The 492,161-nt window shown below is 41.9% G+C and overlaps 5 protein-coding genes across 15 annotated transcripts; 3 read left to right on the top strand and 2 right to left on the bottom strand.

Annotated features, from left to right (window-relative positions):
• Positions 1–25,523: 25,523 nt before the first annotated feature.
• COL6A6 (collagen type VI alpha 6 chain) lies at positions 25,524–129,598 on the top strand. Its single transcript, XM_074945576.1, has 38 exons — positions 25,524–25,716; positions 43,579–43,674; positions 45,592–46,176; positions 46,767–47,375; positions 49,453–50,013; positions 51,328–51,885; positions 54,103–54,678; positions 58,012–58,578; positions 61,436–61,785; positions 61,881–61,959; positions 63,009–63,154; positions 63,694–63,786; positions 65,880–65,933; positions 67,973–68,044; positions 68,146–68,172; positions 70,395–70,439; positions 70,523–70,576; positions 71,712–71,774; positions 75,263–75,328; positions 76,805–76,858; positions 78,036–78,071; positions 79,919–79,981; positions 82,583–82,645; positions 84,363–84,425; positions 85,543–85,605; positions 85,807–85,857; positions 87,496–87,531; positions 97,480–97,542; positions 99,987–100,049; positions 101,214–101,249; positions 101,354–101,390; positions 102,403–102,417; positions 108,220–108,713; positions 112,188–112,284; positions 122,258–122,929; positions 124,863–124,959; positions 125,697–125,917; positions 127,585–129,598. Exons 2-37 carry the CDS (start codon positions 43,608–43,610, stop codon positions 125,914–125,916), a joined length of 6,795 nt encoding a protein of 2,264 aa, XP_074801677.1. The 5' UTR covers positions 25,524–25,716; positions 43,579–43,607; the 3' UTR covers position 125,917; positions 127,585–129,598.
• Positions 129,296–168,416, bottom strand: PIK3R4 (phosphoinositide-3-kinase regulatory subunit 4). Of its 2 annotated transcripts, none has more exons than XM_074945577.1 (20): positions 168,264–168,416; positions 166,049–166,821; positions 163,877–164,010; positions 163,158–163,740; positions 159,083–159,217; positions 156,158–156,379; positions 154,922–155,095; positions 153,606–153,751; positions 151,852–152,055; positions 150,688–150,889; positions 148,445–148,638; positions 147,029–147,239; positions 142,061–142,226; positions 141,051–141,215; positions 139,653–139,864; positions 139,224–139,355; positions 135,350–135,450; positions 132,959–133,047; positions 132,192–132,300; positions 129,296–130,644 (listed from the first exon to the last, which is right to left on the bottom strand). In XM_074945577.1, the coding sequence occupies exons 2-20, from the start codon at positions 166,776–166,778 to the stop codon at positions 130,474–130,476; spliced, it is 4,080 nt and encodes a 1,359-aa protein (XP_074801678.1). In that variant the 5' UTR covers positions 166,779–166,821; positions 168,264–168,416; the 3' UTR covers positions 129,296–130,473. The 2 variants fall into 2 exon arrangements, with proteins under 2 accessions (XP_074801678.1, XP_074801679.1); XM_074945578.1 differs by having other exon boundaries at positions 166,049–166,840; positions 168,264–168,406.
• A 62,511-nt stretch (positions 168,417–230,927) lies between these two features.
• Positions 230,928–309,884, top strand: ATP2C1 (ATPase secretory pathway Ca2+ transporting 1). 2 transcript variants are annotated; one of them, XM_074945579.1, is made up of 28 exons: positions 230,928–231,086; positions 231,643–231,789; positions 248,885–248,995; positions 252,583–252,699; positions 255,645–255,734; positions 258,392–258,427; positions 260,512–260,573; positions 261,262–261,370; positions 268,520–268,675; positions 270,793–270,861; positions 273,853–273,928; positions 274,527–274,593; positions 275,721–275,845; positions 277,284–277,381; positions 283,294–283,389; positions 283,481–283,570; positions 285,317–285,421; positions 288,186–288,342; positions 291,792–291,962; positions 293,010–293,107; positions 294,665–294,715; positions 295,569–295,735; positions 297,852–297,920; positions 300,316–300,432; positions 301,845–301,992; positions 306,503–306,598; positions 307,988–308,129; positions 309,108–309,884. In XM_074945579.1, the coding sequence occupies exons 2-28, from the start codon at positions 231,784–231,786 to the stop codon at positions 309,236–309,238; spliced, it is 2,760 nt and encodes a 919-aa protein (XP_074801680.1). In that variant the 5' UTR covers positions 230,928–231,086; positions 231,643–231,783; the 3' UTR covers positions 309,239–309,884. The 2 variants fall into 2 exon arrangements, with proteins under 2 accessions (XP_074801680.1, XP_074801681.1); XM_074945580.1 differs by lacking the exons at positions 230,928–231,086; positions 231,643–231,789 and adding an exon at positions 232,085–232,103.
• A 10,208-nt stretch (positions 309,885–320,092) lies between these two features.
• ASTE1 (asteroid structure-specific endonuclease 1) lies at positions 320,093–329,441 on the bottom strand. Of its 3 annotated transcripts, none has more exons than XM_074945567.1 (5): positions 328,584–329,441; positions 327,163–328,494; positions 324,243–324,453; positions 322,372–322,564; positions 320,093–321,058 (listed from the first exon to the last, which is right to left on the bottom strand). In XM_074945567.1, exons 2-5 carry the CDS (start codon positions 328,474–328,476, stop codon positions 320,758–320,760), a joined length of 2,019 nt encoding a protein of 672 aa, XP_074801668.1. In that variant the 5' UTR covers positions 328,477–328,494; positions 328,584–329,441; the 3' UTR covers positions 320,093–320,757. The 3 variants fall into 3 exon arrangements, with proteins under 3 accessions (XP_074801668.1, XP_074801667.1, XP_074801669.1); XM_074945566.1 differs by having other exon boundaries at positions 328,959–329,441; XM_074945568.1 differs by having other exon boundaries at positions 329,098–329,441.
• A 59-nt stretch (positions 329,442–329,500) lies between these two features.
• On the top strand, positions 329,501–485,290 carry NEK11 (NIMA related kinase 11). Of its 7 annotated transcripts, XM_074945573.1 has the most exons (17): positions 329,740–329,827; positions 340,252–340,527; positions 378,612–378,777; positions 383,657–383,775; positions 389,142–389,206; positions 390,839–390,965; positions 406,203–406,352; positions 406,433–406,511; positions 407,074–407,162; positions 410,966–411,085; positions 413,110–413,203; positions 414,084–414,222; positions 434,345–434,487; positions 441,653–441,713; positions 454,796–454,892; positions 456,014–456,144; positions 484,536–484,633. In XM_074945573.1, the coding sequence occupies exons 2-16, from the start codon at positions 340,358–340,360 to the stop codon at positions 456,105–456,107; spliced, it is 1,713 nt and encodes a 570-aa protein (XP_074801674.1). In that variant the 5' UTR covers positions 329,740–329,827; positions 340,252–340,357; the 3' UTR covers positions 456,108–456,144; positions 484,536–484,633. The 7 variants fall into 7 exon arrangements, 5 of the variants coding, with proteins under 5 accessions (XP_074801672.1, XP_074801674.1, XP_074801673.1 ...); XM_074945571.1 differs by lacking the exons at positions 329,740–329,827; positions 456,014–456,144 and adding an exon at positions 329,501–329,545 and having other exon boundaries at positions 484,536–485,287; XM_074945572.1 differs by lacking the exon at positions 456,014–456,144 and having other exon boundaries at positions 434,408–434,487; positions 484,536–485,290.
• Positions 485,291–492,161: the final 6,871 nt, after the last annotated feature.

The raw sequence follows: 492,161 nt of genomic DNA, 5'->3' as shown, positions 1-492,161 counted from the left end.
CGCGACTTGGTGGGGCCACGGATGGGGAGTGTATAGATAAAGAGGTGAGGGGAAAAATGAAGCCAAAAGCGCAAAAGAATGTTTGTGAGGAGCCGAAAAAGAGGCTGCAATCTGGCACACTCTAAATAGACGTGCGCCAGGGTTTCCCTCACATTACAGAAGGGGCAAGTCTCTGGAACGGAGGTAAAACGTGTCAAAAACACGCCCGTGCTCACGGCCCCGTGAAGGAGCCGCCAACTGATGTCCCCGACGGGCCTCGGGACCAAGGTGGAGTACAGGCTGGCCCACCGAGGTTGCTCCCCCTCCAAGGGTGGTAGGAGGTCTCGCCACTTTGTGTCGGGGCGGGACACCAGGGTGCGGGCGTGAAGGGTATGGAGCGTGAGTGTATATAAATATTGCCGTGATGCAACTTGAAAACCGACCGGTTGCAATTCATGCAGCCGGCTTGCAGTGAAAGGATGAGGGGTGTGTTGGGATCGGCAAGGTAGGGGCCCGATGGAAAGGTCCGGTGGGCCTGGGGTAAAGGATGGGCGGGGTGCGCCCTCGCGCAAGGCTCGGCTGACATAAGCCCGAGCAGCGGGGGTCAAAGCGGCCTCCACCTCCTGAAGCACGCGCCGGGGGGTGTGAAGGCTGGAGAGCCCCATGCGTCGAGCGAGCGTCAGGGGATCCAGCCAGTCCCCCCGGTCGTAGTCCAGGAGGTCCCCGACCCTCGTAACTCCCGCCAGGACCAACCTCTGGCGCACCGTGCGGGACTCCGCCGCCTGCACACGAAGTTGGGGGTTGTGTAGCAGGGGCTCCGTGAGGAGATCTGCCCCCACGATGGCCGCCACAGACCTGGTGGTTGAAAACAGTTTCCAGGTCCGGAGGAGGTCCTGGTAGAAATCCGGCAGCCCGGAGAGGTCTCGCGGAAAACCTCTCGGAGAAAGATAAAAGAGCTGCCGGTCATATCGGAGCCCATGGAAGCGGCGTAGGAAGGCGTGCGCCAATATGCTCCACGTCGAACTACCTGCACCATAAAGGAGCCTCTGCAGGGCCTGAAGGCGGAAAACGCGGACCTGAGTGTACAGACACTTCAGGCCCTGCCCTCCTTCCTTCAGGGGCAAATGAAGAACTCCAACAGGGGCCCAGTGCAATCCTGACCAAAAGAACTCCAGAATCAATCTCCGGAGGTGGGACAGGAAACCCGGGGCCGGGGCTAGGGTGTTGAGCCGGTACCAGAGCGTGGACAGGACTAGTTGGTTAAGCACCAGTGCTCTCCCCCGAAGGGAGAGACATCGGAGTAGCCTCGTCCATTTCCTGATCCGCTCAATCACGCCGCCTTCCAAATTTTGCCAGTTCTCCGGCGGAGAAGGGTGCGTGGCAGAAAGGTAAACGCCGAGATAGAGCAGAGGGCCGGCACTCCACCGGATGGTCTGAAGCGCGGGTGGGAGGGAGCTTACCTGCCGCCAGCCCCCCACCGCCAAGCCAGAGCTCTTGACCCAGTTGACTCGGGCGGAGGAGGCTGCTGAATAAATGGCTTGGCATGCCTCCACTCGCGCCAAGTCGCCCGGGTCCTGGACCACGAGGAGGACGTCATCGGCGTACGCCGACAGGACCAGCCGCAGCTCCGGCTCCCGCAGCACCAACCCCGTCAACCTCCTGCGGAGGAGACAGAGGAAAGGCTCGATCGCCAGAGCGTACAGCTGGCCTGAGAGGGGGCACCCCTGCCGCACCCCTCGCCCGAAGCTGACCGGTTCGGTCAGGGTCCAGTTGAGCCTAACCAAACACTCCGCGGAGGCGTACAGCACCCGGAGAAAACTCACAAACTGAGGTCCGAATCCAAACGCCCGCAGGGTGCTCAGGAGGTACCCATGATCCACTCTATCGAACGCCTTCTCCTGATCGAGAGACAGGAGGGCGAACGACAGACCGTCTCTCCGCCCGAGTTCCAAAAGGTCTCGGACTAGAAAGAGGTTGTCAAAAATGCTGCGACCCGGGACAGTATAGGTCTGGTCTGGGTGGATCACGTCCGCCATCACGGCCCCTAGCCGCAGCGAAATTGCTTTCGCTACGATTTTGTAATCCGTGCTAAGGAGCGAGAGGGGACGCCAATTTCGTAAGTCGCGGAGGTCCCCCTTCTTCGGCAGCAAGGCAAGCACCGCTCGCCTGCACGACAGAGGGAGGACCCCGCCCTGCAAAGACTCAGCCCAGACAGTGACTAGGTCTGGGCCGAGGATGTCCCAGAACGCGCGGTAAAACTCCACGGTCAGCCCGTCCATGCCCGGAGATTTATTGGTGGGCATGCGGCGGAGGGCTTCCGAGAACTCGGCCAGGGTGAGAGGCAGCTCTAGCCGGTCTCGGTCGCCCACGCTGACCGTGGGGAGTTCCTCCCAGAGCACCCCGCGAGCGCCAGGATCGGTCGGATCCGGGGAGAAAAGACTTGCGTAGAAGTCACGGGCCCTCCCACACATCTCCTCCGGATCCGTGAGGGGGGTGCCGTCTTCCGCTAGAAGGCAGGTGACGTGTTTTTTGGCCCCCCTCGTTTTCTCCAAGGCATAGAAGAAGCGGGAGCCGCGATCCATCTCCCGAAGGAGGCGGATGCGGGACCGGACAAAGGCACCTCGGGCCCGGTGGTCCTCGAGGGCTCGAAGTTCCTCCCGCTTCTCCCGGCACGCTCCGCAGAGGGACGGGTCGCCGGGGCTGGCGGCCAGGCGCCTCTCCAGCTCTAAGACCTCCCGTTCCAACTGCTCTATCGCCGCATTTCTCCGTCGGCTGGCGCCCCGAGTGTAGTTGCGGCAGAAGAGCTTGGCGCGCACCTTCCCTAGATCCCACCAGCGCCGCACCGAGGGAAAGGCACGCCACTGCTCCCGCCAGGCCAACCAAAACTCCCGGAAGGACATCACAAAGCTCTCGTCCTCCAGCAGGCTGTTATTAAAGTGCCAGTAGGCCGGCCCCGGTCCCTCCGCACGGAGGGAGACCGTGACGGTAACTAAATGATGGTCGGAAAAAGGGGCCGGCCGCACGGTGGAGGAGTGGGCCTGTGAAAGATGGAAACGGGATAGGTAAATACGGTCTAACCGAGAGCGGTGTGACCGATGGGCCTCCACCCGGACAAAGGTAAACGTGGAAGTGTCATCTGGGTGATGGTCACGCCAGACGTCCACTAGGGAGTGATAATCGACTATGTCTCGGAGAATGGTCGCGGCGGCCGGGCTCGGCTCGGCCCCCGAGCGGTCCCGCTCCTCGAGGGTAGTGTTAAAGTCCCCTCCCAGGATCAGGCACTCGTGCGAGTCTAGGGTGCCGAGAAAATCGGACACCTGCTGGTAGAATTGTGGCCGCTGTGAACTCACTTGCGGGGCATAGATATTAACAAGATTGACCACGAGCCCCTCCAGACGAACTCGGAGGTGCAACAAGTGGCCCGGTACGACCTCAGTGACCCCTAGCACCTCGGGCCGCAGGGCGGGGGAGAACAGGGTCGCCACTCCAGCTTGCCAGGTCGTGCAATGGCTGAAGTACACCCCGTCCCCCCACTCCAGCCGCCACCTATCCTCGGCGGTTGGGTCCGTGTGGGTCTCCTGCAGGAAAACCACAGAGTACCCCCCCTCCCGAAGGTAGGAGAGCACCTGGGACCTGCGGAGAGCCATCCTACAGCCCCTGGTATTCAGGGTTACAATAATGAGAGGTGTCATGCGGAGGGCCGGGGGGGTGGGGAGTTCTCATTGGTGGGGGTGCTCATGGCCCCCGGCGGGTCGCGTAGCAACCCGTGTCCCATCCCATAAGTAAGTAGCTCTTTCCGGAAGCCGCGGGCCCGCTCGTAGGCCGCAGCACCGTGCCTCCCTTGCCCTCTGCCCTCCTTCATAAGGGCCCTTGCGGCCTGAACAAGTTGATCGAAGTCCCCCCATCGCTGGAGAGCCAGCTGTGCCCTATTGCGGGCACCACGGGTGTGCTCTAAGAACTGCCGTAGTGCATGCCGCAACTCATGGGGGGATGGGGCTACGGTTTCCGGGGTACTCCCCGATGGGGTTCTTAATACAGCCTCGAGGTCCGCTAAGGCGGGTAGGCAGGGTGCGGACCGCCGACGGGGCGTCTGACAGGCTGGGGTTAGTAAATCCATCTCGTGCCTTGGAGTGGAAGGGGATGGCAGGGGGAAAAGCGCAACTCCTAATGAGTCGCAACTAGAAAACGTAAAGACTGCTCCCTGGGGGGGGTCTGCAAAAGGCGGAAAAGAAATAACCCCAGGGGCGGCAGTAGCCTTGCAGGAGGAGGGAAATTGAACCGGGACAGGGGTGGGGACAGGGGCAGAGGTAAGGCCCTGGGCTTCAGGAGGCGAGCAGCAAAAAGAAGATGCCTCCTGAGCAGGGTCGGGGGTTAAGGGGCAAGGGAGGGGGCTCCGAGCAATGCTAGATGCTGGCTTCGGGGTGGTCGTGGCAGCCATGGCATCAGGTGGTAAACCACTTTCCGTGGGGTGCTCACCCGGAAAGGCAGTCAGGGGGAGAGAACATGGGGAAAGGGGGCCTGGGGTGAGATTGCCTAAAACGAGGCTGGCCGGCAGTAAATCATCCCCTCCCTGGGTGACCGGGGTCAAATCTAGGGCCTCAATCTCTGCATACACAGAGGAGAGGCCGACTCCTACTACCCTGGGGGCCTCTCCGCTAGGGCCCGCCTCAACGGTCACGTCGGGGTTCGTAGGGAGTTCAGGTGGTATCCGGTTAGAAGGGGCTTCCTCCGGGGCTTCGGAGGGGAGGGTCCCTCGCGGAGGGGGGATTCTTCCCTCCAATGCCAGTCTATCTTCACCTCCCAACACCAGCGAATGGATCTCACTCGTGGCCGAGGCGGGAGGCTCAAGGTCAGTACCTCCCTTCCTGGTCTTCCGGGGGGCTTCCGCGTCAGATGGATGCAGCGGGGCTCGAGCCCTCCGCTTGCCTCGCTTCCCCTGGACTACAGTCCAGCCCTCCATAGCATCATCTGGGGGTTGAGTAGCAGGGGGCGGAGCGGGGCGCGGAGGCAAAGGTTCAGGGGTTCGGGAGGGTAGCGGTGAGGCAGCAGGAGGGGCGGGGGGTTCTCCTTGGGGCGAGCCCTCTCCTGCACCTGGTAATAGCTGTGCCACACTCTCCTCCAGAGGCTCTGCCGAGGTGGTTACAGCAAGAGCGGGACTCCCGTGGTCGCCCGGGCGTTGTTGGAAAGATACCTCTTGGGCCCGGACGGGGGCAGCGTTGGATCGGGTGGGAGGAGGGGTGGTTTCAGGTGCCGGGTGGCCAGGGGTGTCGGCAACGACAGGGCCGATATCCTGCCGGGTCTCGGGGGTCTCAGGTGCCCCTCTCCCCCGGGCCAAAGGGCAGTCCCTACGGACATGCCCCGCCGAGCGGCAGAGGTAGCACCGGGCCTCTCCGGTGGAATAAAAGACCCTATAGCGGGCTCCCTGGTAGGGAACTAGGAAGGACCCCTCAAGCGCCTCTCCGTCACGCACCCCCGCCGGCAGTGAAATCTGCACTTGCCGGCGGAACGAGAGGACGTGACGGAGGGCGGGGTCCTTGCAGCCTAACGGGAGAGGGCTGATAGCAGAAACAAGTTTTCCCAGGGCAGAAAGAGCGGGTAACAGGGCAACATTAGGTAAAAAGGGAGGAACGGAGGTGAGGACGAGGCGAACGCCCAGATCTTCTAGCGGTTCTAGGGGGATAAACACCCCTCCTACCACTAGGCCCTTCTCCACCGCCTCCTGGGCGGCAGTCTCCGAAGCCAGAAAGAAAACGACCTTCCCATACATCTTGGAGGCCGCCACAATGGCCATGGGTCCTACCACCTTCGCCAATGCCTGCACGTATGTCTCCACGTGGGGCGAGGCGGGCACCAGGAGGCAACGGACGCCGTGCTTCCTGGTCATGGTGGGAAAGGGGCCCCGGCCGCTAGTGATGGTAGCGGAGGCGGTGGGTGGGCGAGATGACGAGGTGGCAGGCGTGCGGGGGGCTGCCACCACCCGGGCGTACGTCCTGGGGGCCGGGGGAGGGACGCTCGCAGAGCTGGTGGAGGGAACAGTGGGGAGGGACGCCATGGTCGATGACGAGGCCACAGTGGTGGGGGCAGACCCTGCCATGGAAGGCCCGATGGTTTTAGCGGGGCCCTTTCCTTTCTTCACACCCTGGCCTTTCTGGCCAACTGGGGGGGGGGGTTCCTAGAATCTGGGGGGGCGGTGGGCGTAGCAGCGGCAGTAGTCGCCCCGATGCCTCCTGCTGCTGATGCCCCTGCGGGGGCAGTGGCAGGTGTTTTGGCAGCAGTGGTGGTGGGGGGGGCTTGGGGGTTGGGCAGGGGGGTAGGTGGGGGAGGGGCAACTGAGGTTGTTAGAGGGGCCTCACCCCTCTCATTCCCCACCATTGTGAGCAGGGAGAGACAGGGAGACACCAGAAGGAGGAGGGGGGAGGGGGAAGCAGATTAACCACTCCTCCCTGCTGGGCTGCAGGTGGGGGGGGGGGTGCCAAATGGGTCGGACTGGACAGGGGAGGAAACAGGAGTTGGGGTCCGGTAATAGGGGCAAACTGTGGGGTAAACAGTCCGGGGTGGGTGGGTGGGACGTGGACCCACGCGTGTTTGTCCAAAGAGTCTCGTTTGGTCAGCTGTTGTTTCCGGTCTGGACAGTGGAATTCAGCGAAGCAGCTGAATCCAGAGGTAGATGGCAAGTTGCCAGCAGGGACGGACAGTGGGGGGGCCATGATGGTCGTAATAGTGTTGGGGGGGGGACCGATAGATCGGGGGGCGGCTCCGTGCTACACCCCCTGTGCCCCTACAAACACAGTTAAAACACAGTCAAACTCCCCCCACACGAGAGTACAGTTCAAAAGTTACTCAGTCTTACGGCCCTCTCCACGATATTTCGTAGCTTCCCTGGGTGATTTTTCCTGTCGGCTATCTTCTCTTCCGGCTTTGTAATGAGGCTTTCAGTAGGCCAGGAATGTTGCAAAGATAAGAAAAATCTTCTTAGCTCAGTATGGGTTCAGAAATAACAGCAAAACGGCTGGGTCTGGGGGCTTCCACTCCCCTCCTCTGGGGAGCGGGTCGGCAGTCCTCCCCCGCCCCGCTCCGGGGGTTTCAACTAAAGCAATAGCAGCATCCAAGGGCAGGCGTGGGGGGTGGGGGCTGGCAGCAAGCTGGCAACCGACCAGCACTCGAACGGCAGCAAAAAAACAGCAAAATAAAACAAAACAAAGAAAAAGCATCTGGCCCGGTCGGGGGGGGGGAAGCTGAAATAGGGGCAAAAAGTAAGAAAAACCCAGGCCAGGGGGCTTTAGGAGAGAAATGAAAGCAGATAGATTAGCAACAAGCGAAGGAGGTCCCTTTTCCCTGGGTAAGGGAGCAGGGAAGGTTACAGAACAACCAGGAACCTTCTGGACACAATTAAGACAGGCAGATTAGAACACCTGCAGCCAATCAAGAAGCTGCTAGAATCAATTAAGGCAGGCTAATGAGGGCCCCTGGGTTTCAAAAAGGAGCTCACTTCAGTTTGTGGTGTGTGTGTGAGGAGCTGGGAGCAAGAGGCACTAGGAGCTGAGAATGAGAATGAGAACATGGACTGTTGGAGGACTGAGGTGTACAAGCATTATCAGACACCAGGAGGAAGGTCCTATGGTGAGGATAAAGAAGGTGTTGGGAGGAGGCCATGGGGAAGTAGGCCAGGGAGTTGTAGCTGTTGCACAGCTGTTCCAGGAGGCACTCTAGACAGCTGCATTCCACAGGGCCCTGGGCTGGAACCTGGAGTAGAGGGCGGGCCCGGGTTCCCCCACAAATCCTTCCTACTCCTGGTCAGACACAGGAGGAGTCGACCTGGACTGTGAGTTCAGAAAAACGGCCAAGCTGAGGGTTGCCGTGAAGCTCCAAGGCAAGCAAATCCACCAATAAGTGCAAGACCCACCAAGGTAGAGCAGGAACTTTGTCACATAAGTAAGAAGAAATAAACAACTCTCCATGGTTGTAGCATGAAAAGAGGTCGACAGTTATCCCTATTCTCCTCACTGTTCCATAAAATGATTCATTGCTGGGGATCACCAGATCAAAGTCTGGGTGTTTGCTGTCAAGTATACCTAGTATTGTTCCAATATTTATTTTTAAAGGAACATAAGAATTCCATTGTTTTCAGAAACTTGAAGATGCACTCAAGGTCTGGTTGTGCAAAGTGGTAAGTTCCTTAGGATCAGGCTCTTGAGGAACCATGTCCTGTCTCATTCTTCAATTTAGTTGGGCTTCTTGCTGGTCAGTAAGAAGTGTGACACAAGCTCTTTGTGTAACATTTTTATTTCAATTCCTAAACTGTACTGCAAGAATTGTGTGTGTTTCAATGAAACTTTACTTACCATACTGCTTTTGCAGGTATAAACTATACTGTGTAAAGATAGTAAGAAGGGGTTTTTACTCTCAGTCATGCTTTTCCATGCACACAGAAACCATATAATGCATTTCTAAATGTAGTTTCCCTTAACCTAAAATAATAAGTATAAAACAAACTAATGTCTTTATCAAAGAGCACAGTGTGTGTCTCCTCTTTAACATGCACTGTCAATTCTTAATCACAAAATGGCAGATGTCCTTGCAGACGGGCATACTCCTAAAAATTTAAAGGTACATTACAAAGAAACAAAATCTTAAATTTCATAGCTACATCGATCCCACTAATCCAATAATTGGATTTTAAAGCAACTCTGTTCTGAAAAATAACGTAATGAGATTTTTATATACTATATAAAATTTCTTACTAATGCAATTGCAAATGGTCATGAAAAAGAGAAACTACTACACACATCCAGGTTTATTTTACATTTACAAAGCTTCAGAAGAGGGATGGTGCATACAGGAAAATATGTAACAAGAAGTAGAGATGTACCATTATGTCATTTTAACCACAAAGCTAACCACTTGAAGTGGTGAGCCCATCAAAATACCATTCTACTGTACAGTTGTTAACCTTGCTGAAAATTGCCTGGATTAAACTCTTGAACCTGGAATTATGTTGTTCCCAATATAGCATGGGAAAAAATGCTTTTAAAAATGTTTATTTTTTATCTGTATGTTTGCTCGAAAAGGAAAATTAAATTTTACCAGAAGTACCACTGAAGTTAGCGGGAGTTTAAACCATTGGCTTCAGTGGGATCAGGCTTTGATCTTTAGTACACTTTAAGAATAGGGCGCCATATCACTATAATTCCTGCACATCTTACCCTTGTGAGTAGCCCCTTTGAAGTCAGAGACTTTTTACATGAGTAAGGTAGGTAGGATTTGGGCCCACAGTATGTGTGTGTGTGTGAGAATGTATGTAGGGGCGTGTGCAAAAATTGAAATTTGACTGCTTTTGTAGGGGCATATTCTGTGCCCCTGCCTCAGTGTCGGAGTCATGCCCCTGCTTGCCCCCCTTTTGTGCATGCTCCTGAGTGTGTGTATACTATTTATAACAGAATACCGTGGGAGATGGATAAAGAGGTGCACATACATTACACTGTTATATAATTGATAAATAGTAATAATTAACCTTATATATGGTCAGAGCATACTTCTGATTTTGAAGCAAGAGTAGAATTGGAGCTGTATGCTCATCATGATTGTTAGCAGTAGTCTTGTCCTTTTATCATGCCATGTGCAGGGAAAAGGTGAGTACAGTGGAAAGTGAGAAGTTACATGCAATTCAATCGGTGGCTCAAGAGCTCTTTGCAACCACAGATGAGTAGAGGACCACCAGTGAGGTGCTTAAGGAGTCATTTCTTTTCTGCACAATACCATCTTGCTTTCAGTTCTTCTTTAATACAATATTCAAATAAATAAAGTGACTACTGATCAGATCTGGCCCAGTTGTATATTGAGAGTCAGTCAACTCAAACAAATCACCACAGGACACTGCCAGAATTGACACACAATGTAGAAACTGGGTTGTTGATTAGACCTCCTAAGACAATGATCGAAGTTTCACCTCTTATGTTGTCAAGGTTCCTTCCCCACTCTGAACTCTAGGGTACAGATGTGGGGACCTGCATGAAAGACCCCGTAAGCTTATTCTTACCAGCTTAGGTTAAAAGCTGCCACCACCAAAGTGTCACACAAAGAATAACAGGGGAAGTGCCCACTTGGAAACGTCTCTTCCCTCCCCCCCCCCCCCAAATATCCTCCCCAAGCTCTACACCCCCTTTTCTGGGGAACGCTTGATGAAAATCCTCACCAATTTGCATAGGTGAACACAGATCCAAACCCTTGGATCTTAAGAACAATGAAAAAGCAATCAGGTTCTTAAAAGAAGAATTTTAATAGAAGAAAAAGTAAAAGAATCACCTCTGTAAAATCAGGATGGTAAATACCTTACAGGGTTATCAGATTCAAAACATAGAGAATCCCTCTAGGCAAAACCTTAAGTTACAAAAAGACACAACAACAGGAATATCCATTCCATTCAGCACAACTTTTTTTTATCAGCCATTTAAACAAAACAGAATCTAACGCATATCTAACTAGATTGCTTATTAGTCCTTTACAGGAGTTCTAACCTGTATTCCTGCTCTGGTCCTGGCAAAAGCATCACACAGACAGAGAGAACCTTTGTTTCTCCTTCCCCCCCCAGCTTTGAAAGTATCTTCTCCTCATTGGTCATTTTGGTCAAGTGCCAGCGAGGTTATCTTAGCTTCTTAACCCTTTACAGGTGAAAGGGTTTTTCCTCTGGCCAGGAGGGATTTAAAGGTGTTTACCCTTCCCTTTATATTTATGACATATGTGATAAACATCATCCCTAAAAGTCATATGATTTCAGTTAAGGGTGTGGACTTAATACCTCACATAACCACCCCCCCCCCCAAGATTTTCCTTTAAATTCTTTGCACATCAGTTAGAATTAGGGAAAAACTGGATTTTATCCAAGGCTTGAACACAGGGGTGGGCAAACTTTTTGGCCTGAGAGCCACATTGGGGTTCCAAAACTGTATGGAGGGCCTAGTAGGGAAGGCTGTGCCTCCCCAAACAGTGTGGCCTCTGCCCCCTCCCACTTCCTGCCCCCTGACTGCCCCCCTTAGAGCCCCCGACCCATCCAATGCTCCCCTGCTCCTTGTCCCCTAACCGCCCCTTTCCGGGACTCCCCACCCCTAACCACCCCCTCCGTGACCCCACCCACTATCCAACCCCCCTTCTCTCAGTCTCCTGACTGCCCCCCGGAACCCCCTGCCCTTATCCAACCTTCCCGCTACCCATTCCTTACCATGCCGCTTAGAGCACTGGGACTGGCAACCGCGCCGCCTGGCCAGAGCCAGCCATGCTGCAGCACAGTCTAGAACACTGGGGCAGACTGGCAGCTCTCGCAGCCGCGCTGCCCGGCAAGAGCTTGCAGCCCCGCCACCCAGAATGCTGGCGGCACGGCGAGCTGAGGCTGCACAGAGGGAGGACAGCAGGGGAGGGGCCGGGGGCTAGCCTCCCTGGCTGGGAGCTCAAGGGCTGAGCAAGACGGTCCTGTGGGCCATAGTTTGCCCACCTCTGCTCTAACACATCCAGTCCAGTGGTGGGTGAATCATTTAAACCAGAATTCTCAAGTGTGGACATTAATGATGTGTTCCTTGCTTTCTGGGCACTCAGCTAGAGACACGTAAAGCCTGATTTTTCAGAGGTGCTAAGCATCTGTCCCTCCCATTGTCTTACACTGGAAAGTTTCAGTTTAAGTGACTTGACCCACACCACACAGGAAGTCTGTAGCAGAGCGAGAGGGAGGTTTGCCTGAATCCCAGTTCAGTGCCTTAACGCTACCATTCTTTTTCTTGTAGCCCTCTCATTCACTTGCACACATCTTACAGTTTCTGCACTGAGTGATGCAGGGATTCAACAGCTTATATCAGCTTACAAGGCAGGTGTGTGGTGGGGGAGGGGCAGGACTTGGACCCGTTCTGGGCACCACTAAAAATTATACAAACCTGCCACCCCTGGTCAGAATGACATAAATGGGGCTACTTGCCTGAGTTAAGTAACCAGGCTGTGACGCCTTATATCACTTATATTACATAGTGTTCTAAAAATTAACTTTCATTTTAGTTATTCTGTGGTAGAGTTTCTGAAGAAATAGTTCTTTTTGGCCTCATTTGCTGGAAAGAAGAAATGTCAGTGGGGATTTCATAGCTTTAACATTCTGACTTTTTATATTTCTATAAAAATAGATCTACAATAACATGATTTCTGTATCCAGTTATGAATTTCTTAGGAAATATTGTAAGCATGTGAAGAGAAGGGCTGGAATCCAATTACACAAAGCTAATGAAGAAACTCTTAGGAAACAGTAGTTTTAACAAATGCATTCAGAAAAAAACAAGCAATAACTGCAGCATTTGGTTTTAGAGTAAATCAGGAGATAGGTAGCTGAGTAATACATGGAAGGGTTCTACATTAAACATTCAAATGCAGGTTTCTTCTATATCAGTGTTGGCCTAAAATAAAAATAGACTGTAGGAATAATAATAGTACCGCCAAGTTTTTTTGTAGCATTAAGGAAGTGTGCTTGAAGTATGACCCCTTTTTCCCTTTCCACCCCTATTACAATTAAAAACTAGTTTGTGTTATTCTGAATTTTTGGAAGCAATGTCTCCAGATATTTTGGCCAACAATATTTCTATCCATTACCTTCAGATCTTTATGTGAATATGTACGACCCTCATATACCACCATTCTCTCTCAGCACCAAATTGCTCCTCACCCAACCCTAATTATCCTCTTAAATTGTTACTGACTCTGGTGACGCTCACAGAACAAATTCAGACCTGCTTTACTCTCACTCTGTATCATAGGTCTGTTTTTGCAAAAGAGCAGGAGTACTTGTGGCACCTTAGACTAACAAATTGATTTGAGCATAAGCTTTCGTGAGCTACAGCTCACTTCATCAGATGCATTCAGACTGAATGATGTCCGGATGAATTTGGCCTGCTATATGTTGGTTCTGGCTTGTATTTGTAATACACAGCTTGTAAGACAATTAGATAACAAATGTGTCTGGGACAGAGATTATCAAACCAAATTCAGACTGAGCATGAGACTGTATCAGGTGTAAAGTGTTTTCCTGTGAAAACATTCAAGGGTGTGTTTCCCCACTAGCAATGAATTATTCCATCCTACTCATGCTATCCCCTGCTATGGCCTCTGCTGCAGCTGTTGTAGAAACCTAGTTGCAGTGTAAGCCTCTGTTTTGCTTTGAATATGAGTCCGTGTGGATCCTACTGGAGATGCACATGTGCCACATCTGTGCAAAATCAGTTGTTGGCACAGTCATATCTAATAAGGCCACTCATGTGGCCTGTGCTGCCTCATGTTCCACGGCATAAAGAACGGAGCAGCCATGACCCTCCCTCCGTTCTCTCATACCCCTTGTGGTTGTGAGAGAGAATCCAGCAGTGTCTGACCTGCAGTTTCTTGAAGAATTTATTCTCCTCTAAAAAGATCTTTGATCCAGTTGGGTCTTAATAAAAATACTGACTAATTCAACAAATCCCCTATATAGTTGAGTCTGGTACTTCATGCCAACTGCCATGTCTTATGGCGGACTCTAAACCATCCAGATTTAAACCTTGTCCATCTTGTGACAGACTCATCCCCGGAAAATGGGCACAGCAGGCAGAAGAGACCGCTGAATGAGAGTCACATTCCACATGGATGCTCAGTTTCTTGCTGCTTTTCCTCCAGAGGCTCATCTCAAAATGCATCTATGAGACCAGTTTGTGTGGGTCACCTGAGACCTGGAGGAACTGGCAGCTGCCAAACTGGAGAGACCCCTCAAGCAGGCACCCCACACGTGGGTCCAGCCGCAAGAAGTCAAAAAGGGTACTGAAGACACTGACAGTGGCAGCCCCAGTATCCATAGCCTTGGCACTGGCAACCTCCGCTTTTGACCCCAAGGACGACAGACCTGGTGCTGAAGACAGAGCACAAGGAAAAACTTTGCTCCAGGCACCACTGCAGATCATATGGTAACAAAGGACCTAAGCACCAGTTTTCCAGAGATAAACCCTCCAAACTGTCTGTGTCAACTGCTAGAGATAGAAGTGTAACTGCCAGTGTAGCACAGAGAAAGGGTGGCCAGGTATCAACCTTAACAATAACACTGTCAGCCTTACATGTGCCAATGCAGGCACAGATATTTGAACCCACCATGGTCCCAAGGTATATACTAGCTGAAAAAGTCTGTATCCCCACCAGAGACATTCTCCACACCAAGACCGCAGCTGGCACCAGCTCCCTCAGCACTGAGGTCATGCTACCCTAGAGAATCACCATTTGAAGAAATATACTTTTCATTGCCCTCACCGAGACACTTGTTGTCACCAACATCAAGCCAAGATTCATCCACCTGTGGTCGGGAGGGAACACCACTGGAGGCTTCCTGTTCAGGGTCTCATCACAGGCAAGGCTCAAGTGACAGTGAGCTGGCCAATACCCATACTACATGTCACTGTTGGCCCTCTTGGCCATACTGGGGACCACCATCACACATGCCTCAGTACAAATCCCGCTCCCACTTCTCATGGAAGAGGAAGAAATCTCGCTCCCCTAGCAGCATTGCTAGCCAGGCCTCCCATGCCAGACCCAAGATCAGGTCTCTGCAAATAGATTGAAGCAACACTGGAGGAACCACAGCAACCTCCTCGTCAGCTGACAGTCTTCATCTTCATCAGATGATGCAGTGGCACTGGCACCTGATAACTTAAAAGCATTCCAGGACCTTTTGACCCAGCTCACTGAGACCATGGACACTGGTGAACCAGGAGAAGTCCCATGAGCTCTTCAATATCCTGAGCTCATCAACCCTAGATAGGGCTGCCCAAACAGGCAATCTAGGACTGCATCAAAAAGGGTATACCCAAGCCAGTTAAGGGACTTTGGCAAACCACAGCCACTCTTCCTCATCCTCAGCTCTCATCCAAGAGATTTGGAAAGAGGCCCCGTTTGCAAAAATATAATTTTTTTCATATGGGAGAGAGTGACTGCCTTTCTACCAAAACTCCCACAGGATAGTAGAGAGGAACTGAGAGATGTTATAAAGGTGGGCCAGATGGTCAGAAAAACTCCTTTAAAAAGTGGCCATAGATGCATTCGATGTGGTTGCCATGTGGCTGGCCACAGCCATCATCTTGAGACAGGCCTTCTGGCTTCAAGCGCTGGAATCCCTAGAGCAACACGCTATAGAGGACCTGCCATTGGGAGAGCTGGAGCTCTTCAGCAGCCCAACAGATGAAGCGCTCCTCTCTCAAAGATTCAAAGGGCACACAGCAATCACTGAGGATTTACGCACCATAGCCCTACCCATACAAATACCAGCCCCAACAGAGGAAGAGAACTCCCTTCTAGCACCAGATTCAACAATGGGAGTACTCTCTCAGAAAAAGACCCAGAAAAAGTGACAATCATCCTCCTCTGTTGCAAAAACGGTACCCTCTCAGAGGCAGCAGGTTTGATGGGAACATTGGGAGCCACACCAGAGCAAACCTAGGGCTTCCCAACATCTTTTGGAAGCTTCCTTGCACTCTTTCATTGGGCTTGGTCTTCAATCACAGCCAACAAACGGGCACTGTACAGACCCCAAGGCTACCCATCCATTTCTGCTCCTTTCCCCATATCCAGCTCCCCCCTTTCCCATCCCTCTTCATGGACCATTCTTACAAGAGCTACTGCCAACATAAGTGGCCTCATTGCTTTATCTAGGTGCCATAGAAAATTACTGGAGGAGTACAAGAGAAGAGGCTTCCATTTCCAATATTTCCTTATTCTGAAGAAAAAGGGGGGTCTCTCTTCTACCCTAGACCTGAGGAGAGTGAATTACATAGGCTGCCTTAGAATCAGGATGGTAATGCTTGCTCCATCGTTCAGGTCCATTGACAGCAGTTCCAGACCACAGGGCCAGGGCCGTCCCTATGTGGCTGCGGGGCCTGGGATGGAAATGACAAATTCATCACTTCCAGGACCAACTGCGCTGGCCAATCACGCCTCCCAAAGTGCAGGGCCCAGAGCGGTCATGTGTGCTTAGGAGCCCTGCGGCCTACCCGGGCAATTTAAAAGGGGTCCAACAGCCTCATTTGACACGCAGACTTGCCTTATTCACTGTCCATCCTGTGTAGTGAATGGTTCTGTGGAGAATATAGCATATGCTGCTATAATCAGTAGTTTCACTCAATTCAATAAATTCACTAGAAACAACATATCCAGCATGTACAGAGGCTCACTTTGCAATATAACACCTGTTAAATAGAGTTGATTATATTACAGGGTAAAGTTTCCAAAAGCAAAAACAAAAAAGTTCACTATTGTAATAATTGTTTTATCTCTGATATTTAAATGGTAATGATTTGCAAACTGGTTAAAACTTCCTAAATAAAAAAGAGTGAGTTATTTAAAAAGAATAAAGTAGTACTGGACTGAATCCTGGGTTCATTGAAGTCAACCTTTGAAATCAAGTCTCTCATTGACTGCTTTGGGGCCAGGATGTACTGGAAGGAACAATGCTGCAAGTGACAGGAGGTCAGGCAGCTTCATCCTTGTGTTTTTTCTGGCTATGACTATTGTATTTGGCTCTGTAACCCAAATTTACATAAAATCTCTAAAGGTAAAGGAACTTAATTCTTCAAAATGTTAGACTACTGAGTATCATTTCCTTTCTGCATCTCTTCTGGTTATTCAGTTTGCCAGATATGTTCGCCAGCTTTAATACACACATGTAGATTTCTCTTATAAGAAAAAAAGACAGTTATGCAAGTTAACTTGGCTCTTAGAATCAGCTTCTTAACTCATCCGTCTCCCCACATCACTCCCCACTTCCTTTCTGTTTTACCACATGAAGTTCATGCTTCTTGCCTTCACTCTTAAGGTATCTCACAGCTCTACCTCTCCCTACCTATCCTGCTCTTTTTCTCTCTTATCTTGTTGTCTCCTGCCTCTCCCACTCCGCCAACAATGCAAACCTCATTGTTCTGTTTGTCGGCTTTTCCACAGCCATCCCTGTACCTTCTTCCACGGCACCACTAGCAAAGTGAACCCCTTCCGGAATTAATTCCTACTGCCACTATTCTCCCCTCCTTCAAATTCTTCTCATAACCTATCCCTGCTATGATGCCTACAAAAAAAGTCAGCCAGTGAATGATGGTTTGTGCACCAGTTGGGGATATAGGATTTTATTTAGTTAAAATAAATTAAGAATAAAAAACTAACAAAATACTTGTTATGCAACAGCTCACTTAAATACCTGTGATAGTTACCCTTGTCCTTCCTCTCTTGCTTTTGGTTGTCATACTTGCTGTTACATCTTGTCTCAAACTGTGTGCACTGTGCCTAGTATAATGGGGTTATTTGGGGCCTGGAGAAAATATTTCAATAGAGATAACAACAATTTCACTACTAATATAGAGATTAAATGGTTGCTTCCAGTGCCAATGAACTTTTAGAGGCCTTAATGCTGTTAGCCAAAAGGAGATGTTTTCACAGTCTCAGATAGCCATGTTGTTCACATTTGAACAACAAAGTAGGGAGGGTCTTTCTACAAAATAAACTCACTAGTAAATATTTTGCTGTGGAGATAAAACAGCTGCTGTGGTCAGAAACTTAAAAGCCTGGAAGTGATTGTACTCTAAGCGTTAAATTGAGAACTTCTGCCTGTGCAGGGGAGTCAGGGAACACTGTTTCCTTCAACATCAAAGCTTATGGGAAGCTTATCATCCCCCAGTTCCTATTCCTGAAGTTGATACTTCATTGGCTGCCCTAGCAAAAGCTGCTGCATATAAATGAGAAAAGTGTCGTTTCATATCAGGAAAAGAAAGCTCAGAATCAGGTAACAAAAAGCAGAACTACTGGTGTAATGGGTCACTTGTCACTGTAAGTCCATAGTTCTTGAGGCTTCAAAGGCTATTTTAAATTGGTTCTTCTATTGTGCTCACTGCTATAGTGGCTAAGTGCCTTCCAGTAGTGAATAGCACAACTTGACTAACATCTGTGCCATGTTGTTTGTTTTCTCATTCTCTCCACAGGGGTAGAAGTGTGTGCAGGGAGTGTCTTGTTTTGGTAGGGTTTGGTTTGTTTGTTTGTTTTAACATACATGTTGCTGTGTGTTTGTTAGAGAAGGCAAGGGCAAAGATAAGGGTCTTGTGCTTAGAGCAGAAGTGGTGAGATCTGTGAGGTCCTTAGTCTCTGTGAGAGTTCATTCCACTGTCTCAGCCCAGCAACTGAGAAAGTTCTGTCTCCTACACGGATGAGCTTTACCCACAATCCACTTTAGTTATCTAAAGTGTAAGAGGTAGTTTTTCAGAATGAAAGTTAAATTTTGTCCTGTTTTATCTATGTAGTTCAAATTTGTTTGAAATTTGGTGGTTTAGCTTTATCTGCATAAAAACTAAGAAAACATGGGAAAGTACATACAACATGCACAAACAAGGTAGATGAACAAAATGTCATCCAAAAAACCCTCAAGTCTGTTTAGCCTTATTTATAAAGCAAATTGAGCATTTGTGTTGAGTTGTGCAATTCTTAGCATTAATATAAACATCGAGATATTTTCTTTAGTGCAAGTAATTGTGGGTGGTCTGAGATATTGGACCAATGGTGGTCACCATTAAACTCATGCATTCCCATTCCAATCAGTACAATTGCATGGGTGTAAATGAGGACAGAATTTTAACTGTGTGTGCTGGCTTTCCAATACTGGAACAGTGGGAGTGAACTTTTCTCCACAATCATGAGGGCTAGAAACTCAGCTTTATTTTTTAAAGTGAGATTCTTGTGCAATCATTTGATTACTTGATTAAAGCAGCTGGGACTTTAAGTCAAACAATAAATATTGTGAGACATACATTAATACAGCATTGCCAACTCTTGTGATTTCACCATGAGTAATATGATTTTTGGCTGTCGCTGGAGCCAGTCTCAATATGATAGGAGAAGGAGCAGCTCTCATGGAGTTTCCAGCTGGCTCAGGGGCAAAATCCCCTCTGATTGGCTGCCCTCCCCCAATCAGGGCTAGCACAGGAGTCTGGCAGAGCTGTCTTCCCTGCCCTGGAGCGTAGATAGGAGATTTTGGGGGAGGGAAGCAGAAGAGGGAGCAGCTGATGATATTCTCATTGGGGTGGCCTGGGAGGAGGAGGGAACTGCTGGAGGTGTCCACCCTCCCCCCAGGATTGGGAAGCAGAGAAGGGGACTCTGCAGCAGCTGGGGGGACCCTGCAGCAGCAGCACCCTTCTGCCTTGGAGAGAGACACGATGAACCACCAGAGGTACACTGGGCGGGGCAAGGGGCAGATGTGGAGTTGGGGACCTAAAGTTGATGTAGGGGTTGCGGGGAGTATAATTAGTTGAAGAATGGACAGATGTGGGGCAGGGAACAGAGAAAAAAAAATCAATGAGAACATTGGTTTTGGGGGAAGAAACTAGAATCTCCACACCATCAGGCAGCAGCCAAAGCTTCACATCAGAGGCCAAAATCACCTTATGTGCTACATTTGGGAGAGTTGGGATCACTAACCGTCTCACACAGTGATTCGCAAGTCAAAAGACAGACCAAACAACACAACTTAACCTTTAAAAGAAGTCATGATTTTGGGCCTTGTTTAGAGTTGCCAACCCTCCAAGACTGTCCTGGAGTCTCCCAGAATTAAAGATTAATCATGTGATGAAACCTCCAGGAATACATCCAGCCAAAATTGGCAACCCTAGCCTTGTTGGAAATACTTTTCCTAATAATTTTATTAAGATTTACCATGACGTCAGATTCCACACACACATTCTTTTGTTAGAAAGGCCACATGGTGTTGGTTACATCCAAAATATCAGCTTAAGTATTTACACCCTTATATTCTATATCCATAGCAACAATACAGTTATAAGCACTGGCCAACATACTTACAACAGGATCAGGAGGTACCTTCCCATCATGGCATGACTCTAGAGCAAGTAAGAAAAGGCCTGACAAAGAATGGCTAGGATACCTTCCATTTAACACACTATAACAAACAAGTGATGTCACTGCTGGTTATTGGACCTTATTTAAAGCCAGCTGAATCACTTTAGGGCTGCACTCTGCTCTCTTCAAGGTTTGTTTGTTTTTCTTACCTCACTTTGCCATATTTTCCCCTAACTACTAAGCTAAGCATTTCTCGAAAATAAATTAAACAAACAAACATATAACCACTTATTTACTGCACTTGGTACCCAATTAACCATGTTTTCTTTATTTGTATTACTTCAGCTCAAACCTTAAATAAGCTAATACTGCGTTTCCAAAGAGTCACTATATGTTTAACACAAATAACCCTCCTTTCTCTTGATTTTCTTTTTGCTCACATACTTTGGGCCTATTGCTCATGCTAATATTCAAACTCAATTTTAAAACATCGTTCACTCAGGCCTAACATGGGTCTATATTCCTACAGGCCCAGCTGATGCTATTTTGGAGTCTAATTCCTGACTTTTTGATCTTTTGGGGTTGGCAATACTGATAACATCATTCAAGTTAGCAACAGTGGATTTCCTCCTTCAGACCAGTGACATTTTGTCCTAACTCAAAATGGCCACCAACTCCAATTGCTATCAGTAGGACTGACTGCCCTCAGCATGGTGGCTGCCACTTCCCTACAGCCTTTACACATCAAAGCGACGCTGCCCCCATTAAAGATGGCCACCATCTCTGATTGTTTCCAAGGGGATTGAAGCCAGGTTTCCCTCAGGGAAGTCATGGTGACTCCTTAGTCACCATGTGGGGACCAGGCAGGGGACAAGAGAACATGAAGGATCTGGGTGAGTGGGTGAGTGTTAGGAAACTGAGGATTCTGAGGGAGCAAGAGTAAGGCTAAGGAGATGCAGGAATATGTGGAGACTGAGGGAGTGCAGAGGAGTGTAGAGAGCAGGCAGCAGATTGAAAGTGGGTTCAAGGCAGTGGGGAGGCAGGAGGCAGATTGTGGGGGACCCAGCAGAGGCAGCATGGGGTCAGACTAAGAGGTGCAGAGGTATGTGGGGACAGGAGGAGCCTGAAGTGGGTGCAGGAGAAAGTGGCATGGCGGAGAAGGAGAATATGATGGGTAGGAGACCGAGAGGGGGAAGAGAAGGAATTAGTAGGTGTAGGTGGTGGACAGGAGACTGGGGGATGCATGAAAGGGGTGTGTGAGTGATGTGGTTGGCTATCCTGTCTAGTTAAGGAGCGAGACCGGCCTCTCAGCTGTATCATATTTCATTGTAGTTTTCGCCATGGGGCATTTAAGGCTCATGGTTGTGCTGTTACATGCAGGCTAATGGTGTTCTTCAGTCTGTAGCAGCTGGGGCTGGTACAGCAGTCAGCAGAAGCCAGTGAGAGAACAAGAGGAGACACCACCAAGCAGCACACGTACTTGGATGTGTGTGTGTGTGTGTGGTGAAATCACCACAAAGAGGACACAGGTACGTGCTGGCAGCACCTCTTCTCCTTGGGCGTGTGAGAGGAGCCGCTGCGAGCCATTATCTGCTGCCAACCTGTAGCCGGAGGAACGGCAGAGCTGGGGAGCACTCTGTGGAGGTGCCCTCCATAACCACTGTCACAGCCTGTGGGCTTGCCTCAGGCAGAGAGGAGGAGTGAGGAAGCCTGAAGAGGAACTGAGCTACCACTGCCTTTACTGTTGCTGCTGCTCCCTGAAGAATTTGCAGATAGTTTTCTGGCTCTTTTGGGGTCGGATATGGAGAGCAAAAGTAAGGGAGTGGGGGAGAACAGGAGGCAACAACAGGCAGCAAGGGGAACAAAGGGGAAAATGGGACTGGGGAGAGGAGGTGGGAGGGCAAAGGATACTGTTTGAGAGAAGGACATGGGTAGTGCAAAGGGGCTCTTTGGTTGTGAATTGTGCCGTAACTGATGGATTACAATGGTTCTTAAGTATAAAGCCTGTTTTGGGGGGATGTATTTTCACTGTTTGAGTCCAAATAAGCCAGTTTTGCAATTTAGTTCAGCAATGAGAAAAGATCCCTAAAATCAGGTTTTATGGCTAAAAGCCATTATAATCCATCACTTGCTGCACAGTGGGTAAAAAAGCCCAGGTGTTCCATACGTTGGTCATTTGTCATGTATTTTGATGGCTTGTGCCACATATTGGCGGGTTGAGAGGTTTGTTTGCAGCCCTAGCCCTCGCTTTCTTGCATGATAGGGAAAAGCTCCTCCAGGAGGAGCTCAGAGGTAATAGCAGGGAACAACCTGCGCTCTGAGGCAGCTCCCAAGAGTGGCTGACACAGGGCTGCTTCAGGCTGCACTGCTCCCTGAGGCCTCCAAGCAGCCCTTGAGAGAGATGCACTGGATTTACCTCAGAGCAGCAAACAACACTGTTGGGAGATTAGCAATGAGAACCCTTTCCACACCAACCTCAGTGAACACTGAGAGAGCAGTCGGCTCTGAAGGACCAAAAGAATTTCCTGACCCAAAATAGAGTTTCATCAAAAAACAAAACAAAACATTTTTCGTGGGAAAATGTAATTTAAATGATTGTATGGGAAGTTTCTAAACAAAAGCACACTTTCCATGTAATTTTGAATTGAAATTTTTGTTATATTCAAAGATGTGTTGGTTATTTATTTGTTTTTTCCCCTCTTTGCCCCCTTTACATTTTTGCCACTGAATGCAACAGAATGAATAATTTCCAGCATGTGTATTTCCCAATTTTCCCCCTCCATTCTGTAATTCAGTGATTCTCAAACTTTTTTGTACTGGTGACCCCTTTCACATAGCAAGCCTCTGAGTGCGACCCCCACTTATAAATTAAAAACACTTTTTGATATATTTAACACCATTATAAATGCTGGAGGCAAAGTGGAGCTTGGGATGGAGGCTGACAGCTCACGACCCCCCATATAATAACCTCACAACCCCCAGTTTGAGAACCCCTGCTGTAATTTTTCAAAATTTCTCCTAGCTTCGAAAAAGTTAAGAGTGGCAAAAGGAAAAATAAAACACTATAAATCTGCCCCTCTGCAACATCTCCAAATGTCCTTAAGTTTTAGTGGAAAAAGGAAAGAAAAAAAAAAGAAAGGGAAAAAATTAATAAAGCAAAACAAAGCTGTAGACAACATTCATTCATTTTATTGCATGCAGTGGCAAAAAAGAAGAAGGGCTGGAAAAGTCGGGTGGGGGGAGATAAACATTTAAAATTTCCATATAAAAAAGTAAATCAAAACAAAATTTCTGAAGTGAATCAAAACAAAAAAATTCAATTTGAATCTAAACAAAACAAAAATTTTGATCTGAACCATTTTGAAAATTTCTCACAAAAGGTTTAAAATAATAAGTTTGTGTGAATTTTTTTTTCCACAGGAAGAAAAGGGGTTTCTACCAGTTCTAGCTCAGTCCCCTTCCATCCAAGTCCTGGTTAGCTCTTCACCAGCATCATGCCCCTGCAAAGTGACAATTTCAAGTTATCGCGGCACAATTTGTTATTAACAAATATAAAATAATCAAAAGAAAAATATCCAGAAAGTCCTACAATCCCATGACAGACTGCCTTAGCAGTAGGCTTGGCAGTATTTGATTTTCATTTTTTTTATAATATTGACTTATATCAGTGTTTATTTTTAAGTATTTTTTCTTTATTTATTTAAATGTTCACAGTACTGCACAAATACAGTAAAAGCTTTGTTATCCGGCATGTTGGGGGAATAGGGGGTGCCAGTTAGTCAAAAATTTCAGTTAACTAAGAGTTATACTTACCAATGGAATACCAATTTTCAAAGAATCAGAATAGAATAAAATGAATCAAGTATAAAATAGTATACAGGTACTCGCCAATCCAGTAGTAGTACTGCACTGCAGAGTGGTTGGTTTCTTGAAGCACTTAGGTGTATACAGGTAACCTACTGTATAGAAAACTTTATCTTGTGACACTACATATCACTATGGGCAGCGCATGGCATACATCCAGATCACTAAAAATACACTTAACACTAAAACTATACTGAGCATAATCTAATGTTTCTTTGGTGATTCAGAAGGCACTTCAGGATCTTGCAGTGCCTCAGGATCATCATTATCAACATCAATTTTCATTGTAGATGTAGAAGGTGTAGGAGATTGGGATGAATCTGTAAGGACCCTCTGACACACCCTGGAAACTGCTTTTTTGAATAAATCCCTGATATCAGCTTGCTTACTTGTCTTCTGCCTCTTTTGCATAAAAGTAGAGTGCAGAATGGGCAACTGCATAACCTTTTGGGCAGCATACTAGTCCCAGGTACTAGATTGAAGATTTGTATCAGGCGATATCAGAAATGCCGGTTAATAGAGTTTTCTGGTTGATAAAGTGCCAGTTAACACAGGTTTTACTGTATATGGCTTTTAAGCATTTTTTTTCAATGTGTATTGATTTAAATTTTCACAGTTGCAGAAAATTAGGGGGGAGGGTCAGACAATGCTAGGGGTCAGACAATTATTTAATGACAGTACATGCTGAAAAAATTAAAGCTTTATAATTGTTAAAATGCAATTTTTCAACACCATATGTCAAAATATACAAAGTAAATAACCTTAAATCAAACTCTACGAAGTTCTCAAGCAGCATTTTTCTTATTTTGCCTGTCTGTGCATTTTGATTATCAGTGGAAATATTTTTTGTGGGTTGTGTGTGTGTGTGTGCGCGTGAGAAACTCAATGTTGAACAACAGTTACCGATTAAAAAAATCTCCTCTTTCCAAGCCTACTTATCAGCTTAGGGCACATTCACTTTCAAATAAAAGTTTAGTATTGGTGTTTGTTATCCACTGTTGTCAACTAGTGTGTCATTCTCTTCCTCATAGATCTCCTCCTAAATTCCAGCTTAAGTTTGGGACACCAGAAGTATGTTGTAGCAGGGCAGCGTAGCTTACACTGCTGCTGCCCTTAGTGAACCGGTTTTGTGAATAAATGACTTCAGTCTCCCCGGGCTGCCAATTCCATACCTTTCAATAGCAATCAATTTAAAAATTCCATGTATGGCATGCAACTGTAAAGTATACTGCATTATCTATCTATCTACCCACTTTTTTAAATGATCATTTCCTCACTCTATACGTGGGATACTTTCTCTTTAAAATTATTATTACTAGAATATACAATAGATCATGGCTGTCAGAATTTCTGTGGTCCAGCAGGATGCACTGTTGTTTATATAAGTTACAAATAAAAGTTGGAAGAAAGCAGGAAAGTGCTTTCCAGCTAATTATCCCTTTGTGAGCAGTCCAAAAAAATGAGTGAGTCAGCTGGGGCAGAAAATTCACTTGGTACATCATTAAGCCTGCGTTTCTGCATCTTGGCAGCATTACTCCCTAAAGAGGGATGAGGGTCACCTCATTATCCTGGCAGTAAAGAGAATTTGTGATAAGAAGCATGGGAAGGGATAAATATAGATAAATTAAGAAAACATCAGCACCCTTTCTAAAAGCTGCTGAGAAAAAAAACCCCAAGGCTGCTACCCAGCCCTCAGCTGCAGAATTTACAGGAATAACTGATGCTAAAAGTGAAAATCAGGTTAGTAAGAAACCCAAGAAAGTGATGAAGCCCTGAGCTTCACCCTCACAGCTGCTGCTGCTGTTGGCAGTGAACTCAGCACTGAAGACCAACCTTCTTCACTGTGTGAGGAGAGGGGGAGAGATTATTTCTGGTGGTTTGGAAGCTTTTGAAAGATATATATTTTAATTGTCATCATGTCATCAGTTGCTTTTAAAAGGGATTCAGTCTTTGCTGTGCCACTTTGGAGGGTCTAAAGTTTTGAGCTGATAAACATCTTCCCTTTATGTGGTAAGTATCACAAGCTGTCTTCTGCATTACCAAGGAAAGCTACAAAATTACATTTCACTCTGTGGCAAGTTTTGCATTTAAATATACTGTTAGTCTGAAATTTTCACTCTGAAGTTTTGGTAATATACAGATTTTTCTCTAAAATCTCTTGAACTTTGATTTGTATATAGATCTATCAGTATAATCTTTTTCTCTCTCCCCCCTTATTTATATCATTATATATAGGCAATGTGTGTACACATATTTAAGTTTAACTTTTTAATTCTGAATTTCCTGAGTATGCAATGCTTGTTTTTAAGATAATTACAACATTCTTATAATGTTTTAGACTCTTAAATTACTGATACATTTGCGCAACCCTAATGCCAGATAAACACGGCAATGCCAGATAAAGGTTTTACTTTTTTTTTTTTTGTCCACAACTATAGTAAAGGGGAAGGATGGTCCAGTGGCTAGGGCACCAGCTTAGGATGTAGAAGACCCTGCTTCAATTCCTTTCTATGGCATGGACCTCCTGTGTGACCTTGGGCAAGTCACTTAGCCCCTCTGTGTCTCATATCCCCATCTGTAAAACTGGGATGATAACACTTTCTTACAGGGGTGTCGTGAGGATATATACATTCAAGATTGTAACGTGCTTTGAGCTTCACAGATAAGAAGTGCTATATAAGAAATAGGGATTATTATTAACATTCCATAAGGCATCCACTTCTTTTTCCATCAGATACCTGACAAGCCATATGTACCCTCTTAGTCATACTCGCACTCTTAACACAAAAATCAACCTCTGTGATGGTAAGGTGGAATGATGTTACATGTATATGGACTGTATGAAAGTCAGATGTGCCTATTTCTTGAGTATGTCGTGTCCTGTTGCAATCTTAACTATGACGAAAGTTTCTGCTTGTGTTAATGTATTGTATATAAATCTATACATATACACACTGTACTTTTTGTATATTAAAAGATGCTGGTTTGCAAATGAAGGTGTTCCATCCTTTGAAAATCTAATATCCCCAAGATAATTTCATTCTTATTCTGACCTGGATATTTCACAAAACTCCAGCATTTATTTTTTAATATTTTACTTTTACAAATCAACTTAACATACAGATTACGAAGAATACCCTAGGTTTGTCTTATTTATAATCACTTTTTTTTCTATTTATGCTCTCACTTGAAGATATTGAGGCATGGTAGTAATTTATATTTGAGAAATTATTCCACTAGAACAGTGGTGGGCATCCTGCAGCCCGCATGCAGCCCGTCAGGGTAATCCACTGGCGGGCCACGAGACAGTTTGTTTACATTGACCGTCCGCAGGCACGGCTTCCCACAGCTCCCAGGAGCCACGGTTCGCCATTCCAGGGTAATGGGAACTGCGGGCAGCAGTGCCTGCAGATGGTCGATGTAAATAGATTGTCTCGCAGCCCACCAGTGGATTACCCTGATGGGCCACATGCGGGCTGCAGGATGGCCACCACTGCACTAGAAATATATGCATCTAAAGGAAGGTTTTTTTAACCTCATCTAGTAAATGGATATTTTAGCCTGATGACTTTAAAGGCAGGGATTATTAGGTTCCTCAAAACTGCAATAAGACTTGAGGAGTGACTAAAAAGTGGCAAGTTGTTTCACTTTCCAGACTACCATACCCCTTTCAGGAGTCTGATTTGTTTTGCATACTCCACGTTTCACCTCACTTGAAAACTACTTGCTTACAAAATCAGACATAAAAATACAAAGGTGCCTCAGCACACTATTACTGAAATTTTAGTTTGTATTGACTTTACTAGTGTTTACGTAGCCTGTTGTAAAACTAGGCAAATATCTAGATGAGTTGATGTACCTCCTGGAAGACCTCTGTGTACCCTCAGGGGTTGATAACCACTGTGCTTGGTGATCCCAAAATTGCCATGATTACAAAGAGCTAGACTTTGTCCAGGACTGCATAACCACTCAGGGGAACATGATCTCCTTTATGCCTCTGTCTAGATCTGGGTATGGAAGGGGAAAGTGATAATGTGCCTGGCTTGTTCTGCCAGAGTAAGATGTGTGTAGAGAGCAGAAAGAAAAACAGCCATGTTGGTATGCCAGGCCAGGAGTATAATTTACCAGTGATTGTAGCTGAGTAGTAAAAAGCAGAATCCCCAATAATATTGTTCCAGCGTTTTGAAATAGTATTGAATGTTTGCTATAACATTACATTGCCATCATCATTCAGTATAAAATGTAGTATTAGAAATTAATGATCACTGCATTTCCCCCCCCTTCCCACTATCCGCCAGAAGCTCCTCCTTGGGTGTATTGCAAAGAATAGGCTCTGCAGGGACTCATGGAGAGTGAGGTCCCATTCAAAAGAAGGAGGGGCCCATATTAGTGGAGGCGTTACATACTTTTAAAGATAATGCAAGAGTTTTCCAGAGGGCCAATTTCCTTCCATCACCTTCCTTGTCTCCTCCATCCAGAGGCTTTTACTGCTCCAACTCCCCTTCCTGGAAACTTTTTCTAACCCTGCCCTTCTATTATCTTCCCGTTGAAAAAGCCTGCCATTACATCTGCCCCCAAAACCTAGGTCACCAAAGGCAGGCCCCATGCAAGGTGTACTATGACTGTGACACTGCATTGTTTGCACATTCCTAGGAGGAGCAGTTCTGCTCTCCTCCTGTGCAACTGCCTTCCCAGTGGATATCTATGATTATAGTAACAGTTGCCTGAAACAGCATTTACTTCCACTTCCTGCTTGAACCCCTGTGGTCCTCAAGGGTTTGTTGGTTAGTTGGCACGTTTAGGTTTTGTTTCTTGTAGAGATGGGCATGCCTGGCCAATGGCAGCCTGGTTCCTCAGAAGGAACGTTGCCACGGGGGGTAGAGGGCTGCCAGAGGAGCAGCACCAAGAAGACACCCTTTTGTGGGATGGGAAGCTTACTCTTCCCTGTAGTTCAGCAGACTCTATGGGGCTGAGGGGCAGCACCCTTCCCTTCTTGATGGCTCTACCGATCCCTCCAACTGAGGGGACAATTCAAAGGTAATCCCCTGAGTTGAAATTTATTGGCCCCCTCTCTCCTGTCACATGAGCATTTCTGGGGAGTGTACACTTCGGCTCTTTGAGTGTAGATTTTCTGATGTGACAGATTGTCAAGGTTCCTTCCCCGCTCTGAACTCTAGGGTACAGATGTGGGGACCAGCATGAAAGACCCCCTAAGCTTATTTCTACCAGTTTAGGTTAAAACTTTCCCAAGGCACAAAGTCTTTGCCCTTGGATTAGGAAAATGCTGCCACCACCAAGTGATTTAGACAAAGAACAGGGAAAGGACCACTTGGAGTTCCTATTTCCCCAAAATATCCCCCAAACCATTACACCCCATTTCCTGGGGAGGCTTGAGAATAAACAAGATGAGCACAAACCCCTTGGATTTTTAAGACCCAAAAAACCCAATCAGATTCTTAAAAATCAGAACTTTATTAGAAGAACAAAAAAAAAAAAGGTAAGAGAACAACTCTGTAAGATCAGAATGGAAGATAATCTTACAGGCAGTCATTCAAAACAGAGAATCCCTCTAGGCAAAACCTTAAGTTACAAAAAGACACAAAAACAGGAATACACATTTCCTCCAGCACAGCAAATTTACAAGCCAAAACAAAGAAAACCTAACGCATTTTCTAGCTAGATTACTACTAACTTTACAGGAGTTGAAGGGCTTGCATCCTTGATCTGTTCCCAGCAAAGGTATCACACAGACACAGAAAAACCTTTCCCCCCCCCACTCCATATTTGAAAGTATCTTGTCCCCTCATTGGTCATTTTGGGTCAGGTGCCAGCGAGGTTACCTTAGCTTCTTAACCCTTTACAGGTGAAAGGATTTTGCCTCTGGCCAGGAGGGATTTTATAGCACTATGTACAGAAAGGTGGTTACCCTTCCCCTTATATTTATGACACAGATACAAGTACAGCCCTTGTCCTTATGGCATTATCATTCTGTCGGTTGACTCTCCCTTTTACTTGTGAATTTTGCTTAATTTCTCCTGTTTCTCCTTGTGGAAACCATCAACAACCAGCAGAGTTATGTTGTGGGGAGCGGAGCTTAGCACTTTCTAATTGAGATTGCTACAGCACATTGGCTACTCCCGTTATGGGGTAGAATATCTCTTTTGCCTGATGTGACCTTAAATTAAAATATTTTCAACAGCAGAGTCCATATTTGTGCCATGTGGAATGTGCCCTTCTTAAGCAGTCACACAATCCTCTTTTTTTTTTTTTTTTTTTAGGAGCTCCATTAACTGTTTTATGAAGCCTCTGCAGTACTATTTTTATACTGCAACAATGTTAAATTATAACTGTCCCAGAACCACAAAGCAGAAGTGATGGGAATGTATGCACCAATTATGCTATATTTCTGAATTCGGTACAATAGTTTTTAACAGCACAAGGAGTTGGGGCAAACATTTCATAGATTGTTTTTCTTGGAGTTTTCCTGTAACAAATATGAAACAGGCTTTGGCTAGTCACTTCTATTTTGAAGGAAATCTGAGTAATGTTTGGCAACAAAATTTTAATGAAACAAGCCTTCACATCTGTCCTAGCATCGCACTTTGAAATTCATAATCGGTTTACTCTACAGCAAGGTGTTATGTATAGTTTCAAAATATGGGAAGAATAGGTCCATGATCCAGATTTATATATATAAAATTAAAAAAAAAATATATATATATATATATAAAATAAAAAAACATCTGGATCATGGACCTCTCTTCCCCACATTTTGAAACTATGCATAACATCTTGCTGTAGAGTAAATTGATCAAAAATATTTAAATAAATGGTATTCTATTATTGTTTAACAGTGTGATTAATTGCATGATTAATCATGATTAATTTTTTTAATCATGGTCAGCAGCAAGTTCAGGTAAATAGAATGTAATTAGGGCTGTCAAGCAATTAAAAACATTTATCGTGATTAATCATGCAATTGATCACACTGTTAAACAATAATAGAATACCATTTATTTAAATATTCTTGGATGTTTTCAAATATATTGATTTCAATTACAACACAGAATACAAAGCGTACAGTGCTCATTTTATCTTTATTTTTGATTACAAGTATTTGCACTGTAACCCCTCCCCAAAAAATAGTACTTTTCAATTCACCTAATACAAGTACTGTAGTGCAATCTGTTTATCATGAAAGTTGAACTTGCAAATGTTGAATTATGTAAAAAAAACCTGCATGCAAAAATAAAACAAAGTCTACTCAGTCCTACTTCTTGTTCAGCCAGTCACTCAGACAAACAAGTTTGTTTACACTTGCAGGAGATAATGCTCCCCGATTCTTGTTTACAATGTCACCTGAAATTTCGAACAGGTGTTCTCATGGTATTGTTATAGCCGGCATCGCAAGATATTTATGTGCCAGATGCGCTAAAGATTCATATGTTCCTTCATGTTTCAACCATTAGTCCAGGGGACGTGCATCCATCCTGATGATGGGTTCTGCCCAATAATGATCCAAAGCAGTGTGGGCCGATGCATGTTCATTTTCATTGTCTGAGTCAGATGCCACCAGCAGAAGGTTGATTTTTCTTTTTGCTGGTTTGGGTTCTGTAGTTTCTGCATCGGAGTGTTGCTCTTTTAAGACTTCTGAAAGCATGCACCACACCTCATTGCTCTCAGATTTTGGAAGGTACTTCAGATTCTTAAACCTTGGGTCGAGTGCTATAGCGGTCTTTAGAAATCTCACATTGGTACTTTCTTTGCGTTTTGTCAAATCTGCAACGAAAATGTTCTTAAAATGAATAACATGTGCTGTGTCATCATCCGCGACTGCTATAACATGAAATATATGGCAGAATGGAGGCAAAACAGAGAAGGGGATGTACAATTCTCCCCCAAGGAGTTCAGTCACATTAATTAATGTTAATTAATGCATTTTTTTAAACAAGCGTCATCAGCATGGAAGCATGTCCTGTGGAATGGTGGCGAAAGCATGAAGGAGAATATGAACGTTTGGCCTCTCTGGCACATAAACTCCTTGCAGTGCCGGCTACAAAAGTGCCATGCAAATGCCTGTTCTCACTTTCTGGTGACATTGTAAATAAGAAGAGGGCAGCATTATCTCCTGTAAATGTAAACTACTTGTTTGTCTGAGCAATTGGCTGAACAAGAAGTAGGACTGAGTGAACTTGTAGGCTCTGAAGTTTTACTTTGTTTTGTTTTTCAGTGTAGTTATGTATCAAAAAAAAATCTACAATTGTAAATTGCACTTCCACAACAAAGAGATTGCACTACAGTATTTGTATGAGGTGAATTGAAAAATACTATTTCTTTTATCATTTTTACACTGCAAATATTATAATAAAAAATAATATACACTTTGATTTCAATTACAACACAGAATACAGTATATGAAAATGTAGAAAAACATCCAAAATATTTAACACATTTCAATTGGTATTCTATTGCTTAACAGTGCGATTAAAACTGCGATTAATCTTTTAAATCATTATTAATTTTTTGAGTTAATCACGTGAGTTAACTGCGATTAATCGACAGCCCTACATTTAATAGAATGAAACTGACCCTGAATTTGTAAAATGTCTCACAAATCGCAAGATTGAAAAAAAGTTATGTCGAGCTTGCCTCCTATCCTAAAGCCTTTTCTTCTTATAAATGCAATTGGACAGTATTTGCATGTGCTGTGAAAATTTATATTGTCTGTCAAGCAACAGATTCTGTCTGCTTTCCAAAAGATTAGTATTCCATTCGCTATATTTTCTACAGCCAAACATAGTTTTCAAGCCACTGACAGTGTGTAATTGGAATACATTTTTTTCAGGTGTTACTTGCCACTGTTGTGATTAAAGAAAGATAATAAAGTCAGAAAACAAAGCATGGAATCTAAATTATGCTGGATAGTGTAGTTTTGATTGACCTTCATAGAGATTGGCTTTGTCACACAGATTCCAAGCCTGAATTCATCTCTGCTATATTGATGCAGAGCCCTGCAATGGGACTAAGAAGGGAGGCAATGTGATTCCTCTTCCCTGGGGCTTCAAAGAGCTGGTTAGTCCCCCAATACAGTTTAGGGAAGCCCTTAGCATTGGCTTAACTTGAACCCAGCTGACCATGGTCTGTATGTGTCTTCTGGCAGCTAGGAAATAGCTGTCAATAAGACTGCCTCTGCCACACCGCCACTCACCCCTAAAATGCCCTGGTACACGCCCTGTGCTGGGGACTTACATAACAGAGATGGGGGCATGCAGAGCTTGCTGAACCAACTCTACGACTGTCAGAGAGCTCCTTGAACACAGGATATTCTTTAATGGTCGTTACAGATGTTTTGCTTAGAGGTGTGGCCACAGGAGCAACTGTTCATTCTGTCATTGCCTCAGCCTGTTGGCCATTTGGCAGGGCTCCTTCTGCTTGTACTGCCCTGCTCCTCATCTTGAGGCTGCCTGCTGGGTCCCATTCTCCACTGGGCCGGAAGGACGAGGATTTGTGTTAAGGCTGTTAAGTGTATGGCAGTTGCAGGTATAGATCAGAGTGGAGTTTTTTGAGTGTGCATACACCCATAATGCAATTTCCCTTTACAGATCCGTTTATTTTATGGACTCAGTTCTGATTTTAAAGATGAAAGGTCACACATCACTGACAATAGGATCAGCCTTATGCAGCTTGTCCCGCTCCCTCCACTATCCTCCACCGGAGTGGAGGACCTTGAAGGGTGCAGACTGACGTTAGAATCCAGTGTTTGTGGAAAGGAGGTGGGGGGCTGCAGATCGTCCATGCAAGGAATCTGCACCAACTGCATGCCCCAGCACCCCAGGAGCTCCCTGCATCACAGGGCAGAGAGCGTCTTTGCTAGGGATGGTGGTTCCAAAATAAAGCAGATTCATTGGGTAATATTCCCTGTGAGAGTGGCTGCAACTGGTGTACAGGTGATGTAGCTTTTAGTCTGTGGTTGTTGCTGCAAAGTGGTTCATAACCAATCTCCCATATGCTTCCTCTAGAGGGTAGTCCATTTACTCCCAACTGTGCAGTGGATCCAGGATTTGGAGTTCTGTGCAGATTGTCATAGTAAGTGTAGCCACAGCCCTTACAAAGCAGACATTGATTAATAAAGGAATAAGCTACAACCAAAACAAGTTGGCTTCCATCTGTTGTGGGACCAGAGACTGCACCTTTGCTGGGACTTTCAGTATAACACAGACATCTAGTGGCCAAATAACATAATGAGCTCCAACCTTGTCCCTGTGGGTCCTGCGCTTCCAGGCGGTTTATGCTAGTTTCAGAGACTCACTGCAACCCTCCACATAGCCCTTCTCTCTCTCTAGGGCCAGGGATACAGTTTACTGAGCCCTTTTCATCATAAGCCAGCAAGGAGGTTGGTGAGAGAATTCCCACAGCCTCTTTTGCTCCTACAGCCTTATACCAAAACAGTTTAGCCTCTTGTCCTGATAGGGGCCTGTTTTCCCCTCCCAGGAAATGTTTCTGTAGTGGCAGGTTGTGGGGGGAACCCAGGCCCACCCTCTACTCCGGGTTCCGGCCCAGGGACCCTAATGATAGTAGCTGTTAGCAACCAATCTTTCACTGCCAGAGTTGCTACATTTCCCTGGGCCACTTCCCCACAGCTCTCCTGCTTCTCCCTTATCTTAGGGCTCCCTTACTAATGACTTGAGGGTGTCTTCATTAACCAGCCCTTCAGCCACACTTGCTCTCCTCTGCCTGACTGGAGTGAGCCCTTTTATAGTATCAGAGGGGCCTTAATTAGAGTCAGGTGGTCACATTAGCTTAATGGCCTCACCTGACTCTTTGCAGGTTAATTGGAGTCAGGTGTTTTTATTAGCCTGGAGCAGCCTATGCTCTGGTCAGTCAGGGAACAGAAACATGTTCATCCAGTAGACCCACCTTCTGTTCCTCTGCTGAACCCGACTGGCCTGGAGAGAGGAGGAGACTGCTGCTACCACTGCTCCAGCTACTCCCCAGGCTGAGCTGGACACTGCCCACCCCCCTTCTCTCCTACCTCGTTGCTGGCTAGCTGCTGGACCCCCCCGCCCCACACACACACACACCCACACCTTTAGGAGCTGCTTCTGCTCCAGCTACAGCCCCTTGCAGGGGGATGGCTGCTGGTCCGCTCCCCAGAGTGGGAGAGTGAGTGACCTTTGCCACAGCTGTTGCTACTGCTGTGGACACCACCACCACCACCTGTGAGGAGTCCTTTCTGCCTGCCTGGACCACCACATGGAATTGCTGGAGCTGCGGAGCTTGCTGCTTGGAGCTGCTGGAGCCCCGAGGAGGAGGAGAAGAAGAAGAGGAGGACCACCATCTACCAGTGGGGGAGCACCTAGAGACTTTGCAGACCACTGTGGAGGGGGTCTTTCAGACTGAATAACTTTTGAACTGCACTCTTGTGGTGGGGATTTTGACTGTGTTTGTAGGGACACAAGGGGTGTGGTGTGGAGCCTTTCCCCCGATCCATCTGTGTCTCCCCCCCCAACCCTCCCCACCACCACCACCACCACCGTTACCCCCTCCACCACCCCCACTGGCTGTTTACCATCCGCCTCAGCTCCTACCTCTGGACTCAGCTGCTTGATTGGCTTGCCACGCCCTGCTTCCACCATTTGGGCCTGAAGCAGCAGCCAGCCCACACTGACTCTTTGTGCAAGCGCACATGGGTGCACGTGCCCCCCCTTGGATTGCTCACCCCACAGCTTTGCCCCTTGCTACCTGCCCCATTTGCCCCTTGCAGCCTTTGCCTCTTCCCTTTGCCCCAGCCCTCTTTACTAGCTTCAGGTTGTTTGCCTGCCCCGCCCATTTCCCTCTGCAACCTTTGTTTGTTTGGCCCGCCCCAGCCTCTGAAGCTAGCCCTTTGGTTTCCCTGTCCTACCTCCAGCCTGTTTAGCCCCTCGCTCTGTGTGCCCATGCGCTTGTGCCCCTCCCCATTTTAGTTTGAACCCCCTGCACTACACCTCCCAATGCCGTTGTATTCCCCCCTCCCCTAGTGCAGCTAGAGGAGCCAGAATCCCACCCTGTGTCAGTGATTGACCCCCTAGCCCCTGATTTGCCACCTCGTCCAGCCCACCCCTTTTGACGCCCTCCTCCCTGGCCTGCAGCCTAGCAGGGAGGATTGGCTGACCTGCTTCCCCTTTCCCCTCTTTTTTCTGGTGTCTCCCCTTCCCTCCCTGCTCATGATGGCAGGGGACAAGGCGGGTGGGGCTCCTCCAGAAAACCCCGTTGCCCCCCTGCAACATCAACCTCCAGTGCCGCAGCCGAACCACCTGCTACTGCCCGCACTGGGGCACTGGCAGCAGTGGACACCAGGGTGACCTCCGCTACTGCCACGTCCCTCACCCCTTTTCACTCTGGGGAAGCCCCCCCAGCCGGTGGGAAGGGCCCTGCAAAAAAGGTCAAGCCTGCCCTGGCAGGAGCTGCCCCCACTGCTGCGGCCCCGCCATCGACCACGGCGTCCCTCCCTGCTGTTCCCTCCACCAGCTCTGTGGGTTCCCCTCCCCCGGCCCCCAGGGCGTATGCCCAGGTGGTGGCAGCCCCCCCACCTGCCGCTACGTCATCTCTCCCACCCACCGCCTCTGCTACCATCTATAGCGGCCAGGGCCCATTCCCGACCTTGACCAGGAAGCACGGTGTCCGTTGCCTTCTGGTGCCCGCCTTGCCCCCATGTAAAGACCTATGTGTGGGTGTTGGCGAGGGTGGAGGGGCCCATGGCCATTGTGGCGGCCTCCAAAATGTACAGAAAGGTAGTCTTCTTTTTGGCATCGGAGGCTGCTGCCCAGGAGGCGGTGGAGAAGGGCCTGGTGGTGGCGGGGGGTGTTCGTCCCCCTAGAGCCACTAGAGGACCTGGGTGTCCATCTGGTCCTGACCTCCGTCCCTCCCTTCCTTCCCAATGCCGCCCTATTACCCACCCTCTCTACCCTGGGGAAGCCCATTTCCGTTGTCAGCCCTCTCCCGTTGGGCTGCAAAGACCCCGCCCACTGTCACGTCCTCTTGTTCCGCTGCCAGGTGCAGCTTCAACTGCCACCGGCAGCGCGTGACGGGGAGGCGCTCGAGGGGTCATTCCTGGTCCCCTACCAGGGGGCCCATTACCAGGTGCATTATTCTACGGGGGAGGCCCGGTGCTACCTCTGCTGAGCGATGGGTCACGTCTGGAGGGACTGCCCCTTGGCTCAGCAAGGAGGGGCATCCGGGACCCCTGAGCCCCGGCAGGGCGCCGGCCCCGTCATCGCCGGTGCCCCCGGCTGCCCAGCGCCCGAAGCCAGCCCTCCTCCTTCCCAGTCCACCACTGCTCCCACTTGGGCCCAAGGGGCACCTCCCCCACTATGCCTAGATGAGCAGGAGAGCCCTGCCTCCGCTGCATGCAATCTCGTGGGGCCTGTGGAGGAGGGTGTGGCAGGGTTACCGCTGGGCATGCTCCCTCCCATTAACCATTGCTTCCGCTCCCACCTCCGAGGAGCACCTGGACTCTTCCACCAACCTGGCCGCAGATGGCACCCCACTGACAGCCACCGAGCCTGCTGAGGTGATGGCCAGTGCCACGCGGCCAGGACCCGAGCCACCAGGAGCACCCCTCGATGTGCTCCTCGTGGTCCAGGACCCGGGTGACTTGGCGCGGGGGGAGGCTTGCCAGGCCATCTATTCGGCAGCCTCCTCCGCCCGGGTCAACTGGGTCAAGCGCTCTGGCCTGGTGGTAGGGGACCAGTGGCAGGCGAGCTCCCTCCCACTCGCGCTTCAGGCCATCCGGTGGAGCGTGGGTCCGCTGCTCTATCTCGGCATCTACCTTTCTGCCACGCATTCCTCTCCTCTGGAGAACTGGCATGGTTTAGAGGGCAGGGTGATAGAGCAACTCCGGAAATGGACAGGACTACTCCAGTGCCTCTCCCCTTGAGGGAGAGCACTGGTGCTTAATCAACTAGTCATGTCCATACTTTGGTACCAGCTCAACACCGTGGTCCTGGCCCCAGGTTTCCTGGCCAACCTCTGGATATCGATTCTGGAGTTCTTCTGTCCAGGACTGCACTGGGTCTCTGCAGGGGTTCTCCATCTACCCCTGGAGGAGGGAGGGCAGGGCCTGAAGTGTCTCCACACTCAGGTCCATGTCTTCCGCCTCCAGGCCCTGCAGAGGCTCCTTTATGGTGCAGGTAGTCCGGCGTGGAGCATACTGGTGCACGCCTTCCTGCACTGCTTCCGAGGGCTCCGATATGACTGGCAGCTCCTTTATCTTCATCCGAGAGGTCTTCTGTAAGACACTCCCAGCTGCCGGTCTTCTACCAGGAACTCCTCCGGATAAGAAAACTGTTCTCAGTGACCAGGTCTGTGGTGGCCACCGTGGGGGCAGATCTCCTCGCGGAGCCCCTACTACACAACCCCCAGCTCCGTGTGCAGGTGGCGGATTCCCCCTTGGTGTGCCAGAGGTTGGTCCTGGCAGACGTCACCAGGGTCAGAGACCTCCTGGACTACGACCGGGGAGACTGGCTGGATCCCCTGATGCTCGCTCAGCGCATGGGGCTCTCCAGTCCTTGTACTCCCCGGCACGTACTTCAGGAGGTGAGGGCCGCTTTGCCGCCTGCTACTCGGGTTTACCTCAACTGGGTCCTAGGAGAGGGTGCACCCCGCCCACCCTCCACCCCAGACCCTCCGGAACTTTTCATCAGGCCCCTACCCCATGGAGCCGACCAACTCCCTCCCCACCTCATGTCCCTTCACCGTGAGCCGGCGGCACGATTTGCAGCCGTCCGTTTCCAGACCACGCCAAGGAAACATCTATACACGCTCGTGCTCCACACCCTTCACGTCCTCACCCTTGCGTCCCGCCCTGACACAAAGTGGCGGGACCTCCTGCCACCTCTAGAGGGTGAGGAACCCCGGTGGGCCAGCCTATATTCCATCCTGGTCCCGAGGCCCGCCGGGGATATCAGTTGGCGGCTCCTTCACAGGGCCGTGAGCACGGGCGTTTGCGCGGTTCACCCCTATCCAGACACCTGCCCATTTTGCGGCATGAGGGAAACCCTGGCGCACATATACTTGGAGTGCGCCAGGCTGCAGCCCCTATTCTGGCTCCTGACAAATATTTTGTTAAGATTCTGGTTGCATTTTTCCCCTCACCTCCTTATCTATGCGCTCCCTATCCGTGACCCCTCTAAGTCACGGGACCGCTGGTCAACCTCCTCCTGACCCTGGCTAAAGTGGCCATCTATAAAATCAGGGTGAGAAGGCTGGCCGATGGAGTCTCCCCTGACTGTGGGGCCTATTTCCATCCCTCCGTCCATTCACATATCCGGGCAGAGTTCCTCTGGGCGGCGTCCACTGACTCCCTTGATGCCTTTGAGAAGCAGTGGGCGCTGTCCGGGGTTCTCTGCTCAGTGTCCCATCTGGTTCCCTTTGTTTGACCCTTTAACCACACTCCTGTACCTGCTATTTCATTAGTTGTCCCCCGTAATTATTTGGTTTCCAGATCCTGTGGACCCCCCCTTAGGCTGGGGGGGGATCCTTTAGCAGTGGGCGGGCAAAGCCTGCCCTCTTTCTAGATCCCAATAAGGCTACTCTGCTGTACCGAACTGGCCTGCATCTCTCACATAACCTACAAGTAAATATCATGACACAGAAGTTAGTACTTCCATAGACAAGTAACTTAGCAACAAGTTTTTACAGACTCACAGGACTCATGCTCTCTCTCTGCTCCGAACAGTCCCTGGGAGGAACCCCCTTCAGTGTGACAGTCCTTCTCAGGAGTCCGCTCTCTCGGGGCTTAAGCTGTAGGCTCCACTGCCTCCTGGAACTGCACCTCTCTGAGCGGTCAGCCCGGGGCCTCCACATCCAGAGGGAATAATGGAACCCTGATCTCTAGACTGCAGTGACTCAAACCCTTCTGTTTTACACCGGCTATTGAGCGTCTGTAAAAGGCATAAGAGGCTCTCAGGGCTCTCGGGCCTAACATCCCTCAGCAAAGTACATCTAGGTCTTGTGTCACAATGGAATGCAGAGAGCCATTTCATTGTACAGCTACCACTATAAATCCCTATTCTCGTTTAGCTGTTTTTATTTGTTTAAATATTGTTTTAATAGCTATACAGAAGGGACACATAAAAACACCCGTAAAACATGAACTCTTAGGAGTTTCTTTATGTTAAACCTGAAATGCAGAGACATATGTAGTTGGAAGGGACAGTGCTAGCATTTTAAGCTGCCTTTCATCATTGCAGAGAGCCTCATGTGCAATAATAGTCATTATTATTTGTAGTTATTAGGCAATTATAAGGCAATATCTAAATCTTGGCAGGCCAACAGGTTCTCCAGGGCCAAAGGGCTCTTCAGGGTTTGCTCTCTAGTAAAAGCACAACAATTACTGATTCCGTATGAGGAGAGATTAATAAGACTGGGACTTTTCAGCTTCGAAAGGGGAGATATGACTGAGGTCTATAAAACCATGACTGGTGTAGAGAAAGTAGATAAGGAAGTGTTATTTACTACGTCTCATAACACAAGAACTAGGGGTCATCAAATGAAATTAATAGGCAGCAGATTTAAAATAAATAACAGGAAGTATTTCTTCACACAACGCACAGTCAACCTGTGGAACTCCTTGCCAGAGGATGTTGTGAAGGCCAAGACCATAACAGGGTTCAAAAAAGAACCAGATAAATTCATGGACGATAGGTCCATCAATGGCTATTAGCCAGGATGGGCAGGAATGGTGTCCCTAGCCTTTGTTTGCCAGAAGCTGGGAATGAGAGACAGGGGATGGATCACTTGATGATTACCTGTTCTGTTCATTCCCTCTGGGGCACCTGGCACTGGCCACTGTCAGAAGACAGGATGCTGGGCAAGATGGACCTTTGGTCTGATCCAGTAGGGCCGTTCTTATGCTTTATGTTGCATAGGCACCTGATTAAGCGCCTGATTGAAAGTGTACCCCTTTAAATTGAAATGTATCCACACAGCCTAGCTCCAGTGTGTTTAAATGTAAATGAAAAAGATTTTAAATGAAATACACGTGAAGTCCATTTATCCAAATGACCTGGGGGGATGTCTGATACCTTTGGGCATTGGGATTAAGGGAAATGATATTTTTAGCTGTAGTTTCACAGTGAAATTTCATGCAGTCACTGACCATGATGACAGACTGCATTGGGAGTCAAAGTTCTGTACACAGCTGAACTGGAAATGTTTGTTACTCACCCAAATAACTAAAAATCCTGATGATCTGAATCAGCAGTGTGTTCCCCCATGCTGATAGGGGTAATTAGGATTTTCAGTTTCCGAGGGTGTAGGGGAGAGAGACAGGAAGTAGTTGCAGGAGACAGGAGCCTACTTAGTACTCCTTGAGTGTGGGGAGCTGGGAGGAAGATGGGGGCAGTAGAGGCCCAGGGAAGCTGGATATGATTCGCCCCCCCCCCCCCCCCAGAGCCTGTCTTGTCCCTGCCTCCTCCTGCCTGTGCTCAGCTCCTGCTCCCAGGTGGGCGGCTCTGCTGTAAGGTTGGCCCCGTGACTCATCGCTGACTCTGTCTCTGGGTCTACCCTGTGCTCCTGGGCGCTCCGAATCCCGTGCTTCCCTGCTCAGCCCTGGCTTCAGTGTGCCTGTGCTGAGCCATCTCTGAGTGCCCCCGGTCTCCCCCGCCAGGGCCTGGCACTTGCCGACTCAGAGGATGCTCGGGAGCTGAGGAGAGAAAGGGGCCAGAGCCATGAATGAGGGACTTCTGTTTGGCCCACCAGGCACCAGCTGTTCCTTCCTGCTCCCCACTGGTGGCTCTGTTCTAAGGGCAGCTCCACGACCTGGCTCAAGCGCGCCCCGGGCTTCCAGCAGCTCTGGCCCTTGCATTCCCCTGCCAGGTGGCCCCTTTCCCTCCCAGGCTGCAGAGTGTCCTTCAAACCAGCAGGTGCTGGGCCCGGGCAGGGCACTTGGAGGCAGGTCAGCATGGGGACGCTGCAGCTGGACTGGGCAGTGGCTGGAGCTGCTGGGAGCCTGCTGTCCAGGGCAGAGCTGGAGCCAGGTAGTCGGGGAGTCCTTATAGTAGAGCTCCCAGCAGGGAGCAGGGTGGAACAGCTGATGCCCAGTGGGCCAGACGGAAGGCCCTCATGGGCCAGACCTGGGCCCCAGGCAGGCCACCGATTGAAGAACACTGCAGTATTTCCTAATGACCCTCCTCAAGGGTTAGGGCCCCCCTGTAGTGTGCACTGTCCCTCCCCAAGACAGGTTGCAATCTAGCAGTTAGAAAGTACAGGACAGGAGAATAAACTGACAAATGGGAGGGGCAGTGAGAGAAGGAAAAACTAACAGTAGAGCCGGGGCAACGGGAGCTGCGGAGTTGACGCTCGAGGCAGGGGCAGCGAGTGGAGCTTTCCTGATTGCCCCTGAGCAGAGCGGCCACGGGGACATGCTGGCCGCTTCCAGGAGCTGCATGGAGCAGGGCAGGCAAGGAGCCTGCCTTAGTCCTGCAGCGCCACCGACCAGACTATTACGCCCACCAAAGCTGCCAGGGTCCCCTTTTGATTGGGTGTTCTAGTCGAAAACTAGTTGCCTGGCAACCCTAAGCCAGGCACATTTGCATAACTCAGCATGGTCTCAGTAACAGCTGGCTGCCAGCCTAATCAGTCCCAGGTGGCAACGGTTTGTAGGCTTGTATCTTTTAAAAGTAGGTTTCAAGGAGGAATCTCAGTGAGAAAAAGGTGATGGCTTGTCAATGTTGTCAGAAGGTTCTTCCCCAGCATGTGGGGTGGCATGGGAAAAAGCAGGAAGGTGCTTCTGTGACAAGCAGATAAATGGATGCTCAAGGGTGTCACTGGCAGAGCGAAGGTGAGGGTCAGGGCCATAATAAGAAACTAGATTTGAAAGGTAAGGTGCCGCTGCTTCAGTGGAGAAGGGGAAGCCAGTGGAGAGGTACAAAGGGGAAATAATGTCATTAAAATCACCTTGGAAACATTTTAAATAGCTATGAAGCGGGAAGGTTGGAGGCATCAGTGCCACACAGCTGAGATTACAATAATTAATGTCTGATTTTATGGTGTAGCAGGGCAGTCACCCCGCTCTGGTTCAGAAAGGGTTAAAAGCCAGCCCTTGGAGAGGGCTGGGGCTGGGAGCCAATCAGGAAAAGGCTGGGAGGCAGCCAATCGGGGCCAGCCTGGGCCCTATAAAAGGGCTTCAGCCTTGGAAAGAGATGGACCTGGCAGCCGGATAGAGAAAAAGGTACCTTGGACAGCACAGTGCTGGGGAAGGGCAGGAGGAGGAGCTGGGGGAGCTCCAGCCTGGCAAACCCCCAGGCAGAGGCCTTAATGTCAGGGCCAGAGGAGGTATTAGGGCTGTGGAGAGGCAGCAGGTCCAACCCCCTGGCCGATGATGAGTGGCCAGTTCAGATTGCAGTTTGCCCCTGAGCGAAGGGGCTAGATGAAGACTGGCAGTGGGTCATTGAGGTGAGGTGGGCTTAGGGGATTGGGGTTCCCTGAGGAGGACCCTACGTGTGTGGGCGTTGCTGAGGGAAAGTACCCAGGAGAAGAGGCAGGGAGGGGACACGGTGCCTAAATTACAAAGGTGGAAATTGATAATGATAAGACAAAAAGCAACAGCAGGAGGCGCGCCGACACTGAGATGAGCTAATTCCCGAGGTAACCAGCAGGAGGTGCCATGGTGGTGAGTGCATGCCGTGTTACACATGGATAAAGAAGACAGTGTATCCTTTACCGTTTTCCTGTTTCTTTATCTATATTGCTTTCGGTTCTTATAACAGCATATTGGGATTGGACTACATCTTTCCCAACCCTATAAGTTTCCTTATACTAGTGCATTATGCAGTTATGTTCCAGGGTCCTTGTGGTATTTGATATATGGGATTTTTATTTTATTTTTTCCAGAATGAAAGCTTGGAACGTTCATTCATAATATGAAGATGTTGCTGACTTTGTTCCTCTTCCTTATTGGGAGTCAAACTTCAGTAACTCAGACACCAGGTATTTCAGTATCCTTTGTATTCTGTTGTATTATGTGATTTTTTTAATACAATATTTAGTCCCCAATTTTCCCAATTGTGAAGCCTGAGACTCTTGTGTCAGGATCTCTATACCTTATGAGACTTTGTATAATAGACTGAAACTGTGTTTGGATAGTGGAGATGGACATTAGATTTACATATTAGGTTGATCAGTGCTATCGTAAACCTTGACAGATTTATATAGATTAGGGCCAAATTCAGAGGTGAAAATGCAGATAGTGTATAAATGAAGCCCACACATGTAATTAAGTTATTTTCAAGGGAGTACCTTGGATTTAATAACTCAGCATGTGCAAAAGGAGGATCCATTCCTGCACCCTACTCACATGGATTTCTGTTGGGGTCACTGGGATTCTACATGTAACGTTCTGCAGAACTGGGTACTTAGTATAAATCCCAGGCACAGCGAGACCTAAATTGTGGCATTGCGTGTAGTGTTAAGTTAGGGCTGAATTTGGCCATGGAGGGGGCCAGATCAATGTGATTGATAGGGTAGGCATGTTGCACAATTTAGGAAAGTTGTCAATAGGAAAGTTGCTCAGGAGGAAAGTGAGGCCCAATGCTGCAAGGTGATCTTCTGAGAAAAACTGAGGGCTTTCAACTCCTACTGACTTCAGTGGAGGTTAAGGATGATTAGCAACTTGCTGGAGGCAATCAGCACTTGTGACAGGCATGTAACTAAGCACAGAGGAATCAAGGCAAAAAGAAAAAGCAACTTTTGCCACTTTGTGGCATACAACACAATGAGATTCTGAAGAGGGTTGCACACTTAGTCCACAGTTGCCATAGGATTCCATATGGGAGAGAATATACGTTCTCAGGAATGTGACAGATGTCATCTACTGTGGTGTAAGTTAAAGTAGGAGGAAGGGTGCTTTATTTTAACCCTTCTGTTAGTCACTTAAGGCTGTCTGGATCACTGACATACCCTTGAAATCTACTGTATTAAAGTAAACTATGACCGTGCCAGTGAAGAGTACAGGGATGACAGGAAGAGGTGAAATTTTCCCCATCCAAACTGGTGTGACCATGTAAAACTGCAGCTCCTCTTCTCTCACCCCAATACCTTGACTCCTCCATAAGAGGTGGAGTAGTTGTCTCAGCCCTTCTTAGCTACTAGCACTGGGAATTGGGGCCAAAGGATAAGGTTCTGCCTAAATGTGGATTTTGGGTGCCACCTCCATCCCAGCCCTCTGCAGTAGAGTTAGTATGGAGATTCTTTTTGCAGTGCACAATTCCTTGCAATTCCTGAGCCTAAGTGGTTCAGGGGACTTTTCATGGGTCCTCCACACTAAGGATGAACTACACTGTGCCATGTGCTGAACTGAATGTTAGCAAAAATAAACCAGAGTGCATTGTTTGTGGCTATGGGGTGGTGACTACAGGCAGATGTGAAAGCAGTTAGCGCTTAGAGATTATTTCTCTAACGGGAAACACTAGATAATGTAAAAGCGGCAAAGAGTCCTGTGGCACCTTATAGACTAACAGATGTATTGGAACATAAGCTTTTGTGGGTGAATACCCACTTCGTCAGATCCCATTCAGTAGAAATACCAAAAAAAATTTAAACCTCAAAAAGGAAGCAGAATTGCTGAATAGCTACATCTCCTGGGAAGTCCTAGGTACCAAACAGATGGTAAATTCCTATCTTTGTAATCTTTCATGATATTAAAATAAGCTTAAAATATGAGAGAGAGAGAGAGAGAGAGAGAGAGAATTCTTGGGCTTAGAAGGATATTTTTCAGCTTTTGGACATTGTTTCTGGATATCTCTGTATAAATTCTTCTGTGAAGCATTGTTTTTATCATCTGAGTATTGTAGAGATAAAGGGTAAGAAGTATGTAATAACATTTAATTTTCTGGGGTTTTTTTGCAGCCCCTACATCTGCAGATATTGTCCTTTTGGTTGACAGCTCTAACAGCCTGGGAAAAAAGGCGTTCCCCTCTATGAAGGCTTTTATTAGCAAAATGATCAGTCATCTCACAGTGACTCCTAACCAATACCGTATTGCACTTGCCCAGTACAGTGATGATTTGCACACTGAATTTCTGTTGGACACCTATAAAGCAAAGAACCCAATGCTGAACCATGTCAAAAAGAACGTTGTATTCAAGGGTGGTTCAGTAAAAACTGGCAATGCCCTTCGAAAAGTTCACAGAACCTATTTCAAAGGACCAGCTAGCGGAAGCGACAAAGAACAAATTTTGGTAGTCTTGACTTCAGGGGCATCAGAGGATCCTGTAGTAGAGCCTGCCAAGATCTTGAAAAGCGATGGGGTAAAAATCATAGCCATGGGGATTCAGGATGTTTCTCCTCAAGAACTGCAGTCAATGGCTACACCTCAGTTTTCTTATAAATTTCGCACAGTGAGGGATCTCAGTATGTCTTCTCAAAACATGACCAAGATCATTGAGGATGTTATTCAAACAGATATAACTGAGAGTGTTCCTGAGAAAGAAGGTAAGGAATGCAAGGCTATGAAAAAATTGTGATCATATTGGTTGGAAGAAGTAATTCAGTGTTAGAAAGAAAGACACCTTGAACATTTTGGGCTAAATTTTCAAAATATTAAATAACATGCATATTTTAAAATAAGGAAGAGAACAGACATGTACATGACCAGGTACCTGTGTATACAGAGAGGCATGTAACACTGACATTTTGAAAACCAGTGCCTATCTGTTCATGACTTTTTGCATGACTAACTCCAGACTCCACAAAAGTGAATGGAGAGTGGGTGGAGTGAAGCTGTAACTATTCTTGCAGATTTGGTAATTTTCAAGAGAAAAAACCTCTTGTTGTTGGTTTATGCTCTGAAACAACTAATTAATGGGCATTTTCCTTTGGGCTTCCTCTGACGTGGCTGGTATTGACCACTGCTGGAGACAGGATGCTGGAGTTAGGTAGACTGCTAATTTGATCTGTATGGCAATTCCTGTGTTTCTAGATAAATCTGGATGAGGGAAACTATTTTAGAAGACTGTTCCATGGATTGGCCAAGAAGTAGACAATTAATATTGTGTCATTTTCCCCCTCTCTTCCCACTGCAGTTTGTAATTCTGTTGCTGATGTTGTGTTCATAGTAGATGAGGGTGTTTCAAAACCAAAATCTGAAGATATTAAAAATTTCCTGCAAAATACAGTCTCCATTCTTGATGTGAAGAAGAACTGTACAAAGATTGGCCTAGTGACATATAGCAGTGAGCCACATGTGTTATCTTTATTGAGCAAAGAAACAAACAAAACTGCTATTCTGCAGAAAATAAAGGGCTTTTCTCCGAGGGAAGGAAAGGCCAACACCGGTGCTGCCATTAATGCTACAAGGAAAAATGTCTTCAGTGTAAAATTTGGAAGCAGAAAGGCCCAAGGAGTAGAGCAAATAGCCATTCTGATCACCCACAGACGCTCTGCAGACAACATAAGTGAGGCAGCTCGTGATCTTCGGAGAGCTGGTGTGACTGTATTCACCATAGGCATTGAAAATGCTGACGACACCCAGCTAACCCAGATAGCATCATATCCTCAACAGCAATATGTTACTAAGCTGACGGCATTTTCTGACCTGCCAGAACAAGCCGGAACTTTAAAAAAGAAACTCTTGAATCAAATTCAGGACAAGCTGTATGTCCAGTCTGAAAGAAGAGAACTACTTAAAACAGGTAAACCTTTCCCAGTAATTGTATTTCTATCTTTTCTCTAGGTGGAAGATTTTTAAGTAGAGATGGTCCTGAACCAAAAATTGGATCCAAACCCCCCTGAACTTTTGATCTAGTTTCAAACTTTAGCCTTTGAGGAAGTGCAGTTCTGTAGCTGAAACTGGATCCAAACTGTAGCTCAGACCCATCTTTTTAACATATTGACTGGTTCATGTTTTATTGAATTCATGCAAAGATTCTGCATCACAGTCTCCTAGTGGAGCAATTTATGTCTTGGTGTCAGTGGGACTCTGCATGGGTGTAAAGGAGGGTCCATGCTAACAGAACCCAGTATGGGATTGGTGCCTAAATTTATTTTATTTTCATTAGGTTAGTAAGTGTGGTGTGGGTTTTTTTTTGTTTTTTTTTTAAGGTAAATAGCTTTTTTTTTTTTTTAAACAGCATCATTAATGTGCATAAATGTTTAGGTTGCATTTCTGGTGTCTGCTTGCATGGTTGTGGACAGTTTTTTATAGTCCAAGCAAACACAGCCTGGACAAGCAAGTTTTTGCAGCTCCAACCCCAGAGTTTTGTCATCACACTGGTTGAAAAACAGAGGCTGTGTGCCTGGCGGGGTTCCCTTCATCCCCTCACCACCCAAGAAGATAATTACAGATGCCTCTGAATGGGGTTAGGGAGCTCACTTGGATAAACATGTGGCTCCAGGCTCTTGTACCCAGGAAGAATCCAAGCTAAACATCAACCTCCTGACACTCTGGGCAGTGCATGAAGCCTGCCACTCATCTGTATCCTACATTGTCAAGTCACATCTAACATGACTACAGTACACTATATCAAAAAACAGGAATAGGGAGGTCCACTCTCCTTTGCACAGAAGCAGTCAGTCTCTGCAGTTGTTGGCCAGAAGAGTAGGTGAACTTGGGACCCTTAAGGTGGACCCTCCTACACAGTCTTCCATAAGGATAAGATTTCTTCGAGGTTACACCCTATATTCATTCCAAATGTTCCCTCTAAATACCATTTAAATCAGGTCATATAGCTAGCTATTTTCCGCCCCAAATATTATGCCACCAGAAAAGACAGGGAGCACCATTCTGGATTGTCTGAGCCTGAGCATTCTACCTGCAGACTACAGAACACTTCAGGGAATCTCCTAATCTAGTTGTCTCCTTTGCTTCCCCTTTCATACATTTGAGATTTTCTAAATGGATTTCAAGTTGCATCAAGCTGTGAGTTGATGGTGACCCCTCCCACACAAGGTGTACAGGTTACATCAGTGGCTTTGCTTCATGGAGTTCCCCTTCTGGAGATCTGTAGAGTGGCAACATGGAGCTCTATGCATACTTTTACTAGGCATTATGCCCTAGAATGAGTTTCGTCAGCAGATGTATCCTTTCAGATTGCAGGATCATGCTGCCAAACACATCAGGGTTCCCTGCACCATTGAGTACTGCTTGTGAGCCACCTTGAATGGAATACACATAAGGACTGTCATTTGAAGAAGAAATTCTGGTTACTTACCTTACAGTAACTGGTGTTCTTCAAGATTTGTGGTCCCGATCTGTATTCCACTATCCACCCTCCTTCCACTCTGCTTCTGATTCCTTCCTTGGATTATTCATGGTAGAAAATGAACTGGAGAGGTGATCAGTCCATGTGGTCCCTTATGCCCTCGACTTGGAGCACAAGGAGATGATGGGCACTGATGTGGACCAAGAGACACTGCTGTTGAAAAATCTTCTGGTCTTAGGCACATGGAGTGCGTACACACCTCGAGTGGCGTACAGATAGGGATCACATAACCTGAAGAACTCCAGGTATCATAAGATAAATAACTAGCATTTCTAAGCCATTGTTACTTTACATTGAGGTTGCAGCCACGTTGCGCCATGATCACCTCACTCTCTGGCAGATTTTCTGCCGCTGTGGAACTCCACCTGGGTTTGTGTCATTGTATAAATACTGGTTGACTCTGGGCCCTAATTACATGTCTATCTGCTTTGGTGCTTCTCTCAGTGTTTCTCTCTCTTTAAATTTTGTTCTCGCACTAATGCTGTATACAATTTCTTTTTCCATGTAGGATGTATGGACACAGAGGAAGCTGATATTTATGTGCTCATTGATGGCTCAACAAGTATTCATCCTAATGACTTCGGAGACATCAAAAAATTTTTGAAGGAAGTGGTTAAAATGTTTAACATAGGGCCGAATAAAGTTCGCTTTGGAGCCGTGCAGTACTCACATGTCAAAAGACTGGAGTTTGAACTTCATGAATACAGCAAAACAAACGATTTAGAGACGGCCATTGACAACATTAGGCAAATATATGGGAATACCTATATTGGAGAAGCTTTGACTTTCATGCAGCCACTGTTCAAAAAGGCAAGGGAGCAGAGAGCTGGCAGGGTGCCTTGTCACCTCATTGTCCTAACCGATGGGGAGTCACATGACAGTGTGAAGGAGCCTGCTGAGAGCCTGAGGAATGAGAAGGTTAATATTTATGCCATTGGTGTAAAACATGCAAATGAAGCACAGCTACATGAGATTGCAGGGTCAGAGAGCAGGACTTTCTTTGTGCATGAGTTTGACTCTTTGAAAAACATAAAAAATGAAATTGTTCAAGGGATCTGTTCTGGAGAAGGTAAGGAAAATTTTGATTTTGCCTTTTGAACTCAGAGTGCTAATTGAACACGGTGCCTCCTCTTCTATAACAAGCAATTTCAAGTTCAAAACATAAGCATATTACTCCAGCCTGAATCACTGAAATGTAGAAATATACTTTGGGCACATTTCAAACTGAGATGGCTGTCTGCAAGCCAATTATAAATAATGCAGTTTTCTTTCTTAAATCCATTATGTGTATGTTCATCATATGCTTTAAAAAAGCAAGGGTATTTTTATTTGGTTTCAATCAGAGCATCAAAGCACTCCTTTTCCTTCCTCCTTTTTTCCCTCAGCTTTGTAACAAACAAGATGGCTTTTCAACTGAAGAGGGTAGTCCTACATCAAGTAGTGTGTTTTCCAACTTGTCATGTTGTGTTGCTATTGTCCCAGTGTAAATACCTGTGTCATGAATTGTTCAGGTGCCCACAGAGCACTAACCCTACCATCAGTCTGCAGTCAGGCAAGATGGCATTTAAGATCATTGTCTTTGTAAGACTGTAATGCTCAATAGCCTTCAACCCCACCACCACCCACCATCCACCCACCACACAATCAAAGAGTAAGAGGAACACAAATGCAAGCTAAATTCTCTAGCAGTGAGCTATGTCAAGTTGGTGTTTGTGATTAACAGGTACATTATTAGAATGCTAGTGTCATATGCTTATACACAGCTGTAAACACCTGAATCTTTTGTGCCTCTATTGATTTGTGAACCACAGAATCTTTTTCTGTTTGGAAATGGAAGTGGCTCAGACAACAATATCTCTCCTGTGTGTGTGTAAATGCATGTGCCTAGCAAACCTCTCCTTAGCAACCCTACTAAACTTATAGCAGTGCTGTCCAGTGTCATGCAACTCGAGTGGCACTCACACAAGCAGCAGCCCTGTCACACCTGTGCTCAGCCCATCCGGATCCTCATGCACCCAGTCAGGCTGCAGGGACAGCTCTGCAGTTGATTCTCCTGGAAGCTACTGTGACACTTGGGTGACCTCTCTGCCTCACTTCTAGCTGCTCCCTAGTAGATTCTAATTCATGGCAGCAACCGGAGGAGGGGGCAGTAACAGCATGTGAGAGAGGGCCCAATACTGGCCCTAGGCTCCCTGACCCAGCTATTCTCCAGACAGCACCCACCCATCCATTCACCTACCTCCTTATTCCCCTATTTACCCAGCACAGCCAGAAATCTTAGTACCCACCCATCTATCCCAGACCATCCTGCCCCAGTTAAGCCTATTTACTTATTTTTAAGGTACAGCCTGGGTTATACTAATATAAATGTTTTCTTCTGTAGCCTGCAAAGAAATGACAGCTGACATCATGTTTCTAGTGGACAGTTCTGGAAGCATAGGACCAGAGAACTTTTTGAAAATGAAAAACTTTATGAGAGAACTGGTGAACAAATCTGACATCAGCGCAGACCGAGTGCAGGTTGGGGTTGTCCAGTTCAGTGGCACAAACAAGGAAGAATTCCAGCTTGACCGATATTCTTCAAAAAGTGACATTTTCACTGCTATTGATAGAATGTCTCTTATAGGGGAAAATACACTAATAGGAAGCGCATTGACATTTGTGGCTGATTATTTCAAGCCTCCCAAAGGTGCACGTCCAGCTGTTAAAAAGATTCTTATCCTGATAACAGATGGGGAAGCGCAGGATGAAGTAAAAAGTCCAGCAAGAGACCTACGTGATCAAGGTGTTGTTATCTACTCTATTGGGGTGTTTAATGCAAATAAAAATCAGCTGGAAGAGATTAGCGGGAAGCATGAGCTGGTTTTTTACGTTGAGAAGTTTGATATTCTGAAGCACATAGAAGATGAGATCATCTTTGGAATATGCAGGCCTCATGAGGGTAAGTACTGCCATTTTCAATAATTCATGTCAGTCTGTGTAGGAATTTTGTTCTGTCCAGATAGTTGAGTATTGTAATAAAGTAAATAAACAGGCATGCTTTCTCCTTGCAATGCCATCTTCTCTTGGAGATGCCTACAGGGATGAGAAGCATGCGAGAAAATGAAGGTAGAATTTGGATCACAGTACCAGGAGGTCTGTCCTACTAGCTTTCAAAGATGCTATATTCTCTCAAACAAATAATATAAATTTCATAATATTTTAAAAGTACATGTATGCTAATGTGTGTAAGAAAAGACTAAGAATCTGATTCTCACTTATACTAAGGCTTCTTTGTGGTGTTCTCGCAGTGTAAAACATCCTTGGGGACTGATTCTTGTTTACACTAATGGCCTAGTTCTGCCCTCATTTACAAGGGAACAACTTCTATTGAAGTCACAGAAATTGTACACATGTAAATGAGGGCAGAAATGGGCTCTATAGGTTGTATTTACCTGATAGACACAGACACACACACAGAGTCTGGCCCCTATCCATGTTGCCAGCAATACAGCACCGGAAACTACTTTTGTTGGAACCATATTTACAAGTTTCAGTGTGGGTTCCAGATGCGGTTCAAACCCAATGTAGCCAAGGCTTTTAAGAAAATGTGTTGACAGAAGCATTTAAATAGGTGCAAAAGAGGCATAAAACAGTGTAAAGATAGATGAAAATGGTAGTGAGTACCACATGCTACTAATTTTTGGGGGGCCCAGTCCAGGACTGTGTGAAACGAACTCTCACAGAAACTAAGGACCGTCACAAACCTCTCCACCTTCCACTCCAAGTGCAAGGTGTTTTCCTTTGACCTGGCCTTCTCTAACATAAATATATGGGGAGTGGGGGTGACATTCAAAACAACTCACTAAACACACTTTTGCTCCTGGGGAGAAGATGAGAGGAAAAAACACACACTGCTTAATACATGGCTGGAAGGTACACAGGCATATTAAGGTGATGATTGCAGTATAAGAACCTATATAGACTAAAATAGAATGATAACCATCTGTGCAAACACTTCCCTGCAGAGGCTGCTATCCAAACATTGCACAGCTTGCTGATGTATAAGAACCTGAAAAATGGAATAGCCCAGGGCCAGGTTATGCCTGGCCCCATACATGGTTGTGCAACAGGGCTGGGGAGAGCACAAGGAGTCTCCCTCCTCTTTGCACATTGCATGTTCCATTTCAGGGGCTTACAGGACTGAGATCTGGGTCTTTTTTGCACTCACTTATCCAGTTGCACAAAACACATTTTTGCTGTCACAAAGTGAGAACAGATCAAACCTGCCACTGTGTTATGCCCTGAAAGGTGTATATTTTGTTCCATGTTTATGAGCTACAACGTCCTCCTTATGAAACTGTTAATCAGGTATTGACTTCCCATCTCCTCGTCATAAATGCTGATCTTTAGTTTAGGAGTAGTTTTAATGGGTTTCACAAGAGTCCCATTCAGCCCTTTTTGGTCACTGCAACACAGGGCCTTGGGGGCTGTGCAGGGGTGGCAGGGCTTCAGTCTCCAAATTGAACATCTTTCTTACACACAGAAAAAAAATTGCAATAGATCCAAAGCACAAAATAAATTCTGCTATCATTGATGCCTGGTGGGTCTCCATGCATTTCAGTGTGGTTGCATAGATGCAAATGGCAGCAGAATTTGGCTCACTTCCATTAGTAAACAGTACATAAAACTGTGTGTGTGATGACTCTGTAGAACAAGGGTCACAGAAATTTGACTTAACTTCAACAATGAAAATCTTAAAATATGTTTTGGGGGGGAAAACACAAGCTTTTAGTTGGTGCTTGTATTCTATTAGAATACAGATTCATAGGTTTTTTCTTTTTTTTTTTAAGGCCGGAAGAGGCCATTACGATCATCTAGCCTGATCCCATTCTGTTGTGTTACCATTCATTTCTTCCCCCCCCGTCCCTCTGGATTTTAGATTAAGTTGAAACTATCAGTTATTTTAGGATTAGTGGTTAGGCTCTTCTGTTGTGCACTGATGGATTTTCCCAAAACATGCCTAACATAGGATGTTCAGCTGTGTTACTGCCTCCAAAAAGTGATCCAAATTCACAAGCTTTGCTCGAATACAAAGGGACTAGTAAGAGAGATTCAGTAAGAGTCCGTACGTACTTATCTGTTTGGGTTTTTTGTTTTGTCATTTGTTCTTTTACAGAATGCAAAAGGATAGAAAGATTAGATGTTGTGTTTGTGATAGATGGATCTGGGAGCATAAGTCCCTTACAATACCAAACCATGAAAGACTTCATGATTGCCTTGGTGAAAAAATCTGATGTCGCTCCAGATAGAGTTCAGTTTGGAGCTGTAAAATATTCTGATGAACCGGAAACGTTTTTCTACCTTAATAAGTACACAGCAAAATCCGAGATTGTTGAGGCTATCCAGAATGACGTAACTAAAGGAGGTTCAACGTATACAGCCAAGGCAATTGACTATTCGGAAGCTCTGTTTGCTCAGGAGCATGGCAGTCGCAAAAGCAAGGGAGTTCCACAGATTCTTATAGTGATAACAGACGGTGAGTCGCATGATAAAGCACAGCTTGGTGACACAGCCAAGAGATTAAGAGACAATGGAATTATTATCTATGCTGTTGGGATAGAAGGAGCAAAATCGGATGAGCTTTTGGCCATGGCCGGATCAGAAGACAAATATTACTATGTGGGTACATTTGAAGGACTCAAAAACACATCTGTAGCAATATCAGAAAAAATATGTGGTGATTCAAAACCAGGTAAGTGTTTGTTTTTTACTACTCTATACAGTTTAAACTTTCCTCATCAATTTATTTAAAAATTGGTGAAGATGGGGAGACACATCTCTAAAATTTCAAAGCAATGTGTATGGCTTCATTTGTTTACCTAGCTTCCTTATGGTATTCTTTTCTCTTTAGCAAGCCAAGCTATAGGCAAAAAGGGAAGTTTCTTAAAGTTTATCCTTACTTGATCCTACAACTGAGGATTTTCATTGGTTAAATAGTTGATATTATTGTTAGTCTGTGAAGGTTCACAACTTTCATAAGGGTAAAATTAGGGCACTAACCTTTCACTTCGAAAGGCCTGAGGTCAGGTTTCAGTTTGCCTATCCCCACAACAACTAGTCTAATCAATTACATACATCACAAAAGCACATGATTTGGCCTGGTTGATGAGCTCTGCTGAGGAAATAGGCAAGAACAGGCAGATGGGGACAATTGCAAGTGGCAATCAAAATGCAGTGGCAATTATGAGGAAACTTACACCATGCAAACTGCACAGTGGCATCCTCTTGTCCAGTGGTAGGCAACTTGCAGCCTCTCAGGGTAATCCACTGGCGGGCTGTGAGACAGTTTTACATTGACTGTCCGCAGGATGAACCACACCTGGGTTGAATCAGGAGCTGGCAGAATAAAAAAAACAGGAAGCTTCAGAGGGGTGGGAGAGAAAGTTGTAATTAGGTTTATAGACTGCAGGGAGGGAGCAAGAAGGCTCCTGTAAAGGCACTGGGTCAGTAGGGAAAAAAGCTGAAGTTGGAGGAAGGTCTCTAGGCAGTGAGACCTGGGAGAGACCTTGGACAAGCAGGAGAGAGACTGTAAAGGTCAGCTGGGATGAAGACTGTGTGAGTTTGTGTGTTAATCTGGAGAGGGACCTTGAACTGCCTGGGGCCTACAGGACCAATATGTGTCAGAGGACTCAATAAATGGGATGTCTTTGGGGGGATTCTTGGAACCACTTTTGAACTATGAGATCTAAAGGGCCATGGAAGGTGGATAACAGAGTGAGGGTGCTGCAGAATGATCTCTGGCTGTAAGGGGTTGCCCAGGGGGCAGTGAGCAGGCCCTGTGCTACAGTGACCCTATGGGCTTTTTGCTAATTGTTCACTTATTTTCTCTTCATTATTTGCACTGTTAGTGGGCCAACATACGTCACATGATGTTTCTGCTCCCTGATTGGATGATTGTAACCTTTTTTTACAGGTGAATTAAGAATAACAAGTAACAATGTATTTCTAGTATAGATTTTCAGATGAGCATTCAAATTAAAATTCATGGTACTCCTGTGACTCCCACAGCTTTCTCACTTGTCTGGAAGCTGTTGGAATACTTGCAAACAATGAATAACATGATTCTATGGATACCATCAGTGTGAATGTATTTAGTCACAAGAATATTTACAAATTGCTGTTTGTATTATTTGACCGGTGCCCTGGGTCAGAGTGGACTGTAATCAACCTCCCCTTCTGGGGCTACTGGAGTGCTACTGTCCACCAAACTTCTTTAGATAGTCAGTAGTGTGACAGCTGTACTGCGCCTCAAAGGCAAGCACTATAGGGGCTAGGTCCTGGAGGGCTCCCAGGAAGCACTCGGAGGCATGCCTGTGTGAACGAATAGTTGACTACAGCTGGGAGGAAAGGTCCATGCATACTCTTATTGCAACACCTTAACCTAGATCTACGCTGACAGTGGGGTGCAGCGTACATACGCTGCATGCCTTTCTACCCCAGGTATAAAGAGCACGAGACAGAAAGGAAAATAAAGACATGCCAGAATCTTAGGGCATGTATCCTATACTCTCTATGTGCCCGAGTCGTGCCTCCCCAGTCGACACTATTTTTAGCAGTATAGTGTCCCTCTTGTGAGGAAAGGCTCTAGCAAGCATCAGGCAGTGAGGAAATGCTCTGGCAGCTCCCTGTTGCCTGAGCCTTTCCCCTCTGTGAGAGCCTTTTCCCTGAGGTGTAGTTACCCAGTACAGTGTTGATGCAGCCTGCTTTTCACAGTGATGTGATGTGTAGCTACACATATCCTACACACCGCCACCAGTGTAGACAAGGCTTTGTCAGTTACAACAATGACCATTGTTAACTTGGCCATAAGGGGAAAGTCCAGTAAAGAGTTGGGTCTCCTGAAGCCTAGTAGTTGAGGTTCTTCTAATCCATTCTGTTATCTGAGGACAATAGCAGAACACCTGCTGGAATGTGTAAGGTCTGCAGTTCACTGGCTTATTTGGGGGGGCCCTTCCATGCTAGCATCCAGTTGTTGCACAGACTGCTTTCCCTGTTGTGAGAATTAGGCTGCCCCCTACATGCCCTGTTTTTATGTATGCTTGTACGCCTGTCCCTTTACAAATATTTCGGAGGGTTTCTGCTTCTGGAACCTCCTCCAAGCTCCCCTGTATTCAGCAATGTCCTTCTCCTGAATCTCTGTTCCTCCCCACAAGTTCTGTGTGAGCCTGTAACAGCCCACTGTTGCTCCAGTCTCAAAAACCTCACCCCATGGAGCTCTGCTCCCACCAGTGAGGAACAGAAATCCGCATCCCATGCCGGATCCAAGCAGGAGATGCCTGGGAATATGGGCTCACAGCCACATCTCCCTGACCGCTTAGAAAAACAGCAGGAGGAGCTTTGGAGTGTTCTTAAAGCCCCAGCTCCAGAAACTTTTCTCATTTTGCCAGTAGCAGAGCAGGGAACAGGTGGGAAGTGCCTTCACTCACCCCCAATCCGTGTTCTCATGTTATCAGAATTTTTGTCCTCTAAAATACAAACTCTGATCTGCCTTTACACTTGCTGATTGCCCAACTGATTTGCTGTTTGTCCTTATCTCCTTCCATCTCTCCAACTACCACACTCATTCTGCTGTAGGATGTCAGCCAGCCTCTATCCCTCTTTCCTTCTCTTTTTCCTTTTGAGCTTTCCTCCTCCTCTTCCCCTCAGTCTTCCTCTCCACACTCCCTCATGCTCATTCTCTCCCCAAAGTGATCTTAAAAAAAACCCAAATAGGATTCAGAGTAGGATTGTGATTATTTCCATGTAATAAAAATACACATCAAGTGAATCAACAGGATGTGTGCAGAACCACCAAAGTAATCACACAGTCTTGTACTTGTAAGCCTTGTCCTGCTCTCACCTTCCCCACTTCCTTTGTGTTTGTCTGCACTTTGTTTTGTCTTGTCTCTGTTTAGACTGAAAACTCTCTTTTGAGGGCAGGGATCCTGTCTTTTATTTATCTGTGAAGAGCCCAGCACGTTATGAGCACTATATAAATAATAAGCTAATTTTCCTCTTTTTTTTTTTTTTTTTTTTTCCATTTCAGAGTGTGAAATTCGAGCAGACCTTGTTTTCTTGATTGATGGTTCCAATAGTATACAACCAGATGACTTCATCAGGATGAAGAATTTCTCGGAAGATATAATAGATCAGATTGATTATGAGCACAACGTTGAAATTGGCATTGCCCAGTACAGTGACAGGTATAGAAGAGAATTCAGCCTGGGTGCTTTTCAGAGCAAATCAGAACTGAACAGGCAAATTCAGAACATTAAACAGATGACAGGAACTCGCACTTTAATTGGAGCTGCACTTAGGAAGGTGAAGGAATTCTTTGCACCAGCACGCAGCAGAAGAGTAACAAGAAATGTCCGACCAGTTTTGCTGGTAGTCACTGACGGGAAGTCGTTTGATGATGTTGCTGAACCAGCAGAAGATCTGAGAAGGGAAGGTGTTCATATATATGCTATAGGAGTTGGGGATATTGATCACTCACAGCTCATGCAAATAGCTGGCGTCTCGGAAAGGAAGTACACTGTTCATGATTTCAAAGAGCTGAAGATTATTAAAAAAAGACTAGTTGATGACCTATGTAAACCTGTTGTTCCTACAAGTAAGTATAAATGAATAAGGGGGAAATTCAGATTTCAATCCTGACTTCTTATATCTGTCCCACTTCTAGAGCTATTTTTCTTCAAACTTATATATTTTTTTGACCATCACTGAGGACTAATAAAAGCCAGGTTTGAGTTTTCTAGCTACAGCATTTATAAATTACTCTGGCCCAAAATTACTGGTTGGAACATGCAGGGAAAATGCTTTGTTTACATACTCCTGTAACACACACATGGCTGCACCTGTTTTGCTCCTACTTCCAAAATTAACTAGGGGGTCGCACACTTTATAGCTTCCGTAGGTCAAGCTCCTTGCTTCTCTCCCATCCCCCTTTATTTCAGGGATTCACTGCAACCCAATCCTCCTGGCAGGATCCCGCTCCCCTAGCTTCCTCTTCTCCCCTCACCATTCTTTTTTCTTTGTCTGAGAGATAAGTAATTACAGACTTGGTTGAAGCTGCCTTCTTAGCAGATGCCTCTTCAAAAGTTATTGTATTTCATCCAAACAGACAGAGGAATGACATCAAGTTGACTGCAGGTCCTTGCTATGCCCAGCCAATAGAAATTCACCTTTGGGCCGAGTCAAAGCATGCTGGGACAGAGCCATGCTAATAAGTCGTAACAAGCTCCCTGGTGGCCAGTCCTCCTTTCTTGTACTGAGCAGATCTTGGCAGAAGGCAGAATCTGGCCAACTAACCTCCACTGCCTTGAAAACAGAGCTTCTGATCCTTTACAATCACTTTCCTTCAGCTTATATGCCTTTATGTCAACTCCCCCCCCCCCCCAACCCCTGTGCGTCTTCCCTTTGCTTCTAGGGTATCTGGATCCCCTTGCTACAGCTATTATGATTTTCAGCCTGCAATTCATTGGCTCAGAGGAGCCTCCTTTTTACTTTCCCATTGAAGAAAGGAGTTTATTTTCCTTTTCCTTGCCTGATATTTTACTCTTCGCCTCCTCTTTGGGCTGGCACTTTCTCTGCCCTCACAGCCATTGACCGAGCACTGAGCTGCTCTCTCCTTTTCTTTCACTAGAGCCAGGTCCTAGAGCTTGAGACTAATGAAAACAAATCTCCAGATTGGGGAAGAGTATCACTTGCTTCCTTTTCCCTGTATGCCTTTGCCCTCTTTCTCTGGTGTGGGGGTGCAGCTGCTCTAACCCTGTCATGTAGTAGCATTGGCAGTAGCAAGAACTTAGGAAGACTTAATTGGTGGCAAAAGAAATAAGTGATTTGTTCACAAGGTGCAGGCATACCATATTGTATTTTTTTTCAAGAATCTACATTTGAATATTTGATTTTAACCTTTTAAACTGAATCATATATTTTATTTACACATTGCAAATTCTTTACTTTCTTCCTACTTCATAGCTTTAAATTGCTAAAGTGGATGTTTTATACTTTATTTCTCCAATTAGTTTCCTAACTGTTGGAATTTGAGGTTTTACACAGACTTTTTTTCAATTGAGAGATTTCACTCTTAAAATACTCATTTATGCAGAAAATAATTCCAGTTCTCCATTAACCCTTACTGTGAGAACAACACAAACTCGACACAAAATAGATGAGCTATATTTACAACCAACACAATCTTGGATATACTGAACTTCCATAAGTCAAGAAACTGAAATGCTTTGACCAGGCTGTACTCCTCCATCAGCAGTTGCAGTTGGGAGCCACTAGGACTTGTGGTCTTGAAAATCTCTTTGATCCTTAAGCTCATATTTAGGTAATTAACTTTAAGATTTTTTTTTTTTTTTTAAAAATTGCCCATTTGTATAAATAAAAGTTCATAATAACTGTTAATGTACTGAAAGTCTAAATAACTTCTCAGTGTTAACACAGAAGCTGTTTTGCTCTGAAGTGGTACTGTCACTAAGACGTGTTTCATAAAAATACAAGCGCTCATGCATCTATTTAAATTTAAAAGCGTAGCCTCATTGTCTATTCATATGAGTAAAGTTAGATACCTCTTAGATGCCTGCACAATCAGGGTTTTAATTTTTAGTACTTTTCTTTTGCCTATAGCAGTTTTGTAAAACTCAAATAAGATACCCCACCAGCACTGGCATTTAAAAAAGCAGCACTTACAATCAAGTACATTATAAATTTTATTCTAAAGTTGCAATAGCACAAAATTTCAAATTAATTTTATAAAGGCTTAACCTAACTTAAATCAATATTTTTTAAGTTGTCATTTAAAATCATCTTGATTTAAGGTGTTCCAACCTTTTTGTTAGTATTGACCTACATGTGAGACAGAATTGTCAGTATGACTTCTAGGTGTATTGAACAGATTATTAGTACAGCATCGTTAACTCTTAAACCATCTTCCAACACAGTGCACTATTTAAAAAAAAAAAAAAAATTCAGTCTGTTTAACTATTGTTGGGGATGGGGACTAACATGAAATTGAGACTAGTTCTGCTCCCATTGAAGTAAACAGCAAAATTCACACGGACGTCAATAAGAGTAAAATTTGTTAAATGGTTCAGATGAAAAAATAATTGAACTTAAAAATACTTTTTAAGTTAATTACAATTGCTATGTTTGAAAGTGTCTGCCTTTTCTTTTCAGCAGAAGTACATATATTGAGGCAAGTTCATCCCTGGAATAATCCTGCTGGTGTAAAAGATGAATTCAGGGTGAATTTGGCTCTGATATGGATTAAAGACATTAAGGACCTCTCTATACATATTCTATCCACCAACTGTTGTCTTGTTTTCCTGTCCGTATCTGACTGAATTCTACAATTATCATGATTCTTTAGCTTAAACTCTGTCCCCCTCTTTTTCTCTGTTCCTCCACCTAAATTTGTTTGTGCATTAATTTGTGATATTTTGTTTTCTTCTCCATTATAGCTTGTTTTGTGGATATTGTTATGGGATTTGACATCTCCTCACAAAAGAGAGGTGACCATTTATTCCATGGACAGTACCAGCTGAAAGCATATCTTCCTAACATTCTAAAAGCCCTCACATCCCTAAGCAGTCTGAGTTGCAATGTAGGGACAAAGACACAGAGCAGTGTGGCTGTTTACCTGAACAACACAGTTACACCCGTGTCTTCAAAGTTCCAATTTGACAGTGAGAAAATACTGAACAGCCTGAGAAATATCATGATTGACCAACCATCTCATCTCAATGGCAACTTCCTGGAGTCACTCTGGAAAACATTTCCAAGCAAAGCTGATGATCAAAATAGAAGGAAGGTAACCTAGTCTCTTACACCAAGACTTTGGACCAAAAATAAGTTCTTTTGTTTTAATTCTGCTTTTGACTTCCTGTGATTTCTCTCTCTCTTTAGGTTTTACTTGTGTTTTCAGATGGTTTGGATGAAGATGTAGAAGAACTTGAACAAAAGTCAGAAGAACTCAGAAAAAAAGGTATCTTAAAGCGGACAAATATTTAAATTAAATTACTTTGAGAGGATCTGTAAGAGTGTTACTCAACCCAAAGCTCTTTAGCTGAAGAAAGGCAGGTGAAAAAGGGACAGAAGAAAAAATGCCTTCCCTTTTAGCAGCCAGGATATGGAGATAGGACATAGCACTCTGAATTAGTGGCTCTCTCTAACATTGCTTTTTGTTTGCCTTGTCATGAAGCTTCCATGCATGATGATGTGGTGTGATAACCCACAAGCATCAACAAGTGGTACAAGGTCATGAAATAAATATAGGAAAAGCACCAGATTTGCTCAGCACCTTTCACTGGGAACAGATTTTCAAAAGGGCTGAGCATGTAGTGCCTTGGATTGTGGTGCTGATGGCTTGATTCCCGAAAGTGCTCACATGTACCCAATGTGCTGAGCTTTTGTGAAAATCTGGCCACTTATTTTGGTGTGTATATATGGGAGCTGAGGTGGTGGGGTTTTTTTGTTTTGTTTTTGTTGGTTTTTTAAATCTAGTCCTAAATGTGGGAGCTGAGCTCTTTTGAAAATTCTGGCCATGATACTGGGATATTTTTCAATCTATTTTATTCCATTTTTGGATTTACCTCAGCTGATGATCTAGCCCAGTGTGTGTTTTCTCTTCAGCTTTAAACTCAATTTTAGTACAAGGCAGTATTATTTGAAAATTAAAAACTTGGTTTCAGGTGAAAGGATAAAATATTCTGGAAATAATTGTGCTGACAGCCACAGTGGTCACATGTTCTTTGATGCTCAAGCTTCACACAGAGAATTCATTCCATGGTTGCTAGTGATTCCAGATTGCCACTGGCCCATTTATTTTCTATAAATTAATTATGGACTCTTAAAAATGTGAAGATAAATCATGACTTTCATTCTCTAATCTATAATCTTTATTTTTACCCTTATAATAATAATAATCTGAATTCATACATGCAAGGATCCTATCAACTAAATAATTGTCTACAATATTCATTTGGATAAATGTTTTGTTTGTTTTTGCTCATTTATGGTCAATATTTTAAATAGGATTGGATGCACTGATAACTGTTGTTCTGGAAGGAGCCTCTAAATTTGATGAGCTTCAGTACATTGAGTTTGGAAAAGGATTTGAATACATGACTGAATTAACTATTGGCATGAAAAATATTGCCAAAGCACTGTCCAAGTATGTGGTAAGTCATTCAGAGAAGCTCCAGTGTGTCTAGTTAGAGTTTTGATTAAGGCCCTAGTCATTTTCTTAAAGAACTAAATAAGGCTCACAACTGAATACAATAGTCAGAGGGCAAGATTCTCTGGTATGCTCGGGCTGCTTTGTGCCAACACTGTTGACAGGCCTAGAGTCAACTTGCTCAGCCAGCTGACTTTTCTCACTGTGTAAGAGAATCTTCTCATGGTACTGGAGCAGCCCACTTAGCTTGGCAGCTGTTGGTGCAAGGAGTGTGGCTGGTGTGGGGGGGAGGGAAAGAGAAGAGGCTGCTCTAATTTTAGCCTGGAACCAGCCCTGGTTGCCAGATAGGATCAGGGTGCTGCAAAGGCCTGCTGCACGGAGTGCTGCTTAGCCACAGCTGAGAATCTAGCCTGTAGAATGTAAGGCACAATCATGCTGCTCCTGAATTAAATGCAAAACTCTCAATGTCTTAAATGTGCTCAGGATCAGGGAAGTATGAATGAAAAATGAAGTTTCACATGTAGTTTCTTCCTCTTTTTCGAGACTAACGTTGCTGAAAGGACATGCTGCGCTGTTTTTTGCAAGTGCATTGGGGAGGAAGGTGGAATGGGACTCCGAGGGAAACAAGGAAATAAAGTAAGAATGTTTTTGTGACCTTTCATTTGGATTGTAATTATACGGGGGCCAGCCAAGTCCAGGAAAATTCAAGTGATGAAGCTTTATAGGAAGACTTTTATTGCCTTTGCCTGTATCTATTCTCAGGGCTTGTCTACACTTTAAAATCCTGCAGCTGTGCTGCTGTAGTGCTCCAGTATAGACGCTCCCTACTCTGATGAGGGATTGTCCCGTCGGTGTAGGCAATCCACCTCCCCGAGAGGCAGTAGCTAGGTAGACCAAACAACATGAGATCTTTTTTTAAAAAAATAATTCCAAAGTTGAATTGGCTCCTAAGAGGGGGGTGGAAAAAAAATCTGCAATGAACAAACATAAAATACTCACAGCATAAATAGACTGGGTATACTACTGACTGGCATAACCATGCTGAAAAAATATACTCTAGTACAGGGGTGGGCAAACTACGGCCTGCGGGCTGGATCCAGCCTGCCAGCCATTTTAATCCAGTCTGCGAGCCGCACCATGCGGCTCAGCCCCACTCCAGCCAGGGCGCTGGGGTGGGAGCCACACCATGTGGCTCCCGGAAGCCGCGACATGGCCCCGCTCCGACCCCTACATGCTCCAATGGGAGATGCAGAGGTGGTGCCTGCAGCTAGGGCAGCATGCAGAGCAGCTTGGTCGCACCTCCGCATAGGAGCCGGAGAAGGGACATGCCACTGCTTCTGGGAGTCACTTGAGCCTCTCATCCCACCCCAGCCATGATCACCTTCTCGCTCTCCAAACCCCTCAGTCCCAGCCCGGAGCACCCTCCTACACCCTGAACCTCTCATCCCCAGCCCCACCCCAGAGCCCGCCCCCCAACCCCAATTTTGTGAGCATTTGTGGCCTGCCATACAATTTCTATTCCCCGATGTGGCCCTCGGATCAAGTTTGCCCACCCCTGCTCTGGTAAGTCTAGCTGTATGAAATCAAACCAGTTGTAATGCCTAAAGAAGATAGTGATTTTTCTCCGGTTGCTTTATTTGAATTTTTAAAAATTTGTCATTTTAAAAAAAAAAAGTCCAGTTTCCACACTTTGTTAATGTTTAATACTCTTTTAGGTGACTTAGATGCTGCTTTTATTATTCTAAAAACAGTGGTTCTTAAACTTTTTTTGTGTGGACCACTTGAAAATTGCTGGGGGTCTCAGCAGACCACTTAATGATCTTCCCAAATGTTGTTTATTAGCTAACTATTGTAAAGCACTTTGGATAAAAGCTCTATATTAAAAAAAATCTTAATTATAGTTTTTTGTTCTACAAATGCACACAACTCCTATTTTAATATCAGTAGTCTTACCTTTCTAATGCAATTGATGTGCCCTCTCTCCTTCGCCATGGCAGCCCCCAAGTTGGGGCTGGGAAGTGGGGGGGTCTTCCCTTGCTGCGACAGCCCCCAAGTTGGGACTGGGGGGGGTCTCCCCCCACCGCAGCAGCCCCTGAGTTGGAGAAAGTCGCCTTTCTCTGGCCACCACAGATCTGCACATCCCAAATTCCCCCTACCCCTCTTCTCACCCTACTGCGTCCTCCCACCTACCTGCTATTCCCCCCCCTCCCCCCAGGCTACCACCTCACCTTACATGTGCATCTTCTCCAGGGTCCAGGCACCTAATTAGTGGAGCCATGCCTGCGCAGCACCACTAATTAGGTGGGTGGCCCTTCATTCTCTTGTGTGTGGCTGCCCAGGCGCGCACCTTAGAGGGAACTATCCGCGGATCACCTGAATGGAGCTCGCGGACAACTGGTGGTCTGCAGACCACAGTTTGAGAACCTCTGTCCTAAAAAGCTGATATTAAGAAATTAAAATGATTTCTCCCTGCAGGTTATCCATTTATCCTGCTTTGCTGAACCCATTTCTCCAGTGTTTGTTTTTTTGTTTGTTTTTTTTTTAAAGAGTGCTTTGAAGACACAATCAACAAAGGAATGAAGTTTGCAATGTACAGAATAAAACTGCCTTTTGCAAACTTTTAGCCGTTCCTAAATAAAGTAACCCATCAGGACAATCCTTAATAGTTTCACCTTTTAAAGTAAAGAGAATTTTAGTATTAATCTTCACTTTTACTGTCTGAATTTCAGGGATCTAAAGGTATAGAAGGCAGTCGAGGACACTTAGGAGAAGAGGGAGAGCCGGTAAGTTATAACATTTGACTACATTTTACTAAGAAAAAATACTTCAAAACTAGGTGCCCATAAAGACTTTTTTTGGGGTCCGTATTTTAAAAAAAAATGTAATAACCTGATGGGGAAGGGGGGATTTCCTAATCTTGATACCAAAGAAATCATTCTGATTAAAATAAAATTGTCATATCTTTTTTAAGAAACTGTCAAGATTCAGCACTCTGTCAATATTTAATACTCTAGAATTGTAGGTAATATATAGTTCCTTCTCTTTCCAACTTCTAAAAACTTGGGGATCTCTTGGAGAAACTTTTACATAAATTCTTGATTAAAATCCTGTTGGTCTACATGAGAATTCAAGGCTTATATTTTTTCAGAATATTTAGAAATTAAAATAATTCCTCCCTCCCTTGGTTCCTGCCTCAGTGCAGGGGCTGGACTTCATGACTTCTCAAGGTACCTTCCAGACCTATTTTTCAAAGATTCAATAAGCAAAGGGAAAAGAGAAAAACCTAATTTTCAGCAAGTAAGTAGGCAAGTATTTGCAAGTGAACTAAATACTTACATGCAAAGTATGTGTACAAACTGGTGCACGTGCATTCCTTTATAGGTGCCTATTAAGTTAGGAACTTATCTAGCTGTGTGTGAAAATATCATCCCCAATAGTATGCAAAGTAGGTAAGCATTTGCATGCAAGTGGATGCTGATACATTCACTATTGGACCCATAGTATGCAGTTATGTAATCTTTGATGTCTGCAAGCTACTGAGACAGAGCACATGGCACAAAAAAGACGCTAGGAAACATTTTCTTCTAATGTGCACCACTCCATTTATAAATAATTGGGTTTCATGCCTTCTGTTTTTCCATATACATGGCTTGATTGGTTATTGGATTACTCCAGTGTGTAACCCATGTAGTTACATGGGCATAAAACTGAGTAACGTAGTGGTGATTCAGGCCCAATAAAAAGAAACAGTATTTTCAATTTTAACTATTTGTTTCAGATTAAGAAACACAACAGATAAGCACAAATATAATTCGTCCTATTTTCCACTCCCTTAAACCATATCTGTTAATTGTGTGGCTCCTGGGTTACTGCTTGTAGCCGAAAGTGCATGGGTGCACTAAGATGGAAAATACCAGCACAGTGCATGAATGTGGTCTGACAAGTAGAACTGCATGAGTAGCAACATGAGAAGTACGCCAGAGAAACTATTGTAGCACGTGATAAGAGGCGAGTTAGAATGTATTTAATGTCTAATTTGGGGTCACGATACTATGGAGCAGATTCACAGCCCCACTTGCTTTGCACTGCTCAGGTGGTGCAAAGCGAGTATACTCTGCCCTCGTCTGCCCTTCTGGGGGAGTGTGGGACGGTCCCACGAGGGTGTAGAGCCAGCATGGCTTCTGCACCGCACCATACTTCTGTGTAACTGAGAGCAGAATTTGGCCTTTGGACTGTGCTCACTGAAGAAAAATGATCACTCCATGCTTTTTTGCCCAGTGGGCCTAGGTCTTCATTGCAGCAACACCCTCTTCCTCCTCTGGCCCTCCCCCCCTGCGCCCTGCAAGCAGGAACTCTCTAAGTAGAGTAGTATTAAGAGCAGAATGAAGGAAAGTGCCCCACCGCTATCTATAGTGGAGGTGAGCAACATTAATTGTCAATTTGCTTTTTCAATTCAGTACTTTCTTTTGCATTATGTAAGTGATTATATTACAGTTTCATACCAAGTGTAAATACATGTATATCTATATCAGAAGCTTGTAATGTTTTTTGTAAGCACTCCGGAGAGAAACTACAGCGGTTTTAACTGCACAAGCACTTAGCTCAATCTGAGTCTGCTCAGGCTTCTGAAACATCTAGTTTATGCGGGGCTTTCTCAGAGATTTACCATATTCCTTAACATACATGCTCCCTTTCTAGTATTACATCATATCATGAATATAGTCACCCCCGTTCAAACACATGATCACTCTCCTTACAAACTTCATATTTCATTTTCTAGGCAGGATATACTAAGATGTGTTTTTCATTCTCTCTCTTTCAGGGTTCAAGAGGACTGCCTGGACCAATGGGAGAGCAAGGGAATAAGGGATGTGATGGTAGTAAAGGTCCTAAAGTAAGAATCTACTGATAACATTATTTTAACTCCGCAAAATGTCTTTGCATTTATTTTTTGTTTACCTCATTCAAACAAATATTTGTTGTCATTCTTTTCAGGGATACCAAGGAATACCTGGTAAAAAGGTACAGTACTGATGCACTTATTTTTTGAAAAACTTTGTGTTGATTTGACTACAAATCAGGTGAGATGGGTGAAAGCATAAATAAGAAATAAAAGTGCATTAAAGGAGGAGGGAGAAGAGAAAAGGTACGCCCTGACCTTCATATAGACATGTTGTCTTAATTCATCTTTCAGTGTAAGTATCCTTAAGTTTGAAGATCTTTGGTATGAGTCTGATGCTGTTTAAAGGCTCGATCCTGTGATCTTTACCCAGGAGTAGTTTTGTTGACTCCCAAGAGAATAAAATCCAGTGCTAAGTGATTCTTGGATTCATCACACTGCAAATTATCTTTGTGTTTAATTCAGGGCTTAGGGATTCGCGTTTGCTTTCTGCAGTAAGATTGTAAAAACTTACTGTGACCCATGGTGCCTAAGGCAGCCCTCACTGGAAATGCCACGGTCAGGGCAGGCTGCAAAAAGGAGAGCAGGTTCTCCCAAAGACTAGTGGTTAACACTGAAGTAAACTCACCAACCAGTCACAAACTGTGCTTCTGATCCTTCCCCACTGGTTATCAAGAAGCAAAAAAAAAAAAAAAAAAAAAATCACACAGCCCCCTTTATTGCATTCCAGTTCTCTGGCTCCCAGTCAGCACCTAAGTCCAGTCCAGTGAGTTATTTTAAAACTCTGCTCACCTATACAAAATGTTCCTCTGACCCCAAAGGGCCAGCCACGTTACCAGGTCAGTATAGGTTTGGATCTTACCCAAAATGGCTGGCAGCATGGTAGTCTTTTAGTGTGTCAAACTAAAGGTTTATTCTGAAGAAAGAAGAGAGAACAAGAAGAGTTGTAAAATGGTGAAGCAATCAAATACATACAGAGACTTCAAAGTCCAAATATCAGGTTCTTAGCAGTATTAGTAAGTTTGCTGCCTTGAAATTCCCTCTGGAACATCAACAGCTTGGATGGGTCATTCGGTCCTTTGTTCAGAGCCTCAGTTTTAGAAAAGTTACTGCAGAGGCCAGAAGTAGAATTGAAGACAAAATGGAGGAGAGGATGATGCAGCCAGCTGCCTTTTAAATTTCTTTTGCCATGTGGCTTGTACTAGTTTTGTTTCAAACACAAGCTGTCCAGCACATGGCATGGAAAAACCTTAGAGTTCTGTCCATAGGCATGCCCTTATATGCCTTGCTGAGTCATAAGGTGTCATCCCTGGTTCCTTTCAGTGGGTTCATTGTATAGTCAAACGGCCATCAAACAGGCTAGGCCATGCTGATGCCAATCTGTCTGGAGGTGTCATCCATAAAAACAGCACAAGTTTGGAAATAGAGATATGTCTTCATATCTATAACTCACGATACAAAGGTGATACAAACATATAAATAAGATGATCATACTTGGCAAATTGTAACACATTTGCCAAAACCTCACACGTCATATCTGGTCAGATTCCTTGCAATTTAATAATATTGGTGTCAACAATATCAGTGTCCCACATAATCCATACAGCAGCACGCTTACATTGAATTATAGAAATATTCACGTTACTGAAAATATAATTTGACGTGACCATTGCCACATGGTGCCAGCACCCTGTTAGCAATTATGCAGGGTGACTATGTATTGCGTGTGTTTTTAAGACACCAGTTTTACAGTCAAGAAAACACAAGAGTCGTTAAAAACAAAATACCATGTCCCTGTTAAAGCTTCCACGTGACATAAAGGAAAAAAATGTACTGGAATGACATAAAAGTTGGGTATCATTTTGACTTTCAGCTTACTGGTCTTTTTATTGGCAAATACGCTTAACGTCGGTCTCTTCCCCCCTCAGTCCTTTTAGTGGTCACTTTAGCTCTGGAAGTCTATCTGGACCCTTAAAGTTGACCAATAGCCCAGAGCATCAAAGGAAAATAAATGTGCAGATGAACTATTTTAGGACCTTATTCTGATCCTGTTAAAGTCCATGAGAGCCAGGGACTTCAGTGGGTGTACTATTAGGGTTTTAATCCTTTTTAGCCTGTTTTGAGGGTTGGCCATAGTGTCTATTCTACTGTTGTACTTAGGGCAGATGTAAGAAATGAGAGAGATTAAGCATTAATTTGTATATTTTAAAATCTATCAATGACTTTGGCTTCTATGGTCAGCTACAGGAGTTCACATGGACACCATCTTTGCTGGACTGAGAGCACATACTGGTTATTTAGATCAATAGGTCTTATATAATCCCTATCACTTTTGCTACCTCAGGGAGATGATGGGGACAACGGGATTGATGGAATTACTGGAGAGCAGGTAAATAGTTTTGCTTCTCATTTTCTATTGACATCAACGAATGTTTTTTAAATGAGAAAACATTACTTTTTCTTTTCATTAAGGGATCACTTGGGTATCCAGGAAAGGCAGGAGAAAAGGGAGACCAAGGCTACACGGTAATGATTTTTATTATCTTATTTGGTCAAGGTTTGAATTTGAGAGCAATCAGATAGGTATCTCATGAGGCTGTCCCAGTGGCGAAAAAAAACTTAACTAAATACCTGGAGAGGGGAAATGGTTTGATACCACAAATTTACTGATGTATTTCAACTTATTAGAACTGGCATCAGAACACTGTAGTCATAATTCGTGTTGCATTAGAAATGGGGTGATCCGTCTCTAAATAATCTCTAAGGTATTATTTTTTTTGCTTGAAAATGTCCATTGTAAAGTTGTTCCATACGAAGTGTTTCTACGTCAGCGTTGTTAGAACAAATGTAGAATTTGAAAATATCATTTCTTGACACCAAAAAACTCCCCTTTAGGGTCAGAATTGATCTATATTTAGTGGCAAAAACTACCTTAATGCAGAGTTAAGGTTATTTGGTGGTATGTCGTCCCTTGCAGAGTGCTGTGCTGAGCTGAGCAAAACTCAACTACCTTGTTCTGTACACTCCCCCTGAATCACTGGTCCTAGCCACCGTCAGAGACGGGATACAAGGCTAGATGGACCATTGGTCTGACCATATGGTAGTTCTTGTGTTCTTAAATAAACATTAGCAAGTGGTAACTTTTTTTTTTTTTTTTTTTCATTTTGAATAAGAGTTTCAAGCTCTTGATTGAAAAACAAAACCTACATTTCAATTTTATTTTCTCATGCAAACATTAATGCTGGGGAATCTGGCAGCTGAAGATCATCCTGTTTTAGAATGTATTTACTGAACATGGTTAATTACAATTGTAGTAATTGCTTTAAGTTTAATAAATTGCAGTTAGCTTTTTTCCTTTGTGTCAAAAGAAAATTCAGAGAACTTGTTGCTGTTTTGTTTACATATGAGCGGGAACCAACATTAAGAGCCAAGCTCGTCCAAAATTTGGAGGTGTTCCAAATCAAATCCACCGTCTGGAACTGTATTTTGTGAAGGCCTGTGACTTAATAGATTAAACAAAATCCTGGATGCAAACAGCCCTGAACCTGGGGAGTTTATAATTCTGTATTAAAATGTTGGGACTTGTTCCTGTCTCTTGTTTTGTTAACATCAGCAGGAAAATGATTGTTCAGATTCTCACTCAGCCATTTTATGATTTCAGGGCAGTCCAGGGTCAAGAGGACTCCCTGGTGAGCGTGGTGAGAGGGGCTTACAAGGAGATCCTGTAAGTTTTTTTTCCTAGGTGCAAATCTATTCTATGTTATACATCTATGACTCTATGGGGTTCACCCAGAGCAGTAAGGGAGGGAGGGATTGTGTCACCCTGGGTGCTTCTTTGCTGTGCAGCTTTGGCTCAAAGCCCTGGCACCAGCAGCCTGGTCACAACACAATGGCCTCACCCTGGCTTCCACCAGCCTGGTTGCTCCTTGCAGTGTGACACCAACAGCCCTTCCAGTCCTGCATCTCCCCAAAACCATCTCCCCTGCAGTGTCCAGACCCTCTCACGGGATCCTCACACAAGTGTCACGTTTGCTGCCTCCAAAGAGCAGAACACATACCAGCCTGGTAGTTTGGCTAAGGGATTTTATCCTTCAGTTTAATACAGAGCACTGAGATGGTTTTGTAATAAAACAAGAATAAGTTGATTAACAAAGAACAGAGATTTAAATAAGTAAGACTAGAGGAGACAAGCTTGGTGACAAGTCAAACAAAACCAAACCTGCTTTCTAATGACTACAACTTAATTTCAGAAAGTTGCAATGATTGTCTAAGCACGTTTCTCCCCTGTAGTCCGTTTCCAGCTACTCTTGCCTCCTGGGCCAAGAAGATCCACTTTTCATGAACTCAAAGGGTGCTGCTCCCCTTTTTCCCCTATGTGATGGATACCCCAAAGTCTTTAGTAGTTGCTTATATCCTCAGTTTATCTTTGTTTTCAAAGTCTGGAAGCTCAAATGATCTTCCTGTGATCCTTCATGCAAATAATCAGCCCATTGTTCTTGGCCACACCTGTCTTGATTGCAATTGAGTCCAAGAGGAATTGGCTGTTCTTCTTTGTCTGGAAAACTGTTTTGCCTTGTTGGTCTGTTGACCGATTCTAAAACATAATATCAGAGAGTATCCATAATTTCACATACAGCTTTATTACTTACATTTCACAGTGATATTAATCATCAGAGTGTTGTTTTCAAATGATATGCTCCAAGACACTTTTTAGATAAATATTATGTGTGAGGTGTAGACAGGTGGCCAGGCCAGCTGACTTAGTTCTGTACCACGGGGCCCCTTGGCATTGGGGTGCTCTTAGGATCACAACATTAAGGATGTGAATCTGATCTCAGAACCTCACTTATGGTGCACTAGAAAGTGAATAAACTTGCAGGGAGCATAAGCCTCTGTTCAGATCTGCATGGGGATATGATATTCTTTCAAAGGTACATTAGGACAGACGTGCAATAGTCACGCACTGTAATCCCAACGATGAGGATAATAGATCAGATAAACCTAGCAGATTTTAGCCTTTCATGTCTCAAGATGACAAATTTGTCTACATGTGGCTATGCAGATCTGTCAGTTGCCTCAGAGACCTACAAGAAAAATCCAGTATTATGGGACATCCTGTGGATTTATGACACTCTCTGTGTGGGGACTTTGTATCCATTCACTAGTAAATGAATTATGCTTATTCCTACGCCAGTATGTAATTGTATTGCCCGAGGCAAAGATACCATGATGATAACCACTGTATAAAGGCTGATAGGCTATTAATCTTTGTCAGACATGACATAGGGCTAAATCCTGCAGTCTTTTCCGTTCTTCTTTCAGGGCCCAGTGCTGAAAGGTGCTGAACATCCACTGTGAGATGAAGTGCCATCAATTCCCACTGAAAGTAAATGGGAGTGGGGAGCACTTACCAACACATGGGAGGAATAGTGATATCTTTTTGAATCTGGACCATTGTAGGATTTAGCCTCTGGATGGTGATCTTGTACTGTTGAATGATTACTTATAAAACAGAAGAAAAAAGTACAGCTCAGGATGAGTGTGTGTTTTTGTTTTGTTTTTTTAAATAAAACAAAGAATATTCCTCTGTTTAGAACATAATATTTAGAACATTGATGAATGGAAATTACATAATGTGTGAAAAGGGACTGCAGTGTTTTCTTATGTTTATGGTAGCATGTCTCTCAGGGAATTGAAAGCTCTCACTCTGCTTCTTGAGTGGCATACCGAGGGCGTGGCCTGTCACAGTCAACAGGCCAGCTTGTGAGAGTCTGACTTCACTGAAAGGTGTGTCATATGTCATGAAATGCTGCAGCCCTAGCTGCTAATCCTTGTAGTACTTATTGGTCAGGTGTAGCATTGCTGGGCTAGGTGTAAATTATGAATGCAACCATCACAAATAGAATATGAGAAATGGAGGGAAAATATTACAAATACATTTGCAAAAAGAAAAGGAGTACTTGTGGCACCTTAGAGACTAACAAATGTATTTGAGCATAAGCTTTTGTGAGCTACAGCTCATTCATTCATTCATATCTTGAATTAGCTCCCCGGACTCTGTGGATTCAGCTGAAGATAATGTATTTCTCATATAATTCCAATCAGTTGTTTATCATTGTTATTATTACTTTATAGTAGCACCCACAATTTGCTAACGACTTCTCAGACATTCTGATAGCAGTGGTCCCTGCTCCAAGGAGCTCACAGTCAAAGGATAGAGGCAGACTGGCAGGCAGAAGTTAGGGGAATGGGAAAGGAAACAACGAATAGGGATTTCTTTAAATTCAAGTCAGTTAGATGCACTGTAAACAGCTTGGCAAAAATGGAACTTTAAGGGGGAAAGAGGAACAAGGTAGAAGGCTTGCCAGTGATCTCATGGAGGTTGCATAGGGGCTTCATAGAAAATGGCACTGAGGTGGTTGTGTGAGAAGCTGACAGGTGAGCAAACAAGGTTGAGAACATTAGTGGGATGGGGTGGGGGCAGGACACATTGACAAGCTTGAATAAATAAGGAGGCGCAGAATTCTGTGATGCCAAAGTGGATGGGGAGCCAGTGAGGGGAGTAACATCAAATCAGTAGGGATGAAGATGCATTCTGTCTGGTGTGACAAGGACCTGACCGAGCAACATGGCTGTGGAAATCACTATAAAAGGACAGATGTTGTAGTTGGTGAGGAGGAGAAAACACCAGGAAAAGGAGGCAGGGCTGCACTGTATTTCCAGTGTGTTCAAAGAGTGCAGTATCACCTGCAAAATTGCAAATACTTGGGTTTTTTCATGGTTTTTTAAAGGTGCCCTTGTGGTTAAAGTTTGCTCCGCTGCCAAGACTTAGTGCCATGTACTCCCTTCGAGCTGCAGTGCCCACACAGGACTTCCACTGATTCGAGTGGGAATTCTGTCTAGTACTGAGAATAGAATGACTCTTAATGTCCCTTTTGTCTGCCCACCGTATCATAGATTCTGTGAAGTCTCGCAACACTGTGATTTCATAAAAACAAACTACAAATATTTTATCAATATGGTGTAAAGGCTGATAGGCTATTAATCTTTGTTAGACATAACAAATGGTTAACTCCTGCTGTGTTTTCCCTTTTTTTTTTTTTTTTTTTTTCAGGGCCCCCTGCTGAAAGATGCTGAGCATCTACTGTGAAATATTAAGTGCCATTAGCTCCCATGGGAAATAAATGTACTTAACTTTGTGTCTTTGTTTAGGGTAACCCTGGATTGGACAATGACATAGTAGGGTTCAAAGGTTCAAAAGGAGAACAGGGAAGACAGGTAACTATTTAGAAATATGTGACTTTGTTTACAGTACGTTGTTTCAAATACTAACCTACAATCCTTTAAAATATAGCTATATACAGCAAATTAAAATTAATCCATTGATAACCAAGACTGTTAAAAATAGTATGACAATTCTATCGTTCCTAATTTTATACCACAAAATACATTTGAAATCAACAAGGTGACATTCAATAAAGACAAGTGCAAAGTACCACATTTAGGAAGGAAAAGTCAAATGCACCACTATAAAATAGGAAATAACTGGCTAGGTAGTAGTACCGCTGAAAAGGGTCTGGGGTAATTGTTGATTCATATTCAATTTATGATCCACTATGTGATGCAATTGCAAAAAAGGCTAATATTCTGGAATGCATTTACAGGAGAGTTGTATGTAAGACACCAGATGTAATTGTTCCTTTCTACTCGGTCTTGGTGGGGCCTCAGCTCAAGTACTGTGTCCAGTTCTAGGTACCACAATTTAAGAAAGATGTGAATGAATTGGAGAGAGTCCAGATGAGAGCAACCAAAATGATGAAAGTTTCCGAAAACCTGACCTGCAAGGAAAGGTTAAACAACCTGGGCATGTTTAGTCTTGAGAAAAGAAGAGGGAGGGAGGGACCTGATAACTCTTCAAATAGGTTTACTTGTCCTGCCTCAGCACAGGGGGCTGGATTTGATGATCTCCTGAAGTCCCTTCCAGTCCTACATTCTATGGTTCTCTGATTCTATCCTTATGGGTGATTTTGCACTCAGTGCTCCAGCTTCAGAAGTGGTCTTACATTTTTTAAAGAGATTAAAAATAACTAAGGTGTGGATATATGATGATTAATCATACCTACTGTCATCTGTCACCACTTATTATTATTTTATTATTATTTTATTAAAACATTTATTTTAGTACATTAATGAACTTCCACAGAAAATCTTCCAAAGTGTGTGTGTGGGGGAAAGTACTTAGAGCTATTTATGGGCCCAATACTACACAGTGCCTAGTCCCCCTGAACTTCCATTGATTTCACTGTAGAGCAGTTATGGAGCATCAGTACAAGACTTGGATTATCTGCATAGTATGCATGAGATCAATGTTGATACACAACAGGATGGTAACTGTAATGACAAACATGCAGCACCTTCCAGACAAATATAATTTGAGGGCAACATCCGTGATTATTTTGATGTTACTACTTTATGAAATGTACCGTAACACAATGGCATTTCTTTGACGTTATTTGAAAATGTTGCAAAGATGAAGTCGTGCAATTAAAATACTATGTTTCTGTTCTTAATTCTGACAGATGGGTAAGTGGTTACAGATGTGTTGTGCCCAAGTGTTATGAAAAGAATTTTTTCCCATTGGTTTGCATGTCCACTGTTCATGACTAGATGGCTTAATAATCTGGAAAAATATAAAAAGTTTGGAATTTGAGTGACAATTGAGATATAACATGAAATTAAATTTTTCATTTCCAGGGTGAAAGAGGACCAATGGGCTTACCAGGGTCACCAGGCTCTCGGAGAACCACAGTAAGAACCCATATAGACAGGGAGACTAAATATGCAAAGGAAATACTTGATATTAATCCAAGGTAGAAAGAATGATCTCAGAGTCCATAAATTTAACCTTGATCGATCGCTCCGTCGGCCTCCATTCACTGCAGGAAGATGAGATAGATAAATCTCTGATAGACTGCCCTGAAAAAATTAACACTAGCAATAGCCTCTGATTCCAGGCAAACTCTTTCCTCTTGAATAGGACTACCCAACACAACTGACTGACTATCAGAGACAAAATAACTTCCTCGTTTCTTTCAGATTTGGAACCTACTGCAATACTACCCAGTTTCTGTCCCCCAACTCTTGATGACTTCGCTTCTCTGCTTCTTTTTTCTCCTTCCAAAGAAAGAGAAATTCTGCAAAGATAGAGTATGCAAATCCTTTTCTTCTGGTGTGGCAATATAGCAGGGCGACCAGGCTCCTGCCTCTGTCCCGGTCTACAAACTACTCAGAGATCCTTGTGCTGGTCCAACACCTTGTGCAGTTTATTTACAAATGGATTCATAATACATACAGCTCTTGTAACAAGAAGGGGAGCGCAATCTCTCTCTCTCTGCCTGCTTCCCCCTTTCCACTTCCTTCCTGTGCCTATTTGTGGGCTCTGCCTAAGGGCTTAATTAGCCTTTCTGCCCTTTCCCACCCACAAATTAGGCACAGCTCTGCTTAATCAGCTCCATTCTGCCTTGCTTGATTGGCGCTACTGTGAACAGCGTGCTGACTCAGCCTTTCTTGCCTAGCGCTCTGTCATAGGCAGTTATCAATAAGAACAGACTAATGAGGTGGGAACCTTTCCCACTGCTTGATGGGAAATGTCTTTAAACTCTACCGCCAAAACCAATTTTATAAACACATCTGTTTTGCTAGGGCGGACAGGGCATGAATGTTTTAGTCCTTCTCTTGGTACAGCAGGACTGAAGCTTGTGAGCAAAGTGATAGCAAAGTAATACCCCGACACATCCATAATAACTTTCACTTTGCTCTCAATCACTGTTCTAACACGTACAGTAACTTGAGCATGTAGTAAAGCATTATGTGAATATCAGATTATCTGAAAAAAATTGACCTAGTTGCCACAACTTCTCTACCATTTGTCATTTAATTGAGAGATAGAACTGGGGTCTAACAAACATCTATCTTGTCTTGTCAGGGAGCAAAGGGTCGAAGAGGAACACCAGGTCCACAGGTAGGTTTCATTAATTTCCCATATCTACAGTAGGACTAACATGGGAGCTTTCCTGCCTTCTAAAATATTTGCAGAGTTGAATATTTATTTTAGATTTGTTATAGCATATAGGATAAAGGACAAATCCTGCTTGCCTTACTTATGCAATTAATCTCAGTGACTTCAGTAGTATTACTTGTGGGTCCTAGTTCAGCAATGCATATGCTGCACAAGTCCCATTGAAGAACTAGTCCCATTCATGAGAACTAGTAGCTGAAAGCCCATGCTGTTGCCTCGGTGTAATCCATAAAGTCGTGTTTTTGTGTTTTTTTTTTTTTTTTTTTAAAAAGGCCAAAAATGGCTGAACTTATAAATTGAATGGTTTTAGAGTAGCAGCTGTGTTAGTCTGTATGCATCTGATGAAGTGGGCTGTAGCCCACGAAAGCTTATGCTCAAATAAATTTGTTAGTCTCTAAGGTGCCACAAGTACTCCTGTTCTTTTTTATAAATTGAATGATAGACTGCCAATCCCAGTGATGATTGAACCTGGTGCTAGTATAAACAAAAGGAGCTTTCAGCCATGCCTGTAGTTGTTTTCATCTCTTCACACTGAGTATACAGATGTTCTAGGCTTCAGAGTAACACACGAGTGACAATCGTGGAATGTCATTGTACTGAGTAAGCATGAGCTGAGACTTTGCTGAATAGTCTTGGACTACTGAATCTGGGCTTGAGTGTATGAGATGAGCAGGATCGGGCCCTCATACTATAACCAGCACCATAAAAATCCAAATTGTACAACATATGGCACTGTAGAGCATTAATAGTGAAAGATTATGGATGCATAATAATTTATTTGAAGGACATTATCAAGTCAAACTTGAATCTAAATGAGATCTTGTGACAAGAAGCTTTTACAAAACCTGAGAGCAAAAAAAAAAAAGTTTCTGTAACATTCCATTGCAACAAAAATAATCGTTTCCCTGCAGTGTTTTCAGTTCAAACAGCACTGAGACACTAAAAGTGAAACTGAGATTTTTGTTGTCAAAGGCAGAGAAATGAAAAACTGAAAATAAACCGAAATAAATATTTTCAGTTTTAATCATCTGAGATATTAGAAGTGTGTTTTGTTTCGAGAAGATTTTTAACCTGGTAACCCTCCTTTACAAAATACTTTTTGCTCTTTAAACAAAGATAAAGATACATTATCTTGCACAGTACATAGTACTGGATTGCATTGTACAGGCACTGCCCCATGGTAGGTGTAGTATGGGATAGAATCCAGAAGACATGCACGTTTTGCTTGCCTCTTTGAGGTCTATAGGTGTGCTAGCCTTACAAAGTTCTTGGGCTGAGGTGAGCGCAGAGTTGTAATTGTGATGTGCCCCTAAAGAGGGGTAAAACGTGGGCAGGAGGCTCCTTGCACTCTCCCTCAATTATGCACAATTGTATGGAAAAGTATTGTCCAACTGCTAAACTGAAAAACCATGTCTCAAAAACCACGTTTCAGGCGTTTTGTCTTATAACAGCTGCCTTGGTTATAAGCTCAGCCTGCTTTGTGGCAATAAATAAGCTTCACTTAATTTGTGGATTTTAAAAACAATTTTTTAAATCCATGCGTTGCAATGACCAGCTTTATTAAAAATATGGTAGGATATGCTGATAGTCTGTGAAGCCACTATGCTAAGAAATGTAATTTGATCTAAATGCTGACTCTTTAGAGAAACGTCTCTTAATGAAAAGAAAAGAGGTGTTCAAATGCCAAATAAATGGTATTAGAAATTGAAAATATTATACTGTTCTCCTGGCAGATCTGTTGCTGTTATGATCACTTGAGAAAATTGTTACAATACTGTCTCTTAATACAGGGGGAGGAAGGAGCTCCTGGCCCAGAGGGCTTTCCAGGAGAACCAGGATTTCAAGGATCCCAGGTGAATATTAACATTCATCTAGGTCAGGGGTTCTCAAACTTCATAGCACCGTGACCCCCTTCCGACAACAAAAATTACTACACGACCCTAGGAGTGGGGACTGAAGCCTGAGCCCACACGAGCCCCGCTGCTCAGGGCGTGGGGGCCAATGCCAAAGCCTGGTGGGGCCAAAACTGAAGCCCAAGGGCTTCTGCCCTAGGCAGGAGGCCTCTAACCTGAGCCCCACCACCCAGGGCTGAAGCCCTCAGGCTTTGGCTTTGACCCCGGGTGGTGGGATTTGGGCTTTGGCCCTGGATGATGGGGCTCGAGCTTTGGCCCTGGGTCCCAGCAAGTCTAATTCCAGCCCTGCCGACCCCGTTAAAACAGGGTCACAACCCACTTTGAGGTCCCGACCCACAGTTTGAGAACCGCTAATCTAGGTATTTTCAGGGAGAAGGAGGACTTGAAATACAAAGGAGAAATGAAATAGTCTATGTCCAAAAATCATATGGTCCAGTGTCCATACTCACACAAAGCTTAGCCCTGCCTTGAGTGCAGGGGACTGGACTAGATGACCTCTTAAGGTCCCTTCCAATTCTATGATTCTATAAAGCTAACATGTGAGTGAATATATTGTTGGTGGCTGTGAAGCACCAGCAGCATTGGTTTGAGTCGGGCATAGCATAGTAAGGCAGGCACAGTGCAAACTTCCCCACACAGCTCTGGCTTTCCTGGCTTGCAATATCTCTGATGTTCCAGTCCTGCCCTTCTGTTGAGCAAATAATGCCCAAATATGCCTCCTATCTAGATCTGGACTTCTGACCACAGTTTTCTGTGGCCCGGATTGGAAGCCTCTTCCTCATGTTGATGAGTAATCCAGTGAAATAGCTTGTGTAACCATAGGCACCGACCCCGTGGGTGCTCCGGGGCTGGAGCACCCCAGAGAAAAATTGGTCGGTGCTCTGCACCCACCAGCAGCTCCCCACCCCACCCTCTCGACTCTAGCTCACCTCCCCTTCCGTCTCCTCCGCGAGTGATGCCACGTGCTCACTTTTTCCCCCTAGCTCCCAGCACTTGCGCCGCGAAAGAGCTGTTTCACACAGCAAGCACTGGGGGAGAGGGGAAATGCGGCGTGCTTGGGGAAGAAGCCAGGGCGGGGATTTGGGGAAGGGGTCCAATAGGGGCAAGGAGGGGGCGGAGTTGGGGCGGGGACTTTGGGGAAGGGGTTGGAATGGGGGCGGAGGAAGGGTGGAGTTGGGGCGGGGCCAGGGAGGGGGGGGCGCGAGCACCCACCGGCATCAGGGAAAGTTGGTACCTATGTCTGTAACCAATGTGAGTAAGGGATTCACAATCTGGCCCTGTGTGATTTTAGACGTATGTTAGATCCCTGCATTGTACCTGCAAGAGTGAATCTATATCCATATTTACAAGGGCTGCAAATTGAAGAAACTGTATTGGGGATTTCCTTGAAGCTAACACCTGGGGAGGTGGCTGCACCAGAGTGCCATCCCATGGGTGCATATCCGCATCCTTCTCAGCAAGTCTATCTCATCCCCTCCAAATTGCCCCATCTTCTGACTGCCAGATGCTGGGACTGGACATCAGGGGATGGATCTCTTGATAATTGCCCTGTTCTGTTCATTCCCTTCGGGGCATCTGGTATTGGCCACTGTCGGAAGACAGAATAGTGGGCTGGATAGACCATTGGTCTGACCCAGCATGGCCGTTTTCTTATGTTCTTGCATGCACCTGGACCTCTTCAGCAGAAAGGGACTTAAGGGCAGCTGAACTCCTGTTCTTGGCTGACTGTCTGCTATGGGAACTCAGTGTCTGTAGCTGTGTGCTAGAACTCACTGATTACTTTTTCTTTACATTTTTAATGCATTGTATTTTTCTTTGGCGGGGGGACCCTTGCTGACATTTTAGCGGGGAGCTGTTGGGAGTTGGTGTAATTCTCCTCCCCTCCCCCTGGGAGGATGGAGAATGCTTGTGTTGGTAAGAGCAGAATAATGGACCTTATCAAATGTCAGCTGTGAGTTTAGGAGAAACCCTACTACCGCAGCCCCACAGGCGCAGAGGACCCCTTGGCAGCAGATCCTGGGCAATTCCACTGTGAAGGGTCGCATGATATGGGGGCTGTTCCACAGCTCCAGAAAGACTCCCAGAGCACAGCAGGTCATTGCCATGGCGTAGGAGCTAGCTGGGAGCATGACCAGAGGATCCACAGTAATGCAGGTGATCCCAGGTCCTTCCTCCTCCTCACAGAGGGACGCTTATAAACTATTCCATCTTTAGCAGCCTCCCTTGAGGGTATCTTGCCAGTCTATCTGGACAGGATTCCTCCCAGCTTCCCCCCCCCCCCCCCACACACACACACCTATTCAGCTGGAGAGTAGCTGTGCCCCTGAATCTTTGTTTCCCCATATGTAAAATGGGGAGAATATCTATCACACAGTGATGATATAAGGATGAATCAGGTGTTTTAAGAGCACTTTCAAGACATAAAGCCTATATAACGGGCTAAGTGGTGTTATTTCATAAGACAGGGTATTTAATAGTTCTGTTTGTAATATATGCATTTGTGTGTTAACTGGATTTTCTGTCCTGTAACATACCTTCTAGGGACAAAGAGGAATTGTAGGTGTGAATGGAGAGAAAGGAAGTGAAGGAAGTAAAGGTCTTCAGGTAAAAATACTGTGTGAAGTTCACTCAGTGTTCTACTCACTGTATGTGTAACCAGTGGGAGACTTCCATTTTTACTGCTGTTTTACTGCATTCTTTGTTTCAAAATTCCTATGCAGTGTATCATGATATTCTGTCAGAGAGAAATGTATTCGTAAGGGGCTAAAGGAATTTTAAACATCTCAGAGCAATGATAAACTGTTTTACATTATAAGAAAAAAATCTGCAATAGCTATATAGCAATTCGTTTCTATTCTATCATGACCCACCAGTTTATTTAAGGGTACAGGAGAGTGTGTGTGTGTGCATAAATATTGCAAAACATAGATTTAAAATGTTTTTAAGGTTGTAAAATGAACTACTCAAGAGTTAGAAAATAACAGAACTTTTGTTTTATGATAGTGTTTAATTAAATGACATACAACTATGAGACTTAGGAAGCTGTAACTGGTACCTTGACAGTCACAGAAACTGGACCATTGAGTCTGAACCATGGTACAGCCACTGAATCTGGACCTATCCACTAGATAATTTAACAAGAAAGCTATCCAAATCTTCTTCCTGTTCTCCATTTGGCAGATGGGGCAATTATCAGTTTGATTTTTCTAGGCTGGGTTTTTCAAATGTTGGGGCAGGGGGAAATTCCCATTGAAATCAATGGGATGAGAGGTAGGCCAGTGTGGAGTACTTTTGAAGTCTCACCTAATGTTTATATTTGCTTCATTGCCATACTTTCCTTTCTCTTGGCAGTACTGTCTAAAAGAAATGTCTGATTCTATTGCTGCTTTGCTTTTTTGTATTTGGCAGTTTGCATCTTAACTGAGCAGCTATAATTTACCTCTTTCCAAAGTATTTACCATCAATTTACCACGCAGAGAGGCTAGATTCCTAATTTCTTCCAGGATTTTCTTTATTTCTGACAAGTTGCCACCTTTATTGTGACTGGAGTCTCTGGAAAACCATTGCACTCAAAGAGCTAGACACACCAAGTTTCAGTAATAGAAGAAACTCTATTAGGGAGTTCCCTGAAGCTAACAATGGGTCTTCTCCAGATTCTCTCTTGTAAACTTCCTTAAAGCCATATATGTCGTTTGGGCATATTTGTGTTCAAAAGATGTGGCCACTGTGACAAAATAAAAAATTGTGACAAAATTCTGCTTCTGGAAACTCCCATTGAAATCAATATGATCCATACAAACCTGCTACAAAGCAGTGGAGATTGCATCCACTAAAGGCAGAATTAGGCCGTTCTGGTTTATATATGACTAATATAGAGACTGTGTGGATGAGAAGCCAATAGTAACTTTGTCTGGATTTTTTTTTTAAATGAATGAAGAATAGGTTTTAAGTGGACAGTATAATCCCATTTATAGACATGTCTCTATTTGTCTGGAATTGAGAAAACAATGTTTGATGGAGACTGAAAAAATGTTCTGTACCAGTCAAACTAGTGAATGGCCTTCATCTTATACAATGTTGCTGCCATCCTGGTAGGAAAATAAATGTTTGGTCTAGATTTGAAACAATGAATCTAAGCGTTCTTTGTGTTGACTGCTTTTGCTGCCTGCCAGATGTCTGCAGGAAAAGCACAGGTGGCACAGCTGAGACTAGATTCTTGTCATTCTACATGAAGTGCTAATGAAGCAAAGTGATTTGTTTGGGGTTGTTTTTTTTTCCCCCCCAAATTCTCACTAGGTATCATATGTTCATTTAATTTCAGGGTAAATGGGGAGCTGCGGGTCCAAAAGGGAGTCCTGGCAGTCCTGGAATGAGAGGAAATAAAGTAGGTTTCATTCCTTCAACTACTTTTGTTGTTGTTTTAAAAGTTAATTTGTTTGTTCCCACCTGAAGATCTTGCCTTTGAGCCTGCTCCTGAAACAATCATTCAGGCAAAAGTCAATGGAAGTTGGGTTGTGTTTGTGTTTGAATAAGGACTACAGGTCTTTTGACCTCAGTGGCAGCTCTATGCACAGTTCAAGGGCGGTGCATAATCATAAGTAAGGCTAGATTTCAGTCACGGGTATTTTTAGTAAAAGTCATAGACAGGTCACGGGTCACGAATTTTTGTTTACTGCCCGTGACCTGTCTATGACTTTTACTATATACTCCTAACTAAAACTTGGTCTGGGGGGGCCACAGGTGCTCTGGGGGGTGGGCTCAAGGGGGCACAGATGGTGGGGCGGGGGGTGGCCCAGCTCCCCCACTGGTGCTGAGGGTGACACGGGCCGTGGCGGCGGCACATGGCCCGGGACCTTCACTGGTGTTTTGTGGGAGAGGGTTGGCCAGGCTTCAGGCTCCCTTCCTGACTCTGACCGGCATGTCCCTGCAGCTCCAAGGGGGAGGGGCATCCAGGTGGGCTCCGTGCGCTGCTCCCACCACAAGTGCTGGCTCCACAGCTCCCATTGGCTGGGAACCGCAGCCGCTGGGAACTGCTGGGGAAGTGCCTGTGGGCACGGGCAGTGTGCGGAGCCCCCTGGTCCCTCTGCCTAGAAGCTGCAGGGACATGCCGGTGCGAGCCAGGGAGCCCCCCGCCCCCACACTGAGGTAAGCGCCGCCCCGCACCGCAAACGTCTGCCCCAGCTCTGAGCCCCTTCCCACAAGCCAAGATGCTGCTGCTGGCTCAGGGGCTGCCTGGCTCGGGTAGCCCCTGAGCCAGCCACACAGTCTACTGCAGAAGTCACAGTGGTCACGGAAAGTCGTGGTATCTGTGACTTCCATGACAGACATGCAGCCTTAATCATAAGTAATTTAAGTGAGATTTACTGTTTATATTTATTAAACATTTTGATTGTAGCTTCTCCAGTATTCTTAAAATCAGTTGGCTAGAAAGATTAATCAGGCTCTGTGGGTTTAAAAGATATTACTTACGAGTCTGAGATTACATTAATTGCATTTAACAGGGAGAATATGGTGATCCTGGAGAGAGAGGACAGAGAGGGCCGCCAGGTCAACGGGGAATGCAGGTTTGTGTTTTATTCTCTCCATGTGCTGTGTGTGGCCAAAATCTAGTCCTTAATTTATAAATTGCCAATCCTGTCACTTCTCTCTGTCCTCCTGACATTTGGGTTGCTACACAAACACTTAGAATTAATATAGACATTAATAGCCGGAGTAAAGCACAGACAGGAAAAGCAGATGATTTAATAATAATTGTCTATTAACAGGGAGAAGATGGTGCTCCGGGATATGGTGGACCAGGAAAGAAAGGAGCGAAGGTAAACATGAAAAAGGAAAAATAAATGGAAACTCTTAACTTGGTTTTACATTATTTTAGTGAGAGTGAAAACTGCAGGGGAAAAAAGTCCTTTCATTATCATCTCTGACTGTAAACCCTGCAAGCTGATCGAGACAGGCAGACTCCTGCACCTATTGACTTCGCAGGGGGGCTGCATAAAAATCCATCATACGGATCACATTGCAAGATTAGGGCCATAGGTTGTAAAGTCATTGTGGGGGTGGTGGGGGGATTGTTGTTTTTATTTGTCCATCAATTGCCCTGTGTACCTGTGGCAACATATAAACATTAGAAAATAAGTTTAAGTTATAAACTCTCTTAAAATTAGAGTAAAAGATAAAAATATAACAGTAGTAATAACCCTAATTATTTACTGGAGCATCATTTTAATGTTGTTGTGTTGTTGTAACAATATTTTAATGCTGTCCACACTCAAGAAGATATTGTTCCTGCCCTGAAGGGCTTCCAGTCTAAAAAGACAAGCAACACATGAAGAGTGCAGGAGAAGGATAGAATCAGATTATATACCCTTCCGTAGACACATTTTATATAGTTTAGATGCATTTTACGGTTAAATAAGTTCACATTTACATTTACTATCATTATTTAGAAAACCTCTTTTGAAATGAGAGAGAAAATTCTGCCGCACTAAAACTAATCGGAGAATAGTTCTAATTTATTCCAAAAAATGCTTCCAGTATTGATTCCCCTCTACTTTGAACTGTGAGGTCTAATATTTTGATATATCAAATCTTTCTGTCAGTCACAGGTGCCTGACAGCTTAACCAGTGCCCGTTCACTGTACAGTTCCTGTCTGTGTTTAGGAAAGACTAGTAAAGCTATCCTGGAGTATTTCATCTTTACATAGTCACTTCCTTTTAATTTATCAATGCAATTAGGAGCACGTGAATAGCCCAGTAAAGTACAGTGCTGCTTTATATAAATTTTAAATGATATATGTCTGAGTATAATAAGGGAGAACAGAACGCTTTCCAAAAACTTTTTGTCTTTGTCCTGGGTAACTACTGCCAGACTCCCTGAACTTCTTCATCCATTTCTGTTAACCCTATTAATGCAAACCTCACCTTTTTAAACTCCTTCTGGCAAGCCCATCCCACTTTAGTAACATGCTGTCACACCCCTACTGTACCTCTTGCTTCCCCCCCACCTGCCCCAATACTTCATATGTTCTAAGGACTTAATCCAGAAAGGTGCTTCCACTGGGAATTTAGGGTAACCAGCACATTGCAGGATTGGGCTCTAAACTTCCTGGTCTGCAGATGTATTTTGGATGCAATCCAGCTCCCATTAAAATAAATGGCAGTCTTTTTATTGACTCTAACAGGAGTTGGATCTGGCCCTTTATGCATCAATTGTATCATTCAGCTTAAACTATAAGATTCTTGCATCAGGGGCTGTGCCGTCTTCTGCATTTTGTACAATCCATGTTAGCACCTCAAAAAATAATAGATAGCAATAATAATACTGTTTTCCAGCACATTGCTAGTTTCACTGTTTATTATTGAGTTGTGTCTGATTCTGAAAAGTCAAATATAGAACAAACTGAGTAGAAATATCAATGTGATGATAATTTTACCTTATTTACTGTAAATAACAGGGACAAGAAGGATTCACCGGAGATATTGGACTGAAGGTATTGTACTTCACATTTAAGTTGTAGCTTTCTGATCAGCAGACTTGAGTCTCCGCTCCATTACACCACTTTTGCACCAACAGAACTCTGCTGCAGTTAACAGTTATGTTGGCATAAAATCAAGATAACAGAGTGGAGACTTTAAGGATGGAAATAAGTTTCAGTGGTAGAATAAAAAAAACATTCTTGATGTTTCATGGGAAGAAAGTCCTGATTTATATGTCAACATCTGAAATTCCTTATGATACTAAAGGGCTAAAAAGAAAAATCTTGTCTGATCACCTTATTGCTTGGAAATTTTTAACAGTTTTTTAATTTATCACTTTTTAATTATTGTGTGTCATTTCTGAGGTTGTTGGTGGAGTCAAATCTTACATTTAGAGATGTGCTGAAACAGCCTCTAAATATAGGAATAGCTATGTGTTGTGTCTGCCAGTTTAGGAGTATGTGTCCCACTTCTTCCTGTCAGTAACGTGGAGCAGGTAGCCGATAGTGTCAGCAGTTACAAAGCACAGTTATCCAAACAAAGTGCCAGGAAAAAATCCCCAGATAATATCTTGCACAGCCTTAGATGCACTTTTGCGTTTTGTCTTGTGTTGTATATGAATCTGTGTGTGATATACATAGTCTACTGAAGCCATGTGTATGAAAAATACACTATTAACTAGACTTTTGTGCTGTGCATTACATATGAAGTATGACATCAATGTGTTGCGTAAGTGATGGTGAAAATATGCTGGTGTGTACGTATAGACCAACTAAATTCATTGCCTCATCTCCTGAATTACACACAAATTACAGGTTGAAAAAATAATGTATAGTAGTACACGGCTGATTAAATTATCAAAATTACCCATTTTGGGGAGAAATTACCCATTTTGACACAGTAAAAGGCTCCAGTTTTTTTTAAATGTCAGCCCTAAAAGCAAGTCTGACATGCTCATCCTTAGGGTATGTCTACACTACGGAATAAGGTCGAATTTATAGAAGTCGGTTTTTTAGAAATCGGTTTTATATATTCGAGTGTGTGTGTCCCCACAGAAGTGCATTAAGTGCATTAACTCGGCGGAGTGCTTCCACAGTACGGAGGCTAGAGTCGACTTCCAGAGCGTTGCACTGTGGGTAGCTATCCCACAGTTCCCGCAGTCTCCGCTGCCCATTGGAATTCTGGGTTGAGATCCCAATGCCTGATGGGGCTGAAACATTGTCGCGGGTGGTTCTGGGTACATATCGTCAGTCCCCCCTTCCCTCCCTCCCTCCGTGAAAGCAAGGGCAGACAATCGTTTCGTGCCTTTTTTCCTGAGTTACCTGTGCGGACGCCATACCACCGCAAGCATGGAGCCCGCTCAGGTAACCGTCACCGTATGTCTCCTGGGTGCTGGCAGATGCGGCACGGCATTGCTACACAGCAGCAGCAACCCATTGCCTTGTGGCAGCAGACGGTACAATACGACTGGTAGCCGTCCTCGTCATGTCCGAGGTACTCCTGGTCGCCTGTGTGAGGTCGATCAGGAGCGCCTGGGCAGACATGGGCGCAAGGACTAAATTTTTAGTGACTTGACCAGGTCATTCTCTTAAGTCCGGCAGTCAGTCCTATTGAACCGTCTTATGGTGAGCAGGCAGGCAATATGGATTGCTAGCAGTCCTATTGCACCGTCTTCTGCCGAGCAGCCATGAGATGTGGATGGCATGCAGTCCTTCTGCACCGTCTGCTGCCAGCCAAAGATGTAAAAGATAGATGGAGTGGATCAAAACAAGAAATAGACCAGATTTGTTTTGTACTCATTTGCCTTCTCCCCTGTCTAGGGAACTCATTCCTCTAGGTCACACTGCAGTCACTCACAGAGAAGGTGCAGCGAGGTAGATCTGGTCATGTATCAATCAGAGGCCAGGCTAACCTCCTTGTTCCAATAAGAACAATAACTTAGGTGCACCATTTCTTATTGGAACCCTCCGTGAAGTCAACCCTGTAAGCCGTGTCCTCAGTCGCCCCTCCCTGCGTCAGAGCAACGGCAAACAATCATGCATCTGAGTTGAGAGTGCTGTCCAGAGCAGTCACAATGGAGCACTCTGATTGGGCTAAAACATTGTCGCAGGTGGTTCTGGGTACATATTGTCCGGCCCCTGTTCCCTCCCTCCCTCCGTGAAGGCAAGGGCAGACACTCGTTTCGCGCCTTTTTTCCTGAGTTACCTGTGCGGACGCCATACCACCGCAAGCATGGAGCCCGCTCAGGTAACCGTCACCGTATGTCTCCTGGGTGCTGGCAGACGCGGTACGGCATTGCTACATAGTAGCAGCAACCCATTGCCTTCTGGCAGCAGACGGTGCAGTATGACTGATAGCCGTCCTCGTCATGTCCGAGGTGCTCCTGGCCACGTCGGCTGGGAGCGCCTGGGCAGACATGGGCGCAGGGACTAAATTTTTGGTGACTTGACCAGGTCATTCTCTTTTTAGTCCTGCAGTCAGTCGTATTGAACCGTCTAATGGTGAGCAGGCAGGCAATACGGATTGCTAGCAGTCGTATTGTACCATCTTCTGCCGGGCAGGCAAGAGATGAGGATGGCTAGCAGTCGTATTGTACCATCTTCTGCCGGGCAGGCAAGAGATGAGGATGGCTAGCAGTCGTATTGCACCATCTTCTGCCAGGCAGGCAAGAGATGAGGATGGCTAGCAGTCGTACTGTACCATCTTCTGCCGAGCAGCCATGAGATGTGGATGGCTTGCAGTCCTCCTGCACCGTCTGCTGCCAGCCAAAGATGTAAAAGATAGATGGAGTGGATCAAAACAAGAAATAGACCAGATTTGTTTTGTACTCATTTGCCTCCTCCCCTGTCTAGGGGACTCATTCCTCTAGGTCACACTGCAGTCACTCACAGAGAAGGTGCAGCGAGGTAAATCTAGCCATGTATCAATCAGAGGCCAGGCTAACCTCCTTGTTCCAATAAGAACAGTAACTTAGGTGCACCATTTCTTATTGGAACCCTCCGTGAAGTCCTGCCTGAACTACTCCTTGATGTAAAGCCACCCCCTTTGTGGATTTTAGCCCCCTGAAGCCAACCCTGTAAGCCGTGTCGTCAGTCGCCCCTCCCTCCGTCAGAGCAACGGCAGACAATCATTCCGCGCCTTTTTTTTCTGTGCGGACGCCATACCAAGGCAAGCATGGAGTCCGCTCAGCTCACTTTGGCAATTAGGAGCACATTAAACACCACACGCATTATCCAGCAGTATATGCAGCACCAGAACCTAGCAAAGCGCTACCGGGCGAGGAGGCGACGTCAGCGCGGTCACGTGAGTGATCAGGACATGGACACAGATTTCACTGAAAGCATGGGCCCTGCCAATGCATGCATCATGGTGCTAATGGGGCAGGTTCATGCTGTGGAACGCCGATTCTGGGCTCGGGAAACAAGCACAGACTGGTGGGACCGCATAGTGTTGCAGGTCTGGGATGATTCCCAGTGGCTGCGAAACTTTCGCATGCGTAAGGGCACTTTCATGGAACTTTGTGACTTGCTTTCCCCTGCCCTGAAGCGCATGAATACCAAGATGAGAGCAGCCCTCACAGTTGAGAAGCGAGTGGCGATAGCCCTGTGGAAGCTTGCAATGCCAGACAGCTACCGGTCAGTTGGGAATCAATTTGGAGTGGGCAAATCTACTGTGGGGGCTGCTGTGATGCAAGTAGCCTACGCAATCAAAGATCTGCTGATATCAAGGGTAGTGACCCTGGGAAATGTGCAGGTCATAGTGGATGGCTTTGCTGCAATGGGATTCCCTAACTGTGGTGGGGCCATAGACGGAACTCATATCCCTATCTTGGCACCGGAGCACCAAGCCGGCGAGTACATAAACCGCAAGGGGTACTTTTCAATAGTGCTGCAAGCTCTGGTGGATCACAAGGGACGTTTCACCACCATCAACGTGGGATGGCCGGGAAAGGTACATGACGCTCGCATCTTCAGGAACTCTGGTCTGTTTCAAAAGCTTCAAGAAGGGACTTTATTCCCAGACCAGAAAATAACTGTTGGTGATGTTGAAATGCCTATATGTATCCTTGGGGACCCAGCCTACCCCTTAATGCCATGGCTCATGAAGCCGTACACAGGCAGCCTGGACAGTAGTCAGAAGCTGTTCAACTACAGGCTGAGCAAGTGCAGAATGGTGGTAGAATGTGCATTTGGACGTTTAAAGGCGCGCTGGCGCAGTTTACTGACTCGCTTAGACCTCAGCGAAACCAATATTCCCACTGTTATTACTGCTTGCTGTGTGCTCCACAATATCTGTGAGAGTAAGGGGGAGACGTTTATGGCGGGGTGGGAGGTTGAGGCAAATCGCCTGGCTGCTGGTTACGCGCAGCCAGACACCAGGGCGGTTAGAAGAGCACAGGAGGACGCGGTACGCATCAGAGAGGCTTTGAAAACCAGTTTCATGACTGGCCAGGCTACGGTGTGACAGTTCTGTTTGTTTCTCCTTGATGAAACCCCCTGCCCCTTGGTTCACTCTACTTCCCTGTAAGCTAACCACCCTCCCCTCCTCCCTTTGATCACCACTTGCAGAGGCAATAAAGACACTGTTGCTTCACATTCATGCATTCTTTATTCATTCATCACACAAATAGGGGGATGACTACCAAGGTAGCCCAGGAGGGGTGGTGGAGGAGGGAAGGAAAATGCCACACAGCACTTTAAAAGTTTACAACTTTAAAATTTATTGAATGACAGCCTTCTTTTTTTTGGGCAATCCTCTGTGGTGGAGTGGCTGGTTGGCCGGAGGCCCCTCCACCGCGTTCTTGGGCGTCTGGGTGTGGAGGCTATGGAACTTGGGGAGGAGGGTGGTTGGTTACACAGGGGCTGTAGTGGTAGTCTGTGCTCCAGCTGCCTTTGCTGCAGCTCAACCATACACTGGAGCATACTGGTTTGGTCCTCCAGCAGCCTCAGCTTTGAATCCTGCCTCCTCATCACGCTGCCGCCACATTCGAGCTTCAGCCCTCTCTTCAGCCCGCCACCTCTCCTCCTGGTCATTTTGTGCTTTCCTGCAGTCTGACATTATTTGCCTCCACGCATTCGTCTGTGCTCTGTCAGTGTGGGAGGACAGCATGAGCTCGGAGAACATTTCATCTCGAGTGCGTTTTTTTTTCTTTCTAATCTTCACTAGCCTCTGGGAAGGAGAAGATCCTGTGATCATTGAAACACATGCAGCTGGTGGAGAAAAAAAAAGGGACAGCGGTATTTAAAAAGACACATTTTATAAAACACTGGCTACACTCTTTCAGGGTAAACCTTGCTGTTAACGTTACATACATAGCACATGTGCTTTCGTTACAAGGTCGCATTTTGCCTCCCCCCACCGCGTGGCTACCCCCTCAACCCTCCCCCCTCCCTGTGGCTAACAGCGGGGAACATTTCTGTTCAGCCGCAGGCAAACAGCCCAGCAGGAATGGGCTCCTCTGACTGTCCCCTGAAGAGAAGCACCCTATTTCAACCAGGTGACCATGGATTATATCTCACTCTCCTGAGGATAACATAGAGAGATAAAGAACGGATGTTGCTTGAACGCCAGCAAACATACACTGCAATGCTTTGTTGTACAATGATTCCCGAGTACGTGTTACTGGCCTGGAGTGGTAAAGTGTCCTACCATGAAGGACGCAATAAGTCTGCCCTCCCCAGAAACCTTTTGCAAAGGCTTTGGGAGTATATCCAGGAGAGCCGCGAATGCCAGGGCAAAGTACTCCTTTCACATGCTTGCTTTTAAACCATGTATAGTATTTTAAAAGGTACACTCACCGGAGGTCCCTTCTCCACCTGCTGGGTCCAGGAGGCAGCCTTGGGTGGGTTCAGGGGGTACTGGCTCCAGGTCCAGGGTGAGAAACAGTTCCTGGCTGTCGGGAAAACCGGTTTCTCCGCTTGCTTGCTGTGAGCTATCTACAACCTCGTCGTCGTCATCATCTTCTTCGTCCCCAAAACCTGCTTCCGTATTGCCTCCATCTCCATTGAAGGAGTCAAACAACACGGCTGGGGTAGTGGTGGCTGAACCCCCTAAAATGGCATGCAGCTCATCATAGAAGCGGCTCTGACCCGGAGCGGCCGTTCGCCTCTCTGGTTTTCTGGTAGGCTTGCCTCAGCTCCTTCAGTTTCACGCGGCACTGCTTCGGGTCCCTGTTATGGCCTCTGTCCTTCATGCCCTGGGAGATTTTGACAAAGGTTTTGGCATTTCGAAAACTGGAACGGAGTTCTGATAGCACGGATTCCTCTCCCCATACAGCGATCAGATCCCGTACCTCCCGTTCGGTCCATGCTGGAGCTCTTTTGCAATTCTGAGACTCCATCATGGTCACCTCTGCTGATGAGCTCTGCATGGTCACCTGCAGCTTGCCACGCTGGCCAAACAGGAAATGAGATTCAAAAGTTCGCGGTTCTCTTCCTGTCTACCTGGCCAGTGCATCTGAGTTGAGAGTGCTGTCCAGAGCGGTCAAAATGGAGCACTCTGGGATAGCTCCCGGAGACCAATACCGTCGAATTGTGTCCACAGTACCCCAAATTCGACCCGGCAAGGCTGATATAAGCGCTAATCCACTTGTCAGGGGTGGAGTAAGGAAATCGATTTTAAGAGCCCTTTAAGTCGAAATAAAGGGCTTCATCGTGTGGACGGGTGCAGGTTTACATCGATTTAATGCTGCTAAATTCGACCTAAAGTCCTAGTGTAGACCAGGGCTTAACTATTAGCAATTCTTTACAACTGTAAAACCAAACACCCAAAAGTCATGTACTGCTGACACAGCTTCTTTGAGGGAGAATATATAAAACCAGAAAGAATACATGGGGAAACTGTAGGCCTAACTAGTCACTTTAAGGTAAAAAGACAAGTTGTTTCTTCCATTCTTTTGTTTTCACTGCAGAATGTGTTTCTGTTGATATTTTATTTGCTCTAGAGTTGAATCAGGGTGAGGAAAGACTCTATGCCACCTTCGTATTCTTCTGATCAGTTGTACCTGAAAGTAACTAGGAGCAGGCTAAGAGCTACTCTAAAATCTCAATCCTAGTCCCGTTGACTTCAGTGGTGCCAGGTTGTTTCATCCTCTGCTGCACTTACAGGAATAATCTCCTCAGACAGAGATCACCAGAACATGACCATAATCCACTTTACATCTAGCTCTCCCCTGACAAACACTCTATCCTGAGGGAAGTAGCTGATACATTGCCAGTTACTTCCACTTTATACCACCAGGGGTTTCTCCTGCACTAGGGTTATCGTCCACCAGCCCTATTAGGTTTCAGAGTAGCAGCCATGTTAGTCTGTATCCGCAAAAAGAACAGGAGTACTTGTGGCACCTTAGAGACTAACAAATTTATTTGAGCATAAGCTTTCGTGAGCTACAGCTCACTTCATCGGATGCATGCAGTGGAAAATACAGTAGGAAGATAGATATACACACAGAGAGAACATGAAACAATGGGTGCTATCATACACACTATAACAAGAGTGATCAGGTAAGGTGAGCTATTACCAGCAGGAGAGGGAAAAAAAAAAACCTTTTGTAGATAATCAAGATGGGCCATTTCTGGTTTGGCCAATGTACGTGGCAGAGGGGCATTGCTGGCACATAATGGCATATATCACATTGGTAGATGTGCAGGTGGAAGAGCCTCTGATAGTGTGGCTGATGTGATTAGGTCCTATGATGGTGTCCCCTTAATAGATATGTGGATGCAGTTGGCAACAGGCTTTGTTGCAAGGATAGGTTCCTGGGTTAGTGTTTTTGTTGTGTGCCGTGTGGTTGCTGGTGAGTATTTGCTTCAGGTTGGGGGGCTGTCTGTAAGCAAGGACTGGCCTGTCTCCTAAGATCTGTGAGAGTGATGGGTCGTCTTCAGGATAGGTTGTAGATCCCTGATGATGTGCTGAAGAGGTTTTAGTTGGGGGCTGAAGGTGACTGCTAGTGGCGTTCTACCAATGTGATATATGCCATCATGTGCCAACAGTGCCCCTCTGCCATGTACATTGGCCAAACCAGACAGTCTCTACGTAAAAGAATAAATGGACACAAATCAGACGTCAAGAATTATAACATTCAAAAACCAGTCGGAGAATACTTCAATCTCCCTGGTCACTCGATTTACAGACCTAAAAGTCGCAATATTACAACAACAAAAAATCAAAAAAACACTCCAACGAGAGACTGCTGAATTGGAATTAATTTGCAAACTGGACACCATTAAATTAGGCTTGAATAAAGACTGGGAGTGGATGTGTCATTACACAAAGTAAAACTATTTCCCCATGTTTATTCCCCCCCCCCCCCACTGTTCCTCACACGTTCTTGTCAACTGCTGGAAATGGCCCATCTTGATTATCACTACAAAAGGTTTTTTTTTCCTCTTCCCCCACCCCCTCCTGCTGGTCACCTTACCTGATCACTCTCGTTATAGTGTGTATGATAACACCCATTGTTTCATGTTCTCTGTGTGTGTGTGTGTGTGTGTGTGTGTATGTATATATATATATATATATATATATATCTTCCTACTGTATTTTCCACTGCATGCATCCGATGAAGTGGGTTTTAGCCCACGAAAGCTTATGCTCAAATAAATTTGTTAGTCTCTAAGGTGCCACAAGTACTCCTGTTCTTTTTGCAGCCCTATTAGGATAGCTCTCCAGCTAGTAGGCTCTCTTTTGAGCTGCTCAAAGTAGCCAGGAGAGGGCTGAGTGCCTGGTGCTGGGAGTCTAAATATAGTAAGGAGATATTTGGTCTACACCAATAATCTTGCACAACTGGGAATTAACACAGTAAAATATTCAGCATGGTATGTTGTACTTTATAAACTTTCTCACAGGTAGATGCCAACCTGGCACAAAGAGCATTTTGAGATCTTCTTTTTAATTTTAGCAGTGCAAAACAGAGTTTCAGGGGAAGTACCAATGAAAAATAATGTTAAAAAAGATAAAGTTCTTACATCTCCTCTATGACTCTTTTATACAGTAATAATATGCACTATGGATCAGTTGCTTCATTTAATTAAAACGTAACTAAAATAAAGATGGTATTGGGCCAACATCCAATTAAGTTATAGAAGGGCTTGAGCTGAAAAATTCAAAACAGGATCTCAGGTTTTGGTTCAGCCCATAGTAGAGATACAGACCAGTTGTGAAATTTTGGATCCTTATCTGGGTTTGGATTGTGAACTTGTCTCCTCAAAGTTCAGACATGTTTCAGATTCAGACTTTTAGTTTGGGTCAATCTCTAAAAATCAATATATTTCCAAAGCAATTAGGTTAGGGGCAAATCACCCCTTGCTTTTCTGCAGGCACAGAGGCTTTGACCACAGCCAGACCAATAAGGTTTCACTGCACAGGGGCTATGATAGGATAAGGGGAACGTGTGCAGAGTTCTGCATCCCAATACTGAGAAGTCCCTAATAAGTTCTTAAGCAGCATTTTTCTTTCTTTGCCTATCTTTACATTTCTGTTATTATTGATGGAAATATTTTTTAAATCAGTTTATGTATGTACAGAGAAATTGACATTTACATATAAAAATCTAATCCTTCCAAGTTATGGAGCTGGTATTTGGGATGGAAGGTAGGGCAGGGGTTGGGTTTGGAGGGTCAGTGTTTAGGACCATTATATGTTAACAAAAATAATCAGCAGTAGAGTGTTAGCATACTAAATAGACTAGCACTTCACATGGAAAGAATAAGAACTTAAATATTCCCCACTGACTCAGCAAAATGTGCATTTTCTGAAAGAATCATTTGGGGGGCGGGGGTGAGACACCACACACAATACTACTTATATATATTTTTGTATATACCTATTTCTTATAAGTCTTTGCGCTCTTAAAAGCGAGATGTATGAATGGAAGAATAAACAGCAAGAACCATTTCTTGAGTTATTCACATTTTTGTTTTACTGAATAGCCATTTTCAGTTTTGCTGTATCCAATTAATTAGGGTGAAACTGGAGAAAAGGGAGTTCCAGGAGAACTTGGACCAAAAGGAATCAGAGGAAAAATGGCAAGTACCCTTTTATGAATATTGATTTGTCTTGAGATTGGCTTGTTGTTAATGCAGAAATCACGTCATTTTACCTGCCCAGGTGATAGAAATCTGTTTTAAATGGATATCTTTTAACCTGCTGAATGTATGTGTATCGCATCTATTGTAAGCACAATAGTCCAGATCCCGCACTGTGTTGCAGTTGCTTTGTACACCACTAGCACGTCTAAAACTGGTGTAGCCAGCTATGGAAGATCAACCTAGTGCAAGAGGTGGCCTCCAGTGGCCTATAGCTGGATACCATGTCTGTCTCTTCAGACCAGTGCAATGGGCCACTACCTTGAATGGTCCCTTACAATATGTGCTAACTACTTATGCTGAACAATCTGTTCCACCTTGCCTTTTGCTGTGACACTGGGAGTACCTTTCCCAGACCTGAAGAAGAGCTCTGTGTGGCTTGAAAGCTTGTCTCTCACCAAGAGAAGTTGGTTCAGTAAAAGATATTACCTCGCCCACCTTGTCTGTCTTTGGACCTAGAACTAGATAAGTTCATAGAGGATAGGTCCATCAATGGCTATTAGCGAGGATGGGCAGGAATGGTGTTCCTAGCCTCTATTTGCCAGAAACTGGGAATGGGTGACAGGATGAATCACTTGATGATTACCTGTTCTGTTCATTCCCTCTGGGACACCTGGCATTGGCCACTGCCAGAAGACCCAATACTGGCTAGATGGACCACTGGCCTGACCCAGTGTGGCCATTCTTTTGTTCTTATGACCAATGGCAACCTGAATAATTTACACTGGAAGACTGGTGTAGCACAGAGCAGGCTCCAAATCAGGGAAACACAACGTCTAATTATTTTATAGAAATCCTGTAGAGGGCTGATGTTATGGGGAAGGTGGCGGAGTGGGCTGGGGCATATTTTCTTGCTGTTTTTACTGGATGAGACATTAACATTTCTTATTATATTATGCTCCTTATGAATAGTAAGTTTAATTTTTTCAGGGTTGCTAGAGCTCATATAAGTGATTTTTATATTTTAAATTGTAATTATAAATGAGTTACTTCAGAGTTATTAGTTTGAAAGAGTCTGATAGATGGCCAAGTCTTCTTCATTTAATAGGCCAAGGTAAAAAAACCACTTCTTTTGGGGTAATTGTTTCCTGTTTAACTGTGTTTTTTAGCTCCTCTGACAAAGGAAGGGCAAAGTCATAGTAGTAGTTTGTATTATAAGTTAGCCATGCAAACTACTCACCTTTTTCAACTCTTGTTTTTGTAGTTATCACACTATGACCTGTTCTTCCCCCCCTGCCACTTCAGCCTGATCTTGCTCCCTCTGAAATCGGAGACTTTTGCCTTTAACTTCAATGGGAGCCGAATTTTTTTTTTTTGGTACATGTAAAATGTTATTGATTAGATATTATACGTGGTATGGTGCCCATTATCCATTAATTTCTAACACAGGGTAAAATTTTCAAAAGCATCTGAGTGATTTAGGAACCTCGGTCCCATTGAAAGTCAGTGAAACCTTATACTCCCAAAGAACTTAGAGCCTTATGAAAATTTTTCCAACAGACATTAATAAACCAGGAGAGGCAGCATGCCATTGGGGTTATAAATGTATACATTGTGCTAGGGTAGTTTAATTGGTAGCACCCTCACTTCTGGGCCAGAAGAAGCTTTTCTGAGGTAGTCAGTTCCCTTGCCAAGGGCCAGGTCCTTGGTCATGCTAAGGTCACTGTCCACTGCTGGAGCTGTGCAATATGACCTTAAAATGTTGTTCAAATAGAGTGCCAGCATGGGAGGAGAACCTTGGACCAGCATAGCTGGCTTTACTTCCACTGCACTCGCCCCCCTGGTGCAGAGGTTGTGTCAGGGATGGCTGAAATTGGTTAGGGGTGCATAACTAGGGATCGAGGGAGTGGGACACTTATGTAGAACCTCCTGTCCAAAGATATCAAAGCACTTTACCAATCTGAATGAATTTAGCCTCAGTGTCTTTATGAGGTGTAGGCAGGCAGGCAAGTGGTGTTGTTCCCATTTTACTATGAGGAAACTGAGTCACAGAGAAGTAAAGTGACTTTCCCAAGGTTACACACAGAGTCCGTAGTAGAGGTGGGAGCAGAATCTCCTGAGTCACTGTACAGTAAACGTCGCAAGCATTCAGCTGAACCACCCAAAGAAAAGTAATAGTATGCTGCCATCCTATTTTTCTTCTTTTAAGAATCGTTATATGTGAAAATATACAGGGCCTGATTCTCTTCTCACCAAGCTATAAATCAGGAGTATATCCATGGAATAGAATGGAGTTAAACTGGTGTAAAACTGGCATTAATAAAATGGAGATCTGGGCCCTAGAGTAGAGAAGTAAGCAATATATCGTAACTGCTGTATATACCATTTGTAGATTGTCTGTCTGTCTGTCTGTCTGTCTGTCTAATTTATGCCAATGTTTCCAGGGTGTTGCAGGTTATCCTGGTGAGAAGGGAATTCCAGGAGACAAGGGACCTCTGGGACCCAGGGTATGAATTGACCACATGAAGTGTATGTAATTTTATTTGCATGAAAAGGTACTCCCTTTAAATTTGAAGGTGAGGATAGGTGATTTTTTTCTCCCTGTCTCAGGCTACAGTATGCATTCAATAGTCTAAATCATTAATACGCTCACATTTTGGGGTGCTGGAGGTAGGTCTCTTGTAAGCTGCTTGGTTATGTCACTTTGAAAATGCTAATTCTGTATTTTCGCCAGCAACATGACAATAAGTTTGTGTGTTTGTTTGTGTATCAAATTATGTTACAATACTTTGAACTAAAATTCTAGGGTCAGATTTTCAGAAAAAAGAGACCCAAAGTCTATGCATGTAATTATGTGTTTAAATTTTCACTCTACTGCAACTGAGAGCACAAATCAGGTATTTGCATGTGCAAATGATTATTTAGATGCCCAAATCTAATTTTGCATGCAAATCTAGACAAGTATTTACATGCCTAATTGAACTTAAAATGTAGTTGCAACCTTTTTTTCATTTGGACCTTGGGCCTCTCCTGAAAACTGGCAATTAAAGAACAACACGTGTGTTGCAATATTTTTTTAAAATTAGGAACATATATCTGGTTTTTGGAATCTTTTCTAGCCATGTCTGAAGTTTGCAGCTTATGGCTGTTTTCAGAGAGTTTTTTGTAATCACAGGCTGGAATTAAAAGATCCCAATAAAAGTGAGCTGAGATTTCACTCATCTCAGAAATTGAACCTGGACTCCACTCAAATCTAATTTTTGTTAGTAATCATTACTGCTGCTTATGCCCAAGTAATGTCACACAAAGATATATTGGACTGATGCTTAGGGGCAGCAACATTACACCTGATTTTCAAAGGTGCTGAACACTTGGATTCCCATATATATTAATTATTTATTCATTCTCTCTCTCTCTCTCTCCCCAAACCCAATTAAAATAAAATTAACTCGTTCTGTTTCTGTTTGGGTATCATGATCCCACCATTCTGGAACTTAAATTGCCAGCATACCACAATACATATTAAATGAATAGAGAGAAAATATACAGTACAGTCAAGTTCTGGTATGATTGTCTTGTTGTACAAGACATTCTCGCAGTTGAATTATTTTAATTATCCAGGCAGTTGAAAGCTTTAAATTATCTAGTAATCTACAATCTTGTTCTTATAGGGCGCTAAAGGAACAATGGGACTGCACCCTTTTCCCGTATGTATCTCTGGCATGTTCTACATTCAGTATACATTAAGAAATAAAGCACTTCATCAGCTAAGAATTCCTTTCTTTCTCTTCGTTTTGTTTGTGTTCTGCAGCCATGTGAACTCATTGACTACGTGCGCAGACACAGCCGTAAGTACTGTATCTTGCTTTATAAAATTGCCTCACCCAAAGGGTCAGCACTTGAAGTGATATTTTAGGGAAAGAAAATCAAGTTCTACCGACTACTTATTTTTCAATTTACACACTTAACGGCCATTTACGTGCAAAAGAGAGTAACTGCTTGACAAGTAAACAACCTTCATTTCAGAGAGTATTTTTAGCTCACAGTAGATCCTTTTTATGAGGCTGTTTTAGCTGTGTTTGTACCGTGTACTAAGTGAATTGGAAAACATCTATTGATTCTAGTAATCAGTCGGTAACTCTGCATGAGCATTTCTAACATGCTTCTCTGATTTCCTTTGGAAGTTCAAAAATTACGAAACAAACAAACAAACCCTCTTTTGAAATATAAGACTGTTTTAAATGGCAGTAGCTGTTAGAGGGATCTGTGTTCCCTTTGTTGTGTATAAAATAGCCTTCATGGAAATTAGGTGCTTGGGGCACTTGGAAAGGGCTAGTGTCTGTATGAATAATGAAGGTGCCCCGAGTGCCCTGAAGGGAAGATAAGTAAGTGATTTACATAAAATAATGTAATTTAATCTTAAATACAGATTATGGACCCTTACTCATGTGACTAATCTTGATCTTCAGTAAAAGTTCAGCTGAGCTGAGCTAGGCTAAGCAAAGAGTATTTGGGAAAACGTTAGAATGTTTCAGTCCAGTGTCTCGAACGTGGAATTTGCCGAAACAAAGTCAGGAGTTTGGATCATTTGCCGAGTTACATCTATTTCTCTAAACGCTGTTAGAAACCAGGGACCATAGAAATCTACAATAAGAACATGCAATGCAAATTCAGGGACCGAAGCTGAACTCCCTGTGCACCTAACAACTTCCACTGAAACCAGTGAGTGTTTTGCATGCACAGGGAATGCTGTGAAATTATAGATGTGCAATCCATGACTGTACAAGTTTTCTTTTTTTTAAAGAGATTTTAGGATTGTTTTAAAAACATGCTATATAATTTTTTCCCTTTTTTGTTTAGCTTGTTGGCGGCGGGGTGAGTACTGTTTGTTTATTATTACATTATTTTAACTAAAATCTTAATGTATCAATGTGTCTGGGAAGGTGGTTTAGGTAAAGACCTCACTTTTGATCTGGAGTACCAGTTTTGGTCTGGAGTTTCACTTCTTCTTTAAGCTCCCCACCTGCTGAGAGATCAGCCACTGTTTGTCTCTGGCTAACAAAGGCGAACAACTGTAGTTCTGCAATTCTGTAAAGAGAGCATGCCTCTCCTTCCCTGCCCATCATATCACTACTTCTTAATTTGTCAGACTTTTCTTCCAATAGGCATACCCTTTCTGCTTTATTTCCTCATTGATAGCTTGTCCCTGAGCATGCTGTACTGATGCAGATTTTAAAATAAATATTCACCCTGCTTTACCTCTATTTTTGAGAACTTCACGTCAGCTAGTGCTGGCTATGTGAATCCCCATTACCTAATCTTGTATCAGCAGAGTTCAGTGACTAGATAAGACAACATAAACTAGAGTTCAGTTGATCCCTGTCTATCTTGATATCTTGCTTTCCAGCTACAGCTAGAAAAAACCAAGAAAATAACACTTAGCTCCTGGCCCTGTGTCCTTCTGAGTTATTCTAGTTCCTTTGTTACCTGATTTGAGAGGTTCTGAACATCTGCATTTCCATTCAATGCAGTGGGAGATATGGATGATCTGAAATTTAGGCCATTACTGTAAAGATACTTATGGTGCATCTCTCTGGATTACTTGCCTTTTAACCACTAAAACTGCAAATTATGTCACTTACCTTGCAGCCCTCACATGAGTAACTTTGTAGTCAATTGGATAGCTCACATGACATAAGGTTTTACTTCTATGGCTCTTTGAGGTTTACTCACGTTTGTGGGAATTGCAGGATGATTTTGCCTTAAAACTTCATTCGTCTTCCTCAATATCTGATGAAGTACCTAGCATCTGAGGCAACTTTGCAAATAAATATACTCTTCAGGGGAAATCCCTTGGGAAAACCTACCCCATTGTTTTCTTCTCCTCTCACTCCCAGAACTTCTCATTGGCCTTCTCAGAGTGCTACTTTTATACTCACAATTTTCAAGGCCCTGCATTGAGTCCTCCACTGTGGGATAAAGAGGATTGGACATGTGATCAGAAAGGGGCCATCAGTGCTTCTCTTTAACTGGTCAGAGTGATTGTTGTGTGTTGTGATTGCTGCGTCCACAGCAGGAATGAGAAACCAGTATTCTTCCTTTAATCAAGAATTTCTTCACATTGAGTGTCACCCTTGACAACAATTCACACTTATGAGTTTGCTGTCCTCACAGTCTGCATATAATTGCAGTTTCAGATGTACTGAAGTTGGTAGGATCATGCACTGAACCAAAAAGAAGGATATTTTTAGTTTAATTTCCACAAATCTTTTAAGTTTACGGTCCAGTCCATCACTGATTCCCATTGTATGAATATTTTCAGCTTATAGTCTCGTGGCATTTTCTTGTATGTTTCTGATTTGCTTCTTGGTGTATTAGCATCCTCAATCCTTTGCATCATTTGTCTTCGATAGTGGTAAAGCCCCCATATAGCTAATCTCCTGGAATTTTACTTTTACCAATTCCAAAGCAGTATATAGTCGTCTTTTGTATTTTTTATTTCTCTTATATCTTTGTCTTGTTGCTTTTCCTGTGTTGTTCTCGCTCCTTTTTTTTGTTTTTCTGGTCTCTCTTAAGGACACAGACAGGGTCCACTCCCTACACGTTCCAGTGTTGCCTCACTTCTTCAAACTGATGATGAATTTTGTTCTCTGACTCTGACACATCCAGGGTACAATCCAGACTAACGAATAGCTGTGTCACCAATGCCCTCTAACCTGGGATGCCCTTTACAATGTTTGACTGCTCACAAACAGCCTCCAGCATGGAAGCTTGGGGCATTTGTTCCTCTTTTTTTTATAGTTTTCAGAGTAGCAGCCATGTTAGTCTGTATTCACAAAAAGAAAAGGAGTACTTGTGGCACCTTAGAGACTAACAAATTTATTTGAGCATAAGCTTTCGTGAGCTACAGCTCACTTCATCGGATGTCACAAAAGCTTATGCTCAAATAAATTTGTTAGTCTCTAAGGTGCCACAAGTACTCCTTTTCTTTTTTATAGTGTTAATCTCATTCTTGAAAAACATTTCCAGCTGAGATTCAGGAGACAGGGTCTATGGAGAAGGACGTTCCCTGCTGTGTTTTCCTCACCTTTCTGATCGCTCAATGACTCTGATGAGTGCTTAAACGCAAATGAAGCAGAGCACATATTCCTTTGTTTGAGACAGACCTGTATGCCAACCTCCGTTTGGAACGTGTTAATAATGCCATACAGTGGAATCTTATATCTTCACATACAATGTTGCCACACATATTTTATCAGGATAATAATGACCAGCGAATTGTGAGTTTTCAAATGATACCTCACAAGGCATACTTCATACAAAGATAATTACAATACAGTATAGGGTGTGGACAAAGGGCTATATTCTGTCACATTCCCCTTCTCCAGCCCTCCATATGTGTTCTTATCTTCACCCCGTTCCACTCCTCCTTGCTGCTTTACATCCCACTCCCCCAAAAAATCCCCAACCTTATCAAACCATAGTTTCTCTGTCAGTATTCTGATCTTGATTTGCTTTTCTGCTTTTGCCTTCCCTCAAGATCTTTTTCAGTTCCATGACTTTATGGCCTAACCTCCAAGTCTCTGACACACTCCATTCCTGATCCACACCCCATTAAAAAGCTAGCTTGGTTTCTACAGTTAATTGACTCACCATTCCAGCCAAGTTACCTCATCACTCATTGGTGATAGATTAATCATAGAAATGTAGTGCTGGAAGGGATCTTGAAAGGTCATCTAATCCAGCCTCCTGCACTGAGGCAAGACCATCCCTGACAGGTGTTTGTCTAATCTGTTCTGAAAATCCTTCAATGATGGAGATTCCACAACCTCAACAATGCATCCGATGAAGTGAGCTGTAGCTCACGAAAGCTTATGCTCAAATAAATTGGTTAGCCTCTAAGGTGCCACAAGTACTCCTTTTCTTTTTGCGAATACAGACTAACACGGCTGTTACTCTGAAACCAATCCTTATACTGTAGTTAGAAAGTTTTTTCTAATACCTAACCTAAATCTCCCTTACTGCAGATTAAGCCTATTATTTATTGTCCTACCTTCAGTGGACATGGAGAATAATCGATCACCATCCTCTTTATAACAACCCTTAATATATTTTAAGACTTTTACCAGGTCCCCCATCAGCCTTCTTTTCTCAAGACTAAACCTGTCCAGTTTTTTAACCTTTCCTCATAGGTCAGCTTTTCTAAATCTTTTATCAGTTTTGTTGCTCTTCTCTGGACACACGCTCTAATTTGTCCACATCTTTCTTAAAGCATGGTGCCTAGAACTGGATGCAGTGCTCCTGCTGAGGCTTCACCAGTGTCAAGTAGAGCAGGACAATTACCTTGTGTGCCTTACATATGACACTCCTGTTAATATATCCCAGAATATTAGCCTTTTTTGCAACTGCATCACATTGTTAACTCATTCAATTTGTGATCCAATATCACCCCCATATCCTTTTCAGTAGTACCACGGCCTAGCCAGCTATTTCTCATTTTGTAACTGTGCATTTTATTTATCCTAAGTGTAGTACTTTGCACATGTCTTTATTGTATTTCATCTTGTTGATTTTAGACCAATTCTCCAATTTATCATGGTCATTTTGAATTCTAATCCTGTCCTCCAAAGTGCTTTCAACCCCTCCCAGCTTGGTGTCATCTGCAAATTTTATAAGTATAACCTAAGCTTCACTCCATTGTCCAAGTCATTTAATGAAAACGTTGAATAGTGCTGGATCAATGTCAGACCTCTGCATGACTCCACTAGATAAGTCTCCCCACTTTGACAGTGGACCATAGACTCTATTCAAAGAATAGTTATCAATCAACTAGTTGTGTACCCACCTTTTTAATAATTTATTTAAACCATATTTCCCTAGCTTGCTTATGAGACTGTCATGTGGGACTGTGTCAAAAGCCCTACTAAAATCAAGATATATCTTGTCTACTGCTGTCCACCTATCCACTAGGCCAGTAACCCTGTCAAAGAAGAAAATTATGTTTTTTAGGTATGATTTGTTCTTGACATGTCTACGTTGGCTATGATTTATAATCCTGTTATCCTCTAGGTGCTTACAAATTGATTGTTTAATAATTTGTTCCAGTATCTTTCCTGATATTGAAATTTAGGTCTATAATTCCCTGGATCCTCTTTGTTCCCCTTTTTAAAGATAAGGGCTATGTTTGCCCTTCTCCAGCCCTCTGGGACCTCACCCAACTTCCATGAGTTCTAAAAGATAATCACTAATGGTTCCAAGATTCCTTCAGCCTAGTTCCTTAAGTACAATAGGGTGAATTTCATCAGGCCCTGCTGACTAGAATACATATTCCTTATCTAAATATTCTTTAACTTGTTCTTCCCCTATTTTGGCTTGTGTTCCTTCCCCCTTGTTGTTAATATTAATTGTGTTAAGCACCTGGTCACAGTCTACCTTTTTAGAGAAGACTGAAGCAAAACAGGCATTAAACATCTCAGCCTTCTTGATGCCATCGAGTTATTAGCTCTTTTTCATAGCTAAGTAAAGGACCTATACTTTCCTTCATCTTTCACTTCTCCTAATGTATTGTTAGAACCTCTTGTTGTTGCCTTTTTATGTCCCTTGTACATTTTGTGCCTTAGCCTTTCTGATTTTGTCCCTACTTGCTTGCGCTATTCTTTTGTATTAATCCTTAGTAATTTGTCCATGTGTCCACTCTTTGTAGGATTCCTTTTTGATTGTCAGACTATTAAAGAGCTCCTCATGGAGCCATATTGTCCTCTTATTAGTCTTCCTATCTTTCCTTTGCATGAGGATAGTTTGCTGTTGCTCCTTCAATGCCGTCTCTTTGAGAAACTTCTGTTTCACAGCTCTCCTGTGAACTCCTTTAGCACTTAAATTTTCTTCCCACGGGACCTTACCTAACAGTTCTCTTCATTTGTTAGTCATTTTGGTGTTTCTCTTTTCTCTGAGTTTTCTCTTATGTTATAACAACCTTTTGGGTACCATCATGGTTCTCTTTATGGCCCATACCATGAGCTTAGATTACCATTTCCTTTCCGTTCACTAGCTTTATTTTCAGCTGTCTTTCCGAACATCATGTGCCTCTACTACCATTTGGAGCCACTAAACGCACTGAAATGTATTTAATCATAGACGCACCCCATGCTTTTCCAAGGCTTAGTGTTGCATTTAAGTAAAGTACAATAGACGTGGTAGGATCCATTGTGCCTGATGAGCATGGAGCTGGGGGCAGTACAGAACCACGTTACCACCGGGAGCGCTCCAGGAGTGATTGTGCCTCAGGAAACGCAATCCCTTCTGGACCTTCCAGACAGGAAGGGAAGTGCTCCATAATCCCCCCTCTGCACCCCGCCAGTTCGCTAACCTTTATGTGGCATGGGAGGGAGCAAGACTATGACTTTGGATTCTCCCTGCCCCTCCCTTCTCCCCTGTTCGAAGGAGTACAGGGATTGCAATTGTGTCCAGCACACGCACTCCTCAGTCTCATTGCATTCCTGAACTGTGCCCCAGCATGACCTGCCCTTGTATCATTTTCTGTAGAGTGAGTCCCTAGATGGCATGCAACATATCAGGCTATCTAGGGAAAGTAAAATGAAATAGTTATTAATCACTTTAAAATAGCTTGCATTTTTTTATCTTGTGTGATTTGTATAACAACTGTTTTTTATCTTCTAGAAAAACCAGAATGCCCAGTATATCCAACGGAACTAGTGTTTGCTTTGGAAATATCCCAGGATGTCACATCCCAGTTATTTGAAAGAATGAGAGAGATTGTAATATCAGTAGTGAATGCCACCAAAATTAGAGACAGCAACTGCCCAGTGGGAGCTAGAGTTGCTGTTGTGTCCTACAATTCCAATACTCATTATCTGATCCGCTTCTCTGAGTTCTACAACAAGAATCAGCTCCTCAACAAACTTAATAATGTGGCTTATGAGAGATCCTCAAGTGAACGGGATATTGCCGGAGTGATGAGATTCGTTGCCAAGAATGTTTTCAAACGAACTCGCCAAGGTCCTAATGTGAGAAAAGTAGCAGTGTTTTTCAGCAATGGGCCATCTGCAGATGAATTTTCTATTAACACAGCAGTTCTGGAGTATGTTGCATTTGATATTGTTCCAATAGTTCTCGCTTTTAATGATGTTCCCCTCCTCAGTCGTGCTTTTGCGGTAAGAACGTTTTCTTTTTGATGTTCAGTAACAAGTCTTTGTATTTCACCGCCTTCAAAACATAGTGGGTCGCATTCGTCCTTTGGTGTAACTCCATTAACTTCATTATCTCCATTATCTTACACCAAGGACAGATCTTGCTCATTGTATTGGTTATTTGTGATCATATATTGGGTCAAATCCTGCAGCACTTGCATGAATAGTCCTTATTAATGCTAGTGATCCCATTCAAGTCAGTAGAACTACTTCTATAAGGACTATGCATCTTGTAAAAATTGTAGGACTTGGTGCTTAACCAGAGTATTTAATAAATTCAAGAAAACCCAGCCTGATTCTCCACTGCCTTACACCTTACATTGTTTGTCATTTACCCCTGTGCAAAGTGAGTGCAGAATGGCAGCAAAACGGTACCTAACCAGAATAGTGGTGTGTTCCACTCACTCTGCTTGGGGGGTAAATGACAACTACACAAGGGGCAAGGCAGTGGAGAATCAGACCCAGTGTGCTTGAAAGCTGTAGAGTTCACTACCGAAGCAATGTGTTTGTGGAACTATTAGCATTTGTGACAAGGAAATCTTTCAAATAACAGTGGTAGAGAGAGCAGGGCATCTTATGAAGAAAAACACTTTAATTCTTAATTATGTGGTGGCTTGCAGAGGGTAATCACTGGTTACATAATCTAACGATAACAGGGTTGCATACTTGTAGCTGGGGGAATAATTCAGCCTGCAGAATCCGGATTAGCATTGATGATGTGTGAAATGGAAAGAACCCAAGTTGACTGTCAACAGCTTAGCTGAGTTGGTGGGGGGTCAGACAGAAAAAATATCTTCTTGCAAACTGTGCAGACTTGGTATGGAAATCACTGAGGCACACTGAATATGGAGACCCACACTTCAGTCATTGTTTTAGGGTAGCAGAGCAATTTCAGCTCTGGATTTAGCAACAGCAACAGATCAAAGAGCAGATCTGTGCAATGTGGCTAGGTTTGCATAGCTGTAGGAAATATAAGTTTGGATTTCTATATTTTTTTTTCCTTATTTTAACAGTCAGTATAACTTTTAATGTTTCTCTAACATAGTTTGGGGCATCTAATGTTACATATAGTTCCTGTTCAGCTAACTTGTTCTGTGATGACATTTCCTGTTACCACAGTACCATTATAGGAGAACACTGTCTTGGGCCAAATGCTGATCACATGAGCAAGATGAACAGGACTCGAGCCCTTACAGCACTCATTACTCGGTGTCTAAAAGTGTGTTCAGAGAACGTACTGCAGCACAACTAAGCACAGAAGAGAGAGTTCTTTTTGCAGCATTTTTTGCTGGAAAGGAGAAAAATCAGTTGGAATTTTACAGCTTCAACATTCTGTGCTTTGATGTTGTAAAAATTGCTTTACAATAAAGCATGTATGGATTTCCTTGGAAACCCTGTAATCTCTTTCAAGGAGAAAGACTAGAAGCTAAACAAAGGTATAGTTGAAGACACTATTCAGAGAAATCATTTTAACAAAGGGATGTGGAGTAGGACGGCCCCTACACAAGGAGCCCTTCTGCAGCAGGGTGCTGCATCTACCTCAGTTTCCCCTTGGAATCCACCTGTGGATAGGAACATTGTCTCTCTCAGCAGAAAATTCAAACCCTTTATATTAGTAAAAGGGTCACAGTCCACAGATGACTCGTAGTAAAACAGTTCTTCTCAAACCCCCAAAGTTAAACATGGTTACAACGCAGCAGCTCATCAATCCCGTGCAAAGGTCACCCGAGAGTTACTAACCACTCTGTCCCAGTTGCTTTAGCCCCTGTTCCAGGGCCCCACTCTCCAGGGCATCTACCTGGGTGTTCCAAGACCCACAACTCTTCTCCCATAGCCCCAAGGGAGGTCTCCTGGGACAGAACTCTCCACAGTGGTCCACTGAGCTAGGCTTCCCTCCCTGAGAGTCCCTGCTCAGGGAATATCCCTCCAGAACAACCCCCTTGTTTTGGGCTCTGGTTCCTGCAGCCCTCCACTCAGGCTTGCTGCAAGGGGGCTTCCCCTAGTGTTCTACTCTCACAGGCCTCTCTGCCTGTGACCCCTATCCCGGGTTCCCCCCTCCAGCATCAACCCTTCTTGCTTTGGGCTCAGCTTCTCCCAACCAGCCAGGTTTTTCCCCTTCTTCGTAGGGGCTTCTGCATGAGCTCTCTTTTAGCTCCTCAGGGTTCCCCAGCTCTGGCCAAGCCCCACCACTGACCTCTTGCTCTTTCCAGTGGCTCTCTGTACAGCTCTCCATTGCTACTGTTTCTCCCTGTCTCTCTCCTCTTCTCCTTGGACAGCTCACAGCTGCCCTTCTCTGTTCTTTTCAGTCATTGCTCTTGAGCAGTTCTGACTCACTGGGTCTCTCTCTCCCCTGTAAGGCCAAACTGAGGTGCCCTCTTTTAAGCCTAATTGGGGGTCAACTGACCAGTCATAGGTGCACTGTCCTCTTCTCTCTTAAAGGGCCAGTGTCAACCTGTGACAGTATTTTTTTTTTAAAGTCTACAGGTTTGGGCTTTACAGTAATTTAAAGGCCTGTTTAAAAGGTGAGAGATGGAAGCACGGAGTAAGAAATCTAGAAATAGGTAGTTGAGGAATACATGGCATGTTTCTTAAATATATCAGACCCAATAGTCTGCCAAATCAGTGTTGGCTAAGAATAAAAATTCCTAAGCAAGCCCAGAAAGTGGGCATAGAATTTTTCTGCATCACTCACTTCTGCCCCTTTTCCCCTCTCCCTTTACATAATAACTCATAGCTTGTGTTACATTACATCAGTGGAAAGAGAACCATTTCAGAATAGAATAAGATGCCTGGTGTCACTGATTCCCAGTTTCAGCATACAGTCCTTTTAGCCCCTACATTGAAGTCCATGGGAATTCTGTTCAAGGAGACACTGAAGGGCAGGGGTCATTACTTTCTAAGGAGTAGCTAGTGTTTGGAAACACTCAATGTAGCATTTTTGTTTTGAGAATTATTCTCAATCCATACTTCTGCTCGAAAAACAGTGCCTTATTTTTGGACACTCATCTAAAGTCACACCAGTTTTCTACTGAACTAACTGTGTGTCAGATGAAACACTCCAAATCACACAAGTTGGCTGACTCTGAGATTTGGAACACTCCAGCCCCTATAGAGGGCAAAACTTTAGTGTGGAGGTGCCAAGCTGGAGCCCAGTGCAAAGACAAACGGAACCCAAGTTAATCACTGAAGGGTAGTTGGGAAATTGGAGGTTTCTCTAGAGGTTTTCAGGGTCGCTGAAGTTTGTCATGCTGGAGAATATACAAAATTGCTGTTGGTTATAGGTGGCTTAGGGGTTGAATGCCTGACACTTAGGAATGAATGTAATTCTCTATGAATGCCTGTTGTGAACACAGTTGTACAGCATTCAAAGAAACTGTTTTAAGGTAAAACTCACCACTTGCCTTCTGCACTAAATCCTTTTATTATTGTTCTGTCTAGATGGATGATACTGGATTCTTCCAGGTAATAAATATTAATCAAGAGAACAGCTATGAGCCATTGTTGGAAACATTTCAGCGCTGCACTCTTTGTTATGGTAAGATCCAGGGTGGATAAAAATCAATGTTTTAAAAAAAATAAAATAAAATCTGATTTTTTTTATTTAAATCTGATTTTTTTTTTTTTTTTTATAAAATGCTTAAGGGAAAAAACCATCTAAAGATACCTCCTCATGGAATAGGGATTATAAATTCTAATTCTATAGTATGAGACAATATATTCATGTAAAGTCTAAGGAAAGTTTTTGTAAATGAGTTCCAATAGTTCATGGATTAGGGACCCAATCTTATGGGGTTCCAGGGGCTTCTGTATAGATTATTTAGGTTAATCTTTCTATCTCCCAATGGGACTCAGTGCTCAGTCTAGAAGATACCATCAGAGATGCTTAGTTTTGCAGTTCTCAAACTGTGGCTTTGTGTCTCCAGAGATAACATGCTTGTTAACAGCAAAAGTGTTTTTAAATAAATTATATAGAGAGGTGAGAAATAACAGACCTGAACCCTATTGTCCCTGTGCAAATTTATGTACACAGAGTCAATCCTTTACCTCTCTCTAAAAGTGCAAAGTTTCAAATACTTCAATGAATAGACTGTTGGGGGCGGAATAGATCTGGTCAAGGAGAAGACGTCTGGAGATAAATGTGAGAAGGGAGGGACAGGCAGTAGAAACAAAAGTGAAACTGTTTGAGCAGCATATTCCAGACGTCTTCAGGTCTTTCTGAGTGTAGTCTTCATTGATTTGAGATCTACCATACCATTCTCTCACTAGAAGGGAAAACCTATAATGGCAGCAGGCCATAAGAGACCCAGTTTGGGAATATTTTAAAGAAGCTCCTCTACCTGTGGGTAAGATAGACGTGTGCAAAATGCAAACAGTGCAACAAAGAAATGCAAGGCCTGGTTGCCCGAATGAAACAACATCATGAGAAGTGTTCCTTCTCAGGAGGAAGCAGAGTTGAAGGTGATGAAAGGAACATGTCTGAACATGCAGGATCTTCAGGTTGGTAAACATTTTTTTTTTTAATTTCATACTTCTTTCTTAAGGGCTGCCTGTCTTCCTTCTGGACTATTCTTGAATTCTCATGTTGGAGCAAAAAATATAGTTGTTACTCTGTGGTACTATCATTTTAGATGCAGTTGTGATAAAAAATAAATAGCTGAAATAGGCAGATCTTCCTTTTACAATTTCACCTTTAAAGTAGTACTGAGTGTCAGTGAATGCATTGAGTAATACTAAATGAGCGGTATGGTGGTAATAATTAAATAACTGCATTGACTTATTTTGTTTAGGAGAATCCATCCTCAACGTGCAGGATTCTGAAGACTCTCCACCTTCAAGATCACCATCATTTTCTATAGTTTCAGAGTTATCTGCCAATGACAGTGTTTCAGTCACATCATGTATGTCACATAGCCACAGTAGATCACCTGTAGCAAAAAAGAAGAAAAAATCTCCATCATCCAGAAACAACCATAGATAAGTTTGTGATAAGAACCAGCAGATTACAAAAAGAGGTAATTGATGGAAAAAATTGCCCAGTTTGTTTATGCAACAAACTCTCCGTTCCGTATGATTGAGAACCCACACTTCATTAACATGGTTCAGTCATTAAGACCAGGATACAGTCAACCCAACAGAGCAGATGTCGCAGGCAAATTGCTGGATAAAGTGTATGAAAGAGAAATTGAGCAGTGTGCAAAAGGTCTAGCACAGGGGTCTCAAACTCCCGGCCCATGGGCCATCTGCGGCCCGAGAACCTCCCCAGTGTGGCCTGCAGGGCTCTAGCAATTTTCGGGCCAGGTCTCTCCCTTGGCCCCATTGCCACCCCCCACCCGCGCCTCACCTGAGGCCCTGCCCACCACCGGCAGTGCAGCGGAGCTCAGCGGCTTCCTGCGCGCTCGCTCCAGTGGCTGCGGGTCCCTCCCTGCGGCCCTGGGGCAGGGCTGTGCCTCTGCGCGCTGCCCCTGCAGACAATGGGAAGCTGCGGGGGTGGTGCCTGGGGGAGCCCCAGGTAAGTGCTGCACCTCCCTCCCAGAGCCTGCATCCCCTTCCCACGCACCCCCTCCCGCCCCCAAACTCCCTCCAAGAGCCTGCACCTCTTGCACCAGCACCCAAACTCCATCCCCGAGTCTGCGCCTCAGACCCTCTCCCCTGCCCAAACTCCCTCCCAGAGCTTGCACCCCAATCCCCTACCCCAGACCACCTCCCGCACCCAAACTCCCTCCCAGAGCCTTAGGCAGGTGGGGAGGCGGAGTTTGGGGTGCAGAGTTTGAGAGGCGGGTTCTGGGAGGCATGAGTGACATTATTGGCCCGCTGGGAGAATTGAGGACTGGCACTGGCCCTAAGGTAAATTGGGTTTGAGACCCCTGGTCTAGAGGGTGAAATTGTTAACCTGAGTCTTGATGGGTGGAGCATTGTCCACAATCATCCTGTTGTATGTGCTTGTGTGACAACAGAAGAAGGGAGTGTCTTCCTTACAGAAACAATTGATGCATCAGGAAATGCACACACAGCAGAATGCTTACAAGTAGTAGAAGTAAAAGCTATAACAAACTGTGGGGGGGGGATTCAAATGCCTTGTACGCAGCTTGGTCACAGGCAATGCTGCAAATGTATCCAAGATGAGAAGAAATTTAGAAGACAGAGTGAAGAGAGTCCCAAGCTAATAACATACAGTTGCAGTGCTCATTTTATGGACCTCCTAGCTAAAGACTTCAGTGTTCCAAAAATAAAGGCTAATGTTGAAATTGCAAAATTCTTCCGTAACAACCACTTTGCAGCAGCTGTTCTGAAAAAAAGTGGAAGGAGCCAAGCTAACTCTCCCACAAGACGTGCGATGGAACTCAGTAGTGGACTGTTTTGAGCACTATATCAGGAACTGGCCTAATCTGATGACAGTTTGTGAACAAAATCGTGAAAAAATAGATGGCCCTGTCACAGCCAAAGTTCTCAACATTGGGCTTAAGAGAAATGTTGAACACATGCTGAGTACCCTGAAGCCTATTTCTGGAGCCTTGAACAAAATGCAGGGAAATAGCAGCTTTATTGCTGACACTGTTGTAATTTGGAAGGAACCGAGTGAGATCTTAAAAAGAGAAAAATGCAATGACAGAGTTAAATTACAAGCATTAAAAAAACGAATGGAACAAGCACTATCTCCAGCTCATTTTCTTGCAGATATTCTCAATACTCGGTACCAGGGTCAAACCTTAACTGCTGAAGAAGACGAGTTGGCTCTGACATGGACATCATCATCCCTCCATAATGCCAACTATAATAAACCTCAGAGCTGAGGGTGAACCATTCAAGAAATCTGTTTGCTGCTGATGTTTTAAAGAAAGTCACACCAGTGAACTGGTGGAAGTCATTAAGCACTTGGATACAGAGACTGTTGAAGTGATAATCTCACTTTTAACAGCAGTCACTTCTTCTGCCAGTATAGAAAGAATATTGTCTTCCTCTGGACTAATTCATTCCTAATTGAGAAATTGTTCATAATCTGGAAAAGAAAAACAAGCTTGCCTGCTTTTCCAGGTCCCAAACGAACAGGAGAACGAAGGTGAAGACGACTGAGTTAGCTGCAGAAGCCAACATTTTAAGTTTCTCATGTTGACCTTGCTGACATAGTCTATTTAATTTTTGTTTTTTGTTTTTTAAATATTTCATTTAACTATTTTAGTTAAAAACAATTTTAACAAAAACAAACCTGATGTTTTAAAAACTTGAATGTTTAACTAAATTCAAAAATTCATATGCTTGTTTTGTTAAAATATTGTGTGCTGTTGAAGAAAAAAAATCTAGTTATTTTAGTTAAATAAAACAATTTAAATGTCTGTCTGGTGAGGTTCTCCTCCTAATACAGCATGGCAAGAAAATCCTCCAAATATTAGTGATTAACCTGTTGATTGGAGATAGTTCACCTTCCAATGACTTCATAAATATCTGCTTCAATTAGCTTTGGTAAATGAAATAACCAAACAATCATTCATTTTCTGATACAGCTGTAAAACTAATCTGAAAAGTTTTCAGAATAAATCACTTTAAAAACGTAACGTGTGTACCTTCTAAAAATGAAACCTACATCCATCTCTGAGTTGTGAAGAATATGTATTAAGGTTATAACAACCAACAAGAATGCACTTTTATGTAGAAATCCATAATTAAATCGAGTCTGCCTGACTAGTGATTTAAATCAATTTAATTTAAATCAAATCCACTCTGGTAAGATCCATATGTATTAGAGAACAAACACTATTATTTAGTGCTGCCTGGCAAAAAGCCTGAGAGAGACTGGCAAAAGCATTTAGGCAAAGACATTGGTGTTTCAAATAACCACAGCTGAATTTTCTGGCTCTATTTGTTCTTCACAAGTTAATCCCTAAAAGGAGGGAACTTTTTAAGGAGTAGCATGTTGATCATGATTTACAAGCAACTGCTTACCTCAACTATCTGTGTTGCCAAGTTTTTCTTAGGAGGAAATATACTCGAATACCTAAAAATTAGGGCTGTCGATTAATGGCACTTAACTCACGCAATTAACTCAAAAAATAATTGTGATTTAATCACAGTTTTAATCACACTGTTAAACAATAGAATACCAATCGAAATGTATTAAATATTTTGGATGTTTTTCAACATTTTCAAATATTTTATTTCAGTTTACAACACAGAAGGCAAAGTGTATAGTGTTCACTTTATATTATTATTACAAATATTTGCACTGTAAAAATGATAAAAGAAATAGTAATTTTCAATTAACCTCATACAAGTACTATAGTGCAATCTCTATAGTGAAAGTGCAACTTACAAATGTAGATTTTTTTTGGTTATATAACTGCACTAAAAAACAAAACAATGTAATAAATCTTTAGAGCCTACAAGTCCACTCAGTCCTACTTCTTGTTCAGCCAATCACCAAGACAAACAAATTTGTTTACTTTTACGGGACATAATGCTTCCTGCTTTTTATTTACAATGTCACCTGAAAATGAGAACAGGTGTTCTCATGGCACTGTTCAAGATATTTATGTGCCAGATATGCTAACCATTCATATGCACCTTCATGCTTTCGCCACCATTCCAGAGGACGTGTTTCCATGCCAATGATGCTTGTTAAAAAAATAATGCATTAAATTTGTGACTGAACTCCTTGAGGGAGAATTGTATGTCTCCTGCTCTGTTTTACCTGCATTCTGCCATATATTTCATATTATAGTAGTCTTGGATGATGACCCAGCACACATTCATTTTAAGAACACTTTCACTGCAGATTTCACAAAATGCAAAGAAGGTACCTATGTGAGATTTCTAAAGATAGCTAAAGCACTTGACCCAAGGTTTAAGAATCTGAAGTACCTTCCAAAATCTGAGAGGAACAAGGTATGGAGCATGTTTTCAGAAGTCTTAAAAGAGCAACACTCTGATGCGGAAACTACAGAACCCAAACCACCAAAAAAGAAAATCAACCTTTTGTTGGTGGCATCGGACTCAGATGATGAAAATGAACGTGCATCAGTCCGCACTGCTTTGGATTGTTATTGAGCAGAACTGTTCATTAGCATGGAAGCATGTATTCTGGAATGGTGGGCGAAGTATGAAGGGACATATGAATCTTTACCACCTCTGGCACATAAATACCTTACGACACTGGCTATAACAGTGCCATGAGAACACCTATTCTCACTTTCAGGTGACATTGTAAACAAGAAACAGTTTAGGTTGGACATTAGGAAAAACTTCCTAGCTGTCAGAGTTGTTAAGCACTGGAATAAATTGCCTAGGGAGGTTTGTGGAATCTCCATCATTGGGGATTTTTAAGAGCAGGTTGGACAAACACCTGTCAGGGATGGTCTACTGGTCCTGCCTTGAGTGTAGGGGACTGAACTAGATGACCTCTCGAGGTCCCTTGCAGTTCGATGATTCTATGATTATCTCCTGAAAATGTAAACAGACTTGTTTGTCTGAGCAATTGGCTGAAGAAATAGGACTGAATGGACTTGTAGGCTCTAAAGTTTTACATTGTTTTGTTTTTGAGTGCAGTTATTTTTTTGTACATAATTCTACATTTGTAAGTTTAACTTTCATGATCGAGATTGCACTACAGTACTTGTATTAGATGAATTTAAAAATACTTTTTTTTACAGTGCAAATATTTGTAATAAAAAATAAATATAAAGTGAGCACTGTACACTTTGTAATCTGTGTTGTAATTGAAATCAATATATTTGAAAATGTAGAAAACATCCAAAAATATTTAAATAAATGGTATTCTATTCTTAACAGAGCAATTAATCACATGATTGATTTTTTTAATCGCTTGACAGCCCTAATAAAAATGTTTAAATCCTTCAAATGCTTCATCTGTTGTATTGCTAAACTGCAAAATTACTTTCAGTTTAGTAACCTAGTAAATATTTCTGTCCATGTAAGAAGTTCTTCTGCTATTTGGAATCCAGGGTCAATGTCTAGTTTGGTAAATAAAAATAAAATGTAGTTGATTTAATTTTCCTGTCAACTCGGGTCCGTTAATTTAATTGAAACAAGCAATGTTTCCAGCTTCCAGAGGAAGCATCCAGGCTGGGCAGCTCTTCCAGTGCCCCAGACTGTGTAGTACAACTTCCTCTAGGTCAGAGGTTCCAAAGTAGTGTCCACAGAACTTCAAGGGAAGGGGCCTGCATTGAATTGAAAAACCTGCGAGCTATGCTGAAAGGCTGAGCAGCACTTTTAAAAATTACCCTTAATGAGAGTGCATGAGCAACTAAGGAAGGTTGCAGCATTTGCTAAAATTCTAATAAAGTTGCCATGTGCTTGGATCCTCACAGGGGGCAATGCATATCCTCCCAGAGGAAGCTCAGGGGTGGTTTTGGCCTCAGAAGCTAGAGTACTACATTGCTGGAGGCCACTAGCGCCCTTGATCGACAGAGCTCCCTAGCCAGAAGGGCAAGTGTGCAAATTGTACCATCCCTTGGAATCAGGCAGCCTGTCCAGTCAGGCATGGATAGGAAGTGGGCCCATGGCCCTGATTCCTCCTTACCCCTCTCACCACTTTTGGGCTGATTTGCAACTTTGGGGATGCAGGGAGAGAGCAATCCCTGCATTCCCTGAATGCAGCGATCATGATGGGCCCTGGCCCTTGCATAGGATGTTCCGTGTGCCTTCCACAATCTGTGTATTCACATTAGGGCTAAGGACAATCTGGTCCTAGAATCGTCCTTGGAAAAAGTAAACTGCATGAAATAGCAGAGCATACACACACGACTCAGTGTGACCGAAGCAACACACCTGCCTTCATACATAGTATGGTATTTTATAATGCTTTTCTATAATGAATAAAGACATTGTAGGAGGTGTGTTACAGCAGTTTTCAATGTGCATGTCTTGTCAGTGGAATAACTGACTATTCCATTGGAAAGAAGACAGATTAAGGGGCACTTCAGATTTCTTGGTGGTTTGGAATTTGGTATATAAGCACCTTTAAGCCTTTAGGGGTGGTGTGCAGCATCCAGCATGATCGAAATGTGGAAATCTACATAGAACATTGCACCCAGAGTGCTCATTGGAGCACCCAGAGTGCTCATTGGAACACTCAGGGTATGTCTTCACTACCCGCCCATCCAGCGGGTAGTGATCGATCTATCGGGGATCGATTTATCACGTCTCGTCTAGACGCGATAAATCGATCCCTGAATCGACACCTGTACTCCACCTTGGCAGAAGGAGTAAGCGGAGTCTACAGGGGAGCCACTGCGGTCGACTCACCGCTATGAGGACGGCCAGGTAAGTCGAACTAAGGTACTTCAACTTCAGCTAGGCGAATAATGTAGCTGAAGTTGCGTATCTTAGTTCGAACACCCCCCACCTACTGTAGCCCAGGCCTCAGAGTGGTATTCTTTCAACAAAGAAATTTCTCCTTTTAGTTATTTCTCATTCAATGCCAGTAAATATACATGTTTTCCCAAATAAGAATTCAGTGATAATTGCTAGTAGAATTCCAATGTATATTTGGTCATTGTAACATCTGAACAGTTCCTTACATATTTCTCAGTACTGTGATAAATGTTTTTAGAATATTGTGTTTTAGGGATATTTATATGTAGTACAAAGTTGTTTCTGGCTCTAAATTTGCATCAAAGTAAATAATGCCACAAATGTCACCAGTCTCCTAAAACAAATGAATGGGAGGGATTTTTAATGTAATAAGTAGGGCTGTCAAGCAATTAAAAAAATTATTCACAATTAATTGCACTGTTGAACAATAATAGAATACCATTTAAATATTTTTGGACGTTTTCTACATTTTCAAATATATCGATTTCAATTACAACACAGAATACAAAGCTCACTTTATATTAATTTTTGATTACAAGTATTTGTACTGTAAAAAAGCCCAAAAGAAATAGTATTTTTCAGTTCACAAGTACTGTAGTGCAATCTCTTTATCATGAAAGTTGAACTTACAAATGTAGAATTATGTAAAAAAATAACTGCATTCAAAAATAAAACAATGAAAATTTTAGAACCTGCAAGTCCACTCAGTCCTACTTCTTGTTCAGCCAGTTACTCAGACAAACAAGTTTGTTTACATTTGCAGGAGATAATGCTGCCTGCTTCTTGTTTACAATGTCACCTGAAAATGAGAACACGCGTTATCGTGGCACTGTTGTAGCTGGTGTTGCAAGATATTTACGTGCCAGATGCACTAACGATTCATATGTCCCTTCATTCTTCAAACACCATTCCAGGGGACATGCGTCCATGCTGATGATGGGTTCTGCTCGATAACAATCCAAAGCAGTGCGGACCAACACGTGTTTGTTTTCATTATCTGAGTCAGATGCCACCAGCAGAAGGCTGCTTTTCTTTTTTGATGGTTCAAGTTCTGTAGCTTCCGCATCGGTGTGTTGCTCTTTTAAGACACCTGAAAGCATGCTCCATACCTTGTTCCTCTCAGGTTTTGGAAAGCACTTCAGATTCTTAAACCTTGGGTCGAATGCTGTAGCTATCTTTAGTAATTTCACATGAGTACCTTCTTTGTGTTTTGTGAAATCTGCAGTGAAAGTGTTCTTAAAATGAACAACATGTGCTGGGTCATCATCCGAGACTGCTATAATATGAAATATATGGCAGAATGCAGGTAAAACACAGTAGGAGACATGCAGTTCAGTCACAAATATAATTAATGCATTGTTTTTTTAACGAGCATCATCAGCATGGAAGCATGTCCTCTGGAATGGTGGCCAAAGCATGAAGGGACATACGAATGTTTAGCATATCTGGCAGGTAAATACCTTGCCATGCCAGATACAAACATGCCATGCAAATGCCTGTTCTCACTTTCTGGTGACATTGTAAATAAGAAGAGGGAAGCATTCTCTCATGTAAACAAGCGATTGGCTGAACAAGAAGTAGGACTGAGTGGACTTGTAGGCTCTGAAGTTTTACATTGCTTTTGAGTGCAGTTATGTAACAAAAAAGATCTACATTAACAACAAAGAGATTTTACTACAGTACTTGAATGAGGTAAACTGAAAAATACTATTTCATTTATCATTTTTACAGTGCAAATCTTTGTAATCAAAAATAATATACACTGATTTCAATTATAACACAATACAGTATATATGAAAATGTAGAAAAACATCCAACATATTTAATAAATTTCAATTGATATTCTATTGTTTAACAATGTGATTAAAACTGCGATTAATCCTGATTAATTTCTTTAATCACGATTAATTTTTTTTGTTAATTGCGTGAGTTTACTGTGATTACTTGACAGCCCTAGTAATAAGGCTGAATCTTGTGTGGAGCAGATTATTTCAAAGGATCCATCCCTTAGCTTTCTGATTTTAATTATACATAACTTTCACAGAGGTGGTAGACTGTTGTTAATACTTTAAGCTTAGGCTCTTTAATCCTCTCCAGAACTGAGAGCTCAGACGCCGTTTCTCTTGTCACACTTTCAGTTTCTTAAAAAGAGAAGTACAAACTAATTTTTTGTTTGTTTGCAGACAAATGTAAACCAGATGAGTTTTGTGAACGCAGCAGATACCAATCACCACCAGCATATGTGGATGCTGCTTTCATTTTGGATAGCTCACAGAAAATGAGTGGTGCCGAATTTGAGAACGTGAAAAACTTCTTGAGCAGAGTACTTGATAACTTTAACATTTCCTCTCAGCCAGAGACTTCTTCCACAGGTGATAGGGTGGCTGTGGTGAGCCATGCTCCACCAGGATTCAAACCCCGCCCAGGGAGGAGCCCTGTAAAGAAAGAGTTTGACTTTGTTGCCTACAGCAGTAGACCATTAATGAAAAGACATATCCAACAATCTGTTCAACAGCTGAATGGAGCAGCTGCTCTTGGCCATGCCATACAGTGGACAATTGATAATGTTTTCTTAACTGCACCCCGCGCCAGACAACACAAGGCTATCATTGTTATATCTGCTGGAGAAACAAGTCAGTGGGACAAAGAAATATTAAAGAAGGCATCTCTGAGAGCCAAGTGCCAAGGATATGCTCTGTTTGTAATTTCATTAGGACATGTATATAATGACAAAGAATTGGAAGAGCTGGCTAGTATTCCCCTGGAACATCATTTGGTTCAGCTGGGCAGAGTTCACAAGCCTGAACTTGAATATGTAGTGAGGTTTATGAAACCGTTTGTGCATCTCCTCAGGCGTAAGTTATTATGTTAATGCTGTTTCATTGTTCTTCAGTGAATGTCCAGCAACTCATGAAAGAGGTTAGGTTGATAACCTTGGACATTAGTCTTCCATAGATTTACAAATGTGTTTAGCATGGAGACTTCAATGCAAGTTTCCCATTCCAAAGTCCCTCAGTTCTGTCCTCAGTGGATCAACTTAAATACTTAAGGGGTGAAAGAGTGGTTCAATTCCATGCTTGTTCATTCCTAGGGCTGTCTAATAAGACTATCAACACTGGTGATCTCAATAGGTTTTATGATGGGGAAATCTCTCTACTAGGAATTGAACTAAGGCCACCAACCTTATTTCACATAGACCACCTAATAACTATCAGATGGCAGTGACTTTAGGTCACTTCTAGCTTCTGCCACAGTTTGGACCAGTGACCTAGGCTGAGGGCTTGATATCCTATTATCAGTTCCCTGGGCCTTCCATTTATTCAATAAACAGGAAAAAAACGCTGACCTAGTAGTAGATCAACACAGTGATACGTCAGAAGGGTTGTTGTGTTCTTGGATCACTTGACTAAACATCAGAAGAACCTGCAGATGGGGGATGTATTTAGTACAATCTATGCTGCTTACACATCACAGCAGCCCTTGTAGACTCATTGATGGAATGATACTGGAGGAGACTTCAAAGCATAATTGGACAATCATCCTGAAGTCCTTACCTTAACATAGACAAATTTTGAATTATTTTTAGATCCCTAGGCAAAAGTAAGCCTTTGAGAAGGACTGAATTGCAAGGGTGAGAGAACAAATATACTATAAACTAATCATAGCTTGTAATAGCATTATGGTGTGAATGTGTCTAAACAATGGTGCCTATGCATAAAGAAACAGAAGGTATTTAAACTGAGTTTGCCAATAGGCCTGTTCTCATTCTCTTATTGAACCAGTGAACTATAAGAAATGTGGTAATTAATGTATCAACATTACTTTTAAAGGTTAAGCATACTAGAGAGCTGCCCACTTGTTACTTCTGTAGGCCAAGCACATTACCCACACCAGGAGCTTCTTGCATTCCTCCACCCTTCACACAGGAGCCCTGTGTACCACCATCCTATTTCAGAAACTCCCTGCAATCCCCCTCCTTCATACCAGGAGCTCTCATCTCAGGGGCTGCATGTGCCCCCATGCCACTGTTCTGATTCTCTCTCTCTCTCTCTGTCTCTCTCGTCAGTATTTTAAAACTGAATTGGGAGGATGGGCAGAGCTGAGATGGGGGTGGGTGTTATGATAGAAAGCGTTAATGGCAGCCATCAAGTAGTTCTTTGATTTGTAGACAATTATAGAGGTGCTTGAAGCTTCTAGGTCTACAATCAGATGCCAGGGGCTATGTGTCATTCCCCCCCCTTCCAATTTTCACCAAAATCAATAGAACTCTTCCCACTGATGCCTAGATAAATCCATGGAGGATAGGTCCATCAATGGCTATTAGCCAGGATGGACAGGGATGGTGTCTCTAGGCTCTGCTTGCCAGAGGCTGGGAGTGGGTGGCGGGGAATGGATCACTTGGTGGTTGTCTGCTCTGTTCATTCCCTCTGGGGCACCTGGCATTGGCCTCTGTCAGAAGACAGGATACTGGGCTAGATGGACCTTTTGTCTGACCTGTCATACTGAACAGTATGGCTGTTCTTATGTCTTGACCATTCCCTGAGATTTTGGAATCGCTTGGCTGTGACATCCAAAAGTTATTGTGTTACATCAAACAGAAATACCATCAAGCTGAGAATAAGCCCTTGCAAGCTCTGACAGTAATTTGTCTTACTGCTTTCAGTCTTTAGTACAACCCTGCTGGGTGAATGAAGATACGTGGGGGCAGAAGAGGAAAAATTGAGTGAAAACTCTTTCAAATTGCATTGAGTTGGTACGTTTTGTTACTATGTCTTGTTTTCTTGACAGGTGCAATCAACAAATATCCACCAGTACAGCTCAGGAGAAGTTGTACCAGAGCTGGCTCTCAGAAACCAGAATACGCACGAAGGGGCCAAGAACATGTGTGAGTCCAGACACTTATTTTATGATGACTTGTTATATATGGGCAAATTGATGAGAGCACCTAGTTCTCCTGGGTAGGGATTCCTACCAAAGGCCCTGAACCTGCAAACGCTCACAGATGTGCTTCACTTTATGCATGTGAGTAGTTATGCTGGGCAGTAATTTCATGTTCTGCCATCAAAATTATCAGTCATTTTAAAAAAAAAATTAAAAACTACAGAATTGTAACAAAGATTTTAAAACTTATTAAAATGAGATACAAAATTCTCCTCCTGCCTGATTGCTGTTTGTCCTGCAGAGCTCATTTGTGCAAAGCACCACCTGCCCCAACACCAATGGTTGGTTGATTTGGGGGTACATATGGTTTCAGCTCTTAGGGCTTGTCCACCTGAACATTTAGTTTGCAGCAGGCTGTGGTGTAAATCTGACCTTCACTAGCCTGCTGCGGCACACTAACAGTTCCTTAGGTGCTTTCAGCTACTCTCTAAGTGCACTAGTGCACAGCAGCAGGGTCTACACAGATACCTACTGCAGGGCAGGGTAGATTCATACCCCAGCTTGCTACAAATCGTGAAGACGAGCCCTTATTGAAATCTGAATACCTCTGTTCCTGAGAGGTTGAGTTAAGACTTGAACATAAGGAAAAGGGCAGACATTGAAATAGAGCAAGTTAGCAAATACCAGCTATTTTTGAGTCCTCCTGCCAGGACAAAATGTTTCCTGTTCTTTTATTCCCAGTGCTATCATAGATGACAGTTGGTCGGGAGCTGATGCCATAGCTGATGCTGAATACGCTGTTTCTGGGCATGCAACACTAATGTTCCAGGATGACATAAGTGATGGTTCTCTAAACACCAACGGTTTTGCCAGCACTACACGTCAGTCCATGGTAACTACAGACGTAATGGAGAATGCTGCCAAAACTAACGGAAGGAAAGATAACGTGAGTTATGTCTGAGGTAAGGAAAGGAAGGGGGATGTCTGCATAAACCTCACTGAGCAGGGTGGACATTTTAACCTTTGGAACCCTATGGATGACTTCACACCCTCCTTAGACAATTCAGCTGAGGGAAAGGAGCCAAATATACCAGCTCTTCTCTGTCGCCTCCTCCTCTTCCTGCCATCAAACTAACCTCTTTTCTGCCCTCTGTAGACTCACTGAGTCCGCACCAGCATGACAGGAAGAGGACCCCTACACAAGTCAGAATTTCCTGTTGCCACTCGCTTTCTCCGTCAGGTAGCCTCAAAGCACAGAGCTGTTTCATGGCTTCAGGCCCATTCTAAGCTAACTTCAGCTACACGTGATCCTCTTAGTTGCCCTCCTGTGGCTCTTTCCCAACATGAGCCTCTTATGTGGCTCACCCACGGCCTCCAATTACCCCAAGCCCCAATATTCTCACTGAAACAAGCACCCTCCGTAAAATCTTAAGACCTGGTCCACCTGAACTGTTTTGATTAATATTAATCACGATCGTGTTCAAATAATACAAAGCAAGAATTCCTAGGCTCCTGTATTATAAACCCAACGAGGATTTTGGTTGGATCTGCAGCCACTACAGAGTTTATCGGTCATCAGCACATTCTGTTCTCAGAATGCTGTGAAGAGAGCTGCATATAAAGGCTCATGGATAAATATTATGGCAGTTAGAAGAAGTGGAAATAAAAATATTCTTGTAAAATATCTAGCAAATTGAAAAGCAAATGGCTAGCATTCACTACTGCTTTCAAGCTCCCTTAACTACAGTGCTTAGCACTTACACAGCACATTTCATCTGCGGGTCTAAAATGCTCTACAGGAGCAAAGACTGATCTCCTATTGATGGATGGGGAAACAGAAGCCCACAGAGGTTAAGGCTCACATTTTCTAAGTTGGCTGCCTGAAGTTAAGCACCTAAATAAGTGACCTAATTTTCAGAGGTACTGCACATCCACCGCTCTGAGTGATGTGTTTCTGAAATATTTTTGTTTCCTTTATGGCCCTTGCATATCCTTTGAAAATAGCTGTAGAGATTTCCCTGGAGTGCAGTGTCAGGTACTGTTGTGATGGGGATTGAATGGATGCACACTTGCAACTGCATCTCTACTATGCAGCACACGTGCATCAGCTTTCTCTGATCTTATTAGTTTTAGATGCTCTTTTGCTGTGTAGCGCTTGTTCACATCCTCAGACATCTCCCCTATCCCCATGATGGATCTAGTCCATTGGTTTTGTTCTCAGAGGTGGAAAGCCTACCCATAATTCCACGCTTCTGGCAACTGCAGAAGCAGTATATGTCGTTTGGGGGGGACTGGGCTCAGTCTGAGGGAGAAGTGAGGGCACTAATAGAGCCACTGCATCTGGCCATCTTGCTGCTCCTCCTGGCTGAGGAAAGACTGGCTCCATCAGCTGGCTCGAGATTTGTTCCCATCCTGGCCTTTTGGAGAGGCGCCACAGCACGTGCTCGGGCTGTGGCAAGAGGCCAAGATTTGGCCATCAGTCACTGGTTTGAAAAGATACACTCTACCTTTAATACAAGGCTTGTAGGGGGAAAAGAAAAGCAATGGTATTGAAAACAAGTCTTGTTTCAGTCCTCTGTATGGACAGTCTCATCCTAAAGAAAGGGCACTTTGGGTTTTTGTTTTATAGATGGCTGGAACCAAAGCGTTTTAAACAATGAAATGGTTAAATATGGCACTGGGCTGAAGAAACTAACTGCTGCACGGTTCTGACCTGTAAAAATTCCCATTTCTGCCTCCTACAATGGTTTATTGGTGGAAATCATGGAAGAAATGTGGACATGATCTGTCAGATACAGAATCCATTTATTCCTTGAAAAATGGACAAGAGTATATGTTAAACTTGAATATATCTATCCCTATGCACGTAGGATCTGCTCCAGTATAGTACTGATTGTGCTCAACTCCCCATCACTTGAGTGGAAGGTGAGGGCACTTGGAAATTAACAGGGTCAGGCCCTTGAGGAACTGTCTAGTCTCCAGGTCAGTTGTGCTTTGTTGGAGTTGGCTGGCAAGAATTGAGGCATGAATGTGTGTGACACTCTCCTCTTTCAATGCACTGCAAATTCTTCTCAGTGAAACTTTATTTTCCATACTCCTTTTACAGGTGTAAGTTGCATTTTGTAAAGATAGGAAGAAGGCTTATTAGTCATTGCTGTGCTTTTCCAGGTAGAGTAACTGTGCAATTGGTGACTGAATTACTTCCTTTAGACCAAGGGGCACTCTAAAAGAACAGTGTCTCTTTAACATGGAGCATCTAGTCTGCTTTAAAACAAAAAAAACCAAGGTCATAAGCATAGGGCTTGTAAAAAATACTTCCCCATGTAAGTTTTTTCCATCAGAAAATGTCGATTCCATGGAATGTCTCTATTCCATCATAAGTTTTGATGGAAACCAAGCAGACTGGCTGCTGATGGTCCTTTTACAGGTGTTAAGTTGCTAAATGAAATTTAGTTTCATATGCCACAATATACCAAGTTTCAGACTGATGTGATGTCAAATAGTCACCAAAAACATTGCAACATCCAGGTTTGTTGTACATTTACAAAGCTTCATTTCAGTGTTAGTACACAGACATCTAAAAATAGACAGCATACATATACAGTAGCTCATTGCGTTTTAACTGGGACGTTAAGTACTTTAAGCAGGTAGTGAGCCCATCAAACTATCCTTCCCATATTACTGAAGCGTTGCTAGTTACTCTTGGAGTAAACTCTTGAACCTAGAATTATGTTGTGCCAATTGTGGAAGAGAAGAGATATTGGTTAAATATATTTTTTTCTGTGTATCTTATTCCAAAAAGGAAAATTTTAAAATCTAAACAAAACCACTCAAGTCCCTGGGGATATACACCACTGGCTTTAGTGGGATCAGGCTTTGAATATCTGTGCACTCCAAGGAACAAAAGTCCCATTTCTCAAACTCTTATGACCAGGCATAGGTGACCCTTCACAGTAATAAGCACGCCTGGTAGTCATTGTTCAAAGCTACAGATCCCAAATTCTTTGCAATTTAGACCAGTTTTTGGTCTAGAGATTAGTATAAAAAATATTTTACATTCTTCTGACTTAAGCCTACACCTGAGAATTACCTTTTTTAGGAAAAAGAGGTACTGCTGAGTGAGTGAGTGCGCAAACAACAGTACCTTGACATTAGGAACTGAAAAGAGATTTGCTGAAACTGTCACTGTTGTCTGGCAACACAAAATTCAGATCCTCATGTCCCTCCAACTAGCACTGTTGAAGTCAACAAGACTTCTCTCAAGAGAATGAAACAAATAATTTGGGGTTACAGTACAAAATACTATGCATTATTTCTAAGAGTCACATGCACATATTGCATACGGAGTTCAGATCTGGTTAGTGGTTTCACCCTTCTAGTTTTGAAGTTGCCATGCTTGCCTCGGGTTTTTTTTTTTTCTTTTTCAAAAAATGTATCTGTTACCTCTAATTGGTGAAAGACATTTAAAAACTGTATGGGGACAGTTTGTAAAATGTACCTTCTGTCACTATGGTGGCATTATACTGAGCTTTAATGCATGTTATGCAACATGTCATGGTACCAATTAAACTATCTACCTGAAACTTCAGATGGTGTCTTGTTTCATGTGATCATAATAGCTAAAAATAATACTCAGTGCTATTCCCATCAAGCCTTCCGTGTTAAGAATAAGACACGATGCAGTGATCATGATGGGAGATTCTTGTTCCTTTACAAGGCATTACTTACATACAAGAGACTAAATTGCCTGCTCATGATGTACCTAAAAACTTCCTGCTGCCTGGATATAACAATCGTATCTGTTTTGTGCAAGAAAAAGTGTATAATGGAATAAGAAAACATTATGCATCACTCATTCTGTGGCTTATACGTTCATTTACAGCGGGGGGGGAGAGTAGCAAGAAGTGCTTAAATATTTTTTTCCCTGCACAATACCATTGGGCTTTCAATCCTCTTATGTAACATGCTCAAATAAATGACATTTGCCTGCAAGCAGAAGCCTGGCAGGTTTCAAGGTTCAGCACACCATAGACGTAAAGGGACAATAGATATTGCAGACAAACTACTGTACAAGTAAGCTCAAATGGAGTTTATTCTCTATTAACTGTATATTCATCAGAGTATACATGGACATTAGTGCAACAAATTCTTTCACTCTTCTTCCAGATCCAACGTAAAAAAAGTCAGACTTCATAAATACTGTTTATGTAGGAGTCAGCAGCTTTCATTATGTTTATAATCTGCAACATGAGATTTCATAAGCTATTTTCTCATAGGTTCCTGAAGAATAGTATGGTTACCACAAGGCTAAACATTAATTTCTTCATAAACAGCTTCTGCTTGTTACTTTCAGAAAGTGCTACAGAAACCAAGCAGCTGTAATATGATAACTCCAAGGGCCTTTAAACAAGCTTTAATAACCATAGTGATTGATGTATGGTCACCTTCGTATTCTTCAAAATCAGTATAGTACTATTCTTTGTTACAAATATTTACATACTATATACTAGTGCAACTTTTACTTCCATACTTTAACAATTCCATCTCTTGATGCAGTTACTATAAACCCTTGAGTAGTCTGGAAAGTAGCAATATCTGTGATGATATCATGGTGTCCAACTGGTAGAGACTCTGGTCCGCGACGAGGGGTCTCATCTGTGGGGCCCATCTTCTGCTTGTTTTGAATTTCCTGTTTGAGAGGGGAAGTATTAAAATAAAACAAGTATGCAAAATTACATACATTTAAAAGATGATGTTTCATACTCTGGCAAAGTAGAAAGACCATTAAAAAAAATCAACATAAGTTGTCTTTTGCCAGAAGTTCTCCTCCTATTACTGAAGAGGGTGGGGGTAAGAGCCCTCTTCATTCACCATCTAGCTTCTTGATTCTGCACTGAAGTCATAATTCTGTACTAGTGATTAGGGAAACATTTGGTGTGCCAAACTCATTACAACTTCAGTAAAGGAAAAGCTAAAAAGAGAAAATGTATGCTTAGTTGTCCTCATGGAAAAATCCTAGTTCATCTAGAATGTTTTAACGAACAGTTCTGTAGCAGGGATATCATTTATGTTCAACTTTATAGAAAGGATATATTCAAATTCTACAGATTTTTATAGTAATCTCTAGAGAATTCAACCAGTTTTGTCCTAATTGTATAGGACTTTTCCATAAGGGAAAATTATCTCAAAATTGGCATACAGGGATGAAATTCTATTTTAAAAAAAAAAAAAAAAAAAAAAAAACCCTTGGCAACTGATTTTACATATTAAGGAAATATGTAAAAATGCCTCCTTAGAAGAAGTTTCTAAAATAGCATTTATTCAGTTAAATAATCAGTACAAAACATTACAATGCCATATTTAAATCAGTAAAGCTGCAAGTACCAAAGGTCACTTTGAGGGACACAATCGCAGCAGAATTCTGAAATGAAAACATTCTTTTACTTTTCTGATATGGTTTAAGTTGTGCTCCATTTATTTGTTCCTTATGGCATAATTAAAGTGTACTTACAGCATTGCATAAATAACTAATACAGGACTCAACTTCTAACTGCTGGACAAATTCCGCACTAACTGGGTGACAGTCGGCAGTGGAAATGCCTCAGTGACGGGCAAGCCAAAATATTAAATTGTTAAATCACTGAGTTTCAGGATCACAAAAAGAAAAGGAGTACTTGTGGCACCTCAGAGACTAACCAATTTATTTGAGCATAAGCTTTCGTGAGCTACAGCTCACTTCATCCGATGCATACTGTGGAAACTGCAGAAGACATTATATACACAGAGACCATGAAACAATACCTCCTCCCACCCCACTCTCCTGCTGGTAATAGCCCATCCAAAGTGACCACTCTCTTTACAATGTGTATGATAATCAAGGTGGGCCATTTCCAGCACAAATCCAGGTTCTCTCACCCCCCCCCCCCAAAAAAAAAAACAACACACACACACAAACTCACTCTCCTGCTGGTAATAGCTTATCCAAAGTGACCACTCTCCCTACAATGTGCATGATAATCATCCCAAGGTATCAGGCTTCCCCCACTGAATACTATCTGGTGGTATTGTTTGTCAAAAGCAAGTTCTGCCTCTAAAATGTAACTCACTGACTGAAATCCTCGATCCAGAGAAGAGGGAAGGCACAGGTGCTAGCAATGAGAGCATCCCTACCATCATACTGGTGTAACTTGAACTCTGGCCTGGACAGGCCATAAAAACAAAAACCGAACAGGATACCTGAACCACCTCTGTGCCTTCAATTATCTTCCTGTAGTAGGATACAGATGGGCAAGTAGCACTTCCTGCAACAATGTACGATCTCTCAGGATAAGCCATTTCCCAAAACCTAAGAGAGGAAAAAACAAACAAAACCAAAACACACACAACCCAAAAAACAAACAAACATACATGATAAATGCTTAATGCTGCTTAAACCTCACTACGATTGTGTAAGAGCCTTCTTGCCCTTAAGGTAAAATTCAGTTAGCCCACACTTTACAGAAACATTGAATGGAAGATTTCAGAGTAGCAGCCATGTTAGTCTGTATCCGTAAAAAGAGAAGGAGGACTTGTGGCACCTTTAGTCTCTAAGGTGACACAAGTCCTCCTTTTCTTTTTATTGAGGGGAAGAGTTATAGGTTATAAATATGGAAAATCAAAGCTAATATCACATTTACTCACAAGGCATCACTAACTGCTGCTTCCAGCATAGCATATCAAACACTTTACAAAAGGTGGGTATTATTTCAGTTTTGCAGATGGGAAAAGTGAGATGCGGGAAGTTAAAAACCCTGGCCTGATATAACAGGCAGCAGCAACGAGGAATAGAACAGAGAGCACAGCTCTCTTGACTGTGGAAAAAGCGAACATTCAATTTCACAAACTTCTAAGCTTGCACTGTGAGGGGGTGGGTTAGTAGTAATAGGTTCACTATTTGCAGATGGTTCACTAAAGATGTGATGGGTTTTAAAAAAATCTAAAGAGATTCCTCAGACTATTTTTACCTTATTTTCATGTCTGAACCTGCAGTCAGTAAGATGGGATTTCCATCTGCAGGACTACAGTATATTCCATGAACACTGTGAGGCGAAGGCTAATGGGGGAAAATGCAAACATGTTACTATCTCCAAAAACATTTTTGTACTAAATTACTAATTTATGTTGCCATGCTTCACAAAACAAGACCGGCATCGAATCATAGAATATCAGGGTTGGAAGGGACCTCAGGAGGTCATCTAGTCCAACCCCCTTGCTCAAAGCAGGACCAATCCCCAATTAAATCATCCCAGCCAGGGCTTTGTCAAGCCTGACCTTAAAAACTTGTAAGGAAGTGGATTCCACCACCTCCCTAGGTAATGCATTCCAGTGTTTCACCACCCTCCTAGTGAAAAAGTTTTTCCTAATATCCAACCTAAACTTCCCCCACTGCAACTTGAGACCATTACTCCTTGTTCTGTCATCTGGTACCACTGAGAACAGTCTAGATCCATCCTTTTTGGAACCCCCTTTCAGGTAGCTGAAAGCAGCTATCAAATCCCCCCTCATTCTTCTCTTCTGCAGACTAAACAATCCCAGTTCCCTCAGCCTCTCCTCATAAGTCATGTGTTCCAGCCCCCTAATCATTTTTGTTGCCCTCCGCTGGACGCTTTCCAACTTTTCCACATCCTTCTTGTAGTGTGGGGCCCAAAACTGGACACAGTACTCCAGATGAGACCTCACCAATGTCGAATAGAGGGGAACGATCACGTCCCTCGATCTGCTGGCAGTGCCCCTACTTATACACCCCAAAATGCCGTTAGCCTTCTTGGCAACAAGGGCACACTGCTGACTCATATCCAGCTTCTCATCCACTGTAACCCCTAGGTCCTTTTCTGCAGAACTGCTGCTTAGGCATCCTGTGCAGTAGTGACTCAATTACAGACAGGCAACTTATTTGTAAAAAGTTGGCTTTTGTTTCATGACAAACACGAAGTGTGGTGTTTTGGTGTCTTGGTAAATGGTCAAATCTTAAATATACAGAGGTAAACGTCATTTCTCTTTTTGTTCCTGTTCACAAAGCAACGCAAGAGAAACTAACTTTTCCTACACTTCAGATGAGAGATGACAAAAAATTCTCTGACATTTCCATAGAGATGTTCTCAGCTGAGTAAAATTAGAGTAATTATCTCTTACAGAATTGGGTAAAATGAGTAAGTTGAAAAGCACATTGATACACACAAAGTCTTGATGTCCTGGCAGTTCCAAGGTTATAGGAACCAGCATAACAGGTTGCCAGTTAACTGAATCACAAAAATCTCAGTTATGAAAAGCTATAATTACACAGGAGACACAAGGTGGATGAGGTAATATCTTTTATTGGACCACCTTGTCACTTGAATTATCCTGGGATCAACATGGCTACAACAACCCTGCAAACTATTTAAGATCCCAACAGTGAAGGGAACCTAGGACTTTTATTCAGGAGAGAGAGAGAGAGGTCATTTAACCAAGTACAGCATATACTGCAATCTGAATGTTTAACATTTATTAAAAAGGGGGGTTTAGTGATATTTTTTGCTTGAAGGTTTTTATTTTATTTTATTTGGTTTTGCACTCACTGCTAGATATGGAGGTGCCTCTGACTTATGAGCAACAGTGAAAAAAGCATGTGCGTATTGCTCCGTATGAAGGTATATTTTCTCTATTTAATGCTAACTGCTAAACACAGTGGTGCGTTTACTCTCTAAAGGGAAAGTGCAACAGAACAGAGGTACTGTGATCACAGGAACAACATTTAAAGGTCATTATGTTATGAACAGACCCAAACACGATACTATGAATTTGCCATTTTGGGAAAGATCTTTACAGTTAACATCACAGCACAGATGGTTGCTTAGTTTGTTTTGTGAGAAAAATAGGGTGACCAAACATACCAGTCGGTAAGTTAAATATCATTAACTCCTCTACAGTAGATGAAGCTGCAAGGGAAATAGGCAACATACCCTACCCCAAACTACCTGGTCCAATTCCCTGGTGCCAAGGTCACTTTGCAAACACACTACACAAAGGGGTCCAACCCCAGCTATTGAATCTAAGAAGTTTAATAAGGAAGAAATATCTAAACCCTTAACTAAAAAATCCAGACAATTGACATCAATTAATTCTCTGGAGCCCACAGTTGCCTTATATTGTATCTTTCATTTCTGCAGGATCCTAGACTTTTTTGGAAAGTCTATTTCATTTGGACAGCAAAACATGATTAAGTTGCCCAAGATGAGCACATGCTGAGAAACTACAGAAACAAAAGGCAGGAATCAAACACACAGGCAAAAATACTGAAGTGCTGTTTGGAGGCTGAGGAAATTCTAAAGAAAACTATAAAGCACAGTAATGGGAAAGGAAAAAGGAAGTCGCACCTGTAGTTCTGAAAGAGGAGGTGCACTGCTGGCCCACAAAGTGAAGCGCCTGTCGCCGGTTTCCATATCCCACATGGAGACTTCATTATTGCCTTGAACAGCTACAGGAAAGACATTGCCAGCACAGTTACAACTAAACCAGATGGCTTGGCTTTCTATTGACAGAGGCGAAGTGTACAACACATTTGGCTTGTTCTCCTTGGGGAACATGTCAGCCTCACTCTATTAGTAAGTTCTGAACATATTTTGTTGTTTTCATCTCTACAGTGGCAGCTCCACTACGGTTAAAAAGGACCCTAAACCTCACTTTAAGGTAGTTTTGATAGTTTTGAGTTAAACTCTCTATTACAGGTGAGTCACATCATACGCGCATTTAACTTATGCGAATTCAACTATTCGACAAAAAACCAAACAAAAAACCAACCAACCAACCAAACAAGGTACCTGTAAATAGTGCGGGCGATTCCGCCCACCATCCCACTCAATGAGCATGACTGAGCGTGAGATGGGAGATGTGAATCTGCTGTTCCCTCAGTCGGTCTCAGTTCCTGCGTGCCCCTCATAGTGTGAGCATCTCGCCGTGCTGAGTGTGATTCTAGTGTTTAAAGATACGTATTTTTCGTATAACATGGCCCCAAAACGCAAGCCAACTACTTCATCTGGTGCTCAACTGAAGAAACAGAGATCTGTTCCAACGCTGGAGGAAAAAGTGGCTGTGTTGGACTTATTGAGAGACAGTATGTCGGTCTCCAACGTGGTGCATAAATATGGCTGCAACAAATCTAGCATCTGTGCCATCAAGATTCGAGAGAGAGAAATTCGTCAAGCTGTGGCATCAAGTGCTCCAATAACTGCTAAGGTGATGAGCCAAGTGCGTGATAAAACTTTAGTGAAGACTGAAAAGGCATTAAACTTATGGCTGGAAGACATGAACCATAAATGTGTGCCTATAGATGGCAACACGTTGCAAGAAAAGGCTCTTAGCCTCTACGCGCTGTTCAAACCTCCCGCCGAAGAGGGACAGCCTTCTGATGAGAAGGAATTCAAAGCCAGCCAAGGTTGGCTTAACAGTTTTAGGAACCGCTTCAACCTCAAAAACATGCAGACTACTGGTGAAGCTGCATCTGCCAATGAAGAGGCAGCAAAAGCCTACCCCGAACAATTAAAGAAAATCACAGAAGAAAAGGGCTATCTTCCGGAACAAGTTTTTAATGCTGACAAGACTGGGCTCTTCTGGAAAAAAAAAATGACCAACCGCACTTACAATTCGAAATCAGAAAGACAAGCCCCTGGCTTTAAAGCAGCTAAAGACCATGTGACTGTGTTGTTCTGTGGCAATGCGGCTGAGCATTTAATAAAGCCGGGTTTGCTCTGCAAATCCCCGAGCCCTAAAAGGCAAGAACAAAAATCTCCTGCCTGTGTTCTGGCAATCAAATAAAAAGGCTTCGGTGATGGCAGCATTATTTCTGGATTGGTTCCACAAGTGTTTCATTCCGGAGGTCAAGTGGTACCTCGAAGAGAAAGGACTTGACTTTAAAGTGTTGTTGATTGTAGACAATGCTCCTGGCCACCCTGAGGCACTCCGGTTCGCGCATAGTGACGCTGAAGTCATCTTTCTCTCCGACAATACCACCTCCATCCTCCAACCTCTCGACCAAGGCGTGATTCGCTGTTTCAAGGCCACATACACAAGGCTTACGTTCTCATGGATACGTAGTGCAATGGATGCTGATCCCAATCTTAAGGTGATGGAGTGTTGGAAGTCCTTCAACATTGCTGATTGCATCACTTATATTAAACAGGCAATGGATGCAATCAAGCCTGAAACAGTCAATGCATGTAGGCGAAACCTATGGAAAGAATGTGTGAATGATTTTAAGGGTTTCCTGACCATTGACAAAGAAGCGAAACGCATTGTTCAGGTGGCCAGGCAAGTGGGTGGTGACGGCTTCGTCGACATCCTTGAGGAAGAAATTGAAGAATTAATTGAGAGCCATAGAGAAACATTGACTCACGAAGAGTTAGAGGCACTGATAAAATCGTCTGCAAAAGACGAAGACGACGACGACGAACAGGAAGAGCCAGCAAGTTGGAATCTTCATAAATTTGCTGAAGTGTTCCAAGCAGCGAAACACTTGAATGATTTAATTTCTGAATATGATCCCTCTATGGAACGAAGCTTCAAAAATCACACATAGTATTACGGACGATTTGAGACCGTATCAAGAAATGTTTGAGCAGCTCAAGAGACAACAGTGACAGTTGCCGATCACCATGTTTTACAAGGAAAAACAACCGGCAGCAGATGAGCCTACGCAATCAACTTCTCGAGCTGAACCAGAGCCAACCACTTCGTCTATGACTCGCCTCTATCACCCAAGCTCGCAGTCACCTCCGTCTCCTGGATCAACACCAAGCCCTGACGACCCCCTGTGATTACCCCCGTAATTAAAAATACAGTACTGTAAAATTATATTTTGCATATGTACTCTATTATATACTGTACACATACATATTACTGTACAGGGTTGTACAGTATACTGTACTTTATGGGCAATTTAAGGGATTTTCAAGGGAAATTTTGACTATACACGATTTTCGTTTTACGTGCTGACTTTAGAACCTAACCCCCGCATAAGATGCAACTCCACTGTATTTCCAATATCCTCTTGAAAATATATAATCATATCACTTACTTCCTGGGAACCTCTGCCCCCAGCTTGTGAATGGTAAATGGTGGTTTGCCTGCATAGGTATAAGAGGCAGTTCAGCACTCTGGCTAGGAAACTCAGAGCACATCCTTCCCTTCCACCTGTTAGATGAATTCTAAGTCTATAGAAATTCTTGTAGACTATTATGGTCCTGATCCAGCAAAGCACTCATGATGTACTTTACTATAAGCATGTAAATACTTCTGTTTAAATTCAAGGGATCTACTCCCATACTTAAAGGCAAGCACATAAGTGAATCCTTTGCTGGATCAGAGTCCAACAGGACAAACTTAGCTATTTATGTACCTCACCAGCACGGGAGGACTTGCACTGTTTGTGCAGGTTTCACACAAGTGAAAGGCTTTTCAAAGAGATGTTTAGAATCTGGATGTCATCACCCATTAAAATAAAACAGGTGACATTTAAGGAGTAAGTTTACTTAAACTCTGAACCCCAAATTTAAAAATATTTTAATTTGCACTGGGTGAAAGAAACTTTAAATTTTATTCTTATTATACTGCAACTTTGTATGCTCTGTTACTGCACAATATTTTAAGCATAAGAAAAAATCTCATTACAGGAATGGGCTGCTGCACCATTACTTAATAAAATATTTGCAGTATTATGGCAGAGTACTACAATTCTGTGTATATAAGAAAAAAACAACTGCAAGTGTTTGTGGTAAGAATCTTGGGAGATTTTCAAAGGCACAAATAAGTTGAGTTCAATGGGATTTGGACACTGAACTATCCTTCATATTGCTGAAAATCTTCCCTAATCTGGGAGAACTCCTGACCCCAACGAAGCCAACAACAAAACTCCCACTGGCTTTACTGGGGTCAGGATTTCACCTCCTGTCTTTTAAGCAAATTCCCCCTAAGCAGCAATATGTGGCAAGCAGTGTGCTGGGCTCGTAACCTCTTGAGAGTTGGAATATCCAGGAACACAAACTCTAGAGATTATAGTTTTCATCTGGGGATAACACTGTACCCTTTTTTTTTGTTAAAGTCATTATAAGGCACAGAGGTAGAATCCAAATGTGACCCTCACCCGCTGAGCAGAAGCAAGTCTGCAGAATCAAGCATTCAGTGCACCAGAAAGCGAAGAACAAGCCTTAATCACGATCCTCAACAATAAGGTGGTAAGAAAGATATCTGTTTTACCTGCAATTACCCATGACTGAGACAGTGGATGCATCAGCAGGCGTCTGATACGAGCCCTGGAAGGATGGCAATGGCTGGAGATGGGTAACTGGAACCTCATGTCCCAGCATGCCATGGTACCATTGCTTGTACCTGGTGAGAGATTTATTTGTTGTCAAAGGGACTGTTGCACCAGTTGTTTACCTATATCCTTTCTTTCTGTTCCAAAGGTAAAGGGACTGCACTCTTGATTAGCTATACAATAGAATACCGACTGCAAAAAAATCTGCTCTTTAAAAGTTCTCTTTCCCCTTTTGGAGACAAGAGTATCTGGAGTCATTATAAAACATTCATTCATTCTATAAGGGACAGCTTTAATTACATAGTTATTTTAGAGGAACTTCACTAAGTCTAACCAATAAAATGAGAATGAATAATAATTAAGCTTACCAATACATAGCCAGCACTGGTGTATGTCCACAGCAAATGAGGTTATGAGACCTAGCCTCAAATCATGTTTTAATGTCCATGCATTACTAGTGGATCGCAGGTCCCATCCAACTAGGGAACCATTCACAGTGGCATAAGCCAGCACTGACTGTGCTCCCGAATTGAAGTGATGCATATCTACCACACACCCATCATCCTTCTGGTCTAGCAACCTGGATAAATAAAGCAAATCAGAAACAAGACAGATATTATCCCTCTAAATGTTTCCTTAGCACTCCCCCAGACTGAAGATGCTTTACTGCCATTCTCATCCACACTGCCTCCTGACCTTTCTGCAATGAACATCTTCCCTATTTCTTCAACAAATTCACTTCTCCTGCAAGGCCTACATATCTTAATCAGCCCAGTAAAATGTGGTCAGCTCATCTTTAAAATCCACAACTACAGCACTGACTTCTTGGTCTCCCAGCATGTCTGATATTTGTCCAGATTGTGAGGGCAGGAACTGTACATTTCTTTGTTTCCTGTAGAGTATTATTACAGTGCTGACAGCATAACCGATAGTCATCTAAAGCGTATGCAAATAAGCAACTATTTCATACAGAGATGGAATATACACAAGGATAAAATTAATCTCTAGTTTATAAAAAATGGAACATTGACCACATTTGGGTTATTTATTACATTAATCCCAATTCAGAGGTTGACATTTGAGACACAACCTTGAGTTTACGGATCGGACAAAAAACTACATTCAAACAGTGAATTTTTAACCTGGATTGCTAGAATTTAGGAGACACAACCTAATGTGGAACTTATAGTCATACCTCATCTAAGTATCAGAAGTAACAGAATCATAAATAATACGAAGCAATACTAAATATTTAAGACAATAAAATCTTTCATATGGCAGAGAGGTAGCAAAGACCAAAATCACCTCCCACCCTTCCACAGTTTACACACCCATCTATTCATCCCTTAAAAAAAACCTGGACGAATCACCTGTATGTCTGCAGCAAAATCACATGGCATATATTTGTAAACATGATGTAAAAAACTTTAAAAGCTTTATAAATAGTAATATTTTCCATTTATTTAATGCCTTCCATGAAGACCTCAAACAACTTTATGAGAAAAGTAAATGTCATTCCCATTTTGCACAGAGGAATAGGAAATAGGAATAGAAAGTTTGGTGAATAATTCAAGATCAAAAGCATGTCAGTGACAGTGCTGGGTATATAACCCATATCTCCCAATTTTCTCCTATGCTAGAACCATAGAAGTGTGCAGCCTTTCAAGCGTTCTTTACCCAAGAGGGAGGGGATTACTGTTAAGTGCATGCTAGTACCTTATAGTACATGAATTGTCCAGTATGAAATAGACACTGTTGACATGTACCTGCTTTGTATTGGATGAATTTTAGGAGATTTCGGAAGTTTTGATGCTTCAATCCCAAGAAGCTGGATCCCACCATTATCTGAAGCTACAGCCAGGTAGTGTGAGCCTTGGCAAAAAGTGAGTGTCTTGACACTTCCTCCAATCCGAGAATATGTCAAAATTGATCTAAAAAGGGGGAGGGGAAGAGACAGGAAACAGTTTCAAGTAGTGGCCCAGTGTCTTAGCAGGCTCAAAAAACAATTTAATCTCTCCCACCACCTTAAAACAACAACTCTGCATTAAGACAATATTAAAGTTGCACAGTTAAGTGCTCCAAAAATCACGAAATGTCAAAGTCTAAGTTGCCCGCATAACCTTAATTCTCCCCCTTTGTGATATGTATTATGATACTCTTCAATTTCATGATCATTCTGTGCTACGGATACAGAATAATAAAACCCCTACAATCTTACATACATATATGTAGCTTTTTTACAATATCTTAATCTGTCTATGAACATGCATACTCTAATTTCATCATCATAATGGTCCTGTGCATCTTTACTGACTTCATTTCTTTTTAATGTATTAACAGGACTTCTCTTCTCTGTAAGGTATGCATTTCAATAAATTATGTACCATGCATTTTCTCTTCAACCAACAGTACAAACTTCCTGAAGTGCATTTCAGGGAATGAGGCAGTTAACTATGAAGCTCATTGAGCTGCAAACGTAGGTGATCTTAAGGTATCAGTACCAGTCTATATTTCACCTGTACACCAGAAGGATTTGCAATTACTTTGCCTATGTAATATTCCCCTTGTAGTTTCAATTGGATAGAAGAGAACAAAGATTTCTAGAAAATGAGGCGTAAAATGTTATAGTTGTGCACTCACATGTTCCATTTGAACATTTAAGATCTTCCGTACACTGTAGGAGTGGTTCAAGCTTAACTCTGAGAGTGTATTTAAATATTTTTGGTTTAAAAAACAACAACCACCAACCTACATATTCCAAGAAATTTTAAGTTACCTGGTCGTAGTGGTTTTTCCTTCCATTTTTTGGCTGTTCCAGATTTTCACCGTGCCATCATTAGAGCATGTGGCAAAAATGGAATGTTCATCCGAGACTCGAATACGGTTCACTGCAGACTTGTGTTCATGAAGGTGAGCAACTAACAGCCCTTTAGGACGCCACCCTATGGAAACAGCAATAGGAAATCAACCCCCAAAACTGACCACAAAGGAAATATGAAAACTCCCATCCCCATCCAAGTGATAAATTGTGATAGCTTGCAGGCACATACAACACTAAAAAGATAGTAGGCAGACTGCACATCAACACACCAGATTTAGGCACCGTTTACTGGTGCCAAAGAGAATGTTTTTAGGAGACCCAAAAGCAAGAGCAGTATTATGTTATTTATTTATTTTACACACATTCAAATATATAGTCATTGGGACTGGTCTGTGATGCTGGACCCAAAGGATCCTAGTGTGGGATTCCATACAATAGAAGCACATAGATGGGATTTAAAATATTTTGTGGGTCAACAACCTCTTCTCTCAAACCACTGCCTCCCTCCCCATTTAATTCAGGAGAGCTATGTTTAAAACCGATGAATGATTATGGGCTTTCAGACCTTGGAGATCTAAACTGATGTTACTCCACTGGCATTTAGAACAGCAGCAATGTGGAGTGCTATTCTCACATTGTCATTACTTGGCACAGTAGAATAGAGGAAATGGTAGCAACTTCTGACAACAATGCTCTTAAGCTGTTCTGCTGAGAGCCTGCTCCAATAAAGCAAAGTGAAATTCTCCCAAGCCCGCTGGGCAGGGGATGCTTTGCAAGGAAGCAAAGAGACAAAAGACAGCTGCTTACAGGCAACTCTAAAATTGATAGTGGGGCTGCTGCCAGCAGGAAGCTTGAAGAAGGAATAACTGACTGTTAGCACCAGTAGCTTAAAGCACATTAAAGGGACTTACCCAACCCTGTTTCTATCAGAGGTTAATGCATCCTTCCTGCCTCTGATCTAAGAAACAGCAGGACCCTGCCCTCTTGCTTCCAGTCATGTGTGGGCTGGGTTCCTGCTGCCTGGACTCAGCAGGATGGAGGGTTGATAGAATCACACACACCCCGCCCCTTATCATTGCTAGAACCTAGCAAGAGGGATTTAACTGGAATCCTTATTATCAGCAACAGCATCTCTGTATGAGTAGTTATTGCTATCTCCTCCTGCCTACCTACCATTATTAGCCCCTCCCAAATATGACTGGCAATCAGGAAGCAAGAGCAGGTTCCATAAAACTGAGAAGTACTGTAGATCTAAAAACTAAACTGGGACTTTTTAAAAACAAAACACAGATTCAGAGTTATTACTAAAAGGTTTTAGCAATATGCCAAATTACAGGGGAAGGGTATAATTAAAGTAACCCAGATTCTAAAATAAAGCAAATCTACCAGAGTTTGGAGGACTGGAAGGGGAGTATTTTCTTTCAGAGATGTGACCTATGCATTTAATAACGTTACACAGAGGCAGTCAAAGCTTAGGAATATTGTAAAGTTATTGACCCACAACTGTTACACAAATCCCCTGTTCTCCTGTTGGCAGCGAGGAGTTGATTTGCATAACGATATTATTCCTCAATAACTATAGAGTATGCAAATTACAATACTGCAATTGGCAACTGTCCTCAGAATGCCATAAAAGAGATTGGGCCATGTTGCACATCCTATTAATTTAGCCTGAGCAACCTGAACTTCTGGGACTATCTGACTTAAGAGCGTTTGATCTTGCAGCCTTCATGTTGTGTTAACACTAGGTTTTCTGCACTATTTAGGTATTTGATAAAATGCATGACAACTCTTCTAAAGCCATCTGAAACCCAGTAAAATCCTTCAAAAAACAAGGGGGAGGGGGGCGATATCAGAGCTTCAATTCAAGCGCTCTTTTCCTGAATGAATGCAATTTATCATGTAAATATTAGTTTCTTCTCCAAAACAGCTAACCAAAAGTATCTGGATCAACCTCTTACATACTTTTGTTGTGAATCTTTCCTTGAAACAAACAACATTGTTTGGTGCGCTTGATCACTCTGAGGGTATGTCTACACTACGAAATTAGGTCGAATTTATAGAAGTCAGCTTTTTAGAAATCGGTTTTATATATTCGAGTGTGTGTGTGTCCCCACAGAAAATGCTCTAAGCGCATTAACTCGGCGGAGTGCTTCCACAGTACCGAGGCCAGAGTCGACTTCCGGAGTGTTGCACTGTGGGTAGCTATCCCACAGTTCCCGCAGTCTCCGCTGCCCATTGGAATTCTGGGTTGAGATCCCAATGCCTGATGGGGCTAAAACATTGTCGCGGGTGGTTCTGGGTACATATCGTCAGGCCCCCGTTCCCTCCCTCCCTCCGTGAAAGCAAGGGCAGACAATCGTTTTGCGCCTTTTTTCCTGAGTTACCTGTGCAGATGCCATACCACGGCAAGCATGGAGCCCGCTCAGCTCACTGTCACCGTATGTCTCCTGGGTGCTGGCAGATGCGGTACTGCATTGCTACACAGCAGCAGCAACCCATTGCCTTGTGGCAGCAGACGGTGCAATAGGACTGGTAGCCGTCATCGTCATGTCCGAGGTGCTCCTGGTCACCTGTGTGAGGTCGATCAGGAGCGCCTGGGCAGACATGGGCGCAGGGACTAAATTTGGAGTGACTTGATCAGGTCATTCTCTTTAGTCCTGCAGTCAGTCCTATTGAACCATCCTATGGTGAGCAGGCAGGTGATACGGATTGCTAGCAGTCCTATTGCATCATCTTCTGCCGGGCAGGCAAGAGATGAGGATGGCTAGCAGTCCTATTGTACCATCTTCTGCCAAGCAGCCATGAGATGTGGATGGCATGCAGTCCTTCTGCACCGTTTGCTGCCAGCCAAAGAGGTAAAAGATAGATGGAGTGGATCAAAACAAGAAATAGACCAGATTTGTTTTGTACTCATTTGCAACTCCCTCACCCTCGCCCCCCGTCTAGGGGACTCATTCCTCTAGGTCACACTGCAGTCACTCACAGAGAAGGTGCAACGAGGTAAATCTAGCCATGTATCAATCAGAGGCCAGACTAACCTCCTTGTTCCAATAATAACAATAACTTAGGTGTACCATTTCTTATTGGAACCCTCTGTGAAGTCCTGCCTGAAATACTCCTTGACGTAAAGCCACCCCCTTTGTTGATTTTAACTCCCTGCAAGCCAACCCTGTAAGCCGTGTCGTCAGTCGCCCCTCCCTGCGTCAGAGCAACGGCAAACAATCGTGCATCTGAGTTGAGAGTGCTGTCCAGAGCAGTCACAGTGGAGCACTCTGGGATAGCTCCCGGAGGCCAATACCGTCGAATTGTGTCCACAGTACCCCAAGTTCGACCCGGCAAGGCCGATTTAAGCGCTAATCCACTTGTCAGGGGTGGAGTAAGGAAACTGATTTTAAGAGCCCTTTAAGTCGAAATAAAGGGCTTCATCGTGTGGACGGGTGCAGGTTTACATCGATTTAACGCTGCTAAATTCGACCTAAAGTCCTAGTGTAGACCAGGGCTGAGAGGAACAGCTCAGCTGTGTCCTGCGATGCATTATGCATTTCCCAGGTCGCACAATTCTCTTCAAATGAAAAATGTATGGCTGCGCAGACAATATTTCTCTCAAAGGAGAAATCAATATATATCAGTCAAGATCACCAAGATTTAAATATAATTTGGTGGCTCATATCTTGGTAAAATACCATTGCAGTTTCCATTTTATATAGCAATATAAGAACAGTGGACAGACGTTAAATCTTTTACTTACAAGGCACAAGAGGAAAAAAATCAAAATACCCCTACCCAAACTTGAGTATAATATTTAAATTGTTGTAAAATTTTAGCTCTATTGTTTAGGTTTCTGAAGGTTTAACATATAAAAGCTTTCCAAAAGTAGAGTGAAATTGTTAAAATTACCTAATCAACACCTTGGACAACTGTACCTTTCTATACATTTATATACTGCCTAGAACAATGGAGCCCTGGTCTAGATTGGGGCATTTGGTCACTAACACCACACAAATAAATAAAATGTTATCGCTAATATGGCAATGGAGATATCCAAATGATGCTAAAATAGTAGAGTCATTAGGGAGACTAACAGAGTCAGGAAGGCCACTTATTTTATAAATTCAGTCAATTGGCCACGGTTTCTCCAGCAGAGAGATTACCACTGTAACCATGCTTTGAAAAAAAATCATGTTTTGTCCTGTGAACCTCACCACAGCACAGGGTCTAACCTGAGACAAAACTAAAATTTTAGTAGTTCCAAGACGGTGTTGAACTGTAGATTTAGAAATTAAAATCACTGTTTTATCTGCTGCATCAGTGTCAGCCAGGCAATCTCCTTATGCAATAGGATGTCCTTTAAAAATAAAAATCACATGCCGCAATAAAATTAACTGCGTCCTCAGTACAGATAGCTTAGCATTTTGAGTGGAGGCTAACCCTGTCTCCATGTTAAAGGTGAACTGAAAAGCTTGCTGATCAGAGCTCAATCTCTTTCCCGGCAACAGTTACTGACAAATCAACTACACTTATGGACAACTGCATTCTCTGAACTGCCTGAAGTATTAGCAAGGTCATCTGTGATTACAAGAGAACAACTGAAGACTAAGTCTTGGCAGGCAGATAAAGAAACTAATTTTAAATTACCATTTATAATTTGCATGTCTACAGGTTCAGTGACATGGAATATAAAAATGGTTTCCCTTTTAAAAATTTTTAAAAATAAGGCTTTTTAGGTGACCTTTATGGAAAAGGTTCTGTTTTGACAGTGGAAATATTAAGAAGTCCAGATCAGCTTCTTAAAACTGCAACATTTCCTAACCCGGTAATTTCCTGTGTTCCTAGCATTTCAAAATTTTCCCTTATGATGAATGTAATTTGATCCAAGAGATTTTATCTGTGGTCTAATGACACCTTGGTCCTGATCTTTACCTGTAGGAGGTGGTTTGCTCTCCCATTCAGCATTCTCCATCATCTGTTTGGCCATTCTTTCTGCATTGCACTGTTCTCGCTTCTGTTGGACTAACTGCTGAAGTTCAGTTTTGCAAGTAGTGATGCGTAATTGGTACGTGGAAGGTGAAGCTGTACTGCTTAAAACCTGTATGGTTGGTTTCCTGGTTTGGACAACTGTTCCATCAGTTGCCTGTATGCCATAAACAATTTAAAAAAAATGTTCACAGCTAAATCAGTCATGTGATTAGCATGTCACACTGACGAGAGCATGGAAGAATCATTTAGCCTTTAATTTGTTAGTGATGAGTAAAGAAACACTTTCAAAATTAAGAATTCAATTCTTGTACAAGCGAGCAACCTGAATGCAGACACACAATTCGCCACAAGCCAAACTGCAACCACGTTAAATGAAAGGGTTCCAAAGCCACCATAGAGAGTGGAGTCAATGTCCTGATTGCGTAACAACTTTAAATACAAATTACTATTCAAAACACAGTACACAATTGTCTATTCACTGTACACATTTTCGTGAAGAAAATATTTACTAATATTTCTTCAAGCAACTGTTGTAGGAGCAGTTACTGCAAATATACCTGTAGTTAGTATTGCCAACAAAGTGACAAATTAGCTAACAATTATTTGTTTACATAAAACCAAAAATGTTGACAAACTCCCATCAGAGTTCCAGAATTAATGTCACAGCTAGTTAGTAAGGCCCTAATCCTCCAAGGTGATCCATCCAGGCCGCCCCTAACACCCATACCAATTTTGGAAATTCTACAAACACATGCTCCAGAATACAAATCAATCTAATGAGGGATGGGAAAAATTTTCCCTATGAACAAGTTATTCCAACCATGTTTACAGCAGGATTTCTTGCACCTTCCTCTGCATCTGGTACTGACCACTACTGGGTACAGTATTCTGTACTGTAGACAGACCACTGCTATGATCTGGTATGGTAACTGCTGCGTTCCACTGAAGTCACAGACAAAACGGGTTCACCCAAAGGGAGATTACAGGGCCTAAATTCTTGAATTCTCAAAGAGCTTCCAAAAGCTTTATTGCCAGCATAATTTACTTAATGCATTGGTTAGTCTTCCCCCAGCATATCCGTTAGAGAAAGATATATATTCACTTGTAGGATCATGCTGTTCATAGAACTAACCCTTATTTTTCCCATTTTTTTAAACTTTAAGCCCCAATATTCTGTTGAACAAAAGAGCCAAAAGAACAAAGAAACACTACATAAAATGGCTAAAAAAAAAAAAAAAAATCCCTTTTTACACTGGTCCCAACACTGTGTTCAGTGAGTAAATATTAGTGTTTGCTGCTATTTAAATATTCAGACTAGATAAAAAAAAAAATGCAAAAAAGGGCGGTCTTCAGAAATACCTGTGGAGAGGATGACAAATTGGCACAGATGCCAGCAGTGGACTCGGAACGAAGAGGTTTTCCAGTCTGAGCTGCTTCTTGATCAGTACTTTGCCCTTTAGGTATTGGCTGGGAGATGTTAGAAGGTTCCAAAGACCCAAACATACTTTTCCATTCTTCATTTACATTTGCTTCTTGTTTTACGTTTTTTCTAGCTATAAGGAACAGACCAAAAGAGAAAGGATTAACATAAGATTTAATTCATTACAACAATCATTCAAATTGGTCATGACATTAGCACTAAGTGTAACCCAATAAATGCCATAATAAATCTGCATGTATTACATTTATCAAAGAAAAAATGCATTACCGGGTTATTTAAATCAGCTGGTAGGGATGTTAGAAGAAAGAAACAGTTTTAGACGCCTAATAATTGGACAATGCCAACTTAGCATTAGAACATAATATTCTATTTACATATTCTTAATCCTAAAGCTGCCCCATTCAGATAACTCATACAAATCACAGGGAATTTTTTTTAACGTAGAAGGGATGTAGGATCAAGCCATAAATAATGATGTTCTTCCTATGAAAGTTAATCCAGTATTGGCAGAGGAGAGAGACTAGTTCAGTGATTCTTAACCTGAGATACGTGTACGCCTGGGGGTACACAGAAGTCTTCCAGGGAGTACATCATCTAGTTTTACAAGAAGCTACATAAAAAGCACCAGCGAAGTCAGTACAAACTAAAATTTCATACAGACAATGACTTGTTTATACTGCTCTATATACTCTAAACTGAAATGTAAATACATTATTTATAATTATATGGTAAAAATGAGAAAATAAGCAATTTTTCAATAATAGTGTGCTGTGATACTTTTGTAACCTTATGTCTGATTTTGTAAGCAAGTACTGTAATTTTTAAATGAGGGAGTACGCAAGACAGATCAGACTCCTGAAAGGGGCTCAGTAGTCTGGAAAGGTTGAGAGCTACTGGACTAGTTTATCATATGACACTAGGCAGATTACTGCTGGCATCAAATACTATCACTTTTCCAGCAAGGTAGCAACCACCTTCTGATGGCTCAAGAATGCCTATTGTAATTAAGAAATTTATTTTGAAAATTCCTTTTTGGGTCACTTAAAACTAAAAAAAGTAGAAACATGGGGCAAATTAAACCAATGCATAAAGACTAAAGGCAAGATGCCTAATATTAATCAGTTTAAGGGAGAGAATTTATTAAAAGCATTCACTCCACATATTAACTTGTAAACCTTCTCTACGACTGACTCCACAGTACCCAAAATTTGTGCTTATGCTCCCCCCCACCCAAATTTATGAGTATATTATACATTTTTTATAATATACCATAGGGAGTTGACAGGCATTGTGCTTTTAAATGTGAAAGTCAGAAATCTTGAGATTCCCAAGGTGCAATAAAAATGCAGGCATGTATGAGAAAGAGGGGAGCTGAAGTGTTTGCTGCAGGGCAAGTTGGAGCAGTGAGCTTGGGGGATTTGTAGCAAGCAGAGTTCCAGGTGAAAAACAGACACAAGTAAGAGGAGTGGCGGGAAGCCTGCAGCATCAGGGAGGAGTTGCCCACAGATGGGAGCATGATAGAGTCAGAAGAAGGGAAAGAAATGGAAGCAATAGAAGGCAGCAAGGTATTGGGGTAGATGTTTGGATGGGGGAGATGAACAGTGTTGATGCAGAGAGCAACTGATGAGACATACCAAAAAACACTCCTAGAAACAACTCCTTGCCCCAGAGTTCCACCCTTTAAAATTCCTCAGACAAGTGGCCAAGATATTCAGAGTGAAAAAAACTGGTCATCCCACTAAGGGGGAGCAGGGGGAAGAAAAGTGGTGAAAACAAGGTCATCTGAGACACTGAAAACCTCACCATTTATTTTTAATACAAACACTCCTTATAGTCCATCTCACTTCACACAACCTTTGCTCATTGCTGCCCCAAACAGAGTTCTACAGGGTTAAATCCAGTTCGTTAGAAGTGAAAGACTCCACAGCCTATTACTAATCCAGTGGAGCCTGCCAGTCCCCCAGTTTCTGATATTTCAAGTGACACTCCTGTTTAGTGAAGTTGTGCTGGCTTTATTACTTCTATCACTACGAGTCCAGTGTTATTGCCAACAACTGTTAAAGCTGAAATACTCAGAATGTTTACTGAATATGTTCAAGAGTCAACTGCACGACCCTCCTGAAAATAAAACAAAGAGAGAGAAAACATGAGATATACCAACCACGTTTGTCATCAGGCTCCTGCTTTGTTTTAACAAGATCAACTTGTCTTCCAGTTATTCCCAGAGCTGCCAAGTCAATAACCCCTTTTTGAGTGCTGTCATGCAGGTGGCTCTGGTCCACTATATTGGCCTTGGCTTTATTGGATTTTAACATAAAGTCTTTTAGTGCTAACAGTTTGTCTTCTTCCTCCTCAGTCATACCCTACAACAGAACATATGGAGACGATTTTAAACAGAACTTTCATCAAGATATGTAGATACAGAAGTGGGATACATTATCGGTCCTTAATGAAGGGAGAGAGCTCAAGAACTCAAGACAGACTTCTATCATTTCAAACACATTTTGGGGAAGTTGCTACATTGTAAGGACAGTATTTTGAGCCCCACTACCACCACAAGTTTGGGAGTTAGGGAGAAGGGATAGAAAACTGCTAAAGGACGAAACTACTAACTGATATATCTGGCTTGTTTGCCTAGCACCAGGGATTTGAAGTCAGTGCACACTAGAAAAGAACTGACATAGGCTGAGTCTTCTCTACAGTTTCCATCTCTGCAGATGGGACGTTCTCAAGGCCAGCCATTTCCATAAGGAGGATTACAGTGCTCCATCATTAGCAAGTCTCCCCCCAGTTATCTGCATGGAGACACAAGAAAGGGAATGGGCTCAAGGGCCCGTATCCCACAGCTCAGCTGCTTTAGCGGCTGGGAGGAAAGGGATTTAAAAAGGGACTTTATGCTCCTCCTTCATTCAGTACTGTAGAGCCAGCCTACTTTATCCCATGTCTTCTCTCTGGTCAGTTTGGAGCAGCACACTTCTGGGGCCTTGGAGTGATTATGTCCTCTTTGTAAAGCTCTTTCCCTCCTCCTTTTACACATGCAAGCCTCTAAACACCATAGCTCCCTCTTACTCTAGCCTGGTTGTCTCTCTATGGCAGACCTTTTTTAAAATGCCTCATTACCTTCTCAAGGCCCTCATTCTGCAAACTCAAGCACTGAAATCAATGGGACTGTTTGAGTAGTTTTTTGTATGATCAGAACTTTTGATTGTGAGCTCTTTGGGACAGGGACTGTATCTACCTGTGTGTTTGTACAAAACTTATCACACCAGGGCCTCACGCCTAACTGGCATGTACTACTGCAGTACAAATAAAGAATAATAATTACTTGGGAAAGTAGCTTCTTTAGCAGCTGCGCTATGGCTGGGTCCTCAGGGGGAGGACAATCAGGGAGAGCACCATTCCTTTTCTTCTGACGCATATGAAGATGTCTGAAAAGGCTTGCGATGTCTTTTGATCTTAAAGCATAATCAAATATGGAACGGCTTACTGGCTCTTTAAGGACACTCAACAGGACTATTTCTTTATCTATCTGCAATTCAGAAAAAGGGAACAATCAACAAGGAAGGTATCATATCTGTAGAAATACAAGACTAGTCCAATAGCTTTTGGCTATCAGCTCACCTTTTCAATAGTTCACCCTGTTAAAGGTCCAATAACAGATATTTGGGCCACTTAGAGGAAAGAGAAGCATCATTCCCTGAAAATGCTAACAATCCTTCAGAGGAAGAGATTTGTTTTATTTTTAAGAACATGTTTTCAGTTCTTCCTGATGGGCTTACTTTCAAACTAGTACTGTAAAAATTTTACCCTAGTATTTCCAGGCGATGCACTGGGGGTGGGGGGAATGCGAGGTCACATAAATTGGAATACTTTTTCCTCAAAATCCAGAAAAGAATCTATCACAGGAGGAACAAGATGCGATAATGTCTGTCTGGTTTTAAGAAAAACTACTTTTAAAAAGAAATAAGTGTTTTTATATATTTAAATCTTACTTAATATCATAAATTTTTGTAGTTACCCTTCATGAGTCGTAGATGTCTATTACATTATAATACATAGAAATCATTTTATGCTGTAACAGGAAGTGAAAGATTATAAATCAGAGTACTTCTTATTTGAAGATGTACACAATATAAAACTTCTTTAAAAAGGCAGTGCTTAAAATAATATTTTAGCAATGAGTTTCTTTACAGTGTTAACACCACCATAGTTTATTAAAACAAAGAATGTTAAGAATCAAATGTACTTTCAGAATATATGTTGTGATTACATTTGGATTTCTCTTTGCTCAGACAATTGGGGCACGCATTCAAAAAGAAACCTACAGTATTGTGCAAAAAGGCATGCCACTGCACACCATTTGCGCAGGAAATAATTGCAAACAGGATGATCTGCAATTGCTTCGTCCTGCAAGGTGCTGACTACGCTGGCCCTGATCTAGCACAGCACTTAAGCATGTGAGTAGTCCCACTGAAGTCAGAAGTGCATTGATGACTAGCTAGCTGAAGTCAACAGGACTACTACTGTACTTAAAGTTAAGCATGTACTTTAATGCTTTTCTGGATCAGGGCCAGAATGCTCAGCGTCTTACCGGACTGAGACCCAAGTGCACGTAGCTATATGCACACAACAGACCTTGCTTGCACTTTTGCACATGAATCATTGGTCTCAAAAAAATTACCCATAGCAGTTTTTACGGCCAGTTTATGATCACTTTCAGGTTCCTATGAACTAGCACAATGCTACAGTATCTTGGTTGCAAACACTGCAGGGAAATGCTTTGTTCAAAAATGATTCTATCAATTTTAGCTGCTGTAAAAACTTCTATTATTCAGATGAAATTTGAAGTGGTGTTGCCCTTTAAAAAAAAGAAGTTTCATGTACACTGCATTGCCAGTCTATCAACAGCTGCTACAAGAGGTCAGAAAAGCTGAACTGCTCCTAACTGAGCGTCTGATTAGTTTCCTAATCTGAAAATTGAATTGAAGCTTTTAAAATTTTTAAACCAGACATTATTGCAAAAATGATCTAAATTTATGAAGATACAGTATGTAGTCATGTCAGTATGCGAACGATTACCTGTATTATCGGCTGAGTGATAAAAGGATGGAGATAAGGCATTAGCTTGCAGTAGACATCAGCAATATTTAGGTGTTGTGCTACCACAGTGATAAATCCTACTGCACCGTAACGTATCCAAAGGTTTGGATGACATAGGAAAGGCGCTGGAAAAAAAATTAATGTTAAAACGTATCATTTCAAATCTGTTGTTCCAATTGAGGAGACAGGACTGTCCTGTATTTGCCAGTCAAGGGATCCTCATTTTCCCTCCCCAAGTTCAGTCCCTGCTCCTCCAAAGTACCAGAGATTTCACAGATGGGGCCTGAAGTCAATGAGCTTCAGAACAGGCACTTGGGGCCAAATGCTCAAAGGAATTTAGGCACCTAACACCTAACTGATTTCAACTGGAAGAGCACTGGTGACAGACTCGAGAAGGGAGCCAGCTCCAGAATAATTGAGGGGAAATAAATGAAAAAAATTGGGGGAAATTCTGCATGCACTCTTAAAAATAAGATGGGGGAACATCATCACAATCATTTGGGAAGTATGAGCCTGTGAGTCATGTAACCTAGTCCCCTGAATAATGGCAGGGCAGACAATCATCGCTAAAGTTTCCCCAAATATTTCAGTTACAGCCTTAAACATTTCTAATGATTTTGCAAATCTAACAATTATAAATTTCAAATTATTCTATAACCTTCTTTGGCAGTTTATTCCCTTGTATAATCCAGTTTTTACTAAATATTTCACATAAGTGTTCTTTGCCGTAGCCAGCACGTTATTTCTTATTTAATCATCTCACATTTCTGAAACTGACAGGTAAAGTTTCAGGCTGGTAAATTTATGCAAGCAGAAAGTGAGCCTTGACCTTAATTTTGGCAGCACTTCTACTGGAAGTATTGATTAAAAACAGAAAGTCCAAATCCAAGTGAATCTGAATTTTAATAGAAATTTTATGCCCTAATATCCACTTCAGATTATTTGTTATATCAAAATAGTTATTTTAGAATGCAAAGCAACATGTTATTGCATTAGCAACAGCTTAGTAAAAGTTAGGAAAATAATTCCCACCAGAACCTAAAGAAATTTGAAGTAGGGTCATATAATGGATAACTAAGGTAACAGTTGCATCCGATGAAGTGAGCTGTAGCTCATGAAAGCTTATGCTCAAATAAATTTGTTAGTCTCTAAGGTGCCACAAGTACTCCTTTTCTTTTTGAGAATACAGACTAAGTAACGGCTGCTACTCTGAAACCTAAGATAACAGTGAAACTTTACAGAATAAAGATTTTCCGTAGACAAACCAAGATATTTTCAGCAATTTTTTAACTTACCTATATCACAAGCAAATTCATAGATGTGTGGTTTCTGCAAGAGCCCTAACTGGCACATACAGGTAAGGGCATTGAGAGCCTTAAAAATGACAAATTCTTCAGCATCACTGAGACCTTGCTGGAGTAGAGGTTTTAAAATTGATGAGCTTTGCCAGCCAACGTAAGCAGCAACACCTAAAACCCATAAAGAAAAAAAGTGTTATTGTAATCGGCAAGGTAACACCCCCAAAAAGCTAAGACAGCAGGGTAACAAACACTATATATAAAGGAAGTCCACATCTTCCTGAAAGTGATTAAATCATTTGGAGGAGGGGGAAGAAGGGGTGGGGGAGACCACCACAGATTCAGACACAAAACTGATAAGCCAATAGCCCATGCTATATTTGCAAAAGGCAAAGGCAAAACTCATAATAACTTCAATGAAGAAAGCTGAAATGCTTCATACTTCAGGCTACTCTCCTCCATCAGTGTTTGCAGTTGGAAGCCGAACAGACTTGTGCCCTTAAAATTATTTAGGCTCTTAAACACATACTTAGGCACCTAACTTCAGTTACTATTTTTGAACGTTGGGCCTGTGTGTATAACAAAGTTGGCAATAACTTTGTTAATATATGGAAAGACTAAATAACTTAACTGTTAATAAAGAACCAATTTTGTTTTGAAATGAGAGATTTTATGCCACTCAGAAAAGTTTAATAAAAATATAATTTTAGCCCCCTGGTGCTGCAAACACTTATGCACATGCTTAAATTTAAGCACATGAATAATCCAATTGAAGTGAATGGAATTATTCATGCAAATAAAGTTCTGTATCTGCTTTGGGGGAGGGAGCTAACAGTTTTGTGTAATTCAAATACAATTCTTTTTAAAAAGAAAAAAAACAGCGTTTACAGTTAAATTCATTATAAATTTGAATCTAAAGTTGCAACTGCACAAATTTTCAAATTAGTTTTACAGAGCCTCGACCTCACCTAAATCAATTTTTTTTAATCAAGAGATTTAAAAGGTCTTGATTTAAATCACTCCATCCTGCTACCAAGAAGGGGAGGAGGGGAAAAAAAAAAAAAAAAAAAGACATGCATGAGCATTAAATTGCTTGCCTCTATGTCAGAGTTACTAAACTCTCCACAGGAGAAGCCCTCTTCTATGACTGTAAAAATTTCTAAGAACCTGCAGCAGTGTATTCAATTAATTGATTACATCTAAGCATGTTTCAGCAAGAAACCGAGTACCTACCAACTATGCTGTCAAAGAAAGCTCCCCGAAGATGCCAGTCATTCTTATCATTCAGGAAGGTGATCATATGAGATAGGAGGACATCATTGGCTTTTTGACGTCCAAAGAAGACACAGAGACGTGTTATTCCATTTTCCATTAGTGTCTGTTTCACAATGTTTTCTGGGTCACTCAGCAGAGTAACAACTTTCTGCTGGACCATTTCATGCAAAGCCTGAAGCTCTGCAAGACAGACACAATAGAAAATTGAGTCAACATGAAACAAAACATATGCATTTGTCAGCCACCATTAAATGAATTAAAATAATATGCAATTCTGAAGTACAGCAGACTCAGTAAGCCAGTACTGCAACAGAATGACTAGGATTCTGAAGCCATGCTTACAAATGGATTCATACTCAGGCTCTGAATTGATAGAACTGGAGAAGCCATAGAAGCGTATATCACTGATATGAATAAAAACATACCCCAAACAGTCTAGTCTGTGCTTCCATTGAGGTGACCCACTCATCGCACTTATAGCTGAAGTAAGGATGCAGAGAAGCATTAAAATGAGTCAATTAGAGTATGTCTACACAGTCCAAAAAAAACCCGCAGTTGGCCTGTGCCAGCCGACTCAGGCTCGCGGGACTCGGGTTGTGGGGCTGTTTCATTGCTCTGTGTTTTTCCAGACTCAGGCTGAAGCCCAGGCTCTAGGACTATGACAGGTGGAAGAGTCTCAGAGCTTGGGCTCCAGGCCAAGCCCAGAAGTCTACACAGCAACTGAAACAGCCCGAGTTGGCTGGCATGGGCCAGCCATGGGTTTTTCTTTGCTGTGTGGACATACCCTTAGAGACAATGGTTCAACAGTGAACAAAAAATGCTTTGTGGCAACAGAGTAATTGAAAATTCACTTACTCGTTAGTAGCTTCATTTCCTAAACTGATGGCAGAGTTGAGGTTGTGTATTTTAAAAAAATCTAGACAGATTATCCCTATTAGGAATATAGAGATAAATAAGCAGCATCGAAAAAAATCAGAGATTTCCAGTTTCATTAAATAAGTGAGCAATTATCCCCAAGCTACTAAGTGTGCTCTAAAATGGTAAACCACGATAAACATTCATTGCCAAGTCACGTGCTTGGGTATTTCTAGTCCATGGTTTAAATAAAAGTGTAATTTTACAAAGAATTTCTTAACTATTAGATGGAACTTGATAGTACAGGGCCAAGCCCCAAGAGATAACGAGTAAGGCCTGGTCTACACTGGGGGGGATCGATCTAAGATACGCAACTTCAGCTACGAGAATAGCATAGCTGAAGTTGACGTATCTTAGATCAAATTAGAATCACTCACTTCGCGTCCTCGCGGTGCGGGATCGACGGCCACCGCTCCCCCGTCGACTCCGCTTCCGCCTCTTGCTCTGGTGGAGTTCCGGAGTCGACAGCAGAGCGATTACACTAGACGCGATAAATCGATCCCCGATAGATCGATCACTACCCTCCGGGCCTTAGACTATGATTTGGTTGCAGAAGTCACGGAATCCATTACTTCCAGCGACCTACGTGACTTCAGCCTGCGGTGGTCAGGAGCTGCAGGGTCCCCCACCACCCCGGGTGAACACTGCAGCTCGGGAGGCGGCAGGTTTGTATAATTTTTAGAGGTTCCCAGAACGAGTCCAAGTCCTGCTCCCCCCCACACCTGCCTTGTAAGCCGATATATATTTTTTTAAATAATGTAAAAATGTGAGGGCTCTGGGGTGGGATGAGGGGTTTGGAAGGGGCTCGGGCAGAGGGGTGGGGTGAGGGGTTTGGGCTGCGGGGTGGGGCCAAGGATGAGAGGTTCAGGGTGCAGGAGGGGGCTCAGGGCTGGGGCTGCGTGCTCTGGAGTGGGGTGGGGCCAGGAATGAGAAGTTTGGGGTGCAGGCAGGCTGCCGCTGGCTGGGGCCAGAGAGGAGGACTCTTGCAGCCCTCTCCCCCCGGCAGCACACTCACCTTGCACCACTGTCACTCCACGTGCTCCTAGGGCCCCCTCTCAGGTCCAGGAAGCCTCCTCGCCTCCCCTGTGGTGGGTGCGGCGGCGGGGCTGCCATCACGTGTGCGCATCTTCCTACTGCTGCCCCTCACTGTAGCCTCACTGGGGAATGGGGCTGCCTCTTGCCCAGCGTGGGGCAGGGGCGGCGACTGTGGGCAGGGGGGCCACCTGAGCTGGTGCAGGGTCTCGCCGGAAAAGGGAAGGGTCCGAGGCGGAAGGGCAGGGTCAGGGTCAGCCAGCCCCAGCACTAGTGGTTGGGGGGGCGCTAGGACCCAGCAGCAGCAGTTGATGCCAGGAGCCAGCAGAGCAGAGCGCAGCACAGAGCTGCAGGGGGCACCCGCCTGCTGCCTAGGGACGCTCAGGGGAGCCGTGCGGGGGCGGCACGTGGGGCCAGGGGAGAGAGCCGGCCTCAAAAATTGGTTGAGTGGGCCCCAGTGCCCTGAATATTGCTGGAGCACGGGCCCATACAACTTGCCACCCCTGCCTGCAGCTCCTGGGTGCCGGGGAACCCCCTCAGCTCCTGGCTGACATGGGAGGCAGGGGCACCCCACAGCTCCCGGCCCCACAGGCTGCGGGGGACCCCCAGAGCTGCAGGAGGCAGGGGTATCCTGCAGCCCCCAGCTGCTGCAGGCAGCTCCTAGCCCCTGCACAACTGCCCCGCTTGTGGCGGTGTGGGGACCCCACAGATCTCCATTTTGTCACCGAAATTTTTTTGCTAAAAGTCATGGACAGGTCATGGCTTCCGTGAATTTTTGTTTTTTGCCTGTGACCTGTCTGAGTTTTACTAAAAATATCTGTGACAAAATCTTGGCCTTAATAATGAGCACCAGAATTGAAATCAACAGAAAATGTAAGAACTCAGCACATCAGGCTTTGACCCATAAGTAAGCAACCCATGCATAAGTTACATTACCTGTGTCATAGTTTTCACTGGGATGTGACACTTCATCCATTTCTTCACTGGTCGGCTCATTTTCCATGTTCAGATTTTTCAGCTGTACTAATTCCAGAAATCTCAGAGCCGTTTCTGCTAACAGTGCTATGTTTTCTGTAATGATAAACATTTACCACCATAATTTTTTTTCATTTTAAACTGTGTAAATCTGGTGCTTGCAGATGGAAAGAATTATTACTACTGACAAGAACCAGACTGTGGGCAAATGCAGTCCTACATGCTCTGTCAACACCAGCGCTCTCAAACGTTTTTACCGGTGACCCCTTTCACATAGCAAGCCTCTTGTGTGCGACCCCCCTTTTAAATTAAAAGCTTTTTTACATATTTAACACCATTATAAATGCTGGAGGCAAAGTGGGGTTTGGGGTGGAGGCTGACAGCTCGCAACCCCCCATTTAATAACCTTGTGACCCTCTGAGGGGTCCCGACCCCCAGTTTGAGAACCCTTGGTCAACACAAGGTGATCTGGTACATTCCTGCAATTATAGCTCCAGTAAAACTGCCAGGTGAATCAAACTGTGTGGTACTTTGGTGATCTGAGAAGTTGGAGAAGAAGTAGAGAAGTTAAAATGAAACCAGGTTCATTGATAACATAAGCGGAACTATTTTTACAGAAGCAAGAAGCTAATGGACTAGCCCAACAGGTCACCTAACCTCAGGCTCATGATTTATAACCTGATAGAATTAAACACCATTAAATTCAAATTAACCAACAGGATAGTAAGAGCTTGCATCACAACAAATTTGTTCAGAACATGAATGTTTGTGGTTACCCCAGGGCAAAACACAAACCTTTGTAGAACGTCTAGACTAGCATTTACTATCAGGTTGGTTAACTCAAGTTAATTGACAATCAGTTAACTCACCTTTAAAAACAAGACCAACAAAGCCTGGGTGTAGCAGAAGAATGAAACAGGCCCTGCTCACCCACCCAGATTCAGCCTGACTGAAGGGGTAAGTACTGAGAACTTCCCTTGTTACCATTCCTGCCCCTCTGGGCAAAGAGGGGCTCCCTGTTGCTGCCTCTAGTGCTTCCAAAGGTCGTTGTTGCCACTCTGGGGTTGGGGGGGCCCTTGCCTCTCCTGCCACAGGGAGCCCTGTGCCGTAGTGCTCCTCGGGCCTCAGTCCAGCTCTTTCAAAGGAATACTGACTTTACCTATATGCAACATTCTACAAGCTGCTTTATTAGAAAACATTATATGGTTTTGCATGTACAACTGAAATAAAAGAGTAGTTTCTACCAAAAAGTTACTTCACCTGAAGTAGTGAGCACTGATAGTGCTGCTGACAAACTTTTACACTTAAAAGCATGAAACTCCCACTAAAATCAATAGCAGCTTCATTTATAAACATAAGAATGGCCCTACTGGATCAGACCAAAGATCGATCTTGCCCAGGATCCTGTCTTTTGGCAGTGGCCAATGCCAGGTGCCCCAGAAGGAATTAACAGAATAGGTAATCATCAAGTGATCCATCCCATCACCCATTCCCAGCTTCTGGCAAACAGAAGTTAGGGACACCATCTCTGCCCATCCTAATAGCCATTGATGGACCGATCCTCCATGAATTTATCTAGTTCTTTTTTGAACCCTGTTATAGTCTTGGCCTTCACAACATCCTCTGGCACAGTTCCACAGGTTGACTTTGCATTGTGTGAAGAAATACTTCCTTTTGTTTGTTTTAAACTTGCTGCCTATTAATTTAATTTGGTGACTCCTAGCTCTTGTGTTAAGAGAAGGAGTAAATAACACTTCCTTATTTACTTTCTCCACACCAGTCATTATTTTATAGATTGCTATCATATCCCCCCTTAGTTGTCTCATTTACAAGCTGAAAAGTCCCAATTTTATTAATCTCTCCTCACATGGAAGCTGTTCTATACCCCTAATCATTTTGTTGCCCTTTTCTGAACCTTTTCGAATTCCAACATAATCTTTTTTGAGATGGGGTAACCACATCTGCACGCAGTATTCAAGATGTGGGCGTACCATGGATTTGTATAGATGCAATATGATATTTTCTGTCTTATTGTCTACCCCTTTCTTAATAATTCCCAACATTAGCTTTTTGGACTGTCTCTGCACATTGAGTGGATGCTTTCAGAGAACTATCCACAAATGATGCCAAGATCTCTCTCCTGAGCAGTAACAGCTAATTTAGATCCCATCATTTTATATGTACAGTTGGGATTAGTTTTCAATGTGCATTACTTTGCATTTATCAACACTGAACTGCCATTTTGTTGCCTAGTCACCCAGTTTTCTGAGATCCCTTTGTAGCTCTTCACAGTCTGCTTTGGACTTAACTATCTAGAGTAGTTCTGTATCATCTGCAAATTTTGCCACCTCACTGTTTACCCCTTTTTCCAGATCATTTATGAATATATTGAAAAGTACTGGTCCCATTACAGACCCCTGGGGGACACCACTATTTACCACTCTCCATTCTGAAAACTGACCATTTATTCCTACCCTTTGTTTCCTATCTTTTAACCAGTTATCAATCCATGAGAGGACCTTCCCTTTTATCCCATGACAGCTTATTGCTTAAGAGCCTTTGGTGAAGGACCTTGTCAAAGGCTTTCTGAAAATCTCAGTATACTATATCCACTGGATCCCCCTTGTCCATGTTTGTTGATCCCCCTCAAAGAATTTTAGTAGTTTGGTAAGGCATGATTTCCCTTTACAAAAACCATGGTGACTCTTCCCCAATAATTTATGTTCATCTATGTGTCTGACAATTCTGTTCTTTACTAGAGTTTCAACCAGCTTGCCTGGTACTGAAGTCAGGCTTACTGTCCTGTAATTAGCAGGCTCACCTCTGGAGCCCTTTTTAAAAATTGGCATCACAATAGCTATCCTCCAGTCATTTGATACAGAAGCTGATTTAAATGATAGGTTACAAACCACAGTTAGTAGTTCTGAAGGAACTCAAATGTGAAACTGCAGAACTCTTGGGTGAATACCATCTGGTCCTGGTGACTTATTACTGTTTAATTTATCAATTTGTTCCAAAACCTCCTCTAATGAATGTGGGCCAGTTCCTCAGATTTGTCACCTAAAAAGAACAGCTCAGGTTTGAGAATCTCCCTCACATCAGCCATGAAGACCGAAGCAAAGAATTCATTTAGTTTCTCCACAATGGCCTTCTTGTCCTTGAGTACTCCTTTAGTATCGCCATCATCCAGTGGCCCCACTGGCTGTTTAGCAGGCTTCCTGCTTCTGATACACTTAAAGAATTTTTTGCTATTATTTTTTGACTCTTTGGCTAGTTGTTCTTCAAATTCTTTTTTGGCCTTCCTAATTATATTTTTACACTTCACTTGCCAGAGTTTATACTCCTTTCTATTTTCCTCACTAGGATTTAACTTACTTTTTAAAGGATGCCTTTTTGCCTCTCACTGCTTCTTTTACTTTGTTGGTTAGCCATAGTGGCACTTTTTTGGTTCTCTTACTATGTTTTTTAATTTGAGGGTATACATTTAAAGTTGAGCCTCTATTATGGTATCTTAAAAGTTTCCATGCAGCTTGCAGGGATTTCAATTTTGGCACTGTACTTTTTAATTTTTGTTTAGTTAACTTCCTCATTTTTGTGTAGCCCCCTTTCTGAAATTAAATGCTACCGCGTTAGGCTGCTGTGGTGTTTTCCCCGCCACAGGGATGTTAAATTTAATTATATTATGGTCACTATTACCAAGCAGTTCAGATATAGTCAAGTCTTGGACCAGATCCTGTGCTCCACTTAAGACTAAATCAAGAATTGCCTCTCCTCTTGTGGGTTCCAGGACTAGCTGCTCCACGAAGCAGTCATTTAAGGTGTCAAGAAACTTTATCTCTGCATCCTGTCCTGAGGTGACATGTACCCAGTCAATATGGAGTTAATAATAATGGAGGATTTCAACTGAGTTTTTTACATTTGTAGCCTCTCTAATCTCCCTGAGCATTTCACATGACAGCATGTGGCCTAAAGCTTTCAAGACAATGGAAAATATATGAGTGAGGATCAAGAAAAACTGAAGGTGTTTCCCTCTTACCAGCATATGCCAGTCTGACAATAGTGGCTTCATCTTGTGCTAAATGTGCTATGCCTGGCAAAATGTATTCTGGGTAAATATTGATATCATTGCGTGGCACCTCCTTGACAAGAGCAAGAACTTTAGTCAGTGTCCTCACAGCTTCTGCCCTCACCCTGGGCACAGAGTCATTGCTGAAATGTAATAGATAAGGCATAATACGATCCAGCAGAATCTCCACACTTAATCTTGGTGCTAAATGCAGAATCAGTTCCAAAGCAGCCAGTTTGGAATCACAGTATTTGAGAGTCTGTAAACAGGAAGTTATCACAGACACTAGAACAACTAGCCCATTCTCTTTTGTCTCTCCCTCTGCTTTCTCTGTTCGGTCATGTCCACAGAGATTGTGGATAATGTTGTCCAGATCTTTACGTATGACAAGTATACGCTCATCTGCTGATAGGAATGTTTCCTTGGCAAACTGTGCCATGTAAGGCTGGAGAAAGGTGTAAAATATTTCAGGAAATGCATTGTTACGTTGTTGTTTTAAGTAATCGTCTGCTCCTAAACGTTTATCTGGCTCACAGTGGATCATCTGAGTGACCTGCAGGGAGGCAGGGGTGGAGGGGAGTGGGAGAAAAGATTATAAGGTTTAGAAACGAATGACAAGTTATCCTCAAAGCAGTCAAAACCAAAAGCTGAATAAATAAGATGGCTCTACAGAATGCAGTGTTATTTACCAGTTCTCTGATACTGCGATCTTCAATTTTGTTCAGGACTTGGTCAGGAGAGAAAAGACCATTTCTATAGGCCAAAAGCTGAGATAAGTCAAACAGTGGTACACCTTCTGTGAAGAGCTCTGCTATTACACAGCCTGGAAAATATCAAATATGGTGTCTGAGCATTACAAAATAGGTACTGCTCCTTTGCTGTCAATGCAAAAACAAAAATAAGTTTTACACAATTCAACTGAATACAAAAATCTAAAGGGATAAAAGGTTGTGTCCAAAGAGCTATTTTAAGTTTAATTTCTTGGTATCAAGAAAAACCCCAAAATTGCTTTCAAACTTGATCCCTACATTCTAAGTCTTAGAAGTATATTTCAAGAGTACAAAGCCTTAGAAGTATATTTCAACAGCCACAGGGTGGTAGCATTAGGCAACATAAGGCACTTGCATTTTTCAGCTGGCAGGTGCTTGAAGCAAAACCAGAAAAGGAAACCACATCACTGTCATGTGGCAGAATAACTAACAAACCAACCAAGAAAGCACAGAGTAACCAGCCCTCCTCAGGAAGTGACTGAAGGACCTCTGCTTCTGTGATGATGCTCAGTGATGGTGTTTGTCAACTACGGGTATGTCTACACTGCAATTAGACACCAGTGGCTGGCCTGTGCCAGCAGACTTGGGCTCACCAGACTCGGGCTGTTTAATTGTGGTGTAGACGTCCAGGCTCAGGCTGGGGCCAGGCTCTAAGATCCTCTGAGACAGGTGGATCTCCCAGCTCGAGCTGCAGCCAGAGCTGGAATGCTTACACCAGTGTTAAATAATCCCACAGCCTGAACCCTGCGAGCCCAAATCAGCTGGCACAGGCCAGACACTGGTGTTTAATTGCAAGGTAGACCTACAGCTTTACTTGTTTTAGATATTTTGAGCAGTAACATTAAGATTGGGGCAGAAACCACCCAGAATTGCCAAATAAACACAATTATTAGGTCACGTTGAGTACACAGAACTACAGAAGTATTCTTTTCCAAGACTTGAATACCAATCCTGAAATCTGATCCACTTGGGCAGAATCCCACTAGAGCAGAGGTGGGCAAATTACGGCCCATGGGACCCTCCTACCCGGCCCCTGAGCTCCTGGCCCGGAAGGCTAGCCCCTGGGCCCCTCGCCTGCTGTTCCCTCTCCCCCACTGCACAGCCGGCGCAATGCTCTGGGCAGCGGGGCTGCAAGCTCTTGCTGGGCAGCGCAGCTGCAGAGCCACGGCTTGACCCGGTGCTCTGTGCTGTGCAGTGGTGTGGCTGGCTCCAGCTGGGCGGCACAGCTGCCTGTCCTGGTGCTCTGGGCGGCGCGGGTGTCGCGCCGCCAGCCACCGGTACTCCCGGCAGCGTGGTAAGAGGGCACGGGGGGTTGGATAGAGGACAGGGGAGTTCAGGGTGGTGGTCAGCAGGTGGGGGTATGGATAGGAGTCAGGGCAGTCAGAGGGTGGGGAATGGGGGGGCAGTCAGGAATGTGAGGAGGGTTTGGATGGGGCAGCGGGGGGGCAGTCAGAGGACAGGGAAGGATGGATGGGGCAGGGATCCCAGGGGGGCCATCAGGGGGCAAGAAGCAGGGAGGGAGCAGGGGTTGGATGGGGGGCAGGGGCCGGGCCACACCTGGCTGTTTGGGGAGGCACAGCCTCCCCTAACTGGCCCTCCATACAATTTCAGAAACCCGATGTGGCCCTTAGGCCAAAAAGTTTGCTCACCCCTACACTAGAGTCAATAAGGCTCGGCAGATGTCTGCCCACGTGGATCACACTGCAGGATTAGGGCCATAGATTTTAAATTCAGATCCCTAGTTACGCAAAAAAAGAAAAACGAACAGAGACCAAACCTTTTCAGGCGGCCTCTCTAGACCATAGCTGAAGCACATTAGCATGGCAGTTTGCAGTTCCACTGCTCAGATACATCACCATGGTATCAGAGTGCCTTTGTAAGGTTTTATATCACACAAAAATATATAGATTTTGTACAGTACTTATCCTGTGAATAGAAGGCTCTGGGGTCAACACTAAGAAGTTGGGGGGGGGGGTTGTTTCCCCCCAAATCTCCCTAAGTTCTTTAAGCTTCTTATTATGAAAAAAATCTCTACTGAGTTGATGTAAAACTATAAATCATGTATAGTTCTCGGATAATCACCCCAAATACCTGCAGAAAAGATATCCATTGCACGTTTCAATTCTCCTCTGGTTCGCTGATTGCTGTTTGCCAAGTCTACCAGTGGCATTGAAGGATCTTTCATATTCTCCAACTCTGTAGAAAACATACTGCCATCAACAAAGCGCTCAGGGGCAATATAACAAGTCCTTCTACGCGATGTGTCAAAGAAATAATTGAAGTCAGCAGGATTGTCCTCAGGAAGATAAGTTGGTTTAAAACTGGCAAAGTCAGTTAGAAGCACCCAGTTCCAGCTAGTCACCATAATGTTTTCAGTTTTGATGTCCCCATGACGGACTCCAGACTTGTGTGCTTGGTCCACAGCAGTCAAGATCTGGAAGGCTATCCACCTCTTTTCAATGTTATTTAGGAATGGCCTAGTACTAATTCGATCATAAAGGTTGTCCCGCACATACTGTCGGAAGAGCATTGCTGCTTTTTCAGACAAAGTGGCCTTCTGAAAGGGAAGACAGTTCTGGGCAGAGTGTAGCCTTATCTTTAACTCCTCTAGCTCTTGCTTGTAGCTAGTTAGTGGTAAAGTTGGATCCTGAATTGCAAACACCTTCACAACCACCAGGCCTTCCCTGTGCTTGGCCCGAGCAACTTTAAAAAACCGAGTACTCCCCAGGCTTTTGTCATATTCAAAGTCATGGATGTCTGAGAAATAGCTGTCAACAGACAGGATCTGAGACGGGGCAATGCCAGCCAGCTGATTCCCCATGATGGCACCTCTTGTTGTAGAAGTCAGCACTTCACAACTGCACCTAGAAAACAATTAAAATACTATCTCATATTTTTATAGTGTCTTTCATCTCAAAGTATCCAAATATTATTTACAAAAAGATAGAGACATGCAGAAATCATTTCAAATGACACACAAATGCAGCCATTTCTGCTCTGGAGTGGAATGTGGCAACTACTTAATAGCTCCTAGGATTGAAAGCTGTTCCTTGCTTTTTTATTAATAGTTCATACTCCTGCAGTACTGTACTTGTTTAAAAAAATGTTTTCTTTGCGAGTTTCCCATGATTTCTGAGAAACACTTAATACAACAGCTCCAACCTCATTGCTCCCATCAATGAGCTCAGGATTTGACCTTTCCTTGTGCAATGAAACCACAGTTTGGTTGACAGCTATGCAGGACCAAGTTCTGCCCTGACATAAGCAAGTGTATCTCCCACTGAAGTAAAAAACCACTTATTCCAGGAGCAAATTTGGTCCAGACTCTCCAGGAACAGTGGAGTTTTTAAGGTCAGGCTTGACAAAGCCCTGGCTGGAATGATTTAGTTGGGATTGGTCCTGCTCTGGGCAGGGAGTTGGAGTAGATGGCCTCCAGAGGTCCCTTCCAACTCTGTTATTCTATGATTCTATGACATTTGCAACAAGCCAGGCACAAAGAATGAGAGAACAAAGGGAGCCCACTGAAACATTCATGGCCAATCTGCCATGGGCTGGAATGTGTGGCAGACTAGTCTACACTGGCAATGTTAAAGCACTGCCGCAGCAGCACTTTAAAATGGCTTGTATAGTCGCGGCAGAGCGCTGGGAGAGAGCTCTCCCAGTGCTCTAAAATAAACCCACCTCCACCAGGGGCATGGCTCCCAGTGCCGGTGCACTGTCTACACTGGCACTTTACAGCGCTGCAACTTCCGCGCTCAGGGGTGTGAAAAAACACCCCACTGAGCACAGCAAGTTTCAGCGCTGTAAAGCGCCAGTGTAGACAAGCCCTAAACAAGGTTTAGTGTGTCTATTAGATTTGATTTCCAGAGTCCCTTCCCGCCCCTCACCCTGTGCTCATATCAGGCATGCCCTGCACTCCTCTCCCACGCGACACCCGCCACACACCCCACCCAACTTTCACCTGATCCCCTCCCCAATACTCTCTTCGGGCAGCAACCCCCTCTCCCGCCCCCCATCTCAGCCAGCGCCTACCTGACCCCGCTCTGGCAGCATCCCCACCCAGCTCCCACCTAACCCCCTCCCCAATGCCACCCCCTGTGGCAACATCCCCACAAAGCTCCTCATCACCCTGCTCTCATCTGATCTCCCTGCCCCCCGTGGCAGCATCCCCACCCACACTGTTGCCTTCATTGCTGCTGCTGCTGCTGCTCCCCCTGCCCGACACACAACCCCCCTCTCTCCCTCCCCCGCGGCACCTGGAGCGGAAACCCGCGGAAACACCAAGCGACCCCTCCCCGTCACTCACCCGGGGGCCGCCCCCCGCCGGGTCTGAGGGGACCCGGGAGCCCCCGGCTGCGGGGTAGAAGAGGCCGAGCGCCTCTGGGGAACCGCTCTGCTCCGCGGAACCGGCAACCATGACACGGGGCGGCGCTGTGAGCTCACATCCGGCTGGGCTGGGCCCCGTCACCGCCCCTCGGGCCTGCGGGGGCTCCGGCTACAGGGACCGCGTCAGGCTGCAGCCCCCAGCCAGAGCCCCGCCCCCGGCCAGCCTGTGGCGCGGGGGCGGGCCTGGCGAGCGAGAGCAAACACCGCCCCCCCCCCACGCCAAACTCCCCCTCTGGCTTAGGCGGCGGGATTCGCCCCTTCCCCGACCCCCCTGGGAAAGCCGGGGGCCGTTGGCAGCTCGCCCGCCCTGGCCCCGCTGTGGGGGTGGTTCTGAAAGCCTCTGCTCCAGGAGTCCTGTGATGAGGGGAGGCTCTCCGCTTTCATTGCAAAAAGGGGTCTGGCCCTGGGGCGGCTGAGACAAGCTGGGGCAGGTGACCCTTGAAAGCTCAAAAGGGAGACACCAAGTTACTTGTTTCACTTATAGCTTGTTTCTTGTTTTAAATCTCATTATTTTAGAGCCTAAGGTAAGTGTGAAGAGCGGGGAGATAAGGTCATGCTAAAGTGTATGATACTGTTTGGCCACTAGGTTTCACGTACTGTACCTGATTTCAGCTCACCTCAGCCCATAGCTGCCAGAGCAGTAAAACAGTGAACTCATCTGGTGTCCAGCTCTCTGTGAGAGAAAAGCGCTGTAGGTTTCAGAGTGGCAGCCCTGTTCGTCTGTATCAGCAAAAACAAGGAGGAGTCCTTGTGGTACCTTAGAGACTAACTATAGCTGATACAGGAGCTTGGCTTGCTAGTAGCAACCCCATCACCGACACCTGCCATGTGGAAGTGTATGACCCGGAGCATGACTTGTGATTTTTGAACAGGTGGGGTTGGCAACGTTGCTGTACGCAGTGACTGTAAAGCACCCTTCAAAGTCCTTGTCCCTCTTTCTCCTGGGGGAGAGGCTGGATCAGAGAGATTACAACACACCTAACAACATTCTTCCGCCAGCCTTGGGAGAGACTGTAACACACTAACAATACCTCTCCCTGGTCCCCAGCAAGAGAGGATGAAAAGACTGTAACAGTGAGCAAAATGTCACTTCTCCCTAGGGAGGGGGGATTCTGTAACACTCCTTTGCTCCTTTTTTTTTCCTGTCAGAGTGCCCCTTCTGCTTCTGCCAGTCTTTGCAATGAGGAGCAAAAAGCAGCAGTGACTGGTCTCCACAGCACCATTTATAAGTAAGGGCTGGTCAAAATGTCTTGACTGCAAAGCTTCTTCGGCAAAAAAAAAAAAGGCCTTTTTATTTTCTTTTTCAAAATAGAAATATTTTGGGAAAGCATGTCAATATTTTGAAATGTTTGTTTTATCAAAAATCACTTTTTCAAAACGTTTCCCAGTATTGTTTTCCAGATTAGTTTTGAAATGTCAAAATATTTTTAATTCGCCACACTGTAACTTTTGATTGGAGCGTTTAGTCACATGTGGGTATCTTGTTTTCTTGATTGGATGGTATAGTCATAAATACTTTGACAGCATGTAATTGAGTCATCTGATCTATGCCTTCCAGAAGACAAGCTGATTATTCTGGCTTCTTTGTGTGGGAGTCAACTAGGCCAGGCTATATGATGAGACTGACCTTCTGTTAGTGGTTACAGGGCTGTCGGTCTTGTCCTTCTTCCCCCCCGCCCCTCCAAAAAAAAAATCTTTATAGGAATAGGCAGTGGTGGTACATTTCCTGTAGGAAAATTTCACAATTTTTGTTGGGGTTTTTTTTGTTTGTTTGTTTTAACTCCTCTACTTTCAACTTAAGAGGAAGGGCAGCAGCAATGAGGTGCTATACAGCACGTTCTCCTCTCCTGCAGTTGATGCTGTAGTTACTGGGATCAGGATGAGGTAATAGGCATTAAGGGATGCTGAAAATGCCTGTCATGGGTGCATCTGTGCTCTTCTAGGCCAACCAAATGGGGAATTAGCTAGCCCATTTCCTTCTCTCTGTGCCCAGGTTTAGATGTTAGTGAATAAATGATCTAGCAGAGGCCTGTGCTTTTACTTGAGTCCTGATGGCTTTGCAGTAGGTTTGTCCCACTTACTCCTCTCTGAGGCTTAGAAGGGAATTTGTTTTCATACGTTTGAGTTATAAGGAAGAGTCTTTTCAGGTGGCTTTTGGTTGTTTGGGCGGGATTGTCCTGAGACTTGTTTCTTTTTAAGAATTCTTATGAAGGTAAAAATCTCCATTCTGTATTTTTAAAACTGAGAAATAGGATTAATTCCTTCCTTGATACTTTTCTTCTTTCATGGCATGGCTCTTCTTGATGAATTTTCTCAAACCTAGAATGAAGTAGAAAGGGATCTTGGTTACCATTTTAGTTTGAAAACAAATATGACAGCAAGAAGCAGGGGATAGAATTAGGGAAACTGTTTTCTGTTTTTGTTGGATTCTTCCTTCAGCTGCCTGTTGCTTTCATGGTATAGTGCTCAGTCCTCTGGACTACCATTTATAGTCCAGGTTTTGGTATGATCTAATAGGTAGAGCAGGGAATGTGGAGCCTGGTCTCTTGGGTTCTATTTTCAGCTTTGAGATCAAGTGTGATCCAATAGATCTAAACTTCCTGCTCTGATCTCTCTTGCCTTTAATGCAGAGGTGGGCAAACTAAGGCCTGCAGGCCGGATGTGGCTCACAAGCCGTTTTAATCCAGTCCTCGAGCTCCTACTGGGGAGTGGAGTCTGGGGCTTGCCCCGCTCTAGAGCTCCAGTCGGGGAGCAGGGTCAGGGGCCACTCCACACAGCTCCCATAAGCAGTGGCATGGCCCTGCTCTGGCACTCCAGCCAGGGAGCAGGGTGTGGGCCATTCCTCGTGGCTCCCGGAAGCAGCGGCATGGCCCCCTCCGGCCTGGTGGCTCTGCACGCTGCCCCCGCCTGAAGCGCTGCCCCCACAGCTCCCATTGGGCAGGAACCACAGCCAATGGGACCTGCAGGGGCGGTGCCTGCGGATGGGACACTGTGCAGAGCCACCTGTCTGCACCTCCATATAGGAGCCGGAGAAGGGACATGCTGCCGCTTCTGGGAGCCGCTTGAGGTAAGCGTCGCCCGGAGCCTGCACCCCTGAGCTGCACCCCTGAGCTACGCCCCTTCCCCAGCCCTGATCCCCCTCCCACCTTCCAAACCCCTCGATCCCAGCCCAGAACACACTCCTGCACCCCAAACCCCTCATCCCAGCCCCACCCCAGAGCCTGCACCCCCAGCTGAAAGCTGCACCCTCTTCCCACACCCCAACCCCCTGCCCCAGCACTGATTTCCCCCCCCCCGAACCTCTCGATCCCAGCCCAGAGCACCCTCCTACACCCCAAACTCCTCATCCTCTGCCCCACCCCAGAGCCTGTACCCCTAGCTGGAGCCCACACCCCCTCCCACACCGAACCCCAACTTTGAGCATTCATGGTCCACCATATAATTTCTATTCCCAGATGTGGCCCTTGGGCCAAAAAGTTTGCCCACCCCTGCTCTAATGTCACAAATCTGTTTACTCCTTTAGGTCACTATTCCTACTCATATGGCTTAATGAGTACTCATGTTGTATTTGAAATGGAAACAACTGAATTGGGATAGTACTATGTAAGAAATGATGATGGACATGGGCCTGTCTGGCAAATCTTCAGTTTTTGTTCCTTCCCTGCCCCTTAAAACATTTTAACATAACTGGTAATGATGATGCTTGTGCTTGTTGTGAAGTTAGAGGGTGGCAAATCCAGTGGTTTAATAACCTTTGTTTTAAAACAAAGCAAAGTGTCAAATGGCCTAGAAATAAAATAGATATAGGTAAATAATGTTAAGTGACATGGATATTGTTCGGTAGCCTGAATGACCTTCATGTCTTCATTTTTAATGTTAGTAGCTGAAGAGTAGCTTACAGGATTTTGTTTGTCCCATTGTATTATCTTAAAAAAAGAGAGAGAGCATTTAATGCTTGTTTAGAAAATCTCCATTATCTTGTTTCTATATAACTAATGTATTTAATTGATGCATTAAATTAAATGTCCCATCTACAGAGAAGTTATTGGCATTTGAGAACAAAGATTCTTATCAATTAAGTCAGATGCATGAAGCCTATTTGAAAATGCAAATTTGTAAATGTAGGCTATCAGAAGAAAATAAGGCTGTTTAGAACACTGAAATCACCATGATAACTATTTAATCATCTTTTAGTATTTAATATCCCTAGGTCATTCTTTTCCCAAACCAATTAAATTATGATAGTCTGAAAGAAATATCCTTTTGTAGTTAAAGAACAGAATTAGGATCCTGGATTCCCAAATTCTGTTCCCTGCTCTGATCCTGACTTCTTGTCTGGCCTTGGGCAAGTCATTTCTCCTCTTAACCTCAGTTTCCCCAGCTGTGAAATAGAGTTAATGATACTCACCTACCTGGTGCCTTGGGAGGACTAATTCAGTAAAGTTTGTAGCTTGCTTTTAAGGTCTTTGGATGGAAAGTGCCGGATAAAGGGGTAAAGTATTTAATAAAGAAGCTTGGTAAGCAATTGGGAGCAAAATGTTGGATGCTGGAACCTGCTTTGAAATCACCATCTTTATGCCATTGTTTCAAGTCTGAGCTTTCTATCCCAGAGAGTTCCTGTCTCCTCAGGAGGCCCAGCAGATGCTGCATGACAGGGAATATTGTGAAGCCCAAAACTATAAATGGGTTCAAAAAATTAGATACGTTCATGGAGGATAGGTCCATCAATGGCTATTAGCCAAGATGGTCGGGGATGCAGCCCCATGCTCTGGGTGTCCCTAGCCTCTGTTTGCCAGAAGGTGGGAGTGGATGATGGGATGGATCACTTGATTATTGCCTGTTCTGTTCATTCCCTCTGAAGCACCTGGTATTGGCCACTTTCGGAAGAGAGGATACTGGGCTAGACGGACCATTGGTGTGACTCAGTATAGCCATTCTTATGATTTCTGTCCTTTTTATCCTTGAACAGCTCTTGTACAACCTACATAGTCTGACATCTGAATGAGAATAAGATCTACAGTTTCAGAATGTGGAGAAGGGTGCAGTTTCCCTGGCATGAAATATCTGATAAATTTTCAGAGAGACAAGGTGGGTGAGTTAATGTCATTTATTGGACCAACTTCTAATATTACTTCTTTAGTATCCTGGGACCAATACAGCTCCAGCAAATTTTCATTGGGTCATTTTGCCCCTTTCTCCCTTATTTTAACTGTTTAACATAATAGTGAAAGACGTATTTTTCATCCTAGTTCTCTTTCTGGCTTTATTCGATATTTATTAATCTGTTCTTCCTGCGTGTTGTAGGTGTGAAACATGTTTTCAGCCACAATAGAGATGAGGTAATAGTCATAGTATTATCAATATAACAACTAAAGTCATACAAGGACACTGGACACTACACACTATAGGATATAAATACTGGGGAACCCCAGAGAGTTGCAGCCTTGTCCAGCAAGTAATTCTAGGACTCTCTTTCTTTGGGAAATATTTCTTGGATGCATATCAACGGCACAGTTCTTTCCTCTTTAGAAGTACCATGACAAGGCAGGAAAAGCCCTCTTGAGTCAGGAAGCCTCCTCACTGGGAACTGCTATATCCCCATCTTTCCTTTGCTTCTAATGATGCTTAAGTGTTTAGAAGAAAGACATTCACTGCAGTCTCTCAAGCTTTTCCAGTTTGCTAGAAATTCATTTAGACATATTCCTTTTTCTCATTTAGCTCAAGTGATTGAGATCGTGGATTTCTGAACAGTAGATCTAAGTTCTGTCCTCAATGAACTTTATATTGTCTCATCATTGATCATGATAAACCTCTTTTTCTGTTCCAGCAGAATGGGAGACTCAGACCATGTCTACAGTATACATTTTTGTTAGTATAGCTGTGTTGGTCAGTGTGTGCAGAGGCGTGATTCCTGACCCTCTTAGTTGAAGACTCTCTTTAGCCTCCAAGATTAAGCTGTATTTCATCCCTCCCATCCTATCATCTCTTCATTATGCCGGTGACTGGCTGACAGACTCTAGAGAACTAACTTCAGGCTTGCGTATCATGCAGAATCAGCTGAGTATTTTATGTTTGAATTGTTTTATACAATATTGTTATTTAGACTCCCAGCCTAAACTCTAGGCACAAAAACAAAATAGTTCTCTTCAAGAATGCATCACCTGATCTGCGAGTGAATATCACAGGATAGCACAGAAACATTTTGGCTGTGTTTTTATCTAAAAACAGCACTTCTGTGCTAAATGAACTAGGACTGATAAGCTTCACTTAGGGAGAAGGAGCTAGTGGTGACCTGAAACTTGGCTTAAACAGACTGGCTGTCTTTGTAAGGCCACGCTCTGAAGTAGAGTCACAGTCAATTTACTCCATTCATTACAGGCGAAAATGGTACTTCATAGCCTCTAGGTGGCAGTGATTCTTTACCACTACTAATCTTTACCAGGAACAGCATATCCATATCTCCCTGCCCCCAAGTCACAAGACTGGGAGCCAGGGGAGCAGAGCGGAACTGGCTGAGGTCAGGTCACTCCACTGCCCGCCGCCCCATGAGTGCAGGGTCGGACCCGCCCTGCAATCACTGGGCAGCAGGAAGTGGAGCGACCCGGCCCCAGCCCACTCTACCGGCTCGTTCTGGGGGATCTTGGGGGAGCGGGGGCTGAATAGGGCACCACAATGTCTAGGGACAGCCTAGTGTTACCAGACAGCTATATCTGGAAATAATCCATGCCTCACAGCTCCCCAGAAGGCCAAAATCTGGCTAAAATTTTAAGTTCCATGCTTGTTTAAAGAGATGCAGCAGTAGCATGAAAGGTATTACTATGAACAGAGAGCCAAACAGTCAATTCCTGTATTCCTAATTAGCATTTGAAAAGGATTAATTCAGTTACTGGCATCTCCTCAAAATTTGGTTAGAGAATGCTTTCCACAAGCTCTATAACCTTCCAAAACATGCATAATTCACCAGTTCCTGTGGTTTTGGCTCAGTTTTCATCACTAGGATGGAATGAGTCGCTGCCTCAGTAAGTAATCACTTCTACTGTCAGTACTACTGGCAGGTGGTATAAACTGTTCTGGTGCCTAACTATGAAAGTCGTATTGGAAAAAGGATGAAAAAATACCTTGTAAAATGCATGAGTGCATGCTGATTCAATGAATTACCCAGCATTGAAATTCTATGGGAGAGAAAAAGAGATTAATTAGTTACCAGGTAACCTGAGGTAGCAGGTGTTGCTAAATATGAGTCAATGCTGGTAGATAAGCATTGGGTGGTGGCTGTAAAGCTTGAGCCGAAGTAATGGTAATGCCTTGGACAGAAGATCCGTGTATGAGCTGTTTAGAGATAAGTACAGGTTGGAGAAGGGCTACTGAGATAGCAGCAAGGTAGCCAAGTTTAACTGATTTACTGCCTCAAATCCTATGCATCAAAGCAAACAATATGGCAGACTTAGAACAGCAACATTTGAATACAAACTTCAAACACCATCCTCTTTCTTCCCCCCCCCCCCAAAAAAAAAAAAAAGAGTGTGTATCCCAATCTGGAGTCTTGGTTCAGGCTATCATAGAGGCTAACCACAAAATTTGGCTCCAAACCCAAGTCTGAATTCCAAACCCAACACCACCAAAGTTTATGGATGTTCAGGTTTGGGAGAACGGGCTGGTTCAGGCCCATCTCTAGGATAACTGTTGGTGGTCTGCCTTTGGATCCCTGGGAGACCCAGTGCAAGAGAGAGCTAGTCACCTGGGATGCCTGTTTGCCTTGGGGATGGTGGTTCTTGACTTGTTATATTGAAATAGAAGCCCGTATTTTGATCCTAGTCTCCATAACCTTCTGCCAATAAACAGGGATTTTTTTTAAAGCAGAAATTTACATGCAGTTTCATCTCCCACACAGTCCAGTCACCCAACCTGCTTCATCTTGTGCAGTAACTAATAAAAGAACAGCTTGCATGGCTACTGTAGCTATATAAACTCAGGGAAAAGCTCTTCAGATTTTAAGGAGTGCCTAGAGCAGGTGATTAAACAACATTTTATTTATTACATAAATTAGAGCAGAAACATACCATGCCTCTGTGTGGGTTTTAGGTTTACAAGTATGTACTTTAAAAATAATTGCAATATGGGTAAAACAGCAAAGGAGTGAGAGAATAAGCAGGGTAGAACTCTGGGTAGAACCCTCATTATTAAATCTAGTTATAATTAATCTAGTAACGACAGTGCAAACCAGCATGTAGTTTTATATTTAATAGTACGTTGGTCAGAGATGACATGTTTAGAGAACCTTTTCAACCAATTTCCAGGCCTTTTCATTCACAGTAGTCTCACCAGCGTTCCAAGAAAATATCCTCTAGAAAGGCAGATTTGCAATAGTGGTGATGGTGTTTGCTGTAGCAGCCAAACATCTAGGTCATCTAAAAGATTCTACAGACTTACTAAAGTGTTGACCTTTTGTCTTGAAAACTGTTGACTTTTAGAATTGTTACGGTGTATATCTCTTGCAATTCTTTATGCATCTGAAAAATACATTTTTATTGTTCTGCAGAGCTCCCAGTCACATATGATTTGTTTTTTTAAATGCTGAGTAAATTGCATTCCTTTGCTTTTGCATTATTCTCCTCCTACTGCTTTCTTACCCTCACCACCTTCCATAAAATGCCTGATCCACTGCTCTCTAAATTCAGTGGAAATATGCTGGCTGGCTTTAATGGCAGACAGGCTAGGTCCAAGGTAAGCATTTAGGATTTCACCTCTCACTAATTATTGCTTCTCCAGTCTAGGGAAGTGTCACCAGGATTTCATTCATACCATTTCCACTTGCTAAAAAAGCAATAAAATTCTTGTATAGTCTATTGAGACAGAGCAACATAATAGCTTCCAAGACTTTTAAGGCCAGAATCCCCTGTGATCATGTAGTCTGGCCTCCTGTACAGAACTTCACCTAGTAACTCCTGCAGCAAGCCCATAACTTCTACAGCACGTCTCTTACTGGGATCATGGAAATCTTGGATACTGTCAGTAGGAAAGCTGTTGGCATTGGCTAGCTAGTACAATTACATCTACATCAGGGATGGGCAAACTACGTCTTGAGGGCCGCATCTAGTCCTCCAGATGTTTTAATCTGGGCCTCGCGCTCCCGCCAGGGAGTGGGGTCAGGGGTTTGCGGTTTCAGGCTTCAGGTGACTCTGAAGTTTGAGTTGTTTCTGATTGCTCTGAGAGGCCGATCCTTTCTTTAAGTTGCTATGAAATTAGTCCTGGGACTGCAGCTGCACTTTCCTTGTGCTTGTGCTATTATTCTTATGTTTTAAATTTCTAGGACTTTAGGCTAAGCGTTGCATTAAATCAGAATAAATATCTGGCTGAGTTACTTGGGTTTCTTTCTTTGGCATTCTGTTTCTGAATCCCTGTTTGGCCTTTGTTGAGGATGGGATACCTTTCGTTGTTGGTTTGTTTTTCCTTACCAGGTTTCATAGTGGCTTTTTCTTTCTTGTTATCTTTTTTTGCTTTCATTATAAATAGTGGAAGCCAGAAATGACTTGGTTCCTCTAGTCCAGCCTCTTGCCTTGTATGACTCCTGAATACTTCATTTCCAGGTCTGGTGCCTTAAACCTCCCTTGTTTCTTTGAGTTTTGGTTTGGTTTGGGTTTTTTTGTTCCTGCCTCCCTTAATCCACTTGTTTAAAAACTGTTTTTTTTTCTCCAGCCTACAATTCCCTAGCTTCAGCTATTATTACATGATGATTTTTTTAAACAAATAAAGGGTATGACCCTGCAAACTCTTAGTCACAAGGTTGTCTGTACCCACGTCAGATGTCCTGTTGACTTCAATGGTCCTATTACCATAAAGATTGGTTGTCTGAGAGGGTGTGCAGGATCAGGCCCTAATGCCCTTCCATTAAAGTCTTTACAGGGCATGGTTCGACTCTGTTCTGTTCTCCCATTCCAGCCACCAGACTTAGCCCTGCCCTCCCGCCAGACTACATACATTCTGGGCCTGATCTTAAAATATGCCTAAGCCTTGCTTAGGCCAAAACCCAAGTAGGGGAGATGGTAAAGGTGGCTGATTCCCTCAGTTAGCCAGAAACTGAGGTGGTGCATGTCGTAATTTAGAGCAGGGATCTAACACGTATCGGGTTCTGTCCCATGACATATCCTGTGTGCAAGCTCTGTAAGTGATGGAGACCCTGGTTGCCTGTTTAGGATAGCTTTACAGGGCCTTTGCACCATGGGAGTGGTGCAAAGAGGCCTTGTGGGGCAACATCTGGCCTTCTGCTTCCATCCTCAAATGTATAACCTCCAATTCATGTATCCACTTTAGTGCCATTCTCTGTAGTCCCTTCCATTTATCTCTGCTGAATGCTCGGGGAGGGAAGCCAGAACTTATCCACAATATTTCAGGTGCTCAGATAGCAACGAATGTGAAATAATAATCTTCAGATCTTTAGCAAGTAAAATTATGAAGTTAAACACGTTCCCCACAGTAGTTTAACCAGGCTCTGGGAAGGGTTAGCTAGTATGATGCAGCTCTGTGTTGTGTTAGATGGGTTGCTGTTACAAACACTGGAGGGCAGCAGAACAAATGCAGTAAGGATTTAACCAATGAACAATAGTAATGAGCTGGATTCTGAATTACCGTAGCATCCTCCCATAGTCAAGTCAATACAGTGACTTAGAAAGAGGTACTTTGAAATGTGATATTTGTCTGTAAAAAGCCAGAACTAGAGGTACTGGCTTGAAGTAGCAATAACAACCTAAATACATGGTTTCTGCCTTCAGCACCCCCTCTATGAAAATTGTTCCATCACCATTGGTAAAAAAATTAATTCAGTGAGTAAGAATTGCTTTCCCAACCTGTAGTAAACCTTTAAAAAGAACTGACCACTTCTCTCCTCTTGCAAGAGAGTTCATTCAATTCACAATGTCCTATTGTTTTCTTCCCCCGTTTTTTTTTATATAGGATTGATGGTGAAAATACACCAGAAATAACCACTTTGCGAGTTATCTCAGATTTGAAAAATTAACAAAGGTACCTTTGTAATGAAGAGTTACAGCCCCAGCCAGGTGCAAGGAGGATGAAAGTGAGTCTGTCTCTGGGTTCTTCATGTCTAGCTGTTTGCAAAAGGGGGAAAGATTGCAAAAATCTCTCCTCTGTTGTGCCACAGACACAATCACACATACAGACTCACACAGTCCTCGTGCTCCTAGAGTGCAAGGATAGCTTCTTCCAAGCAGTGCCAAAGTAGGCAGGGAGGAGCAGTTGAGGCAAAGCCATCGCTCCACCAGTTTCCCTCTTTGTCCCAGCTGGGCTCCATGAGGAGAGCACATGCTGCCCCTTGCCAACATATGCCAGAGATTTTGCTCTAGCATCCATTGCACTGGGAGCCCAGGAGGACTTTTTACTGTAAATATACATATATAAACACAATGAGTTCATGGAAGATAGGTCCAGCAATGACTGTTAGCCAGGATGGACAGTGATGGTGTCCCTAACCTCTGTTTGCCAGAAGCTGGGAATGGGCGACAGGGGATGGGTCACTTGATGGTTACCTGTTCTGTTCATTCCCTCTGGGGCACCTGGCATTGGCCACTGTCGGAAGACAGGATACTGGGCTAGATGGACCTTTGGTCTGACCCAGTATGGCTGTTCTTATGTTCAGTATACTTTTAAAGCTGGATTCCTCTTTGCAGGCAGGCAGAGGCACCCAGTGTCCAACTACTGGAAAACATCCTAAGCCAGCATTGCAGTGAACCCATTTATATAAAAATTGCCTCATTACTGAGACTACGACTCATTACTTGAGACTACTAATAGTCTCAAGCATGGAAGGGATGGAGACTAAGTTATCTTTTCAGTCTTAGAGGTGGCCCTTCCAGAACATGATACACACAAATGTGGAGAAACTTGTACTGCTGTTGTCCATGCCGTATGTGTGCTATGAATAAATAAAGACATGCAATTTACTAAGGCTGCTGAGCTAGAACTTTCACAAGAAATGAATTCACTGTAGAAAATATTGGTTATAAATTGTATAACTTCCCAAGAATTGGGAAATTAGCATGTGCAATACAGTATATGTAATCAGATATTGCTACAGAGGACTAAGTGTACATACAGTATCGTTTATAAATCATGCCCAAAAAATGTGGGGAGAGTGGGAGGAACGATGACATAGCTGACCTTTTATCATTTTCAATGGAAAATTGTTTGGCAACTTTCATTGTCCAGGCAAATTCAGACAGATGAAAGGGTCGACTAAGCAATGATTATATATGTACATAAATTAAAATAAATTACTGAAAGCTTTCATGTTTTATCTGTTAAAATGCTTCTGTGACTTCAGCTTAAAAGAAGGAAGAGCTTTAGAAGGATCAGAAGAGAGTGTCCCATGGGAATAAAATTACCCGTGGAAATAACAATTTGTTTTTTGAACTTCACAGAGAAACAAAGGTTTGATACAGATGCAATAACCATATCTCTGCAGCAGGATTTTTTAATAACCAAAGGCAGAGGAGTTGTGACTTTGCATGTAATGGCAACTTTTGGATCATTCATAACTTTTTCCCACAAGCAGCTTATTTCAAACAATAGTAACCTACCAATGCTATTCTAAGCAGAACTAGTTAATAGTTTCCCGTTAGCAAAACACGAGTGGTGGTGTGTGAGGGTTGATTTCTTCATATTCTAGAAAAGAGCTAAACTGTGTTATCTATATTCTGATTTGTGAGGGTCCCTCCTCCCCTAATATCCATTTAAACCAAGCAGTGTTGTTAGGAGTCTCTTTCTTTTTCTAGTGTTTAGCCAAATATCACTTCATTGCCCTCAGGAAGTGTGAAATTAGTCCAGTGCATTTCATCAGGTAGGCCCTGATCAGTAGGGACTCCAGAATGTTGAGGGGCAGTCTGTATACACCCATCTCAAAGATAAAGTAGAAGACTTGCACAGAATTCAGCCACCTCGGGGCATTCCCATCAGATATGAAGGGAAAATGCTGCTGCTGCTTCTACATTCCTTCCGGAAAGCATGTAAATAATCAACAGAATTTTTTTAAGCAAGAGGAAATAATGTATCAGCAGATCATCATGTAGCTGAGTTCCATTACATTAAGTACCTGGACAAAAAGCTCGCCTACACGCTTTTGAAAACTTAACTCACAGGGAGCATGTATGTGTAGTTCTAAAGTACTATTTATACTGTCAGCTCTCTCATCAGAAACACACTTTGAAGTTAGAGGACATCTTTCACAAGCATTAAATTCAGTCCCATGTTTGGGAGCTAGTAAGTGCTGGCTGTGGGCTCTCTCCACACACATTCCCAAATTGTGTTTAAATTGGAATTTCAGTACAAATATAAAATAAACATGTTATTGGCAAATGCAGATGTCAATTAAAATGAGAGCTTATCCATATAAATCTGAGTGGGAGAACGGTCTGGGCATTTGGGAATGCATAAGTGTCCGTGACCTCCAAAAGGAGACACCAAGTACCTGGCCTTGTCAGAGTTAATAGATTATTTTTTCCATTTAGGCTATAAACACCATGTTTCTTGTTCAATCCAATAATTAAGAGTCATCGTATTAACTACCAGCATAACAACTCAGCATATTTATACATTTAGTGTAAGCCAATATTTTAAGGATTTCTTTTAAGGATTCCATAACTGATAAATTGTACTTTTCTCTTATTATTCTACTAATATGTTTCCATATTTTCTGTATTGCAGGTAGTTCTCACATTGCAGGGCAAGCTGATGTTTCTACTGTATAGCATTTGGGACATTTAAACGTAGCTATTCTGGGGTATAATTTAGGACAAATCAATCCTTTGTTTCCACATGCAGTTGTTATGGGGCTTATTTTGTTACAAGTGGCTGCTTTATATATGTTGGATGTGCCCTGGTTCTATTCTTCAGCAGTGATTTCAATTTACTTTTCATTTCGCAGTTTTCCCCATACCACTGAGGCAATATGTTGGATAATCATCTCTTAGTAGTTTATATAACATCTGCTAGTCAATTTAGAAGTGATGGAGCCGCACAGCATCATTTCTTCAAAGAGTGAGAAGTGGTTATTTTTCCTTTTTTGGTAAAGATGCAGTGATGGGAAGGCAATGCAAACTGCCCTGATGGAGAGGCACTGCAATGATTCAATCTCTAGTCCTCCCTTCCAGGAAGATATGTAGAGCAGAGAAGATAAGCTCTGTCTGTCTTGTATCAGTTTAGATGGGATTCGGGCTTGACATGAGGGCCTTGCAGGTGGGGTCTAGGGCATGGTTAAAATGGAGATATTTATGTGCACTATGTACTCTACAGACATAAATAAGATTCAGTCCCTGCCCCCGAAGATCTTACAGTCTAAGGGGTTGATACTTGGGTAATTAAGTTTATGCATGTCAGTAGTCCCACTAAACATGGGGCCTAATGAAGACATGACAGAACACGGAAAGACAATCAAAAAGTAAGGCACAGAGGTTACTCATACAAGCCCACAGACTAGATCCTATGTGTACCCCAGCTGTTTTGGAGCTCTGGAACAAAAGTAACCTCATTCTCTCCCCTGAAAGAAGCATCTCCTTTAGCTGCTTCTAAAAATTCCTGCTGTGATTTAACAGACAATAAAAAGCCATTCTCTGGTTGGATAAGGACTCTGCTAGGAATACTACTAGGTGAGGTGCAGTGGGACTGCAGGCCCCTCCAGGGCACACCAAAGACCTGTACTCCCCATCACAAGGTGGGAAAATAAAGTTGTGTACTCCCATGAGAAGAAAGTGATTGCACATCATCATAAGAATGGCTTAGCCTCCAAGAACTGAAAAATGCAGTCTCTGGTGAGAGAAGAAAGGTCAAAGATCTGTCAACTTAAACAGGCACAAAATGATCTACTGGGTGACATTTCTTTTTCCTTTCCCTCACGGCCATGTGGCTCTTTTCTCATTCTCAATGAGTGTGTCAGCCTGACATCTACCCCCCACAAATCAAAAGCTGCACTAATAAATATCTTTTCAGCTGGCAACTTCGATGGACATAAAAATCATTAATAATGGTAAATGGTTTCCATCTCAGTTACTTTGTCATTACAGGTTCGTTAGATGTATCCAGAATAGAAATGGCAGCACAGTTTCGCTACTTTAAGAGTGAAAAGAACTACAAGAGTAGTGGTTTTTAACCCTTGAGAATCTGAGTTACATTGGGAAATCTGAGTTACAAAGCGGAGGACTTCTGAGGCAGGCAAAATACCTCCACGGGCACCAGCAGGGAGAGCTATGGTCAGGAGCAACTCCTCTGCCTCCTTTTTAGATCTGCAGAATGTACTCCTCCATTCCCAGCCTCAGACTGCCTCAGGGGGCTGGGACTTGGACATACACCCTCCCCTACGCAACCATTTGGGATTGTAATCTTCTGGTCACACAAACAGTCCCTCCTCTCCCCTTACATTCATTGGTGCAAGAGCTAGAATGTTGGCTGTCCTTGCCCAAGTGCCTAAGGGAGGTTAAGCAGCTTCCTGTGCTTTCTCATTCCTTGGAAATTTGCATAGAAGCTGCCAGAATCTGGCCTTATGCACTGATATTTACGCATATGGCAGCTGTTTTCCTACAGTTAATTTATTGCTCTCTTCATTTTTTCCCCATAGACGTCTTTTCCTGTGTTTTTGCAACTTCAAGGTGCCCTGTGTAGGTAAATGGAATTAGGGTTTGTGCCCTATTTATGTTTTGATTTTGAGTGGCACTGTATCAGCAAAAAGAGGATCAGTCCCCGGTTCTAGGCACCTTGCTTCTTTACTGAAAGGTTCTGGGTTTTTTAATTTCTTTTCCTGTATATGTTTGACCTTAGAAAGTGTATTTACCTCCTTCTTGTAAACTTGCTTAATGTAATTATTAAAGAGTTAATGAATTTGGACAAACCACAGAGCGAGAGAGATTTCTTTTTCTGTGATCTTGTAAGTTTGATTGAAATTTGAAAGAAGACAAAGTGTACGATCAACTACAGTAGGGAAGGCATAAAGTCTACAATGTTCTCTAACCTTTTGCTTTAGCTTACGCTCTTCAACACATAAATGTCTCTTTTCTAATGGACAGAACTGCAGAAATGCAACACCAGGGCCATCTAATTAACTAAACCTAGGTAAACTGAATGTTAATTCAGTCGAATCTTCTTAGCAGGTGCACAGCCAATTCACTCAGTTAAACAGCTATTCTGATAGAGAACGACTTATAATGACAGAAAATACTGAACAGAGTAAAAATGCAACAATAAAAATTATATTTGTTGCAGTTCATCTTTATTTGATCTTTATTTCTTATGGTTTTTTATTTGGAAATTTCTTTATGGAAAAAACTGGAGTTTGGCATTTCAGATTTATTTAATCTCTTGTTAAACATCACTTAACTTGTTGTATCTCTGGCTGAATATACCCCTATTAAGCAGTTTCATTATCATTAAGTACAGTTATGCTAAACTAGCACCATGGAAGATGTCCTGCTTAAGAATGTCCTGGTTAAGTGGCGTGTACAGTGCCTGTAATTCTTTGTCTCAGGTCTCACATTTGCACTTGGTTAGCATTTTCCTTCCATATATTTTGAGTTGCTTGCTTGAGTTTTCATCACATATGTTCCTAATTACAAGATGTGAAGGTTAAACAATAAACACACCAGAACGCAGTAATGCTGTGGGATAGTACCACACCCTACTGTGCTAATTATGCAAAAGTCCATTAATATAGGTCTAATACTTGGTGTGGCTATACTATAAAATGACTCATTTGGGTATTAATTATTCATAAATATGGTCTTTAAATAAAAAATGAGTTTTTTGACCCTTTTATATTGTGTATAAAGAAGGCATGTTTTTTAAAGGAGTGGGGATTGTTTCTGCTTGTATTTTACCTTAGAAATTCGGGTCTTACCTATTGAGGTTTTTCATAGAAGATTCTATGGACAACTGGATAACTTTTATGGTTATAATATCAAAAGGGTTAAGGTGAAATTTGAGCAACTGAGAGAGGAAGGATTTTTTAGTCAAACTGCTAAACTATTTTCTATTGTGTTTTTTACTGAACACCTGTTTATTACAAAAGCCTAATAAACAGTTTGCTGAAAAGATGTCTTTATTAAAGATTCACCACCCTGTTCTTTCATTTAAAGGCTGTGGGAACTCTTACTCCTGTTCTCTGGTCCTTCAGAGAGACCTCCAGCAAAATCAGGGAAGACTTGATAATCCCATCTCTGGTTATGGTACAGAACAAAGAATCTTTAAATATTGTATTTCCGAATCTGGAATTGTGCATGGTTTTGTTTAGAAGGGTATTTTAGGTAGCACTGTATCTCTGGAGTTAAAAGCTAATATTCAGGGTGACAGGTTTCAGAGTAACAGCCGTGTTAGTCTGTATTCGCAAAAAGAAAAGGAGTACTTGTGGCACCTTAGAGACTAACCAATTTATTCAGGGTGAAAGATCTATAAGATGTGTCATCATTAACAAGGTACTAATTGGGTAACTGGGTGAGACTGAAAAGTTAGTTGTTCGGAAATATAGCTCTGAACCCTCCAAGACCCAAATGCAATAGCAAATACACAAAGGTGCCAGTCCTGCCAGGTGCTGAGCACTTCCTTCCAGAGCTGAGCACTCCCACTTCCAGTCAAGTGTCTGTCAGTTGTATGCCACTGTAAAGTACCCCTGCACAAGGAGGCTCCTCAGCTGGTTACTTAAGCAGCCATAATGAGGCCACGAATCCAGCCCTATGTCTGTCTGTTCTATTCTTTGCTAAATATTTGTTTGTTCTATGACATTACAAGAGTTTCACTCACTGGTAAAATTTGTGCCTTTTTTCTAATTTGAATTTGTCTGGCTTCAGCTTCCAGTCACTGGTCCTGGTAATACCTTTTCCCAGGAGATTAAAGAGCCCTTTAATAGCTGGTATTTTCTCCCTGGGAAGTTACTTATCCACTATAATCAATTCATGTCTCAGTCTTCTTTCTGATAAACTAAATAGATTGAGTTCTCTAAGTCTCTCATGGTGAGGCAATTTCTCCAGCTCTAGACTAATTTTTGTGTTTCATGTCTGCACCCTCCCCAATTTTTCAACATCTGTTTAAAAATGTGGATACCAGAACTGTGTGCAGTATTCCAGTACTGGTCTCACCAATGCTCTGTACAGAGGTAAAATCATTTCCCTACTCCTGCTTCCCTATGTATATATCCAAGATTGCTTTAGCCCTATTTGTGACAGCATGGCACTGGGCGCTCATGTTGTTGCTATTATTTTATTTATTATATTATTGTAGCAGAGTTGCTTATCCACTTTGACCCCAAGATCATTTACAGAATTGCTCTTTTCCATGATAGAGCCCTTCCCCTCCTGCCCCATTCTGTAGGTATGGCTTGCATTCCTTGTTCCTAGATATGTAACTTTTCATTTGGCTGTATTCAAATGTATTTTGTTTGAATGGGACCAGCATACCAAGCGATCCAGAACACGCTGTATGACTGCCTTGTCATCCTTATTTATCATGCCACCAAGCTTTGTGTCATCCACAAATTTTAGCAGCAGTGATTTTATATTTATTTCCAGACAAGTGAAGAAAATTTTTCCCTGACACCATGTCAATATCCCAAACAGCTATATAATGGTGAAGGGATCACAATATGGAATTAACTTCTCAGGGGGAAGTTTCACATATTAACAGTTCTTGCAAGAGAGAACGTTGTACTGTTGTTTTTTTCTTTCAAGCATTTAAAACTGAGTGAGTAAACCTGTTTAGCTTGCCCCATATTGCTTTGACTACAGCCTTTTGCCTAATATAGATGTGGGTGTCTTAGCCTGTGGCTTGGCAAACATCCTAAGTTTTTGTATGATAGGCCTTCTTCCTGGATGGAAATTGCATGTGATGTGCTTTTTCTCCTGCTTCCCGTGAGCACTGTGCTCAAGAACAATGTTTGCCGTACAAATCCTACCCCAAAGCGCTCTTGTAGGCATTAGTGTTGGACAAGGAGCCTTATGAGTTGTCATACTTAATTTCTAATTAGCCCAAGGCATGAAAGCTGACATCATTGTTTAGCCCACACTGTCTCATGAGGAGAGAGGAATGATTTAAAGCAGGGGTTCTCAAACTTCATTACACCGTGGCCCTCTTCTGACAACAAAAATTACTACACGACCCTAGGAGAGGGGACCGAAGCCTGAGCCCACATGAGCACCCCTGCCCGGGGCGGGGCAATTCCAAAGCCTGGTGGGGCCAAAACTGAAGCCCAAGGGCTTCTGCCCCAGATGGGGGGCCTGTACCCTGAGCCCTGCCACCCAGAGCTGAAGCCCTTGGGCTTTGGCTTCGACCCTGGGTGGTGGAACTTGGGCTTTCGCCCCAGGGCCTAGCAAGTCTGATGCCAGCCCTGGTGACCCCATTAAAACGGGGTCACGACCCACTGTGGGGTCCTGATCCACCGTTTGAGAACCGCTGATTTCAAGTAGTCATTAGGAGCTGCTTGGTCCTGAAAACAGAACTCTCTCTTTCTCTTTATTCATAGCCCAGACAATTGCATTACATTTAGGGCTCGTTCCTGCAGTTATTATACAGACGAAACACAAGTTGATTTAAAAGCTGTGCAATACACACTATCACCTTGATTATCAGAATATAATGCCAGCCAATGAACAATTTCAGGTAACCGATGTTTTGATAATTCAGGGAATTTTAGGTCTAATTAATAGACATTGGGAGACAAGAACCCATTTTGGATAAGAGGAAGTTTTAGTTAATTGAATTTCAGAAAATCATGGTTACACTGTATGCATATCTCTTTAACTCAGTCTTTCACTTTATGGAGGACTTGTGGCACCTTAGAGACTAACAAATGTATTTGAGCATAAGCTTTCGTGAGCTACAGCTCACTTCATCTGTAGCTCATGAAAGCTTATGCTCAAATACATTTGTTAGTTTCTAAGGTGCCGCAAGTCCTCCTGTTCTTTTTGTGGATACAGACTAACAGGGCTGCTACTCTGAAACCTGTCTTTCACTTTATGAAACGTTATTGAAATTCAAAGGATTATTTGAAAATAATTTTTCATTTCTTACAGTATGACTCTTAACTGTCCTTGACTGCTAATCGTTTGATCGTTTCTCATTTCATTTCCAGAAAGTCATGTTGACAGCACATTTTCTTGCTTATGCATGCAAAGGGAAAGAAGAGGGGATAAGAGCTGTGTCTTATCACCTAAAACTACCCAGACACTGGAAACTTCACATGACAAATCATCACTTAGACTGACAGAGAAAATATTTTTAGTTGTATTGTGGGGTGGTGGTGATCGCAGGGTTTGGTTTGGTTTGGTTTTCTTCCCCGACATGATTTTGAAGTGTTTCAATATGGATTATAAAGTATATAAAAAAACCTTTTTGAGACCACTCTGCCATTGTCTGTCTTCAGCATTTCATACTCTTTTTATTTATTCTGTTGCAATGTTTCCTAAAGGCTGATCGACACACAAACTTTCACTAAATATCTAAATTAGTTGTAAGTGAGACCTCTTGTTATTTTGGTGCCATCCTGTGAGTGGACATTCTTATTTTGGTATAAGAGTGCCTATATTGATTTAGCTTATATTGGTGTTTTACTGACTTCAGCTAAATTGAAGTAGGACACCTTAATTCTGAAATACACAGACTTCCACCAAAGCAACAAAATGTGTCAATTACAACTACTTGAGGCTATATCCACGTTACCATTTATGTTGGTATCACTTATATTATGGGGGGGTAGTTAAGCCAACGGGAGAGCTACGCTAGAAAGCTTACAGCGGCATCACTCACTGTACATTCTCCAGTGTAGCCATAGGCCAAGGCCATGTCTACATGTACAGTGCTGCAGCGGCCCAGCTGCACCCATACAGCTGTGCCACTGCAGCACATCTGGTGAAGATGCTCTATGCCGATGAGCGAGAACTCTCCTGTTGGCATAAAAAAAACCACCTCTGTGAGAGGCGGTAACTATGTCAGCAGGAGAAGCTCTCCCACTTACGTAGTGCTGTCCACACTGGCGCTTAGATTGGTGTAACTTATGTCACTCGGGGTGGTTTATTCACACCCTTGAGAGACCTAAATTATGTCAAGATAGGCTGTAGTGTAGACATAGCCTGAGTTATTTTGGTGCAAATTTATATGAGAATGAGGCTTACATTTTCTCTAGCCGTATTAGAATCTTTGGCCTACCTGCACCATAAAATACCTTCTAGATGAATTTTGTTTTCTTTTACTTGTTTTATAGAATGGAATTTTCCTTCCAGGGGCAGACTTTTCATTTTGTTTTTAAATTTGTGAATAAATTGGTGAAACTAATACCAGCAGCGTGAGCCAGGCATGGCCCAGGAATGTGCTATGCAGATTTCTACACAGAGACAATGCAGGATGCATTTCCTTAAGTAGTAAGAAATGTCAGCGACGGCAAAGATTCTCAACAATCTAGCATATAACTATGCTGGAGCAAGTGAACAGCGAGTCATCAGGAAAAAATCTAGTAACCAACAGTGGCCATTAAAGATTGCTAAATACTGGTAGACTTGTTTGGGAATGATGAGGAGCAGTGCGCTGCTGTAAATGGGGCAGCATCTAGAGCAGGAGCTAGTGGTGCCCAGCCCCTGTGCAGCAAGCTTTGCCAAGCCTTTCGCAATCGGAAATGAAGTCATCTATGTCATTATTTTTAGGTAGCCCCTCGGAGCTTAGAAATCCAGAGAAGCGAGACTGCTGGTAGTGAAGTTCCATGGCAAAGCTATTTTGACTGCAGTATCAAGATATTTTTAAGCTCTTAGACCAGAGACATGCAGCAGTCTGCCACCACATCCTCAGAATGTCAGACAGATTATTTTCAGGAGTACAGCTAGGTTAATGAATGTTCACGTATGAAATGTGCTCAGAACATAGTCCTTGGATTAGAAACAACACATCCACCTCCTCACCACAATCACCTGCCTCAGGCCCAACCCAAGAAAAGAAATGGCCATTTCAGTTTTGCCTAAAAGTCAACACATCTGGACTTTGTTAGACCAGAAGGAAAATCAAATTCCAGGATGAGGCCCATCACTGACATCACCCCTTTCCATCCACTTAGACATTCAAATCTAGGGACTGCATCCAAGAGCCCTACAACTGACCTTGACTGTAATGCCAGGAGGAGAGAGAGAGAGAGAGAGTTTCTCAGATACCCAGCAGGCAAGCCACATACCACACAAAGACATGGATTTCTGTTGTTAGCAAATAACTGCTGCCTGGAGAAGCAATCGTTCTTGCTAACTTTTCTGTATTAAGTTGCGTTGTTTTTCCAAACAATCATACCAGTGTGCGGCAAATTTGGGTTTTTCCTGACTCCTCCTATGTTTCCACAGACCATCCCCTCATTTGTGCTTTTTGGAGACACTTGCCTTGGAGCATTTTACGGCTGTAAGTTGGTATGACATCATACCAAGTAGGAGGTTTGGGCTTGTATCAGAGGTCGGAGGCAGGTTTTATAGTATGTTGCTATGTTTTTTAATGTGCCAGTCATGGGAGTATGTGCCCCAAATTCCTGGCCTACAATAGCCATTCTATTCCAATTCTGGGCTTTTTCTGAACAGACACAGCCAGCTGTGCCTAAAACCATGGTCATTTTCTTTGACATGCACAAATGGGAAGTAGGATAAGACCATCAAATATATTTTCAGAGGTGAAAGACCAGTATAATCATACCACATCCCCCTTTTGCATGTATTTGATCTCATTCTGTTTCCTGATACTGCAAAGTTTCCTTGAGTCTTTCTGGTCATTTTGAATAATTTCAATAGAGCAGTTTCAAAAATGCATCAGTGACTTAGGAACCTAAGTTCTATTGACTTTCAGTGCTTTGACCTTTTATAGTTAGTTTTTTCTCATCTGTTCTTGATCATTCTCTCTGTAAACAGATGTTCTTTTTCAAAACGGATTTTTGAAAAATATTTATTACAACTGTACATATTCTGTCGGTTATAGCCTTCCTTTCACTCTCCTAATGAAATTTATTGATGAATAAATCACTATGGGCTGGATTCTGCCTCCTTTTTGTATATTGAGTACCACCTTACTCCATGAGCAGTCTCACTGATTTCAGTGGAGTAAGGTACTATTCAACATGAGTGAGGATGTCAGAATCTGACCCTGAGCCATGGGCGTATTCTGTGAGTTCTCATTTACCTCTTTTGTTTCTGATAAAAGCCTCTGGCTAACAAAATAATATCTAATCTGTTTCAAGACCAGATGATTACTGCATCCTAGTTAATATTTCATTATATTTGTGGCCTTTGAGTTGTTTTTGTCAGCCTCTTTTTCCAGCACTAATAAATAGCTGATAAAGCTCTCGGAGGAACTTTCCATTCATATAGTGAACCCAGTTTGTCCATCTTGTCTATTTTGTACTTCTGTTGTCTAGAAAGAGTTTAATATTTTGCCTTTTAAACTAGAATAGAAAGTTCTGGGTTCAGAAAAATCCAGGTGCTTCTTAGGTGAGGACTGGAGCTCTGACATTATTGCCTCATCTTGCAGTAATTTAAATCAGTGGAGATTTTGCTTCAATGAGAGCAAGATCAGCCTCTTCATGCAGTCATTTTGATACCCAAGCACTAGTCCTTATAAATAGCCTATCTGCTCTCCTGGAGCCAGATCCTCCCCTGATGCCATCCGATGCTGTTGCCATCCCATCAGAAATGGACATCAGAAGTGGTAATCTCTAGAATAATGTTGCAATGTCTGAAATAAAGACGGAGTAGGAAATCCTGACTCCGTGGAAGTTAATGAGAGTCTTTCCCTAGACATCAATAAGGGCAGGATTTCACTCTGTTTATGAAGAAATGTAATTTCAGAATCATAGCTCTGAAAATGACCGTATCTCCTTGTTTTAGCCACTAAAGTCCTGGTATTTTATGGGATTTTCCAGTGTCTTAGGAACGTCTGTTTTTCATTTCATCAATCAAAATTATTTGGCTTATATATATTTGTATTGATATGAGAGAGAGAGAGAATGCATCTCTTTTCCATGCAGAACATGAAGTATTCACCACTGTCTTCCATCTTTGCCAGTCTCCTGCTGCAGTCTTAGCATCTTCCCAGGTCATTTTGATTGCTTTTAATTCTGCTTTTAGTGTGCATTTACACACACACACACACACAATATTTGTTCAGCACCTATTGCTATATAAAGTAGAGTTTGCTCTGTGTTTTCCAGACACAAGCAGACCACTGTAATGAATGTTCAGTTCAATGAATGATGTTTGGAATGTAGAGAAAAGTCAGATGAGCATAAACACGATCAAAGCTGTTCTTTAGCTCAAAGGGAGTGCTAATGATCCTTGTTCCGCGTTTCATGACCGATTTATTCAGAACATTAAGGCACTGAAAGAAATTCTCCACGTTGAGAAGTATGCACATTGTTGTTTGGGTCAGAAGCCGGAAGTAGTGACACTAACATGCATTATTTTAAAGTGCTACTTTGTCTTCTTTATGACTATTTCATGACCTTAATGTTGTCACAAAGTGACCCATTCTTTGATTTTGAATATATAGCTACCCTAGGAAATGGTGTTATGTTATGACTTTTGTGAGAGGGTGTCTTTTTGGTATCCGTGAGTGTAGCGCATCTCTAGACATTGGTTCATTGCTAAAGACATTTACATCCGACTTAATGTGGAATTGTGCCAGAATGTCTTCAGTAGACAAAAAATCTTTTTGGTATAAGAAATCTAAATTACTGATGTAAAAGCATAACATATGGTTCCATTTTTCAACCTCATTAACCCATCAACAACCAGCACAATCCATTCCCAAAGGTTCAGAAGCCTTTTTTCACATTCTTCTTAGTGTTAGTGCTATACTGTATCCATTATATTAATATAGCACACGCAAGTATCTATCTACTCTACCAATCCCAGAACATCCTGCAGGGTTTTTATGTCAGCTGGACTGGTCCGTTCCTGATCTTTGCGGGGAGGTTGCAGGGAAGTGTTCTCACAATGGGGAATTGAGAATCCAAATAGGGATTCTCTGCACTCCATGCCAAGGATGCGTTGCTCAAACTACTCATTGCCCAACATTTTCAGTAGGTAAAAGACCATTTCTCTGCATCACAGATTTGAAACTAGCCTAGGTTTATAGTGGCCAGAAGTTCTCAGTTTCTGATGGCAATACCATGACCTCTATGAAACGAGTTGATAGTGATATAATCCAGTTCCTACTAGTCCAGTGTTCGCATAATTATTAGCATAATCACAAGTGGCATCACCTGACAGCCAAAGACTGAATGGGCCTCAAAACTAAAGAAGCCTCTCACTTTCGAAGCAGGGTTTGGGAACAGTGATGTGGGGACATCTTCACTTGCAGCTGTTCACACTGTATCAGTTTGGTGGAGAAGGGACTTTCACGATTGGGGCTGGGACCCTGGCATGTTCACCATTACAAATTTGTTTTCAAAATACCTACAAGCAACCCACGACCACACAAATGTGTGAAGTGTCACGCTGTCTGGAGTGGCTCATGACTGAAAGTGCCAACCTCAGGGCAGCCTGCCAACAAGCAGGGCAGAGACCCCAAACTGGCTGTGTGTTCTGTAATTAGATTTCACCAACCCAGTAACAATTGTGAACTCCTAATGCACTATACCATGGAGTGCCAGACAGGCCCCTTGGGCATTCCAGTCTAGCTTGCCACCCAGGTAAGCAGGACTTAGTGATAGATGGTTGCTCTACACCAAAGATCAGAATATATTTAGGTTACTCCCAGTCCCAAAGGACCAGTCACTTACCCCAGATCACTTTGTACCTTAGATCTCATGCCAAAGACAACGCTTGCAGATAGTTAATAAATCCTAAGATAGTTTACTAAGAAAAAAAAGTGTTATTAAAAGATTAAAACAGGCAAGCATATCTACACAAATGAGTTACAGTTACGGTGTCAAAAGGTGACAGATTTGTAGAAATCCGTCAGCTCCGAATGCCTTTCAGGGCTCACCCAGGTTGACTGTGGGGATCTCTGCTTCTGTTCCATAGCTCCAGCCCTGTGAGAGTCCAAACAGCAAAAAAGATGAACAATTTTCTTGTCAGCTATTTTTATTTCCTTCTTCCAGAATTCAAGCTAATGGGCTGTGCCCTTTTGCACAAAGCTTGTTTATGAGTGTAAGGGGGCAATTAACAAAGTCTTTGCATTGAGATGTCCCACAATGGCCCATTTAGTTTTGATAGGCCTTCTTGATGGGCAGGAGATGAGCCTTCCTCACTGGATTCAGTTTCAGAGCAAACTTTTTTACAGTTACAAAGGGCTTGTCTACACATACAGCACAGCGCATCTGGTGAAGATGCGCGATGCCGATGGCAGAGAGCTCTCCTGTTGGCATAATAAAACCACCTCTACAAGAGGCAGTGGCTGTGTCGGGGGGGAGAAGCTCTCCCGCCAAAGTAGCACTATTCACACCGCACTTATGTTGGTGTAACTTATGGTGCTCGGGGTGGGGTAGGGGGGTTATTCACACCCTTCAGTGACATAAGTTACACCAACATAAGATGTAATTTAGACATAGCCAAAGCAAAAACTTAAATATTACCTCATAGCATGTGATAAAGGGAGTATCGGTGAGATCAATGCAGGCAGCAATTTACCAGCATTTCATAAAGTCTAAACACTAAACACATTGTTATAAGTCCAATACTCGTCTTAACTAGAGTAACATACAGGTGAAACACACTGGTTTCCAGTGATGAATTTGTCAGCACTCAGCTGAGGCCTAAAGCCTTGGCAAGAACTGGCACCTGGTCTGCCAGCATCACATAAACCATACACAAATATTGTAATGAACACAAAAACAGGGACTTTACAAACAGGATTCCTTGACACTAAAAAGCATTGACATTTATTTTCCCATTAATGTGTTCATATAATTCCAGTTACTGGGAGTTGTGTGTGAACATCAAGAGAAACTATACCTCAGACTTTTCATTCCTGTAATACAGGATATAGAAAAAATAAATATAGATGTTTCAAATCTTCTGACTACCCAGGTAGATAATTCAAAGATTAGGAAAGTGTTATTTTCCTGTATTATTAATAATTCATTAGTAAGATTGTGTAGTACATTTATGTACAAAATCTAACATATCTTGGTAGCAGGGAATACAGTGTGGGGTTTTTAAAAGTCAGCTTGAAGATTATTATTTAAAACAGACTCAAAGGCTTAGGAAGAAGATATGGATTTAGCTCCCTGGAGATGATAAGGAAAAATTGCATTGAGAAAACAGAGCAAGAGGTTAGTTTACTGCACTCTGGAAATGGCTGATATGAAAAGCAAAAGAATAGTAGTAAATCATAAGGTAATGGAAGCGAAAAGTCATTCAGTGAAATGCCCTGGAAAATTAAATGGAAGGAGGAAAGCCATGTTCTATACACAGGCATTGTGAGTGTACCGAGTGATAGACTAGTGTGCTGGCAAAAGGGCTTTAAGCAGAAGCAGAACATACTGGCCCTTCAGATGCCCCACAAACTGCCACCCTGCATCCTGTGCTGTTGGATTCTGGGGAGCTATTACAAGCGGCACACCCTAAATTTTCACATACTAAAATGAGGATAGGCTTAATTCTTCACCCTCCAAAAAAAAAAAAATAAACAGCATTACAGCTGAAGATCATTTAACAAGCCTGCTGTTCTGTGGCACAGAAGTCCTTAAAGTGACTCTTCTAAAAATGAAATGACAGTGTGAGTGTGGAATGAGGTCTTGTTCTCTACCATTACTATAAAGAAAGAGGAATTACTGCGTGCTCCTAGTATCCTTCTCCTGCATCAGAAGGGGGAGTGGGCATCTAGTAAACCTCTGAAGAGGCCCTTTGCAAGAGTAGGGGAGTAGGAACTCTGCCCCTCAAGAAGAAAGCTGTTGTTGGAGGTAAGTGAAATAGGTGGTAGGGGGGAAATTTTTGGTTCTAGGGATCATGCCAGTTCTTACTGTACACAGTCTAGTCTGTCTATCCATCATTTGTAGCTCCCTGAAGAATTAGGTCAAGGGAGAGGGTCTTTGAAAAGCTCCTGTGACAGCATAATCTATGGAAAGTGATGAGAAATATTTAGTTATATGGCAAGTTTCACAAAACATTTGTGACCAGTGCATAACAACAGTACATTTTAATCCACAGTATGTCCATTCCCATTGCAGATATATTGGGAAATCAAAATGCAACAACAAGAAAATCCCTATATTATGGTAAAAAGAAAAGGAGGACTTGTGGCACCTTAGAGACTAACCAATTTATTTGAGCAGAAGCTTTCGTGAGCTACAGCTCACTTGTAGCAGCTAAGACATGCTATTGTTGCCCTTGAAATAATTGGTTTATCTCACCACTACAACATTACTTGTTTTTTTAATTCTCCCTGTGGACTTGGGAGTTACTCAGTTTTTTATGAACTACTACATTTATATCTTGATTAACACAGAAATAGCCAGTTTGTAAACTGATCTTTTCTCAAACATGTCCGTATTAAAATACTTTCTGATTAACATACACCATAATGTATTCTCCCATGCAAACACTATTGTGTATAGAAATGAAAGGTTTCTAACTGAGGCATTTGTGCATGTTTATTGTAACATATTAATCATAAATGGGAGGCAGCCAAGAGAAGGCCTTCTCTAGTGAAACAGGAGGTTACAATGCTGATTATGTTCTCAATGATAAGTAGCACTGATTGTGTTATTAATCTTCTCATTTATTCTCTGAAGATATTTCCTTCCAACATAATTTCTACTGATATTATGCAATTTACTGCCCTTTTTTATGTAATCAAAATTTTGGCTGCCAAGGCTGATGACACCAGGACTGAAAAAAAAGGAAAAAGGAAAAGCAATTTGATTCTCCAACCCATAGAGGACAGCCACTCCATCATACCACTCCTTAAACTTCCTTTACGTTAGAGTCTTCACGCCAGGAGCTTTGTGTTTCCAGGTGAAGACAACCAAGTGAAATCATTCAAAGCATGTGACCGTACTTAGAGATAGTGGATCAAATTCTGCCCTCAGCTACACCTATGGCTCCAATAATAACATAGTTGCACTAAGATAGCATTTTTTTTATTAGAGACTCTCAAAATCTTCACAGAGTGGCTAATAATTATTATCCCCATTTTATAGATGAACAAAATTAGATACAGGAAGATTAAATGACTTGCTTAAGGTGACACAGTAAGTTAGTGAATCAGAGTCAGGAATAGAACTTAAATCTCTTGACTCCCACCCTCTTGCTTTTAAAACTGGACAATGTTACCTCCATTCACTGGGTGTGGATGAGGACAGACTTTGGCCTACTATGCCAATTAGTTGAACTATTAAATGAGAAAGACAATGCTAAAAAACCCATACAAATAATTGTGGATAAAGGAGAACAGTTTCCTATACAGCCCTTTTCTGAAAGCTTGGGACAACACTAATAGAAACATCAACAATTCCATCATACTTGATTACACACTATCAAATATTCCATAGGTCCTGCATGATCCTGTTAAGACTTCACAAAGACACGTTGCTGAGGATTATTGGAGGGGCTGAAAGACTGAAGGTTGTGATTCTAAGTAGACATGATTGGGAAAGTCTGGGAATTTGTACACATGCCTTCTCCATACATTCTGGGAATAACGGTATAATCCAGCCTGTCTTGCTAGTGATCCATTGAAGAATGCACCTTCATTTAGGAATTTTTCTTGACTTCTCTATGGACAAACATGGGCCCCAATCCTACAGTGGGGCATACCTGTGCAAAACTCCTTGCAGGATGGAGGTCAGAATGGAAAAGTCCATACATTCCAGCAATCCCCAGATTTTTGTCAAACTATGGGATGGTTCATAGCTTGAAAAAAGTTAAAGAATATGGAGTACTTTGCCACTGGAATTTGCTCATCCAATATGCCTCATGATTGGCAAAGGAATACCTGCCAAAATCTGTGTTTATTCTTTCTTTTCTTCCTTCCTTCTAAGAGAATTTTAGGCTCAATGAAAGATATCAGACTAACTGCCCTGACCAATGATGCCCTTTGCCCACAGAACAGATAGTTCAAGATCATAGAATCATAGAATATCAGGGTTGGAAGGGACCTCAGGAGGTCATTTAGTCCAACCCCCTGCTCAAAGCAGGACCAATCCCTAATCAAATCATCCCAGCCAGGGCTTTGTCAAGCCTGACCTTAAAAACTTCTAAGGAAGGAGAGTCTACCACCTCCCTAGGTAACGCATTCCAGTGTTTCACCACCCTCCTAGTGAAAAAGTTTTTCCTAATATCCAACCTAAACCTCCCCCACTGCAACTTGAGACCATTACTCCTTGTCCTGTCCTCTTCTACCACTGAGAATAGTCTAGAACCATCCTCTCTGGAACCACCTCTCAGGTAGTTGAAAGCAGCTATCAAATCCCCCCTCATTCTTCTCTTCTGATGTGATGCATCACACTGTTCTATCAATGTGCTTCAATGCTTTGGGGGAAGGACTTCCTCTTAATAAGAAAATAATCCACTGTATGAACATTCAGTCCTTGGCTGTTCTGTGGAGACTGTGAACAAAGGTCCCCAGTTACTGGGAATTGTGCATGATGTGGAGTTATGTGCACTGAAACCACTGGCTTATTTCACCCAGCGCTTCAGATGGTAATGACTTTCAGTTACCACCTGAAGCCGGATTTGAGCAAGTGACCTAAAGTTGTAAGGCTCTGTACTGCATTACTGACCCCTCTGCTGTCATAATTATTCAGCCTATAGTAATAGAATTTTTCACAATTACAGTCTGCTCTCTGATGTGGTACTCCGATTCTTTTTCTTTTAATTTAAAACTCCTTCATTCATTGACTCACAGTCTTCCTACCACAATTAAATTTCCTGTCTTTCTTTCTAACTGTGTTGTCTTCAGTATGCTCAGCTTTTGGGAACTCTGATTCTCTGCCTCTACATTTTATGATTTTCCATCATGTTACATCTCATCTCAAAACCTATCTTTTAATATGTCTAATGAAATGATGTCCCTTTTCTTGCTTTTTTAAAGACCATTATTTTGTTCACTTAAATACCACCAAATGTTGATTCCCCTGTTTCTTTTGTAAATTGGATAGTGTTTTCTTTGATGACTGTATCCTCCTGTTTTCCTTCCCCAGTACTGTGAATTCAAGGCACTGTATGTATGTACATATAAAGAAAGCAAGAAGAAACTCCGGAATGGACAATTGTGAAATAGCTGTCCACAAATGAAGTTTCTTTCTAATCCTCTCAGCTGGCTGTTGGCCTGTGCCCCAAAGCACGAAGATTTCTATCCCCGACATAAAACATGGTGTCCCAGTGAATTTAAAACATGGATGTTATTAGCGGTGTAAATGTCCAGTCCTCTTTTGAAAGCTACTAATTCCTGGCCTCAAGATGACTTGTGTCAGAGTTCCACATGTTAATTATGCAATGTGTAAAAAAGCATCTATTTTATCAGTTTCAAATGTGTTATAATTTATTTCTTTGTTACTGTTTTATGAAAGTGGCTTATTAAGAGCCTACATTTTCCCTTCTCTATTTTGTATGCCTCTTTCCTTTCCCTTATTATTCAGCTCCTCTCTGAACATTCCCAGCCCTTTCATCTCTCTTCATATGGAAGTCTTTCTATGTCTCTGATCATCCATCCCTCAGCTCTTTGTATTTCTGCTATTTGTTTTCTAAGATAGGATGACCAGAACTGAATATGGTACTCCAGATCAGACATACCACTGATTCATAGAATTGAACATAGTGGGGAAAATATTGCGACTTCCCATTCTTTACACATGCTGACATTTTATTTGCTTTTTTTGACCATTGTTGCACATTGAGTTGGAACCCCATTGCTTGCTATATTGGAAAATGATTGGCTAAAGCACCAGAGAATATGCTGTGGGACAGGCGATTGGCCTACGTGACTTAAGCCCTTTTTTATCTTTATGCTCCGTGATGGTACATCCTTCTCAGCACTACAGAGCTATGGCACCAAAACAATTGCCAGTTACATTCCAATCCCAGAGCAACTTTTGCAGGTGCTCTGTAAGGGAAAAAGAACAGCTTGCTATACAGACAGATACTAAACAGTAGGCAACTAGAAAAATCCTTTTTTGATTTATAAGCAGAGCAAGAAACATTTTTCACAATAAGTTTTCTGAGTCGTACTGTACTTTAAAACATCACTCTTCTAGTCAAACTTTCCCCCATTAATATTATGAAATTCAGGGGACTGTTAGCAAAGCCTTTCTTCTGTTTCTCTCTCTGGACTATCATGCTGCTTCCTCTCACTGCTTTATGAAGTTTTCTTACTGATTCTTCCCCTTCTCTGAGCTGAAGGGAAATTCGCTTGAGAGCTAGGTCTGCAAAAGGCTAAGACATACCAAGTAGCACCTGATTTGCAGAGGTGCTGAGCAGCCTCAGGTTCTATTGATTTCATCTGGACTTTTGTGTGTTCGGCCCTTCTGAAAATCAGGCCCTTAATACCTGGCCCTTGGTAGCTGGCTCGTAATGAGATGCCCCCTTTCCAATTACACATTTGCTTCCCATTAGCGCCCATGTATCCCATCATTAATTGAACACACGCTGGCTAACACAGGTTAAAGTCTTTTTGATGGATTTACATTGTTACTTTTCTGGGTTTGTTGATCTCAGGCTGTCTCAAACCTAAAGGTTTCCATAAAGAAAAGGAAAAAATAATGATGTCTAGCAATCTTTTCCCTAATCTACAGGTCCTGCTATGTCCCTTTAAGTGGCAGTCAGACTAGCCCAATCTGACCTTTTATAAAGGCAGCATTGCAAACCTCTTCTGCTGTGTTAGCAGTCTTATCAAAGGCCATGGTTTCAGGGGAAAATCTGAAGGGGCAGCTCCTTCGGAGAAGGAAGAGAGGAAGTAAAGTTGATGAGCAAGAGAAGATGGGAGAAGAGGTTAGTTATTTTTTGTTCTTTGCTTCATTTAATTTGGTAGCCAGTGGCAAAAACTTTCTCATAGTTTCTAGCTTATGAGAAAACTTGCTAGGGACCCTCTTCAAACAAGCGGGGTAGCTTGAGGGCTGCTGGAAGGTCACATTTCTGTTCTTGTGAATTTTAAGGTCTGCCTTTCTGAAGAAAGGGGCGCAAGCAAAGGAAAACAACATAAATCTTTCAGATTACATCTCAGAAACTCCTCTAGGCTTTTCACTTTGTTGAAATAGATCCCTGGGAACGCTGTATTCCTGCTATTGTGGCATGAAGCACATACTCAAGAGCTTGGTAGCCACAGCAGGGGCTAGGTTTGAAAAGGAGCCCAGCTGCTCTTTAGGCCCCAAACAACAAGAGCCAGATTTTCAAAAGTACTCCACGCTTGGTATCTCCCCCTGTAACACTGATGGCTAGATTATCAAATGAGCTTAGGGCCAGATTTTTAAAGGCATTTAGGTGCCTAAAGATGAAGATAAGCATCTAGTGGGATCTTCAGAAGTCCTCTCTAGATGCCTAACTCCCAGTGATTTCAAGGGGAATTAGGTGCCCAGGTGCTTTTGAAAATCCCACTAAGTGCTTATTTGCGTTTTTAGGCACCGAAATACTTCAACAAATCAGTTTCTTTGTGCCCACAATGCAGAGTTCTTTTGACAATCTGGTCCATTATTTTGGTTCCTAAGTGAGAGCTGAATGCCTTGAAAATCTGGCCTTGTGTGTTTCCTATTGTTCCCCCTGTAGTCTGGCTTTCCACAGGTCCCATTCCCTCCTTTGGTAAGTAGAGCCTCTGCTAAAGGCAAACAGTCCAGTTTTTTGGCTACAGTATGCAAATATCTCCCACTGAAGTCAGTATTGCTGTAAAATTGTGGGTAGGGTGACCAGATTCGCACAGTGAAGAACCACACCAGTTTTGGGAGGGTACTGTGCAGGCGGTGGGTGGGAATTTGAAGGGGATTGGTAGCTGGGCAACTGGGCACAAGGGCGATAAGTCTCCACTCTGTTCTCACCCAAATGACGGTCTTCCTTGACATCCTTCCATTGGCTATTTACAGCACTTTGAGTCCGTATGTCTGATTTCATGTGTAGGGGAGGCTGGCTTGAGGACTTGGGTAGAACAATGACTTGCTGAGAAGTTTGTTTGAGTTGGGTAGAAATGGGCATTGTAACAACACAGGACAGAGCTTGGAGGCATGGGGGAAAGGGATTGTCCTAGAGATGCACAAAAGCTAACATGGCTGTCAATTTCACATGTGCACCGTGGGGCGGGGGAACCCAGCTCTGTTAGGGTGTCAAAATAGACACATACCTTGTTCTCAGGGAAATAATTAGATGTTTTGTTTTCTCTTCAGAAAAGGCTAGTAGCCTTTGGCCTATTTTATACGTTTGGTAAACAAAGAAAAGACAGTGGATTTGCTTTATCTAGCTCTAGTGTGGTTTTTCATTCCATTAAAAATGGAAAGCTACAAAAACAAATCTCTGGTTCAGAATACTGTAATGTGAATACAGAAGTGGTCGGATCCTAATCCAGGCATAATTATTAACAGTAAACTATCAAAATGGGGAGAGTAATATCAGCTGAGATCCACAGGGTTTGGTGTGGGTGCTAATTAACAAATATTAATTAGCTTTTCCATTAAACAATCTGGAGGATCAAATAAATTATACCTTGATCGGATTTGTAGAGGCTTGGCTGAAGCGACAGAATAATTGATCTGGAGATCTTAGCATAAGAGGCACATCTAAAAAGAGTGAGATTTTAATTTAGATAAATGTTAAACAATACACTGGGGGGATGACTCTCAATGCAAGTATAAAATGTAGACTGCTGATTATAGAGCAATAATACAGAAATGAACCCGGGATAGTGGATAAAGTCTGGGACACAGAACTCCCAGCTACTATGAAATGGTAAAAAGGCAAATGTATGAGATCAAGACAAGCAGATGACAGCCCTTTACTGTGTACAACAATGGTGGCCATAATACTTCTATGTGCTATAGCAAGGCTGTAGACAGTTTAACACTTTTTTATAGGAAAGGTCTAGAACATAAAGTAGAATCCAAAGATGGGTGACAAATGACTGACTACGGCCGCTGGGGAGAGATTAAAAAGACACATGTACAAGTGAGCAACAAAACAAAAGAAGCTCTGACAACTGTCAAACATTTTTTATTTTTTGGTGACAAAGAAGGGTGAGCAGGGTTTGTTTCTGGTAGTGATATTTCAAATACCCGTGCATAATATAACATAATATAACTTCACCTTCTATCTGGGACTTGCATGCCCCACACCCCATCACCATTCTATTTGACCACCCCCCAAGTATTTTAAAACAGAATAACAATCTCTTCCTTCCCAGCTTGTGGGGGAAGGGGAGAGGGGAAAGTGTGAGGAAAATGAGTCTTGAGTTTAGCTCTGAACACAGTGAGGCCTGTTGGTGGTTATTCTCATCTCTTGTAGGAGTGAGTTCATAGAGGTCCTGGGGAAGTTCAGTCTCCCTTACACTTGAACCACTCCTCTTGGTCAACATGTTCCCCTGGAATAGTGAATCTGATTTTCTTTGGAGGAGAAGTTGGGTAGCTCTTAGCAGCACTGTTTCTATAGCAGTCATGGGGACAGTGGTGCTGCCAAATAGTATCATGCTAGCCATTTGCAATTAGATACATACACTGTGCATGTTATTTCTGGAAGGGCACGGGTGAGTGCCTTGACATACATATGTATGCGCACATAGAGTTTAAGCTTGAAATTAGATGAAGGTTTCTAACCATCAGAGGAGTGAAGTTCTGGAACAGCCTTCCTAGGGGAGCAGTGGTGGCAAAAAGCTAACTGGCTTCAAGATTGAACTTGATAAGCGTATGGAGGGGATGGTATGATGAGACTGCCTACAATGGCATGTAACTGATCTGTGACTGCTAGCAGCAAATATTTCCAATGGCTGGTGATGGGACACTTGATGGGGAGGGCTCTGAGTTACTAGAGAGAATTCTTTCCCAGGTATCTGCCTCTTGGGTCTTGCTCACATGCTCAGGGTCTAACTGATCGCCATATTTGCGGTTGGGAAGGAATTTTCCCCTGGGTCAGATTGACAGAGATCCTGTGGGGGTTTTTTCACCTTCCTCTGCAGCATAGGATACAGGTCACTTGCAGATTTAAATTAGTGTAAATTGTGGATTCTCTGTAGCCAGGAGTCTTTAAACCATGATTTGAGGACTTCAGTAACTCAGCCAGAGGTTAGGGGTCTATTTCAGGAGTGGGTGGGTGAGGTTCTAGAGCCTCCAATGTACAGGAGGTTAGACTAAGGCCAGAAGAGACCATCATGATCATTTAAAGTCTATAAAGAAAACTCAGATGTTGCATTTCAGTGATTGTAATGTCTGTCTTTCAGTAAAAGTAAATTTTAATTTACACTTTTAAGTATATCCACAAGTTTAGGATGAAGTTTTTGCCTTTCAAAAGTAAACAGGAAGTAGACTGTAGTTTAACCAGATTCAAATAAATCATGCTGATAGGAACAGAAAATATGTTAAACCCTACACTAACATTCTGTACTAGAACACAAGCCATTTTAATCAAAGCAATATATGAGAAGGAAATTATCTGCAAACCATACTTCTTGCACTCTGGGTCTGGGGACCGTTGTGTCCCTTACTATTTGTTTGCACTATAGTTGTGCCGAACAGAACCAATCAAAGATCAGGGTCTGTTGCACTAGGCAGTCTACAGACTTTAGTTTAAAAAAGGAGGGGAAAAAAAAAAGTTCCTGACCCAAATTTATGATCTAGGTTGTTACAACATAAATTGTGTGGATGAGACAAATAGGGTAGGCAGGAGAAGAAGATAAAGCAAGGAACAGCCCACTACCATTGGCTAGTATTGTTCTATAGGTACTGTGGCAGAAGTGAATCTTTGTATGTCACTCATTTCCTTACCTCTGTAAGCTCCCTGTGGTAGAGACAGTGTCTCTAGGTTTGTACTTACAATTTATTTTATTTACATTTATAGAAAGGTCCTAAAAAGAAGTGCCTGTTCTTCCACAATGGGGTCCTGATCCTGATTGGGGCCTCTGGCTGCTATTGCAATATAAACATTTTAATGACAATAATAAACTTCAACTTGCAGTTCTCGATAAATGTTGAGACTCTAGTTCCCCAGTCTGGATCTTGACTTATACTGTGCTAGTTGAACAAAATGGAGTAATGTTACTCTTGATAGTGGATGTCAGCCCATTCTGGGGCTGATGGGTTTATTCTGCATTATTTGCTGTTGTCTGAACCAAATAATGGATCAATATTTCAGTATAAATGTACTGATTTCTCCTCCCTCCCCCCCCACTGCCCAGTCACGTTGAAACATAAGTTTATTTCCTTTATATATCTATTGTGGGGCTTGAGACCACTGGATAACAATGAGAAAAGATCGTATTGAGCAGCAACAAGTAACTGGTTTTCAGATGACATAATCTAGTTTGCGGGGAAAAATAATAAAGGAGAAAAGAGAGCCTTTCACCAGAAACTCTTGCATTAACAAATTCTGACAGTGGTATATGTTGAACTTGTCTTTACTTTCCTTAGCTTGTAACACTTTTTGTTAAAGAAAAAAAAAAGTAATAAAATATGCATCACTAGTTTATTCATGTGAATTGTACTTGCCAAGAAAGCTAGTATAACACTGCATAATTTCATCTTTTTATATGTCCCTTAAGTGTCTAAGGGGCTATTAAGAAAAATTGTAGAACTGTGATCCTGGCTATGGTGAAGCTATCCAGCAACAAGATGACACTGCTTCCTACGCTTTCAGAGCTCCAGCCATCTGGATTACTGCTGATGTCTCCCCTTGTGCTCAATAAATACCCATCTGTACCATACACAGAAACTGGCACACGTGGCTTACAAAGGATTAATGTAGGCATGTCCTGAAACAAGTCCACACACAGGAGGCCCATCACCCTTGGAGGAAAGCATATTGACTTGTTAAGGTATTTCAGGGCTGTGAAAACAGGCAGTTGTTGGTTCTGGAACGTGGTATGTTGTTCAATGTATTTCTGTCCTGTCTAGAATACTATTGCTCCTTTGCTCTTACAGGAGCTAGGTCACAGTAAAGAGGTCGTGTGGAACCCTCGTGTGCAAAGTCTATTTTCACCCACTGCGGAAGAGCAGTGTTAAAGCAGTTCTAATTCTTGGAATGAGGGAACCACTTGTGTTGATGCCTTTATTATTCTTACTCTGAGCATGAGCCCTGGGCTTACCATTGCAGAGTACCTACAACAACGATTCTATGCTCTGACATACCAGCATTAATACGTTTCCTCTGGGTTTGCAGCAACACATGTAATTACTTGAGGTTGCCAAATACACTAATCCAGTTTTCCTTTTCTTCACTGTTGAGGTGAGCAGGCTAGTTGCATAAATGACAACATCTTTGATAAAGAGAAGTCGCATTTTTGACTTGGAGGGACTTCAGACCAAAGTGGGGGCATGCGATGTGTTGTCCAGGATGTCCCTCTCCGGCTGGCATCTTTGTGCATGTGAAACTGGAATATCACCTTGAGTGGGCCCATTGCCATCCAAACAGAGGGGCTGAAGCATAAGCAGCCAAGCAGTCATTTAGGAACATAAAATGCATTCACCATGGGCAGGATTCCAAATATGAAATAACAAAATGGCTGTTTGTGCAGCGTTTCCACACCGAGAGCAGAGGGATGCCACAGCTAATCACTTATGTGCTGGATTCATAGGCAATCTTTGAGTTACTGGGCGGTGCTCTGTTCCACCCCATTCCCCCGAGCGTACCCTGCCCTCTCTCCTCCCCCTACCCCACAGGCACAGAGTCCCCCAGACTTGGATTTACAGTGTGCTGTAGACATAGCCATAGAAATAGCAAAATATTTCCATCAAATGGATCAATTTCTACTGAGATTCTCACACTAAAGAAATCAGTTCTTGTGTTCTGTAGACTTCAGTGCGCAGAAGGCCTAAATATTTCTAGTTAATTAGTCCTTGGTTGCTGTATTGCTACTACCCAAATCCTAGTCTTTACTTGAATGCCTAGTGAATTATCAAAGTTTACCCGAATAAGGACTGAAAGTATTTTGCTTGGTAAATTCCTATTGACTATAGAGTGTTCTGAGTAAAGACTGCAGGATTTGTCTGATTAGCTTGAATAAGCACCTAACCCCTCCCTTCAGCATTACAAGAATTTTGTCGCTTCTAACAGTAATTCTAAAAGCAGATAATCCTATTTAAGATATTAAACTGAAAAGTCTTTCACTGTTTTTTGACATAAAAGACAAAAGAATTCTGCTACTCGTTTGATCAAATTTATATATTTGAAGGTTCTGGGGGGAAGGGGAATTCAGTAACTTGAAAGAAAATATGATTGAAGGTATTACTCCAAATGAAGGTGCTAGTTGCAGCCTAAGCTTTATATGAGCTTAAATTGTGATGCACTATAACCAGCATTTGTGACATGCAGCAGGTCCATATTAGAAAATGGAGAATAAAGTAACACATGTGGATTTGAGACTGATAAATAACAAGATTCTCTGTGGAACAAAAGTGAAATCAGACCTTGCAGTTGATGGAATGCAGCTGGGGGCGGGAAGGAGAGAAATACATGCTAGAAACCGTGAACTTCCAAACTATTTACTGGAGCTAAACAAGTTTTAAAAGGAATTAGGATTTAACTTCTGCAGTGAGGGGGATGGGAAAGTCACCAGCTATCTAATAGCTACAGCAGAATAGTTTTACTAGAAATAGGATCATCAGATCGCTGCCGGAGAAGTGACTTTTATTCTGCGTGACTACCCAGCTCATGCTGTCCTTGTGGCATTTTAACACTGGTCATTTGTTGTACATACTGCATTTGATCTTCTGGTTATCACCAATTACACTGCAGAAAAGGGTGTGAGCAAGACTAGCCCCTTGTAAAGAACGGTAGTCCTTAGAAAAGATGCATTCACATTTCAAATTCCAGCCTGGGGAGCTTATTTACCAGTGCCCTAAAGAGAAGAATTGTCTAGCTGACTTTAATTATGGATAATCTACTGCATAAATATCACTTATCCTATTTCCCAGAGCTTCTTCTCAATGCAATTGGGAAACTTATATTAGCACTGAAAGAAAACAGGACTCAAGAAAAGGTAAAAAGAAAAACCTCTTCAGCTGTAACCTCATAGACAGAATAGAATATCAGGGTTGGAAGGGACCTCAACCCCCTGCTCAAAGCAGGACCAATCCCCAGTTTTTGTTGTTTTTTTTTTTTTTTTTGCCCCAGATCCCTAGATAGATCAATTGGCTTGTGGGAATCTGAAGTTTAGGTGTAATGATTTCTAAAGTCATTGTTCCTTTATGGCAGCTGTGTTTTATAGCTTCATAGGAACTATGTAGCTTTTTGTGAGGGGAAAACTGGCCACTTTAGCCAATAATGTGTAGCTTTAAGGTAACTACTGAACACTTACAGCAGTTAGAGCCTGAGTCCATAGAGCTTTTTAACAAGTCCTTGCCCGTTTGGTAAGGATCGCAAAAAAATACCCATGCATCATTGCTGTATTGAACCATATTTATAGCCATTTCAGTTCTTGACTCACTGCCTCTATTCAAGCTAGCTGAATGGTTTGATTCACATTTTTGATAGCTTTGAATCTACTTGCTATGCCAATAGAAGTGTATTTAGACATCTGAAATTATTTGTGTATGAGAGAGAGAGATGAACGTTTGCCATAGCTTTTGCAGCTGGCAACAAGCTTGCTTACTTGCTGTCTTAATGTTGTAAGCAAATCGAGCCACTCAGTAATGCTAATGTGCACATCTGATCAGTTCAGACCAATGTTTAGTCCCCACTTTGAAGCAGACTTCTGCCAAAGAAAAGGTGGGATTCTTACCAGTAGGTTTATAACATAATTTACTAAGCCTTCTGATGTGAGTTTCATGATTTTCTAAAAAAAAATTTTAGAGCAATGCAACTAATTTTAGAAATGTAAAACTGTTAGTCAACTCTGCTGCTAGTTCAAGGATGGGAAGGGAGTTGGGGGAGACATGGGGTGAGTGTGGAGTTGAAGCTACACAGCTGACAGTGTCATTATTCAATATATAATCAATATCAAGGTATGTGGTCAGCATTCACGAGATGCTGGTACAACAAGCTGAAATCATTCCTGTTAAACCTATTCTTTGTAAAACACTGTTAGTCATAGCGCTCTTGACTCAATGAAAGGTCAGCAGACAAAAACGATGCATTCCTTTCAATATAATATTTTGGACAAAAATACCAGTGCTATCATTTTGAAGAGAAGAAACTACTTTTGACAGGTGATGTTTTCCCCTCTCACTAATGTTTTTACAATAGCTAAAAATCCCAACTATGCATAGAAAAAAGAATAGCTTGTGTTTTCTGATTGGTTTAGTTGGCATATTTATGAGGTGATAGTCAGCAAAGGCACATTTCCTTTTATTTACTCTAAAAAACACTAACTCCGTTGAGTGGAATGCCGGTTGTGCTGTATGGATTGCCACACAGTGTTTAGAACAAGCTTTTACTTCTGAAGGCCCCATTCCTTTTTTCTAGCAGTGTAAATACTTAGGATCTGTTTGCTTAGGAGAGCTTTTGGGAACAAGCCCGTTCTTGCATAAATATTGCCAGTGGTTTGCTAATCCCACTTTTTTAAACTTGCAGGCAGTTGTTTCACTTATTCTGATCTCAACTTAATTAAAACTCCAGATCAGAATGGCTGATAAATTCCTGCTACCGGGGCTTTTTCACATCTGGAGATTCCTGCCCTTCTAGTAGGGGATGCTTCATACACGTGTGGAAGTGGAATGGAAGCATGTATGCAGGTTTGTAGACTAGTTAACTATTCACTTTGAATCATTCAGAGAAGGTTTTGCCTGAACACTGAACTTGACTGTAGCTGTTCTCTACCTAATTCTAAAGAGTCTCAAATGACCAGATTGATTGATTGGCATGAAGGCAAACTGCAATGGCTAACTTATAGTTCAATTTCATAATGCAGCTTGTTTGTAGATCTGAAATACTCAAATACAAAAGCCTTTTAGATGCAATATACTTTTGGCACTACAGCTCGAAACAGTGGGGGAAACTATCCATTCCATTGAAAGAAGCATTCATAGTCTTATTCAACTTTTAAAATCCCAATTATGAAACTGTATTTAGGTAAAATTATATACACTGCTGTTCATGGTCTTTTTTAATATTGTCCTGCATTATGTTGTGAATGCAGTATGTTGTATGACTACTGTTCACTGGGATGTCAAGAAAAGATGTGTATTCCAAGATCCTCTTCTATTGATTTAACACTTTAAATGAAATAGAACATTAAAATAGATTTATCAATTTCAGGCTGAACTTAGCTTTACATGATTATGTTACTGAGCTACTCCTCAAAGGTTGCCTGAAAACTTTAGGGAAACTATTTCCCTTTGATAACACTAAAGCTGTTCTAGTACCCGTGATAGAATTAGACCTGAACCACTTCAGTAAAAAAAGCTATAAAATGTATACTCTCTAGAGCAGTGGTTCTCAAACTTTTGTACTGGTGACCCCTTTCACATAGCAAGCCTCTGAGTGCGCTGCGCCCCCTTACCCCAATAAATTAGAAACACTTCTTTTTTTATCTATTTAACACCATTATAAATGCTGGAGGCAAAGTGGGGTCGGGGTGGAGGCTGACAGCTCACGACCTCTCCCCCCATGTAATAACTTCATGACCCCCCTGAGGGGTCCGAAACCCCTGGTCTAGAGAGAGCACGATAGCCTGTGGAACTCATGGCTTCGATTACATTTTGTAGCAAAGAGCTTAACAGGATTATAAAAAAAAAAAAACAAACCACTTATAAGGACAAGAACATGAGGCTGGAAGAGATGGACACTCATGCTTCAAGGTATAGGCTATTCTTCAACCGCGTTAGGAAGAGCTTTTTCCACATGGCAGTTATTTATACCCTGCCCTACTTCAGGATTTCTTGCCTGCTTCTCTGAAGCATCCGGTACTGAACAATGCAAGACACAGGACCGTCAACTACATGAAGTCCTGATCTGATCCAGTATCTCAATTATTCTGTTCATGGTCTGCAATAATCCATCCATTCTCTTACTGCCCAATCACCTAATGTATTTAAATACATCAGGACTGTTTCTCATAATCATAGCTTTGACTAAACAAAATAGCATTAGCATTTTCTAAGTAGGTAACTAAGAAATTCATGAATGAATGAATTTGGTTGCTGCTTTCTTATTTAAACTCTTTGTTAAATGCTGTCATGCATAATAAATCAACCAGGTCTGTTGATAGACTCAGTGGAAAATGCATGAAAACATGCATAATATGGGTACATACCAGAGGTTCTTTGAGAATGAAGTGACCTCTCTTTGCAGTTGTGATTAGGACATAATACTATTTAAATGAGCTTTTTATCCATTCTGATACAAAGCAATTGCTATTTCTCGTACAAATATCTTAAAGAACACTTCTTATTTTATGGCACCTTAGAGACTAACCAATTTATTTGAGCATAAGCTTTCGTGAGCTACAGCTCAAAATAAATTGGTTAGTCTCTAAGGTGCCACAAGTACTCCTTTTCTTTTTGCGAATACAGACTAACACGGTTGTTACCCTGAAACCTTCTTATTTTATGTTACACTCTGAATTCTTAAAGTGTTACTGAGATTCGGTTCCTTGGAAGGTGAGGTTAGTTACTATTGATAGTTGCAATACTGTTAAAACTGATCCTGCACTGGTTCCTGGCATGCCAAACCAGTCTCTGACAGTCCAAGTAATGTATTATAATTCAAGTTAAAAAACACCGAGGAAGAATTATCAGTAAGGAGCGCATATAATCTACTCAGGAAATCTGAAGATACCAGAGAAAAGACTATAAACTTTAGGGGAAACTTATACACCGAAATGTGGGTATGGAGACAGGTTGCTATAAGAAACTGACTTTAGCTTCAGGGATAACTGGTAGTAGTCCCAAAATAGCATCTGAAAACCACCATGAGCCACTTTTCTGCAGTGAATAAGCAGAATCTACAGACATATGGTTTTAATATTGTAGGCTAATCCTGTTCCAACCCAGTTTCTAAGTAGGTAAATTCGAAAAATTCATTTTACTCCCTGCTGATAGTCACAGTATATCTATAAACTATAAAAAATTTTCTTGTCAGGCTTATAAGACCTTAAATTCTAGGTGCTGTTTAAAAACCTCCATACTCTTGAACAAATACAATAGAAATAATTTATGCCACTTTACTTCATGGGGTATTTGCAGGGTTTTTAATGTGCTCTTCTCAAAGAACTAATTTTTCAATTTATCTAGCAAGACAAAATATTACCTCATTGCTGGTTTGATTATATTATCCAGCCCTGTAAATTAGCATTGAAGAACATGACTCTTGAAGAGTATTCCAAGGTTCTCCATTTCCAAAACGTTGCTGTAAATTTAAACTTCCTGTTGCAGAAGCCAGATAAAACACTGTCACAGGAGAAACCAGTCTTTTTTATCCTAGCTAACATCAGCCTGAAAAGAGCATCTGACTTCCATTAAGGAAAATGGGAGAACATTATGTGTTGAAAACTGCCAATGCAGGTAACTAGTAATTACATGTAGAGTAAATGGGATATTTATAAAGCACTGAAGTTATGTGCTCTCAATCATTTAACTGTCCTACTGAGTCCTAACAGTAATTATGACATTCATGAACCTGTCTTTGTCAAAAAAAATTATACGGCAGTTTATTAGAGGGATCACTTAAGTTCCAGATAAGCCACATTCAATGTTTATTTTTGGTAGCTAATGTTATCTTTGTCAAGTGAAACTTAGTGTATACACTTGAACTATGAACTTCTGCATATATGCCTTGATGCTAATAAGGAGCTCTGTGCAGGCATCGGCCTATAAGGAGCAATTTGCAGGACTGGACACAATTTGGTAATCCAAAGGGAAAACTTGAGTTCTCCTTGATTTGACAATAGGCATGTCTTTGACACAGTTGATTGCTAGCTGGTTTGGTGAACTTCCCCCACACTGAGCAACCAGCACCTCTTCATAGGTCATATAGACTCTCGCTCTTCATGTGAGTTACTTCTGAAAGTATTGAATTGGAACCAGGCTTTTATATCTGCACCAATCTATACCTGTGAAGGTACCTGTAACCTTCAAATCCTATGATACTTGCAGGTCACTCTCAGGCCCTGATCAAGACTAGGCACAGCCCACTGCTACCCCATTAGATGTCATTGTTACATCTCATTGTCCTTTATCTTGCATTTTTCTCAAAAGTGCCAGCCAACATCTTCTATAGTATAATGCTGAAAACCAAATCTCTGATCCACAACTACCTACAAGGGAAAGAAATTTCTGATAGCAGATGGCTCTTTAATAAGAAGAAAAAAAGCTTACAGAGAACCAGTATTTGGAAGCTGAAGCTAGACAAACTCAAGCTAGAAATAAGGTACAAACTTTTATCAGTGGGCAATTTAATCATTGGAATAACTTACCTAGGGTCACAATTGATTCCCCCCCCCCCCCCGCCCCAATTTAAATCATGACTGGATAACTTTCTGAGAGAGCTGCTATGGCCCAAGCAGAAGTTATTGACTTGATGCAGAAATTATTGAGTGAGGCTGTTTGGCCTGTTGTACAGGAGATCAGATTAGATTTCAAACTATCCTTTTTGACTTTAAAATCTATTAATCTGATCACATAAAACAGAGGGGCAACAGAGAATGAGACCCTTAATTATTAAATGCAATAGATAAGAATGCTTATTTGTAGGCCAAGCAGAGTCAGAGTTACAGTGGGGTGTGTGTATAAAATATATAACATACTTAAGTCCAACAGCATGCTTATCACCACTTCTTGTACCAAATCCTGGATGTACCTGCATGTGTGATTCACCTGGGCTCTGGACACAGAGGCCTAACAAATGGTAAGCACCACGTCTCCTTAAGGGTGGCAATTTAAGAATTCTGCAGGAGCCCAGCTCTACCTTTTGGGCAGAGGGTGCTGGCCCCATATTGTTGCTTTTAAATTAATAGCTGAGCACTGGAAGGTCGAATCTCTTATCCTCAGCAACATGACAGTAGTGGTAAAAGCATGTAAGACCATCTGAACAACAATCCAAAGTACCACCAATGACAATCAGATAAAATAAGAGAGGTTAAAACCTTGGACTTTCTCAGTCTCTAGTCTGCAGAAGAATAAAGACAAGGCTGTCTGTACTAGAGGTTTTTTCTTTTAGTGCAGTTAAATGCTCTACAAAGCAACAGTTACTACAAGTGACTTATCACTTTATTAGGAATGCATTAAGAAAACTATACAGTTCAATGAAAAGGTCTCAATTATATTTCACAGAAAATTCCAGCATCAAACTAAGTTTATTTTAAAAATGCTGATGCAGTTACCAGTATTTGCTTGTAAACTCTGCAAAAATGACATTAAATAGGGCTGTCAAGCAATAAAATTCATCGCAATTAATCGCACAGTTAAACAATAATAGAATACAATTTATTTAAATATTTTTGGATGTTTTCTACATTTTCAAATAGATTTCAATTAAAACACAAGTGTACAGTGCTCACTTTGTATTTATTTTTGACAAGTATTTGCACTGTTAAAGAGTGTTTTTCAATTCACCTAATATACTGTAGTGCAATCTCTAGATCATGAAAGTTGAACTTACAAATGTAGAATTACATTTAAAAAAAAAATCTAAAATTTTAGAGCCTGGAAGTCCACTCGGTCCTACTTCTTATTCAGCCAATTGCGCAGACAAACCAGTTTGTTTACATTTGCGTGAGATAATGCTGCCCACTTCTTGTTTACAATGTCACCTGAAAGTAAGAACATGTGTTTTCATGGCACTGTTGTAAATATCTTGCAACGCTGGCTATGTACCTGACGTGCTAAAGATTCATATGTCCCTTCATGCTCCAACCACCATTCCAGGGGACATGCGTCCATGCTGATTACTAATTCTGCTCGATAACAATCCAAAGCAGTGTGACCAATGCATTTCATTTTCATTATCTGAGTCCGATACCACCAGCAGAAGGTTGATTTTTTTTTTTCTTTTTTGGTGGTTAAGATTTTGTAGTTTCTGCATAGGATTGTTGCTCTTTGAAGACTTCTGAAAGCATGCTCCACACCTTGTCCCTCTCAGATTTTGGAAGGCACTTCAGATTCTTAAATCTTGGGTCGAGTGCTGTAGCTATCTTTAGAAATCTCACATTGGTACCTTCTTTGCATTTTGCCAAATTGGCAGTGAAAGTGTTCTTAAAATGAACATGCGCTGGGTCATTAACCAAGTCTGCTATAATATGAAATATATGGCAGAATGTGGGTAAAACAAAACAGGAGATGTGCAATTCTCCCTGAAGGAGTTCGGTCACAAATTTAATTTACACATTCTTTTTTAATGAGCGTCATCAGCATGAAAGCATGTCCTCTGGAACAGTGGCTGAAGCATGAAGGGGCATATGAATGTTTAGCATATCTGGCACGTAAATACCTTGCAATGCCAGGTACAAAAGTGCCATGCAAATACCTGTTCTCACTTTCTGATGACATTGTAAATAAGAAGAGGGCAGCATTATCGCCTGTCAATGTAAACAAACTTGTTTGTCTTAGCGACTGGCTGAACAAGTAGAACTGAGTAGACTTGTAGGCTCTGAAGATTTACATTGTTTTGGGTTTTTTGGGTGCAGTTACATAACACACAAATCTACATTTGTAAGTTGCATTTTCACAACAGAGATTGCACTACAGTACTTTTATGCAGTGAATTGGAAAATACTATATTTGTACTGTAAAAATTTGTAAAAAATACTTTGCTTTTAATTACAACACAGAATACAAAATATATGAAAATGTAGAAAAACAAAACATTTAATAAATTTCAATTGGTATTCTCTTGTTTAACAGTGCAATTAAAACTGTGATTAATCATGATTAACGCAAAAAAATTAATCACCTGAGTTAACGGCAATTAATCAACAGCCCTAATTTTAAGTGACCTCTTGAAAGTGCTGCCTGATGTGTATGATAGTTACCAAGACTTTGTTTCAAACAGAAGTTTGCCTCATGTCTCAAGCTAAAACTTTCTCTAGTCCCCTCCCTTTATTTTTGTGAAGCATGATAATGCACTAATTGGTTGCTGTCCTTCATCCAATATGTGGCTCCATTTCCCTGCGGTGGCAAAGTGCTTTGGGACTAAAGGCATATTATATTTTCATTTAGAATCACTGAGGCCTATGGTAATTTTTGCCTTAACTGCGTTGTTTGCTGCTCACTGAATTTCCTTAGAAAATATGTATCTGCCAATAGGGAGTGGTAGTCCAGGTGTTCCATCAGTCATGTTATGCTAATTCCAAATTTATTCAGACAATGTTTGAGTTGTAATCCCTCAGTTACGTGCATTGTAGTGCTTCAGAAGCTAAATTACCTGAAAACTGCAGTAAATATGGAGTTCTATCTACTAAATGCAGTATAAAAATATTATGGTACAACAGAGGCGCCTCAGGATCAGGGCTCCATTGTACCAAGTGCTATATAAAACATATGAAGATACTTATTCTTGCCCCCAAATGATTTCCTTCTGGAATTGTGCTCACTGGTAAAACTTAAATGTTTTCCATCTAAGATAAACTCTTTTGCTGACTCATCTTCCTGTATATTAGGAGTTGAAATTCAAGCCACATCTCAAATGCCTTACAGTAAGCACATGACATGCTAGCCCTTCAGGTAAACATTTTAAGTGTACAAATTAAGGACCGCTTCCAGCATTCCTGTAAAGAAATGGAGAATAAATGACAATCTTGTGGAGAAAGTTGTGAAGCTCAATAGGAGCCTAATAATGAGGTATTTGAGCACCTGCAATCCCCAGTGAAGTAAATGGGAGTTGAGGATGTTCAGCACCTCTAAGAATTAGGCTGCCATCCAAAACTACTGGCAAGTGAAGCTTGTTTAGTATCCTCAACTATTTACAAAGGTTTTTGCTGTTCAAATCCCTGCATTTGTCCAATAAGACAGCAAATGGTTTGTCATAAAACAATGCACTACAGTAAAATGGACAGTGATTCTAGGGGTCCTGCCTTTTCCAGGAGCCTGGGGAATTTGAGACCATGACGAACCAAATCTTATGCTTCAGGGCTTTAGCTAGTCACCTGCAGGGGTCAGGAAGGAATCTCTTTTCCTAGATGCACAATTGGTTAACACACCCAACTTGTGCATGGGGTCTCAGCACCACTCAGGCTGGGAAACCCTCTGAGGCTTCCCCAATGAATTGGCCCTCAGCACATGGCTAGGTTGTCCATGCCTAATCTGGCCCTGCTCTGAAGTGGTACAAAGAATCCTGTTTCTAGAATGTCTGGCTGGGGTTTCTTGCTCGCACGCTCAAGGTCATGCTAATTGCTTGATTTGGGGTTGGGAAGGAATTTTTCCCCAGGTCACATTGCCAGAGACCTTGGGTTTTTTCACCTTCTTCTGTTGCATGGGGCATAGTTTGCCTGCTGGGATTACCTAGACAAATCTCCCCATTGCAGGGACCTCAGACATTGGTGTAGTACCTTGGTCTTTCCTGTTTTCTCCCATGGCACACCAGTTTAGTCTTCTGGGAGTGAAATGTTTTGGTCTAACTGAAGTCTTTGGAGTTCATATCAGATAATCTGGTGCCACTTAGTGGCATTTGATAGACACAAGGTCAGAGTTGATTATCCCTTCTGACCTTTAACTCTATGAAAGAGAAGTACAGAGTTTGTAAGCTGACATGGTGCATGATAGAATTCTTATCAAGTTTACATTGAAAACAGAAAATTGCATATTCCTTGCATAAATTTTTTTTAGGCACTTGACAATACCAATGACAGATGACATCTCACCAATGATGCATTGTCATGTCATTCACTTAAGTCAGTATCACTAAAATCATGGCTGCATGTGACTGTAGCAATGACCGCAAAACTCATTACTGAAGCAATTTTTTAAGTAGTTTTCTTCTTTTGCAAAATTTTAAGAAGTTAAATAGTAGGCAACCGTAACAACAAACTTAATGAAGTCAACTTATCCAAATACTAAAAGTGTACGGAGATGACTGGTATATTAACATAATTATACAAATATTGGGTGTACAAAAAAGACTGCAAAAGAGAAGCTGTTAAGATTTCAAAATACAGAAAAACCCTGTTGCCTTAATCTGTAACAGCACACTTGCTTCTCTACTAGATATCAGTGATGTACAAACTTTGATTTATAGCTAGTTTATCCATCCACATTATAATACATCTTAATCTAAGATCTCCCCCCTCCCAGCCCCCCCCCCACTCAGAATAAAAAGTTGCTAGTTAAAACCAGGTAGGTCTCCACAAAGTGAACCCCATCTCAAGAACTTGTTACAAATATTGTCAATCAAAATGCACTAAAATTAAGCTAAAACCAGGGAGTTTGAGTGAAACTCTGTCCAAGAGCTGTAACCAACTTCAAGTGAGTTTACCCCAGCACTAATCATTAATTTTCAACTGTTACTACCAAGCTATTTTGATCACAAACCTTGGATGCACAACATATTTTCCTTTCACTACTCTTGATTCTACAGAAGAAAATGTTGTCTTCTAGGAATTTGCACAGTGCCTAGCACAATAAGGCCCCAGCTCCAGTTGGGGTCCTGGAATTCTACTGCGATATAAACAAATAACTAGGCAGCAGAAAATGTTCAATTAGACTGAATTTGTCTACCAATCTTAATGATAAATTCCTACCAAACAAGATAGATTCACACTGGAGTTTCGAGAATCGCCAATTCCAAGAACTCAAAAATCATGAGACTTAGAAAAAGAAATGTGGGTTTCTTTTTATTTGCGGCCTGGTTCTTGAGCCTTTACAGTTCACATTTTCAAGCTTTTCTCCCAGTTACAAGGGCTAGAATTCTATAATGAACACTGAGATTCCCATTTCCCCCCCCCCACCCCCAATCACATGAGTCCATGAACTGGCTCTTTAAGAAATATACCAATTATTGCAAGACTTGTGATTAAAATCTCAGGAGTTGCTAATGTTGCTATTAGCACAGCTTTTCCATAACAGGGCTGTCCCACTATCTCCCATGCATATGTTATACCAGATTTCTTCTCCACCTCCTCGTCCCCATGTGGATGCAAAGCAGTGAAACTTCTTACAGATCTACACAGTAAAAGACCCCCTCAGGGGTTGGGGTGAACCTACACAGCCTGGGTAGACTCATGTTAGCAGAGCTTGAGCTATGGCACTAAAAATACCAGTGTGGATGTTGCAGCTCAAGCTCTCAAGCCTAAGGGATCGGGTGGGTTTGAGATCCTGAGCTCCAGCCCAAACTGCAATGGCTATAGTGAGTCAGTGTACTTGGGCTCAGAGGCTCACTCCCAGCTGCAGTGTAGACATACCCTGAGAGGCCAAAGGGAAGTGTGTACATTTTTCAGTAGTACCTGTCCACTGGTAGTGGTAGTCATATGCTATAGCTATATGAGGTCTTCTCCCCCCCACTCCCCCCCCCCCAGGTGTGTGTGGTCACTGCAATTCATTTAAGGGAGTCAGAAGGATAATTACTGATATTTCTGTTGGAAAACTGTAAACTCTTGAACAGCATGTTAATTCAAAGTCAAACTAAATCTGATAAATCACTTGCTTTCCATTGTTCCAGAAACAAACACTGACTCAAAGCACTATTAATCTAAAATACTTGAGGAATTTAAAATGTATCAAGTACAAGATAAATAAGACATTTGATTCCCTTGTCACTGAGTATTTGTGACATTACCCAGTGTACAATCTCGACTGTTGAACAGCTGTGTCCCCTTAATTCTCTAAGCTGGGGTGCCTTTTACACTGCTTTGCTGTCAGAACATCCACTCCTGACCTGCTCACACAGCCTTCAGCAAGGTAAGTACATGAGCACTCTGACCAGTCACTCATGAATTTAGCTGCAGGATGACACCCGCAAATTCTTAATCCCAGCCTTGTCTACCAGAAATGTGCATTTTTGTACTGTCCAGCATGCTACTGAACAATGCAAGCTCACAAGTCCATATATCACTTTCCTTCGATGAAATGATGCACCATCTTTGCTATCCCAAATACTTTTACCATACATCTTAATCCAAACATACTATTAAGCTAAAACAATAAGATAGAATTTAAGTGATTACAAGTATTGGTGCATAAGTCAGGATTGGTTACAAAAGAAAATAAGAGGTATTAGCTTGCGTATTACTAACTTAAACTAAGTGAACTTAAAAGCAAAGGTTTTGTCTCGCCATATGCTGCTGTAAATTTCACAGGCTGCATCTCCTTTCAGCCTGGGACCTCCTCCCCCTTAGTTCACATTTTGAATCGTTGATGTCATGAGCAGACAGATGGGAGGAGGAGAGGTGAAATCAAGTGTTTTTCCTCCCTCTTTATAATTCAATTTCTTGTATTAAAACATCTTTGAGTCATGGTGACATGCAGTCTGTTGTGAACGTGAGGTTTGAATCGTCCTTGTGACGAAATGTAAATTTCTTGTCTATACCTTCCCTTGGCTGGAGGATGGTTGCGTAAGTAGGTGATTGCCCTTTAACACCTGTCTGAAGTGCTAGTGTGCCCTTGTCTTTGAAAAACTGCTTTCTGGGTGTTGTAATTCTGGGTAACACACTTAAGTAACATAGACTTATAGAGCTTAAGGCCAGAAGGGACCATCATGATCATCTAGTCTGACCTCCTGCACACTGCAGGCCACAGAACCTCACCTGCTCCTGAAATAACCTCTGGCTGGGTTACTGAAGTCCTCAAATCGTGATTTAAAGACTTCAAGTTACAGAGAACTAACCATTTACACTATAAACCTGTGAGTGATTCGTGCCCCATGCTGCAGAGGAAGGTGAGAAACCCCAGACTCTCAGCCAATCTAACCTGGGGGAAAATTCTTTCTGGATCCCAAATATGACCATCAGTTAGACCCTGAGCATGTGGGCAAGACCCACTAGACAGATATCTGAGATAGAATTCTATGTAGTAACTCAGAACCCTCCCACATCTAGTGTCCCATCTCCAGCAGCTGGGAATATTTGCTACTGGAAGTCATCGATGGTCCACATGCCATTGTCAGCAATCTAGTCATACCATCCCCTCCATAAATTTATCAAGCTCTGTCTCGAAGCCAGTTATATGTTTTGCCCCCACTGTTTTCCCTTAGCAAGCTGTTCCAGAACTTCAGTCTTCTGATCTGATCTGATCTAATGTTGAGCGTAACTTGTTCATGGCCAGTTTATGGCCACTTGTTCTTGTGTCCACACTGGCACTTAACTTCACTCCTCTCCCTCCCTGGTATTTATCCCCCTGATGTATTTATAAAGAGCAATCATATCGCCCCTCAGCTGCCTTTTGGTTAAGCTAAACAAATCAAGCTCCTTAATTCTCCTTTCATAAAATAGGTTTTACATTTCTTGGATCATCTTAGTAGCTCTTCTCTGCACCTGTTCCAGTTTTCATTCATCTTTCTTAAACGTGGGAGACCAGAATTGCACACAGTATTCTAGATGAGGTCTCACCAGTGCCTTGTATAATGGTAATACTTCCCTGTCTCTATGGGAAATACCTCACCTGATGCATCCTAGGACTGCATTAGCCTTTTTTCATGGCCGCATCAAATTGACAGTTCATAGTCGTCCTGTGATCAACCAACACACCCACGTCTTTCTCCTCCCCTGTTGCTTCCAACTGATATGTCCCTAATTTATAGCAAAAATTGTTGTTGTTGTTGGTCCCTAAATCCATGACTTTACACTATTACGTTTCATCCCCTCTATTCTCCAATTTACAAGGTAATCCAGATCTTCTTGTATGAGATTCCAGTGCTTCTCCATATTGGCTATACTTTCCAACTTTGTCATCTGCAAACTTGATTCACGCTCACTTTTTGTGCTAATGTCCGTAATAAAAATGTTAAATAAGATTGGTCCCAAGACTGATCGCTCAGGAACTCCACTAGTAACCTATCTCCAGCCTGACAGTTCACCTTTCAGTATGACCCGTTGTAGTCACCCCTTTAACCGGGTCCTTATCCACCTTTCAGTTCTCATATTAATCACAATCTTCTCCAATTTAACTAGTAATTTCCCATGTGGAACTGTATCAAATGCCTTAATCTACCTGGATTTCAGTTACTGCACTTCCTTTGTCTAAAAAGTCAGTTATCTCAAAGATCAGGTTGGTCTGGCATGATCTACCTTTTGTAAAATTGTTATTTTATCCCAATTACTGTTCACCTCTGTCCTTGACTACTTTCTCTTTCAAAATTGGTTCCAAGACTTTGCATATAACTGAGGTTAAACTAATAGGTCTGTAGTTTCCTGGATCACTTTTTCCCTCTTACTTAAAAATAGGACCTCTATTAGCAATTCTTCAGTCAGAATGTCTGACCCCTGAGTTTACAGATTTATTAAAAATTCTTGCGATTGGGCTTGTAATTTCATGTGCCAATTCCTTTAATATTCTTGGATAGAGGTTTGCCTCCCTCCCCAATTTAGTCCCATTAAGATGTTTGCATTTGACTTCCACCTCAGATGTAGTAATTTCTACCTCTATTTCCTACAGTAGAATCTTATAACTTCACATATAGTGTGGCTACACGTTTTAACAGGATAATGATATTCAGCAGATTATGAATTTTCAAATGATACCTCACAAGACCTACTTTGTACAAAATTTATCAGTCTTGTGAAAATGGTGACTATAATATAGACTGTTACAGTATTCAATAACTAAATACTTTAATTTTTTCCTCACATCGCGTTTGCCAAAATTTCTTGATCACAGTTCTACGTGCTTTAAGCCCAGAGGTACAGTGACTTGAAAATAGGCTCACTGATGACATCAGAACTTGTCTTGCTACAAAGCCAGCTTTCTCATCAAACTCTAACATGACTCTGGCTTCCAATACAAGCAGTAAAAAGCACTATGGATAGTAGTTTCTTAATCCTCACATCACTTCAATGACCAAGTGAAGAAAAGGCTCAAAGAATTATGTGGGGGAGATGGAAGGACTTGTCACAATGATGGATTTCAACTAATTTAAAGAGCTAAGACAACACAACTGTGAAATTTTAAAAGCCCTGAAACTTTTACAAACTGTTTAAAATATACTGGGCCTACTGGAGGTTTTCTTCAGCATGAAATGGAAGTACCACCCTACAACTATAGGAAACTACATCAGGGATTTTATGACATCTGCATATGCACAGTGTGCATCTTGTAACTAATCCAGGTCACTGCTCAGCGTCGGGGCTCATCAAGATTCTCTGAGAGTTCTGATTCCTCCCTAGATGGCTGACTTTCCATATAGCACAGACAACTACAAAAACTAGAAAAGTTTAACATTCTGCATGTTGGTATTTCTTTCTTCAGCAAATCAAATGAGTGACCATTTTTGTAGGGGTACTACAAAAACACTCCATGCCAGAAATGAGCTTCTGAAATCTGAACATAAACCTGTAAATTGACCAGAACCTAGCAATATTTCAGATTTGGATGACTTTAAAAGTTAACGGCAAACATAAAAAGAAACCATCTTCTCCCAGACTTGTATGTTTATTGCCAATTTTTGAAATCTAGAAACTGAGACACCTTTTAATTCTGACTTAAGGGACGTCACCTAGTCCTGGTTCATAACAGACAATGGCAAATTTATGAGTATTTTACTGAAAAAGAAACTTCTTCCTTCAGAATAGACATTTGAAATTATGAATTTGTATAGAATGTCCCCCACTACCAGATAGTAGGGAGGATTCAAATTCACTTGTAATTAAGCACGAGTTTAACTCTTGAAAATAAATTAAAAATCTGGCCCCCGCCCCCGCACTTTCTGGTTTTCTGAAGATACACAAGAATGTGACGGAGAACACTGGTTGCAGTATGTAACCTTGTATCCGCCACAAATATATGCTAGAATATTTTCAGTAAACCAGGAGAGCTAGCAGACTTCAAAAGAAGGGTGGGTATACACATAGTCTTATTCCTTGCCCTCTCCCTGGTCAAACTCCATAGCTGGACTGGTAGAGAGATTAAGAGTAAAATCTTGCTTTCATCCACTTTCACTTCAGCATTTCATGTTATCTTAAAGCTACTGGTCTTTCTATAGAAATAAAGACAATAGCAACATGCTGCAGAAATCATTTAATCTGACTTTAAATAGATCTCTTCTAAAAGGGGTGGAAGAACCTCTAAGGGAAGGATAGATTTCTATTTCAGTGTAAGTAGTACTTTTTTGTAATAAAGAATGTGAATTGTCCTATAAGACACAAGTTTTTAGAATAAATCTTTTGCCAAGCAAACTAGTATGCTTCCACTAGATTAAAATTCAGACTCGGAGTCTGAATGAATTTATAGAAATAAACCCGTCACCTCTAAGAACTCATCACTGAAATTAGCTTAGTTTTGCCCAGAGCTGAAATCTTACAAGTAGGTAAAGATCTATTCATTAACTTTATTATATAAATCCTCCTCATCCCAATTTTCAAGAACAGGAATCCTGTAAATTGTCTTAAGTGTTGAGACAAGTGGCTTTCTCTTTTAATGTATGCAACATAAGTGAAATTCTTGGCATGTTAGCTTGGAATCGATTGAAACTAAGCTGCTCTACCACCACTAATTATTTTCATCTTGCTTCATAGTCTTATTGCTGGAATGTCTTTATGCTCCGCCACAGACACTTCAATACTGTAACTGAAACCTTTTAATAACACTCTGTGCTGGAGTGCTCTTCTTTATACTTTTTGTTTTAAATTCAAGGAACAATCATAGTTTTCCTCTGAGCCATAAAACATCTTACTCCACTATATGGAACTCGTAGTTATCTTTCATCCCTGCACTAGTACTACATCATGGCTTTAAGCCATGGTTGGTGTTGAAAGGATGTGGTGAGGCAATATTGTAGCAAGAGCCTCCATTGTGGCTGTCTCAGCTAGGTGCCCCGCTTGGCATATGATGCAATTTAAGCTTCTGTTCCAGGATGGTGTATAACATGCACTTTCTTCCTGGCCTGGCTAGCTCTGTTGGCTATTTCTGCGAGAAGGGTCATGGGACTCTGCTAGTGTGTGTGAACGGGTGTTTAGAGCCCTATGTTCAATAGGGAGATTCACCTTCTGTGAAGAGTCTACACTTGAGAACCCAACTTGAACAGGGGCAGTTGAGAACATAACAGCTGAAGATCCTTAGTTGTGTTTAATGTAGGGGAAGAGCAGGCTGTCTGGAAAACCTACACCTGAGTCTTTAACCTAACCCAAAACACAAGCTGCTCAAAGAGAGGATTAGCTGTGGTGTGCTCTGTATGAACTCTAGAGGAGAAACAGAAGATGTTAAGAGGAAAGAATGTGAGAGCGCAAAATATTATGAAAATGGAAGAAGATTAGACCTCTTTCCTGATTACAAAGTTAGAAAATGAATTCATCTTGTCTTGCTGACAGATAATTGAGAGGCTAGAGTCTGAAACCTTTATAATTATGCCACAGGAGGAAAAGAAATTTCAACAGTCTAATGTTTAAAGAAACATTAGGCATTTTAGTGTTGGTGGTCTCATATTACTTGAAATGAATTATAAGTATATGGTTACTGCACTGTCATTAGAGACCTAAGGTTGTTTGGGTATCTCAGTTGTCAATTTCTTACATGTGCTTAAACGTATTTTAAGCGAAACCTTAATTATGATTTTTTTGGGAGATTTTATAACACTTTGTGAAAATCTTCAAACATCCCTGGAACCTTTTTAACTTGCTGGTACATCTACTCAAACTTTACTCCATCTTAGCACAGTTTTCTATTCTGGGAATTCTATACATCAGGGCTTCTCAAACTGGGGGTCATAACCCTTCAGGGGGTTGTGAGGTTTTTGCATGGGGTGGGTCTCGAGCTGTCAACCTCCACCCCTAAACCCCACTTCTCCTTCAGCATTTATAATAGAGTTAAATATAAAAAATGTGTTTTTAATTTATAAGGGGGGGGGGTCGCACTCAGATGTTTGCTGTGTGAAAGGGATCACCAATACAAAAGTTTGAGAACCACTGCTATACATAGAGCTGACGTGCCTGCCCCACTAACTGTCATGGATACTGTGATGGGGGGAAGCTCTAAAAATGATACAAGCCACTTACAAAATGTGCATTGCTATAAATGGAGATCTGCAGTGCCAAACTTTCTCTACCTGACTGTAGTAGCATAAGCACTTTGCTTTAACTCTCCTCCACAATGTAAGAAACTGGATTTACACTTTCTTCAATCCCTTCCACCAGAAAGAGATTCTCTTGTTATGAGGGAACATTTTCCTCCCCCCCAAAAAAAAAGCCAGTTTATGAAGTAGGAGGGAACAGGGTGCTCCAGGAGGCTGAATTCTCATACTTGGAGTAAAGAAGTAAACCTTTTAAAATGCATTTTTTTTAAAAAAAAAGAGGAAGTTCCCAATGAGATTTCCTCCATTTCCCCAAATTGGATATCAGTGTCTCAGAACTTTGCTTCTCTTGGCATCTCTAAAGGTATAGACCATTTAAAAAATCCAGGGGTGTTTTAAAATATAATAATTTAATAGTTTTAAAATTCTGTAAAATATTTCAGGTTATAAAAAAATCTGTACACATTAACGTCTCATGAGTAAAACAAAGTCCTGGGCAAGCTTTATTCTAGAACTTCTCAATGTCAATAATATTTAAACAAATACATCTTTAAAAGGATGCTTCAGTGTTTGGTTTTGTGTGTGTGTGTCTGTGTTGGGTGAGCGTGGGAGAAGTTTGGATTTTTACCTTGAAGAAAAGGCAAAAGTGTTTCAGAATATATTAATCAAAACGCAAGTGAGATGGGAATTTTTTGAAATGCAATTTCAATATAAACTACCCCAGAATTTATTTCAATAAATGTTCTGATTCTACTTTCATATCAAAGATTTTTCAAATACCCATTGGTGTTATGTACTTTTTTGTAAGATCATTTCTCTGAAAAGAGTTTAGTTGTGGAGCTTGAATATCTTTGTGGTTCTGCCTTTCATGTTCCAATTAGCAGTTAATCACCTTCATTCTCCTTTTAATGATTCCGTTGGAATTGAAACAAAATAGAAAATATTACTCCTTTGTTTTGCAGACTAGTATTCTATTACAAATAGTTTGAAAACTGGGACACACTACTCAGGATTCTCAAAATGCATAGGACTGATGACTACAAATGAAACTTCCATTTTTTTTCTGATATTTATCTTCAGGCTTTTAAAAATCTATTCCAACAATGTCCTTTTTTACCAAATCGCTCCTGCTAAAACTAAAGCTTTCCAGTGCAATCTGAAACTAGTAAGGCTGTCTTGACACTTTGGTTTGTGTATCAGGCTCATGTTAGGGTCAGAAAACTTCTAAAAACTGCTGCAGTGGATGGAGTTTTACGCTATTATCATCTAGGATTTTTTTTAATAAGCAAAACCCTGAAGGTAGGAGTAGGGATGTTGGAAACCGAATTAGTCACAATTTTTTTCTTTTAAAGAATGCTTATAATTCAGATATCACCAAATAATAGTTTACATTCAGTCAGAGACTAAAGTTGCTTAGGCCTAAACGCTGAAGTCCTATGGTTTAAAAATGTAAACTCCTTTTTTGTAGTGTCATATTGGAAAGGAAGTGTAAGTGGTATGTGGATCTAAATATTAGCAAGAGCTAAAGGGCTTGCACTGACTTTTTCTTTAATCTTTCGCAAGGAAAATGTTAAGAATTGCTGTAAACTTACATACTTTGCCTTAAAATAGCAGTTGTAGTAGCTTTCACAAATTAAATGACAGGTTGTCCACTAAATGAGTCCTTATGCTCCTGCATTAATTTACTTGGTAAACTGAATTACCCTAGTTAGTTTCCCATTTATGCCAGCTCCATGTTCTTCTTTGGTCTAGCTCATTGTGGCTCCTTGACTACTGCTGATGATAGCAATGAGAAGAGATAAATATGGAGGTGCACACATGCAAAAAGCATAAGAATGGGCAGGATATGTTTAGCTGTGATGCTATTCTTGCACCTTTTCTCACTGGAACTAAGTGGGACACAATTTTACAGATGAATCACTAAAATCTCTATGATGGTGACCCACTGTTACAATGGTAGTCTTTTGGGATACTTTGTAGTGGCATCCCTAAACTCTACAGGCTCACTTTCAGACAGCATGGACCACCATCTGTCATGGCAACTATTTGGGCAGAGCCTGAAATCATACATTATATATTTTTGGAACAACTAACTTACCAGTCCTCCTCCCCTGAAAGCAGATATTTTTCTTATCTCATAGTAGGTTAAATCAGAACTTCTGTACTCCCTCCCCCATTGTAAACAGTCAGATGTAAATATATCTGCATATAAACAAATTTAAGTATTAAAAAGAGACAAGCATTTAAATCTGATCTTGCCTAGCTGAGGCCTTCAGAAAGCCATGCTAATGAGTTATGAGACTTAATTTTAACCTTTGTAATTTTGGTTGCTGTAAACACCACTTATGAACTGACAGATTGATTTTTGGTTCCCTGTTCTCTTGCTGAAGACTGTTTAGCCTATCACTTCAGCTTTGTTTGACAAGCCGTCAATGAGATTCCTTGTATGACCATCCTTTATATTTCTTTAAAAACCAGGTGTCAGGCCTGCATTAGTATGCCTAGATCACACTTTGACCTTGAATGACAAAACACATCATGTACTCAATACATTATCTCCAAAGGAACAATCCTGTTTAAAAGATCTACCCTGGATGCTCAACACTTTCATTGGCATCCCAAAGGATGCCCTCCATGTTGTTGGGGTGTATATAACCTCTTATTAATAGGAAGGGTTGGGAGTTATATTTTCACTCAAAGGAAATAAAGATATCCTGTAGTTAAACTCTCTGGTTTAAAATGTCTAGTTTTTAATGTACTCAAATATTCCTCTTTCTGGTGGCTGGAAGCATATGCTAGCTAGCCATCATAGATTAGTATATGATACTCTAAAGCAGTGGTTCTCAAACTTTTGTACTGGTAACCCCTTTCATATAGCAAGCCTCTGAGCACGACCCTCCCTTATAAATTAAAAGCACTTTTAAAATATATTTAACATCATTATAAATGCTGGAGGCAAAGCAGGTTTGGGGTGGAGGTTGATAGCTTGTGACTCCCATGTAATAACCTTGTGACCCCCCCGGGGGTCCTCACCCCCAGTTTTAGAACCCCTGTTCTAAAGCATCAATTCAGTATGTGTGATATTGGCCTTCATAAAAGGTGTGACTGACAGTCTTAGTGAACATCATAAAAGTAGCAGAGGAGAATTAGTTGGGATTGAGTCACAGGGAGGAATGATGTTGATTTGTGGAGGCCCTGGGCTGGGATTTAAATATTTGGGTTTGTTGATAAATTGCATAGTCAATTGCTTGACTATGCTTTGGATTGTTATGAAATATACTCAAGACCAAATAACCAATGTCAGTCAGGTGTATTAATTAGGGTACAGGAAAAGGGTTTATCTGATGCCAGTCTCTGAGCAGTCCTGTGCAGCATGGTAAATTAACCTTTTGCAGAAGGTATGCTCACCAAATTACACACCTTGCCCAAGGTCACTTAATCTGTGCCTCTGTAAAATGAGGATAATGATGCTTACCTTCTGTGTAAAATGTTATGTAGTACTTTTAATCAACAGGTCTCAAAAGAGCTAGGTATTAATAGATTGTAATATATTTGGGACAGAGACTGTCACACTATGTTTGTACTGTGCCTAATATAAAAGTTTAATCTCAGCTGGAGCCTCTTGATGTGACTGTAATACTAATGAATGAGGTGGGCACCATCCATCTCTCTACTTCCTTATCTATGGTCACATGAATGCGCTAATGCCAGTTTCAAGAACCAGCATCTCGAATATCAAAATACAGTAGCAAAGAGCGCTATGGCTCAATCAGCCCCTTGGAATCAGGCCTGGTCTTAGGGTGCTGTGATGCCCCTGCCTCCAGGGGCAGGCTACTGTGAAAGGCAGGTTTCTTAGGTAAAAGGATTTTAGCAAGAGCACGAAGAACGAAAGGGGAGGTGGGGGAGCATGCGGGGGGGGGGCTTACTCAGGAGTGGGTGTCTACGGGCAGTGTGCGATGTGGCTCATGGTGGGTGGGGATGTGCAATCAGCTGGGGTGGGGACACCGAGGTGTGTAGGGAGAGGGGTGGGCACTAGAGCAAGGAGATGCTCAGTGCCATGGGAGGGGGGGTGAGAGTCTATGGGGTACGATTGACGGGAACGCTCACTCAGTGGGGTGGCGGGGGTACGTAGCCGCTAAGGGGCAGGCGCGCGGGGGGGGTCGGTGATCTGTGAGCGGGCTGGGGGAGTTCAGGGGGGCGGGGCTGGAGCGTGCAGCAGACAGGTTCCCCGGGTCTCGCTGAGGTGCTGGCGGGGCACGCGGGCGCTCCCGAACAGGTGGCTGCGGCGGGGGTCCGTGCGGGGAGGAAGTCGCTGCTCCCGAGACTGGGAGTGGCAGAGGGGCGCGCGCGCTCGCTCGCTCCCGACCTTGGGCCGCGCGTCTGGGGAGGGGAGGGGAGGGGAAAGGAGGAAGCTCTGAGGCGCCTGCGCATCTACAACTCCCTCTTCCCGAGTGGCCCTTCCGTTCCCGGCCCCACGGGTAGCGGAAGTGGATCGCGCGCTCGGGGAGCGGGGATGCGTCCGTGCCGCCGCCGCCGCGCGGAGCCCGAGCAGTGAGACGTGCTGGGGGGCGGAGGAACCGCCGCCGCCTGCGCCACAGGCGTCTCGGGTGAGGCTGGGGACGCCAAGCGTGGGAGAAATCGGTGGGGGGGGGGCACAATGAGGAGCTGCGCGGAGAGACTGGGGGGTGCGGCGGCGGGGGGGGGCGCGGTGTATCGGGGGAGCTGCGGGGGCGGTGGGGACAGAGGCCCTCCCTAGGGGCAGGGAACGAGGGTGGTCACAGAGTCCGAGTCTCTTCAAGCTGCCGCCCGGCGTGGGGAGCGGTTCTCGGCGGCTGGGCACGGGGCGGCAGGGTGAGAGGGTGGCGGGGGTGAGGGATATCGTGTTGACGGGGGGCGGCGGCTATGGGGCTGCCGGGAGCTGGTGTAGGAAACGCGCCCTGCGCTCTTTCCTCGGGCGGCTTCTGTGCTAGCTTCGTTGCTGAGTCTCCCTCTTCGGTGTGGCTGCTGGGTAACTAATCCTCCCGTGGCAGCTGCCAGCCAGCTCGCCCCGTGAGCGTTTGTCTCGGTGCGGGGGGAGGGGGGGTGTAGGTGTATGTGCGTCTAAGAGAGCGAAGGGACCCGGAGATCTGCTTTTACTTTTGCTAGCGCCCGTTTCTCTTGCAGATGTTGCTGCAGGTGGGGGCAATGGGAGCTGTGTAACTACCTGGGATCTGGGGCGGCTCCCCCTTCTCCTCTGTGCCAGCTCCGGTGCTGCTGTTGCTAAAGTCTTTGTAACTAACAACCCAGGTGCAGTTTCGATGGAAAATGAAGGTAAAGCTCTCATCAGAGTCACTGACTTCATTGGAGCCCAGAGGGGAGGGGGGTTGCACGTGATTTGATGGTGGCAGGTCCTACAGCTGTTTGTACACCACTCTAGGTTTACACTGCTGCTTTGGCTTGCTCATCTAGGAGCAGAGGGTTTTATGAGTTGCTGGGTCTTATTCTACAATCATACCTTATGCATTATAAAGCTATTATCTTTGTGGCAACATCTGTTGAACATACTTGTGGTGAAGTTTTTATTTTGTTTTTGTCATCCTCTGCAAAATATAGTGAAATAAATTCTCCTCCAGAATGTCTTAACAGTAAGTAGATCTTTGTGGTCTTATTGACATTGGAAAATGCACCTTAGTTGCTTTGAAAATAATGAATTAAATATGTATCCTAAAACTAGTGAATTCTTTTGTTGCTGGTTATTTGGATTGCCTGCTCCTTAGAAAGAGAATTAATATTGGAAATACTCTTTTATTTTCTTTAAATTGCGTAATTGTAGTTCTGTTTTATGTAGAGGAAACCTGTTTTTAACTTCATACTGTGAATAAGTCATTACGGTAGTCTTTCAGCTCTGTTTTTTCCTAATTGAGTAACAGATGTTATGGTGTTGTGATGGTTATAAAAATACCTCACTGAGGAATCTCATGTTCATAGTATCTCTGGAAACGTCATACATAAAGATATAATGTGTTGATCTAAAAACAGGCTGCTTTGTTGCCATGCCACTTTCTTTTAGGTAGGATATCTAGGTGTTCCAGTAATAAACTACTAATAGTTCACAGATGCCATAGTCCAGTGATGACCCCACCCAAGCCTTTCCTATAGTTTGAACCCCCCCATGCACATAGCAAGCCAATCCTAGAATTCTTAAAGCACTGGTTTTCAAACTTTTTTTCTGGCGACCCAGTTGAAGAAAATTGTGGGTGCCCGTGACCCAACGGAGCTGGGGATGAGTGGTTTGGGTGAGGGGTTCAGGCTGTGGGATTGGACTTGAGTTTGGGGTTCAGGAGCGGGTCAGGGCTCTGGGCTGGAGGTGCGGGCTCTGGGCTGGAGGTGCAGGCTCTGGGGTGGGGATGAGGGGTTTGGGGTGCAAGAGTGGGGCTCTGGGTTTGAAGGGGAGGCTCAGTGGTGCAGCTGGGGTACAGAGGCAGGTTTCCTGCCTGTCCTGGAACCGTGGACCATGCTGTGCCTCAGAAGCATCCAGCAGCAGGTCCAGCTCCTAGGCAGAGGCACGCAAGCAGGCAACAGGACTTTTAACGGCCCGGTCAGCAGTGCTGACCAGAGCTGCTGCGACCCAGTACTGGGTCGTGACCCACAATTTGAAAACCACTGCCCTAGAGCAGCATAGTTGTGATCCCAGAAACACTGATACTTCCCCCCTCACCCTGGGCTGAGAATCCCTGTTATAGTTGATGACAAAGTCAGTCTGTTGAAATTTGTCAGTGACATCTGGATCCTCTGCAGATTTTGGATAGGTATGTTTGTGGCTTTGAAGTTTCCTTCAGCTGAATTTAGATTTTTTCTTTTTCTTCTGACTTCTACAGGTTCTGATTCTAGAGAAAGCACTGTTTGCTTAGCTTTAAATAGAAGTAACTCCAAAATCAAGACTAATTCTACTCACAATGGAATGGGTTCATGAGACTGTTTAAGATAGACTTTTTTTAGTCTCTAAATTGACCTGAGTGCTGTTTTTCTTCCTCATTTTGTGTCTGAAGTATGTGTAGTTAATTTCTCTTGATTGTGTACGTCTTTCAGGCAGCAACGGGAGAAATTATTTTAAAAACAAGATAGTGATTGTAGAACCACAGAAATTTTGCAGTGGTACTGGAGCCACTTGTTGGTTTTTAGCCTGTACAAAGTTTTAAAAACTTTTAGTTCATTACTTTGAAAACTGAGAGTTCTGCTTTGCCACTCTGATATTGTTAATGAGTTTCTTGTATGGAATTTAACATTTTAATTGTGTCTTCTAAGGGAGTACTGTACTCTAATTGAAGAGCATTAATGTGGAACAGCAGGGCGTGTGTACTAGAGAGAACACATCATAGTAGGACATAGGCTACCCATTTGCAACCCTAGTTAGCTTGTTGCATTGATTTTTCTTCAGTAATCTGCATTTCAAACATTTTTATTGTAAAGAAATATGTAATTTGTTTTAAAAATGAGACTATTAGAGACTGAGTGTAAAAGAGATGAAAATAACATGTTATCAGTTGAATGCAGGTAAGTGTTCATCCAGCCTGAATCCTCTATGCTAGAAATAGATAACAAAAATAAGGCTTATAATTTTTATAACTCTATTACACTGTAGAGGACTAATCTAGTTCAACTCTTCTGAATATCAGTTGCACGAGAAGGGGATTTCTTAGTCAATTCACAGTGAGGAAAATATCTATAGGAATAAATTAGTAAAACATGTAAGCTTAATGATACTTCCACTTTTTAAAATGTAGCTTTAACTTCTGGAAAAAAGGACAGGTTTCAGAGTAGCAGCCATGTTAGTCTGTATCCATAAAAAGAAAAGGAGTACTTGTGACACCTTAGAGACTAACAAATTTATTAGAGCATAAGCTTTCGTGAGCTGTAGCTCCTTTTTCTTTTTACAGAAAAAAGGAGACATCTTAAAAGATGAACAGTTTCAACTCTGTTAAATTTAGATAGCGAACACTTGCAGTGTTAATACATGCTTTCTGTCTATCAGCTCTGATTTATTTTCTGAATTAATTTAAGAAATGCCAAATCTGTTTTGTTCTTGCTGCCAAGATATCTCCTAAGCAATTCAGGTACTGAACCTGTGACTAATACAATATAGTCTTACTTTGTGAGGACAGATACATTAAAAGATTGTGTAGTGCTTTGAAATTAGTGTGACCAGATGTCCCAATATTATAGGGACAGTTTTGATATTCAGGGCTTTGTCTTATATAGGTGCCGCCTACCTCCACTCCCTGTCCCGATTTTTCACACTTGCTATCTGGTCACCCTATATGAAATCTCTTAATGGATAAGTGCTATATAAGAAGTAGGTGGTGGTGGTGGTATAGTATGAATGATGCTACACCTATCTCATCTGCCTTAGGGTTAGTGAGAGAAACTGAGGTGCAGGCAAGGGAAAGGAGTGACATACCTGAGATAAAAGGAAGTCTGATCCAGAAATATATGTACAGTTCCTTCTAAGTGATATTTTATAATAGTTTTTTAAATTTAAACCGTAATTCTTTGTAAGTGCAGGTCCCTTCTTAATAGCTATGTTGTGAAATGTGAATGAAGAAGTGTTCAGGGATTGAAGTAATTGAGGAAGCCATGGTATTTATGAAAATGAGACGTACACAAATTTTCAACATTTTATTGTCCTGTTCTTCCTTTCACTTTTCAGTCTTTGAATTAGCTCTTCCAGAGGTTTAAATGGTTCTGTTAATAAGCATATATTCTCTTGTTTGCACATCTGCTGTTCTCTGTCCCTTTCCCTCCCCACTCTATTCCTTTTGCTGTTTTGAGCTCTTGTCTTCCTTCTCCATCCTGGTCAACACTTTTTACAGCTAGATACTAGGAGCTTTCATTTTAGTAGCTCTACTAGTTATCCCATCTGAAGTACCTCTTAATTTTTCAAGGAGAGAAATGTCAGTAAAGATTGCAGTTAGAACTAAAACCTTAGTTTTACATTTTTGAAAAAGGATATTAAATTTGTTTAATAAGATCTTGCTCTGAAACACTACTACTTTTGGGTCTTGAAAGTGGGTTTTATTAGTCAGAGCAATGAGTTTGAATGGTTCACCTTGAAAGCAAAAACATTGTTCTACTAATTGACATTAGCTTCTGAAAACTGAGTTTTGGTAAGCAGTGATGTATTAACATACAAGTATGCTTCCAGGAAGACAACATTAAATACATTTCCCCATTTATAATTCCCTAATGGGGTCAAAGTGAATGAGAAAACCAGTGTTCCCAGAAGCTGGGATTCCCACCAGTGTTGTCCCGGGACCTTGCTTATGCCTCCCTCTCTCCTATTGAGGTTGACAAACTAGGAATGTTTAAGCTGAGGCTTGAGAAGAAGCCCCAGATGTTTCCTGGTTGGTTGGAGGATAAGGGATGCTCATCTCGGACAGTTTTTACCCAGCTCAACCCCCTCCCCCCAGTCAGGGAGATGAGACACTCAAAAATAATAATCATGGAACACAGAACATAATACAAAATTCACTTAATAAGCAAATACTTATTCCTTAGTCATATGCTGTTCAAAATAAAAAGCTTGCAATTCTGTACGTAGGACAACTCAAATTTAGTTCTCTGCCTATGAACTAGTTAAGCTTAACCACTTTCTTGTACCTGCCCTTAGATACAGATGCACTTTTACCAATCTATCTTGTTACAGGATTTTGATCAAACTAATCTGAATGTGTTAACACTCTGTATTTTTGCTAAACTAGAGAGAAAGGAATGCAGGTTTCTGTAAAACTAACCATTCTGATTCATCTCTGTAGTCTTTGACTTTATTCCCACAGTTTTTCACCACTTTGCAAGAAATTGTGACAACTTTTTTTGGCAGACATAGGCCTGGTGTAGAAATCTGGATATACAGCTAAATGCTAGGAAAGCAGAAAGGAACCCAGGGTTATTGTTCAGTTACACCTCGTCATCCTGTTCTGAGCTCAAGCTATAATCTCTGTATTGGGGATCAATCACGTTGACACGTGATATTGTATAAATGCTTTTCACCAGTAGATTTCACTTTACAAAGGAGGTAAGTATAGTTATCCCCATTGTGCAGATGGCAAAACTCAGGTGAAATGATTTGCCCCGGGTCACACGCTAGGCCAGTGGCAGAGCTGGGAATAGAACCCAATTCTCAAGTTCTCGTCACTTTCTGAATTATTTTGTAGCTATTATCTAGTCATGTTTCATATTTGACCAACCACCTTAGAGTAACATCAGTATTGATGCTCTACATTTTTAACATTTCCTTCATTTGCAGCATCTAGTGGTGGACCTGCAAGTTTACATCTTTCTGGAAAAGTATATTCAGGATGAAGTTGCTCATTTTATTTTTGTTGCTCGTCTTGTGCTACATTCAAAGTGACTTTGTCCTTTTGAAAAAAGACTGCACCTTTCCTATCAAGTCTTAGCTTTTCAGTTGTTAATCTTGAACGTGAGATGCAAAAAAAACTCCCGGATTAATGTGATGAAGGGGAGTTGTTGGAATGTCTGGAACAGGGACTTTATCACTACAGCTCCACCCATTTCCCTTTTCCTCTAGGCTTGTAGGCAATTTAATAACTTCAGTGGTGTTATACCCTCTATTAGAAAACTATTCTCATCACTTCCCTTTTAACTTCTAGAATTAAATTAAAACCAGTATTTCTGGTTTCCAAAGCTTTCATATGTTCATACAAATACTTCAGTGGGGTATTTTAAAACAAAAACAAAGCCTCAAGCTGGCTTGGATTTCTTTTGGGGAGTGGGGGAGGGAAAGGGGAATTTCTTTCATCAACCTGCCTCCAAGCAAGCTTCAGTACCCACATCTTTGTTCTAAATACTGTCATTCTCCAAGCTGGCCGTGTTACTAGTTATTGTATTTATCCTAGCACTGCCTTTCTACTGTGCGAATCAGGCAGACTTGTTTCCCAGATCCAGCAACCAGTGTCTCTTGTCTGCCTGTGGTGCTGCTGTAATAGTATAGCTTATACTACACTACTTCAAATACTTTCCCTTTCCCTCCAGTGCCAAAAACCTTCATTTATCTACAGTGGCATGGAACTAGTTTTGAGACTGAATCTGCTTTTGAGTCAGGCTTTCATGAAAGCATGCCAGTGGGATCCTGTTACTAGGTTGTCTATTAAAACCTATTTGAAGGGTCTGTAACTTAAACAATTGTTGATGAGGCAGGAGAAAGTAGTACTCCTGGGGGCATTCTGCACCAAAAAGTTAAATTGTATGCACAATATTTTAAAATTCTGCAAATTTTATTTGTCAAAACACACAATCATGCCATTTTCAATTATTTTGGTAATTTATTTCAAAATGCCTGTCATCAAGTATGTCTAACTATACAGACACACACACAAATTCCCCTGGGAGTAGAGAGTTAAAGGAACCACCTTATGATAACCCAGTTCCTGTTCCTCTGCCCCCTTCCCTCCCTGCCCAGAGCTCAGCTGCGAGCCTCCCCGCCCTCCCCCGAGCCCAGATAGCCATACCCTGTCCCTCCCCAGAGCCCAGCTTTGTGGTGGTCGTGCCCCCCCCCCCCATAACTTTGCAGTAGCTGCTCTGAAAAAAGTGTGAGGAATCAAGCTAACTCTTCCACAAGACATGCAATGGACCTCAATAGTGGACTGTTTTGAGCACTATATCAAGGACTGGCCTAATCTGATGACAGTTTGTGAACAAAATCATGAGAAAATAGATGGCCCTGTCACAGCCAAAGTTCTCAACATTGGGCTTAAGAGAAATGTTGAACACATGCTGAGTACCCTGAAGCCTATTTCTATAGCCTTGAACAAAATGCGGGGAAATAGTTCCTTCCAAATTTCAACAATGTCAGCAGTAAAACAGCTGAGTGAGATCTTAAAGAGAAATATGCATGACAGAGTTAAATTACAAGCATTAAAAAAACAAATGGGAGAAGCACTATCCCCGGCTCATTTTCTTGCAAATATTCTCAATACTCGGTACCAGGATCAAACGTTAACTGCTGAAGAAGAGGAGTTGGCTCTGACATGGACATCCAGCCATCATCTCTCCATAATGCCAACTATAACAATCTTCAGAGCTAAGGGTGAGCCATTCAAGAAATATGTTTGCTGATGATGCTTTAAAGAGAGTCACCCCAGTGAACTGGTGGAAGTCACTTAAGCACTCGGATTCAGAGACTGTTGAAGTGATCATCTCACTTTTAACAGCAGTAGCTGCTTCTGCCGGTGTAGGGAAGAAAATATTCTTTCTTTCGACTAATTCATTCCAAACTGAGAAATCGTTTGGGACCTGAAAAAGCAGGCAAACTTGTTTTTTCTTTTCCAGATTATGGACAAACGGGAAAACGAAGGTGAAGACGACTGAGTTAGCTGCAGAAGCCAATATTTTAAGTTTTTCATGTTGACCTGGCTGACCTAGTCGATTTCATTTTTTTGTTTTAAAAACAAATATTTCATTAACTATTTTAGTTAAAAACAATTTTAACAAAAACAAACCTGATTTTAAAAAAACTTGAATGTTTAACTAAATTCAAAAATTCATATACTTGTTTTGTTAAAATATTGTTTGCTGTTGAAGAAAAAAATCCAGAATACATAACGTTGTTGTTGTTTTTTAGTTAACTAAAACAACAATGTAAATGTCTGTCTGGTGAGGTTCTCCTCCTAATACAGCATGGCAAGAAAATCCTCCAAATATTAATGGTAACCTGTTGATTTGGAGATAGTTCACCTCCCAATGACTTCATAAATATCTGCTTCAATTAGCTTTGGTAAATGAAATAACCAATCATTCATTTTCTGATATAGCTGTAAAACTAATCTGAAAAGTTTTTTCAAAATAAATCACTTAAAAATGTATATTGTCTACCTTCTAAAAATGAAACCTACATCTATTTCTGAGTTGTGAAGAATATGTTTTAAGGTTATAACAACCAACAGGAATGCACTTTTATGTAGAAATCCGTGATTAAATCAAGTCTTCCTGACTAGTGATTTAAATCCAATTGAATCCATCCTGTCACCTCGATTTCAGACTTCTCCAAGAAATGTCTCCACTATATGCAATGCATCTTTGGTATGGTAGACATCCTTTGAACTTTGTAAACTAGACATTCTTGGAAAGTTGAAAGCTAGATGAAAACTTCTTATCTGTTGTTCTTTGAAGTTGTGTGTGGTTATAACAGATTATGCTCTCATCCTTCTCATATTCTGAGTTGGGGAATGGATGGTGGAGAAAAATGTTTTAACGTCTTTATTGATTTACAAATAACGTGAGGGGCTTATGACTGTCAAGACTACTAGTTATGGCTCGCATGCAAATGCCTGCTATTGGTTGGTGTCCAGAGAACTTGGAACAAAGCATGTACCCAAGACTGTGGTTTTAGCATTGCATGCCCTTATAACAAGAAATAAAGAACTATATTTCTTAATTTGTCTTGAAGTAGAGGATTAAATTGCCAATATATCTAGTAATTGTAGATTACTTCGTAGAACGCATGTGAACTGGGTGTATATATATATGCAGTGTAGTTGTAGCTGTCTGTCCCAGGATATCAGAAACAAGGTTTTCTGAGGATACTGCAGGAAACTGCCATATCTGACACCGAAGGTACTTACACTGTAGTGAAGCCATCTCTGTAAGTTGTTTTCTGTAAGGTATTTTCTCTAAAGCTTGAATCATTTTTTACTTTTCTTTACCTTCCAATTTTTCAACATCCTTTTTAAAATGTGGACACCAGAACTATATGCAGTATTTGTCTCACCAATGTCATATGCAGTGGTAAAAATCACCTAAATGTATACCAGTGTCCTACTCACTGCTCCCCTGTTCATACATTCAAGGATCACATTAGCCTTTTTTGCCATAATATTGCACTGGGAGTTCATGTTCACTTGCTTGTCTGCTATGGTCCCTAATTTTAACTTTTAAACCTATGTGGTAATGGAAAACTTGAGGATGTAACTAGAAAAATAACCTTCTTTAGCTTGTGAAATGTTGAATGAAACTAACAGTAAAATAAACCAAGTAGGGAGAAAGCTGGGATCTAACAGATTCTTCCCTGCAATTTAAGTAAAACTATACATGTTGTGTATTGTAAAATACAGGACATCATTGTCTATTGTCCAGTTCTGACTGTCAGAATCCCTTTTGTTCCGGAATAAGTTGTGATAAGCAAACTAACCAAAATTAGTCTGGTTTAATATTATGTATTTTTAAACAGATGTGTAGACTTTACTAGTCAGAGAAAAGAATCAGAAATGTAAGTCAAAGACAAGACTCTTTGTCTGTGATGCTAGTTTGTGAAGTTCTAATTGGTCTGTACAGCTTTATTGTCATTGATCTTACTGAGTTGTTACTCTGAAAATTGCTATACCATTGAATTCCCCTCTCTGTAAATCCACCATGGGCTGCCAGGAGTTACCTTTTCTAGTAGGGAAGTACTGTAACTGTTCTCCTGCCTTCAGACAACCTCTTCAGCATACCCATTATATAGTCAGAATACAGTCATTTAGGGACAATGGAGAACCATTTTTCTCCAACCCCTCAACAGGGATCTGTCATTTTAGAGCAGTGGAAAATTCCCAACAGCATAACAAGGGAATCAGGCGGTGGTGGTAGGGCATATAAATTCTAGGGACTCAGACACAGGAAGTTTTGGGCAGGTAGAGAGGAGCATATGCTTTTGTAGCGTGGGAGTGGTGCTTGGTCCCACAGCCAGATCAAGGTGAGAGAAAGCAAGCCTGTCAATAGCTCAGACATAAGTGAGAGGTTTTTCGCAGGAGTGGGTGGGTGAAATTCTGTGGCCTGCGTTGTGCAGGAGGTCAGACTAGATGATCATAATGGTCCCTTCTGACCTTAATATCTATGAATCTGACAGGCTGAGAGTCAGAAGTCAAGCCATGAGCTGTAGCAGAAGGTTGCTGGACATCCCTCCAGAGAACCCCTGCCAAAATAATGCTCCAGAGTGGTGACAAAACTGAGGCAGGGAGATGCATGTACGATTTATCTTTTTGTACAGATGTCTGCATTTCTTGTGCCATTTGAGGAAAGAGCAGTGGTGTCTTACAAGAAGCCTATGCAAAGTCTATATGTTATGTGCTGCACCTGTCATGTCCCTGAAAAGGTAAACTAAACTGGATGCTCTTGTTTTCAGGTGGAGTGCTGAGAAAGGGTGTCTTAAGAAATGGGGTTGTCTCAGGAAGTCCGTACTAGTTCCAGGGACTGGGCAGTTGAAGCATGAGGTCTCCGCTATCAGAAAAGGGGGCTAGATAGAGGATCTGCACCCTGCGAGTGTGCTTAAGAACCCCAAGGTGGGCAATACCTGCATTCTGTTCAGATTCTGGAGGCTTAAAGCACATGGGATCCAGCAGTTCCCCTCATAGCAGGCTGGTGGGTGCCTGAAAGTGGGTATTTAACTAAATCTGTGACATAATTGGAGTAAATTCTCCAGAGGGGCAAGATCCCTTTGTTCTGAACAGCACATGGACTTCTGATTTGGTGTGAAATTGTCTCTCTTGAAATTATTTTTGCCTTTAACTTCAGTGGACCCGTGGTTTCACACTGGGGTCTACATCTACATGCAACTACATAGCTTAACTTTTAAAATAACAAAGTATTGTTGGGAGAATTTTGCCCTTGCCTCCTGTCATAAATATAAAGGGCAGGGTAACCACCTTTAAATCCCTCCTGGCCAGAGGAAAAAACCCTTTCACCTGTAAAGGGTTAAGAAGCTAAAGATGACCTTGCTGGCACCTGACCAAAATGACCAATGAGGAGACAAGAACTTTCAAAGCTGGAGGGGGGAACAAAGGGTTCTTTGTGTGTTGTTTTTGCCGGGACCAGAGCAGGAGTGCAGGTCAGAACTCCTGTAAATACAATCCTGTAATAAACAATCTAGTTAGATATGGGTTAGATTCTGTTTTGTTTAAATGGCTGATAAAATAAAGTTGTGCTGAATGGAATGTATATTCCTGTTTTTTGTCTTTTTGTAACTTAAGGTTTTGCCTAGAGGGATTCTCTGTTTTGAATCTGATTACCCTGTAAGGTATTTACCATCCTGATCTTAGAGGTGATTCTTTTACTTTTTCTTCTATTAAAATTCTTCTTTTAAGAACCTGATTGCTTTTTCATTGTTCTTAAGATCCAAGGGTTTGGGTCTGTGTTCACCTATGCAAATTGGTGAGGATTTTTATCAAGCCTTCCCCAGGAAAGGGGGTGTAGGGCTTGGGGGGATTTTGGGGGGAAAGATGTTTCCAAGTGGGCTCTTTCCCTGTTATATATTCGTTAGACGCTTGGTGGTGGCAGCAATAAAGTCCAGGGGCAAAAGGTAAAATAGTTTGTACCTTAAGGAAGTTTTAACCTAAGCTGGTAAAAATAAGCGTAGGGGGTTTTTCATGCAGGTCCCCACATCTGTACGCTAGAGTTCAGAGTGGGGAAGGAAGCTTGACACCTCCTCTTAGTTCCCTACTTTTTGCTAAATCCTCTGCTGATTATCGTCCCTGGTAATCAAAAAGACAGGTAGCTTTCAAGCTAATGTTTCTTGTTTGAGAATCTCTTGTGAGATTCATCTGGGAGTTGGGGGGAGAAAACAATAGTGGATAACCCCCCTCAATCAAGTTGACAGCTGCATAGTGTTTTAAATAGTCTGCTTTGTTGTTTTGAATAACACTTTTGGTCTCTCTCTCTTCTCCCCCCCCCCTTGCACCCCCCCTTCTGCTCACCCCATCATTTTTGCTACTTATCACATCTTCAGTGTTCACCTTGGGCAATTGATTAAAGTCTTTTTAATACTGGTTTGATATTTTTAATACTGGTTTGGTACTGTATGTATTTCCCACAATAAATACTAGTAAAAGCTGTTATCTGGCACTTTACCAATCGGAAAGCTCTAGAAACCGGCATTTCTGGTCTCCATTAAAAGTCTGGCTATCTGGATCCGCGTGGTTCCCTGGAAGGGGGAACATGTCCCTGCTGTTCTAAGGCAGAGGAATGGCCAAGGGGCTCCGTGCACTGCCTCTGCCCCGACCTGAGTGCGGGTTCTGCAGTTCCCATTGGCCGGGAACTGCAGCCAAAGGGAGCTGCGGGGGCACACCTGTAGGGCAGAGGCAGTGCGCAGAGTGGCATGACGTGCTTCCGCCTAGGAGCAGCAGCGATATGTCACTGCTTGTGGGGAGCTGCCCAAGGTGAGTGCCCCCTGGATCTGGCACCCTGAAACCTCTCCCATGACTCGGCCCTGAGCCTCCTCCCGCACCCAAACTTCCTCCTTCCATTGGTAAGTATAACTGTTTGTTAGTTAACTGGAAGTTTTGGCTAACTGGCATCCCCTCTTCCCACAACATGCCGGATAACAAAACTTTTACTGTACTTGTCTTCATAAAACAAATTTTTCCTCCCCCTGCCCTGCACAGAATGACTCTCCTTTGGAAATAGGATACATCTGACCTGTGGAATTCAGAGGTGGGCCAGCTTTTCTTGGTGCTCCACGACTAAGCCTTGCACTTCAGGCCACCAGAGTTTCTGCCTCCCGTGGTGGAACAAATTGGCAATTCAGTTTCTCTCAATCACTTTTGTATTATACGTAACTTCAACGTTTTCAACTTCTAGCTGCACTGTCCCTCTCCTCAACTGAGCACTCATTAGAGCATTAAGGCTCTAACCCTCTGGTTCCTCCAGTGTGATAGCACTCTAGCAAACTCCTGCTGTACCTGTCTGCAGCAGCAGAGAAGCTCTGTAAACATCAAGCCAAGTCCAAGAGCAGGTTTTCAAGAACCCGGGGGAAAGCTATGTCCTGCTGTTGCAAGTCAGTGATCCCTCTTGTGCCAAGACATGAGTTTTGAGTTGGGCACTATGCTGGGGCCTTGCCTGAAGCTGACTGTGGGAAGGTTTGACCAAGAGCGCCTCTCAGCCTGCATACTTGAGTAATTCTTGGAAACTGTAGAGGCTCTGGGTTCTCAAAAGACAAAAGCATTCCCTTAAGAAGCTGGCAGAGCTTGTGAATGTCTTACAGCCTGACGCACCTCTGCAATTGTCTATAGATTGAACAACTGGTTGGCATCCGTTAACAGTTTCCAGGATACTGCATTTCATCTAGTTTATCCTTCCAATAGATTTTAACATATCCACACCCTGAATGACGAGTCTCCTGGACAGAAGGAAGAGTGGTGGTGGAGGAAGAGGGAAATCTGAGGAAATGGGGGCATGTGCATGGACTTATCTGTACTTAACATATTTCTGTATAACTTACATTGCTCAGGAGTTTGAATAATCCATATCCCTGAGCAGCTTAAGTTGTACCGATTTTAAGTGCTCATGTAGACAGTGGCTTCTCCCACCAATATAACTGCTGCCTCTGTGAGGCAGAGTTGTTATACTGATGGGAGAGCTCTCTCCATTGGCTTAGAGCATCTTCACCACCACTAGTGTAGACCATCCCTTAGTATGGGGGGAGAAATGAGGCACACAGACCCTTGGTGGGGAAGAGATTGGGCATCCTGGTATAGGTGAAGTGGGCACACAGCTCCATCCATGGGGCAAGAGAAGGGCATCAAGCAGGGGAAGATGTTAGTCTTTGCCCTAGGACTGCGGGCTCTCACAGTTCCCTTGTCATGGGGACCCTATATGGGAAAGGGAGAGGAGAGGTGTACACAGAGCTCCTGACATGGGTCAAGTGGGGTTACGCAGATCCCCTGGCAGTGGGAGTTTGGGGAACCTTGATGGGGGAAGAAGACAATGGAGGACCCACAGCCATGGAGGAAGGAGAGAATGTTGGTGTATGCAGGGCTGCTGGTGTGGGAGAATGGGGGGATTGTCCTATGGGAGGAGGGAAGGAATGGGGGTTGCAGAGAACCCTGGATGGGGGAGATTGGGAGAGTTGCAGGGAGCCCATAAAAAAGAGGGGAATGGATGGGTGTCACACAAGGGGGGCAGGATGTGAAAAGCCCCTGGTGTACGCATTGTGCTGGGCCTACATAAGATACAAAGTGTCAGGACCCTCACCCCCAGCTTATACTGTTAATGAGCAAGTGATATAAAAATCAGGGTTTGAACCCTTTTTCCTTGGCCTTCCACACTGAAAGAGTGTTTACTGGGGCTTCTCTCCTCGCTGAGACTCTCTGTGCGCTATATCGAGCTCATTACTCTTTTCCCTACTCACACAAACATGTTGCCGTTTGGGGGTGTGCAGAGAAGTATTTTACTACTGGGAAGCCTTGTCTCAGGTAGCTGTGGAGTGAGAATTGTGGGTGTCAACCTATGTACCCTGTTAAGGAGCACTTAATGCAGCCTGTGCTCGGAACAGAGGCACATAAGGATGCAGCTATGCCATAATGGGATTTCCTGGGGTGAGTGAGAAATCAGTTCCTTTCCCATGTTAAAATGGCTCTGACTTAGTAAAGCCCTGAGTCTTACTAGGTCTCTCCTAAAATACTCAGTGTTAATGCTTTCAGCTCCCCCTCCCACTCTCCCCAAAAGAGAGAATGCAGTAACTTCAGTAAAGGAAAGGAGCTGTTCAAGCATTTTTAGAATCAGGATTTTTTCCTGCACATACAGGCTTTGAGGACATAAGACCCAAGTGGGTACTTCTGGTTAAAACCAAATGTTAAACTAAAATGTTACATTAAAAATAACTAAGTTGGGAGATTCCTAAATCTGCAGGTGGGTGCAGCTGGTGCTCTACTATTGAGATGCAGCCATATCTTCAGAAGGGGACTTTGTTCCAAAAGATCCCATACAAATGAGGACACTACATAGAAACCTCAAAGCCTTGACTGGAGCCATTCAAGCCAAGTATTTCCTATCCTTACAGGAACGAGCTACTTGATGGAAAGCAAGTGGCTCGTCATCTAGCGGTATGATCCTTGTTTTGAGCATGAAAATGAAGGGAGGCAGCAATCCTCATTATCAAATGTAGCATAGGAATCCTGTACCAACACCAAGATTATTCTAGAAGGGACTGTTCCCTTAGCAAGGGAAAAAATCTGGAACAAACTCCCAAGGAAGGCCTAGATTATATTTTCTTCCCAAATCACAGGAGCCAACAAAATCCTCACATGACAAACAAAAATGAGCATCTATATAAGAGCTTGCTATTCCTCCTGAGACTTTTCCTTTTGACCTACCCTCTGAATGCAGAGTCTGAAACAGTGCTTGGTAGTAGTCCTAGCCAGGCTCACCTTGCACATTATGCAGCTATACCCATAGATGGACAATATGCCAATGTGTAGTGTTCAGAGAAACAGACCCACTCACAATTATCCAGGTGTTGAAAATGATTAACCCATCAGTTGAAAAAAGAACTTTTTGAACCCAAGAGAATGTTCAACTCGCTGTCACAAAAGGCATGGCTGTGGCCATCACTTTACCACCACAGTAAAGATTTAAAATCCACAGCAGCTCCTGGTGATTTTAAAAAAGCCAACAGGAAGGTAAGCCTTGGATTGGGAGTATGACTCAAGGTATGGAACCTTGGGGGAAGCTGGGAAGGCTGGGGGGTAGATGACAAGTGACTTGGGAAGCTGCTTGGGGCAGGGGAAGGTCTGCTGGTACCAACTGGGCCAAGAAAAGCTTGTGCTGCTTTAGAGATCTCTACAGGCACCCTGACTTGGGGTAGTAGAGAAGCCCTAGGAGCAAGGAAAATGCCAATCCAGTTGACAACTTCTTATTGCTTTTGGCAACTGTATCCTTTTAATTAATCACTTGTACACTTGATAGCTCATCATAAATCCAACATCACCCTAATGTTCTTTGCATAAAGTAAAAGTAGCTTTGTAATCCTGCCAGTGAAAGTCATGGATTCCATGAGCATCTAGCTTTTTTTTTTTTTTTTTTTTTTGGTGAAACTTTTTCTGCCTCCATCTTGTTGGTGGAAGACTTGCTCTGCGTTCCTGCAAAGAAGGTGGTGTTAATAAAGGTATTACTGCCATTCCTATGAGGACAACTGCAAATCAAACCTCCCCCTGTAGAGGAGAGAGGTTTTTAAATTAATCCACTAGAGAGGTACAGTGGCCTCTGTAACCTGCTGCCTAGAGGGATCACCATTGAGACAAGGTTGCTGTTAGTAGAAGGATGCCGCTGAACAAGTGTCATCATTTGGTGGGTGGGGAAGAGACGTTAATCCCTTCGTAAATGCTTATTGGGACTTAGAAATGCTTTAAGAGGGATGTCCAAAGGGAGCAGCAGATGCAGAATTGACTTTGCTGCTATGAACGGTGTGTTGAGGATTGCTCCTGGCAACACTGTTGCTGGCACAGAGAACAGGTATGAAGGGAAATGAAGATGTCACTGTGGGATCTCTTCTTTGAGTGGAAGGGAGAGGTGAAGATGTTTCCATAAGTTCAAATATCTGCTGTAGGCAACTGTCAACCATAACTGTATAGAAAAGCTACTTCCTGTACATAAAAGGTTCTAGCTGTTGTGTGCCTTTATAAGTGTACATAACACATACATTTGCAAATACCTAATTTGCGATCTTGGATTTCTTGGTATTTAGAAATGGCTAAGCTGGCATTAGCAATTTTGAGTGGTTGTCCAACTAAGACCTGAATTCTTAATTTGAGAGGAGGAAACTGCTTTTTTGGTGGAGAGAGGATGGAAAGGGGAGGTGGGAGGGTGGCAGGAAATGCACTCAGTCCTTAATAGATCATTTACCTTCTCTGCAATTCCGTTAAATATCTTAGCCAGCAGAAAAGAAGCATCTTCAGTACAGTACAATGCTGTCCCATACTACTGGTATTTCACAATGCTAAACATCTTACTGCTCTCCACAGTTTATGAATTATGATGACATGAGACTCTTATCACACCTGACTGATTATAATACTGGCTCGTGTAAGCTTTTTCCATGTTATAACTTTTCATTTTGGTTTGTTTTACAAAAACTTTTAAAATTTTCTCTGTACCCTGCTTTAAAGAGCAGGCAACTTATTGGTATACTCTTCTTGAATTAGCCAGCAGGGGACATAGAGCATGGAGTGAAATCCATCAGGGAGTTGTCAGCATGACTTCTGTTTTTTGCTCAGCCATTAAGGATAGTGAGCTAGAGGATTATACATACATGTAATCATTAGGATTTACTTGTTGGAACATTTGCTACTTGTAATTTTCATGCCATTAAAAAACATCTCCTGACAGTCACACAAACTTAGTCTTTTATATTGTGCTGTCACTGTATTAAGCTCTGAATTTCTGAATGTGCTTTCTCAAAGTTAATATAAATTTGTTTGAGTTGCATTTTCATAGTACAATATTGTATCATTACTGGATGCCTCATTTAAATAAGTGTAACAAAGTGAGGGTTCCACTGATTGTTGAAATGGACACATTAGTATACCTTGAAGTTAGCCAGATTTGATCACACTGGTGTGTAATTATTGAAACAGTGCTAACAGTGGCAATTTTTGTATCTTAGGTTGCAGGTTTTCAACAAATACCTAATGGTGACAGTGAGACAATGATTCCCGTACTGACTTCAAAAAAAGCAAGTGAATTGCCCGTAAGTGAAGTTGCAACCATTCTTCAAGTAAGTAGCAAGTAAATGGTTAAAACAAGACTGTAGCAGTATTGTAGCAACTATTTAAGAGGCTATTCAAGGACCGATTCTATGTACTCTCTTATGCAAATAGATACAAACATTGGCCTTCAGCTCGATTTCAACTATTAGCTATTTTGAATGCAAGCCTGATTTTTTTTTTTAAATTGGCAGTTGAAACTCTGTTTTGAGAAACCTTTCACTAACATTTCAAGCACCATTTCAAAATAAAGTAGAAATTAAGAGCAAGTGTCTCATCGCTTAAATATTTTTAAAAATTCATAATGAAAGTACTCTGCCGTCTCTAAAAATCAAGTCCCATGAAAGAAAAAGTAGGTACCTTTATCACTGCCTTTGAGAATATTTTAAAAAATAAACAGAATTGCTCTGTTCTTCTTACAGACTTCTTGGACTAGGCTTTCTATCTTAATAAGTAAGATGTTGAAGGCTTTTTAAAAAATATTTTTCCTTGATATGGCTTTTCTTAAATACTTCATTAAAATTATTTCCTAGACATTATTCTTGAAGCAGGTATCTGTCAAGTTTGGAAGTGACTTAAGTCTGCAGTTGTGTGTGAATAAGATTATAAATATTTTTTTAGTTTTAAAAAGGCAAATATTTTGCTTTGGAATTGCCAGTTGCTTGTGAGACATCACTTTTTTTTTTGTTTTCTCCTACCAAGAGATGTCGTCGTCCTCCTCCTTGGAAGCACTGGCAAAATGGCTGTTTGTACACATGCTATAAAATATATTTCAAGAGCAACTTGACTACATTAGACAGTTTTTAGTTTGACATCTAATAGCAGTTGTGTTAACTTAATCAATTTTTTTTAAACAATTTAAAAATCTGGTACGTACTGGGGACCTGTTCAGCTTTAAAGTGTTCTGAGTTGTGCAAGCTCTGTAAGGCCATGAATGTTGGCTCTGTATCAACAGGAAAGGTTGGCTTTTTTGTGAAACACCATATTTTCTGCACCAGTTTCCTGCACCACTTTTTTTCCCTTCACCTATCCCCCATATATCCTTAAAACACTTTAGCAGCCCTCAGGATGGATGGAACACTATCACAGTGTCCTGAATCATCTTCCAGCTGCCACTTGTTCAGAGCTGGATGATCTGGCAGTCACTGCGGTTCTGGATCCAGACATTTGTACCGATGCTTCAACATTGGATGAAGTAAAGTGTGTCATCTCTAAACTGAAAAACGGATGTGCAGCCGGTGCTGATAGCACTTCCTCAGAGCTGCTAAAATGTACTGTTGATCCTGTAGCATAATTACTTCTGGTCATCTTTCATCTAGTGTGGAGAACTGGAACCCTGCCAACTGCCTGGAAGGATGGTATTGTGATCTCACCCTATAAGGGCAGGGGACCATGCAGTGAATGTAAGAACTACAGGCTGATCACCTTGCTCTCCATTCCAGGGAAGGTGTTGGTGCATGTTTTGCTGGCACACCTGGAGCATTTGCTACATCAGCAGCATTGTCCCCAGCAGTCAGGCTTTAGGAGGAATAGTTCCACATTCAATGCCATTTTGGCCCTTTGCTTGTTGTCAGAGATACACCGTGAGTTCAGGAAGCCCGTGCATGTAGCATATGTTGATCTCAAGGCTGCCTTTGATTCAGTAGACAGTGTCGCGTTATGGAAGGCCTTAAAGGCATAGGTGTCCTTACCACTCTGCTGGACTTGATTAGAGAGCTGTATAATGAAATCACTGCCCATACTCATCTGGGGAACCAGATGTCAGCACCTTTTAAATCAGTATCTGGTGTTAGGCAAGGTTGCGTTTTGGCCGCTGCACTCTTTTGTCGGGCAATGGATTTCATAATGCAGTATTCCGTCAGGTCCAGAGGTGTTGAGATTTGGTGATCTCTCGCTCACAGACCTTGACTATGCTGATGACATTCTTATAGTACAGCGTCCCGACAGGTTTTGTGAGGCATATGGAGGAGGAGTCTAAGATTGGTCTCAATGTTTCATGGTCAGAGACAAAGCTACAAAATTTAGGACCAGGTCCACCCATGACTCCAATCTCTTTGAACAACAAAACCATCGAATAGGGTGACCAGATGTCCCGATTTTATGGGGACGTCCTGATTTTTGTGGTGGGTTCCCCTCCTTCTTATATAGGCTCCTATTACCTCCCCCCTCGCCCCCCCAATCCCCTGTTGTGATTTTTCACACTTGCTGTCTGGTTACCCTACCATCGAATCAGTTCTATACTTACCAGCTGCTCTAATTCTCAAACAGCAGTTCTCCATAGGATTGGAATCGTAGCATCTCCCATGAGCCGTTTACAACGGATATGGAATCAGCATCATAGTGTGACAACTAAGTTCAGGATTTATTCGAGCTGTATCCTTCCCATACTGTTGTACAGCTGCGAAACATGGCACTACGCTGCTCAGACTGGTTAAAACTGGAGGCTTTCCATACAATGTCAACATTGTATATTGGGCATAAACTGGAATGACTTCATCTGTAGTGCAGATGTTTATGGTCACTCGGGCCTACAGACTATAGGGGCCATTGTCTGCAGGCAGCGCCTTATGCTTTTTGGACATGTTGCAAGGATGCCATGAGACATTCCAGCAAACGCTGTTCTCTGGGTGGCTTGTAACATCCAGGATAAAATTCCACCAACCAAGGGGTGGAGAGGATACAGAGGCAGACCCCCTATTACATGGGTTCATCAAGTCTGTTCTGATGTTGGATTCTTAGGCCGTCAAGCCTTTGCAGTTGCACAGGAACAGACCGAATGGCGAACGATTGCTACAGCTGACTGTTTGGCTAAGCGTTGAAGAAGAGGATGAGGTGGAGGAAGGAGGACTGGGAAAACAGCATGAGGCTGAAGCAGCCTCATAATTCCTTATTCATGGTGCTAACTCTGACCAGGTTTTTGTGTCCATAAATCTTGGGTCAACTTTCAGGGCACATGGTCTTTTGCTGCTGCTTTGATCCCAAAGGTGCACATGCTCTCTTGGTTAGTATGAAATGGATGGAGTTTTTGGCCAGTAAGGGACCAGTACTTTCAGAATATGATCTCTCTAAAAGTGTTGACAAACTGAGTCACTAAGCCCCTGACCTAATCCTCAAGAGCCTGAATGCTGAATACATTTTGACAATCTGGGTGGGGTGAGTGGGTTCTGCAGAGAATGTGTTATGGATGTGGAGCAGCATCCTGTACTATAGTGTTTATCACTATATATATATCACTACAAAAGTTTTTTTTCCCTCCTGCTGATAATAGCCCTTAATTGATTAGTCTCGTTATAGTAGGTATGGCAACCATTTTTTTCAGTGTGTGTGTATCTTCTACTGTATTTTCCACTGCATGCATCCGATGAAGTGGGTTTTAGCCCACAAAAGCTTATGCCCAAACAAATTTGTTAGTCTCTAAGGTGCCACAAGTACTCCTTGTTCTTTAGTGTTTGTGGGCTCTTTTGTATATACCAGAATGGTATAATCTGAAAAGCGTAACTTTTTGCTGCTGCTTGTAACCCCCCAATTTTTTTATCTCCTTATCAGTATGTGCTATGTGTGGAGTCAGTAATTGCACATTCTCTCCGTGTTCCAATAGGCTGATCTTCAGAATGGCTTAAAAAACTCTGAAGTTTGTCATAGGCGGACGTTCCATGGATGGAATGAGTTTGATATCAGTGAGGATGAGCCCCTATGGAAAAAATACATTTCTCAGGTGAGTATGTGGCATTCTCAAGGCACTCAGGACTGAGTGTCACCTTGTTACCCCTCTGACATCAGCAGGTGGGAGTCTTGCCTGTGCTTGGTGGCACCCAGCCAGCCTTTCAGTCACCTGAAGCACGTGCTTCTGGGCTATGCCAGCCCTGTCTTTGCCTTGCAGGCTAACAGTAGGTACACCCCAATTCCTGAGTCCCTTTGAATTGCTCCCCTGTAATATACAGCCCCTGACACTGGCTGCTTGCAGAAATCCCAGATCCTCTATACCCAAAGGTACAGTTTACCACTTTTGCCTTAAATCATCACTCCTGTAAACTACACAGCACTTGTGAGCACTCATAGTAAAACAAGAACAGGTTTATTTGAGAGAATAAAGATTTGACTAGAAATAAGTGTGTGCTGGAAACAAATAGGTACAATAAAAATCACAAAACGTAAACCTGGTTCTGTGCTTATTTATATAATTACCTTTCCTATCTCAAAGTAGTGCTGCCCCCAATTAAAAAAAATTCAGAGTTGTCTGGTTTCCTAAGAACCAGGATCCAAACATTAATGAAAACACCCCTGCTGTAGAAAGGGTTTCTCAGTGAATGCATTGAGTGTTTCTCCTTCCTTCCTCTGTGCTATACTGAAAACAGTCTTTTGATTCTATTCACAAACAGGGTAACCCTTGTCTTGTTTTATAGTTCCTTTTGTTTATCTTAAAAAATGGTTTTGATTGTTTGCAGTCGTCTCTGATTGAAAGTTTTAGTGTTGTGCAAGTCTAAACAATTGAGTCTTGCATTGCACCACTGGCTAAACAGGGCAGGGTGACACCCCAAGTGAGCTGTAACCAAGACACATTATCCCCAGTGACTAATTTAATTCAAAGTCCACAAAGAATGTTTTCAATATAAATACATTATTCCTTAAAATATCACCCATGTATACATCTCACAATAATTATGAATCCTGACCAGTAATGAGCTTTCTGTAGATACCTTTATGGATGAATATCCTGTATCGTGTATTGAGTTTGTCAGATCTAAATGCAAGTTGTTTGTAAAGAACACCTTTGCTTAGAAGCCCTTGTCAGTTGTTTCCTCCACTTGGTTTTAATTGTTAGTACTTTGTAAAGATTGCTCTCCAGTCTTCAGTTCTCCACTTTCATGGCCTTAGTACAGTGATCAGTTAGGAATCTGTAGTGTAAAACAGGTTTATATATTGTAAGGCCTTTTATTATTTAGCAGTACTCAAAGGTCTTAATTAGACATAATTTGTTTCTGAATCTCACATTCATGAATGAGTAATCTAACCAAACTGGAGCTGGAACAATTAAGAGTTCTCTGGAGGCTAAAATGTGAACATAAATCACCCCCTCTAGGTGATCATATATAATTCCATATGTGTCTTTGACTGTTGGGTCAATGTTCGTGCCCTGTGTAAAGTACAGACCCCATGTAGATAAGACCATTTAAAAAAAAAAAAAAAAGAGCAAGCCTGGGGAATAATGCACTGGTGTGAGGACTTCACCACAGTGTAAAGCAGTGCTGCCAGATGAAGAGCAGCATTTTTCATGTCAGCCTTGGCTTGTAGGTGTGTGAGCCTAAACATTTCGTATGAGTGGTGCAGGAAGGTTACTTCTTTCCTTCCTTTCTTCTCCATAGGTCTACTGCAGCAGAGTTCTCATCCTCTTCTCCCTGGCCCAAATCACACGAATCCCACACTACACACTTTTCTGGAACAGCATAATGTTGTTTACAAGACTGGCCAGTTTGTTTCCTGAAACTTGTCAGAACAGCAGACTGTTATATATTTCACTGAGAAATGAGAGATGGTTTAGGTTAGAGAGAATACTGTGCTTGAAGTTACACTAGAAGCATATTCAATCCTCTGGTTTTGGTGAGAGTGGGAAAGGCTTGACCCACTCTTCTCCCTCACCCCCATTCCCCATGTACAGCTTTGGGGGTTCCAGTAGTGCTTGTAGCTTCCACCGCATGGAAATCTAGTGAGTTTTGAGGATGTTGACCTCCACAATGAAACACCAGATTTTTTTTAACTACTGTCAACGCTTTCCAGAGAAACTTCCCACTACACAATGGGCAAATTCTCTCCTACCCTCATTTTAAGTCTTGACTTCATTGAACTAGAAAAGGGGTTGACCATATCCAATAACTAGTGGCACCACAGTATTATCGAAAAATTAATAGTAGTAGAGTGTCCTAAGCTATCGAAAATAAACTTTAAATTTCAATTAACATATCTATCTGCTATGGACATACTTCTCTAACAAATTGCTGATGGCCACGTGGCCTTTCGTAGTCATGTGCCCTTAATTTAGGTAGTGTAATCTCTGTTTGGACGGGTGGCATTTGAGTCTTGTCTAAAAAGAAGAGTAAAACAAGAAAGGCTCCTATAGATCTGAAGCAAGCATGATGTGTATCTAACAAGAAATCTGTATGTACTATAAAATAAGAAAATGTGAATTGAAAACTAAATGCATATTTCTGCCTTGACACCGCAAAGTATTGGGAACCGAGTTTCTTTCCTAATTGTAAAGCATTTTAATCCAGTTCAAACATTTTTAACAGTCTTTCAATATAAATCAGTCTAGTTTTAAAAGGTAATAAAAACAAATACAAAAAAATTACTCTCATCCTGGGAAGACTGAAATCAAGAGATTTCTATATCCAAATCCACTGTTGTCTGTCTTACTGTTAAGGATTTCTGTATTCCCCCAAGAGAGCCATTCAGGTCCCTTGAGAGAGTAAAATTGTTCACACTTGTTTTAGCAAAATCTGTTACCATTTGAAGACCTGTTTCTAAATCACTCATCTAAACAAACTTGGTTCAGTTAGTTCAACTTGACCCAAAGGCAACATATCAAACTTGCTGTGAGAGGGAGAGTTTTAGTCACTCTTCCAGAGTGTTGCTGAATTACTTTTCCTTTTTTTTTACTTTCAGTTTAAAAACCCCCTTATTATGCTGCTCCTGGCTTCTGCAGTCATCAGTATTGTAATGCATCAGTTTGATGATGCCGTCAGTATCACTGTGGTAAGAAACTGAAATTTGCCTTGTCTTTGGGTTTTACTTTTAAAAAATGGGTATTAGGTTCCAGTAAAACGGCAATTAGCTTGGAAAACACTGGAATATTAAAGTTAATGTGCACTGTATCACTCCTTTCTAACATATAAGACAAGTTACATGCTGCTGTTCAGTAACAGCCTATTTTTAATTGCAAATGGAAAATCTTTTCCACAATGTACAGTTAATAAAACTAGATCTTACATTTGTTAAAATGTTTGACCAATATATTGACTAGCTCTCAAAGTATATGGACAAAACATTTACTAAATTAAAACAAATGCCAGATGAACTAAAATTACTGAAGGTGTCTGTCATGTTTTATTGCTACCTTGGCAGTTGCAAACAATCTGTCCAGTATTTCTCTTTGATAGGGATATATGTTCCAAATCTTACTGACCTTCAGTCCTAAATTGTGGCTGCATTACACAGTTGAACCATACTTCCTATCAATGACCTATTAAGAGACTCCTTGTTTGTATGTTAATTAAGTTCTTTGAAAGATGCAAACTAGAGTCATCAGCATCATAAAAGTACATTTCAATTATCTTCTTCTTTTCATCTAGCCAGAAAGAGCAGAAGATGATGCTACCAGAAAAAAAACTTTATAGAAGTCTGTAGATAAGAGTGAAATAAGCAATACACTAGCAGGTCAATAAAATATTGCTAATTAAATCTGTCTGCAGTAAACAGGAAATTGTCACTTTTAGTGACTTCAAAAAAGTAGTGTCCTAAGTATATTGTAAATTGTGATATGAAGTGGGTGAAGCGGTAAATTTTTTCTTTTCTTGGATCAATGTCTGTTGGTGAGGAGACAAGCTTGAGTTCTCTCAGGGGTCGTCTTCAGGTCAGGGAAAGGAACTGAGTGTTACAGGAAAGATAGTGGCCGATTAACACCTCTGCAGTCAGAAGACAAAAAGAGAGGGTTAGTGGTTACAGATTGGATTTGTGGCTTATTACAATAGTCTGTTTTGTCCATGATTTTTTTTCTAGCAGAATATTAAGCTCCAAGGCCCGTCTTTTGAAAATGTTGTGCAGGTTTCTTTTCAGGATCAGGACTGAAAGGTCAGATATACAGTGTTTGCTTTGTGTAAAGTGTTCACGCTCAGTGTTATCTTTTTTTTCCCTGTGTTGGCTCTTTCAAGAGTATGAGGGTGAAACTAGACAATCACTACAGTTGTTAGGGCATTTAGTGCACTGGATGAGGTGCACCACACGTTGAGAGATGTGTAGGATCCACGGTTCTTTTTGGGGGTGTTGACCATTGTAGTAGTGGAGATATGTCTGCAGGTTTTACATCTGTTCTGGTAAGGTTTGGTGCCACTTTGTGGTGTTGTGTCCTGGTCTGTGGGGAGTTGTTTGAAGGCCAGATGTGGGGGTTCAGGAAAGATTTCTTTCAGGATGGAGTTCCCATTGAACATGGGTTCCAATGTGGGTTGGTAGGTGTGCAGTCAGAGGAGGTTTTGTTTGTTTTGAAGCAGGTTCTCTTGGTGTATTTAGGTGGCTTGTTTCATAATGTGGGCTACTTCTCTGGTGGTATCTGTTTGGCAAAGGTGAGTCAAGGTGTATACGCTGGACTTTCTCCTTGGTGCACATTCTGTGATATTGGAGTGCCTGGCTATAGATAACTGATTTCTTTGAGTTTCAGGTGCCTACTGGAACTACAAAGATAGGTGTGGTGATCTGCGGATTTCTTGTTTGTGGTTGTCTGTAGGGTTCCATTGTTGAAGCAGACTGTGGTGTCCAGGAAGTTGATGCTAGTGTAGGAGTGATCCAGAGAGTTTAATAGAGAGGTAGCGGTGGTTGAAGTTGTGGTGGAAACCTCTTAATCTTGTGGTTGCTAAAATACGCTCTTCTGAAAACTGTTGGAGAGGCTTTGTAATAACTTTTTAGATGAAAGTGCAGAAAATCTATCCAGCCCCTTAACTTTGAGTAACTTGTCTGTAATAGTACACAGAACCTCAGTAAGAAAACTCAGTACTGCTGGAGAGTAACCATGCCATGAAGGGGTGTAAAACATATAAATTTCACACTAAAATATACAATGCTTTGTTTACAAACCAGCATATCCTCGTATATCTCAAAAGTGAGACTTAAATATATTCCTTAGAGTAGTTACATAGCTCTTCTGGTTGCAAAGCTGTAAGTGTCTTTCTTGGTTTTTTTCCCAGTAGTTGTTATAGTACGTAACTCCAGCACTTTTGTAATCCTCTCTTCATTCATATAGATATAAATGAAAAGAACATGACCAGTATACCAGCTGGACTGTGTACCTCTCCGGTATCTTTGTGTACATCTTCCTCTTGCCACCTTTTTAGAAATGTAGCACAAACAGCATTTTTTTCCCCAAACTCTGAATCTCCTTGTTCAAAACATGTATCTGCTTATGTGCTTGAAATTCACATTGAAATTGTTTCTCTGTAACCCAATTTTATGAAGGCTTTAGATGTTCCCCAACATAATGATAAAACTGGTATAAGTTGCCCTGTTTTTAAAATAATCGATCTGTTTCAGGTAGTATGGCTTTACATGTACTGGCAAATATAACTAAGCTAGAGCTAATATGACTGTTTACTCTACCTGATATTTGGAATTTCAAAAACGTAACTGCTTTTATTTCTGTTCAGGCAATACTCATTGTTGTTACAGTTGCCTTTGTTCAGGTAAGAACTCTATTTTGCCAACTTAAATCACATTAGTACTTCATATAAATTCTTCTATGTAAGCAATTGCTGTAGTTTTCCTAGGGATATTGTGCAGTTGTGAATGGCAGAGATGATTTGTCTGTTTCTCAGTTTTTTTTCATAACAATCTTAGATCTTGTCTATAAACAGAACCGCTTTAATCAGTGTAATAGTTAGCGGTACACTTACCCAGGAATAGCTGTGTCCACGCTATGGGGGTTGTACTGCTTTAATTACATTGGCAAAAAAATCACAACACTAATAGTTACAGCAGTACAAAAAACACTCTTGACTACATAGTTTCTTTATTTTTTTGAGCAACCACAATAGGTTTGTCTTAACAGACTGGTTAACTTCTAAGTATGGACTTCCCTGGCTGTTTCAGTGGAAGTTATTTTTTCACTGAGCAGATACCATACTGACTCAAGCACTTATTTTCCAATTTATGTGGACATCAATGTGCAGAGCAGTCTTCATTTTTTATCTTGAAAAAGTTGACTGAAAAAATCATACTTCACAAAGCATATTTTTATTGAAAATTACATACAAAATACAAACTTGAGTTTTTGAAGCATCTGATCTCCAAAAGTGTAAACTATCTATTTTTGTAATCCCAGAAAATGGACTAGTTTTCAACATTGTAGTTCAAACACAAGAGTAGTGCCAAAAATAGCATCTGAGCTGAGAACCATCGTGAGAAATTTCAACTCGGAAAGTTTCAGTTTAAACTACTGAAAACATGAGCTTACAATGAAAGGACTACCTCAGCAGTAACTTAATCTTTGCTGAAAGCATTGCTCTAATAAGAGCAAAGTACTAAAGGATAAAGGAAGGAACCTACAGGATTCTTTCAAAAAAATTGCATATAGGCAAACTAGCAATATATTAAGATTGTGAGCTTGTCAAGGCTCGCAGTATACTTTTGTTTTTTTTACTCCTGAGAAAATTCTGCGCCAAAAAATTCTGCAAAATTCTGCATTATTTTATTTGTCAAAATAATGCAATATAATCACACCAGTTTCAATTATTTTGGTAACTGATGTAAACTAAATACAGAAAAAAGTGACCAGTATTCAGCATTTCCGGAACACATGAAAGTTAAGTTACAAATACTTGGTAACCAATACCCTGCATTCCAGTTGTAAACCTGGTTGGCTACTTTGGAAAGTGCTTGGTTCTGTTTGTCCTGATGTTTTGATTGCTTAATAAACATTTTATTTGCCCTCACTTTTTTTTTTAAATGGGTAAGTAAAACAGATCCTGAGCTGTAATCTAACCCCATTGTGCCACTCAAGCACAGGAAAAAAGCGAGAAGGCACAAAGGGAATCCTCAGCTAGGAAAATCTTACTGTCATTTACAGTAAGGCTCCTTTACACCCCTCTGGCAATGTAAAGGAGCCTTAAAACTTTTACACATGTTTTATGCTCCTAGGGGAATTGATTAAGAATGGAACATTAACAACTATGCAGGCAGGTTGCTACATTTCTGCTCTGCCTCAGGGGACAGAGCCTGCCTCACGCTTACCTCCAAACAGCCCAAAGCCCTACCTCTCCATACCTGGTGAGGCACAATAGCAAGTGAGGGGGCAGTCTCTCTCGCGCCTTCGTGCACACACACCCATTTCGCCGCCGGCCCCCCCTCCCCCCCCCCAATTCCCTACTGTGACTTGCACTCTGCTGGCTGCTCTGGGTTCTTGCACAGATGTCCCCAGGTTGACAGGGAAGGAGCTCATGTTCCCCTCAGATTTCTTTGCTTCCCCATTTTTTCTGCAGGGGGATCAAAGAAATCTGCAGACTATATGAATTCTGTGCCCCTGCAGTGGTGCAGAATCCCCCCAGGAGTAGTCTTTGCAACACCTAGCAGCTTCTGGGCCTGATTTGGGTTCTCTGGGTACCACCTTTAATACGTAAGGCTGGCTTTAAGTAGTAGGTACAAGTTTATAGAAAAAACAAAAAAACCCCACCCCTGTTGATTAGTAACTTTTTCTCTCTCATTTATGTGGTCAGTTTCAAAGGCTTTCTCTCCTCTAATTGCATCTTTTATTTTATTATTGCATCTGCAGGAGTACCGCTCAGAAAAATCTCTCGAAGAGCTTAGTAAACTTGTACCTCCCGAATGCCACTGGTATGGCGCCTTCTACTGTTTCAGACTTAATTTAAGTGACAAAGCTGGTTACGCATTAAACTTAATCTGCTGTGAGTGTAAAGGCACTTCAGGGAAAAGCTTCCTGCCATTTACATAAGCCTTTGATTTCACATTAGCATGTCAAATTGTTACACTATTATAGAGCATGCTAGAGGAAAGGATTTCCAACCATAAGGATAGTTAAGCACTGGAATAGGCTCCCAAGGGACTTGTGGAATCCTCATTATTGGAAGTTTTTAAGAACATGTTGGACAAACACCTGTCAGGAATGGTGTAAGTTGGATGCAGGGGTCTGGACTTGATGGCCTCTCAATGTCCCTTCCGGCCTTACATTTCTATAATTCAATGGATCTGACCTTAGAAATAGTTCATTTTTAAAGCTTTTTAACTTAAGTATAAAATATCACCATGTATCAAGACACTTAGAATGGTGCAAATCAGGTTGTTTCACACCACAGTAATATAAGGACAGTCTTGTTCTCAGTGTCCTTGTTTGAAACTAAGGTCTTTGATTGTAATGCAGTGCTAATCTTCTTAGAATCAGTTTTGTTTTTATCCTGCCTGTAGTAGTATGTAGTAGGGATTTCTGCCCCAAACAAAATACAGGGAAGTAATTCTTAAATTGATGATGCACTTCCACTTTTGATTATATATTTGTTCTCCACAGTGTACGTGAAGGTAGGGTGGAACACACACTTGCCAGAGACTTAGTTCCAGGTGATACAGTCTGCCTGTCAGTGGGAGACAAAGTCCCTGCTGATCTACGCTTGTTTGAGGTATGTGTTTAGAAAATTGTCTATTAAAATTGGTTTGGAGGGGGAAGGAGGCAGGAGGGACAGAAAAGGTAAATGAAAACGTATATACAGGAACAAAGATTATTATTGTCTAGTGGCTAAAATACTTTGTTTATAGAGAATGCTAGTGTTTTATTTCAAAGATTAGATTTTTGGGGAGTGTGTGATACACATACATATAGGTGGTTATTAGTTTTCCTGTAACATTTGGGGAATTGGGAGGACCTGATTCTAAATACCCTTTCAATTTTTACTCCTATTTACTGACTTAATTTATTAGTCAGTTAAGTACTTTCCCTAAATACATAAAATACAGCAAGTTGTGAAATGATCATTTTGTTTTCCAGTCTGAATCATTAACCATCTGGCAGTTGTTTGTAGCTGATTTTGATTTTTGTTGAATCTTTCCTTATTAATCTTATTGGTTATAACTTAAATGTTCCAGTTTGTTCATAATGGAGTATTTAAGACATTATAGATGCTTATGTAGTTGTGCCATTCTATTTTATATCCTTTGCATCAGAAATGTGATCTATAAAATTGCCTAGTTTACTAAATATCTGACTTCTAACACCAATATGAGTAGCTGTGTTTAGGTGGTAGCAATAACACTGATCATATTTATAAATCCTCCAAACACCACAAAAAGTGGGATGTATATTCCTTTTGCTTTCTGTGATCCTTACTTCCCTTGAAGCTGAAAGGTTGGTATGTTCTTAATATTGGTCTCATCTCTGATGTTGTTAAACATATTGAATCTATTTCCCCATGTTAAGTATCCTCACACCTTCTTGTCAACTGTCTAAATGGGCCATCTTGATTATCACTACAAAAGTTTTTTTTCTTCTGCTTATAATAGCTCATCTTAATTAGCCTCTTACAGTTTTGTATGGCAACTTTCTTGTTCTGTGTGTGTCGTCTTACTGTATGTTCCATTCTATGCATCCAATGAAGTGGGCTGTAGCCCATGAAAGCTTATGCTCTAAGAAATTTGTTAGTCTCTAGGGTGCCACAAGTACTCCTGTTCGTTTTTATATCTGATGTTCGGCATTTTGAGGCTGATGATGATGTCAGGGCTCTCACATTAATATTTTCAGGACTCTTGTTGAATTCATTGGAAAAGTCTTAGAAGCACTTGCTGTTTGTTAATGCAGGTTTTTCTATGCAGTGTCCTGTCCAGTTCCCTTTTGAGACTTCTTTTGAAAAGCTAGTATCAAATATAGTTATTAATCTACAGTGCATTTTTTCATTCTCCTGTCTTATATCTGTCATCAGCTCCCTCTGACACACTGTCAAGCCATGGCTTCTTTTGCATTCCATAGTCTCTACCCTAATGCAGCATCTGTTGTGCAGCATCGTATGTTCTACAGAAGTGGCATAAAACATGGTGGTTTTTTTTGTTTTGTTTTTGTTACGCACTTTCCCCGATAACTGTTTTTTTGCTGTTTTTTGTTGTCTCACTCATAAAATTTACAGCATGTTGTGGTAACACTACTTGTCTCAGCACCTTTTCTGTCCTCAGAGTTGCACCTTCAATACAATCAGTCATACGTAGCAATAGGCCAGATCAGTGCTTACCACCTTGAGTTTCATAATTACTGATGCTCTTATTTTCCAACGGTTTTCTAATGATAGCCATTCTCCTCCATCAACCATTATAACACCTCCCTTTCCAACATGGTTGTGGAGTTGTATATGTATGTCCTCTCCTGATTCGTACTTATTGGGTTCTAAATGTCCCTTCTCAGAAACTTGAAGGCCAATTTAGGTTTTTTGTGGGATAGCTGACCAGGTTAGTATATATCCTGATGGTATACTTGACTTGGACTCTTGTTCTGAACTGTGTTTTTTACGTTCCTGATGTGGCAGAGTACAGTAGATACGCTCAGTTTTAGCATAGGTACAAAGGTATGATGGCTGTAAGCTACTATAGGTATTTTCTGTTCCAGCAGTGCTAAGGGGTTGGATGGGAAAGGGGGGCCTTGTAGGACCAAGTCTGCATCTCTCATCTTTTGGTCTTTGTGTATGGAGAACTCAAGGGAGACGTACCAAGAGAAGTTAGAGGAAAACTACTAGATTCAAACTTCTGAATTTCATACAAAATTGAAAATTTTTACTTTAGATTCAGTGTTAGAGTGGCTTTAAGCATTTCCATTTTAAAGTGTCTTTGACAAAGTTAGAAGCATTTGCAAACTTCTAATTTTGGGCTGAGATTTTGTTCTTGATTTTCATTCTGAAAGCAAAATTTTGGCTTTTTCGCACATGAAAAGTTAAGCCCTTTGGTTTTTTGCAAGGTGGTTGGTTCAAAAAAAAAAAAAAACACTCTAGTGCTTATGCAATATGAGGTAGAAAATTGAAATTTGACGACAACCCCTAGGTAAAACCCTTCAGTGGTTTTGTGAAAATTTGTTCTGACTGGGCCACAGTAAAGAATATTAAAACATGAATTTGCCATGTGCACTGGTTTTTATTATGGCTTTACTAGTTTCCCAATGTTCCATTGGCATAGAGCATGTGTGCATAAGAAAACTGTATGGGGGTGAAGGGAGGCAAGGAAATTCCAACAATTTTTCAAAAGAACAGATTTCAAAGTGAAGACTCAAAGCCAGTGAATGTCAAAGATAAGTTTACCCATGTGAACTTAGGTCTGCCCCCTTTTCTGTATCTGTCCCAGTTTGATCTTCAGTTACGTTATCACAGATATTTTTTTTCCTTATGAGACCCCGCCTCATTTGTCAATGCAGGTTGAACAGTGAATGAAACAAGGTTACGTTGTGAATGATGCAAGAGTCCTGCAGAAAATGACTGTGGGCCAGATTCTGTGCTATGCCCAGAAGTGCTGTACCTGGTAGAGGAGAGCAAATGTGATTTTTTGGGTTGTCTGTGCCCTTGGAATTCTGGGTCACTGAAGGGATCAAAATGGAGAATGTAAGCATTCGTATGGGTTGCCCTAAGTAATGGCAGCTTCCCTACTGCTACCTGTGGCCTGCAGCACAAGCTAGAATGGCTGTAGCTGTGTGCAATGTATGTCTGGATCTTTCCACTCTGTGTCCCTACTTTGAGGCTTTTGAGGTGCTTAGAATCTCCTATGGAAACTCAATGCGGTGCCTGTGCCAAAGGTATTGGTCTACAAGGAGCTGTGGGAGACTTTTCAGCTCATTTTCACTGGTGGGGTTGCAAGGTGGAAGCTGCAAGGGGCAGAATCCCTCTGTTTTCTAGATATGCTCTTGTGTGCCAAAGGTCTGTCAGATGTCCTAGGGTCTAAAATTGGGTTGAAATATCCACAGGAACCATGATTAGAGGCAGACCGTCTAGAAAAGATTAGATTTATTGCCCTTTGTACAGATCACCCACCAACTAGGTCCTCCAAAAACACTTAGGTTTATCCTAAGCATTATGAATAGTATACTTACAAAGTGAGAAATGCGCTGTTTTTTTACAAAAGAATATAACCATGTTGGTTTGACTGCTTCCAAAAATAATTAGCAGGTGGGTAAACTACATGGTCTGGGTAGTTGAATCCCAGATAGTGTCTGGCTGGATTTAGGAGATATGCCCTTAATTGGGATCAGCTTTATAACAAGTGTGTAAATCCAAGATATCTGAATTTCTGCTGAATAGGAAGAAACACTTAACTATTCTCTTCAATTTCCTTAAAAATGAAATGGACAACTTTAACAGCCTGCAGACATTGTCAAAGGTGGTTTGTTCTTTGTTGATTTCTTTGCATGCACTCATGTAACAAAATGTTAGGATTTGTGAATATTAGTTTTTCTTCAGAGGGATTGTAGACTGCTTCTGATCAGATATATTCCATTACGTAGAAAACGGAAACATAACTACGGCTGTGTGCACTGTACTGTATTGGTTTTAAGTCATTTGTCTAGCTTCTGTCTGCAACTCAGTGTTAGATTCTTTATTCTCTATCAAGACAGTCACTTTTTTTTTCCAGCTGCCTTGAACCAATGGAAGTAATTTACTGTTAAGCTTCATAGGCGATTTCTGGAGAAACAAAAGACTGCATTTATTTGCATTGCATGACAATTTAAAAAATTAGCTTTGCAAATACTCGGAGTGTAAATAGTTTAAAAGCATATTCTTGAGTTCCAATATTCCTAGCATGACCTTTTTAACAGAGGTTGCAGTTGTACATGAGCATGTTGAGGTAAGGGCTTTTTGGGATAAGATCAAATCTGCTTGACTTTAATGACCTCCCTTACATGTATTTGGATCTCATTGAGAATGAGGCTTATTTTATTAGATGATGCTTAAGACGTCCACTAAAGTCTAAGAGTTTATTCTTAGCCCTTTGTGTCTACAGGATTTGACTTGTTTCATTTATAAAAAGCATTGCATTGTTTGTATCTTAGTAGACCTTTTGCTTGTCTTGTGCTTTTTTTAGATGAAGTTTAGTCCAATTCCAGCTAGTCTCCTAGATCTATATGGGCCTATCCTTTCACTTCTGTTCTTAATCAATGACAGATGTGTGTTTTTTCTTTAAAAAACACAGTAACTGGTTATTTTACAGTTAAAACCCTGGGAAAAATCATTTTGTTGATGACACATTAGTGTTCATCTGCACAGCAAAGTAGGCCAGTCTAAAAATGTGTGGGATTTGAAGATGCAATGTAAACATGTAGTCGACTTCATAATATCTTAGCATTATTAGAGAAACCTCTGTGAAGATGTGACTGCTTAAAGAGGTTTCTTTGATGCCCTGGGATTTAGACCAAATTAAATGAAAAGCCCACAGTGTGGATCTACATTAGATGAATATGTGGCTTAGCAACTTATTTGTAGGGAAGTGACACACACAAATGATCTAATATATTAGAAGGGTCCTAGAACAAAATACCTAGTTTCTTGCTTGATCATGTATGTACATACATGCATATAGATAATTGTTATATTTTCCTTTTTATTTATAGATATTCAACTGAAATTGCATTTGCTCTGACAAAACTCAATAAGTTAAACCTGAATGAGGAATATAGATTTAGTGAACTGCCTGTTTTTTAGGTGATTGGAATTAAGAGTAGGTTTTAGAAAGGTTATATGCCTTAACAGTACTAGTCAGAGGGGGAGGAGGAATAGGACAGTTGAAAAACTAGTTGGTTTCAGAATATTTAAACAGCTTCTAAATCTTCAGTCTAATCTTCCAGCTGATGACTGTTTTAGAAAACTGCAGAAATTAGAGTTAAGCAGTGTTTGTCCTCTAAAGCACTTCAGGTATAAGAAAAAAGGAAAAATCTTTACTGAACTAACTCCCACAGCATTTGCTGAAAATCTCATTTTTCTAAAACGTGAAATTTGAAACTGCCTTCACCCTTTGTAATCTCTATATACTAATGAGCTATCCAAGTATTCTGCTAATCCTCTCCAAAATCAGAATGTAACCCTGACAAATAAAATATTGCATATTACAGTTCAGGCTTCAGACAAAATGTCTCTTGGGAGTGATTATGTAAATGTTTCAAAGTCTCATTTTTAAAGCTGAACAAGGAGACCAATGCAGTTTGTTTTTTAATTCCATAGATAGACTTGAGGTACTGTACTGTTTACATAAAAAAGTAGCACTTTCTGTAGCTGTTCAATTCTACATAGATTTTATTGATTGATTGAAAGATTAGTTGCAGTTTTTGACAAGTGTCCCTTTTCCTTTATTGATACAGCACCAACATTTTAAAAATGGGCACTGCCCTGGTAACTATTTGAGAGAATAGCAGGAAATAGAAGGGATATGGCTGATCACAAAGCGCTTTAGTAAAGGTAGTATCCTTTTTTAATGTTAACTACATTTTTATCTAGTGATCTATATTCATCTTGCTGTCCAGCACTGATAAAGAATACCCAGTACATTAAAAATGGCAACATTTTATTTTTGAACTGGAAATACCTGAAATGCTGTGATCTGCCACAGCATTAGCTGTTTTGAGTGCAATTCAATTGGTCCATGTTTACCTTTGGAAAGACCTCCTTTTGATGAGTTTAGGTGTTTTAGTGAAGGATCTTCCCATCTGTCCTTAAACACTGTTCCTCAGGTAGCTGGCTAAAAGTGTAGACTGATTAGGGAACACCATTTATTTGTAATCTATTTAATCAACATCCCTTTACAGAGTGATTACAATCAGGGGAAGACTAGAGCAGAGTAGTCCTTTGTGATTGACTTCTGGCTCATTCAAGAGGCTAGAATAACTCCCATTAAAGACCATGGGAAAGCCTTTAATGGGAGTTGGATTTGACACCAAGACCCTTCTAGGTGATATATTTTTATATTAAGACTTCTATTTTTTGCTTTGCACTACCTTTATTTCTTTACCCCATGTGTTAACCTGTCTTATTTTTCTTAATACTAATTCTTCCTTTTTCTGCCAGACTCATTCCTGGGCGGTTCTGCTGATTAAGGGAATCTAGACTAAAGAAACATGATTGCATAGATGAAAATGTATCTTCTGAACAACAAGGCTGCCTTGACTATTGACAGGGAATGGTATTTTTTTTCAAGAAATTAAGTGTGAACAAGCACTTTAGGGAACAGGATTCTTGTTAGGAGTTGCCGAAGAATGAAGCTAAGAATCCTCTCATAGGTGAGAGTGAAAGGATGATGCAGCTGTGCGTATGTACTTGCAATCCTAATCCTTTTGGTTGGTGGTTGAATGGATCACAATAGCAGCCCTTCTTTTGGTGGACCAATAGGGATACTAGGGTTTGGGAATCCAGTTGGTAGTGGTTTTAATAAAGACAAGTGAATTGCATCCTCACTTATAGTCAGTACTGTGCCTCTACAGTTTTTTCCAAGCTGTTAGAGTATCTGTTTCTTGTTTTTCTTCAAGTTGTCCTCTGGTTTAATACCTAAGATCCCAAAGACTTTTACATTTTATTGAACTGGAGGATACATTCTGTACAACAGCTTGTTCATTTACTTAGTTTTCAACTCGCTTCATTAATTATAAGAGCATGTTTAGTTAACATGTGTAATTTCCTTACACATATGCAATACATTTTGTTTCTAAGAAGGGAATCTGAGGGAGAATTTTTAACTGTCGCAGCATTCTGAATACTTTGAAAAACTCAGTGCTGTGCAGATGGACATGAAGCTTTTTACTTAATCAGTATGTTTTGTTCCCAAAGGCTGTGGATCTTTCTGTTGATGAATCTAGTCTGACAGGTGAGACTGCTCCTTGCTCTAAATCGACTGCTCCTCAGCCAGCTGCTACCAATGGAGACCTCACCTCCAGAAGCAATATTGCTTTCATGGGAACACTGGTTAGATGTGGAAAAGCAAAGGTAACATCATATTGGTCAAGAAGAATGTACTGCACGTCTTAATTATTTCTAAGCTGTCAGATCTACTTTAAAGTTCATCCATCTATTGACAGTGTAGCTTAATAGCTGTACAATATTTACATTTTTCTTAGACCAATATTTAAAATGCATGACCTTTTGTAATTAATATAGAAATGTTTAACTACCTGATGTACTATAGCAGAACTTTTTTTGTAGCTTACTTCAATTACTTGGTTCCAATGACCCGTAGGGGGCAGAAAGTGCTAAAAGGGGAGTGTGTGTTTTGTGGGGGGAGGGGGTGGAAATTGGCCTGTGAACACCACAAGGTCTCCCACATCGCATGAGCACAAGGCCCATCTGCAAAATTCCTGGTCTTTTACTTCTGGGAACCATTCCATTCAACTGCACTGGAAACCAACCACTGGGGGTGCCAGCGACTAGCTTGGTCATACCCCACCCATATTGCCTGGCATCAAAACTCCTAGTGATCCATTCCCTCACATTCCAGAGCCAGATGTCTCTCCCAGCGTCATCCCTGAAAAACTCAGGCCAATTGTAACAGGTTTCCCTATGCTGAACCACTAGTCTCTATGAATATCCTGGTAACCTCATGGTTCACATTCTTCTGGGCCTTATCCCTAGGAGTCGGTTCATCAGCTCTTTATCAAACCCGCTTTCTGACCAGACCATTCTTATGTCTGGCCACAATTGCTTGATCAACCCAACATCCCTCTGAATTCAACCCCTCCGGTTGACTACAGTGCAGGCCCCAAGATCATTTTTCTCCAAGGTGAATAACCAGGATTTTAGGTGGGTGCTCATTATTCATAATGAATGCAGAAAAGGCATGAGCTGATCCCCGCCCCCTCCCCCCGATGCCTCTCCTGCTGAACCACTGAATGTGTACAGCTTTAGTCTTGAAACTCAGCTGCAAATCACCTGACCACCTTCTTGTGGGTCCGGTGTGCTATAGAGAGCTGGCAAATCCAAACATCAACTGTGTTTTGGATGTCCCCCTCCCCTGGGGTGGATATAAACCTTTAACAATTCAATTTCCAGTGTCCTATAGCCTGAACCTTTTGAGACAAAACTCGCTGCTGCTGCACTCCTGAAAGAATGTGTACCAAAGTTAGCCAGGTGGAGACAAAAATAGGCAAACACTTTTTACATAACTGCAGCAAACCGCTTCCTGACAAGATATCAATCACCCTTGTACAAGTAGCGGGCCTGGCTCCTGATTATATATTGCTAGGAAAGTTTTAACTGCCCTTATGGGACACTGGTATTCATTCACACATTCCCAAAACACCACGAAGACCCCTTTCTTGTTTTGGTCTGTTTTTGAATACCCTAAGTGCAGTGACGCTGCTCTAGGTGACAGCCATATGTCCAGTAATTCCAATGCCTGCTTGGGCCTGTCTGCAGCTGCTTGAGGCAGCTCACTTACCCTGAATGCAGCTGGAATGGAACAAAGACTCCCCATGGCCCAGACTACAGTTTAAATTAATGAAGGGGGAGGGTGAGGGAACAATTGACTTTCTCCTCTACTGGCCAATGAATGGCTAAAGCAGTAGTCCCCAAACTGTGAGGCGCACCCCCCCTTGGGGGGTGCAGAGGAACGTTCAGGGGGGAGGGGCGTTTATGGTGGTGCGCCACCATAGCCTTGCTCTGCCCCGGCCCCCTGCTGCAGCTGATGGGGGAGGAGAGGCACAAACAGGTGTAAGAGGGGGCATGAGGTGTAAAGTTTGGGGACCACTGGGGTAGAGCCTCTAGAGGGGGAGGGGCCACCCCTGCATTCCTAGTGAATGCTATCCTCCTTTCTGCTGGGGCTGTCCCAATCACTGCTGCTCCTATCAACTTTTCTATCCATAGAGGCAGATGGGTGGCATTGTATTCATTGAGAGATTACTTGAGAAGTTACTGAATACTTCAGCAGAGTGTACAAAAGGCTTGCAAAATGCTTATCCGACTTGTCCAGAGCACTGAGAAAGCGTAAAAAAAAAAAAAAATCAGTACAGCCAACTAGTCACTATTTGATCCATAGACTGTAAACAAATTGTCAAGAACCATTAACCGTTGATATAAAGTCTCAAATTGGAATGAATTTTATTTTTTAGGGGATAGTGATTGGAACTGGAGAAAACTCAGAGTTTGGGGAGGTTTTTAAAATGATGCAAGCAGAAGAAGTAAGTATTAATACTTCAAGCACAATACACTTTTTGTAAATGTAAATACTTCTTTCCACCAAAAATTTTGTTAGTGGAGCTTGCATTGGTATTTTAGCACAGAAATTTGGAAACAAACCTTTTTTCTTATTGGTGTCACTGTCTTTTTTAATTTTTCTTCTCTTACCCAAAAACAAGTCTGAACTCAGAGCATGAAAGCAGTAATTGAATTCAGATCAGCAAGCTAATCAAAATTGATGTAAAATGTGCAGATAATTGAAATAAGATTCTGAACTTGTTAAAGATTCATTGCTATGCTAGAACAGTTCTTAGAAAAAGATGTGGAAATGCATTCACTGGGAATTGTTTCTATTTACATTAAATCGTCCTGATGCTCATCATATAGGATGTAATGGTTTCATAACTTGCTGAACAAAGGTTTTCCAGAGAAATGACCAAAAATCATGTCCGATATGGTGGTCAGAATTTCTTTAATCCTTTTTGGCTAAAGGGTCATTGTCAAGACTGACTGCAGCAAAATGTATATATCTTTAAATTCCTTTTTAAAGCACAATTTTCTTCAGAGAAAAATTACTTTCAAAAGTCAGCTTGCCCAAACAAGGGGCTTCAAAAGAGAAGTGTGTGTGTGTGTTTGTTTAAAATCTGGGCAACCGGCCAGAAACACAGCAGTGCTGCAAGGTTTCTCCGGATTAATGGATTATTGTCATTGTGCTCTGCTTGCCACTTGGTGTGGGGTTGAGGGGGAGAAGGAGGAAATGCCTTGTATTGAAACAAACAAAATCCTGAATTCACAAAACTTCAGAAATGAGGATTTCATAAGTGATGTCTTTGCATTTGTGTATCTTCTTTTCTTTTGATTTAGAAAAACAAGCCCCCATACACAGGCTCTGAACACACCCTATCACAAAATTAAATATACATTTCAGTGTAGTGTTACAATTAATTAGTATGTTTCCATATTAATTGGAATGCAAAACAATCAATTACAAATGTTAACCCGATGCCTCCAACCAAAATAAATGTAATAAAGTCTAAGCTCTGTAGGTGGAGGAGGAAAAAGCTTGGCTCAATGCACTTATATAACATTTTAATGAGTAGTTGGTGTGTGCTAGAAAAGTCTTTTGTGAAAGAAGAAATTGATATCAAACAAGTCATAAATCAAAACTGCATCTTTATTTCTCCTTGATATGGAGATAGTTAGTTTGTTAAATTCCATAGTGAATAAATGTTAGATTTTACCTTGGTCACTTTCTGCACTTTGTTTACCTAAAGTCTCTCTGCAGTTTTAATTGGCTATGGTATTCGTCACTTCCTTTCTAAACTGTTGTACAATATTGTTGCTGTCCACTATTTTAAGCAATTTAAAACTATTGGGTTTCACTTATGTAATTGAAGTGACCCTAGTGCTTTTTCATCTCTAGTTTGTATGGAAATTATACAAAGTTCACTTCATAAGGTGTTCCATGCTGTATTGTCCGTGTCCTTTATGATAATTTAGTTAAGGTATCAATTGTAATGGTTCTTAATTAATGAAACTGTGAAGTCTGTTAATAAATTCTCTCAAAATAGTTCATTTTCTATGACTACTGAGTGTAAATGGTACCCAGGAATGAGGTACAAGGGTTCTTAAGTTTGTCTGTAATGCATTTATGGGCCCACTTTTTTTTAATCAGAAGTATTTGTCCATTTTCTCATCCTTCTTGCAGTCTTTTTATTGCTTTATGTTCAGCCAGATGTGGGAGAATAGGGAGGGTCTGCAGTAAGGAGCCTTATTTGGTGCTGCACCAAAATAATGTGATAGTTAAGGCAGTTCCCTCTTTGCTCTCAGCGGAGACCTGAGGTTTCTCTCTTCTCTTCCTGATAACAGAACACTTCCTAGATGTCAGTTGACACTGCAAAGTTCTCAATTATGCCATGGATATTAGGAAGTCAGAACACTTATCCTTCTACTTCCTGGGCACCTAAGCTAGACATGATTGCATCCCTGAGCTCCCAGATCTAATATTCTGTTTTAAGCCTCTTTGGGGAAAATACTTCCCATTGTGTTGGAGTTAGGAATGAGCCAAAGTACTATTCAGTAATCTGAAGTGCCAAGTCAACTTGGCTATCCTCTGTGCAGTTGTATCCATAGGATTCTGACCCTTTGCTTTTACTCTAGTTTTTGGAAAGCTTTTCTTAACTACTTAATAGAGCATTCAGTATCTGCTATATGTATTTTTCATACCATAGTTTAACTTTTGTGTTACTGTGTAGATGACCATTGGAACATCTAATGTAAGTGTCTGCTTTCCTGTCTCTTATTTTATGGTTTCTAACTTGCTTTCTACAGAAGCTGGTTTTGTATGCAGTTGTCTGTTTTTTGGCATTAGGTGTTATGTATCTTTCTATGGAATGACAAGTTCTGAATCTCCTCCAGATGATCGCTCTCGCTCTCGCTCTCGCTCTCGCTCTCGCTCTCGCTCTCGCTCTCGCTCTCGCTCTCGCTCTCGCTCTCGCTCTCGCTCTCGCTCTCGCTCTATATATATAGAGTCTTTCATGACTCTGATACTTGTTTAGACCTTGAAAAAGTCACATTTGTTCCTCTGGTACCTGGAGCCATGGGGTTGTCTGTCTGTCTTTTCAAGAACTACAGGTCTTCAAATCCACTTTGTCAACTTGTAAATACTCAAGATAAATAACTTGGTACATTCAAAGCGCTAGGAAGCTGCTAACAAATTATGTTCTTCACTCTAATGAATTATTATTTGATGCTTGACTTCCACTTCTCGTAAGAGTGGAACAGAGCACTAGATAATGCATAGTGCACAGATATTTCTAAACCTAAATGTGGCTGATAATTGTACATTTTGGTGGTGTCAGCTTTGACAGAGTACCCATTACACTTTTACATTTTAGAAACTTAGTGTCATACTTTGTATTGTAGTGTTGCTTACATTTTTGTTTAAACATTAATGATTCAATTGTCACCCTGAACTCTTACATTTCATCAAGGCTCCAAAGACACCTCTGCAGAAGAGCATGGACCTTTTAGGAAAACAGCTTTCCTTATATTCCTTTGGTATAATAGGTAAGAACATATCTGTATCTGCATTTCAGCTTTTTAGGAGCATTCATAATTAATTCCTGCTAGACACTTATGTAGCTGTAAACGACAAAAATGTTGGTCTTGTAAAATTTTGGGATTTAAAAACACTTTACTTTTCTGCTTGCTTTTTAATTTTATTGGTCTGTGCTTATTGGTATGGAACAGCAATTGATTGAAAACTGCTAAACCAATGTTGCTTTCATTCTTGTAGATCTTTATTTGTTGCATATGTCCTGCTGACTGCTACAGATCTCTTCTCCCACTGTCATATTTTTCTGATACTTTCCTACTCTAAATCATCCTTTCCTTTTAGATGGCCACTTGTGCCTCCTATTTTAGTTCTGAGTCTCAGTGCCAATGCTGCTCAGTGGTTTAGCTGACAGAAATTTTATTTCACTTTTGATGCTGAAGGGTATCGCCATGCTAACAGACCCACATGACACTGGCTAAGGAAACTAAGCTTGGGTTCTAGAGCTGCAATATATAGCACAAATGACAAGTTTACATGTGCTTAATGTTCATCCTGAAGCCCTTACATTGTTTTATATTTAAATACACCCCTGCTTTGTTCTGTTTGTAGGTATTATTATGCTGGTTGGCTGGTTGCAAGGAAAGCATATCCTTGATATGTTTACTATAGGTGTGAGGTGAGAATTTCATATCAAAGTGAAAAATATTCTTCTTTGAACACTAAAGCAAACACTTGAAAATCAGTTGCATATGTACTTTGGTATGTCTGTATAATACATGCTATGCTTTTAAGCCACTTACATTTCAAATAAATGTAACAGATATTCTGCTATGACACGAGAATGGTCAGTCACTTCCATTTTTATGCTAAAATGGTATGTATACTGTGCTTGACTTATTTAAATCCCTAAATCTATGGCCTAATCTCTAGATGTAGTTGCAAATTAAAACACAACTAACATCTGTATACATACTGTAATAACCAGAAGTTTAGATTCTGTTTAATATAACCACTAGAACTCACATTTAAGCCCAAAAGAATAAAATTCACTAATTTGATGGACTCTGGTGAATGCTTGAGTAAATAAATATCTTGCTTCGTGTCCTAAGACTGTCTGTCTCCCTCAGGGTGGTAGAGGGAGTAAGTTCCCCAGAAAGAGTCCTTCTGTGAAGAATGACCCTTATGTTAAGTGTCCCAATGATCTACTCTAGGAAATCTGCCTCACATACTAACTTTGGTAGTGCATAGGAAAAAAGGTGATCCTTTTTGGGAAAAGACCCAGACCATATAGAGTTTTATATGTCAAACCAGCACTTTGAAGTGCATCTGTGAGAAACTAGGAAGTGCTAAGTACTCTCTGCACCAGGTTAATTTTTCAAACATCCATGTAAGATCATCTTAAATATAGTGTATTGTTGTACCCCAAACTGGAGGTGACAGTGATGGATCATTGATGCAGCCTGCATTAGAGAGGAAGTTTGACATTTTCCTAGAGGGATATATATGGAAAACAGACCCACGAAAGCTTATGCTCAAATTTGTTAGTCTCTAAGGTGCCACAAGTACTCCTGTTCCATATATGGAAAAGTTAATGATGTGCTGAATTACCTTTCTTACCTGCTAATTTGATACGATTTATGCACAATTCAGATTTTATTAGTTAGGGTTTGAGGGTCTTAGATGGGGCGGACACTTCAAAATTGATCTTCCATCCTTAAAACATTGTCTCTAACTTGATTGATTATGCTTTAGTTAGTACATTGACTTCTAAGCCAGTGTGTTTTGTTTACATTTTTATTGCAGTTTGGCTGTAGCTGCAATCCCTGAAGGACTGCCTATTGTGGTAACAGTGACATTGGCCCTTGGTGTGATGAGAATGGTCAAGAAAAGGGCTATTGTAAAAAAGCTACCTATTGTTGAAACTTTAGGTATGACTAAACCAAATAATAAAGAATATTGTGATATTAATGTTAGAGTTAACAGAAAAAACAAAGTTTATAAAGTCTGTTCAACTACTGTTAGCAACAATTTTACCAAGACCATGGTAATACTTTAAATACAGTAAATTGAAGCATTTTTTTTTACACAAAAATTATTATACTGTTGAATTTATTGCAGGACCTGTGATGCATTTTCTCCAGGTTCTTGAGCCTAGCATCAGGGCATACAGAATTCATTGGCCTATGTCATTATCAGGCTGTAGTTTCACAGGTGAAACGTATGGAGGAAAACTGTTCACCAATTAAAACACTATTCTCTTTCCTGTGCTTGGTTAAATAAAATACTGATGCTTTTAAAATTGGCAGGTTGCCATATATTTAGGAATAGTACCATTGAAATATTTGTGAACACTTCTAAGTTTATCAGTACTAGAAGATTGCATGTTGCATCATCGGGAAGTCTGTGTATCACTTTTCAAGTATGTATGATCTTAATGTCATACATGAAGCTATATTTTAGTTATTAAACAAGGACTCGCATCTATATCCTATGAGGTGCCTCAGTGCATTGATACTAATGGACATGCAGAGTGCTTCAATGCTGCAAGGTTCTCTTAACCCTTTTAGAGTTCCTGAAATGTCAAAGGCATTGAGAAGCACTATCTCAAGGTGCCGTTATTTTTCTTGCATTGTATGGTTAATAAATCACACATTCCAAAAATCTCTGCCATCCAATTAAACATTCAGATTTAGAATAGTTTAAATAAAAAAGACAAATCAACTTTGACTTGAAATTTTAAATGCTCAACTTAGGAAATTCATGTAGAGGCAATGTCTTTGCTAGAGTAATAATAAATATTTGTTGAATGTAAGGAAGAACTTGTGGTTGCTATGGAAATAAGTGCATTAAACTTTTTACTGTTGACAACGTTTTCTGACACTTCCTTATTATAGTTGTTTGTCTTCCTATTTACTGAACTACAAACATTTTGGAAAATTATAGTTCTTAGCTGCATTCATAACTCTTTGCATAGTTTTGTTGAACTATCTATTGACAATTTTGTGGTGAATCCTTTGAATCAGTTTGCAAGTGACTAGAAATTTTTTGCCTCTGTGCTTAAAAATACAAACAAAACCTGCATTGAATTTTATAAAATCCAAAAAATGGAATTGTAACCAGGTAATTAGTTTTACTTTTTGGCATATGAGAGTTCTGAAGGAGATAGTGAGAAATTAAAGCATAAGTGAAAATTGTAACTGGCTAGATATTTTAACACCTCACTCTAATGAAGTTCTGTAACATGAACATCTTATCTCCAGTTCCAAAGCACTTTGAAATAAATTTGTCTTCAGTGAGGTTTGTTTGCTCATGAACTACCCATGTTTCAAAGAAGACTTCTTGTTTAGTTTAATTTGTTTTTTTCAGGTTGCTGTAATGTGATTTGTTCAGATAAAACTGGAACTTTGACCAAGAATGAAATGACTGTTACTCATATTTTTACTTCAGATGGACTGCATGCTGAGGTATGTGGTAGGAATATATTTTTAAACTTTTTCTCTAGTGACTTTTAGTGCAGATGAAAGGTGCCAGACTGAAATATGTTAATTACAGCAATCAGTCCTGGGGGAGGGGGAAACCCAGACATCAGCCCCTGCCTCTATCCTTGGGCTCACTCTCACTCACACCCTGCTTCTGTGTGCAACAGCACAAGCATTCTACATTAATGGTTTGCTTTGTGTCGCGGAGCAGATCAGCACAGTATGCAAAGGCTGGCAGAAAGGGTGCTTTGAAAGGTCAGGGGCGTGTCTCTCCAGGGCAGCTGGGTTCAAAACAATAAGCAGAGCGGTCATTTGAGGCATTATGGGACAGCGCTGGAGGCCAGTTACAGTGCAGAAAGCAATCAAGTGTCAACTGGCAATAGAGTGCAGGAGCCTCTGCACAAATAGCCTTACGACTCTCGTCGAGGTTTTTTTTTTTTTTAAGCGCTGCAACAGAGGAGTTTCCGCGCACACAGTGGCATGGCAGTGTGTACATGTCTGCAGTTTGAGCACAAAAAGCTGCTTTACTGCACAGAAACTTGCCAGTGTAGACAAGCCCTAAGTGATGCTGTGTGATAAGGCAGTGAACAAATGATAAAGGTGAAATCTTGGACTTACTGAAGGCAATGGAGTTTTTCCATTGACTTCACTGGGGCCAGGATTTTGTCCTGTAAGTTTAGTTACTATCAAAAGGTCATTCTCCAGCTGAACTCTACAAAGTGCCTATTAACAAAGTGGAAATTCCATTTGACTGTGAATCATTGGAGACTAACTTTTCCCTTCAGCCAACTGATTACAATTAAAAATGAAATTCTGCCCTCTCCACTAAAGATATAGGGTATGCTCTAGCCAAGTAATCAGAGTTCTGATTGTTACTAAGCCTGAATACTGGAAGAAGCGTGCTGTGCCAAATACCTACTGAGTCACTTGTGGTGAACTGATAATGAAACATAAGCAAGCTCAGTGGTGTCTCTCTCCTTGCATGTTTCTGAACCATATACCTTTACAAAACATTTCTTAATCACTCACATAATCACTTCTGTGGGTTTTTTGCTGTTGATGTGGATATTTTTGTAAAACGACAGTTTAAACAAAGCTATCATAACATCTGTTAAACTGAAATGGACTTGTTGCATGGAGTCAGGATATAGGAATGACGTTCTGATGCATAACTATAGATCAGAGCAACTCTGAAAATAAAAATATTTGGGAAAATGTAGTTCAAATCAAACTCATTCATAATTTTCCATGGAAAATTTGCCTTTTTAAAATCCACCCCCCCGCCCCCCAGCTGCAAGTCTTAAATATTTCAGGTTTGGGCTTCTTTGAAGAGCCAAAATTTGTCTCCTTTCTATGGTACTTTCCACAGACTTAGTCAAAACCCTGGTTTTCTGTCAAAACAGCTTTGGGAAACATTTTTGACCAGCCCTACCATATAAATTTTCCAGTCCTGCAGTTCTCTGCATGAATAGTTATTTGTCAATAACTGTAGGGTTTTTGCAGTCAGGTACTCGGATCAACTTGCTCCGGTTGGCTCCTGCATTCAGAATTTCCAGCTGTTTACTGTCTGTAACAATGGCTGCCGAAGTGTCACTCCCCTTCAGCTGAAGCAGAAAACTCAGCTGCTCTTTTCTTTTATGCCAGTTGTATTCAGAATAGGAAGAACTGAAAACTTAAACCAGTCTCAATTTCTTTGACTACTTTCAGGTCTGATTTTGCTCCCATTGCCATCAATGGGCATCTTTTCTTTGACTTCAGTAGGAGGAGGATGGTTTATCTGTTACCTACATCCTTTCTTCTCTCCTTCTTTCGACAACCACAGTCTTGTGTTTACATTGGGAGAAACATATAGTGCCTCTTTTCTGATTGAGTTTTGAAACACAGCATAAGCAAAAGTATATTGCTGTTATTCTGGGGAGAAGAACCTTACTGAATTGAAGGGAAAAGAAGAAAACAAAGACAAAGATGAGGGAATGAAAGTGGCAAAAATTAATTTTCAAAACAATGTACTGGTCAGCAGTTTGACAACTTGCTTAGTTTCTTGTCTTTTTAACTTTTTTACTTTTTTTAATTTAAAATATCAGTGTGGAAACTTGGAGGGCTCTATATATCCCTCTAATTACTATACCCAGAGTTACCAAACCAACCTTCCACACAAACTTCCTCGTGGCTGGACTTTACTAAAACTAGACAAGCCATTTACAACACACATTTTGCTTCTCTACAAAAGAAAGGACACTAAACTATCTAAACTACTGCATGCCACAAGAGGCCACAGCAGTGGTTCCCTTAACCCACCCAGCAATATTGTTAATCTATCCAACTATACTCTTAGCCCAGCAGAATCTGTCCTATCTCGGGGCCTCTCCTTCTGCCCCTCCACCCCCACGAACATGATACAATTCTGTGGTGACCTAGAATCCTATTTTCGATGTCTCCGACTCAAGGAATATTTCCAACGCGCCTCTGAACAACATACTAATCCACAGAGACCTTCCTACCAACACTACAAAAAGAAGGATTCTAAGTGGACTCCTCCTGAAGGTCGAAACAACAGACTGGACTTCTACACAGAGTGCTTTCGCTGACGTGCACGGGCTGAAATTGTGGAAAAGCAGCATCACTTGCCCCATAACCTCAGCCGTGCAGAACACAATGCCATCCACAGCCTCAGAAACAACTCTGACATCATAATCAAAAAGGCTGACAAAGGAGGTGCTGTCGTTATCATGAATAGGTCGGAATATGAACAAGAGGCTGCTAGGCAGCTCTCCAACACCACTTTCTACAAGCCATTACCCTCTGATCCCACTGAGGGTTACCAAAAGAAACTACAGCATTTGCTCAAGAAACTCCCTGAAAAAGCACAAGAACAAATCCGCACAGACACACCCCTGGAACCCCGACCTGGGGTATTCTATCTGCTAGCCAAGATCCATAAACCTGGAAATCCTGGATGCCCCATCATCTCAGGCATTGGCACCCTGACAGCAGGATTGTCTGGCTATGTAGACTCCCTCCTGAGGCCCTACGCTACCAGCACTCCCAGCTATCTTCGAGACACCACTGACTTCCTGAGGAAACTACAGTCTATCAGTGATCTTCCTGAAAACCCCATCCTGGCCACTATGGATGTAGAAGCCCTCTGCACCAACATTCCACACAAAGATGGACTACAAGCTGTTAGGAACACCATCCCCAACAATGTCACGGCTAACCTGGTGGCTGAACTTTGACTTTGTCCTCACTCATAACTATTTCACATTTGGGGACAATGTGTACCTTCAAATCAGCGGCACTGCTATGGGTACCCACACGGCCCCACAGTATGCCAACATTTTTATGGCTGACTTGGAACAACGCTTCCTCAGCTCTCGTCCCCTAATGCCCCTACTCTGCTTGCGCTATATTGATGACATCTTTATCTTCTGGACCCATGGAAAAGGAGCCCTTGAGGAATTCCACCATGATTTCAACAATTTCCATCCCACCATCAACCTCAGCCTGGACCAGTCCACACAAGAGATCCACTTCCTGGACACTACGGTGCTAATAAGCTATCACATAAACACCACCCTATACCGGAAACCTACTGACCGCTATTCCTACCTACGTGCCTCCAGCTTTCACCCAGACCACACCACACAATCCATTGTCTACAGCCAAGCTCTATGATACAACTGCATTTGCTCCAACCCCTCAGACAGACAAACGCCTAAAAGATCTCTATCAAGCATTCTTACAACTACAGTACCCACCTGCGGAAGTGAAGAAACAGATTGATAGGCCTGTCCTGTAGTAGGTGACTTCTGGGAACTCTTCTGGCTCTAACAAAGAAAATAACAGAACGCCACTAGCCGTCACCTTCAGCCCCAACTAAAACCTCTCCAATGCATTGTCAAGGATCTACAACCTATCCTGAAGGACGACCCATCGCGCTCTCAAATCTTGGGAGACAGGCCAGTCCTTGCCTACAGACAGCCCCCTAACCTGAAGCAAAAACTCACCAGCAACCACACGCCACACAACAGAACCACTAACCCAGGAACCTATCCTTGCAACAAAGCCCGTTGCCAACTGTGTCCACATATCTATTCAGGGGACACCATCATAGGGCCTAATCACATCAGCCACACTATCAGAGGCTCGTTCACCTGCACGTCTACCAATGTGATATATATCCATCATGTGCCAGCAATGCCCCCTGCCATGTACATTGGTCAAACTGGACAGTCTCTACATAAAAGAATAAGTGGACACAAATCAGACGTCAAGAATTATAACATTCATAAACCAGTCGGAGAACACTTCAGTCTCTCTGGTCACTCTATTTCTGACCTAAAATGTGGCTATTCAACAAAAAACTTCAAAAACAGACTCCAACGAGAGGCTGCTGAATTGGAATTAATTTGCAAATTGGATACAATTAACTTAGGCTTGAATAGAGACTGGGAGTGGTTGAGTCATTACACAAAGTAAAACTATTCCCCCCTACCCCACTGTTCCTCAGATGTTCTTGTTAACTGCTGGAAATGGCCCACGTTGATTATCATTACAAAAGGTCGTGTTCCCCCCCCCTCCCCCTGCACAGTCTCCTCACTCTCCTTACAGTGTGCATAATAAACACCCATTTTTTCATGTTCTGTGTGTATATAAATCTCCTCACTGTATTTTCTACTGAATGCATCCGATGAAGTGAGTTGTAGCTCACGGAAGCTTCTGCTCAAATAAATTGGTTTGTCTCTAAGATGCCACAAGTACTCCTTTTTCTTTATACCCAGAGTTAAGGTTCAGTAACTTCAGTGTGAGCACAGTCATGCCCCAAAGGAGGGAAATGAGTGAAAAGGCTTCTGAATTTTAGTTTTAAATTCTTCCTGTATGTTTCTAAATAGGGTTTAAACTAAAACTGCCACAATCGTTCAGATCAATGGTTCATCTAATTAGATAGCCTGTTTCTGATAGTGACCAGTACCAGATGCTTCCATGGAAGGAACTTTAATCCTAAACCTGGACACATAAACCAAATACCCACACTACTAACCTAAGGGATTATTGTAGGGCCCCTGATTAGGGCCTCTAGGTGCTACTGCAATACAGATACTTAATAAATATAAATTAATAAGTCTTCAGTCTAATCTCTCCCAGGCCTCATCTGCTTTGCTGTTCTTCAGGCAACCCACTTCCTGTAGCTATACTTCTGGCTCTCATTGCTTGACCCCCTGCAGTGGGTATGCACTGTAATCCACTTAACTGCCCTTGGGGGATGGTGAATGAGAGCAAGGCTATCTTTACAATAGAGATCTTACAGTGGCGCAGCTGTATTGCTGTAAGGTCTTCTGTGTAGCCACTCTATTCTGACAGAAGAGAGCTCTCCCATTGGCATAATTTAAAACACCCCAATGAGCAGCGGTAACTATATCTGCAGGAGAGAATCTCCTTCTGACATAGCACTGTCCACACCGGTGCTTCTGTCAGTGTAACTTATGTCACAAAAGTGCTAATGTAGACCTAGTCTGAGACAGTGGCTAGCAGGTCCTGAGGGGCAGGGAAACCAATATCCTAAGCTTTTGCTTACCACTGATAAGCAGTAAGAATACAGCAGTTGAAGAATACTGAATTAATTCTGAATTTGAATTACAGATTTGGAAGTTGTGGTCTGATAGTCTATAGAAATATTAAACTGTTCACAGATTGAGTTAAATACTCTTTTTAACCTAAACCCTCTGCAGTAGAAGCTGATTAGGAAATGTTGTGTGCGTGCACTTTTCACTTGATATAATTGTTCCATTTTTAAATTACTCATATTCCATTATCTGTATGGGGGATTATGGATTTATTAAACAAATTAGTAATCTTGCCTTTCAGGCTTCCATTTTATGCTGTTTTGTGTCTTACAGGTTACTGGAGTAGGCTATAACAGGTTTGGAGAAGTCGTGCTGGATGGTGATGTTATTCATGGGTATAACAACCCCTCTGTTAGCAGAATTGTTGAGGTAAGATCTCAACACAGTAAGCAATCTATTTTCATTGAATTAGTACAGGAACTGTATATTGCCTTGACCTCTGTTTTGTTTGTCTTTTTAGGCAGGTTGTGTGTGCAATGATGCCATAATTAGAAACAGCACTCTAATGGGAAGACCAACAGAAGGGGCCTTAATTGCACTTGCTATGAAGGTGTGCACCGAATTCATGGTGGTTCTTCTCCACATGTCAGAAACATTAAGTTTGTAGGAATGAGTGTTTAACTATAGCACTAATAGTTAGTATGTTTTCACTGAAAAAACCTCATCTCCATATAAAGAATTTTTTATTATGAAAAATTTCTGGGAATCCTAACAATTTAGATAATGAATAGGAGATTAACATGAGTTTACTTCAGTTCCATTTTCATGTTTGGATCTGATTTTTAAGTTTATGGTTCAAAAATGAAATTTAACTTATATCGAGAATAAAGTAATTGATAACTTGTCTATTTTTACTTTGAATTTTTGACCGTTTACAGTTTAAAGTTGTCATTTAGTTTACTTGATAAATGGACTAGCACCAATCAGCATCTGTTTTGAAGCTGGAGTGAATTAGAAAAGATAAAACAGTAACACATAAGCAATTGCTCATTTACTGGCACTTTAATGCTGCAACTCTGAAAGGTGCTATTTAAGTGTTGGATACAGGGAATTTCAGTTGAGTAATTTTTGGTTAAACAAGATTTCCTCTATATGCTGTGCCAATGAAGTACTAAGACTACTTGGGCAGGTGACAGTGAACCCCGGTACCTAATCTTTCTATGACTGTTTGGTCTTGCTTTATAATTTTGGGCAAGTCACTTAATGCAGTGGTTCTCAAACTTATTTGATTGGGCCCCTCTTCTTTGTGTCTGTAGTCATTCATGCCACCCCGGGCCCCAAGTTCATATGCCACCTCCCAGCTCCGAAGGCAGGGTGGAAAGCGCAGCGGCTGTTGGCCGGGTGCCCAGCTCTGAATGCAGTGCTGCAGCAGCACAGAAGTAAGGGTGGGAATGTGAAAAGTGATATTTGTCAATATCACTCTTCACAGCAGATTTAGTGCTACCTTGAAACCTTCTGTACTACTGCTGCCAGCTGGAGCCCCACGGCTCCAGGTGTGGGGGAAGGAAAACCTGAGCCCAGAGCTACCTCCTGTTGAGGCATGTGGGGGGGGAGGAGAGCCCGAGCCTGGGTGGTGGGGCTCCAGCTGTCTCCTTTATTCCCGCTTCCCAGGTGTGCACAGCCCTTCTGCATGAGCCCCAGCCACCTGGAGCTGACAGCCAGAGCTCTTTTTTTTAAAAACACTCCTCACACACACACAGTTCTTGTCTCCCATGACAGTCCCATGCCTCCCTTGGGAGCCCGCCCCATAGTTTGAGAACCGCTGACTTAACATGTCTGCCTCTGTTTCCCAGAAATGCAATAGAGGTAACACATGCCTATCTCAGGGGTATGCAGGCTTGAGTCATTGTAAAGTGCTTTTTAAAACCTGGAGAAGGGGCTATCGAATACTAAAGTATCTGTGCTCTAGAAGTTGGATATGTTTTAAAGAGCAGTGTGCCACAGCAAGATCTGTGTTTGCACCTAGGTATGGCTATGAGACACTGAGGTCTTTGGATGAAAAGCAGAATACTGTATAAGAACAAAGTAGATGTGATTTGAAAATGTAAAAAATATGCTGTTGGTGACTGACATTGAAATATGAAAAGGTGTGGGTTTGCTCATTGGTGTTTATCGAAGCTTATATCTAAGCTGGACTAGTGTGACTTGCTTTTAGTTTTAATAGGGAAATAAAAACTGAATGGGTTTATAAATAACTAAGAATGCAAATGAGCCATTTGAACTTGTGACTTGAAAGGCTAGTAGCCTGGCTAAATGAATAAAAATGGTTTTGATATTACTGTTACATTTTACACAGATGGGTCTAGATGGACTCCAGCAGGACTACATTAGAAAAGCAGAGTATCCCTTCAGCTCAGAGCAAAAATGGATGGCTGTTAAATGTGTGCACAGGACACAACAGGTAGGCTTTTCCGTGGCTATTTCCTCACCCAGTGATGTTAAGTAACTTCCTGAGCACAGGAAATGGTGTACGAGCTATCTCTGTTTAACTTCAGAAGTTGTGTACAGGAAGGGAGTAGCAAGCCAGCAGCACAGCGCTACACCTGTGAGTGTGAAGGAGAAAGTTTGGTAGTGAAACTAGTTTAATTTTCTGTCTCTGAAGTGGTTGTTGAAAACTACAGGGAGTTTGTGCAAGTATACAGTGAAATTAAACATTTAAAATCCTAAATTTGAGCTCCTCCATAGAAATCTCATGAGATTCTGTTTATGTTCTGATGTTTTTCTTGGCAATGTAGTTACATGGCAAGAAGGAATATATCAGTTTAATAGAAAAAGGAATTTTATTACGTGAAATAACCATTTCATTTGGAATAATGGGGAAAAATAGATATGTTATGGAGAAAGTTATCTGTATGTTTACCTCCTCTTCCCCCCCCCCCCCAAAAAAAAAAAAGTGTGTGAGGTAGAATATTTTGGTGTAAGTGAAAGTAAGAATCGCTGTTAAGTCTGACCAGCATGAAGTAGCCATAGGCTCCTAAACAGTATGTGTCATGGAAGGCAATGGATCCTGGATTTATGGAATATCTCCCTAGTGCTTACGGCAAAAAAGTTAGCTTGCTGTTAAAGCTTCAAAATAGCACCAGAAACTCTCTAGTTGTGGAGATGAAAGGTTCTAATTCGTGGCCTGCCCACTTTCCATGCTGCACTGCTTCAAATTTTCAGGGCATTAAGTCATCAGCTTTAGGATAGAGTCTGCAGAAGAACTAAGGAGAGCATAGCAGCCTAGATTTGACTTTTTAAAAATTACCTTGGAAGCCAGGAGGATGACAGGATTCCCTATCGTATACTACAGGTAATCTCTTCCCCTAACCTCAGTGTTTTGGTGTTCTTGTTAAGTTTGAACCTTTTCACTACTCCCCCTGCTGATCTCTGAAACAAAGGTCAACTGGGGAAAATTACAATACAAACAACTTGACTACCAACAATAACTTAATATCCTGGCTTCACCAAGACCTGAAACAATTAAACTCTATTTATTTGTATAATGTATAGAGGATTTTAACATAGATATTTCTTTGACTGGATAGCTGGCCTTCTAATTTAAGGCCTTGGATGTGGGCTCAGGAGATCTGAGGCTACCTCTGCACTGCAAATGGGGTTTGTATAGTTTGCAGTTTGTATGGATATACCTGTGCTAGCTTTAATCTAGGGAAGACACAGTGGCATAAGCTGTATGAGCCTGCCTGACTCCCTGGGTAGGCCATACTGAAGCCCATGCCACCGTGTTCTCCTTGCTATGTTTAGCAAACTAGCTAGATTTAAAGCTAGCACGGGTACATGCACCCCTGCTGCAAATTGCACTCAGTTGCAGTGTAGATAGATTGTATTCCGTTCCAGGTTCTGCCACAGGCTTCTTTCTGTGCTGCAGTTTCCCATCTGTTTGCCATTAGTGCCATTCAAAATGTTTTTATGGAAACCAGATCTCTCACCTGATTTTATTCTTTGAGATTACAAATTTGATAAAAGTAACTGCATAAGTCTAATATATTTAGACTTTGTACTACACAACTTGCTGATGAAAAAATTAGGACTACACAGTATTGAGTACACATTAAATGGATCAAGAACGGACATCTCAAAAAATAGTCCTCGATGGGAATCATTCGTGAATGGGGATGTTTCTGGTTGGAGTTAGAGTTTGGAACTAGGCTTGATGCTATTGAACATTTTAATCAATGATCTGGAAGTAAATATAAAATCACCGCTGATAAAATTTGCAGATGCAAAGTTATAAATCCACGAATGAGGAATGCAGACCATATTTACAGAATAAAGGATTGTATTCTGGAATGCAGTGACTGTGAAAAAGACTTAAGGATCATAGTGGGCATACAACTGAACATGAGATCCCAGTGTGGTACTGTGGCAAAAAGGACTAATGCAATCCTTGGATGTATAAATGGGAGTAGTGAGTAGAAGTAAGGAGATGATTTCATCTGTATGTGTGGCATTGGTGAGACTCATTGTGTATAGTTCTTGTCCACAATTTAAAGAGGATGTTGAAAAATTGGAGAGGGTGCAGAAATGAGCCACAAAACATGATTTGGGAGCTGGAGAAAATACCATTCAGTGAGAGACTCACAGATGCTATGAATCTGTAAACTGAGGTTTCCTTTTCACCCTTTTTCTTGTCTATTTAGGACAGGTCTACTCTACAGACCTATATCAGAATAACTGTTCAGGGGTGTGTGAAATCCATATTCCATAGCAACATAACTATACTGACCTAACCCCCTGTGTAGATAGTGCTATGTCGACAGAGCTTCTCCTACCAACATAGCTCCCATCTCTTGGCAAGGTAGATCAACTACACCGAGGGAGAAACTCTTCATTAAAGTGCTACTGATGCAGCTGCGCTGCTGTCAAGCTGCCCATACAGACAAGCCCTACTGCACTGTACGTGGAGACAAGCCCTACTGCACATTAGACAGTTCATGTCCTGAAAAATTAGTGTGTATCCACAATGCCTAATAAAATGCCCTAATTTCAGGAGGGCTTTCTAAATGCTTTGGTAATACTACTAATTTATATATTATGTATTTAGAATTGCACTGTTCTGAAAATAGATTTTAGCTTTAAATGAATTAGTTAGTTCTTACATTTCAGAATGTATTTTATAGGTTAGAGGAATGTAGTTATTCATGTGTGAATATTTTTTTCCTTAGGACAAACCAGAGATTTGCTTTATGAAGGGTGCTTATGAACAAGTGATTAGATACTGTACAACATATAACAGCAAGGGGCAGACCCTGCCCCTCACCCAACAACAGAGAGAACAGTATCAGCAAGAGAAGATATCTATGGGCTCTGCAGGACTTAGGGGTAAGGCCGCTCTAGCGTACCATCTCTACAGGTTAATAAACCCTTTAAATGTGTTACTTGACTCACTTCTTCGTAGTAAGAAAAAAAACACAATTTGAGACCTTTAAAACTCTGAACTCAACCTTTTCTGGTTTTGTTGTGTTCACCAATTTCTTCAAATTAGGACTAGGTATGAAACTTGCACTTTAGTTTAAGGGTTAAGTAATAACATGGCTGACAGTGGATGTTGACACATTGTACCTCAGGTTTCAGTTTCTTCTCATGTGTCTGACCACCCAAGAGATATGACTCATTACCACTTAACTATCAGTCATCTCTTTCTGCAGGAATTGGTTTATGGGTTTTTTGGATAATCCCAGGTTATCCACTGTTTGTTTTCTTCTGTTTTGTTTCATCTCATTTGAGTTAGAGACCCTTGTTTGAGTCAGAGGTGCATGTACTGTCTGGGTGAGGCACATATCTCTAAGTGCAGTATGTGTAAATCCTTCCTACCCAGAACTAGAGAAGCCTGAGAGCTCTGACTGAAAGTTCCTGATTGAAGAGGCTATAAGGCCCTGCATGGACCTGGGAGACCCTCCCCACCCCCTATACATCAGCCTCAGCTGACCAACAGTGGCCCTCCAAGTACGAACCTCAGAGTGGAGCCCTTAACATTGAAGCCCAAGGAGTTGTTACATAAGGTCCCCCATGAGAGTAAGACACTTACATGAACACAAGGACAGCTCCTGCAAGCAGACTGTCCAAAAGAAATGCGTTTCCTTCCCGAACTGGTCCAGGTTGGGTGAGATGATGTGTACAGAACTGGCTCTGCTGAAGACCCCCAGGCTGAAGGTTAAGACACGGAAGAAAAGGGATGTTAGTTCCGACGGAGACTGCGGGGGAGAATGGGGAGAGACTCTCATCGGTCCGATCCATGAGTGCAGGTCTGGACTCATCATCGGAGCTGCCTCGCTTATCCATTAATCATCCATCTGTGTCATCAGAACTGGTCCATCAGGAGTTTTTACTAGAACTCTCGTACTGTGGGCTGTACAGAGAGACCTTCCTCCCCTACCTGCAGTCTCCACTCTGTTCAGGCCATGCCCTCCTGAAAGACATCCTTACTCCAGAGGAGGAACTGGTACCGTTGTCTCAGAGGCCCATCTCCATCCACTGAGCTGGAGTGCCTCAGTACTGATGGTACCACTGTTACAAATGGAGCCATCCTCTGAATTGGAGGAGTCAGAGGAGATAGCTGCACCAGTATCTCCATGAAGGCAAAGGAGTCCTGGCAGACATGTGAGATCTTACTATTTCTCCAGCTATGACCCAATCAGGGACAACTGGTATTGATTCCTGTGGGGGCCACCGTGACCAATAGATCCTTACTTCTGGTCTTATTGGGATCCTCAGGACCCCAATGGTAGCCACTCAGACCCCTTTCAGGATTTGTACCATTCCTCCCCTTCTTGTCCATTGGTGTATGAGGAGGAAGAACCAGAACCAGTTCTGCTAGTACCCCTGCTTCCAACAGGAGCCTCCCCATCGTCCCTGGATGCTGCCATTACTCCTCCATTGCCTTCTTTGCTACATGACTACAGCAACATCAATAATAGTTGCAGAGGGTCGTTGTTGATCTACAAATCCCAGTACAGGAGGTCCAGGACCCTCACCATCAACTTCTGGGCATTTTGGCTACCCCAATCAATGAGGCCATATCTGAACTGGCCAGAGCAGTTCAGAAAACACCATCTTGAGCCCCTACACCTTGCCTGCGGCAAGAGCTTGGCCACACTACCAGAAATCTACTTCAGCAGATAAAGGGTCAAAGAGACTGGATCTCCTGGGTGGGAAAGTTTTCTCCTTTGCAGACCTCCAGTTTTTGTATTGCTAATCGCCAAGCCTTATTAGCAACATATGCTTTTAACACCAGGCTTGTGGACTTTAAAGACCAGCTACCCATGGAAGACCAAGCCCACTTCCAGTCCTCTCTGGACGAGGGAAGGTTGGTATCAAAGATGGCTCCCCAGGCTGTGGGAGATGCTGCAGATACAGCATCCAGATCTTGAGCCAGAGGACTGGTCACATGAAGGCTTCAATCGTTGGACTTCCCTAGAGAGGTCCAAAATATTATCCAAGACCTCCCCTTTGAGTCCAACCTTCTTAATGAAAAGACAGACTAGCCTCTCTATTCTGTAAAGGATTCAAAGATCCTCCCTGCAGTCGCTGGAGATTTACACCTGTAATTGGCAGCATTGCCTATGGAGCTTTTAAAAAAATTTTGGCATCACATTAGCTATCCTCCAGTCATCTGGTACAGAACCTGATTTAAATGGTAGGTTATATACCACAGTTAGTAGTTCTGAAATTTCACATTTGAGTTCCTTCAGAATTCTTATGTGAATACTGTCTGGTCCTGTTGACTTATTACTATTTAATTTATCAATTTCTTCCAAAACCTCCTCTAATAACACCTCAATCAGACAGTTCCTCAGATTTGTCACCTAAAAAGAATGGCTCAGATTTGAAGGTCTCCCTCATATCCTCAGGCGTGAAGATCAAGACAAAGAATTGTTTCTCTACAATGGCATATCTTCCTTGAGTGCTCCTTTAACATATCCTCGCAGAGGGCTTCTAAATGCAAGACATCTGCATAGCGGTGACTTGGAGTTCCATCCATAGTTTCATGTAACACTACGCTGTAACTCAAGCAGCAGTGGCAAATGCAGTCATAGGAACAACAGTACTACAAACATCTCTGCTGCCAGTTTCCTTGCACCTGCCTCTAGTTTGAATGCTGTTTGGTAGTCACCCACTGAGGAATATACATGGGGACCATCACTTCAGGAAGAAATGGAGGTTACTTACTGTAATTGGAGGCTCCTAGAGGTGTGCGGTCCCTATCTGTATTCCCCTCTGCTTTAGATCCAGTAGGCTTGCAGTAAGAGGAGGAACTGGAGAGGTGTTGACCCGCACTGCCTCTTGTAGCCTCGGTTGGAAGCACAAGGAGAGCTACTGAGTATGTGCTCCAAAACTCCTTGGAGAGGCAAGGCACCAAAAAGCAAACCAGAATATATCTAACAGCTGTTACAGTTCTCTGAATGGGGACCTGAGGGTGCTAGCACTATCTCACTTTCTACTGTAGACTGCTTACTGAATGAGGCCCCTGTCCTGCAAATATGCACATAATAGTTGCATTGATTTCAATGGGTAAAGTTATTCGTGTGAGGTGTGTTTTTTTTTTTTTTTTTTTTTTTTTTGCTGCTTTGGGCCAGCAGTCTGTGTGCACCAATCATCCAGTCTTTTTTCAAATACAAATTTATTTGACTTTTATCCTTTTAGAAAATATATAGGGTGTGTGGTTGAAATCCTTATTTTGGAAGGGGGGCTGCTGTTAAATGTACTATGCTGGTTAGTTATTAAATTGTTTAGTTTTAAAAGATTAACTTATTTTTCTTGTTTTTGTAAAGTTCTCACCCTAGCCTCTGGCCCTGAGCTGGGACAGCTTACCTTTTTGGGGCTGGTGGGAATAATTGATCCTCCAAGGACTGGTGTAAAAGAAGCTGTCACTACACTTATTGCTTCAGGAGTAGCAATAAAAATGGTTACTGGAGATTCACAGGAGACTGCGATTGCTATTGGTATGACTATACCTCTTTCTCTCATTTTGACTTGTTGGAAGCCATTAACTACCTTATTAAATGTTACTCTAAAATGGTTTATGTGGTGCAAATAAAAAAATAGAAGTGTTTTGTGAAATTTACAAATGAATAGACTGTGTACAGTTTGTATTTTAGTAGACCTAAGATTGTCAGATGTGATATAACAGGAAAGCGTGTAGTTTAAACTGAGTATCCCTTTAAAGTATAGTTGTCTGAAAATTGTTTTTATACCGAAGGTTTGCTGTAATTGAGACAATTTTGGTTTAGTTTAGTGTGTTTTTTTTCCCCATCTAGCACTAGTGTATGCTCAGTCAATTTAACAGTTCATTTTTGTACAGTTTTCCCTGTCTGTGGGGGGCCTTTCACATAGCAGCAAGCGCTTTGGGAAACTGGGCCAGGTTACTCAGAGCAGGTATGGTACGAGAACTCTTTTGTATATGTGACTGGATTTCAAGTTGAAAGTTTTTTTAACTTTGAACAAGTTATCTACATGACTTCTGTACTTTATTGGTTTACAGAGGGGGATTCTTTGTGTGGGCTGATCACAAAGCTTTGTAAAAGGAGTTAAATTAGATTGAAATTTCACTTTTGCCTGAGTGATTTTTTTATCTTTTCCACACACACACTTAAAAGTTCCCATTTTATGACCCCATCCTCTCTCTACCTGTTTGCATCCATTTGCTAATTTCCTATTCCTTTTTTTGGATTGTAAGCTCTTTGGGGCAGGGACTGTTTTCGCTATGTTCGTACAGCACCTAACACAATGGGGCACTGACCTGGTTGAAGCCTCTAGATGTTGATGCAAATATGAACATGTAATCAGAATAGACTTCATGACACGTTTTGTTATTTCTCAAGAGTTCAGGTAACTACTCCAGTCTAATGATTCCATAAAAGTTATGAAGCTACTGAAGTAAACATACATGTAGTAAACATGAATAGATGCACAAAATAATCTTGTATACCGTATACTAGAAAAACTGGTAGTCTGTTAAATCACTTTATTTTTATTTCCCCTCTTTCCAGCTAGTCGCCTTGGGTTATATTCCAAAAATTCACAGTCCTTCTCAGGAGAAGAAATAGATACTTTGGATATTCAACAGCTTTCACAAATAGTACCAAAGGTTAGTATAACCCCTTCCCTTCGACTAATTACAGTAATGTAATAAAAGGGTGTAGCCTATGCTGAGAGAAGCATTCTTATTTATAAAAAACTAAACCGCAATATTTCCTAAGAAACTGACAAGATGGTTTTAATAGAAAGATGATGCATTAAATTATGAAAAGCCAAACCCTCTAATTTAGGAACGTGGAAACTGTCATAGCAGACCAGGCCAGCTGTTCACTATGGGGCAAGTCTACACTTCTGCTTCAATTGATCTAACTTGCATTGCACAGGGGTGTGAAAAAGACACACACCCCCTCCACCCCCCCTCAACCCCCGGATTGCCCTGGAGTCTCCAGGAATTAAAGATTAATTTTTAATTAAAGAAATGTCATGTGATGAAACCTCCAGGTATTTGTCCAACCACGGTTTGTAACCCTACCCCCAAGCGACGCAAATTACAGCAACCTAAGCGCTGTCCACACTGGTGCTATATTAGTAGGAGTGTCTCCCACTGACATAGCTTCCCTCTCTTGCGGAGGTGGACGGGAGAGCACTCTCCCGTTGGCATAGAGCATCTTCACCAGACGTGCTACAGTGGCGCAGCTGCATTACTGCAGCTGCACTGATGTAGCGCTTTTAGTGTAGACCTGCCCTTAGTCTGACCATGTCCAGATGCTTCAAAAGATGGTGCAAGAAACCCAGTCATCAGTAGATAGGGAATAGCTTGCCCCAAACTTTTTCTTGATCTGTCTCAATTAGAGGTTGTCATATGATATGAAGTATGAAGCTTTATATCCCTTCCAAACTTTGGGTTTTTTAAACCTTACTAATTTAACTTCAGATGTTTTCATTATGTGTATAATCAGTTTGAGTGCAGCTGATCTTAGCCTCTAATACCTTATGGCAAAGAATTAATTGTGCATTGAGAGGTTTCCTTTAATAGATGTGTTCAATTTCATTGAATGGCCTCCTTCTTGTTTCATGGGAAAGGATGAATAGAAGTTCCCAATCAACCTTGTACATACTCTTCATTATACCTTTTGTCATGTATTCACTACCTCTAGACTATGCCAGTCGTCTTAGTCTCTTCTTATGAAAAAATTTCCATGCCTTTTTTAATTTTTAATCAATCCCTGAGCTCCCTCTAACAAACCAGTTATTTGCAAAGGATAGTTAACTTGCTTGACTGATGAATAACCTCATTCAGTTTGCAGTTTTGGCAGTTGTGAATGTTCAGTTACTAAAATTAAAAAAAACACGAAGTTAGTTTGAGGCTCAAACTTGACTCTTCCACAACTTCTTTTGTTCCAAAATATTTTATTTACAAAAGAATGCCAGTCTGCAAAAATGAGGACTGCAGCATTCTTAATCTGTGACCTTTATTGAAATATGGATAACATCTAATCTGATTAATATAAACCTAACTCCCTGAATGCTCCTACTTGAAAGCTAATTATATGGGGATATAGTTTGGTATTCAAAGTATTTTTGTATCATCTAATTTTACAGTATAAGTTTCAGCCTTAATTTCCCAAGTTTTCAATGCTCATTCTTTATGCTTTTCCTTTGATAGGTTGCAGTGTTTTACAGAGCCAGCCCCAGGCATAAATTGAAAATCGTAAAGGTATGTTTCTCCAGAAGTAGGAAGTGCAGGACAACTGCTATAGACGTTATTTTGTAATGTATTTACTAAAATTGTAACAGGTTAAGATATGTCAGAATGAAATAAATTTGAAATGTATTTGGTTGTGAAACAGAAATTTATTTGAAAAGAAGACAAGTTGGGAAACCTCACAATGCCCAGCGGAGCGACTACATGTATCTGCTGTTGTGCAGCATAACACTTTTTCAGATGCCAGAGGGCCAGCTGAGATTGTCACACTGCAGTTGAATTCACTAGAAACGTATGGGAATCCATGTTTCTGCTGCATCCCAAACAGAATGAAAAGGCATGAATTTCAAGCCACTTCTGTGGTAATGCTTCAGTTCTGAAGCTAAGAAAATGGCTAAAGTGACACAGAAACATTAGAAGAAAAGTGAATAAAGCAGGACTACAAAACAGATTTTCTCAAGATAACAATTAGCACAAGTAAAAGAGCAAAGATAATGAAGAAATCAAACATTAGGAACAGTTGGAATATAATTGAGAGAAGTATAGGAAAACAGTGTTAAATATAAACACATGGTCATCTTCATGGACTTTATTTGCTCTTTTTGATTATTTCTTAAATACAACTTTTGAGCAAGCTCTCACTTCCCTACAAGCATAGGTTTTTAGTTGGGCTTCCTGGGAAGGATTACAATAACTTTAGATTGAGGTGTGGTTTCTTTAGGAGAAATCACAGGTAAGAGCTCACTTAAATGGGAACATAATACCATTTTTATAATTAGATGACATGATCTTAGACTGTCAGGAAAGTGGTGTGGACCAGATTGCTCTGATCATTGCCTTAAACAAATTCTTTCCTTTTTTGTAGTCCTTACAAAACAATGGTGCGGTAGTAGCTATGACGGGAGATGGAGTGAATGATGCTGTAGCTCTGAAGGCTGCAGATATTGGAGTGGCAATGGGGCAGACTGGAACGGATGTTTGTAAGGAAGCAGCTGATATGATCCTAGTGGATGATGATTTTCAGACAATAATGTACGTTTCTAATTTTTGCAAGTATTCAACAAGTCTTAAATAAAATAAGCATTAGGAAATCACTTCCCCCTGCCCCCCAATGAACTATACTTTGCAAAAGGATACTTTCTTCTTCTTTATTTAGCTGCAGTTAACTTACAAATTCCTATGCATATCCTAAGAAAATAGATCTTTAGTGTTGATTAGCTTGTACTGTAGTCTAAAAAACATTAATGCCTTTATTCAAACCATTATTTTCATGGGTTCTAAATAAGCTTTTTATATTATCTGGTTACCTTTCATAAGCACTTGGGCAGCTTGTCAGCAAGAGTATGCAGATTTCTATGGAGGGAGTTGGAGGAGGAGAAGGGAGTCTGTTCTTAAATGCATATTGGTATTAGAACTATTTAAGCCTTTAGGCCTAGTCTACACTGAACTTTTTTTCCCATTAACACTTTCTGCTGGTATGAATGTTGGTAATTGAGAGTGCAGTGCAGAAAGGACATCCATATGTTAACCATTGTAATACGAACTGCTCTGAGCCAGGTTAGACCACACTGGAGTTACGTGCTTTAAAAAACAAAAGTGTCTGGTATGTAGTAGTTGCACTACAACAAGTGGCGCCGCAGTGATGGGAGACTGAAAGAGACGTCTAGCGTAGGCACAGTTAGCTTAAATATAAGAAACGTTTGAACTTTTTTATGTTCAGATAAATCGAAGTGTACCTGCTGATGTTGCAGTTGTTCCTCCAAGAAGGAACTAAAATCTCATAGTAAAAGTAATTGTTTTGAAAGCTGCAGCTGACAATCTTTGATTTGTTACACTTTTCTTTGTTTTGTAGTCATTCCTACAAAACATTGTTAGCTGAGAGAAACCGCGGTGGTATTTTGCTTAAACCAAAATAAATACAAGATAGATGGATGAGTCTCCAGCCCCATGCAAATGGAGCTCGGGGATGTCTGACATCTCCTCTTGAAAGAAATTACTCGAACACATCTATCCTTATAGTATAGCAGGAGTACACTCCGTTGCACTACGCTAGTACTATTTCTCATTCCCTGACAAACTCTACCTTCCTATTCCTAGTCTGTGCTTCTGATTTCTACCTTCTCACCCACCCTTTACCTTTTCTTTAAGATTAAGCTATTTGTAAAACTGAACTTGTTTTTCATTACCTCTGGGGAAAATAGAACAGGAGAATTTCAGAACACTCTTCCTGGGCTTTAGCCAACTTTTGCATGAATAATACACTTCAGCACTTACAAGTGTTTTCCTATTCATAGATTCCAAGGCCAGAAGGAACCATTGTGATCGTCTGGTCTGACCTCCTGTACAACACAGGCCATCAAACTTTGCCAAAATAGTTCCTAGAGCATCTTTTAGAAAAAGTCCAATATTGAGGATTTTAATCTCTATTTTATTTCTGAAAAGAAAAGCAACAAACTATTGAAATGTCTACAGATAAAAATATTTTTCAGGCATTATCAGCTCCTTCTATGTAACTGATTGATTGATTTATCCTTGCTTGTATTCATTAAGACAAGAATAGGGATATTATTGTCTTATTTAGATAGAAGCCCTGGAGTCAAACACTGCCATCTAATCTAGAGTATATATTAACTCCTCAACTAGCCTTATAGATTTCAAATAGGTTAACTTAGTCATTCTCTAACCCTTAAATTCTGAAACTAACCCCTCTGAAACTCTTCAAGCTGATTATTCCCTAAAGGAATATATTGTGATTTAGCCACATAGCATCAGGAAATTCCAGTTTCTTGTGCAAATGGGTTAAAGGTAGCTCTTCAAGATCAGGTATTAAGGTCACCTGTAAGTGATCTCTTTTTTTTTTTTAAATTATATCCTCTTATTTTGAAAGTCAAGTTGTAGCAGAACTGGAATGAGAAAATTAATATAATTTTTAAATTAGTAATAATAGAAAAGCTGAATAAGCATGACTATAATTGCCTGAGTGGAATAGAAGGCTCTTATAACATTTTGTGAAGTTTGAAACAATTTAATTAAAACTGCTGGAATTCACTTTTTTCAGCATAGCTTAATATTATTTTAAGCTTTTTTTACATTACCTTCATTGGTCTAACTGTAAGTATTGTTTTTGTTTTGTTTTTTTTAATTGCAGGTCTGCAATTGAAGAGGGTAAAGGAATTTATAATAACATAAAAAATTTTGTTAGATTTCAACTAAGCACGTAAGTTTGCAACATTATTGCCAATGTCAGAAGCTTCCAATTACACTGTAAATGAGTTAAGTTTCATACTGCACAGAACCGAATGTGATAAATATTAGTGTAGAGTCTACAAGCATTGGTGGTGATACACACTAGGTTAGAAGGCACATTGACCATTATTGTGAAAGTTTCCTAATCGTTCATTTCCCCCTACCCCCATTTTCTATTTTACTATTAGTATTTAGTAAGTATGACTTTGGTCAGTGGTTATTTTGCTGTTTTTGAAAAATCTTGTGACACCTTGACAACCCCCCTCTAAGAGGGAAAGGAACTACTTAGCCATTCTCCTGATCACCCTATAGGGCAGGGGTGGACAAACTTTTTCGGCCGAGGGCCACATCTGGGTGGGGAAATTGTATGCAGGGCAGGGGGTTGGGGTGCAGGAGGAGGTGCGGTGTGCAGGAACGGGCTCAGGGCAAGGGATTGGGACAGAGGAGGGGTGTGGGGTATATAAGGGGGCTCGGAAGGGGATTGGGGTGCGGAAGGGGGCTCGGGGAAGAAGGGTACAGTAGGGGTGTGGACTGCGGGACGGAGCTCAGGGCAGGGGGTTGGGGTGCAGGAAGGGTTTGGGGTGCAGGCTCCGGTCCGGCGCCGGTTTCCTAAAGCGGCTCCGGGGTGGCAGCGGTGCGCACCCGGGCCAGGGCAGGCTCCCTGCATGCCTGCCCTGGCCCCGCACCGCTCTGGGAAGCAGTTGGCACCACATCCCTGCATTGTCTCTGGGTGAGGGGGGGCACAGGGCTCCGCATGCTGCCCTTACTGTGCCTCCAGGTACCTCCCCTGAAGCTCCCATTGGCCGCAGTTCCCCGTTCCTGATCAGTGGGAGCTGCGGGGGGTGGTGCTTGGAGGCAAGGGCAATGCATGGAGCCCTCTTCTGCCCCCTGCCAGGGCCACAGGGACGTGGTGCCGGCCGCTTCTGAAGGTGGTGCTGGGCCTGCGGCACCATGGGGGGCAATCCCACGGGCTGGATCCAAAGCCCTGACGGGCCAGATCCGGCCCACAGGCCGTAGTTTGCCCACTCCTCCTATAGGGTCATGGTTGGAGAGGGGCATTCCCTCTGTCACAATGTCCCTTCCTCTCTCCCTGCCCAGAATACACACATCAATCATGGGGAGGGGGGGCTGATAAGATTGGAAAAGACCTCAACCTCCCCTAGCCACCCACACCCATATCCAAGTTTCTAGGCTTGCTGTGGGCCTAACCTATCATCTTCTGGGTTCAATATTTTTTTTTCCCCTTCTGGGAAAGATTGGCAAGCTACCCAGTGGGTTTTTTACCCACCTCGAGCATGCTGCAGGTATGGTAGGTGAGGATAATAAGGATGAGGTGTTTTTGTTCGTTTTGTTTTTTTGTTATCCCCCCTGCATACCCTGCCTCTTAAAAAAAAAAAAAAAAAAAAACAAATGTCAATAAATATTATTGCAACTTGTGGCTATACCTGGAATATATTTGAGCACAAGACCCAGGAGGGACTGGTGAACTCAGCCTAGGGTGTTCTCAGGTTTGTGCAAACAGAGTGGTGTCTTTTCTGTGATTCATTTCCCCTTTGCAGGAGAAGCGTGGTAGGATTCGGTAGCTAGCAGTGGGCTGAATCAGGAATTCTTTCTTGGTTGTAATGTTAGGCCAAGTAACCTTGCGCTGGACCCAGTTAATTCCTAATAGTTTTTTTGGGGGGGGGGTCAGTCCCCCTTCAGTATTAATAAAATTAGAGCCTGTCTCTTTGATTCCATTCACCTGTCTGTGTTTTCCTGTCTCCTGATCAATCTGTAGAGGGAAGTGTCCCCATCCCTAAGTAAAATTTCTTGTTTTAGGAAGTCTGGGTAGTGTTTCACTTGGTTAATTAAGGTTATTAGTTTCTCAAACTAGCAGTTCTACACAGCGTCTTTATTTTCATTAAAAGAAAATTAATCTAGCAGTTTGCATTCCAAGGAACATAGTTACAAGTTCAGCTTTCTACACACCCTCTTGCTCAAACCAACACAAAAAAATATGCAAATTAATTACCTATTGCAAAATATATTAAGTCGTTGGGTGTTGACCAATGATACTTTTAAAAGATTATCTGGACGTTTGGGAGTCATTTTTAGACTAAAAGACCAACTCTGATTTTTTTTTGTGTTGCATTAATATAAAATACAAAACTTCCATATTTTAAACAAAATCTGTTTTTGACAGATTAATTTAAGTGACCCCAATGCTTTGCCTTGCAAAGTTAAGGTTAGCTTTTAAATCAAGTACTAAGATTATCTAAACAAGTGCTGAAAATTAGGTATGTTGTGAAGTGTTGAGTAGAAAGTATTATCAACTAATCTTCAGGAATGTGCCGTGCTGACAATTATAAAATGGCTTTTCTCAACAGGAGTATAGCTGCATTGACTTTAATCTCACTGGCTACATTAATGAATTTACCTAATCCTCTCAATGCCATGCAGATCTTGTGGATCAATATTATTATGGATGGACCTCCAGCTCAAAGGTAAAACATTATTTTCACCTCTTGATGGAGTCTGATTCCAGCAAAATAAACAAATACCATAATCTTTTCAGGAAAGAGCAACTTCCTATATATGTAACTTGAGCTCGCTCACTCACTCACTCACTCACTCACTCACTCAAACTTCTTTTAAAGTGACTTCTAAAACCTGGGAGAACATCTTTTACTTGTGCAACATTGCTACCTAGTGTGGTGATTGCAGCATAGCTCTGTATTGTTATCCCTTCTGTTCAATGTGTATAAAGAATAAGGAAGACTGACACTTCAAACTGCAGTGTCTCCCGTATGCTGATGACACTTAGCTTCATTTTCTTCCCAGCAAACCCAGATTCTGTTGCTCTACTGCTTTCTGCATATGTGGTTGAGAGAGGGATCAGGATAAAAATGACCTGGCCGTAACTTCTCTTTTTTCCAAAAGAGTCAGGAGCAATATGAATAAGCTCCTTTGTCCCACTAGAGTTTGGTCTCCACCATGTAAACCTCATCCTTTATTTTGGTCTGATTCTTATCTAATGAGTGATCTGTTAAGGTTCTGGTAACAATAGTTCTGTCTATGACTGCCCTAATCGAGAAATAGAATAATGCTTCAGATACCATACAGATAGATGTATCACTTCAGAGAAGAGGGATTTTTGTTGTCAGAAGGACATGAATCCTTCCTACTGAACAAGGGACATAGCCCCTTCCAAGAGTGGGCCTGGACTTCGGCAGGGGGACTGGCTTTCCTAAGCAGTGGCAGTGACCTTTCCATTGTAATTCTCCTAAGGTTGGATGCAGCATTCCATGGGCTAGTAGCCTGACCTAGTTTTTAAGGGAATCTAAGAAGAGTTCTGCATGATGTTCAAAAGGTTTGAGTTTACAGCTTATAGTACTTCTAAAAGTGTGTGCCAGGAAAGAATCAGGTGAAGGGTGACTGCTCTGAGGAGGCACTTTGCAACAAGTTCCTCCTGGATTGAGTAAACAGTCTCCCGATGTGTGGGAGAGAAGAGTACAGTCCATTAGCTCCAGATTAGGGGAGTTTAGACACTGGATACACTGGTTAAGAGCAAACCTTTTTCTGCTACTGCATATGTCACCTATATTTTAGATTTTTTTTGAAAGTACATGGGAGCTATGGTGATGGGACTCTAGAAATCTAAGATGCATGTGATGCAGGAAAATACTACATTAAGTGACAGTGCAACCCTACAGCTCTAATACTGCATAGCACTTAATGTGGAATAATAAGTACTCGTATGCTATAGGGGACTCTTGTTTACAGATTGAATATTCCTTCTATTCAGAAAAGCATATAAGATCATTCTCTTTCTGAATTATTCACTATTGATTTGAAATCTTGTATTTTGGTGATAAATCTAGTATTCTAAAATGTCTTGATTTTATTTTTTTTAAAGCCTGGGAGTGGAACCTGTGGATAAAGATGTTATTCGGAAGCCCCCAAGAAACTTGAAGGACAGCATTTTGACCAAAAGCTTGATTGCTAAAATACTAGTTTCATCAATAATTATTGTGTTTGGAACACTCTTTGTCTTCTGGAGGGAGGTATGAAAAATGGAGAAGTGTTAAAGCAATAAGTGAAACTTCATTTATAGCACAAATCCCATTAATATTGGCAGTTAAATTAAGAATGTCCATAAATTTGAATTTTTAGTTATCGGAAACTTTCATCCCAAATTGTATGCTGGGCAGCCAGATTGTAGGGAAGAATTTCAGAGATTGTTGGAAGGGAGAGCTGTAATAGTAATAGGTGTGGTATTAAAAATAGACTCTCTTCAGGCAGGCACCCTGTGAGTGCTCCACTTCAAGCGCATGTGCGCCTCTCAAGCCTTTAATTGGAGATTTTCCATTAGCTGTGGCTGTCCGGCCTGCACATGCGTCCTATGCCACCTTGTGCTATGCGCCAAGCATAAATAGGGATGTATGGGCAAACCACCCTCGGTTCCTTCTCAACTACCTTGGCCTAAGACCGGGCTTTCACTTGTTACCTTGAGTGTACCTTTGCTATCTTGTGTACCATTTCCTTTGGTGGTTTTTGTGTAGCATTAGCTTAGTGCAGAAGCCGCCTGGCCCCAGCCTCTGCATGGCTCTGCTCCTGGCCCCGCCCTCAGCCGCTGGCCTCGGCTCGGTTCCTGGGCCAAGGCTGGGGACAGGGTTGGGAGCAGAGCTGCACTTAACCACGGGCCTGGCAGTGGTGCCGCTTCTGCTCCCACCCCCAACCACGGCCCCTGGCTGCAGCCCCACTCCCAGCCTTGGCCCCCTTATCCCTGTTCATGCAACCCGGCCCCTGGGTAAGGGGTGGGAGTGCAACCCTCAAAAGTTTGGGACTAAGTGTGCTTAGTTGTTAATGATATAGTCATAAGAGGACTGATGTGACTCCTCCTCTTCCCTTCTGGGAGCCTTATTGTCCTGGCAGGGTATGCATGTCTCACCACATTTTAAACACTGCCTCTCCTGCATATACCAGTTAGCGATGGCCACTCTGTGTGTCCATTGCTTGGGGAGTTGCACATCTCCAAGAAGTGCAATTTCTGCCTGGCCCTCTAATCCAGGGAAAGGAAGGACAGGGAGACTAAACTGAGGTGGCTGATAGTGTTCCCTTGGACTGCCTTCTGAGTCAGGAGCCTTCCCCCACCCTCCCATACATCTGTCACCAAACAGATTTGGCACCCCTTCAACATTAGCACATTTCCCTTAAGAAAAGGAAGGCTATGGAGGCTTCATGGAATGTTTCCAAGGAGAGGAGTGTGGACACTCATCTTAAGGAGCCAGCTCCTAAAAGGCCCCAGTCCTCTGAGATTCATGGTCTTGGAAGCCTTGACCTCTCAGCTTGATACTGTAGAAGTGAAAAACTCATCCTCTGGTACCAACAGAGCTGGAAAGCCCCATAGCTTGAAGAAGAAACACTGCTCCTACCAGGCCACAGTACAGTGTACAAGGAACAAGGAAGCCAAGTATAACCACTTTGGTTGGTACCATCTGGCATAGCCCTGTTGTCAGTGCCTAGCCATTCAGCACCCTCAGTTCTGAGCAAACAGTGGCACCAGAGAAGATCAGTACCTGTATCAGTATGGTCCCAAATGATGTACCGTGTCTTTGGCTGCCAAGTTGTCCCCTACTCTGTACCACATTAATTCAGGTACTCTAAGGACCCGTCTGTGATGGATGAATCAGGGTCCCTACTGCTCATGGATACTGAGCATCTGAGTAGTGAGACTCTGGTCTCCAGGTTACCATGGCCTTTTGGTACTGCAGGACTCTCCACACGTTTCTGTGGGTGCCCCCCCATTGAAGGATATTGAGTAGGATGAAGGAGACGTCAAAGAGACTGACTTGGTTCTCCTATATGGATATGTAGGAACCCAGTCTTTGAGTGTCATAGGAAGATCCTTGTGCTCGATGACAAAAATGGTGGAACCATCCTCACTCCTGTATGGGACCCCCAGTGGCCATGTTGGGATCCCTGAGCTATCAGCAGCAGTTTGCCAAACCACTGACAGTCTTATAAGGATGCTAGATGTGTACAATCCTCTCTCCTCTCTAACCAGTCCCCCTGCAAAAGATGAGATGTTTGAGGAACAGGAGGCTAAGGTGGATAGAGGACACCCCTCAAACACATAATTCATCTTCTGTCTCCAGACGAGGTAGTTATGCCTCTTCTGCTTTCCGTGGCCGACGATTTCCGGCACTTTCAGGATCTTACAAAGAAGGCAGCTGGCACTCTTCTGATACTACTTGAAGAGGTCAAGGACTCGTGGCACAAACTGCTGGACATCCTGCAGTCAGCAGTGCCCTCCAGGGCAATGTTACCCTTTTTGAGGCACTCCTGGACCAGCTAAGACTGTGGCAAACACCTGAAACTTTTCTGCCAATGTGTAAATAGGTAGATAAGAAATATTGTATTATAATATTTTCCTAAGGACTCAGAATTTGTGTGTTCTCACCCCTCCAACTAACTCCCTGGTGGAGGATGCTGTAAATGAGTGGGGTAAGCAGTACTAATCCAAGTCTACAAGGACCTGTATGACTAGCACCAAAAGAAACTAACCTTTTTGGATGGAAGTCCTATTAGTCAGCAGCCAGACAATTTCAGATTGTGAAGTATCAGGTGATCAGACCAATATAATTTTATAAACTATGATAGATTTATGGCCTTTATTGAATATCTGCTGCAGGAACATAAGGAACAAGTGTAGTCCATTATTTCAGAGGGCCATTTATGCTCTCTTCAAGCATCCTTTAACGCTGCTGCCAGGTCCATCTCCATGGTAGTATTATGTGCAAGGCATCTGGGCTCCAACTCTCAGGGTTTCCGAGAGAGGTCCAGAACACTGAAGACCTCCCCTTTGATGGGCTAAAGCTGCTATTGGAGATCAGATGAGTCCGTGCACATGCTAAAGGACTTTGAAGTCCTTTAGCATGTGTACTTTAGGATCCCAACATGTGTATATATGTACACCTATGAATAAGAGAAGATTTAGTAGGTCAGACTGCCCAGAGTGTGTGTTCTGCTCAGTTCTCTGGATTTCATAAATTCTCTGACCCTCCCAGGAAAAGACAGAGGGCTACTCACCCACTCTCCACAAGTACTCAGTAGTCTCCAACAGTTTTGACAGGTTGATGTGAGGGTGCAAATCCTCCCACACCTCTGGTTTTACAGCTGGAAACCATTCATCCACCTCCTCTGCTTTGACTGCCTTTTCCATTTCCAGCTGCTTAGAGATGGGTCACAGACAAGTGGGCCATAAGGGTCATAATGTCAGACTACACCATCCACTTTACCTCTTCCCTTCCATCCTTCTTCCCCATCTTTCTTCAGGAATCCCTCTCACGAGCTTATATTGAGACAAGACATGGACTCTCTCCTTCAGTTAGGAGATCCCACCTCCTCACAAGGATAAAGGGTTTTACTAGAAATATTTTCTTGTGCCAAAGGAGAACGGAGGGTGGAGACTGATCTTGGATCTAAGACTTCTAAGTAAAATCCCAGAAGTTCAGGATTGTGACTCACAGCTATAACTCATTCACTAGAGGAATGGGATTGGTTTTTGGCTCTCGACCTACAAGAAAATGGCTATGATTCGCTATAGGCCAAGATAATTTCCAGTACTGAGTATTTCCCTTTGACCTTTCTTGCACCCTAAGGCTGTCAAAGGTCCTGGTGGCAGTGGCTGTTTACCTCCAACAAGAAGCAATCCTAGTCTTCCCAGACCTCAACTGCTGGCTACTCAAAGGCCATTCCTATGAAACAGTGCCACCTGAAGTGGACCGTCCATAAGTACACTACTCGAAGAGGCTACTCACCTTATGCAGTAACTGCGGTTCTTCAAGACGTGTTCCTGAGGGTGCTTCACTATCCGCCCTCCTTCCCCTGCTTCAAACTGTTCTCTGTGGGATGTTCAGGTGTAGAAGGAACTGAGGGTGGTTCCCCTGCACGTCCCCAGATAACCTGTTTGTGTGGCCCAAGGAGGCACAGGATGTGTGCAATGGGCTGATTGGATGCTGCTAATGAAAATTTCTGATCCAGGGCTCAAGAGCTGCATGTGCACCTGAAGTGGAGCACCCCTGGGGGAACATCTTGAAAAACCACAGTTACTGCACAAGGTGAGTAATTTCATTTCAAAGCATTCCCCATTTCTCCCCCGCAGCTCCACAGATGCGCTTTTCAAATATGTTTCTGTGAGCATTTTGGGCATTGAAAGTGGTTGGTGGTCTAAAATGACCACATAACTTCGTATTCTTAAAGGAGGGAAATATCAAATATTGATTGTAATGTATTAGTTTCCTGTACTCCGAGTTGTGCATAAATATTTGCAAAATCACACCATTAATTTTAATCACAACCTGAAATTAAGAGTACTACTTAATGAGATTAAAGTTTATAAGCATGTGTGTAAGTGCTTGTTCCTTGACTGCAACAAGCTGATTTAGCAAAAGTGGAGTTTTTGCTATGTCCAAATATTAGAACAAAACTTCCTTAAAATAAATGCTTTGAATGTTTGTTCATTTACAAGGTTACATACACTGAAGCCATTTTCTTGCTTTCTTCCGTTAGTTACGAGATAATGTCATAACACCTCGAGATACAACGATGACCTTCACCTGTTTTGTGTTTTTTGATATGTTCAATGCTTTGAGTTCCAGATCTCAGGTATGCAATCCTATATCTAACATAAGTATCCTGAGATTTTTGTCCCTTTATATAGTAATTGTACTTTTCTTCTGTTGAAGCTGTGCTCATTTCATTTCTGGGCTTCAGACTTTTTCTTAAATGTACTTTCTCATCATGTGAGAAAGTGATGTCTCACAGCTTTAATGTGTGCTAACAAGCTCAGCAGCTCCACAAGCTTAACAGACTAGCATTTGAAGTCACACATCAGTGTGCTAGGGTTTTAATTTGGGATAATTGATGCATGAAACCCCCAAAACATTGGGCTAGCAATGCTGACCTAAACTCACAAGAGTAAGAAAACTTAATTAAAAACGCAAAAGCTAGTGTCTCTGTATTGCTGCATGTATGTATTTAATCATCATTCTTCCCTTACAGTATACCAGTTAATACCTTCAGTTGTTTAGGGACCTTCACAAAATAAAATCCCTCTAGTTAACTTGCTATCCACAAAAAGCAAGGAAAATTTGTTATGCTAAGCCTTGTTATGAAAATAAATCAGTGTGAATTACATGTTTAAAAACAAAAAACAGTTGCACTGTGAGAAAATAGACCCGTAACTGGCCAGCTATATTTTCATGATACGTTCTGAATGAATCTGTTGCACTGACAATAGATGTCCATTAATACTTATTGTACGTGTGCAGAAGCAAATTCCCCCTCATTTTATTTTCTTAGCCTAGGGCCAGATTTATGAAGGTGTATTTAGGCATTTAAAGATGCGGATAGGTGCCTAGTAGGATATCCAAAAGTGCCAAAGTAAGTTAGGCACTTTACTCCCTTTGAAATCAATTGGAGTTAAGCATTTAACCTGCTTAGGTGCTTTTGTGAATCCCATGAAGTGACCATCTGCCTCTCTAGGTGCCTAAATAACCTTGTAAATCTGACCCCTAGTTATTATGTGGATTAATGAGAACATGGTTTTTAAGTTAAATATCACTAACTTCTTAAAATTTCTTCAGTTTTTTTAAATTGTCTTTCTGATATCTAGACCATGTTTCTACCTACAACAAGTGGATTCAGCATTGCTGAATATATTCTGTACTGTTTATTGGTGGGTGTCCATCATATTGCCTCTCTCCATTCTGAAGGATCCCTAACCTTAAACAGAAAACAGCTCAATCTTGAGACAACATGCAATTCATTAAGTATAGAAGTCACATAGTTATCAAATAGGATCATCTCATTTTATCTTTTGGGAATTTGTTCTGGATTGTCCCAAATCTGTCACTGAGTTTTTGAATGTTGGGATAAAAACAAATGATAGGGAAAGAATTTTGCATTGTATAACTGGTTGCAAATAACTAAGGCACAGAGAGATCATAGAATTAAAACTACAGGTATAACGTAATTCACTATTTTATTTCACAGACAAAATCTGTGTTTGAGATTGGACTCTGCAGTAACAAAATGTTTTGTTATGCGGTTCTTGGATCTATAATGGGGCAATTATTGGTCATTTACTTTCCTCCGCTTCAGAAGGTTTTCCAGACAGAGAGCTTGAGTGTACTAGGTAAGAAAAGTATTCCTTTTTCCACTTAGCTCTGTTTTAGGCATTGATGATCAATCCCCAAATCCAGTGGTGGAAGGTTATAGAACATATTTTGCCCTTTTATACATAGATGAAATGCACATGGTGCAGAGCCTTATCTTGTACAAAGTCCTGTTAAAGTTTGCTTAGAACAATGATTACATGTATATGAAAAGCACAAAACAAATGGATCAGTACTTCCAAGATCCATGAATACTTCATATGCATAGAATTCTTTTCTAGTATAAATTTCAATGTATGCAAAAGTGAAGTACTGATCAGTTTTTATTCTTTTGTGAAGTTCTGGGGGTTTTTGTGGGGTTATTTTTAATTCACTAAATTTTAAAAACTTGAGCTTAACCAGAAAATGTCTGTTTAAAAAGAAGTAGAAATTCCACATCATTAGGATTGTTTTCATTAAAATGTCAGTCAGGATTTTTGAGAAGTTGCCATTTTACCACAGTTGCCATCACTTTAAGTATCTTAACTTTATCAAGCCAACAGTAATGTAATGATGGCGATTTTCTACTGAGGTTTCCTGGAGATGAAAATTAATTACCTCCTATACATGTATTTCTCATTGTATAATATCACTCCTTTACAGGTTTCATTTCCAAAAAGCTGCCTATTCAGAATAAGATAGAAATATATTTTTTATAGTAGTAATAGACATTCTTACTTTAACAAATGTTAATAGAAAATAGTTAAAAAATAGAATATGAAACATTTCGATTTAAATTTTCTGTCAATCCCAAGGATTCTGAGTAACATACATTAATTTTTATCCTGTAAAAATTGACTCTTGAATATATACACATTTTAACAATTAGAATGCCTATAAGAAAGAAAAGATACCTTAACTTGTTCTGGAGTACAGGACATAATGTATGACTTGGGTTGTAGAAAGACTAGCAAAAGCACAAGAAGCAAAGTTAAAATCAACCCAATTGTCTCTTCTAGATTTGTTGTTTCTTCTGGGCCTCACCTCTTCTGTCTGCATAGTGGCAGAGATCATGAAGGTTGTTGAGAGAAGCAAGGAAAAGATCCACAAACGTGGAAGTTCTTCTTCGTCATCTTTTCTTGATGTATGATGCATATTGCATTCTTTTATTTGCAAACTAGGAATTGCAGTCTGAGGATGTAAAAGAAAGCAAAACAAAGAATTTGGAGGATAAAGAAATCCTGAGGGCTTTTGTCAAGGTCTTTGTGTTTCACCAACTAAAGATGAACATTGATATTCAAGACTGTTGAGATTTAAAACTTCCAGCTGTGGGAGTAACAAATTAAATTATGCAACTTTGGTAACATTTTCCCTCAAATATAAATTTACTTTTGAGATTGAGTGGAACTTTGTAAAGTGTGTTGGAGGGTACTTCAAAGAGAAATGTCAAAGCCTGAGTCCCACCTTCTGCACTTCGGAGATATACCTGTACAAAAACCATCTTAGATATAAATATTTTAGTTTGTTTTTATTTAATTGTTTTCCTTTACTTTTATGGTGGTGGGACTTTGTAACTAATGCAAGGATAAACTTAAACATTTCAGAGGCATTCCTTTTGGTTTAGAATCTGAGGCACCTGTGCCATATTTCAGCTACTGTATTTATTTACTTTATCCGGCAATGTATAAATGGCTCAAGTACCTTGTGCTACTATTTTTTTGTATATCCTAAGTTTTTTTTGCACAGGATGTGACCACTGTCTGATCACTGTTTTTTTTGTGATTGAAAAGCCTATACTGCAATTTGAAGTAAATGTTTGCTTTTCTTAAAGTATGTGTGAATGTCTAACTTGGTGTGTTGAATGAAACTGGCACTTACACTAGATCATCATGCTTGGTTTTTTGGCATTCCTGCAGATACCAGTTTCGTGTTTCACTATCAACATTGTTGTTTTAATGTACAAACACTACATTATCACTTGAGTGTGTTCCACACACTCAACATTATTAAGAACATAAGAATAGCCAGACTGGGTCAGACCAACGGTCTGTCTAGCCCAGTATCCTGTCTTCCGACAGTGGCCAATGCCAGGTGCCCCAGAGGGAATGAACAGAACAGGTAAATCATCAAGTGATCCATCCCCTGTTGCCCATTCCCAGGTTCTGGCAAACAGTGTCTGAGGACACCATCCCTGCCCATCCTGGCTAATAGTCATTGATGGACCTATCCTCCATGAATTTATCTAGTGTGGGGGGGTTTTTTGTGTTGAACACTGTTAGTTTTGGCCTTCACAACACCCTCTGGCAAAGCGTTCCACAGGTTGACTGTGTGTTGTGTGAAGAAATACTTCCTTTTGTTTTTAAATCTGCTACCTATTTCATTTGGTGACCACTAGCTCTTGTGTTATGAGAAGGAGTAAATAACACTTCCTTATTCACTTTCTCCACACCAGTCATGATTTTATAGACCTCTAGCATACCCCCCCAAGAAATGTTTTGATAAAGCAGTATGCAGTAACTTGTTCCATTGGAAACAAGTGCACTGTAATTCTCTTTGGCAGTATGAAATCATTTCCTCCCCGAAGAAGCTTAATTCTATCTATTATCTTTGCTTCTTTTGTTCCCCTGGCCTGCAAAGAAAACTACTTGCTATTTCCTTTTACAGTCTGACTTCTCAGTGTAAATTTCAAGCTTTTCTGGAAGAAAACTTTTCAGGAAACTGTCTTAACAGGTTTAAAACTAGTTTTAAACTTAGTCTAGAAACTCTGGGAAATTACAGTAGAACCTCAGATATGAAACTTCAGGAATGGAGGTTGTTCGAAACTCTGAAATGTTTGCAAAAAGAACAGGAGGACTTGTGGCACCTTAGACTAACAAATTTATTTGGGCATAAGCTTTCGTGAGCTACCCACGAAAGCTTATGCCCAAATAAATTTGTTAGTCTCCAAGGTGCCACAAGTCCTCCTGTTCTTTTTGCAGACACAGACTAACGCGGCTGCTACTGTGAAATCTGAAATGTTTGTAACTCTGAACAAAATGTTACAGTTGTTCTTTCAAAAGCTTACAATTGACCATTGACTTAATACAGCTTTGAAACTTTACTATGCAGAAGAAAAATGCTGCTTTCCCTTTTTTAGTAGTTTGTTTAACACGGTACTGTACTGTATTTCCTTTTTTTGGGGAGGGAAGGGGGGTGTATCTGCTGCCTGATTATGTGCTTCCGATTCCAAATGAGAGGTGTGATTGACTGGTCAGTTCGTCACTTTGGTGTTCATAACTCTGAGGTTCTACTGTAGGTCAGTGGGACTTGTATTTTAAAATCTCTAGTACATGCTATGGTATAAATCTGAACTTCATTATAAATATGAACAGTAGTAAATGACAAAGTAATGTCCTTGAAACCTCAGGCCCTGCATATCTTACAGCTTGCTTCCTATAGATAAATTATTAACATGTATTGTTGAACATCTGTATTTAATAGGAGTAGTAGCTGGATATTAATGTTTTTACCATTCCCATGATACATATAGGGACTGACACATAGTCTCAATCTTTTTCAAAAGCATCTTGTATTTTAAAACTGCAGAAAATCTGGTTACTAGCCATCACAGACTTAAAACACTGGTCATGTTGCTCTTTGGTAGAGTAATTTAATATTTTTCCTTACACAGAATGTTTGTTTTGCAGAAATAGAAACCATTTCCTAATCTGTAGTGCATGAGCTGATTTTAATTTTCAGATGTTTCCATGTTGTGTAAACAAAATTATGGGAAATATAGTGACATTGACATACTAAACTCTTTGGCTTCTGTTGAGTCCCAGATCCTCATTGGTGCCAACAGAAATCAGATTTTAATCTATTTTTGAAGTTATTTATATTCTCAAGCACATAACCTAATGTGAGTTTCAGGTGAGCCTATTGCCAGTCATGGCACCCAGCTCAATTAAGAATAGAGGAAGTGTTTTGTTTAGGAAACACACTAATGTAGTAGATGTGAGTAACTCTCAAAGTATTTACTGTCCTTATGTTCTCTCCCACTGTTGTGATCATGGGAATTGCACTTTTCATGCATAATGTTGAGTAAGAAAATGTTCCTGTTGCAGAGTCCTGGGACACTTTCTTATCAGCCAGGAGTACTCTTTAGTTGGGGAGAGTAAGTGACTTCAGGGAGAAAACTGGTAGCCTTTATATTAAGGCTTCAGGAAAGAAAACAATCCATCCACTGCCATAGCTCCAATCCGTAGATCTGTTTCTGTAAGCTTGACTGTTCTGATGGGGAGATCTTTTTATGAAGGATAAGTCCACAGCAAAGCCAACAGAAATCTAGATGAGGCTGAAGTTTGAACAGCTGGGAAATATGGAAAGAGGTATTCTAGAACTCAAAGAAATGCATACTGTAGAACTTAGTCAGAAGTCACTAGAAGCTACATATGCACCAGATGCTGATAAATGAAATCTGAGCACAAACTCCTCAAAATGCAGAAGAAATAACTGCATAAAGAATAAGAAATCAAATGGCATTGCAATAGTGTCATGGGAGGGACAGGAAGGGGAAAAAACACTTAATTCATGAGTGCAGGACACTAGTCTAAACTTGAGACCAAGTTTTTCAATTATAGGAACTTAAATGTAGGCTCCTAAATTCATACTTAGGCACCTAAGTAAATGATCTGTTCTTCAAAAGTGAATGTCTAACAGCTCCAATTGTGGAAAACTTGGGTGACAGGGTTTCTCCTGCCAGACCTCCAACTTTTGTGTGACTGAGGATCGGCCTACAGCATCTCCAAGTGTCTACAGATTAGCATCAGTGATTTTTAAAATGGGTCTTAATCCTCAGCAATGTGGATCATGCTGCCTTTCTGGTGCTGAGCAGGGCACTTCTAGTGGCTAGAGTGCAGCAGTGGATAATACCTTATCAGCATCTGTTTTAAACCCAAAATGCCACCCGCACTTGTGCACAATTGGTTAATGCCTTCCTAAATCAGTTAAAACTACATGTTCCCATTTGTTCCTTTCTTCTGATGTTTCAGGTGTTAAGTGTCACATTTTTAATGCTGATCTAAAACCCAGTAACTCTTCCTTACATTAGCCTTTAACTGCTCTTTCTCTAGCCCCAGTTGCTTCAGGAATGCAGACCTACCTCACCTTGCATTTTAGGAACCTCTGCAAGGTTACTGTAACCAGGAACTCTCTCCTCAAAGTTCTTACCATGGAACATCCTAAAACAAGTCTCTGAATTCGCCTGGTGACAGAGCTTCAGGAGCCTTGTAGAAAGGAAGCACTTAGATTGGGGTTGTGCAAGTGCCCACTTTCAGCGCAGAACATTTAGAATTCTCAGCTACCAAAAGGGCTGTGCAGCCCCAGCTGCCTCAGCTCCTTCCTTTGTTTCCATAGCTAGCTGTGAGTTTTGGACCTTCTCTTCAGGCCCAGAGCAATCTTGAGCCTTTAATCCAGTATCCCTGTTACAGTTAAATGGCATCTAACTTCCTACTGCATCAGAATGTTAGGCGTTTGAAAGAATAAATTTTGAGCATCGATGTGTTACACCCTTCAATAAAATAAAACCTAGTATGTGGGTAGGTCATTAGAAAAATATTTGGAAGGTGATCTTAATTACAGAAGATTCCTTTTATGTAAAAGTAAAATATGTACTATTGTTTTCCACTGTAAATACAAACTTTGGCTATCTGAATCTGAGGGATTCAAAATTCATATTAGCCACTCTAAAAGTAACTAATCTCACAACTTTAAAGGCTTTATACCTTTTCCTTGATGCATATGTAACCTGATTTTCTTCTAACTTTCAATGCAGATGCATTTTTAATTTGCGTGATTTTTTTCTAACCTTTAAATAAGTGACTTATTACACTTATTCTAAATAGTAGAATGTTAAATCTGACCTTAACTTTGGAACAAATTTGTTTTGTATATCCAAACTTAGTAAAACATTTTTAAAATGCAAATTTAAAAAACATTTGCTCTGTCAAAATTAAAATATTTATCTTTTCTCTAAACTGTACATTAAACTCCATTTTAAAAAAAAATTATACATTTAAAAGAAATATTTCTGTTCTACCCCCAAATAGTCAAGCAGACAGACCAGTTTAAAGTTATGACAGTTTACTACAGTTATCTCACTGCATTGATACTATCTTCCACCTCTTTACTTCTTACAATCAGCTTTGAATACACTACTTCTTAGGGACAAATCCTGAAGTCACTTACTTAATTTTTACCCATTCAAAACTGGCAACCGTTTCAATGATAACACTGCCTGATAAAGGACTTTTGGTTTTATCCCATCTAAGTTCAATGAAAGTGAGAGGGGCTACACACTTAAGTTTGTATAGTTGTCAGTTGATGCTAATATGACTTGTCAGTCTGCTGTTAGGAAAACTCTTCAGAAAGGCGTCTTTAAGTAACTTGCTGCAGGAATGCATTTATCTGCATTTTTGGGTGCCATCTGCAGATAAAAATTAATTAAAAAAACCAGTAACAAACTTTCTGGAATGTTCCATGTCTGATACATTCAGACAATCATACAAGTAGCACTTCCAGAAATCTAAAACAAAACTCTAGATCTAATTTCTTTTTAAATAATTCATTCCACTACTTATTGTAGCAATGTAATAACTGCAATCATGTCTTTCCCACATCAGTTACATCTTTTTTGAGCTAAACACTTAATGCTAAACTTATTGTGATCCACATAATGAACTCAGGGCACATCAGGTTTTCCCGTTCTATTCACATTTCTCTAATATTTACTTTTTTGGACCGGGGGGAGGAGGGAGTGGGGGGGGTTTCTCCAAGCTTTTTCAAAATTCACAAGTTTGAATTTGAGCAAAGGAAGATTGAGAAATATCCTTCCAGCAAATGTGTAAAATTGCATCAGTCTTGTGAAAGTTTGACACAATTTTCCTGTTCGAAAATTCATTAATGTTCATTTTGCCTACATTGGTATGTCCCCATTAGATTTAATATCCCTACAGAACTTGTACTACTTGAGCCAATCTTGAAAATATTCAGATACGCTGAAATTTTTAACTGCAAGTGAGTGCTTCTGAAGAAGCAATACTACCATATTTGAGGCTGCTACTCTATAAAAGTTCCTTCTTGAAGACGAGGTGGGGTGGAGGGGGGTGTGTGTGTGTGTGAGAGAGAGATCCCTCTTCCTTGCCGGGGGGGGGTGTGTGTCTGTGTGGGGGGGGGTTACTGGATAAATTGGTTGGAAGTTACCAATGCAGTTGGGCAGTGAACAGGTCTCAGTCCATTAGAATGAAATAGCTATGACTTTGTAACCAACTTATTGATAAACTGTCTGTATGTATGCAGAACTTTCCCAATCTCATCACCTTGTACAAAGGAAAACCCCCAATCATTTAACAAAATAACCAACATAGCTGCCATCTTGGGCTTTACAAAATAAACATCTGCACCAACTTGCTCACTTATTACTATGAGGCTTTCCTGTGATAGCCTGCAGCTAGAACCTTGCTTGCCTTCCACTGAAGTTTTGTTCTTCTATACAGGTTTTTATACCATGCTCATCACCATAGTATCTGAGTACCTAAGACAACACTATGCAATCCTGAAGACTGGTGATTATCCAGGGGTTGTTCATTTAATTTGTCAGTATTTTTTAGTTTCTATGTGGAAATAGTGCTGAAGTACAAAATAGATATGAAGTACAAAATTTCACTAAATAGAAGCAAGAATCACAGGTATAAAATGAATGGCCAAGAAAAGGCATCCTCCTAGAAAGTTTGACAACTGAAAGTAGTAAAACTAACTTAGGTCTTAAACTAATTGTGTATTTTGGAAAAGAACTTTAGTTCTGACCATCTCCTTGCTTTGATGGGAGAAGATACACTCCAGCTGAGAGACTTCTATCTAGAAAAATATTTAGATCATTCTGACAAATCACCTTTACTTCACATATTTTTGTAGTCTGAGAGCCTACAAGACACAGGATTGAAAGGTGAGCACAGCCAAAGATGATGCAGAAATCAAATCTAGATATCCTTTTTTTAGTGTTTGTCCACATAATTGCACATGTGCCACAGATCAGATTCTTTTGAATAGCTGTGTCCACTGGAGCTGTGCCTGCACCTTGGGAGCCTTCCAAACAGTAGCCAAAAGATATAAGCGGTGGGATGGCCTCAACTGCCTCTCATTCCTTCTTATTTCCCATAGCTGTGAGACCGAACCCCACTGTGTGTACATCTCTTCACCTACAGAGAGTAGCTAAATCTACTGCTGATAAGCTTGGTTTACCCAGTAGTAGTAAAAAGTTCTGCTGAGGGCACTGATAGGATTGCTATCCCACCACCACCCCTGTATGAGAGCTAGACCCCACTGTACCTAGGCCTAAAATAGCCAAAAGTCACTTCTCCAGGAGTCCAGATTTGCCCATCCTGCTGCACAGCAATGATTTTCTACAGGTGCTTGGGATGCCTCTTATGCCTAGGACAAGTGCCTGAAGGCTGCTTGGTGTGCAAGTCTCGCTCAGAGGACATGCTGAAAGCTAGAGAAGGTAGACTGAAGCTTCATTTCCTGGAGTCATTGATGTGGGCAACTTCAGTCCCTGACAAACAACTGGAAAGACAGCCTCCACCTGGTCAGTCACACTCCTAGTGCCTCATTGAAATCTTTTTGTCACCCCAAGCTCAATGGACACTCAGCAACCCCACTCTTCTGGCATTGACCTAGGAGAAGGGGCCACCAAGAGCAGCACTTCAGAGCCCAGGGAAGGCACAGATTTCCTCTAGTCGGGAGCCAGACAAAAGTATTGCCCCAGTACTCAACATCCTAGAGCCTCAGGCTAAACCTTGCTCAAATCCATCTAAAGCAAAATCACAGATCACACAGTGCTCCCGGTGCAAAGTGACTGTCTCCATTACTGCTCAGATAGAAGGCCCCTCTCTGGCACCATGAGTACTGGCACTGGATGGCTTCATGCTGGCTGAGAACCTGTGGTGTGCACATTGGCGTGACTGTTGTGGTGCCGGAAGCTCATCCAGCACTGACTCATTAGCACTGCTGCAAGCCAGTTCTTAGCAGAGGCTGACTTCGCTGTGGGACCAATTTCAGAATCTCTGACCTTGGACAGACACAGGCAATGAACAGGCCAGGTCCCTCTTGTGATCTTTTGGTACTGCCCATAAACTTGAGTAGGCAGGACTGTGGACTGGGGTATCCCACCTATGGAAGAAGAATTTGCTTTCTTGGCTTCTTCAGAGGAATGCAGCAGATCCTCCTCACCAGAATGTAACCCATCTCCACCATGGATAACCTAGTGGGATGTGAACAGACAGTCAAGGCAGGAATCCCGAACAGGCACCCAAAAGCCTTCTGGACTGAGAAGGAACCACCAAGATGCTAGCCTCCCATATGCCCTCCTCCCCCTCACTATCACCACCACCCCTGGACCTCTATTGGTCTCCTTGAGGTATGACCCATATGTTAAGAAACTGCTTCCTTAGTGGTATCCTGACCAAGATCACCCTCTCCAAAACAGATCCAGCCTGTTCCAGCACATCAACTACTAGGAAAGCAAGAGGTCTGGGATGGTGATCTCTCCCTCAAAACCTGCTTGCTATTTTTTCCTTGTCCTCTGATAGGTTATAAACCCACAGTAGCACCAAAAGGGCTAAAGGAATCTGAGAGCACTGTAATTTCACTGATTACACCTGGGAAGGGTGTGATCAGGTAAAAGGATGGACTTAAAAGGAGAGAGAGAGAGAGAAAGACAGGGGGGTCAGGGGAGAGAAGGAATCCCTCCTCTCCAGGAAGCAGCCTGAGGGAAGGCTACAAGCACTGGACAAAGTGCCTCCAGAATTCAGAGGGAAAAATTTCTAATTCCACTACTTAATCCTGAAGAAGAAAGGGGAATGGAGACCCATCCTGGATCCTTGATGTCTCAATGCCTTCATTCTTCACTTCAGATCAAGGATGTTACTTTAGCCTCTACCATCCTCTTTGGATTGGTTCATGGCTCGAGACCTGCAAGACACTTACTTTCACAGTACTACACTACAAGTAAAGTCTCCTCCCCTTTGGCCAGTCCACAGTCTCAAAGGTGTTCACCAATGTTCTTGCTGTAGTGGCAGTGGATCTAAGGAGACAAGAAGTCCAGTTATATCCCTACTTAGATGGGATTCATCCTTACAGCATGTCAGAAAAGACTTTATCTCTTCACCTCTCTGGGCCTCTGAGTCCAATTCACACTAACCCAACACAAAACATCAAATTCATAGGAGTAGTGTTAGATTCCAGGCTAGTGAAGATGTACCTACCCCAGAAGTTCCAGACAGTAATTGACATTACAGGCAGCTCCATGTGCATTCCATGATGCAAATGAAAACCTGTTTGACACTTCTGGGACCCATGACATGTTGCATACCAGACTTCACCTGCATTCACTGCAAGGGTGGTTGAAATCAACATGTCCATGCTATGTCTGTTTTTGTGTTCCATGGAAATCCTGTCATTAAACTGGTGGATGTAATCTACCAATGCAGATGGAAACTATTCTTTTTTTGGTCAGAGTTACCATGGCTCACCTCTGCAGAAGCCTGTTCTCCATATATTTGTATTTGCTCTCACTAAAGCAGTCATGGTTGTCCCTTAGCTCAATGAGAGTCTATCTGGCTGCAATCTCAGCAAATCATCTTCCAAAACAGACATTAGTATTCTCACCCCACTGCAGTGGAATTTTCTGAAAGGACTGACCTATGCTTTTCTACTTGTCAGAACTCCCTCCTCCCCTGGAAGAGTGACTAGATTTAATAGTTCCCTCCCTTTGAGCCCATGGCTGCCTGCTCCTTCCATCACCTCTGCGAAGAGAGCCTTTGTGGTGGTCATAAAGTTGGCGGAGAGATTCAGGCCCTTATGGCACAATTTTCTTATATGAACTTTCAGCGTCAACAGTAGACTTTACTTGCAGTTCTTGCTTAAGGTAGTGTCAGATTTTCACATAAATCAGTCTCTTCATCTGCTGGTCTTTCCCCAAAGCAAAAATTCACATATTGGACATCGATAGAGCATTATCCCCTTATCTAGACAAGACTAAATCAACCAGAGCATCAGACTTGTGGCATTTGTGAATGGATGAGAGGACAACAGTTTTTATGAGGGGTATCTGAATGGTTTTCAGACTTTCAATATAAAACTACTACATGCTAGCAAAGGGAGATCCCCCAGGACACATCAGGTCCCATTTGATTTGAGCCCCTGCAACCTCCACCACCTCATTGAACATCATCCCATTGACTGAGACGTGCCTGGTGATGTGCTTGTACTTGGTTCATGCTTTTACTATGCATCTAGAACCTTCGTGCAGGCCTCTAGATCAAATGTGAACTTTGCTAGCATGCAATATGTCAATATTTACATAGGAGTCCTATTACCCACATCTGAGCATGGGATGCTTGTCACCAAAAGTGGAATTTGTGGAAATCACTTGAAGAACCTTGGTGCTGTAAGGTAAGTAACTGTTCTTTCAAGATGTGTAGTCCACAGATTCCTTGACCTCCCCTCTGTCCCACTAATTTGAGTCTTTATTGGCAAAAGAACTGAGAAGTGGTTGAGGCTGCCCCCACCCCTTATGCCCTGGGCAACAATGGTTGCGAGGGTTCTCAGGGTGCAGCTATGGCCCTAATGGACACTGCTATCCAAAAGAATCTCATCTTCTGCACAAGGAATGCATGTGCCCCAAGCAGGCAATCTGCATGGACAACACATCTCAAAGAACCACAGTTACTCTAAGTTAAGTAACCGTTCTTTCTGGTGAGCAGTGGACACAACTCTGATGACTAAAGAGAGAGGTAATGATCTAAAAACCTTTATAACCTTGAGAGAAAGAAACATCACATTGATTCTTGAAGGGGAACAAGAGTAGTAAATACTAGCTATTTTATTGCAGGAGTATGTCGGAAACCAAATCAGATGGACTCTCAAACCTAAATGCATAAACAATTTATTTAAAACAAATCTTTGTTTTAACATTCCTTTATTTTTGGAATCTTCTGGGAAAAGACCCTTGCTTGACAATTTCTCAAGTGGTATCAAATGTCCTTGATAGAAGAAAAAATTGTCTACTTTAGGTGGTAGCACTCAGGCTTGGTAGTGACTATCCAAACCTGTTTCTTAAGAGAACCATAGGAGAAGAAAAGGATAAGTTCCGTTTTTTTTTCCCATGTCCCCAACAGTTCAGTAACTAGAATACGTACGCACAGCAGATGACCCAATTTTCAATGGAACTCAGGCACCCATGTTCCTCCCTTGGAAACGTTTGAAAATCTCACTGGTGGACACTGGCCCTGCAGAATTAAATTTGTGATTAGCTTTCCATGTGTAGTACGTAGTTGTGATGGTGGATTTTTGTGTTTTTCCAATGGTGGTTGGAGGGGTGGTGAGTACTGTCCTCTTACTGCTTTACTTTAAAATTGCAAATTTAGTTTCTTCAGTTGTATTCAATGACATCAAAAGACCATTTTTTAGAAAGTTCAGACAGTATCCTATAACATTTATAGAAAAAAAATCACTGTAGCAAGATTCATGCTAAAAACTAAAAGGGCCAGTTAAATTCCAATGCAGTTCACCCACTTCCTTGTAACTGATCCATTCACAAGGCAGAATTATTTGAATGTCATGTATGTGCTACTTTCAGTCTTCCACCATTAGTGATGCAAACCTATTGTTAATATCACACACAGGCTGAGCTTCCAATGTAGCATGCTGTCTGGTAGTCTCTGCCTGACTAGTGGCTTGCTTGTTCTTTTCCTTGCAGGATTTGGTGGTCTTGGTTGTCTCCTGGAAGAAGTCTGGAGGTACAGTTGACTTTACTGCATGGAGCAGATCACAATAAAGCTGGCTCATCTTTGGAGATGAGCGAAGCTGATTCTCTGCTGCATGTACTGATTTAAGCTCTTTGCATAGTCTATGCACAAGGGTTCCACAATAAAGCCTGCCGAAGGAAAGATTAAATTTAGAATTATATCTAACTATAGCTAGCAAAACTATACTGTTTAGTGGAAAAAACAATACAAACTAGTGACTTATTTGTGGCTTTATGCTACTCAGTTACACACCTCTAATGAATAATCATTGAATATGAACTCTTTAAATAAAAGCCTTTTAAAGAAACAATCCCAAACTCATTTTCATGATTTCAAATCTAGCTTGTCTGCAGGTACATATTTACATTATTACTATATTTCTTAATTTATTGGTTTTTAGAACGAGCAGGCAAAATAAAGCCAAAGAAATTTCAGGTGACAACTCAATTTAAAACTCTTCTAGGTTTAATCAGAAGAAAAATCAAATTACTTTAGTTGCTGGGAATTAGCTGACATACATAACTGGTATCTTCAATGCCTGCTTTTTCATTTGAGCACTCTCTAAGAGTGAAGTATTAAGAGACCTAGACATGAATATAGGGTAAAGAAGAACTTTACACATCTATGCAAGTAACAAGAAGTGCAGAACTCACTTGCCCAAGGAAGAGAAACTGCTTTTTAACAGCACCTTGAATATTTGAGAGCACTGAATTTGAGTAAAGTGCATTTTTAACCCTACATAAGACCTGCATCTAATGAAAGATGTTTAAAATCAGATTTAACATTGAAAATACAGATCCTAGATAGAAATCATTTCTGTGAATCTTCTGTAGTAACAGGTAAAGAATTCTGCTCAAGTGAAAATGCTTAGGATCATTCATTATATGCTGGTGATTTCCAGACTCTCTGAATTTTTTTCATGTTTTCAATTTATTGTACCCTTTTCCCTTTCTTGATGCACTTCTACATTATGTAATCTCCTAGATGTCTGTCTCAGGTGGTGATGCATACATGTTTACATACTTTAGTTATGATCTTAAAGTTTGACTCATGAGTCATTTTCATTGGCCTCAGAAAGGGTATGCAAGATCAAGCCCAAACTTTCCAATTTTAACACTACTTTAATTATCACAGTATGTACTAAAGAATTAAGAGTAAAGTTTTAATATTTTGGTTCAAAAATTTATATTGGAATTTTTATATGTAGTAATTACCAAAAACATGATTTTGCTGAAACATTAGAAGCTGTTACCATTTATTAAGTGCCAGAGTACTAGTGCTATACAACAGAATATGAACTGTACCAAATTTAAAAGGTCCCTCACCCAAGGAGCTTATATTCCAGAGGCACAGCAGGTATAATACAAGGCAAAACACAATATAAGGGTGCTTTATATTTGGAGCATCTTGTGAAGAAGGCAGGTCTCTTACAGGTTCTTACCGAGTTAGGTCTGGCTCAGTGAGAGGAGTAGAGAGTAGCTGGTTGAGATGCAATCCCATCTGGAGGCAGCACTGCCACTGGCAGAAAGTGTGTGCTGTGTCTAAATCCAGTAATTTCTGAAAATTCTTTTCTTTCCATTTTAGAAACTGGTCATAGACCATTCTATCGTCTTTGACATGGAAAACCGCAGGATCTAGATTGTGGATGGACAAGAAAATAAGGGTATTTCTAGAGGCTCCCATGCATTCTCCTATACAAAGAATGACTGGTATGTACAATTAATGGTGCCTGTGAACCTCTAAACACTAATCTGTTTTCAGGTGTCTTAAATTGTTACTGTTCAAGTACCAAAAGCCATGAGTGTCTGAAACAAAAGAATTCAATCTATTTGCTGGCTCAGTTGTGTGTGTCAGAGTGCACATACTTATGTCTTGTGGGCCAACTGGAAAATTTTTAAAAAATCCCACTATGTGCCAGGTTAATGAGAAGCAGCTGAGACTTGCCTGCTCGGCTTCTGTAATCTATAACCCTTTCTTCCTCCCATACCGTCAGGAATGCCACCTAAATCGAACGCTGGCATATTATGTTACCTAAAAACCTCTCCCCACAACCTTTTAACTTTAAGATAGAACCAAACCCTTAAATCTTGCTACTTTTGCAGTATTAAGATAGCTTCCCCCCCACGTTTTGGGGGGAAAAACCCTGCCTTAAACAGGATTTAATCCCGAAGTACTAATTATTGCTTAGCATTTGTATAACAAATTAGTATGTTAAAGTAACATTTCCAATAGATTAATCATAAACCAGCAAAAGCAAACACAAATCCCTACCAGTTCTGAATTTAGATAGTAACTTGGCCCCCCAGTGTGTGTAAAGCTTATAGCTGATCATTGTGCATAATACCTGGGACGAAACACTCCGTTACAACAGGCCAAGTTAATTACAGCTTTAACATTAATCCTGAATGTTCTGGCTTCTTGTTAGAATATAGTTAAGGCTCTGACTTTAAAAAATAAGATTAATATAATCAGTAGTGCCTAGAGTGCCCAATTAAAGATCAGGACCCCACTGTACCAAGCACTACATGTATACAGACTATTCCTGCCCTAGAATTTATAATCTGAAGTAGACCCTCAATGCTTAGCTGCTGCCAGTACTGAGTTTGCTTAGTTTCTTGGACTTCCCTGTTAACGCTCTCAATACACGATTTTATTTATTCTTACTGAAACTGACAGTTTCTTTGGCCAAATTTCTTAGTATTTCCCCTTCCTGAAAGTATGAAATTCTGAAAGTATGAAGGAGAGGTAATAGCTTTGCTTTCAAAGCTTCCCTATTGAGTCTGCTTTGAATTAGAATTCATTGTTAGACTTGCACATGAACAATGTGTTTCCTGTAAGTACAAACTGACTTTAGTAAAAGTTCATTACTGAGTAATAAGTCTTATAGAAGTATTAACCTTTGATGCATGTGTATGCTAAGTCTGAAAATTTTTTGCACTTCTTTATAGTATTCCTGAAGCACAATTACAAATGCCGCCACCACCACCTGACAAGGTCCATTTGGATTTTACCCATTAAAGATAGGCAACTGAGGCACAGATAAGTCAGATGTCTTTCCCAAAGACAAAACAAGTTGGGAATAGAACTGAGTTTAACTTCAAGTCCCTCAGTCTTAACTGCGACACAGCACTGTCTCTGATCTTCACCAATGTATCAATTGAGTGCTGAGGGTAGCGCGTAAATCACCATTAATCCTATGGAAGTGGAGAGTCCTTACAAAAACAAAAGGGGAAACTGGCTAGAATGTAGATTTGCATATAAATATGAAACATCCAGAAACATGTCAAAGTTTTTAGTTCTCTGGGGACCTACCTGGCCTACTTGTTGTCCTGTGCAATTCCCCAAATACCATTCCTAGAAGTAATGCCTGTAAATGATGCAATTTCACTTTGGGTTCTGAGTAACATGTCCAGTAGCAGGTTACAGCAACAGGGAGCCACAAGGGATTGGGGATGGGTTGTAGGATGCTAGCTTTCACTCCTAATGTCTCCAACAGCAGTTTTAGCCGAACTGATCTGGGCACCTGCCAAAAAAGTCATAATTATGGATATACTGTGAAGAGGTCTGGCTTTATTTTGCTGTAAGAAAGTCCATTTACACTTGCCATCTTCACCCAAAGGCAAATGACTTCTGTGTTAATGCTAAGATAGCGTTGTTAATTTTTTCAAAAATGTCCAACCTTGTAAATATTGAACTAATGAAAGTGACATCGATGAAACTTAGACCGTTCTGTAGAATAAATTATTCCAAAACTATTCAATCTCTTTAAAAAGTAGTCAGTATATTTCCTGTGTTATCTATTCAAGGGTCAAATTTTTTGGAAGTGTTTCAGTTGCAGTTAGGTGCCTAAATGGAGTTGGGAGCTGAGCACATTGAAAATCTAGCCATTTATTATGCATTCGAAACCACCTCCTTTGGCTATGTCCTGGAGGGTGTCTGTCCTACATCACCTGCATTTCAGGGGTTAGCACTGCACCATAGGCTGTAAACTTGTGCTACCACACATCCAACTATCCGTACCATTGATCTATACTCCCAGTGGAATCTTCTACCTGGATTTTGACAGAGAACTGCAGTTATCACTTATATGCATTGAGAGCTCATACAATACAAGTGAAAATCTGGCTTCATGAATTGTGACTAGTAAATGAGACTTGACTTGTTTAAAAAAAAATCTTAAGCCATCACAGTAACACTGGTACAAATTGTGTGTGTGTATATATACAAAAAAAATTTTAAAAATTGCAGTTGCAGTATTATAGGAGCCTGGGCAACCTTAGTTCAGCTGCTTTGTGTACATGCATTATAGTCTTGCCCATTATTAGGGCCCTACCAATTCCATGGCGGTCAAAAGCATTTCAGACTGTGACGTTTAAGCCTTTCCCAGTGAAATCTGATCTCTCCCTCACTGCTGGGACTTGTCCTTCCACTGCATGGCTGCTCTCAGGGGGAGATCAGAACCACCTTCCCCTGCTACAGGAAGCTCCAGCCCATGAGGTTCCTGCAACTGAAGGAGACTTGTGGAGGTGGGTCCAATATGGCCCTGCTCCTGGAAATGCCCCAGCCAGGGTGCTCCTACCTGCAAGTCCCTGCTGGGCTGAGGAGTGACAGCACTTCTCCTTCCCTTGCATGGCAGCTCTGGGGGTGCAGGTGAGATCAGATCCACTTCTGGGTAGGGACCCCCATGGTTACAACACTCAAATTTCAGATGTACACAGCTGAAAATGTGAAATTGACCAATTTAAGAAGCCTCTGGCTGTGACCTCAAGCAAAATGGACCATGAATTTGGTAGGGCCCTACCTGTTATCAGACAAGGAGTCTGCAGTAGAGCAGAAACAGAACCCAGCTCTATTGGGCCCCAATCCCATGCTAAAAATGCAAGAACATCTTTTCTCTCCTGTAATCCTTTGCTTCATTTATGGGCCACCCCATGCATTGAACAAGGCAGAGTGGGTCCTAGAGCACAAGAGTATGTAATAATTTAAAGACTAGCACAGTGCCTACACAGGGAGACAAATTAAAGCTGCATGGACGCTTCCTAACTTGTGCTTGACTCTGCAACCCTAATGTTCATTTGAAGATTTCTGTATGCAGTTTCCTTTAATTTAAAAAAGAAAAATGTAAAACATACATGGGTCAGCAGCAGGGTTTGAATGCAGGTTCTCGAGATCCATAGCACCAGTTGGGCTAAAGGAGTAAATGGTAGCGGTCACATCCGTGTCGTTCCCCCCCCCCCCCCCCCCCAGAGCCATACATACTTTGACAATTTAGTTTAATGGTTACATACAGCACTGCCAAATACAGATCTGGAGCATTCATTCTGAAAGGTGGAACAGGTGGTGGATGAGAGTTGAGGCTACCATATTAGAACCAGATTCTATTCCTAGCTCTCCCCAAAGTGACCTTGTGCAACCTCACAATTATGTACCCTTTGAAAGGGGATGAGAGAGATTTTTCCTTCCTCTAAAGATAGGGGTTACAAGGCCTTGATCAATAGTGACAACCATACAAGATTGCCACCCCTAGTCAATAGAAGAACTGAGACTAGAACTGTTTCCTTCTAGTTCCCAACCCAGCACACCACCTCTACCCCAAAATGTTTTCTTCAGCTGCTGCTTTGTCCATTTACTATCTGGAGCCATGTAGGGAGCTCTGTGGAACTGGCAAATATATGAACTGCAGATGGCACACAAAACTGGGGGGCTGAAGCTTGCTCAGTGCAGATTAATTAGAGACTTTAGCAGAAAGCCTCTAACATACTCAGGTGACTTTTTTCCTGAAGTGTATAGCTTTATCAAACCTGGATTGATTTTCATGACACAAAAAGCACCTCTTTAAATCAAGGATTACTCCTCATGCAGATTTAAAAAAAAAAAATCTGCTCTGAAAGCTCTCTTAAATGGTTAGTTTGGGAAAATTGAATGCAAATGAAAACAAGGTTATAATGGGAAGTTTTAGGCCTCTACAACCTCTGCCTATAACTTGTCGAGTGTTCCTTTCTAAAAAGATTATGTAATTGTAACATCTCTGAATGCTGCAAATCAAAGGCTATGACCCTACAGTTAGTATTGCATGTACTGCTTATTACCATGAGCAGTCTTAAAGTACTTACAAGTGTGACTTCTATATCTAGTACTAAACTGACTGGATTGACACCCAAGTTTTTTCCCCGCCCCCATTACACTCACAACATTGATTTGTTATCCAGGATATCTGTTCTGACAACCCTACCTCAGTTAACGTGGCCAAACAGCGATGATCTTCACAAAAATCCAGAGGCAGCATTGTTGTTGGAACAAAGGATTTTTTAAGCGTCTTTTGGATTCTGTCAAATTCACGGACAATTGGCAGCTTGTTGGACTGCTTACTTGGGGAAATAACTTCAGAATTTTGAGAGGCATTCAGAAGTAGCCCATAGATGACTTGACGAATGGGTAGGGCGACTGTGTGAGCACTAGGCCTCTGCATGTTCTCCACCTGGACATGAAGGATTGTTCTTCTTAATAGAAGGGCATCACTAATGAATGGAGACAAATGACCTTTTGTCAAAGCCTCAAGCATCCATTGTGGTAACTCTAATTTCCTGATCACCTGAGACTCATAGGTTCCATTCTGAAAAAAATCCTCAAGCTTCACATCAGACTGTTCATATTCCTCCATGGAAGAGTACAGAAGCTCCCTTATTTCTTCTCTCTCATGCTTTTTAAGATATTTCAGTACATTGTCTATAGCCTCTGTGGGATCAGCAAAATGGGATAACCAGTTTAGAAGTCCCTGAATGCGGACATGCTTCCTCCCCCTCCTGCCAGAGCCTCCAACTGGCAGGTGCACCTTGCTGAAGAATGTCTCCAGAGCTGGCAAATTAATGTAATCATTACCATTCATCACAGCAAAGAGAGGAAGAAGGGCTTTGTTCATATGACTGAAGTGGCTGCACAGTCTCTCTGAAGAGAAGCATCGAGCTGGAATGTAGCAGTCTAGTGTGCCTTCACAGGTACAAAGGTTTCTCCACTGAAAGTAATTCAGAGGGCAATACCCAGCTTTCAAATCAAAAATACAAAAGTCACTGTCTAAAGTTAAGACTGGACAATTCCAATGATTAGCCAATGACATAATATCCCTATCTGCTTCTGAGAAGCACTGGACAAAAGGTACTTCCAATTTGGTCAAGACTTGCTTGAAAACCTCTCTCGTGAGCAGGGGTAGCACGCTTCCTCCACCACCTCTAGAGATGGAATATGCTACCTGGATCTTATCCCTGGCTCTTTCCTTTAACGTCACAAACTTCTTATCAGACAAGTCGCACCCTCCATCTAACACAACATATGGGTATATTTTGCATACTGACAAAGTTTCAAAAAACTTGTGCACAATATCTGTAAAAGAATCATAATCCCCTCCATGTTGGAGGTCTAGATTTGATTCAAAATAAAGCTGATGAAACAAATTATTTCCATCAATGATGATTTTTGTGTTCCTTAATTGTAGATCAGTGAAGAACTGCTTATGCTCTCCCACGTAGCTCATTAATCCATGGATGCCCATACTCTTAACGTATAATAGCTGTAGTCAAACAAATGAACAATTTAATTTTCAAATACCGTATACAAAACTGATGATCAGATTGATAGACACTAGTGCTGTCCACTTACCTCAGCTCCTGCTACCTTTGAGTCCAAAAGTGACTGTTACAAGATTTTTCCCCAGGTCAAAAGGAACCAACAGACACTATTTACATATAGCTTTTTCCCCTGACAGGCCAAATTGTTTTGAACTACAGCTGCTAGAATTGCACTACCCTACCCCCATGTGGCTTGGAGCTAACCTATGCGAACTAACTTTTCTAGTGCTATCCATAGGCATTGAAAACTACACCTCTGAAACGGGACATGCGGCCACTTCTGTCCGCCAGCCTTTCCATGCCGCCGTACTCAGTGATCCCCACCGAAGCAGTAGCTCAGTGTAAGTGGCTGAGTTGGTCTATAAGTTACAGAACAGGTTTTGGTGATTTGTTAAGCCGCACTCACCCTCTGTAACACACTGAAATAGACACGCAACATGAAGGGACCTCCCCACCATTACGTGACCTGCGGCCAGCTCGGGCGGGGGAGACAATCCCGGCTACGACGTTTTACCCAGAGAAACTCAGCGCAGGGACCGCCTCACCCAGCCGGGGCCTTTCACCGCTCAGGAGCCGGGGCTTGCTCGGGCTTACGATACGGCATGGCTCCGGCCCGGGGGGCGGGGGGGTGCAGCGAGACGGGGCAGACATGAGCGGTTCCTCCCCCCGGAGCGCGAGCGAAGCCAGCGGGGCTCGTGGCGCTGGTCGTTAAATCGCACTCGGGCGCGCGCTTCACGCAGCGCCTCCTTCCGTCCCCCAGGGGAACTCCAGCGCTGCCGGAGGGGTCAGCCCCTCTGTGCGCGCCGTATAAGGGATCCGTAACTGCCCCAGCTCGGGCGACTCAGTTCCGCTCCTCCAGACACGACCCTTGCCACAGCAAACAGCCTCCACTTCCGGGGGGGGCGGGACGCATCAAGATAGGAGGACCCAGGAATTACGTCCGGTAAAGCCACGCCCACTCCAGCGCCTCAGTGTTGAGTCGCTCATCGGCGGGTAATATTAGCGTCCGTTTCCATGCGAGGAGGGTAGAGCGGGCGCAGCCGGGTCACGTGACTAGCCCTCTCGGGTTCTCTCTGGGAGCTGGTTGGGTCCGGCCCGCGTGTCTGTATCCCGTCGGGCAGCGCGGCGTCTCCAGGAGACCAGTACCAAACAGAGGCCGGGCGGGAGGGGAGCTAGCTGGCGGGTGGAGCGGGGCCGTGCACAGAGAGCCCGGCTGGGACGCAGGGGTGGGACCCGCGCCGCCTCCTCTTCTGTGCCGGGGGCGGGGATGAGAAGGTAAATGGACGTGACCCCCTCCTATGTCCAGCACAGCTCCTCTCGTCTTCCCACGCTCACGCCCCCAGAGCCGCAGGCGCCGGAGTCACTTGGGCGGAGAGCACCTGACAATGCCCTGCCCCATCCCGTCAGCGAGCTCTGGGTACTGGGGGCGGGCCTTGCGACAGCGGGTGCGAGCATGAGACTGGCCACACGGGATCCGACCAGTGGACCTTCCAGCCCAGTATCCAGTCCTCTGACAGTGGCCAGTGCCAGGTGCCCCAGAGGGAATGACCGGAGCAGGTAGTCATTGAGTGAGCCATCCCCTGTCGCCCACTCCCAGCATCTAGCCGTCAGAGGCTTAGGGATGCCCAGAGCATGGGGTTGTGATCCTGATTGTCTTGGCTGATAGCCACTGGTGGACCTATCCTCCATGAACTTACTTAATTATTTTTGAACCCAGTTATAGTTTTCATAGCACCCCCTGGCAACGAGTTCCACAGGTTGACTGTGCCTTGTGTGAAGCAGTACTTCCTTTTGTTTGTTTGTTTTAAAGCTATTATTAGGCTGCCTGTCAAATTCATTAGCAGACCCCTGGTTCTTGTGTTTTGTGAAGGGATGAATAACACTTCCCCATTCACTTTCTCTACACCATTCATGATTTTATAGCGTTCCATCATATCCTGCTCGTCTCCCCTCCCGTCATCTTTTTTCCAAGCTGAACAGTCCCAGTCTTTTTAATCTCTCTTCATATGGAAGATGTTCATACCCTTAATCATTTAAAGACTCTGTTCTAAGTAGGCTTGGAAAGATTAAATGTGTCTTTGGTAAATATAGGTAAATGTCAATTTCACCATTCACACACAAACCCATGAAAAAATAGTTCCGTCAATAATAATAGAAATTTACAGATAGGCAAAGTGAGAAAAATGCTGCTTGAGAACATATTAGAGTTTAATTTAAAGCTATTTACTTTATATATTTTGACATGTGATGTTGAGAATTTGTGTTTTAATGTAAAGCTTTAACATTTTGAATCTCAATATCGACTATCGTTAAATAATTATTGGCTGGCCAGCCCATAATTTCCCACAATAGTGAAAATTTAAATAGATAAAACTCAAAAAAGTTGCTTAAAACCTATATACTTTTGCACAACTGTGAAAACTGAAATTGATAACAATAGAAAAAATGCTTTAAAATAAACATTAGATAATATCCATCAAAATTGTAAAACAATAAACATTGAGTCCCACCAAACCTAATTATATGGGAATTAAATTCTATTACTAGGCGTTACTGCTTCCTGGGCCTTGCAAAATTGTCATGAAAACATGGCCTAGCCACCAAATCTAGTTGCTTGCTTGGCTATATAAACAGGAAGTACAGTAAAATCTGCCCTAAGGCACAGCTACACTAGAGATTACAGTGACGCAGCTGCACTGCTGTAAACTCTCTAATGTAGCCGCTCTAAGCCAATGGGAGACAGGCTCCAGTTGGCTTAACTACTTCAGCCCCAAAGAGTAGCAGTAGCTATGTCTGCAGGAGAAGCTCTTCTGCTGACATAGCGATGTCCACACCGGTGCTTACATTGGTGTAACTTATGTCGCTCAGGAGGGTGACTTATTCACCACCCTGAGCAACATAAATTATGCCAACCTAAGCTGTAGTGTAGACACAGCCTTAGAGACCACCTCTGAAGAGAGACTAGCTGTCACAAGTGAATACTTGCAGAGGCCACAGAACACTATGGCTCTCTCCTGTGCAAACCTTTGAAGAGAGACTACCTCTTACAAGAGACCACTTTTGCTAACTCCCATGAGTGGTCGCTCTTGGCAGGTTATACTGTACTCCGTCTAAGTTTGTGGACACCCTATAAGGAAGGGCTCTCTAGAAACAGATCTAAATCCTGGCAGGTTCATTTCTCTGTCTTTTTTCTGGAGTAGATAAACTGCGTTCTAGGAAATTTACTCAGTGGGCAGATTGGCATGGATGAAATTGACACCACCACTTCTAAGGTACTTGGTGCTTGCCGTTGAAGTCTCCCACCAAAACACTGACCACTAATCATCCTGCTTAGCTTTTCCAGTCCCCCTCAGAGGTCCAAGGAGACCCGAGCCACTTCCATCTTTTGAGGCCCCTAGGCATAATAAAAATAAAAAATGACAACACATGAAATGGTGGTAGAATCTCCTTCCTTAGAGGTTTTTAAGGTCAGGCTTGACAAAGCCCTGGCTGGGATGATTTAACTGGGAATTGGTCCTGCTTCGAGCAGGGGGTTGGACTAGATGACCTTCTGGGGTCCCTTCCAACCCTGATATTCTATGAAAACAAAATAAGGCACCAAAAAAAAGAGTGAGACATAATATGAATTTTTTTAAATTTAATAAATGCTTTTCTAGCCTTTTTATGGGCCAATGCTCTAATTATTGAGGAAAAATCAAGCTTTCCTGCAGTGTCACAACTGATATTAAGCACAGCAAGCCCATTCAAACGCTCTTGTCCCATAGTTGAACGGTGATAGTTGTTTACCTGCTTCACTTGAAGGTGCTTTCACATGAAGCCACTGATGCAGGCAAACTGACAAAAATACACAATTATGATATTAGGAAACACCCCAGAGAGTTCAAGTTTGAGTATTTCTTGAAGCAATTCCTTTGGCTTGCAATCCAATTTAAAGTTTGTGGAATATATTTATTTGAGGAAGATGACCTTGTCACTGAGATCTTTTGATATTTCTTTGTTGTACTGTTGCTGAAATTGTTCAGCTGCAGAAAGTAGATCTTCATTACTCAGTGTGTTGAACTACCAAAGAAACCCAGAAAGGGTACACATTAGTCACAGTGACTCAGATTGATGTGTAAGACCTGACTGAATAGAGTCAGTGATGACAAGGAAGACATTGACCCTATAATGCTGCTCGGCATTGGATTCAGTAGGTAAATTGCAATTGGTGGAGATCTCAGATGAAATGCCAATATTCTGTGCTACTGATTTGGACTCAGTCAGGATCACATCCCATTGTTCATGAATCTGTTGAATGTCATTGATAAGACTTTCAGTGTTATCCCTCTTAACATCAAGGGTAGCATTGTGTGCTTCAATTACCAGATTAGTTTGGTGGATCATTGTAAGTAGCTTCATCCACAAAGATGACATCAGAATGCATTCAAATTTGGACACGTGCTTCTGAATAGACTGAAGTTCAGTTTGAGCCTGGGCAGTGAGATTGAGAGATTCAAGCTCATTTAAAGCCTTTCTCACTGAGTTCAAATGCTGTGCAACTGGTTGAACACCATCAATCTGTGCAGACCATCTAGTTTTGGACATCCAGTGCAGTGAAACAGGAAGATATTGCTTCAGAATTTCCCACCTTTGTGGACTGCTACTGAAGAGATTGTACATTTGCTGAACAGTTCCAAAGTATGTAATTGCCTTCTTGCATGATTCAGCACAGTCAACACCTGCAATGTTTAGTGTGTGGTTTCCACAGCTGGGGAAAATACAGTTTGAATTATGCTCAAGCAGAACTGCTTGTACACCTTTGTACTTCCCAGCCATGTTAGATCTATTGTGATAGGCTTGACAAATGCAGACTTGAAAATCTAACTTAAAACCTTCTAGAATTGCTAGTACTCGAGCAGCAATTTCTTTTCCAGTTTTTCTCTTGAAATTATCAAACAGAATAAACCTTTCTTCACTTGAAATGTTTGACCTGTCTACAATCTTAACATATCGAATAACCATAGTAGTCTGTTCCTTGTGAGAACAATCTGGAGTGGCATCAGCAATGACTGAAAAATACTTGGCTTTTTGAATATCATCAAGAATTGTTGTTTGTATGAATGATCCACATAGCTCAATAATCTCGTTTTGTATGCGTGTGGAGAGATAATGGACTTGCATGCACTTTTGACTCTCTTGCAGTTCTTGAGCACGTTTAACATGCTCTGATAAAAGTGGGTCATATTTGTTGAGGAGTTCAACTATGCCTAGAAAGTTTCCATTTTGCATGGATCACCAATACGTTGACTGGAACCAAAGAAAGCCAATCCCTACTCAGAAAGAAAAAGGATGACATTCAGGATGCACTCAAGAAGTTTTTTCCAGTTATTAGTTTCTGTAGAGAGTTCAGTCAAGAGTAAATTCTCAATTGAACTTTCAGCTGATGCTGCTCTACTGGGTGATTTCCAGGCAGCATAGTTTCTTCGTCGAATGATTGCTCATATTGATTCCAATTAGGTGTGTGCGCGCTGCATGCACAGCTGTCGGAAAGTTTTTCCCCTAGCAGCACCCATCGGGTCGGCTGTGGAGCCACCTGGAGTGGCACCTTCATGGCGCTCAATATATGAGCCTGCCAACCTGGCGCCCCCTCAGTGCCTTCTTACCGCCTGAGATGGTCGTTGGAACTGTGGTGTCTTGCTTAGTGAGTTTCCCTAGCTTGTTTTGTAGTCGTTATAAATTTTCTTTAGTTCTTGTAGTTTATTTTTGTTGTAGTTAGTAGCAGTTGGGCTGGGGGGTTTACCCTGCATTCCAACTGCTTTTTCTTGGGAGGGCTTACATGCCCAAGGATTCAAGCCTTGCAAGTCCTGCTCCAAGCCTATGCCAGCGAGTGACCCCCACGGTTCTTGTCTGAAGTGTCTGGGGGCGGCTCACGAAGCTGATAGGTGCAGGATTTGCAAGGAGTTTCGTCCTGGGACCAAAAAGGAGCATGACTTTCACCTTAAGCAACTCCTTATGGAGGCAGCACTTAGACTTCAGCTTCCTTTGGTGCGGCAGGACCTGGCACCAAGTTCTTTGATGCGCAGTGGCCTGGCGGCAGTGCTAGAAGCAGCACTGCAGATGGACTATGGCAGAGACCCGCGGCACCGCCGCTCCCTGGCGCTGAAACCAGCGGCATCAACCCAGCATCGCTCCCACTCCCCAGTGCAGAAGCAACACTGGAAGCAAGGGAGGAGTGGCTCTCTGTCCCAGAGACCCACACTCCTGGAGGTGGCCGATGGGACGCATCCCAGAGAGGAGTACCCAGGGCCAAAGCCTGTGGAAGTGGCACCGTTGACTTCAGCCCCACAAGGGGAGCCATCGAGTCCAGTGCCATTGGACTCCTCAACCCACAGTATTGAGGAAGTACAGCTGCCATCCACTCCGGACACCTTTGCGGCCGTGAGGGACCCCATCTCCATGACAGCACCGAGCTCGCCTATGATACGCGCCAAGCCTCCGGTACCACAGTGTATGGCACCGTCTTGAGGCAAACCAGTGATGAGCTGGCTGTCGGCACCATTGGTCGAGCCCTGGCACCGCTCGGAGTCCCGCCACCGCTCCGGCTCCAGTCGTACTCGCAACACCAGTCGAACTCATGGCGCTGCTCCAGATCGCGCCAGCACTCCCAATCATGACGCCAATCCGCACACCTGTCGCCTTCGAGGAGCAGATCCCGGGCTGGGTACTGGTCCCGGCATCACTCACCGTCCCTGTGTAGCTCCAGGTCACAGTAAGGTTCCATGTCGTGGCACCACTCCCCAGCCTTGCGGCACCACTACCTAGCTTCTCGGCAGCACTGCTCGCTGGCTCAGCTCTGCTTGGCACCATCCTGACTCTCACGGTCCCGATCCCATTCCTTGGGCTCGGAGGCAGGGTCTAGGCACTCGGAGCGGGACCAGCACTGGTCAAGCCGTAGATGGCCTGAAGTGAGGGAAGGGCCATGGCTGGCACAGTGGCAGGGACTAGCTCAGTGGCCATTCTGGACCCCGTGGGTGTACCACCAGGCCCAAGGTGCACAGTCTAAAGCAGGGGCCACAAGACATTTTGTTGGCCTAAGCGTCTGCAGGTATGGCCTCTCCCAGCAGCTGCGGTTCGCTGTTCCCGGCCACTGGGAGCTGCGAGCTGCCGAACCTGTGGATGCTCAGGTAAACAAAGCATCTCATGGCCTGCCAGGGGCTTACCCTGAACAAGCCGCGAACCAAGTTTGGGAACCCCTGGTCTAAAGGCTCCCGGTTGGCCACCTCTGAACTGAGGGTGCCTGAGGCCTCAGTCATTCGGCCCCTGCACCGCTTCAGAACTGATTCCAACTCTGGTTCCTGAGGCGGATAGTGAAGCAGGTCATCGGGCTCCTGATGAACAGGAGGGTCGGGAGGACCCTATTCCTCCCTTGGCCTCTTCGTCGTCCTCCCCGGACGAGGCCGTCGCAGGCACTTCCATATCCAGGCCACCTCTTATAGACAGCCGCACCCACCAGGACCTTCTGCGCAGGGTGGCGCGCAACATGGGCCTGCAGGCCAAGGAGGTGGTGGAGTCAGAGGACCCGGTGGTAGATATTTTGGCCCCGGAAGGTCCGTCGAGTGTTGTCCTTCCCCCATCAAAACTATTCAGGCCAATGCTAAGACTATCTGGCAGACTCCAGCCTCCATCCCCCCTACAGCCAAGGGTGTGGAGAGAAAGTACTTTGTGCCCTTGAAGGGGTACGAATATCTCTTCAAGCACCCGCAGCCCTGCGCTCTGGTGGTTGAGGCCGTGAATGAGAAAGAAAGGCAGGGGCAGCAGGCCCCAGCACCCAAATCCAAAGAGGCCAAGTGACTGGACTTATTTGGCCGCAAGGTGTATTCCACGGGAGGGCTCCAGCTCAGGATTGCCAACCAGCAGGCAATCCTGAGTCGATATAACTTCAATTCCTGGAACTCGATGCTCAAGTTCAAGGAGCTTGTGCCACCTGAGTCCAGGGAGGAGTTTGGGGCTATAGTAGAGGAGGGCAAGGCAGTGGCACGGACCTCTTTACAGGCCTCACTGGATGCTGTGGACTCGGCAGCATGTACCTTGTCCTCAGGAATTGCCATGAGGCGCACATCTTGGTTACAAGCCTCGGGCCTACTGCCTGAGATTCAACAGACAATGCAGGACCTGTCCTTTGATAGGGCAGGCCTGTTCGCGAAACAGACAGACTCTAGGCTGCATAGCCTAAAGGACTTGAGAGCAACCATGAAGTCCTTGGGTATGCACACCCCAGCAACCCAAAGGAAGCACTTCAAGTCCCAGCAGCCGCAATGGCGCTCGTACCCTCCTCAGCCAAGGTAGACTTTTACAGGCAGAGGGGAAGGAATGACAGAAGAAAGCCTTCCAACCCTCGCTCTGGACAAGGTCAGGGCCCAACCAAACCATTGTCTGGTTCCAATCAGGCCTTTTGAAGCGATGCCCGAGGACGGCGTACCAGACTTACCCCCGGATCCTTCCCTGCCCTTTTTGAATCGTTCGTCCCACTTCTACTGTGCATGGTCCCAAATAACCTCGGACCACTGGGTCCTCCTCACGGTGGTGCGCGCACACCTAATTGGAATGGATCTGAGCAACACATCTCGAAGAACAACAGTTACAAGAGGTGAGTAGCCGTTTTTTTCTTTGTGTGACGTTGAACTCTCATGTGATGGTATTTGGTTTTTCAACTTCCTCCAACCTCTGTTGATGCTCCATCCTGATTGATCAGAGACAACTGATGCATTTGCAGCACTTTTGTTCAAAATGAAGCAGGGTGCACTGTACAGAGATTGTTTTTCCGTACTCCAGCATAACCAGTCTCTTGTGCAGGTCTCACTATTTGGAAGAGTTTTTGTCAGCAGATGAGTAGGGAAAGCATGATTATCAGCATCTCATGCAATGTTACTTGGCATTTCAAAACAATTAATTTGAAGAAAAGATTGCATTTAGGCAGCACTGCTCTTGTCAATAATTCCAATGTCAGTCACAGTCAAACCTGTAATACTCATGAAATGCTCTTGCTGCTTAAGATCTACATCTTCCTGTTGCTGTTGAGTTTCTTGATTGTACACAGAATCTTCTGCTGCAACTGTTACTGTTGGCACATCTCCTTCTTGACTACTGTCCTCATGTTCAGGTATTGGCATTGACATATCACATGTTGCAGTTGTAGAGTTTTCATTATTTGTAGCATTGTTTGTTGGGTAAGGTGTGTTTTCCAGTGGTTTGAGAAATAAAGTTATTCGCTTTGAGCTGTTAGCTGCTGCTTCACTCAGTTGTTTTCACCATCTGTTGCTTGCTCCACTTTCAAATCTCCTCTACATACTGATCTATGTGGTCAATATGTAGCCTATCCACACTTGAAGTATTCTGCTGCGAATAAGTAGCTTATCTACACTTGAAATCTTCTACTGCAAACATGTACACAAATGCCGAATAGTACACAAATGCTGAAAAGACGTAAAATGAAGGAATACTAATTAAGAACACAAAATGAAACAGTCAGACAGATTATTATCCTTATCACTGAATCAAAACTCAAGCATGCAAGGTATAATATAACAGGCTTAGCTGAAGACAAAGGGATGACATATATATATATATAGTGTAACCCTTCTGCCTGTCAGAGTTGGCAGCAACAAGGGCTGGGTTCAGTATCTAGGGGTTCCATTCCAATAACACAATGCAAAACCGGCTCGAGCCCCCACCCAGTGACCTGGGACAAATATATAGCACCCCCGCTGGGCGCCTCCAAGAGGCAATACTTCCCCTCTCGCAAGCACATAGTCTGAGTGTAGCAAAAAGCCTTTTAATAACAGAGAGAAACAATGTGGCATTATGTTGGGGAAACACCAACAACAGGATTCATAACACAACCCATGAGCAAAAAAACCCACCCCAAGCAAATTGGGGCATGTCCTTTCCCTTTGGTTCTTGAGTCCAGCAACCCAAATCACCCAAAGTCCCAAAAGTCCAATGACCCAAAAGTCTCTGTCCCTGGTCAGGGCAGCCCCAGAGCTCAAAAGTTTATCTGAAGAGTTTTACCTCCCAACCTGGGTGAAGATGGGGGGTGGGGAGAGAGAGTAAGGGCACCTTACATGGTCCGAAGCTGATGGCCCCACCTCTCCCTGGGCCTCCGCTCTGCCAGCCACCCCATGGGCTGCTCTAGGAATCCAACAAACTGCTCTGCTCCACCAGCCGCTCCGCTCGCCGTCCCGCAAACTGCTCTGCTCCACCAGCCGCTCTGCTCGCCGGCCCGCAAACTGCTCCACCATATATCTTCAGGCTCCCCCACTACTTAACACAACACTCAGTGATTTCAGCTCTTCATAAGTGTATCTCTTTTGTGATTTCAGCTTGTAGTAGGGGAGCCTCAGTGCTGGTGCACCATTAGCCCAAAGGGAATTCAGCTCAGCAGCCTGTAACTAGACTCCTAATGGAATCAAAATTAGCTCTGATATTCCACAGTGGAGAGAGGAGGAAGTGCAATTAGCATGTAAGGCCCTCACCAGAGGGCCCATGCCACGAAGTATTAATACCTGTCCCCAGCCTCTCTCAATTCACAGAGTTTTGGAACCCATGTCCCTTGCCTAGCGAGTGCTACTTAGTTGATGGCGAGTCCCTCCATCATAACAAAAGGCCAAGTGCAGTTCCACTGTCCTTGATTCCCATAATCAGGGTAATAACAATTTATTCTTCCTGCCCCAATAACAGAGACACTGGGGATCCCGCAGCAGCCAAAGTGACCATTTGGGCAGCTATGGCCTCATTCTAGGTGGGGTGGGTGTGCCTATGCAAATGAGATCAGCCCCTGAAGTTCTTTTCCACAACTTGCCCCACCTCACCACCAGATGTCAGGGTGGAGCTCAACCTGACTCTGCTTACAATAGTAAACACAGACACGGATATAGACAGAGGGATAATGTCCAAAAATTTCAAACATGTGTCCTCACAAAACTCACTGTACAAGATTATCCTCACAAATTTTCACCTTGAATCTGGGCCTATAGCCTACGAAAGCCTATGATGATGGCCAAACTACCAAGCTAGGGCTCAACCAACCAAACAGTCACCTCTTTTAGCTACCATATGAAGATAATAATGAGGAATTTTCACACATAAATAATTCCTTAGTCAAATAGACGTAAAACTATAAAAACAGTAAAATGTAACAATTTTGTACCTTTCAACACGCACTTGATCCAGCACCAGCCAGTAGTAGTGGTTTGTTTATATAATCAGGTGATCTGAGAGTACACGTTCATCACGGTCTAATCTTGTGCCATCAGAACCAATATATATTTATGAACATTTTAAACTCTTTAATATGACAAAATCTATATCAGTTAACAAAAAAAATATGTCTATGACCAAATCACATCTCTTATTTGCTTAAATTTGCAGCTCTAAGCTGAGAGAGTATGTCACATTTTGATCCGATAGGGATGCGCATAAAAACAATTTACAAAAGTTATCAAATACCAGAAAATTAACAAGTGTCTAAATTGAGCCCCGCTTTGAGCTTGAGGCCCAGGCCAAATGGCTCTCCTGCCCCCCCCCCCCCCCAGCTGATTGGCCCTGAGCTTTTGATATGTGACAAGATGATAGCTTGAGGTGTGGTATTTTAATTAGCAGCCTGAATATCTTGAGAAAACTTCAGAGTATTACATAAAATCTTATCTATTTTTCTGTTTTAGGTGTTGTCCTGTGAACATCACTGGAAGAATAGGAGCATTACTAAGGAGACTTGAATATGAAAGATACGTTATAGATAAATGAATGTGATCTCTGTTACATGGAGCAATGCTGAAATTCCAAGAGGCTGTTAAACATGTCAGTGGTTCCGCACCTATTTCCACTTGCTCTGAAACCTTGATTGCAAGAAGATATGTTCTTCAGCAGAAACTTGGCAGAGGAAGCTTTGGAACAGTCTATCTAGTTTCAGACAAGAAGGCAAAACAAGGAGAAGAATTGTAAGTAAGCATCTTATATAGTGTGTTGACTCAATGTATTTGGGAAAAAAATTGGCCCATATTTCTAATTTTTTTTGTTTTTGTTTTCTTTGGTGCCCCATTACCTCCCAATTTAGTATTACCTGCAAATTTCATTAATACACTGTTTACCCTATCTTCACTGATGGTGCTAAATTGGCTGACACTGAACCTGGCACTCCACTAGATACCGTCTTTCCAACTCAATACATTATTGTGTAGGCTTCTTCATTAAGATTTCAGTCTATGTTGTGGTGGTCTTAACCAAGCCAGTTTTAACTGATTTTATAAGTTAAATTTTCTGTCTATCTTCCATATATATTCCTCCTGTCCATAGTATCTAAGTACTTCTCAAACAGTAAAAAGAACTCTATCAAATGGATTACTAAAATCCTGATACATCTAGGGTTAAATTCACACCAATCTCTATCCATTATTTAAATGCCAGTTACAACTTATATGAAGCTTAAGTGGTATATAGGGTCTTGTGCTAATTGAACAGGGGTGAATTTTATCCCTTCTGTATAAAACGTCATTTGTACATTCATGTAATTGAGAGGATGCAATGAGAAGGCATATATCCACCATAACAGTTTTCCTTTTCTTCAGTGTACCAAAACTGCTTACTCCTGACAAAAAAGGAAAATAATGTGGTCCACAAGATCTTTCTTGAGGAGATCTATTAAAATCTGCACCCTCATAATGCATTTCCATTCCATGCTCAGTGACCTTCATGAAAATATCATCTTTATTTACTTGAATATTTAAAAATTGTTATAAAATGCAAAGAGAGAGATCCCCAAAAATGATACAGTTCAATTGCTGTGATATCTAACTCTGTAATGCTCTGTCCAATTATAAATGGCCTTTAAAGCAATCAAGCTGGGAAAGATAAGAACAAGGTAAGAACATTTCAGAATTCCTGCTTTTCTTTTATGGGTCTGTCCCCTTCAGGTGACTTTTCCCAGGGTTTGTCTAATCTATCTAAGTTTTTATACCATGCCAATCACTTTAGTGTTGTAGTCAGGGTACCATCATAAAGACTCAGTTAGATTGTTGGAGGGGACCTAAGAGAAGCTGGTAGCTAAACCAGCAGAAAATACAGAAGACTTTTTCTGTTTTTGATGATAAAATTGGATGCGTGCTTGTCTAATACGAAAGGAGAGGTAATGACTATAGAAATCGTAAGGTGAAAGCTACCGTGGCTACTGTACTTGTAATTGATAACAATTATTTTTTTTATTTAGTCTCAACAAGTCTTAATTTTGTCTCTACCTGAAAATGGACACATTTTCATCAATTTATTTTATAATTTCAATAGGATCACAAAATATCACAGACTTAACACTTCCAAGGAATGTTAACAACTCTGCATGTGAAATCAAATTTGGGTGCATGTCTAATATCATTGGATGAAATTTCTTGTTGTATAAAACTATATTCTCATCACTCTGACAATTTTACAGACTGGGACTTTAAAAAGTATCTTTTCCCTGTAATCTAGAACTTTGTGTGTCCATTGGACTTGATACTGGTTGCTTCATGTCTGACACCTCAATTGGATAATTTTTTCATCCAGAAATAGGCTCTTTTCCTTAAGCTTGGAACCACTCAGTAACCTATGTGAGGAATCAAATTTTCCATGATGACTTGGATATTGGCTCAAAAGGTAACATTAGTGTTGGTAATCCAACTGTGGTCAGCACATATGTAGTATTTCTTGTTGAAGATACTGATAGCGCATCACCTAGCCATATTTGATGAGAATATTCAGCTAATAGAACTTCTGATTTCTGAAAAATTTGGACACTTGCTTATTGTGTAGAAGAGATATCAAGGCTCATTGGAGTGTGTTGGGGAGCACCCTGATACCTGGAACGTTTACAGATCCAAGAGCTAGGTGCATGCAGCAATATTTCAGTCAGTTCAACTAGTGTCAGTAATAGCAGAGTTCTTTTTCATATTTTTCAGAAATATTAAAGTGCACATTGTACAGTAGCCATTTTGGTAGGTCACATTTCCAATAAATGATACATTTGTTGGTTATTATGTTATAGTAATTAGGTTAACAGGGAATTGAAAGAGTCCTATTCATTTTAAACCCAGGCATTTTTTGTTATCTTTTTCCAGGACTAAGAAAGAAAGCCCTTTCAGGCAGTTTTGTGATGTTTCAGCACTCTGTATCCATAAAGACGCTTTATGACATAAGAGACCTACATATAATCTACAGAAGATACTTTCCCAACAGAAAGGGGCAGGGAAGCAGGTTTTAGTAGTTACACTGTATATTAAGGGTACATTTATAAATAGTTTATAAAGATTTAAAAATGATTGATAAATGCTTTAATAGATAGTCAATTGTTATACAGTTCCACGGGTCAATAGGTTGTTTATAACCATCTGTTACACCTTCTGCTGATGTGCTTACAGGCTTCTATAATGTATGCTACTCATATCTGTAACATGCTTATAACATCTATTAATCATTTATTAACCTTTGGTAAACTATTTATAAGTGTACTTTTTATATAAGGCATGACCATTTTGTTTTCTGATTTTTACATGTGCCAAATTAGTTTCCAGCATTTTTAAGGCAACTTTCCATTACAAACTTGTGGTTATGCTGCATTTGTGTGGAAGCCTGCAGAGAGTTAGAGACCCACAAAGATATCTTGACTATTAGTGAAACATTAGAGTTTTGCCAAAGCAAAGCATTTTGCTATTTTACCTTGAAAGAATTGCTCATTTGTGAGAAAACTAAAGTCAGTTTTTGCAATTGGAGGGTGACATTGCACTATAAAAAATGGCAACATTTCTTGCTGGAATAAATTAGCACTGTCTTAACAGTGAGAAGCTGGAAATGATGACATCTCACCCTAGATAAAATTATTATTAACAATATAAGTATTTATTTATGTTGCTGTAGTGCCAGGTGTTTTCTAAATGCAGAAGAAGACAGGGTACGTATGCTGAACAGATTACAATCTAATGTTTTGTTACTGTACTGCTTAGATGCTTAACTTTATGATAATCTGAACATGATAGGCGTGACTTTGCTAGGACCATTCATGTGTAAAGTTAGCCATGTGCATAAAGTCTTCAGGAATAGGGCATTCAAGTTGTGATGCTGAAGAACAACTCTGAAAAATATAATTTGAGCATTCTAAACAATGTTGATCAGTTAACTCTTCCAAAGACTCCTGTCTCCATTTGAGAGATAACTGAGACAACCTTCATGGAAGAGTTTATTTCTATTTTGGGCATATGCAAAACTTACAAAATAAATCGGACCAACTCTTATGAATTCATATCTGAAGCAGTCTGCTCATAGTCTGCTCTTATTTTGTTTTGGTAATCTTTGGATGTTTCCGTGACTGAGACAGTCCTAATGAAGATTGGCCAACAGAAAAAGCTGTGTGTTTTGGGCAGTGTCTTCATGTATTCTTGAATATGGCATGAGCAACTCACTGTAGATGAAAGCACTTTGCATGATTGAAATTTGAATGTTTGGGGCTGAAGTGGCTGTATTTTCAGCAGCAAAAACATGAATTAAATTGAAAAATATATTTTTGCCTTCACAGAAGTGGCTGTGCAAATCCATATGGTAGAATAGGATGACATTAGGACTCATTTCACATTTATCTCTGTCCCAGGTGGTAAAGGCCATGCAGTTTTAAGTAATCTCAGAGGAAGTGCCCTTCACTTCAAACAATTTGCATGCTGATCTGTTATGACATCTTCTCAGTAGATACACAAACCTGCCTTCCCCAGATCCACTATTCTGGAATTATAAGAGACACGAGAACAAGAAGCAGTAACATTTATTTTTAGAAAGCTCCAAAAGTACCAACTGATCTCAACATTATCTAACTAAACTAAGTACAAAGACTATGTAGACTAAAACCTGAAGTGAGCAGCATTGAGAAAGGAGAGAATAGATAGTTCCATGGCTACTGTTACTGGCAAAAGAGGATCTATGAACTGTAAGAGGTACTAATCCTCTACATCTTCTGTTGGAGAATTTGCTTCCAGGAGTCACTGTGTGCACTCCTTCCTCCACCCCCATTGCTTTAAATTGGTCCTGGACATGTGAGGCATTGTGTGTGTCCCCTGCAGAGCCATTACCTTTGGAGAACTCCAGATACTGGTCAGTTATCTTCCTTACCAAAGTATGATGAAGCAAAACATTTCTTAAATCCCAAACTAGCAGAAATTGCAAGGTCTGAGGAGCCTCAAGTGGATGAAATGACTATTTATTCTTTTCTACTAGATTTATGATAGCTTTAGGTTTGAGGTGAATGGTTCAGGAGTACTACTTCTTTAGCAAGGCTTCACTGTAACTCTGGTATAATCCCTACTTCAGTGGTTCTCAACCAGGGGTCTGGGGCCCAATGGGGGGCCATGAGCAGGTTTCTGGGGTTCTGCCAAGCATGGCTGGCATCAGACTCGCTAGGGCCCAGGGCAGAAAGCTGAAGTCCCACCACATGGGACTGCAGCTCGGGGCCCTGAGCCCCACCACCCAGAGCCTGAACAACTTAGCTTCGCAGTGCCCCTTATGGTGTGAGGGGTCCCAGGCAATTGCCCTCCTTGCTACCCCCTAACACCGGCCCTGATTATTATATGCATAAAAGCAGTAGTTGTGGCACAGCTTGGCTGTGGAGTTTGTATAGCATGTCAGAGGGGGCCTCAGAAAGGAAAAGGTTGAGAACCCCATCCTACTTCATGCCTTCATAGTGGCTCTCATATTTCTATTGGAATTTTACAGCTGTTTGCATTTATGTGGAAGGTTTAATGAGTGTTTTTCTTTGTTGATCACTAGGTCTGACAGGAGATACTTTAATTAAAGTTTCAGAGTAGCAGCCGTGTTAGTCTGTATTCGCAAAAAGAAAAGGAGTACTTGTGGCACCTTAGAAGTTTGTTAGTCTCTAAGGTGCCACAAGTACTCCTTTTCTTTTTAATTAAAGCGTAAGACCTGAATGTTTCCTTCCTACTCCAAGTCCTAACTATTTATCTGTTTAGGCCCTTGTGACCCTAAGAGCAGCCTAATGCTAGAGGGCAAGGGGCTGCCTGGTACCTAGCAGTGAGTCTCAGCTGGCCTGACGAGTTCAGTGTACTACTGTTGTCATAATCTATATTTAAAAGGTGCGTATGTATCTAAAAGGTATCATATGCAAACAGGTAACACTCATTCATATTATTGCGTGGTGTATGTGTGGGTGATTCAGTCATTCTCCTGCTCATGAAGTATAGTGTGCACACTTTGGATCACCCATTTCCAGAGAGCCGTCTCCTGCCAGTGTTGCAGCCTGTTCTATATTAAGGCTGAGGCAGGCACGGTCCGAAGCCACTTGTGAGACTATCCAGTTTTTATTGGATCAAACACATAAAGCTGGTGGGCTGGTATGGACTCCAGCATACACAGCAGATGGCCAAGCCACCTGAGCCAGCATTGTCACATGGGAAGACCTTGGAGGCTGGTTGGTCTAACACGTGACATCTTTGTTCATAACATGATGTAACCACTGTATGCGTTCAATACATCATTACTGTTTCATGTCAAAAGGGTCCAGCAGGGGCATTTTCATCTCTGTGGTGGCTCAGGTTTCTGAGCCATACAAATGGACAGAAGCTACTGCTGCTTGATAGATGTGCATCTTTGTCCGAGTTGATATGTGTCACTGATGCCGCAGAGGCTTCTCATTACAAATCAGATTTTTGATCCTCAGTTGAATTAGTAGCACATAGACGAGTTAAAAAACATGTGATTCAAATGTCACCTCGCTCGACCACATTAAGAACATAAGAATGGCCATGCTGGGTCAGAACAATGGTCCATCTAGCCTAGTATCCTGTTTTCTAACAGCGGTCAATTCTAGATGTTTCAGAGGGAATGAACAGAACAAGGCAATTATCAAGTGATCCATCCCCTGTCGTCCAGTCCCAGCATCTGGCCGCCAGAGGCTGAGGAACACCCAGAGCATGGGGTTGTGTCCCTGACCATTGTGACTAATAGCCGTTGATGGTCCTATCCCCCATGAACTTATGTAATTCTTTTTTGAACCCATTTATAGTTTTGGCCTTCACAAGATCCCCTGACAACCAGTTCCATAGATTGACTGTACGATGTGTGAAGAAATACTTCCTTTTGTTTGTTTTCAGACTGCTGCCTACTAATTTCATTGGGTGATCCCTGGTTCTGGTGTTATGTGAAGGGGTAAATGACATTTCCTTATTCACTTTCTTCACACCATTCATGATTTTATAGACCTCTAGCATATCCCCCCTTAGTCATCTCTTTTGCAAGATGAACAGTCCCAATCTTTTTAATCTCTCCTCACATGGAAACTGCTGCAGACCCCTTATCATTTTTGCTGCCCTTCTCTGAATCTTTCCCAATTCTAATATATAGTTTTTGAGATGGGGTGACCACAACTGCATGCAGTATTCAGGATGTGGGCATACCATGGCTTTATATAGTAGCATTATGATATTCTCTGTTATTATCTATCTCTTTCCTAAGGTTCTAACGTTCTGTTAGCTTTTTTGACTGTTGCTGCACATTGATGGGTGTTTTCAGAGAACTATCCACAATGACACAAAGATCTCTTTCTTGTATAGTAACAGATAATTTAGACCCCATCATTTTGTATGTATAGTTGAGATTGTTTTCCAATGTGCATTACTGTACATTTATCACAACTGGATTTCATTTGCCATTATTTCCCAGTCACTCAGTTTTGTGAGATCGCTTTGTAGCTCTTCCCAGTCAGCTTTGGACTTAATTATCTTGAGTAATTTTGTATCGTCTGCAGACTTTTCTGCTTCACTGATTACCCCCTTTCCAGATCATTTATGAATATTATAAAAGCGGCATTGGTCCTCGTACAGATCCCTAGGGGACCCTCCTATTTACCTCTCTCCACTGGGAAAACTGACCATTTATTCCTACCTTGTGTTTGCTGTCTTTTAATCACTGATCCATGAGAGGACCTTTCCTCTTATCCCATGACTGCTTGGTTTGCTTAAAAGCCTTTGGTGAAGGACCTTGTCAAAAGCTTTCTGAAAGTTCAGTTACACTATATCCTCTGGATCACCCTTGCCCACATGTTTGACTCCTCAAAGAATTCTGATAGATTAGTGAGGCTACAGGTGCTGGAACTAGGAGGGGCTGCTACACTCCCTAGCTTGAAGTGGTAATAATAACCCAAATACATGGTTTCTGCCTTCAGCACCCCCAGTATAAAAATTGTTCCAGCACCACTGGGTGAGGCATGATTTTCCTTTACAAAAGCCATGTTGACTCTTCCCCAATTCTATTCTTTACTATAGGTTCAACCAATTTGCCTGGTCCTGAAGTTAGGCTTATTGGCCTATAGTTGCCAACCTCGCCTGTGGAGCCTTTAAAAAAACTGACATTACATTAGCTATCCTCCAGTCCTCTGGTACAGAGCCTGATTTAAGTGATAGGTTACGTACTAGTTATCAGTTCTGCAGTTTCATATTTGAGTTCCTTCAGAACTTTCGGGTAAATACCATCTGGTCTTGGTGACTTATTACTGTTTAATTTATCAATTTGTTCCTAAACCTCCTCTCTTGACATCTCAATCTGGGACAGTTTCTCAGATTTGTCATTTAAAAATAATGATTCAGGTGTGGGACTCTTCCTCACATCCTCTGCAGTGAAGACCGTTGCAAATAATTCATTTAGCTTCACTGCAATGGCCTTGTCTTCCTTGAGTGCTCCTTTAGCACCTCGATCATCCAGTGGCTCCAGTGATTGTTTGACAGGTTTCCTACTTCTGATGCACTTTTTTTTTTTTTTGCTGTTAGTTTTTATGTCTTTTGCTTGTTTGTTCTTCAAATTCTTTTTTGGCCTTCCTATTTATGCTTTTGTACTTGATTTGCCAGAGTTTATGCTCCTTCTATTTTCCTCAGTAGGATTTGACTTCTAATTTTTTAAGGATGCGTTTTTACCTCTACCCAACTCTTCTACTTTGTTGTTTAGCCATAGTGGCATTTTTTTGGTACTACCTACTAATTTGTTTATTTGAGGTATACATTTAATTTGAGCCTCTGTTATGAAGTTTTTTAAAAGTTTCCATGTAGCTTGCAGGGATTTTACTCTTGTGACTGTTTCTTTTAATTTCCATTTAAGTAGCTTCCTCATTTTTTTTTATAGTTTCCCTTTTTGAAGTTAAATTATACTGTGGTGGGCTTGTTTGGTATTTCCCCTCCCCGCAAGGATGTTAAATATATTTACATTATGGTCACTGTTACCATGCGGTTCAGCTATATTCACCTCTTGGATCAGCTCCACTTAGGACTAAATCAAGAATTACCTGTCCTCTTGTGGGTTCCAGGACTAGCTGCTCCAAGAAGCAGTCATTATTGGTGTCTAAAAATTTTATCTCTGCATCCCATCCTGAGGTGACGTGTACCCAGTAAATATGGGGATAGGTGAAATGCCCCATTGTTATCGAGTTTTCTATTTTTATAGCCTCTCTAATCTCCCTGAGCATTTTACCATCACCAAACTAATCAGGTGGTTGGTAGTATAGTCCTACTACTGTACTCTTATTAATCAAGAATGGCATTTCTGTCCATAGAGATTCTAGGGTACAGTTTGATTCATTTAAATTTTTTACTATAGTTGACTCTTTCTATGCATTCTTTCACATATAGTGCCACTCTCCCACGAGCACGACCTACTCTGTCATTCCTATCTGTTTACAAGGCAGGTAATCATGCATGCTGCATTTGTGCAACAAATTGAATAGCCCTCACTGTGCTGCTAGACTTCTGCCTGCATTATATTTACTCTTGTAGCTTTTTGTTTTTGTTTTGATTTTTGTTTTTTTATGTGTGGAGTGTTTGTTGGCCTAAGATTAGAAAATGTTAGGTATATCTGGCTCTCTCACTCCCTTTCTAAACTCTTTTGCAAAACTCCCCAATTCACTAGCTCCTCTGATTGTTTAGGAGTTGGCTTTTTAACTACTTTTCTCCCTGGGTAGCCCCACTCCCTGGTTAAGGGCTGCTAAAGGAATTAGGGGTCAAAGCCTTGTTAAGAAACATGGCCCCCCCAAACAGGTTGTATTATAAACTTCAGTCAGGCAGGCACACTGCAAGCAGCATGCATACAACAAACAAATGAACAGACAACAAACTCACCCCAAGGGTCACATAGTCAGTCTTCCTTCACTTGGAGAACTGTCTTGCAATGTTTCATGTCAGTAAAGCAACCTCTCTCCTTGGTAACAAAAGAGCCAAGATGCTCTAATGAGTAGATGAATTCAACTTCTTGTCCATCGATTATAGTGGGTAGAGGTAGAGGTCCATCAGCCACTTTCATCAGTTTGGTCTTCTTCCAGTTAACCTGAAGACCAAGTTTACTTGCATCTTCTGTAAATGTATTCAGTACATTGATGAGATTAGTTCATCAGGATTCAGATAGAGCTGTGTCATCTGCATATTCCAAGTTTGTTATTCAGACGTCCACCCCCAGTATGCAGCTAGTGACTGCTTCCATCATTCGGTCAATAACACGTAGAACAGATCAGGGGCAGGCACATGCCCTTGACAGACGCCACTTTTGTATTCGAACCAGTTTATATTTTTTTCCTTGTGAGCCCTTTTACTGAGAAATTTAGTTTACAATAACATCAGCTGTTTATTTAATGGGATCATCAATTTGACTGCAGCATTTCAAACATTGCCTATTCTTTGTAAGAGACAAAACTGAATGTGCCCTTTAATTCTATTGATGTAAAAGCACAATAGTTATGTATTAAATTATGGCTTCTTATTTTTATTTTATTACTTTTTGTTTTGACTTGCAGCATTTAGCAACAGATAATACCTGTAAATGCTTGTAGCTACCTATCTTGTGATAAAGTTCTGCAGTTCACCAGTATACCACTTGGAGGCACCTGTGTATTGCAGTTATTATCCTTAGCTGCTGCTGAACTTTAATTGTAAATTAAACATAGATTCCCTTAACTTTCTGTTATTTACATGTGCAGTAGGTATAATTTCAGATCCAGTGAAAATAGCATAACTTGAATACAGCATTCAAGATGGAAAATATTAATCATTGGTGTAAATTTCTCATATTACAGGGAAATATATTGCATGAAAGTTCAAATATTATTCTAGGACAGAATTTATCTACAGTATTTAAGAATTTTTCCCTTCTAACAAAGCTGATTTTGTAAGGTAGTAAAATTAAAACATTTAACAAACCTTTCTAAAATTAGTCTTTGTGCTGAATTTACCCATGTTGTGGTCCATGTCCATGCTCTGTGGGCATTTTGATGAAGCAAAGGAACTGAGTCACATAATCCCCCAAATTACATCTCCACAGAGTATGTTTATTATTTCATAGCTGATTCAGGACATGATATACGGATGTTAGAGAAAGTATGAAATCAGCTGGAGTTTGCTAATGCAGATAATGTTCAGGAAACATACTCTGTCAACCTATGTAGTTGTCTAAATCGCTACGGGGAGAACACAAATGAACTTTAAGAACAGAAATTCTCAAAGAGAACCGAACCTCAGCTGTTGATGCATCTGGTTTGTAGTTGTTGTTGAAGCATATCTTTTGGATTTTTTTTTAGCACAATGCCTAGGAGTGATTTAACAAAACACTAACAACATTTAGAATGTTATTTCAGTGACCGCTCAGAACAATTTTTGGATGGGACAAGGAAATAAATTTTTGGGGATCTTTTACCCCTCCCTATCTCCTAATGGCTTTTGTTCATTATGATTATAGAATTATGCATGCAGCTGGCATATTATCTGGTGCACACCTAAAGTTAACTGACTAATTTTAAATAAGAATGTGTGTGGAGATGGTGAGATCAACACCAGCCTCCTGCTGCAGATGTGGATCCCAGGTGCTTGTGTGGGGGTCAATCCATATTTACTAACATTTTAAAAAAGTTTTCTAAGGGTCAGTTTTCTAAATAAATGTAGATTCTGTGGGCTGCTAGGTCCTCAGCCATTGGCTTTGTGTGCTTTCTGGTGAATGTTAGTACTTACTGGGAGCTTTTTACAAGAGTAAATTGATTGAATTGTCACAATAAGCAACATTTGCTTTGTGAATGGACCCTGTCTTCGTATGTGTTTGGCTTATATAAAATTTGTGTACTGGCATTTGGTTAGTGTGTGACTATAACTATTACAGCAATAGTTATATTCACATGTGGATGCAGTTATAGTGGTATAAAGGTGCTTTATACTGGTATAGTTTACTCCTCTTCCTGTACCAGTGTAGTTACAGTGGTATAACTGTTGTGTGTAGACAAAGCCTAAGAGTCTGGGGCAGCTAGTCTTCCAGCTGATGGAGAGCTATGTGAATGGTGGTCCCTCTGCCGTCACTTCTTGCCATTTCCACAGGTTTCTCTGCCTCTGCCTTTCTGCCCCACTACAGGGATTGTATGCTCTTGAGCAGGCTTCCTCTTCAGCTACCAAACTTTATAGAATATGGGGCTGGCTTCAGAACTCATGCCAGCTGCTGCTCTCTGGCTATCTCTCAGCATCAGGTAGAATAGATAAGAAAGAGCTGCAGGGCAGGATTGTAACTGGCTTTAGGTGAGGCAACCAACAGGGGATGGAGAAGAGGCTGCTGAGCAGGCAAGAGAGATGTTGCTGTCTTATGGTCCTACACTGCTACTGCCTCCTCTTGCTGTGTCTCATAAGCCTGTGACTTTGGCCAGGACTGTAATTACTAAGGACTGGTCAGTAAAATGTGGGCCAGCCTCTGTGAAACCAGGGCTGCTGGTTATGATAACTATGTATTAAATAAACCCATAAACCAGGACATGTGTGCATTCAGCACAAAGATTAATTTTAGAAAGTTTAGTTAAAACTACAATAGCTTTCAACCTCTGTGATGGGATGGACTAGGCCCTGAGGCCCTCTGCTGGAGGCCTTGTGGCCCTGCCACACCCCACTCCGGAAAAGTGCAGTAGAGAGGTCCTACAGGAACCCTATAGATAGCAGGCAGCTACTATCTATAGGATTCCTGTGCTGGGACCCAGAGTAGAGGGTGGGCCTGGGTCCCCCCCAACACCAGCCACTGGGAAAGTGGCCTGGACTTTGAGGCACCCCACAAGGGGGACTGAACTGAACTGAAGCGCTGGGACCAGAAATGCCCTGAAAGGGCGAAGACATTGCCTCCAGGTAAGGAGCCCGGGGCACTGCTCTATTCCGTAGCAGGAACAAACTGAGGGAGACGTTACAGAGGGCACTCGGAGAGGCCCCTGTTGGACTTGTACCCTGAAAGAGGTTCGCTTTGCTTTTATCTCACAAACAGACTGTGTATGACTTGGCCGGAGGGCTGAGTCAGCGAAGACCCACGACAAACAGGTAGAGCGAGAGTGCAGGCGCTTCACTCGGCCAGGGGGCGCTTGTGAGAAGTGTGTGCAACCCCGTTACAGCCCCATTTAATTCTTTGGACTCTTCTGGGATTTCTGTAGCAAACTCTGAATGATGATATATGGTATCTTATGAGCACCAAAGAGAAGCCGTCACACTAAGATACTTGGTACCTGTAAAATCTCTGGGCATCTCTACAAAGCCAGGAGAGGCAGCATGCTTCACAGTAGCTGAAAACCAGTTTTTAAAATGCTTGTTAAAACATATTTATATGCTGGCTGCTCTCCTGGCTTGGTTAGAGGAAGTATTCAACATAAATGATCCCAAATAGGCTGTGAAGTCAATTTCTCAATGTGAAGTCATGAGGTGAATTTTGGGACACAGGGGCAAAGGTTACTCCATTGTTGTTAAAAGGGTTGATACTTTTCTTTAGACTGGGCTATCTAGGAAACCACAAGCTATCTCTTACAATGGGGTGCTACTTAAAACTTAAGTTATGCAGAAATTGGCCAAAATTGTGGAAAGGACCTAAAATTACTGAAGTTGTAACTACAGTTTTCTTCTAGTTCATCCCATTAGCCAGTTTTTACCAGAGTTAAAATATATGTTATTAATAGAATAATTAGCTCATTACAGCTAATTACAGGTTGGTATATTTTTAATGAGTTTATAAATTTGATTGATAAAGGTAATAGTGTTGATGTAATAGACTTCTTTAAGGCATTTGACTTGACTTGATGCACAACATTTTGATTAAAAAACAAGAATGAGAAAATTAACATGGCACACATTAAATGGATTAAAATGGCTAACTGATAGGTCTCAAAACTGTAATTGCAAGTGGGGAATCATGGTCAGGTGGATATGTTTCTAGCAAAAACCATTGAACCATTATCCAATGTTTTTATTTGCTGTTTTTTCCACCTTGCTACTGATACATAAATATTAAAAACCTTTCACTGGTTAAGTGTCCAAGGGAGAGGCTGACAGGAGTAATTTCTTTGCTGTCATTGCACAACTGTATCCTTCCTCATAACTAATGGATAAGGTCACAATCCTCTGATTTACAGGATTATTTTTAATGGGTTATTTCTCTCTCTCTCTCTCTCTCTATGTACAATTAGATTCAAATAGTCTGGATTTATGGACCAGTGTTTATGAAAAATCATACCAATAAAATATTTTAGTCCACTCTGAACCATTTCTAAAAGTTTATCGTACAATGTGACAGGTTTCAGAGTAGCAGCCGTGTTAGTCTGTATTCGCAAAAAGAAAAGGAGTACTAGTGGCACCTTAGAGACTAACCAATTTATTTGAGCATAAGCTTTCGTGAGCTACAGCTCACTTCATCGGATGCATTCAGTGGAAAATACAGTGAGGAGATTTATATACACACAGAACATGAAAAAATGGGTGTTATCATACACACTGTAAGGAAAGTGATCACTTAAGATGAGCTATTACCAGCAGGAGAGCAAGGGGGAGAAAACCTTTTGTAGTGATAATCAAGGTGGGCCATTTCCAGCAGTTAACAGAAACGTCTGAGGAGCAGTGGGGGGGGGGGGGAATAAACATGGGGAAATAGTTTTACTTTGTGTAATGACACCTCCACTCCTAGTCTCTATTCAATCCTAAGTTAATTGTATCCAATATGCAAATTAATTCCAATTCACCAGTCTCTCATTGGAGTCTGTTTTTGAAGTCTTTTTGTTGTAATATTGCAACCTTTAGGTCTGAAATCGAGTGACCAGAGAGATTGAAGTGTTCTCCGACTGGTTTATGAATGTTATAATTCTTGACATCTGATTTGTGTCCATTTATTCTTTTATGTAGAGACTGTCCAGTTTGACCAATGTACATGGCAGAGGGGCATTGCTGGCACATGATGGCATATATCCCATTGGTAGATGTGCAGGTGAATGAGCCTCTGATAGTGTGGCTGATGTGATTAGGCCCTATGATGGTGACCCCTGAATATATGTGAAATACCTTACAGAAGAGGGTAAAGGTTTGGGCTTGCCCTGAAGAGTGGCACCAGACTAGCTGACTGACTGTTGTATCAGATGGAACTGAGCTAGCAGGCTAAGGGAGTGAAGCTTACAAAATGGCATACCTACCCACCTGCAGACTGGCTGAACCCCACCGTATCTGTGGAGAGGTCATCTGGTGTTAAAACCAATTATTCATCAGTTGAAGAGAGGAGTAGAGACTAAAACAGTGACACACTGTCTGGTGGGGGAAGGGCTTTGACTTAATTACTTTTTCTGTTTAATTATTAGGGTCTGCTGTCCATTATCTTTCTTTTTTGAAACAACTGTGGGTAACTTCTTCCTTCTTTCTCCCAAACCTCCAAAAATCTGCTGCTAGCTTGATGGCAAAAACAATCAGACACCTGTGAAGCAGATACAACAGTTTTACAATATGTATGAATCTGCTGAGCTATTTGCCATACTGTCCCACATCTCTGTTGCTTTACTTGTAGAGAGTTGGCAGGGAAGATGGGATGTGCATGTGCACAAAGGACATCCACTTAGATGGAGAGTGTGTCCTGTGTGGAATTAAGGGGCATTTTATTTCATTAACACTGTTCTCTTTAAGCAATTTCCTCCCCCAAGAAATCTCCTGATTTAGATTATTTGTCTTTGATTCTGTGAATCATATAAGTTGTAGACATGATAAAGCATCATAATCTCCATATTTTTTCTCACTTTTTACTTCTAGTCAATATTTTACGTTTACTTGCGATACATAGTTTCATAAACTTGCTGTGAATTATTCTATATTACGTATTTCTCTTGAAACAAACTACAGCCGTAATGCTGTCGGTGATCATGCTGCAGTTTCTGCTGCTTTACATATTAGTGTCTAGCACTGTAATTTCAATTGTCAGTGAATTACTAGCAATAGTTTTCTAAATCAGTACATAAGAAGTAAAAAGCCTATGTTTTGAGAAAAATGGAAAGCCACGGAGATCAAATTTGCAGTACTTTATACAGTTTGTCTAAAAGAGACTGTCAGCAAACATTTATTAACCGTGTGGTAGGGTCATAGTCTCTCTCCTGCTACTTCTGTCGGAAAGGCAGAGCAAAGTCACAGAGCTGGGTGCATAGTGGAACTGAAAGAAAGAGGACAAATAACAAAAAATGCTGGCAGTTCTGTGCCAACACTGAATATATAGTGCAGTTCCAAGTGAGGTATCGCAACTGCCCTGACCTACCTGCCATGTGCAGTATGGAATGGATTTTTTTCTATGAATTTCATTGAGAGGCTGGAATACATGATCCTTAACCCAATACTTTAGAAGCTTCAAATGGAAAGGCTTGAAAGTGAATCAGAACAAGATTGAAAGGGTTAGAATGCAAACAGATAACCTGCATGTATAATTTGTTCTCTATCTGACCCCGATGTGACAGACAGGAAAGTTAGGTTTCTATATGAAGCGCAGTAATATAAAAATCTAGCATTGTACATAGGATTCTTTTTGATTCTCAGATCCAATTTGCATATCTATTTTGATTTTAAAAAGATATAAGCAACTAAAATTTTTAATTACAAATATATGCGTAGGAAATTCCTAATAAAAAGTAGGTAAGAAGCATCATGGATTATTACTCCTGATGTGCAGACAATTGCAGTTATAAACGGCAAAATTTATATGCTCAATTGCTGATCTTATATCTATCTATAAGTATAGAATAGGTATGAAGTATTGCCAGCATGACACACATGATTTTATGTGGCTCTGAAATACCGGTACCTGTATTACACTATGTCACACTCAACAATACATTCCAATGTGAAGTGATTGAGTTAACTGGTGTATCAAGTTTTGTAATTTATCTGTTAATGTTTATGTCTAGCCTCTAGAATTTTGCCTTCTTTTTTTATTTATTAGATAATACTAAAATACTTTTCACTTCTGCAGTACTTCTCAACCTATAGTTTTTTAAGGTGTAGTCTAAACTAGAAAAATCACCGTGCAGCTGTAGACTGCTGTGAGCAAGAGGTGTAGCAAAACATCTGCAAGTCTAGACTAGGAAAAAACATTCAGCCTGCATACATTTTCTAGTGTTGATCAGGCCAATTTCACTTTGGAAATCCTGTTTGTGACAAGACCAATCTTCTTGTGCCCCCAAATCAACATCCATACAATGATCTGTGCACATGTAAGCTCTAAGTGACTTAGGTTGCACAGGAAGTCCCTGACCAATGCAGGAATAGAACCTAAGATTCCTGATTCATGTCCTGTGGTTAAGGCACTAATGGAATTGCACCTGCTTACACCAAGTCTGAATTTGACCTGTTTTGTCATTTAAAAGAAACAAACAACCCCGCTATTCATGTTGGGGGAGAAAATAATTTCTAGTGTATTAATGTTCTTTTTGTTGGGGTTACACTAGGCAAGTCTATGTATCTTTTTTTTTTTTTTTTTACTTAGGCCCTGTGGCAAGTTTCTGCGCCGTAAAGCAGCTTTCTGAGTTGTAATTCCCGAGGTGCACACACTGCCAAGCCACTTAGTGCGCAGAAACTGCGCAGTTGCAGCGGTGTAAAAAAACCACCCTGACGAGAGGCATACAGCTTTTTATGCCAGGGGTACAGTGCCGCGGTGCCAGTCTAGACACCCTGGTCGATTACAGCGCTGTGACTGGCCTCCGGGAGGTGTCCCACAATGCCTGTTCTTGCCTCTCTGGTCATCGGTTTGAACTCTACTGCCCTTCCCTCAGTTGACCAACCGTCATCCCCACCCCGTAAATTCCTTTGGAATTTTGAAAGTCCTGTTCCTGTTTCCTCAGTGATGTGTGCAGTGGTGTCAGTGGTCTTTCCAAGTGGCCATGCCTGCTGCACACACCGGGCGATCCCCTGCTTGGAGCAATGCTGAGCTGCTGGACCTCATCAGCATTTGGAGAGAGGAGGCTGTCCAGGCCCAGCTGTGCTTCAGCTGCAGGAATAATGATACCTACGGACAGATTTCACAATACATGGCAGAAAGGGGCCATGACCGGGACACACTGCAGTGCAGGGTCAAAGTGAAGGAGCAGCAGAATGCCTACCACATGGCGCGGGAGGCAAATTGCCGCTCCGGTGCTGTGCCATGAGTTGCTGGTTCTACAAAGAGCTGGACGCGATACTCGGTGGAGACCCCACCTTCACTGTGAAGGCCACTGTGAATAATTGGGTGGCTCGCATGCAGGGGTGAAAGTAACATTCAACACTTACCGGTACGGGGGCCGGCTCTGTGCCCCCAGAAGGGGCGGGGCCTCGGGCGGAAGGGGCAGGGATGGGGGGTCAGTGTCCCCCAGCCAGCCCATCCACATTGCCTGGCCCACACCACCCAGGGCTCCAGCTGCAATTTAAAGGGCCCGGGGCACCGGCCGCTGCTGAGGTAGCAGCAGTGGCAGCCAGAGCCCTGGGCAGTTTTAAATCGCCGGCCCCAGGGCAGCTGCTCCTTTTGCCCCTGCCCCCCCGTCAGCAGCCCCTGCTCACATGCCAATCAAGAGTGGACCAAGCCAGGAGGAGGAAATATTGGACGAGGAGCGAGAAGGGGACCCAGATGCAGAGGACAGCTCAGAGGTCAGAGATGCATGCAGCCAGGAGCTCTTTTCTATCCCCGAGGAAGCTAGCCAGTCACAGCTGTCGGATCTTGGCAAAGTGCAAACAGGAGAGGAGACCCCTGGTAAGTGGATTTGATTTTTGGGAATCACTGAAGTGAATTGTTGTGGGCAGGAGAGTTGCAGAAAGCAGGCTTGTGTCTGTATGCTGCACGTACCACCACATGCCTAGTCTGAGTGGCGGAACACTTCAAGAGAGTCTGCCTTAGAGATCTCCAGAAAACTCGCATGGAGATACTGGGCAATCCGCTGCCACAGGTTCTTTGGCAGAGTTGCTTTGTTTCTTGCCTCATTAATGGTAATTTTCCCGCACCACTCTGCTGTCACTGGGGGGATGGGGGGACCATTGCTGCGCACAGGTGAGTTGCATAAGGGCCAGGGCAGAAGCTGCAGTCTTGGAGATTGGTTCCCTGATCACCCTCAGCAGTGAGAGATCTTCCCTAATGAACACAGCCTGTGGAAAATGTGGGGACAGGAATGATTATCAGGCTCCCCCTTCAGAGCTGGCTCTCCCCAAGAGCCCCATGCCCAGGGTCCAGGAGCACTGATTTACCCTGCCCTTGCAACTGATCACCATTTTGGGGGTCTTGGGACTCATGTGTGCTTGCCTGGGGTCAGCCAGTTAGTTACAGGTATGTGAATACAGGCAAGTTTTAAATCACTGAATCAGTGTTCCGTGTGTTGCAAACAATACTGCTTCTGTAAAATGTTGCATTTTGGCTTTACAGAGATGACCTTGGGAGCCCAGCCTCCGTCTTTGTTATCGGTGGCAGAACGGCTGCACAGAATTGGAAAGCGGCCACGAAGAACTAATGAGGACTTTCTGCGTAATGTTATGATACACTCTGTGGCCCAAAAACAGGAATTGAAGGAGTGACGGGACAGCGAGAAGAGGGACCGAAAGGAGAACGTGGCACGCCAGAATGAAGCCACGGAGCAGCTTTTAAATGTTATGGAGCACCAAGTGCACATGCTCCAGGCAATACTAGCGCTGCAAACCGCACAGCTCTTTTCCATGCACCCCCCAAATACCACCCACACACTTTTATCAACCTCCTGGCTCCAGTCTGTACCCGCGGCATTCCACTCCTCCCCCGTCACAGTCCAGCACTGCGGACTCCCAGTACTCACTGCACTCAACACCCATTCCTCTGCAGTTTGACCCTGCTGAAGTACAGTACCCGATGCACTGTACTCCAAAGGAGAAGGTTGGATATGATCCCTGGACATACACAAATCTTTAACTGTCCTGGGACCCCACTTCCTCCTGAGACCTTCCCTTCCCCCATCTCCCTCAGTGCTGATGTGGTTTTTCTGTTTGACTCTCTCCTACAGTTTTTTTTTTTTAATAAAAGAATAGTGTGGGTTTGAAAGCAATCTTTATTCTATTAATTGAAAGCAAACAGAGCCCTGCAAAGCAACAGACAATTATCTTAAACTTTCATATTGCATCGTCTGCATCAATCACAGTCACCTCCTAGCATTACAAGAGAATAGCAACAAATATTAGTGGCTTTCAGCTTCAAATTGCTGCCTCAAGGCATCCCTGATCCTTATGGCCCCGTGCTGTGCCTCTCTAATAGCCCTGGTCTCTGCTGCTCAAATTCAGCCTCCAGGCACTGAGCCTCAGATGTCCAGCTCTGAGTGAAGCTTTCACCCTTCCCTTCACAAATATTATGGAGTGTACAGCATGTGGCTATAAGCATAGAAATATTGTAATCGGCCAGGTCCAGCTTCCCATATAAGCAGTGCCACTGGGCCTTTAAATGGCCAAAAGCACACTCAACAGTCATTCTGCATTTGCTCAGCCTGTTGTTGAACCTCTCTTTGCTGCTGTGAAGGTGCCCCGTGTATGGCTTCATAAGCCATGGCATTAAGGGGTAGGCGGGGTCTTCCAGGATCACAATAGGCATTTCGACTTCCCCGACAGTGATCTTCTGGTCCAGGAAGAAAGTCCCTGCTTGCAGCTTCCTGAACAGGCCAGTGTTCTGAAAGATATGAGCGTCATGCACCTTTCCGGACCAGCCTGCCTTAATGTCTATGAAATGCTCACGGTGATCCACAAGCGCCTGGAGAACCATTGAGAAATACCCCTTCCGATTAATGTGCTAGGTGGTCTGGTGCCAGAATTGGAATATGCGTATCATCTATTGCCCCTCCGCAGTTAGGGAAACCCATTTGTACAAAGCCATCCACAATGTCAAGCACGTTTCCCACAGTCACTGTCTTTCGGAGCAGGATGCAATTAATGACCCTGCACACTTCCATCAACATGAGTCCAACGGTTGACTTTCCCACTCCGAACTGGTTAGTGACAGATCGGTAGCTGTCTGGAGTAGCCAGCTTCCACAGTGCAATCGCCACGTGCTTCTCCAATGGCAGGGCACCTCTCATTCTCATGTCCTTGTGCCACAGGACTGGGGCGAGCTCATCACACAGTCCCATAAATGTGGCTTTCCTCATCCGAAAGTTCTGCAGCCACTGCTCATCATCCCAGACACGCATGACGATGTGATCCCACCACTCAGTGCTTGTTTCCCGAGCCCAAAAGCGGCCTTTCACTATGGTCAGTACCTCCATGAATGCCACAAGCAATCTTGTGTCATAGCTAGTATGCGTGGTGAGATCAATGTTGCACTTCTCTTGCCTTTGTAGTTTAAGGAATAACTCCACTGCCACTCACGACATGTTAGGCAGAGCAAGCAGCATACTGGTCAACAGTTCGGGATCCATTCCTGCAGACGGAAGAGGTAGAGCGTGCAGTACACAAACGGTTGAAAGATGGTGCCAAATGCGAATGGAAGCACAGGGATTGCTGGGATGCGAAGCAATGTATCATGTAGCATTGGGACAGGACCTAGGATGCCCTGTGACTCCCTCTACCTTCCCACAACTCTTAGCAGCAGAAGAGAAAGAGATGCTCTGTGGGATAGCTGCCCAGAGTGCACCGCTCCGAATACCACTGCAAGTGCTGCAAGTGTGAACATGCTGTTGCGCAGGCAGCTGACAGTGTGAACACACAACAGCGGTTTCCCTTCAGCGCTCTCTGAGCGGCGCTGTCACTCTGCCATTGTAGACATACCCTTAGTGCTGTGCACATTTAGCCTAAAGGCATTCTTTGCTACTCAGTCATTTTTCTAGCCCAAGCATGTGTACTACAGCATATTACATAATAATCTTTTGCATGTATATAACACTTTTTATATTTTCATGTGTGAGCAATTTGTAAAACTATGAAAGTAAAGAATTATTATCCCCAGTCTGTAGACGAGTGAACTAAGAAGCTGAGAGGTTAAGTAAATTTGCCCAAATTCATACAGCATTTCAGTGGGAGAGCTGAGAATATAACCCATGCCCTTCCTCCAGAAATCATTTCTTGGAGTTGACAATATGCTAACTGTCACTATGTCTCTAATTTGTCTTTGTTTAGATTGTAAACTCTTCCCATATGTTCATGCAGCGTCTACCACAATGGGGCTTAATCCTAATTGGGGCCTTTGGGTGCTACCTCAAATTTGAGTAAGATTATTGAAAATGTGGTGCAAGGAAACTATGGAGTCACATGTAGTTTTCAGATTTTTTTAAATCTTTAAACTTGCTGCTTTGTTTTTAGGTCAGGATATAGAATGAAGAGTGTACTGGACACATTGGGAACAGCGTGGGATGGATATACGTGCTTCCATTCAATCTGGGGATTCATAGTATCAGTTTTATTGGCAAAATTAGGATTGAAGTGTACTAGAAGCTCAGAGGCTAGTAAATCCTTAGTCTTAAAAACTTTCTCATACCCATCTCTTGAAGACCAGGTTTTTGCTTGATGTAAAACATCAGGAAGAAGTTTCAGCATTGTAGCTAGATGCGGAACGATGCTTCATAGCTGGAAGGAAACTAACTGACATACATTTTGGGACTAGGGTGTCATTGTTACATTGAACTTTAATGGTTCCTTTTGAAGACCATTGGGACTAGTTATATTTATTGTCACTTACAAAATGCAGGAAAAAATCCAATTGCTTGTGAGATTCTTGAACCATAATCCTCCAATATTTATATGGTTGCATTTTTTTAGATTTCTGAGAAGTTTACTTTCATTTTTCGCAATCAGTACTGTATTGTTTCTTGATGATCCACTCAAAATCAAATCCATAGCCTTCTAGAGCAAGAGCTTAGTGCCAGTATTTAAAAATAAATATGGTGATATCAATGCAATCACTTCTTACATCACTGTTGTTAGCTACTCCTGGGATTCCTCCCTCCCGCCCCCGCAAAAGATAATTCCTTACTTAGCCTATAGCTGAGTTATTTATTATACTTAAATTACTTAATATAGCAATGTTCCTGTGATATCCGTGGCTTGCTATACAACTGTCTACACTGGGAAGACAGTGCTATCATCTGTGGATAATGAATGTCCCAATCAATTGTATGAAAAGGATCTTTGGGTTAAGTCTCACTATTTCATAACCATGCATGGACAAGCAACAAAAGTAAACAGTAGGCAATAGGGATTTCTACTTCATAAATATTCAATAGGTATTAATATGTCCCCTTGGTGGAAGGCATATGCTGAGAAGTGCCAAACACCCTGCACTGTTCCTGCATGTGGTAATTGTGGGGTGTCAGCTCAACTTCTGCCTCTGACTTGCATTATACCATTAACCTAGACTCATGCTATGATTCCTTGGAAACTGTGCACTTAGCTGAATAATTTATTACATGACTTTTAATTATTTATGGCTTCTTATTACAACTGAAATAAAATCTAAAGGTGGAAGAGTTCTGTGACTTATGAATATCCAAGAGACAATCGGCAGATTGCTGTGTAGTTAAGTCCCTGCATTTGCTCCTGTTTGTTTCTCTGAAGGTATTCCAAAGAGAACATTCATCTGAACCTGAATCGATTAAAACAATAACAAATGACTTCCTGCTGGTTGCACTGCATTTGTTCATCTAATCATGCTGTTTGCCTTTTCTCTAGTCTCATTTAGGCCTAAATATAAAAATTATAAAATAAAACAGGAACTGTGCAGATCATCATAGGTTTATGAATAATCTTGTCCATGCTAGAAAGTGACCAAGAGAACTGTACTGACAGAGCTTCCTTAACAGGTCATTATTTTTAATAAGCTTTTCTTATTATACAGTAATTTGCACTTATTTCAATCAGGTGTGCTCCTTTTAGTTCAATGAAAGTAAGCAGTTAATCTTGCTCTGTGTACGATCACCATAGTACATATTACAGTAGTTTAGCGCACAACTGCATATAAGCCAAGATTTTCAAAAGTGACTAGTGATTTTTGGGTTCCTCTGTTTTGGGGTTCCTAACCCTTAAAGGGTCCCAGTGTTCAGAGTGTGGGTGCTTAGCACTTTCTGAAAAAATCACATCCATTTTGGGTGTTTCATATGAGCACAGATAATCACAAGTCATTTGAAAATCTTGGTCATGATATTAGTAGACAGGATTTTCAAAAGCACTTCCTGTTCAAAGTTAGACTGGTCAGTGGAACTTGGGGTCTTAAATCACTTAGGTGATTTTGAAAATCTCATGCAATAACAATGTCTAATGTTCTTCATTTTATTCTCTTTCTTGAGCTCTTTTCTTCCCTTTTAGCACATTCAGAATTTTACCTTTCTTGATTAAATGGCAACTTTCTACTGAAAGTTATTTGAAGTATCCAAAGATATCTGGCCAAGCTGATTAAGGAACCTAAGGGAGTAAGGTGTCCAACTCCCATTGAATTGGGAGATTTGGGCATCTTACTCCCCTAAACTTCTTTGAAAATCTGAGTCTAAATAAAGGATTGGAATTAATTATATCAGTATAGCCTGCTAGTGCTCCTATGTAGGCAATTTGTCACATTTGCAATTAAATGCTGTTTTTCAAGGTTTCCACAGGTTGCCAAAAATAAAATAAAATTCTATTGGTATAAAGTTCAGCGTTTTGGTATAAAAGGTCCTACTTGAATTTGGTTTAAAAAAACCCAAACAGCTAAAATATCCATTTCACAGTTTTACAATTACAAAAGTATATGTGCACAAACAAAAATAAAAAGTACATTGGTTGGAGATGATTTTGAAAATCTCCTTAAAATAATTTGTAAATTATTTTTAGTACAGTAGTCTTAAAAAGTGTGCTGGGTCTGTTAAACAAACAAAACCCCTTTTAAAACTGAATATGGCCATAATCCTGCAAACACTTACATGCCTAACTTCAAGAATTAGGACAGTTTGAGTGGCGCTTTGCTCCTCCCCAGTTCAGCCTAAAAGAAGGGGCAGTTATCCCCCAGCTAATCAGAGTTCCTTAAGGAAGGAGGAGGAATCAGTGGCACTACCTAAGGGAAAGCCAACCTGTAATTGATCAGAAAGGGAGACCCAACATTCCAACATACCTAGCAGAGCCTGCCACTCTTCTGTAAAAAGAAAAGGAGTACTTGTGGCACCCTAGAGACTAACACATTTATTTGAGCATAAGCTTTCGTGAGCTACACCTTACTTCATCGGATGCATGCAGTGGAAAATACAGTGGGGAGATTTTATAACCACTCTTCTGTGGTTCTTTGGGAGGAAGTGGTGGTGGTGGCTGACCTGAATTTTCCTCAAAGTTAAATATTGTAATAATTTTTATCAGTATTATTCTCAAGTCCAGGTAAAGATAATGCTTTATACAGTTGTTTGAATTTTTATGGATTTTTTTCCGTCTCTGAGATGTACAATAAAGACAGCACTGAATAAAGATTTTTGTAATAAAGCAAAATCCCTTGGAATCATCTTTGCGTCTGCATTTATTTTATTGTAACTGTAGTTTAAATTTTTTAATCTAATTTTTGCAATAGCAGAGGTTTAAAAGAGCATAGAATTTGCTACCTCTGGTCAAAATGGTACTGAATTCCTCAGAGACATGCAAGATATCTGAATGTGCCTATTAATAGTATATTACTGCAGTGTGTCTGCATTTGCAAGATTAATTAGCTTTTAACTCTTGATCAAGTATATTGTACTTTCTTCCCTGCAAAACTGGCCTTTAGGCTCTTTGCTACGTTCTATACATTGTAATGAGAAAATTGCTGCAATGAATGAAGTACATTCTTGATGCATTGGACTATTAATGTATTTGTCTTTGTTTATTCTGTTCTTATTGGGGTAGTTGTTGTGAAACGCATTTATGTTGATAAACATAACCCCTAATTCAATACACATTTATATGTATGGTGAACCCTTCACTCAATGTACAATAACTTCAGTGCTGATAGCTAATTCCTTCCCTGTTGATCTTCACACATCACTGAGTTCATCTGAGACCTCAGTATCATTGCCACTAAAGCTGAAGTACACGCACAGCTTTTTGACCAAGGATACTCATTATACACAATTAATTTTCTCAGTCATTTCTCAGTAATTTTATCCCATTGTAAGTTGTCTGGCTGTGGGATATTTAGCATTCTATTGTCACATTGCAGTCATTTATGTATTAGCTAATAATGTACTTTAGAGATATGTATTTAAAGAGATGCATGCATGGAAGAGAGGTGCAAGGAAGAGTGGGAATTCTGATTTATCAAAGTTGAAGCAGATTAGTGTGATTTAAATTGCATATGGGAAGTGATTTTAAAAAGTTAAACTGTTTAAATGCATCAAGGATATTCATGATATGTTAAGGAATATAACCATGCAAGCAAAAGCATTTACACACAGAAGACAGTCAGTGAATTTTTACTTTACAAAATCTTTTAATTTGACTTGTACTGTTTGCATATGCTTACAACAATTGCTTAGTATACCTCTGAGCCTTCTTACGTCTCCTGTGATGCAAGGTTCACTGTAGCATACACTAAACTCATAAAATGTAGACATTATCCATGGTGCAATTAATATGTAGGGCTCTCTTTCAGGGAATTATTTTTTCAGAGTAATCTCCACTTCCTCACACAAGCTAACTTCCTTTTTGTGGTGTTTAAAGTACAAATCTGGAGATTCAATAAATGTGACATGGCAATTACAGAATATTTCATCATAGAATGGTGCTTAAAACCAAACAATGCAATGTTAAACTTTATTTTCCTTAACCATTAATCTATTTCCCTAAAACAGAATCTGATTTAGCAATCAGTGATTACCGGAGTTGATATTAAAACTCGGTATGTCAAACATGTACAGTTTGTTGATTGAATGGAAGTCACAATGGGAAAATGTCTATTTCAGTTGCAAGCTTTTAGCCATGTTCATGGAATGCAGTCTTCAGATATAGATTGTAAACAGATTCCTTGGCCCTTGAAACACAAATCCCCAAAGAATATTTTGTTTTCCATTAAAATTAGCAGCAACTGGCATCTGTGACATTTAATTATATTTTTAAACATGACTAGTCAGGAGGAGAAAGTGCCTATCCGCTTTCGTTCTCTCAGTTAAAACAGTGACGAACAGTAGATGGTAGTAATGCAACATCTAGAGAGAGACTTCTAAAAATCATGATATATAGTCTGTATCTGGCAATATTTTTAGTAACTATTCCTGAGTCCACAGCAATTTCTTCATTTTAATTACAGTCTATCAATATTTGAGTTTAAATGTATAAAAGGGCTAAAAAAGGTAATTAAAGTATTTCTGATTTCCTCCAAGGAAAGGTATACATGAGCTGAAAAATATGGCTTTAGAAGGAGGATTCTTTTTGTCTTTATTAATCATTTTATTGGGATAGCCAAATCAGTGTCCATCTCTGTTAGGTATCATAACTTTTGGGGTTTTTGTTTTTTGGCCAAGACTACCTGATCATAGACAACTTAAAATAATTTAAATTCTAAAAAGGTAATAAAAATAAATAAATCCAAAGGAAAAGATTTCTAAAATACAAATCAAGGTGCTTGGATGACTCTTTGTAGAACAGTAATATGGCCTATTGCTTAGCAGGAGTGCCACAACTATTCTGGTTTGCTATTCTGCGTTTTTTTCCCCCTGCCATAACCATCCACTAAACAAGTCTGAAGTTTGTCTTGGTTATGCAGATAGCAGCCAACTGGGCAAATTAATCCCTGCTGTAACTTTATTTCAATGGAGTTACATCGAGGATGAATTTGACCCAATAATTTTATATTTTCTACATTTCTTTAATATTAAAGAAGATTATTGATTTAAGTAATAACTATATTGAATTGCTCAGTGGTAGAGCATAAGTTTAAGAGATTCAACTAAATGTTTTAAAAATATTGTAGGTAAATTCAGTAATTTTGACTTTTTATATAAGGAAATATTGAAGAAAATGGAGAATGGAAACTTTTCCTTGGATGATTGTCATCCATAAAATGATAGCCAGTTATCACAGGTTGATCCACAGGTGGCTAATGAGACCAATCCAGGATCCATAGATGTTGTCACAATTGGGGCAGAGATTTCCCAGTGGAATGGGTGGATCTGGAGTGTTGAGTTGGGCTGCGGTGCATTTTTACCTCCTAATATGTGGGAAGGGGAAAATGGGGGCAAACAGAAACACTGGTGGGAAGATTGAGGACCATGGTATGGGGGGGCATACAGATACCTTGGCATTGGGGGACTAGGAGGCTAACGGGGAAGGAGGGCACACATAATGCCTGGCGTGGGTGGAGAATGGAAGGCAATGGTATGGGGGAAGCGACACAGATCTCCTGGCATGTGTATGGGGGAAATGGGTAGGAGGGGACAGAGCCCCTAGCTTCGGGGGAAGGTGGGAATGGGGGATCTGGAGGAGGGGGAAATGGAGACCACACAGAGCCCCTGGCACGAAGGACTGTTTGTGGGGGTTTAACAGGGAGTTCTTGATAAAAAGGGAGATGGGAGGGTGATACACAGGGAGCTTCTGAAAGAGAATGGAGGGGTGCAGAGCCCCTGGTGTGTACAATGAGCTTGGCCTACAGAGCTCCTTTGGTTTTTAATGAACACACAGACTGAATTGTCTTCTCACCCTCTAAAGCTGATCCATTCAACTCAAGGATAAGGCATGCTGGCCAAGCAGTGTGTGAAAACTTACAATATTTGTATTATACCTGCACTAAATTTGCTTTAAAAAATCTGAAACCACTTCCTCCCTGTCAATAAACCAGAAGGACTATAACATTAATTTAAAATAGAAGCAGTTTGGATGGTAATCTTTATATTGGTTAGATTGCAGATAATTTACTGGAATTGTTGTGGAGAGATTCCTAACTCTCATAACATTTTTATTTTAACATAGTATAAAGCTATATATAAGAATTATCAAAGCCATAAGTCAAGAAGTAATGTAACCAAATTATAATGCACAAACAACATACACGTCTAACTAATATCAAAATTCTGAACTGCTAAAACATTATTCCACCTGCCTTCTCTATCAATCTCTTGTTATTTTCACTTGCAAATCTGTACTTTCCTTTATATAAGAAACTAATTCCTCCCATGAGATACAGAATTAATCGTTTTTGTAAAGAGGGGTGCTCTTACAATGCATTTTCTGCTGTACCAATTTATCAGTCTGTATATGAAACATACGCATTCTTGTACCTTCTCAGGATTAATCTCTGTGACCAAGCAAGGGCAACTGCAATCCATTTTTAAAGGACTTTCCCACGTAGTGATGAGAAATCATATAGCAAATCTAGTTCTGAGTTGGCTGTTAATTTATTATTCCATATAATTTCTATACCATTTTATAACACTTGACCTAGAAACTTCTAATATTAGAACACTGCCAAATAGAGTGTCAAAATTCTACCCTGACTTGCACAGTAGCAATACATTATTGTCCAATTTTCAGAGTAACAGCCGTGTTAGTCTGTATTCGCAAAAAGAACAGGAGTACTTGTGGCACCTTAGAGACTAACCAATTTATTTGAGCATAAGCTTTCGTGAGCTACAGCTCACTTCATCGGATGCATACTGTGGAAAGTGTAGAAGATTTTTTTATACACAGAAAGCATGAAAAAATACCTCCCCCCACCCCACTCTCCTGCTGGTAATAGCTTATCTAAAGTGATCACTCTCCTGTAAGGGGGGAGGTATTTTTTCATGCTTTGTGTGTATAAAAAGATCTTCTACACTTTCCACAGTATGCATCCGATGAAGTGAGCTGTAGCTCACGAAAGCTTATGCTCAAATAAATTGGTTAGTCTCTAAGGTGCCACAAGTCCTCCTTTTCTTATTGTCCAATGCAGTATATTTAAACATTGTACATTGTATGCATTATTTTAAATCACTGTGGTTTTAGTTTAGTCTCACTAGCAGATATAGCATAGTCCCATGTATTTGACTGTTGTCTCTCACAGAACATACTATACATTTAACTCGTATGCTTGCATTCCCATCTGAAGAAAGACTAAATGCACATTTAGGATAAGATAGCCCAAGTAACAATCATATGAGGACTTGGTGGTTTTTGAGGGGTCACCACTGTGTTACTGCTTTGTTGATCCCCTCTCCTATTCTTTTTCTGGAGTCCCTGATACACAGCAATGGGTCCCACCATCTGCAAACGGGCCAATATTTGTGCACTTCAGATTGAAATTATTGGTAGTCCTAGCTAACTTATACTAGATGATCATAATATAAGAACCTGAATAGAAAATAATAGAATAAGTTTGTGTAAGAGGGATCTTTTTAGTGGGGAAGGTTGGGGAGAAGGCTGGCTTGTTAGTTTTATTTTGTTAGTCTATTTGCAATATTGCAATAGAGTTGTTTAACTAGTTTTTTTTCTCAATTTTGTACCCTTGTTAGTTTCTATAAAGCTTATTCAGTTTACATTGCTCACCCTTTGTATTTTTAGGGTCTACTTTTATGTTTTATTGACTTCATAGACCGTAATTATTGCCCCAGTCATTTTACATGAAATATTTTTGGTTTCCCTATTCCCCCAGATGGAAGTCTCCATCCATTTATTATTTTCAATAATTTTGTAATATTTCTATCATTACTCAAATAAAGCCATAGAGTTCATGCAAAGTGATAAAATTAAAAAGGCCAACATTTTCCAACTTGGGTGCCTAAAATTTAGGCTGCTAAATCCATATCTAGGCAACCTAAAAATGGCCTGATTTTTTAGAAGTGCTGAGCACCTACAGATCCCATTAAATTCAGTGGGTGCTACAGATGTTCAGCACCTTTGAAAATCAGGCCACTTTTATTTAGGCATCAAGATATAGACATAGAAGCCTAACTTCAGGAACCCAAGTTTGAAAATTTGACCAAAATTTCCATTTATAAATGCTTTATATGAGTTTATTAAATTATTCATAAAAGTATATTATGGACACATTTTTTGAATTCTTATTTCATAATACAATGAAATTATGTTAGGCTTTTGACTTTATTTAAACTATACTAAGACAGACTTATGTGAGTTGTGCTACAACTCCCTATATTGAAATCAAAATTATTCTGAAATGTAAAATATTTGTTGCGATTAGTTCACAGATCTGCAAGCTATGAGTAGTTTGTCTGTTTTACTATTAGGGTGGAATGAATCAAATGAACACCTGATGTATGTGAAACTGAGATTTTGTTTAATTAAACCTTCAATTATTTTGTCATATATTCTCGTAGCTTCAGCAATGATAGTTTATTAAATACATCCATTCTTGACATTAAAAGAGTTGTATTTTTTTCATTAAAGCAAATAAACTTACCCAGTCAATAATTTATGTTGCTGTTTAGTTTAGATAGAATGAAAAATACACTGGCTTTTCCCCCCTAGACTTTTAAAATCACTTCTGATCCAATAAACCAAATTATATGTATATATTTTGTGAGGCCATCAATGAAAGCAGATACCAGATGGACTCTAAAATAATGTAAATAGTGTAAATAGACTGGGATAAAAACCACTGTGTCATTTAGTCACTCACTGTTAATTAAAACTTAAAAATTCCCTTAGGGTGCCTGTATCCTTGAGGAAAACCTTAGGATACCACGTTTGATTTTTTTTGTTTGTCTGTCTAGGTCCCTCCTTGCCCCATATTAGCACTTTTTCAGCCAAGAATCATTGGGTTGGCTCTGGCCTCATTTCAAAGCTTGCCAATGTAAGCCAGAAAGGGTTAGCTGTTGGGCAATATGAGGCAATCTCTTTTCCCACAAGATGAGCATATTGTCTCCACAACACTGTGAGTCCCAAGCAAGTCCAGGTGCAGGTGCAGTGCACTGCTAGTACTGGCCAGCTTCTGTAATTATTCTGAGGGACAGGATTTTCTGAGAGTTTCCCCTGCTTGTTGTTTTCCCTTGTGCATCAGATTGATCTCTGCTTTTAACCATACCAGGCAAACATGTCTTCCTCTGGAACAATATATGTTGGCTGGAGAGGATCAATAAAAAATGATAGAAAGGGCTTTCTCCTCCCAAGATATGAGTGCACTTCAATACAAGAGTTTTTCAGTTTCAGCCAGCTCAGGGTTGAGATTGGGGTAACAAAATACCAGTAAATTGCCAGGTCGGGTTTATATTTATTATTTTATACTCAATAAAAATTGCAGGAGTAACATGCTTACCCAGGATGAAGAGTTGATTCCTCAATTGATTTATGCTGGCCTGATCCCAGTGCTACTATCAGATTGGTGAGGTTTCCCTGTAGTGGTGACACTGCTGTAGCCAATGGGGTGATTGGTCCTTTAGGACTTTGAAGAACCTTTACATACTGTTATAGTTTCCAGTGATATATTTTCTAGTGCTTTGTGCTGTCTTAAATGCCTCTAAGAATAGGGCTCCCGCCACTTTGAGGAAAATCATTCCACATACTCTTAAAGATCTATGTCAGGAAAACTTTCCCTGATTTTTAGTGTAAAACTCCCTTTCTAAATTTCAGCCAGTTACTCCAGTTTATATCCTCTTTTACTGTGCTGTCTCTATTCAGTTTTATGCCCTTCAAAGATTAGTACACTTATCAGGTATCTTGAGACTTAGCTAATCTAGATATATATTACATGCAAAAAACTGCCTTAAATGAATATTAAGACTGAAAAGTCAAGCACTCCAAAATTGACACCCATATGAGTCATCAGCAGGGGTATGAACATTTGGGAACTGTAAGGGGCTGGAGCGTGGTGGAATCTTTGAAGATTTTAACTGCTGAACTCTAGGAAATCTCTACAGAGCATAAGTGAACTATGATTTTTCAAAGGCTTAACCAAATTTGGTTGGATTTTCATCAGATCATTAAAAGGCACATCTCTCATAAAAATAGCCTCCTGCTGCTCCAAAAAATGGGTGCTAGAGCTTCTCAAAGAAAAGGTTGCTGGAATTTTTTAAATTTGGATGAAATTTTTCTAAAAAATTCAGCCTGAGGCAGTTACCTAGCATGTAAAACTTCAGCACAAACAGTTAAAGTTTGGCAAAGTTATAAGCAACTGAAAGGGTCTTACAGTGGGAAGTGTCAGGCAGCCTTTGGTACTAAACCTGCCTATAATTAGTTCTGTACACTTTCCTTCAAACCAATGAATTATTCTGGCCCCTCAGTCATTCTTATTGCTCTTCTCTGAACTCCCACCAACTTCTCTTTAATTTTGGTAATGACCAAAATGCAAATTCCAGATGTGGGCTCACCAGAGTCCTAAAGAGAACGACTGTTATCTCCCATCAAAATACATAATAATATGTGCATGGCAGAATCTTGCCCATATGCTCAGGGTTCAGCTGATCGCCATATTTGAGGTCGGGAAGGAATTTTCCTCCAGGGCAGATTGGAAGAGGCTCTGGAGGTTTTTCGCTTTCCTCTGTAGCATGGGGCACGGGTCACTTGCTGGAGGATTCTCTGCTCCTTGAAGTCTTTAAACCATGATTTGAGACTTCAGTAGCTCAGACGTAGGTGAGAGGTTTTTCACAGGAGTGGGTGGGTGAGATTCTGTGGCCTGTGTTGTGCAGGAGGTTAGACTAGATGATCATAATGGTCCCTTCTGACCTTAATATCTATGAATCTGTGTTTTAAAGTGAATAGTTTAAAAACATTTCAGTTTGCCTGATTGCATCTTTTTTTAAATGGTTCATTGCTTGTGGATTTTCATCAGATGGACTGCAAGTACTATAGGTGTACCATGTACAGTGTCTAACTTGCACTTTAATTTAGACCAGCCTTATATTGGCAGTCAGCACCTTATAAAAATAAGCACTTTGTTTTGTCTCCTTAGAAGTTCAAGGTTGGCAGTTTTTTTGCTAGAGGGTTGTACTATTTGACGATAAAATGTTTTTGGGTTTGGTTTTTTTATGTTCACTAACATTTCTTTTTTCCTAAGAGAAAAGCATATGAGGAGATGTTAAATCTGCAAGGGTTGTCAAAGTTGAGAATTCTGACAGGCTTTCAGATCATGGAAATGTAGAAGATATTTTTCCTTGCTTGGCAGGGTAGCCATACTTGTCTTATAAGTATGGTGGTCTGGGAGATCCTGAGCATGTGAATGCATACTATCAGTATTGATCAATGCAGATAGTTCACCACAAGATTTCTTAAATTCGAATCTACCTGGCAGCATATAGCTACATGTGTTTTTTGTAACGGATAAAAAGTAGAAGTATGCAGTTTGTTTCCTGGACTGAATTATGAATGTCTAAAACCATGGGTTTATAACAACAGATGTTTGCAGATGCTTAAGCATGGGAGTGTGAATCAAGCTACTGCAACATAAACATGGGGAAATAGTTTTACTTTGTGTAATGACACATCCACTCCCAGTCTTTATTCAAGCCTAAGTTAATGGTGTCCAGTTTGCAAATTAATTCCAATTCAGCAATTTCCCCCCCACACACACACTGTTCCTCACATGTTCTTGTCAACTGCTGGAAATGGCCCACCTTAATTATCACTACAAAAGGTTTTTTTCCTCTCCTGCTGGTAATAGCTCACCTTACCTGATCTCTCTCTTTACAGTGTGTATGGTAACACCCATTGTTTCATGTTCTCTGTGTATATAAAATCTCCCCACTGTATTTTCCACTGCATGCATCTGATGAAGTGAGCTGTAGGTCACGAAAGCTTATGCTCAAATAAATTTGTTAGTCTCTAAGGTGCCACAAGTACCCCTTTTCTTTTTGCAGATACAGACTAACACAGCTGCTACTCTAAAACCTGAGAGTATTTTGGTGACTGGCAAACATTCCTGGAAAAAAAATAAACAGTAAAAATCACATTTTTCCAGAAATTTTGCATAGTATGCCTCATCAAATTGTATGTCCCTTTTGCTCAAAAACTACATCACCCACCAACTTCAAAATTCACCCTTTTGAAGAGGGGGTGTCAGCCACCCCCTCTTTTGAATTACAAGGCTTTCTGAAATCTTTTGGCCCTTCTCTTCAAAAGTGACAATTTCTACTTAAGTAAAAAAAAGCACCAAAAAGAGGCTGCTGAATTGGAGAGGGAAAGAGAAAGAGAGAGACTTCTTCCATCTAAATAATCTTTGGCTTAGGGGGATAAGCACTGGGCTGGGAGCCAGATGACCACAAATTCAAGTCTTACTTCTTTTGGACTGGTTTTAATAATTTTATATTTTCTTCACAGTCATTATTGAGCAAGCCCTTATATGCCTATCTTAGGAGTAAGGCAAGTATTATTTCCCCCCATTTTACAGATCAGACAACTGAGGATCTGAGTTGCAAAAGGCCACCTCTGGCAGGAATAGTGTTTACGTTGCTACTGTTGCAAAACCAAATCTCATCCATTTAGCTACACTGCATCTCAGAAAGTTTAGGTTAAAGCTATATAGTTGGTTTTGCTCTCTCTAAAATGGGAGTCCCAGTCTACTCCCTCCACTATGACTCTCAGGTCTGACTCTTGTCCCGTCTGCGTTCCAATCAGGCAGTTTGCACTCCTCTACTTTGTGTAAGAGCCAGCAGCGGGAACAATGAGAGCACAGGAGAGACAGTGTCCCTGCTCTCAATTCCAGTGCCCTCACCACAGCAGCCAGGAACAGCAATTGCAAGGAAAATTCTTCTCAGTTTCTACACCCCGGAATGGAGCATACTCATTAGCATGTAGAGTTTAGCTGCAAAACCCTAACAAGAGTCTACTAGGCATGTGCAAACTGTGATTTTTTACAAAGGCTTATAACTTGGTCAAATTTGAATAGTTTTTCACAGGAACATGAGCAACAGCACATTCTTGGTGCCATGATGTCTCCCCTGCCAAATTTAAGTCAAAGTATGGAGGTACTAGAGCCTCTTAAAAAAGCAGTTCAAATAATTTTGATGACATATGGAATAAAAAATATTTTTCCTTTCCTTGTTCTTGGAAATGGCTCAGTTCTTTTTGCCGAAACTTTCCAAAACATTCAGCTTGAGGCAGACAGCTGGCATGGAAAATGTCAGCCCAAAAAGTTAGTTTGGCAAAGTAATAAACAACTGAACAGGGTGTTTTGTAATGGAAAGTGTTCGGCAAGCTTAACTAGAGACAGAACTATATGCCCATGATATATGCCTTACCTGTATAATACACTTTATGCACAGTAACTCCAACTGGTCTGTTTAATGTAGGCCAGGCCACTGTTTAGAGATGATTTATTTACCATTTCTTATTAAAAAGAAATTAAACTTTATTCCTGGAGACTGTCATCTGTTTTTGTTACCAGAATCCTGAGTTTGAGCTAATTTTCTTGACACTTTATTACCAATTCAAAAAGGCTGCTTTGCAGAAAGTATCTTCAAGTGTCTTTTTTATATTAAATATAGAAAAATCAAACATTTTATATGTATATAATGTGTGTGTGTGTATGTGTGTATATATATATATAACTACCCACGCAAACTTATAGTATAAATAAATTTAATCTTGATAGCTTTGCAAAATTTTGTTTCCCAAATGCAAGAAAGTTGCCAATTCTGGATATGAGTTAGCATTGTACAGTAGTAAACCAAAGCTCATTTATAAAAGTACAGCTTCTTGATTTGCTGCTCTGTGGTTGAATTTTAATAAGATAAACATCTGCCAGTTGTCTGACAGTTAATGGCAGCATCAAAATCACTGAGTGACTAAGGTGACAAGTTACCTTGACATGTCAGGTTTTTATTGCTGTCCTTGGCATTTAAGGATCATGTATAAAGTGATATTTAATGAAGACTCATTCTGTTTGTCAGTTCCATGACATGATCTGTGTGATGGAAGGAATAATGTCCTGATGTCAACTTAAGATGAGAAGATTGCAGTAGATATTACCTGTCTTAATAGCACAGAAGTAGTCTGAGGAGATGTAGGCAAATCAGATTGCATGTTTTATCATCAGGCTGCCAGATGGAGCTTAGGTGAGTTTATGTGAAAATTCAGGCACTGTAACTCAGTAACTGATGGGTTGTGTTTGGGGGAAAAAATCACTTATGGGGATTTACTATATTCACTCCTCAGAGCAAGTGAATTTCTCTAGTTTGTGTAAAATTCTATTACTGTCATGTTTAATTACTGCAACTTTACAAATATGTAGCAGGGAACAGCAAATTATTTAAAAAAACCAATATGAACACATCATTTCAGCTTGGAATATACCTTTAATTTATTCAAAAGTCACTGGAAATTCATAAATTTTGCTTCAGTAAAATACAGTAATATTCTCCATATGCTCAAAAGGCTTCTTCAGCTACAGATCAGCATTGTATATTCTCTAGTTCCTGGTTCAAGTATATGAAAATGCACACCTTATTTGATACACATACATTTTTCTTTCTTAAATATTTGAACAAGAAAATCATAGTAAGAGTTAATATTCACTTCTGTAGCCCTGTCATCACAAAGTGTTTTTCCAATAATTATTAAGTTTCACAACACTCTGGAAGTAGATAGAGATGGGTCTGAGTGCCAAATCCAGCCATGAGTCATTCACATGCTTAACTTTACATTCATGCATAGCCCCATTGATTTTGCAGGATTGGAGAAGTTTAGGTCCTCCAGAACCAATCTTTGACCCCAAAGTTTGGTAATTTTGAATATGGAATTTTGCTTCGAACCCTGTAGTCAGTATTTGTACTTCTTAGTTTGGCGGGGTTCAGGTCCTGGCCAGTCTCTAGTTGGTATTATTATCCCGATTTCATAGATGGGAAGACGGAGGCATACAAAAGATAAAGTGACTTCCTCATGCTCACATAGCAAGACAGTAGCAGAACTATGAATACAAGCCGGACTCCCTATTTCATGTTTAAATCTCTAATTTATGTTGCTTCTCAATAGTGTTTATAAAATGTAATATCTGTTTTTTTCCCTGTACAGTAACTCCTAACTTAAAGTCGTCCTGGTTAATGTTGTTTCGTTGTTACATTGCTGATCAATTAGGGAATATGCTCATTTAAAGTTGTGCAATGCTCCCTTATAACGTCGTTTGGCAGCTGCCTGCTTTGTCCACTGCTTGCAGGAAGAGCAGCCCATTGCAGCTAGCTTGTGGGGGCTTGGAACCAGGGTGGACCGGCAGCTCCCCATCAGCTCCCCGCTTCCCTAAGTTCCCTGTGAAGCAGCCGCCCAGCAGGCTATCAACTGACTGCAGTTCAGCTGTCCCTCCCCCCACTGCCATGAGCTGCTCCTGCCCTCTGCCTTGGAGCTGCTCCCCAAGCCTCCTGCTTGCTGCGGGGGGGGGGGAGAAGAAGAGGGGGGCTAATGTCAGGGTGTCCCCCTCCCCCTTGCTCCTGCACCCCACTTACCCCATCTCCATAGAGCAGGGGACACACGACAGGGCTCAGGATGGAGGGAGCTTCCTGGCAGAAGCTGTGGTCTCAGCTTGCTGATTAACTTAACAAGGCAGTGTATTTAAGAGTGGGTCAGCTACTTAAAGGGGAAATGCGCATCTCCCTCTCTCTCTCTCACACTCACACACACACACTGTGTGTCTCTATCTCTGTCTGCCATGCTGTCTCCCTTCCTGCCATTCCTGCTGCCTTGTAGAGTGTGAGGCTACATTAACAACGACCATTTTAATATCTAGCATGTTTGCCAATATTTTACTGTAGTGTCTTTATATTTACTTGATATTGCCTGATCACTTCACATTACAAAGCCAGATCAAACTTATTCCAGTTAAAGGTCTGGTATTAAGATGTCATGATAGGAAACTATAACTGTGGCTGAAGCTTTATTTGATGTTGTATATTGCTGCTTTTATTAATTTGAGGGATCTTTTTTTCCAGAAAGGTTCTAAAGGAAATCTCTGTTGGAGACCTCAACCCCAATGAAACAGTTGAAGCAAATCTAGAAGCACAACTACTCTCCAAGCTAGATCACCCAGCCATTGTCAAGTTTTATGCGAGCTTTGTGGAACGAGAGAGTTTCTGCATCATCACTGAATACTGTGAGGTAAGACTTCTTGTAAATTATTCTGAACAAATTAGAGGCAGTGTGTTTCTCAAAATAGGCCTTTTAGAAGACTTAGTTCATAACATTATTTATTTGCAGTATCATCTGCTATTTAGTAGGCACATTCCAAACACTTAAGAAAGATGGTCCTGCTCTGTGAAGCTCATAGACTAAGGATAAAATGAGTAGACTGACATCAGGGGAAGGGGAATAACAATAGGTAATTTAAATGCAAACCAGTTTGATTCACTGTAGGCAGCATAACATAAGTGGGTCTTTAAGACGAACTTAAATGTGGATAGAGTAGCGCCCTTCTGGATGAGCTCAGGGAGGTTGTACCATGTATAGGGGGCTGTATGGAAAAAGGCATGGAGATCTGACAAATGGGCAGATGAAGCCAGGAGTGTTGGCAGAGTGCGGGGAATTGGGGCGGATATTATTAAATTTGTTAAGAGAGGATAAATAGAGTGGGGCAGAGTTATGTAGCTTTTTGAAGGTGGCGACAAAAAGCTTAAATTTGAAATGATGTTGGATAGGAAACCAGTGGAGGGATTCAAAGAGGGGAGTTATATGATCAAACTGATAGGAAAGGAAAATGAATTTAGTATCGGTATTTGCATGGACTGAAAGGTGGGCTTTGGTTGTATATGGGAGGCCAGTGTGGAGAGGATGCTATGGTGGTATAAAGCAGAGTATAAAATGAGGGCCTGAATGCGACATTTGGCTGTGAGGATGGATACACAACTTGCTTGTCCATTACAAAGGATGTTCCTCATTGTTAATGCAACTGTATTTCTACTTCACACAGACTTGCTATCGCACTTCTATTATAATAATTTATGGAAAATGCAGAATTCTGGTATGAATCATACAACATTTTAAGCTTCTGTTCCCATTTTTTGTGAATTCCACATTTGGTTCATGGCAGGTTGAAAGACTTAGATAAAATATATTGTAAGGTTTTAAAATGAAATTGTAAAAAAAAACCAACCAAGTCTAACCTTTTAATATTCTTTAAAAATTTTCCACCCAACTCAAAATGTGCAGTTATCCTGGATGCTTTTATCTATAACTTGGCTATTACTTTCCGGCTAGTATCACAAATGGATTTTGTGCTGGAAAAATCACATTGTTGCAAGCGTCCAAATTTGGTCTTAACAATTAAGAAAATAAAATTCCATCGAATCAAAAATTAATTCACTCCTTAAAGTAACTTTGTTGATAATTAACTGTTCTTTTATTGTTGGTCTGGTCAAGTTTGTTCTGGAAATGACATAGTTTTTTCAAAGTTGTGAGACAGTGAATAACTGTCACTCTGTTGATCCAACATGTGTTACAAAAGGACTCTGATAAGTTGCAAATAACGCTTAACGGGGTATTTCTGTATAGTCAGATACCTATGGAACTGACGTATAAAATTAGGGAAAAGTCAAGTCAAGGGCCTAGATTCTTCCCTGTGTTAGGGCTACTTTTTACTGTGCCACTGGTACAAAGTGGCCCTAAAGCCAGAATAACTAGCCACAGGCACATCATACCAATGTAGGGGCTTTCTCTTCCTCTAATGCTGTAGAGCTTGCATAATGGATCCTATACCCAGCCCCTCCCTCGAGCTGGTATAGAAAGAATGGCTGAAGGAAAAGGGCATGGCAGGGACTCCCCTGCACCCAGACAATCACCAGCTGCTGCAACATGCCCTTCAGGTTATATGTAACCTGGGCAAGTAAAAGCAGCCTTCAGGCTGCTCTAATGTGGACTAAGAAAGCAGAAAATGTACTTCTATATTTGCATAGTTCTAATACAGCTTTATATGTAAGGGCATACAGAGCTTTTCACCTAAAAGTTGTCTGTTTAAATCCTGCCTAAATTAATGGTGAGCAAAATTTGCTGCCACCTGATGGGTGTTTGGAAGCTTACTGTGTTCTATGTCCAGTTTCTAATGCACAGAACTACTTCCACAATTGGCAGTAATTGGTACCCTAGCTGACAGGTTAAGAAGAAAGACCAATCATTACGTTAGCATGGGAAGATGAGGTACCCCTTGTTCTATTTCTTCCAAACTACTGTGGCTTTGAACCTTGCTGATGGAACAGTGCGGTGCAAGCCTCCCATGCAGCTGCCTGAAGCTGTGCCTGTTCTATGAATAACAAAGTACTTCAGTCTGGCACTTTTCATCAGTGCTAACGACACTCGCAATTATAGAAGAGAAGTGTGTGTGTTCTGGTTTGTTTTTGTGGACTTCTTTGGTGGGTGACCCATTTCAAATATTTTAAGGCAATATAAAAACAGTCACGTCAATCTGATTTCAAACGAAAGTACCTAGATGAACCTCTGATTCTATTTTGGTGCCTAAAACTGGACATCAGCGAAAGATAATTCTTAAAAACAATAATGGATTACTTCCCCTAAATGACATATGATTTTTTTTAATACAACAATGAAATGTAAAACATAAGTCATTACATTCTCAAAAGAAAAATAACTTCATTTCCTTTCTTCAGTGCAGTTTCAGTTCAGCCTGAAATACACATTCTCTAAGGAAAATTAGCAACTTTAGTCACGAATGCTTGTTCACATTATCAATCATAAAAGCCAAAAAAGCAAATCCCGTTTGAAAATAGTTATTACTGCATGTTATACAATATTCATGAAATTTAAATGTCTGAAGTAGCTTGACATCTTCCTTGTCCTTTGCTTTATTTCCTTCTCTCCTGAACATTAATATACTGACCTTCCCAAACACAAAATAGGAAGAGTGCACTTCTTCAGGGTTTCCTGGCAACAACATTTCAGAGTTGTTTTTCTTGAGCAGTTTTTCCTAAGGTACTTACCTTTTACACAGAATCAAGCTTAGAACAATTTGTAGGTCATTGAAGCCAATCTTTTAAGCATGAAGGCGGAACATTATTTCAAAATGGTTATGTTAGGACAGGGAGGAAGAGTGGGTGGAGCATGGTCCGCTGTGGTAATCCCCATCAGGTGTATGGTCCTTATGGGACCATAACCAGCTGGAACAAGTTAGAGCAGGCACTTTGGAGTCGGGTGGGGAATCAAGGAGCTGTCACTGGTTGTGAGTTCTGAGCTTCTTTTCTTTTCTCTTCTCCCTCTTCTGGACTGGCTTGGTTGGCTCCATGGGATAGGGGAACTATCCCTTTCTAGGTACATCACTAGGCTCAGGCAGAGCCCATCTAGCTAACCTGTGGAAAAACAGGTAACAGAGAAACTAGTACTACTATCTCCTACCTACCTCATCATAGAAGGCAATGAGGTTGGTCAGGCATGACTTGCCCTCGGTGAATCCATGTTGACTGTTCCTGATCACCTTCCTCTCCTCCAAGTGCTTCAAAATGGATTCCTTGAGGACCTGCTCCATGATTTTTGCAGGGACTGAGGTGAGACTGATGGATCTGTAGTTCCCTGGATTCTCCTTCTTCCCTTTTTAAAAGATGGGCACTACATTTTCCATTTTCTAATAATCCGGGACCTCCCCTGATCGCCATGAGTTTTCAAAGATAATGGCTAATGGCTGTGCAATCACATCAGCCAACACCCTTAGCATCCTCAGATGCATTAGATCCGGCCCCATGGACTTGTGCATGTCCAGCTTTTCTAAATAGTCCTTAACCTGTTCTTTCACCACTGAGGGCTGCTCACCTCCTCCCCCATACTATGCTGCCCAGTGCAGCAGTCTGGGAGCAGAACCTTGTCTGTGAAGACCGAGGCAAAAACAGCATTGAATACTTCAGCTTTTTCCACATCATCTGTCACTAAGTTGCCTCCCCCATTCAGTAAGGGTCCTACACTTTCACTGAACACCTTCTTGTTGCTAACATACCTGTAAAAACCCTTCTTGTTACCCTTCACATTCCTTGCCAACTGCAACTCCAATTGTGCTTTGGACTTCCTGATTACACCCCTGCATGCTTGAGCAATATCTTTATACTCCTCCCTAGTCATCTGTCCAAGTTTCCACTTCTTGTAAGCTTCCTTTTTGTGTTTAAGCTCACCGAAGATTTCTCTGTTAAGCCAAGCTGGTCGCCTGCCATATTTGCTATTCTTTCTGCACATTGGGATGGTTTGTTCTTGTGCCCTCAATAAGGCTTCTTTAAAATACAGCCAGCTCTCCTGGACTCCTTTCCCCCTCATATTAGCTTCCCAGGGGATCCTGCCCATCAGTTCCCTGAAGGAGTCAAAGTCTGCTTTTCTGAAGTCCAGAGTCCATATTCTGCTGCTCTCCTTTCTTCCTTTTGTCAGGATCCTGAACTTGACCATCTCATGGTCACTGCTGGCCAGGTAGCCACCCACTTCTACTTTCCCTACCAGTTCTTCCCTGTTTGTGACCTGCAGCTCACGAAGATCCCGGCCCCTAGTTGGTTCCTTCAGCACTTGCGCCAGGAAGTTGTCCCCAGCACTCTCCAAAAACTTCATGGATTGTCTGTGCACGACTGTATTGCTCTCCCAGCAGATGTCAGGGTTATAGAAGTCCCCCATGAGAACCAGGGCCTGTGATCTGGAAACATCTCTTAGTTTTCTGAAGAAAGCCTCGTCTACCTCATCCTCCCGGTCTGGTGGTCTGTAACAGATGCCCACCACGACATCTCCCTTGTTGCTCTCGCCTATAAACTTAACCCAAAGACTCATGGTCTTCAATATCTCTAACTGGAAGGTTGTTTTCCTTTTAGGCTGCATGTATTTTGAAAAATTGTATTAAACAGAATTTTTAGAAAGCTACATTGATAAAGATCAGCATTAGAATTAAAGGATGTGTCCTCTAGCCAATATCCCTCTGGGTCTCAGATAACAACTGAGTCTTATATTTTGGCATAAGAAGAAATGTTTATAACCCTTCTCTTAAACATGCAAATATCCTCCAATGTTTCAGGGTCGAGATCTAGACTGCAAAATTCAAGAATACAAAGAAGCCAAGAAAATATTCACTGAAAGCCAGATAATAGAATGGTTTATACAGTTGTTGCTTGGAGTCAACTATATGCATGAAAGGTACAGTAATTTACTTTAATTTGAGAGCAGTTAGGTGTGATATGACAGAGCAGACTTGTATTGGCTAATTACAGATATTCAAATGGAAATAAAACCCTGCTGATTATTTTTTTCTTTGACATAAAACACTTTTGAATTAATATAGTATGTGTAACGTGGTGATTGAAAAACCATTTTGCAAGAACAGTGCATTTTTGAAGGGTCTGACCCTTCAATATCTATACTTCTGTTTCAACCTATCATCTAGCAATATTATGATGACCCTCTTTTAGCAGTAGTCATCATTTGCAGACCTTTATTTTCTAAGATCCAGGTGACAGCCTTGAGAATATAGAGTAGAATCAAAACAGTTAATCAAATCTTGTGATTAAAACAAATATTCAGCCTTATAAGAGAGAGAACACATCTTAAACATAAAGAGTAAAATTTATCTCTGGAGCAACTCCATTAATATAAATGAAGTTACCTCAGGGATAAATTTAGCCTAATGTTCCTCATTTTGGATATGTGTTTGAAGGCACTTACTACTTTCATTAGTACATCAACGACTTAACCTAAAAAAATACTGCGGGTGACTCAGGCAATTATGTTTCGAATCTCTAAGTGATGAGCATATTTTTATAACTAATAATGTAAGATCCATGACACCAGAGGAAATAAATTAGTCATTCCACAAAGTTCCACAGGTTATTTATTTCAAATCTACTTATAAGGTCCACTTATTCTTCTCTAGTCTAGAGATGTGAAGAGAGAAATAATGATTCCACTCAAAGGCTGAATGGCTTTGTCTAGGCTAGATAAATTTGGCAAGCTGACCACTGTTTGGTCTCACCAGCACATCTGTAACACCCCTCCACCTTCATGTCCACACACAATTGCTCCCAGCAATCTGCAGACAGTTGAACTACTATTTGGATTAGTTTTGCTTTGAGCAAGGCTAGCCACCGTATGATATTCTACCTAGCCAGTCTCCACTAATGTACTCCCAATATGGACAGTGATTTCTGGCATACTAACCCTGGTGGTGCAAATAGTCCTATCAGTGTACTGGACACTACTTAGGTAGCTTGTCTAGTCCACTTTTTCACATTTCATTACACAGGTTAAGTTTGACCTAGATGGGACTCCTCACATGCTGAAAGTTACGCATGGGCTAAAGTGCTTTGCTGGATCAGGATCAGCGCACTCAGCACTTTGCAGGATTAAGCCCTAGGAGAGCAGACACGGGATGAGAGACTCCTTTCTCTGTGGCTTTTGAGAAGTTCTAGAGCAGGGAGCCTAACTTTCAGCATCTTCCCTTTTTCTCTCTTTTTCATCAAAGTTGTTTGTGGCTGTTGGCAACACTGAAGTACCATGGTGATGAGCTTGATATAATATCCTATATAGCTAGCTCTACCCTCCCAAATCCCAGCATATTTCATCCTCCTATACTCAAAGACTTTGACCCATGCCAGTCTTTTAGGGATAAGAATCCCCTAGCTGTGCAGGCAGTTATTTTAGCAGAGGTTGGTACCTTTGCCTATACATCTACAGACTGTGCTGATGAGAGCATGATGGATAGAGGTCTTTGCTTTGAGTGCTGCCTTTCAGATTATCCAAGCAGTGCTTTCCCAGCATTTGCCTCAGACAGAAAAAGAGGAATAGAATTGAAATGAAAAACCTCAACATCTAATTAAACTACCAATTTTCTTTTTCAAACTCCAGTTGGAGAATTAGGCATTAGGAATGCTGATATCCTGGAAAGACAGTTTTGTGTGAAACCCTTACTTAAACATATATACATGAAATAAGGGGATACACTATGTAATAAAGTGAGAATAAAAAAGCTTTGCTGTCCTAGGCTCTTAACTTCTGTCTTTCCCCTGTGACTTTCATCTCTCTCTATGCCTTCTATATCTCAGGTTCCCCCTCATGTGCCTTTTATCAGCTTTCTCCCTGTACTGTATTTTTCTTGTCTTCCACTTGGTCTGCAAATAAATCTTTAGAACTCTCTCTGGTAAATAAACCTCCCTTGGTAAATAAATGTATTAAACTACTGGGCTTCCTGAGAAGTACAGTTTAATTCTCCAGTGGCAGCAACAATTTGAGTTTTGAATAGCTATTTATTTTCTCTCTTTGAGTCATCACTGTTTAATGGCACTTCCCCAACCATGCTCAGATAGTTTGACAATTTTTATTTGCATTCCTTTTAATGTGTCATATATTTGTATATAGATGCACATTTTAAAAATTATTCTGTACCTTTCTGGTATTGCTTTATTATCATGCACCATAAAAACTACATAGCAAGAATGTAAATATGTGGACTTTTTAATAAGTCTATAACAGGCATCCATTCTAGGTACTAAAAATATAATTGCCAGCCTCTATGTATATGATTATACTGATTTCTTCTCTAACAATATGGAAAAATTATAGGACGCTTTTAATCATTTCCAGTTCTAGTGCGAAGACAACATGGCCCTAAAACCGGAAAACATGAGTATTCATAAACAATTGCATTTCATAATAAAAAAAAATTCCTTGGATAGTGTGAAGGAGAACTTTTGCTCAGGAGCATTTAAATTGCATACATCTATCCACATAGCTGAGCATGTGCCTACAGCTTAGCTGAAACTACTGGTTCAGTACTGTATTTAAAAATTCTATTTTCAAAACAAGATGTTTTTTGCTTTGGATTTTTGCAATGACAGTACAGATTAGAAAGATTTTCATCTTTTTCTTGTGCCTCACAAATCTCAAAGGGTATGATTATCTCATGGTGACCACACCACCTACTGTGTATTTTACATAATTGGAAGTTTTTTTGGATTTGAACTTGACAGCTAAATTGTCTAGAATAAATGGATGCACATCTCATCTATCATTAGTATAACAGAAGAGAGAAATAATGGTCTGTGTGCTTAATGGCCTTGTTTAGGTTAGAGAAAGTTAGCATGCTAACCACCATTTGGTCTAGCGCTTGCAACGCATCACATGTCCACACACAAAATTGCTCCTAACAGCATCCAGGCAATCACGCCATTGTTGAGACTTCTTTTGAGTAAAACTAATCACTATGTGGTCCTTCCCCTTGATAATTTCCACTAGAGCAGTTTCAAAATGGAATGATTTTGGCATGGTAGCCCCAATGGTGCAAATAGGCTTTCAACTACCATCCTACAGCGCACGAGGCACTGCCTAGATTACATGTCTGGTCTTTCCGCCTTCTACTACACAGGAGTCAAGTTTGCCAGAAGCCACTTAGCTCTACAAATAGTTCTTCACACTGTTCAAATTAGTTCCACAATATTTTCACAGCAGTAAACTTCACTCTGTTTCAGTTGGTAGCATATGGCAGAGGAAGCCTTATTCAGCATGAGCGGAGCATGTTGAAAAAAGTTCTTCCATACTTTTCTATGAAAATAGATTGTTTCTGTCTACTGCACCTTGAAGTATGGTGCTTTTATATGACAAGTGAGGATCAAATGCACAGTCTGTTGTACATAGGCATGGATAAATTTATAACATTTTTAATAACTAAATGTAGCCACATTTGAAGCCCACCCTTTGAAATCCAAATCCTACCCAGAAATCAGTGACTGGTTGTTTACTTCAGAGTTTCTTTGTGATGAATAGTAGACACAGAATGTATCCATCTGTACAAAGTGAGACATTTTATATAAAAATAAATATGTATACATATGTGATATAAAGATGAATGTCACTTTAAATAGCTTAATGTTCCTTGCTAATTTAATGCATGACAAATGCATGTATACTGCTTTAAAAAGTTGCTATAACAAGTATATTTCATTTCTTTATTTAGAAACCTTGGTAAATACCCATTGCATAATCCATTGATAATTCATTCTCATATTTTAATGCACTATAGAAACAAATTGGTTAACTATTATCCTTGATGACAAGAACTGGAAGAAGTAGTTGAAATATTAAAATACTATTGAAATCTTTTCTTTATATTTCACTAAGCATAAAGACTCATTTTTCAATCTGCAGTCTATAAATATACAATAATGCCTAATATTAGGTATTTATTATTTGTATTTTATTGTTTGTTATTTGTGAATCGTATATATTGGATTCAGTGAAATTACCTTTGTATCTCATGAAAAAAGTACTTTCCCAAAGATGTGGACTACATTGCTCAGTTAAATGATACATCAGAAGAAGTTATTGTCTCAATATGGAAAACATTTTAGAAATCACTACACTGTTTCAGTTCAGAGCACTTTAAAAATTTCAGGAAAAACAGGGCAATATTTGAAGACAGCTGAACAACGACTGTAGTCAGTTACCATATTTGATTTTATTGCTCACCCCTAAAGATTCTAGAGCCTCTGGTGCTCTCTTTATCTATTGTAAATGGTTGAAGAATTGGTCTCAATGAGACTACATGCAATACCAGTAACTGTAGGTATTGTAGACTGTTTTTCTAACTCCACTCGGGGGCAGATTATTGCCTGAAAGAACACTGTTGCATATGCCATGGACACTGCAGAAATCAAGTGGGCAAGGTAAGACCTAGATAGGATGGTGGGACGTGAGGGAGCCCTATGCGGGGAGAATTAACAGAAATTCCTTGAGCCTGTGATTTGAGTGTAATATAGATGATGGTGATTATTTTTTTTTTTTACTTCGTGGGGGGAGGAAGATAAGGGTGTCATGGGTAGAAATTTCAAGAAGTTGAGAAAATATGGTTACACACAGCACTACTCATGACTTATGGTGTCATGTGAATCTTTGAGGAACAGCTTGGTTAAAACTGATTGGAGAGACAGAGAAAGAGAGAGGAGAGAATGATATATATTTAATAGATATATATTGTTTTTTTCAAGGAACACTTTTTCCCTGAGAGGGGGTTCTCAGATCTTTGAGGATCCTCCACTTTTTAATTCCTCTATTCTGAAGTATCTCATGGTGAGGATTATCTTTCTGGCAGATGACATAACATAGCTCCCTTAAGAGCACCCAGATGGGTAAAAAGAGCAACGGGTTTTGTTCCCTTCCATCAAAGGCTGAATAGGTTACCTCTGCAGCTCACCTAATTCCTTACATCAGAGGAGTGAGCGATAGTCTCAAACTGTGATACCTGCATTCATGTGTTTTATGCTAGGTTCCTAGTTCCTAATATTGCAAATGACTGCACATGGATGCATTTCTGCACCCCAAGGAGCCCCATTGAAGGCAATGGAGCTAGATGCAGGTACAGGGATGTGCCTGTGTATTGTGAGTTGCAGGACTGGGTCCTAGTCTGCCAGGCTGGCCTTTAGTAACACAGTTCTAATGAAGGAAGTGGCTGGGTTAGTGCGTTTGACTATACTTTCCCCAGATCAGATGAAATTGAATTCCCCTTTGTGTTTCAGGCGAATACTTCACAGGGATTTAAAAGCCAAGAATGTTTTTTTGAAAAATAACCTTCTTAAAATTGGTAAGATTTCCTTACTTTCTTAGACGACTTCTAGTACTATAGAAAATTCCATCACAGATGTTATAAATATGTAGATTTAAATTAGATGGTATCTAGAGGTGTCTAATACACTGTATCTTTTTTGTTGTATAGTTCTAAAACTATGGTAATGCCTAGTTTTTGTGTATGGCTTTTTAACTTGGGGATGTCAACTTTTCATGCACAAGCATTTGAAAACAAAAGGATATCTTAAGGCATTATTTTATTTTGAACTTGATCTAGACTTGAGAAACAATGTATATCTTTTGTATAGAAGATTGATGACCAATTGATTTTTCTCCATGTTTGAAAAATCATTGCAAGTTTTTCTTGTAAAATCATTTTATGTCCTTATGAACATTCATTATAGATAATTAAAATGTGCATAGAATTTAGTCTCCAGCCTTTTCTAATAGTTATTTTTTATTTATAATAGTTATTTCCACCCATTACACCCTAGATTTACTAATCTTTAAATAAACTGGTTCTTTTTCATTTCAAAATGAAATATTTGTAGGAACATATTGCCAAGTCCTGTCAAGACACTAGAACTGAGAAAACTCTGGTCTCTCTTATTTTTATAATATGCAGTTGTCTTATTTTCAAAGATTGCACAATATTAACATTAATAAAATAATGCCCCTTTTCAAAATCTTTTCTGCTGAAATAATTGCAAAAGCAATAACTTTTCCCCCCTTATAAAACAGGTCTTGCCTTTTCTGTATAAGGGCATATGTTCTTGCACTGCATCTGTTTTATTCCCCTATGTAAGGGGGATAGGTGTACTGACTCTTATACTCAGTATGTTTGTGTCAGTCACAGCCATATTGTTAGTTAAATTTATTAGTAATTTTTGTTTACTACTTCTAAACATTCTTTTATATGAATATCATGGTAATGAAAGGTTCCAGACTGATATTGTAGCAATTTGATCTAAACTAATCTCTGATTTTCTACTGCACCCATCACCATGGTGACGAGGTGTCGAAATCCTCTATTTAAAAGGTACAGCATGCATAGGCATCAGCAGTGCAAAATTCTCCACACTGCCTAGACAATATGCCTTGGCCTTGAACTGTAGGAATCACAGCAAAAGGGGAGACAGAGTTTATTCTCCAGTCCCTTTCAATCCTTAGCATCTCTGCTGAGAGTATAAGCAACGTTGCCAGTTAGTGCTGCTTTCTGTGAGATGGATGGACATTATTCCATGGGGGAAAGGACTGACTCTGTCAAATCAATTTATAATATACCAGACAGCCATAAGATGGAAAAAACTTCTGTTTACTGTTAGCTTTGGCTGCATTTGAATCAACAGTGTAGAAGTGAAAAGTTCTCTATCTCATTACCAATACTCTGATCCATTCAATTACCCCAATTTTTGTGTTTCAAGAGGCAGATCTTTGCTGATAATTGTCATAGCTCCACTGATTTCAGCAGAGTTATGAGAATTCATACCAGCTGAGGATCTGGCCTCAAATTTTTTAAATAATATTAAATTATAAAATGTTATATTAAAGACACTCAAAGTAAGTTTAGAGTTCCTGATTTGATTTTTAGTCTAGATTTTCTTACCTACCTAGTATTTTTTTTAAAAAAATACAATTTTATTTTAAGGGGACTTCGGAGTTTCTCGTCTCTTGATGGGATCGTGTGATCTGGCAACTACGTTTACTGGGACACCTTACTACATGAGCCCAGAGGCACTGAAACATCAAGGTTATGACACAAAATCTGACATTTGGTGAGTGGGCAACATGCTGTTTGGACTGGAGTATTCATTTCTTTGTAATGAACAAGTCAATTAAAATGCATTGGTTTTCTAGGTCACTGTCTATTTGCTTGTATTATGTGCTTGCTATTTTTTTCTTTAAAATGTTTTTTGAATACAAAAGAAGTCAGGGCCACCTGGTTAGAATGCTTGACTACTCCATTAGAACTATTCAAAGGCATTTATTTCAGTTCATAGCTATGTTGCAATTTGGAGCTTTGTTCCTCATGTTTAGAAGTGAGTAGGCTGTTGTCATAGGACGAGCTGGGCCTTTAAGGGGAAGATCAGGCGCAGCCTCTGCCAGTACCTGTCTTTTCTTCCAGGTCAAGGAACTTGGTGGAGAAGGATCAGGTGATCATAGACCAGGAGCAAGGCCAGTTGGGAAGGGGGAGACAGAATAAAAGACAGGTTCCGTTCATTGGTGGGAGAAGTAAGAGGAGAGCAGCAGCTTGCTGTTAGGCTTTTTAGTGACTGGGATCTGGGAAAGGACCAATAATGGTTCCCCTTGCAAGGGCACCAGGAAGATCCTGTGAGGGGCTTGACTGAAGAAGCCTGGAAAGGGTACGGGGAGGAAGGAAACAGTAGGAGGTAGTCCTTGGATCCATGAAATAGAAATTTGTAGTGTGAGGACAGACAGATGTTTTGCACCACAGGGTCCTACGGTCAGATCCTAGAGTGGTGAGAGAGCTTGGGCTCACCTATTGTGTCACTGAGGGCTTGGCTACACTTGCAAGTTAGAGCGCATTAAGTCAGCCCCGGACGTCCTAACTCCTGAGGTGTCCACACTGGCAAGGCATGTAAGCTGGCAAGGCTGGAGCGCCCCTGGTAATCCACCTCCATGAGAAGCATAGAGCTTGCTCCGCCCTGGCTGAAATGCCGGGGTGTCAGTGTGGGCGACATGTTGCATTACTGTGCTGTGATTGGACTCCGGAAACATCCCATAATCCCTTGAAGTCAAGTGGCCACTCTGGTCATTGTTTTGAACTCGGCTGCAGGCATGCGGATATCCCCTTTCAAAGCTCTGTTTCTGACAGCCAGCATGCTTATCTGCTCTGGGACACAAAACAAACCATTACTGTGGAATGCTCCTGCTGCAGAGGCAGGCATTTGTGCCTGTGTCTGAGAGAGAGAGGTGGGGGTGGGGGCTGTTGTCGGGGTTTCCCCCTTCCCCCTGCCACTGTCTGAACTTACAAGACAGCTTGCTGACATTCTCTGCCCCCCAAAACACACTGTCTCTCCCTCCACATACACACAACACACTCCCTGTCACACTCCACTCTCCCATTTGAAAAGCATGCTGCAGCCACTTGCAGACTGGGATAGCTACCACAATGCACTGCTCTCTGTGGTGTTGCAAGAGCTGCTAATGTGGCAAGCCACTGCCCTTGCAGCTGACAGTGTGAACACACGTCAGCGCTTTCCCTGCTGCTGTCTCCGAGGGTTGGTTTAACTCCCGGCGCTCTACATCTGCAAGTGTAGCCATAGCCTTATACGTGGTGGGAAAAACCACGGTGCCCAAGGTTGAAGAGCTTTATGAGCCCCTGAGATAAAGGGCAAAGGACCAAGTCGAGATACTTAAGCCTAAGTGATGAAGGACTTTGGGTAAAGGGTATGTAGAAACCCCTGCAGACAAAGGGAAATAGTTTTGGTTTGGGGACTTTTATTTGCTGTGGAATGGTAGGATTCTTGATTTGGCCAAATCACCCTACCAGCCCAAGGGAAACCTCCAGGGGAGGTTTCAGAGTAGCAGCCGTGTTAGTCTGTATTCGCAAAAAGAAAAGGAGTACTTGTGGCACCTTAGAGACCAACAAATTTATTTGAGCATAAGCTTTCGTGAGCTACAGCTCACTTCATCGGATGCACATCTGATGAAGTGAGCTGTAGCTCACGAAAGCTTATGCTCAAATAAATTTGTTAGTCTCTAAGGTGCCCCAAGTGCTCCAGGGGAGGGAAACTGAGACACGATAGGGAAACAGAGGCAGTGGCACGCACTTGACACCAGAGAGGTAAGCACACCCTCACAGTCATCTGTCGTAGGCAATAGTTTATCATTTTCCTGCTATTCTAAAAATATTTGTAAGCGACTTACTATCTCATATTCTAAAATGGCCCATTACCTTCCCAAAGAATGTAGTATTTCTTAAAAAAAGGGACTTGTTTGTTTTTTTTGTGGGCACATGTATCTGAGTGATTGCTTTTTTTTTAATATTCCAAATCAGAAAATTCTCTGTACAAGACTTTGAACGCTGGAGTGCAGTTTTATTACTGAATTACTTGGAATCCCTGAAGATTTATGCCACCTTTTACTCCAGTCCTTCTCAGATATATTGGTGGCACCTGGGTACAGTTCTAAATATTGAGAACAGATCACCAAACTTTTAGACACTAGTAACATTTACTATTATTCACAGGCAATATACTGTAGTATTCAGCTTTTGTCAAGGGATGAGTCAGGAATCTCGTCTCATGCTTCCTGTAGCTGAACTGAGAAAGATTTTATGTCAGATTTTCCACTGTTAATCTGGGCTCAACGCTATGAAAGTGTCATTCCATTCAATTAAAAATATTGAGAGGGATTTCAAAAGATGTGGGAAATAACTCATTCAGCCCGCAGTGAAATCCTTTTCAAGTCATGAATTATAGTTGTTACTGAGTTGCCATAAGGAGTATTTTATTTTCTTGCAATATGAGCAGTTTTATCAGTGCAGCTTTCGGTACATTAAACATAAAGGAAGTGGGACAAATTCTATTCATAACTACATCTATGCAATCCCTCTGATGTCGTTGGGGTTGTAGATGACTAAATGAGAGCAGAAATTGCTCCAGTATATTGATATAGTATCTGTTGATTACATTTCCTTATGGTAAAGCACCAAACCACACAAAACAGAACCATCACAAGCAATAACTTTATTCTAGGTATTATACTTCAAATATTTCATGGTACTTTTCAGATCTAGTCTTTAAAGGCTGTCTTCTACACAGGATTCTTACTCTTGGGTCTTGTGCTCCCAGTGCAAGAGACGACAGAACTCCTATAACTCAAAACTTTTTGGCTCTCTGAGGTAGGGGTACTGAAGATCCACATGCACCATCAAATACCAGAACCTCAGCCCTAAGTAACTTCTCATCAGCTCCTTGTTAGTCAAGAAAGCTGAGATCAGATCCCATCAACCATCATTGCTCCAATTCTACTTTGATCTGTGACAGGTTTTGAATTTCTTCTATTGGTTCCCTCAACCCTTCAGTTAGTCTTTTAATACCGCATCTGTTTTTTTGTGTGCATCTGCTCATCCTTACACACTTGAGGCTACGTGGCCCTGAAATGCTGGCCTTGGTGTTAGCTTTAGATTCTACTTGTTAGTCAGTTTGTTTGGGAGCCCTTCTTTGCATGCCACTGAATTGTTAATTTGGTTCCTGCACTTCATATTTTGAGTTGACATTTTTCAGTGCTTTATGTATGAAACTTTAACACATTAAGTTCCAACAACAATACTTAATTTGCCATTCTTTTTCACAGCTTTGATGCATTGAGGTTTTGTGTCCAGACCTTAAAACGCTTTGAGACTTGGAGATGTTGTATCCTATTTTGTTTCTGATGCTTCTGAATGTTTCTTTCTAGATCCATTCTGAAGCTTCTGGATGTTCAATTCAGATATATTTTCCTTTCAATCTACCTTGTGATCCAAGATGCCATCATTCCTCTCATTGCCAATAATGAAAGATCAAGAGTTTTAAAAAGTGTGAATGTGACAAAAAGGTTTCACCAACCGGCAAGTGTGACTACTGCATTTTTGAATGAGCTTGCTCTGCCCTTGCATCCTATATTGATAAGTTGGTGAAGACACTTCAAACCCCTCTCCCCTTCTCCAGGGACTCAAGAAAAAAGTACAATTTGCCCTAAAATACCACTGACTGTACTTCCCTGTCCCCACAATAGAGTGTGATGGTGGAGGTGGCTATGCCTGGTGGGGAGACCTTTATTCTAAAACCCAATGTCACCTTTATTTATCTGAGGCTGGATAGAAGACTGATTCCATCCAAGTTAATTTGACAGCTATTTTGACCTTTCATGAACTAGTAATTGAAGGTAGATCAGTATTTCTGTGCAGACCCTTATCATCAGGTTAGTGCAAGCTTTGACGCATTTGAGGGCCAAAGTCCACTAATGTGGTTCTGACAAAGCTGATGAAAACTCCTTTTGAACCATTCAGTATATGAGGAACTTGTTTTTTTTTATGGAAGCTCATTTTCCTAGGGATAGTTATTTCAGCTCGTAGATCTGCTTTATACTATATTTTACAAGTATACAGTGGTGTTACAGACTCATCCTACATTCCTTCCAAAGATGATGGTAGGTTTCTACATTAGTGAGCCTATCATCCTGCTAACATCTTCCCATGACTGCATATCTTTCATGTATCTTCTCCTCAAATTTGATGTTCAGATATCCTTTGGTTTCTACTTATTGTGAACTAAAGACCTTAGAAAGCCCACCCAGATTTTCCTTTCTTTTGGCAATGAATCATTAAGCACTGCTGTCTTGAATGAGTCATGTTTATGTGACTGTAAGATTGTATTCTGGCAGGCCTGGAGACAGGTTCCATTTCAGGACACATGCTAGGCAAGATATGTACATTTGCAAAGCTCTGTTGTTAAGATTCAGCCTGTAGAGAAGAACTTCAGTTTGGTTTCTTAGTACTGCAGAACCCATCCTAGTCCTTAGAATCTCTTTTTTTTTTTTGGAATATTTTTTATATAAAGCTTTGTTTTATGAGGACTCATCCTTAATGCTTTGTCACTTTTCACCTTTTGTTCTTTTTTTTTTCTTCAAATTAAAAAAAGGCAAAAAAAAAAGTGCTCTAGGAGTGAATGGGACAAGGTCAAAATAGAAATATTAGCCCACTGCTGGCTGAAAAATAGTGTTGTCCAAAAATAAAAGTGAACTCAAGTAATTTCTACAGCAAAGGAGAAAAATAATCTATAGAAAAACTGCCATCTGTTTAACAAATAAGATGGATGCCAGCTTAAAATAGTGCCAGCAATTCCTACATAATACTGTAAACAAGAAGGATGTTATAATCAAAAGCAACACTTGGGTCAAGCAAAATTAAAACATCCAAACTGCTGGCATCATACTACTATAATAAATCATTAAAAACTCTGAGAAATTCCAATCTAGATTTCATTAGGATAGAGCACAGAGATTGCTCTATTCAGAGGTTGTTTTCTACTTCATGGTGATATAACTGAGAAGCCATTACCAGTTCTAAGGTCTTGACCAAAAATAGAGAATTTGAAGTAGGTTATTAATTACATAGAATATATCTAGATTAGGTCTGGGTTTATTTGACAATTGAATTTCTGCAGTTAGTTTTAAAATGGCAAGAATGACAGTGCAGTATTGATAATTATGGTGACATTTTAGCAACAGTATGTGGGATAATCTATGGGAAGTACTCTTTTTGTATGAAACTTACAGCAAATGTGTTGACTTTTAAGGTGAGCAACCTGTTTTTGGTAACGTGTGCTTGGCATATTTTGCAAATGAAATACATTCATCAACTAGAATTTGTATATCTTTTCCAAGATGCATAATTTTTCACATATTGTCCTGAGGGAAGTCCAGAACAACAGATAGGCAAACATGAAAGCTTTGTACAACTGCCTGTTCGTGGTTAGGTTCAGACCTGAAACTCTGGCAAGGTTTTATTCAGTTTTGAGCAAAACTCAGGCCAAGTTTGGGGTACTAGGGAAAGGAGTTATCATTTTGGGTGTAAACTTAGTTGTTTTAACGGAATTCAACCAGAAATGAAGCAAAACTCTTATGGTTTTGTATGAATTACATTTTCTTTTTCTCTTTATGCCCAGAACTCAAACTTGAGATATAAACCCACACAAAACAATATTTTTAAAAAGATCATGTGAAACCCTGGAAACATTAAACTGTTGATCTTAGACTACTACTACCACTGTTAAAAGAAGTCAGGATAGCAGAAGGGAATAAAGAACTCCTGTCAGTTGTATCACTGATGAATAGAAATGTCAATTAAATTATAATAAATTGGGAAGGCCAGAAAAATGTGGGTTTTAGAAAGATCTTACGAATTAAAGGGAAATTTCTGAATCTAAATGATATTTCAGCATCCTGGGAGGCTGACTTTCTCTTGCATTTCACTGTGACGATGAACTCCTAGCCCTGTTAAAATCAATGGTAGTTCAGTTGAGCCAAGATCTTACTTTAAATCTTCAAATTATATCCTTAATTGGCATATCTAGATTCTTCATCAAAGTGACCTCTGGGAAGCAAAAGAAGATGAAACAAGGTTAGTTCTCTACTGACTAAATTGACCCTGTTTTTTTTTCAGGTGCTTTTTTTAATTCGTTGTCTCCAGAAAATTCAACCATGTCAGCAAAAAACCAGGGTAAGAGGAGACATTTTGAGTAGAGGTCTTGTTCTTTGGCTGCCTGTTCATTCTCTGCACCTTTCTGACCTCAAATTTGATGAGTTGCATGGCCACTATTGGATCCTTGAAGCTGCAGTATACTTCATGACCTTAATGCAGCCATCTGTGAGAGAGGGGAAGAGGAAGGAAAGATCTGTTTAGCTGTGGAATCTCCTACTCTCACTTTCACATAGTTTCTGAGCAGTGGCATACAAGGACACATAGAAGAGGTGAGCTCCATGTTCACCCTGTAAATCTTGCCCTTCACTCTGCCCTGTGCAGCAGAACTGGCCTAGTTCTGCTGTGAGGGGAACCCCACATAGTAGCAGGATTTGCACCAACTTGAATGAAAGAGGATTCAGCACCCTTCAATTCTACACTATTTCTAATCGCTACATCTGCTATACTTGCCTCTTTTAATGGTATTCAGTCCACACTTGTGATGTTAATATTTTCTCAGGATTCACTTCCTAAAATTAGCTGAAGTAATTTAAAATGAAAATATCCTAATGGTAATCCAAGTTGGCAATCAAAACTTCTGGCATAAAAACTGCAATAATGGTTGGAGGAATGGGGCAGAAATGATTAGAAATGTAATTTTGTTGGAAACAGATTGGATTTTCATTCAGGGACCTAGTAAACTCTTTCCAAGAATTATATCAATAACTGAATTTTGTTTTCCTGAGCTAAGTTAATGTCCCTGTTACATTTAAAGCCTTTACCTTCGAATTCTTCTGTGTGATCTTGGCAGATTCTGACAGATGGTCTATGGAGTTCAGGTGTATTGGGCTCCACATGCATCCTGTCATGGGATTTTCATTTTAGCTTCACTTGTTTCTCTTTGTTTATGTTCCTGTCAGATTTTATTTTGTTAGTTTTTTTAAAAATTATTCATCTGAAGATGGGACTGAAGATGCACAGAAAAGGTGCATAATTGAGACTACAGCGATTCTAAAAAGTAGCGGTAGAATTTGTGTATTGTAGAGATTACTAATACTTGACATATGAAGCATTTTGTTTCTAATTTGCATTTCTTGTTTCTTTTTATTGCACTGTTTCATTTTAATATTATGGCAATGCAGTACAGAAAGGCAAGGTTAAAGGCAAGATTCACCAAAGCTCTTCCTAACCACTTTCAAAAAGACATGCAGAGAAACATGCAGGGCTATGAAAAATAACACATGTTCTGCAAGTTTGTAGGGTAAGGGCTAGCATACAAGTGTTCAGTTCAAATAAACCACTCACGTATGTTGTCTAAACTGCACACACACAAACTGTTTTTGTTTGAAGTCCTATCCCTATGCTGGATCATGCAAAGCGTACTTGTGTACTAAGGGGGTGTGTTCTATTTCATGGGCTTGTGTGTGCCTTTAAAACTAATGGCTATTTTGTATGAGAATTAACAGAAAAGTGTAGACATTTTGGGTATAATCAGGGCTTCACTGTCACTCTGTCAGGATGTAACTTTGTTACTTACATCAGACTTTCCTGTATAACAATGTAGTGCAGGAGTCCAGAGTCCACCTTTTTTGAGGTCAGGCTTATTACATGTCCCCTGCCGCACCAAAGACATATAGAAAGTTTTCTAAAGAAACAACTCTTCTATGCTTTAGAGCAGTGATTTTCAAACGTTTTAGGCAGCATACCCCTTTCCAAATAATGTAGTCTACTGCATACCCCCTTCTGAGATAGGGTCATAATATACCTATGATTAGATTGCCAAGACTTACTAAATAAAATGTGTTGTGTGCCATTACAGAATTTTTCTCACATACCCCATGATGAGAGCTCATGGACACCTAGGGTACACATACCCCAATTTGAAAACCACTGCTTTAGAGTAACCTTCTACTCTTCTGATTATTTGAAATATAGTTGTATTTAAATAAACATTGTGGTCAAAGCAAAGATCACAGATTTCATATTCATGTACAAATGATAAATCAGACACGCAGATAGTGTAACTCAGGACAGCTCCAATGAAGTCCTCTCCAGTGGCACCTCCCAGAAAAAAATTTCACGAGAAAAACTTCACAACCCATGTAAAGTGTGATATACGGAAACAATCTAACCAGATCTGGTGTTCTTTGAGTGGTCCTTACCTAGCTTTTAGGCAACGCTGGATGAGTAATAAGAATCTGCTGAAATGTAATTCACGATGCAGAAAATCCCAGTTTGGTCTCTGACTGATTGCCCAGATTATCCACAGACAGGGGCGGCTCTACCAATTTTGCCGCCCCAAGCAGTTGCCGCCGAATTGCTGCCACCGCTATAGTGGCGAAGCTGCTGCCAAATTGCCCCCGCGCCTGGAAGAGCGGTGGAGCTGCCGCCCAAAAGTGTCGGATTGCCGCCGTGGGACACGGACTGCCGCCCCATTCTCAATGCCGCCCCAAGCACCTGCTTGGAAAGCTGGTGCGCGGAGCCGGCCCTGTCCACAGATAAATACGCATAAAAATGAAAGAGTGCTTAGTACATTTTGCATGTTTTATTATTTCGTATATTAGAATACAGCAAGTTGTATACTTGGGAAAAGTCTTTGGAATTTTTATTTTTTGCCAGAGTTGTAGTTTGTGCAACATTTCTGAAAGGCATGTATAGATAGATAGATAGATAGAGATAACTCAAATAGAATTGAGATTGTGATTAGTTTAAAGCATCTAAAGCTTGTTTTTTCTCTTTGTTCCCTTCCTTGTCTCTAGTAAATTTGGAAAGAGAAGAACCAAAGGCTGACTGTGCTGGCACTGTCATTTCATTCATTTGAGCTTTAGGTCCAAGTATACAATCCGGTGTCAAATATCCCAGAGTTGTTAGCATGCTGATTACTTTGCATTCCAAAAAAGTTTGGGTATAGTACAATAATTGCTTAATAACGTCAGTGCTTTTTCATTATCTCTGATGTAGTCATCTGATTGTTCTTAATGATACCTATTTCCCTTCCTAAGAATAATGGGCCAAATCCTCAGCTGATGTAAATCGGTGTAGCTCCATTGAAATCAATGCAGCTATACCTATTTACATGAGCTGAGGATCTGGGGAGGCTGCTTCATGTGCCCCTACCCCCATGCCAACTTCCCAGATCTTTATCCTTCTACTGCACCCCACTCTGAAATCCTCCAGGCCACTCCAAGCTTTGGCTTCTTCTCTTGCCACCCTTCCCCGTCTCCACTCCCTATCTCAGGCTATAAAACCCAGGTCTCAGGCTCCTTTGCTCCCAGAAAAGCCCTCTGCAAGGTAGGGGTTGACACCTCCTAGGTACAAAAAAATGGGACATCCAGGATGATCCTGAGCCCATAAAACTGGACATCTGACAGTGTATACTGAACACCCTGACAGATTTCCTGGGAAAGCTGGTGTGTGTACTGAGCACCCTTGCGGATTTCCCAGGACAGCTACCTCAAAAAAAGGGATGATCCTGGGAAAACCTGAACAGGTGGCAATGCCTAATGTCACTCTACTCTAATGTCACTTCAATATCTTAGTATCTATTGGCTTTCCCCACTTCTCCCCAGCTTTCTGTGGCTCTTGTCCATCCCCCTCTCTCTGAGGTGTGCCAGGGTGAGTGGGATCTTTCTTCCCTGCCCCAAAACTCCTCAGAGGGAGGGGGATGAAAAGCAGGTAGAGAAATGTCCCATCAAGAAATGTCAGCTTGGCAGCTATGCTACATCATTAGCTGAGTGTGAGGACAGTATCTAAATTTCAAAAGATGTGGTTCTGTCACAGAATTTTGAATTGAAGAAGATTTGCAATTTCTACTGTAGAAATTATAGAAGGTTATAACTAGATTAATACAAATCCGGGATCATTAAAAAAGTTTTTTATAATAAATAGTTACCAACATATGTAGAAAGCCTGTTTTACTTCCTTAAGACTTAGTTTAATGTAAGGGTTCAATTCATATAACTTTTTAAAGGTCCTAATCCTGCAAACCTTTATCACATAACTAATCTTTACTATCACATGTAATCTCCTTGAAGTAAATAGGTCTACTCACCTGAGTAAGCATTTGTGGTATCTGGCCCTAAATAAATATAAAACACAAAATCCACTTAACTAATAATAGTCTTCCAATGTTCCTTCTAGTTATTTGAATTTGCCTTATGTACGTGAATGTTTTGGAAATTTTATATTGAAAGGAACTTCATTAGTTGGCCTAAAATAAATGATCCTCAGCTAATTGACAATCCACCCACACTCTGGAAAAGAGTGACAGTTCCTGAAAGCATATAAAACACAGTTCATTGCTTGGATTGTGTCCTTTTAGAGCTGCAAAGAGAGTTTTGTTTTTACATTTCCTAAGATGAATAAAAGAAATATTTTTCTGAAGTACTCTACTGAAGTACATGTTGTTTTCTTGTGATCCTTAGTCTTTAGTTTACTGAATTCCCTCTACATAAATCCCAGCATGTTGGAGGATATCTGCTAAACACCGTAGAGCAGAGCTTTTCAACTTTTTCCCATTTGTGGACTCCTAACATTTTTTGAAGGGTGGTGTGAACCCCTTTGGAAATCTAAGACATAGTGTGCGGATCCCCAGAGGTCCATGGGCCACAGGCTGAGAACCACTGCTGTAGAGTATTGTGAGAAATTTGAAATGCTTTAAACATTGGGGCTCGTTGGTCAACATAATGGCAGATGAAATGGAACTTTGATAAATATAACGTATATTGGCAATCAGCTATTCTGTGCTGCTTATAAAAGCTAATGAGTTCTGAACTTGCATGCCCGCCCCCCCCCGCCCCCGATGGAAATGACAGTGATTTTTATGGCTAGCTCAATGAAAATGTCCACAGAATTAGGTAAACAAGCAAACAAGGTGGTGGGTACATTTAAAAAGGGATAAACTATTACGGAAAATTTTATACTGACACTATCAATGGCACATCCTCAACAGGCATTTATTTTATCCAGTTTTGGTTGCTTCTATAATGAAAACTCCAGACAATAATAATATTTTTTTTTACTACCCTGAGGCACCAATCAGGATGGTGCAAGACACTATACCAACACATGAGAAGATGCAGACCCTGTCTTGAGGAGCTTACAATTGTTGGGTGAGAAGGTTACAATAAATAATTTTTCTAGAGAGAGACAAGTATGTCAGGAAATTATTCTTCTTCAGAATTCCTTGTGCTATCAAGCTGATAGAGTGCTCCACAAAGTTACTGGAATTTTGATTTTCTGTTTTTTGAGTGTTTAATTGAAATGTCAATTTTGGCCTCACTACCTTAAAAACACTGTAGCAGAGGTTGGAAAGATCCACAGAAGAGCAACAACAAAGGGTTAAAAATGCAACAATACTTACATATGAAGACAAGACTGACAAAGCTTGGATTATTTATTCTGCAAAGCAGAAGGATCAGAGGGATGTTGACTGTGATTGTGAAAGGTATAGTGAAAACTGATCAGGCTCTCTTTTCTATGTGATCAAATAATATGAGCATAAGGGGCCATTCTATGAAATTAATGTGCATCACATTTACAAAAATGAAATGGTACTTTACACAGCTAGCAAACCTATAAATTTCACTAACACAAAAGGTCATCAAACCAAATCTCTGGCTGGATAATTTTATGACCACTAATAATATTAGTAGCTATTCCAGCTAAGATTATAAAAGTAATCAAATTATATGCTTCAAGGCATAAACTGATTGCTTATGATAATCAGGAATAGATTTCCCTTCCCCATGTGCAGCAATGCACAGATAGCTGAATGCATCCGGGTGTCTTTTTCGTCTTACTCTGAAGCCTCAGGTGTGGGTAGGATACTGGACTAAATAGATAAATGCACTGACCTGATATGGCAAATCTTATGTTCCTGATGGCACCTTAAGCAATTTCAGGTGCCAAAATCTGCAGCTTCAAAACACATTGTATCTGTCAGATTGGGATTCTCCCTTCTTTTCCTTCCCACTGCCTGCTTTCATTTCTGTTTAACAATTTCAGATACCATGTATATATGCCCTTCTGTGTATAATGTGTGTGTGTACCTGTGTTGAGAGAACATTTCCTCACGTAACAATTGTCTTGTCTCCTAGTTTGACCTTCTAAAAGACTATCAGCATAAATACTTCTTTACTCTATTAATATTCACTGTTTTGGGGGATATGGGAGCTGCTAGGTACCCAACACTTTTGGAAATCAGGCACTTATTTAGGTGCTTAAATATGGAGTGAGCATAACTGGACTTTAAGCACCCACTACTGATAATCTTGGACCAATTGTACTGAGGTTCAGTTTTAGAAAGCACCACTGAGAAACATGTACCTGATATTTTGCCTCTTTTTTGTCTGTATTATGTGTACAGCATGGGCCTCACTTTCATCTCCAAAATGTAACAACTTGGTCTCATTTTTAATTGCAAGCTAGACCAATATGCTTTCTAAAAGTTGTATTTAATCAAAAGTGAATAACTGAAATTTGTCATATCTGCTATAGTTGTTTCCTTGGACTGTCATTGTATCTGCCTGAATCAGTTCTACCCACACATATAGTAAAGTGGTTTAAAGTCTTTAGAGGGAATGCTTGGTGGAATTGCAAAGTGGTATTATTATTATTATCTAATATGTAAGTCTGTCACCGTATCTCAGTGGGTCACAGCTGAGAATGCCAGATTCAGGACAAACTCCTGAAAAATAGAGCAGACTCACCCCAAACTGGTGGTTATTCTATCATTAGATTATACCAAGCCAGTAACAAAAGTAAACTTCTGTTTTACCACATTGGTTAACAAGAAGTCAAAAATGCAGTCTCCTTAGGCATTCCAGCCTTTGTCTCACCACCCAGACACTGGACTTTATGATGAGTGGTTACTGAAAACCAATTTAATCAAATATAGGGTCCTTCCAATGTCAAGAGATCAGCCACTTAGTCAGGTCAATATATAACTCAGATCTTACCCAATAATCACACTGCTGCCAATCTTTGAGTAACTAAAATCTAAACAATTATTAATAAAAGAAAAGATGAAGAGAGTTTAAAATCTTTAATAGATCGTATACATACAATAATTGCAAACTCCTTATATCAGGTTTGTAGCAGTGATGTTATAGACTTCTGGCTTGTAAAGTCTCTGCTAACTCCCAGAAGATTGGAAGGTCCTCAGTCCATAATGCAATATGCTCCTTTTAGTTGTAAATCCACAGTCCAGAGAATCTGGGCAGGAAAGAGGCAAAATGGAGGTATCTCAGAGGTCTTTTATACCCTTTGCCATATGTCTGTAAATTGAGTAACTCAAACACAGTTCACAGCCACAGTTTGTGGAAAGTTACTGGCCTAAGATGGAGTCCAAGGTCACATGAGCATATCACATGTCCTTACATGCTTTGATGACTCTCAGAGTCAGCCATTGCCCATATCTGTGCTGAGGCGTCCACGAGAAGACTTACTGGATGGGATGAATTTATAGTATGGCCCATTGTTAGAGTGAAGTGTCCTTAATAGGCCATCAAGCGTGAATAGTCCATTCACAATGGGCTGGAGAGACTGGATGTAAACTACCCTGTGGGTTTCAAAGCGGCAGCCGTGTTAGTCTGTATTAGCAAAAACAACAAGGAGTCCTTGTGGCACCTTAGAGACTAACAAATGTATAAGCTTTCGTGGGCTAAGGGGTTTAGCCCACGAAAGCTTATAAATTTGTTAGTTTCTAAGGTGCCACAAGGACTCCTTGTTGTTTTTACCTTGTGAGTGTTACCCCAGGAACAAACACATTTGATTTATAGATACATAGCCAATATTCATAGCTTCAGATACAGTGATGATACATGAATTTAAACAGGATAATCTTATTTAGCAAAAAATAACTTTTCCATTGACACCTTATATGACAGGCTTTGCACAAGACCTGTTGCAACTGTACAACACAGGCAACATCAGTGACACAAATGGTCATATTTCAGTCATCACAAAGTTATATGAGTATCAGGATATTTGTCCTAAATATATTCTATCTGGAGATCTTTCGGCTCCATTAGAACCTTGAAGAAGAGCCCCACAATGGGTGAGAGAAGGGGAAATCAAGGCACCCATTTAAAATTCACTGTTCACATAGCGTCCTCTTGATTTTGATAGTTTAAAAGTGGAGCTGGGCCTGAGCAGGTCCTCACATTTAAACATTCTTTTCTCTCATGTCCCCTGTATAAAATTTTCAAGGGGATTCAGATTTGAATTTTTTTATATGCACCCACCACTTAGGTTTTGGTTCTGGTTTGACTCTAAAACTGGAAGGGGTCTAATGTCTGAAATAATGAGGCTTCGATGTGTGCCTAGGTGACTGCAATCTCACTAGAACGCTCTTTCCTGTGAGTTTTCCATCATTTTAAGCCATTTTAGGTGCTTTTCTAGTCCTGGTTTGACCTCAAACCTAAACCCCCAAAGATAGCCTAAACAAATCTGTATCTGAACATCACCTCTCTGCCGGTCTCTAGTTAAAACAACCAGTACTGACTGTAACAAACACAAAAGCTGATTTATATAATAATCTTTTAATGTGGTTTAACTTTCCTGCCTATGTCTGTGGAAATGAAATGATAATGGCTACAGGCTTTACAAATGCTAAGCAGGAGCAGATGATTCTATGGTCTGAATGAAGACTGTTTCAGATGAAGAGAACAGTATGACATCGAAGTGTCCTATCATCAAGAGAAAAGGACACACACTTCAGCTCTTTACAGACACTGTTATAGTTAATATACTGTCACTGAGTATGCCACTTCAAAATATTGTCTCTGTTATTTCCTTACATCATTTTATTTTGTTCTTCTAGGTCACTGGGATGCATTTTGTATGAGATGTGCTGTCTGGATCATGCATTTACTGGACACAATTTTTTGTCTATTGTGCTAAAAATCGTGGAAGGCAACACACCTTCTCTTCCTGACAGATATCCAAATAAACTGAACACAGTCCTCCACAGGTTTGTTGTTCTCTGGCTTATCATATATGTTCAATTATTTTCAAAATAATTGAGTTAGCTTTCTTCCATTAATATTTCAGCATGCTGAACAAGAATCCTTCTCTGAGGCCATCTGCAACAGAGATTCTAAAAATCCCCTACATTGATGAACAATTACAGGTATTTAAAATGAAAAAGCAATAGACATGCACTTAACATGCAAATATGTATGTTGCAAAAATGCACTAAAGTAGAAGAACATTTGATGAGAAGAAATGAGTCCGAGAGGCGTCCATGCAAGTTTGAGATAGAAGTTTTCTTTACAAATGATGGTGGGAAAACAGAGCTCTTGTCACCAAACCCTCTAGAAAGGGGACTGGGTGAGTGAGTCTGCTTAGCATGAAATTTTATAAGCAATAAAGAGAACATTCATTTATATATTGCAAACTTCTGAGATCATTGGGGGTGAGGTATGAGGAATCTCAACTCTGTTCCACTTGGCCAATGGCCAAGAGGTATCCAACCGTTTAATGAAAAACAACACATTCAAGTAAACATCTTGCTTTTCTGTTTCATAGTCTTGCTAAAGTGTATATTATTTCTAGGCTTTATGGGAAGAGGGACAGAAAAGTTGTTAAAACATTTTATATTGGGACTGTACCAAATATTGGATCATAGATGAAGATGTTGGGTCACTGCGTTACTATAATTTGTTGATTTTGCTGCTGTTTTATTTTTTTAGCAGAATGTCAAATGCAAATTCATAAATATGGCTCTGAAAGACAAGACATTTAATTGTCAGAAAGAAGCTGCACGCATCGTTAATGCTGTGTAAGTACTGCAGTGTTTTTATTAGTAAAAAGTACTACACAGGAAAGAGTTGCTAAATGCATCCATGTTTTAACATGTTAAATTAAACTCATAAGACCAAATTTTTAAAAGGGATCTGTGCTAACAAATGCACATGCTGACGTACACCTACATTTTTAAAGCACTTTGAGAACTACGGTAAAAAGCGCTGTATGAGAGCGAAGCATTCTTTTTTCTATGTGCAAACCCATAACAGCATGTACACATTGGTTAATTTTGCATGCGCATAGGGTATTTTTACATGCAAATATAGTACCTGTTGTATGTGTAATTAAATTATTCCTGCTCACAATTACAAGTTAATGCACATTTTTTACATGTGGTCTTCAGATCTGTACCTTTTGAAAGATTAGGTCATGATTTGAAGTATGTTATGATTCAGTTATGCATGGTGTAGTTTGTGACTACAGTAATATCAAAGCTTTTTTTCTAAATGGTTTCAAACTGAAGACATAAACATTTAAACTAATATTCAGGATGCAGGCCTGTAGGATATCATACAGTTGCCTTTCAACTATATTGAGAAATTAATATTAATCATATTTATTAGATCTTATACTAATATGCATTGGACGTAACCTGTCTGAGATAATTCTATGATATTAAAGATATTTAATTTAAACAGTATTAAAGCACAATACTGCAATAATTAGGACAAATTTCAATGCTGATAATTTCATTCTGCCTTCTTATATTACCCCTGTAGTTTCAGTTAGATCTGGTATTCCACTTCACTTCCTGTCCCTAGAGATTTTGTGTCATATTGCTTTGCACTATTAAACAGCTGCTGTTTTCCTGCACAAAGGTGGCAGTAATTCACAGCTGGGTGAAGTGATGCACATTCCTTGTCTCTTACTTGCCTCCTGGTTTGTTATGACGCTTAATTAATTGTTTGTAAATTTCTTTGAGATCCTTAGATAACAGGCAATACAGAAGTGCAAGTTATTATTATCCCTTGTAATCATATAATACAAATCAGTGGACATAAATATTCATAAAATATTACAGGACGCTTCCATGTGCTTCACATTTATTACTCAGATTTGTTATGGGACCCATGTAAGAGCAAATTCATAGCTCTTCAGAAGAAGTACGGTTGTTTGGTAGTGGAGAGTTGTGCTCCTAAATGTGATTGGCACAATATGCAGGCAAGGTTTTCAGTTTCCAAAAAGTGTTTGAAATGTGTTAGCTGAAATACATACTGAAGCATAAAATATTTGAAATATCAGGGATGCGATCTTCAGTCCTGGCCTTTATTTTGTGGACACAATTTTTCACCTCCATTGAACTGCACACACCATTTTAAACTTAAATCACACTTTTTCTTGGTTATTTATTTGGGGCCAAAAATTGTGGGTGCAGCTTATTATGGGAGCAGTATTACACCTGAAAAATGGAAAATCAACCTCCAAATTTCCCAGTGTTTCCAGGATGGACTGATCACACCTGGACCCTACCATTGAAGGAATACAGTAAGCTCCAAAGATGTTTTAATTGGATCCAGTTTGAATATATTGAAACAGATCACCTTTCTAATTGATATTATGTATGGCAGAATTGGCATATACAGAGGGAGAGTGTGTGTTATTCTGTGGTCAGTAACCTCTTGCATCCATTCAGCATTGATGGGTCTGTGATCTTCCTCAACACAAAGAACAGGTTCTAAGTGTTAACAAGTTCTTTGCATAAATCTATAGAGAAATTCTTGATTTCTGTGACAAATAACAATTTACTTTTTGATAAACCTTCCTATAAACATCCATTCCTTTTCCATGTGTCCTTATGCAGTAGAGCTCGTAAAACACTCATTCCTAGGAAAAGGTGTATACAGTTTTGAAGCTTTTCACCTTGCATTTATGTTTGTTCCATATGAAAAGTCAATTTCTCTTGGCAGTGGTGATCTCTGTTTTCAGAGGCCCAGAGTTCCGATAAAATGCAGCACAGTGCAGATCATCTATTTTTGGCAGAGATTAAAAATTTACCCTTAAGCTTTTCAAATTAAAGGCAACTGTTTTTTGTTTTTAAAAAACCCTTATCATTAAATATAAACCCTCCCAGAAATATGCTATATTCTGAGTCAGTTGGGTTAAGTATTCAGAATATGTATGAAAATAATATGTCTGAATCTAATTACAATAATATATAAAGGTTTTAAATAAAATTCGGATGAGATCGTTAAAAATCTGTATTGTGATTGTTGTTAAGCGAAATGCCAAAGAGACAGATTAAAAAAAACTCTGGAAAGTGTTGTCATTCAAAAAGTCAAAGGACAACAATTTAAACTTAAAGCTATATAATCATAAATTGCTATAAACTTGAAGCTGTATTTCATTTTTGGAAGTCCCTACCAGGAGCAGCTCAATGTACATCTTTCCCAACCACTTTGTCATTCTACATCTGTGGGGTTTTTTTCTTTCCATGAATTGCTTATATATCAAGTCCAGCCTAGCTTTATGTTTTCTAATAAAATTCCATAATAGTTTACTGCGGTTCTACCCAATTCATAAATTTTAAATATTTAAACAAGCATAAAGCTCTACAAATTCAAATTCAAAACTTGGAAGAAGAATGGCTTTGTTATCCCAGAGGTTTTTGTATTATAAATCCCAGCTCTGTTATAATGCATAAGAAATATGTCTAAATTATTCATTCTTAAAGGATTTGTTCCAAATTGCTTAATAACTGAAATCTTCTTGTCTTTGTCTTCAGTGTCATATGTTTCCCAATACCACTGAGATCCTTCTACTATTTTCCTCCATAGACAACATTTGAGAAATATGGTGAAAATATATCTCCCTGCATTGTAAACATTCTGATGTTTCCCAAGATAGTTCCCCATGGCCTATTATGTGATTTATTGGGGCATAAAATTAAGCTCTTAGATTATCACACATCAAAGTAGATGAAGACTTAGAAGCTAAATCTTGAGAATAAGAGTAACAATTTGAAATGAATACTGCTCACCATAAATTCCAGTACTCTAAACTTTGGTTTACATGGGAAGTCATAATGTATGACTGCAGTTGCATTTTTATAGTCACTGTAGGCTGTAAAATAGTCTGGAATCTGTACAGTTTTTTCAAGTATAGGACATGTATTGGTCTCTTGTGTTTATGGATACAGTTGAGATCTTGAATAGGTGAGTTAGTAATTCATGCTTAACTTTCAGGAGAGGTCTATGAAAACCATTTGAGTCATGAAAAAACCACTACTATTCTGTGGGACCAGGAAATGAATAACAGCAGACAGCATTTACAAGGAAGTAAATGACTATTATAAAAGCTCATTAAAGGAGCATTAACATTTTCTTCTTTTATACTTCTTCAAAATTGATCATTAAAAAATTCTGATTGGTATTGTTGTTATCAGTTGATTTAATTTTAAACTAAAAGGCAGAATTTCTGCTTGTGATATTCTGAATGAGACAAGAGACTATAACTTTTGTAGGTGTGCTTCCATATTTATTATTTTAGTGATAAAGTACTGAGAATTTCACTTTGTCTATCCTCTTATGAAATATTTAAAATGGTGTATGCAAAATGTTCTGGGTTTATAGGTCTACATTTTGCATACTTTCATAATGAAAATAAATCTGATATAACACTACTGTAAGTAAACAAACCTCTGTTTAGTCCATTACATTACCTATGCTTTCCTCATTAATATACTCAGAATGTCAACATCTCAGCATCACAATGATGTAATTTTAAATATTGCTGTTTACATTTTTATATAAATAGAGACTTGCATGCTTTTATTTTTAGGCAGAAAAAAGTCCATTTGCAAACTCTGCGGGAACTGTCTGAGGTGCAGAAAATGACTCCACGAGAGCGAATGAGGTTGCGGAAGTTAAATGCTGCAGATGAAAAAGCAAAGAAGCTTAAGTAAGATGTATAACTAACACTGTGTTTTCACCATGCATTCCTTCATCTGTGCAATTTGCCAGGAAAGCAAGAATGAAAACAGTTGACTTACAGACACTCTGCAGGTTCTTCAGCTACTGATGGGTGAATGGTGATTTTACATTGGTTAGATAAGAGTAATTGCTGAAGCGGGGGGAAAGTCAGAGCATTAGCCCAAAACTGTACTTCAGATGCTGACTTTTTTACTAAATAAATGAGTAAGAAATCTTCAGATTCATTTATGTAAAAGAAGTTTTTTTTAAACGACTTGTTGAGGCCCCTACTCTGACAAGGCAGCCACCTGGCTTTGACTGGCAGTCCAGTTTGGATGAAACTGTCAGTCATTTTGGCCTCTGGGATTTGCGTAGAGAGGCAGAGTCCTCAAAGAAAAGATGTTAGGTAATGGCCTTATTAAGTGAGCAGATACAATGGTGATGGGCATGGTATAAAAACTCTACTTAGAGAGTTTTTCCTGAGACATGATGGGTCATAATAGAGAGTCTTTGAAATACAGTGCATACTCTTCATGAGAGGGACATGAGGAGGACCTTGAAGTGATGATTGAATGCCAAGGCTGGCTCCACCACAAAATAAGGAAGAATTTATTATGTTGCTGATCTGCTCGATTTTTTCCCCAGTAAAAAATTTGCAACTCTTTTTATTTGAAGTGGGGAAAAAAATCATAGCTGCACTGCTTGAATTCATGTTTATATCCTCTTCAAAACAGTCTCTCAAAGTTCAGATTAGATTAACTAATGTATATTTTGTTATTTATAAATGTACAATGGAGTGGTTAATTGTTTATGACCATTGGGATCAGCATCTTAGTCTTGTCGTGCCAAAGCAAGCATGCATCTTAATTTAGTAATGACACCCGATTACAACAAAGACTACAAACAAGAAAATAGCTGCGGTTTTAAATCCCAATTTGAAAAAAATTCTGAATCACCATTTGTTGTGTCTATTTGACATATATAAAAATTAGTGTAAGGGAGGGGTTAAAATTACAACTGGATTGAAGATGATGATGATGTTATATGGACATGAATTTTCATACCAATAGAAATTGTTCTCCCTGGAAACACAGTCACTGTCAAACAGCTATTGGAATGTCACCATCTCTGCTATGACTTGTGGCTGTTGCTTAAAATCTTTGATAATATTCTTAACTATGAGAAGCCAATTTGCAAATGTATAGGAAAAATCATAAATAGTAGATTACAGAAGCAACTGAGTATTTTGTAGATTGGGATTAGGAAACAGTATAGAATGGCAGTTTTTTAATTCATGTTTCAGCAGATAAAATAAATCTCTCTCTTCAGTAGCATAAAGAGGATAGTCATCTTCAAAACACATTCGTAATTATGAAATTAAAACACTTTGGCCTAGATTCAACTGTGGGATATCCGAGCATACTGTAGAACAAGTGCACCAGGGATAGAAAGTATAGGTATTATAAAAGATACAATTCCATTTCAAGTGGGCTACCTGCAGTCAGCTAATGCAGTTCCAAAAGTGAGTGAGAAGAGAGCATAGCCATGGTGCCCAGAGGATTTGCCGAGTTAACAGATGACTAATACAATCTCCTATGAGGAACATCTGGCACAATGGGCAGAATATGAAAACACTGGCTCTCTTTCCTTGGGGTGAAAACTTCCCTGGAGCATTTGGTGGAACCAAGGCAACAGTATTTAAGTTCTTCTGAGTTGACCAGGTTCTTGTATGGAACCAACAGTTTGGAACCTCATGGCTCTTTTATACAAAGCAGGCAAGATACATTTTATAAATTCTGTAACTAAGGACTAAACTCTCTACCTAGATGCATCCACACAAGACCCGCTGGATAAATAGAGGCCCTTTGTGCACACCTGAGCATGTGGCCCTATGATAGAATGTACTTTTCCATTTATTTATGTATGTGTAATAAGCAGTAGTACCTTAGTGTAGAAGCTCCTGCATGGTATTTGTGATACATAAAATTGAATAAATGTACTCTTTATTTATAGACAACTGGCAGAAGAAAAATATCAAGAAAACCTCAAAAGAATGCAAGAACTGAGGTCCCGTAACTTTCAGCAATTGAGTATAGATGTGCTTCATGTAAGTATGAACTCACCCTTAGGGTGTTTCAGACATACACTCAAACTACAGTACTTTTCAGTTTCTCACACTTCTACAGTATTGTGGGCCAAATCTTGGCCCCACATATGTAATTTGGATTGTGCATAGAAATCTAGAAAACTCAGTCGAACTTGGTTCTGTATTGAGAAAAAGTTCCTTCAGTAACTCAGGTACACTTCAACAGATGTCTTTATCAGTCCCATGGCATCATTTCCTTTTCTTAAACTAATTCTTAAAACATATGCACTGAAATTTTGGACTCTACTGTCTGCTTCTGCTTCCCGCCCACATGAAGTCATAGTTCAAAATAAATTCATTTTCAAGATAGTGTTAAGACTGTAATCTCTAAAATACCATACTTTGGCAGGGCTGCTGCTTCCTTTTATTTATTTAGTTAAGAAGGTTACTTTGAATTTTCCACCCAGACTTTAGTAAGAAGGAAGTCTCAGAGTGTCTCCCCAGGCAAGCTTTTATTTGGCCTGAAGCTATCTGTAAGAGAAAATAAGTCAGTATAGCACCAGCTCTGCAGCTCATCACAGATGCAGCAAAGATAGTTTGAAAAAGTCAATCCATGCATCCTAGAAAGTATGCCTTTTTGTTTAGCATTTAATAGCTTCTCTCTGGCATGCAGATATGTTTCTATTTCCCACTGTCTCTAGTGAAATAGTGATGTTTAATCTGTCTTTAAGAAATAACAATTGCTGGTGCTCAGTTTTTAAAAAATGATTAAAAAGTCCTTTTTTAAAAAGTGACTGCTCATTACAAGTACCCAGCAGTTGTATAGATCAGAGTATCTGTTACACTGTGGTCATGCTGAGGTTTCTAACTGATTATATTTACTAATGTTGCTTCAAATAAGGAATCTGATGAGCAGACTTCAAAGCATCTGATTCAGTCTCAGCCAGTCACTGCACTGGACTACATATCCATAGGACATAAAGAACCAAGTGAAAATGAGACACCGGGCAGGCTCTGTATGTCTGAACCTGTGGAGCACGGTAAGTTTGAAACTGTATGGCAAGTTAATCCACTTTCTATTTGAAACATCAGATAAACAGGGCAAGGTTTAATTTTTTTCTCCTTTGGTTAACCTATAGCAGAGAAATTTCAGTAAAAATCGATCAGGGTTGCTAAGGAGTTAAAAATCTACAAGAGAAGGAAGGATGGATGCTGAATATGGGACTGCAGTGTAGAAACATGAGGGTTTTATGGTTCTTGAGCCTATGGGAACTGGGAGTATCAAAAGGTGGTGAACTCCACCTCCAAGTGAGGGGCTGGGTTAAGAAACGGACAGCTTTCATCTTCACACCTTCAGGTGATTGGTATTGGAACAGCATTATGCTCGGCAGTTATCCTCCCAGCTGCAAATCGACTGTAGGATTATCCTAGGATATATGCATTTGCTATGTGTGCTGGGATTGTATCCCAAAATTGTATCACAGTGAGAAAAGCAGATGAAAAACTTTTGAGCCTTGCTTGTCTGTACTGGCCTAAAATGCTTAGTCACTGTCCTGGGGTCATGAAAATCTATATAACATGTGCTTTGCTTGTGGATGAATGAGCAAAGGGAAAACTCAGTCTTCCGTACCTGGCATACTGAAAATAAAGTTTTACATAGAGTAATGTACTCTCTTTAGTATAATATTTCTGATAGCACACGCATGTGTTCTGTTTCTTTCTAGTATGGTAGCTCACTTTGCTTCTTAATGCTTAGAAAGCAGATCCTGTCTTTTTTTGTGTGCCTATTGTACTGGTGAAAGGTCAAAAAACCTGGGGACCGAAGGCTTCCATTTTTTCACAGGATAGGCATATTATAGCCAGGACAGTGACAGTGCAAGTGTCCAATCCATATGCTTCAACCGTGACCTGTAAGGAATTGCTTCGAGGACCAAAGTAGTTCCGTCTTCATGCTTGTTCAGTCATTGGCCTCTCTGCTGAGACTTCCAACTAGGGGCAATTTGTAGTGGCGGATTTTGTGATATGGGTGCCTCTCCACTGGGAACAGGACTGAAACAACCTAACTCCAAGTCAAACTGAAGAGATGTGATTTTTGAGGTCAGTGGGCTTTGGATCAGGCCCATAAAGTGTAAAAATAAAAAAGGGAGGATGTATATGAAGTGTTCATGTAAACAATACATGAACTAGGTCTATATCTGAAAAGTTCAAAGGTTTTAATTAAATTATATATCACTTCTGTGATATACTAACTTCACAAAATCTGACCCATGTGGTTAATGAGAGTGACATATTCACTGTGAATTACAGCCTCTTAAAACAGTGTGTTTGTTAGATATCTCTATATTTATACGTAAATGTCTGCATTAAATGTATTAATATTGAAAACTATTGAAACTACTTTCCATTGGTTGCTCTGGGTTTAAATGTTAACTTTTTATTTCGATATATCTAAAAACCTAATTGGGAACATCAAAATTGCTTTTTTAAAAAAATAGAAAATAGCTTTTAATTTTCAATGTAGCGGCATTTATGCCTAACATGGTTGGCTTGCTCTTTCATAGTAACAAGAGAGACACTCTGTGTGAGAGAGAACACAGCTGCTAGAAAGTACGTCCAGGGGAGAGAGACAGTTGCACATAGGAGACCAAGAAGGAGCAATGGAAATGAGGCTGTGAGTGGGAGTGTACCAGGGAAGAAGCAGATGCAGAACAGCATGTGAGCGGGGAGGAAATGTATGTCTATCTTTAGAGTTAATCCGTTAATAAATCTGATGGGTACTTATGATAAGGATTCATTGAGAGCATAGGAACACTACCTAATTTTACACCTCCATCATTCAAAAGTTTGGCCAGCTGCTGTTAATTTTCAGGTTGCAATTTTCTGCTGAAACTATATTTCCACAATAAAATTTATGTTTGTATCAATATACTATAGAGCACAAAAATAAAAAAATCTTGGAACAAGTTTATACAATGACTTTTTGAGGTTCTTACGCTTTAATTGAAAGTTAATCCAGATGACTGTAGGAAATACTTGTACTCCACTAGGAGAGATCATCCAATGAGAGTTGGAAGATTTAGTTTAATTAGTACCTCAGCTCTAAGTGGCATGGAGACTCAATCAAATTTTTGAAGTATTAGGTACATCTATTAAAAGCTGGGGGGGGGGAACCCAAAGCGTTGAAGTTAATTAAAATTATGAACAAACACAGGATCATTGGTGATCACGAGCTCAAGCATGAAATGAGGCTTCAGCTTGCTAGAGAAATCCACACCAGTTAATTGCTTTCACCGTGAATATAACTTTCATAAAGCGAGCTAGTCTACCTGTGAGTATGCCTGTCAGAATGATTTTCATTTCACTTGAGGCACAGGAATTACCTGCAATTATAAATAACTGACCAATTTCGTCTTCAAGCAGTTCTCTTTTTCAGAGGATGAATGAGGTCTAACTAAATGCTCACTGCAGTCTGCAAACTGGTAGCAGGTAGAGCTAGATGCAGAGAAAGCCACACTTCTTAAAATGTCTAACACATTAGTTATCAAGTCGACTCTACATCATGCTACTGTTCAAAATCAGGTTACACACAGATAGTGAATCGTTGTAAAATGACATAATTCTCCGGAACTGTGAAGAAATAATCAGTTTCTTACACTGTCTATAGAAGCAGAGGTGATGTTTGCCTTTTGGGGGCCCTGAGCAGGAATATTTTGGGGTCCCCCTTATCTTTCATCCACCCCCTAAAAATATGTTATAGCCACAGACCAAAAAATTCTCAAAGTAATCTGCTTTTTAAAAAGTCCATGTTAAATAAGATGAACAGTATTTGGGGGTAATGCTAAATCAGGGCCCCCTTTAGCTTCTTGGGGCCCTAAGCAATTGCTTAGTCTGCTTATGCCTAGTGCCACCGCTATATAGAAGGATGCTGATGGCAATTTGAATATTATTTTTAAACAAGAGAAGATTTAAATTAGTTCTCCAACATTTCACTCCTTACTACGCCATCCAGATGAATTATGGAAATTTATTCCTTTCACTTAGGGACCAGGACTGCTGCAGAACCATCTGAGGCTCGCGGGACTGCAGCTGATTCAGAGCATGACTCCTGAACCCAAGTGTTCAGATGTCTACTGTTAAGCTAGAGCGGTTTGTGACTGCCAGTATGCCTTGACATTCTGTCATTTTTCCCTATCTACTTCAGTGGCTTTGTGCACATATTCTGTACCACCCTCTTTTACTCAGCAGAGAATGCAGAGTGCAACTAAAGAGAAAAAAATATGGGCTCTAGCTTACAGAAAGCACTTTGAAAATCTTCTACAAATATATTGGTTAAACTTGAGTAGACGGGAATGCAGTCTTAGCCTGATAGGCAGTAAAAGCGACAAATGAAGTGAATCACAAATTATACTGATTTTCTTTTAATGAGCCAAGTTCTTTGCTCCTGTGCAAAGGAGATAAAGGGACGAAGTTGTGTCTGTAACAAGCATATCTCCAGAACTCTGATATTTACTCCTCTTTGTGCACTGGGAGGCAAAATTTGGCATTGCCGACATATGCAAGTTTCTACAAATGGGAATACAGGCTAGAAAAGAGTCTGGCTTCTGGGAAGCAATGTTAGGCATACCGACCCCAGAATGAGAGAATCTTCACTGTGTATACTATGCAGAATTTATTTCAACTACCTGCTGGAATCTGCATCTGTGTCCCGCTCCCTTTGCAGTCAGTTTGCTGGCAGAGATGGGAAGCATTTGAAACCTGCCTGCCATGGTGTTGTCAAGGTTCACTGGAAAGCCAATAGGGAGTGGACAGGTCTCTCTTTTCCTGAATCATTAACCTGCAGGCTTAGGAGACCTAATTCTGATGTAGTAGCTCTCAGCATTAGTAAGTTGGGTGGTTTATGGACAGATGTGTTTGTATTCCATTGAGTCTGCAGGTTGTAGGATTCTGCCAGTACAGCCCCAATATGTAGGTGCATTTTTGTGCCCATGCTGTAGTAGAAGATTTAGCCATTTTGACCAATTTTATTTAAAGGTTTGCAGTGTGTAAAACATAGTGCTTACCATGGTAGGTGTTCAGTGAGAGTGCCCTGCAGCCAGTGGAAGTTAACAAAACTACCAGAAGAATTTTTTTAAAAATTTTTAATTTTTTTAAATTTTTTTTTAAAAAATTTTAAATTTTTTTTTAATTTTAAAATTTTTTAATAAGTGTTTTTCGTCACTAAAATTCATGCATCTTCACTCACCAGTCTGGATTAACAGGTTGTTTCCTCTTTCTACCAGGAGGCAGCAGAGTCACGCAAGAGAGCAAAATAATTTGCTTCGGGGTATTTTACTGAAAGAAACATTGTTATTAATCATTGATAGTTACACCAATTCAGCCAGCTGTAGCCAGGCCAGTGTAGATCAGCTGCATCCTTGCCCACTCAAAAGTGTAGAATTTGCTGAATAAGTGCAAAGGATTTATGATTTATAAAACAATAATTAATGAGTTATAAAACAACTTTTTTATTCTTGAAATTGTTTCCATGTAACATAGTTTTCTTCTGAGCTGATTCTTTTAGTATTGATAATGTCTTCCAAGTTCAGTGCCCAGTTAACTTGGATAATTGGAGATTATTGGAAAGAAGTATAATATAGTTGAATTTAGTATTCAGTGAGAAATGTTGATGTTCCGATCATATTTTTCTGAGAAGTAAGGAGTCATTCATCATCTGAATACTTTAAAACAGGCTAGGCAAAGCAGCTGAGAATATTTTGCATTGTCAGATAATCTCCTAGGATTTTTCCATCTCTAATTTCTTTGCTTAAAAGAAAGAGGCATGAAAACTTTAGACAAAATCTTACATTGGGATTGTGTGCATATGCTTTGCTCTTTGTTTAATCACTGTTAGTATTAAAAGTAAAGTAACTGAATATTTATTATTTGCTTCTGTTTAAGTTATATATAGTGTTGCTGATGAACAATGTTGCATTTACTTATTCCAGCTCTATTCTGACCTATTAGAAAAAAGAAAACAAAGGAACTCCACTGAACCATTGCACAACTTGCCATTTAAATAAAATGAAAACAGAAATCTTACTAGTTTTTCTATAGATTTCATGTCCTGGCCAAATTTCAGCTCAGATAATTGCATTGTAGCTGCCTAAATTCCCCTTGCATGTGTTTATTTTTCCACTTCCCATCCAGAAATACTAGTTTTCCAGCCCATATCCATTAATTATTTTTTTATATTCCCTGTAGATTAAGTAACTCATTTTGTAGATTATGGGGACAAATGTGTATTGGGATAATCCTGTATGCATATTTTCCATTGTTACAAGTACATAACTGGGAGATATAAGTTTCAAAGACCCCCCATCCCCATCTTCTCATGATCATAAGGAAGAACAACCACCTGGGGATGATTTGGCTGATATGGACGTGTTTTTTGTTTTTGAAAGCCCTTATCTTCTGAAGTTTTGATTAGCTTTTACTATTCTCTTTTTTATTCTCTCTTTGATTTGTTTCATTTAACAAAGCATCCCAATTTGTATCATGTGAATTATGGCAGTGTAATGTTTTCTGGGTATGGCTAGATGTCTTGTGATTATATATACAGTACTTTTCCTCTAAACTGCAGTATATCAGAATAAAAACAAAACTGGCTGTATAACACAGCTGGTAAGTAGAGGCCAGTTTGTGTGTGGGGGAGGGCAAAAGATGGCACAAAACAAGAGTGAAACTCCCCTTATCCATCCAGCTGTTCCCAACAATGAAATACGTCTGCATCTGGAGTGAATTGAAACACGTACAGCTGCATCTGGAGTAGAGTGGGAATTTATCTATAGAGGAGGGCAAAAGCTGTTATAAAATAAGAGTAAAAGTCTCCTTGAAGCACAGTCAGCCTCCTGGTACAGGGGAGTATAACTGGTGCCTTTTTCTGCCACCAGTGTGAATTTGGCCCATATAGGTAGGTAGGTAGATCAGATATATAATGCAGCTTCTGCTCTCGTTCTTCTGTTTGAAAGCTACTGAAATATAATGTAAAGTAATATTATTTTATTTCTTACTCATCTAGAATAGTATAAAGATAATTTCTTTAGAATAGCAGGTGCCCATTGTCCTGCCTAATTAGATTCTGAGTAAGGGCTTGGATGCTAAAGGCCACGTTCTGCACTCAGTTTACATCTGTGTAATATGATGTAAGTCAGTGTAGCTCTGCTGTTTTACACCAGTGGAGGATCTGGCCCTTAATATTTTATTGTTCGGCTACTGTGGATAGAAGATGTATGTTCTCATGTGATGACAATGTATGTGATGGCTTTGCAAGGCAGTACCTAATAGGTTGACAAGAGTGGTGTGGTAGTGTTAGAGATACGGAAGAACAATGCTTATTCTGCTAAAGGCCTAATTCTCTTCTCACATAAGTTTTACACTGCTAAAATCGCATTGACCTCAGTAAAGTTCATCCTGATTTACATTAGCATAAATAGGAATAGAATTGGGTTTTAATAAAAACGGAAAATGAGGAAGAGTATATTACAAACACACACTCATTGTAGTCCTCATATGAGACTCCTATGGTGCTTCTCTGCTATTACTGAAAAATACACTCACATTTAATTTCTGGGCTCGCCAAACTGTATCCGTCTTATCATTTCATCTTTACAACAAAGTGATTCATCTAAGTGACAAAAATGGATAGAGCAATGAAAATTTAAAGCCAAGTACTCTTATTTTTGGCTCAAAGTGCCACTTTACATTCATATCAATTTCACAGCTGAAAGGTCACGGTAAGCAAGAGGGGAACAAATGTTTATTATTTTTTCAAAAGTATTTATGAACCCATGCATGCAAACACAGTTAACCCACCCATGGTATATTTCTAAATAGGAAAAGGAATATGAAAACTCTGAATAGGATAAACATCTAACCTGGGATTGAAAGGACAGAGCTCTTTTCTCTGTTACACCAGAGGAAATCCAGAATAGTTCTTCAGATAATAATTACTCCAGATTTATACTGCGGTGTAAAAGAACAGAATTTGGCCCACAGAGCATGTACAAGGAGGTGCACAGTTCCTGTACACAGTGAAGTATTCATGCACACTGTTGTCCAGGGCTGATTTGTGGATGTGTTAGGATCAGTAGAGCTCCTACTGCTATGAATCCTCTGATTCTCCCTTCTCCTCCACCCCCTTCCACCTCGTCCCTGTGGAGCTCTGGGGCCACGGAGCCTAATTCAACCTCAGTTCTGCAAAGCACATGCTTAAATTTAATCATGTACTTAAAACCATCTGTATTAAATTGAAGTTAAGCACATGCTTAAAGATTTTTCTGAATTTGGGCCTTAGGCTTCAGTGCTGGCTGCAGAGATGCCCAGTTCCAACTCTGCAGCCTGGAGGGAAGAATTTCTTCCTTCTCTACCCCTCATTAGATCTCCAGTACCTAGATACATTATTTGGACTGAGTGCTGAAGAGGGCTTGTCCCTTTGTTTTCATAGATTAATAGATTATAAAGCCAGAAGGGACCACTGTGATTATAAAACCAGAAGGGACCACACTGTGATCATCTAGCCTGATCTCCTGTATAATGCAGTCCACAGGACTTCCCTGAATCAACTGCTGTTTGAGCTAAAGCAGATCTTTTAGAATAACATCCAATTTTGATTTTAAAATTGGCAGTGATGGAGAATCCACCAGGACCCTTGGTAAATTGTTCCAATGGCTAATTACACTCACTATTAAAAACGTGTGCCTTGTTTCCAGTCTGAATTAGTCTAGCTTCAACTTCCGGCTATTGGATTGTGGCTCTGCTAGATTCAAGAGCCCATTATCGAATTTTTGTTCCCATGTAGGTACTTATAAATTGGATCCAATTGCTCCTTAACCTTCTCTTTGTTAAGCTAAATAATTTGAGCTCACCACTATAAGCACATATTCCAATCCTTTAATCATGCTTGTGGCTCCTCTCTGAACCCTCTCCAGTGTGTTAACATCCCATAAGGCTCTAAGGGTCATCAGTTTCAACGGGTGTAGAACCTGATGCTGTGGGGGACCTTGGGCTCCGACACTCCCTTGTCACCACCAAGGGAGACAGACAAAGTAACACCTCACTAATCTTGAAAGGTCAGGTCTCGCAGCAAGTCCTGTCAGGACACCCAAGGTCTGGGGCATCTGATTGGCTTGCACCCACTATTTCAGCCAGAAAGAGACCAAGGTGGATTGCCTGAGCAATTGCATAGGCTCCCGGTGCCTGCCACATTGGACCCCACTCTTTGCCTGTCTCTTGCAATCTGCATCCAGTCTTGTTCTGGTTCCTGCTCTGCTCCCATTCTGTTCCTACTTACTGCCTTGCTCCTACTCCATGTCTGATCCTTGCCTTGTCTCTGGTTCATGACCTTATGCCTCGCTCTGGACCATTGGCTCTGACCCTTGGCTCAACTCCTGACTCTGACTCCAGTTCTGACCCTTGGCTTGACTCCTGACCATTAGGCCAGACCACCTATGTTCCAGTTCCTAACAGTTGCCAAGACCTGCTTAGGCTTCACTCTTCATGGTACCTGAATGGAGGAGGAGGGCTTGCTGCTACCCAGCAGTTCCCCCCTGGCCCTAGTCCTCCAGAAACAAGTTAACTAACTTCAGACCAGGAATCTAGCACTGTGGACCCAAGTGACTCAATTTTCAGCAGAGGATCAGTTGCTCCACAAACAACTTGCTCATTCCTACGGAGAAATTGCCACACTCCAGGCTTCGGGGGGACCTCCTTCACTCAAGCAGGATCCCTCAGTTCTCCTACCTGAATGCTTTGATGGTGATCTCCAGAAGTTTAGGGGATTTTTGAGCCAGCGCCATTTGCTTTTCTTACTCTGTACTCACTTGTAACCACATAGACCAGGCAAAATAGATGAGCCTGCTTACAGGGGAAGTGTTGCACAGGGCGTTGCCCCTTTTGGAGCAGGGCAATCCACTTTTTGACAAAATAGGATGCTTTTTTGGAACCATTCTCTGCTATATTTGATAACCTATATTGAGACTGTACTGCTGATGCAGTGCTGTGTAAGCTTAGGAAAGCACTGTCAAATTACAAAGGATGAATATAAACAAATAACACAAATATGTAGGGACAAAATTAGTAATGCCAAGGCACAAAATGAAATTAAACTAGCTAGAGACATAAAGGATAACAAGAAAACATTCTACAAATACATTAGATGCAAGAGGAAGATCAAGGACAGGGAAGCCTGTTACTCAATGAGGAGAGTAAAACAATAACAGAAAATGTGGAAATGGCAGAAGTGCTAAATGACATTTTTGTTTGTTTTCACCAAAAAGTTTAGTAGCAATTGAACATCTAACTTAATGAATGCCAGTAAAAATGAGGTAAGATCAGAGGCTAAAGTAGGGAAAGAACACGTTAGAAATTACTTAGAAAAGTTAGATGATTTCAAGTCACCAGGTCCTGATGAAATATATCCTAGAATACTCAAGCAGCTGACGGAGGCGATGTCTGAGCCATTAGTGATTATCTTCGAAAAGTCATGGAAGATGGGCAAGATTCCAGATGACTGGAAAAATGCAAATATAGTGGCAATCTATAAAAAGGGGAATACGGATAACCCGGGGAATTACAGACCAGACATCTTAACTTCAGTACCTGGAAAGACAATGGAGCAAATAATTAAGCAACCAGTTTGCAAATACCTAGAAGATCATAGGGTGATAAGTAACGGCCTGGATTTGTTAAGAACAAATCATGTCAAATCAACCTAAAACTTTCTTTGACACTGTAACAAACTTTGTGGATAGGGGGAAGTGGTAGATGTTGTATATCTTGACTTTAGTAAGGCCTGTGATACTGTATCACATTACCTTCTCATAAACAAACTAGAGAAATGCAGTCTAGATGGAGTTACTATAAAGTAGGTGCATAACGGGTTGGATAACCATTCCCAGAGAATAGTTATCGGTGGTTCCCAGTCAAGCTGGAAGGATATACAGTAACTCCTCACTTAAAGTCATCCCGGTTAACGTTGTTTCATTGTTACATTGCTGATCAATTAGGGAACATGCTCATTTAAAGTTGTGCAATGCTCCCTTATAACATTGTTTGGCAGCCGCCTGCTTTGTCCACTGCTTGAAGGAAGAGCAGCCCGTTGCAGCTAACTGGTGGGGGCTTGGAACTAGGGTGGACCAGCAGCCCCCCTATCAGCTCCCCGCTCCCCTAAGTTCCCTGTGCAGCAGCCGCCCAGCAGGCTATCCATTGCCGGCAATTCAGCTGTCCCTCCCCCCACTGCCATGTGCTTCTCCTGCCCTCTGCCTTGGAGCTGCTCCTGGGAGCCTCCTGCTTGCTGTGCAGGGGAGAGGGGAAGATGGAGCTAATGTCAGGGTGTCCCCCTCCCCCCTACTCCTGCCCCCCCGCTTACCCCTTCTCCATATAGAGCAGGTTGGGAACACAACAGGGCTCAGGACAGAGAGAGCTTGCTGGCCACAGCTGCTGTCTCAACTTCCTGATCTTTTTAAAGGCAATATACTTAGAGTGGTGTCACACACACACACACACACACACACACACACACACACACACACACACACACACACACACACACACACACACACACACACACACACACACACACACACACACACACACACACGGTGTGTGTCTCTGTCTGCCATGCTGTCTCCCCTCCCTCCATTTGTGTTGCCTTGTAGCGTGTGAGGCTACATTAACAACAATGTGTTAACCCTTGAGGGCTCAGCCGAATGCTAGTTCACCATTTAGCAGTAAGGCACCCCCTGGGAAATATCCCACCCTCTTCCACCCTCTAACTTCAACACCTCAACCAAGCTTCACAATCATCATTGCTGTGTACAGTATTAAATTGTTTCTTTAAAACTTATACTGTGTGTAGATATATATATATATATATAATATAGTTTTTTTGTCTGGTGAAAAAAATTTCCCTGGAACCTAACCCCGCCCCCCCCCATTTACATTAATTCTTAAGGGGCAAATTGGATTTGCTTAACATTGTTTCAGTTAAAGTCACATGTTTCAGGAACACAACTACAATGTTAAGCGAGGAGTTACTGTATCAAGTGGGGTCCCACAGGGATCAGTTCTGGGTCTGGTTCTGTTCAATATCTTCACAAATTATGTAGATTCAGTAACTCCCCACCTAACGTCCTCTCACTTAATATTGTTTCAATGTTACATCCCTGCTCCATTACAGAACATGCTCGTTTAAAGTTGTGCAATGCTCCCCTATAACGTCGTTTGCCTCCTGCTTTGTCCACGGCTGGCAGCCCCCCATCAGCTCCCTATGCCACCCCCCCAGCACCTCCCACCCGCCGGTGGACCCCATGGATCAGCACCTTTCCCCTGCTCCCCCTTCCTCCTGCCCGCGGCAATCAGCTGTGGCGTTCAGGAGGCCGGGGGCAGGAGGCAGGGGAGCGAGGGGAGAGGCTGCGCCTCGCATTCTCGCTCCTCCCCACAGCCTCCTGAACACCACAAACCAGCTGATTGCCGCAGGCAGGAGGCAGGGGAAGGAGGTGGGAGGCTGCGTGCCGCGTCCTCGTTCCTCCCCACAGCCTCCTGAACCCTGCAAACCAGCTGATTGCCGCAGGCAGGAGGCTGGGGGAGGGGAGGAGCAAGGGCGTGGAGTAAAGGGGAGGAGGTGGAGTGGGGGGGGGAGAAAAGGTGGGTTAAGGGAGGGGGATTGGAGGAAGGGGTGGAGGTTAAGTCAGAGGACGTTAAGTGGGGAGTTACTGCATTAAATTGCTTGTTTAAAATTATTTAAAACCTATACCTGTATTAAATTGCTTGTTTAAAATGTATATAATGCCTTTTGTGTTGCAAAAAAAAAATTCCCTGGAACCTAACCCCCCTATTAATTCTTATGGGGAAATTGGATTAGCATTTTTCAGGAACATAACTACAAAGTTAAGTGAGGAGTTACTGTAATGGCATAGAGAGTACACTTATAAAATTTGCAGACGATACCAAGCTGGGAGGGGTTGTAAGTGCTTTGGAGGATAGGATTGTAATTCAAAATGATCAGACAAACTGGAGAACTGAAGTAGATAGGATGAAATTCAATAAGGACAAATGTGAAATATACTAAGTTTACATTACATGTTAATATTTTACATCCAGACTTTCATGGGTGATATAGCTGCTTACATCATGCGTGAATCTGACCCATTCTATGTGACTGCTACTGTTCCAATAGACCAGGGGTTCCCAAACTTGGTTCATGGCTTGTTCAGGGTAAGCCCCTGGTAGGCCGTGAGACGCTTTGTTTACCTGAGCGGTGTCTGCAGGTACGGCCACTTGCAGCTCCCAGTGGCCGCGGTTTGCCGTTCCTGGCCAATGGGAGCTGCGGGAAGCGGCACAGACAGGGCCACCACTTCCCGCAGCTCCCATTGGCCGGGAACGATGAACCGCGGCCACTGGGAGCTGTGAGCGGCCGTACCTGCGGACGCTCAGGTAAACAAAGCATCTCATGGCCCACCAGGGGCTTACCATGAACAAGCCATGAACCAAGTCTGGGGAACTCCTGCAACAGATCCTAGAAAATATCCCTTATTTACTGCTTGAAAATGGCACATTTGAATGGAATCTGGGGAGGAGGTAACTGCCTTCCCAAAATAACAGCTAGTTATTTGATACATAAAGACTTCCTCCTTCACACTCACTGTCATCAAACTGAGACTGATAGTAGCAGGTAGTCTCTGCTATTTACAATAGTCATACAAAGGTATTATTTAAAAGTTTTCTCTGACTGATCAAAAAGTTGAAAATAACCCCAGGACTAAGCATAGCTTTTAATATAGTTCTGTGGTCAGTTTTCCTTTAATGAGATGTACAGCACTTGCTGTGTTTCTGCTGGACACTACGCATGTTACAGGGCAACCTTTGAAATAATTGGATCTCCTCATGCATAAAGGAAATGGTTTCCAAAGACTGTTACTGAGTCTCCTCTGTTATCTTCATCCTTATACTGTTGTTTCTGCCCTCCCGCCTCCTCCCCCCTGGCACCATCCTCACAAGTATTTCTGAATATTTAGAACTCATATGGGAGATTATGAGGCTATAGGACCTTCGAGCTGATCTTGAACGGCAGCCACACACTCATCCATACCACTGCTGCCTCACTATTTCTGGCTTTTCAATGCCCACTCTGAATAGAGCTGGTCAGGAAATTATTTGGGTTCCCCCCCAAAATGGTGATGAAAACCATCATTTCCATTTTTGTTGCCATTTTTCTGCAGAAGGTTTTGGGATTTTATCAGAAAATCAATTTTTGTTTGCCTTTTGTTGCCCCAAACCAAACAAAACAAAATTGCTTCAGCTGAAATTCTGGTTGTTTTTTTTTTTGTTGTTTGAAAAAAGGCACATCGAACATGGCCATTTCTCACAGAGATTTTCCATATTGATGATAAAGCTATTTTTCACTAAAAGAAATATTTTGTTCAAAATATTTTTTTAGTGAAAAATAGCTTTATCATCAATATGGAAAATCTCCAACAGCTGTAACTGTGAGTCATAAGAAAACTCCAAAAAGCTCTGACTCATTTTAGAGCAAAATGTTACGTGAGCTCAGTTATTTCAGATAGGCTCTCATCTGCCGAGACATTCTTGCTAGGACACCAAACTGTGTGGTTCTAAAATCCATTCTGACTTACACTCCATGCAACTCCATTTAACTTAAGAGGCACTGCACAGGAGGTAAATCAGCACTAAACAAAGCCCACTGTAGATAAACGAAAGCTCTTTCCTGCTGTTAATTCTGTATACCAAAGTACAAAACACCTATTCTTTTTTTGTAAATTTGTTTTGTATTCCTGATTCTTGTGTTTCTATGGAATTCTGTCTGTGATTTGCTATTGTTTTTGTTCAGTCCTAGAAATGAGGGATAGAAAAGACCCATTGGATCATCTAGTTCATTTCCTTGCCAATACACCTTTCTTTGTCCCTACTGTATATTTGCTAGTGTTTTTAAGTGTTTTTTCCAGTCTAGCATTAAAAGTTCCAAGCAATGGGGCTTCCACCTCTTCCCTGTGGGATGCTGTTGCACAGCCTCATAAGGTATATTGCCCTCTTGAAGTCAATGGGAACTTTGTGTACGTAGCACCTCTCAGTGGCCTAAACTGCAAAAAAAAAAAAAAAAAAAAACCACCCCAAGCCCTGTGTCTATAGACTCAGGCTCGCGGGGCTCACACTACGGTGCTAAAAATAGCAGTGTAGATGTACCTGCTCAGGCTCTGAGACCCACCCACCTCACTGGGTTTTAGAGCCCAAACAGGAATATCTACGCGGCTGTTTCTAGCACAAGGCCGAGTCTGTAGACCTGGGCTCGGAGTCTCACTGGCACAAGTATTTTGCATGTAGAAGGAAGAGTAAATTTACTGCAGGTGCCTGGGGGGGAAATATGCATTCATGTGCTCAAACAGATAATTGTGTGCATAAAATATATATATATGGATAATGGTAGATACTTGATTTATGGAGCAACACACAAACCCTGATTTTTATAAAGCTTCCTGGAGAGATCCATGATCTCAAAATCCAAATGTTGGATTAAAAAAAGTCTGTTATACCAATTTTAAAAACTGGTGACCAAACAAATTTTGGATATCTGGGATTTACCCTCGTACCGTTCACAAGCCTTTACTCCATCTGGGGGTTGGGCACAACATGGAAGTGATAACCCCAGAAGGAAACTGTGATACGCCTGATATTGCATGTGCATATAAGCTTAACTTTCCATGGGGGAAAAATGACAAACCCCATTTTTACAGGTGGTTATACTCTCTCAACATGATCCTTTGAAATGTGCCTTCTTATGCTGAACATCTTGTATATTTTTTTCATGCTTGTGATGACTGAGAATAACATACCACAGTTTGGGTCATTCTCTACACTGTTTCATTTCCTTGTTTACAAATCATTAAGACATTGATTTTCTTTCCTTAGGCAAAGGATCAGGAGTACATCATGCCACAGATTTAAATTGCATGAGAAGCTCTCAGCTTCCGATCTGAAAGGGATATAAAAACTGATATGAAATACTGACAGGAAAGCCTCCTGGGGGAGACTCGCTGGCCATAATTTCAAGGTTAATGATGGTAGAAAATGCCTTGTCAGTGCTCAGAGTGGTCTCCATACCAACACCATACTTTCTACTAGAGGCATGATACTCTGCTTTTATCGCAGCCCTAACACTTCCTCAGCCTGTCCTTACACTGGATGAATTGCTGCACCTTTACAATTTTCCTTGTTTCGTTAATTAATGCCCTAAAAGCCAGTGGTAGGTGACACCCTCCTCTGAGTTGTTGCATTTTCCAAGTTGGGATTTCAAGCTGTGCTGCGCAGAAGAAGTGGAAGGCAAAAGTCACTTTTTGCCTGATTCTGAGCTGCTCTAAGGGCCAAAAGGTGCTCAGTGAAAGGCTGTAATACATGGCAGCTTCCTGCTGCTGCTTGTGGACTGCTCTGGAGCCTGGAGCAATCTAGAATCACCACAGTGGTATGCACTATAGAGACACTCCTCTTGTCCCTGGCTCTACCTCCAGCGTGCCTGCCGCAGCAGGGCTTGCAATGGAGGGGCAGCATAGGGCTATCTACAGTGACCCTATGTAGGACCTGCGCCAGGGAAATGCTTCTCTGGTTCCTTGGGGGCTGTTATGGCCCCATACAGCAACAATGACATGGTGGCATATAGAGAGCGCAGTGGGGTGAGAATCTCCCCTCCAGTGCTGCAAGGTTCATTTCCAATTTAAGATCAGAGCATGACATTTGAGGAAGATTCTAGCTTGTTCCTGTGTTTCAGAGGCATTACGAGGCAATGAGGGGTATATGATGTGATACTTTTTAAGGGCCATGTTCTCAAAGGTTCCTCACCCTATCCTTTGGTAGTGTGCATTATCACTTGTGCAGTCATGTAGAATTTACATGTCCTAGGACCCATTTATGGATGCAAAGAGAACACAAATGTGTTTACGTGCTTAAGTTCAACCATGTGAGTGCACAAGTGAAAGTACACAAAACATGTGCTCACACTAATGCGCAAAACTTGTATGCACAAAGTCGCATGCACATAAATGGAGGCCAGGTTTTGAGAATTGTATCCTAAATGTTGTTCAGTTTCCCCAAGAGGTTTTCATTCATAGACATGGAAAAAGTGCCATGTTTTGTAATGAATGGGTGAATTTATGTAATATTTTCCGATCTGGGGTGATGGGAGAGTTGTTTTCCTTTGATCATGGTGAGGTTTTTGATAATCTGTAGCAGCTTGCAGATAAGGATCTCACTGTATTTTGTGAAGATTGGTAAACTGAGACACAGAGAGGTTAAGGCCCAGCTCCTCAATGGTATTTAGCTGCCTAACTCCCATTGTTTTCAATGAGAGTTAGGTCCCAAAATACCCTTGAGAAACTAAGCCGAAGTGACTAGCCTAAGATGATCACAGTGAGAAAGTGTCTTGGAGAAGAAGAATTCCCAGCAGGTCTTCTGACATCCTGTCCCAGGCTCTAACTGCTTCTTTATGTTAATAGAGGCTCCCTAAAAAAACCTGCTGACAACAAGATTACATTCTTTTTTACTGTCCATTACAGATGTGCATCTACTACAGTCCTATGGTAGGGCACAGCCACCATAGATTTTTTTTTTTAATATATAAATGAACTCACCCATTGGCTCCTAAATGCATGGGAGCTTCTGAATGCAATATTAATACATTAGTTATAAGCCTGGCTTCAGGGTAAGAGAAAATTAAATCTATTAATCAAGCAGTGTTTTTTACCTCACTGAAGGAAACTGCTGTTGTCACAAGGGGATCATACTACCTAGAGAAGGCTCTTAGCAATTTGGCAAACAAAATCATACAAGTTTTACATTTCTCTGTTTTCTGCAAAGTTTATCTTTTTGCAAAATGAATTAATTTATAGTTAGGGCCCTACCAAATTTACGACTATGAAAAACACGTCATGGCCTGTGAAATCTGGTTTCTGCCTGTGAAATCTGGTCTCTTGTGTGCTTTTACTCTCTACTATACAGATTTCACAGGGGGAGACCAGTTTCTCAAATTGGGGGTCCTGGCCCAAAAGGGAGTTGCAGGGGGGGTCACAAGGTTATTTTAGGTGGGTTGCAGCATTGCCACCCTTACTTCTCCACTGCCTTCAGAACTGTTTGGCCAGAAAGCAGAGGCTGTTGGCTGGGCACCCAGCTCGGAAGGCAGCGCCCTGCCAGTAGCAGCAAAGAAGTTAGGGTGGCAACACCATCCCATCCCACCCTTACTTCTGCGCTGCTGCCGTCAGAGCTGGGCAGCCGGAGAGTGGCGGCTGCTGACTGAGGGCCCAGTTCTGCAGGCAGCAGCGCAGAAGTAAGGGTGGCCACACCATCCCATCCCATCCTTCCTTCTGCGCTGCTGCTGGCAGCAGCTCTGCCTTCAGAGCTGGGCTCCCGGCCAGCAGCCGCCGCTCACCATTGCCCAGCTCCGAAGGCAGGGCCGCTGCCAGCAGCAGTGCAGAAGTAAGGGTAGCAGTACCGCAACCCCCCTACAATAACCTTGTGACCCCCCCCCAGACTCCTCTTTGAGTCAGGACCCCTACAATTACAACACTGTGAAATTCACATTTAAATAGCTGGAATCATGAAATTTACTATTTTTAAAATCCTATGACTGTGAATTTGACCAAAATGGACAGTGAATTTGGTAGGGCCTGATTTATAGTTTAATTTGATAAAATTACAGCATTCATTGCACAACCCTAAATGTTTTTGAGTTGATTTTTTTTCTTTTTTGGTCCACCTTTAGTATTTCAGTAGTAATAAAGAGAAATGTAAGGTATTGTTGTTAATTATTCAGAACCACTTTCACTTGAGCTCAAACTTTAAGTCTCTCAGTGTCTCCATGAGGCACTGTGGTTGCTCTTAAAACTCAATTTTCTCTATCACAGCATCTGAGATCCCACAGTTATTGTAAATGTAGGAAAATTCTGTAGCATCTCAAGATAGCCTGGGTGATACTTGGTAAATATTGGGGGTTTTTAATTTTTTTTTTTAAGGTCTCGATTACTCAAACCATCCTTATTCAGCAAAGCATTTAAACGTGTTTCACTTGAAGCAGGTGCTTTGCTGAAGTACAGCCTTCATGGGAACAACATAGATAGTAATAGCCACATTTTCCAGATGAGGAAGTTGAGTCACAGGGACGTGAAGTGACTTGTCCTAGGGAAGCACAAGTCCATGGCAGATCTAGAATTAGAGCACTAGTATACCTGGCTTCTAGCCAGTGCCAAACGGCAATTAATGCTATAGCCGAGAAATATAATCCAGGAAGGCTAATTTCTAGTCCTTTCCTCTAATACTAGGCTGCCTGCACCGAATTATTATCATAGTATTTCACAGCTGCTCCTGAGAAGGGCTATTTCTCTGAATATAGTATTTTAAAGGAAAATTTTTGGTATCCTACTGTCACTCAATATCATAACAATAAATTGATATTTGAGGCTAGAAAGGGCCAAGATGCTTAACTGTAAATTACTGTAACTTCATTGTGGCTATGCTGATTTCCACCTGCAAGTCTATATTTCTTGGTCAAAGTCTAATCTCTTCTAAAGAAGTAACTTTTTGATGGAATGTAAACAGGGTTACTCTAAGTGGTACTACACTGACATAAAATAAACTTTAACCACAATTCATTAAAAATGATCAATGTGTTTTTAAACTGTTCCATTTGGATGGTTTAAGTAAGGATCTGAAAATAAGAGAGGCCATTGAAGAGTTGTCATTTTGATTTGAAAAAAGCTGCCTAAAGGTCATAAGAAGGAGCATCAAGGTTAAAGCTACATTTTGTCTGATGCACAAGCTGAAGGAAGCTTCCCAGCTAAAATATCTCTAATAATACGTTCCATCCCTAGTATATATTTTCTTGTTTTATATATTTGATTTGCATCCAAATGCTGACACAGCTCCACTTGGGTTTTTCAGTCTTACAACATTTATGCAGGCAGCACAATAGCAGCATGCTTCATTGCCACAGTTTGTTTGAGGGGTTTTTTAATTCTCCCCACTTTCTAAAGAAGAATGTTGAAGTGGTATTTAATTTTTCAGTGTGTGGACCTCCAAGAAAAAAGAACTTTACCAACAAAATAATTATTATTCAGTTATTGCATTGACCTGCTTCAAATTGTCTTTCTAAACAAATAGTGAGCCCCGCATTGCACTTAAAAAAACTATCTAAAATGTGGAATATACTCACTCCTTATGATAAAAAGGAAAAAAAATTGAAGATGTATTATTTTGTCTGGGAGGGGAGAGCAGAGACTCCTCCTTTCAATAAGGGGTTCATAATTGTATTAAGTTCATTTATATTACATGCATGTGTGTGCACACATGCATTCACTTGAACTATGTTATATATTAACTAATTCTTGGAATGTGTAGAATTTTTTTTAAGGAGTTTTGCTTATTGTTCTTTAAAAAGAGAGCTCATCAATCAGTCCTGGTACCATTAATTATGTATCTGCTCTTGTAATAGAAAACTGTTCTGCTTTCCCATCCCCTGAGTGATAGTTTATCCCATTTTCACTTTACCTAGGTGGATTTTTAACACTGAATTGCTGAGACCTCAAAATTATCAAAGGGCTGACATCATGCCATACCCAAATCCTACTCCTGCTTCTGCATCCGTTTCAGATTTGTCTGGATTACCATTTCTGGACCTGTTTTAACTCCAGATCATTTCCAAACTGGTAATTCAGGTACACTAAGGGCTTGTCAACACAGCACGACAAAGTGCTCTAAAGGGTTGTGATTTGTAAAGCGCTCTAACTGCCCCACGTAAACCCTGCCAGCATGCTGTAAAAGGTACCTAGTTTGCATTAACCTAGGTACCTTTTAGAGCATGCCAACAGGGTCTCCGTGGGGCAGTTAGAGTGCTTTACAGATCACACCCCTCTAGAGCGCTTTGTCACGTCGTGTAGACAAGCCTTTATAGGGCTGTAAATGCTCATCTACACATAGCAAACATATTTCAAGACACAAACATTTGTGGAGTGTCTAGACTAGCATTTATTGGTGTTTAATTTGCATTGATTCACAACAGGACTTAAAACAAGACCCTGGAATGCAGATTTAAAAGAATTTATCTAACTACAAACTCTTACTCCATTCCAGAGATCCCTGAAGATCCACAAATCGCAGAAGAATATTATAATGATGTGTTTGATTCTTGTTCAGAAACAAGTGAAGAGGAGGAGCAGAGTGAGGAGGAGGAGAATATGGAAGTATCACAGACTGTCTCTAAAACAAATCAACAGGTATACATGCTTCTTTGTGTAAAAAGCATATGTGCAGGTGCTAATTTTTCCAGTTAAAATAGCAAATAGTAAAATACCAAAGTGTCTAATCCTGAGAGGTTACTGACTTTGAGAACTATGGGTGTTTGGTGCCTCTTGAAATCATTGGGGGGTGGGGGGGGGGAATGAGGGAGAGAACGAGTGAGAAACTCCTGCATCACTTCAACATTAGGGGGAAAATTTCCAAAGGTGTCTTCGGGACTTAGGAGTCTGAGAATAAAATTTTCAAAAATGTCATGGGCACTTAGGAGCCCAAGTCTCATTGAAAGTGAATGGGCTGTAGACTCCTAAATGCCTAAGTCACTTCTGAAAGTGAGTTTTAGCTTCCTGAGTCTCTTAGGAGCTTTTGAAAATTTTATACTAGACCTTCAACCTATGTGTTGTATGCATTTGAATTATAGTATCTGTTTTTAATTTCAATTGCAAGCTCTTGATGGGACTGACTTTTTACATTTTTATGGAACCAAACATACTGCTACTGCTAAACAAATTATAAATAACTTCTAACTAGATTGCCCCAAACTGTAGTTTTTCTTCTTGAGACACAAATAAGGTTGCTTGCTATTTAGTAGGGAAATATAGTAGGGAAATAACTGCCTTTCTAACACTGTGTTAGGGAATCAGGAATCTATGCCATCAGTTAAACTTGGGTTTAAAATGTACAAAAAAACCATTTTACTTCTGATCTGGACTGGAAATGTCCAAGTATTAAACAGAAACCAAGGTACCATTCAAATTAAACACAAAAGAAGGTGATAGGGTTTCAATTGTGTTTTCCTGCAGAGAAAGTTTTAAACAAGAAATTGTCTTAAAAAAACTTACTGGAAATCAAAATAGTCTTAAGACTGTGTGAAAACAGCCCTTGATCAGATAGATATGTCCTTTCAAAAAGATGAAGCTCCTTCCCGCATTGTTTTTACTGCAGATGTATGAACATTCAGAAGCAGTATGTGTATCCTGTTAAAGCTGCCGGGCAGTGATCTTACAAAGTAATAATTAGTCAATCAAAAATCAGTGGAATATGTCAGGGAATGCTTTTGATGTGATTGTTCAGGATCTGTAGTCTGCAGGGGCTACATAGACTGAATCTAACAGTGGTGCATAAGCCACTCAGTTGCTTGAAAAATCCATCATAATGTACTCCCAAAAATACACTATTGCTCACTTTCATAGCCCTTACTGTATTTTTCTTCTTAGCGCTACGCTTTGTTTTCATTTGACTTTATTCCACGATGTCAGAGTTCTATCATAAAGTGTCAGTCAATAGTGGTTTTGAACATGAAGACTGCTCCTTAGAATTAACAAAAGACAGCAGATATAAATAGAGTTCTTAATAATGCAGAGTAAATTAGGTATTGGCAGTCAGATTTAGGCAGAGTGACATTTAATCATTCCTTGGTGATTCACAAGTCAATGACAAGAGCTAGTATTGGGGCTTCGGAGAAATGTTTAATTGACGCTCCTTGTCGGATTCTGACCCCTCCATCTACATATGCCTATTTGTTTTCCCCTACAGCGCACACGCACAGATTCTGTTCACATTATGGAAAGATGCGTGTGCATAATGAGAAGAGAGCACACCCTCTAATATCTACTTTTTTAGCACTGCCTCTGTCAAAGAAGTAACTTTTTTTCTTTCCTTTGGTTTCCCCCTATACCAGCATCCTTGTTGTGGCAGAGGCTGATCCCGTTTCAGAATATTGTTAATACAATCAAACTTCCGCTTTTCAGGGGGGAAAAACGCTGAATTTTAAATATTCCATTTTACAAGTGAAGAATTGGGAACTGGGCTTGATCCAAAGCCCACTGAGGTTAATGGGAGTCTTTCTATTGACTTCACTGGACTTTGGGTCACACCCAATATGAGTAAAACTAAAATCTTTTTTTGGTAGAATCTGCCTTCATGGTAAATTTCAGGGACTGCTTCTGCTCCCGCTGATTTTAATGGCAAAACTCCAATTGATTTCCATGGGAGTACAATTGGACCCTTAATGTGGAGTGAAGCCCTTTTGATATATCGTTCATACCCTTCCTTCCTTGAAATAACCTGAAAAAATACGACCACCAGTGAAGTGGTTTGGATGTGTGTTTTTAAATGTGTTGTACTGTGTTACCTGTGAACTCCTGCAGAGCCTTCATTCTGTAAGAAGTTACCTTCATAGTAGCAGTAGTGGCATTGTACTTCACCGGGTAGTGGCCTGTTCAATGAATCCTTGATTACATGCATGGGGCATAACTCCATTTCACCTAAGGGAGTAGGGTATGCAGAGGAGCTCTGCATCTTGGCTGCCATTTGGGATGGGTTCAGTGTCCCAAACCTCTGCTTAATTCTCCTGCCCAAAGCCAGTTTACTCAGCTTTTTTGTGCAGGGGAGAGGGAAGATTTAACCTTTAATGAATCTGACAGTTACTTTTCCAGGCTTCTGGCTCCCTGATGATCTTATACATGTATTTGTTCAAGGAACACTGATTTTTCTAATTGCATGAGAGCTAACAAGGACAAATAGCAGGGGAATCTGAAAACTTTCTTTAAAAATCATCAGCAAAAGAAGTCGCAGTGCAATAAAAGTTCCACGTTGGCTTTAATTTAGCTGAAGCAATAATGGACTCACTCCATTTCAGTTGATTGAATAGAATAGAATATCAGGGTTGGAAGGGATCTTACGTCTTGCTTCTTATGCTTGCTTTTGGTGCTAATGCTAATATAGGACTTGTCTTCAATGATTTGGTAAGGCAAAAATCTAGTTAATTCTATACATTAGCTTCCTATTTTGAATGCTGGCTTAGACTCCAGAGCCAGGTCAGCAGCTGGTGTAAATTGCTATACCTCTGTGAGCTTCATCAGAGCTGTGCTGAATTACACCAGTGAGAATTGGACTCAACATATCTGAGATACAATAACAAACTTGACTTTGTTGTCCTGCATATAAAAACCCATGCAGTATGTTTTAATATGCCAATAAACCAGACTTGGTAGACTATGGGTGTTGGCAGACTGTGCTGTTGTCAACCCAAGAAGTGCTCCATTAGGTTCCTAATGCATGCCTTGGCATAGACTGTTGCTGTTAGAATACGATTCTTTATTTTTACATTTAACTTATCTATGCATTCGTCCAGGATAGCTTCTATGCATGGAAGAGCCCTTCCATGTCCATTTGCAAAGCCCCTTACTGCTCCTTATTTAGGGCTTTGCCTTCTCAGCAAAATAGGTATATTTTTTACATTGAGGTAACTCTCTTGATGTAAAATCTGAGTGGAAACAAGACACAGGTAGTTTTTTACTTCAGTGTAGCTAACTGAAATCAACCGTATTACCTCTCCCCTGCACTCAGCTAATTAAGATTGACCTTGACTACCTACATTGAGGCAAAAACTACAGTACCTTTGATTCACCAGGATTTTAAAAACACACCATTTTTGCAAGGAAGACATAGCTCCAAAGGGTACGTCTACACAGGGGTAAAAGACCAATGGTACCACCACATATTGCAGGGTTCAGGGTCCAGGGCTAAAAATTACTGTGTAGCCATTCAGGCTCAGACTGGAGCCCAAGCTCTGGGGCCCTCCACCCTCACTGTGTCTTAGAGCTTGGACTCCAGCCTGAGCCAAATATCTACACAGCAATTTTTCAGCCCTGGACCCTGAGCCATGTGAGCTTGAGTCAACTGACCCAGGCCAACTGTGGGGGTTTTTTAATCCGTGTGTTGACTTACCCTAAGTCTCTCTTGAAGATCTGTTGTGAGGTCTACAGAAAATGTGCTACCTGATAATGACATGCTAGAGGATCCATTTGGGAATAGTTAACATAATCTCATACAGGTCATGCCTAGCCCCTACCCAGCTATTGATCTGTCTGTCTTTAGAGTGTCCATTCCTTGGGGACGACTTTTCACTGTTGGTGCCTGCTGGAAATACACAATTATGTGAAAACTCGATTTGTGGGGATATTGAGGAAGGAGAAGTCGGGCACTGTATCCTTCCACCAGTTCCTAGCAGACAAAAAAAACAAGGAGACAGTTATAAACACTTTCCCCCTGCAATTTTGAATATATTCTTTGTGTGTTAAATTTTTTCCTTTTTTTAAAAAGAGCTCACTAGTCATTGATACCTCCCTGATCCCAGATGAGTGAATTTAAGCCCATTAAGAATATTAAACACTTCCCTTTTTAACTTTGACAGCAGAAAATGATTTCAAAGCAGCTCCTTAAACTGCGGTTGAAAAGGCATCTTAGTGTTTTGGGGTTTGGGTAGTTTAAAACGGTCACTTTTCTCCTCCTGACCTTCCCGCCTTCTCTCCTCTCACCATATGCCTGCAGCAATCCTGAGCAATGAAGAAGTATATAGTAGTGGGGAACTGTCTGGATACCCATAACCTGTTCATTTCCAGGCCTGAACATTTTGTGGGTTGGAGGGTTCTGATTATGTAGATTTTATGTTGAGAGCATCTTTTTTTATTGAGGGGTGGGGTGCGCGATCTGGACTTCACTGAAACTCACCTTTCCATATTAACTCTTGCTAGCAAAGTGTTTTTGTTTGTTTGTTACTCCATTAGGCTACTGTACACACAGGATATCAATTATATGCTTTAACTAAGGGTTAGCAATAATGGAAAATTTGGAAAATCATTTCATCTTAGTAGCTTCGGGACACACCAAATGTATAAAGAAGGGATGGTGGGCAAAGCAAAATGATCAATAATGCAACACAAAAACTTTTAGCAAAATACAAAGTTTCTGCTGAAAAGCAATATGTCCTCAACTTACATGCAAAAGGCTCTTTTCTCCATAACGGCTCATTTCTTAACCAAGGGAGGTTCCGCCCCAGTGAAGCCATGCTTCCTACCTGGGCCAGGAATGGGACCAAAACTTAATATATTGCCTTCATCTTAAGTATATTGCTGCCAGGCACAGTAGGAACGACTGTCAGAATTCAACTACCAACCTGCATGTTTCCTCGAGATGTCTCCTGAGGCTCTAGAGCCAGACCTTCAGCTGGTGTAAATCAGCATAGGTCCACAGACTTCCTCAGAGCTGTGCTGATGTGTCCCAGTGAGAACTGGACTCAACATGTCTCTTCGAGATACAGCAACAAACCTCATTTTGTTGTTCTGCATATAAAACCCCATACAGAATGTTTCCATATGGCAGTAAACCAGACTTGGTAGGCCCTGGGTGCTGGCAGACTGTCAAAGGGTTTACAGCAAGCTTGTCTGTAACCATCTGAAATAGACCTCTGAATCCCCACAGCAGAGCAGAAATTTTATTCTCTCCCCCACCCCCCCCCCTTCTCGTCTCCCTTTTTTTAAAAAGTAAGGCCTTGTCTACGTGGCAAGTGAGTGCGCAGCAGCCATGGTGTGAATCTACAGCGCTTTAGCCTGCTGCACACTAACTTCTTGTGTGGATCCTGCTATCTATCGCACATGACAAGTTCCGTACCTCAAAGCACACTATGAAATTTTGTGTGCTGTAGGAGAGTCCATGCAATGAGTTAGTGCATGGCAAGCTAGTATGCTCTAGATTCATACTCTGGCTTGCAGTACACTAAAACTCCACGTAGGCAAGCCATAAGTTTGTTACTGGTGAGAGGTGCTGGTTTGACATACTTATTTACATACAGAACAGATACAGCGTTGGCAGTAGTATTGCCGATTTCCCCACAGTATCTAGCCAATCCGCTTCAACCCTCGTGTGAGGGACTACCCAGGTGAAAGGATAGTTCAACCACCACTGAATCTTCAGCTTCTTTGCTGAGATTGCTAACACAGACACCATTTAATGCCCTACAAATCTAACTTTAAAATATCAGTCTGTTTCGGATATAAGTGCATTAAACAGCTTAAGGCCATAAAAAATTAAATCCTGCTTAATCCTAAAAGTTCTCACTTGAGCACAAACAAGCATTAACCAGCTAAAGATTGCCAGTTTAACTTGGCATGTAGTCAGTGAAGCATGGCTATTAGCCATCTGCTAGTATTTGAAATACTTAGTAGAGTACCAATAGCAGTTTGTGTATAACCGCCATTCCCCCCCGCCCCCCCACTACAGGAGCCTAGAATGGACAGTTTAGTAAGATGATGTTGAAACTTAAAATAGCAGGCCAGTCTTAAAGTTTGAAGGTAATTCCATGTGGCTAGTATAGTTTGTTTTACACAATACTATAATTTATTCCTTACACGGGACACTGATTTAAATTTAAATTTTAGAATCATTGATATACAGTTTTAAGATATTGTGGATGAAATCCTGGTCCTATCAAAGTTTTGCCATTGACTTTAATGGGACCAGGGTTTTGTCCTGTAGCTTTAAATAGTACAAAAATGCCACACTTTTAAATAGCATACTGTAACCTGTCTTGAAAATTGCACTTAGAGTTTACCTCTTGACTTCAGAAGAATATGTTAATTTCTCACTGAAACATGCCCTGCTATGTCCTTTACATTCAGGACTTCAACTTATCTTCACCAAAGTGCATGAATAATTCTTGGAGGAATCAGGGCCATAATTGCAGAAAACTCTGGTCTGTTTATCTAGTGCTTCAAATTTAAAAAGCTATAATCTTTTTTCTTAAAGTAAAAAATCCTCAATTTGTAATTGCAGCTACAAATTATAATATTTTTCTATAAGATGTAGACAGGTACAACATGAGGTATTAATTCCTTATGGCATCTGCCACAGGCCTTGGAAACTTTGCAATCATTAAGGTGCTCTCATTTTCCCCTGCTCAGCATGATATTACTTTAGATATCTCAGCACTAATTAATGTTAAATGCTGATGTTTTTGCTGAGATTGCAAGTGATACTAAACAGCAACACAAATGCTATAAAGCATCCTGCATATTTGTTGTACATGTTTGCAGTTCTGTAAGGCAACTAACGTCAGAAAATCATTCTTTAATGTCCCCCGAAACTTGACACTTGGGAGGAAAAAAAGTAGAAAATGGCCTTGCTCAGTGGGTTCGATTGTCTATATTTTTTTACAATTTGGAGTTCCAGTGTTGATGTCAGCAGGATTGCTCAGAGTAGGAAACTCCTTGACAGTAAGTGTTTGCAGGATCACACTCTTGGTGTAGAATATTTAACATTCTAATGTTCTAATTTTAATATTCTTTCTCATCCTTCCACATCCAGGACAGTGATGTCAAGGCAATGGTCAGGTATTTGGAGAACGTCCTGAATAACAGCTCTCTAGGTGAGATGTCTCTTCTCCAGAACAAATAGTAATATTTACTAAAGTCTTCTGCAGTCTTTATGGTCTGCACTCAGCTCACTCCCTTTTCAATCCAACTGCTTTAAGGTGATTTTTATAAAAAGTGACCTTCTTTAAAATGGCCTCTTTTGTCAACTCCACAAAGCATCAAATGCAACTGCACATAAAGATGACATTGTTTTGCTATCATGTTGTGAAATGGACAGAAAGCATTATGGATAGTAAACTGAAGCATATACTGGTGGTGTACATAAGAAAAAATTTTGAAAACTAGATATCAGAAGACTTTCTCCTCCAAAGAAGAAAAATCTTTAAACCGGCCATATGTAAAGAAGCAGATTGTTTTCACTTAGGCCAAAAGGAGAGTGACCATGGAGTTCAGTTGTAAAGTGAAAGTTGTTAGACATTAAAAAGTCTGAAGTGTCTTATTGCTGTCATTTTCCTAGAGTGGAGAAAAGATTTTGGTGCTTTAGGGATAAAACCCTGCTTTAAAATTTATTTTTAGAATGGACCAACTCTAGTCTGCTAAAGCTAATTAGCAATTTATCACAAGATATGAGAGAGGGAAAGAGAGAGAGGAGAAATATTGTGTCACATTGCCCAGATGAAAAATACTGCATTCGTGTATGTGTGACTGCAAGAAAAAGAAAAGAAAAATAACATGTTTCAAATTACAGTATTTATGCGCTTCATGACATTACATGTGATTGGATATTTTCTTCCATTCCTCCTCCCTCATCAGTGATCTCAGCATTGTCAAGTGCATAAAATACAGATCTGGGAGTCTAGAGGCTAGTGTTCTATTTCTGGCTCTGCCGTTGACTTGCTGTGAGACCTTGGGCAAGTCACTTTATCTGTGTGTCTCACATTCTGCTTCTGTAAAATGGGGATAATAAGACTTATCCTTGTAAAGAACTTCACAATTTTCAGATGAAAAGTGCAGTATAGCTGTTTAGTCTTATGCTAATTGTGCTTAAAATAAAGTAAGTGGGGCTATGTCCAATCAAAAATTGACTAAGACAAAATGTGGTAATTTGCTTTATATCATGTGAAAGGATTTATTTTTATAATCTTTACTAGAATTCTATAGATATGTCATAGATATGAGCACATATTATAATGATAGAAAAGGCAATTAAGGTTCTTTTTTTTTTTTTTTAATTCACCCAGGGTTGGAACGAAAACAATGTTTTCTTTAATATACAGTGTCACTCTTGGCAGATATGTAATAACAATTGATTCCTAAGGTTGCAAGATTTTAGCTCCAAAGTCTCTTTTTCAAATCCTAGTTATGAATTTTCAATTTCTTAGAAATTAAAAGTAAAGTTTAAATGAGGGAAGAATATTAGGTTGAGACTGGCACTGTCGCTTGTCCTAAAGAACACAGGATACATTTTTATTTCTGCTCCTAATAGATCTGAGTAATGAAATTTAAGTTGTTGAAATATGTCTGACAAGTTCTGTGTTGAAGGTTAACACCATTCCCCAGGCAGTGGTAATAACTAGATTTGTGTGATCTATTTTAAACAAATATAAGTGATAATGATGAAAGAGAAATCTGTTAATGTCTATTTTATCGTTATTTGCTCAATGTCCAGTAAGGGTATTAAAAAATTTATTCTCTTAAGCAGAGGCAGCGCTAGCCCATTTGGAGCCATAAGCAGGAATATTTTGAGGGGCTACCCGCACACAACACATACTAAAAAAGCGAATAGGGGGCCCCATTGAGCTGGTCAGGGCCCTAAGCAATTGCTTAGTCTGCTTATGCCTAGAAACAGCTCTGCTCTTAAGCTCTTCAAATATAAAGCTACAAAGTTGCAGAGGGAACTACCATTTAACGTAAACTTACTATAGTTTCCATTCTATGGTATACATGCTAATTAGAAGAGTCACTTAAATAAGATATTTCTTCTTTAGCTAGGTTGTGAAAACCAGAAATGTCAAGATTTCAATCCAAGGAAAAGAAGTCTTATATCATAAACAGAAGTCATTAGTAAGGCTATAATTTAGTCATGGGTATTTTTAGTAAAAGTCATAGACAAGTCACGGGCAATAAACAAAAATTCATGGCCCATGACCAGTCCATGACTTGACTTAGACCTTAGTCCATCCCATGCTTTGCTGCACATTGGGCTACCCACACTTGCCATCCTTGCCTGTCAACTGCCCATCTCTCCAAATCTTCCCATTTCAAGTTAAGGCGCTTGATGTGGTTTAGAACTGTTTGTTTCCATGTTATTCACGATCTTCCTCTCTTTCTTCTTGCATTTTCTTGCTTCCATTCAAGGGCAGTATTTGGTAAGCACTTTTTCCATTCTCAGCACATCTCCCAGCCACAGATGTCTTCTTCTGTAGATTATTTGTGAGAGGATACCTTGTCCAGTCATTTTTCTGACTTCTTCCTTCATCTTCCTATCTCTATATGTTATTCTCAATATTCTTCTCAGACAGTTGTGATGAAACGCATCCAGCTTTTGCATATCTTTCCTAGTAAGTTGCCATGTCTCACTGCTGTATGTTGTGATGGTGATAACAATTGCTTTTTACACATTCAGTTTTGTCTTGAGGGAGATGTTTTTGAGTTGCCAGATGTTTTTGAGTCTTCCAAATGCAGCATTTGCCTTCCTGATTCTTCTTGTTTCCTCGGAACTAGTACCATGTTGGCTGATAGTACTTCCAAGATACATAAAATTGTCCACCTTCTCCAGTTTCTCGTCTTCAATTTGATTTCTGTCCCTATGGTCCCCATTAACAACATGATTTTACATTTCTTTGCATTGTATCTCAAACCTCTCTTCTCCATTACTTCTTTTACTTGGTTTGTGCATTTTTGTAGTCCATTGGCATCTTCAGCAATAAGAGCGATGTCATCAGCAAAGTCTAGATCAAATAGCCTTGAATTGTTCCATTTTAGGCCATATGTATCACTGTTGCATTGTTCTAATGCATAGTCAATGACTAGCATAAACAAAAAGGGAGACAAGATGCACGCCTGTGCCTTACACCCGTTTGATGCTGAATGGCTTACTCAATCCATTTTAATGTAGCATTTTGAATTGGTGTAGAATGCCTTCATAATGTTAGTTAATTTTATTGGAATTGCAATAAGTTCCACAATTTTCTACATTGTTTCTCTGTTTACACTATCAAATGCCTTTTGAAAGCCCACAAAATTGATAGCAAGACTGCCTTGGAATTCAATTGTGTTTTCAATAATCCATCTGAGGGTGAAAATAGCATCTGTGCATGATCTTCCTTGTCTAAATCCCAATTGTTGTTCATGTAGGATGGTATCCATCTTTCTTTTCGTTCTGTTCCCGAGGACTGCTGCTAATACTTTCCCTGTGACAGATAGAAATGTTACTCCCCTCCAATCTGAACAATTGTTTAGATCACCTTTCTTTGGTAACTTGATTATGATACTGAGGGTCCATTCTTCCGGCACTTTCTCCTCTGTCCATATTTTGTTGCACAATGAACAGGGGTACTATATATCCCTGACTAAATCTTAGCTAGGGGTTAGGCGGGCTGCTGCTTGCGGGGGCCAGCAACACGAGCTGCAAGGGGGCCACCAAGGTCAGCAGCACCAGCTGCCGGGGCCACTGAGCAGCAGCTGCTCCGGCCGCCCCTGGGGCTGCCCACCTGCTGCTGCTCCCACTGCCCTGGGACCACACCAGCAATGCCGGTGCAGCTGGCTGTGGGGCTGCCCGAGTGGCTCGCTGCAGAGCCGCTCCAGCAGCGGCCGGTGTGGCTGTCCCTGGGGCTGGCTGGTTGGATGGCTCTGGGGTCAGCCACACTGGCTGCTGCAGAAGTCATAGAGGTCGCAGGAAGTCATAGAATCCATGACTTCCGCAACCTCCGTGACAGACACGGAGCCCTAGTCATTAGAAATGAGAACCTCACATTTCACTTGGTTTTTTGTCATTTGGGCTTTTCATTTGGGATTTATAGTGGGATTAAGTTGAATTGTTTCAGGAAGATTTTAAAATAAAAATATATAAAATTTTTCTCTGGCAATTTTTTGTATGAGGTACCATTCCTTATATTACAGTTTCCTGTATTACATATTGTAACACATAAATAAAGCCTTTCACTGAAGTTAGAAAGTGGGATGTGAAAAATCAGGATCCACTTCAGTAAGATCTCTGATGCTCTGAGCAGCTACTAAGTACCATACTTGTCAAGAGTATTCAGAAGTATGCTGGAAGTATTCATACCAGAGTTAATATGTTTGTGTCACTGACACACTAATTAGAAATGGGATCCATGGCCTCCGCTCTTCTCACCACCATTTTCATTCTGTGAATTCTCTTCATTTGAATGTGGTCCCAGACTCCATATGACTTTCGCAAAGCAGAATACCTAGTTCACACAGTCATGTGGTAACTTGCACACGACATGGCATTTACAGATTTGGCATGGATTTAATTTAATTAAACAAGAACCATGTGAAATTAAAGGGCTGTTCTAAAGTGCTATGAATTGTACAGAAATATTGGGAACTGATGCAGATTTTGTGCAGGTCAGAATCTACTGGGACACTTCCATTTTTAAAGCTATCATGAACCAAAAATTTGCAGTTTCACATAGCTCTGTGGAGGTCTAACTAGCACATACCACCTTAAGTCAATAGAGGCAATGTTACTGGTGATGCATTAAGTATGCAATCTATTTTTCAGCGTATAAGTGGCTGTGAGTAGGGTTTTTTCAGTGTAAAAACTCACTTTTAGTTTCAAAGGATGAAATTCTGACCCTTTTAAAGTCCGATTGACTTCATTGGGAATAAAGGGTTTTTACTGGGTCATTATGATTATACTAACAATTCAGTATAGTCCACTATTCGTTTTGGGTTGCCTGTACAGCTGCATACAGAGTAAGTTTTGCATCAGACAGGACAGGGATGGAATCCTCTCTCCATGCTGTTTATATATAATTAAAAAAAAAAAGCTAAAAAATTGGAGAGGTCTCAGAAGAAAGCCACAGGAATGAATTAAAATTTGGAAATGAAAGACCTAAGGAGTTCAGTCTGTTTAGTTTATAGAAGGAGAAGGTTAGAGGAAATTTGATCACTTTGTATTAGTAGCTGCAAAGGGCAAAGATATTTGATACTGGAGGGCTCTTTAATCTAGCAGGTAAGAGTATAACAAGATCCAATGGCTGGAAGTTGAAGCTAGAAAAATTCAAACTGAAAATAAGATGCAAATTTTTCAGTGAGAGTAATTAGCCATTGGGACAACTTACTGAAAGATGTGATAGATTCTCTATCACATGAAGTCTTTAAGCTTGGCTGTCTACAAGATATGCTCTAGCTCAACCACAAATTATTGAGCTGGAGGTAGGAATAGCTGTGTGAACTTCTCTGGCCCATGTTATGAAAGAGCTAATCACAATTGTCCCTTCAGGCCTTAAAATCTGTGAATAGATGTGGACCACAGGATCTGTTGCTGTGGAAATCCTCCAGTCCTTCGCCATCCGGTGGAGCCAGGGGAAGGAGGGGGAATGCTGGGGCCATAGAGGCTGCTGCTTGGTTACTTGAAGGCAGGAGAGGGTCTTCCCCCATTTTCCCTCTCCAGATGTCCCCAGCAATCAGGCTAGCTAGCTGGGCTGGATGCTGGGGAGGTCATTTGCCCCTAAAATAAACTTAGAAAGCTGTCATCTTATAGTTTTGAAATGTCTGTACTCTGAATAGTTTATTTTAAATTATCTGAAGAATCAATAGAGATTTCATTGTGTTAAATAAGTGTGCAATGATTGGCTATTCTCCTTTAGATAGTGGCCAAATAACTATCATTTAATGCTGATTTATGGGTGGATTACTCCTGGGGGAATTCTGCACCGCTGCGCATGCACAGAATTTGTATTCCCTGCAGATTGCTTTCCCATCAGAAAGTCATTTTTCTGGAGGGAAGCAAAGAAAAGGGAAGCCACAAGAACAGTCATGCGCCCCTCCCCAGCAGTATGTTTCAGGTGCCCAGGGCAGCTGTTAGAGAGGTAAATCACTGTGGGGCAGGAGGTGGGACTGGGGAAGACCTGGCTGGTGGCTCCTACCCTGTGCTCGGCTCAGTTGCTGTCAGACCCAACCCCAGATTTCTCCCCTGGCTGTGGGAAGCGCTGCAAACTCACTCCCTCCCCTACGCTTCCTGCACCCATCACTCCTCAGCTATAGGGGGAGGGATCACTGTACAGGGAGCTGCTCCCCAATCTGCCCAACCCCTGTGCATCCAGACCCCCTCATACCAGACCTTCATGCCAAGCCTCATGTCCCCCTGCACCCAGAACCCCCAGGGCGAGCCCCACTCCCACTGCAGCTGGACCACCCTGATGAGCCACCCTCACCCAGATCCCCACCCTATGGAGCTTCAACCAGCTGCACCTGGATCCCCACTCCCCCAGTACCTGGATGCCACACTGAGCCGCCCCCTGACTCAGACCCTCTCTGCTGAGTTCTAGCCCCACCACACCCAGACCTCCTCCACTGAACCCAAACCATATTCACCTGAACCCCCCCTGCAGAGTCCCATTACCGTTGCACCCAGAACCCCCCCCAAAAGCCCCTGTGCATCCAGATCCCCCCCCCCACATCCAGATCACCCACTGAGCTGCTCACACTCAGATTGGTTTGAGAGGTTCTGTGTGGGGCACACCTGGATCCCCCGACACTGAGCCCCTCCACATTTGGATCCTGCCTTCCTGAGCCTGCCTGCCTGCCCACACCTGGTGCACCTGGCATGGAGGAACAGGGCCCTGGGGTGTTTTTGGGGCCAGCCCGGTCCTTGCACTCTGTCAGGATTGGGTGCAACCTCACCACTGGGTCTGTGCCCTGGGGGGGAGCTGCACAGTGATCTCCCACCTCTGTGCAGCCAGTGGCCTGTGCTCTCCAATGCCATACTGGAACCTCCACATTTATTTGAAAAAATTTGCAGAATTTTAAAATATTGTGCACAGATTTTTTATTTTTTTGGCACAGAATTTTTAATTTTTTTGAGCAGAATGCCCTCAGGAGTAGTGAATAAACTGATCTGAACTAGATGCAAAATAGCGTGTGACTGCTTACAGAAAAATACCTCTGATGAAATAAATACCTTCTTTGAGGCCGGTGTTACCGAGCACCCTTGGAAAAGTCTGTGAGGATTGTTACACTAGCAGTACAAAAAGCTCTTCACCAACCTTAACTGAAACCCCATATTTAATTATAAGAGCCCCTTCCCAGGATACTCCAGCCTGATGCCCTTGCATCAGCTATACAATACCCATAAGATGTTGTTTAGTGGAGGGGAAGATATTAGTTTGTGTTTTGAGACCAAGTTTTGTTTGGCCACTTGCCAACATGGAGAGAAGGCAAAGTAAGAATGGTTTATTTAGCATGAGTTCCCAGAAAGTCAAGAAGGATGTCTTTAATAAAGAAATGTCAGAGCAGAAGAAGCAAAAGTATTGGAGCAATAAATATGCCAGGACACTACTACAAGGAGAATATACTAGCTTCTTACCACAATGGTCTACCCTGCAATATTACTATTCGCTAGAATTTATCAGGCTGCCAGGCTTAATACGACTTTGTCTTAAGAAAAGTACCATTTGCGCCTTCTTTTTAAGCCACAGGTAGTCAGGACATCAGTTTTATCTCATATTTGAAATGTAGCAACAGCACTGAGGCCCGAAGCGTCATACTAGGGCCTTAGTACAATACTGATTGAGAGCGAACAATGCCACCTACCAAGTCATCAGCATCATTTTGTGAGGCACCTGCAAAGTACTGACCACTCCAACATTTCCTAGGCTTGGTCTACACTAGCAACTCATGTCAGCAGAACTACGTCACTCAGGGGTATGCAAAATCCACACCCCGGAGCGACTCAGTTATACTGACCTAAACTCCTGGTGTAGACACCACTATGTTGATGGGAGGGCTTTTCCCAGCGGCATAGCTACCACCTCTTGGGGAGGTGGGTTAACTGCACTGATGGGAGAAGCGCTTCTGTCAGCAAAGGAAGCGTCTTCACTGAAGCGCTACGGCAGTACAGCTGCACCCTGTGCCTCCGCAGCCTTTTAAATGTAGCCAGGCCCTCAGTTTAAGGGCATGGCTACACTTGCAGATGTAGAGCGCTGTGAGTTAAACCCGCCTTCCGAGAGCGCAGGAGGGAAAGCGCTGCAGTCTGTCCACACTGACAGGAACAAGCGCACTGGCGTGGCCACCTTTGTGGCACTTGCAGCGGCATTTGGGAGCGGTGCATTATGGGCAGCTATCCCACAGAGCCCCTCTTCCCATTCTGGCGCTGTGGCTTGTGGGAAGGGGGCAGAGGGTGCGGGGCATTCTGGGTCCTGTCCCCTGTCCCAATGCCTTGTGATGCATCGGTTCACATCCCAGCAATCCCTGTGCTTCCATCCACATTTGGTGTCATCTTTCAACGTTTTTTGTACTGCGCACTCTGTCTTTCCTTTCCATCTGCGGGAATGGAGCCCGAACTGCTGAGGAGTATGCTGACGAGTCTCGTTTGGCAGTCAAGTTATTCCTTTTGATCCAAAGTGACAGTGAGGGCTCCGACGATATCGACTCGAGTAACGCCTATGACACGAGTTTGCTTGTGGCATTCACGGACATGCTCACCACGGTGGAACGCCACTTTTGGGGTCGGGAAACAAGCACTGAGTGTTGGGATCACATCGTCATGCACGTCTGGGATAACGAGCAGTGGCTGCAGAACTTTCGGATGAGAAAAGCCACTTTCATGGGACTGTGTGAGGAGCTCGCCCCCACCCTGTGGCGCAAGGCCACGAGGTTGAGAGCTGCCCTGATGGTGGAGAAGCGGGTGGCTATTGCAATCTGGAAGCTGGCAACTCCAGACAGCTACCGATCAGTGGCTAACCAGTTTGGAGGGGGGAAGTCGACCGTTGGAATCATGTTGATGCAAGTTTGCCGGGCTTGAATGCTGCATTACTTCATGCAACATGTCTTCCTTGCGTCTACGTGGCCTCTTTCTGATTTTTTGGAGTCTGTCGGCCGGTGATAACACAGAAAGATGAGATCTCAAGGTTGTATCTGTAAAGGCAAAATGCAACACTTAACAGAGGCAGCATTGTTCACGCCAGACAGAGCAATGATTCCCCCGCACTTAAGGGCAAGCACAGTCTACACAATAGTATAATTTGCCCGTCCCAAAGCGAGCACACATAACCCACGGGAGCCCCAAAATGGTGATTAAGCACAGGGTCAAGCATGACTGATTGTTTCACGGCTGTACTGTCCTCTGGGTTTCTGTGCCTTGGGAGAGCCAACAGTGGCAGGGGGCCCCAATACTGAACACTGTCCCCACATTTTCCACAGGAGTTCGTCCTGGAAGATATCTCGCTGCTGAGGATGACCTGGGAAGCAAGAGAGGGTCTTCTACTGCAATGCGGTTTCCGCCCTGGCCTATATGCAGCTTGCCTGTGTGCAGCAATGGTCCCCCCGCCCCTCAGGGCACAGTGGCGCGGACAAGTTAGGCTTACTGGGACAAGGACCACAGTGGCTCTCCCGAGAAACCTGCACAAGCGCATTGCCCAAGTTCTGGATGAGCCCTTTGAAGAGATCACTGAGGCCGATTACCGCGATACGAGAGAGCACATAGACACCCTATTCTACATCTAGGCATGCATGCAGCCCTAACCGTCCTCGCCCCACGAGCCCACACCGAATAACTTCCTTCCCAAAATAAAAGCTACTTACCGGGAACCTCCTCTGGTGTTTGTCCTTCCCCAAGCACCGGCCGCCACGACTCGCTACCTTCATTCTGGCTTGAGAACAGCTCCTGGCTGCATGCATCTAGGGATTCTGGGGTGTCTTCCTCCGCCTCAGCACCCTCGCTCCCGCTTTGCTCCTCCTCCTGCCTTGTTGAACTGGCCTGTGAAGGGTACTAGGAGTGGAGGTGGGGTCGCCCCCAAGTATCAAATCCAGCTCTTTGTAGAAACGGCAGGTCGTGGGGGCAGCACTGGAGCGGCTGTTTGCCTCGCGGGCTTTGCGGAAGGCATTCCACAGCTCCTTCACTTTAACCCTGCACTGCACTGCATCCCGGTTATGGCCCCTTTCCATCATGTCCCTTGATATGTGCCCGAAGGTATCGTAATTCCTACGGCTGGAGTGCAGCTGGGACTGGACAGCTTCCTCCCCCCAGACACTGATGAGGTCCAGCACCTCGCCATTGCTCCATACTGGGGATCGCATGGTGGCATGGTCACCTGGAAAGATGCGCTGAGAGCACTCCACGCCTGGCTGAGCAAACAGGAAGGGGATTTTCAAAATTCCCAGAGAATTTAAAGGGTGGGTCTGATGGTTGGTCACCTGAGGGCAGGGCAGTAGAGTTCAAAGTGATGACCAGAGTGGCTAGAACAGGCATTGTGGGACACTTCTGGAGGCCGATCAGAGCACATTAATAGAACAGGGCATCCACAGTGGCACCTCAGCGCTCCAGCGGAGGCGCATCGACCGTTATTCCACTCGCCGAGGTGGAGGTACCAGGAGCAGACCAGCCGCGGAGTCAGAGCGCTCTACGTGCCTTGCCAGTGTGGACGGGTAGTGAGCTAGTGCACCCAGGGCTCCTTTAATGCGCTGTAACTCGCAAGTGTAGCCAAGCCCCAAGAGATTGAATGATAACACAGTTGAAGTTGATAAGGGGCTTCTGTACACAGAGACATTCAGGGAAATTAATCTGCATTAACTAAAGGTGTAAATTAAAAGTGGATTAGTTAAATTGCATTACGCCCCTGTGAGGACGCTCTCATTCACAATTAAAATAACCTTAATTCAGTTTAGTTTGATTCAGTTGGGCATTGAATTTCACTAAACTGAATTAAGGTCACTTTAATTCTTAATGAGAGTGTTCACACAGAGTTTAATCCAGTGTATCAAATATACTTTAAACTCACACCTTTAGTTTATTCGAATCAGCTTTCCTCAATGTCTCCCTGTTGATAAACCCATTCATACACATGTTTGCATCATGCTTGACCAAGTTACTAGAAGAGTGTTTACATAGTTTTGCCCTGAAATTGAACCGCTACAAGCATAGAAACTTAGAGTGATATTTTTTTAACTAGCTGCGGTGTAAATTAATTGTTGAGAAGAACCGAGCAAGTCATTTCTCACCATTTTAACTATAAGCACATAGACAAAACCTTGGGTACATAGTAATATTTAGGCACCAGACAAGTAGCTTGGGCTACTGAATGCAACTTCGCCTATCTGGTAAATGGCCTTCGATAGTCTGTATTTCACCATCACCAGTGATTGTCTTAGTTTTCAGTGAAGGGTAGCTGACATTTTCTAAACCTGGAGGCTTGTGAGCTGTAACCTCACTTATAAAACATATCTCACTACTCCCACTCGTCTTATCCTCCCTCACTTCAATAACAACATGATTTTAGTGGCCAGTATCTCAAAAACTGCAAGAAACAAGGCTGGGCACCATCTGAATGCTCGTAATCCTATCGTTCAATGGTAAAGCATCAATTATTAATGCTCGTGTCTTGTGAGTATAACGGCTGCTAATATATTATAACTGAAGTGAAAGTAAAGAAGAACTGGATTTTAAAGCATGGGTGTTGTGTAATTGATTCCCCCCTCCCCCCCGGCTATTATTTTGGTTGCCATTGTATAGTAGTTACATAAAACCTCTCAGTTTCACAGAACATGTAGACATATTAATATTAATCCTGTGGCTGCTGTTTCCTTCTGCCTTCAAAGTCTGAGGGCTTGTCTACACTAACATTTAGTTCCTGGCAAGCTGGGGTGTGAATCTTGCCCGCTATGGTCTAACTGTTCATGTGCACCCTGTGCATTAACAGTCCTGCTAATGCACTTTGGTCTAGGCCTGTTTCAAAGAGAACTAGATCAAAACACTGTACTATGTATCAGCAGGGTGCCCATGGCAGGCTAGTGAGGGTAGATTCACTCCCAGCTTGCTGCGGTCTAATTGTTTGTGTAGACAAGACCTGAGACACCAGTTGAAACCCAGGCTGCTACTGACATCATAAGGATTTCCTCTTTCCAGATACAGGGGGAGCTATAGCAACCCCACAGCATTTCTGACTCTATGGGACAAAATTGCTTGATTGTCATGCTCCGTTATATAGAGAGCACAGGTCTAAGCTTGAAAGGCATAAAAAAGACCACGGGTCAAAGTGTGGCTGGCCATTCATGGGTGAGGGAGAAGTAAAGGGGTCTGCTAGTGTACCTAGGCAAGAGAGAGCCATTATTTGGAGGGGGTTGAACAGCCTGAAGCTCTAGCAGCCCCAAGAGGTGTATTTGGGTTAAGTAGAGGTGGCTCCATGGTCTCTCCTCTTCTGCACGTCGGACACTGTCAGGGGGCTGCTGGCTATATTTTATTAAAGATGCTTCAAGAGCTGCAGCCCTGCACCTTCCTCCATACCCCAGAAGGTATTATGCCTTGCTTTGTCATAACAACCTCTTCATAGCAGTCAGGCAGCCTTCCTCTTACCCATCACCCTGAGCAGCGCTGTCTCTTGACCATTTCTAAAAGGGCTGGAACTAGTCTTATTCTGACACTGGCTCTTTCAGCTACACTCCTAAAATCACTGGGGAGCTCACAGTGCAGTAGATAAATGGTGAATACTGTGGAAATCCCTTCACCTACAACAGCAGAAGTCTGATGTTGTAAGCACAACACTGAAACCTTAGTACACGATCAAGCCAAAGGAGGAACTTGGCTGTCAGAAGGATCTTGTTCCTATAAATAAATACAAGGAAAGTGAACAAAACAGAAAACGAGTCTAAGTAGATTTCTTTTTGTTGAATAGTTTCTCCGTCCCAGTTTTTTCCCATGTGAAAGACCTTTTTGTGTAATACAATGGTTGGATGACAGTTATTGTAAACTGTAAATCTGCTTATCCCTCTGAACTGAGTTGTCTCAATGTGCATATAATAATCTAATTTATCTTTAATACAGCAATACCGTGTGACAAAGGTGAATTATCTTCCGTTTTCTGATTGCCCTTGAATATTGTCCTGAATCTGCAGCACTACTGATGAGATAAAGGTGAATAAGGTTGAGTGTCTGTGCATTGATTTGTAGGTTCTGGGACTGTCACCAGCGTGGCTCCAGTAGTGCCCCAGGGATCGAGAGCAATCAACAACACCATGGCTGAGACCAAGCTGAAACGCATGAGGGAGTAAGTAGCTCGTATCTGTCTATGAAAGCAATACTTGGACCAAGTTGAAATGCATGAGGGAGTAAGTAGCATATATATCTATGAAAGCAATACTTAGACCAAGTTGACAGTTTTGAATGACGACAGGATAAAGGGGGGGGGGAAGAGAGATTAGAAAAGAGAGATTGTGAAATGGATCCCAGAATGTTCATTACAACGGAACGCTCGTCTGCACCAGTTGAGGGAAGGCTTAACCGTTGCTTCTGAACGGTTCCCCTGTAATCGGCACAATCCCTGTCAGCCTTTCCAGGAGCGTACTGTGTCTTCATAGCTTTCTGTGTTGTTCTGAACTTCCCCTTTTTTATCATCTCAACACAAACCCCATAAATCAGCGGCAGATGTTCATGTTGTGTTCTTTCCCTCACCTGCCCTTTGGCCTTTATTCCGTCATTCCTGCAAAGGATTTTTTCCGATGGTCTTGTACCAGTTAAATAAGAATAGTAGTGCTGTAAGCTGGGATTTTCAAAGAAGACTAAGGAAGATAGGCATCAAACTCCCATTGAAACTCCATTAGGCTCCTTTGAAAATGGCTCCTTTGAAAATCTCAGCTGTAATAAATAATTATTTCACTTCCTTAATAGAACAGAGATCTGTAGCTTCCCTTCTAATTATATATATATTAATACAGCTCATGCCTATTACAGTAATTACAGAGTATTATTATAGTAACTATGTCAGGTTTACTGTACTTCTAGCTAGATAATGACCTATTAGTTATGATGCTCTATCAGAACTGAAGTACAGTGTTACAACATTTCAGCTGATCTTAAATTGTGAGTTCTTCCAGACAAGGACACTGTTTTCCTGTGTGTGCGGACAGTGCCTAGCACATTCCGGGTGTTACCAAAATACAAATAATAAACACAAATTATTAGCAATAGTAACTTAATTGAAACCTCTACAGAAAAAGAACCCAACATTATAGCACTGATGCACTACTCAAAACACTCTGCTACACTAAAATGCCCAGTAGAGATGGGCCCAAGAGAAGTAGCTACCAAATATCTGTCTTACTGATGGTCACCCTGAACCAGCTGAGGCTATTCCGTTTTACAGAAGTCCTAAATGTACCATCTCCCTAGGATTTCACTTCCTGGATTGGCCATAGCACTGAGGTCACGCAGCATTGGCCAATCTGATTCTTGTCAGTACCACTTTCATGGAGAGCACTTTTGAAAGAGACACTGTGCGTCATGTGCCCAGTGGTTCAGAGGTGAGTTTGGTTACACAAAATACCCAATAACCTTGCAGCTTTCACCCTGCAGGCAAATGGAGTTACAGGATAAATCTGCACCATTAAAGACATCTTTATATGTCTTTAGACGTCTTTCATTTCCAGCTGAAAAAAATAGAGTTCTGCCAAATTACTCTCTGTGCAGGACACCAGACAAAACTTACAGCTTGTAGACCAGGTTTTCATTATCTGTGCTGCTTGCTGGGGTCAGCTTTTGGACCATGGTCTTGCTAAGCTATTTAAAAATAAAGTTGCATTTTCCAACAAACAATGTTTGTCAGTTTCCATGGGCTGCTGAGCCAGACCATGTGTAATGTAAATTATTTCTTGGCACCCAGAAACTTGTAGGATGGGCTCCTTATGTAAGTTAAAAATCATGACAAAAATGTTAGGAGAGTGCTAGGCTATACTAGCTTGAAAACATGTCCCAGAAATATTTTAATAAATAAACATATTTTGGTGAAAACCCTGGTTTAACATGTTGAGAATGATGGGTTTTTTTTTTTTTACACTGTGGTCCCTTTATGCTTTTTTAGTTTTTTGTAAACTAAAACTTAAACTTGTAAAACTTTCTTTTTAGTTTTTCGTAAACTAAAATCAGAACCTATTTTTGTAAGTCAAAGTAACCACTTAATTATGTAAGCATGCACAGAGTTTGTCTGTGGTTAGAGCGCTCTAGGGCCCTTTGTCCATCGTATGCTGTGCACCATGCCACTGTCCGAACATGCAAAGGTGAGGCAGTGTGTTAATTGCAAGAAAATGGGGCTGGAAGTTGAGGTGGAAGAAAAAGGCTGATAAGCAGCACATACGCAAACACACACCCCCGGGGATCACAGCAACCTCCCGTGTGTGAACAGTGCATGCTTAGAGTACTGTCATGGGGGCATACAAAGCAGGGTGGGTGAATAGGGGTGTGTGTCTGGCCAGGAGGGGACCATAAAGTATCAGCTGTTCAGTGCTCCCCTAAAAAACCCCAGCACATCATGCATTGCAAATCTGTGCAAGTCAATGCTGCTTAGAGCAAGATTAATATAGTTCAGAGTTATGTTGTTCAGTTTCAGTCAGAAAATTGCAACTCTACAAACCTTACTGTAGGGCCCTCCGGTTGACAGGCTCCAATAAAAGAGAGAGATCGTATATTTTGCTATCATAAAATCTCAGTCGGTCAAGAGTGCTCTTTGGGACATAGCAGGTAAGATCAATAAGGATGGAATGGAAGTGCGGTGGAATCCTTGTAACTGGTACATTTTTATGGAACCAGAAGCATGCCAATTAATGATTGTTCCCATTATCTACTTTGTGCTGAGAGATACTCTTTTATTTTATGAAGTGCTTTAAAGGTAAGCATTGTACACGACAAACACTACAAATTACATTAATGAAAGAAACGCATTTAGTCAACAGAGGGTGAAACAGCAAAAAGCGTGTGGTGGCAAATGTTAATTGACATCTGTAAATAATGTGAATGGGGTTGCAGACAACAGCAGGCAGGACAGTCAGTCGAATAGATGTCATGTATTCATTGTTTGGAGTCATTACTAAGTATTTCTGTGACTCCGTCCCCTGGCAGTGCATAGACATGTAGTTTATCAGGGTACTAATATAAGCAGATTCGGCTCTATCGGTGCACAGGGATTTTTGTAGTGTATTCATAATTAGAGGATGTCAGGAGATGGTGCTAAAAGAACATCTTACAGGAATGTAGAATGAGATCATTGAGCTTTTTGAATATAATAACTCAGATACCCAGCTGCAGTTTGCCATATTTAGGGAAACTAATTTCCTTCTCTGAGTGATTGGCTACATGGATTCAACTCATGGTGCGCATGCATCCCAGACACTTAAGATTGGGACCTTTTGGTCAGCAGTGTCTGTTGAGGCCACACCTGCACCCTCAATGGTCTTGCATCACCCCTCGAAAGGACTCGAAGGACAGAGTGGAGCTAACTGTTCCTTAGTACCTTCTTACCGCCATGGCAATGACACAGAACAGAGAGAGCCGTGTCACTGTCTCTTGCACTTGTGCTCATTAAAATGAATTTGTTGGTATATAGTCACCCTAGCAGTGTTGTTCGTAGTTAGTTAGGATAATAGTTTTATTAGGTTTTACTTTAAGTGAACTTTTTTTCTAATGTTTGTTTACCTGGAAGTGGGTGGGCAGCTTCATGGTTCAATGAAAATCTCCTGGGTCTCAGTGTTGTTCATCTTGTAAGGCAGCTATACCCCTCACTGATGGACACTCAGAATGTTTGTTTGGTATCAGTGAGGGGCATATTGCTGAGAAAGGTTCTGTTTGTCATTCATTCTTCAAACAAACTTTATTAGTGAAGGATTCTTTTTTAAAAATATTTATTTATTTATTTTTGGACAAATCAATGAGACCTGCTTCAGATCCAGGCTAACAAACCCCTTCTGGCTCTGAGTAATCCGCCACTGAAAATGCCCCAGCAGGCACCTGCTCTGGGCTAACCTCCAGGGCTCCTGCTTCCTCACTAAAGCATTCCTCAGATGCTCCTCCCATCAAGTCTTTGGGCTTATCTTCACTACCGAGGTAAATCAACCTAAGTTACGCTACTCCAGCTACATGAATAACGTAGCTGAAGTCGACGTAGCTTATGGTGATTTACCCCGGTGTCTTCACTGAGCTGCAGTGATGGGAGACGCCCTCCGGTCGACTTACCTTACTCCTCTCAGAGAGGTGGAGTACCGGGGTCGACCAGAAAGCGCTCTGCCATCAGTTTAGTGGGTCTTCACTAGACCTGCTAAATTGACATCTGCTGCATCGATTGTAACAGTCCCACGTAGTGAAGATAAGCCCTTCCTCTGCAGCCAAAAGTAATAGGACGCAGCACTGTTCCTCTAAGGAGCACAGGTAGAGCTGTCCCTAGGGTACAGCAAATCAGGGTGACCTCCCCAGGCACCATGCTTTTGGGGGCCCCGTGCTTCGTGAGGAGGCAGGCAGGGAGGTGAGGCGGGGGGCGGGCAGGCAGGGAGGCAATTGAAATACCATCATCCCCCTCCCCCTAGTGCCTGCTGGTGGGCCCTGCCAATCAGCGCCTCCTCCTCCCTCCCAGCACCTTCTGCCGATCATCTGTTTTGCTGCGATTGGAGGTGCTGGGGGGGGGGAAGAGGAGCGAGGGCACAGCGTGCTCGGGGGAAGGGGCAGAACTGGGCGGGGAAGAAGCGGGGTGGGGGCAGGAAGAGGCAGAATGGGGGCGGAGCAGGGGTGGGGAGAGGTGGAGTGGGTGCGGGTCCTGGGCAGAGCTGGCGGGGAGCACTCCCTGGCAGATAGAAACTCGGCGCCTATGTCCTGGGCCCCGCATCCCCCTAGGGATGGCCCTGAGCACAGGTGCAGGTCTCCATCCCAGGGACCTAGCAAAAAAAGAGGAAAACATCTCCTCTTCCCACTTTAAATGAAGGTAGCTCAAGGCCTGACTTAGGCCCCTCTGGCACCCATAGTGATGCCAATCCCATGCTTCAGTACCATCTAAACATCAGTCACAAGCTGCCTTTGGTACAGAGTCTGCACTGCCCCCGTGTTCTCAGTGCTGGCAGTGGGATGCCAATTCCTTTGGTATTGTCCACATCGGCACCTTTTCCAATTTGTTACTCTTGATACTCAGAAGTTTATAGCACTGGGCGGTTTAACTGTTTCAGCCCTGCTGGAGTCCCCTTTATTGTTTTTCACAGTGAAGATATCTTCAGTGGGGGTGGAGGTGAAGGGGGAGCAATCAACAAAGTCTTTTGTCGTGTGATGTTCCACAATAGTTCATCTGGTGTTGAGACGTGCAAGAGAATTCCTCCCAACAGCTGAATTTGCAACTCAAAGCAGAAGAGGGAAGAACAAAAAGTCCTAGAAAGGAGGAACTGTATCTTTTATGCTGGTTGGACTCTGAGGGGGCAAGGATTACTAAGCATAAGCAAAAGATCCCCAGTGCTTGCCAGGGTTAGCCCTAAAGAACACCTAGAACTTGCTTACTATAGAAGCTTCTATTAGTTTTGGAAAATTAAAATTGGAACTCATTTGTGTGTATGTCTTTACTTGCTTTAACCTTGTAAATGGCTCTCTTATTTCCTTTTCCTAGTTAATACATCTTTAGATAGTTTATTATAGGATTGGCTACAAGTGTTGTCCTTCGCATGAGATCTAAGGTGCAATTGACCTGGGATAAGTGACTGGTCCTTTGGGACTGGGAATAACTTGAATATTATTGTGATTTTTGATGTAAGGGACCATCTGTCACATAAGCAAGTTTACCTGGGTGGCAACACAGACTGGAGTACCCAAGAGGACTGTCTGTGGCTCCATGTTAAGGCTGTTATAGTGCTTGAGGAGTTTACACTTGATACTTGGTTGCTGAAATCTAAGTATAGAACACACAATCCATTTGGATTTTGTGCCCCGCTTCTTAACAGTCTGCCCTGAGGTTGGTACCCATGCTCTTGAACTACTACAGGACAGCTTGACAACCAGCCATACCAAAGACCCTCCAAACTGCCTAGAGACAAACAGAAGTTTCATTGGAGAAGGCCGCCGTCTTCTTCTACTGGGACTTCAATGAGACAGACACCAGCTTCAAAACAGTTTGGTGGTTGTGCTGAGAGTTGTTGGGAATGCCATTAGGAGATCAGTCGATTTATTTTGGGGGAGGTTGGAACAGCATTACCACTGACCAGTGGGTCCTCGAGAACACTGAAACAGGCTATTCAATTCAGTTTCAAGCAATTCCTACTCACCACCTACATTTCCCATCCCTTTTCAGGGACTATCTTCTTGAGAGACTGTTGCAACAAAAGGTGGAATCCCTCCACACTCTTCGAGCAATAGAAGAAGTTCCTCATCTGGTCAGTGGGAAGGGGTTTTATTTCCTTTACTTTCCAAAGAGAATAGGATGCTGGTGCCCTGTTCTGGACAGCAGAGAATTCAGCACCATTGTTCACAGTTCAAGTTCGGAATGGTGAGTCTGGCATCAGTAATCCCTATTTTAGATCCTGAAGACTGGCTTGCAGCTCTCCACCTCCAGGATGCATATTTCAATGTATCAATCCATCCTACTCACAGAAGATACTTAAGATGTGCAGAGGGGACTTCACATGCCCTGTCCAGAGTACTGTCAACAGCCCCAAGAGTTTTCACAAAAGGTCTGGCTGTCATAGCAGCACATTTTAGGAAACAAGGCATTCTAGTTTGTCTCTTGATGACTGGCTGATTTGGGGACGCTCTCCTCAGCAAGTCACAGGCAGCATACATTGGCACTCCAGCTCTTCACCACTCCAGGGCTCCCAATCAACAAAGAGAAATCATCACTCCTGCTGATGCAAAAAATAGACTTTGTAGGAGCACTTCCGGACTCTACAATAGCGAGGAGCATATTTACCCTGAAGCAGGTTTGCCCCATTGTCAGACCTCATAAATCAGTTAGCCAAACCCATTGACGATGGTCAGGACTTGTCTAGGAATGTTAGGCTGCGTGACCTTGTGCCTGTGTGGGGCTCAGTAGACTTCACCATAATTGGTTTTTTTTTTTTTGAAAGGGTGGTTGAAGTCCACTCACCACTCAAGCAGACATGACATAGACATGGCAGTTCAAATACCTCAAGAAGTCCTATTATTATTAAATTGGTGAAATTTGCAAGGTTGTTCTATTTTCTCCACCTCTACCAACAAAGATTTTGCCCAAAGTCCTCTCAGAGTTTCATCTGAACCAAAGGATATATTTACCATTTCTCCTCCTAAGCAATATTCTATCCAAGTGTGTGTGGGAGGGGGGAGTCTAGGCGTCACACTTTAGATGTCCCTAGAGTCCTGTCTTTTTATCTGAACAGAACTAAACCCTTTAGGGTCTCACTAAACTTATTTTTTGTTTTTGCTGAAAGAATGAAGGGACAAGCTACATCATCTCAAAGACTGTCCAAATGGATTTCAGATTGGTACCCGTCTAGCTAGACTAGAATCCTCTGCCCAGGCGAGAGCTCACTCTGTCAGAGCACAAGCAGCTTCTGCAGCATTGTTCCCATTGTTGAAATTTGTGAAGCAGCGACCTGAGGTTCAGTACATAAGTTTACTAAATTATTTTCTTTGGTCCTGGCATCTAGATCTGATGCCTGCTTTGGCAGACGCCGAGCGCCAGCCCCTTACACGAGGGCACCTCTTGTGAGTCTCCAAGAGTGGAATACATAAGGACAATCATTCAAAGAGGGATCAGTTACTTTACAGTAACTATTGTTCTCTGAGATGTGTTCTCTCTCTGTGTTCCACAGCTCGCCCTCCTTCCCCACTACTGCTGAGTCTGATAGCACCTGCTTTCTCTGTTGGCGAAGGATCTGAGGGCCAGTTGGTCCTGCTCTGCTCTCTGCTGGGTGGCTGTAAGGGCACTCAGGGCATAGGCATGGCCCCACTGGACACCGCTGGCCAAAAGATTCTGGTCTGGAGTGCATGAGCTGTATGTGCACCAAGAGTGGAACCCATGTGGACAACACATCTCGAAGAACCGCAGTTAGCATAAAGTGCGTAACTGTTCTTTGTTTCGTTTTGAAAAAGATAGGTGATGTGTGCAGCCATGTATCTGGAAGGTTTCTGGGGATATTCTTAAGTGCTTCCCAAGATGTGGTGCAATTATATAACCAAGGGAAAGTTAAGAGGGTTATTCAAGACCAGGATAGGAGGTGACTGGATCACTTTCTATATATGCATCCACAGAGAAGATTTTTTTGATAGGAAAGGTCTCTCTTATGTAGCAGACAAAGTGGCTAGAAGCTGAAGCTAGACAAATTCAGACATACTCTTAATAGTGGTGGTAACTAACCATTGGAATGACTTACCTAGGGATGTGGTGGAGTCTCTGTTATGGTGTCTTTGCATCAAGATTGGGTATCTATCTAAAAGATATGCTCTAGGTCAACCAGAAGTTATGGGCTTGATGCAGGAGTCACCAGGGTTCTAAAGCAGGGGCGGGCAAACTTTTTGGCCTGAGGGCCCCTTCGGGTTTCCAAAATTGTATGGAGGGCGGGTTAGGGGAGGTTGTGCCTCCCCAAACAGGCAGGCATGGCCTGACCCCCGACGCCTATCAGACCCTCCCCTGCTTCTCGCCCCCTGACAGCCCCCCCCAGGACTCCTACCCCATCCAACCCCCTTGTTCTTTGTCCCCTAACAGCTGCCTCAGGACTCCTGCCACATCCACCACGCCCTGCTCCCTGACCGCCCCCGGACCTCCCACCCCGGACTGCCCCCCGCCACCCCATCCAACCACCCCCGCTGCTTCCTGATTGCCCCCTGGGACCTCTGCCCCCATTCAACCTCCCTGTTTCCTGCCCTCTGACCACCCTGACCCCTATCCACACCCCCTTCCCCTGACCACCACCCCGAACTTCCCTGCTCTCTATCCAACCCCCCCTGCTCCCTGCCCCCTTACCACGCTGCCTGGAGCACCGGTGGCTGGCAGCGCTATGGCCGCGCAGCACAGAGCACCGGGTCAGGCCGGGCTCTGCAGCTGCGCTGCCCGAGGAGCTCATAGCTCTGCCACCCAGAGCATTGTGCCAGCGGCGCAGTGAGCTGAGGCTGCGGGGGAGGAGGAACAGCAGGAGAGGGGCCAGGGACTAGCCTCCGGGGCCAGGAGCTCAGGGGCCAGGCAGGAGAGTCCCACAGGCCAGATTTGGCCTGCGGGCCGTAGTTTGCCCACCTCTGGTCTAAAGCCTGCATAATACAAGTCAGTCTGGATGATCAAAATGGTTTTTTCTAGCCTTAAAAGCTATGAATGTCCCATCTTTCTAAGTGGAGGGTAAAGTCTTTAAATCCTAATCTTGTACTTGACTAATCTGGAGCATTAAGGCCAAAAGCAATTTTAAAGCTATGGTGCTGGTGCCTAATGGGGGACAAAGCAGTGGAGATCCCATGCAGAAGAACTGTAACCCCCTATGCGCCACAAAGAAGATCTCCATACAAGGGTTCATGTCTCATTGTGGAAGGGAGTAATGTAGGTGGACAAGGAACAAGACAGCCATTGGCAGCAAAGGCCTTTTGTGGGGGGGTGAGGTGAAAGTGGTCACATTCACTATTCCAACTCTTAAAGTGTTGTAGCATTTGCAGCCCATCTCTGCCAAAGAGCAAGGATTTTGTTCCCCTCAAGCCTTCCCAGTATTATATGCAGGCCTCTCTTCCTTGGACTTTGCTTGCAGGATTGGGATTTGGGCCTTATTGAATATGGCTGGTTTTAGAATAACAGAATATATACAAAATAGAATGCATATCTTTTTCTTTTGATCCTGAAAATATCAAAAGGAATAAAAACATTAAAAGGGAGAAAGGACTATCAATGCAGAGTGTTTCATGCTCCTTTACAAAGGTATCCGTGAACACATACAGTGAGTCCGTTGAATAGAAGTGCAGGTGAGAATTCAATAAAATGTATATGGCTAAAAAGAAAGGGCTCTTATCCCCCAAATTTTAAGTAAATTAAGATCCTAGAGCACAGCAGTAAATGCCTCTTATTCAGTTCCCAAAGCCTTGCACACAGCAGCATACCAGGATCAGGCAAAAGACTTCATTATCACCTGCTGAGTGTAAGTAAAATTGCCTTTCAGGCAATGCAGAGAAAGGCACTTGGTGATATTTTTGTTCTGGGCTTGTGATTGCTCCTAGCACTGTTGGTTTAGATTCATGAATAGTAAGTGTATGTGCTGTTTGTGCTTGTGATGTTGGCATTGAATGTGTTTGTTTCTCTTGAAAATTCAGAAAGAAAGGTCAAGTGACGTCATCGAATGAGCTCCACGTGGTCTTTAAGATTAGCATCTCAGATTACGCCTACGCTAAGGCACAGGTTTTCTAAATTATTTGGGCATGTTTCCAAAGGATTGGGGTAAGGAGTCTAGTAGGTTTGTTGGGTGGATTTTCAAAAGTGCTTGTCGCTGTCCTAATGGTGCTGCCATTGGTATTTTACCATTTACATTAATGGGAACAGCATTAAGCCAATGCTCCAAGTAGAAAAGGGTCCATGTTCAAAAAAACACCACTATGTTTGGTGCTTGCCGGCGCCCACTTTAGAGGTTGATAGTTGAATGGACACTAATTACTGGAGAGGAAATACACCCTGCCACTGCCTGAGCCATAACTGATTTTTGCATCTGAATCGAGGACACCATTCTGCAGTGCTATTAGTCCAGGAACTTTCATGGGCACTAAATTCTCTCTCATTTAGCATGTCTGTATTGTAGTTCAGCACTTTATCTACATTTTTAAAGTAGTAATTTCTTCATTGTGACAACAGGAGCTTTAAAATATAGTCGCTTTTTTTTTTTTTTTGCTTCCAGTGGTCTAATCTTACGAGTCATTTACATACACATCCTCTCAGTCGCACGCAGACTGAGGGCTTGTCTTCATGAACAATTAGGTCGGGACAAGCTGGGGTGGGAATCTATCCTGCATCTGTCCATGTGGATCCTCTTGACATCTATTAACAGTTTGGTAATGCACTATGATCTAATCCCGTTTCAAAGAGGACCAGATCAGAGTGCGTTAATGAACTATGAAAGTGCCCCCACTTGATCCACGTGGACGTTAGTACGCGGCCAGCTAGTGCATGGTACTTTCCCACTCCAGCTTGCCGTGAGCTAAATGTTTGTGTGGACAAGCCCAAAGTCTCTCTCACACATAGTTTAAAGATGCACTTCTTTTTCTGTTAATTATGTAGGCTCTTAGTCAACAAAGCAGAGAAACATAAGCCTCACTTTAAGCACATTACCATCAGTGGGCCTGTTCATGTACTTAAAGTTAAACACATACTTATCTTTGTGTCTTCGATATTTTAATTTTCCTGGTTGCTTTATAAAAAAGTAGGGCAAGATTGTAGGTTAGACTGCATGCCTAAACAGGAGCGTAAGAGGGAGAAAGAACTGCCCTTACACAGGTTACCCAAACCCAGGATTCTGGCATGTAGGAGTGAGTGGGTGCTGCAGGCCTGGTACTCCATCCTGGCTCTTGCCCACCCCTGCTGTGTCAGCTGCAGAGCCAAGCTGGTAAAGAAGAAATTCTGTATGCCAGGTGACTAATAAATGGTTACCTTCTTCTGAAACAGCTGCCTGTGTTGTTGTAAACACTCGCTGAGAGCATTGCAGCCTGAAAGGGTACAGTAAACAGGACTATGGCTTGGCTGGATTCGCTGCAGGTAGCCATGGAGTGTGACAGCATTCGCTGGTGCCAGAGGCCCCATCTCAGAGTCTTGGGGTATGTCTACACTGCAACAAAAAAAAAAGAAAAAACCATGGCACTGAATCTCAGCGCCCAGGTCAGCTGACTCAGGTTTGCATGGCTCTGGCTGCGAGGCTAAAATTTGCAGTGTAGACATTCAGGCTCTCGTTGGAGCTTGGGCTCTGAGACCTTGTGATGGGGAGGGTCTCAGAGCCCAGGGTCCAGCCTGAGCATCAACACTGCAAGTTTATAGCCCTAGAACCCAAGCCGCACAAGCCACGGGTCTTTTATCAAAGTGTAGATGTACCCTTGGAAGCCACGGGCCTGCCCCCACAGAGCTACATCGTTCCTTAGGGCACAGCATGCTAAGGGGTCACTCCCAAGAGACTGGTTACAAGCTGAGTCATACACCAGACCCGGTGACAAGCCCCTATACAAGAAATACATCAAAATGCTTGATTAACTCCAGTTTTCTCTAGAAGGAAATGCATTACCAGTGACTGTCCCATTTCCGTTGAGTTCATGCAGAGTCACACACAGAGCGACAGAAACAGAATTAACACACCTCAGGATTCACATTTCCAGTATAATTTTTATCCTCCTGCTGAACAGGAAAAGCAGTCTGTATTTTGAGTCTGAAATTGTCATCTTTGAAAATGTGAAGACTATGCCTTCTGTGCACCCAAATAATGCAGAGGGATGCCTTTCATTTAGCTTGTTTTTCAGCTTTATGGCATCTGCCATTGTTATAAATAGGAACCTATAAATAATACCAGACATTTAGTTTGTGATTTTTTTATTTATTTAGCAGGAAGCATAGGCAAATACTGAAAAAACTGAATGAGTTTAATAAGGGTTGGAACTGATCTGCAGTTTTAATTATTATACTGTGTTCAAAGTAACAGTAGTTCGAGGTGTTCTCATGTAAATGCACTTAATGAGCTACCCTTTCTGTCCACAAGCAGGCCAAGTTTCTGTCTTTTTTGTTTATGTGAATGTGATGTTCCCAGATGGTTCCATACTGATAATTTTGGAAAATGAAATCACACCTTCGTACCAAATACAAATCTGCTCCAGAGCCCAGTGCAATCAGTGGAAATACTCCCATCGAGCGGAGTTTTGGTCAGGCACATATGTGCTGTAGTACTTAAAGCATTCCTGAACTATTCCCCCAATATATATCACTCAGCTCTATAGCCTAAGTGACTTGGTCGGCCCTTTGCTAGTCCTCCGTACAAAGGGTACCAACACAATGAGTACTAATTAGCCCCCTTGATTGCTCTCTCAGGAGAGGTGCCAAAGAATAAACCCAAGTTCAGCAAAGCATTTAAGAATGTGCATAGCTTGATGCACAGGAGTAGTCCCCTTGTCTTGAGTCAGACTAGTCATGCTTACAGTTACAGATATGCTTAAGTCCTTTGCTGAACCAGCCACTAAATGTGCACAGCGATCAAACTTGCACTCTCACTTGTAGGGACCGCTCTCGCAGGTCAGCCTTTTATCTGCAGACTGTCCTCAGGGCAATGCAGGGAAGCTTACATTGCTCCTCCTTTCGGAGCTATATCTGTGGATAAAGCGAGAACGTCACTTTATAGGGCTGTCACCAGAGGTGAAAGTAAGCTGGTAAGAGCTGGTGTGCCGTACTGGGACCGGCTTTCCCAGACAGCAGTTTAAATCCCTGGGGTAGCGGCAGTGGGGCTGCGGTGGGGATTTAAAGGGCCCCGGAGCTCCAGCCGCTGCTACCGCCCCGGTCCTTTAAATCCCTGCCTGAGCCCTGCTGCCTGAGCCCTGGGGTAGCGGCGGCGGTGCTCTGACGGGGATTTAAAGGGCCCCCAAGCTCCAGCCGCCACTACCGCCCCGGGCCTTTAAATCCCCTCCGGAGCTCTGCTGCCAAAGTCCTGGGATAGCGGCGGCGGGGCTCCGGAGGGGATTTAAAGGGCCAGGGCGGTAGCGGCAGCTGGAGCCCTGGGGCCCTTTAAATGCCCGACGGAGCCCGGCTCAGGGCCCGGCAGCAGGGCTCAGGCGGGGATTTAAAGGGCTCGGGGCTCCGGCAGCCACTACCACAGCGGAGCCCCAGCCCCTTTAAAGCTCTGCCAGAGCCCAGAGCCCCAGGGTAGCGGTGGCAGTCGGGAGCCCCCAGGGCTCCTCAGTGATTTAAATGGCCTGGGGCTCTGCTGCAGTAGTAGCAACTGGAGCCCTGGGCCCTTTAAATTGCCCCCGAACCCCAGGGCTCCCAGCCACCTCTGCAGCTGATAGCTCGGGGGTGACTTAAAGGGCCCTGGGCTCCCAGCCGCCATGACCGCAGCTGAAGCCCTGGGCCCTTTTAAATCAAGATTTAAAGGGCCGGGGGATTTAAGACCCTGCCTCGTCCGGTTAAGGCCACGCCTCTTCAGGTTGAGGCCATGCTCCCTGCTCAGGACTCCAGCGTACCGGTAAGTCCTCTAACTTACTTTCACCCCTGGCTATCACTTCCACACTTTTTGCCAGCACTAAATTCATGATGAGTAAATTTAAAATAAGTGAAGGTGGCAGTCAGAGTAGGCAGAGGAGCACAAGATCTAGAGATCCTACTAACCATGGTGCAAAAAACCACTATTAAGCCTTGGTATGTTTTCTTGGGAAAATAAAATGAGCTAAATGAGTCCTGGGACTCTTAACAAGAAACACATTCTAACCTCTAAAAGAAGGCAATACGCTTTAGTGTGTGTATGTGTATATATAAAAAGAAACCTTGTTCAGATCCTTTAAATTTCTTAATTGAGCTAAGAGTTGTAGCCCCATGGTATATTTCACTATCTCTTGCTGCCGTGAATTGTTTATTGTGACATTTATTGTTTATAGAGGAAGGTGAGCTTGAACCTGCTTTAAATACCCAAGATCATCTGTATACAGTCTGATAATGAATTACATTTCACTAACGTACATAGCACAAATTAATACAAATATACATTTTAAAAGCTCATTTTAAAGAAATGTCAAGTAGCCCATAACGTTCACAACATTAAGGAAATTGTACGACTGTTACATCTTATTTTGTATGAAAAGCACGGATTTTTTTCCTTGTTTTTCTAATGCTGTGCATGCACAATAAAACACAGATTGAGCTATTCAGATTTCAAGCTTGAAAAGGCTTAATAAGACAGTTGATTTTTGTCAATATTTTGCAAATGTGAGAATGTTTTCGCACATCATTAACGATAGTCTATTTCAATATTTAACATATCATTACAATGTTTAGTAAACCCAACATTCTGACCCTGCAGGATTTACAGATATGCAAGAAAATAATTTAGCTAGCTAAAATGTAAATATTGTTCATTTGTTCACCAGGGCCTAGTTAGGACTACAAGTGCATTCCTATTTGCGCCATCATTTTTGTCTTGCACAGATATGTTCACTAAGTTGTCTAATACTACAGTGTTTTCTGAAAGGAAAATCAGTGTTTCTTTTTCTCGTACATTTCTCGCACAATATATTTTAATTGTCATACTGTGCTATATTAGTTGCACATCGTGCAGCATATGTAAGCCATTAAGGTGTAAATCTGGCCCTCTCCTGACACACACAAGATATGGAAGGCCCTGAATACAGCAGGACTGGTATACAGTAGTTCCATCATGCATGGTGGGGGCCGGAGGGTGGGGTCCTGTGCAGGATGTCTGAGTACCTTCATGAAGAATATTTGGGGAAGGAACTAGCGTATGCGGAACGATGGATGGGCATCTCCAGAACCCTCTGTAGTATTGCACAGCAGCCAAAAGGACTACTGCAGTCTTGAGCGTGCAGTAACGTCCGAGGAGTGACCACTGCTGCTTTGCAGCTTGTGGGAAACTGTACTGCCTTTCCACTCCCTTCATAGACCTTTCCCGAGCTCAGCCCATTTTGTCAGGTTGTCACTTGGATGCAAGCTTTGGGAGCAAGTCCTCAACACGTAAACTGTGCTCTGTTGACAAACGATAACATTGGACATGGACAAGGTATATGTTAAAAGCAGCGGGCATTCGTTAGAAGTGAGGTAATTCATTAAACAAACACGTCTGCTGATTGTTACCAGAAGGAGACGCTTGATACTAAAAAGAGAAGCTTTACCAATAGGAATATTGCAAACATTGTCTCGGGCTTTTTTATTGCTATATTGATTTCTGTGTGTACAGTGTTGAAGATGCAAATATTGAATAGTGAGGCATTCCTCAGCTATAAATGCAAGTACACGTCAACTCAAGGGCAATTATTATGAAGTCAGACGTGGTTCAGGGAGGATTTTAAATTTGCAACATACTACCTGATACTAATTAAAGTAAATATTGGATTTTGCTATTTATATTCAATAAATGTAAAAAAATCTTTGTTAAGTTGTTAATGAAAATATTTTTAGGCAGTGAAGCTATGTTCAATTTTTAGGAAAAATTTCAGCTGGTAACATTATAGATTTGGTTAATATAATTCATTCATTTGTATGCCATTTCTCCATTTTTCGTATGGCTGTATTGTTTTACAGGATCCAGTGAGAAGTTTCCTTAGCACATTGCTCTCCTGCAATATGCTTGCTATTACTCATGACAAGCCAAGTCCAACTTTTTGTTAGCTGACTCCATTAATCACTCTTTTGACATGACTTCAAGTATTTACAGCTTTGACTGAGTTGGCTCATTTGTGACTAAAAAATAGGTCGTTGTACATCCTGTATTAACTTATGGTGCACGATACCAAAAGATGATTTTTCCATTGTTCAAATAATTGTCTAGATTGATGGCACTGTCTTGTTAGTTAATTAAATGGATAAGTCTGTTCGTCCCTTCCTTTTTCTGATATTCAAATTCTAGTTTTTTATGCTTATATGGGAATTTAATTTAAAAAGAAATGTTACTTTTTGTTTCTGGTAAAGGATATATACAGAAATTTCACCTGCTTCTGAGAATATAATATGTCAGCTTTCAAACTAGTTTTTTATGGGTAGGTCCCTGGGCCACAGAGAGACCCATAGAAATCAAGTCACCGTTTAAAATAAATAATAATCAGCTTTTACCCTCAATGACCAAAAAGTGGTATATACAATTCTGCAGTTATTACCCTATTTTAAGTAAATCTTATGTGATGACTGTTGGTAATTGTTGACTTTTAATGGCAGTAATTGTGTGGTGTATGGAAGGAAGCTACTATTCAGACATATCTGCATCTGGTCTAGTATAATAAATACAACAGACATTAATAGGCAAAGTAAATTGGGTCAAAAATCTGTCTGTCTAATGTGTTCAGAATTTTTGCTTCATCTGGCTCAGAGATGGATGCTGTTGGACTGACAACTTATAGGAAGTCTTTGTACCTGTGACTGTGCTAAATGCCAGAATATTTACTAAATTAATTTTACCCAGGCCTCAGAATGTCAGCAGGTTTAGAAACAGTTTGCAATCTGGGGACTGTTGTCTGATCTTTTTTTTTAAGGCTCTGGACTGTGTCAGTTGTTACTAAGGACCTGGATACTAACAATTGTTTCAACTAAATCTAGAAAATAGATAAATACTGCCTGATTGAAATGGCCCCATGAGTGAAATTCCTGGGTCCATTAAATTATATATAATATTCTTTCTTGCTCAGCAAATGGGCAGTCCCTTAAAATGACCCATCTGAAGAAACAAGGTGGGTGAGGTCATATCTTTTCAAATCTTTATTGAAAAAGTAACATTCTAACGAGTTACCCAGGGTCTTCTGTGCTACAACTATGCTGCCTATTGTATATGGTACAGTTTAGTAGTCTTACTGCAGCTGTCTTCAGCACTAGAACAGAGACAGATAATTGCTTTCAGCACTTTCATATCTAAGCATTGCAATATAATGTATTATGTTAATCAGTTATTGACCATTTTCTTTACTGATTTTTTTAAATTACTTTGTTAATATTAATCATTGCTATTCAGACCGAGATTTTGTGTTAGGTGTGTAAAACTCATTTAGGGAGTAGAAACAGTGTATCATTGAACTATGAGCCCATCAACAGAAATGTTCTATTATCCATCATTAAGGCTACGTTTTAGTCATGGGTATTTTTAGTAAAAGTCATGGACAGGTCATAGGCAGTAAACAAAAATTCACAGCCCGTGACCTGTCCATGACTTTTACTATATACCCCTGACTAAAACTTGGGCCAGGGGGCCACGGGTGCTCTGAGGGGGTGGGCCAGGGGCGCTGTGGGTGCTGGGGAGTGGCTCAGGACCCCTGATGGTGCTGGGGGAGAGACGGGCAGTGGCACGTGGCCTAGGACCCATGGTATGGGAGGGGGCGGGTGGCAGTGGCACACAACCTGGGAACCCCACTGGTGCTGGGGATGTGGTGGGGAATGGGTGGCAGCGCACAGCCCGGGAACCTCGGGCAGCCCCTGAGCCAGCACTGGCCGCTGCAGAAGTCATAGAGGTCATGGGAAGTCACAGAATCCATGACCTCTGTGACGGACATGCAGCCTGATCCATCATTATTAAATCTCACTCTGGAGCTTTTCCACCACACTCGTACATGAGCATATGTGCGCTCTCTCTCTCTCTGCTATGTATTTGCTTATGTCTGTACTTTGCTGAGTCTTATAGGATTTACCAAAACAGACCTTGAAAGTACATGGCAGCACAAAGCAGCTAAAATGTAGTGGAGTATCTGGCTTTTAGCTACTACTAGTACTTTTCTGAAGGGGAAGAGCTAAGGGGAGAACAGATCCCTAAATGACAAGCCTGTGACAGGAGGTGATGAGACGAAATCGTTGGTATGTGAGCTGGATTCCAGCACATGGCCTAAATCAAATGGCAGGACATGTTAAATGATTTTTTTGTCCTCAGCACTGGATGTGGAGCATGCAGGACAAAATAAAGATCTATTGTGTCTTTTCAATGAGTGTTTTATAATCTCAGAATTCAGGACTCTGCCAATAGAAGGTGCAGTACCACAGTTAGCTTTCAATTCACACTCCTTTCAAGAGCAGGTGTCAGCTTCAATTACTGTTCTACAAATTCATTTTAGTCAGTTAATGAAATCCTCTGGAGAATCATATTGATATTATTCTCCAGCTGTCTGTCGAAAGCCTTATATAACATGTTCCTTCTCACCCCATGGGAAAATTTGTTCCAAATATGCTTTAGACTTCACAGGTTGTTCAAGCAGGGCATCAGAGAGTTGTGTGTTATCAAGTTATGGTGCCATAATGCAGGAATTATGAAGTTATTAAGGATGTGTTATTAAAATGATCATTGCATCTTCATGCGAAGAAATTTTCACTCGACAAAACAATGAAAGTCAAAATCCACTGGGCGTTGAAGGTGAAGGTATATGCTAATCTTCCACAATTAAGGTTTTGTTCTTTTTGCTATTAAATAGTATCTTCTTGTCATTCCCACACAACCTTTTGTTCCCAAATGCTTGTCCTTGTGTATATTCCACGCTAGGTGTGTAAGCCCCCCCCACACCTGATATGGGAGATTTTATTGTTAGTAGTGTCCATTTGGTCTGCATGCATACCCTGACTAGCCTCGTGCCTCATTCCAAGGGTATAAACTTTGGGGTGCGGCAGGACCAACCACCATTTGAGTTTCTTCTTACCACCCTTGGCCTTGGTGTCCGCACTTCTTCAGCTTAGCTCATAGCCTTTTGTAACTAGTATTTTAGATCGCTTTCAGTACAGTTTTTTATATATATAGTACAAGGTGGTGGAATATTGCCCTTTGGCACTGACACTTTAACAGTCTATATAGTTTGAGGGAGTTTTCACTTCCATCATGACTCCCCTCTCTTTTTGTTGTTAGCTCCAGGCCAGTTTTCCTTGTAATACCCAAATCCCCCAGCTTTCAGTTTTGTGCATCTTGTGAAGGAAACTTTCCCTGTAATGATGGTCATACATCCAGCCTTTTTTGTTTGGGGTTAGAGCCTGTTTTATAATCAGTACTGGAGAGGCAATCGGTGAAAGTCTCATATGCCACACCACTAGATGGGACTCAAGTTCATTAGAGACTTGTCGGTCCTCTGGTACCATACACCTAATTTATACTAGGGCAGGTGAAGGAGTGGGGCCCTGCATTAGGAATGTTCTATGGGATGAAGTGCTTGGTACTGGCTTCCATGGCACCGATAGTTTGCTTGGTGGCTTAAAAAAAACTATGAATCTATGAGCCTCAACTGATTTAGCCCGGGCCCCTATTTTAAAATGTTTGATACATTTTAATATTTGATCCCAAGCTGCATTCTAACATTGCAGCTACAGACCTAAACATCAGCTGAGTGCTTTTGTTTTCTATGCCAAGAAGGCAGTTTAATGCTTACATGGAATTTGACTGAACAGTTTGCATTTTACAATAACTGAATTTCCTACAACTTATTCAGAAGCAGTGCTGAATGCTCACTAGTATGGTATAGATGACGTATTATTTTTGATGTCTATCAAATATATAACCACTTTCATCCCCATTTCATTATTCTGGTATCTCATATTGTTACTTCAGTCCAATATATAGACTAGTAACCCAAAGTACAGTTTCTTAAAGGGATTGGTGAAAACTACTTTGTTTTTAAAAGCAAACAGTGCTGCTCATTCTTCTGGTGGAGGAAGAAAGGAGAATGCGATTCAGTGGTTGCTATGATGCTAAATGAAATTTTGAAGCAAGAAGCTGAAAAACACCTTAGCTGCAGATGTCTGCCATAGTTGCCTCACACAGGGACAAGCTGTTGAGCAATACTAGCCCAGCTGTTAACACCCACAGAGGAGTGCTGACGCTAAGCATTAATCTTACTTTGCGGCTTTTGTCAGTGACACATAGTGATAGATATATTGTAATTGATCTCCAGACCAGCAGGAAAATGTTAATGGACAGGTAGTAATGCAGTCTTTTTCTATAGCCAAGACACAGATTCACAGGCTGACTAGTGGCAACTTCCACATTAGCCACTAGGAGAAGGTCTGTAAACATCACAGATTGCTGAGATTACACCATTCATATATTGTAGAATACTGGTGAATCACATTAATGCCAGAGAGAGATCCACTGCAAACCATTGCATGGCACATTAAAAAAATGTAAAGGCCTGGCATCATAAATTCTATTTTGTACATTTGTTTTCACAGATGCGGCCTCGTTTTAATTTGATAAGTATACTGGTAAACATACCATTGGGCCAGATCCTCAGCTGCTGTAAATTGGCTTAACTCCATTGACTTCCATGGAGCAAAACCAATTTGTGCCAGGTGGAGAGCTGGCCCAGTATATTTTGTTAAAGTAACAAAAGCCTATTAATATAAGACCTCATTAATAGCACTGCGTTATTAATGCTTTGTCATCTCTTGGGGCAGGAAATGTTTTTTGTTCTGCATTTGTACAGCATAGCACATGACTAGTGTTCCTGAGTGCTATGCTAATACAAATAACAATAATGATACTTGGCTGAAAAATAAAGTGATGACACCATTACGGGGGAGAATTATTGGAAATGAGTGAAATAATAAATAATGCAACAACAGTGGATGCCAGATTATCAGAAAACAAGATCCACAGTTGTGTGCAAAATATACGTATGTGCACATACCCCTTTGCCTTTGTGACAACTAACAGAATTTTCCAGATCACAGGCCCTGGTTCTCATGGGGGACTTCAATCACCCTGACATCTGCTGGGAGACCAATACAGCCGTGCACAGAAATCCATGAAGTTTTTGGAGAGTGTTGGGGACTTCCTGGTGCAAGTGCTGGAGGAACCAACTAGGGCCATGCTCCTCTTGACCTGCTGCTCACAAACAGGAAGAATTGGTAGGGGAAGTAGAAGTGGGTGGCAACCGGGGCAGCAGTGACCCTGAGATGGTAGAGTTCAGGATCCTGGCAAAAGGAAGAAAGGAGAACAGCAGAATATGGACCCTGGACTTCAGAAGAGCAGACTTTGACTGCCTCAGGAAGCTGATAGGCAGGATCCCCTGGGAGGCTAATATGAGGGGGACAGGAGTCCAGGAGAGCTGGCTGTATTGTAAAGAAGCCTTATTGAGGGCGCAAGAACAAACCATACTGATGTGCAGAAAGAAAAGCAAATATGGCAGGTGACCAGCTTGGCTTAACAGAGAAATCTTCAGTGATCTTAAACACAAAAAGGAAGCTTGCAAGAAGCGGAAACTTGGACAGATGACTAGGGAGGAGTATAAAAATGTTGCTCAAGCATGCCAGGGTGTAATCAGGAAGGCTAAAACACAACTGGAGTTACAGCTAGCAAGGGATGTGAAGGGTAACACCAAGGGCAAGTCATGCCTGACCAACCTGATTGCCTTCTATGATGAGATAACTGGCTCTGTGGATACGGGGAAAGTGGGGGACATGATATATCTTGACTTTAGCAAAGCTTTTGATACGGTCTCCCACAGTATTCTTGCCAGCAAGTTAAAAAAAGTATGGATTGGATGAATGAACTATAAGGTGGATAGAAAGCTGGCTAGATAGTCAGGCTCAATGGGTAGTGATCAATGGCTTGATGTCTAGTTGGCAGCTGGTATCAAGCAGAGTGCCCTAGGGGTCTGTCCTGGGGCCGGTTTTGTTCAACATCTTCATTAATGATCTGAATGATGGGATGGATTGCACCCTCAGCAATTTTGCGGATGACACTAAGCTGGGGGGAGAGGTAGATACACTGGAGAGTAGGGAATGGGTCGAGAGTGACCTAGACAAATTGGAGGATTGGGCCAAAAGAAATCTGATGAGGTTCAACAAGGACAAGTGCAGAGTCCTGTACTTAGGACAGAAGAATCCCATGCACTGCTATAGAAGAGTGAGGGGGGATTTGATAGCAGCATTCAAATGCCTGAAGGGGGGTACCAAAGAAGCTGGAGCTAGGCTGTTCTCAGTGGTGGCAGATGACAGAATGAGGAACAATGGTCTTTAATTGCAGTGCGGGAGGTCGAAGTTGGATATTGGGAAAAACTATTTCACTAGGAGGGTGGTGAAGCAGTGGAATGGGATACCTAGGGAGGTGGTGGAATCTACATCCTTTGAGGTTTTTAAGGCGCAGCTTGACAAAGCCCTGGCTGGGTTGATTTAGTTGGGGGTTGGTCCTGCTTTGAGCTGGGGGTTGTACTAGATGACCTCCTGAGGTCTCTTCCAACCCTAATCTTCTATGAGTGTGACCGCCACAGTGCACACACAAAGTGCGCATTTAACTTTAGACACTCAAGTGCCTTATTTGAATGCATAATTGCAATAACTACCTGCACAAATGTAGTGCAGACTCCCATGCATGTGCCTCAATGGGACTTGACATGGATGCAAAAACTAACTCTAGCACACTTTGATACAGGATCAGAGTTATAATGAGGATATTATTGATAGCAGCTCCCAGTGATCTTGATTCTGGTGTCAGACTGGTTTTTACACCAGTGTAAATCTTTTGATTTCAGAGGCGTTACCCTGATTTTTGAAGTTGGATAGTAAACTACATTTGAAATTTTCTGTCATAGATTCCTCTCTCACCCCCCTACAATACCCTAGGAAATATACTTTATGGCAACTGCCTTCTCCTAGGATCTCAAGCCCAAATGGCACCTAATGATCTCTCTCGAAGAAGCAGATGTTAACATTTTTGACACATGCTCCTTTGTTGTCAGCCTTTCAACACTTGTTGCCTAATCCCATTGGTATGAATTTTATACAGATTAGCTTTCCTGGATGCTAATTTATGTGCTCTCTCAACCTAAACAGAAAGGATATAGTCCACAGGTCACATTTATTAGCACCAGCATGGCTCCTGAGGTGCCCATTTACTTCATTTCACATCTCTAAATCGATGGGAGGGGCAAAGAATTAACCACGTTCCTTTTGAGAGGAAGCGAGCAGTCAATGAAAGGATTGATGCAGAAGGAATTACTTCAAAATATTTTCTCGTTAATTTATGTTAACCGTTAGAAGTAAGTGCTGTAATATTGCTGCAGAAGATGGGTTAAAGTTATTTTCAAAAGGAAACCCTATTTAACTCTTTGAAATCAGCGAGCACTAGCTAATTTCCAAGGTTTTAATTTCTCCATTAATGAGTGACAGTGGCAGGGAGGAGTGAGGCTTTCTAGCTCTTGGAGACAGGGATGAAGCAAATCTCGTACCTGTGGGGCCACCAGACTGGCCCCATCCCTGGCCCCATACCCAGACTGGCCCCATATACTGTTTCCCATCTCCACCTGCTGGCAGTTCCTAACCCATCCCTTGTGTCAGGAATCAGCCAGGGAAGACGACAGAGCTGAAGAGCAGGTCAGAAGTAGGGATGAACAACATGGAAGAACAAGGTGATAGCAGGAGTGAGGTAGGGAGGAGGTGTTCGGTTCCTGTTGTGTGCGAGATCAAAACAGTAATACGTTCTTCAGTTAAGGAACCTTTGACATGAGCTGGGGGCTGATGCCATCTGTAAGGCCTACAGTGCATAATTCTATGATTTTTGGGGACTCCTTTATATTCTACTGAGGCTACTTAGTGTTTCCAGTTACATTCAGGAAAAAATAAATTGCAAACAAAACCTTTTTTCATAATTTTAACAGCCATTACTGCTTTCCAAGGACAACCAGAATTCACATTAAGAGTCGTTTAGAATCATGTCCCTTCTGGGCTCTTAGTACTCAATGCTAATATAACAGGGTGTTGGGTGATGTTGATTGTCCTCTGGACACGCACTGAACAGTCCCATGATATTGTGCACAAAGTTGTTTATGTGCTGTGCCCTTCCCCAACTCTCTCCTTTCATTATAGTGCTGACAGTATGAGGTTGTTGCTGCCCCTTCAGCTAGTTGGGTTGTCAAGTTAGGCTTAAAAGCAACACCAGGAGGGCTACCAGCACGGCTTAGCACTGAAGCGGTTCATGTATAGAAGAGGGGAGTTTGATGCCCATTTCTGAACATTTAAACAAATATTTGTAAGGAAAACAGCTGCACCTTCAGTGGAGCTTGAACGCCCCACATGTATGCGAAGTGGTGCAGCTTAAAACCCTCATGCCAACACCATGGTGCTACTTAGAGTTGCCAGGTGTCCAGTTTTCGACCAGAATGCCTGGTTCAAAAGAGACCCTGGTGGCTCCAATCAGCACTACTGACCGGGCTGTTAAAAGTCCGGTCAGTGGCGCAGCAGAGCTAAGGCAGGCTCCCTGCAACTCCTGGAAGCAACGGCATGCCCCCCTCACCAGCTCCTACACGTAGGGGCAGCCAGGGGGCTTCATGCGCTGCCCTCGCCCCAAGCGCCGATTCCACAGCCCCCATGGGAGCTACGAGGGCAGCGCCTGTGGACGAGGCAGCGCACAGAGCCGTGTGGCTGCGCCTCCGCATTGAAGCCGGAGGCGGGACATGCCACTGCTTCCGGGAGCTGCTTGACGTAAGCGCCACCTGGAGCCTGCACCCCGACCCCTTCTCGTGCCTCAGCCCTGATCCCCCTCCCACCTTCTGAACCCCTCGGTCCCAGCCCGGAGCTCCCTCCCACACCCTGAACCCCTCATTTCTGGCCCCACCCCGGAACCCACAGCTCCAGCCCAGAGCCCATACCCCCCTCCCACTCCGCTGCCCGGAGCCCCCTCCCACACTCTGAAGCCCTCGGCTCCACCCCCCCCAGCCTGGAGCACCCTCCTATACCCCAAACCCCTCATCCCCATCCCAGAGTCTGCACCCCCAGCTGGAGCCCTCACCCCCCACACACACACCCCCTAACCACCTGCCCCAGCCCAGAGACCCCCCAGCCAGAACCCCCTCCTGCCCCACAAATCCCTCATCCCTGGCCCTACCCCAAAGCCTGCACCCCCAGACCGAGTCCTCATCCTCTCCCGCACCCCAACCCCCCTGAGCCAGCCCGGTGAAAATGAGCAAGTGAGTGAGGGTGTGGAGAGTGAGTGACAGAGGGAGTGGGGAGATGGAGTGAGTGGGGGGTGGGGGCCTCAGCAAAGGGGCGGGACATGGGCAGGGCTTCAGTGGAGGGGTGGGGCAAGGGTGTTCGGTTTTTGTCTGAGTAGATACTTGGCAACCCTATGGCTACTGTGATTCCTCCCTCTGTGAGACATTACAGCTCAGCCCTGTAATGGCAGAGGGCAGCTCCTGCCTACCATTGAAGGGATAGATTAGATCCATGAGGGTGCTGATTCCCAAGGTGCAAGTGTCAGATGCAATATGTGACAAAGGCCCAATAGGAGGGACACCAAAAGATTTCTTTTTGCTAGAACCTTTAAATGGTTTCTGAGTCATTTCTTTAGTATATGGGACTTTTTATTAGGTTGATGATATTTTCTCTCCATTGTAAAGAATTTTTAACACTAAAAGGTACAGGCCATCAAATGTGCGGAACGTGGGTATCTTGGGGAGTAAAATGAATGACAGCCCTCCAGAGGAGGGACACTTGAGACTGAGAGGTATGTTGAGAGCGCTAGTACAGTGGCCCCAGGAGAATAGATACTACCAATTTATGTAAATATATTACAAATAAATTAACATGTCAGATAAAGCCCTCAAGATATATAAAGAAACCTTATTCAAGAACGCCTGGTTGCCAGAATGAATTTCTCGGGCAAATCCTCTAGAACAGTAGCATCTGTTCATTACTGAAATACTGACAAAGATACACAAATGCCCTTGGGAGGACAGGCTGCACTATAAAACTGCTGCTAACCGTAATCAGTTAGGGTTATATTAGCAAATTTCTGGAATTTCTGCAAGGGAATCCCATTTGGCCTGCTGCTATTTTGGCCAACTGCAGAAAATCATTGCTTCTAATGGGGGAAACCATGCAACTCTGATAGTAAAACAAACAAACTCAGAGAAGATTAAGTTTGCATGCTTCAATGTTCAAAAGAAAATAAATGACAAATATAGGGTTGCACATGCAGCCACAACTCGTATAACTCTGTCCCGCTGTGCGGAGGTATTATGATGCAGTCTCATACAATCACATACTCTTGCTCAAATGATACACTATCAGTTATTTACTTTAAAAAAAGAACTTGATTGCACCTGGAGCAGTGGTTTCCAGCGCCCCTTATGAGGGATTCACCCCCCTCGCTTAAAATTATTCAGGCTGGATGCTATGCTGTATGTTTCAGCATACTTTTCAGGGAGAAAGTATAAATATTTCTATCACAATGACTTTTAATGCTGTATTAGGCCCCCAATCCTGCAATGAGCTCTGCATGACTTCTAAAGTTGGACAGTTTTAAATCAGCAGCTCAGCATAACTTATATCCAAAAGTTTTAAGGGAGCTCGGTGGACCAATAATATTGATTTTCAGTAAGTATTGGAACAACGGGGAAGTTCCAGAAGACTGGAAGAATGCTAATGTTGTGCAAATATTTAAAAATGGCAAATGGAATGAGCCAGGTAATTATAGGCTTGTGTCTCAGGGTGCTCACTCCCCTTGGACAGTGCCTCCTACTGGCTGCTCTGGGAATAGTTCTCTTCTAGGTCCGACACTTCCCCTTGCAGTCGCTCCACCTGTCCTCTCTTTCACTCTGTGGCCCCTTTCTCGCACCGAGGGCTGCAGGTTTCCTTTTTGTGACAGCCCTCTGGCCAGGTCACTGTTTGGTTTCCCCTTCTGGACCTGCTGCCCTGGCACTACCACTTCATCGGTAGGGGAACCTGGGCCTGCCCACTACTCCAGGTTCTAGCCCAGGGACCCTGTGACATGCAGTCAAGGTCTGCTCAGTCCCCAACCTCACTGTTCTTTTCCTGGGCTGCTTCCTATCCACCTCCCAAAGGCTTTCTTCCCACCCCTTCTCTCTGAGTATGCCCTTCCCTCAGAGTCAGTGTGCGTCTCTTTCCCTGGGTTCCCTCCTTCCCTCTCTTATGCACAGAGGGTAGCTGCAGACTTCCTCACTGCCACCATTTCTCTTTCCAGCTTCCTGGCTTTATATTAACCCAGCCACTCCTGCTCAACTGAGCTCCACCTTCCAATCAGGGGTTGCTTGTCCAGCCTAAGCCCCTCACATGTGGCCTGTCTCTCTAATTGGCCCTTTCTCAACTATGGTGTGGGGTGAACATCCCATCACAGTCTGCCAGTCTGACATCAATCCCAGACAAGATAATGGAGCAATTGATATGGGACTCGATTAATAAAGAATTAAAGGAGGGTACTATAATTAATGCCATTCAACATGGATTTATGGAAAATAGATTCTGTCAAACTAACTTGATAGATTTTGATGCGATAATAAGTTTGATAATGGTAATAGTGTTGATGTAATATACTTAGCATTCTTCAAGGCATTTAACTTGGCACTGCCTGACATTTTGATCAAAAAAATTAGAAAGATATAAAATTAACATGGCACACATTAAATGGATGGCTAACTGAGGTCTCAAAATGTAACTGTGAACAATCATTGAACAGGTGTGTTTTTAGTGGGGGTCCTTCAGGGATTGGTTCTTGGCTGTATGCTATTCAACATTTTATTAATGACCTGGAAGAAAACATAAAATCATCACTGATAAAGTTTGCAGATGAACAAAAATTGGGGGTGTGGTTAATAATGAAGAGGATAGGTCACTGATTCAAAATTATTTGGATTGCTTAGTAAGCAATATGCATTTTAATATGGCTAAATGTAAATGTATACATCTTGAAACAAGGAATGTAGGATACCTACAGTAGAAGGGACTCTATCCTGGGAAGCAGTGACTCTGAAAAAAGATCTGGGGGTCATGGTGGATAATCAGCTGAACATGAGATCCCAGCGTGATGCTGTGCCCAAAAGGGCTAACACAATGCTTGGCTGCATAAATGGGAATCTCAAGTGAGACTAGAGAGGTTATTTTACAGCCGTATTTAGCACTGGTGTGACTGCTGCTAGAATACTGTGTCCAGTTCTGGTGTCCACAATTCAAGAAGGATTTTGGTAAATTGGGAAGAGTTCAGAGAAGAGCTATGAGAATGATTAACATGCTGTGTAGTGATAGACTCAAGGAGCTCAATCTATGTAGCATCATAAAGAGAAAGTTAAGGGGAGGCTGATTACAGTCTGTAAGTACCTACATGGAGAACACGTATTTAACAATAGGCTCTTCAATCTAACAGACAAAAGTATAACACAATCCAGTGGCAGGAAGTTGAAGCTAGATGAAATCAGACTGGAAATAAGGTGTTAACTTTTAACAGTGAGGGTAAGTAACCACTGGGATTACTTACCAAGGGTCGTGGTGAAGTCTCCAATTTTTAAAACAAGATTGGATGTTTTTCTAAAAGATCTGCTCTAGGAATTATTTTGGGGAAGTTCCAAATCTGTGTTACATTAGATGATCACAGTGGTCTCTTCTGCCTGGGAACCTATGAAATCTATAAATGGATCCACATGGATCTTATTGAAGGCTCTAGGACTAAGTTTGTTTTCCAAGTGGTGCTACCTCCCTTCTTGGTCATCTTTATGAGAAAGCTGTTTTGTTCAAAAGGTAAAATGAATAGAGTCCCCTCTGCAAACACATGCACCCCAGCACATGGGTTTATGACAGCCTAAAGAGGAAAGTTACTACAAGATCCTCTTGTTATAATATTGGTAGCATGACACCGACCATAGCCCTGTCTGTTACTTGTGGATTTTTACATGTATCATTAATTTTTTTTTTTTAATCAATGAGTAATCTTACAATGGTCAACTGGAATCTTTGTGTAAGTCAGTATTAGGTAACCATGAGTGTATTTTTCATCGCGGAAGTACAGAGAGCCCGTCTGATCAAAAAGGGAGGGTGTTGTTATAGTAGAAGAATAATGTGTGTTCAGTTCTCATTGCATCTTGTGCAACAGTTTTTTGATAAGAGTTTAAGGGATGATTTATGAATATTGCCACTGGCAAATTGTTTAATGTATTTTTTTATAAAATCCAGAGGCTGTAAATATGTCTGTATGAACTGGAATCACTGTAGAATGTGTTATAAAGTAGTTTATCAAATTAGACATTAAGAGTGAAATCCTGGCTTCATTGACAACGATGACAAAAGTCTCACTGACTTCAGTAGTGCCAGGATTTCATCTCAGGACTTTTGTTCATATTAAAAATGCCCATAGGGAAATTCCATAATGAGCTTTGTTCTATGCAAATGGTGTACATAGTTACACTTTGATCTTAAGCTGAAAGCCATTTTGTTTTAGCGCTACAGTAATTTACCAGATGAATGTCTCTTGCTACATGTTTCAATATGTAAAATGGATTAACTTGTGAGTAACTTTTATGTAACATTTTTCTGTAGATCAGCAATTCAGAAGCTGGGAGCAGAAGTATTTGAAAAGGTTTACAGCTATCTCAAGAAAGCAAGACAGCAGAATGCAAGTGAAGACGAGATCCGGGAATGTCTGGAGAAAGTGGTTTCTAGAGCAAGCGACTGTTTTGAAGTGGATCAACTTCTCTACTTTGAGGATCAGCTGCTTGCCTTAGCTCCAGTGTAAAATGTACATCAGAAATGGACAACACTGGAGATATGTGAAAATGCTGAGCTACACCCTTACAGGCCAGCAGACAAGTACTGTATTATTGGGTGTCAGAAAGGTGTCCATCATGGTGACAATCTTTTTTCCCCATTTGTTTTATTGCATCAAGAAGTGTATTCCCTTAGGTCCAGAGTTTTCACCCATGGGTTATTCCCATTGACTTTAATGGTGCATGATCAGAGTCCCTGTGAGGTCAATGGGAGTTTTGCCATTGATTTCTATAGTAGCAAGAGTGGGCTTTGATCCAGCAAGACATTAAGCACATACTTAAATGCTTTGCTGGATTTTGCCTTGGACAGCAGTATGTATATATGAGTGTGTTTGTGTGTTTATATACACATACGTGTGTATATATGGTTACTCAATTATCAGAAATCACACATTAGTTATTGCTTTGTTGAAGGCCTGTATTTCACCTGAGTGCCCTTTGAAAGAGCCATGCAAAAGAGAGAGAGAGAGAGAGAGAGACATGAAGCCCAACCTGAAGCCTGCTGAAATCCATGAAAATATTTCCATGAACTTCTGTGGGTTTTGGATCAGGCCCATAATGTACAACTAGAAAAATAAATCCATTTTAGCTTGTTCACAGATCTTGTTAACTTTTTATCTCCATATTTATGTTGCCTGTTCTAAAAGCACAACACTTGTAGTTATATCAAATACCCCTCACCACGCTCATCATAACACCTTACCTTCTCTTCCTAACATTTTCCCTTTTCGTTCTGCATGCTGATCACCTTCACCGCTACTTGTTAAACTCTAAACACAGAATAAATGCCACACTGTACAACAGGTTCTCATATGAGCCTTGGGCCAAATTCACTTTAGACTCCCAGCCCCCATTGGACTCCTCACATGGCCTGTTCATGTGCAGCACACTGCAATCCTTTAAATGTACTCAGGCGGGGAGTGGGCAACAGTGGCCTTCAAAATCATTGCAATTTGATCTTAGGCAGGCCATTATGGCTGGGAGCTGCAGCTACTTAGCACCTCTGGAAAGAAGGTCACCCACTAACTTCTCTATGCCTCAACTTGCCAATCTGTAAAATGGGAATAATGATACTTCTTCTGGTGTGTGGCTTCTGATGGCATAAACAATGAATTAGGTGTTGGTATCTATCTCAGTGATTGTAATAACTGGTGTGGTAACACACTTTTATCCGTGCCGAGCAAAGTGTTGTGTATGATCATAGTCCAGCGTATATCAGAGGCAGTTGATAGCACTCTCAGAAAAGAGCAAGCTGGTTTTCGGAAAGGGCGTGGATGCAGAGAGCAGATCTTCACTCTATGAAACATAATAGAACAGTGCTTAGAATGGCAATGGCAACTCTACATAAATTTCATAGACTTTGAGAAGACTTTTGATAGCATTCACAGGAGCAGCCTATGGCGCATTCTGTGGGCATGTGGAATTCCTTTTGGTATAATCAACGTCATCAAACGCTTCTATTTCAACTTTACATGTAGTGTTGATTACAGTGAGCTCAGTTTTGAAGTCAAAACAGGAGTACGTCAGGGGTGTGTCATGTCTGCAATCCTCTTCAACATTGCCATCGACTGGGTAATGCGGCTTACAACAGAAGACATGTCAAGAGGCATTAAATGGACACTCTTCTCATCACTTGAAGACCTGGGCTTCACAGATGATCTCGCTCTCCTATCACATACCCAACAACATATACAAGAAAAAACAACACAACGCATTCAGCCAGCAAATTGGACTGAAAATCAACTGAAATAAGACAGATATCATGACCTTTAATATTGGCTCACCATCACCAGTACAGATAGAGGATTATGTTCTCACCAATGTAGAAACATTCACATACTTGGGCAGCACCATTAGCTAGGTCGGTGGAACAAGCCAGGACGTCCAGAAAAAAAAACAATAAAGCCAGGAACACCTTCAGGAGCTTAAATACAGTCTGGAAATCATCAAAATACACCACCAAAACCAAATTCAAGATTTATCAGAGCTGTGTACTTTCAATACTACTTTATAGTGCAGAATGCTGGGGAATGAGAAAGTATGGCATATCCAAACTGTCTTCATTGCATACAACCTGCCTTAGAAAAATCTCCGTATCTTTTGGCCCAGAACAATCTCAAGCCAAGATCTATTGACACAGTGCAGCCAAGAGGATCTGAGCACCATCATTGCCAGGAGGCGTTGGAGATGGATCAGTCATGTGCTTTGGATGAAAACTGATTCCATCACCAGAATAGCAATAAGATGGACACCTGAAGGCAAGCAAAAATGAGGCCGCTTGAAAACAACATGCTGAAGAGCTGTGGAAGCCGAGCTGAAAAACCTGGGGCACAGCTGGGGAACCACTAAAAGACTTGCCAGAAACAGACGGGAGTGGAGGAGCTTTGTCACTACCCTAAACACCAGAGGTGTAATAAGAACATGATGATGATCTATCTATCTCTATCATGGTAGCATCATCCAAAGACATCAAAAGCATCCATCCACCATCAAGAGGATCAAGTGGGCAGTCCATAAGCAGATGGCACGCTTTTTCTCTTGAGATCCCCAGGGGCAGGAGGGGGAGCTCAAGAAGCTCCAGTGGTAAGATGCAAGTTAAATTGCCTGTGAGCACAACATATCTTGTAACAAGGAAGGATCTTTTGGCTCATATGGTTGTTCTGAGGGGCATGTGAGTGCTCATCCAGAGAGACTATGGGACACAGATCTGAGTTGTCTATCTGCTAAGAAATGCACCAGCAATCCAAAATATATTCCTCACCACCTGTTGCTGTTCCTTAGAAAGGTCGCGTCTGATGTATTGTCTGAGAGGCTCAACTATTTTAGAGAAGGGACATCTTGACTTTGGCTAGCATGTATGATGTGACTTTGAGATGAAATTGTGAAGTAAGCTGTCTTGATAGTTGGCTGTGTGCAGTAATGTGGCCAGGGTCCTGCCCTCACACCTAATCACGGAAGGAGCAATGTCAGACGAGACAGGAATGTTGGACACTGGAGTCGTCCGGGTTGCACCAGTGATGATGCAAAGGGCAGAGTGGATCATTGAGTCCAACTTTCCACAATGACTTCTGGACCTCATGCTGCCACACACTATTAAATAGCTGCAATAACTAGAGCTTTGGTAGATGTCCATAAGGTTGCAGTGCCAGCACCTCGCGAATTGCCACCAAGCCTGCAGAGAAGTGCAACGCTTGATTTTAGCACATCTTCTTGATGTGCTGTCGGAAGGACAGAGAGTAGTCATGCTTTATAATGATAGTGGCCCGCCTTTGTAAAGTGCTTTGAGATCCTTGGAAGGAAGGTGCTGTAGAAGTGAAGTATTATTAGTCCACTTTAGTATTAAAACAAACTGCAGAAACAAAGAATTTGCCCACATAGCGAAACAAGGTAAGGCATTATGATCCCTCCAGAACAAGCCGATCAGAGTTTTTATTAAGAACACAGATCGGGGTGGAGGCTGACCTCCAGTGTGAACTTTCAAAGTAGGGGTCCAAAGTCCTGTTTCTCACTTGTGGTGATTAGTGACCATACACTGAAGTCGTGGCTCTAGGTCAGGACGGCTTCATGGTCCTCTTACATTATCTAGCATGGTACATATGGCCTCCCTCGCCACAGTGGCTGGTCACCTGTTTCTGTTCCTGCACATCATTTCTATTAAACCTGTTAAAAGCTGAAGTACCCAAAGCACAGGCAGCAACTTTCCCCAGGATATGGGAGAAATGCCTGGGGCCTGCAAGAGCCAACTAGCTAGAAAAGCAACCAGTAAATAATTTATATATCGCAATATTCCTGGGGGGCATTCTGCGCCAAAAAATTAAAAATTCTGCACCAAAAAATTAAAAATTCTGCTCCCAATATTTTAAAATTCTGCAAAATTCTGCCGATTTTATTTGTCAAAATAATACAACATAACCACACCAGTTTCAATTATTTTGGTAATTTGTTTCAAAATATCTGTCATCAAGCATGTCTGTAACAATACAAAAATTCCCCCAGGAGTAGAGAGTTAAAGAAACCCCTATGACAACCCAGTTCCTGTTTCTCTGCTCCTTTCCCCTCCCCAGAGCCCAGCTGGGGGGCCCCTGCAGCCAATATACCCAAATGCTCTCCTCCCCAGAGCCCAGCCATGGGTCCCCCAGCCCAGACACCCACCCCCTCCCCCCAGGAGCCCAGGGATCCAAAGGGAGAAACAGCCTGATGCTTGGTCCCAGGCTTATGTGGTGTTTCCTGCATGCTGCTGTCTCTTTCCCTCAGAGCATGCTGGGAACCGCAGGTGCCAGGAACCCTCTAGCTCCCTCCCTGCAGCAGTGTCTTCTATGTGCAAGCTGGACTCTGCCAGGTCCAGCAGCCCCTAGTGGTAGCTAGCAGCACTGCAGTCCATGACTGTGGGGGAAAGGAAATTCTGCGTGCACAACATTAATTTCCACAAAATTCTGCATTGCGCAGGGGCGCAGAATTCTTCCAGGAGTAATAGCAAGAAGGAAGCCCAAGGAAGACAACCTTGCCTGCTGTACATATCTCCAACTGGCTGTGGTCCAAAGTAAGTTACTCCAGCACCTTGAAAACAGACTCTCTAAGTAATAGATGGCTTTTATGAATGCTGAATATTGGAGTCATCAACCCTTTTAGAAAACAGGTTTTTCCAAGAGCAAGTGAAAAAGAACTGCATGTGGGTGTACCACGCCCTCTGGAGCAGTCAAGCACTTAGAAAATCATTAAGGGTCTAATCTTTGAAGTTTGGAAATCATGTTTTGTCCAGACCACCAGTCCTCAGGCAAACAATCCCGCTCTGATGTGAAGAATTCTTGCTTGACGTACATTTAAAAGAGATCATAATGGCTTTTAAAGCTGTTTTGGTCATTTTCTTATCCCTGTGGGGGAAGTGTGCTCCAAGTCGCAGTTTGAGCTCTGAGGATCTCTTCACCTTCTCCTCCATCACAACCAACTCCCACCCTCACAGGCCCACGTCCATTATCGTCCTTCCAATGGTGAGTGGTAGGATACCCTATCTGAAAATCATGTTTTCTGCTAGTTTAGGACTAATAGGGATACAAGCAGTCCCATCCCTATGGGCTTCATGAGTTGCCTTCTCCTCTTGCCAGACACACACTAGACAGTTACTAAGATAACATTAACTGCAAAGGTAACACGAATAGAAGGAAAACTCATGAGCAGAGAAAGTCCTATGAAATTAGTGGTGGGAAAAGGTGACTTGAATGTGAGTTCTGCTTCTGCACTCCTGTTTCCACTAAATTTATGGTATCTACACCCAAGTCTAACAGTCTTAAATAAAGGAACAAAGAGAAAATTTTACCTACAAAACCTACTGTACTGTCATAGTTCTGTATGCACAGAGGAATCCGCTCCAGTTCCTTTATGGCTAAGGGCAGAGAGGAGAGCTGAATAAAACTGAGGTTCTCCAAAATGTAGTTTATTGAAGAGCCAAACCCACCCACCCTTTCCTTAGAACCTCTTTTTTGCTTAAGCAAACGTGCCTTGGCAGTAGACTGAGTAAGAGTGAAAGTGCTCATAAAACAGATGGCTAGAGGCTGTTGGCTTCTTAGCCTTCACCCACCACATAAGGATTTTAAATAGAGATGGAGGGTGGGAAATATCTTTAGGGACCCACATCCACACTTTGGAATTTTATCAGATTTTTCTTTAATTTCCTCCTTGACTTATTGAATGTGTAGTTCTTGTGTTATTATCCAGACAAGGAGTCCTCTTTTTCCTCACAACTAGACATCGGCTTTGTTCTTTGATCTGTCCCAGCCCCACAGAAGAATCACTTGGAAGAATACCTCCTGGCAGGCAGTTCATGGGCAGCTCCCTTTCTCCAGGACTCACTGGGACTAACAGCTCCAAGCTAGCTCCGCCCAATCAGGGAAACCAACCCCAAAAGTAAGAATCAGCAGATATGCTGGTAGGAGTGAAAGTCACAAGTCAGAGGTATTTTTGGAATGTTTCACCTATCTGTTGTAACTTGTCACTAACAAGAAATGTAAGTCCTTAGGGCAGGGACTGTCTCATCAATACATGGTTCTACACTAGGCCTAGCACCATGGATCCCTAGGTGCTGCTATAATATAAATAATATCATATGCATACAAAATATTGCACATATAAATTGCATGAAGAAATCTGAAGGCTAAGTTGAGGCCCCCTTTGAAAATTAGGCTCATAATATTTGTTTTACTTCTCTTGAATATCCAAAGTGCCTAGCCTGAAGATTTAGACACTTTCACAACACTAACAAAACTATTCTTATTAAACACAAGCTAAACCCTACATCCAGCAGTAAATCCCACCCCACATAAATAAACCAACCAGCCAACAACAAAAATATACCCTCCCCCTCCACAACTCCCCCTACCCTCTGCAGATCTTATCGATACCCAGAATCTGAGCAACTAAAGGGCTTTGCAGTGCATCCTGAAGTTGAACAAATTCAGGCTGTTTCAGACCAAAGAGGTGAATGGTGATTTTAGGAGCTGCATTATATATAAACATATACCAGGAGGATTGACACTTTTAACATCCTAGAGTAGACGGACAGATGTCATATAATGTCAGGTAGAACTACCTTTGTCAAGTTTGGCTGATGAAGTGGTCTCCTGGTGCATTTGTTTCAAAGACACTGGTCTCAAATACAATGGTGTTATTAAAACACAATGCTGGTAAACTCTGTAGGCAGGTTATCAGTTCTATCATTCTTCCATAATTGAATCTAGTACAAAAGAGAAGTGGTCAGTTTTGAATGAACAAAAGATTTACTGAAAAATGGTCTTAGAGAAGTTTAGGGCCTCAGAAGTAAGAGAGAGAGAGAGAGAGAGAGAGAATGCACTATGCACAGTACTACAAACTGCATTGGGAAATGTACCAGCCTAGGTAGGCATTTAACTGGCTTCCACTCTCTACCATAAACAGGTCAATACATAATGGGGCGTAATGCAGAGTTCTCTGCTATCTTAATAACATATTTATGGAACTAAAGAAATAGATCAAACCCATCACATCATCATCCTGAAAGCTATAAGACAACACTCAACAGGTCACTTTTTAAAAGTCTCTTCTCACAGTATCATGCCCTGTAAAAGACACGTGCTTCAATTTGCAACTTAGGTTTTAAACTAAGAAACCTAAGATTATGTCCTTATCTCTTTTTAGCTGAAATCTATTGTTCTATTAAACACGTACACAGTCTCATTTCCAGCAAGATCCTCTTATTGATATTCATTAGCAGAAATCTAACAAGGATGGGGAAAAACTAGTAATACTGGTGCTACTTGGTAAAGAACAGACTAGCGGCTTTAAATGAATTGTGGAGACATTACAGGCTAGATCCATAAAGGGATTTAGGTGCCTAAGTGCCACTTTAGGCACCTAACGCCAAAAATTT

The sequence above is a fragment of the Natator depressus genome, chromosome 2 (genome assembly GCF_965152275.1).
Source record: "Natator depressus isolate rNatDep1 chromosome 2, rNatDep2.hap1, whole genome shotgun sequence".
NCBI classification, from domain to species: Eukaryota; Metazoa; Chordata; order Testudines; family Cheloniidae; genus Natator; species Natator depressus.
This window is presented reverse-complemented; position numbering and strand designations above follow the sequence as displayed.

Coding starts and splice junctions, on each gene's coding strand:
- COL6A6 (XM_074945576.1), top strand. CDS start 43,608: ATGAAGATGTTGCTGACTTTGTTCCTCTTCCTTATTGGGAGTCAAACT. Junction 100,050..101,213: donor AGGGACCTCTGGGACCCAGG/GTATGAATTGAC, acceptor TTGTTCTTATAG/GGCGCTAAAGGAACAATGGG. Junction 108,714..112,187: donor TCCTCAGTCGTGCTTTTGCG/GTAAGAACGTTT, acceptor TGTTCTGTCTAG/ATGGATGATACTGGATTCTT.
- PIK3R4 (XM_074945577.1), bottom strand. CDS start 166,778: ATGGGGAATCAGCTGGCTGGCATTGCCCCGTCTCAGATCCTGTCTGTT. Junction 156,380..159,082: donor CAGTGAAAACTATGACACAG/GTAATGTAACTT, acceptor TCTGTCTTGCAG/AGCTTCAGGCTTTGCATGAA. Junction 153,752..154,921: donor TGAATTTGCTTGTGATATAG/GTAAGTTAAAAA, acceptor TTTTTTTTCCAG/CGCCTTTCCTATGTCATCCA.
- ATP2C1 (XM_074945579.1), top strand. Junction 248,996..252,582: donor AAGTTGCAACCATTCTTCAA/GTAAGTAGCAAG, acceptor GTGTTCCAATAG/GCTGATCTTCAGAATGGCTT. Junction 275,846..277,283: donor ACCTATTGTTGAAACTTTAG/GTATGACTAAAC, acceptor TGTTTTTTTCAG/GTTGCTGTAATGTGATTTGT.
- ASTE1 (XM_074945566.1), bottom strand. CDS start 328,991: ATGTTGCGTGTCTATTTCAGTGTGTTACAGAGG. Junction 328,495..328,958: donor ATTTCAGTGTGTTACAGAGG/GTGAGTGCGGCT, acceptor GTTTGACTACAG/CTATTATACGTTAAGAGTAT. Junction 321,059..322,371: donor ACTGAGCCAGACCTAACTCG/GTAAGAACCTGT, acceptor TTCCTTCGGCAG/GCTTTATTGTGGAACCCTTG.
- NEK11 (XM_074945571.1), top strand. CDS start 340,358: ATGCTGAAATTCCAAGAGGCTGTTAAACATGTCAGTGGTTCCGCACCT. Junction 406,512..407,073: donor ACATTGATGAACAATTACAG/GTATTTAAAATG, acceptor TTATTTTTTTAG/CAGAATGTCAAATGCAAATT. Junction 454,893..484,535: donor AAGCTGAAACGCATGAGGGA/GTAAGTAGCTCG, acceptor ATTTTTCTGTAG/ATCAGCAATTCAGAAGCTGG.